The sequence below is a fragment of the Ochlerotatus camptorhynchus genome, unplaced genomic scaffold (genome assembly GCF_037179485.1).
Source record: "Ochlerotatus camptorhynchus isolate MF236.1 unplaced genomic scaffold, CSIRO-AGI_Acam_v1.1 ptg000357l, whole genome shotgun sequence".
Classification (NCBI taxonomy): Eukaryota; Metazoa; Arthropoda; class Insecta; order Diptera; family Culicidae; genus Ochlerotatus; species Ochlerotatus camptorhynchus.
In genome coordinates this window covers 4,837,383-5,414,098 of record NW_027040845.1, presented here as the reverse complement: position 1 = coordinate 5,414,098, position 576,716 = coordinate 4,837,383, and the positions used below count along the sequence as shown (strand labels likewise).

Here is a 576,716-nt window from a genome sequence, read left to right as displayed (position 1 = left end):
ATGCAATTGTCCACTGCTACAGTTTCCCTCGGGGGCATCCTGGAGAGCGGTTAATGTAGTCAATTATGCATTTAAAGTCTTTCGAAAGCCTATTGATTAAAAATCATGAAGAAAGAGCTGTTACACGGCATGTTTTGAGGGATTAAAAGATCTGACCGCATTCAGAACCCTCCATCAGAACCGATTCCAGGGAAATTGCCACATCTCGGTTGATTATATGCCGATTTCAGTTCTTGGCATATCATTCGCTTTGGAAATGGTTCTTCTTTCTGTGTTGATTTTCAACCGGCATCCTATAGAAAGTTACATCCAGTCAGTGAGGTATTTGGTGTAGGTTCCGTTCTGGAGCTTCGATGCTGATTGCCGAATCGTCAGCAAACAGCGACAGTGTTCCACCTTGCGGCAGAGGCGGTATGTCTTATGTGTACAGATTGTACAGAGTGGGTCCCAGAATGCTACCTTGAGGAACTCCGGTGGGAATTGCATATGACTTGGAAAAAGCGCTGCCTACGCATACTTGCGATGTCCTACCGTCGAGATAGTTGGCAAACCGGAATTGTACAAGTATGTGCACCAAGTCATCTTGCCATGCGGTATCGAACGCTCTCTCGATGTCCAAAATTGCCATGACCTTTGTCTTCGAGACTGCCTTGGCCTGGTTGATGAAGTTTGTTACCCGTTTGAGTTGGTCCACAGTCGAGTAGCCTCACCGGAAACCGAATTGCGAATTCACCAGGAGGGTTTGCGCTTTTGGTGCAAAATTTTTCAGGGCGATGCTGAAGAGTCCGTCGAATCCCGGTGCTTTCATGTTCTTTGTTGACTTGATGGTGTACACCAACTCATTCAGTGTTATTCTTCGGTCCTCTGGCAGCTCGCTAGGCGCAGTAGCAAGTTGACAGATGCTCTCGAACACCGAAGCCTCCATCGGGCTGACAATATCTCGACTCAAATTATGCGAGGCCATAAAATGATGAGTAATAGAGTTAGCTTTCTCGACGGCTGTAATATGAACCTCGTTAGCTCCTCTAAGAGGCGGAATGGGCTTTGGTTGGTTTTCTAGCACTTTTGTTCGCCGCCAAAAAGGTCTAGAATTGGTAAACTACTAAGATCTTTTGCAAACTGCCTGTTCCTAAGTTTTTGAAGCACGTCGTCGATGTCTTCCGTCGTCGTTATCGCAGAATTCCACGTACCGCTGGATCTGGGACCAATTAGCTCGATGATAGTTTCGCCGTAGGAGCTGATGCAGCTAAAAAAACCACCGGTAGGTGATCGGATGACAGTTCGGTAATAGCATAGAGGTAACTCTAAGACCACTGGGTCCCGAAGAAAATCATTATTATTTTTGGCTCACTCAGTACCAGAACAACGGTCCTAAGCAGTCCCAAGCTATTTCACTCACCCCTGCATGTTCTGCATGAATCCACACACCCCTGATGTTATCTGTCAAACTTTCATAGCGAATCAAAACAAACATAGTGTAGTAATAGAATTTCAACTAGAAAAGGGTACGTTAATCGTTTGCTTGGGACCAATAGGCTACTAAAGTGGTGAGCCAATTTAAAATCGTTAGTTTCGTATTGATTGTTGGTAATAGCACGGAGCGTTGAGCAACCATCCGCCATATTGGTGAGAGCGATATCGAGGGTAGACCCGACACCGGCGAGTGAGAAGAAGGCAGGTGAGTCTGGATGGAGCACCACATACACAGCAAAAAAAATGTAATATCGACCAACGTAATTCAAGCTGATGTATGAAATAATGATGTAATAGCAAAACGCAGATACAATATTACATTAATGGATGTAATTTTGTTCGCAAAATCGATGTACATCGTACAATGTGATATTACACAACCGATGGATTGACCTGGTTGCAGCAGTTTGGATGTAATATTCAACAACTTTTTTTTCTGTGTAGTGTCCTGCCTGCAGGTCCTGGGCCAGTACTACTCCGTTCTTGTTTCTTGTGTTTCCCCACAGCGAGTGGCGCGTGTTGAAATCGCCGGCGAGGATAAATGTATCCTTCGGGCGAGTAAGTTTTTGGATGTCATTCTTACGACGCTCGGTTCAGCCCTGTTCAAATCCTTGCACTGGGTCGAACAATAGTTGGCGATGATTGTGATGGAACGATCGGGTGATGGAAGTTCCATCCCTATGGCTACCACAATTGACAGGCGAATTCATGTTGACACAAGAAATCTATGATTTCAAGCCTTTTGCTACCCACTGAATTGGCGTTCCAATTAAGGACGTTGAGAGTGAATGTTGAAATTCATTCGAGAATTCATCATGAACTGCATAATTTGCACTATATTTTTTTGCATTTCAGTGACAAGTGTTGCCAGTTGATGGACAACGTGCGACAAACCATCTGTTGGAGGGGACAGCGGCACATAAGCAGGTTGGCTTCCCCAGAATCTTGGAGGAGTGTTGTTGAATCTAGATTGCGCCGAGTTTCCATTTTCCAGATTTCGGGTTGTTGTTTCTTCTGTTGTTTCGTCGGACTTGCTTTTTACCGGATTGGGGACACGATCGAGTAGTAGATGTGTGGGCATTCCGCAGGTTGGTTGATTATCCTTTATGTTCACGATACACTGTGCAGTCACATGTTGTTCACCGCATTTGTCACAGCGGGATTTCATATGGCAGTTACGACTCGTTCACCAGTTGCCTAAATTTTGGACATGCCGCTCTTAAGTTAAGAGCGGCATGTCCAAAATTTAGGCAACTGGTGAACTATGCGACGTCACGGTGAACCGGCCTGTACCGCTCCCATTGCACGATAACACTGTAGGGAGTTCTGATGTTCTGAAGTTTGTTCATGTTCGTTGATCCAGCGACCAAATGTACTAAAGCTGGGTTTAGACAGGGCAAGTCAATTGATCAAGTCAGTTGAATTCAACTGACTTGAACGCGAATTGAACGTGTAAACCATGCCATTCAACTGACTTGATCAACTCACTTGAATTGAAAAAAGTTGAACCAGGCTCAACTTTTCCTTTGGTTTGTTTTTTTCCGTCGATCTTGTTTTCCGTGCTGAGCACCAATGCTACCGACGTGCCAGGAAGGCAGCTCCCACACCTGGACCCTACCTATCGATCCATCAACTCATGAACCGGGGACCAACGGTTTTACTTCCCATCCGAAGGAAGGCGTGATCAGAGATGTTATGCCTCAGAACATCCCGGCGGCGCCGACTGGGATTGAACCCAGGCCTGCTGGGGTGAGAGGTAATCACGCTTACCACTACACCACCGGCGCCGTTGAGGCTCAACTTTTCAAGCCAATTGAATTCAACTGAGTTGATCATTTGACTTGCCTAGTCTAAACCCAGCTTAAGGCTTCATTGTGCCGTTTGATCTTGGAAACCTTCAAGGGTTGATGGTTGTTGCGTTTTAGCTCCGCTTCCACCTCAGAGACGTCTAGTTCGTGGAGCCCCCGTAGGAAGACCTTGATCGATTTCTGCGATGGAACGTCATGGATGAAGTCTTCCACCTTCTAGACTTGTACTTGTCAGAGTCGAAATTCCGTCCGTAGACCTTTACGGACTGGTTCGTTCAGTTTGTTGAGCATTTCACGTGGCTGTCCCTTCACGGTAGAATGGGGGCAGTTTCTCCTTTTTCTCAACTTTTTCACAGTTTTTGTCGCCCTCTTCCTGGAGCAGTAAGAACGTGTTTGGCAGGACAGCAACTTCTTCGTTTTTCCGCCATGGACGTTGTTTTCGGCTAACCGTTTGCCGCCGTTCTTCTGGACATCACTTGGACCCGGTTTACCCATAATTGGGTTGAACGAGAATGCGTAAGAAAACGCGCTAAAGAAAACTTGCGAACACATGAGAGAGAAAACTAACGTCCGACCACACCAATCTGATCGTAGAATCGTACACTAATAAAAATTCAATGATTATTTTTATCTGTCCCACACATGAATTTTTTCAATGTGATAAACAAATGATATATATGTGTCGGACACATAGTTCTTATGTGTAACCACACATACTTTTCATTTGACTAATAAATTTCATGTGTACTTCTGAGTGGGCACATGAAAATAATGTGGAATTTTACATGGAAATTCGCCAATAAAAATGTATCGAATTTTATGACTGTAGAATGATGAGCAGCGCTTTTTTATAACTTTTCAAGTTTAATCAGAACGATGTGCGACCAAGTGGTACTCGATTATGACGACTGGGTTTGGCGAAAACGTTTTTTTCATGAAAACAGTGAAAAAATTATCACTTTTAATTTTTACAAAGTTGTTTAGGGAAAATTGGAAAAGTATTTATTTCAACATATTCATAGAGTTATTTCCTATCTATTAGTGCATTTGGATATTAATGTCATCTATAAATGACAAAGTTATAAGCATTCAAAACCTAACACCTTTACATGACGGTCGCAATTTTAGATTGTCGATTTACCCCTGTAACTTCCGATAAGACGTAGTCTACGTCAAAAATGCCAAAAATGATTTAAATATCAGAGCCTCCCACGATGCAGCTGATAGTTTCTACTGCATTCAAAAATGTTCGTTAGCATTAGAAGACAGTTCCATGAAATGTACAATTGAAAAAAACAAAAAAATTCTGATCAATTAGATCGCTTTGTTGCGAAATTAGAACTTTTCCCAGCACTTATCGAGAAACCCCTAATCCAGTGCGAATCCGAAAGTTAAACCAGTCCCATGCAATAATTTACCTCTATTTACAATCAATTCCACGTGCCAACAATATGTATCCGGTAACCATTGGCACAAATCATTCTTCCTCGCTCTCACGACCGACAAAACAATCCAGAAAGTTGAAGGAAAGCCACCGACTGGCCTGGGCTGGTTGGCTGCCGGTTGGTGTTCTCTATATGAAATCCTTGAGCAGAGTCAAGGAAATTCGTTGGCACTCTCACGCGGTAGATGGCTGAAACCCTTGCCTGAGCCATTCTGTTACCCAAGAATCAACCGAAGCGACATCCTATATCATGACTCATGAGTAATATATCAAGACAAGAGGCACACATGTGGATGATGCATAACAAATAAAAAGAGGGAGTCTTCGATAGCAGCATGGTCATAAAGCATAGACAGCATACATAGTCATAGTCGTACAAAAATCAGCAAATTATCAACTACGAAACTGCTCAGAGCATACAAAGATGAGAGCAGGCATGAGTTTCACTAGGACCGTAATAAAGCACTAAAATTGAAATATTCTTATCATAAACTCGTCCAAAGCGGCACAAACCTCAGCTCATCCACCGACACGTAATTTCCTCTGTGAGTCCCTTCTAAGCGAAAACGGCAAACGGTCAGTCTAAGACGCTATCGTAGTTCAGCTCGAAACGAGGTCATTTTTTTTTCTTTTATGAGGCACACTGCTGGTTTTCACCACGCGGGAAGGGGACACGAACGATCAATACACCAAGTAAGGTGCAATAGGTTCGTTAACCTAAAAATAAGGCAAAACGAAAGAAAGAATGGCTGGCTGGACCTACTGGTCCACTGGTAAAGGCTTTTCCTTTCGTCAGGCAATTGTTCCTATATCTATGCCTATATAGTAGGAAACAGTTTCGGCGAGAATATGGGAATGATAGGAAAGCGATTTTAGAAAAACGAAAAATCACATGTTTGGGAAACTGATTCGATATTCGCGACCTTAGGTATTATTAGGTACCTAATACTACGTTCAGATGTAATATAGGCTGTCTTGAAATGAGCACTCATACGTCATTATAGAACGCATGAAATGTCGGTCAGAAAGGATGTGAGATTTGCTTACAATAATGAGGGATTCATCATCGCAGGATGTAAGTGGAGACCACATGAACGAGGTTAAGATATACCCGAGAGGAACGACTCTATCTGCGATGCAGGAAAGATTGTGTTTTGCTGTGGCTAGCTGCGCACACGCTGAGTAGATAAAAAGAAGATTGATAACGATTCTGAAGATTTAAGAATTAAGATTTAGATGTGTCGCCCCCCTCGGATATACCGGAAAATGTGAAGTGTATTAGTGAGGATAGATGAAATTAATAATGTTGAAAAAAAAGGGTGTTGACTGGACACGATCCACGACCGTTGGGATTAACAGACCTGTGCTTTCTCCACTACTCTCTCCATGCTTCGGAACTTGGAAAGGTTAAAAGCGAATAAAAAGCGCTCATAGTACGACAGCTCGATTCCGTATGCTTTTGCTGCTGAACGGGAATTGGAGAGAATCGTGGCAACTGCGTACGTCGTTTTACACTGTTATACATAAAAAGCAATGCAAATGCTTGAACATGAAATTTAGCATGAGCATGAGCATGATTGACCACCCACGGTTGCTACTCTGTTATTGCCAGACCAGCTGTAATTACACAGAGAACCAATAGACGATGCTTGGGACTAGCAATCATCCTCAATGTGTAAAAACTGGTGATCTCGAATTAGGCAATACCAGCGCCAGCCGCGTCTGAACGCAGGTCAAGAAAGGAATGGGTAGGAATGTGTTGACGTGACACTCGCTTTGATGGAAGCCGAGGAGTTCTCTGCACTTCCACGAGGAATCACAGGGATGTTGGGTAAGAGGGTTGTGTTTGCAGCAGGGTTCGTTTTGGTAAACGATAAGCTGAATTGATGTCCTAACGATCGTATAACGCGAAGGAGCTTGGGATTGAACCCACGGTCTTCTGCTCAGTAAGCAAAAACGTTTGCCATTAGGCAGACGAGCTCCTTTTTAATCATTGACGAATCTTGAATGTGGATGGGCTTGAGATTAGACTCATGATGTTCTGCTCTAGTCTAGTCTACACATACACAGCCAGTACTTGAAAGAATCCTGGAAAATGATACATCTATCATTTTTCTTGTCATTATTAATGCCTGCTGCACATCAAGGATGTGAAACAAACAATAAAGCGGCCAGGCCTACTGTGTAGCGTTTAGTTAATTTTTGTGGAAGTGAATGTTTACCATGTCTACTTAATAAGTATAGACAGTGGTTAACATTTAATCCACAGGTAATCAAAGAGCGGGGACATACCGTACCAACCGCTCCGTATGCTGGATTTGAAAATAGGCTATATAAATCGTTGGGAGTGACAGAGCTAAGAAAGTTAATGTACACTCCTTGGTTGTCCGATCTCCTGGGATGGTACACAGGTATTTACCCCTTGTGTTCGAGCGTACAGTCCTCCCTCCGTACAAGCGTGGACGGCACCGCCAACCCACTGCCATCCCTCAATCGATCCAGCCGACCTCAGTCGAAGGACAACAGAGAGCGGTGTGCGGACGTAACCTATACGGAGGGAATGCTGTATTCGCCTAGGTTATAGCGCCCTTGCTCGCTACCATTTTCTTCTAGCGGTTGGGACCTGAGCACTAACTCTTGTCCTAGCCCTATATGGCATATGGTTATAGCGCCATTACTCGCTTTCTGAAAAGAGAAGAAGGGAAGGGAAGGAGAGGAAAAGGACTTGGGAAAAGGAAATGCGGAATTCCTTTCCTCATTAGTATTTGTATCGTCAACTTTTATGAAAACTATATAAATAATTTTTCCTTGGTCAGAGGTATTATTACGACATTTGAATAAGATTGTCTTATCATTTGTTATTCAAAATTTAATGTTATAATGATCAACATAGCTTTGGATTATCCAATATAAATCGGTAACACTGTCCTGCAACCGATGATTTTTCTAATCCGAAAAAGCACTGATGCCTTCATTAAGTTCCACTTTCACGTGACGTTCAATGGTTAAACAAGTAAACAAGTTATTAAAATGAAATCACGTTCCCGAAAGCAGTCAACAATGTATCTTAAACCGGATCAAGCGTGCGCCCTATTTTTCTAATAGACTCATGATGTTCTGCTCTGTAAGCAAACACGGTTGCTCTAAGGCCACCGAGCCTCTCATTTCACATTATAGCGTTACTCAAGTTTTTATAACTATTCAAACCCGGCACCGACGACAACGAAAAGTTTTACAAAATACACGATAAACAAGCGATCTTACCATGCATTTTTAATATGAAAGGATCTGGGACCGCGTTTTTCTCCTCAGTAAGCAAGCCACTGCAACCGACGATCTTTGAAATCCTAAAACTAAAAGCTACGAAAGAGTACTTAGGCCTTCATTAAGATCCACTTTCACGCGACGTTAAATGTTTCGATTTTCTCTTTACGCATGGTTCAGACAATCATAACAAGCTATGACCGACGTGACGATTGTTTAAGACCTGGTTAAACAAGCTATTCCAATGAAATTACGTTCTAGAATTTCACTTGGAATGTAATGAACAACAGAAATACGCGATAATTCATATTTTCAGCGGTTGATGTTTAATTTTAAATATACTAACGGTACTGCCTACGACTACGACGGCGATTACGACAGCGACTACGACGGCGCCTACGACAACGACAACAGAGAATTTGTAGCTTACCATTTGTCTAGGATAAACACCTTTGCCCGGCACCTCCACTGGTTCTTCATGTCCGCTATCTGTCACTGTTTGCAAAATATCTAATAGCAATTACCTTTGTTGTAATACTTCCTGTATTGCCATGGTGATCTGGGACGAGGTTCGCATCTAGTGCTTTCCCCAAGAACCGTTCACGGCCACCACCGCCCGTCCAGTCTTGAGCGTATCCAGCGAGACATCCTTCAGCTTACTCAAAATCTCCGTCACTCGATGCAAATCGCAGGCACACTTACGCTAGTTACAAAAAAAAACACCCGTGCAGAGAAACGGATCCAATAAACGTCACTCTTGCGAAAGAACACCCGTCGTCGTCGAACGGCAAAAAAAGGAATCGGTGGGCAATTTTGTGATACGGATTTCCAAAATCAAACGGGAATGCACGAATTTCACCACACCCAACTGCGAAACACGTTCAGAAGCACTTATGGTACACTTTCGTTCGAAAACACTTAATTTTTTCAAAAATAGTTGCAAGTGAACCAACATCATCACCGCGTAAATAAACTAAAATTAAAATTATCACTCGCGATGCCACAAATTTCTGGACTGGGAGAAAAAATCAAACAACGCAGATAGCGTTAAATCTTCTGTTGCTTGCAAACATGATGAATCATGTTTTCTTTCTCGATTCTAAAACTTCTCGGAAAGCGAGAAAACCACCACTCACACACGTATAACCGTCCGGGAGGCAGAGTGCCAGCGCTAATCCGGCAAATGCAGCCGAAAACTGTGAAAGCGAATGCACGCACAAAACAGAGAACAAACTTAATACACAACCGTATCCAAAGGCGTTCGAAACTCCTCTCCGAAGACAGACCATGAAATTTAAAAAAGATAAAAAAATCATTGCATCGTCTGCAAGGTCAACTTATATCGTTCGCTGCAATTTCAATGCCAATATATTATTTGATGGTTGTTCTGCACGTTATTACACTATTCAATATCCAAACAGTTCAACATGCTTTTCTTCAGCAAAAAATCCCTCACCTATTTTTATTTGGTCTTAACTGATTCATGTCAACTTTGTAGCCAATTGGTTACCCATGCTGACTTCGGTTCTGATCTGCTATACTTTCAACTACCATAGAGCTGATTGGGAACATTATCGAACATTTATGGAATATAACTTCAATCCAAACATTCCTTTGCAAACCAAAGATGAAATTAATTATGCTCTTGAATCTCTGACTACTTCTATAGTTGAAGCAAGAGCTGCCTCAGTACCAAAATGCGAGGTTAAATTCGATTCAATTATAATAGACGACGATCCGTCTTAAAAATGTCCGTGCATTGACGTACATTTCATTGATCGTGTAGGTGTGTTAAAAAGAAACTCCCTGTGAAATTCAAAAGACATCACATACATTCTACGTGAGTCACGCAAAACTGAGATGAGAGGAAAAATTGAGAGCTTACGTAATTTTTCACGTAGCTTCAACGTGTAGATTATTTTGAGTGTGATTAAAAGCTGACTTGCCCCTAGCAAAAGCCTATTACAGCGCTTAAAGAAAGTGGTAAAATTTTGATCTCAAATTTGGAAAAGGCTCAGAAACCAAGGGGTGTTCAACTCTGCACATCTCAATCTGTGCCGAGTGCTTTATCTGTGCCAAAAGCTTGTGCCGAACGTGCCGAAGTATGGCAATCAAGGTATCAGTCTCAGTATTCCATGAGTTTGGCATCCCTGTAGGTATGACTTTTGAGATTTATTTGTTTACAGTTTCAAGTTCTCGCAGATGAAAAACGGAAAAAATTGAGGACATAAATTTCAAGATAAATTTAAATACTAAACAAACTCGTTGCCTTTCATCCGTTTCAAGGAAGTTACACTCGAAGTTCAGCCCCTCTGTCAGAAGGAGAAGTGTGACTGATGACCGAAGCTGGAGCAGGAGAAAAAAGTTATTAACTGTGCGTCGTTCTGGCAGACGTTTGCTGAAACCAAGTACCCAACCGGCACGTGGAAGATTCGCTGTATTATCACCATGCTACTCGGGCAATGCTACAATCTAGACCTGCAGTAGCTTCCCAGTGCCAGCAGTCGTGGTTGGGTACTGCATTTGTCAGAACTGATTTCACCTTTTTATGGTGGAGTAAAACTACTTCGTCCACGGTTTAAAACTTGTGAACAGGAGACCCATGAGACCGCAGAGGTTGGTCATTTACGAAAAAAAACCTATTTAACTCCCCTTCTTTCTCATCATGACTCTCAACTTTTTACTTCTAATACGTTTATCCACATCTTCCGTCGAATAATTTCCAACAGCATCCAAATGTTGGGCCAGGATCTCGATACTCTTTACCCATACATTTAGCTCTCGGTCTGGATGCAATGGCCATCTAGGGGTAAAACGTATTCTGGCCTATTTTACGTGGCGTTGTGACTCTGACTAATGCGATTGGACTTCCCCAAAATCAAAAATTCTTTCGAAACTATGGGCATCTCTCAAAAGCCATGTGGACTTTCTGTAGAGATCCATCCCGCAAATGGCATAATGATATGGAGGGTCTCGTCAATTATGCAATCTCTTATTACTGTTGAAGACCATTTCGCTAGAAAACGACAAAAAATAAAAATAGCACTGACAATAAAATTTTCCTTTCCCCCTTACTTTGAAGTAAACAAAGTAGTAAACCTTAGCTGTTTTATATCATATTTGTTGTCATACTTGTCGTCGTGTGCCATGACGCGCCGATCAGTGTGCCACGATGTGTTTCGGCACGGTGTGCCGAGTTGATTACCCCTAGTCAGAAACCCATTTGGCATTTGTTCGAAACTTTTGAGTTTCATTTGAAATTCTAGAAGAAAACAAAATCGAAAATTGTGCACATATTTAATATGTTTTGCTTTTCCATTCAGTTTCAAACAACTTGCTTCAATGCACTGTGATTGAATCCGCTTTTTGTGAAATCTCCTCAACTACAACAAAGGATGCGTCCACCACTCAAACAATATCAGCCTTCTGTCAGTTGACCCAACTAAGACATCAAATTCGTTAATTGGGCCGAGGGGGTGGCCCAACCAGCGAATTTCGACTGCACAACGTATATTCGTTATAAGTCAGGTAACACAGTAATAAGTAATCAGTTTTAGGTCATACACCAACGAAGAATATTTAGACAAAAGTTGCCCATTTGGGAAATCTTTCGTATGATCCTGAATTACTGGAAGGGAGCTAATCCGATCAGAATCAAAGCCACAACGAGGAAAACGAAACGTACCCGGGAACATCAGCAGCTGCCCAAACAGCAGGCAGGCATTTCGATCAAGAATCGTTCACACATGATGGTGTTCCGACCGAGCCTCCGGCCGACTTTGTGTTTTGGTTGAAGAGGATATATTGTCGAAAATTATTTCGAAGCCAGCTACGCCCCGGACAGATCTGTACCAAGGACGTCGCTGGTAATTCAGTGGAAGGTGTTCTGCGTTGCATTTGGAACACACACACTTAGTTTTTTCTACCGAGCTCGGCTGTGCAGTTCTCGGCAAAAACTACAAGGGGCAGCCCTATGGGGTTGTACGCACTGGTGACGTAGGACTATGTGGTCTTATATAATAAATCTTATTTGTTAACTGCAGCAGGAGCTTGTATTTTGTGTAGGAATAGGAATTTGAGCGGGGTTCTCTCTGCTTATACTCTTTAGTATGACGCGCTTGACATAGATGGCCCACAGCAACTCACGAAGAGCTACTGATTCCGATCAATAGCGGTGCGGCTTCTTCCTCCTTCTATGGATGTTCATATGGGCTGCAGCTCGCTGCTTGCAGGCAGTTTTTCTTTGTGTACTTGAGAACACCACCACTCACCACTTGGTGATTGAATAAACACCGTTTGGTGAGACCGGATGGAATTCATCTTTACAATCTGTGTTAGGGAAATCGCTTTTCGCAGGCAATCGGTGATAATTTTAATTATCATCGCAACAATTGCACATTCGTGCAATTTTCAATAGAGAAATTTAAAAAAATAATAATAAGATCGTGAATTTAACAGATGCGTCGAACTATTTATGATAGATTGGTGCTAAAGTTATTGAAATTGGTCCAGGGGCAGCTGAGTTATTAACGTTCTAAATCTTTCATAATTTTGTTACATGTTTAATTTTTGGTTTTCACAAAATGTACCCCCATATAGAAATTACAGACGTAGTCCTATGTCAAAAAAGTTTTACTGAGATCTCAGCAAACATTTAATTTGTTTGCTGAGATTCAGCTAAGCATTATCTGAGACCGAGTCCGAGACTCAGTAATCAAATGTCACTTTTGCTGAGATCTCAGTGAAACTTATTTTTGCCGAGATATGCACAGCCGAGCTCGGCAACGTGGAGCCAAAGCGAGCAACGTGAAGCGAAGAAGAGCAATCTGGGTTTGAAGACATCGATCAGTTTATTATGCTACAGGACCAAACAAAGAAGAAGTTATACTCGGTATCCAGTATCACCCCAAAGGTACTTCGATCATGCACACTTATGCCGTTTTAGTTTGGAGACCCAGGTTCGAAACTGGGTTAGTTTCTTCAAACTATCACTCTCGCGGTGAACTGAAATATTGCGTACATACATGTGTATGTGTGACTTGAAATAGAAAAGTCAAAAAGGCAATGACAGCTAGTTGCCAAGGGATTCTTCAACATCAGTTTTCAGTTTAAATATGCACTGGGCATTCCCTTATTTTCCAAAATTTGTTTGAACGCACGCAAATGGATACCATCAATTACAAACTAATTTATAACCATGAAGGAGACATACTCCAACAGGATGATAACATATGCTTGAGGAATAAGGACAGTAAGCAGCAGAATCAGTATTGAAATAGCATATTTCGTCTTTGCTCAAAATTGTATGCAGTTCAACAAAACCGCACATGTCTCGTACCACAATTAGAAATTGACATTACTTGCGGTGATTCGGGATATTCATAAAACCGTTTTCTGCCAGTCTGAGGATTGCATGTTATAGATATGCTAAAGATTCTATGCAATTTAGAAAAAAAAATCGTGTATTTCTTAGATGACTTTCAGGAATTGACCGTTTTCCCGGTGATTCTGGATATCTGGAGATTCGTTTTCCTGCCATCCAGTAACATAATCGGTATGAGGATTGTATATTTCATCTATCTTTCAAGAATTGACCGTACACGGGGTTTTCCGGGAATCTTCAGACCATAATCCTCTCACTAGTGTTCCCGGTCCAGCTGGCCAATCGATTCCCTATCTGTTTTGCTGAAAACCCAATACCTTTTAAATTAGGGCTCAATTTCAAAATTTGATGGAGGCATTGTTGAGAACCAGCCATGCCAACATGAATCGATACGCATTATGCTCATGAGTCACAGTTTTTTTTTCTGATCCGGTTGACTAAATGCAGGTCTAATGAGGTAACTTCCTATTTCATTTGAAAGTAGATTCCTATGTCTATCGAATGGTGGCTAAATTACAAAAATAGATCATCACAATGCCATGAACCAACATGAATCGATACGCTGTTTGCAGTCTTGGGCTTCTGGCTGTTAACAAATGTTTCGGCCTTTCTGAAGGACCAGCGTGAGGCCATGGATGGTCCAAATAATGTATGTAAATATTCAAGTAAAGTAAAAGATTGATTTTCATGATTGGACCATTTTTACGGGTGTTCTGGATCTTCTGGAGACTACTTCTCCCGGAGTAAGCGATGTCTCATATGGCTCATATGGCATATGGCGCAGCATCATATTTTCTCAAAAAATTCTTCGCAGAACAGCCGGTTTCCGTTCTCCCGGACCCACTCCGGTTTGTAGTTGATTCCGTGCGGTCATGATGACCAAATGGAATTCTGACCACTTAAATGGCAAGTTTAGATTGAAAATCGCTCTCAAATTGTGAATTTCATAGCAGAAACAATATTGGAGCCGAAATGAGTGAAAAGAACTTAATTTTGGGTACTTTTTTCTAACCCTGTAGGTTGGTAACTGGCGACGGCGTTCAAACTATCAGTTTGACAGCTCTTAGGTTGCAACCCGGGTGAGGGTTTGCTTCAAACTAAAACGGCATTAGAAAAAATGCTCTGAGACTGACTTATGTCAAAAATGGATTCCGTCACGTGTAAAATTATGTCGTTTTCGTTTTTGCGGTGCTACACTGCCGTACACCGAAATAATTTAGGGTGTAGATATAGGATGCACCATTGGTTACAAACAAATGATGTTGAGCTCGCGCTTATTCCTGCTTACACTAGCGTTAGCGTTGTTATGATATACTTCGTAGATTGGATACTAGTGACACTCACGTCTCTTCTGAAATTCTCAGTGAGACTACTTTCAGGAATAATGCTGAGGAGTAAACATTGGTTCCAATCTAAACAAGAGTAATAGAAGCATGACTGTCGGTATTCCCGGCCACGCCCATCTTTACCACAACTAGGGATAGGGTAGGAAATGTTGATGTAGTTCTTACTTAACGAGAGGCCACCGACTTAGCGACACCCTCATAAGTGCTACGGAGTTGGAGGGTTGGGTAGGGTATTCGGTTAGGATTCACCTCAAGTTGGCGATGCAACCAAAAGTATGTATTGTTTATTTGTTGTTTATTTAATCTCTCGATAGCCGGCTATCGAAAGAACATATTCATTTTGTTTAGTGATCATCAATTTTAAGAGTCATGACGGAGAGCTTGGGATTAAACCCATGATTTTCTGCTCAGTAAGCAAAAACGATCCCTCCAGGGTCATCGAGCATCTCAGAACCATAACGCTTCGCGACAATACAGGACTACGTTTTCGCTTGATATGCAAATAGTTTCCGAGGTTAATGTTCAATATCAAATATACAAATGATGGTGGCGATTTATTGTGCTGTGAAAGAGCTTTTGATTAAATTCATGATTTTCTGCTCAGTAAGCAAAATCGATCCTTCCCGGGTCATTGAGCATCTCATAATCCACAGCGCTTCGCGTCAAAGTACGAATATATGGATGAACTATCTATTATTTAATAACTATTATTTACGATGATTACATGAAAGAAATAAAATATAAACTACAAACAAAACGTACTAAAATCTCAAAAAGATATTCTCACAAATATATTTCACGCAACCAGGAATCTCAAAACCATTAGACGCTATAATGATACTCTGCACTTGTTAGACACAAGAAGAGGCCAAAAAGCAAGCGTCCGTCACACAAAACCCGCCAAATCCACTTGCAGTCACAATCAACGATTCTACGAATCGCGAGCGCTTACGGATCATAAAACCGCTGACTGCGACACTCTGAAAGCGAAATTGATAGGCTCTATGCAGACTGTGTTCTTATTACATTTATTTGATGATAAAAATAAAATATGTTAAAATTGTTCGTTGCATTACGTGTGACCGTTATTTTCAGTTTACTGACTTTTTCAGCTGTTTGAAAACCCAGTAAAAAATTACTGACCCCAGTAAAATAATCTCTGTGTGTACCAAGCATATTGCGTATAATTTATTGTGTATAGCGTATCATTGAGCAAGATCGCAACATAACGTGGAAAATTCCGCAAAACAATAAAATGCTTTGATTTGTTTTGTTTTTTTCTATCGTAAGCTACAGATTTATTAAACATTTTATTTTCTCTTTCGATAACAAAGAACCAACCAGCGCTGTCATGTTTTATGCATTCTAGTCACTCTCGTTTTTCCACACCGTGAGATGGGTCTCGACTTCCCTTAGCAAATCTTGCATTTTTGCACTCCGTTCAACATTGCTGTCCAATATGCAGAAACTTTCGACCTCGGATAGTTTATTTAGTTTTAACTCGATTTCTGCCGCACCAGGTGGTGGATGAAAATATCAACCATATTCACTTTAGAGGGGTCCAGGAATAAATCTGTAGTTTACGAGAGAAAAAAACAAAACAATTAAAAGCGTTTTATTGTTTTGAGGAATTTTCCACGTTATGTTGCGATCTTGCTCAGTGATACGCTATACACAATAAATTATACGCAATATTCTTGGTAAGCCTTGTGTATGGAAAACATGCTTTTTTAAACTAGTTCATTTATTTGGAAGGCTCAATCACGTTAGCTTTACGGAGCCGATAGTTCATTGGTCTTTGTTTGTAACAACATTCACTTAATTCTTTGTCTAGTAGGAGTTGGACCGAATACTCGCGGCTTACTCGAGGTAAGAGAGGTACATTGTCGAAGGATAAGATCAGAGGAGGAGCTTGGGGGTAAGGTTTCGTTGTCTCATCAGAGCGTTGTCACCAGTATGAACGGTAGTGCGGTTCTAGTTTCGTCTGGAGTTCGATCGGCTATGGTGACCATGGAAAACATGTTGCCGCCATATTGTATTCCAAAATAGCGTCTGGAATCTATATCTGGCCTCTACACGTCGTCCATTTTCGGAAATTCCCACATTGTAGTGTATTTGACAGTTTTTCTTAAAGTGATGGCCACCATCTTGGATATCAAAATGGCATCTGGCATCGATTTTCGGCCTCTACACGCCGTTTCCTTTCTGGAAATACTCATATTGTAGAGTATTTGACAGTTTTTCTTGACCCGATGGCCACCATCTTGGATCCCAAAATGTTGTCTGGCATCTATTTCCGGCCTCTAACGACGTCTCCTTCCAAAAATATCCACATTGTAGGGTATTTAGCAGTTTTTCTTGAACCTATGGTCGCCATTTTGGATTACAAAATGGCATCTAACATCGATTTCCGGTCTCTACACGTCATCTCCTATCCGAAAATACCCATGTTGTTGGGTATTTGACAGTTTTTCTTGAAACAATGGCAAGCATCTTGGATTCCAAAATGGCGTCTGACATCGATTTTCGGCCTCTACACGGCGTTCCCTATCCGGAAATACCCATATGGTAGGGTATTTGACAGTTTTTCTTGACACGATGGTCACCATCTTGGATTCCAAAATGGCGTCTGGCATCGATTTCTGGCCTCTACACGTCATCCCTCTCTGGAAATACCCGTATTATAGGGTATTTGACAGTTTTTCTTGACCCGATGGCCGCCATCTTGGATTCCAAAATGACGTCTGGCATCGATTTCCGGCCTCTACACGTCGTCCCCTTTCCAAAAATATCCATATTGTAGGGTATTTGACAGTTTTTCTTGAAACAATGGTCGCCATCTTGGATTCCAAAATGGCATCTGACATCGATTTCCGGCCTCTACACGTCATCCCTTTTCCGGTTCCTGTTCTAACATTGCACAGCAACATCTTATATGGACAAGTTTTGGATACATTACATATTAAGGAAGTGCATGTGTACACTAGCGCCGCGTAGTGTGAGAGTTCTGAAATAATATGACAATCATCCGAAAGGACTTAGTCACCTGAACAACTTTGCTGAAGACAGTAACCTTCTATATGGCCAGGTTTTCGAGATACAGTTTATACAGGAAATTTACTTGCACACTAGCGCCGCGTAGTGAGCGTGTTTTGAACTAATATGGCCACCATCCAAAAGGACTTGATCGCCTGCACAACTTTGCTGAAAACAGCAAATTTCTATATGGCCAGGCTCTCGAGGTACAGTTTATATAGGAATTGCACATGCACACTAGCGCTGCATAGTGAGAGAGTTCTGAACTAATATGGCCACCATCTGAAAGGACTTGGTCACCTGAACAACTTTGCTGAAGACAGTAACATTCTATATGGTCAGGATCATGAAATATTCTATGTTTGAAATATGATCCATATATTATAGCGCCCGTCATAAGTAACATAAAAGTGAAGCGCCTCTAGCGGCGTAGTTCCCAATTTAACCTGAATCCAATGGCACAGGCTGGTTGGTCTAACCCAGTACAGCAACTTTGTCGAAGACAGTATAGCTTTATGTATTGAAACAAATGAGATAATCCACTACAGCCCCCATTAGTGAAAATCCCATAAGCTGTGGGTATCCTTATTCGCGGATAGCCCGGCAATAAGGATCCGGCAATAAGAGATACCGGCAATAAGGAATCCGGCAATAAGGATTCCTGACTGTATTTGTAGTCACCTTGCTCTCAACGATTGCATTCAACCCACATAATTCAACCCCAAAACGCAAAGAAAAGAAATTCGTGGTCTCCGACAAAACGCTCCGCGATAAATAACTTTTTTTTTTCCCGATGACTCCGTTTCCTTTTTTCCTCAGCATGTCACGATTGTCAAATCATCAAACCTCATCAAGGAACAGAAGATTGTAGACATCCCACGGTATTGCAATATTGTGGGTTATAATGATGGAAAAGCTTCGAAAACATGAAGAAAATTTCGTTAAATGGGACCGACTTAGTGAAACCAGTTGTTGCACAAAATTGATTGGGAAGGGTGCAGAGAAAAGTTTTGCAAGACAAACATTCTATTATTAGTTGACTGTGGAAGTTTTCTAAGGAATTTGATAAATGGTTGCTTATTGAAGAGCATTTTGAAGGGCGTCTTTTTTACGAATGCATCCTCCAACTCTTAGCAAACCATTTGTCATTTTGAGTTTAGGTTGTTTGAATAATGTTCTAATAAACGAAGCACACAAATCAAAGCATATTTTGAACCATGAGTTGAACGTGTGCGTGTGTCGCATTTTCTGCGTGTCTAAAATGGCCTTTTGAGAACCTACGAAAAATCGACCTCAACTCCTTCCACCCCAAAAAGAGTAGAACAACATTTTCGTCAGCGACGTTCGTTGACACCAATATGTGATGGCGAAACAAAGGAAAAGCAACGAAAGCCCGATTAGAACATTACGCCAATTCAGGTCATCCAATCAGTGTTTCGCTGCGGTGCTGTTATATTTGATACCATGTTTGACACTCATAACGGAACCATAATTAATCTCCGGCAAGATAAACTGTTCTGCGAGCGTATAAAATCGCACATTTGACAGTGACATTGACTGTGCAGCAATTTGGCCTCATCACTCAAACTCTTTATTTTTATTCCCCCTTGCAGATGGCCGACGACGTCAGGGACTAGCGACGCAACCAGTATCCCTCCGAGAGGAAATAGGCGCCAAACGCCGGCAATTTTGCGCCGCGGCGCCATGCTATGGGTATGAACATGTTCAGCCGGAATGATGAACGCTCCAACAATGCATCAGCTGGACCGTCGTCGCGGTCACGGTTTGATTACTACTACAACACGACGTCATCACCGTCATCATCGGTGGAAAATCAAAGATACAACAATGACCAGACCAGCCTGTTTGGCGATCCGGTCCTGCCGGCCACCCGCCATACGGATCTGCTCGAGGGGGGCGATCTTTACCAGAATCTCAAGAACAACATCGAACTGTACCACTCAAAGCTGTACAACCAACAGGAGAAGCTGCGGCAGGCCGAACGGGACCAGATGTTCAACGAGTTTACCACCCAACGGGGCTCGTCCTCGGTCACGACCAGCAGTAGCGGGGCAAAACATTCGCTTGGCAGCAGTAAGATGATGGGCAACTTTGCCGAGGATCCGGTACGAAGGTTTCAGCGGACGCAATCTGCCAGCCTGGGAGGAATGGAAGCGATTGGGAACAGGTGAGTCGGATAAACTAGATCTTCAATATAGGTTGTACCGAAGAGCTTGTAGGACGAAAGGCCGAAATTTCAGACGTTCTTTACTTGGGTTCGAGACGTTCTTCCTTGGATTGGTACGCGTTTCTCGGAAGAGTCAGATATGATTCTGGACATTATTGGTAACATTAGTTATTCTGCCCAAATCTATAGAATTGGTTAAAACAGGTGTTTGTGCAACATCACCATCATTTTATTGATTCCAGACGAATTCGCAAATCGATTAATTTTCGTATTTTTTATTTGGCTGTGAACTTTCAGAAACGTTCCTCATTACCAAAAATGCCATTTTGCATCTAGATCACCATTTTAAATCGAGCCTTAATTTTAGAAAAAGGGCAAATAGAAAAATGTTAACTCTTCAGAAAAAACATTTTTCCAATCGGTTTTGTACCTTCGGTAATATTGTAGGGAACATCTGGAACTATTTGAAAAAGTAGAATGGTCTATGCCTAGGGACACGAACGGAAGCTTGACGTAGAACGGCTAGTGGACGGAACAAATGTGAAAAGCATTTAGTTCTTTTAATTGATCGATCTTGTATTATCTTAACTCTTTCCGTTTTTGAACTGTAGACGTACAAAATTTGTAGTATTTTTTTTTTTTCAAATAGAAAGTTGATGAAGAGAATCGATCAAAATCACTTGCACCCCTGCTTCCAAGTTTGGTTACAAGATTACAACTCTGGAGAGCATTTTGTGTGGTCGTTGGGGGCATGTGGTTCTGAATATGGACAAACAGGCACATATAAAATCTATTTCAACTCTTTACTGTAATAAGCTTGGTGATCCTAAAAATGGCCGTTTTGTTGCCAAAATCGGTGATGATTTCCGAAACCGTACAGAATGCGTCTGTCGCTTCAAAGCGTAGGTGACATTCATGGTCGCTTAGGCTTGACATGTTCAGTGTAGGTGACATCATCACGGATCTCATTTTCCAGGAACACCTTCAGCACACCTCGTAGATAAGACCGGAGATACGTTTGAAACCGCCACGGCAAACCAGACAACGAATGGTGGTTATCACGAAGAACCTTGCGATGACGTTTGACGCCTTCTTCACCTATTCCTCCTTTGCCACGACCAGTCATTGTTGCTTGTTGCATTGTTGTAGGTAGAAAAGTGGACTACCTATCCGAGCAAAGTTAGAGATCAAATTGAAATCAGAATTTGCTGTTATGATGTAACTTATTTTGAATACTCCATTTGATCTCATTTTGGTTGACTTAACTTATTTTGAATACTCCATTTGATCTAATTTTGGTTGACTTAACGGTGAGAGCAAAATTTTACACTGTTGAATCAAACGGAAAACTAATCCTGCTTTCAATGAAATCAATTTGATTACTGATTTTGAATTCATAATGTTAGACTGAATACGGGCCTGTCGTATGCTTCTCACGCTGAAAGACTTGAGTTCAAATGTCACCCGCACAAGTCACAAATGACCTAAAATGTGTTAAACAAAACAAATAAACAATAATCGTTAGTTCAACGACAGATGAACTTAAATCAAATTTTAAACAAGAAATTAACAGCAGAACTTCAAGTTAAGTTGCTTTGATTTAAAAAGTCTTGACTGCATCATGAAAGCACAATATGATATCAGACTTCTGTCGCGACAATTGAAATCGAAATGAGTTTTCATTATGATAGGAACTGCAAACTTTAACATCGATTTGCATTCATTTTGTTAACCGACTTTGCTCGGGTAACCTGCCACCACCTTCCTACTACTGCTATTGCTGCTTCTGCTGCCTGCTCACCACGCCGTCCGAAGCGAAAATGAGTTGAAGCTTTTTTTTTACTTCAAATGATCTTTATTTCTTGTATTTGTGTGGTTTACATGTATTACTTATCAAGTGACACAGATGCGTATGAGTTGAGGCTAGACAGCAGCGCACTTTTATATCTTTTCAGGTTAAAGCAGAATGATGTGAAACCAAGTGGTACTCGATTATTTCGACTGGGTTTGGGAAGAACAGTTATTTTATGAAAACATTTATCCCGGCTAAAACTTTTTTAAATAGTTTCTTGTTGAAAATCATCAGTCAGAAGCATCGCATTATGCGTCGCATGAAACATGATGCGTAGAAATATTTCTGATCGATTGGTGATAAAATTATTGAAATTGGTCCAGGGGTAGCTGAGTGTCAATGCAACGATATTGACACATGACTTCTTCTTCGTGACAAAAGTAATTTGTGAACCTCTATCGAATTGCACTGGCCTTATTAGAGTCCATTAATAGGGTGAAGTTCGCAGAAGTTTTTTTTTTGCTGTTTGTAGAATTTTCCTGAAGTTTGCAGAACTTTCTTGAAACTTGCAGAACGTGCTTGAAGCTCGCAAAATTTCCGATACATTCACAGAACTGCCCAGAAGTTCGCAGAAGTTTCCAAAAGTTCGAAAACAAAATCATGACGTTTGCAGAATTTTCCTGAAGTACAGTAATCCGGAGAAAAAATAATCTCTTGATAATGTAAATACAGAAATAAATTTCTACATTAAGCGAAATTGGCAAACTAGAGGTGTCTACCGTTCTGAATGATGACTCGATCCGCTGGCTTATCAATGGTATCACTCAGGCTATACTGGACATAATTGTGAAGATGGATGTCCTCATTGAATTAAGTAGTGTAGTAGTCCATAGGTTGGTTGGAGGATCTTCTTGTCCCAATGCGCTGAAATGCAGTTTTCATTTACTTTTCTATCCAGCTTTCCATGCTCGGTAATAAAGGCCTGTTTGTATGAATAAATGTATCTTTCACTGTGATTTTTTACCTGGAGAGCGTATGTTGTTCCATTTTCTTCTGTTCCTGGGAGAGGGAAAGGGAGGGGTCAAAATCCGAACATCCAGATAGTGTCAAAAAGCACAGTGAAGGATACATTTATGGAAAGCTGGATTCAAATAGCTTCAGTTTTCTTCAACTTATCTTGCGAACTTTCATCTGACTTGTTTTTTTTTAAATGTTGTCTTGAATATTTTATATGTTGTCATGCCAACAAGGTCTCCACCTCGGTCTTCAAGGAATGATTTTGGTTCAGTGTTCAAAAATCTAAAAAGCAGCTGTCAGTGACGATTTCGGCTGTCAAATCTGACGTCAAATGCTAATTTTTCTCTGAACTGGCAATCCAGCTTTCCATGCTCGGTAATGGCGGCCTTCTTTTCTTCTTTCCTTTATTTAACGTCGGTCTCTGTTCCGCAATCTAGTGCCAATCACGACGGACATCGATTGCCATCCATTGACGACAATCGAATGTGCAGGAAGGCAGCTTCCACACCTGCGTAGGATATCGCACCCATTCAACACACATGGGCCGGGACCAACGGCTTTACTTCCCTTCCGAAGGAAGACGTGACCAGAGATTTTTATGCCTCAGAAAAATCCCACCGACCTCGACTGGGATTGAACCCAGACCCATTGGGGTGTTAGAAAGCAGTCAAGCTTACCACTACACCACCGGCGCCGGCGTAATGGCGGCCTGTTCGTATGAATAAATGTATCCTTCACTGTGCTTTTTAAAACTATCGGGATGTTCGGATTTTGACCCCTCCCTTTCCCTCTCCCAGGAACAGATGAAATGGAACAACATACGCCCTCCAGTTAGTGTCAAAAAGTTTGATGGAATGCTGACTATCATATTGAGTGTTTTGTTTATGTTCATTTTCGGAAACATCGAAGTAGACCGCGCTTGAAGACTGACGTATGAATTTTTTCTGCGTGTTTTTCATTCGCTGATTTATTAGTTTTTAATTTAATGTAATGCTAGTAAAATTTCGTGAAGCTTCTAAATCAATGTTGAAAAGTGCATAATAGATACGCGTGTGAATTGTGTGCAAGATGAGAGGGATTCAAAGCTCTTGCCGGGTAGCATGTGCAGCTGGCTTATGGGGCACGAAGCGGAGGGTTGCCAATATGGATGTTTCGTTGAGTCCCGCTAAGTTTCCCGAAATGTGCAGCCACTGGGGATCGTCGAGAACCTGGAGTATGGGGATTTGAAAGGTTCCTCCATGTAACATGACGGAAGATAAGTTTAGTTTTGTTTATAGTCATGAGTGCATTTGTGCGTATGTGCGTGTGTGTAACTATTATTAATCGCTACAATCAGCATTAGTTTGCCAAAACGATCCCTGTAGCAAACCTTTCCCCACATCCAACACCCCAGTGATCTCTCGTGGAAGCGCAGAGGACTTCTCGGTTTCCTTCACAGCGAGTATCACGTCAACACATTCCTTCCCATTCCCTATTTAACCTGCATTCGGACACGGCCGGCGCTGGTATTGCTAAATATTAGATCTCCAGTTTTTACACATTGAGGATGAATGTTAGTCCCAGCCAACAGTCTGTGTAAATGCAGCTGATCTGGCAATAACACAGCAGCAACCGTGGGCGGTCAATCATGCTCATGCTCATGCTCATTCTCATGAGTGTTTTGTTCATTTTAAGACATTTTTGAAATTTCAAATCGATATGGGTTGAAATTGATCAACCCCTTAAATGACTTTCAAGTAAATTTCTAGAACCTGTTCTTATTAAATTTGGGTTCCCCGATTCCGAAAACTATGATAAAATCCGAAGTGTGTTTTCAGCAGAAATTAGAAAGAAGATTTCTCAAGACGCTTAGTTGCGCCTAAAATGTAGGCAATTTATATAAATATCAATGAAAATTTCGCAGAAAATTATTGATTTCTCAATATTGAAAACTTTTTCCGAATTTTTTAAATAGTTCATATTCATTGACACTTAGTTTAATGAAAAATACTACTTTCAAGCTAATGACAACAATCTTTGCAACCCTATGACCGTTTGACGCTGATATACGACGCTGAAATAAACGCTGATATTTAATGCTTTTGAACTTCAGTTGAAATTTATGCAGTAAAATCTACATTTATGTTATGAGAATCTCGTCAAAGCAATCATTTGAGTCTCATGATTCAATACTTTCAAGGTTTCTCTTGATATTAAACACCGAAAATTTTCTTCGTGAAAATGAAAAGCAAAATCTATAATGATCAATGTCACCCCGGTGACCAATTTGTCTCCGCATTGCGGTACGCAGAATTTTCCTTAAGTACACGTAATTTTCCTGAAATTTGCCGAATTTTCCTTAAATTCGCAGAATTTTACTGAATTTTGCAAAATTCTGCTGAATTTGGATGAACTTTCCATAAATCCGTACAACTTCCGAAGAAATTTCCAGAAATTCTCAGAATTTTCCTGAAGTTCACAAAACATTTTCTGACGGTCACAAAACTTTCCTGCAGAGAAATTTGCAGAATTTTACGTAAGTTGGCAGAATTATCTTGAATTTCGTAGAACTTCCCATAAATCCGCTGTACTTCCCAGAATATGACAGAATTTTCCGGACATACAAAGAAATTTCCAGAAGGTCACGGAATTTGTCTGAAGTTCGCAAAACTTTCCAGAAGCTTGCAAAACTTTCCCGAGGCTTGCAGAATTTTTCTGAATGCATACAGCTGAATGAAAGTGAACAAACTTCGCTGATAAATTCAATCAAGTACACACTGAACAATTCTGAATTCTTGAAGTTTGCATGATTCTGCTGAATTTTGCTGAATTTTCCATAAATCCGTGGAACTTCCCGGAAGTTCACAGAATATTATTGAAATCCAAAGAAATTTTCAGAAGGTCATAGAATTTTCCTGACGTTCACGAAATCTTTCATGAAGTTAGCAAAACTTTCATAAATCTGCAGTACGTTCCAGAACTCCACCTAATTTTTCTGACATTTGAAGAAATTTCCAGAAGTTCACGGAATTTTTCTGAACTTCGCAAAACTTTCCGGAAGCTTGCAAAATTTTTCTGAATTAGTACAGCTGAATGAAAACGAACAAACCTGCGCTTATAAATTAAATCATGTAAACACTGTAAAAATCCGAATTCCTGAAGTTTGCAGATTCATGCTGAATTTCACAGAACTTTCCATAAATCTGTAGAACTTCTCAAAAGTCCACAGAATATTCCTGAAATCCAGAAAAAATTCCAGAAATTCACGGAACTTTCCTGAAGTTTGTAGAATTCTCCTGAATTTAACAGAACTTTCCATAGATCCGCACTACTTCTCAGAATTCAACAGAATTTTTCGGACATCCGAAGACATTTCCAGAAGTTCACGGAATTTCCTGAAGTTCGCAAAACTTTCCTGAAGGATGCAAAACTTTCCGAAAGTTTGTAGAATTTTACTGATGTTTGCAGAATTCGACTGAATTTTGCAGAACTTCCCATAAATCCGCATTACTTCCAAGAATTCCACAAAATTTTCCGGACATCCGAAGAAATTTCCAGTGGTTCACGGGCTATTCCTGAAGTTCGCAAAACTTTCCTGAAGCTTCCAGAAATTTCCTGAAGTTTGCAGAATCCTTCTGAATTCCGCAGAACCTCCCATAATTCCGCAGTACGCAGATATCCTAAGAAACTTGCCATACATCCGCAGTACTTCCCAGAATTACACAGAACTTTCCGGACATCTAAAGAAATTTTCAGAAGTTCACGGGATTTTCCTGAAGTTCGTAAAACTTTCCTGAGGCTTGCAGAACTTTCCAGAAGTTTGCAGAATGTTATTGAAGTTTGTGGGATTCTCCTGAATATCGTAGAACTTCCCATAATTCCGCAGTAGTCCCAAGAATGTCACAGAATTTTCCGGACCTCCAACGAAATTTCCAGAAGTTCACGGGATTTTCCTGACTTTCGTAAAACTTTCCTGAAGCTTCCAGAACTTTCCTGAAGTTTGCAGAATTTTACTGAAGTTTGCAGAATTCTCCTGAATTTAACAGAACTTTCCATAAATCCGGAGTACTTCCCAGAATTCCACAGAATTTTCCAGACATCCATAGAAATTTCCAGAAGTTCACGAAATTTTCCTTTAGCTCGCCAAACTTTTCTGAGGCTTGCAGAACTTCCCTGAAGCTTAAAGAACTTTCGTGAAGTTTGCAGAATTGTCCTGAATTTAGCAGAACTCCCATAAATCTGCAGAACTTCCCAGAATTCCGCATAATTTTCCAGACGTTCCAAAAAATTTCCAAAAGTTCACGGATTTTCTTGAAGTTTACAAAACTTTCCTGAGACTTGTAGAAATTTCCGGAAGTTTGCAGAATTTTACTGAAGTTTGCAGAATTCTCCTGAATTTTGCAGAAATTCCCATAAATCTGCGAATTTTTCCAGAATTTCACAGACAGATTTTTCGGACATCCGAAGACATTTCTAGAGATTCACGGAATTTTCCTGAAATTCATGAAATTTTCCCTGAAGTTCGCAAAATTTTTCTGAAACTTGTAGCATTTTACTGAAGTTTGCAGAATTCTCCTGAATTTCGCAGAACCTCCCATAAATCCGCAGTACTTCCCAGAATTCCACAGAATTTTCCGGACATCCAAAGAAATTTCCAGAAAATCAAGAAATTTTCCTGAGTTCGCCAAACTTTTCTGAGGCTTGCATAGCTTCCCTGAAACTTAAAGAACTTTCCTGAAGTTTGCAGAATTGTCCTGAATTTATCAGAACGTCCCATAAATCCACAGTACTTCCCACCATTTCACAGAATTCGAAGACATTTCCAGAAGTTCACGGGATTTTCCTGAAGTTGGCAAACTTTCCTGAAGCTTGCAAAACATTCCGGAAGATTGCAGATTTTTACTGAAGTTGCAGAATTCTGCCGAATTTTGCAGAACTTCCCATAAATTCGTATTACTTCCAAGAATTCCACAAAATTTTCCAGATATCTGAAGAAACTTCCAGAAGTTCACGAAATTTTCCTGAAGTTCACTTATAGAAATTTACTGAAGTTTGCGGAATTCTCGTGAATTTCGCATATCTTCCCATAAATCCGTAAAACTTCCCAGAATTCCACAGAATTTTCCGGATAATTAAAAAAAATGTCTAGAAGTTCAAAAAAATTTCCTTGAAGTTCGCAAAACTTTCTGGAAGTTTGTAGAATTTTAATGAAGTTTGCAGAGTTCTCCTCAATTAATAGCAGAACTTCACATAAATCCGCAGTACTTCCAAGAATGTCACAGAATTTTTCGGACATCCGAAGAAATTTCCCGAAGTTCAAAGGATTTTCCTGAAGTTCGCAAAACTTTCCTGAGCCTTGCAGAATTTTCCGGAAATTTTTAGAATTTTACTGAAGTTTGCAGAATTTTTCTGAATTTCGCAGGACTTTCCATGAATCCACAATACTTCCAAGAATTTTCCATGAAGTTCGCAAAACTTTCCTGAAGCTTGCAGAACTTTCCGGAAGTTTGCAGAATTTTACTGAAGTTTGCAGAAATCTCCTGAATTTATCAGAACTTTACATAAATCCTACTTCCCAGAATTCCACAGAATTTTCCCAACATCCAACGAAATTTCCAGAAGTTCACGGAATTTTCCTGAAGTTCACAAAACTTTCGGTTGAGCAGCTTTTCATCTGTATAATAGCACAGATTGCACTCTGGTATTGAAAAATTGGTGTGTTGAATAATCTAGTTTAATCTCACATTTCTTGCTCCGTTGTTACTCTTAACCTTCCACTACGTTGAAATCACAACGTGCAAAGTCTTACTAGGACACAAGAAGCGTCAAACCGCCATCACAAAAAAAAAATCCTATAACCTTGCTCGCGTGAGAAAAGCTTCTCGAAATAGCCAGCAATTTATAAAATTCACATCAAATAGACAAAAACTCCTCCCGTCCCGAAATAGCACGGCCAGTTCCAGCACTCTTTGCTAAATCGTTTGACATTTTCCAAAAGGCCATTCTCGTGGGTAACCTTGCCACAGCATTCAGAGGCAAATTTTACCCATTTTTCTCGGTTCTACACAATAACCACTTTCTTCTACTGATTACCCCCGCATCCAAGATCCAATAATAGCGAGCATAACAACAGCTGCAGAGGAAACGGGGCAAATCAGTCGTTTTTTACCCCTCCTCTGCGCGTCATTGATATTGAACTGTGTCCTCGTGGCGGTACCTTTTTCTGGGCGAGGGAGTCAAGGATTAACCAACCGACGCAATGACCACCGCCGTCGTAGCCGCGTCACACTGACTGCCGATGATGCAGTCACCATCGTCTTCACAATCATCATCAGTGGAATTTCAGTCTCCCTGAACTTCGCCTCCACCGGAGGGAACTCCGAGGGGTGTTGAGCGATGTCCTCGAACCAGGCCAAACAGTCCTCACAAAGCGCTGTTGTACTCAATGAGCGGTAGTATTAGCGGTATACCTACCTCCTACATAGCCGTCTGTATATGAACAACACATTGTATAATTTAGCGGTTAGAATTAATGCTAGCCTGTCTCCGTGGCTCCTGAGCAGCAAGGGGCGAGGGTATTGCCAATGCTCATTTGCATAAACCGAATGAAAATTGTGTTGTGGTTGCGTGGCCCAAGGAAGGAAAACGGGGCAGAGCAAAAAATGTTGCCTACTTTCGACGCTCTCATCGTCGTGGACCCCCTTCCATCGGAGTTTTGTTTTAGTAGCCAAAGAGGACGGTGTTAGGTGTATGTTGTGTAGTAGGCTGTTTCGCTGGAGGATCAACAGCCCTCTTTTAGTGTCCGAAGCGGTTGGGTAGTATTTGAAAAAGGAAGGAAGGCGCCTGGGACTCGACTATTTACCGATGGATTTGATTTTTTTTTCCTCGCAAAAGTCGGTCAGCACATGGAAGGGTTGCCAGCAGTGCTGATAAAAATCTATACGAGCTGAAACTGAAGACAACCTAAACTGATAGACCAATTACCCGCATGAATTGAAATTTTTACAAAACAACTTTCTCTTGATGAAGGGAACTTCTGAGTATCGAAGTCAACATTTCTCGATTACTTTTTCGAAGGGACGTATCAGCTTTTGTAAACAATGCATGTGATCGTTGGTTTGACTTAGGTAGGGGAAAATTCTCCCTATCTGATGGTAGTGTTGGCATGCGTGGGTGAACTACCAGTTACGCCAGATTACGAAAAATTAATCGAGATTTGTGTTTGTCCATTCGTGGCCAATGATGCCACATACCTACCTATACAGATTTAGCTGTAATCATACAGATTTTACTCAGTATTTTGATACAGATATCTGTATTGGCGTTGACGGCAGCGCCGAAAAATCGTCTCTTTTAGCAAAGATTGACAGTTTCTTATGGGAATTTTCAGTGGAGTGAAAGGATAGTACGAAGTCCGCCATGTTTCACGCACAGTCTGACGTTTGCTTATGGATTTTACCACTGGAGTAAAGAGCTACAGAGTCGCCGTCAACGCCAATACAGCAAAACCTGAGGGAGAGTCACGAAGAGAGAGAAAAATGGAACGTCAAATGCAGCCAGACGGCTGCTGTCACGAACTGTCATTGGAAGCCAAGAAATTTTATGATGCTTTTCTTACAGTTGAACAGGAATACACAAGGCGGTATTGAATTCGTGCGCAAATTAATTTATGACAAAATGTCGTTCTTTTTAATTCATTCGAAATACACACAAATCAATATTTAAAGATATTATTAATCAAGGTCAAAACATTTGTTTTGTCAAAACATCTAGTGGCATAGTAAAATACCAAACAGAAAAGTACAGTTTCTCACTGCACACTGAACAATCTCAAATAATCACTACACGCTCAAAACAAAACACGCTATTTTGCTAGGCCTGTTTTGATTTGATTTCATGACAAGAAGAACAAGTATACAATGAATTCCGTGTGTGCTATCTGCTTCTCCCTCCCAGAGCAAAACGGGTACACGACGTTAGGCATACGGTCATTAGGCATACGGTACGTTTGCCACAGTTCCTTGTTTGTTTCGGCAACTCGTCACTGTTCATGGAAGTATTGCTCCCTCACATCAGCAGACGATTCCGCTAGTTTTCATTATGATGATTACAAAAACAGAATCGTTGTATCGAAAAGTATGGCAGGAAATCCTGGAAGCAGCAGGTTTTTTTTTGTTATTGAATGAAAAACCACAGAATTCACCATTCTTCATTTCATGAGCTGTTCTTTGAGGAAAACCTTTTCTTCTTTGACAATTGCAATATGTGTGTAAGAATATTTTACAACAAATAGTGGAGTGTTGGAGACGGTAGGTTTATGGTCGGCGTTGCTGGCTCATGCCGCGATAGAATGGCGTCATGGGCTGGCAATGGGGATTACTAAGCTTCCCCTCTCTGATAAACCACCGCATGAGAGAACCCAAGATCTAGTCTAGCAGTGATAGTATCACACTTGTTACTCCTTTAATTGTTTTATTTATTTTTACGCAGATAGATTTATTTGGGTTTGCAAGGGAATTATACTATTGAAATATTTCAGAAAGTGCCCAACGGTGCTCCTTCTATTTGCATGACAAGCTTTCATTGTTGTTTACATTGAAGTATTACTCAGGAAACAATGTTAAACATCATTTTTGTACATGGTATTGTAACTAATCTTATATGTGCTTCATTTTGATTTGGGATAAGTGTTTGAACTATGGCTCGAGATTTCCACTGTGGTGTACTTCTATTGTGACATACCCATATGTATTTTTGTGGTGCGACATAGTGGAAACGTGGAACATATACTCTATATAATTAAAAAATCAGCTAGGAAACTAACTTCAAAATGAAGCATTTTAGTCACATGAAGCTAATAGATAAATAGATATAGGTCAACATCAAAAGTACATGAATCACGTTTAATTTTAGATTACAAGCACAAGTGCAGGTACTTAATAAAGCATGGGTTATGCTTGATTAGGTGAATTAGAGCTTTTAATAATTTATTAAATTAGACTAATGAGATATCATAATCATCAAATGAACTTAAATAAGAAACTTCAGAAAGTCTAATGACATTAAGTAGATTAACAAAATAATTAGGATGCGGGGGTCCGCTTAGGGAGGCAACTAACCTTTAAAGTTGTACAATAAATCTTCTTATTTAGTCTTGAAATTTAAAAAGAAAACGCAGGCAGACCAATAGCATTCAGCAGATTAATAAGGAGAGGAATAGTTTAGGAAATAAGTAAAAGTAGAGGTATGTGACAATTAATAGCTTTTAAACTTTTGGAGGTATTGTATTCCCCTGAGTTTGTTGTACTCGATTACTATATAATTCTCTCAATACGCGAAATCTCTTATATACGCGGTTAAAGCATTTGAGTTAACTTATTTCTTAGTGTTCAAGTACTTACATTTTTTAACAGCAGTCAATGTTAATCTATGAACTAAACCATATGTAAAATCGATCTTTCCTTATGTGGGATTGATGCATGTTTAACTTTTCGCGGTTGTCGGAATCAACGCAGCTACGTCTACGGAGCTTACGCAGAAGTGATTCGCAATTCGGTAGAGCTTGTCAAACGCTTTTGAGCTTCTGTAGTATATAATTTGTTCGGTACGGTCGCGAAATCTTGAAACGATTGATACGTGCGGTAAAATAACTAAATTGAAACAAATCTCAACAGTAAAATAAGTAGAATATTTAGGGAGGAAACCAAAATTAATCAACTTGCCAACATAGGCTATCACATTTATTTTGGTGGCACTCTTTAAATGATAATGTTGGGATTTATCCCGAAACAATTCCTTGGATCAAACGTTTTGTTTGTGTGCTGATCAAAGCTAAAAATGTATATATTTAAATATAAAGATCTTTCCAACAAATTAGGTATAATTACTTACAATTTAGTTTCGTAATCGGCAAAATCTCTTCCTCGTGCGGATGGGCACCCTATTAATGCACTTGTATCAAGTTGAATTTTCTAATTAAATGTAGTTTGAAAGATATTATTTATAAATTAGTTTAAGATTCAACAAGATATCGATATTTTTAAACATTTAAGGGTCTTTTATGAGAGTTTACGAGATTTCTAAACTCACTTTCTGCTATGTTCGTATAGTCCAACAGCCTCGATTCCTTCGTATAGGTCAGGTCATGAACTCACCTAATTCAAAAATATTTATCCTATTTTAATTAGAATCTGCTAACGATTCAGTTTGTACTTACTAGATTAGCAATAATTTCAATAATATTTAAGATTTAAACAAAGCACTTTTCTCAATTAAGGTAGAATTAATTAAATTTGCTTTATAAATTCGGCCACCACGTTGTAACGATTGTGAAATGATTGTTCCTTTTTTTTTTGTTTTGCTTTCTATCTTCTGTCTTCTTGTCAGTGCACCGTCTGTCGTGTTGTTGTAAAGAACGAACTACTCCAGTTGATCACTCTGCGGCAGGGACTGCGTTGCGTGCCCTGCGGTTTAAGCCGCAACATGCCCCGGCCCGTGAACCTGGTCCGGAAGTCACGTCCGGTCCAGTGTCACTTTCATTTATTTCAAGCACCGCAAGTTTCGCTGTCGCTCGCTTTAGCATGCCGCTGTTGGTACGAATCCAGGTCTGGCGTACTCTGCCATCTCCGGCAACTATCGGCTCCTCAACAATCCCACGTACCCAACACTTCCGCTTGTCGCCATCAACAACGTAGACCAAGTCACCTTTCTTTAAATTCTTTGCTTCACCAAACCACTTGGTACGCTGATTGATGGAAGGAACGTATTCTTTAATCCACCTCTTCCACATCTCGTCAGCTATCTCCTGCGATCGCTGATAGGAGTCCCGCAGGGCTACAGCTGAATTGACGGGAGCTACGTTGTACCTTGGTTCGTTCGGAGCGACTCCACGGAGGAAGTGGTTGGGGCTCAACGCTTCGAAATGATCTGATTCATGCGCCACGTACGTAAGTGGACGGCTATTGATGATGTCCTCCGCTTCGGCTATCGCAGTCACCAAGATTTCATCTGTCAGTCGCTTCCCATCGTTTATCGCCTCCAACACTTGCTTCGTGGAACGGACTAATCTCTCCCAGACTCCGCCCATGAGGGGCGAAGCCGGAGGATTGAAGTTCCACTTCATACCAGCTGATGTTACCTCCGCTGCGCAATCTACGTTGATGCTGCGTACATTTTCCATTAACTCCTTACTTGCTCCTTTAAAATTTGTGCCATTGTCCGAGAACACTTCTAATGGCGGACCTCGGTAGGAGGTGAAGCGTTTGATTGCCATCAAACACGATTGCGTGGTCAGGGAGTGTGCTACTTCGAGGTGAACCGCTCTGACTACTAGGCACGTGAACAAAACGATCCATCTCTTTTCACTGCGGCGGCCTGTTGTAACTGTTATTGGGCCGAAGTAAACGACCCCCACGAAGCAGAACGGCCGCACATACGGAGTTACTCTCTGTACTGGTAGCGCGGCCATCCGAGGACATCGTGGGTGGCTCTTGGCAACCCTGCACTGTATGCAAGCTTTCTCCACCATAGCGACCACACTACCCACCTGTGGGATGACGAATCGTTGTCTCAGCTCGCTCTTCACCGTCTCCCTATATCCGTGGCCGAATTGCTCGTGATAATGCTGAACGATTTTCCAGGTAACAGCATGGTCCTTGGGCAGTATTATCGGGAACCTCAAGTCAAACGCTAGGAATTCAGCTGATCCCGTTCGACCTTCCATACGCAGGAGACCGTTCTCATCGATTAGCGGCGTCAACTTATAGATGAAGCTGGATTTCTCGATTTTCAACCACGTCCCGGCCGGAAGTTGCAAGTTCTTAATCAAGGTCCTCAGTTCACTACTGAACGCATCTGCTTGTGCCATCCGCATCAACGAAATTTCCGCTTGCTCATACTCCTTCTGATTCAGTGGCGTCCGCAACATCGGATAATCGATCGGGAGAATGATTTGCGCTTGCATTTCCGTTGGTTTCAGCGTTTCGAGCGGCGATCCCTTCAGCTTTCTTCGACAGTTCGACAGAAACCTAAATACGCAAGCCATCGTCCTTACCAGCACCGTCCACTTCGAAATTCTGTTGACGTCGATTACGGGAGTAGGAAGGTTAACATCGTGAACAAGCAGGTGCGCTCTCAACTCTTCTTCTGTATCTGGACCTGGCAACTTCTGCTTCGGCCAGTCTGCTTCCGGAAGATATAGAAACTCTGGCCCGGTGAACCAACTGCTGGTTGAACTTATTTCAGGGTCTTTCGTCCACTTAGTCAGCTGGTCCGCGACGTTCATCCTCGTTGGAACCCAGTGCCACTCCGATAGGTTCGTACGAGTTAGTATTTCACCAATACGAAGACCTACGAACTCTTTGTACTTACGCTGATCTGATCTGATCCACGATAGCACAGTGGTAGAGTCCGTCCAGAAAAATTGTTGCTTGATTTCCAACGAATGGCCATCTCGCACCACAGAAGCTAGCCTGGTCCCCAGCACTGCCGCCTGCAACTCAAGCCTTGGAACTGATAGCGGCTTCAACGGAGCCACCTTCACCCGACTAGTCACCAGTACACATCTGATCGTTCCTCCCACCAAAGCTCGAAAATAGGCCGCACACCCGTAAGCACCTTTGCTAGCATCGGACACTACGTGCAGCTGTAGATCCTCGATCTGATCCATTCTAGCGTCTCCAAAGTAGCTCCGGGGAATCCTGATTACCTCGATCATCGGCAAAACTTTCGTCCAGCGAATCCACTTTTGGAATGATTCATCGTCAATTTCTTCATCCCAGTCGCAGCCAGTCCTCCACAAATCTTGTACCAACATGCGACCGAAAACGGTGAATGGAGAGAGCAAACCTTGAGGATCAAACATAGCCATGACACAACTCAACACAATCCTTTTGGTTGGTCGTTCAACCCCTTGTAGAACCAGTTGGTACTCCTCTCGTCCATCGGTAGAAAACAGGAAAACGTCCTCTTCTGGGTCCCATATGATTCCCAGAACTCGCTCGGTATGCGTGGTTTTGTCCCGGCTGAAATGGACAGCAGGATTCGACTTCTGTTCGGCCATCGCTTCCAGAAACTGCTTGGAGTTGGAAACCCAATTCCTGATATGGAAACCTCCTCGGGAATGAATGAATTTCACCTGGTTCGCCAACTCTACCGCTTCGTCAACGAAATCGACGCTATCGTAATAATCGTCCACGTAATGTTTTTCGATCACTGCAGACGAAGCTCGTGGAAAATCGTTCGCAAACTCGGCAGCATTCAAGTTTTTTATGAACTGCGCCGAACATGGGGAGCAGGTGGCCCCAAACGTAGCTACGTCCATGACGTACACTGTGGGTACATCAGTCGGATTCGATCGGAACAGGAACCTCAGAGCTTGCTTATCTGCCGCCCTCATCAGCATCTGGTGGTACATTTCTTGTATATCACCACCGAACGCAATTCTGCGTTCACGAAACTTATTAATCACCGTCGGCAGAGACTGCAGCATGTCTGGTCCTTTGAGCAGCTCAGTGTTAAGCGAAACTCCGCCTACCGTGGCTGCGGCGTCCCAAACTAAACGTACTTTACCCGGCTTCCGAGGGTTGAGCACCACGTTCAAGGGAAGGTACCACACCTCATTTTTCTGCCATCCAGCTAGCTTCTCCTCTGTAGCTTTGTGCGCGTAGCCCTTCGTCACGTACTCCGCTATCTGTTGGTGGACATTTTGCTTCAGATCTGGACTTTTTCCCAGTTTCCTCTCCAGTGCCTGTAACCGCCGGGCCGCCATCGGGTAACTGTCCGGGAACCTTCTTTCGTCTTTACGCCACAGCAAGCCCGTCTCGAATCTGTCGCCGATCCGCACTGTCGTTGCTTGGAGAATCTCACGGGCGCGTATGTTTTCAGCTGACTCTGGAACTGAGAAGCAAGAAGTACCGGTGTCCTCCAACAAGTACTGTGTCCGCAACATCTCATAAAGATCCTCGTTCCGAATTGATTCGACGGAATGAACGTTCATGTAACTTTCTGCAGTAGCAGCCGCAGCAGGATTTCCTGGTCCGTAGATGGTCCACCCAAGTTTTGACCGTACAGCGATCGGCTGGCCAGGTTCACCCACTCGAGTTTCTAGTGGAGCGAATACGTGTAGGTTGTCCAAACTGATTATGATACGAGGCTCCTCCGCAGCGTAACTTACTACTGGCAAATCCGTCAGGTGAGAGTAGCGATCCGCGATCTCCTCGAACTGCATGGACACACACTCCATCGACGAGCGTTGACCGTACCGGACGTGCATTGTTTTCTCTCCGTCGTTCTTGAGCTGTGTTTTTTCCCGTTTCGGGTTTTTTTACGCCATCGCGCAAGTGTGCAAGTGATAGTGCTAGTTGATAATACCACAAGCAGCCAGCAACGCTCTTCGTGGAATCGAGCTTCCCCAGCCGTCCCTGACGGTAGCATTTTTTTTTCCAATCGTTCCAAACCGAACTGTCAACAACGATCAGCACCACCGGATAGCAGCGTAGATCGTCTTCACCATCATAACGTTGTACCGGATAAGTAGCAAATATATTGTATTGCCCTTTGTTCTCGTTCTATTCTTCTTCCTTTACTCCCTTTCCCCGCAAATAGTTTTTTTTTTTATTCGCTTTCTCCTTCCCTGTGTGTTCTGTGTACCCTAGTGTGTGTAGTTTTTTTTTTAAATCTATTGCGGTGGTAGTTGCCCCGCAATGGATAGTAGTAGTGATGGCGAGGGGACTTCCCTTTCTGCCGTTCCCACTGACGATGAGCAGTCCGATGTGGAAATGAAATCCCGTATGACAAAAAAGAATACCGGAACCATCCCAAAGGTTAAGCCTTCACCGTCCCCACCTTCTCCCCTCTCACCACCCACACCGTCTCCCTCTACCCCACCTAACCCATCACCCCCAACACCGACTAAGCCGTCTCCGCCAACACCGCCTATCCCTGTAAAACTAACGCAAGCTGCCCCCCGCCACAAGGCATACCCAGACGCCTCGAAAGGTCCATGGGTTGTTTTCTTCCGGCCCAAGCAAAAAGCTCTAAATGTTAACCGGATCGAAAAGGATCTTTTCAATCGTTTCTCGTCCGTGACCGACGTTTTGAAGGTGCGGCCAGACAAACTGCGCGTCACTGTTGGTAGTCGTAAGCAGGCAAACGAGATTGTTGCCTGCGAGCTCTTTACGTTAGAGTATCGTGTTTATATCCCATGTCACGACGTGGAAATCGATGGAGTGGTCACCGAGTCGAGTATGACCAGCGACGACTTCCTGAAGAGGGGGGTTGGTGTCTTCAAGAACCCCACCCTTCCTGAAGTAAAAATTCTCGACTGCATTCAAATGCAGTCAGCGTCCCTGGATGGGACGAAAAAAACCTACTTGCTATCTGACTCGTTTCGGGTGACCTTCTCCGGATCGGCACTGGCAGATTACGTCAGGATTGGAAGGGTTCGACTTCCTGTGCGGTTGTTTGTACCAAGGGTGATGAACTGCACAAAGTGTAAACAATTAGGCCACACCGCTGCCTTCTGCGGCAACAAGCCACGCTGCGATCTGTGCGGCGAGAAGCATGCGGAGGGTGCTTGTAGTACTCCTCCCAAATGTGTTTATTGTTTGGCATCTCCGCATCCTCTCGCAGATTGCCCTAAGTACAAGCAACAGGGGGAAAAACTTAAACGGTCCCTGAAGGCACGCTCTCAGCGTTCCTTTGCAGAGATCTTGAAGGCTTTTAATCCTCTTCCCAGAATCACTCCGGAAAAAAATGACAACAACCCTTTCAACCTTCTCCCAGTTGATGAGGACGACACTGATGCCGGGGGCAATGACGGAAGTCATTTTGTTTTCCAAGGTCCTTCTAGGAAGCGAGCCAGGAATGGTTTGCAGAAAACTAAAAACACCACTAGCACTGACTCCCAAGCCCCCTTGGATAAATCAAGAGGCCGTGGAAATGTCCCGAAACCCGTTCCACCGGGTTTCAAGCCTGTCGATTACGACAAAGCATTTCCACAGCTTCCGGGAACATCTAAAACCCCAGATATCCCAGTTTCACAGCCAGAACAGCGTAACGCCATGTTCACGTTTTCTGGAATAGTGGACAGCATTCTCGATTTGCTTAACATTTCTGACCCTCTAAGGAACATCATTGATATGATGCTTCCAATCGTGAAACCTCTTCTAAAGCAACCTTGCTTCGATCGTATCCTTCGATGGATAATTTTCCAAAAAACGATACGGTATCTCTCCTACAATGGAATTGTAGAAGCATTTTTCCGAAGCTAGACGTGTTCAAATTCTTGCTAAGCAACCTGAATTGTGATGCTTTTGCTCTCTGCGAAACATGGCTTTCTCCAGACATCGATCTTTCTCTTCACAGCTTTAACATTATCCGTCTCGATCGTGTAGACTCCTATGGGGGTGTGCTCTTGGGGATCGACAAACGTCACTCTTTTTACAGAATTGTCCTTCCTGCAATGTCGGGTGTTGAAATTGTCGCATGCCAGGTGAATATTCGAGGTAAAAGCCTCAGTATTGCCTCGCTATACATCCCTCAGAGAACGGCTGTTTCTCATCGAACTTTATCGGACATCTGCTCAGTGTTACCTGAGCCGCGTTTGATCTTAGGGGATTTTAATTCCCATGGTACAGGCTGGGGAGAGCTGTACGATGACAATCGCTCAACCATCATCTATGAACTATGCGACAATTTTAACATGACTATTTTAAACACCGGAGAAGTAACACGAATAGCCAAACCTCCAGCAAAAGAGAGCAGATTGGATTTGTCACTTTGTTCGAACTCACTATCATTGGATTGCATGTGGGAGGTAATCCAAGACCCCTATGGTAGTGATCATTTGCCCATCAAAATCTCGATCTCTAATGGCTCATCTTCGCAACATCCAATCAACATCGCATACGATCTCACGAGAAACATCGATTGGGAAAAATACGCGAACGCGGTCCGTGGCGGCTCAGAATCGGTCGACGTTCTCTCTCCGTTGGATGAGTACTCCTTCCTATCGCGGCTCATAGTGGATTGCGCGCTTCAAGCTCAAACGAAGCCAGTTCCTGGTGCTTCCATTTGTAAACGTCCTCCCACTGTGTGGTGGGACAAGGAATGCACCAACGCGAATAATGATAAGTCAGCTGCGTTTAAACAACTTCGTAAGCACGGTTCCTACGAATACTTTGAGCGGTACACGGCACTGGAGGAAAAATTTAAGAGCTTGATCAAGGCCAAAAAACGCGGCTACTGGCGTCGGTTCGTCGAAGGGTTAACGCGAGAAACTTCCATGAAAACGCTCTGGAATGTCGGCAGGAAAATGCGTAACGCGCCATCGTCGGTCAATGAGGACAAGGAGTACTCTAACAGATGGATTTTTGATTTTGCGCGCAAAATTTGCCCTGATTCGGTTCCGGTTCGAAACAACACTCGCGATACGTCGGTGGAAAAGAATAACATGGACTCCCCGTTCTCGATGCTTGAATTCTCAATTGCTCTTCTTTCATGCAACAACTCCGCTCCAGGAATGGATCGAATCAAGTTCAACTTGCTCAAGAACCTCCCAGGCGTCACTAAGAGGCGCTTGTTAAACTTGTACAATCAATTCCTGGAGCACAACGTTGTTCCGGACGATTGGAGACAAGTGAGAGTTATAGCCATTCAGAAATCCGGTAAACCCGCGTCGGATCATAACTCGTACCGTCCCATCGCGATGCTGTCGTGCATTCGGAAATTGTTGGAGAAAATGATTCTTTTTCGTTTGGACAAGTGGGTCGAGGCGAATAGCTTACTCTCAGATACGCAATTTGGATTTCGAAGGGGCAAAGGAACGAACGACTGCCTTGCGTTGCTTTCAACTGAAATCCAATTAGCCTACGCTGAAAAACAGCAGATGGGTTCAGTTTTCTTGGACATTAAAGGTGCTTTTGATTCTGTTTGCATCGACATCCTTTCGGACAAACTCCATACCAGTGGGCTTTCACCAATTATCAATAATTTCTTGTACAATTTATTGTCCAAGAAACAAATGAGCTTCTCTCATGGCAACTCGGCAATTTCACGAGTTAGCTACATGGGGCTCCCTCAGGGCTCATGTCTGAGTCCCCTTCTGTACAACTTCTATGTTAAAGATATTGACGATTGTCTTGCCGAAAATTGCACGCTAAGGCAGCTTGCAGATGACGGCGTGATCTCCGTTGTTGGGCCAAAAGCACCGGACCTGCAAGGACCATTGCAAGATACCTTGGACAATTTGTCTACATGGGCAATGAATCTGGGTATCGAATTCTCTCCGGAGAAAACTGAGATGGTTGTTTTTTCTAGGAAGCTTTATCCAGCACAGTTGCAGCTTCAACTTATGGGTAAAACAATCACTCACAGCATGTCTTTCAAGTATTTGGTTCGATTCCAAATGCACTTGGGGAAAACACGTTGCGTATCTGAGTCAGAGGTGCCAACAAAGAATCAATTTTCTTCGTTGTATTACCGGCACTTCGTGGGGAGCCCATCCGGAAGATCTGATAAGACTTTACAAAACCACCATTCTATCGGTTTTGGAGTATGGTAGCTTTTGCTTCCAATCGGTGGCGAACACCCGCATCTTGAAGCTGCAACGGATTCAATATCGTTGTATACGAATCGCACTAGGTTGTATGCATTCGACGCATACAATGAGTCTGGAAGTACTTGCGGGCGTACTTCCCTTACCAGATCGGTTCGCGGAATTGTCGTTTCGGTTCCTTATCCGCTGTGAAGTCATGAACCCGTTGGTGATCGAGAATTTTGAGAAGCTGCTTGAACGAAATCCGCAAACACGATTCATGAGGTTGTACTACGAGTACATGACTCTGGAAATTAGCCCCTCCTCGTTCAATACCAATGAAGTATCCCACGATTTCAGTTGTTATTCCGTAAGATTCGATTTCTCAATGAGGGAGGAAATTCAAGGAATACCAGAGCCTCATCGCCCCCTGATTGTACCATCCATCTTCGCGAACAAATACCGCCACGTCAATGCCGAGAAGAGATTTTTCACTGATGGGTCCACAATAAATACGTCCACTGGTTTTGGTGTATACAATGATCTCCATAGTGCCTCATATCAGCTTAAAAAACCATGTTCGGTATACGTTGCAGAACAAGCAGCTATATTGTATGCGTTAGAGCAGATCTCCTCACGTCCCCCTGATCACTACTTCATTTTTTCGGATAGTCTAAGTTCTCTGGAGGCTATGCGTTCTATAAGGCCGATGAAGCACTCGACGTATTTCCTGAACGAAATACGATCGTCACTGAGTGCTTTATCAAACAGCTCACATATCATCACCTTAGTATGGGTCCCTTCTCATTGCTCTATCCCGGGCAATGAGAAAGCAGACTCGCTGGCTAAGGTGGGTGCTATGGAAGGCGACATTTACGAGCGACAAATCGCCTATAATGAATTTTTCACAATTGCTCGTCAGCAAGTCCTCATCAACTGGCAACAAAAGTGGAATGATGGTGAACTGGGAAGATGGTTACATTCGATCCTCCCACTGGTGTCGATCAAACCCTGGTTCAAGGGATTGGACGTGGATCGCGATTTTATCCGGGTAATGTCCAGGCTCATGTCCAATCACTACTCGTTAAACGCACACCTCTACCGCATAGGGCTTGTAGATAGCAGTTTGTGTGCCTGTGGAAACGGCTATCACGACATTGAGCATGTTGTCTGGTCTTGCACCTCACATCATGTGGCGAGATCCGAACTAATTGAATCCCTCAGGGCCCGAGGGAAACAACCTTATACACCAATTAGAGACGTTCTGGCTTGCCGTGATCTCGATGTTATGAGATTAATTTACGTATTTTTAAAAAGTGCCGATTTGTGTATTTAGTAGTGTTTTGTGTTTTAATTCTTTCATTCTTTCATCACTATCCCAACCCAAGTCCCCTCTTGTTTCATTTCAGCTGTGCTTTCAATGCTTCGATATCCACAGCACATGCCCGCCAATACAGTGCAGTGACACTTATCCGTCGAATGAAGCAGAAAGAAAATTTACCAATATCCCTTTCCCTTTGCCCCTCCCCTTTCCTCTAAATAAATGTATTTATTAATCTCGAGTAAACCGCGAGTATTCGGCCCCCATTCTACTAACATTAGTTGTAAAAAAAATTATAAAAAATTATATTTAAATTAATTTGGCTCCGCAAAGCTACCGCATTTGAGCCTTTACAAATAAATGGATTATAAAAAAAAAAAAAAAAAAAAAAAACTGCATGGATTGACACGGAAGCTTCAACTCAGCCACCGTACGTGCGTTCTTAAACGATAGTATCTCGCGAGATCCTCTAGCCGACAGTTTGAGATTTACCTTTTTCGATTGATTCTCGCAGTGCTTCACGTTGCCCGTCCACGTAACCGAATTTACAAAGCACTTTTCTCAATTAAGGTAGAATTAATTAAATTTGCTTTATAAATTCGGCCACCACGTTGTAACGATTGTGAAATGATTGTTCCTTTTTTTTGTTTTGCTTTCTATCTTCTGTCTTCTTGTCAGTGCACCGTCTGTCGTGTTGTTGTAAAGAACGAACTACTCCAGTTGATCACTCTGCGGCAGGGACTGCGTTGCGTGCCCTGCGGTTTAAGCCGCAACAGATAATAAGCCTTTTTTCTCGCTTCGGTTGTCTCGCACGGCTTTCGGAATTCGCGCGGTTTTCGTAACTTACATAATTTAGATATTTCGTTCGAAACGGATTTACTTATTCAATACGTTTACTACGCGGATGTATCTACGCGCACACGTCACAGCATTGTTTCTATAACTACCGTTCCGATTCAAATTTCGGACGATTCAAATTTCGGACACTTTCATTTTTAATTAAATATTACATCCAGTTAGAAACAAAGTAATAATGTTAGATGATCGTGGAGGGCACTAGTCAAAAAAAAATTAAAATTTACAAGACATGTGGATCATATTCGACCGAGATAATCAACTTTTAAAAGTGTCCGAAATTCGAGTTTAAGTGTCCGAAATTTGAATCGGCACGGTATCTTGAAACAATACATACGGAATCCAGTGTTCAAGCGGCCAACAAAGGCTAGTCCTTCTGCTGTATTGTCCAAGATAGAAGCAAAATTTATTCAAATGTGTCAAGTCTTGAAAATTAAGCTGTCACGCAGCTCCAGCTTGATACCCAGAAAAAAAAGAATATATTACAACAAATGTGTGATTTTTTTTTATTTCTAGATGCGATTGATTTCAAGATATAGTTCAAAACTATGCTGAGTTTTCATTGCCAGATTACTTAACCGCTATCGCTACTAATCTTGGATCTAAGTAAATAAGTAGCTACGTCACTTATGATATGATAAATAATGGACTCCAAACTGTGCTTATTAAATAAACTATATTTGTTTAACATGTATCATTTTTTATTCAACGCTAAGCCTAATTTAAGCATTGTTTACCATGCTCGAAACAGGTTTCTAGAGTTGCACAGCAGCAAGATATTTTATGCCTAACGTCCATTATGCCTAACGTATATTATGCCTAACGTCCATTTGCCTAATGATTTTATGCCTAACGTCCATTATGCCTAACGTCCGTATGCCTAACGTATTTATGCCTAATGGGGTACACTCGAGCAAAAAGATATAGTGGTTCTCAGAATTTCTTAAAAATTTGTAGTTTTGTTCCTTATCGCAATATATTTTTTTCAAAAATTCATAACTGTTGAACCACTGGGCCAATTTCAAAGATCAAAATATCAAATGAAATATAATTAATATTAATTTTAAGGAAATGTATGATATTATTTAAAATAGAGATTTTGTATTGAAAAACATTGATTGTATTCGTTTTTTATCGGATATCGAAGTCCATGCTAGTTGGATTCCTTTCTGATGAATGTCTAGGCATAGTACGGGACAAGGAGACTGCTCGAGAAATGTGGAAGGCACTGGAAGATACATATGCGAAGAAGTATGTAGCAAGTCAGACCCTGTTGCGGAAGCAGTTGGCCAGGCTCCGTATGAAAGAAGGAACTTCGATGCAGCATCATTTTCAACAGTTCGACGATATCATACCCCAACTCAAATCGGCAAGCGCGAAGCTCGAAGAGAACGAAATGGTATCGCAATTATTTCTTACCCTTCCCGATAGCTACGACTATCTTGTAACGGCTCTAGAGAATATCAACGAGAACGACCTCACATTGGAGACTGTGAAACAGCGGTTACTGGCTGAAGTATCCAAACGGTCTGATAGGATGGAAGATTCGAGCGAAGACAAGGCAGCAGCGTTTGTTGGAGGCAGAAATAAGAAGTAACGAAAGTTCAACGGAAAGTGTCATCGATGTGGCAAAATTGGCCACATGATGAAAGATTGTCGTGTCAAGAAGACCGATGGTAACGTCAACGCAGCGGTTGGAAGCAAAGCAGTTTCGTTCATGGTGAACCAGAAGCAACCGAAGGTGTAGAACAAGCAAACCATCTTCTATATACGTGGACTCCGGATGTAGCGACCATTTGGTTAACAGTTAAGATTGCATGCAGCTCAAACAACCTTTCGTTATTGATGTGGCCAAAGATGGTGTGTCGATTGTTGGGAAATATGAAGGCGAAGTCAAGGGGATTTCCAAAGAAGGTATTCTGTTCCAGATGAAAAACGTAATTTTCGTACCAGAGCTGCGAGGCAACCTGCTTTCTGTCAAGAGGATGTCCCAAGCCGGGATTGATTGACTGGAATTGACATCAGGTGATGCGGCAATCGGTGTGGCACAGTTGCGAGGAAATCTCTACGAGTTGGCGTTAGATCTGGACGTGGTAGGACCTACAGCAAATCTCTGCGCAGCTGAGGTCAGCAATCTCTGGCATCGTCGTTAGGGTCACGCCAGTCAGACCACGATGAATACGTTAGTTCGACATAATATGGTGGAAGGTCTTGGCCCAAAAGTCGATTCAATTGGATTCTGTGACACGTGTGCTTGGAAAGCAGTGCAGAGAACCCTTCAACGGAACTCGTGAGCGAGCCAGTCGATTGCTAGAGCCGGCCAATCCAATCGATCCGCCGGCTTGGGGTGGATCGAGATATTTCGTCTCCATTATAGATGACTACAGCCATTTTACGTGCATCTACCTGATGAAGAGAAAGTCCGAAGTCTTCGTACATTTTCAAGAGTATGAAGCCAAGGTTTAAAAAACGAATTTGCAAGCTAACTGTCGACCAGGGACGTGAGTATTGCTCCGGAGAACAGAAAGCGTACTACAAACGAAAGGGAATTCAAATTCAGCCAACCGTTGCATACTCGCCTCAACAAAACGGCGTGGCTGAACGGTTCAACCGAACCCGAGTAGAAAATATGCCAAAGTTCATGTGGTCGGAGGCAACACTTACTGGAACGTACTTGTTGAACCGGTGTGCTACTGCTGCTCTGTCGGATAATCGTACACCTGCTGAGCACTGGACAGGTGCGAAACCTGATCTCTCCAAACTGCGTATCTTTGGATGTAAAGCGTTTTCGTGGGTTCCAAGCCAGCTGAGGAAGAAGTTGGACAACAAGAGTCGGGAGGCGGTCATGATTGACTATGCTCCAAATGGCTACCGCTTATGGGAAAGAAAAGCAAGAAAAGTATTCATCTCTCGTGACATCAAGTTCGATGAAGCTTCTTTACCATACGCAAATGAAGAAGATGAAGGCTCGAAGGTTCCCTTAGTGATTCCCATGCTGTATCCGCCAGAGGGGGACAATTCGTCGGCCGAACGAGAAGCATGAGCTGGTATCGAAAGCGAAACCGAAGATGAAGTCGATCCGGATACGCAAAGCACCGTTGATCTGGATGAAGAACCAACCGAAGAAGCTCCATCCGAAAACCCTGAGGCGCTCCCTTCACAACATAGAGGTGATGACTATTCAGAGTCTGACACTAGGCGCAGGCTCCCAGGTGAGTTACTTGACTTCTTTACTGGGTTTAGAGCAACAACTGCTGGTAAAATTTCAACTCTCCCAGCTCCCCCGGAATTGTACGCCGAAATCGAAGATCGAGAAGATCGACAGCTCTGGATGACCGCAGTTAGAGGCGAGTTAAAATCTCTTGAGGAGAATAAGGTGTGGACGACGGTGGAATGCCCTGCCGGTGTCAAGCCCTTGCAGTCGAAGTGGGTCTTTCGCGTGAAAGAGGATGAAGAAGGAAACCATGTGCGATGCACGGCAAGACTGGTAGTAAAAGGTTTCTTGCAGAAGGCTGACCTGGACTACAATGAAACATATGCGCCCGTTGCGAAGTTGACGACGATTCGAATTGTGCTGGCCGTAGGCGTACAAAGGAGATTCCAGTTCCATCAGATGGACGTCAAGACGGCGTTCTTTCATGGTGAGCTACAAGAGAGAATCTTCATGGCTATTCTGGATGGCGTCAAGGCAGACCCGGGACTGGTGTACCAGCTACAGAAATCGTTGTTGAAACGAAAAATTCAATCAAGCAGTGCTGAAGCTAGGTTTCACACATTCCAAGCACGACTATTGCCTATACACCCGTATCGACAAGAGGGGGAAAGACGTTGTTTTCATCGTGCTGTATGTCGATGATCTCCTGATAGCAGGTATGCAGCTGACCACCATAATGAAGCTGAAACGCGAACTGCCGGCGATGTTTGAAATGACCGATTGTTGACTCACTTTCTTGGGATGAAGATACGGTACGATCAACAAAATGGTAGAATGATGCTGTCTCAAGAAACCAGCCTGGAAAAGATCTTACAGAAGTTCGGCATACCGGAGTGCAATGCAACAAGGACGCCAATGGAGAAAGGATTGAAATTGGATCGTCAAGTGGCCGAAGATGTTCAAGAACCGTACCGTGATTAATTGGGAAGCCTGATGTTCGTGATGATGTCCACAAGGCTGGACATTTGCTTTTCTATCGGATATCTGGGGAGATTCCAACTTCAACCTGGACAACAACATTGGACAGCTCTGATCTATACGGATCGATGGAGTGTTGCTTGACGTTTACTCGAGACAATCAAGCGGCGCCACTCATCGGGTTTGCTGATTCAGACTGGGCCACCGATACTGACGACCGGAAATCAGTAAGCGGATTTGTTTTCCATGTTTTGGGATGTACTGTTGCATGGTCAAGCAAGAAGCAAACAACAGTTGCAACTTCTTCAAGCGAAGCTGAATACGTAGCGTTGAGTGCTGCAGCATCGGAAGCAATATGGCTAGTCGGTGTTCTAGGCGATCTCGGTGAGCAGAACATTGAACCAATCACCATATACGAGGACAACCGTGGATGCATTGGTATGACCAAGAACTTGGAGAGTAAGAGAGCCAAACACATCGACATTAAACATCATTTTCTTCGTGATCATGTTGCTGCTGGTAAGCTATTGGTGGAGCCGATTGCCAGCAACAACCAGTTGGCTGACTTCTTCACTAAATCGTTGGACGTCCGACGATTTGAGGAACTTCGGACGATGCTGGGACTATCCAAGCGAGAGGGGGTGAAATCAAAGTAGTCGTTGGATTACCTGACCTGGTCACTCCTATTATTTTTCGCTGTCATTCCAATTCAAGAGCTCGATTTGAGCAATTCTAGTTTGCTTTAATAAAACATTCTTTTGTTCGTTAAGTCTCGGCCTGTTCATTATTGCCCCGTCCTGTGCACAAAACGTACAACAAAGCCATAACCGAAACGGGAACGACTGAAAAAATATCCTCCATCATGCGATGGTCAAATTTAAATTTGTGACAGTGAGCATGCATAAGGACGTAAACACGATGATCGATTTTCTCTTTTGTTAATAACTCGCTAGAATTTACGTTTCTCGGTACGTTTGCTGTTGTTTTTGATAGCCAAAGCAAAGCAAAGCAAAGAGAAAATCGATGAAGAGAATCGATCATCTCGTATACGCCCTTGTGCATGCTCACTGTCGATTTGTAATGTAGAATAACTGATAAATGTACATCAGCCTAATGTCCTTCAGCCTAATGACCTTCAGCCTAACGTACTTCGGTTTCATGACCCAGCACCGAATAGTCAATAAAGACAAAACGATTATCATAGGGGTTTTCGGTCAGGTTCGAACATCGGTTTTGCCGAGGATCTTCCGGTATGGAATTTTTCTCGTTTTCCCCTAAGTGTTTCCTCAGATATTATTGCTTGTTATTCAGGCCTATTCCTAGAATCGTGTGACTCACTAGTTCAATTTGTTCATCGCAAAAGGACCCGGTGCGATGGGTGGCTTGACCTACCACTCCCAAGTAACAAATCTAGAGCTGCTTGGCTATATTCAAAATTTATAAAGGTTTTATTGCAGCTGCAACCATTACCTACAGCTTTATCACGGTCATATACAATGCAAGTCATGAAACATTCTTATAGATATCTACAAAACCCATATAAAGCTAATTAAAAAACCAACTGATGCTTATGCTATTTTCACTTATGAAAGGTTTTATGATTGCTTTGAAGTATACAAAAAAGTAATATGAATTGCCCTTATAAAACCAAAAAATAAATCCTTTCGTTGCTTTATAAGTAAGCGCAATAAAACTAGTTGGCCATGAAACAGTTATTTTAAAACAATTATAAGCATTCAGTTGCAACTTGTCAGAAATGTAATGTTGTAAAAATAAACCACCTATTTAGGTTTATTTTTACAACATAGAAAAGAATCAAAACTTTCCGGTACTTCCAAGCGGAGCGCAAAGAAAATCAACAAAATTGTTAGCATGAGCATGAAAACATTTCGTGTATACGTATACGCGACGTATTGTGCGTAAGAAAAACGTCAACAATCTCCATGATTCTTCCGTTCTCGCTCGCATATACATGGGGTGACACGGTCGAATCTTGGTCGAAATACATGGAATGGTGACAGTCCTAGGGCAAAAAGGTTGAAATCACGCATAACTTTTCATAAAGGTTAATGTACCATTCAAAACTTTTCTAAATGTTTGTAAAATTCATCGGTTGCACCCGTAGAATAGGAATATACATTTGCCCTCAAATAAAAAAATGAATTCAAGTTGAACATTGCATTAGGTCCTAAGTAATATTGACAGATTCGCTTCGTCAACTTTCTCTTTGCATCCCCACGGTCATGTAAAGGCATTCCCAGGTATTTTCAGCACATAAATCGATAAAAGAAGCTTTTATCTAGCATCCAATACGACAAACACATCAAGAAACGGTTCTGTGAATAAGTTATTAACGAAAGAGAAAGTCGACGAAGAGAATCGATCAATGTTACTTAGGACCTAATGCAAAGTTCAGCTTGAATTGCTCTTGTAAAAAGAAAATAGTGCTCGTAATAAAATCATGCATTATGCTTCTCTTTCCTACTTTCATCCAATGCACACTGGGCCAGGAATGCAACCTAGCGGAGCAAAATTCATAACTCCGAAACGAAGCATTTCCGCGACTTGGTGTCTTCGGCAAAATTTCTCGTCATAATAAGGACCATCTAATGACATAAACAAATAGTTCAAAACTCTTCCGCAAAGATGGTGCCACAATCTAACTTCTTCTCTGACGTTTTGGAGACTTGATGTCTTGGGCAAATTTGTTTATCTGGACAAAATGAACAGCTCTTTCAAAGACGTAAAATTTCCACAGTCTACTGGTTCCAAGTTATATGGAGTTAAAGAAAAAAATGTCGAAAATATGGTTTTTTTTTTCTGTTTCGGTTTTTTTGCTTACAGCTTTATAATGTTATATTTTTCTCTTATGCAAATACATTAAATAAATAGATTTTGTGAAGAAACATACTGGATTAAACTTCAAATTTCAAAGATATTGTTGAAAAAACGAGAAAAAACACAATTTTTGAACATTAATATCTCCTAAAGCGCAAAAAATCGTAACCTGACATTTTCAGCAAAAATTAAGCAATACTCGATAAACAAAATATCAAAATTTGAGAGAGGTATATTTTGGTGTTTTGTAGATTTCTTCATTTTAATGGAACATTATTTTTTTCTATAACTTTTTCAATGCATTGAAATGGCGTTTTGAAGACTTGACGACTTTGGCAAAATTGTTTATCAATAAACAACTCTTCTTAAGACGTTAAAACTTCACAGCCTACTGTTTTCGAGGTATATTCATTTAAACAATGTATTTAAAATTAAAACACTTATTTTCACATTTTTTCTGTAATTTCACATAACTCGAAAACAGTAGGCTGTGAAGTTTTAACGTATTAAGAAAAGTTGTTTATTTTATCAAGATAACCAACTTTGACAAAGTCGTGAAGCCTTCGAAACACAAATTCAATGCATTAAAAAAAGTTATAGAAAAAAAATCATATTCCACTAAAATGAAGAAATCTAAAAAAAAACACCAAAATATACCTCTCTCAAATTTTGATATTTTGTTTATCGAGTATTGCTTAATTTTTGCTAAAAATGTCAAAATTGTGTTTTTTTCTCGTTTTTTCAACAATGTCTTTGAAATTTGAAGCTTAATCCAGTATGTTTCTTGACAAAAGCTATTTATTTAATGTATTTGCATAAGAGAAAAATATAACATTATAAAGCTGTAAGCAAAAAAACCGAAACAGAAAAAAAAAACCATATTTTCGACATTTTTTTCTTTAACTCCATATAACTTGGAACCAGTAGACAGTGGAAATTTAACGTCTTTGAAAGAGCTGTTCATTTTGTCAAGATAAACAAATTTGCCCAAGACATCAAGTCTCCAAAACGTCAGAGAAAGAAGTTAGATTGTGGCTCCATCTTTGCGGAAGAGTTTTGAAGTATTTGTTTATGTCAATAGATGGTCCTTATTATGATGAGAAATTTTGCCGAAGACACCAAGTCACGGAAATGTTTCGTTTCGAAGTTATTAATTTTGCTCCACTAGGTTGGATTCGTGACCCACTGTGCAATGTAAGCATTAGACATTTTAAGAAATTGCGCTTGGTGTTTTTCTTGCCTGCTGTCCTCTGTCGCCATATTGTCATTATGAAAATGCCATTAGCCTTGGAATAAAATCCAAGAAATTTCAATAAAATAATGGCTAAATAAGAGATCCGAAATGATTTCCAGTGTGCATTGGTATGAATTTATGTATTGAGATCTATTTTCTGTAAAATTAAGGTGATTCCATCAAATTCATATGATTTCTGAAACAATCTTTTTTGTTAACTTGAATTATTTTGGAGGCGCATTTATTTAACGCTCATATTATCTCAATATACACGATAACATTTCAAGCGCATATGTTTTGGAACTTCTAAAAAGTAATATATTTTCTTTAAGATTTTCACTAATGTCGCCATGAAACAAAATTGATTGCATGGTGATCTTGACACCAACACTCAAACCTATTTTTACCGCTAGAGATTTCCATTTGGAAAAAAAAGTTTCAGCAGAACAGAACAACAACAAGCTAATTTATGGCGGTTGCTTTGAAGCCAATACAAATTAAATTGGCTTTATAACTGATTTTCACCAAAGCGTAATAAAACTGCTTGGATACAATATTACTCTTATAGAGGCTATGAGAACCTTTTGTAGAGCATGAGGCTTCCTGACAAAAGGTTTTAAGACAGCTTTATTGTGATTCTCAAACATGCTTTATAAACCTTTTCAAGAGTGGTCCACTAAGCTGGAAGACGATCTTATAGCGGTTATCAAAAGGTTGTGCTGGAGCTATTAATTTTATTGGCGGTTTTATGAAATTGATCTCAATAACCACTAATAGAGTGCAATAAAACAAGAAATGCTACTTGGGATCGGTCATTGTAAAGCCTAACTGAATTTAGACAATTTGACTCGCTGCAGAGTGAGTTTCGGTGCGCTCAGCGGTTCCCGCTTGACGGCCTTAAGCAATTTTATGTTTAGCCTATGGGCGTGCAGATGACCCACTTACACTGTGAAACACAGATTTCCACAATTCAATCCGGCAGATGTTAAAGGTTATCTTCTTGCAGGGATGGCTCTAAGTCCGCACTAGGTACTCGACGCGTCGATTACATGACTGTCGTTCATCTTTCAGTCCGTTCGAGTTCATTGTTGTAGAGCTTTAGTTGTAGAGGATTCAATAAGATGCCGGTGTCATTTTCTTCCTCCATCGATCACGTTACGGCTTCGTTTCTGAAATCTGAAAGTTATCGGTAATTCCAATAGACATCGAGTCAGAATCTTGTGGATCCGTCGCGATTGCTTGAACACCGTATACGTTTGATAATTTCCAGATTCTCTTTCCCCTCCCGCTCCGAAAATGAAAATTCAAACACACTCACAAACGTCATTATAACTTCTTCTTCTTCTTCTTCGCATTTCAAGCTTATTGCATATCGCATATTAGCTTATTGCGTGCTCTCAACTTAGTGTTCTAGATGCACTTCCACAGTTGTTAATTGAGAGCTTTCGATGCCTGTACCATTTATGCATCGGTATAATTGTGTGGCAAGTTCAATCATACTTCTATGCCCAGGGAAGTCGAGAAATTTTCCAACCCGAAAAATTCCTAGACCGGACCGGGAATTGAACCCAGCCACCTCCAGCATGGTCTTGCTTTGTAGCTGCGCCTTTACCGACTGAGCTAAGGGAGGCCCATTATAACTTCAGGGTTGCCAAACTCATGGGATATTGGCACACTTCAGCCTACTTCGGCACTTTCAGCATAGCACATGGCACAGCTTTTGCCACAGCTAAATCCTTCGGCACAGATTAAGGTGTGCCCGAGTTGCATACCCGTTGTAGTTTCGAGAAATTAAAAATTAAAATCGATACAAAATACATCAATCACAAATACTAGCTTCTGTCGCCACTAGTTGATACGGACGGTATGTAAAAGATAATTCTAGCTTTTCCCGGCCCAGGCAGTTGATTACATGCTTAGAGTAAATAACGAAACTGAATTCAATTAACATACATTTACCAACAAACATTTCACCAAACATATAAGGCGTTGCTTCGTGTTTGCTTTCGCCGTAACAGTTTCCAGTGGCATCATTACATTACCGTACGACCATCGACGGCGATGATGATGGTTCTCATTATTGTGAAAAAAAAACTGATTTTGGCAAGACCCGACGATACCTAAAATTAAAGCCAAGAAATATAATTACTGTGCGAGGGACGAAGGAAGCAATCGCTTTGCCATATAATGCTAATGAGCAATGAGCAAGGCGGTACTCATGACGGATGTAACGGAATCGGTGGCTGGTGGGCGGTGAGCGGGGAAATTGAGCGTGTCAACCCCGTTCAAGGAGAAATGGGGACAAAATTGGCGCATTTCTGTTGAGGTGAGAAAATAGCGTTGGAAGAGGAGAGGAGGACTTCCAAAGCGGATGAAAACACATGTTGAGTGAAATATGGCTATGCTGATGTTTACGGGTCGAGATTAGGGTGACCGACCCACCAGGTTAGTTGGAAGTCGGAACGAGATTAGCATGTAACATGTTTGTATGTAGGTACATAATCTGTGTCAAATTATAGTGACCTGAATTCGTAGGTGGCGGTATGCAAATTGAAATCCAAAAACAAGGTGGCGTTTAATTGCATGACATTCGAAATTTGATTTCTTAATAACTGTTACAATGAGTAATTGCCATACTATTAGTTCCTAACGCTGTCGTTTCTCGGTCTTCTTTCAGACCTGCTCTCCAAAACATGGACCTGCTGAAGCACAACGACTGGATCAACTTCTCCGAGTACGAGTATCACGACAGCTTGATCCCGAAAACAAACCAAACCGTGGCCGAAGTCCAGCAGTTCACCAGCAACAACCTAAACCGAACGATCGAGAATGGTGTCTTCCAGAACCCGCGGGTTGCTGCCCTCAAGTCACGGCGTAGCTCGATGAGCGAAAATCTGTACGCCCCCTCGACCATCAGCGGATACGAGGTGGTGGACAAGCTGAAGCCGTCGACCTTCACCATCCTGGGTCACGGATCGGCGCCATACGATGGATCGGCCTACTTCGGAGGATCGGACATTGCCAACTCAGCGGAAGCGATGAGCGAATACGAACGGATGGTTAAATACCACAAGCTCGATGCAACGAAGCCCATTATCACTGATAAGATCACAACCGGGTCCAATTTTAGGTAGGTTTACGATAACTACATTATGTCTCTTGCGTTTTTTCAACATCTTAAAATTTTCCAATTTTAGAGTTTCCGAAGGACGCCAACACAAGAAACCAGCATTTACAATCATCAACGAGAATCTGCCCAAGTCGAGTTCCTTCGACGTTTCACCGGGACCGTTCCTGCCATACGAAGCCAAACAACGACTGGCGGCGACACGGATTCTGTCCGCCAGTTCCGTTGGAACCAGTGCCTTCCTGAACCGCCGAAATCATCAGCTGAACCTGACAGCAGATGAACCGTTCCTAGCGCACCAGCGGCGATTCAGCCAATCGGACGTTTCCCCCACTTCAGTGGGGAAGCGTCGAAAATCCGTCATCAAGAAGGGTGGCGGTGAAGGGAAGAAATCCAAAAGCAAAAACGCCGTCGCTGTCATTCCCAATCCCAATCGGAAGCAACGGGGAGTGCTCGGGATATTCAATCGAGCGACTCGGTCGCCCAGCAAACAGCATCCACATGTCAAAAGTGCCAAACTAACCGTTACCGGAGCATCCGAAGACGGACAATCATCACCGACCCCTTCCGAGCTGACGTCCGATGTGGCTGATATTCCCGACCATCAAGTACGCAATATGAAGCTCTTTTTGAACAGGCCGTTCCCCGTACGGCCGATGCTGTCGCCAGTACAGGACAAAAGTTCGATGGAGAGTTCGCAAGTCGATTTGAAAGAAGCTTCACCAGCTAAGGGAAAGGACAGTCACCAAAGAACACCAATGTTCAACATCCGAGGATTCCTATCCCCAGGGAGATTCAAGACAAAGAGTGAATCACCGACAAGGGCCGAGAAGGGAGGCCTCGCGTCAGTAGGAGAAGCAATGAACACGGCACTGGCTGCGGCAGCAATAGGTGACATCAAGCGAGCGGATAGCAAAGAAAAACAACAACCACCAAAGCGAAGCAGGTTCAACCTGGCGAGAGCCATCATCGACTATGGTAAAAAATCCGACCCAGAAGAGGAAACCAAGAAAGAAAAAGAAGAACCTGCCAAACCGAGGCCGGAAGTGAAGCGTGATGGTCGGAGGAAAGATTCGGAAGGAAATCGAGTGAAGGATAAAAAGGACAGCAAGAGCCCGAAGAAGAAGGGTACGAAAACGAAACCGAAATCGAAAAAGGCTGGCGGGAAGGATGATCATGATGATTACTACGAGGAGGATGAGAAACCCAAACGAGGAATGCTGAGAGGCGCATTGAATCTGGCATCCAGTCTCACCGCAAGAGGTGGCAGCAAGAAGGGCTCCACAAAGGAACCCATCAAAGCTCGACAAGCAGCAAGCGGAAAACGAGCTGGCGAGAAAAGTGCTACGACGGGAACGAACAGCAGAACAACCGCAGGGGCAAGAAGTGGGAAAGCAAGTGAGAGAACAAATCAGCGGGCTGGGGAGAAGAGTGCAAAAGCCGGAGCCAAATCAACTCCAAAATCGGCAGTTGGCCCCAAAGGTAAACAGATTCGGCGGAGCAGTTCGGCAAGTGCCTTGAATGTAGATAGCGTTAAGAAACTCAACCGATTGTATGAGAAGAATGCGAAAGCGGGCGATCGTAATGGGAAAATTCTGAAGGGACAAGACAAGAAATCCCGACAATCATCCGATAGTCTGCTGAAGAAGGCTGATAGTAGAGGAGAATTGAAACAAAAGACTGGAAGCAAATCGGCGACGGAGAAGGGAATCGAGAAGCGAGACTCGGAAAAGTCGTTGAAGAAGAGTGATAGCAACAAATCCATACTGAAGGGTGGCAAAAGAAGCGACTCCAAGGGATCTCTCATTGGGAAGCGGTCCGACTCGAAAACCAGTCTCCATCAAACGGAAGCAATGGCGCTGATTGCCACGACTGCCGCAGAACTTCCTGGTAGCAGTGGAGGAGCAAAGTCCGATGCTGATCCTGCAAAGACTCCTCTCAACACCATGAACGAACCACGCGCTGATAGCGGTGTTAAATCCACCAAGGTCACTCCAACTCCTACCAAGAAGCTGCAGAGTAAAGGATCCTTACTTAGTTTACTGAGCATGCGAAGCTCGACCCGGAAGGCAACGAACGTCGAAAATGGTACGAATGATTCTCGACCGGGTACGGCCCAAACCGGCATAGGTCGCTTGAAGTCAGCTTCGGTGCGGAACGTCAACGAAAAACCAGGAACACCGACGGATGGAGACAGTGGTTCACAAACCAGCATACCCGGTAGTTCAAAGTTTTCTAGACGGGGCATTCTCACCAAAAACAACAGTTTCATTTCGATGAAAAGCATCGTCCATGCTCGATCGTTTATCAACATTCGACCTTCGTCGAAGGATGGTGATTTGAAGAAAAACGATTCCATGCCACAGATGAGCAAAGTGCAGGAAGGTTCACAGGAGCATGACGAAGCCGACGAAGGGGGACTGACGATGGCCATGAGAGGCGGAGGAGGTACAATGACGACCACCTCGGCGACGCACACGATGACGGTGGCCGGTGTGGGCGAGGGCCAGAAAGTATCCAACGAGTACAGTGAACAACGGGGTGCAACGGGCCAGTCGCCGGAGATGGACCTGAAGGGAGATAATCCGGATATGATGGGAAATCAATCAAGTGCCAACACCGACTCAATGATGATGCAGCGGCATCAGGGCGAGGCGGATAACAGGTGAGTGATGCTTTGGCGGGAAGTCTAATTTTGAAGGAGCTCGTCGCTTTCGGTAGAGTTGATGTCTCTTCTTTTTTTTGGGACGTAATTCATTGGACGATGGTTCATTGACCGATAAAGGGATGGTGGTGTTTTGATGACATCAACGAGAAATTGAGTGACGAACTTGATGTAAACATTTGTGTTTGGATTTTAATGCGTGTAATGAAGGGAAACTTTTTACCTATATGTACCACTTATTTTTTATGACAATTCTAGATCGAACTGGAATTAGGGCGTAACAGCGTTTGTAAACAATGGCTTCTCTCGATGCCTTTAATTCCTAGAAATCAACAAGGGAAGCCAATGTTTACAACCATTTTTTTCCTTGATTTGTTTTCCGTCGATCTTGTTTCGAGGCAGCTGCCCCATCTGGAACCTACCTATCTACTCGTCAACTCAAGGACCGGTGACCAACGGCTTATCTTCCAGAAGGCGTGATCAGAGATTTTTTGCCTCAGAAAATCCCGACGGCGCCGACTGGGCTTGAACCTAGGCCTTTTGTATTGAAAGCACCGTTGCCAGTATTCCAGATTTATCTGGATTTTCCAGATATTCGGTCATCCAGCCAGATACACAGACAGATCACATCACGGGAGAGGTGAAAGTCGAAAACAGATGCAACTCTGTTGAATGTTCTCTGCAGTCCGCAAATCGCACCGTGTGCTCCATAATTTGTGCGACGTAGAGGCAGTCTTAGCATAAGATTATTACGAAGCGGTAGGGGTTGAACATTCAGGTCAATTTACCTCAGGATAGCCTCGCAATCTGTCCTTCCTTGCAGGATATCGGCCACGGTTAGGGCTCTGCTTGTGTCTCTTCTAGTTCGGAGAAGCTCTAGGTCGATAAGTTGACAACGGCTTTCGTAACTGGGTAATCGAAACGGATCATTCCAAGGCAATCTACGCAACGCAAAACGAAGAAAGCGACGTTGAACAGATTCAATTCTCTCGGCACCGTTGTTGTAGTTTGGGTTCCAAACCGCTGAACAATACTCAAGCGTCGATCGAACAAGCGAACAATACACGGGAAAAAATCCGATCTCCGAAATGAGAAAAATTACTCATGATTTCATGAGTCGCGTTGTATTTTCATGTTATGAAAATACACCATGAATAATATTCATGATATCATGAGCAACTTTTGCGTAACGCAGCAAACATTCCCAAAATCATGAATCATCCGAGTTGAAATCATGATCTAAATTCATGGGTTTAACTTTTGAACAAAAATGTTAAAGAAAAAAAAAGCCTCAAACTGGATTCGAACCAAGAACCTTGAGATCATTAAACCCATTCTTTGATCACTAGACTATCAGTACTTGTATAAGATGGAAGACAAAAGGCGTATAAGAGATACCTATGTAGTGCGGTTTATGGACACGGTTTGCCAAGTACGTGTAACGCTTGTAGTGGTCTTGATTCCACTGCATTATGAAACCAAGAATTTCCATGACGAAATCAAAAATCATTGTTACGATTTCATGGGATGGCAAGTTTTTTCATTTCATGATTTTTTGTTCATGAAAATGGAATCGGATTTGTTTCCGTGTAGAGAGATTTTAGACAGTAGATATCAGTGAAGTTTTTAGCTATCCTAAAAATGAACCCTAAAGTTCTTGACGCCTTATCGACAACATATGCAACACATTGAATGAAAGCTGCGAATCCAAGATCATAAGATGTTGTTTTCGTGAGAAGGTAATAGCGGAGCATTTGGCTGGGTTCACTACAATTCTGTTTAAACTGCACCAACTAGCGAATACATTCAGCTGACGTTGAAGAAAGTGACAGTCAGCAATGGAGCAGACTCGTAGGACGATTTTGAGGTCATCTGCATATGATAACCGAGGAGCTTCGATGACCAGATGCACGTTGTTGAAGTACAGTATAAAAATTCACGGTCCCATGTGGCTTCCCTGAGGTATACCTGATGTGGCGAAGAAGCTAGCTGATCTGAAATCTCCTATATGGAATTGTTTCAACATGTTTGCATGTTAATGGGTTGCAGAATCATGAAATTAGAGCCATTTTCTAAAGATTTTTCGCTGAAAAAAATCTTCAAACTTTTAAAAATAATGGGCCTTAATGTTTGTTTAATTGAAATTTTTCAATATGGAGGAACTTTTATAATTTTTTAATTTAAAGAAATCGAAAACTGTTCAGGGTTGAAAACAATAAATACAACCTACGAAAATTAGCAAAGCTTTTGAATCTAGACAACCACCAGGATTTTAAAGTATGTTTGTGAGATTTTTGAGGATAATTCATAAGGAAAATTTGAAAGGCATCTGATAATATTTAGCATTTTTTTTAAAGTACCTGTGAATATTGAGTTACAACAGTCTGAATTTCATTAGAATTCTGAATTGCCCTAGAATTTCAGAATTTTAAGGTAATGTTGAAAATAGTTTACAGTGAAGCAGTGAGGCAAATTCTTTGCGATACCAAATGAGAATTTCAAGTTAATTCGGAGTATAGTTCAAACCATCTTTGTAAGCTTCGTGGTCGTGCGTGGTCACTCGTCCTTCAGACGTATTGTGAGTGCCACGAAGTGACGGTTCGATTCCCGCTCCAGCCAGTGGAACTGGGTGTGGTGTTTTGTCAGTTTTCTAGTGTTAAGTTTTCAGTCTGTGCAACCTCCGGTTGAAGACAGTGTCAGTTGTCTTTTAAAAACTATGATGACAATTGCATGGAGATTTTGTGAAGAATGGAAATAGAATTCGGAAGAGAAATCAAAGAAAGTTCTTATGATAAAACTTAAGGAGTATGCTGATACGAATCGTGAGAATAATTTCAATGGAATTCTGTTCAATGTTTCTATGGAAATTAATTTTAATAAAATTTAAAAAAATAATCGGAATTATGCCAAAAGAACATTTGGCAATTTCTGGGAGACTTTCAATGTCATTTTGGCAAAGTATTTGAGTACTAGGCAATTACTGAAAAGGATTTCAAAAATAATTCTGCCTTACCTACAAAGCAGCTCAAAGGGAATTATCGGATAAGTCTGATAATAGTGTGACGGTCATTCTGAACAGTGTGCCAAGGAAATTATTAAGAATATTCTAATGGAATTTCATAGAGTAAAATTAAAACAAAATAATGTCAATTCTTGGAAATTATTGCTAGTTTGAGGGAGTTGCGGAATCGGAGAGTGATTTATAAGAGATAACAAGAGAACTCTTTGAATGTTACTGAAAACGTTTGTCAAGATGAATTATCAAGATTATTTTAGGGGAATCCAGAAAAGAAGTATGATGGAATTCTAGGATGATTCAAATGGAACTCTGACAAAGGACGAAGATATCCTGTAAAGAATTCCATGTAAATTCAGACTAACAAAAAATTTCATGATCTGGGACCCAGGAAATATATAAATTCCGCTTTCAGACTTTGATTTTAGTTATATAATAACATTATTCGTAATGGTATTGCAAACAGTTGAGTTACCTGGAGTTTAGGTAAACTGTGTTTGTTAGACATTGATTTCCACTTCAGCCTGGTGAATTTCACTTTTAAATAAAATTGCCTACTGCCTACTATGATGTCAAGAATTACATTGTAAGTCTGATCAACCTCAGGGTAATATTAAAATTATTTAGAACTATTAAAATCTTTAAGGCATATTATGGTACTGCATCAAAAAGGAAGGACTACATCGACTATTAGTTAAAAAATCCATCCCATCAAATTTGCTTGATTCTTTGCTTTTCATTCTTTACAAAAAAAAAGTTACAGTTTACAAATCAATTCTAAAAATATTTTCTGCAGTATTTTACCAACGATTGAACTCAATTTTTGAAATGCTGCGTAATGGATATTCAAACTTTTTGGGCACACTGTGCCAATACTTTTCTTAACTTTTGGACGATTTAAACAATGCTAAAAAGTTGTTTGTTTTATATAATTTATTTAAACATGTAATTAGTTTTTTAGTTTTAATAGCATTATTTTAACATGGATTTGATTTTTGAGCCTTCCAGATTTTTCCAGATTTTATATTTTAACTGGTCCAGATTGTTATGAAAATGACCTGGCAACGCTGATTGAGAGGCAGTCACGCTTACCACTACACCACCGGCGCCGCTGAATGACCAATTTTGTGAAGAAGAGAAAAGAAAGCAACACCAAGAGCCAGCGTTGCCGGGTATACAGATTTATCGGTATTTGTACCGATACACAGATAAGCTTTCTCAGAATGCCGATATTTGAGATTTTATACCGATTTATACCGATTTTTATTAATAAACAAAATTATTATTGCCTGTCATTGCTTAACCTGCAATAGGAAACTAGCTAATGTTTCCATTTCTTCGTCGTTTTTGGACACCCAGGAATCGAGAAACAGCTGATGGCTCATCTCGATAATTCCAGGGAATCAGGAAATCCTTTATTCAGTGAACAAATAGGTCCCTCAACATGTTCATTTTTGACTTCCTGAAGCAATTATCCCTGGGAAGATTCTTGCAACTTTCGCATTGATTTCTTCCACCTTACCCCTTAATTTATTTTTCAACACCAGCTTTACCACCACCGGGAGAAAATAATCAACATCAACCGCCGCCAAACCCAGGAAATCCGCTTTTCCAGTGATGCACCGGGGAAACCAACCTCAAATGCAGGAGCAACAAATGCCCATTCAAACCGACCCGATGATGCTGCAGATAATGCACCAATTGCAGCAAGTAGCAATCAACAGCAGCAGGAATCGGCACAGCGGCAGCAGCAGGCATCTTTAAAGCAGCACGAGCAAGTAATCCGGTCAACAATGTCAGCTTTCGGTCAGCCACCAACGCATCCGGAACAGATTCTCGACTCGCTCGCCAACAACATCGTCGAGTTTCGATACGAACCGGATAGTGGCGTCACGTTCGCCGCCTAGTATACGCGGTACGATGGCCTGTTTTCGAATTATGCCGTTCGGCTGGATGATGAGGCGAAGCTCCGCCTACTACTTCGGAAACTAGGACCGTTGGAACATGAACGATACGTAAGCTACATTCTGCCGAAAACTACGAAGGAGATGAATTTCACGGATACATTGGCGACGCTGAAAAGCTTGCTTGGTTCGGTGGAATCGCTCATCAGCCGGCGTTATCGTTGCCTCCAGGTCGTCAAGCAGCCTGGCGAGGATTACAAGACGTACGCTTACCGGTTGGATCGACTTAGCGTCGAGTTCGAGTTAGCGAAAATGAGCTAGGAGCAGTTTAAATGTTTGCTTTTCGAATGCGGTCTGAAGTCGAAAGGAGATGGCGAGATCTGGACACGATTGTTGACCCGCATCGAAGAAAACGCAGCAGCCACACTGGAACAAATCTCCGACGAATGTCAGCGACTGCTCACGATCAATCACGATACAGCCATGGTCGAATCGTCAGCAACCATCAAGGCACTCCGGCGTAAGCAGCCCTACCGAAAGCAGCAGTTCAAGCAATTGGGCATTCAGCGTCGAAACCAGACAAGCCCGATGGAACACCATGTTGGAACTGCGGTTCCATGCATTATGCACGGAATTGCACCTACGGCACGCACAGGTGCAACGAATGCGGCCAGTTTGGCTACTGTTCCAGCGCAAAGAAAACCAGCAACTCTTCGAAGCGGAAGAAATTCAAGTCGGTGGCAACCAAGACCGTTCTGGTGAGCAGCGTGAAGAAGCAGTGGAAGTTCGTGACAGTGCAGTTAGGAGGGAAAGCGGTTAATCTTCAGCTCGACACGGCATCCGACATTAGCGTAGTTTCGGGAAGGACGTGGAAAGAGATCGGTCAGCCACCGTTGAAGCCAGCATGCGTCTACAGCATCCGGTCATCCACTGAAGCTTGAGTTGGAGTTTTCGTGTGAGGTCTGGATAGGCGGGGTCACTCGCAACAGTCGATTTTACGTCATGAAGCAACCGTTGTACCGGTTGGGCATCGATCTTATCGACACATTCAATCTATGGTCGGTCCCAATAGAGCATTTCTGCAACCAGGTCAGCAGTTCTCCGTCAAACATCGGCGCCCTCAAGCAAGCGTTTCCCTCGACATTCTCCAACGCACCGGAGTTGTGCATGAAAACGAAGATCCGGTTCAGCCTGAAGGAAGGGCAGACTCCTATGTTCCGCCCAAAACGGCCAGTTGCCTACGCAATGTACGACACGGTGAATCAAGATCTGGATCGACTGGAACAATCAAACATCATCACACTGGTCGAGTACTCCGAGTTGGCTGCACCGATAGTTGTGGTCCGGAAGGCGAGTGGTGCCACACGAATCTGCGGTGACTATTCCACCGGGCTGAACGACGCCCTCCAACCACATCAATATCCGCTTCCTTCTCCCACAGGACATCTTTGCAAAGCTGGCCAATTGCAAAATTTTCAGCCAAATCGACCTGTCAGACGCCTACCTGCAAGTCAAAGTGGACGAAGCCTCAAGAGATCTGTTAACAGTCAACACGCATCGGGGCCTGTAACGCTGCAACCGATTGCCGCTAGGAGTGACAGCAGCACCTGCTGATCGGACTCAAGCATACCTCAGGTTACATCGATGATTGTAGGAGGAGTCAATACCAACAAAATCTGCAAGCAGTTCTTCAGCGCATCCCAGAATATGGCTTCACCATCAAGACGGAGAAGTGTTCTTTTGGGCAGTGACAGATAAAGTACCTTGGGCATCTCATCGTCGGACGATGATTGCGACCAGATCCAGCCAAAATCCAAGCCATCCGGGAATTGCCAGCTCCTACGGATGTGTCCGGCGTTCGCTCGTTCTTTGGGGCAATAAACTATTACGGTAAATTCGTCTCAGGAATGCGAACTTTGCGATATCCTCTCGATGAATTGTTTTAGGCCGGCAAGAAGTTTGAGTGGTCTTCGGAATGCCAAAAATCCTTTGACAAATTCAAGCAGCTTTTGTCATCTGATCTTTTGTTGACGCACTACAATTCAGATCTGCCGATCATTGTTTCGACTGATGCGTCTTCAGTGGGAGTTGAAGCTACGTTGAGCCACAAGATGCCTGATGGATCCGTCAAGGTCGTGCAGCACGTTTCTCGTGCACTAACACCGGCAGAGCAAGGGTACGGTCAACCAGATCGTGAAGGCCTTGCGATCGTGTATGCGGTTACCAAGTTTCACAGGATGTTGTACGGTCGCAGCTTTCTCCTTCAACCGGATCACGCTCTTCTTCTCCGCATCTTTGGGTCAAAAACGGGAATGCCCGTCTACACGGCAAATCGTCTGCAACGGTGGGCATTGCAGTTACTGCTCTACGACTTGAAGATCGAGTACGTCAGCACAGAGAAGTTCGGGAACGCGGGCGTTCTTTCCCGACTCATCGCCCGCCATGCAAGACCTCATGAAGATTTCGTCGTAACCAGTCTCATCCTCGAGGAGGACTTGAGGTCAGTAGCGTCCAACTCTATCAAGTTCGTTCCCGTCAGTTTCAGGACAGTACAGCAAGCCACCCAGACTGATCCAGTACTTGGCAAGGTCTACCGGTTCAGGCAGCAGGGCTGGCCGAATTCCAGGTCGGTCATCGCCGATCTAGAAGTCCAGAAGTTCTACAACCGTCAAGACTTGTTGTCGGTTGTCCAAGGCTGTGTGATGTTCGCAGAACGTCTGGCTATTCCGGCACAATTCCGGGACCACTGCCTCCACCAACTGCATCGAGGTCACTCCGGAGTCCAACGCATGAAAGCAATAGTTCGTAGCTACGTTTACTGGCTTACAATCGACGCCGACATCGCAGCATTCGTCAAAACTCCGAAAGCTCCATCAAAACCGTGGCCGAAGTCAATCCAACCGTGGCAACGTGTACACATTGATAACGTTGGGCCACTCGAAGGTGATCATTTTCTCCTAGGCGCCGATTCCTTCTCGAAGTGGATCGAAATCGTGAGAACCAAAAGCATCACCTCATCAGCCACGATTGTCATTCTTCGGAGTATTTTCGCACGTTTCGGAATGTCCACCACTCAGGTTAGCGACAACGGCGTAAAGTTCACGAGCGCCGAGTTCAGCAGCTTTTGCCTTGACAACGCTATCGACCACATCCCCACGGCGCCCTACCATCCGCAGTCCAACGGGCAGGTCGAACGCTTCGTCGATACGTTCAAGCGGGCAATCCGGAAAATACGAGCGGGGAGAGGAGACATCCAGGTAGTTCTCGATACCTTTCTGCTAACCTATCGCACCACACCGAATCCCTCAGCTAGAGCATAAAATTATTGACTGCCTAGGCTGAGTGTGAAAGCACTGTACTATTCAATCCATTGCACTAGAAAATGTACGCTCAGTCATTCAAAATAAATATTGCGTACCATCACGGCAGAATAAACGTGTTGACTGCGCTACTGACTGAGTGCTCGGCTGTCTTGTTTACCTCTCAATCATTCAGACTCTCACGAGGCAGTGAATGATGAGGCAGATGGCAGTTCATATTCATATCAAAATGACTCAATGAACCTGACTGTTTTGCGCACTGCATTCAGCTCCCGATGGTAAATCGCCACCGGAAGTCATCTTCGGACGGGTAATTCGGACGTGTCTGGAACTATTTCGTCCTCCAGCGGCCCGAGCAGAAGCAACCAACGATCAAGAAGCCAAACTACGATCGTTCAGTAAGGGAGATCTGGTGTACGCCAAGGTCCACTCCAACAACACCTGGAGATAGGCTCTTGCTGTGGTGCTAGAACGGATCGGAAGCACCATGTACAACGTTTGGGCTGAAGACCGACGACATATCAATCAGTTACGAAGCCGATCAACGTTAACCAATGCCGCTAGTCTGTCGACGATGCATGCAGCCAAGCCTATCGGCGAACAACTTCCTTCCTCTGGATATTCTTTTGGGAGAATGGAACCTTCAACTTCCCGAAAGTCCAACATCGCCATGTGTTAGTCCGACACTTTTGGAACCTTTGACATCGCAGAACGAGTGTTTGCTTGGTGAACCATCAACACAGTCAACACCATTGGTATATCCTACAGATGAATCAAGACGACAAGAACGTGTATCGGTCTCACCACCGTCAGCCGATCATCCGGGAACGTCTACAACTATGTTGGCATCAATCTACGTCTTCATCCGGTGGCACCAGTTCCAAGACAACGTCTTCGGAGTTCCAGAACGCTTCAGAGCGCAGCTCAGCGGTAAAGCTACCACATCGCTCTTCGAGGATTCGAAGGCAGCCTCAGTGGTTCGATCCCTACCTTCTATACTAAAGAGGGGGAGATGTTGGGACCCATGGACATCCCTAGCGCACGAAACAGAATCCATCGACCAGCTGAGCTCACTGTTGGCAGACCACCCTGTCTCCAGTCGATGCTACCGAACAGCGAGAAACGTCATCGGCAGTTTTAGAATGATAAGTGAAACAGCATGTTTTACCCACGAAGCATAATTTTTGTTTTACATAATAAAGTTATTTTTTAATTGTATTTATCTCTCATACATACATCCGATGTCACGGTCACCTAAGTCGCGCAAGTCGTAAAACTACATTTAATCCTTGAAATAGCTGCTTCTACCTGCTGCAGTGAGTTGACGCGAGTGATTCGCTGCACCCTTGGCGGCTCATGCCGATATGTTGATGGTTGATTGGCCATCGAAACATTAAGAGGTTGATCAAAGTGCTCAAACCAACGTGTCAGTGGAATCAATAAACAACTGTGGGATCAATAAACAACCCTTCAGGAGCACTTGACTTTCTTCTCTACGGCCAAATACCGTTGACAGACTTCGTTCTTGACTCCTCTGGTTTTTCCTCAATCAATCGCGGCTTTTGCTTCACTACGGGTGAAGAAATCTACAAATTCAACACGAAGATCAGGGTCATATTCCGCTTTAGAAAACAAGTAATAATTAAGGTAATAATTTGAAAAGTCATAATAAGCGTTTCTGTCTAAGATAAGCGTTGATCGTAATGGTTGAAATTACTAACCCTTCTCTCTTCCATTGCCAAGTATTGCAACTTTTCATTCGAGTCCATTTTGAAGCATATCCACAGATTAAGACAGACCCCAAAAACCACACAATTATGGTACCTGATGGGAATCATAAAGAAAATTGGCGGAAACATGTTCAAGCAGTCGAAACCCATTACAAGTAACGGCCGTGTGCTCGATAAAGCAAGCACCACCTCAAACACTGGTAAACATAATTATGAACAGCCATCATCTTGACGAGAAAATTGCTCCTCATGATTCGCAACGGCTGGAGCATTAGGTGATTAGGTGATTCTCGATGTTATGTCAGATTCAAGATTTCATGTAATCTATCATCTTGGCAATCTACCAAACGAATAAAGAAAAACTGTAACTAGAAACATACGTGACTTCAAAACTTAGTATATGCCGTGCACGGCACCAATTAACTCACATACATATATAACAACCGAATAATTAAAATCAATATTTGGGTCGGAAAAACGACATGTCCCGACTAAAAATCCTCCCCGTGCTTCATTGCAGCCTGGTCTAAACCTAAGCTTCGAGTGCTTTGCCTTCATTTTACAGTTTTATCGACCGGCCTCCACCTTGTTACAAATATAATAAAATATATTCCTCCTTCAAGCAAAAGAAATGACCGGCAAATTTCTATGCAGCAATCAGCGCGTCCAACGAGGTCTTTAAAGTTAAAACAATCCCTCCATCCAAAGACGCCCTCGAATGCAGCGCTTGAAACACATTGCAGCAACATTTTTTTTATGCTCATAGCTCCTTCCACGTGTTGGTGGTGGCAAAAAAGGCTGCTTTAAGGCGGGAGTGCTGTAGCCACTCATGCAATCCTTGCTTGTTTGAATATTCTGCTCAGTTTCACCGAACCGGAGGTGTTCCATTTCACTGATAAGGAATGGGCTAAACTATCCATTTGGGAAGTATTGTAAACTGAAACATTCCGGCTGTTCGGGGACATTTCGAAAACCAATTATGGTGCACCTCTGAATGCTGGACTTAGTTAGGATCATACTGATGTAAGCGCACTGATATAATAACGTATGAAGATTTAATTTTTTTTTTGCAAAAATATCGATTTTAGATGCGAAAACAGAAAAAAAATGAGAAGCTAATTCGGTAACAATTAAAGGTATTAGTAATAGCACACTTAATAAGCGCACCCAAAAAAAATTTTTGAAGGCGCAAATTTTTGTGAAAATTAATATTTTCTGATTTTTGCACATACAATAAATTGTCGTAATTTTTTTCTCTGTTGCGAAAATCAACCTGGCTGGTTACAAATTCAGTTTAACCTTATTCCAAAGTCTATCTAATGATTTTTTCGATAGGTCCAAGCTTTAGTAAATATCCTCATTTGTATCGTCCCAGGTTTCGGCAACATCATAATAATATGTTGATTTGAAACTGCATTTATAAATAAACATAAATTATACGTTTGATTGCCCGGGAAGGCTTTTTATAAAATAACTATTTTTCAAACTTGGAATTAAGGATTAATCATATTTAAAATAGCTCTAGACACGAACTGAAGAACGGAATGTTGATTTATTACTTCAATTTGAATTTCTATGAACAAAATACAAATAAGTCTGATGTTACTAGAAATGCTTACGACAAATTATTACGATTACTTATGTACACATGTCTGTGTGTGTGTGTGTGTGTGTGTGTGTGTGTGTGTGTGTGTGTGTGTGTGTGTGTGTACGTGTGTATGTGTGTATGTGTGTATGTGTGTATGTGTGTGTGTATGTAACGAAATGAATGCGCTCACGTTTCTCAGCAACCGCTCAACCGATTTGGACAAACTCGGCGCCAAATGATAGGTCTTGGGGTCCCATTGAACGCTATTGAACGGTTTTGGAATCGGTGAACCGGTTCCGGAAATAAGGCCGGAATAAGATCCGGTGAATATGGGCCTTCACGCTGGATTTAACGGAAAACGTATCAAAACCATCATGCGACACATCAAATTGCTACAGAATTCAAAAATAAGATCAATGCAAGTCGTGTTAAGTGTTCTAGACCACATTGGACACACTTGGACATGTTCCGGGTACCCCGGGGAAGTTGCTTGAATATGAATTGAATTAAAACCCATTAAATCACATTAAAATACGATGATAAGGTGATTGGTAGCCTCACCAAATAGACTACACCCGGATATATTCCGGGTACCCCCAGGCAGTGGCGTAGCGTCACTGGATGACACGGGGGTGGGGGGCTTGGTCACTGATAATGACAATAAAATAATTAAACTTGAATAAGTAAGAAGGGTCTGATCACACCATAGGTGGATAAATTTGGGATTTTAAAACTAAAGTTAGTAGAATGGGGGTTGAATACTCGCGGTTTACTCGAGATTAATAAATACATTTATTTAGAGGATTGCAAGGGGACAAATGGAAAGGGATATTGGTAAATCTTCTTCTTTCTGCTTCTTTAGACGGATGATTGTCACTGCACTGTATTGGCCGACATGTGCTGTGGATCTCGAAGCATTGAAAGCACAGCTGAATTGATAAAAGAGGGGACTTGGGTTGAGATAGTGATGAGAAAATTAAAACACAAAACACTACTAAATACACAAATCAGCACTTTTTAAAAATACGTAAATTAATCTCATAAAATCGAGATCACGGCAAACCAGAGCGTCTCTAATTGGTGTATAAGGTGGTTTTCCTTGGGCCCTGAGGGATTCAAGTAGTTTGGATCTCGCCACATGATGTGAGGTGCAGGACCAGACAACATGCTTGATATCGTGATAGCCGTTTCTACAAGCTCTATGCGGTAGAGGTGTACGTTTAACGAGTATTGATTGGACATGAGCCTGGACATTACCCGGATAAAATCGCAATCCACGTCCAATCCCTTGAACCAGGGTTTGATCGACACCTGTGGGAGGATCGAATGTAACCATCTTCCCAGATCACCATCATTCCACTTTTGTTGCCAGTTGATGAAGACTTGCTGACGAGCAATTTTGAAAAATTCATTGTAGGCGATTTGTCGCTCGTAAATGTCACTTTCCATAGCGCCCACCTTAGCCAGCGAGTCTGCTTTCTCACTGCTCGGGATAGAGCAATGAGAAGGGACCCATGCTCAGTGACAATCGTATTTCGTTCAGGAAATACGTCGAGTGCTTCATCGGCCTCATTGAACGCATAGCCTCCAGAGAACTTAGACTATCCGGAAAATGAAATAATGATCAGGGGGACGTGAGGAGATCTGCTCTAACGCATACAATATAGCTGCTAGTTGCGCAACGTATACCGAACATTGTTTTTGAAGCTGATATGAATAGAGCCTCATAGATCATTGTATAAACCAAACCAGTGGACGCATTTATTGTGGACCCATCAGTGAAAAATCTCTTCTCGGCATTGACGTGGCGGTATTTGTTCGCGAAGATGGATGATACAATCAGGGGCCGATGGGGCTCTGGTATTCCTTGAATTTCCTCCCTCCTTGTGAGATCGAATCTTACGGAATAACAACTGAAATCGTGGGATACTTCATTGGTATTGAACGAGGAGGGGCTAATTTCCAGAGTCATGTACTCGTTTTACAAGCTCATGAATCGTGTTTGCGGATTTCGCTCAAGCAGCTTCTCGAAATTCTCGATCACCAACGGGTTCATGACTTCACAGCGGATGAGGAACCGAAACGACAATTCCGCGTACCGATCTGGTAAGGGAAGTACGCCCGCAAGTACTTCCAGACTCATTGTATGCGTCGATTGCATACAACCTAGTGCGATTTGAATACAACGATATTGAGCCCGTTGCAGCTTCAAGATGTGCGTGTTCGCCGCCGATTGGAAGCAAAAGCTACCATACTCCAAAACCGAATGGTGGTTTTGTAAAGTCTTATCAGATCTTCCGGATGGGCTCCTCAGGAAGTGCTGGTGATACAACGAAGAAAATTGATTCTTTGTTGGCACCTCTGACTAAGATACGCAACGTGTTTTCTCCAAGTGCATTTGGAATCAAACCAGACACCTAAATACTTGAAAGACATGCTGTGAGTGATTGTTTTACCCATGAGTTGAAGCTGCAACTGTGCTGGATAAAGCTTCCTAGAAAGAAAAAAACAACCACGACATAGAAGTTGTACAGAAGGGGACTTAGACACGAGCCCTGAGGGAGGCCCATGTAGCTAATTCGTGAAATTGCTGAGTTGCCATGAGAGAAGCTCATTTGTTTCTCGGACAATAAATTGTACTAGAAATTATTGATAATTGATGAAAGCCCACTGGTATGGAGTTTTTCCGAAAGGATTTCGATGCAAACAGAATCAAAAGCCCCTTTAATGTCCAAGAAAATTGAATCCATCTGCTGTTTTTCAGCGTAGGCTAATTGGATTTCAGTTGAAAGCAACGCAAGGCAGTGCCCCTTCGAAATCCAAATTGCGTATCTGAAAGTAAACCATTCGACTCGACCCATTTGTCTAGACGAAAAAGAACCATTTTCTCCAACAATTGCTGTATGCAAGACAACATCGCGATGAGACGGTACGAGTTATCATCCGACGCGGGGTTACCGGGTTTCTGAATGGCTATAACTCTCACTTTTCTCCAATCGTCCGGAACAACGTTGTGCTCCAGGAATTGATTGAACAAGTTCAACAAGCGCCTCTTAGTGACGTCTGGGAGGTTCTTGAGCAAGTTGAACTTGATTCGATCCATTCCCGGAGCCGAGCTGTTGCATGAGAGAACAGCAATTGAGAATTCAACCATCGAAAACGGGGAGTCCATGTCATTCTTTTCCACCGACGTATCGCGAGTGTTGTTTCGAACAGGAACCGATTCAGGGCAAACTTTGCGCGCAAAATCAAAAATCCATCTGTTAGAGTACTCCTTGTCCTCATTGACCGACGATGGCGCGTTACGCATTCTCCTGCCGACATTCCAGAGCGTTTTCATGGAAGTTTCTCGCGTTAACCCTTCGACGAACCGACGCCAGTAGCCGCGTTTTTTTGGCCTTGATCAAGCTCTTAAATTTTTCCTCCAGTGCCGTGTACCGCTCAAAGTATTCGTAGGAACCGTGCTTACGAAGTTGTTTAAACGCAGCTGACTTATCATTATTCGCGTCGGTGCATTCCTTGTCCCACCGCACAGTGGAAGGACGTTTACGAATGGAAACACCAGGAGCTGGCTTCGTTTGTGCTTGAAGCGCGCAATCCACGATAAGGCAAGATATGAAGAAGTACTCATCCAGGGGAGAGAAAACGTCGACCGATTCTGTTGCTACCAGTGGTGCAGATCGGTCGTCAACTCATATGCTCTAAGTTACGTACTTACCAGTCAGGCTAGGAATGGGTGTCCTTTGCTGAACACAGAAGTCGTCAAATCCTACTGTATTATTTGCAAGGGACGAACCATAAACGGTGAAGCATTTTAGGGGAAAGGGGGCACATACAGAAGTTGTGACCGACCATGTATGTTTATAGTAAAATATGCTACGAGGATGGAGAGGGTATAAAATTGATCAAAAATATGCTACGTCCCCAACGATTAGGGGAACTAGGGGCAAGAAGGTCACCCGGGGCAAGAGTGCCACCCTCAATATATTTTGAAAATGAAATCATTTCAATCCTATCTCACGATGAACCTATGCACGGTATTCCTATGAAGTATTCTAAAAGGTTCTGTCCGAATCGAAGTCGTAAAAAAAAAAGCAAAAAATCATTTTGTGTTGATGCATTGAAAAGCTAGTTTTTTATAAGAATAAGGCATCATAAAATAAGGTTTTCGGAATTTCCAATTTATTTTTTCACAATTTCTGCATTGAGACGTCACTATTGATGGTTGATTGATACATTAATATCAATAAATTATTAAATATTTTCTTTAATTAATTAAAAATTATATTCCTAAAAATAAACTTTACGGGGCAATTTTATGTATTAAATTGTACAAAAATGTTCAAAAATAAGCACAATTGGGCATTTATGTATCCAATATACATTATTTTCATGAAATTTTGGAAAACAAACTGTAGAAAATAGTATCAAAAATAGTTTCCATTTGAATTTTTTGACCCACAAGGTTTATATGTTTTGGATAAAAAAAATGTATCGTTAAGTCAATATTTTAGTGGAATAAACAATACAAGCAGTTGCTGTCATACCTAAGAATAGTAATTTGTTGTTTAGAAATGAACATTTATCAGTTTCACTTCATTTTAGACATATGGTCTTTTTGCCCCATAAGAGTGGCCGCCTTCTTGCCCCGTAGCATTTTTTAGAGCAGATACAACATGACATTTTGAAAAAAATCATTAACATTTTTGATGGGGTAATTTTAATTTCAATGATGATACATGGAGACAAGGTTGTAGATTTACAATTCGGTTCACAAACTCCTATAAATATTCAAGGAATCACATGTAAAACGCGCTATCGTTAATGTGACCTTCTTGTCCCTAGTTCCCCTATGTGATGATATTTATGAATATATCTAAGTTGTTTGGCCCCTTGATTTAACACTGCTTTAATTTTTAGTGAGAAGAAAAATAAAACAGCACCGATGTGTTCAGTCCGGATCGTGCTCTCTTGCCGTGCGGATCTAATTGCTTTTTGCTGAAGGGAGTGTTACTGCTACCTAAAGCTACAACAAATTTAAACAACACTTCTCAGTGCTAAATATTATCTGCAAATTTCTACTTTGTTTGACTCTTATTCCTCTTCGATCCCTACCATGCTTGGACATCAACCTGGAAAATTCCTCTTGGATTCTTCGGATTCTTATAGTAATCTGCTTGGAAGTCGATTTGGAAAAACGTTTTTCTGTGACTGCTAAACGCAAAAGAAAAGGGTAATCTCTTGGTCCCCCTTCTGATGAAATTTATTTGAGAAATCAATTTTATAAGCTCCGGATAATGAGAACGATCCATCATCTAGGCAAAATTCCACTAAATATTCTCGGTTTTAGGCAAAAAGCAAAAAAGTCCCCCCCATTGTGGTAACCACTTCCGATTTCCATGCTCTTCGTACTATTCTTTTGAACTTCGATAAATTCAAGTTTTCACTTCAAATTGGCCGTCGGATTGAAAACCGTGTATTGGCTGAAACCTTGAACGGATTCAAAAGTCTTCTCCAGTATCTTACAGAAAAACAACACACATTGTTCACTTACTGCACCAAAACTGAAAGTCTGTTCAGGATTGTCTTGAAAGTTTTGCCCAGTGGTAAATCCCTGGATCAGATCGAAGATGATTGACTAAATTACTTGGAGTTAAATCAGTCTAAATAATCGAAATAAAAATGAAATCCAATCCTGGCAATTCGCACAACAGTGAAGTGGGAACACTTCAGGAAGACTGGAGGAAATTTCCAAAACCTCACCCAGTGCCGTAAGTGCCAGGGATGGGGTCACGGAACAAAAAATTGCTACATGCTTACTAAATGCATGAATTGTGGTGATTCCTCTCACGCAAAGGACGACTGTCCTGTGAAGGAAGATCCTAAGAAATTTTAATGGTCAAATTGTGGTGAAAATCACAAATCCTATTTTTGGGAATGTAAGACTCTCAAAGCGATCTTACAATCTCATTCTAACCGACAGGCAGGAAACGCTGTTAACAACGGTCAGCGAGGAACAATTTCTACACTCGACCCGTAGGTCCAAATAAATAGTTCACAAGCTTTACATTCTTCACGTTCCTACTCCTAAAATGGTTTTTTTTTACAGAACTCATTAATCGACATGCTTACTGATATTTTGAATTCTAACTCCATGTTTGATGCTATTCAACCTGGGATAAAATTAGCTAATAACATAGTCATGATTTCTTAATTATTATCTTGGAAAGATATTTTTGATGATTTCTCAATGATTTTCTTAGGATCATTGCATAATTCAGGAACTGAGGACTACCCTCCAGAAAACACTTTTAATTCACTATACATTACTAACCGTATTCTTTACATTTCTAGCACTAATTCGCTTTAATTTATCTCCAAATTTTTTCCATAAAATTCTCATGGAATATGCCTCATAAAGCACTAAGTATTCCTTTAAGAATTTAGAAAGTGTTCTACCAAATTCCACCTTAGAATTCCATGGGAGTCTTCCTCAGAATTCTCATACAATTATTCTCAAAATACCATTCAGATGATGTTATGCTAAATTCCCTGTGTTTTTTCCTCTTCGGATTTGCGGCGCCACCCGTTGTTCAGACGTATTGTGAGTGCCACCAAGTGAGGGTTCCAATCTTCTGTCTCTCCCCCAGTAGAATCGTTCCGCAATTCAAAGAAAACTCTCCCGTCCAAGCGAGGAAATATTAAATTTAAGGACATTGTGGATAATATTTTGAATGCCCTCGGCTTTCCCGACGAATCGCCACTTCGAGGGCTTATTGACCTGCTTGTTCCTATAGTCGGAAACTACTTCAAGCAATTGACTGTATCATAGCCCCTCATTGGTGAATTCATATCTTTCGATGGATAATTCGTCGATTGAGGATCAAGATATGATCACTTTATTACAATGGAACTGTCGTAGTTTAATACCTAAATTAGACTCGTTCAAGTATTTGATTCACAATTCTGATTGTGATATATTTGCACTCTGTGAAACTTGGCTTTCTTCTGAAGTTGAACTAAACTTCCACGATTTTAACATTATCCGCCTGGACCGAGAAGATTCATATGGTGGCGTAATTTTGGGGATCAAAAAGTGCTACTCCTTCTATAATTTCTCAATCCCAATAATTTCAGGCATTGAAATTGTCGCTTGCCAAATAAATGCGAAGAACAAAGATCTTTGCATAGCTTCTGTATATGTCCCTCCAAGGACTTCCATAATTCGCCGTCAGCTTTGGAGTTCAGTTAATATCCTTCCATCTCCAGTTCTAATACTGGGCGATATGAACTCACACGGTACTGGTTGGGGCGAATCATACGATGACAATAGAGCGGGTATTTTCTATGATTTGCGCGACGATTTCAACTTGACTATCTTGAACACTGGTGAAGCAACACGTATAGCAAACCCTCCTGCTCGAGAGAGCCGTCTCGACATTTCTTTGTGCTCTAACTCACTATCATTAGATTGTCTGTGGAAGGTTATCAATGATCCCCATGGTAGTGATCACTTGCCAATTATTATTTCAATCAAAAGTGGTCGTCTAAAAACAGATCAGTCAATTCAAGTTCCTTTTGACCTCACGAGGAACATTGATTGGCAAAAATTTGTATCGGCGGTAACTCTTGGTATTGATTCTACCGATCCTCTACCACCACTGGAAGAGTATCGTTTCTTTACCGAACTAATCTACAAATGCGCATTAGAAGCTCAGAAACGACGTGTTCCAAGTGAATCCTTCAAAAGAAGACCCGCCGCTCCTGGATGGGATGATGAATGCACAAAGTTGTATCTTGAGAAATCCGATGCCTTTAAAGATTATCGTAGACATGAAAGATCTGAGCTTTTTGAAAAGTATCTAAAGCTTGAAAAAAAGCTTAAAAACTTACTAAAAGCAAAGAAACGAAATTACTGGCGTACTTTTATCGAGGGACTTTCTAGAGAAACCTCGATGACAACGCTTTGGAAAAAGGCTCGCTATATGCGAAACCGCTCATCTTCCAATGAGAGTGAAGAATACTCCTCGCAATTGATTCGACTTCGCTAAAAAGGTTTGTCCAGATTCTGTTCCAGCACAACCAACTTTACGGGATACAGTCCGAAGTAACGGTTCTCTGGATGAACCATTCACAATACTGGAATTTTCAATGGCACTTCTTTCATCGAATAACTCTGCTCCGGGAAGCGATATGATCAAATTCGACCTTCTAAAAAACCTCCCTGATTCATTTATGGAATTCAATATAGTTCCACCAGCATGGAGATAGGTTAAAGTAATAGCTATTCAAAAGCCTGGGAAACCAGCGTCTGATCACAATTCTTACCGTCCGATCTCTATGTTATCATGCCTGAGGAAATTATAAAAAAAATGATCCTATTAAGACTTGACCATTGGGTTGAATCAAACAATCTACAAATAGGGCTAACTACCCCATTTCCGGCCTATTAAGCCAACCCGCACTTAGTCTTTCTTAATCTAGCGCAGTTTAGCACCAAACGGAATGTTATTATTACTGATAACTTTCAAATTTATTTATCTTTCCATACGTACCGTAAGATTTGATGAAGAGAAAACAATCGTTGAGATATTGTCAAAAGTCTAACACTGCTTCTTGACGCCAAACTCGGCCTACGGATTCTAAACTCGGCCTATCGCGTTGAAACGCCATTCAAAGGCCAATGAATTCACTTCGGCCTATCGGATGAAGATAAAACATGATTCGGTCGAAGCGCTTCTTTTGTTTTTGCGAATAATGGGTGCAAACCTTTACATCACGCGTTCTCATTGACTTCTTTCCGTAGCTTATTAACTAAAGTATCGTACCAAACGCACAAATTGACTTGTTTACTCTGAAATAATGGATTTATTTGAAGATTTATGCTCGATAGGCCCAAAATGGGCGATTAGGCCGAAGTAGTTCTCTACCCTACGCAATTTGGTTTCCGAAAGAGTAAAGTAACAAACGATTCTCTAGCGATGCTTTCATCTGATATTTGGTTGGAGGCGAACCAGCCCCAGGCGCAAAGCCTCCCTAATAAAGATAAATCAATCAATCAATCAATCATCTGATATTCAACTGGCCTTTGCGCACAAGGAGCAATTGGCTTCAGTCTTTTTGGATATTAAGGGCGGATTTGATTCGGTTTCCATAGACATACTATCAGACAATTTGTACAGTAATGGATTATCCGGTGTTTTGAATAATTTCCTGTATAATTTACTGTCAGAAAAACAAATGATCTTTAATCTAGGTCAACTGACAACTTCTAGAATTAGCTACATGGGCTTATCCCAAGGTTCATGTTTAAGTCCCTTACTTTATAATTTCTATGTCAAAGATATTGATAACTGCTTAGATAATCTATGCACGCTTAGACAGCTTGCAGACGATGCCGTGGTTTCCATGAGAGGTCCACGTGCGGAAATCTTGCAAAGACCATTGCAAAATTCCCTAAATAATCTGTCTTTCTGGGCAAGAAATTTAGGGATCGAGTTTTCACCGCAAAAAACTGAATTGGTAGTGTTTACAAGGAAGCGGTTTCCAGCCCAACTACGTCTAAATCTTTTGAGCAGAGACATTACCCAATCTTTAATCTTCAAATACCTTGGAGTCTGGTTTGATTAAAAATGCACTTGGGGTACCCACACTAAGTATTTGAAATAAAAGTGTCAACAAAGGATCAACTTTCTACGATCGATTTCCGGGACATGGTGGGGTGCTCACCCGGAAGACCTAATTAAACTGTATTAAACGACTATTCTTTCAGTTCATTCTTGAGTATGGCTCTTTTTGCTTCCTCTCAGCAAGAAAAACCCACCTAATTACATTGGAACGCATTCAATATCGTTGTTTACGTATTGCCCTTGGCTGTATGCATTCAACACACAATATGAGCCTAGAGGTTCTAGCGGGAGTAAAACCCCTGTAGAACCGTTTCTGGGAGCTCTCATTAAGAATATTGATTAAATGTAGTGTCAGTAGTGTGATTGAAAATTTCGAAGAAATGCTCGAATTGAGCATCCAGTTTGGATTCGTTCGAATCTATCTTAATTATATGTCATCGGATGTCAGTCTTCCGTGCTATAACCCCCCTCGTGTATATGCTTTACTAACTACAGTTCCCCATTGAATATGATCTCTCCATGAAACATTCAAGGCTATTCAAGGAGTTCCAGATCAACTTCGACCTATCTCAATTCCCCGTATTTTTGCTGAAAAGTACCAACAAGTCAATTGCAATACAAGATTTTTCACTGATGGATCACGCATTGATGGATCCACTGGCTTCGGCGTCTTCAATGAATACTCAACCGCCTTTCGGAAACTTCAGGAACCTTGTTCCGTTTATGTTGCTGAGCTAGCAGCAATCAACTTCGCATTGGGGATGATTTCCAACATGCCCGCAGACCATTACTTCATCTTCTCGGATAGTCTCAGTTCGATTGAGGCTATTCGGTCGATGAAACAAGGTAGGCACTCATCTTATTTCCTTTCAAAGGTAAGGGAGCAGATGAGTTTGCTGGTCGAAATATCATACATGATTGCCTTTGTATGGGTCCCCTCACATTGCTCAATCCCAGGCAATAAGAAGGCAGACTCTCTCGCAAAGGTGGGCGCACAACAAGGCGAGAGTTATGATAGAAGAATTTCACATGATGAATTTTTCCCATTCGTACGTCAGATTTCTCTTTTAAGTTGGCAAAACGATTGGACAAGTAATTCTCTTGGGCGGTGGTTACATTCCATTATTCCAAATGTTTCTTCGAGAGCGTGGTTCAAAGGTCTGGATGTAAGTCGGGGATTAATTCGAGTGATGTCAAGACTTATGTCCAACCACTACTCGCTAGACGCACATCTCTATAGAATAAACCTCGTTGTCAGCAATATATGTAGGTGCAGAACCAGTTATGATGACATCGATCACGCAGTTTGGTATTGCAAGGGTAATGACGCCTCCAGAGCACAACTATTGGATACCCTAGTGGCCCGAGGTAGACAACCCTTCCGTGAAGTAAGAGATGTATTGGGAACACGTGATCTTCCCTACATGCAAGCGATCTACGAATTCCTTTGTTTGTCTGATGTTAGAACTTGATGTGACTATCCCCTCCTTTCCAAACAATTTCCAGCCATTGTGTCCCAGTCTTATTATCCTCCTGTTCCTGTGCTACTTGCCCCTGCCCAGCCAGGATTTGGTCAACCGTCCGAGAGTAGTATCTGGATTTTCCTACCTAGCTGCTTCCAATCGAAATTGTTACCCATTAACCTCGAGCCCGCCACGAGTAATTGGTACCCAATACTAACCTAGAACTACTGCTATTTAAAATGTAAATTCAAACATTACTGATTTTGGCTCCGCAAAGTGTCACACACGACTGAGCCTAGTAAATAAACGAACTAGTTAAACAAAAAAGTGTTAAGGGGTTTCAGTCTGTGCCGATGTTAATCATATAAGGTCTAGAACAACAGGCAGCTTGCCAACACCAGTAAACATTCCCACATTTCACTGATACCAAAAGCCCGTTGGGGCAGACCTTGTATGATTGACATCGAGTCTGTGCAACCTCTGGTTGAAGACGGTGTCAATTGTCATTAAAATCCCTTGAAAGCTTCAAAATTGTTTTATATTCTACGAAGATTTTCTTTTAACTGTATTCAAAATAAGATTCTTTTGGAATTATTTTCGATTTTCCCTTGGAGCTCTCCCAGTATTCTCTTTGATTGATTTAACATTTGAGATTTTTAGCGTTGGACGATTATTATGGGTAAAGTTAGGATTTTATCCATATCATCTTTAAATTTGCCGAAGATGAACTAGTCAAAGGCTAAAAATCTCCCAAATGAAGATTTAAAAAAAAAGTCTTTATATTTGCGGCAGGGCTAATCCAGTTTGAATTCTACGTCGTTTTCCCTTAGAATGCTTTTCTAATTTGATTTGATCTCGAATAGCTTTTAATTTTACTAATAATTCTTATCACAATCTCTTTTACACTACCGTAGAATTCACCTTTTGTTCTCCTTACAATTGTCTTGAATTACTTCTCAAATTAAATGTGTGAACACACATTTTTTTTACTGAAAATAAAAGTAAGTTTCTGATATGGCAAAGCGTAGGAATGGAAAATTTCCTCATAAGAAACCATTGACTAAACAAGTCCCAAATTGCCAAAATTAATGAAGATAATAATAATACCCATACCTGACTCAACACATAATACAAAGGGAAAATCATCACAATCGCAAAGTCACGCTCCTTCCCGTGCGGCTGCAGCGTCGTTCAAATTACCCGGTGATTTTTCATCCTGGTTGCTCACAATTTCGCTATTATTTTCCCCTAATTCACGATCCTTTCAACAAGCACCCATTCGTGCCTGCATAAATTTCCTTCTTTCGTAGGCAGTACACATATGTAGACACAAACACACATGACCACGCGGTCCGACCCCCATTAGGGCTCTCTCTGCCGTCTTCCGTACCCATGTCGGCGTCGTCGTCGTCGTCGTCGTCGTCGTAGGAAAATAAGGTGTGGGAAAGGCCCACTAGCAAGCCGCCAGCTACATGAGGACATCACGACCACTCATCGTTTGACCATCTTCGGTGCTGGCTGCACATAGGAAAACGCAGGCGTTTCGGCAGCGACCCGATCGGTGGGAAATTCCCGCGCTCCACTCCGAGAAGGAGCCCAAAAGTGTCACGAATCGATTTTTGCCATTCATTTCCACCAGCGGTTCCTTCCGTCGGTTGACCGCGTTTTGGAATTGGCTTTACTTGGTACTCCCCCTCTGGCTCCCCCGTTCTCGCGTGAGTGTCCAGTTTTTGAATAGCGGTGGGTGGTGTGCCAGTGGAAGAAAGAAATAGAACGGAAAGCTTCTCACCTTTTGACCAAGTCGCGCCAGAAGACCGCCTTCGCGTTCGTGTTCCGCAACAACAACGCGAACCCCAGGATCAACCTCCACGGGAAGTGGCGTGTGTGCGTTTTTCGTGAATAGAAAAAGAAAGTTGAAATAAAAGAATCCAACGTGCAGTGGTTTGGAAAAGTTGAACAAGCGAAAATAAAAAAACGCAAAGTGTAAAACTCTTTGTTCGTGTACTGACCAGCGTATATAGTTCGGGGCGTTCTCGGTGGAATTTTTCATGCTCAACTAGCCAGATAAGGTTGACCGCAATCCGAAGGTTCTGCAAATGCACAGTGGGGGTTGGTTTCGGGGGGAAACAATGTGGAACGGTGTTTAAATGCGAGTCAGGTAGAAGGCAAGAAGAACCACAATGGGGTCCCAAAAGCATGCGAAGGCGAAATTCAACGTCAGATTTATGATCTGGTTGGGTTCAATATGTTCTCAACTTCCAGAGGTCATTAGTTCGCTATCTCTGGTCAATCGTTGACGCCACTTGGACAGTGATAAAACTCCATACTCTTGGAATAATTCTTAAAGGTTGTTGGTTCGATTCTTGATTCGTTGGTGAGAAAGCAGGGACGGATCGCTCGTTTGGGACATTTTCATTACTTTACACGTTACATCCAATTGAAATTTTCAGTTAACCCATCTTAAAATAGATAGTTTAGTACTATTAATCTCCCTATCAAAATTTAAAATTGGCGCACTGCAGAGCCACACTCTGTGTTTTCACTGAAGGTGCATTTAACCTTTGCGTGCCTAACGTCTTAATTTGCATAGACTTCAAAATTCAATTGGCTCTAAAAACATAATTTCTCAATCTTTTTCTTAACAACAAATTGCATTTTGTCGAGAATCTATTAGAAATTTTGAATCCATCTGAACACATTTGGATCAATACATAGTTCCGGACCTATTCCGGTTCCCGTTGGGGACACCTTTGGTCGGCATTCGGCTTTACTGCTAGTTTGGTCAGACCTTGAGTAATTGACATCACATTCTTGCAACATGAAAGCGGCAAGATGACACACAATAAATGTCCTCAAAAGCACTCTTATTAGTCCGCAAAGGTAATTAAAATGTAATCCAATTGATTAAGAATTGACGCGTAAAATTTGCGTGAATCACACGTGGGTCATTCCAGCTCAAGTGGGTACAGAATTTAAAAAAAGTTATCGATGTCACCTATTTGAGCCAAACTTGGCCAAAACGCTTATTCTGTACAAACACCCTTTTTTGATTTTGTTCTAAAGTGCCTAGATCCTTCTGGGCTACAACCCCGGATTTCCGAGATTTTTAAAAATTTCAACTTTCAGAAGAGATTACTCATTAACCAAATAAGCTATTTGTGATCTTAGAACGTCAATTTAAAGTTTTTTTTAATTTAGATTCTTATAGGTGTTACGTAAAACGGGGTATCTTTGATAATATAATATAAAGATTAAATTTACTCGCTGCGCTTTTTCCAAATTAGAAACATTGGTTCCATATTGTAGCTTAGGGTATTTCCGTTGATATGGTATATAGTTTTTATATTGTATGTGTTACATATTTTACAAAAATATTAAAAAACAATTTTCGTGTTTTTCGCCTGTTTGAAAAAGCACTCAAACCATCACTTATTAAATGTATTTCCGATATAGCCATTACAAATTTAATGTTGTATTCTTATTGCTCATGAAGTTTTGTGATTATATACTCATTCAAAGTTTCATATTTAAAGAACTAAATTGTTTGAGTTTCACTCATTTTATTTTCTACATTCATCGAGCACTATCAAAGTAACCCCAAATCAAAATACTGAAGTTCGGTCACAAAACTAAAACAAAAATTGTGCAAATGCTTTAATTTTCGTTCAACATATTACTAACGAATTAATTCTTTGATCCTCAGTTCTTGTTTTAAAAATATAAAATTTGAAAAACATTCATTGATGTAAAAAATATTTAGAATAGACTTTAAAAAACTATCAATGTTACCCCGTTTTACGGTACCTAAATGTTGTTTTTGTTATAGTAACTACAGTAAACAGGCTGATTATTGGCAGGTATTCAAATTGTCAAAAAATAAGATGGGTAGAAGAAGAACATGACTATGGATCTAAGATTGGACCCATCGCTAAAAATCTGCTATTTATCAATTTTATCTAGATGAACGCGTCATTGGAACGGTAGTAATGGATATTTTTAGAAGCCATTGAAAATTTAGTCTATTGTATGGGCCCAAATTAGGGGCATTTAGGCCGACATTACATCTATTTCCCCTAGCTTTGATTTTCCACCAGAAAAGTTCAAAACTACCACTCACTCTTCTGGTCATATCTCAAAAACTATTTGTCCAAATAATTTACCCTTGGAAACACATCAAGTAGAAGCGAGGGGGGCGACTCTTTCTAAGATGCAGGATTTTTTTTGCTTTGCTGTTGTGAGATGCACTCGCGCTTAATAGATGGAAACACGATTGATTTTGATTTTGAAGATTTCCTGCAAAAAGGTGCAGAGCGATGCGAGTAGATGGGTTTAGATGCAAGAGATGTAAAAAGATTTTTCGTAGATTGATTAGCTAATGTGAGATTTTTCGACCATTTAAAATCGAGATTTAGATGTGTCGCACCCCTCGAGTAGAAGAGTTTTCCAAGTCTGGTGCAAATGTGAGCCCAAAATATCAAGAAATAAAAATCCCAACCATGGTAAAAATTGGCCATTTTTGACACCTGTAATCACCTGTTTACTGTAGCTACTATAACAAAAACAAAATGTGGTTGCATAAGAATCTACATTAAAAAAAAACTTCAAATTGACGTTCTAAGCTTATTTGGTTGTAGAATAATCTCTTCTAAAACATTTTTTTTTAAATTTCGAATACCCAGGGTTGTAGCCGAGAGGAATCTAAGCACTTCAGAGCAAAATCAAAAAAAGCGTTTATTTAGAATGCCAAAATAAGCGTTTTGGCCAAGTTTGGCTCAAATAGGTGACATCGACCACAGGTGGTGTACCCACTTGAGTCGGAATGACCTACATTACATGGTCAGGACCTAGAATACTATATCTTAATAACGTTTTGATGGGCGACATAAGCCAAGCATAATCGTAAGCATTAGCATCAGTGCTTCAATAAAGCACTGTATGGTAGAACAGGGGACTAAAGCACCCCGGGCAAAACGCCCGAATTTGTTTTTCATAGCTATTCCACTCTTAATTCTGAGGGCAGTGGAACATGCCTGGGAGGGCCAACTTAATGGGACTGCGGACTGTCTAAGGTCATTACTGGCCATGCAAAATCATGAAGTTTGATATGTCGCACCACGGATTTTGGTTCTTTCGGAGAATTGGTCACTTACCCGGGGACACCGGAACATGCTTGGGAAGGCAAATGTGATCGTGAACTCTCTATAAGACCATTACCATAATAAAATATTATATATCACACGACGGGTTGTGGTTGTAATCGGGAATTGTCCACTTTATCGGGGCACCGGAATATGCGCGAGAGGTCCACTGTGATCGTCGCCAAAACCGACAGAGCTACGTTAAATCTTGAAGTTTGATGTATGGCGTGCAGCCTTGTAAGCGGTCACGGTAGTCGACACATTTTCTGTGATAATCGACTGCTTTTGCCTCCGACACTTGGAAAACAAGCTATCATATTACAGTACCAAACTCAAATGTTATACGACAGGCTCTGTCATATGACACTGTCGCCGAAGACCGTCACGAATGTATGTATTTTAGTTTTTCTCATAATAAGAGCTGCTGATGTTGTGCTTGTGTGAATTCTGAAAATAGCAAGCAATGATGTCCTAGGAATAACATTTCTGATCAGAAATGGTTTAATTTACACCAAATTGAGGAATTAGAACGAAATTACTCATGTCATATGATAGTTATTTGAAAATTTTCTTTTCTCTCGAATGTTATTCTACCGGTTGTGTTGTGTGAGAGAGACGACGGTAGAGCATGAGTGTAGGAATAAAAACAGACTGTCGCGCACGACAACGAAGCGAGTGTAGTAAAAAACGTCAACAGTTTCAACCCCTGATGGCGTGTTTTGGTTCAGGTCGAGAATTAATAATTTCCTTGGGGCACTGGGACATACCTTTGATGGCGAATATGACCGTGAACTCTCAATTAGGCCTTTACTGGCCGAGTTCTGAAAAACCATGAAGTTTGATATGTCGCATGACGGGTTTTGGTTCTTGTCGAAAATGGGCTTCTTCTTCGGGGCACCGGAACATGCCCAAGGGAGCTAATATGAGCGTTGACTGTCAATAAGGCCATTACCATCCGAGTTTTTTAAATGATGTACTATGATGTGTCACACGACCAGTTTTAATTCTTGTTGAAAATTGACCACTTCCCCAAGGGTACTGCCAATGTGAACATGTCATCTCAATAAATCCACTACCCGCCGAGTTAAGAAGAACCATGAAGTTTGATATGTCGTACGACGGGTTTTTGGTTCTTGTCGAGAATAGGCCACTTTCTGGGGGCATCGTAACATCTCTGAGGGTGCTAGAACATGCCCGTGAGGGCTTGTATGTCCGTGGACTCTCAATAAGGCAATTACCGGTCAAGATTTGTAAAATCATGAATTTTGATAAGTCGCATTGATTTATTGAATTTTGAAATCTATGCAAATTTAGACGTTAGGCACGCAAAGGTTAAGAGCGCTCTCGAGTGCACCTTCAGTGAACACACTGAAGTTGGGAGTTGGGAGCTTTCATTACTGCTACTTACAGCCATTCCATAGCAAAATGATATAGTGGTTCTCAGAGTTCGTATAATTGGTAGTTATGTTCCTTATCACAAAATATTAGACCCGTATTTTTGTATGTTGGCATTAAGGTGACCATGTTCATGTTGGAGATTCTAAAAAAATCGTTTTTTTTTTCAAAAATTACTTATTTCAAAAATTTATAACTTTTGAACCACTGGGCCAATTTCAAAGATGAAAATATCAAATGTAAGGTAATTAAAATTACTAAAAAATTAGGATTTAGTATTGAAAAACATTGATAATATTTTTTATGGTTTTCATGGTTTGTAGATAGAGAGCGCAATATGTTTTACCTTGAAAATGTAGGCTTTTTTACACAACATATTAAAAAATTAACGATGTGTTATTTTTTTTTTCGTTTTTGAGTTATATTTATTTGAAGTTATCATGTTTTGGGTTTTCGCTCAATACTCCTATGCGACTAGACTACCATGCGTCTACATTGACTTATAGCGACTGTAACATGGTCACGACGCATGGTAGTCTAGTAGCATAGGAGTACTGGGCGAAAGCCCAAGTCCCATTTTTTTTAATATCAGTATATTTTAATTAACTTTCAACTGGTATTTTGATCTTTGAAATCAGCCCAGTGATTTTTTGAAGAATATTTTTCTTTACCGCTTCGACGCCTTGATTGCACCTTCCGGGAAACAGAAAAACGTTTCTTGAAACGTTTCAGCACTGCACAGATGATGGTTTTGGTCATTTTCAACTCCTTTGCGATCCTCGTACCCGACCATGTCGAGTTTTCATATCTTGTGTGCAGAATTAATACTCTTATTTTCTCTTCCATCGCGTGGTAATTCAAGTAAACATTAGCTTTTTTTAATTTACGCAGGATTTCAAGAGAAAGACATGGAAAACAAATTTCTGATAAAATATTCTAGAACCGACCACTAGCAGCGCTGTACCGGACAAAAAGAAGCGTACCGAGTCTATATTGGCATGGCTGTATGGTCATAAACAATACCTGTGTTCGAAATTTCATATCATTCTGAGAATCTTCGGTCCAAACCTGTCCGTTAGTTAAAAAAATATCGCCAGACAAATCAGGGACGTCCGAAGTGAAAATGTTATACAATATAGGCCCAAAATAGTCGTTCAGATTTGGAATTTTGATAATTTACCTGCAGGCTGCAATCAATGTAGCAATCAAACCTTCATGCCAAACACTGTCGAATGCTTTTTATATGTCTAGAAGAGCAACTCCAGTTGAGTGGCCTTCAGATTTGTTTGAACGAATTAAATTTGTAACTCTTAAGAGTTGATGAGTAATTGAATGCCCATGGCGAAGTCCAAACTGCTCATCTGCAAAAATTGAGTTCGTATTGATGTGAAGCATCATTCTATTCAAAATTATCTTTTCAAAAAGTTTACTTATTGAAGAAAGCAAACTTATTGGGCGGTAGCTAGAAGCTTCAGCTGGATTTTTATCCGGCTTCAAAATTGGAACAACTTTTGCATTTTTCCATTTATCAGGAAAGTATGCCAAATGGAAACATCTGTTAAATAATTTTACCAAGAAAGACAAGGTACTCTCTGGGAGTTTTTTGATGAGGATATAGAAAATTCCATCATCACCTGGAGCTTTCATATTATGAATCTTTTTAGTTATACATCTTACTTCGTCCAAATCAGTCCCCCAGGAATCATCAAAAATATTTTCCCGAGAGAAAATATTTAGATAATCCCGAGCAACCTGATTCTCAATAGGACTAGTAAGACCTAAACTGAAATTATGGAAACTCTCGAATTGCTTAGCAAGTTTCTGGGCTTTTTCCAAATTTGTGATCAATATTTTACTACCTTCTTTAAGCGCTGGAATAGGCTTTTGAGGTTTTTTCAAAATTTTTGTGAGTTTCCAAAAGGGTTTGGAACTCGGGTCTAATTTAGAAACATTAAGCTTTGTTCCTCAGGGCAGAGAATCGCTTTTTAATTTGTTTTTGCAAATCCCGCCAGCTAACTTTCATGACAGGATCGCGTGTTCTTTGATATTGTCTCCTACGGACATTTTTGAAACGGATCAAGAGCTGAAGATTGTCGTCTATTATAATTGAATCGAATTTAACCTCGCATTTTGGTACTGAGGCTCTTGCTTCAACTATAGAAGTAGTCAGAGATTCAAGAGCATAATTAATTTCATCTTTGGTTTGCAAAGGAATGTTTGGATCGAAGTTATATTCCATAAATGTTCGATATTGCTCCCAATCAGCTCTATAGTAATTGAAAATAGAGCTGTTGGGATTACAAATTATTTCTTGGGATATTTCAAAAGTTACTGGAAGGTGATCAGAACCGAAGTCAGCATGGGTAACCAATTGGCTACAAAGTTGACATGAATCAGTTAAAGGATTTCTTGCTGAAGAAAAGCATGTTGGGCTGTTTGGATATTGAATAGTGTTATTATAATAGCCTGAAGAACAATTATCAAACAGAATATTATCATTGGAATTGCTTTGAGCATTATTCCATGAGCGGTGTCTTGCGTTAAAATCACCAATAATGAAGAATTTAGACCTATGACGGGTAAGTTTCTGAAGGTCACCCTTGAGACAATTCTTTTGCTGGCCTACGCATTGGAATGGCAAATAGGCAGCTATAAACGTAAGTTGTCCAAATTTTGTTTCAACAGAAGCTCCCAAAGTTTCAAAAACTTTGGTTTCAAATGAAGAAAGAATTTTATGTTTGATTCATCTATGAACAATTATGGCAACGCCACCAAAGGGTCCATCAAGACGATCATTTCTATAAATAAAATAATTTGCGTCCTTCTTAACCTTCTGGTCAGGTTTAAGGAACGTTTCAGTTATAACGGCAATATGCACGTTATGAACTCTCAAAAAGTTAAATAGCTCGTCTTCATTATCTTTAAGAGATCGAGCATTCCAATTTAAAATATTTAATGCTTTAAAATCCATTACTGAATTTTAAAGTCATAACAATACTGTTTGCAAATTTAACTCCAGTTTGAATAGCATCATGGAGTTAGATTTAAGTCAAAATTGTCAAAATTTCCGTTAGAATTAAGTTGGTTAGTATTTTGATTTCTACCCGCTGCAATAGCAGCATAGGTAGCTCCATTATCTCGCTGAATATTGTTAGCAGCGAAGGGAGTAGGTATAGATGAAAAATTTGAAGAAGGGGTGATATTTGTACCTACGGGTACGAATGTAGAATTTGTTCCTCGCTGACCGTTGTTAACAGCAGAGGAATTTGTACCTGGTCGGAAACGTGGAGCGTTTCCTACCTGTCGGTTAGAACGAGATTGTAGGATCGCTTTGCGAGTCTTACATTCCCAAAAATTGGATTGGTGGTTTTCACCACAATTTGAACCTTTAAATTTCTTAGGATCTTCCTTCACAGGACAGTCGTCCTTTGCGTGAGAGGAATCACCACAATTCATGCATTTAGCTGGCATGTAGCAATTTTTAGTTCCGTGACCCCATCCCTGGCACTTCCGGCACTGAGTGAGGTTTTGGAAATTTCCTCCAGTCTTCCTGAAGTGTTCCCACTTCACTCGGACATGGAGCATAAGGCTAGCTTTTTCTAAGGCCTTAAGGTTGTTTAGTTCACTAGACTTGAAGTGAACTAAATAAAAATCATTAGAAATCCCGTTGCGCGAATCGCCAGGACGGGATTTCATTTTAATTTTGATTACTTGGAGTGGTACAACTCCAAGTAATTTTGCCAGTTCATCTTTGATCTGATCCAGGGATTCACCACTGGGCAGTCCTTTCATGACAACCTTGAACACACTTTCAGTTTTGGTGTCGTAAGTAAAAAATTTGTGCTTCTTCTCAGTAAGATACTTGAGAAGACATTTAAATCCGTCTTCAGCCCGTGCATTCACCCCAACGTCCAATTTGTAGTGAAAACTTAACTTTCACGAAGTTCAAAAGTTCCATGCGAAGAGCATGGCAATCGGAAGTGGTTATCACAATAGGGGGAATCTTTTCGTTCTTGGCATTAAGCCGGGAAAGTTTACTAGAATTTTTCTTGGATGATGGATTATTCTCATCATCCGTGAGCAAATCAAATTGATTACTCAAATTAATTTCATCAGAAGGGGGGTCAAGAGTTTGCCCCTTTCTTTTGCGTTTAGGCGCCATGGCGGCAGTAATTTTTATCCAAATCGACTTCCAAGCAGATTACTATAAGAATCTGAAGGATCGAAGAGGAATTTTCCAAATCGATATCCAAGAAGGATTACCTCGGGTAGAGTCCAAACAAGGATCGAAGAGAAATAAGAGTTGAACAAGGTAGAAATTTTACAGGTTGAGCACTGATAAGTACTGTTTCAATTTGTTGTAGCTTTACGAAGTAGTAACACTTCCTTCAGCAAAAAGCAAATAGATGCATGGCAAGAGAGCACCATCCGGACTCGTATTTCAAGCTTATTTCTTATTGCTTATTAGCTTATTGCGCGCTCTCGATTTAGTGTTCTAGATGCACTTCTGCAGTTATTTTAATTCTATTTTGTTTTACTCTTTATTTGTACTGAATTCTAAATATATTACATTTTATTTTAACCTACACGGGAAAAAATCCGATCTCCGAATTGAGAAAAATTATGTTAGTAAAAAATATATAAATAAATGATATTGTCATTTTTCACTCACATATTATCAGATTTTGCATCATTAGTAGACAACAGAATAAGGGAATGGTATTTTTTGACAAGGTCTACATGTGCAGAAAGTTTTATTAAACTCTAAGAGGGTGCTGCCAATTCCGAATACGATTTGGCGAGAAATGCATCATGAGCCCTTTTCATATGAAATTCTCGATTAATCAAAGTGAACTTAAGTGTGAAAAATGCAAATTTAAAAAAAATGTTAGAAGAAAAATTCCTTAAAAGTGCCCAAGTGCGATGTATGGATGGTTGGTAGTAAACATAATTACCTATCTTGAGACAAAGTTTCATCCAAATCAAACATGGCCATTTTCTAATCGACTTTAAATTTTAAAAATCGATTTTTTTCAGTGTAGGTCTCAAATGGAATTTTATCCAGTTTTTTTTTTAACTTGGACAATTTCTTAAAAGTCATCCATACAACACATCAGGCATAACATTTGATAACGGAACAAAAGCATTTGTAAACAAACTTTCTAAAACCCTTTACACGCGAACCAAAGTACGCCCATGCAAACCAACAACATCATCGGATAAGGGCAACTATCACCTTTCCGAAAGTGGTATTGGTTTGCGTGGGCGTACTTTGGTTCGCGTGTAAAGGGCCTTAGAAAGTTTGGTTACAAATGCTCTTGTGCCGTTATCAAATGTTATGCCTGACATTGTTGTAGGAGTTGTCATTTTTTCATAATATTTTTATAAGAAAATCGGCAGAAAAGTTTGGCCCTTCTCAAATGTTAACCTAGATAAATTTTGGAAAAACTGAGTATGCAAAAGTGCTTATTTAGTCAAAGTCTACACATCCAGAAATTTCATTGAAATCTGATAGGGTGTTGCCAGCTTCGATTCGATTTGGCGCGAAATGCGTCTTTAGCTTTTAACCAAAAAATGTTAAAAGAATAATATAAAGCATCACTCGACTGTCAGTATTTGTACAAAATGGAAGGCAAAAGGCGTATAAGAGATACCTGTGCGGCTTATGAACACGGTTTCCCAAGTGCGTGTAACGCTTGTAGCGGTCTTGATTCCACTGCATTATGAAATCATGAATCATTGTTATGATTTCATTGCCATCCTTTTTTTCATGTTTTTTTTTCATTTCATAATTTTTTATTCATGAAAATGAAATCGAATTTGTTTCCGTGTAGGTGCTCCAGCTACTACAGTAACTTATCAGCCTTAAATGTTATGATATATGTCTAAGCGTTTTTACATTGTTCCTCCCTTGGCAATTCAGTATTTTAAACAGGTTTTCTCCTGCTAGGTAACAATTAACATCTTAATACTAAAAACTAAAACTAAATCTTATCTAAGTATAAAGGGAATTAATCGTTGCATCTATCGTATAAAAATTACCACTTCAGTCTGAAGAGTTGTGACTTTATCCTATCAAGCACGCCTCATATATGAGAACAACCGTGGCACAGTGAGATCGAACGAAAACTCCGGCAGCAAGCACACCCCAAGAGTCCATGATCGAATCCCAAATTCAGACCGATTAAAAAGATATGTGAAAGCTCTGGCCTCTGGCAGTTTTGTTTATATATTTGTCGATTTTTTTTTCGAGTCGGCGAAGTAGAAGTCGATAAAGTAGAATATTGTAGAATATTGAACTATGATGTGCAAAGCTATTGAAATGAGGCACATATGAGGCACATAGAATCCAAGTGTGCCACAATTCAAATCCATAGTGTTCAGGCATGATTCATAGCATAAGATTCACACATGAAGTGGATGTGTTTCACAATAAGCGCAAAATTAAGTGTGAGACACATGGTGATGACGTGAAGAATTTTTTGAGTGTAAAAGACAATGGAAGCGACTTTGTTAAAGCGTTTGTGCAGTTTGGATCAGAAGGTGACCTTTTGACCATTGTTCCCGAAGATAACGCAAATCGCTCTGATGAGTTTTCGAATGACGAAGCTGGCAACGCTGACGAGGACCTAGAGTACGTCTCTTTGGATGATGCAACTTGTACAAGAAATATTCTTCCGCCTCATATGCGATGTGCTGCTCACACGTTCAACCTATAGCCGCTATACCCGCTAGTCTGGCGGATAGAATTTCGATATATCAAAAAGCGGAACCAATTAAATATGTTGTACACAGCAAAAAATATTCGGAATTTTAATTGTGATGCAAACATTCATTCACGTAAACTTGTAAGTGATTTTAGGCAAACGAGCAACTTGTAAGAAATGTTGTTTACAAAGATGGACTGTTGTATACAATATTTGCAACATTTCATGAAATGTCTCAGAACTTTACACGATTATATGATATGTGACACTCTTTTATGTGCATCATATTGAACAGAAATTTACACTACTTTTTCGAAATGTGTAGACCAATAATTAAAAAGGTCCTATCAACTTTTATAAACAAAACGTTGATTATTCTTTCCTCGACAATCGAACGCAAATAATCGGCATCATCTGGTAGGGGAAACTTTCCCCAACACAAAGATAGTGTTGGTTTGCGTAGGCGAGCCTTGAATCGAGAAAACGGTTTCCGAAGTTTTGTTCGCAATAGCTGTTGTGCTGTTTTCTGTTATTGGTTGTGATTTGCTCGATTGGTTCCGCTATTTGACAGCTCAATTGGTTCCCGAGATTCAATCCGCCTGGTCGCAAGTGTTGACGCAAATAAGGCACTTAAAAGTCCTGTTTTCAAATACATATAGACGGACCATTGGACTGATGCAAAATTTGAAATTTTCGCTCCACAGTGCTCAAACGGTTCCAAATTGGGCCCTGATTAGCCTCCCAAAATTTGAACTCATTTAGTACAAAACTGACTTAGCTCAAACCATTTGAAGTTTATATGGGCATTACTATGGAAAAACCATGATTTCTGTTCATATCTATCCCAAAATGCACCAGTTTACTCTACTTTAGAAGATGATAACTGCGCTTGTTGAAAATTTTGTCAGCTACAACTTTGTTGAAGACCACTTTTCGATCAAATGTAAGAAACAAAAATTATTAATTATTCAAGTCACTGATGTCTTATGATTATGCTCAATAAACTGTTCAGCAGGCAACATTGGTGTTTATGGCGCGTAGAATAGAGGACAAAAATCATGGCTACTATGTCACACTGCAGAAAACAGTGTTGCTCACAGAACAGCTGCTTGATCATGCCATAAGATTATCAATCTCTTAAACAATTAATAACAATTTAATTTGACATTTGGCTGAAAAACGATATTCGGCAAAGTTGTAGCTTAGAATATTTCCCGTAAGAATAGTTATAGAAATTTTCGAAAAAGCAATATGGAAAATGAGCAGAAGACAATGAACAAAAAGTTTGGTTTTCCCATAGTAATTTCCATATAAACTTCAAATGGTTTGTGCCAAGTCAGTTTCTTATCAAATAAGTTTAAACTTTCGGAGGCTAATCAGGACCCAATTTTAAACCATTTGAACTTCACGAAAATTTCAAATTTTGCATCAGTCTAACGGACCATGGCTAAAGCGTGCTAAAGCACAAGCCATTTAGAATCAGCAAAACCGCAGTGCGGTTTCAGCTGACGAATTGAAGCGACGATTGGTGACCCCAAACAGCACAAGATGGAACTCTATCTACGATTCCATGGTTGTTCTTCATCATTTGCTGGATTCAAATCGAGGAGGATTTTTTTTTTTTTTTTTTTCCTTTATTATAGAGATTTTTAGCCTGAGGCTAGTTCATCTCTTTAGTCATGGGTGAGGCCTCAGAAGGAGAACCTCCTACGGAGTTGTTTGACAGAGTTTTAGAATAACAATTTGATCGTTTTCCTTAATGACTATCTAGGGTGACCACCATCATGAGGGTCAAAGACTCATCCCATGTGGTGTCCCTCCTGCTACTGAAAACTGTAAAATACAGCTTTCCTGGCTCTTCGCGAAAAAACAAGTTAAAACACATGAAACGATGACCTGAACGAGACGACACCGTGACGAGGTCCAAAGGCTCATCCCGTCCGGTGCCGTCCCGACAGCTAGCAGAAAACAAACAAACAAAAAACTGAAACTAGCAACTGACTACAAAAACGGACTAAATTTGATGATACAAATTCGCCTCCCTTAGGAATACCAGGAGGGCGTCGGCAGCAGGCGAGTCCTCTCCGAGCAGGTTCCGGATGCTGGAGGTAATCCCGTAAGTCTCCCGGAGGTCCTGGAATTCCGGGCAGACACACAGTAGGTGTTCGACGGTTGCCGGAAGGTGGCAGATAGTGCAGCTCCTGCGGAAGGGTCCTCCGCCGAAGTTGAGATATAGACGGCAGTGTCCAGTTCTCAGCCTCGAGAGTATCCTCTGGTCCGGTAGGTTTCGGAGGTCCGTCCATGCCTCCGTGGTTCCCTTGATTTTCCGGATGAAAGGCCCAAATCGAGGAGGAGTTCGTAGAGTCACAACGCAACTTAAATTGTAGGTGCTTACAGATGAGATATTGGGTTGATGAAAGAATACATTCAAGTAATGTCGATTGTAGCCAAAGCCCTTGATAAGGTTCAAGTAGAGGATCAAGCCTATTTAGGTAGTTTACTGCCTACCGTAGCCGCTACTGTTTTGAAATTAAGCGTCTTTAAAACAACAAGGCTTATCTTCTGTGATACATTGGTTGATGCACTTTTGGATGCAATCGATAATAGATTTGGGAAGTATTTTGATGGCAAAGATTGTCAATTGGCTGCTGGACTCCATCCAAAGTTCCGGTTGATCTGGCTGAAGTAGTATGACCCCAAATAGAGTACCGAGAGTGAGACAAGCAATGGAAGTAGTAGCGGTAGAAGAATTGTTGAAGGAGTCTGAAGAAGTTAACAGCTGCGGCATGAGCTTGGATGATGACGATGGGGCATATTATGGATGTCATTTCACGGTGAAAACTTGTCACTTGTAGCCACGGTGAATTGATTCCCATTCGATTTGTACGGCAATCATGGCTCTTATTCTGAGTATCACTTCCTTATCACCGCGTAGTGACACTCGTTATAAGGCCCGACGACTTTTTCAGCAGTATAACCAAGGAGAAAGGAACATTAGGGCGCAATCGAGGATCAGCGTGGACAATTTCACGAACATTGGTCAAGTAATGACTCCAGGCTGTGTCCACAGAAAGTTTCGAAAATAACTGTCTTCTTGAATAGTCAAGGGTTGATTCATTTGTTTATCAAGTACAACACCGCTGTACCGTCGAGTGCAGCAGTTGAGCGGCTATTTTCGGCGGCGAAAGATATTTTTAAGGAAAAACGAGCTACCTTATCAGATGACCATTTTGACTTTTTTGCAGGACTTAAAATGACCGAATTTTAGCACAAAATGTTGCAGCCATTCCATAGCAAAACAATATAGTGGTTCACAGAATTTCGTAAAAATTGGTGGTTTTGTTCCTTATCGCAAAATAGAAGACACGTATTTTTTTTTTTATTTTGTCGTTAGGGTGACCATTTCCATGTTAGGGTGGACCAAAAATCGATTGTTTTCAAAATTAACTACTTTGATTGAATTAAATATTTTTATGATTTTAAGGAAATTCTTGAGAATATTCTAAAGAAAACGTGTGAAGTGTTGAAATGAAATTATCAATGTAATTTAAACACCGAAACTATTTCAAGATTCCCTGCACAAAAGTAGTTAATGATCCAGTAATTTAGTGTTTTGATATGATTTTTTTTAATTCCCCATTTTGAGACTTAAATCTTTCGGAAAACTAATATACAGCAATTCCATAGAAAAAAGTTATAGTGGGTCTCAGAATTTCATGAAAATTTGTATAGTTCTTCCTTATCAAAAAATATTAGTCTCGTATTTTTTTATTGCGCCATTAGGGTGACCATTGCCGTGTTTGGGTGGTCCAAAAAATCATTTTTTTTCAAAAATGTCTTTTTTCAAAAATTTATAACTTCTGAACCTCTTGACCGATTTTTACGATTGACCCTTCAAATGAAAGATGTTTTAATGTAGTTTTAAGAAAAATTATGAAACACTCAGAGATATTTGATTTTGTAGGAAAAAAATAAGTTACAAATGCTTTTTCTTGATTTTCACTGCGAGGGTCTTCAACAACTTCTTATTTTAGTATTTTTAATTGAAAGATCATTTAATTTTACATATCATATCAAAAAATTAGCGATGTCGGAGAAGCAGTTTTGGAGATACAATTTTTTTTAAATAAAAAATTATTGTTCCGCAATATATGCACCACACGTGCATGGAAACGATGAAGACGCAAGGTAGTTCACAATGCGTCTCCATCGAGTCACAGCAGCTGTGACTAATGAAATCTATGAGTAACTTACAAGCTGGGTGCAACATTCAGTTCAGCCTGGAGGCTGTCCATAAACCACGTAGACCAATTTTTAAACATTGCAGATCCTACCTCCCCCCTCGTATACTTCACTAAAATTTTAAAATATTTTTACCGAGCGTATACTGTGGCTGGACTCCCCTCCCCCATTGAAGTCTTCGTGGCTTTGAAACAGGCCCCAGTTTAACATTATTAATTTTGGTATCAAAATTCTGGGAGAAGTACTTAAATGCTACAAATAATGACGAGGTCGAAGAAAAATAAGTAAAACATGAAGCATTTATTTTCTTTAATTACAATTTCACACATTTTTCTTGCGTTGAAAGTGAATACCGTTTGACAATGATATACTTTTCGTTTTGAGGCTTAAAACTATGGAATGACTGTGTCCCCGAAATTTGGTTTACATGTATATAACGGTTTTTCAATTTTCTTTCCATTTTATTGTAATCGGATTCCGAAAAAAACTGATAGTGTATTTTTGAATCTGGCTTAGAAATAGCCCATGAGTAAAGTTCTTGGGCCGTTGTTATATGGTGGCCTTGCAAACTCGCTTTCGCAGCGTTTCGTTTTAATACTCCTCCCAAAGCATCACAAGGGCCCTTTCCATGACAAGTTGCGAAAAAATTCAACTCGGCAGCAATGCCAAAATCTTTTTGCATGTTGCATAAATTAAAAGCGGTCATCTTATTTTTATATTGGCTTCCTGATCCATCTGAGAAAAAGTAAATCTGTTGTAAGCTTGGCAATTTACATTTTATGAACGCTAGACAATGCGTAAGAAATAAACGAACTGCGACATGATTATGTTTAGTGAAATCAGCAATTGCAATAAAACTAGTAAATTTCAAATCGTTAGATTCTTCGTCTTTAAAATAAATAGCACAAGGGTGAATAGTACATTGGGCGTTCGCCCAATGAAAGCCTTGAACTGCATCCTGCACAACGAAAGAATAATTCTCCGAAAAATCACAGATTATGATGCATTCTGTAGCTTTCAAATTGCTTTTGACGTGTTTCATGTAATTTGCCTGTTGCTCAGCTATAAAGTTATGCGGCAATAAATTGAATAATTTTTCTAAAAAAGTATCAATAAATTCCTGTGTGTCCATTTCAACTAAGTCCATAATGCATCTCTCTACTTGACGCCATTGTTTGAATTGTATTGATTCAACATGTCCGTTACTAAGAATAGTCATTAGTTATGTGGCTAAAATTTGCGTTCCTGAACAATTTTTGCAACACTGCAGCCAGCATTGTTCACTTGGATTTTGACAAATTATTTTTTTAAACAAATCGTGATAGGAATCAACACCATCTGGGAGTGATTGTCTGCTTTGTAGTGTTTTAAAAATAAGTTTAACGTTCTGATGATATATACAAACGCATACGGTATGCGTGCCACTTGTCCCTGCCAAAATGCAGTGTTTCGGACGGTTACTGGCGAACATGGAAAATCTTATTTTAATATCAGGATATGTATTTTTAAAGATGGAGTACGCCTCCTGCAAGTTACATAAAACTAATCTTCTTTGTACGTAGATTTCGCCTTCATCATTTTTAGATATTAAATGATCTCTTTTCCCCGGACAAACACGACTTATATCGTCACTATTGTAAAAATCACGAACAAGCATTATCGTTGGTTCTCCTAATGAAGCTCTGCTTAACCTCTTTACAGGCACCGACATTATTCCTTTCTCTTGCTGCAGTGCTTTTGCTTGGTTGGCCATATGTTGGGAAACATTGAACTCCTTCATAATTCTATATGTAGACCAACTTTTTTTCTGTATCGCTCATTGCTGTCTCTTGTTTCTTTATATTTATCCTTAAGTTGTATAAGGAATTCATTTTCGTCCGACAAAGGTGCGTTGTAGGTGGTAACGATATTTCAATTAATAATACTAAAATAAGAAGTTGTTGAAGACCCTCGCAGTGAAAATCAAGAAAAAGCATTTGTAACATATTTTTTTCCTAAAAAATCAAATATCTCTGAGTATTTCATAATTTTTCTTAAAACTACATTAAAACATCTTTCATTTGAAGGGTCAATCGTAAAAATCGGTCAAGAGGTTCAGAAAGGTTTGAAAAAAAAATGATTTTTTGGACCACCCTAACACGGAAATGGTCACCCTAATGGCGCAATAAAAAATACGAGTCTAATATTTTTTATAAGGAAGAACTATACCAATTTTCATGAAATTCTGAGACCCACTATAACTTTTTTCTATGGAATTGCTGTATATAGAACCTGAATTTATATTTAACATGCTGCACATAGAGCCCTACCACGCTACGCTCCTGCCTCTATGGATGTGCATTCAATATCCCAGAAATGGAAAAAATCTGCAATTTGTGGCATGAAAAGTTTTCTAGGTTTTAACATTATCAAAAATATTCAAAATACCAGACTCTGCGACATGGCTATTTTTTTAGATCTCAGACTCAATTTTTGGTATCCTATACTATGGAAAAGTAAAAACCCAAGGTAAAAACATCCGGGGTTGAAGAAATATTCTTAGCCGACGCCGGTGGTGTAGTGGTAAGCGTGACTGCTTTCTCATCCCAATGGGTCTGGGTTCAATCCTAGCCGAGGTCGGTGGAAAACTGAAGAAATATTCAAGATTTTAAGAAAATTATTCAAGATATCAAACTTAGAATGTTTTCACCCAACCAGGGATGTAAGATTTGCTTACAATAATGAGAGATTCATCATCGCAGGATGTTGGTGGAGACCGCAATAACGGATGATGAGAACGTTGCGATTATCAGACCTGTGCTTTCTCCACAGCTCTCTCCAAGCTTCGGAATATGGATTGGCTAAAAGCGAATAAAAAGCACTCATTTCCTCTCATACTCTATTTCGTATGCTTTTTCTGCTGAACAGGAAATGGAGAGAATCGTGGCAAATGTGTGCGTCGTTCTACAATGTTATAAATATAATGCTCGCTGGTATACTCGAAAGCGTAAAAAGATACAACATCATTACATCGTCTGCAAGGTCAACTTTTATCATTCGCTGCGGAGGATGATAGGAAATGCAACTAACATTAACAGAATTCGATTACTATAGGTACAACCAAAGATTGCAAGGTTCAAATAAAATTCCTGGCGTTTCCCGGTTGTTTTCGATTATCGGTTTATTCCCGGTTCAGTGGCCACCCTGTAAAACATGCTACGTAATTTTAGTATGCTCCCTTACCTAAACTTCTCGAACGGTGTACACTGAGACAAATAAACTTAAGAATTTCAAAAGGCGTGACTTATGAAAGATTTTCGTCCAACATGAGGTAGCTATTATACGAATTCAACCATTTCACGGTTGAAAGATGAGTGGTCAACACACGGATCCCGTAATCTCAACGTCCACAGTTCGACTCCAGTCTGCTCGGATTTTATTTTATTTTTGTCAATTATATTTTTCATAAGGCAAATCAATGAAATTCCTACCGATTTCTTGTGGCTAAAATTCATAAGTGGTTCTTATGGAATTCTAACATTCTTTTTCCTTAGGGTAGAGAATATGTCACCTTTTTTGTTGCAACATCTCAATAACGAAATAACCATTCCTACAATCAGTCAATAACGGGTTACATCTGGGAATGCAAATCGTTTCAAATGAATCTAGAAGAAGATATTTCTTTTCTGACATCCATGAATGACATCATGAATCCAAATATTCGCAACCAAACCCACTGTGCACACTGCATCGCCCACCATCCATTCATTAGTCGCGAATAAAAATTCTCGCGATGAGTGAAGAAAAAGCGCAAAGGAGAGCAAAACCGCAATAACGGCAAATCACATCGTGCAGGTCGTAGGCCTGGCATTTAGCATTTTTCTTTTTGTATCACAGGAATGCTTTACAACCGAACAAGGACAGCACATAACTAGCCGCTAGGAGGCGGTAGATGTTTTTTTTAATATAATATAAAGAGTCCCGCGCGTCCGTCTGTTCGGTTGGTCGGTTTTACGAATGCGAAACAAGGTTCTAACCTCCGGCCTATCGCGCACACGCTTCTCACAGCTGCCGCCGAACGAGAAGGACGACCAACATGAACGGCAACTTCAGCGACGGCAACAGCCACAGGACCGTCTACAGCATTTCGCTACACGACAGCCAGAGCGAATTAATTCAGGTGTGGAACAGGTAAAATCTCGCCTTCGAATGCCACAAATTTAGCGATTAGTTGGTTAATTTCCCTTTCGGGTGACGGTCCTGTATTTATTTTTTTCCTTCGACGTGCTCAACTGGTAGCTGGGAATCCTGTGGGTGTATGTGATTGGGATTGTGTTGGTGCGTGGGTGGTGAAAAGTCGATAGAATTGGTGAATGTAGTGTAGTGCCTTTTCGATCCATTAAAACCCCAAGGGGTCAACGCATTTTACAAGTGTCGAAAGGTAAGTCAGTAGGGAATCTAGGTTAGATGGAACACACGGGTAGCTTCTACTGCTGCTGGTAGTGGGTGAAAGATAATTAAAAGACTGTGGTTGGTATAATCAACTAAGTGATAGTGAAAATTAACACCTTTACTACTGCGGAAATGCGTGACGATTCGAAACTAGCCTGGGAAAAGTTGAGTGTTGTGATTTCATGTTTCATTACTTTCCACTGCTGGACAAATGGATAAAATTGGAATTTGAATGTGGTGAACGTAAACATGGTGGAGTGGTTGAAAAAATCGATCGTCTTAAAAAGTATATGTGGTTTATTAAAGTGTCCTTTTTATCTCAATATCCAATAAAGACGAGTTTACAGTACAACATGAAATGGGTTTTCATAGAAATCAACATGAGCTCACACAGTGGAATTCCTATACAATTCTGACATTTGTATTCCAAAATACATACTTCTATTCTAAATCCAAATTACATTCCCCATCAACATCGTTCCTTACCATTGACCGCCTAGAAGCTTCCCTAATGCTTCGCCGTTGAATAATCCTTTGACCAGTTGGCGCACTTGACGGCCGCCGGTCCAACTCTACCCTCTCCAATCGCCTATTGCACATGCCTATGTACTCATCCTTCCTCTTCAGTTCCAGTGCCTGACGGTCGTACTCGATCTGTAAGTTGCCGTCATGCTGAAAAGTTATGATCAACTCAAATTTCCACAATTTTTCCCTCTTACCAGCAAGTCATCCATCTGCCGCTGCATACTCTCCCGTTTATATTCCTCCTCCGCCAATTGATTTCGCAAATCTAAAACCTTGCCCTCCCGCACTTTGGTTCTCTGCAATTGTTCCATCAGCGTTCGCTTCTGCACCGTTAGTTCATCGTAATGTCTTTTGTAAAGCCTCAGTTCGGCTTTCAACCTCTCGCAAGCCTTCGGAACCGAATCACCGCAAGCGCCTTCATCGAAACTTGCTCTCTTCGTGGACTCATTCCTATCACAGAACCTTTCCAATTTTACCTTCATGCACTCATTCTCCTGCCTTAAGCAATCGTACCGGTCCGCTTTCTCCTTCATCGCCAAAATAATGTTTCTTAATTCGATCATTTCCTGATCCAGCAGCTCCGACGGTTGCTGTTGTGCCACAATCAATTCTTCCTTCTCTTGCTCACATGTTTCCGCCATCTGTTGAACCGAAACCAACCGTTCGCCGAGGTCCTTTCGATCAGCCTCCAGTTGCTGAACTTGCGATTTTGTCTTCTTCAGTTCTAGCATGAGACTCATGACGTAATCGACCAGTTCTTCGACGTCCAGGTACTGTAGGTATTCCCTCGTAAGTTCACAGTCGCCACTCGGCTGAAATATTCGAACAAGCTGCAATCATTTTCCATCCAATGTTTTAAGGAAAGTCAACTTACTCGAGCTAATTTGCTTTGAAAGCGGGCCTTGTGCGCAACGTCCAACAGAAATTTGGAGGAAACTTTCGGATCCATGGACCACGCCCTCGAATCCGTACAGGACTCGTAGGATTTCAGCTGACAATCGCTTCGTTTTCGGTCGGGCGATTCGGGTTTCTCGTTGCGGAACGGCACATTTAGAAACGTTCTCTGACTGGAAAAAGCCATTGTAGATTACGTGGAATTTGGTGGTTCGGGGACTTGAGCTTGTAAAAAAAAGGCAAACGTCCAGAAAATGAACACAATCGATTGAGAAACTGAGGATTGCTTTGATTGCCTTGCATCAAAGAAAGGAACAGCAACTGTAAACGCTGATCCAGAAAGTGTTTACTCTGACGATTGAAAATTTAACATCAATTTTTTCTTCATCTAATCATTTTATATTTAGCGTGTTCGTTTATGTCAGTTTAATCTGGTAATGGTATAATTTCTGACTAAGTTTTGAAATGACCGTTAGCTTAATACGAACTGTTGTTCTAAAGCTCACAAAAGTTTTTTTTTTATTTATGTATGTACTAGAAACACTGGAATAAGAGACCAGCGGAGAAAAAAAAACATGAATTTGGCAACAAGATAAACATCAAAGCAATCATGGCATCGCTTGCATTTGTAACTGCTTGCGAGTGACATCGCCAATGCACCGACGAGCGAGTTCATGAGTGATTCTTAAACGATTTTAATACTCCTCCCTAATTGAAGCAAACTTTTTGTAAACATTGCAGATTGGAACCGCTTTTGACAGTTCGATTGTGAGAGTGTCTCCGCTGGTCTCTTATTCCAGTGTTTCTAGTATATACTAGGCATATCTAGATTTACATTTCAGGAGGCCCTGTCTGTATTTATCTATTAATTCATTCGATACTCTAATTGAGTAACCACCAAGGGGTAAGTCACTCGACACACTTAATAGGTGACATTTTTATCAGTGTGCCCCAAGTGTGCCACAGCTGTGCCGGTCGTTGTGCGACTGTATTTCTAAATGAATACTGAATATTTTGGTATGCTTCGCAACCCGGTATTTCTGACAGTTCGAATGTTTTCAAACGGATTCGAAGCAGCAAGAGACTGGAACTTTTTCTTTTTTTTTTTTTTTTTCTTTATTATAGAGATTTTTAGCCATAGGCTAGTTCATCTCTTAGAGACTGGAACTGCTGCGAAACTTTGCTTCAATTTCGACTGCCTGCTAGTGGAATTGATAAAGACTGTGGAGGACAATAGTAGCACCGACAAACCGACATGACACTTAATTCTGACTTATGCCCGAAAATCGTAAAATGGTCGATTTAAATGTGCAGTGATCCGAACTGTCAAAACCACCGGATTTTTAGATATAGATAAAAATAATTTGTCCAGAATAGATCAGACACGAACCAATTCATAACTTTTGCAAGCGGTTTCATGGCTTAGCTAGATATTTCCCACGAACACGGAGCCAGATGTCAGTAGTGTGCTTTGGTCAGAAATGTTATTGTTTTTGCTATGGTCATTCATGTCGGTTTGTCGGTGATAGTACACAGCTAAAAAAAAGTAGTGTAAATTTCCGTTACTATGATGCACATAAATGGAGCGTCATAAATCATACAAATTTACATTATAAATCGTGTAAATTTATGTTACATGCCATGCAATATTCCATATATTGTATGCAACTTTCCACCTTTGTTTGCAACATTTCTTGCAAGCTGCTAGTTTACGTGAAAAGGAAGTTTACATGCATGAATGTTTGCATGCATGGATGTTTACATCACCAGATTTTTTTAGTGTGTAGCATGAAGAATAACAACGTAAAAACTAAACAAGGGAGACCGCTGCCAGGGAGCTGGGGAAAGTAGGTCGCGAGATCGTGAAATAATTGGACACTACCACATTGTTGCATCGAGCTCGAAGACATACGCAGAGAACGATGAAAAATGATTGTGTGGAAGTTAAATCAAATGTAAAGTTTTCTGCGGAAGTATCTTTGCGGAACGCCTTGCTCCAGCATTGTGATCTCCGATCATTAACGTGTATGCCTGCTATCTCTGCCTCGACAAACATATAATGCACTGACCAACACCAATGGTAAACCAGAGTAATACCTTTCTATCCGGAACATTATGCTTCACGACTCAGGTTTTGACTAACCACGTAACCACTCCGATACCACCTTCCCCAACCCCACTCGGTTTTTCCAGCTCAGCTTAGTTTTATTTTCCAGTAAATATATAGTCAAATTCTTTTTGTACGACTGAAAAACGAAGAATACTGTTTATATCTTTGCCTTGATCTTGGCTTTAGTGTGAAAATATTTCTGAAAAAAATTCAATTCATTTGTTTGCGACACCTTTTTGTTTCTACAAGTCAACCGGAATGTAAACAATGATAGTAGAATAGCAGTGTTGCTAGATTTGTTTAAATGTCATGTAAATTTCTGACCATGGATGTCAATTAGTGTGCCCATATTGTGTCGAATCTGTATTCGGCACACTGTGCCGAGTGACCAACCCCTTGGTAACCACAGTTTTGCAAACATGCTTCGTGCTATTTGTTAAAAATGTTTTAAAGAAAAATGTAATCTTCTTCTTCTTCTTCTTTCGGGATAAAAGCATAGGATTTTCAAGTGTATTCTTTTGGATCAAAAGCATGTTTGATTTTTGCAACAGATGTCACTAGTATAAAACAGTTAACGAAATATATATATACAGATATTTTTTGATTTGTATTCCGTCGATCTTGTTTTCCGTACTGAGTACCAATGCTACCGACCCATCAACTCATGAACCGGGGACCAACCAAGGGGTAGGTCACTCCGCACACCAATCTTGGGTCAACATTTTTCTCCGTGTGCCGCAAGTTGTGCCGCTCATAGAGCAAACTGAGATTTTTTATAGAATACGAATATTATGGTATATTTGGCAACCCGGTATTTCTGACAGCTTGAATTTTTTGGCCTGGCTGCTGGGATACGAGTTGACCGATACGATTACGGTGCTGTATGAAAAGTCCATCCTTTTCCTGAACCAGCAGGAAGAACATCGAGAAGGACGGTGAGGAGGGCATTCTGTCGGCGAAGCTGTTGGTTCGGTATAAGAACTACAAAGAAGGCAAATTTTTTTAAAGCTGCTGGAGGTAAAGTCGCATTTGAAAGGTTGAAAAAAACTACTCTACAAAAACGAACAAAGTGCAACCTTTGAATGTTCCTGATCAACCAGCAGAAGCAGGATTCATTCCAAAGAATGAAATTTTTTTTACCGTCCACCGTGGAATCGCTATCCTATAGCAAAGTATATGGACCGATGCGGAATATCCACAGAGCAGTCATGGTTGTGATCCAGATCCCACACAAGGACACGAAACGCCGTCAAATTGAACTCCAGATAGTGGCCACAAACGGAGAATGTTACTGAAACCGATTTTTCACCCGTGTGGGTCTGGACGTGAGCCTTTAGGTTAAATAAATTGTATTGCGTAGTATGAACATTTAAACGGCTTCGGTGATGAATTTACCAACGGATGACGACTGACTTCTTCCTCGTTTGGAAACGAACGCGAACTCAAATATTGAAACGAATCCTGGAATATGTGCGTCGTCATGTGGATTTTCAGGTTATTCGATTTGGTGAACGTTTTCTGGCAGATTTGGCTTGTTATTATTGTGCTGCTTCACGTGACCCCCCCTCATTCATGAAGACTTTGATACAGCCGATACAGATGTTGAACTTCTGATCTGCACAGTAAATCTGGACGCGTTTCGGCCAGTCCGGTTGGATGATGCAACTACGTTCGATAGACCTTGCAGATTAGTTCGCATGTGGGTTGTTGGATTATTCTTCTTGTTGAAAAGCTCTAGAAAATTGTGTAAGCAAGGCACGTTCGTTCGCGTGGGTCCTAACGTTTATCTAAAATCGATTGCCTTAAGTATTTTTCAGTTTTCACACTTGTACGACTTCCGTCCCGAATGAACTAGCATGTCCTAAAAAAGGTTTCATACTATAACTACCTGAATGGCTTGTCAGAGCATTGTGATACACTGTTAGCTTTGCAGCTGTCTAGAACTTCTGGTATACAATGCAATCAACCAGTTTTCCATCTCCCTCAGTCCGATGGATCCGGATCCTTAACCGTTACCGTCAGCTATTCCCACCTGGTACAGCGTTCGATTGTGAAACTCATTTTGAGAATGTCAATGAATATACATGTAGAAAATGGGCTAGGTGTTATGGAATCGGCGTCAAAAGAATTCTATTTTTATCTCACCTCGTATCACCTCATTCTCACGTACTTTTCAGCGCTAATGTCCCACAAGCGGACATAACGGCCTCTCGATTCGTTCTTCTCATTTACTCCGTACTTGTTCCAAGTATTGATCTTATCAGTAGCTTGAGGTTCAATAGTAGAAGAAGTAGACTGTGGTGCTACCGGACGAATGGATTTAGAATCATCAACGGCATATATGCACTGCCAGTATACTGATGAACCAACGTGAAAGCGCAGATCTGAATTATTCCATTAACATTTTTTTTTTCAAAAGCAATTTGATCACTTTATTCACATACTAAGCGGCCAGCAACTGATATTTACTTTTGTAACCGATATTTACTTATGTAACTACCGATTATAATAACTTCCAGCAAGATGTCGATCTCCTACTTATTAAATTGGATCATTAAATGGAACGAGTTAAATAATTTATAAATTTTGCAAACAAGTGAAAGGAAAAATCAGCGATATAGACTGAACAAATTCTTTGCCATTATCCGGACTTAGTAGACTTTTGAAATAAGCTTTAATAAAATCAATATATAAAGATTGCTTAAACATAAAATGTTTAAATTTTAATCATTCTTTGTATAGTAATATTTTTGAGTGAACCACTTCAATGACAGCTGTCCAGCAGTGGACCGATTTTATTTAATGAACAATCCAATGCCTACGAGATTGTGCCGAAGGTGTACCGATGAATGTGCCCAAGCTGTGCCGAATCTACTTTCCGCACACTATGCTGAGTGACTTACGCACGTTTCTTCGGGACCTTCTGGTCTTTGAGTTACCTCGATGGTAGTACCCCATTCTAGTATAAATTCCAGTACTACACTATGTTTGTTTTGATTTGCTATGAAAGTTTGGCAGATAAAATGAGGGGTTAGTGGATTTTCCTATGTTTCGAGGGGTGAATCGATTAGCTTGGAACCGAAGATAGTACCAGAGCTGAGCCAACAAGTTGAGCTCGTTTCTTCTGGACCTTCTGGTCTTAAAGTTACCTCTATGGTAGTACCCCCTTAACAACCGTTTTTTTACCATAAACTATTTGTTTAACGACCTATTTGTTTAACGACCTATTTGTCGTTGTCGTTGTCGTTGTCGTTGTCGTTGTCGTTGTCGCTGTCGCTGTCGTTGTCGTTGTCGTTGTCGTTGTCGTTGTCGTTGTCGTTGTCGTTGTCGTTGTCGTTGTCGCTGTCGCTGTCGCTGTCGTTGTCGTTGTCGTCGTCGTTGTCGTTGTCGTTGTCGTTGTCGTTGTCGTTGTCGTTGTCGTTGTCGTTGTCGTTGTCGTTGTCGTTGTCGTTGTCGTTGTCGTTGTCGTTGTCGTTGTCGTTGTCGTTGTCGTTGTCGTTGTCGTTGTCGTTGTCGTTGTCGTTGTCGTTGTCGTTGTCGTTGTCGTTGTCGTTGTCGTTGTCGTTGTCGTTGTCGTTGTCGTTGTCGTTGTCGTTGTCGTTGTCGTTGTCGTTGTCGTTGTCGTTGTCGTTGTCGTTGTCGTTGTCGTTGTCGTTGTCGTTGTCGTTGTCGTTGTCGTTGTCGTTGTCGTTGTCGTTGTCGTTGTCGTTGTCGTTGTCGTTGTCGTTGTCGTTGTCGTTGTCGTTGTCGTTGTCGTTGTCGTTGTCGTTGTCGTTGTCGTTGTCGTTGTCGTTGTCGTTGTCGTTGTCGTTGTCGTTGTCGTTGTCGTTGTCGTTGTCGTTGTCGTTGTCGTTGTCGTTGTCGTTGTTGTTGTTGTTGTTGTTGTTGTTGTTGTTGTTGTTGTTGTTGTTGTTGTTGTTGTTGTTGTTGTTGTTGTTGTTGTTGTTGTTGTTGTTGTTGTTGTTGTTTTTGTTGTTGTTGTTGTTGTTGTTGTTGTTGTTGTTGTTGTTGTTGTTGTTGTTGTTGTTGTTGTTCTTGTTGTTGTTGTTGTTGTTGTTGTTGTTGTTGTTGTTGTTGTTCTTGTTCTTGTTGTTGTTCTTGTTGTTGTTGTTGTTCTTGTTGTTGTTGTTGTTGTTGCCATCGTCGATAGCGATGAAGGTAATGATGATATGTTGGCGAATCGATTGATGTTGGTAAACGTCGTGTTGGGGATCCAGGAGGGTTCGAACTTAACTTATATACCGCTGATTCCCAGCGGCTTGCACTTCACACTTTCGCAGCGACATCATAAGCGGCCAACAAAGAGGCGTAGGGTGAAGCCTTATCACGAACAGCCTTGAACTTCATTTAATCGGCGACACGTGAAAGGGTTTCTTTTCCGGTTGTTGTTGAAGGCTCAAACACAGTTCCACACTGCCGGATTTGGACCTGGACCTGTTTATTTTTTTTTAATTTGGGGAAACGACTTACTTACCAATCAGACTAAGCCCTTGATGGTCCGAATAAGTCGTCTAAAGCCATGGCCTCAGGTCGCCGTGGGCCAAATACTAGGACCAAATCTGGCTCACCTACCCTATCTCAAAATGTCCTTGCCAATGTTTGAATTAAAAAAAAAATTAAAAAAATCGTAAAACGTTTTTGTTCTACGATTGTTTTTAATTTTTAAGTGTCCATAATTTTAAAAATTGCCAAAGTTTGCATTTTATATGAGATTTTTTTAAAGTTTTTTTTTTTTCAAAAATCGGACAAGGACATGAGATATTTAGGTTGTTTTCTATATTTTTCCCAGAAAAAAATTATTGTTCTTCACAACTTTCTCTCAAACGTCATTTCGATAAGAAGAGCCGTTTCCATGCTATAATTTTAATAAAAACTTAAAAAAAATCAAACTTAAAAAAATCATTGCCCATAACAAACAATCATGCAAAATTTCATGCAAATTGGAGAAGGTCGAGTTTTTCGATCGTCAGTTGGCGTGCATCTCTTCGGATATGAAGCCGAGGGAGGGGAGTTCAGGGTACTGGTAGAGAAAGCCAAATCAACCACAGAGCAGTTAAGGTTCTTCAAAAATGCAATGAATTGTTGTCCAATTACTCATCTAGATAAAAAAAAAAATGCATCCAATTGCCACTAATTTAGCAGGACCCATTTTTCCATAAGCCAAACTTTAAATAAGAACCTATTGCATAAAGGAAATTCAACTTTCCCAGAGCTGCATGCCATGGTGTCATTAAGGAATGTGGAAAATAAATCGCCAACGGTTACGAGTTCATTTCCTTTGTCCTCTGCATGTAAAGCAATACTTCTCTTGCATATGACTCCTTTTTCTATGCATGTGCAATGCACGTATAGTTAGGTACCTACCTACATATTGCGACAACTGCTCGGGACACTCTAGGAAACGAACGAATTTATCACGCACCTTCCATTTCCCCCAGGAAGTGAAAGGACACAGCGAGACCCTGACGTAGACAAATTGTTAACAGCTTGTGAAGGCCGTTTTTGCCAACCGACAACGCAACGTTAGTAGCGTGACAACAATCCGAACCCAATTTCATTGCGAAACTTTGCGGAAAAGTTCTCCAGCTCAAAGCTGGGGTAATTTGCAATGTATGATATCGTCATTAAAATAAGCGAGGTAGATGAAGTCTATACCTCCACCCAACCGACAACAACAATCCATCACCACAACGACTTATTTCCGAAAGCGATGACTGGTTAAATAATGATTGATGACCGAAAGAACATTGATTTTCAATTTCCTTCATCCATGTTTTTTTTTTTTAATTTTCTATCCGCAGTGACGAATTTAACGAGACTGGAAAATCGAAATGTTGTACCTGCTGTGCACCGTGCTGGACTAAGACGTGCCTTCCATTCAAACGCTGCTTCAGCTGCAGCAGTCCCTGGTGTGGCAAGTGCCGGGGCAAAGGTGGTAAGAATCCGAAACCGAAACCGGAAGCGAAGCAGAAAACTGCCGGTGGTTCCTTTTGGCAACGGTTGAATTGCTGCCGTAGCTGCCGACGTTCGAAAACCTCTCCGGCAGAAGCGCAACCGGCGGCCACACCTAAGAAGTCCTGCTGGCAGTCGTTGAACTGCTGTGCCAGCTGCCGGCGGAACAAGTCCCGCGAGTTGGTGGTGAGTATCGTAATCTTGCCGGTTGTGATGTGCTAAAATTGCATGGACGCGTATGTCTAAGATTTTACTGGTTAAGTTCAGAGGCTTTTTTGTCACCTCTTTGACAATCCTTAAGGCTGGAGGAGTCAACTCCGATGATCTTAATATGGATAGAATTTAACAATCTTAAGCGGTTACGGGTTACAAGGAGATCATGCATCAGCGTCATAGGTCTTACGGTTCAACTCAAGAATGAGCCCCCACGCGTTGACTCCAGATCAGTGCTGCAAAATCTCGACAATACACAGTGATATTCAAAATTCTGCTTTGGTCATTCATTTGAGATAACAGTCATGGTCAAGGTTAACCATGTCAATCGTCAGTGACAATGCTGTCAGTGTCGAACATGTACAGATTTTGCAGACTTCATCAGTGCCAAGTACTCAACACCACTTGGGTACTTGACACTGATGAAGTCTGCTAGTAGTAGTAGTAGTTGAATAGCAGACCAGGTTCATTAACAATACACTCGTTCCGAGAAGGGGCTCAGTGGTACCACTTCTTCTTCTTCTTCAGGTTCGCTCACCACCCGGAATGCATACAAACGAAAAAGAGATACAACCAGGATTAGTTTTTTTTAAAGTAATAGTTTCATCTTAATACCCAAATTACCAGATCGTGTCTCAGTGACATTGTCTCACTCTGAACTTAAAGTTATTTGGTGATTATATGGTTACTTGGGTACTCATATAAAATGTTGTGCAAGTACCACAAGTTCAACAACGCCTAACTATGGACAGCTTAATGTTCATCCCATCCATTCTTTGATTTTTTTTTCTTAATTTTAGTGAATTTTAGCCATTGGCTAGTTCTTAACTTTGCAGGGAAAATATCAGAGGTATAAGGCCTGCCTTGGGAAAAAAACAGTTGGAATTTACAGAGTTTTGGTTGGACGACATTTAAAATTTGGGAAAGACAGAAGAACTAACTAACTAACTAACCATTGACATTGAGTTAATTACTAATCCGACGACGACGAGTTATTGACTAATCCGAACAAGGCAGAGCTCCACCGTGGAGGGCGGTGCCCCCGTCCGGTAGAGAAGCCCCGACGGCCGAAAGGAAGGAATCAAATATTGAAAAACAATCCAGCGTCCTTCAGGAAGGAGATAAGGGTAGCCAGGATCGAAGGTTCGTCACCCAGTATGTCGCCGATATTCCCCGACAGGCCGTAATGTTGCCGCACGAGCTCGTACTTTGGACACACGCAGAGGATATGCTCGACAGTTGCTGGTTTGCCAACCATTCTTCTTGCCACCTAGCCTGCATGGAAGTTTCGACCCATCGCTTTGATGTCCGGAAGGGGAACTTCATCGGTGTACCTGGCACCAGATGGTCCTGCCCCGGCCAGTCTGTCAGTGTCGGTGTTGCCAGTGATGCCACAATGCCCCGGTACCCAAGCGAATACTGTGTTAAGGGGGCATATGTCTGATGATCCCCTGAATCCACGGATGAGTGGGCATGTTGGACCGGAGAGCAGAAATTACGCTGTGTGAATCAGTGAGGATTAGGACTGGTCCTTAATTCGGCTTTCGATGTTTAACGGTCTCGATTGCCAACTTTTTCCTCCCAGCCAGTGGCTCTTGGCTATTGGGGGGAGGTCAGTATTGGCTGCTGTACGGAGGATTCTGTTCCCCTCCTCGAGGAGATAGATCCATTTGTTACCCGATGTTTTTGCCAAGTAGACAGCCGCTTTGATGGCGACTGCGGTGTCGATACGAAACCGGAAAGGAAGTACCCCGACTTCAGCGCAGGCTGTGTCGGCCGGCGTCGAGGACAGGAGACCTGGAACTACCCGGATGCAGCCGTTGTAAACCGGTGCAAGGACTTGCAACAGTTTGTCCTTGGCCATTGCGGTTAGCTCCAGACCGTAGAGTAATCCATTCTTTGAATCAGCGAACACCAACTTGATTATCTGCTAGGAAACACCAAATAATATATAGAGGTATCAAAAACACAGCTTTAACTGATAGTACTTTATAAACATCAATATGGGTCATCAGAATGATTCATCGGTTGCAAGGTAAAGTATTTCTCAAACTGAGACGATACATTTCTCAATGTTGGATGGACCAATACCGAAAATCCCACGATTAAACCTTAAGAATGTCGGACCTCAGAGCCACCCTCCGTGCCCCACGGTGCACACTCAGTGAAGACACTTACGTTGGTTGATACCGTAACCTTCTCTCAGTTGATGACCAGGGCTCTGACCCTAACGTTGGCGATGGAATTCATTTCGTTTTCAAAGCCCCACCTAGGAAGCGATCCAAAATTACACGCAACAGCCTCAGGAGGCCTCTCGTATTGAACCTCGAGTCATCTTGAAAACACCAGGAAGTAGCGGTAATGTTCCGAAAGCCCCTCCACCGGGTTTCCGCGGCTTCCAGCTTCTTCCAAAGCTCCGGATATTCCAGTTCCACAGCCAGGACAACATGCAGCCTTGTTCACGTTTTGTGGAATTGTAGATGGCATTCTCGAAATATTGAATGTGTCTGACTCCATGAGGAACATTATTGTATTGATGATTCCAATGTTGAATACTCTTTTGAAGCTACTAGCTTCTAAATGGTCAATGCTTTCGTCGATCATCAACTTTGACGTTCAAAATTACTAACGTTTGAGAGCGTGGTAGTGTTTTGTCTGTTCGTGTACCAATTTTAGTTTCTGTTCTCTCATCGTTGTCCCTTCCCAAGCCCCTTTTTTATGTTTCGTTGCAGTTGTAAACAACCACCAGTCATCTCGAGAGAGATCAAGAGCACTTTCCCGTCAACTCACTGCATCTCCCATGGTCTATCGTCGAAAAACAGCCAGTAAACGGCGGTGGAGACATCGCATCCTTGTGTACCTTTTCCTTGATCTCTTCCCTACCTGTTAATAGATTGTAGCATGTAACCTCGAGTAAGCCGCGAGTATTCCGACACCTCTTGTACTAACTCTATTTTTAAGAAAAAATTGTAAAAAGTCAAATGAATTTCGGCTCCTTAAAGCTTCCACATTTGAGCCTTGATAAATAAATGAAGCATATAGGTCTATGAGATGCTGGATCCAGGGTGGCCGCTTGATGTAAGAAATTAATCTTTTTCTAATCCAATCTAATCTAATCTCACACTAACGCAGCCAATACTTTGAAAGCATCCTGGAAAATGACGGCTTCACGAATCTGTCATTTTTCTTGTCAACGGCCAGGCCAACTGCGCAGCATGTGCCGCAGAGAGGATTGCAAGGAGTCAAGTGATGTCAGAAATGAATATCTGAAACCACTCTATAACCTGAGATCAAGGGAAAGGAAGAAAGCGTGGACACATAATTCCTTAATCTTTTTCTGCACAAAAAGTTGCATTTTATCGGGAATCTATTCAACTTTTTGAATCCGTCATGAAAAATTTGGATCAATATATGTTTCCGGAGTCATGCTGGTTTCCGTTGGGGGTCACTCTGGGACGACATTCGGCTTTACTGTTCTGCAATAATTATACGTCCAGTGAACATAATATTTTCTCTTCCAAATGATGTAATTTAGACCAACAGCGGCTAAACCGATGGTCCATGATCTCATTGGGCATCCCTGAAAAATTCCAGTGCCCGCGGGGAAGTGGTCAATTTTCAACAAGGACCAAAACACGTCGTGCGACATACCGTATGCGTGATAATGTTTGCACCATCGTACAAATCAGTGGTTGGACATATAGTTGAATACACGTACTCAACATCAAAACAACAAAACATATCATGGTACCGCTGACAACGTTGCAGATGTTCCGTACGCAGCAAACTTAAGCGATATGACAGCCATATCCATCCCCTCGTACAAATAAAGTTCCCGTTTCACCTGTGCATACAATGCCTTGGTTTTCTTTGCATGCACGTAACCTATAGCTCATACCGTAGTAGGCTGTGTATAAAAGAAAATTATTTACTTAGTTTGACAGTTGCACCATGACGAAGTGGCAGCGTATTCGTGATTTGTCCCACGCGCAAATGTCTCAAAAAGACATTTCAATCGCCGTGGGAGTGTCCCGATGGACCGTCAAAAGGGTTTTAGACCGAGAAAAGAAAGGACAACTATCCGCGAAGGTGGCCACAGGTCGCCCGAGGTCAGCTCGGGTTCCGAGGGTCATCGCTGCTACCAAAAGGAAGATTCTGGTGAATCTAGTGCGTTCAATAAGGAAAATGGCAGTGACTTTACGGCACGGAAGATTGCGGGGTGAAGTCGAGGGCACGTCGATCCCGTATCAAATTCCAGAACCGACCGGAATATTAGTTCTCTCCCGGTAAAAGACGTGGCCGGCAAGCCTCAGACAAACATTGACTTGTACCTGGAGAGAAATGGATCCAGACTGCATTATTGGAACCTGTCGTGCATTCCGGAAGCGTGTGGAGGCCGTAATTGTAGCAAGTGGAAACTCGATCGATGATTAACATAGTTTAAGACTCTGAGAAACATCCCCCCTTTGAATAAATAAAAAAAACTCGAAAAAGAATTTTTTGAGATTTTTTTTAATTTTGACATTGTTCAATGGTGCAAACATTATCACGCATACGGTAGCAAACTTAATGGTTTTTCAAAATTTGACCAATAATGAGCCTGATTGAGAGTCCACGGTTGCATTGCCCTCCCATATTCCGAAGCCCTCGGGGAAGTGGCCAATTATCAATTAGATTTAAAACCCGTCGTGCGATACATCAAGCTTCATGATATTGCGGAACTCGGCCAGTAATGGCCTTATTGAGTGTCCACGGTCATATTGGGTTTCCCGGGAATGTTTCAGTGCCCCCGTGGAAATGGACAATTTCCAACAAGTTATACTCTCAGGGCCCATGCATTAATTATGTCACGTTAAATCGAGGAGAAGTTTAACCCCCCCCCCCTCCCCTATCGTGACGTTTTTCCTATACCTAATGCATTGCTAGTCGCAAAATCACCCTAGAGCGTGACATAATATATGCATCAACCCTCACATTCGGAACTTGCGTCACTATCCATGATAAGAATGGTAACTGAACATATTTGTCACACAAGACTGAAACGTTGTCAATCTGCAAGCAACTCGAATGAAGCCAAATTTCATATAGATTACTACGCGAATCCTAACCTAAATCTCCCCATCACTTTTCCTCAGCCGAAAATTTTGACAGTTACACCGGGTTTGTTTTGGTGTCCATTTGTTCCTATCTCTTTCATTCTCACGGAGAAGAGGAAAAAAGAGGACGACAGAATAAGTTAGCTTTGCGTGCAGTGCTTTATTGAAACTCTGATGCTAATTTGATAGCTCCTCTTGTTCGTTGACGAATATGCTTGGTTTATGCCACCCCGAAAAACGTTAAATAGAGATAACATTCTATATCACGACCGTGTAAAGTGTGATTCACGCAAATTTTCCGTGTCAATTCTTTAAAAAAGATTGTTTTTGAGGAAATTCAGTTTTTATGATCTTGCCGCTTTTCATGTCATGTTCAATGCGATGTCAATTTCTATTACTAGCAACAAGTCCAATTAGCTTCAGTAGTTGTCGAGAAATGTGCAAACTTAATAAGGCCATTACCAGCCGAGTTTTGAAAAACTATGAAGTTTGATATGTGGCACGACGGGTTTTGGATCTTGCCGAGAATTGGCTACTTCTCCGGAGGCGGAACATTTTCGGGGGTGTGACCTTGGAACTTCAATAAAGCCATTACCGGCCGAGTTTTGTAAAAGCATGAAGTTTGATATGTTGCACGAAAAGATAAAACTTTAGAAAACTTTAGAATCCTGACACAATGAAGAATTCTCTGAAGAATCTTGAGGAGAATTGTAGGCCTCTACAATTCACTCTCTTTAGGAACAATGAGGACAATTGTAAATAAATTAGGCTAGAAGATCCAGGTCAATTTGGAAGTTGTTAATTTAAAAATTGTCAGGAGATCTACAGGTAAATTCTAAGGTAGTTCATAAGATCTGATCGGGATTATGAGTAAAAATCAACTGAATTCTAAACAAGCAACCCTGAAGGAGTTTTGACGAATTTTTTTTTTGCTTATTGATTTATTTGATAAGGCTCAACCGAATTAACTTTACAGAGCCGAGGATTCTTGTTTACTTTACACTACATCTACTCCTCTATCCGAACGGGATCCGCTTCCAGTGGTTTCATTGTATGGCATTTTCGCCAATGGGGGGCAGAGCGCTTCCATTGCAGCAATGGACGCAAAACGTAGTCATCACTCACACACGCATCATGAAACAATTGCTTTCCAAAGTCGACGACGCATCGACCGAAAGAACTTCAGATGAAGAACAAAGAGCAGAAACTCACAATGGTTTCTGCCAAACAAACAGACGATCGCGTGACACACATCGAGAGTGGCCTGCTTCTGTCGACAGCCAAGTGAACACTCTAATTTCGACAAACTTAATGATGATGATGATGATGATAGGGAATTCTGAGGAGTTGAATTGAAATTGAACATCCAAAAAAACTTAATTCTAAATATAATTAAAAAAAATCAGTACAGAATTTCAATCTAGTTTGAAACAAAAAATTGGAGCAGCTTTCCAGGAGATTCTAAAGAAATTTCCAATTTCAAAGAGAGTTTAATGAGAATTCCAAAGATAATTCCATGAAAATTCCAAGAGATTCTCACACTGCCATTTTGAGAAGAATTTCAAGGGAATTCTAAGAAAAATTCTGATGCAAATCTGAGGTAAAATCCAAGGAAATATTGAAGGAATACTGACTAAATTACCAATTTCAAAGGAATATTTAAAGGGAATTTTAAGAAAAACTATAGAGAGAAATTAGCGTAAATTAACGCGAAAATTATAAAGAATACGAAAATAAATGTAGAGTGACTTTCCAGAGTATTGTGGGGAATTCCCAGTGTTCTGCACAGAATTCAGAATCCGTTATGAAGAAACTTTCTAGGAAAAACCGGAGAGAATCATAAAATTATTGGCCGGAAAGCATCTCACACGCTAAAGGTCAAGAGTTAAAATTTCATCCATAGCGACCAAAAATATCCATTAGTACCGTCTCAATGACGCGTTCATCTATGTAGATAAAATTGATAAATTGCATATTTTTAGCGATGGGTTCAATCTTAGATCCATGAGCCAACATTAGAGGCTCCTACAAAGGAGGTTTATTCTGGCTTTGGTAACAATACTAAATAATTGCTTATCTTCCATCTAAAAAAGCTTCTTGACTGGCATCCAAGATCCACATGTTTTAACCTGGATAGTACCTTTAACCTGTGGACACGCCAAATTCAGCAATAAGCAATTTATAACATTTCATTCTGTCCCCACAGCCTCGATCATCGATCGACAGCGAACCGGAAGAGAAGACCTCCCGATGCCGCTCCTGTTGGAGCCGACTGCTGTGCTGTAGCCGATTTCGCAAGGGTGCCGACGGTCAATTGCAGCGCCACAAAATGCAGGAGGAACCGGTCGAGATGGAGACGGTCAAGTGCTGCTTCTGCTTCAAGCGGAACCGGGCCAAGAAGAAACCAAAGCCAAAGAAGAAGAAACCGCAGGTCAAGTCCAGGTAACGTGATCAATTTCCGCTAGCGGGATCATCGTTACATTTTCCATTTTGGATTCCATAGTTTCAACTGTCTAAGCTGTTGCATCATGTGCTGTCCGAAGAAGGGCGATAATGGCAGTCGAAGAACCAGCAATTTCAGTAAGAAGCAGAGTATCGCTCCGACGATACCACCGGAAGTAAGTTTGCAGTGTGTTGGAAGTATCGGATTTCGGAAACTCAATTTAATGCATTTCAATTTCAGGACCTACGACCAAAAATCGACATGTCTCTGGTGGAGCACTCCTCGATGATGCGCGGTGCTATTCCGATTCTACCGATATGTTTGGCTTACTTTTGTTTGGTAAGAATTTCCGAGCTCCTTTGGGATATTCAGACGAACTAAAATTTGTAATCCTCCAGATACTCAACGTTGTGATACCGGGCTTGGGAACCATCCTGTCCGGTGGGCTGTGCCTTTGCATCGGGAAGCCTCGTTTCTCCCAGCACGATTCGATCAAAGGTCGCATCGGTTCGTTCATCATCAACTGCATAGTGGGCGTGTCGCAGTGCTTCACCATCATCTTCTGCGTCGTCGGTTGGGGTTGGGCCATCTGGTGGGGTACCATCATGGTGCGGCTGGCAAGTGAGTATCCCTCGTCCATAAATGAACGCTTGCACACTAAGTCATGCTAACTATCCATTTTCCCAGAGCAACATCGGAAGATCCTGGAGACGGAAGCTGCCCAGCGGGAGGGCGAAGAGCAAACCACACTGTCCCAGGGAACGGGAGCGTCCAACCCTCCGGTGGCACTGGTTTCACAAAATCATCACCGAGACGTCGAAACGGGTCGATGAGCGCACCAATCATCAGGCCTTCCTCCATCATCCAAAACCTAAACCTTAACTAAAACTACCTAATTCCGTTCACACCTGGTCACACCGCAATCGATCCACACTTTATAGAGCACGAAACTCCACCTACTTTATCCAGGAAAAAGTAAACCCGAATCTCATCCCTTGCAGATGAACACATTTTTGTAACATTTTTGAACAACGACAAACCGACGGAAACTGTGGGATTGAAACCTATAACGTTAGCGTCTTGTGAGAAGCAGAGCTTCGAAAGTCGATTTTTTATGTAACTTTCCAATGTTGAGAAACTAGTCAAAGTGATGAGCGAAACAGAAAAAAAAACCGAGAGGGAAAAATAAAGTTATGTCTTTTCACATTTTACATTGCAAAATAAGGATGAGCAGTTTGGTGTTCCTGTAGATCCGAAATGATTTCAATCTCCCTCGAATGCTTGATGTCGAATGTCGGACGGCCTTGAGAACAAATGCTTCGCATGCAGGGGATGCGACAATCGGCGAAGCATCACGTTACTGTGAATTGTTCTCAAAATTCGGTGTAAACTTTGTAGGATGACTTACGAGGGCCCGTGTTTCTTCATTTGGATGTAATTTCGATGCAACTCAACGATCAGGGAATTTCTCAACCAGTAAAAGTCACATTTCCTTTGCAATTACTACTACATATAAATATATTAGAGCTCTCTGTTTCCATTATACACCGTTTTATTCTGTTTTGGTTAGCCGGGTCATCTTCGTTTGTTCGTCTAGCAGTAAGTAAGTAATGTTTCTGTGTTTTGTGTATATATAGAGCACGGTTAAATTAATAATACTATCATTATACATATCATATTAAATTAGTGTTTTCCCTTTTAGCCTACACAACTACCACTACTCGAATGACTAGAATATCATATTTTGTTTTAATTCTCTTGTTCTCTCTATCCCTTTCTTCTTTCCGGTCTGCTATTGCGGTCGCCGTCGCACTACTACAACATGGCTTCAAAATAGATATTTGATGTGTGGAAACCTTTCAAAGTTCCTGTGAAAATCCTGTTCCTGTGCTACATATTCGAATTGGAATTAGCGAAAAATCTACTTCATATCAGATACCTAGTAGAGAAAGTCTACATTTTATTTCCCGACGGCGTACTTAAAAAGCTTACAAAAATAAAGGTTATGTTTTTGGGACTTTTTCCACAATCATATCACGTAAAAGTTTCCTAGCATTATTATTGTAATCATCACCTCATCAGGGGTGTAATTTGTCTTCGCCCTTGCGATTTCCGAGCTCCGATCGCGGTCACTCAAAATAATTAAAAACGAGTAAAATATTTGCACACCGTGAACCTAACGAAAAACATGAGCTCTTAAGCAGCCCATCAGTGACTGTTTAGAGGGAGCTTGAATGATTTCCATTGTTTGGTAAAAACATGTTCTAAAATTAACCGATATGTACAACCGTGACACCGCGCGTGGCGCGAAACCTAAGCTTAATGAAATCACTTGCAAGTGAAATATTTCCTTCATTCAATATTTAAGGAGAGAATAGGTTAAGGTAAAGGTACGTTTCACCAACCATGATCGATACACAACGCATCGAGCTTCGCGAAGCTCGATGAAATTAAATCTCCCGGACGGAATTGGTACTGAAGACAACTGACACTGATTGAACCGATAAATCTCAACTGCTTATGATGCAAATGTAAATAGTTTTCAACGGACTTTGCCAGTGATGACGTTTCTTATGGTAAATGACGATTGTACATTTGTGTCCTCTTTTTTTGAATTTGCTTTCTTTCTTTTGTATTTTTTTATTTATTTATTTTTATATTAATGATCACTGGTTTCGATAAGAATGATTTTCCGAAAAATTGTTACGCTAGATTTGTAGTACGGATGGAAATTCCTGTACTTGGGTAGAAGTTCCTTGGAACGGCGAGAAATAGATGTGGAAAAGCTATCTACACAGCGTGATGCACGGATGTCTGCAGATTCTCTGAAAATAATGCTCATCAATATTTAATCATCAATCGACCTGCGAGAGCAAATCGGAAACCCAGACAGCCAGAGTGCAGGTCTACATCAAGATAGAGCTGGAATAAGGGCGTAACAGCTTTGGTAAACAATGACTTCTTTCGATGATGTCTTGTCATCAGGTAGGGTAAGACCGAGGGGCGATTCACTTGTGTATTTTCGATTCAGGCCAACGCATTGATGAACGTATTGAAGTATTTTTTATCGAATGAACGTGTATTTTGTGTAATAATGTATTTTTTTGTATTTTTTGAATATATGTATTTTTTTGTGTATTATAAAAATAAAAGTGTATTTTTATGCATTAATGTATTGGAAATCAGTTATAAGTGTATTCTGCCATTTCAGTGTTTATGTTTACCACTCGAACCGAGGATCAAACGGATCAAACTCACAATGTTGACGTTTTGTTTGACAAATGCACAACACACGCTAACTTTAAAATACCCACTGATGAGTAGAATTTCACCCATTTTAAAGAAAAGAGGCTTAACTCATTAACTCATTAGGAACTGTTCATTAACTACGTAGACAGTTTTTTTAGGTTTCTCCGCCCCCAAGCCCTGCGTAGACAATTGTCCAGACAAAATTTTTAAAATTTGTATGGGCCGCGGATAATTGCCATACCCCCCCTAAATTGTCTACGTAGTTTATGAACAGCCCCTTACCTCGCTCATTACGCATTAATAAGCATCTGTTACGCATTAATGAATAATCGTTACTTGTTTGTGGCTCACAACTACTCAAAATGTTTTTTTTTTTATTTAATAAATGATTTAAGGCACTTTTCTTAAAAATGGGCGAAATTCTACTCATTAATGCATTGTTTTGTGATTCGAGCTCGGATTAAAATACAAAATAATAAATTTACGCATTTTGTTCGAATTCAGCATTTTGATTGAACATATTTTCGATTTTTTCGTCCAAATGACGAATTATCGTGTATTTTTATTATTCGTCGAATATTTTTGTATTTTTTTCCGAATTTTGTATTTTTTTGCATTTTTTTTAGTAATGACGAGTAATGATGAATTTTTGTGTATTTTTTTCATAAACGTATTTTCGATTCATTCTTGAGAGCAGTGAATTGCCCCTCGGGTAAGACTTCCCCTACCCGTCGGTAATGTTGGTTTGTGTGGGCGTGCCTTGTATTCCTAGAAATCATCGAGAGAAGTCATTGTTTACAAAAGCTGTTCTCCCTTATTCCAGCTCTATCTACGCATTACAGATAGAGATACTGGTAGATATAAGAAAAATCACAAAACGAGTCTTATAACAACAATCGGATGTACATCCAAAGCCGAGAAGATGACCAAGGAATGTTATGCTATATCGGTCGTAGCTGGGTGTCTTGGTGGAGTGTTGTTTCTCTTGCCGAGCGAATCAATTTGCTGCTGCTGAAGGAAGTGTTACTACTACCTGAAGATACAGCCCAATATTACCTGTAAAATTTCTACCATGCCTGACTCTTATTCCACTGCGATCCTTGTGTGGACCCTACCCGAGGTAATCCTGCTTGGCCATCGACTCCTTCGGATTCTTATAGTAATCTGCTTGGAAGTCGATTTGGAGGAACATGGTTATGCCGCCTAAACGCAAAAGAAAAGGGCAATCACTTGATCCCCCTTCTGATGAAATTCAATTGAGCAATCAATTTAATATGCTAACGGATGATGAGAATGATCCATCATCCAGGCAAAACTCCACTAAACTTTCCCGGCTGGCTTAGTGCCAAAAAGGAAAAGATTCCCCCTATTGTGGTAGCCACTTCCGATTTCGATACTCTTCGCACGGAACTTTTGAACTTCGTTTTCACCTCGGTTTTCACTTCAAATTGGCCGTCGGAGTGAATGCTACAATCTCGTTCTAAGCGACAGGTGGGAAACGCTCCATGTTCCCAACCAGGTACTAATTCCTCTGCTGTTTATAACGGTCAGCGAGGAACAAATTTAACATACGAGATGCACATTATTACGAAATGATCGTCATGATGGAGCCGGTGGTGGAGTTGCCATCATTGTTCATAGACGCACCGAACATCAAATTCTTTCTTCATTTGAAACCAAAGTTTTTGAAACTTTGGGAGTTTCTGTCGAAACTAAATTTGCGTAGGCCAGTAAAAGAAACTTACCCGTTATTATTGGTGATAATGCAAAACACCGCTCTTGAAATAATACTCAAAGCAATTGCAGGGCTGGTAGCGATCACTGCTGTCAAAATTAGTGATTTCAGTGACCATGTTGAAGCAATAAGTGACTAAATAGTGGCTTACAGTTGTAAAAATAGTGACTCAAAAAAGACCTTGAATTGAATTAAAAGTAAATTTTAATGACAACTCATCGAAATTTCTGAGGAGCACAATTCCAAGGGCATTCTGAGGATAATTTCATTAAGTTTGTGAGAGAAAACATATTCTTTGGATTTTTTTCGAAAATACGAAAAGGATATTTAAATCTGAGAATAACTTTAAATGATGCCCTGGATCTTCCAAGGAATTTCGGAAAATAAATTCGGGAGAGTTTGCCAAACAAATTATGAGAAGAAATCGAAGGAATTTGTGAGGAGAAATACCAATGAATTCTTAGGAGACTTTCAATGTAAGTAGAATTCGAAGGGAAGGAGTGAGATTCAAAAGGAAATCTGAAATGAATTCAATGAATATTCTGATAATCTTTCCAAAGGGTGTCTTATTGTGGAGAATTTCAAGGTAATTCCGAGGAAAACTAAAAGAACATTGAATTCGGAGGATAGCTTCACCGATTGAATATGGAATGGACTATTCTGAGGTCTTAAGAAACTTCCCAAATTTTTCCTGAAGTTAATGAAACTGCCTTGAAGTTCTTTTGTAGTTTGAGAAACTAGCCTGATGTTCACAATATCATCAATACTCATCAAATTCTTAAACTTCCCTGAACTTAATAGCAATGCCTAAAGTTTCCTTAATTTTTCTAACGATCATGAATCCCTTCTAAAGGTTTAACAATTCGCTGAAGCCCTCTAAACTTCTTTAAACTTTATGTGACTTCTCTAATGTTAACGGAACTGCTCTGAAGTTCTCTGTTCTTTTCTGAAATTCTCAAAACTGTTCTAACGTTTTGGCAGTTTTCATGAAGCTTGTTGTACTGCGCTGAATTTAATTGAACCTTCAGTGAACTTCTGAACTTATGCGAAGACCTCAATTAACTTTATAACGTTTCTGAAGTTATCTGAAAATCTAGGAACTGCCTTAAATTCCCAACTAATTTTCTGAAACTAATGGAACTGACCTCCCCCTGACATTGCTCAAATTTTCGGAGCTTACTAAACTTCTTTCAAATGCTTCCGCATTTTGCTATTGTACATAAAAAATGTCTGAAGTTCGCGGATCTCCCCTTAAGCTCCATAGATTTCTATGAACTCCTAAAAATACTTCTGAAGACCACTGTCCTTCTGTGAAGTTTTCGAAGTTTTTCAAAATTTCTGGAACTTTTGTGCTCCCGCAATTTTCATGGAATTAGAGCGAAATAATTAATATAGTTTTATGATTTTCACTGAACTTCTCATTTTTTTTTATTATAGTCATTTTAACGCTCTTGTTTGTGAGTGAGATTTGAACTCGTGACTTTGGCGTGAGAGGTATGGATTCTAACCACTACGCCGGGGTCGCCCCCTGAACTTCTCATGATTTTTCTGAAGTTCATGAAACTTCCATTGAATTATCAACACTAATTTAAAACTTCTTCAATAGTCTAAACTTTCCTGGTGTTATGAAAACTACCTAAACGATTGTTGAATTTCTTTAAAGTTCTCTAGGCAGCCCTGAATTGATCAGTATATTTTACGAGTCCGCAACTTTACTGAAATTAATTGATTTGCCTTGAAGTTTCAACAATTTTCTTCAACTATTCTAACCATTATAAACGCTCACTTATTTCCCTGAACTTATCTACGCTTACCTGAAGTTCTCTTAACTTGTTTAATAATCCGGCAAATTTTCTAATATATATATACATATATAGACTGTTCCAGAAAGTATAAGCACACCTTATTTTAACGGTCACTTTGAATATAATGAAATATTTCAACATGTTTTGGCTGCGTCCTTTTTTTTTTTTTTTTCACTAGTTCGTTTATTTACTAGGCTCAGTCGTGTGTGACACTTTGCGGAGCCAAAATCAGTAATGTTTGATTTTACATTTTAAATAGCAGTAGTTCTAGGTTAGTATTGGGTACCAATTACTCGTGGCGGGCTCGAGGTTAATGGGTAACAATTTCGATGGGAAGGAGCTAGGTAGGAAACTGGTTTCTGAAGCCTCCTTCAGATACTACTCTCGGACGGTTGACCAAATCCTGGCTGGGCAGGGGCAAGTAGCACAGGAACAGGAGGATAATAAGACTGGGACACAATGGCGGGAAATTGTTTGGAAAGGATGGGATGGTCACATCAAACTCTAACATCAGACAAACAAAGGAATTCGTAGATCGCTTGCATGTAGGGAAGATCACGTGTTCCCAATACATCTCTTACTTCACGGAAGGGTTACCACTTCAGTCTGTTATTCGAAATTAGCATCTTCAACTATGTAAATCGTTGACTTCACGCAGAAGTAATACCAACCGTTGGAAACTTACAATTTTAAATTGGCTCACTACTTGACTAGCCTATTGGTCCCAAGCAAAGCGATTAACGTACCCCATTCTAGTCAAAATTCTAGTACTACACAATGTTTGTTTTGATTCGCTATGAAAGTTTGACAGATAAAATGAGGGATTCGTGGATTTTCCTATGTTTCGAGGGGTGCATCGATTAGCTTGGGACCGAAGAGAGTACCAGAGCTGAGCCAAAAAGTTGAGCAAGTTTCTTCGGGACCTTCTGGTCTTAGAGTTACCTCTATGGTAATACTAAACATATAGTCAAATTACATAACTCTGGATGGGAGCATACCATCAATTACTGTCATTGGTCGAAAGGTACAGTAGCAGCACCTACCCCACCCGTGTCCCCTCGAGATCGTCAAGTCGAAATTGACAGGAGCACGTACCGTGGTAGAGGTAAACAATAACTGCAATTTCCAAACCTACGACTGGATGCCTTCCTTCGAATAACAACTGGAGTGCTGTAAAAATCGGTAGAACTGTTTCAAACACATCGTTGGTACTTGAGCGGTCGGCGATCATCTCTTTTTGCCAGTGGTGGCGGGGTTGGACACCCCTCACCATCCCTCTCCAAAGGGGGAGTTTGGTAAAGAGAGATGATAAAACCGATTTTTACCTTCCTTAAAAGTTGTCCTAGCTCGCTATCTACTCTCTATATGCAATTTTCACACTGCCGTACTCTAAACGGAACTATCAATTCTATACTTTCATGTCCTCCTCATCTATCGTATAAAAATTACCACTTCAGTCTGTTATTCGAAATTAGCATCTTCAACTATCTAGATCTAGCTTTTTTTAGGTGCTTAGAATTTCTTAAAAATTTGCACAATACCCCTCAAGGTTTCTATATTTCTCAAGTTCGCTTAACACATGTGATGTGCTCTGAAATTCTAGGAACTTCATAAAAGTTCCTCAAAATTTTCGAATGTTAAAAGAACCGATCTGAGGATCCCGCAGTTTGTTCATGGAGCTTAACTGAAATTCTCAGCATTTCTTTTCATTCCTCAGAACTTCTTCAAAGTTCCTACAATTGTTGTGAAGTTAATGGGACTGCAATAAAGATCTATAATCTTTCATAAAGTTAATTACGAACTTGAAATAAATCATTTAATGTATTACTTAATTCAGGCAGTTAGAAAATTTGCAATATATTGAACTTGTACATAGAATACGAAACTACAGGCCATTGCATATTTTTAGATCTTAGATCTTTTTTTTTTAACTTTATTAAAGTGAGATATTAAGTAACTGCTAAACTTCAACATACGATGGACTTGATTATAAAGTTGTTTCTTAAACATTGATTGACATGTCTTAAAAACGTTTGGGTTAATTAATATTGCTTTTGATCTTCCAGAAAAAGCATATTTTGAACGCATTTTAAAAATAGCTATCTTATTATAAGCCTGGAAAACTCAGGATATTTTATTTAGAAAAAATAGTAGACACCCTGTAGATAGAGAAAAACGATTAAGGAGATACTCTAAGGAAGCCTTAGCGTGAAACTTCAAAGGCACAAATGTCAGCTTCCACAAAACAAATTTGAAATTGCTACTCTCTGTTTGTAGTAGCACAGCAAACAAGGAGTAGCAATTTGTATGTTTTGTGGAAGCTGACATTTGTGCCTTTAAAGTTTCACGGTAAGGCTTCCTTAGAGTATCACCTTAAACGTCACAAAGCAAACAATGATCAATCTTGAGATAAATGCATGCTAAAAAAGTTGAAAATAGTGACTGATTACAAGAAAAAGTGACTTTAGTGACTTGACCTTAAAAAAGGAGACTTTTTAGTGACTGGCTTGAAAAAAGTGACCAAGTCACTAAAAAGTTACTCGCTACTAGCCCTGCAATTGCAATGGTAATATTCTGTTTGATAATTTTTCTTCAGGCTATTATAATAACACTATTCAATATCCAAACAGCCCAACAGGCTTGTCTTCAGCAAGAAATCGTTTAACTGATTCATGTCAATTGTGTAGCCAATTGGTTACCCATCGGTTCTTATCACCTTCCAGTAACTTTTGAAATATCCCAAGAAATAATTTGTAATCCCAACAGCTCTACTTTCAATTACCATAGAGCTGACTGGGAGCAATATCGAACATTTATGGAATATAGCTTCGATCCAAACATTCCTTTGCAAACCAAAGATGAAATTAATTGTGTTCTTGAATCTCTGAATACTTCTATAGTTGAAGCAAGAGCTGCCTCAGTACCAACATACGAGGCTAAATTCGATTTAATTATAATAGACGACGATTTTCAGCTCTTGATCCGTCTGAAAAATGTCCGTAGGAGACAATATCAAAGAACACGCGATCCTGCCATGAAAGCTATCTGGCGGGATTTGCAAAAACAAATTAAAAAGCGATTCTCTGCCCTGAGGAACAAAACTTTTGAAATAAGACCCGAGTTTCAAACCCTTTGGGAAACTCACAAAAATTTTGAAAAAACTTCAGAGAGCTGGAATAAGGGCGTAACAGCTTTTGTAAACAATGACTTCTCTTGATGATTTCTCGAAAGTCATAACTCTCCCTGGCAAATCGACATGACTATCTAGTAGGGGAAGACTTCCCCTACTCGATGGATGTGTTGGTTTGTGTAGGCGTACTTTGAGTTCATAGAAATCAACGAGAGAAGTCATTGTTTACAAAAGCTGTTACGCTCTAATTCCAGCTCTATCTAGAAATGTTCTTTCAACTTCTATATAGGGTGAACGTCCCTAATGTCGGCCTAAGTGTTCCTAATATTGGCCCCATACATAAATTTAAATGGAAAGCATTTCTTAACAATTTTTCAGTAGCAACCAAAAATATCCATTTGTATTGTCTTAAGATTTATAGGTCAAAATTAGAGCCATTTCCCCAACCTACAATGTTTACACTGCCGTACTCTAGCGGAACTATCAAACCTATACCTTAGAGAAATAATTATAATAGAGAGCTCACTTAATCATTTCCCGAATAAAATAGTTTCAACACTGTCATGAGCGTAATCTATTGATAAACGGGTGAAGCTTTTTGTTCCTGCCCTGCTCATTTTGTGTTCGTACCGTGCGCATGCATATTAATTACCGGCGCATTTTCTTTGACAATGAAAACCGAGATGACAACTTGATCAGTTGGAAGTTGAACTCGATTGATTTTAGACTAGGTCCGATCTTCATTTGTCGATCAAATAATCGATTTACTTTATTCGCTTTCTACCGCGATCTGAGCGATGCATTTACAATACTTATACATGCAATCAACAGTTCAAGGTTTGAGCTTTTGATTGCGTGAGTCAATATTGCAAATCCATCGCGGTTGCGGAGAAACCGAATAAATTTATGATCGAAAAATGGAGATAGGACCTATTCTAAAATCAATCTAGCTATCTCGTCCACGTATGGTCTAAAGAGCCTGAATTTATAAAGAGACGACATCTTATCCTTTTGACAGGTCTTCTGCTCGATTGGAATGACTTTTCATATGACTTTGACAGACAATCGATTGTTCCAATTTTGACATGTCGCCTCTTTATAAATTTAGGCTCTTTAGTATGGTCCATACAAAAGGTCTATACACTGAAAAAAAGTTTTAATTTACACACTTAGAAAATAATACCGAACTCGGTTTAATTTTCTACCGAACCTCTTCGGTTACCAAAGAGAAACCGAATAAATGGTTTAAAAACATTTTTTCAGGCGTATTTATCGAATCAAACCCGAATTTCGGTAAAATAGTATAAATTTGACAGATAGAAATGAAGGCTGAACCGAAAAGTACGGTAAAGTATCGACATTTACGAATTCGGTACGTGAAAACCGAGAAACTCGGTAAACTGAACCGAATATTCGCTAAAACGTGTTAAACGTCAAACGCTTAAACGTGAAACGTTCCACTTGCGCTCAACTTCGTGACGGAAATTTTAACCGAAAACTCGGTTCTCTAAGCTGAGTCTTTTTTTTACTCGAGTGTGCTCGTTGGACGTGTGCAACAATTCAGTGAAAATGGAAAAAGTTCTGCACGTATGATTGAAATTTTTTGTAAGTATTTGTTTCAAGTATATATTTGGAAGAGTTAATAAAAATAATAAATATTAGCATCTATCGCATTACATAACTGGTTTTATTTTTATGAAACTTCGAAGCAACGTATCCTGAATCAAAATATAAAGCAGGAATTGAAGTGAAAACCGAGCGCTGCCCAAAAAAACCGAATTCCGTAATTACAACAGGTGGCTCGGTTTGTTTGACAGCGTTCGGTAATTTTTGAGTTAACCGATGTTCGGTTATTTCTGCTTAAGTTTATTTTTCGTCAACCGAGATTTTCGGTAACTTTGACACATTTTGGGTAAAAAAGAACTAACGACAGCTCGGTTATTCCTCTTTTAACCCAACAGACTACCGAGCGTTCATCAGCTAAAAGCTCGGTTGAAATAAAATCGAGTTCGGTATTATTTTCTAAGTGTGTAGTTTGTATTAGGAACGCACATAATATTTTTCCAATAACAAAAATAATGGTTGTTATCTGAATATCACATAACATAAGAAATTGTATATGAGAAATCATATAGATTTCATTGGACACATAACGTTCATGTGGTTCAGTGGTGTGAAAGTTATGTGAAATTCACATGAATATTTTCCACTGGTTATGTGATTTATTTTATAAGTGTACTACAATAATAAAAACAACTTCAAAATTAATTATATCAAATTATATCCCGTTACTGTCATTCCTTCGGTGTTGAACCAGCTTCGAACGGATTTTGGAATTCTTCGTCACTGTGCCCGTTTCAGACACGCTTCGTGCTTTATTTTGCTGCACGCCTATCCGGTAGTCCAATGTACACTCGATATCTGATTTTCGTCGAATGTATAATCTTCACAAGTTTACTCCTTCCTTTCAATCTTGAAGCGTGTATCAATAAATAATTACTTCTTTGGTAAGTTGACAGCTGGTAGTTCATCGTACATGTAAAATGCACACGCTTGCTGTGAATTAGTTCACCCGTTGGCTGTCATAATTGAAAGAGGCGCTGTTTCAGTGAGTTTCCTTCGAAATGAGCTCTCTATTATAATTATTTCTCTAAGCCTATACTTTCATCTCCTTATCTATCATGTAAATATGTTTACCATATGTCTGATATTGACATTAGTTAAGTATCTCCAACTGTTTAATCGTCAACTTCACGCATGAAGTAATAAACCAGTCTGATTAGTAATTTACAGGGTTGTCGACTCTCCAGGAATGCTATATTTTTCAATCACCCAGTGTTACTATAATTCATAGTGATATGCGAAAGAAACTGCAACCATAACCACCTGGATATCTATAAGCAAAAACGATTTGCTTAATCACCGTAATGTTTTTATCAACTTCATGATCTGTTGCTGACCTCGATTTACTCCATGTTACGAGGAAAGGTCCTTGACTTGGCAATTTTATCACCCATAGAAGTTACTATTCGGACTGTTTCCGGACTTTACGCTACAGGTAGAAATGCATCTGGTGGCCACCCATCTTGCATTTGAAACACTTGTGTTTAATCCCATGAGCAAAATTCTTCGGAATAATGCGCTTAACCAAACGCTAGTTCGCGGCTGAGTTAATTTAGATTAAGATCCTAAAGTAGACTGTTGTCAATTTTTGCCGCAAAATAATGTACTGACCACTAGTCAATATCTCCTTCTGATTAATAATTTAACTGAATTTCAGTAAATTGAAATGTGTTTTATTTTGATAACAAAAGCGTTTCAAATATTTTCACAACATGAAAACACAATATCGAATCAATTTATCGTTCATTGATTTGCTTACAAAAATCACGACTTCAATGTCGATTCACTTGATTGTTTTTATTTTATTATTAAATAAGGCAAATGTAGAAAGCATAGAAAATTAGTTGACTGATTCCAGCGAGGGGGGCGACACATCTAAATCTCAAGTTTAGATGGTTAACAAATCTCACACTAGCGAATCAATCTTCGAACAATCTTCTTTCATTTCTCGCATCTACTTGCATCGCTCATCAATTTTTTGCAGGAAATCTTCAGAATCGTCATCAATCTTCTTTGTATCTACTCAGCGTGCGCGCAGCTAGTCACAGCAAAACACAATCTTTTTTGCATCGTAGATAGAGTCGTCCCCCTCGGATTTCAGTAATATCCTTGTTTGCTGATGCGATCGATAAATTTTGTTGACGAATTTTTTTATCGAAATTTCAGCATAATTGTTCGATCAATCTCGGAAAAATCATATGCAATGCTGAAATATCAGCCAAATCAGATTTAAGTACGTACAGTCGAACGTATTGAACATCCTTTTTTTCCAATTTGAACTTTATGAAAAGCGCTTTCACCTCAAAAATCTTGTAAGCTGCTTCCATCTTAACAGCAATCGCATAATACTTTCACACAGCTGGAAATTTCCGCTCCCTTGAGCTTCGCGCCTTTATTGAGATTTTCTGAGCGTATCAAGCTGTTAATCACACAATAAGAAACCAGAGCTATGTACAAGTATTCAACAAAATTATCTTTTTTCCTTCAACCCTTTACCATTCTTGCATTTACTCAAAGGCACTTCATTACGACAAAGGTTCGATTTTTGTTGGACCCATCTAGATTCAGCGTCCATCAAGAGACGCACCTATCTTAATTTTTGTCAGACCCAATTAGGTATAGCATCTACTCAGAGACACACTAACGCACTAGGTGACTTGGAGGTTACATTTGGTCACAACCAATAACGTCTAGCGTCGACATTATGATTAGGTTTCTACTTCATTACTTTATTGGATGTCCGTTCCAAAACCGAATGCCCGCACCTTACCCTTGACACCACTTATAAGGTTTTGGACAATGGTGGGGCCGACTTCTTTTGATACTTTTACCCACTGTTTCTTCAAAGCCAGCTCGTACTCCAACACCTTAGGTGTTTTATTAAGTCTGGCCTTCATGATGGCCCAAAACATTTCAATCTGACGAAGTTCCGGCGAGTTCGGTGGTTGACATCTTTTTGTACAAAAACAACATTGTTGTCTCTGTACCAGTCTAACACCGGCCGCGCGTACTTGCTGGATGCCAGATCCGGCCAAAACAGTGTCTCACCTTCGTGAGACCGCAGGAAGGGTAGGAGGCGCTTCTGGAGGCACTCGTCCTTTTAGATTTGCCCGTTGATGGTACCGGTCGTGATGCATGGCTAGCTCAGCTTTCCGCACCCATAGATGGCCTGCCAAACCAAGAACTTTTTGAAAAATTAGTTCACCTTCTTCTACCTTACCTCCTCAGGAAAGGCCAACCATAATGTGGCAACGTAAAACTCCTGCCCCGGGAACTGCTTTGTGTCCGCCGTGATGTAAGTCTCGTCGTTCATCACGACGCACCTCGGTTTCGCCATCCACTCCCGGTACAGCTTCCTGGTGCGGGGTTTGGCCTCCGCGGTTTGTTTGTCGTTTCGGTTCGGTGCCTTCCGGACCTTATATACGTGGATGCCGAAACGTTTCATCGTTTTTTGGACAAACCAGATGGAAACATCCGCCTTCTTCGCCACATCGCGGATCGAAAGATTCGACTAACGCTCAAAAAGACTCAACACCTTTCTGGCCTTCCTGGTCCTTCCTGGATTTTCCAGTTTAAAACAGAATTCCCTGAAATTCGCTGATTTTCCAGGGTTTTTTTTCAGTTAGTCGACACCCTGAATTTACTTTAAAGCATTTACTTTACATCAACTTTAAAAATTGTTGATTTTTTCAATATTTTCAGTACATAAATTTTCAAATACAAAAACCTTCATTTTATCTAGTAGGAGAAATGGCTCTAATGTTGGCCTATGGATCTAAGATTGGGCCCATCGCTAAAAATCTGCTAATTATCAATTTTATCTAGATGAACGCATCATTCGGACGGTACTTATGGACATTTCTGGTCGCTATTGAAAATTAAGTCGATTGCTGAATTTTTGTATGGGCCCAAATAAGGGGCACTTAGGCCGACATAACAAAATCTCTGATGCAAATCAAGCAGGAGCTCAATTTGAGTGTATCCCGGGAGACTGTTCGTCAAGTTTTAGTCAAAAGTCCGTTCATTAAACGGGCTAAAAAGGCAAAAGCTCCCAATCTGACTCCATCTCACATCGAAAAACGCTTAAACTTTGCACGGAACAATATGAATCGACAGTGGGATACGGTAACATGCTGTAGTATTTAAATTTGTGAATATTGCACGATTAAAACAATTGTCTTTAACACTTTTTATTTTTGCGCAGACGATCTTCAGCGACGAAAAGAAGTTTAATCTGGACGGCATCACGGTTCTGGAAACACGTCTGCTACCTTTCATGCGCAGATTTCGACGCAAAAAGTTCACATTTCAGCAGGACAACGCTGCTATTCACACGAACAAGGAAACAAAACAATGGATGATGGACCATAAAATAGATCTGCTCGACTGGCCAGCCCGGTCCCCAGACCTATACCCAGTAGAAAATCTCTGGGGCATTATGGTTCGCAGAATTTATGCTGAGGGACGTCAGTATGCCACTGTATATGAGTTGAAATCGGCAATATCTGAGGCATGGGGAAATATTGAGAAGGCTGTCATCCAAAACTTGGTAAACAGCATACCGAACCGCATGTTCCAAGTTATTAACCGGAACGGTAAGGCAACTGATTATTGACATGTAATATTCACTGTTTATGACATTAATCTGCGTTTAAAACGCAGCAACCTGATCCAAATCCGAAGTGGTTCTAAGCTAAATTGACAGCAAAAATTAACAAATATGCTCTCAAAATACATATATAACTTTAAGTTTTAACTAAATGACTGCAATGTAATGTATAAATAATGAACTCAATAAAACATCAACAGTTGTTTTAAAACTTCTCAAATAACGTTTGAATTATCCCAAAACATAGGTGGTCCTAAGCTAACATGACAGAGTGTATGTATAGTAAGATTTAGGAAAGCTTCAATATGCCTTGGACACCTTGACCGTAATCTTCCGGGACCACTTATCGTATTACTTCGGAGGTTGCAAGACACAGCGCGTCTCACTTTGCCTCAGCTAACTGGCGCTTATGGTTCGCTGATTGTCTCTCCATTTTGTAAGCCATTTGTTTATATGTGTTTTTTTTTTGTCGGTCGTATTAGTCTTATGTGATAAAAGTGGGCTCGGTGGCCTAATGGTAGCCGTTTTTGCTTACTGGGCAGAAAATCATGGGTTTAATCCCAAGCCCCTTACACAATTGATCTCGTAGGATTGCATAATTTTATTGTCAGGCTTTAAAAGATCGCGTCACTTTCCAAAGTGATTCCAGATCTCATTTATCCTCCCTACTAACAAAACGTCCCTCCTGTGACAACCGTGGATATGCAGAGGTGTATTCGGTCTCTAGTAACAACGGTTGTCGAACTAACAATCCTTCCCTTCCCCCGATGACCGTAAGGACGTGGCCGGCACCGTTATTGACCATATAAAGTATTGAACCTTCGAAACGTGTACATAGAGAATGGATAGCTCATCCCAGGCCCCATTCGTTTGGATCTATGTGCAATTTCGCTGGTTCTTGTCAATCACGGAGTAGCAACTACTGAAATGTACGGTCATCCAAGCTCAAGCTTAGGCCGACATAACATCTATTTCCCCTATATCACATTTCGACAGATGCTTCAAAATATTTGGTATTGGATAATCGCAAAATTGGATTTATTCGTAGATTTGTGGCAAAGTTTTCAACTCCATTGATCATAAGAGAACAAAGTTACAACACGTCTAAGTTGACCATTTTGTATGAAAATCGGCATGCGCTGCTATTATAACGAACAGCACTGTACCTATACGGAAACATACGACTTCATTCCAACGACATCCGGTTGTCTGGGCCGTCTGCCTGCCTTGTTCTGGTTATCTGGTTCCCAAAAAAAAGTCTACCTATTCTTTCAACTTACCTCAAATCTGAATCCACTTCATAACCCGCGTATTTTGAGTATTCGAAAAATTTCCCAGTAGCAAGATTTGCAAAAACTAACAGCCGCCCTCTACTGAATGACACACTTTTCATCCTTGTGGTTGATATCGACGGTTTCGAGTTTGCGCTCGATTTCGTCGTCGTCTTCAATGCTGCAAAACGGTTTGGAAGAGTGAATAACAATCCCGGAAATCGACGTTAAAACAACTTACGCCTGCTCCTGACTGTGCAGATTTTGCACCAGCTCGTTGCGCTTGTCGACTATGGCCACCAGTTCGGCCAGCAGCAGGGCTTCCTTCTCGCGCTGTTCCTCCGTTTTGCGCCAGTCTTCGATCGAGAGGGCCGCCCGCAGTTCCAGATTCAGCATGTCGTACTTCTTCTCAAGATCGTTCTCTTGTTCGCTGAAATGCAAAGGTATTTATTTTTTTCCCAGTAGTTTGAGGATTTTAGAGAAATGGAATTCTTACAGTAGATTGAGCTGCATCTGCCGCCTCAGGAGAGCATTCTTCTTGTTCACCAGGGTGAACCACTGGGACATTAGTTGATCTTCGGTTTCGTTCACGTCTAGAAAGGGTAGGAATGTGAAAAGTGGATTTCCATTTCAATCGTTTTGAGATGGAATAAAGAAGTCTTACTGGTCATTGTGCCTCCCATCACAGCTCGTAATTTCTTCTCCAGGGCATTGGCCTTCTGATCGATAGCTTCCTGCTCCCGTTCCAGTTTGTTCAGTTCACTTTGGATGTAGTTCACTTTTTCCACCTGGGAATGGAAAGAGATAAGCTTGTTTAGCCAAACGGTATATGTTTCGGGACCAGCTTTACGATTGTAGTAATCGGTACAGTAGCCACTCCATACATGCGGTGGGTGGTAGCGTCGGCTATCCTTCAGCCAATTGAGTTGATTTTCTGTAGGTAACCAACTAGTTTATGGTTGATACTAATCACATACAAAGCGTAATTAATTGAAGGACAACCGAGAAACAACGGTGGGTTGACGGCACCACCCACCGCATATATGGAAGGATTACTGTAGTTGAATTTTTATAACGCGTAATTTATGTTAAGGTGATGATTCAAGATGACCATCACATTGTGCTGCTGGATCGGGACGACCACTGAAATGGCGATTTATGTTGACCATTTGCTACAAGCACCACTGGTTAGGATCTACTGTTTATCGTGTTGCTGGATCACGGTTTATCGAGACATCCAATGCTCGCGTTGGATTGGATCGGGACAGGAAAATAATAAAATTATGACGGGATCGGGACGACCGCTTAATCGCTCACAAGATACTACTTAGAAACGTTGCGATTCTGCATAATTTACCAAGTTTCATTGAAGCATCAGTGAAAAATAGCTCAAATTCAATCAAATCCAATCAAATCAAATCCAATCAAAACCTTAACTGCAGTTAGAAACTAAAAACTCAAAAGCCGCTTACCCGTCCCTCGTTCTTGGGCGCAATCAGTTCAAGCAACGAAGGTGACAGCTTGTTCGGCGAGGGTGTTGTCCGCCGCAGCAGGTGATTACGGTTCGAATCGCTTCCGTCCATGGTTCGGGCTTCCCCGCCGCCACCGAAGCGAATCGGCGAGTCTTTACTATTCCGGCTGCTGAGCATTCCAACGGTCGGGAAGATAAACTCCGGCACGTTGTTGATCGGCGAGATGGTACGCTCGGGCGAGAAGTTGATCTTATGCGGTGTATTTATTTTCGTCGGCGACGACGGCGAATCCAGATTCAGTGATTTCGCTTTCGTCTCGGCGATCAGCTTCCGCGCCTGCTCCCGTAACCGCGTTTGGCGTTCATTCTAGTAGAATCCGGTCGGTGTATGGAATGAAATGTTTTGGTTCGTAAAAGCAGTTGGGATGAGTTTTTATTGGCGGTGTGGAACAAAGAACGAGGATTAAAGTTTGTGTGAAAAAAAAAAATCAAATTTGTACAAAGTGCTGGACACGTCCTTAGGTGTCAATTTAAAAAAAAACGAAAGAAATTCAACTAAAATACATAATACACAAAAAAATATAGAGAAATCAGAATATAACTTACAGCATCAATGTCACCACCCTTATCTACACTAGTCGTTCTAAGCTTTTCAATCATAAATTTAGCTTTCTCACTCATTTCCTTATGCCGCATAAGAATTTTCTAGAAGAAAAAGAACCAAACAAAACCAAATCGAAATAAAACCGAAAATAAAACGCCACAACTAAAACTATAGGAATAATCACCAAAAACCAAAACTGAATTCGTAACTCTCCGTCATCTTGTACTTACATTCGTCATCGCCGTGTCCAACGCGGGCACCTCCGTCAGGTCACCGTCCTGCTCGCTCCTGGTCGTACTTTCACTAACTCCGCCTTCCACCTCGTCCGGAACGGTTCCGTTCAATTCCGCTGTATTATTATTGATACTATTGTTATTGATTGCACTATTACTATTATTATTCCCTCCACCACCGCCACCACCAATTTCATCACTATCACCACCACCGGTGGTAGTGTGACCATCCACCGGGAACGTACCATTCGGCATCGGTCCGTTGCCATCGATGGCGGCGGCTGGCGTACCGAAGGCCGCCGAGGGGAACTTTTCTTTGGTAGGCGAAAGCACCTTTCCCAGCAGGGCTTTCGAGTTGGCCAGCAGTTGCGCTTTGCTGGCTTCTCGCTTCAGCGGATCGTCGTCCTTCGGGGTGATCATGTCGTTCAGATTCAGCAAGTCTTTGGTCAGCTTGTCCGACTTGTAGTTGCCGATCACGTAGCTGGAGTCGTCCGACGTTTCACCTGTGCGGTTGAGAGTTGGAAAGTTGGTTAAATTTTGCGAGCTCTGATGAACAAGGGGAATTGTGTAAGTGGAAATGTGGGCTTGTTGGTAGATTGCGCTGATTTAGGTTATACCGATGTGCGATGCATGTTTACAGATGAAGGTTAGTTGTTAGCAGAATCGTGAAATAATTTACACAATGACCACGAACTCGCTTTCACCTGCTTCCGACAGCAGAAGCAGTTCAAGAAAAGCGATGATGGGAAGCAACAGAAATGAAAAGAATGTTTGTACTTGTAAGTTGTAGAAGACGATGAAGGATGGCCTGATTTTTAGTCTATCGTTGCTGCTTGGGTGAATATGTATACATATATCACAGACAAACAGACATAACACTCGCAAGTTGTTCATCGAACAAGCATTTAACGGTCAATTTAAAAAAATCGTAGTTGGTAGTACCGCCACCTGTGGCGCGCATAGTCAATTCCCTTGCGTTTGACGTTTACACGCTACCGCCATCTGTTTAGCGTACTACCCACCACAGTGTACTCAACAGATGGCGGTAATGTTTTTGCGACGATGTTTTACAGTGAGAAATATTCAATGTGTTATGTCTGTTTGTCTGTGCATATATTATAATAGTCAAACGTATCATAAGGCAAACAGTGCCGAAGGCATGCACACGGATGGTCAAAGGGAAATTTATTCTACGATGGCCTTAAAACCAAGCGCTTGCTTGTCAAAAATGTATGGAAAATTGACCCCGGATAGAACATTTTGAAACAAGCCTCAAAACAGAGGCCAGTTAAGCTAGTGATAGTGGAACTAAGCCAGATTAGTCACGTAAATAGGACATAATTTCCATGTATTTGTTACGTGAAATTGGTGTGAAAAGTACAAAAAAAAACGGTAAATTTTACGTGATATTCCGTTTTGTTTAAAATGCTTTCCACGTTATTTGTACGTGAAATTTGAATGAGAAAATGGAACCTTTTTATTTAAAGTCAATATTCAAGTATTTCAATTAATCATTTTGTCAAGCTTCTGCATTCATTTTCCATCAGATGTCACTGCTGTTGTTGGCGGTGACATCTATCGGAAACTACACATAATATGTTTTCCGTTAATTGTTCACAGAGGACAGTGCAATGCAAAACATGTCTGGTACCTCTATTTAAAATGCATATTAACATCTGAAGTCTCTCCTTTTTTCAAATTCTGCACACAAGTATTTTATGCACAGTGAGAGTATTTTGTGCACCGAATGGTCACTCAGCACATTGCGCCGAAATTAGAATCGGCACAGCTTGGGCACATCCATCGGTACACCTTCGATATACCTTCGGCACAATCTTGTAGGCATTGAATTGTTGTAAATAAAATAAGAGCACTGCTGGAAACTATCCTTGAAGTTGTTCACAAAATTACGTGCTGTTTGACTGTATTTTCAGGAGCATCATCTAATTGACCATAACAGAGGAACTCAGACCAGCAGTTCACTTATACAGCTATCCCCCGAAGAACGAGCTACCCACTGAGTTGCACCCACCGCTTTTTCTCGGCGGTGTTTTAACCAGTCGGTTTGATTTTTTGCATGTGAGTAGTGCCAATGGAGAACTAGTCACTCACAGGAAATCAGAGCGCTTGGTTGAAAACCCACCGAGACAAAGCGGTGGGTGGAACTCAGTGGGTAACGCGTTCTCCGGGGAAAAGCTGTAGATCTAAACATGAAATGTAGGTTCTAGACTGGGCTCAAGAGCAAGAGGCAGTTAGTACCGCATTAGTACCGTCAATTCAAATAATGCTGCAACTCACACAAAACAAACAAAAGCAGTCTATTCTTCATCCTCTATAGTCGGTCTCCAACAACGCTCACCACCGGTTCCCAGCGTTCCCAGCACGATCTCACTTGATTTTCGTAGACAAGAATCAACAAGCAAACAACTGCGGTTGATATAACAAGCTTAGATTCGGTAGCTGTGGATATCAAGCAAACAAACTCACCAACTACAATTCTCACCAAACTATGGTGAGTTTGAGTTTCAAAATGTTTGCTTTACACCCGAACACGAACCGAAACATTCACCACTGTTGCCAGTAGTAACTTCGTGTCTACCATCGGTGAAGAGTAAAGAGAGATGGCAAACTATGCTTTCTCTTTCTACGAAAACGACGTGCAATGGAATCAGTTTTGTGTTGAGTCTACTCACAGCTACATTTTTACATGTTGTGAATAGTCTCGCAATATCAAAGGAGCTTGTGAAATCCATATAATGCTTGATATTTTGTTCCAATATCACGCGTGATATTACGAGCCTATGAGAGCGGGAAAAAATCATTTGAGTGATGCTTATGCCATCACTGCCGGTTCCAACTCTTTCTGGCCGCTGATAGACCGATGCTTTTCACATCACGAAAAGCTAGGTTTCTGGTCTACCTTTGAGGGCATTATAAGCACTCAAACACAGGACTTTTATTACCCTATGGAACACAAATCACCGAAATTTCGCACACCCTCCACGTCCCGCGTCATCCTCAATCCTATTTATCCTTGCGATTTCAAACCAAAACATTCAAAGTGTCAGAAATACCGCGTTGCCGGGATGGGTACTTTACAAACAATCGCAGCTTGCTCTATGACAGGCACAATCGACACACTTCCTGCACACTTGAGGCACACTGACAAAAAGATGACCCAAGATTGGTGTGCGGAGTGACCTACCCCTTGACTGAATTGCTGTTGATGGAAAATCGTATTTTTTTTTAAACTCTTTATTTGTTCCAAATTCAAAATAAATTACATTTAATTTTTAACCTAGGTGCTCCAGTTACTACAGTAACTTACCAGCCTTAATTGTTATGATATATATCTAAGTGTTTTTACATTGTTCCTGTCTTGGCAATTCAGTATTTTAAACAGGTTTTTTAAACCTGCATGTCAGTATAACAATTGATAGCTTTAAACTAAAAAACTAAAACTAAATCTTATCTAAGTATAAAGGGAATTAATCGTTGCAATTGAGGATTGTAACGATTTTTGCCGGAAATTATTAATTATTTTGTTGGACATTTGTTCTAAAGTCTCAACATTCGAAATTCTATGTACCTCAGTAGTACTGTACCAGGGAGGCAACTTCAAAATCATTTTCAGAACTTTGTTCTGAATCCTTTGGAGTGCTTTTTTCCTGGTAGTGCAACAACAAGACCATATTGGCACAGCGTAAAGCATGGCCGGTCTAAAAACTTGTTTAAATATTAGAAGTTTATTCGTCAGGCAAAGTTTGGATTTCCTGTTTATAAGAGGATACAAACATTTTATATATTTGTTACATTTGGCTTGAATGCCCTCAATGTGATCTTTAAAAGTTAATTTTTGGTCAAGAACTAATCCAAGATATTTCACTTGGTTTGACCAGGAAATTGGAACTCCGTTCATAGTGACTATGTGACTACTACTAGGTTTCAAAAAGGAAGCTCTGGGCTTATGTGGAAATATTATAAGTTGAGTTTTGGAAGCGTTGGGAGAAATCTTCCATTTTTGTAAATAAGAAGAGAAAATATCTAAACTTTTCTGAAGTCTGCTGCAAATAACACGAAGACTTCTTCCTTTAGCGGAAATGCCTGTGTCATCAGCGAACAAAGATTTGTGGCAACCCTGAGGCAAATCAGGGAGGTCCGAAGTGAAAATGTTATACAATATAGGCCCAAGAATGCTACCCTGAGGAACTCCTGCACTAACAGGTAGTCGATTAGATTTGGAATTTTGGTAATTTACCTGCAGAGTTCTGTCAGTTAAATAATTCTGAACTAATTTCATAATGTAAAGTGGAAAATTAAACTTTTTCAATTTAGCAATCAAACCTTCATGCCAAACACTGTCGAATGCTTTTTCTAGAAGAGCAACTCCAGTTGAGTGGCCTTCAGATTTGTTTGAACGAATTAAATTGGTAACTCTTAAGAGTTGATGAGTAGTTGAATGCCCATGGCGAAATCCAAACTGCTCGTCTGCAAAGATTGAGTTCGTATTGATGTGAAGCATCATTCTATTTAAAATTATCTTTTCAAAAAGTTTACTTATTGAAGAGAGCAAACTTATTGGACGGTAGCTAGAAGCTTCAGCTGGATTTTTATCCGGCTTCAAAATTGGAACAACTTTTGCATTTTTCCATTTATCAGGAAAGTATGCCAAATGGAAACATCTGTTAAATAATTTTACCAAGAAAGACAAGGTACTCTCTGGGAGTTTTTTGATGAGGATATAGAAAATTCCATCATCACCTGGAGCTTTCATATTTTGAAATTTTTTAGTTATAGACCTTACTTCGTCCAAATCAGTCCCCCAGGAATCATCAAAAATATTTTCCCGAGAGAAAATATTCCGAAAATCCCGAGCAACCTGATTCTCAATAGGACTAGTAAGACACAAACTGAAATTATGGGAACTCTCGAATTGCAAGTTTCTGAGCTTTTTCCAAATTTGTGATCAAAATTTTACCACCTTCTTTAAGCACTGGAATTGGCTTTTGAGGTTTTTTCAAAATTTTTGTGAGTTTCCAAAAGGGTTTGGAACTCGGGTCTAATTTAGAAACATTATTTTCAAAAGTTTTGTTCCTCAGGACAGAGAATCGCTTTTTAATTTGTTTTTGCAAATCCCGCCAGATAACTTTCATGGCAGGATCGCGTGTTCTTTGAAATTGTCTCCTACGGACATTTTTAAGACGGATCAAGAGCTGAAGATCGTTGTCTATTATAATTGAATCGAATTTAACCTCGCATTTTGGTACTGAGGCAGCTCTTGCTTCAACTATAGAAGTAGTCAGAGATTCAAGAGCATAATTAATTTCATCTTTGGTTTGCAAAGGAATGTTTGGATCGAAGTTATATTCCATAAATGTTCGATATTGCTCCCAATCAGCTCTATGGTAATTGAAAGTAGAGCTGTTGGGATTACAAATTATTTCTTGGGATATTTCAAAAGTTACTGGAAGGTGATCAGAACCGAAGTCAGCATGGGTAACCAATTGGCTACAAAGTTGACATGAATCAGTTAAGACCAAATCAATAGTGGAGGGATTTCTTGCAGAAGAAAAGCATGTTGGGCTGTTTGGATATTGAATAGTGTAATAACCTGCAGAACAATCATTAAACAGAATATTACCATTGGAATTGCTTTGAGCATTATTCCATGAGCGGTGTTTTGCATTAAAATCACCAATAATGAAGAATTTAGACCTATGACGGGTAAGTTTCTGAAGGTCACCCTTGAGAAAATTCTTTTGCTGGCCTACGCATTGGAATGGCAAATAGGCAGCTATAAACGTAAGTTGTCCAAATTTTGTTTCAACAGAAACTCCCAAAGTTTCAAAAACTTTGGTTTCAAATGAAGAAAGAATTTTATGTTTAATTCGTCTATGAATAATGATGGCAACGCCACCACAGGGTCCATCAAGACGATCATTTCTATAAATCAAGTAATTTGCGTCCTTCTTAACCTTATGGTCAGGTTTAAGGAACGTTTCAGTTATAACGGCAATATGCACGTTATGAACTCGCAAAAAGTTAAATAGCTCGTCTTCATTATCTTTAAGAGATCGAGCATTCCAATTTACAATATTTAATGCTTTAAAATCCATTACTGAATTTTAAAGTCATGACAATATTATTTGCAAATTTTACTCCAGTTTGAATAGCATCAAACATGGAGTTAGATTTAAGCATATCAGAAATCATATCAATTAATGAATTCTGTAAAAATTCCATTTTAGGAGCAGTAATGCTTCCTAAGTCAAAATTGTCAAAATTTCCGTTAGAACGTTGGTTAGTATTTTGATTTCTACCCGCTGCAATAGCAGCATAGGTAGCTCCATTAACTCGCTGAACATTGTTAGCAGCGAGGGGAGTAGGTACAGATGAAACATTTGAAGCAGGGGAGATATTTGTACCTACGGGTACGAATGTAGAATTTGTTCCTCGCTGACCGTTGTTAACAGCAGAGGAATTTGTACCTGTTCGGAAACGTGGAGCGTTTCCTACCTGACGGTTAGAACGAGATTGTAGGATCGCTTTGCGAGTCTTACATTCCCAAAAATTGGATTTGTGGTTTTCACCACAATTTGAACATTTAAATTTCTTAGGATCTTCCTTCACAGGACAGTCGTCCTTTGCGTGAGAGGAATCACCACAATTCATGCATTTAGCTGGCATGTAGCAATTTTTAGTTCCGTGACCCCATTCCTGGCACTTACGGCACTGGGTGAGGTTTTGGAAATTTCCTCCAGTCTTCCTGAAGTGTTCCCACTTCACTCGGACATGGAGCATAAGGCTAGCTTTTTCTAAGGCCTTAAGGTTGTTTAGTTCACTAGACTTGAAGTGAACTAAATAAAAATCATTAGAAATCCCGTTGCGCGAATCGCCAGTACGGGCTTTCATTTTCATTTTGATTACTTGGAGTGGCACAACTCCAAGTAATTTTGCCAGTTCATCTTTGATCTGATCCAGGGATTCACCACTGGGCAGTCCTTTCATGACAACCTTGAACACACGTTCAGTTTTGGTGTCGTAAGTAAAAAATTTGTGCTTCTTCTCAGTAAGATACTTGAGAAGACATTTAAACCCGTCCAAGGTTTCAGCCAATACACGGCATTCACCCCGACGTCCAATTTGTAGTGAAAACTTAACTTTCACGAAATTCAAAAGTTCCATGCGAAGAGCATGGAAATCGGTAGTGGTTATCACAATAGGGGGAATCTTTTCCTTCTTGGCATTAAGCCGGGAAAGTTTACTAGAATTTTTCTTGGATGATGGATCATTCTCATCATCCGTGAGCAAATCAAATTGATTACTCAAATTAATTTCATCAGAAGGGGGGTCAAGAGTTTGCCCCTTTCTTTTGCGTTTAGGCGCCATGGCGGCAGTAAATTTTTATCCAAATCGACTTCCAAGCAGATTACTATAAGAATCTGAAGGATCGAAGAGGAATTTTCCAAATCGATATCCAAGAAGGATTACCTCGGGTAGGGTCCAAACAAGGATCGAAGAGGAATAAGAGTTGAACAAGGTAGAAAACTTTTACAGGTTGAGCACTGAAAAGTGCTGTTTAAATTTGTTGTAGCTTTAGGTAGTAGTAACACTTCCTTCAGCAAAAAGCAAATAGATCCGCACGGCAAGAGAGCACGATGCGGACTACGTTTTAGAGTACGGTAATTTTTGCTTCCAGTCGGCGGCTAAAACGCACATCATCAAACTGGAACGGATCCAGTATCGCTGTCTTCGTATCGCGTTAGGATGCATGCACTCGACTCATACGATGAGTCTCGAAGTGTTAGCGGGCATTTTGCCACTCTCTGATCGGTTTTCGGAATTATCCCTCAGGCTCCTCACCCGTTGTGAAATTATGAACCCACTGGTGATTGCAAACTTTGAGAAGCTTCTTGAGCTAAACCCTCAAACTCGTTTTATGTCATTGTACTACGTGTACATAACACAGGATGTCAGCCCTTCGCAGCATAATCCCCATCGTGTTTGCTTCTCCGACTTCGACAATTCTGTTCATTTTGATTTATCCATGACGCAAGAGATTCGCGGAATCCCAGAGCATCATCGTTCCATGTTAGCTCCGTCAATTTTCGCTGCAAAGTTTGGCCATGTTGATTCTGCAAGATCGTTCTTCACAGATGGATCACTAATAGAGGCGTCCGCTGGTTTTGGTATTTATAACGAATTTCATAGCGCCTCTCGAATGCTTCATGCTCCTTGTTCTGTATATGTTGCGGAACTGGCGGCAATACATTATACGCTAGAAACGATCGCCTCACTTGCACCAGATCATTATTTTATTTTTACGGATAGTCTCAGTTCTGTCGAGGCTATTCGCTCAATGAGGCCGGTAAAGCACTCCTCGTATCTTCTCATGAAAATACGAGAGCTTCTAAGTGCTTTATCTTTAAGATCTTTTGTCATCACCTTTGCATGGGTCCCATCTCATTGCTCGATTCCGGGCAATGAGAAGGCGGACTCGCTTGCTAAGGTGGGCGCTATGGAAGGCGATATTTACGATCGACAAATCGCCTACGACGAATTTTCCTTCATTTATCGTCAACAGTCACTCGCCAGCTGGCAAAATAAATGGAGTGAAGGGAGTTTGGGACGATGGTTATATTCAATCATCCCTAAGGTGTCGAAGTGTCCTTGGTTCAAGGGGTTGGATGTGGGTCGAGACTTCATTCGTAAGATGTCTCGCCTCATGTCCAAACACTACTCGTTAAACGCTCACTTGTTCCGTGTTGAGCTGGGGGACAGTAAACTCTGTGAATGTGGACAAGGTTACCAGGACGCAGATCACATTATTTGGCCATGTGCTGAGCACCGTGGAGTCAGATCCGAGTTGTACGATTCCCTTCGGGCTCGAGGTAGACAACCTAATGTTCCAGTTCGGGATATTTTGGCTAGACGCGATCTGGAGTTTATACAACTCATATATGTTTTCTTGAAGAATATTAACCATAGATTGTAAGTTTGATTAACCTTGTGTTTAGTTTGTGTTTTGTATGTGTGTGTATTTTTTTTTGTAGATTTGTTTCTGTAATAATTGTATAATTACAGAGTTGATATAACGTCGATAGGATTAAGTATATGTTTTAGAAATAGTGAAATTTTTTAATCATAAATCATTTTCCAAATCTCCTTTTCCCTCTCCCGATCCAAACAATTGTCATCCACTAACCTCGAGAAGACCGCGAGTAATCGGTTCCAATCCTTTAATTTTAGATTTAAGAAATTTATAATGTATAAAGAAAATGATAACTTGGCTCTGTAAAGCTTATTCGATTGAGCCTGTACAAATAAAGTAATTTAAAAAAAAAATCTTCTGCATCAATTGATATCTGGACAGTGTACTCATTTTAAGGTCTTCCAATGAAGGTTCCGGGATCGACGTAAGTTCCCTGCCAATCAACAAATGGCCCGGACTGATGGCCTTGAGATCGCTGGGGTCTGCTGATAAAGGTACGAGAGGCCTCGAATTTATTATTGCCTCAATTTGAGCGATCAAGGTGTTCCACTGATCATGTGCATACTTCGATTCGCCCACCACTCGTTTGATGTGTCGTTTGGCCGATTTTGCTCCCGCCTCCCACAGGCCGCCGAATTCAGGAGAACGAGCTGAAATAAATCGCCATTTGATTTCTGATAGCAGACAATACTCGTTGATATCTTGCATGGTTGAATCTTTCTGGAACAGCTTGTATAGTTGATTCAATTCGGAGTTAGCACCAATAAAATTTGTGCCGTTGTCGGACATAATAGTAGTTGGCACACCTCTTCGGGATACGAACATCTTCAACACGTTGATGAAGGCTTGGCTTGAAAGATCTTCGGCAAGCTCTAAATGGATCGCTTTAGATGCTAGGCACACGAAAAATACAATGTAACCCTTGACGATTGTCGGTTTTCGTGGATTACCACTCTTGACAAAAAATGGCCCAGCATAATCCAACGCCCACTCGAGAGAATACATCTGCCAGCGTGACGCGGTAAGCAGAAAGATCCCCGGAAAAAAATAACCATACAAATACCATAAAATAAAATACAGTTACAACGAAATCTATTGTCAACTATCTATCTTATTTTACGTATATTGTACTATAAATTTTAACATATAGTTTTTACAATAGATGTAAAATACGTCCCATATTGTAAGGATTTTCAACAATAGAACAACATTACAATTTACGGTAAATGGCTCAAGTTTGTTCTGAAAAAAGTGATTTTTCGTATGGTTAAGATACATAACAACCCCCTTGTTCTATTGTAGATTTCCCCATTTACCATAGATTCTATTGTGGAAATAATAAATTCTATGGTTATTTTATTGTTGTAGACAGTACGATTTATTGTGAATACAATACATTCTATTGTATGGTCACAATACATTTCATTGTACCTCTAGGGTACTTTTTTTTACGGGTCACCCATAAAGCGCTCCAACTTGGGCGGATTAACCTTGAAGCAACGTAGACATTTCCTTAGATGTTCACACTTAGAAATAACTACTTTTACACGAGACGTAATCCATCTTTGACGTAAATTATGGTACGTAAACAAACATGTCATGTAAAATTAAGTGTTCCGAAACCGAAACATATGCAACTCTGCGTTTGTAATTTTACTTCGACGAACCCCTTCATAACATCGTTATCCCTGACATTTTTGAACCCCTTGAATAAAGAATATGGGAGCCAGAGGAGAATTGATGGTGTAAAGCAACACATGTATTTTTATTCTGTGATCAGAAACATGGTGTCAGAAGTGAAAAATAAACTGATTTTTCAATAGTTTTTCGCGTCCGGAAACCAATCGTTCGTTTAAGTTTTTCGTGGTTGCGCGTATTGTAGAAAATCGCTATCGGAGAAGTGTTTTAGTAGATTGTTAGATTCGGAGGCCTCATCAAAATGGCGGGAGAAGTTGTAAGGCTGCTAAGGCAGCAGAATGAAATTTTCGCGTTCTGGGCGGAAAGAATGGGAAATTTCCAGATCACCATTCCAAACCAAGCTTCACCTTCACACATAGCCTCACAATCAATACCACTACCACCACCGCTATGCTTGGAAGGAGACATGGAAGAAAATTTTAATTTCTTCGAATCCAATTGGAAAAATTATGCTGTCGCTGTCGGAATGAATGATTGGCCTGAGGGAGAGAACAAGAAGAAAGTCAGTTTCTTACTATCGATGCTCGGAACGGATGCTCTCAAACGATATTTCAACTTTGAGCTCAGTGATCAGCAAAAGGAAACTCCGGAAGCTCTTTTGGCAGCAATTAAAGCGAAGGTAGTTCCAGTACGAAACGTCATCGTTGACCGTATGGAATTTTTCTCCGCAGTTCAGGTGACGACTGAAACGATTGATGAATTCGTTAGCCGTTTGAAGATACTTGGAAAACCGTGTCGTTTTGGGAACTTGGAGCAGGAAATGATGGTGTTCAAAATAGTTACGTCCAATAAGTGGACGAATTTGAAGACGAAAATGCTTACGATGCCGGATATTAATTTGTCAAAAGCAATTGACCTTTGTCGGATGGAGGAAATTACTGCACGTCATTCGAAGCAGCTGTCAATCGAACCACGAATCGAAGTTAACAAGGTTACCGTTCAAAGTTGTAAGTTTTGTGGTGGTAGTCATCCGTTCACGCGAGGAGCCTGTCCAGCTTTTGGGAAGCGTTGTGACAAGTGCGGTGGAAAAAACCACTTCCAACGAGTGTGTAAATCTGAAGGATCATCTGGAAAACTGAAAAGTGGTAGAAGGTGAAGCAAGTTACATCATTGGAAGCAAATACATACAGCGTGTCCGAACAAGATGAAGAAAAGGAAATTTGGATCCAAGAAGAAGAAGAAGGTGTTATCGCGAAGATTATCGACAATTCTGCCAAGGGTGGCGCTGTTTCTGCTGAGTTATCGCTAATGTTTGGAAACGTGTGGAAAGTGGTAAACTGTGAGTTGGATACCGGTGCCCGACCCAGTATTATTGGAATCGACTGGTTAAAGAAGCTGTCTGGAGAAGAAAATCCGGAATTGAGTGTTATGAAGTGTCTTTTGCGGGCGTTCAACGGTACATCAATTGAAGTTCTGGGAAAAGTAGAAGTTCCGTGCAGTCATAAAGGAAAAAGATACAGAGTGGTACTTCAAGTGGTGAACATGAATCACCCACCGCTGTTGTCAGTAGCTGTCTGTACCGCCCTGGGTTTGGTGAAATTTTGTAACACCGTTCATCGGGAAAGTGAACCAGCATCACTAGTCTTGCAGCAGTACCGTGAAGAGGCCAGAAAAATCGTTCGCAACTACCAGGACGTGTTTGATGGTTATGGAAAAATGGACGGCGCCGTAACTTTGGAGATAGACGACACAGTGAAGCCAGTGATCCAAAGTCCCCGTCGCATCCCGATTGCCTTCAGAGAAGAACTTCGAAAGAAAATAGATAGCTTGCTCAAGACGTATCATTCGGAAAGAATTACATCACAGGGGTGAGTAATCTTGTTTTGGTAAAGAAAAACAGTCCTGGGTCAGATGCCCTTAGAGTATGCCTGGATCCTATACCTTTAAATAAGGCTTTGAAGCGTCCTAACCTCCAATTTACAACTTTGGATGAAATTTTACCGGAACTCGGTAGAGCAGTCATATTTTCAACAGTAGATGCCAAAAGGGGTTTCTGGCAGGTTATGCTGGACGAAGCCAGTAGTAAACTTACCACCTTTTGGACCCCATTTGGGCGCTACCGGTGGCTCAGAATGCCTTTTGGTATTTCACCAGCACCAGAAATATTTCAGGCAAAGCTACAGGAAGCACTTTTGGGGTTGCACGGAACTGAATGTTTGGCTGATGACATTTTGATTTTTGGAGTTGGGAATACGTTTGAGGAAGCTCTGCTATGCCACAATCGAAGACTAGAGCAGCTATGTGAGCGGCTTCGCAGTAATGGAGTAAAACTCAATCTCGCTAAGTTAAACTTATGTCAAACGTCCGTTAAGTTTTTTGGTCATGTTCTTACCTCGGAAGGACTCAAACCAGATGAAAAGAAGATTGAAGCAATAAAAAACTTTCCTGTACCTACTTCGCCAAAGGAAGTACATCGTTTTGTGGGTATGGGCAACTACCTCAGCAGGTACATTCCAAACCTAAGCAGTAAACTAGTAGCTTTGAGGAGACTTATTCCGGAGAATGTTCCATGGAGGTGGACTTCGGTAGAAATGGGCGAGTTCGAAAAAGTCAGGCAAGACATTTCTGATCATACTGCTTTGCAATATTATAACATCGGAGAGCCATTGATAGTAGAATGCGATGCGAGTTCTCATGGATTAGGAGTGGCAGTTTACCAAAGCAAAGGAGTGGTGGGATACGCTTCACGTACACTCACTAAAACTGAGAGAGGTTATGCCCAAATAGAGAAAGAGTTATTGGCTCGTTTTTGCGTGTACACGTTTTGATCAGTTGATCGTAGGCAACCCTAAAGTCATAGACAAAACTGAAACCTTTGCTTACCGCCCCTAAGCGTCTACAACATATGCTGTTAGCTTTGCAGCGGTACAATTTGACCATCCAATTTGTGAAGGGAAAGGACAACGTAGTGGCAGATGCTATATCGAGAGCACCTTGTGATACTTCGGATGAAGATGGTATGTCGAAGCAGCATATTTACAAGGTTTTTGCTAGCGTGAAGGAAGTCAGTCTACAACATTTATTAAACATATTCAGTGAGCGTATTTCGGAGTTCATTCGGCATACTGCAAATGATGAAGCCCTTCAGATGGTAATCGAGTATATTCTTAGAGGATGGCTAAATAGCATCGATCGTGTACCTGCTCATGCGAGAATGTATTACAAGTATCGCGATGAGTTAGCAACTCAAGACGGATACTTATTCCTCCTACTCTCTGGCGCTCCATGATTGATCGGATACATACAGCACATTCTGGTGTGGAGGCATCACTGAAGCTGGCGCGTGCCAATATTTTTTGGCCAGGAATGTCGAATCATATTAAACACGCTATCATTCGATGTGAAACTTGTGCCAAATTTGCAGCTTCACAATCCAAGCCACCAATGCAAACGCATCCTATCCCAGTGCATCCCTTCCAGTTCATATCAATGGATGTGTTCACTGTCCATTGCAAAGGGAAAGCTAGAAACTTTCTAGTCACTGTAGATCATTACTCTGATTTTTTTTTTGAACTTGATCTGCTATCAGACCTAACGATGCGAACCATGGTTGGCGTTTGTAAAAAGAATTTTTCACTGCATGGAAAACCACAGCGGATTTTGACCGACAACGGAACCAATTTCGTGAATAGTGAGATGCTACAGTTTGCAAAGGAGTGGGACATTGAGCATGTAACGTCAGCACCGTATCACCAGCAGGCAAACGGCAAAGCGGAATCAGCCGTAAAAATAGCAAAAAAAATAATCAAGAAAGCCGAAGATTCAGGACAGGACTTATGGTTGATGCTTTTAAACTGGAGAAATATACCAAACAAACTTGGATCCAGCCCGGTAGCTAGGTTATTCTCCCGCAGTACGAGATGCGAAGTTCCTATGTCAGCCAAAAATCTCATGCCTTGTGCAGTTCCAAACGTACCTGAAGCCATCCATACAAACAGACGAAAGATAAAGTATCGGTACGATAAATCAACGCGCATCCTGCCTTCTCTAGAAGTGGGTGATCCGGTATATGTTCAAATAAACCCAGACGTTTCCAAATCATGGATCCCCGCTGAAATCAAAAACAAACTAAGTGAGCGGTCATATTTGGTAGAAACGAATGGAGCGTTATACAGAAGGGACGCTGTTCACGTAAAACTGCGGAAACCAATCGAATCTAGTCCAGTATCCACTGGTTTATGTGCTTCCGGAAAACCTGACCAGCCAATAACTAAATTAGACCAACCATTGTCTTCATGTTCATCCGCAGGAGCAGCTGGCGATTCACCAAGGAACACGACCATCTTAGAATCATTTTCAGAGTATGCTACATGCCAATTTACCAATCGAGGATGCTGTACGAAGACGAGAATTTTCAGCACAATCTGTCACTAAACTAAAAGAACCCGCTACTGCACATGAATGCTGCACCATACCGAAGAGAGAAATTAAGATTCCTACTAAGTTTAAGGGGGTATTCCCAATCTTTTGCCTTTTTTCGGCCTGTTTTTCAATTAATTTTTTTTTTCAAGGAAAATGAATAGTAATGCGCCTAACTCTTTGGGATTCTTGTTTATTGAACATTAAAGTTTACAAATAATTTTTTTTCGACATAAAAAAAGACATTATTGACGTCACAAAATGGCGGCAAACAGACCCCTGTTCGCCGCAAACGCCTGGACGGGCGAAGACTTTTCTCTGGAACGGCTTCATCTGAAACAGATTTCGTGATGAAATTAATAATCTGCATAAGATTCTCTGGAGCTTCTCCCGTTGGCAGCAAAAAATCTTGCAAATTAACAAAATGGCGGCCATATGAAAAAACAGGCGATTTTTAGCCCGCTTTTTTGCAGCTTTAAGGTGCTTCAAACAATGTTAAATGTTAATATTTTTGGCTGAAAGTGGGAGAAGCTCCAAAGAATTTAATAAGGAACAAAATGCGCAAAGATTCAAGTCAATATCTCTTATAGTTTCTGAGAAAAATCTTCGCCCGATTTGACTTTAGTTAAAACCATTTGGGGGTTCTTACCATTAGTCAGCTATGCCTGGACACCGTATTCGCTGAACGGAAAACGGCTTGGGGGGATGAAAGTATATAGTCTAAAGTACAAAAAAACGTGAAAAAAAAATTTGATTTTTTGAAAAAAAAAGATCGGGAATACCCCCTTAATGATTATGTTCTGAACTCGATTCTGAAGTAGTTTGTTTTTATAAACAGTTTATTTGTTTAAGAAAAGGGAAGATGTTGTAATATCAATGTAATTTTACTTCGACGAACCCCTTCATAACATTGTTATCCCTGACATTGTTGAACCCCTTGAATAAAGAACATGAGAGCCAGAGTAGAATTGATGGCGTAAAGCAACACATGTATTTTTATTCTGTGATCAGAAACAGATTTTCTCCTTTCTGTAATGCGTACCACCGGTACTTCGCGTACTTGTAGGTTATAAAATAGACCCGTCACGCAAGTGAAAGTGGTCCTTAGCCTCTTGCCCAGTAACTCCTATCCCTTCCTCCCCGCGGCGCCGGCTGGGGTACGAGTAACCTTAGGGAAGATCGGGTAACCAACCCCGGTGGGAACTTTGGTCGTATGCTGACAGGGAAGGGGGCGCTGCATCCTTTTCGGAGGATGTGGCTTACAAAACCCGAGCGTCTGTTCTCCATGTTAGGGGCGGCTCAAACAGCGTCTGACTGGCATCCAGCGGCTGAATACGAAATGCTTCTCCCCGAAAGCTATACCCAAGATGGCAGTACCATCACGGCGGATAGGAGACCTTAGGCCACCTACTGTCTCCGAAACCTTCAAATTGTTACAGTAACCTATAGTGAAAGATTACGAACTGATTTTATGGCAACGACTTTTAGCGCTAAACAACGGACAAGAATTGGAACATGGAATGTACTGACGCTAGCCCACCAGGGTAAACTGACACAACTCGCCAGTGAGGTCCGCCGTATGAAGCTAGAAATCCTGGGACTTAATGAAGTCCGCTGGCCGAACGTTGGAGAACACAAGCTGCCTTCGGGACAGATACTTTTATATTCTGATATGCGAGGTGAAAACGCTCCGCGACATCGTGGAGTTGGCTTTCTGCTTAGCACCCAAGCACAGGCTGCGCTCATCAAGTGGGAACCTATCAATGAGAGAATTATCGTTGCCAGATTCAGAACACGGGTCCGAAACCTTACCATAATCCAATGTTATGCGCCAACCGATGCTGCCGAATTGCAGGACAAAGAGAACTTTTACAGTCAACTGAATGCTGTCGTGGATAAGACTCCAAGAGGTGATATCAAGATCTACACAGGCGACTTCAATGCGAAGATCGGCTCCGACAACTCGGACTATGATCGCATGGGACGCCATGGTCTCGGAGATATGAGCGAGAACGGCGAGCTACTTGCAGAGTTTTGTGGCAACAACGACATGGTGATCGGAGGTTCGCTCTTCCCCCATCGCCCAGTGCATAAAGTCACATGGGCCTCCCGTGATTGATATACAGAGAACCAAATCTGCATCAGCCAAAAACGGAGACGGAGCCTTCTTGATGTTCGGAATAAACGCAGCGCTGACATCGCGTCTGACCATCATCTCCTGGTCGGTGAGATACGCCTACGCATTGCGCGGGTTCAACGGCGAGAGGAGAGACTCGGGTGGCGATTCAACACATGCCGACTGGAAGACCCAGCAGTGAAGAGATCGTTCGTCGAAGAACTCGAGGCTCGCGCAGCTAATATTCCGGAAGGTGGCAGCGTAGAAGAACAGTGAACGAGCATCAAGAATGCCTTTATTGAAACAAGCGAGAACAACCTGGGTGAGCTGCGCACTCAGAGGAAGGATTGGATCACCGATGAAACCTGGAGGAAGATCGAGGAGCGGAGAGAAGCAAAAGCCACGATAGAGCGAGCAAGGACCCGAGGAGCCAAGAACGAGGCCCATCAGCGGTTTTCGGCTCTAGAGAGGGAAGTTAAGCGTTCCTGTATACGGGACAAGCGAGCGTGGGTGGACTCCCTGGCTGATGAAGGGGAGAAAGCCGCATCAACTGGCGATATCCGCCTCCTCTATGATGTTTCGCGACGCCTGAGCGGGGCAAGGATGAACCCAAGGATGCCTGTTAATAGACGCGACTGGACAGTTGCTCACCGACCCCACAGACCAGTTGAAACGTTAGTTTGAGCACTTTGAACAACTTCTCGAAGTTTCAACGGTCAACCAACCATCAACATCTCGGCATGATCCGCCAAGGATGAGACGCGTTACTCGCGTCAACACTGAAGCTCCATCATTGCAGGAGATAGAAGCAGCCATCCGAAGTATGAAGTATAACAGAGCCCCGGGGGTCGATCGCATATCAGCAGAGATGCTCAAAGCTGACCCCATGCTATCCTCACAAATGTTGCATCAACTATTCGTCAATATCTGGGACACCGCGACTTTTCCGGCCGACTGGATGCAGGGCGTCTTGGGAAAAGTCCCCAAGAAGGGGGATCCAACTATTTGCGACAACTGGCGAGGCATCATGTTACTGTGTATTGTTCTCAAAGTTCTGTGTAAAGTTATCCTCAATCGGATACAGGAGAAGATCGACGCGACTCTCCGACGGCAGCAGGCAGGATTCCGTGCTGGAAGATCCTGTGTGGACCATATTGTCACGCTCCGCATCATCCTGGAGCAGGTCAATGAGTTCCAAGAGTCCCTGTATTGGTATTGACTACGAAAAAGCTTTCGACCGACTAAACCACGAAAACTTGTGGGGTGCTCTGAGACGCATGGGAGTCCTGATAAGATCGTCAACCTCATCGAAGCGCAGTACGAGGCTTTCTCATGCAGAGTGTTGCACAACGGAGCTTTGTCTGATCCGATGCGGGTAATCGCGGGTGTGAGGCAAGAATGTATATTATCATCGCTACTGTTCCTCATCGTAATCGACGAGATCATGGTTGGAGCCGTTGACCGTGCACCGAACCGTGGGTCGCTGTGGCAACCTATTACTATGGAGCATCTCAACGACTTCGATTTGGCTGATGATGTTGCGTTATTAGCACAACGGCGCTCTGACATGCAGAGTAAGCTCGACGACCGTGTGGAACGCTCCTCTGAAGCAGGTCTAACCATCAACCTTAACAAGACCAAATCGTTGGATGTCATTATTACCGTTAAATCTACTATGAATTCAGTATAGTAAAGTATGAATGTTAACAAATTTACTATGATTCTGGCAAAAATACTATGCTTGGTAAAAAAGGATGTTAATTTTGATAGATATAATAGTAAAATTAAATGAAATTGTTTTCTGCACAAATCTATTGGTGAGGGTATTTATTTTAAACCAGCAATATAGTATTTTTAACAATGGATTTTGTTTCAGTGTAGAGTTACCAGATACATGAATTCAAATGCTGATTTCAAATTGACCGTTTAACGCCTGAACATGGTTTATTCTGAGCTTGAAAAATGTGGAATTTATTGCTTCATCTGGTCAAAATCGCTGGCAGAAGGTCGTCCCAAAACTGCTCGACAATTTGATTAACAATAAGAAGAATTATTCCTCGATCACTCCAGCCTGTACCCTTTCAAGAATAGAGGACAAATGAACCATCCAAGTGTATGATCTAACCCCAATTTACTGGAATATTGATAGACTTCTGCTAAAATAATTGCGACAAGATCCCTACGCCTACAATCTTCAACACCAATTACAGTACCAAACGAAGATGATTGACGAATAAGCTTGCAGCCGACGTTATTTGAGTGCATCAGATATAGCATATGAAATTCATGCGAAGCCTATGATGTTAAAATTGCTCAATCAAACGAGTCTCGGATTTACTTCTTTACACAACAATGTAACAGTCCGTTTTCACCAACAAACTATTTCATTGCAAAGAGCAAAGCCCTATCTCACAAGCGCATTCACAGTTAGTACTTAGTGGCTTTCGCAAATTTCACCACCGAAACCTACCGCGTAGTAACTTTTTCTTTTGGGAATAAATGCACATGGCTTGTTCGGCCGCTAGGTAGCAAGCCTGACATGGAATGCCCGAATCTAACCGATGAAAACATAAAACGAAACAAAAGTTATACCACCACCTTCTGGTTTATGCGACGACCCATCACCTGTCATAGTAGGTCCAAGTGAAAACAAGCCAAACACTCACCTATCGTGTGCACCTCCAGCTGATGGCCGGTAAAGTGCGCCCGCAGCTGATACAGATAGGTCATCACGGCCAGCTTGTCCGGCACCGCTAGCATGTTCATATCACGTGGTTCGATGACTCGAGGAATGCCCAGCTTCTCCGCTGCGTCAAACGCTGTCCGGCAGTTTTCTATCACATTCCCGGGGGACAAATTACTCATATCACTGTAAAACGAAAACAGAAATTTGAGCAATGGTTTGATAAACACTGCGGAAAAGACTCACATTAAACTAGGATAAAAGTTATGGATGATCGCACAGAAGGCCATTCCATTGCGCCAACTTGTGGTGAGATTGGTAACCTTTACTCCATTGTAGCTCTTGGTAATTTCTTTGCACCACTCCAGCAGGTCCTGGCCCGGGGTGCTGTCTCTGAGAATCGGTTTCTTCAGTTCAGCCACCGGTTCCGGAACGGGAACATTCACCGTTGGAGGCGCAACAACGGGAGGTGGAGCGACAACAGTAGCAACAACAGCAGCAACAGTGGGTTTCTTCTGCTCCGGTTGATGATCGTAGCTCTTGATCAGATTCAGTGGTTTCAGTTCCGCCCGACTGCTTTGCAGTTCTTCGGGTGATTTTTTGGTAACTTCACTATCTATGCTAGGGGCTAGGGGTGGAAGCGGCGCATGCGCTTTCGGGGGACTCTTTTCCTCTTCCAGTGCTTCCAGTGGATCAAGCTGTTCGTCTTCCAGTTTTTGACGTTCTTTTGCTGACTGTATCGTTTCCGGAATGGGTTCGGGCGCCTTCCGTCTCCCTAGTTCCGTTGGCGGTTGATCCGCTTCGGGAGGTTTCTGTTTGTTGTAATCATGTTCGTCCGGTTCTCTGCTACTGCCTCCTTCGCTGGTGAGTGAAATGTATCCACGATCGTTGAGATATTCTTTGAACATATCCCTTGAACCACTGACCACCGGGGTTTGGTCGTCCGAAAGGGATGGAACTGTAGGCAAGGCAAAATTCTATTAATTCTACTTAATTCACGAACAAAAGACCAATACTTACCACTCATAGGCGTCGCCAGATCGGAACTGTTTAAACTAGTAGTCAGCTGCTCAAGCTGTTGTGTGAAGTCCAGCACGTGATCGGAAATCTCTATCGAGTTCTCCAAATCTGGAATATCTTCCAGATCGTCCAGCGGGGCAATATCCGTCACATTGTTCACCGACATCAGCGAAATTATGCTCTGCATGTCCTCGTCGGTTGCCTTGCCTTCCCGCAGGAAGACGCAACTGAGCGTCACTTCCAGCTGTGCGGACATGATCTTCTTGGAAGCGGGCCTCAGCTCCAGCAGGAAGGTCTGCTGCGTAGACTCGATACTGGCGTATTTGCGCATGTTGATGGTTGCGGACGCAAGCAACCGCTTTTTGCCCATCTGGGAGACATCCTCCAGTACGAAGGTCCAGTCTTTGTCCTCCAGTTCGTGCGTCCGGATGTCTTTGAACAGGGTGACTGCGATCGTGTGATTATCCGGCATTGGCCAGGCCATTGTGCTGCAGACGGGATTGACTAGGTCCGGTTCCCAGGCCATCGGACTGGACACGACGCGGCGCGAACGGCGCGTCCATACCACGTGCAAGCTGTGCGGGCGCCTAGTGGAATGAGAAATGGTGTATTGTGGATTAGTATACTGAAATACTGTGTTAGCAAGCGGCAATTTAAAGGTTTTTTTTTGTAATCAATGTTTGTTAAAATACTAACTTAGCATAAGCCCACCAAGAGTTCAAAAAATCACCGTGTCAGTCAGTCGATTTGGAGAAACTATCTTCTGCCACCATGGCGCCTAAACGCAAAAGAAAAGAGCAATCTCTTGATCCTCCTTCTGATGAAATTTATGTGCGCAATCAATTTGATATGCTCACGGATGATGAGAATGATGATGCTAAGAATGAAAAGGTCTCCCCTATTGTGATAACCACCTCCGATTTCCATGCTCTTCGCAAGGAGCTTTTGAACTTCGTTTAAATTATGTTTTCACTTTAAATTAACCCCCGACGGCGAATGCAAACGAAGTTCAAAAGTTCCTTGAGAAGAGCCCAACGTGAATGCCGTCGTGTGTATTGGCTGAAACTTTGGACGAATTCAAACGTCTTCTCAAAGTATCTTACTGATAAGCAACACACATTTTTCACTTACGAAACCAAAACTGTACGTTTGTTCAAGGTTGTCTTGAAACGTCTGCCCAGTGGTGAATCTCTGGATCAGATCAAAGATGAATTGAGAAAATTACTTGGAGTTGAGTCTATCTAAGTAATCAAAATGAAAATGCAATCCCGTCCTGGCGATTTGTGCAACGGGATTTCCAATGACTTTTATTTAGTGCAACTTCAAGTCTAGTGAACTATACAACCTTAAGGCCTTGGAAAAAAGATCCTAAGAACTTTAAATGTTCAAATTGTGATGAAAACCACAAATCCTATTTTTGGGAATGTAAGACTTGCAAAGCGATCCTAAAATCCGTTCTAAGCGACAGGTAGGAAACGCTCCATGTTCCCGATCAGGTACAAATTCCTCTGCTGTTAACAACGGTCAGCGAGGAACAAATGATACATTCGTACCCGTGGGTCCAAATATCACCCCTGCTTCAAATTCTTCATCTATACATGCTCCCTTCGCTGCTAACAATGTTCAGTAAATGGAGCTACCTATGCTGCTACCTATGAACGATGTAGGTTCATACCAACCTTTCAGTGATTGGGGTAGGCTCACCCGTTTGTCCGAAGAACTATAACAACTTTTAGAAATTGGATCATGGTAAACAACGGTTCCCACACAGCAAATACAGTTGCTAACCGATTTTCTGTTGATTTTTCATCCTTTCGGATTCTATATGATGGACTGAAAATAATTAGGAACACTATGAGCTCAATTTGACGCAAACATCATACACACTAAGATTATTACACCGAAATCTATGAAATTTTACCGAAATCTCAACAGCTGAACGTTCGGTAAACAGTTCAGTGATTTTTCACAGATTTCCTGTAATTTTCACAGATATTCGGTGAAAAATTACAGGAAATCTGCGAAAAATCACCGAACTGTTTATCGAACGTTCAGCTGTTGAAAATTTCACAGTTTCGGTAAAATAATCTAAGTGTATATCTAATTTAATCTTGAAAAACCATGACAAAATTACATTACTAGTACCGAGACCTCATTGAAGCTTACGTTCTTCCAGTTAAAGTCGAAGCGGAACGGCAGCAGCAGCGGAAAATCTCGATCTGAGTAAGCCTACTTGTCGGATTGAAAACAAGTTAGAATCAAACCGACTGTCAAACTTTCCGTTTCCGTTCTGCTTCCGCCCACATTGCATTTGGGCCTTTATTTTGCGCGAACATTTTTCTCAGTGTGCCGCAGCTGTGCCGGTAGTACCAAGAAGTCATTGAACTGACTTTTGTTTGCTTGTGAATAATGCCTTCAGAGTTGGTTGGAAATGCTAACATGAAGCTTTAGTGTGATGATTTATTAGCTAGAGAATGATCTTTAGAAGAGGGTAGGTGGATAGTTCCGTTAGAGTACGGCAGTATGAAATCGTACGGGTTAGGCAAAAATGTGCGTCTATCTTGAAAAACTGACGCATTAATGGCCCTTCGCTCATTTTCAACTTCTATTCAATTTTCATACTGCCGTACTCTAACGGAACTATCCACCTACCCTCTTCTAAAGATCATTCTCTAGCTAATAAATCATCACACTAAAGCTTCATGTTAGCATTTCCAACCAACTCTGAAAATCGTTAACTTCGCGTATGAAGTAACATAAAAAACACTTTGAAAAATAATGCCTTGTTTGGCAACGCGGTATTTCAACATCTTTTGTTTTTGTTTTGTTTTTCAATGTTTACAAAAATTACACATTGGATGCAGCCGTCTCTAAGGATGCTTGCAACGGACGAACTCCGTTGCTACACGATCCTGCCATCTTCGGCGGAAGGCCGAACCCGTACAACGAACGTCAATCATTAGTCCACCAGCCCTCCCTGGAGCCGGTGTAAGAAACGGATTTGCACCGAATTTTTCACAGCCCGAGTATCATCCGTCGAAAAACTGGAAACCGGCCGAATTCACCGGCTGGAACACACGTCGGACTGATGAAGGACGCACCGCTGACCCGAAACGGACCAGCCAACTTCATTCAACCGACACAGCAACAGGGCGCAGTGATGATGGTCTACGGACTCGATAACAACACAGCCAACACCGATAAGCTGTTCAATCTGTTCTGCCTGTACGGAAATGTTGCCAGGATAAAGTTCCTGAAGACCAAAGAGGGTACCGCCATGGTCCAGATGGGATTCGCCATCGCAGTCGAACCAGTCGAACGCAGCATCCAGCACCTTGAACAAAATTGAACGAATGGAAATGATGGTAACAAAATTCAGATTGCATTTTCCAAGCAGAACTACTACACCCTGCTGGACAATTCGATCAGCTTCAAGGACTACAGCGCCTTCAAGAACAATCGCTTCCTTTCGTTGACCAAGGCCAGCAAAAATCGCATTCTCCACTTCTTCAATACCCCACCCGTATGCCGTCCGAGGATCTGCTGATGACTGCATTCACCACCAAGGACTGCCACCCGTCGCAAGTGCGAATGTTCTCGCTGAAATCGGAAGGTTCCTCCTCCGGATTGGTCGAGTTCTCGAGCGTAGCCCTGGCGGTGAACGCCATCATGAAGTGCAACCACACTGCTGCTGCTGTTCATTTTGCTGGTCCGTCTCCTCCAAACTTCGTCAGAAAAGACAGACCAGCAGCAGCAGCATTGGAAGTAGCCGCAGCCGTGCGAGCTGCATAGCTAGTTCGTGTAGCCATGGCCGGAAAGCTCGATCAGGTCAAGATACTGCTGTCAGCTGTTCTTCGTCTGGGAGGAAATGTGAACGCGACTGCAGTCACGGGTGTAACGATTGTGAGAATTCATGGCGAGACTTGGTTGAGATTCACGGTTGTGTTTTGAAAATACTTTTTTTTTATTATATTGTGGCAACATCAATAACAAATTTGACACATGTATACTGCGCAGGCGCAGAAAAAATTCAGTGTTGCCAGTAACTTTAAAGATCAGAACAATTGTTACCATGGGTGCCAAACAGTGCCAATGACTGTGCCCAGGTGTGCCCAACCTTGTTTTTAGCACACTGTGCGGTTGATTATTGGGAGCTTTATTGTGAAATATTTGCCTGAGTGCAGGGCATAGTAGAACATTGCGTCAAGTTTGGACCAGCGTCACGGTACTACAAAAAAAAATGGCTCCAGATAATTGAGTCCGACTTGTAAGTAGTGTCAGGTCTTCAGCATATTCACAGGTTTGATATTTTTGAGCGACTTTCAACAATATACCAACATTCTATATCGCAGCGTTTTGGTGCAATGAATAATCTTTAAAAACTTGTAACCTTTGAAATTCAATATCTCCTAAACGAAACACATTGTTTTTTTTTTTCGTCAAGTGATTCTTACGTAAAAAATCTTTGGCCACATACAAATTTAAAAAAGTGGGGGTATGTTGAGATTTTATGCGTATAAAGTTTTCAAATAAAAAAACAAAGAGTTGGCAACACTGAAGATTAATTACGATCACAAAATTTGATTGTATGTTCAAAATTATTCAAAAAGGGCACCCAATATCGTTTGTATCTTCATTCGTTCCAGAGATATGTAAAATCGGCAAAAAGGAGGGGGGTGGTCAGTCCCCAAATCCAGGCCTAAAATAGGTAGGCCCACCAATTTTGGTTCAAATCGGAGAAGGTCGATGCAATTGCTCAGTCACTAGAGATGGAATGACCCATATACGAATGCAAAAAGAGAAGCAATAAGTTCACGGGAACAAATCCAATCTCCGAAATGAGAAAAATGACTCATGATTTCATGAACATAGCTTATTTTTATGTTATGAAAATACACCATGAATAATATTCATGATATCATGAGCTATGTTTGCGTAACGCACCCAAGATTCCCGAAATCATGAATCATCCGAGTTGAAATCATGTACTAAATAGCTTTTAATCCAAAATATGTAAAACAAATAAAATAAAGCATCATACTGGATTCGAACCAAAAACCTTACGATCGATAAACCCAGGCGTATACCTATGTAGTGCGGTGAACACGGTTTGGCAGGTAACGCTTGTAGCGGTCATGATTCCACTGCATTATGAAATCATGAATTTCCATCACGAAATTATGAATCATTGTTATGATTTCATGGGATGGCAAGTTTGTTTCATTTCATGATTTTTTATTCATGAAAATGGAATAGGATTTTTTCCCGTGTTAAAGTCACGCGTAAATTTTCAGTTGAGGACGTAGTAGGGAAAAAATCTACTGCGGCCTAGTGACGAACCAGCCACTGACTGAAAGTCACTCTAATAAAGAAAAGAAAAACTATTACGGCCTAATCGCCCATTTCCGGCCTATCGAGCACAAAACATCAAATCTATCTATGATTTAGGCGAGAAAGTGTCATACAAACGTTTGGTACAATGCTTCTATTCAATTAGACTTGTGCGCCGCCACACCACGCCGGCCACATGTTTCTTGAAAATACTATAATAACTGGTTCTGGAGATACGGTTAATGCTGGATAATGTGGTTTGATGATGTTTGATGATGTCAAATATTGGCCACATTCATAATGGTACCCGGAACACAGGGCCTTGTTAACGTTAACTGGGGCCCAGAGCCAAACATATGAGGAGACCCATCGAGTGCACCAAAGTCGAGTTTTACAGTAATTAACCCTGTCCAACAAATCAACAAAACCAACTGTCCAACAATTAAAATCACGCCTTTCAGATATTCTCTTACCACGTTACTCAGAAAATGTTCCTAAGATTCAGGTGATCACTAAGATCAGTGTTCACTCGGTTGTCGGCAGAAGCAGACCATTCTCAATGTGTGTCACGCGATCGTCTGTTTATTCGGCAGCATCCATTGTGTGGTCATCCTCATTGTTCTTCATCAGCAGTTCTTTCAGTCGATGCGTCGTCGACTTTGGAAAGCAACCGTTTCGTGATGAATGTATGAGTGCTGGCCACGTTTTACGTCCATTGCTGCAATGGAAGCGCTGTGACCTCCGTTGGCGAATCTTCCATACAATGAAACCACTGCACAGTGTTCCAGGATTGGAATTTAGCCAGACAAAAGTGCATAGTACGTTTGTTTTAGGTTTTAGGCGTTTGGTGTCTTTAGTGAAGTTTTTCTTCTTAAAATTATCCTTCAGTTGGTGCCTTCAAACATTAGGGTGATCCTTTAATTGTTTGAAATCCAAAAATTAACTTTCTTATTTAAAAAAAATAAAGACACATTGTTCAAAGAAGTTGTCGGTGAGTTAATTTCAAGCAACTTTGTTGAAAAAAGTTTGTTTGTATCGCTTACCGTTTTCATTTTAGAGATTTTTTTCTGAACTGCGTTAGGGTGCACCCAAAAAAATCAGTTTTTCAGCTCTAACTTTTTTATTTCAAATTTTTCGTAAAAACTGTTTTCAGAGAACTTTTAGAACTCGTTAGAAATACACAACTTTGCTCAAGAAATAAAATCTGTATCTCTCGACTATCAAAAGATATTGAAGATTTTCTATACAAAATAGGCCCTTTTCAAATGTCAACCACTCAAAATGGGGCAAACGTACAGACATTTTTTTAGCCATCTTTTGAAAGGGCATATTTTAGTGTATATGGGAAAACTGGGGATACGTTTTTTTTCTTTATCTTAAGTTAAACTTATTTAAGTTCACTCACTTTTGCAATTAAATTTGGTAATAACTCCTTCTAAAAAAAAAAAAAAAATCGGATTGACCGCCCACGGTTGCTGCTCTGTTATTACCAGATCAGCTGCAATTACACAGAGAACCAACAGATGATGTTTGGGACTAACATTCATCCTCAATGTGTAAGAACTGGAGATCTAATATTTAGAAATACCAGCGCCGGCCGTGTCCGAATGCAGGTCAACTAGGGAATGGGAAGGAATGTGTTGACGTGGTACTCGCTGTGAAGGAAACCGAGAAATCCTCTGCGCTTCCACGAGAAATCACTGGGATGTTGGATGTGGGGAAAGGTTGCACACGCACACGCAGGGATCGTTTTTGGTAGAGCGATTATAATACACAAACACACACACACACACACACACACACACACACACACACACACACACACACACACACACACACACACACACACACACACACACACACACACACACACACACGCGCGCACTCATCCAATTTCTATTTTTAGATCAGAACCCACACTGTGGTAAGTGATGCGATCGGTGTTAAAGAAGAATTTGTTTTCATTAAAATCTAGTGGGTATAGAATAAGGCAAAGTGAAAAATTGCAAGGAAGGGGACGGGCCTGGGATTGAACTCCCGACCTTCTGCTCAGTAAGCAGAAACGGTAACCACTGAGCTACCGAGCCTCGTCGGTAATAACTCCTTCTAAAATAGAGGAAGAAACGATATTTTAAAAGAAAAACATGTGCCTTGGTAAACTACAAAAGTCTTTCTAATACCTTTTTATGTAGAATTGTAAATTAACAGGAAACAGTCAAGAAAAGGTTATGAAATGACAGCCCAAAAAAAAAAATTAGCTTCTTGTAATATAGAAAGTTTTCAAGTAGGTTTGAAAGGAGACCATCATTTGAGTACGTCGTGTTCAGCATTCGTTCAAGTTTATGTATGTTATGTTTTTGTTTCTTATCTAAGTGTTCTTATTCCTTTTTAATAAATCAATTTATTTAATTAAAATTAAAAATAATACTAATCTAATCCGCCAGCAGATATCTCGTTGTCCAACAATTAAAACTACTTTTCAGATATTCTCATATGATACCATTCTATTATAATAAGGTATTCTGGAAATATCTTGCTGTCCATCAATCCCAATCACATCTCTAATATTTTCTCATATGATATCAGCTAACTCAAACATTATTCCAAAGACTTTAAAGTGATCGAGAGTATTGATGAGGATTGCTGAAGATCTTCATCGGTCCAACAATTCAATTCACGTGTCTAAGATTCTCTGTTATGATACTAAGTCCCTCAGAAATTATCCAAAATGACTTTTAGGTGATCAAAGACGTTGATGAAGATCGCTGGAAGTTTTCAGGATGATGAGGTATTATTCTGAAGATCGTCAACTGTCCAGCATTTCAATTAACGCCTCTCGGATATTTTCTCGTGATTCCAGGTGGCTCAGAAAATATTCTGAATATTCTGCTTATTATTGAAATCATGTCTTAAAAATATTCTCGCATGACAGTAGGTTGATCTAGAATTATTCGAAAAACCTTCAGATGACCATGGACCTGTAATATTCTCTGGAAAATTTGGTGATTATTTTTTTCAATAATGTCTGTTAGATATACATAGCAGGTAGATCCGGAATTATTCCAGAGACCATCAGGTGATCAAAGACCTGCATTATGTTCTCTGTATATTTTGTCAAGACTGGAAGTCGATCAGATTTTATTCTGGAGGTCTCCAACTATCCAGTAGTTCAAGTCTGAGATATTTTTCAGAAATCAGGTTAAGCAGGAATTATGCTAATGTTCTTCAGTTGGTCAAATACCTACATAGTGTTCTCTGGATATTTTGGCCATTCTTCTGGTTGATAAATGATTATCTTGTCATGTCTCTTAGATAATCTTGCAAGATAACAGGTTGATCAAGAATCATTCCACAAAACGTTTAATTGATCAGTGATCGTCATAAAGTCCTCTGGATATCCAACTTTTCTGTATTTCAAATCATTTTTCTAGGATATTTCTATCAGAAACAGGTTGATCCGGAATTCCCAAGACCTTAAATTGCCAAAGAACTGCATAAAGTCTTCGGAATATTTTATCAAGACATCAGGTTGATCAGGAATTATTCCAAAGAACTTCAGTTAATCGTTGATATGCAAAAGCTTCTTTGGATATTTTGTCAAGACTTCCCGTTGATCTGGTATTATTCTGGAGATTCATTCATATTTCTTAGATATTCTCTCAAGATAGAAGGATGATTAGGAAATATTCCAAAATCTTCAGTGGATCAAAGTTCTCCATATTGTTTTCTGGTTCATTTTTTAAGACTTCTGAAGACTTCAAGACTGATAAGGAATTATTCTGAAGATTACCAATTATTCATCTTCTTCTTCTTCTTCGCATTTCAAGCTTATTGCATATCGCATATTAGTTTATTGCGTGCTCTCAACTTAGTGTTCTAGATGCACTTCCACAGTTATTAATTGAGAGCTTTCGATGCCTGTACCGTTTTTGCATTGGTATAATTGTGTGGCAAGTCCAATCATACTTCTATGCCCAGGGAAGTCGAGAAATTTTCCAACCCGAAAAATTCCTAGACCGAACCGCGTATCGAACCCAGCCACCTCCAGCATGGTCTTGCTTTGTAGCTGCGCCTTTATCGACTGAGCTAAGGGAGGCCCCATCAATTATTCAATGGATCAAATAATTTCTCTAAGATATTTTTGAAAAATAGCAGACACTCAGAAATTATTCCAAAAAACCTTCAATTGTTCAAAGACCATCGTAAAGTACTTCACAGATTGATTATTTATTTATTTATTTATTATTCTCTTCATCGGACTTTTGTTGTCTAAATGAAGATTGATGGGGAAAATCCTATTTGGCAAATATTTGCGCAAATAGGCGTAGAAACCCCATATATTTTCAAAATACAAGGAACTATATAAAAAAGACAGAAAAACACATCAATTATAAAAATAAACACCGAATAATAGTAATAATAATACTATGGTCTTCATCATAAAAAAATAACCTCGTCCGTCTTGCAACAATTTGCTGATTGAAAGCAGTTGCATGTGTCGAACCGTATCGTCACCTATCCAGCAGACTACGTTGAATCCGTTGACGAAATGTTTCCACTGTGCAGTTGAAGTCGAAAAAAAAACATAGAATTCATTAAAACGGGCAGACATGAACCGTATTGGATCATGTAATCCGTAATTAGCTGCACGGGGTCCGAGATGCAGGAAACTTCTCGATCGTAGAACTCGTTCAGGTGCATAGATTTCGAATTCAGCCAAAATCCCGGGAGAGTCGATTTCGCTTATCAGCACTTTTGCTGCAAAAACTGCCTGGTTAATCTTCCGCTTACGTTCAAGAAGATCTTGTGTGGACCATATTGTCACGCTCCGCATCATCCTGGAGCAGGTCAATGAATTCCAAGAGTACCTTTATTTGGTATTCATTGACTACGAAAAAGCTTTCGACCGTCTCAATCACGAGAATCTGTGGGGCGCCCTGAGACGCAAGGGAGTCCCGGATAAAATCGTCAACCTCATCGAAGCGCAGTATGAGGCTTTCACGTGCAGAGTTCTGCATAACGGAGCCTTGTCCGACCCTATCCGGGTAGTCGCTGGTGTGAGACAAGGATGTATACTATCACCGCTACTGTTTTTCATCGTAATCGACGAGATCATGGTAGGTGCAATTGACCGTGTACCGAACCGTGGGCTACTTTGGCAGCCTATCACCATGGAGCATCTCAACGACTTCGATTTGGCTGATGATGTTGCTCTATTAGCACAACGGCGCTCTGATATGCAGAGTAAGCTCAATGACCTAGCCGAACGCTCCTCTGCGGCGGGCCTCACCATCAACGTCAACAAGACCAAATCGTTGGATATCAACACGGGCAACCCTTCCAACTTTACGGTAGCGGAGCAAGCAGTGGAGAAGGTCGAAAGTTTCCAATATCTTGGCAGCCAAATAGCGTCGGACGGCGGGACCAAGATCGACATAGGTGCACGAATCAAGAAGGTTAGGACTGCCTTTGCGAGTTTACGAAACGTATGGAGATCCAACCAGATAAGTCAACGCACCAAAATCCGAATTTTCAACTCGAACGTGAAATCTGTGTTGTTATACGCCAGCGAGACGTGGTGTGTATCAGCGGAGAACACTCAAAAGCTGCAGGTCTTCATCAACCGATGCCTGCGGTATATAATTCGTGCCTGGTGGCCTCACAACTGGATCTCGAATGCCGAGCTCCATCGTCGATGTCATCAGAAGCCGATAGCAACAGAAATTCGAGAGCGAAAGTGGAGGTGGGTCGGCCACACACTTCGACGGGGCGGAAACGAAATCTGCAAGCAAGCGCTGGATTGGAATCCAGCAGGACATCGCAGCAGAGGCAGACCCAGGGGCTCATGGCGGCGGAGGCTCAATAAGGAAATTAAGCAAGTCGATAGAAATCTGACCTGGGCCCTGGTCAAGGCAAAAGCGAGCAGCCGCCCAGGATGGAAGTCTTTCACGTTGGCCCTTTGCACCGCTGGTGGTGCACAGGACCCTTAAGTAAGTAAGTTACGTTCAAAAGTTTCAATACCCAGTAGTTGGCAACGATCTTCGTAGGGTGGAAGGTTCGTGGGATCGTACCAAGGAAGGTGGCGAAGAGCGTAACGAACGAATTTCCTCTGAACAGACTCAATCCTCGCTACCCAAACTGTTTCATACGGACACCATACTACTACACCAAATTCCAAGATCGATCGCACTAGAGAACAATATAGAGCTGTCAGGCAGGTAGGATCCCAAAACTCATCAGAGATTTTAAAGATGAATCCGAGTTGCCTGTCAGCTTTGGCTATGATATCCGTGTAATGTAGCTTAAATGTCAAAGCAGAATCAAGTGTAATTCCTAGATCACGAACGTTGTCCACACGCTGCAGAGGTTGGTTATCGATCGTATAATTGAATGCAATAGGTTTGAGCTTGCGATGGAAAGTGATGATATTGCATTGTTGAACACTCAACGTGAGAAAATTCCTAGAGCACCACTCTTCGAAACTATCGATCAGGTGCTGCAACCGCAGGCAGTCAGTGAAGCATCGCTCAACCACGTACATCTTGACATCGTCTGCATAGAATGACCGGCAGCCAGTTGGAAGTATCAAACCGATTTCGTTAATGAATATGGAGAATATCAGCGGTCCCAAATTGCTGCCTTGAGGAACGCCTGAGTTGTTTGAAAAATATTCCGATTGATCAGACCCGATTTTCACACAAAGCTCTCGATTGGTAAGATACGATTCAAACCAACGAGTGAGTCCATGAAAAACACCAAGCTTCTCGAGTTTGGCAATTAGAATGGCATGATCAACCCGGTCGAAAGCAGCCTTGAGATCCGTGTATACGACGTCCACCTGTGCCCCTGCCTCCATATTCTGTAGGCATAGGGAAAGGAAAGGAGCGAGGTTTGTTGAGACCGAACGTTTGGGGTGGAAACCATGTTGGTCAGGAGAAATGTAGTTTCTTCAGCTGGCAAATAAAGCGTCGTTGATGATTATCTCGAATACTTTTGAGCAGGCACAAAGTGAAGTAATTCCTCGGTAATTCTCCACATTTTGTTTGTCTCTCTTCTTGAAAATTGGGAACATGAACGAAGATTTCGAACGAGAGGGAAATACACCTTGTTGTAACGAAATATCGAACAGCTTTGAAAGCGGAGAGGAAAGTTCTGTTGAGCATCTTTTGAGTATGGACGATGGAATGCCGTCAGGCCCAACAGCGTTCGAGAATTTCAGCTTTTGGATGGCAGAGTCGACGAGGTCCCATGTGACCGTGAAATGCTCAGCCAGGAGGTTACATTTCTTTAAATAAGTGTTGGCTCTTTTATCGCTTAGATGAATCTCTACCGGTAGCCCATCCTCTTTCCTTTTTGTCTTCACAAACGTCCAGAATAGCTTAGGATTACGCCGGAGATTGGTCTGCATACGTCTTTAGTACTTCTTGTATATAAAACGGTTGTACATTCGGTAGCAATTACTTGCTAACGAAAATAATCGCTTTGTGAATGGATTACGGGACTGGCTGTATTTTCGAAGAACCTTCGATCTAACACGCTTCAAGTGTTGTAATCGAGCATTGGACCATGCAGGTTTTGGAGCAGGTCTCCTCAGAGGCACACAATCCATTGTTAATCGGCTAACAACTTCGTCGAAATAGTTAACGGCTTCATCAATGGACGAACACAAGTCAAGCGACTGCCAATCTACCTGGGCCAGTGAGTGATTCAATGCGACGTAGTCAGCTATACGAAAGTCCAGGCTTTTTTACATCAACGATGATTTCATAGAGAACAGCAACTGATCGGTTGATGAATGCTTCCAACGCTGGATGATCGGCGTCTAGATTATTATTATTATTTAGCTTTATTAAGGAGGCTTTCAGCCTTGGGCTGGTTCGCCTCCAAGTGGCGTCTAGATGTATCAGAGGCTCGGATGCCTCAGCGACACTGCACTCTAGTGCGGCGGCTTCGTTCACCAACACAAGATCAAGCAGCCGAGAGTTCCGGTTTGGTACAGAATTAATTTGCAGGCTAAAACCATCCAAAAGAGCACAGCAGGAAGCAGGCATGTACGACCGAAGAATGTCAATGGTTGGATGATCATTCGCGGAAATATTCCAAACAAGCCCAGACTGGTTATAGTCGCCAAATAGCAGAGCTAGATCGTTGTGATGTAATCGGGACAATACAGGAAAATCCAATGGAACTAATATGGTTCTCAACGCAGCTCAAATTAGATTTACGGTCAGGAGGAAGGTACATAACGCCGATGCTTATCATGTTGTGTGACGTCGTAATCTTCACCCATAACTGCTCAAGAGAAGTACTAACCGGAGCAGGATCGAGGCAACAGTTCAGTCGTTTGGAAACCGCAATCAAGACACCACCACCATTACGAAAAACTGAGAACCTACTGCCAAATAATTGTGCTGAGTGAATTCGATCATCTAGCCAGGTCTCGGTAAGAACTATTGCATCGTAGTTGGACTCAACAGCAGTCTAGAATAAGTCGTCAATTTTAGTGCGCAAGCCACGAACATTTTGATAATACACCACAAGTCCATCGGATAACATAGGTTGGCAATCGGAAAGGCAAGGTTCAGTCGGTGGTGAAACGTGGAGGCTGATCAGGCGAGGAATTGGTTTCAATAAACGCATACTTGCCTGAAATCGAAGGTTGAAGACCCCTTCACCGTTCTCAACCACAGGGCCAGAACGACTACGATGGCAGGAATCAGTACACACGACTGCGTTGAGGGGCTTAGGGGCTTCCATGGGGCGGTAGGCAATGCGTTCTGGGCTGACAGTTTCAGAAACGTGGCAGCTACGATTTGGTGCAGTATGTTCAGAATCGGTGTTATAAAGGAAGCAGTCATCGGTGGACTGCAGACCGTGATGTTCAGGATTGAAATAAGCAACATTGGAAATGCAAGACTGATGCAATGCAAAAATGAAGGCATATCAGGCGAAGAATTGTCTTGATCACATTTGTACTTGCCTATTGAAGCAAGCTGGAAGACTCCTGATCCACATCTAGTCACAGGACCGGGACGACTGTGATGAGCGCTGGCAGGAATCAGCGGGACTGGACTAGAGGAACCAGGTGCTTCCAAAATGCAGTCCATAGTGCAAACCGGGCGTGAAGTTTGGTGACTCATGTTGTTTAATGTCGTTGGCAACAGAAATGCTACTCAACAGGAGGAAGTCGGTGAAGGATTTGGTATCTAGAAGCGTAACACTGGAACTCGAAAACTGATCAGACAAATACCTGTTGCTACTGGAAGCATACTTGCCTGAACATGAAGGTTGGGGGACCTCACCACCATACTCGACCGCAGGGCCAGAACGACTATGATGACTGGAAACAGCGTGCGCGACCGGATCGAGCGGAACGAGGTCCCCCATAGTGCGACAGGCAGTGCGTTCTGGTTTACAGGAATTGGAAATAAAATCGACTTCATCAAGTGATGCTGCAGCTTCGATTGTGCAACGCTGCATGTAACTCGGAATTAAATGCCATCCATTCCGGCGACGGAAGTGGAATAATGCGAAGGACCCGGAACAAGAGAGATTGTTGTGGTCGGCGTGTTCAAACGAGGCAACCACATGTTTTTTGAACTTGTGTCCTCGAATTCGCGGAACAAAATCCCCTCTGGCCAAGTATCCGAACTCAAAGCAATTTCGCGTAGTTTTGTAACCATTCCGACCTTGTACGGAATAAAGCTCATTCGACTGTTGTTTTAAATCTGGCACATTTCATAAAAGTTACGCACTCGTCACACATCCAGTACAAGTTCGGACTTGAGTGGATAATGTTCAGAAAAGCCTTGTTCAGCTTCGTGTTCGCGCACCTCATGTGTATTATCCTATCACAGAAAACCATGCAGGAAACGGACTCTTCAGCGCCTTTAACAGGTTTAGCGCATTTGTCAAAAAGAAGAACTGATAGCAACTGAACACGCGTGTGGAGATGCTCTAATACGCTCGTCACTCGAACGGTGGAGGTGGATTCAGCAGTGCGTCTGATCTTGATAACAATAACACAGCAGTAAACACAAGATTTCCGATACGAAATTGATTCAGCACTAATTTCACAACTCGAAATATACACTATCAACGATATTTCCACGACGAACTTCACTTTTCGCTGATTGCTGACGTGTTTATGCAACGATACACAACGGAGAAAATAATTTTTCGCTAACCCGTATGATAAAAAAAAAAACCATTAATCAAACCAGCGCAAAAACACCATACAAACAATACCATAAGCTTTGTCATGTAATGACATGATTAGAAATTATGTCAAGATAGTGGGTTGATCCGGAGTTATTCCAAAGATTTTCAGTTGATCAAAGATCTCTATAATGTAGCAAGGTCTAGGAAGAGCACGTTTCATTGAGCAGATCTCCAGGTATTGAAAATATCAAATGTCGTCTCGCTTTCAGACTTTGCTTGTCAATTAGGACTTATTTAAAGGTTTATCAGCTGATCGATTATTTCAGAAAAGACTACACCAATTTAAACAAAAACTAACGAACAACGTCGTTTCGCCGCGTTGGTTTGAGCACTCCCAAAAGCCGCCATACAACTAAAACGCGGCGAATTTTCCGCCGCGAATAAATCGCGCCAGTGTTGAGTCTTAGAGGAGCCTTAAGGTGATTCGCTGTGACATCCTTTTTATGGGAACCACTTCGAAACATTAAGTGCACAAATATCAGCTTCTACGACACGTGCAACATTCAAATTGTTACTCCACGTTTGCTGCACTGCAGCATACATGAGGAAGTAGCGATTTCAGGTGAAATGGGGCAACGATTTCCGAGATTTGTGTAATTGAAAATTCGAAGTGAAAATGCAGTTACAGCCTACGTAACGGCCATTTGTGGACTCTACAAGGAATCACCTTAATACGCCACCGCCACCACCCATCGAAGTCAACGGCGTCACGCCATTATTGTTTCTACGCCGCCGCCGCCGCCGCCAATGAATGAACCGGCGCACAGGTCTATATTCAATAGCTGCAAGACGAAGTGTTGAAGAATGCAAAATAAAAGGCGCACTTGAAGCGTGCACACGTGAATTCACTTTTCTTTCCGTTCGATAGGCCAAAGAGAATCACAATGGCGCTTCAATGGCTAATACAGGGTGTCTACTCAATCCAAGGAATCAAATTCCCTGAGTTTTCCAGGTTTTTCCAGGTCGGATGAAAAAAAAATTCCAGGTGCATACAAATTATACACATTATTATTTTATCTATTTATCCATCTGGAATCCCTTTTATGTACTTATTGATTTATGTTATTTTCAATTGTTCAAACTTGGTCGTTGGTACTTATAAGTCGGCACAGCAAAAAAGTTATTGAATATTACAGCAGAACAGATGCACATAGGTTGTTTAATATTAATTTGTACAATTTATGTTTAGTAAATGCACCAATAGTGGAGATACTTTAGTGCAATGTGTTCCTATGGTGGCTTATAGAGTCTCCCTAAGCCGCTATAGAAGTACATTGTACTAACGTAATGTACTTCTATAGCGGCTTAGGGAGACTCTATAAGCCACCATATTGGTGCATTTATTCTACACATAATTTGCGAAAAGAAATTATATCCAAGGGTGTAATATTGTATTTGGTTTTTACAATCACATTAGTTATTCATACAGTAGCATGCATTACGTCAATCAATATTACATTCTTTTTGGTATTTGTGTAGTATTTTTTTTAATTCAAGAATATAAATATAAGTAAGAAACCTTTCTATACTATTTCGATAAAACGATACATATATCAAAATTTGATAACAATATGCTTTCAAAAACAACATATCATTTTGATAATATGTTTGAGTTCAACTCTGTTTGGAAGATCAACACAGAATAAATCATGGTTTCACATGTCTAAAATCTCTTAAGGTCTGTTTAGACTATCTGATTTTTTGGTCTGACTTTGAGCGCCACCATAATGAAAAATCTGCTCGAATTTACTTTCGACACACTTTGTCGAACCCCCCTGTTTGCTGGTGTTCACACTGCTTGCACATGTCGAAAGAACTGCCAATTAAGATTTCAAAACAAAACTGTATCAGGAATCAAAAGTAAATACTTCCATCATGAATTACCGGAAAATTGCTCTAGTTTCGGCAGACGTATTTGCTTTTATTATTTTAAATAAAATGAGGAAGAGAAGGTGAACTTTGTGGAGTAGGAAATAGTTGCTCAGGAGGAACACCGGCAGGGATCTGGCTCATCTTGTTCATCAAGCGCTGCGATATGAAGATGAAAATGGATTTCAAAACTTCGCCAGGATGTCGATACCAACTTTAGACAAGCTAATGGGAAAAGTTCTCACTAGATATACATGATTCCTTGAGTTCTGAAAATTTCTGTTAACAACTCAATTCTGCAAGGTCTTCAAACCGTCTGACGTCCCTGAAGTTTTGTTTCTGTTCTCCGGTAAAATTTCTTTAAAGATCAACAATCTTTTCTGACAATCTGTAAATTTCTCGGTAGTTCTACAGATTTATTTGAAGCTCTGTGTGTTCTTCAGAAGTTCTGCAAATTTTCCTAAAAATCTACAAAGTTCCTGAATCCCTGAAGATTTAAGATCCTTGAAGATCAACAATTATCTCTGATGTTCACAAAATTTCTAATAATCTACAAACTTCTTGACAGTTCTGTAATTTTCTCTGCAGATTTTCATGATTCAATGAATATCTGCAAATATCTCTGAACATCTATACAATTTTCTAAAGAATTAAAAGAAATTTTTGAGCTTCCGGAAGTTTTAGGAAGTATTCTGAAGTTTTTCTAATTTTTCTGAAGCTGTGCAAATAAAGATCAGCGAACTTACCTGAAGTTCTGTAAATGTCTTTCAAAATCCAAGAACCGCAGTAAAATTCTGAAAATTTATTTAAACATCTGCAGATTTTTCAGTAGATTTACGATCTATCCTCTGAACTTTTCTGAAGATCCTAAAATTTATTTCAAATTCTGTAAAGTTTTCTGAAGTACTGTATTTCTGCTCTAAAGATCTACGAACTGCCCTGAAGTTCAATAAATTTCACAGTAGATCTCCGATCTTTTCTAAAGTTCTTTAAATTTCTTTGTGGGTTCTTGAACCAAAGATCGGCGAACTTTCCCGAAGATCTGTGAGTTTTGCTGAAGTTTTGCAAATTTTTCTATAAACGTACGAACTTTCTGACGTTCTACAGACTTCTCTTAAGGTCTACGGACTTCTTTTAAGGTCTACGGACTTCTCTGAAGTTTTTTAGATCTACACAGCTAAAAAAAGTAGTGTACATTTCCGTTACTATGATGCACATAAATGGAGCGTCATATATCATACAAGTTTAGATTATAGATCGTGTAAATTTATGAGACATGTCATGTAATATCCCATATATTGTATGCAACTGTCCACTTTTGTTTGCAACATTTCTTGCAAGTTGCTAGTTTACGTGAAAAGGAAGTTTACATGTATGAATGTTTGCATGCATGGATGTTTACATCGCCAGTAAAATTCAGAATTTTTTGGTGTGTATCTATTTCCGACTTCCATGGAGTTCTGGAAAATATTGTACTTTTGTACTTCACTGCGATTTGTTTTTGGAATTGAGGTGCTTTTCTGACATTTAACGAATTTTTCTGAAGATCTCACATTTGTGTGAAACTGTGGCACTTTCTGTCAAATTCCTGCAAATATCTTTAAAGTTCTTTAAAGTTGTCTTAAGCTCCGTAGCTCTATTCCCAAGATCTACAAATAAAAACTTGAGGCTCAATAAATTTCTCAGTAGATCTGCAAACTTCTCTGATGTTTTGTAAATTCCTCTCGGGTTACCCTGAAGATTTGAAAATTTCGTTTAAGATTACCTCAAGTTGTCAAAATTTATCTGAAAATATTTAAGCTTCTTTGAAGTTTTAAATGTCTCTCTCAAGATCTAAAAATTTTCCTGAAATCGTGTAAATATTTTTTTTTTAACCGCCGAACTTCCCTGAAGTTCTGCAATTTTTACTGAAGAGCCATCAACATTTCTGAGATTCTTGTGATTTTTTTCAGAAATCCTGTAATTTTTTTTTAAAGTTCTGTTATTTGTTCTGAAGATCTACGAACTTTTCTGATGTTGAATAATGTTTCGAGGATCTCCAAACTTCTGTGAAATACTTTATATTTCACTGTAGATTCTTGGACTTGTCTGAAGTTATGCAAATTTCCCTGAAGATTTGCAAAATTTCGCTTATAGTTTTACAAATTGATTTGAAATTATTTTTGCTTGCTTGAAGTTTTGAAAATTTCTTTGAACATTTATCTGAAGATCTACGACCTCTCTTGTGATGTTGTTTTTATGAATTTCTGTTAATTACTTTTAATTTGTTTGTAGTTCTGTTCTCAAGATCTACGAACTAACCTGAAGCTCAACAAATTTCTCAGTAGATCTCCGACCCTCTCTGAAGCTCAAAAAAAAAATTCTTACCAGTCTCTCTTTTTCGGCTGTTTCCTTTTTACGACGATTTTGATCCTCCACATACAAATCAGCGAAGAGCGAGCGTGACAAGACTCTCTGAATGAACTTGTCTTGTTCGCACACGTTGTCTGAGCTGTCAGATGCTTGTCAAGTTCAGTGTCCTTAAGAAACGTTTCGAGAAACTGAACGAAAAACTTCTTTTGAATTACGAATGAAGTGATAATTGGAAAATTTCCTGAGTGGAACCAAAATTCCTTGAATATTCCAGGTTTTCCAGAAAAAAATAAAATTCCCTGTAAATTCCCGGTTTTCCAGGTTTTTCCAGGTAGTAGACACCCTGTAATAGGCCCAAGGGACCTGAAATGCTGCATTTGGAAGTTGAGTGTATATACAATGGTTGCTATGATGAGTTTTCACCGTTTGCTCTCCAGTTTTCTAAATGACGTCCAAGCTGCTGAATTTGGCCAAATCGACCGTGACAAACGTTTTAAAGGTGTTCGGGGAGCTTCTGTCGACCGCCAGGAAGCCTGGCAGCGGCAGCAATTCTAATCCGGACGTGGCAGCGGCGACCGACGAAGAACGTGGTGGTGAAATATAAGCGGAATCCTAACCTCTCCATCCGGGACGTCGCTGGCAAGCTCACTGTCTCCCATGCTACTGTGCAGCGGGCCAAGAAACGAGCCGGGTTGTCGACGTTTAAGAAGGTGAAGGTGGCGAACCGAGATTACAAACCAACCACGTCGGCAAAGCAGCGGTCCCGAAAGCTGTATACGAATCTGCTCACAAAGTTCGACTGACACAGTCATGGACGACGAAACTTATGCGAAGGCGGATTTCAAGCTGCTTCCGGGACAGGAGTTTTATACCGCATCAGGAAAAGGGAAGGTGGCTGAAATGTTCAAAACCATGAAACTATCGAAGTTTCCGAAAAAATATCTCGTCTGGCATGCCATATGCTCGTGTGGTCTAAAAATCGGCATTTTGATGACTACGGGAACCATCAATCAAGAGATCTACGTCCAGGAGTGCCTGGAAAAGCGGATGCTACCATTCCTAAAGCAACATAATAGACCTGTGCTGTTCTGGCCGGACTTGGTGAGCTGCCACTATGGGAAAAAGGGCAATCGAGTGGTACGATGCGAACAACGTGGTTGTGGTACCCAAAGACCACAACCCTCCCAACAGCCCAGAACTCCGCCCTATCGAACGGTATTGGGCCTTGGTCAAACGGAATCTAAAAAAACTAATAGATCCATGGAAAACGAGTAGCAGTTTAAATCTAACTGGCGTTCGGCGGTGAATAAGGTCGATTAGACCACTGTGCAAAATTTAATCGAAAGGGTTAAGCGGAAGGCACGGTAGTTCAGATTTGGCAAACCAAAAGAATAAACGAACATTTTTTTCCTTTAAATATATGAATTGAACTACCATAAGAAAAATTAGAAGATTGTTGTGATATGAATTTTGACTGAAAGAAACGATTTTTTTGTCGACCAATTTTTGGGTGTTCCAGTCTTTAATAGCATTTCGTTTGGTGCTAAACTACGCTAGTTCAAGAAAGACTAAGTGCGCGTTATGCTTACTAGGCCGGGAATGGGGTAGTTAACCCTAATCAAGGAAAAAATAATAAAAAAATATGTTAGGGTAAAAATTAACACAGTTACCCAACATGTATTCGCCAATTTACCCCGATCAACGTTTCCAATCCATACCATGTAAAACTGACAGTCCGACGACTTCGGTTCGACCCCCATAAAACCTGCAACACCCGTTCCGTTCCGCTCTGCCATTCCATCGGTCGGGGCCAGCTGCCTAAAATTTGAACAAGGCTAAAAAACGCTCACTGCCGGCATGTCGGCGTGATTTCACACGTGTGGAAGAAAAACTTTGTTCAAGTTCATCGAACATAATTCGCAGAAACTGACGCTGCCATATCGCGCATCGTTCGCCGGTCTGCTGTTCACGTACGTGTGGTGGAAAAAAGAAGAAGTGGTAAGCCTCGCATGCAGTATTAATTTTCAATGATTACTCAATCAGACCGCGGCTGGATGAATTTTTCAAATATCCAAGCAAGCAAGCAAAGAAATGGAAACCGTAAATCAGAACTCGGAAGCAAAAAAATCCAATCGTCGGAATGACGTGAAGCAAAAGCAAATGAATCGGCGGCGCACTTGGAAAAGAAAAGAACTCTGCAGCAATCAGATCAATACAAACTAACTGTGGCAGCAAGGCATCACATCAGAACAGCAAAACAATTTCATCAACGCTTTTCGCCCTCTCGTGTTCGGATCACTGCAAGAGAAGAGAAGTAGGAGCCGGAGCCGGAGAACTTGGCAACGAAGAGCTACTTCTTAATCAATTGCTTCTACAGCTACAGAGGCAAGCGAGAACCATCATCATCATCATCGGCCAAAAATAAACCATCGCTCAGAAGCAATAACATGAATGCGACTTAACTAATAATCATAGGGGATAGCGGCATGCCTAATAGCGCAAACAATGACAAACTTAGAGCGCCCTTGAACTGGCATCGGTCGGGGGAACACAATCTCTCGGATCAGAGAGCATTTTTCTCTACCCTCAATAGAGAACTTCTACCGATCAAACAGTTGAAGATGATTAGCGGAGTGAATAATTCCCGCGAACCCCAATATGCGCACAACGAAAACATTTTATCGCCGGGCGAGAAGTGGCGGCTTCAGAAGTGAGGTGTGTAAACAATTCCCTGACCTATCGATTACATACCTACATGCAACACGGGCACCAACCAACGGTCTTTGCGCTCATCATTCATATATACCTACAGCCAGCACCGTACTCAGCAGGTGGCGAGGGTGGCCAGTCCTTGAAGGGCGGAAAAATTGCTCGCTTTTTACCAAATAAAATAAAGATTTTTTTTGACTCGACGACGAGATCGAAAATAAATGGCGGCAACCATGAACAATTTCTGCAGAATCGTTTGATCGGTAATGTCGATAATACAGGAATGTTCAAATTGTATATTCGAATTGCAGGGCTGGTAGCGAGTATGGTCCTAATAAAAATAACCATAAAAGAGAGCTTACAGGACTGGTAGTGCTGATGCGATATAATAGTAGTGACTTTAGTGACTAAAATTACGGGAATAGTGACCAAATAGTGACTTGTAAATACTAAATAAGTAAACATTTATATGGTAACTTAGAAATTCAAATACGGTATGATATTGAAATAAACTTTTTATGTCATGGAACTTAAAGTCAAATTTCATAAATTCCTCTAATTTAGTCGATGCTCACAACGGAATCTCCTGTGAAGAGCATTTGAAGTGATTTGAATAATTTACTTTTGCTTACGTTATATGATATGTTATTATATGACTAGCAATTTCCATTTTTTTATGATCTTGTGTTTGATTCTGCGTTCGAGATCTTTTAAATTTTGATATATACCGTGCGGGACCGAAATCCGTACACCTAAGCACGAGAGAATCATTAACGGTCAATACTAAATAATGCTATCACATTATGCTCTGTATCACATCTTTTTCCTTTACATTTATCTTTATTTTTCCAATATTTGCAAACACCAGGTCTTAAAATTACCTTTAATTATTAGAAAAAAGGATTTAAATTGCACATATCTTGAATCAAAATCCGTACAGCGTTTTACGATTGAATCAAAATCCGTACAGTTTTGAATCGAAATCCATACACTGTGTTGAGGATGAATCAAAATCCGTACAGTCATGAATCAAAATCCGTACATGAATGTAAATCGATCCAAATCAATGAAAAAAAAACGTGTTGCTATCTTGAATACAGTATTTTTTTGTAGTTGCTTGGCTAAGAGTCCAAAACAGCTATATTCGTTTAAATACACTAGTTTACAGCATATTTGAACTTTGTACGCTGATGGTCATTTCCCATGTAAAATCGTGCGCTGAATCCAAAAATGTAGTCCAAAAAAATCTCGGTAGGATAGTTTTGGAGAGGCATAGTGAACAGGTGGGGCATAGTGAGCATCGCGCGTGCTCCAGCTTGGACTTCCGGCCGTTCAGAACAAATTTGTTGGCTGTAGGATCAATATCTTAATGATATTGATCCTACTACCAGTTGATTTGTTTCATGCAGTTGGAGATCCAGAGCCAAAGTACGGGATGCTCACTATGCCCCTCCTTCCCTTGCTAAAAAATGAAATCTCACGTTAAAAAAACTGAAACACAAATATCTCTGGCTGCAATGAAGTGATATTAATTATTTTAACGCCAAATTAAACGTGATAAAATTTTATTTCGATCGTTATAACACTATTTTTCCGTGAGAGTAATGGTAGAACCACCATAAACATTTTAATTTACATTGCTTAAAAACTTAGCAGAAATTCAATTTTTCTTAGGAAAACTTAAAAAACAAACTATTAACTAACAATAATACCATCAATCTCACTGACAATTGATGTTCAATTGATCGAACGAAAAAATTTCTTACCTATAATTTAGCGTTAAAATAGTTGATATAATCTCATTACAACCGGAGATATTTGTACTATAGTAATCAAACTTGTTTAAAGTGAATTTTCTTTTTTAGCTATATCTCAAAAACTATCCTACTGACATTTTTTTCGACTACATTGTTGAATTCAGTGCACGATTTTACATAAGAATCATTCGTCAAAAGTTCAAGTTCATTTATTTTACTTTTACTTTTTTAACTAATGATATCAGCGTTAGATTAATTGATGCTCCAATCGATTCAAAGGAGAGGTAACTGAATTCTTTTTATTTAAGAAGGTAACTGTTCTGGATTTTTATGCTAACTAATATAATGTTTAAGGATTAATTTCTTCCAAATTTTATTCTATACCAGTGCTTTGGGTTAAATATTCTTACTGGAGTTTTCCTCCGATCACAACTTCGAGGTTTTTGAAATTTACATGTGATAACGTGCAAGATGCGCCATACTTTGAAACTCCACCAACCCACTGGCATCAAGCGATAAATTAACCGGTTCCTAAGATGGTAGCCCTATAATGGCGGATAAGTAAAAGAAAAATACAACCATCTTAGAAACCAACAAAAAAAGACAATGAACTGACATCAAGGATTAGTTTTTCGTTTTGCGCATGAAAATTAAAATTGGTAAAATAACGACTTTAACTTAATTTAATTTAATACGTCAAGAGAGTAATAATCATAAAAATACAGATCCTTCATTGCTTCTTTTCCACAGCTTTCTTCTGCTTCTTCTCCATTGTTACCATTGCCTTTTCAAGTTATAATGCTTTCTTGCTTCCAACCCTAATAAAAATAACCATAATAGAGAGCTTAACGACATGTTCGGGGTATCATCCAAACCATTTGTGGGAAAGTTTACCCATCCGGGATAAAGTTCGTTCATGGTATATGTTTATTAGGGAACTTTCTTTGCTCTTCTTCCTTTTCTTCCTCCTCTTCCTCTCTCGCTCAACCTTTTTCTTTTGTCGTTCCTCAATCCTTTGTTTCTTTGCGTTCTCTTTATCAATTTTCGCCCGCACTACTTTTATGTGTATTTCCGGTCAGGTTGGAGGCGAACCAGCCCAAGGCTGAAAGCCTCCTTAATAAAGCTAAATAATAATAATATTTCCGGTCATTCCTCGCTGGTAGCTACTGCTGGAAATGCTCTCTGTCCCATTTCTGTCTGCTCTCTGTAAGGGAGCATCCAAAAATGACGTAGCATATTTTTGATCAATTTTATACTCCTCCCCCCCCCCCTCGTAGCGTATTTGGCTATATCCAATACATGGCCGGTCACAAATTCTGAAACCCTCACCTCCCCCCTCAAATGCTACGTCATTTATGCTTGGTCCCTAATTTGTATATGCGTGTTGGTGATATCCTGTAGAGGAGCTGCGTTGTTTTACTTTTTGGCTGGTTCTTGACGCTCTTCATTAAAAGATATTAATAATGTAACGTTTACAATACGAATAAAATAAGAGAGTAGCGATTCAATACGGCATCTCTTATGGTGGTGAATTGAACGGCAAAATCCCTGGATGCTTCTTGGTAAGGTTTCTCCGCACGCATCATTGCCACAGTCTTCTCCAAATCCTCCGGCGTGTATTTAGTTTCCATGATCTGCTGAAAAACATTGGATAAAGTAGAATCGTCATTAGTGATGCACAAGTGTACGGATTTAGAATCAGCTGTTATATATGGATCGAAATCCGTACAGTACTAATTTTGATAAATAAATACCATATGAACGATCCATTGCTTAGAATTGAGATATAAAACGATAAACACTAACCTTTTCGATCGACCTTCAGGAAACTACTTGCAAACATCACTGAAATACGCTTAACAAACTGAAGTAAATCCGAGAGATTTTCTTAGAAAATCGTTAAGAACGCAACCGATTGACAGACATGCCCGACACGTGTTAAGGTTTTCATTTTTCTTATTTTAAATGCATGACATTCTGCTTGATTGTTGACGTAAACATTAAGCTAATGCATGAATGAACATGAATATGTATTCATGTATAATATTTACATTGTTATGATGCATATAAATAAACAAATTCAACAGGGTGTACGGATTTCGGTGCTGTACGGATTTCGGTCCCGCACGGTATTAGGTAGATAACTTTGATAATTAGCTAAGAACTTTTTTCAGAATTTCTTCAGAATTATCTCAAGAACTTTTTTATAATAATTCCCCTTCTCTTAAATTTATAGGCAAATAAGCTTTTACTAAAATAATACTGCATTCTTGATTTTTTTGCAGAACAGTCAACAAAATTCTTGGAAATAGATTATTTTCGTAGTTGGAAATGCTTAACATCAAATATCAGAATTAAAATGGACATTTTAGACGATGGATGAGGAGATGAAAGTAAAGAGTTGATAGTTCCATTATAGTACGGCAGTGTGAAATTTGTGTATAGAAAGTAGAAAGCGAACAAATGACAATTTTGAGGAAGGTACAAATCGGATAGAGAATCTCCTTTACCAAGCTCATCCGTTAATGAGGAATGGTGAGGGGTGTTTCCCCCTGCCATCACTGGCAAAAGGGATGATCGCCGATTTGCTCATGTACCTCCGATGTGCGGAAACAATTATATCGATTGTTTCACACTCGATTCATACCTTCCTCAACATTGTCCTTTGCTCGCCCGCTTTTTACTTTGTATATACAATTTTCACACTGCCGTACTATAACGGAACTATGAACTTAATAATTTAATCTCCTCATCTGTCGTATAAAATCTCCACTTTAAGTCTGATATTTGACGTCAAGCATCTCCAATTCTGTACATCATTAAATTCACGCTTGAAGTAATAACACATGAGTAGTTAAAGTGGTACTTTCGATTTTGTATTGATTCTTCTAGGAACTCCCTGAAGGCCCCTTCCATAAATCCATTTAAAATGTATGTGAGTTCTTCTTAGAATTTCCATGCAATTAACCTCAGAAATTTCATCAATTTCTGCTTAGAATAATCTTGGACTTCTTCCTTGCATTCAATTGTAAATTTAATTCGTTAGAATTCCCATAGTAAAAAATTGTAAATCTCCACTAACCTCGAGACGACCGCGAGTAATCGGTTCAATTCCTTTAACTCTAGATTTAAGACATGAATCATGTATAATGCAAATGATAACTCGGCTCTGTAAAGTTTATTCGATTGAGCCTGTACAAATAAATTAATAAAAAAAAAAAAAAAAAATTCCCATAGTATTTCCTCAGAATTCTCAAAACAAAAATCCACCACAGAATAACTTTGAAACTTTTCTTTGAGATTGAACCTTTAAAATTGGATTCCATTGAAAATATAGGAATTTATTTCTAACTCTTTAGATTTTCTTGGAATTTCAGAATTTATTTTGAATTGAGGGGGTTAGAGGGAAAGGGGTGTAAGTGACTTTGATCGATTCTCTTCATCGACTTTCTCTTTCGTTAATAATTCAGCTGCAAACACATTCCTTGATTCGTGTGCCATTCTGGATGCTAGATGAGAACCTCCTTTGTCAAACTATGTGGCAGAAATAGCACAAAATCTGTTTATAAAGCTGTGACTATCAAAAGAGAAAGTGGATGAAGAGAATATAGGGCGAACACGAAATTATTGCGACACCGAAAATGTCATGCCAATTTTCTTATAATGTTTAGAATCAAACCAAAATTTTAGGGTAGTTTTATACATATATTTACTTCAAAAATCAATAGAAAAGTTAATCGATGGAGCCTTGAGTGTAAAATTGAACGCATTTTCGCTTGATGTCCTCCATCAAAGTCTTTACAGTGTCATCCGGTACCAGTTTCTCAGTTTTTTTTTTCCATTTTCTTAACATGTCCTTCTCGTCTTTGACTGTCTTCTTGCTCTTCCGAAGTTCCCGCTTCATTATTGCCCAGTACTGCTCCACCGGGCGCAGCTCCGGACAGTTTGGCGGATTCATGTCCTTTGGAACAAAATGGACAGAATTGGCCTCATACCACTCCAGGACACTTTTAGAATAGTGGCATGATGCCAAATCTGGCCAAAATAGCGGAGCTTCGTCGTGCTGCTGCAAGAACGGCAAAAGGCGCTTCTTGAGGCACTCAGATTTGTAGATCTCGCCATTTACTGTGCCCTTTGTCACGAAAGGCTCACTCCTCAGTCCGCAAGAGCAGATGGCCTGCCAAATGAGATATTTGGAGGCGAACTTCGACATTTTCTTCTTCTTAAATTTGTCGTCCACATCGAACTTGCTCTTGCCGGTGAAAAACTCCAACCCCGGAATTTGCTTAAAATCGGCTTTTATATACGTTTTGTCGTCCATCACATAGCAGCCATATTTTGTCAGCATCTTCTCGTAGAGCTTCCGTGCCCGAGTTTTAGCCGTCGATTGTTGCCGCTCATCGCGGTTTGGGAAGTTCTGTACCTTGTATGTATGTAGTCCAGCTCTCTTCTTTGCATTCTGGACGTAGCTCTGCGACATGCCGATCTTTTTAGCCAAATCACGGCTTGAGACGTTGGGATTTGCTTTAATCATCCACTTCACCTTTCCCTCCGTCTTTTTGTTCTCCGGTCCCGGTTTTCTTCCAGCTCCTTTGCCGTGGTCCAACGTCAACCGCTCCTGGAACCGCTTCAACACTCTGGAGACGGTTGAATGGTGAATGTTCAACATTTTTCCCAACTGCCGGTGCGACAGGTCAGGAAATTCCAGGTGTTTGGAAAGAATTTGTTCTCTCAACTCGCGTTGGTTCACCTCCATTTTCGTTGAATCGAAAAACACGACTTCGAGTTTGACAGCATGTACACAATACACATCAATGAGAAAGTGTGCAAAATTTGGTTGATTTTTACCCAATGGTAAAAAAGTTATGCCCTGTTGAATGTGTCGCAATAATTTCGTGTTCGCCCTTTAGATCAAAGTCACTTACACCCCTTTTCTTCTAACCTCCTCAATTCTTATTAGAATTGGACCTAGAATCCTCATCAAATCATCATAGAATTCTTCTCAGAACTCTCGTTAAATGCACTCTCAATTATAATGGAATTATTTCCAAAATTGTTTCGGAGTTGAATTTTGCGTCTCTAATAATTTAAACAATAATCAAAAGCGACGCTGGTATGTGTTAAGTCAAGTTTAACTATACATATAGGCAAACCTGGCTTAAGATTTAAGCAGAGATGAAGAAATCAGTCGTCTCGATGAGTCTCATCGTCGCCCACTGGTCACCATAGCCGGTCGAACTCCAGACGAATCTAGAACCGTTCATACTGGCGACAATGCTCTGATGAGACAACGAAACCCTACTCCCAAGCTCCTCCCCTTTTCCTATCCTTCGACAATGTACCCCTCTAATCTCGAGTAAGCCGCGAGTATTCGACTCAACTCCTACTAGACATAGAATTAAGTGAATTTTGTTACAAACAAAGAACAATGAATTATCGGCTCCGTAAAGCTAACGCGATTGTGCCTTACAAATAAACGAACTAGATGAAAAAAAAGAAATCAGTCCTCAGAACACTTAATTTTACATGAGACTTTCGTAGTCTGTACTTTGGTATTCTCCTCTGATATATCTTGGTGTCATCCCTAGAATCCTTTAAAAGTCTCTTAAAATTTACGTTGGATTTTTTTAAAGTTCTTAATCATCCATTGAAAATCTATCACATACCTTTGGAAAGTTTTAAAAGTTTACAATTTATTTTCTGGGAAAAGAGATATCGGAGAAAATGATTTTTAATCGAAATTGAAGGCATTTCCCAATAGTTTTCCTGGTGTTCTTAAGTTTTGCGGTTCACTGGTCAACCTGGTTAAAATTTTAAATTCAACAGATATGTATATTTTGTTAAAACTACTGTAGACTGTCTTAGTGCCAAGTACTCAATTTAAACATTTTGTTGATATTTTTAAATTTTACTCTATTTTAGTAGTGAAAAAGTGACTTTAGTGACTATTTTTAGGGAAATAGTGACTTTAGTGACTTTTTGGTGTAAAAAGTGGCTTTTTAGTGACTGACTTCAAAATAGTGACCAAGTCACTAAAAAGTGACCTGCTACCAGTCCTGGCTTAACGACGTGTTCGGGGTATCATCCAAACCATTTGTGGCATAGTTAACCCATCCGGGATACAGTTCGTTTATGGTATTTGTTTATTAGGGGGGTTATAATAGTACTGACTTTAGTGACTAAAATTGAGTTGATGGGTTCATAGGTAGGGTCACATAACATATGTGGAACTTCATGCAAATTAACTGACTAAAGATAACCCCATTTTGTGTTGTTGTTGTGGTTTAACTGGTATAGTTGGCCATCGATCTGTCAAAATATAATTTTCGTGATAACTGACATAACGTGACACTGAGCGTTCTTAAGGGCCAATGTCGAAAACGCAAACAACTGCTTCTTTCGTGAATTTCTCAGTAGTTCAAACTCAATCCATGTAAGCCAAAAATTCTATCGGAAAGGGGGAATCTCCCTCTACACAATAATCGTGGTGGTTTACCTGAGTGGTTTGTCATTCTCGAGAAATTCGTGGAGAAAGTAATTGTTAAACGTTTGCGACATTGGCTGTTATGAAAGAAAAGCAGATATATGGTTGCATACTCAGTAAGCATTGACGTTGACGACGACTCTGCAACTTTTTACTCCTATGGTAAAATCCCATAAGCATGAAGTCTAGCGGACTTTGTATTATCTTTTAACTCCACCATGGTACCAGCGAGCCGCCGTCTTTTCACGCATAGAATGACAGTGAGGCATTCCACATACTGGTATCTTATGGGATTTACATAGGAGTGGAAGGGTAAGGAAATGTCCACCATGTTTCACGCACAGACTGACGTTTGCGGATGGGATTTTACTATAAGAGTAAAGAGTTACAGAGTGGCGGAAAAGGGGAATTATAAATTGTCATGGTAATGCGGCCATTTTTTTTTCGACAAGCTCTACGGGGGGCTTACCAAAGGATTTTTTAACTAGTATTTTCAAGCAAGGTTGCAAAGACTCATTTCAGCTAAAACAATGTTTTTCTAAATTATGAAATAATTAGATGCCATGATTAAATTTTGAATTGGTAGGATACAAGAAGAGGTTGCAAAGAATGTGTTTGACATATTAAACCTGTTTATTTCACTTCATGAGAGTCACAATCAGCGATTTTTCACAAACTCACTCACTCACTCACTCACTCACTCAGCGATCAGCAAATCGCTGATTGTGACTCATAGAAAGCAAAATTTACAGGTTTTATGTTTCCAACGCATACTTTGTAACCTCTTCTTGTAAGTTACAAGTAAAACATGCCATCATACCATCTTTTGGTTTTATTATTCCGAAAAACATTATTTTAGCTGAAATGAGTCTTTGCAACCTTGTTTTCAAGTCGGGCAAAAGCCAATCAAGAGAGCTATTAACCAATAATATTGCCTATTTACAGATGTAATATTTAGCGGCGCCGGTGGTGTAGTGGTAAGCGTGATTTCCTCTCACCCCAGCAGGCCTGGGTTCAATCCCAGTCGGCGCTGCTGGGATGTTTTGAGGCATAACATCTTTGATCACGCCTTCCTTCGGAAGGGAAGTAAAGCCGTTTGTCCCCCGGTTCATGAGTTGATGGGTCGATAGATAGGGTCCAGGTGTGTGAGCTGCCTTCCTGGCGTCGGTAGCATTGGTGCTAAGCACGGAAAACAAGATCGACGGAAAACAAATCAAGGAAAAAAAAGATGTAATATTTCTTCGTCTCTTCGACCTGGTTGAATTGGGTTCTTTAAGGGTATTGAGGTAAATGCATATTCGTAATCTGCATTAAAAATGGAACCCAAACCCAAAATTTCATCAATTTTGGAACACTGAAACTATTTTAAATAAGTAAGATTACATTTGCAAAAATCAACTTATTCGCACCCCTCGGTGTCACTTAGTATGGGAGCGAGCTGTCAGTTTGTCAGTTTAGTGTCAAACAGTGAAGTTATTATTTTGCTTTAAATCTTGATTCACAAATCGAGATGAAAGTGTGTGGGTTCGAAAAAAATATCGCTGTGCTCAGAAAACGGAGCTCTTTCAGATGATATATAAAAACGGATATAGGGGAAATGTAGGTAATGTCGGCCTACATGTCCCTAATTTGGGCCCATACATAAATTCAGCAATCGACTAAATTTTCAATAGCGGCTAAAAATATCCATTAGTACCGTCCTAATGACGCGTTCATCTAGATAAAATTGATAAATAGCAGACTTTTAGCAATGGGCCCAAATTAGGGACATGTAGGCCGACACGAGGGGCAATTCACTGCTCTCAAGAATGAATCGAAAATACGTTTATGAAAAAAATACACAAAAATTCATCATTACTCGTCATTACTAAAAAAAATGCAAAAAAATACAAAATTCGGAAAAAAATACAAAAATATTCGACGAATAATAAAAATACACGATAATTCGTCATTTGGACGAAAAAATCGAAAATATGTTCAATCAAAATGCTGAATTCGAACAAAATGCGTAAATTTATTATTTTGTATTTTAATCCGAGCTCGAATCACAAAACAATGCATTAATGAGTAGAATTTCGCCCATTTTTAAGAAAAGTGCCTTAAATCATTTATTAAATAAAAAAAAAAACATTTTGAGTAGTTGTGAGCCACAAACAAGTAACGATTATTCATTAATGCGTAACAGATGCTTATTAATGCGTAATGAGCGAGGTAAGGGGCTGTTCATAAACTACGTAGACAATTTAGGGGGGGTATGGCAATTATCCGCGGCCCATACAAATTTTAAAAATTTTGTCTGGACAATTGTCTACGCAGGGTTTGGGGGCGGAGAAACCTAAAAAAACTGTCTACGTAGTTAATGAACAGTTCCTAATGAGTTAATGAGTTAAGCCTCTTTTCTTTAAAATGGGTGAAATTCTACTCATCAGTGGGTATTTTAAAGTTAGCGTGTGTTGTGCATTTGTCAAACAAAACGTCAACATTGTGAGTTTGATCCGTTTGATCCTCGGTTCGAGTGGTAAACATAAACACTGAAATGGCAGAATACACTTATAACTGATTTCCAATACATTAATGCATAAAAATACACTTTTATTTTTATAATACACAAAAAAATACATATATTCAAAAAATACAAAAAAATACATTATTACACAAAATACACGTTCATTCGATAAAAAATACTTCAATACGTTCATCAATGCGTTGGCCTGAATCGAAAATACACAAGTGAATCGCCCCTCGGGCCGACATTACCTACATTTCCCCTATTTTTCAAAATTAAAGAACCCAATTGCATTGCATTACGGAAATTACGTTAATTGAATATAATTTACTGCAACCAATTTGAAGATTCAATTATTATTGTGTGTTGGAAAATTGTTCACTGTTCTTTTAGTAAGTCAACTTGTGAACGTTATGATTTCATCACGAAGTATTTTGTTGATCCCGTTTGTATTAAAAAAGTTGATTTTTTTTCTTAAAAATCTAGAAATAAAACTAGGGTAAGTCTTCCAGTTGTTGGTCCTTTAGCCGTTCCTGGTATCTTTGAGACTGCTAGCTGGAAGTCCCAGACTGGAACCTTAGACATAGTGGCCCAAAAAAGCTTGTTAGGATAGCATTTTGGCTTTTCGATCAATTTTTCCACGTTTTTTAGTACAAATTAATTGAAGTAGATCTTTGCGTTGGGATTTGAGCAAAAAAATTCATTTGGGCGCAGTTGAGAAACATATCGAGGGTTTAATACTTGGGTATTACACTTCAAAATTCTTGTGAATGGAACGATGGTCATCATATGTTTCGCATAAACCGTAAAATTTCGCTGCTTTATGTGCAGTTAACTCCTAATTTGCGCGGTCAAATTTTCCCCCTACAAATACAAATTAAGTTAAAGGTTGATGCAATTGGTTCCAGACAATGAGAAAAACTTTAGGAAAAAAATGGTGCATACATTTTTCTTCTAAGTTTAAGAAATAAAATTGAAAAATATACCCGCTCAAACTTAGAGTTAGAAGACTGTACTGTATACAGTTAACATATGGTAACTTACAATGACATTTCAGGATTAATCGTTGGGTGGCAGGTCATTGCATAAAAAATCGGCAAAAATGGTCTACTTTTTTATGCAAACGTTAATTTTTTTTGCTGTGCAGCACGGTTGTTAAAGCTAGTTATATAGTTAAAAATAAAGTACATAAATAGTTAAGGAAAAATTAGTTCAGAAATGCTAAGAAAAAATAAAATCATAAACCAGGTAATAATAATCTAAATAGAATCGGCTACCAACAGAGTTCCATTTGTGTTTCAAACCCGTTCAGAAATAAAACCGAATAGTCGAGCAGTTGTAAATCTGCTGCAAAATAGTGCTTGAATAATAAAACTGCAACTCAGCATTGCTTACTTTACTTTACTTTACTTTAAATGATCTTTATTTCTTGTATTTGTGTGGTTTACATGTATTACTTATCAAGTGACACAGATGCGTCTTTTCAACTTTAGTTCCTTTGAAATTTTAATTATTATTAATTACAGTTCCTAGTCCTATCAGGCCTGTTTTAAGAATGACCACCTTGGTGGGATTGGTTTGTTTTAAATTTGAAAAAGGAGACTACTTATAACTACTATTTACAACTACAACTAATCAACAACTACTATATACATACACCTAATCTACTATATACGAATTGCTTATCAAAGCATGTTCTGATATATTACATTTTTTGTGCAAATTTAGTCTTAATTTCGTTAATTCTGGAATCTATTTTGGCAATTCCTGCCTCTTCGTGTAAATTTGTTATTCTAGTGTCGAAAGGACGATCAAGAACCATCCTCAGCACTCTATTCTGTGCGACCTGAATTTTGTTCCTGTGAGTGTTTGCACATGATTCCCACACCGGAGCTGCGTAGAGGATTGCAGGTGCTATGATTTATTTGTAGACGGCCAGTTTGTTCACCCTTGATACAGACACCTAACCAAGGCAGAACACTTGACTACAGTTTTCTCTACATGCGAACGGAAGAGTAGCTTTTCATCGAACAACATCCCGAGATAGGTTACTTCGGCAGACCACTCATCCTTAGTGCCATCCATGATTACAGTACAAGAGGGAGCCGGTTTTAGTTTGGGCGATTGCCGATGGAGGAACATGATTGTTTGTGTTTTGGAGGCATTGATTTTAATTTTTCACGTGGTGGCATAATCAGCAAAGGCGTTAAGGCGTCGTTGAAGTTTGTTCGTTATTTCGCGAGGTATCCTTCCTTTGACGGCTATTGCGGTCAGTGATGCAAAATATCATGACACTCACGTGACACTCGTCTACGCATCAACCGACTATCGCTGACAGATCGTTTTGTCACGCAGTGAGATTTAGAGCCATGGCAAACAACAATCACCAGTAATGGTCGCTGCTCACAAGCAAAACGTTACACTCGCTGCTGATGATGAAAAGGACAACGAAAACAGTGAAGACTTCTGCAGTACGATCATTAGAAAAAGCGAAACGACCGAAGAAAATGAAAACAATGCCTACGCATTCCAAGTTCGTCTCGGCAGGCGCGACTGTGTGAGTTACAAACAAAGCAGGCAACATTAAACGGAAGCTGTTGGGCTCACTCACCAACACACTCACATATGCAAACAAAGCAGCAACTGCTTCAAAACGAGCACAGATGAGTGTCGTGATTGTCGGGAATGACCAGATCAGTGATGGATCACAACCAAAGACGACATTCACCAGTTGCTTTTTACTTCTTTCGTCAACTTGGAGGATGGTCATGGAGAGAGCTTCGACGAGCACATTGATAGGAATGTACAAAGCGCTACTACCATCAGCTGTTTGACGATCGTGATTGTGATAGGTCGCAACTCTGATTGCGGTATCATCTGCGAACAGGAAAAACACGCAACCGTCTCCGAGGGGAGGAATGTCGGAAGTGTAGATGCTGTAAAGCAAGGGGTCTAGCAGACTGCCTTGCGGGACGCCTGCTGGGATGGAAAACGTGTCTGAAAGACAACCATTCAACGATACCTTAAACGACCTTTGCTGGAGGTAGTTACGGGTGATTTTAACCAGATGTAATGGAAAGTTGAAGTTACAAAGCTAGTACACAAGTCCGTCATGCCAAACATTGTCAGACGCCTTTTCACAACGTCTAACAAGGCCATGGCTGTGGACTTGGATACAGCTTTGTTACTTCGGATGTTATTCATCACCCGCACTAGCTGGTGATTGGTGGAGTGCCCCTTTCTGAACCCAAACTGTTCCGGAAGGAGAATGTTATTTTCCTCGACAAACTTGAGCAAACGATTGAGAATGAGTTTCTCGAACAATTTGCTCAGCGCTGAAAGGAGGCTGATTGGTCTGTAGCTTGAAGACAATGTTGGATCCTTACCGGGTTTGCGGATTGGTATGATTTTTGCTACTTTCCAGATGCTTGGAAAGTAGTGCAGTTCCAAACATCTGTTGAAGATAGCGGTTAGAAGAGACTGCACTTTCATGCTGAGTCTCTTCAAGATCAAGTTGAATATACAGTCAAACCCGGGAGCCTTCATGTTCTTGGTGCATTTCAGCGCTGAGCAAATCTGTTGTACTGTAATCATATCCGCCGGAGGCACGACACAAGGGGAGGCATCTAGGTTTTGAACGCATTGCGCAACCTGATCATCGAGCGGACTTTGGATAGTCGAGAAAAGCAAATGCGATGAACCGACATGCTCGCCGATCGCATTTGCTTTCTCTTGTACGGTGATAATCAGCCGATCATCATCACAGGTTTGGGATGAGTTTTCAGGACCTTGGATATCTTCCAGAATGGTCTGGAGCGGTCGTCCAGATTTTGGACAACACGCCCGAAACTTTCATTTCGGAGTGAGTCCATTCTGGAAGCAATCTGCCTGATCATATCGGCCATTTCACGTTTTTTGCCCAGATCTTCAGTCCTCTGAAACTGGCGTCTACGAACATTTATCAACCGAATAAGTAATTGGCTGTGGGAATCAATAGCAACAAACTTACCCCTCATAGGAACTTGTCGAACGTATGCCTCGTCAGCCTTGGATATGGCCTGTTGGAGTTCTTCGAGCGGTAGATTTTCATCGATGTTGTAGTCCACCATTCGTCCGTACTGCACCCAGTTGCCATGGTGGTAGTCTTTACGCAGGAACCACGTTGACACCGACTTCAGTCGGTTGGTGATCGGAGCTGAGATCGTTGTGCGCCTCCGGTTTAGATAGTCCGATGTTTGACAGAAAAAAAGTCCAGGGTGGAGGGATTTCCCGCCAGAGAGATGAAAGTTGGTTCGTCCGGAAATTGCACAGTGTACATTCCATGCTGTGCGTGGTCGAACAATATACATCCGTTCCGGTTCCGCTGGTAGTTCCGCCAAGCTACATGACGGGCGTTCAGGTCGCCCCCAACGATGAATCGGGAGCTAGTACGAGTGACGGTGGTCAGGTCGTTCTTGAATTGGATGCCTAGGCCGTTGCTTGTGGTACACTGGCGTGGGCAGTAAACAACGATAAACCGGACGTTTCCAGTTGGTGATTCCACCTCCACAAACGACCTCGATGATAGAAGTGCGGATGTGGGCAAGAGTGCAGAACTTGATTCCCTTTCTGACGATGACCGCTACACCCCCCCAATTTTGTGGTCAGGCAACCAGAAGCTGTCACCGGACTTTAGGTGGGTCTCGGTTAGAAGACCCACGTCGATGCTATGCTTGCGGAGGAAGTCGGCAAGCTCAATCTGTTTAGCTCCTACAGAGCAAGCGTTCCAGGTAGCGATGGTTAGCGGTTTACACACCATACTGCGTGATGAACTTACCGAGCACTTGGATCTGGTCGGGCTTATTGCGGCACTTACGTAGAGCACCGGTCATGTTGATGCAAATCTCCATCCGCTGAGAACAGATCGGGATTATTTGGTTGAGCTGTTGGTTGTCTCCAGAATCCAGGGGAGATGGAGAACTTTGTCTAGCAGAAGATCCAGACAATTGAGGGGGGGCTGATCGCACCCTTGGATTCGCTTGTCCATGAAGAGGCGGAAAGTCCTCCGCCCTGAAAGCCGGGGCCTTATCCTTCCTTCTTGCTGGTTAATTGTTGGTGGACACCTGTTTTCGGATGCGCTTGAAATCCTCGCGTTTAGGGCACTGCTTGTTGGATCCTTGGTGAGCACCACCACAGTTGGCGCATTTTAACGCCACGGCTCCATCGGCAGTCGGAAGTGGCGTGGTCTTGAGCGCAATTGCCGCAGCGTGGCTTAATGTTGCAGTTGCGGGTGTCGTGTCCGAAGTTCAGACACCGTTGGAACTGAGTCACATCCTGGGGGCAAGACAACTGCACTCAGAGTAAATATATTTGCAGCGAGTAAATTTGAGTTACTCATATTTACTCAAAAATGAACAAAGTAATATCATGTGACAACATATATCGTTTGAAGCATCTGTTCGCATCGAATTGTGGACAAACGAAATGCTACTGTGGTGGTTTGACTGCACGACGGTTTTACGGGGCTTGGATGCCTTTCAGGCGCCTTTCCTCGTTGGTGAGGATTGACACGGCCTAGGACGATACAGGATTGACTGGAGTGACCCGTTTCAAAAGGGGAATGCTACTTTTCGGTTACCTGAGGTACAACCTGAGCTTGAAACTTCGTTCGTGGTCAATAGAATTGGTCCTTGACTGCTGATTGTGGTATACTAAGTAGCTGCTGATTCTAGGCCAGATTAGGTCAGCTCTGGCCAGCTTCGCAACCGGAAGAAAACCACTTCAACTTTGCGCTTTGCCAGCAATCGTAAATGTATCATTGAAAAAGCGTTGCCAGATGTATTGCCTCTAGCAATGAATTAAATTTTATTAAAACAAGCAATTGTGAAATTTGACTGGATGTATGTAATGGTGAATAAATATCAGAAACTAAATAATTTAAAAAAAGACCATTTTAGGCATTTTAGCGGTCCAAATTAAAAAAAAATTACAGAAGATTGAATTCAACGCTAACAGAAGAGATGGTAACAGTGCCACAAACTATATTGCTCTAAGTATTGAATTTATTGAATTAATTTAGCCTAATCCGAACCTATCGAACCACCCCAAAAGTCTCTACACAGAAATTCCAAGAAAGCACGTCAACTAACTTTGCTTGACAGCATCGGTTTCAACATAATTTTCAATGTAACAATCAGGTTGCTATGAGTATATAAGACATTGAGCAGCGTGAGTTACTCAGAGTTACTCAAAATTAGCTTCGGTTTTACTCATGATCGATAGCTGTCTTGCCCCCAGGTCACATCGCGATGGCTGCCACGGTATGGCTCCCAGAGGACGATGATGGAATCGATGGAGCGGATGGCTTTCAGCGCGTTGAGCGTCACCGTTCCCTTCTGGAAGTGTACCAGGAAAAGGTAATCCGGATACGCCTTCACATTTTCGTCCTTCCTTGCCAACCGATAAATGGCACCTGGGGCCAGCTTGTACCGGTCCCTGATTTCAGCTTCGATAAACTTCGGGTCGAAGTTTGGTAGGCCCCTGATGACGACCTTGAATGGTTTCTCACCGGGAATGTCGTGGGTGAAGAATTCCACCTTGGAAGTCCTCAGGTGGGCGACGACCAAGTCATACTCCGCTTTGGTACGAAGCACCACCTTGGGGCCGACTCTGCCCAACTTGTATTCGGCTTTAACGCCCAGCGTCGCTAGATCCACGATGAGCTCATTAAGATGAGCATTTTTCACTACCAATGGAGGTAGCTTCACTTTTGCCGCACTAGGGCCGGCAGAATTTTCATTGCCGATGGCGTCGCCGAAATCACCGATGTCGCTGGCGTTCGTTGCTGTGACGTCGTCACGTCCACTCGCACCATCGGACTGGCCTTGGTTTTTCTTCCTCTTCTTGGATCGCTTCACCGTGGCGGAGGTGGTATTCCCAACATCGGTGGGAAGAGTTGCGTACCTATTTGAAGTAGGAACACTCGTGTTACCCTCACCACTGTTCTTCTCCGCTTTCTCACGGAGCGTGCTCTGAGATACTAACTGAAGACCATATTAACCTGGCTGCCAGGAATGTTCCTGTAAATGATCAAACGCTGGGTGCACTTGATGTTAATGCTGAGATGATTTCTAATGCCGCGACTCTGTTCAAGTCATCCTTCAATCTTGGACCTGAGTCTCTCTCCAGTGGCATATTTCCATCTTGCTGGAAATTTGCGCACAAGGAAACGAGCTGTGGATAACTATCGAGGAATTACATCGTTAAGTGCTATTTCGAAGCTATTCGAGCTAGTGATTATGAAACCGTTGCAGTATTTGAGTGCTGATCAACATGGGATTACTGTCGGCTGCTCTACAACCACCAATCTGCTGTGTCTCACATCGTATATAACCGAAAGCATGTCGGATCGGGTTCAAACGGACGTTATTCATTCAGACCTATCTGCAGCATTCGACAAGTTGAACCATGCTATTGGGATTGCTAAACTCGGCAGGCTCGGTGTATGCGGTAATCTTCTGAGTCGGTTTCGATCATATCCACCGGTCACCAACTAAAGGTTGCCATAGAAGATTGCAGATCAGCTAGCTTCTTCGCCACATCAGGTATACCTCAGGGAAACCACATGGGACCGTTGATTTTTATTATGTACTTCAACGACATGCATCTGGTCATCGAAGCTCCTCGGTTATCATATGCAGATGACCTCAGGGTCTTCATACGTATCTGCTCCATTGCTGACTGTCACTTTCTTCAACGTCAGCTGAATGTATTCGCTAGTTGCTGCAGTTTAAACAGAATGGTAGTGCCAAATGCTCCGCTGTTACGTTCTCACGAAAACAACATCTTGTGATCTTGGATTCGCAGCTTTCATTTAATGTGTTGCATATGTTGTCGATAAGGCGTCAAGAACTTTAGGGTTCATTTTTAGGATAGCTAAAAACTTCACTGATATCTACTGTCTAAAATCTCTTTATTGTTCGCTTGTTCGATCGACGCTTGAGTATTGTTCAGCGGTTTTGAACACAAACTACAACAACGGTGCCGAGAGAATTGAATCTGTTCAACGTCGCTTTCTTCGTTTTGCGTTGCGTAGATTGCCTTGGAATGATCCGTTTCGATTACCCAGTTACGAAAGCCGTTGGTAACTTATCGGCCTAGAACTTCTCCGGACTAGAAGAGAAACAAGCAGAGCCCTAACCGTGGCCGATATCCTGCAAGGAAGGACAGATTGCGAGGCTATCCTGAGGCAAATTGACCTGAATGTTCAACCCCGACCGCTTCGTAATAACCTTATGTTAAGACTGCCTCTACGTCGCACAAATTATGGAGCATACGGTGCGATTTGCGGACTGCAGAGAATATTCAACAGAGTTGCATCTGTTTTCGACTTTCATCTCTCCCGTGATGCGCTACGTCCAAAGTTTTCTTCTGTTTTTCGCCAGCAGGAGTAACTGACTATAAGATATGTTTTTTTTTGTTATGACAAAGCTTGAATGTATTTTTTTTACTATAGTTGATAAGGTTAACATCATTGGGGCTTCATCCAGCTTGTTGATGTAAAAACACAATCTTCAGAATGACTAAACGAAATATGTAAAAACAACTCATTTCAAGTGGATACGAATATCTGCATAAAATTAAATGAATCATAAATGACTCACGCATGAATCCTCATATCGTCGTCGATTCGAACCACTCAACGAGACCCTGCTTAATAAAGTCAGATTAATTTCAAGAAGGTTGCACATTACTGCGAACGAAATGCAATTGATACCAACCATCCCATACCCAAGCGAAGAACGCTATTTGTAGTAGTTCAATCAAATCTCTGAGAACCAACAACCGCGATCAAGATCGGTGCACCTACTATGCAGTTAGCAGCGATCACCACCACCACCACCATCGTCCCCGGCGCAGAAACCAAAACACCGACCCCATTGACCTTATAATTATTCTAAAAGTAATGTACAGCTAACTTACCATTTGGCCGTCGTTTCCATCCGCAGCTCATGGTACGATACGGTGAAGGAAAACTTGGCCGCTCGCTTGTTGACACGCTGCAGCCGCTTCCAAACGCTTCCCATTGTTTATCTTATGTGTGGTATGTTATTCTTCAACTGCTTTTTCTGGCGTTCTTCTTCCCGTCTTCCAGAAGGCAGCAGCGGGGGCAACTCCCTTTTCCGGGATATCACTTATCTTCTCGCTCGCTCGCTGCTGCGTTCTAGATATCTGTCTCTTCTTGCTCTACTTCTTCGCCTTGGCACAACCTACAATAACAATCATCGAACTACGCTGAACGGAACCATTGCCTTGCCTTATTCTATTCGGCTTCTTCTCGGTTCAATTCACGCCCTTATGCTGATAAGAATCTCCCTCCCGCTGCTCTTGCTCCTCCTGCTGCCGACTGTTGTGCCCGTTCCGATGTTTATTTTTACACCATCCGAGCAACGTCAATTATAATTTGCAACTTTTCCACCTTCCCGTTCCAACCCACCGACCGCGGGGAGCAGAATCGAACCTTGCCACTGCAGCCACACAAAAATAGTGACAGCAGCAAACCACAAAAGGACACCACACTCGTGACAGACGGAAGACCCCGCACAATGCCACGACCGAAAATCACTCACAAAGCACACGGAATTTTATTTTTGCGTGACTTTCCTCACTGAACCAATCTTCCGGCCACGGCCGCTGATGGCAATGATGACGATGACGATACCGACGACGATGATGTGCGCCGTTCAAGGTTGAAAATCATTATTTTTTCACAGCTATTTTTTTTTTATTCGTTTGATGATGAGTTTTTCAGCAGGAAGAGTGTCTGCTCGTCGTCATTTTCCTGCGCTACTGCTGCTCCGTGCTCCGTTCGATCATCGGAGATTCCTGAAGCTGAAATACTCGCGAGCACCGACGACCGACAACCGAACTTTCGACCCGGATTCGTTTAGTTTCCCGACAAGAAAATCCAGACAGAGCTTGTAGTTCCTTGAAACCCTTATTTTTTCTTCGATTCTGATGATCACTCCACTCCGTTACTCTGGACCCGATAGAAAACTGCTGCTGCTCACAACACTACTCTCGAAATGGAACTGGCTTTGCTGCACAAAAAAAAATTCAATGAAATTTTGACAGTTCGATCAATGAATCTTCTTCGTTGCGTTGCGTTGCGGGTGTGCGATGGAAGGACGTATGCGCAAAGCGGAATGAGCGATTATGAGAAAAGTTGAAAATAACTGAGGGGTGAGCGGATGTAAATCCCGCCTGTGATGAAGAATCCGATATCAAGCCGAACCTTTCATACGGTCCTCGCACTAAAATTTTGTTTCCGTATTCGGTAAATTTTACCGAAATCAGAACAGCTGAACGTTCGGTAAAACTTTGACCTCGACTTTGACCTTAATTTTAAAGGCTATTAAGTTTGAAAATAATATCAAAACATGTTCAACCTTGTTTAAATGATCAAATCTTGTCATTTTAGTAAAGCAATTGAATTGGCGTCTTGCAGTGAAACTTTTCTAAGCTTTCGCCACCTACATTTCGAAGTGAAACTACTAGAAGGCGGATAGTTTCCAAATTTTCCAAGTAAAACAGACGCTTTTTGGGGCAAATCGGTCCATAAAGAAAAACTAATAATTTCCCGTGGAAACTTTTGCTTGAATCGTGTAAGAAAACGTGTTTGAAAACTATTTGTTATTATTCCGGTATGGATCGGAGATGTTTTCATGGCAAATTATGCATAACAAGCTTGCACCCACAGCGAGAGGTTACTTCCTGCGTAGCTGCATTTTTCGGAAAATGGTGAATATGTGCGATTTCCACTAAGATGAAAGTGGAAATTAAGTTAATTTACTTAGGAAAGGTTGTATCATGCTGGTGGTAATGGAGAATTGGTTGTATAGAACGCCAATATTCAATAAATGTTCATTTTGGCCTTTTCTAAGCAAACATATTGATACTCACAATTTTCGACGGAAAACGCAACGGAACTTGCTTTACTCAACACGCACCATACTATAAAATGGTGCTAGATGGTCTTCAAAATGATAACAAGATGACAAATCATCTTTATTTTGAGTAATTGAGCAATTTACTTCTGTTTACCATCATATTTACGATGCAGCATTGATGAAGCCGTGAAATGAAATGAATATATCTTATGAAAGTTCACCTAGAAAAATCAAAGATGCACATCAGTCTGATCGTAAAAACGTTTTCTTCTTCAATTCGAATGTTATATTGGAAGGTTTTCACGCAGGCTTGATGAAAATTATGATTAAATGCTGTTTTTCACGAATTTTATATGCAGTCTGTCAACATTATCATCATCATGCAGTGGCGTCATCTGCGTTGAGCTTTTGCGGCAATCTTCCAATTGAATTGCATAAATATTACCGAAAAGTTCAGCTGTTCAGATTTCAGTAAAAATTACCGAAGTCGGCGATAATTTCTAAGTGTATATGTAACATTTGTGTCATATTGAGAAAAAAAGGGTCGAAAACTTGAAATCTATTTTTAAATCGTTATTGCAACTCAAGTGTGTATTCTTCAATTTTTGAATGATTTTCGATTTTAATCGTTAAGAGGAATACAATGAAAATGTTACTCTTCAAGTAGACGGTGGCATTAGGCATGTAATTAATACATTTGTTATCGTTTGGTAAATTATATTGTACATTGGACATTTTTAATGGTGCTAAGCTTTAATAAATATAATCTTCACATAAGTTCCCTATCAGGTTTATTATGTCGTATTCTAGGTCGTTCTAGTACCAACAATCAATACAAAACTAACGATTTTAATTGGCTCACTACTTGACTAGCCTATTGGTCCCAAGTACATCTATAAGCGTACCCCATTCTAGTCGAAATTCAATTACTATGTTTGTTTTGATTCGCTATGAAAGTTTGACAGCTAAAATGAGGGGTTCGTGGATTTTCCTATGTTTCGAGAGGTACATCGATTAGCTTGGGACCGAAGATAGTACCAGAGCTGAGCCAACAAGTTGAGTTCGTTTCTTCGGGACTTTCCGGTCTTAGAGTTAACTCTATGCTAGTATTTCGTAATACCACAGACAAACATACGCCTATCTCCGATCTGTTTTCAAATTTTGCGGAAGAAGTTTGGAGTGGCTGGCCAGCAAAGACGGGGTTCTTGGACTGTACACAGAAAACAAAGTTGTTGAATATTACATCCAAACTGCTGCAACCAGGTCAGTCCATCGGTTGTGTAATATAACGTTGTACGATGTACATCGATTTTGCGAACAAAATTACATCCATTGATTTAATATTGTATCTGCTTTTTGCTATTCCATCATTATTTCATACATCAGCTTGAATTACATTGATCGATATTACATTTTTTTTTGCTGTGTAGTGGGTGCCCTAATAAACAAATACCATAAACGAACTGTATCGCGGATGGGTAAACTATCCCACAAATGGTTTGGATGATACCCCGAACACGTCGTTAAGCTCTCTTTTATGGTTATTTTTATTAGGGTGGGCTTTTGGTGATGGAAGAATGGTTGATTCACGGTACACGATAGACACTCAAATGTCTGTCAAATGTCTTAGTCTGGGAATTCGCTTCTTGAGTTTGCTCAGTTCAGGTTAGTTACGTTAAGAAATGATTGGATAGGTACACGCAAAGAAAAATCGTGGATAATTTTAAAAAATATACCATTATTAGAATTAAAATTTAGCATTGGTTCTTTTCTGTAGAAAGCGGTTAGCTTTCAAAAATAAAGTCAATCAGCAGTCAAATCAAAAGTTTTCAGGTAATTGCTTTTAAAAGTTGAAACTTTCAAAATGAATTGTATAGTGTTCACTCGGCTGTCAACAAAAACGGGCCACTCTCGATGTGTGCCACGCGAACGTCTGTTTTCTCGGCAGCAACCATTGTGTGGTCCTCCTCATTGTTCTTCATCAGCAGTTCTTTCGGTCGATGCGTAGTCTACTTTGGAAAGCAACCCTTTCGTGATGAGTGTGTGATTGCTGAACACGTTTTGCGTCCATTGCTGCCATGGAAGCGCTCTGCCCCCCCGATGATGTAACTGCCATACAATGAAACCACTGGAAGCGGCTCCAGTTCTGATGGAGGAGGCTTTTTGGATAGCGGAAGATAAAGTGTTTATTGTATTGTACCTTTTGACTATAGTTTTAAGATGTATTGTATACCCGCATAAACGATAACCATAAAGAGTGCCTAAAAACCTATTCGGGTTATCATCCCAACAATATGTGGTACGGTGGCACGATTTGTGGTATCGTTCATGTATGGTGCTCGTTTATTAGGGTAGTGACCAAGAATCCTCGGCTCTGTAAAGTTTATTCGATTGAGCCTTATCAAATAAATTAATAAACAAAAAAAAATAATTGTACGAGTTACCTCTATGGATTATGCCACAGAAAATCCTGGTGGCGCTCACTGGGATTGAACCCAGGCCTTTTAAAGTGAGAGACAATCATGCTCACCACTACACCACTGGTGCCTCTAACATCAGTCAATGATTCAACAGAGGGGGAAATATTTGATTTTGATGCGCTATTTGTTGTTCTAATTGATAGAAATGTGGAGAAATTAAAAGATCTTTAAGAATAAGTTTCTACAGCTCCAGGGCAATTTAATAGATTTCAGGAAAATTTACTTTAGCGAAAATCAAGAGCTTCAGGGCAGTTCGATTAAATTCAGGAAAAATTAAGCTTAAAGACCTATGAGTAAGTTACGTGAACCTCCGGTAAGTTCTGAAAATGTTAGGACAGTTTCATGAATATCAGGAAAACTATGAGAACTTGGCGGACGTTCCTAAAACTTTAGATTTGTTCCGAGAACTTTATCGCAAATCCACTTATTTCAGTAGAATAGAGGAAACCATCAAGAAGTTCCGAAAATTTAAGGATAGTAAAAAGAGACATCAGGGAATGAACTTAAAAACATTTAGAAAGCTACAAAGAAGATCCATGTTTAAAGGGAAATTTAAAGATCTTCTGGGCAGTTCCATTAATTTCTGAACAATTTCAGGAACATCATCAGGAAAACTTAAGTGAAGTTCCGTAAACTTCAGGAAACAATATAGATCTTCAGGAGAGTCTGAGGAATGAAAAGAAACAATTTCAGGAAGTTTCATAGGCAAATTTCAGGATTTTAAAAGTGATTCCAAAAGTTTCAGGAAACTGCAAGAACTTTTAAGAAAATTTGAGAAATTCAGGGATATCCAGAGAACTTTAGGGAAGTCAAAATAATTTCAGAGATGTGGAGATAACTCGAAGACTATTGACATGTTAAAGAACTTCCAAATACCTCAAAGAAGTTAAACTAGAGAGCTTTAGGGAATTTCAGAGATATCAACGGCACTTCCAATAACTTCATAACTTCGAGAAATTCAAGAAATTCCAGACTTTCAGGGAAGTTCGAAGATTTTTATGCGTAAGCTCCGATAAATTCCGGTCAATTCAATAAAACTCAGAAAAACTTCGAGGATTTTTTGAAAGTTCTATTTAGTTCCGGGTAGTACCAAGGACTTCAATAGAATTGAGAGTACTTCAGGAATGGAAAAAATAAGTACATTAATAAATATATAAATAAATAAATAAACTAATTGCATGTTAATTGAAGAATGTTTAAGAAGGTCCAAGAAACTCAGGTAATTGCCGAAACATCATCAAAGTACCAAGACCTTTATTTAAATTTCAGAAACATCAGAGATTTTACATGAGCATCAGGAAAATTTGAGATTATTTTAAGGAAGTTCAGTGGTATTCAATGCAGTTTAAAGAATCACAAAAAAAAACTGCAGGAACTTCAGCGACGGTCAGATTATGTTCAAGAAAATCGCGAGATCTTTTAAAATGTTCAGAAATCTTCAAGAACTACTAGAGACCTTCAGAGAAGTATATAGATTTTTGGTAGTTTCATTATATTTTGGGAAGTTCCCGGAACTTCGTAGATGATTAGAGGAATTCAAAGGAACTATGGGATACTTAAATAATTTCATGAATTTTGCAATGCTTCAGAAACAATGCGAGGTCTTCAGAAAATTTTATAAATATTATTAAAATCTCCGGAACAAAAGAAAAATTAAGGAACTTCAGGAAAGATTCAAAACCTCAGTTAAGCCCAAATAAAACTAGGATTTGACTACTTTTGTGGATGTTCAAAATCTTCCAGAGAACCACACCGCTACCTGATTGCATATACTAGCCCCCTTTACGGATGTTCAGGATCTTTTGAAGGGCCGTTCCATGGCCATCAGAGTGCATATACTGGTTTCAAATCCAAATTCATTAATGCAGCATAACAACAAATTGATTTAAAAAATCTAGATATTTTTTTACAAATTTTCCACATTAATGGCTGTTCCGGGTCTTGCTTTGCTGTCTCTTGGGTCCACATTTTTGTCCCAAATTCAAATTTATTCATATAGGGGAAATGACGGCTTCGGCATGACAGACTATTTTCGGCAACCCAAGTTGAAACACTATTTTCACTAGATTTTCTTACGAAAACACTTCGCTGAATGCATGCAAACGATTTTTTATGCTTTCAGCTTCAATTTGACTATATTTTTGCCACTGAGAAAAAGCAATCTAGCAAGGTTTTCTTGAAATGCAACACACGCACTACAGATTGTAGCTGATTTCGAGTTGCCGATAATAGAACAGCAGATTTACATGCATTTCAAATGGAACGGTTGCCGAAGAAAAACTGGTTGCCGACAATACTCACTCTCACTAGAGAAGATTGGAGCTTTGTAAAAGCGTTTCAAAACAGTTTTTGACAATTCTTTCGACTGAAATTGTTAGAGCAGCTGGCAGCAAAAGATTGTAAACAAACCAATACTGCATATGTGTGCGTTCCTTAGAGAAAAAGGCTATAGAAAGAAGGTCGCTGCTTAGGTTGCCGAGAATACGTAAATTCCCCTATCACAATGCTCAAATGAAAAAAAAAATAAACATTTCATGTATAGCAACGCTTGGGCCAGTTGCTATCACGCTGCTATATTTGTCAACCCGCTGTTCACCGAGAGGCAGATTGTTATTTTCCGCACTTGAATAGCAACCCCCAGTGCGGTTATGGGCCACACAAATTAGATCCGTTTGCGTTGCGTTGACGTAAATTTGACAGTTAGACAAAAGATTTAGCTGTCACTTTGCCGCAACGCATCCGATCCGGATCTAATGTGCGTGGGCCTTTACTGCGTTATGGTGGAGGTTGCTAAAATAAGTTTAGCAACGCATTGGTGCGGGTGTTCTTAGACCACCCGCACCAATGCGTTGCTAAAGCTATTTTAGTAACCTCCACCATAACGCAGCAACCACACCGGGGGTTGCTATTCAAGTGCGGGAAATAATAATCTGCCTCTTGGTGAACAGCGGGTTACCAAATTTAGCAACGCGATAGCAACCGACCTACGCATTGCTATTTGTAAAAAATGTCATTTTTGTTTTTCAATTGAAAATTGTTAAAAACCATTTGCATTATGACCATGAATGCAATTGGACGTCATAAAATTGAAATTTATCTGCTTTTATGTTATGACAACATCGTCAAAGCAATCATTGCAGTTTCATGATTAAATGCTATAAAGATTTTTCTTGATATCCATAACCGAAATTTTTTTACGTGGCAGTTTAAAGCGCAACTAATAATGATCAATTTTTCCCGGATTAAAGTAACAGGCCTCCACAGGTCTAGAATATTTTCACTAAATGGCCATTTTTAAGGATATTCAGGATCTTCCGAAGGACGCCCTTGGGCGCTAGGACACACATTTTGGTCTCCGATCCAAATTCATGTATAAAGCATCACAACAAAGAATTATATGGATATTCTCAATCTTCCGGAGGATAACTCCGTGGCCAGCAAAGTGCGCATGCTGGTTCAAGATCCAATTTAATTCATGCAGCATCACAACAATAGCATGAAAAACAGCGGTGCTTTAGAATCTTTATAACAAATTAGCCACTTTTACGGATATTCCGGAGAACCGTCCCGTGGCCAGCAAAGTAAAGATGCTGCTCTCAAACCCAAATTCATTCCTTTAGCTTAACAACACGTAATTATAAAAAGTCTCGGTGGTCTAGGATCATTTTTACGAATTGACCACATTACGGATGTTCCGGGTCTCCCAGAGGACCGCTCCGATAGATTCAAATTCGTTCATGTAGCATCACAACAAGTGACCTAAAAAAAAGCTGAGCTAAAGGATCTTTTCCACGAATTGATAAGCTTAACGGATGTTTGTGATCTTCCAGAGGACCATTTCTTAAACCCCCCGGGTCTATAGTTGTATCTCAACCTTCAATCTTCAATCTTCTTAGTTAGGTATATTAATATTATCGACAAAAATAATAATCACGAAGCTCTACGATCAGTTTCAGCTCGAAGCTCAACGATAGATTTAGCAACAACCGGTGCGAAAGTTAAAAACATAAATTAACAATCATAATAGCAACGACCGGTGTGTAAACTGGTTAATATCGAAAATAGCAACGGCTAAAGTTGTCAAACTAACAGCCTGAATAGCAACGCACCGGTGCAATTTTACTAGGGCTCTCCCTTTGGCAAAACCATTTTCCCCGGCGCTACTGGCCCAGATAAATCCCGCCAGTTTTGTTTTCCTTTCCCATCTTTCCGCTGTCATTCGCTTCAAAATCGCTTCACATTTTCCATTCTTATTTTTCTGCTTCCACCAATCATCACACTCATCGCCAACTCCACCGAGAGTCAACAATCTCGTCGCGTTTTTTTTTTGTATTTTGCTTGCATTGCGCTGATGCAGCCTCAGCAGAAAATAAGTGTAATTGGCAGCAAGTTTTAATCCCTAGATTTGCCATCATGGCATAAGAAGATAAAAGTGAAGTGAGTTCGCGTTGAATAAGTGCGGAAATCGCTCAAGGTACGGGAAATGTCGTGCGTAGTCGTTGTCCGAGAGGGGGGATCCGATTCGCTGGCAAAGTGAGTGCGAGTAGGGTTTGATTTCTGTTTAATTCATTAAGAGACGGGGGAAATATCTCTAGATAAAGCACAGGTTGTGGAGTGCGAGTAGGACGAAGTGCGACCTTGTCAGCCAAGGAAGTGGCAGATTTGGAGGATTTTGATTACGTGGGGGTGAAAATCGCGAAATGAGTTTCGCGGGGAAGTGGCTTTGGGCTGGGCTGGTGCTGTTGGTGGTAGGCCTGTTGGGCGGCAGTCAACCGTCGGAGGGAGCCCACCTGCGGGGATCGTTTACGGTGGATCAGTTCTTCCGGTTTCTGATCAAGTTTGGCTTCCAGAAGACGGAGAAACACTCGCAGCAAAATACGGAATCGGATACGTTCGGATACATCTATGGAAATGTTACGTCGAGGGTGAACTTTACCGTCCCGGTTACGTTGGCCGTGCTGGATAAGCACAACTTTCTGGAGTACTACGCCAATCGGAACAACTTCGATCAGGATGTGGCCTGCCAGCGGATGTTCGACAAGCTCGACAAGGTGGCATTCAATAGCAAGTGCAACAAAGGGGCGGAAGCAGATTACCTGCGGAGGATTCCCTGCGAGCGGGGGAGGTTGTGTGCGGATGAAGACAGTCCGGCGAATGTGGTGTCTGGAAGTCAATTTACCTACGTGATTAGCGATCCCAATGTTCCAAGGTAAGTGTTCTGACTTGAGTTAGCCAAATCGCTGACAGTTGCGCGCTTCCATTTCAGATTCTGGTACATTTCGATGGTAGCTTGCTACCAGAATGTGAGCACTTGTCAGTGGCATCACTACGACTACCGGAAGTATCACAGCGAACCACCGGAGATCGACTTCGACATTCAGCTAGTCAACGGGAATCCCAATCGGCAGAGTGTCTCGTTTTTCAATCCGCTGCTGTTCCACTTCTCGTTCGACCATCAGAACACTCTGGAGATGTATCTGATCTTCTTCGTTATCTATCTGGTGATGGTTCCGCTGCAAATCTACGCCGTTCGGCTGCAGAAACATCCGGTGACGCGGCTGTTCACGGTCAGCTTGCTGCTGGAGTTCATAAGCGTCTGCCTGCTGCTGACGCACACCGTTCGCTACGCCATGAATGGTGTAGGAAACGAGAACCTGGCCATTACCGGGGATATCTTCGACATCTTCAGTAGGGTAGGTTTGGTTGCGATTAAGGTCGGATGGAAATTGATTAACAAAGACGTTTCGTTGCAGACTTCATTCATGCTAATTTTGTTACTGCTGGCTAAGGGCTGGGCGGTTACGCGGTTGCAAATCTCCGTCAGCAGTTGGATCCTGCTGATGGTGATTTGGATTCCCTACTGTGCAATACACGTGCTGCTGTATATTTGGAACAGGGTATGGAATCGGAGCCAGACGATCAAATTGGTTCGTAATTTGTTAGAAAATTATTTTATCATTTACAGACGGAAGTTGACATCATTTCCGACATTGACGAGTACCAAACTTGGCCCGGGTGGTTGGTGCTTGCGTGCAGGTAGGTCACAGTCTCAGCTCCCAAAACACAAGCAATCTATTTCGGTATTTTCGCCAGGTCAACCATGATGCTGTGGTTCCTGTGGGAGCTTCGTATCACGATGAAGTACGAACACTCGACGCAGAAGCTGGACTTTCTGCTGCACTTCGGGGCTTCCAGCCTGGTGTGGTTCATCTATCTGCCGATCGTGGCGATCATCGCGGTGAACGTGAACCCGCTGTGGCGATATAAGCTGCTATTAGGTAGAAAGGAGTTTGATTGATGTGAGAGCTGGCATTAACTTGGGTGGTGTTTCTGTTTCAGGAATAACAAATTCAGCCGACTGTTTGGCGTATTGCGTGATGATGGGATTGCTGTGGCCAAATCGTGCCGGCCAGTACCTTCTGTTGACCGGGTCCAACTATGCAGGTTTGTGTTCTTTCATCATTTGCAGGGTTGTTGTGACTGCGTGGATTTCGCGGATTTGGTGTGGGCCCAATTTGGTGCAAAATTGATACACTTAGTTTCAATTCCATTAGGCTTCAATTTTAATGATTTGAAGACTCCATTCCTATCATTTCATGGATTTTTTCCTTTAAATAGACAGTCTAAATATTGTGTTTTCCGTTAATTGTAGACCAACAATTAAAATAGGCGGAACAACCAAACGTAAACAATGGCTTTAAACGCAAATTTCTCTCGAATCAAAACACATCGAATGGCTTTGTTAATTAGCGTGGGTTTATTTTGAATGTCGGAAAATTTGCGTTTAAAGCCATTGTTTACGTTTGGTTGTTCCGCCTATACCTATTGTTGGTCTAGAATTGTTCGCAGAGGAAAGTGCAGTACAAAATATTTTTAAATTATTTAAAATGATGTTTATTTCTTGAATTTGTGTGGTTTACATGTATGAATTTTTAAGTGACACAGATGCTCCTTTTCAACTTGCTTCATTTGAAATTTTTAATTATTATTTAATGTTCCTAGTCCTATCAGGCCTGTTTTAGAGAATGGCCATCTTGGTGGTATTGGTTTGTGAAGGAACTACGTGGACAGGGCGGAGCAATAATGAACAGGCCGAGACTTAACGAACAAAATAATGTTTTATTAAAGCAAACTAGAATTGCTCACATCGAGCTCTCGAATTGGAATGACAGCGAAAAATAACAGCAGTGACCAGGTCAGGTAATCCAACGACTACTTTGATTTCACCCCCTCTCGCTTGGATAGTCCCAGCATCGTCCGACGTCCAACGATTTAGTCAGCCAACTGGTTGTTGCTGGCAATCGGCTCCACCAATAGCTTACCAGCAGCGACATGATCACGAAGAAAATGGTGTTTAATATCGATGTGTTTGGCTCTCTTACTCTCCAAGTTCTTGGTCATACCAATGCATCCACGGTTGTCCTCGTATATGGTGATTGGTTCAATGTTCAGCTCACCGAGATCGCCTAGAATACCGACTAGCCATATTGCTTCCGATGCTGCAGCACTCAACGCTACATATTCAGCTTCGCTTGAAGAAGTTGCAACTGTTGTTTGCTTCTTGCTTGACCACGCAACAGTAAATCCGAAAACATGGAAAACAAATCCGCTTACTGATTTCCGGTCGTCAGTATCGGTGGCCCAGTATGAATCAGCAAACCCGATGAGTGGCGCCGCTTGATTGTCTCGAGTAAACGTCAAGCAACACTCCATCGATCCTTTTAGGATTCGTACAACCCGTTTCAGAGCTGTCCAATGTTGTTGTCCAGGTTGAAGTTGGAATCTCCCCAGATATCCGATAGGAAGGCAAATGGCATCCTTGTTGCATTGCACTCCGCCATGCCGAACTTCTGCAAGCTCTTTTCCAGGCTGGTTTCTTGAGACAGCATCATTCTACCATTTTGTTGATCGTACCGTATCTTCATCCCAAGAAAGTGAGTCAACAATCGGTCATTTTTCAAACATCGCCGACAGTTCGCGCTTCAGCTTCATTATGGTGGTCAGCTGCATACCTGCTATCAGGAGATCATCGACATACAGCACGATGAAAACAACGTCTTTCCCCCTCTTGTCGATACGGGTGTATAGGCAATAGTCGTGCTTGGAACGTGTGAAACCTAGCTTCAGCAGTGCTTTTTCGTTTCAACGACCATACAACGATTTCTGTACCTGGCACACCAGCCCAGGGTCTGCCTTGACGCCATCCGGAACAGCCATGAAGATTCTCTCTTACAAGAGAATGTAGCTCACCATGAAGGAACGCCGTCTTGACGTCCCTGTGATGGAACTGGAATCCCCTTTGTACGCCTACGGCCAGCACAATTCGAATCGTCGTCAACTTCGCAACGGGCGCATATGTTTCATTGTAGTCCAGGCCAGCCTTCTGCAAGAAACCTTTGACTACCAGTCTTGCCTTGCATCACACATGGTTTCCTTCTTCATCCTCTTTCACGCGAAAGACCCACTTCGACAGCAAGGGCTTGACACCGGCATTCCACCGTCGTCCACACCTTATTCTCCTCAAGATATTTTAACTCGTCTCTAACTGCGGTCATCCAGAGCTGTCGATCTTCTCGATCTTCGACTTCGGCGTACGATTCCGGGGGATCTGGGAGAGTTAAAATTTTACCAGCAGATGTTGCTCTAAACCCAGTAAAGAAGTCAAGAAACTTACCTGGGAGCCTGCGCTCCCGTGCAGTGCGCCTAGTGTCAGACTCTGAATAGTCTTCACCTCTATGTTGTGAAGGGAGCGCCCCAGGGTTTTCGGATGGAGCTTTTTCGGTTGGTTCTTCATCTAGATCACCGGTGCTTTGCGTATCCGGATCGACTTCATCTTCGGTTTCGCTTTCGATAACAGCTCATGCTTCTTGTTCGGCCGACGAATTGTCCCCCTCTGGGAATCACTAAGGGAACCTTCGAGCCTTCATCTTCTTCATTTGCGTATGGTAAAGAAGCTTCATCGAACTTGATGTCACGAGAGATGAATACTTTTCTTGCTTTTTCTGTCCCATAAGCGGTAGCCATTTGGAGCATAGCCAATCATGACAGCCTCCCGACTCTTGTTGTCCAACTTCTTCCTCAGCTGGCTTGGAACCCACGAAAACGCTTTACATCCAAAGATACGCAGTTTGGAGAGAGGGTTTTCACACCTGTCCAGTGTTCAGCAGGTTTACGATTATCCGACAGAGCAGCAGTACGACACCGGTTCAACAAGTACGTTCCAGTAAGTGCTGCCTCCGACCACATGCACTTTGGCATATTTGAGTCGATAAGCATGGTTCTCGCCTTTTCTACTAGGGTTCGGTTGAACCGTTCAGCCACGCCGTTTTGTTGAGGTGAGTATGCAACGGTTGGCTGAATTTGAATTCCCTTTCGTTTGTAGTACGTTTTCTGTTCTCCGGAGCAATACTCACGTCCCTGGTCGACAGTTAGCTTGCAAATTAGTTTTTCAAACTGGGTGGTTACCATGGCTTCATACTCTTGAAAATGTACGAAGACTTCGGACTTCCTCTTCATCAGGTAGATGCACGTAAAATGGCTGTATATAGTCATCTATAAAGGAGACGAAATATCTCGATCCATCCCAAGCCGGCGGATCGATTGGTCCGCACACATCCGAATTTATCCGCTCTAGCAATCGACTGGCTCACTCACGAGTTCCGTTGAAAGGTTCTCTGCACTGCTTTCCAAGCACACATGTGTCACAGAATCCATTGGAATCAACGTTTGGGCCAAGACCTTCCACCATATTGTGTAGAACTAACGTATTGATCATGGTCTGACTGGCGTGACCTAAACGACGATGCCAGAGATTGCTGACCTCCGCTGCGCAGAGATTTGCTGTAGGTCCTACCACGTCCAGATCTAACTCCAACTCGTAGAGATTTCCTCCCAACTGTGCCACACCGATCGCCGCATCACCTTGCTTCATCAGCGCTTGATGTTTTCCGCCGCGACTTGTGAACAACACGTCAATCCCGGCTTGGGACATCTTCTTGACAGAAAGCAGGTTGCCTCGCAGCTCTGGTACGAAAATTAGATTTTTCTTCTGGAACAGAATACCTTCTTTGGAAATCCCCTTGACTTCGCCTTCATATTTCCCAACAATCGGCTTCGGCTTTGGCCACATCAATAACGAAAGGTTGTTTGAGCTTCCGGACCGCCTGCATGCAATCTTAACTGTTAACCAAATGGTCGCTACATCCGGAGTCCACGTATATAGAAGATGGTTCGCTTGTTCTGCACCTTTGGTTGCTTCTGGTTCACCATGAACGAAACTGCTTTGCTTCCAACCGCTGCGTTGACGTTACCATCGGTCTTCTTGACACGACAATCTTTCATCATGTGGCCAATTTTGCCACATCGATGACACTTTCCGTTGAACTTTCGTTGTTTCTTATTTCTGCCTCCAACAAACGCTGCTGCCTTGTCTTCGCTCGAATCTTCCATCCTATCAGACCGTTTAGATTGTTCAGCCAGTAACCGCTGTTTCACAGTATCCAATGTGAGGTCGTTCTCGTTGATATTCTCTAGAGCCGTTACAAGGGAGTCGTAGATATCGGGAAGGGTGATAAATAATTGCGATGCAATTTCGTTCTCTTCAAGCTTCGCGCCTGCTGATTTGAGTTGGGGTATGATATCGTCGAACTGTTGAAAATGATGCCGCATCGAAGTTCCTTCTTTCATACGGAGCCTGGCCAACTGCTTCCGCAACAGGGTCTGACTTGCTACAGACTTCTTCGCATATGTATCTCCCAGTGCCTTCCACATTTCTCGAGCAGTCTCCTTGTCCCGTACTATGCCTAGACATTCATCAGAAAGGAATCCAACTAGCAAGGACTTCGCTTTCCGATCTGTCTGCAAAAACTTCGCCCTTCCCTGGTCCGATTCACCGGGAACTGGTGAAACTTCTGCCGCACAGGTGAACAGGTGAACCCGAAACCGCCAATTCTCGAAGTTCTTTCCATTCAACTGCGGAATTCCGGAGCCTTCCTTCGTAGATGAGCCCATAACCTAAAGGAACTACTTGGACATGACGGGGCAATAATGAACAGGCCGAGACTTAACGAACAAAATAATGTTTTATTACATAAGCAAACTTGAATTGCTCACATCGAGCTCTTGAATTGGAATGACAGCGAAAAAATAACAGGAGTGACCAGGTCAGGTAATTCAACGGCTACTTTGATTTCCGTATTTGTTTAATAGGGTGTTGAGTCGTTCAGGGTCAATCGCCAGAAGCTGGCGGTGATTTGATTGATTTCTTTATTATAGAGTAGTTGTAACGTATTCAGAAGGAATGAATAGCCCTGAAGAGTTCGTCACACATATCATGAAGGAAAGGACAACGTACGTCAGCTGACTGTGCCGTTTAAAAATCGGTGCGAATACTAATATTTCAACGTTTTAAAGAGGCGTAATTGCGTTTGTAAACAATGGCTTTAGACGTCTATTTCTCGCAAACAAAAGCTCACCCATCCAAATTAACAATGCTAGCCGGTAGAGAAAACATTGCTCTGCCTGTTGGTGTCATTAATTTTTATGATAGACCTTTAATTCGTGAGAAATCGATAACTAGAGCCACTGTAGACCAATCTGATTGATCGATTCTCTTCATCGGCCCTCTCTTTCACCCTAATGGGGAGCTAACATTTGACAGCATAACGTGGACAATTTATGAGCCATTTTAGACCATGCAGTTAGCTAATGATTAGTGTGCAATCATCACTGGATTCAGTATGTGGGTAGATCATAATTCGGTCCAACCAAGATCGAAGTAGGCTCTGCTAGCGGACGGTTCGGATTTCTTGCGCTGTCAATCTTTTGCATAAAGTTCAAACAAACATTTTCCTTTAGGCCGGTGTGAAAAGTGTGATCTGTGAAAAACATCGTTACGATATGACGAATTCCTTGATCCTTCGGGTCGTTTTGCAAGCCGCTAAGTGATTTTTTTTGGTTAAAATTAGAAGAGGTGGTTGAACCACCGACGAACCGAAGTGACAGCTCATAGAAGCTGTAATTCTTGCCCAAGACGCCATATTCCGCCGTCTACTCATCCGATCGCGTCATATCGTGAGCAAGGACACGAACACACGTAAAATTAATATTGTCTTGGTTTGCCTCTCACCTCGTTTGACAGCTCTGATCGCCCGTTCGACAGATCGAATCGCTCATTTGAAAAATCGAATTGCGGACAAACTAAATGCTCCAGTGGCCGTCGGTGGTTGAACCAAAGAAGAATACTAAGATGAAACTGTCGGAAGAAAAACTTTCTATTTCAGTGTCCTCTTTCACGGTCCCTTTCATCCAATGAATACCCCCCGTATGCAAGGTAATTTTGTGGTTTTGCTGCCCCCTCGGTAGAGATGAAATTTTGTGCACTTTTTTATCAAAACAATCACACTAAAATCAGAGGTGTCTCATTTTTGAATTACTCGATTCATAACTAATCGATTATTTTTTGTTCGCAGTGCTGTCATTTTTCCACCAATGACAGTGCAGCACATGTTTGAAACGTTAGGTGGTGATAATCTGGAGAAGTTAATAGTACGTTCAGACTACAGAGTTATAACATGTTATAGCGCTATCTTGATGGTGGTTTCTGTGTTGCAATTATTTGACAACCGTTATAACATGTTATAACTCTCCAGTCTGGACAGCGTTTAATGCTTATATCGGCATGATATAACCGATTATAAATATTTTTCTTTTCGGTTCGTTAATCGATTAATCGATTATTCGAATGAAAATCGGTCATCACTAGATGAATGTGAAACGTCATTTCAAATATAAGGACCGTACGTAAATAATGATAAAATTTGAAAGGGACCGGGGCTAATCTCCAATTACGTCCCCATGGTAACTGAAATAAACACGAGTGTTCACCGGTTGATTGAACTACCGTTAAGGTCGGCGCAGAATGGATAAGTTTTCAGGTATTTTGACAGTTAACCCATGCATTATCTGTCAAAAAACCCGGAATCTTATGCATTGTGCGCCAGCCTTTAGTGCTGATTGGCAAACGCGGTAAGAAGAAAACAGAAGAGAACGAAGATCCGTGTACTGCGTTCGTAGCGAGCTGTGTGACGAAGACGAAGCGCCTGGCGGAGGCCAACAGACAGCAGCTAAAGGGCTACTGAAGAAAATCGTGCAACAGAGAAGTCCGGAAAAGTTGATGATCACAAGCAGATCAGTTTTGGTGAGATCATTCCATTTTTATCTATAAACTAGCTGAGTGTGCCCGGCCTTGCTCGAGATTCAATATTAAAGTCTGTTCCAGTTAGGCTCTGAACCATTTGGTGGATTATTTTAACTTTTGGTTAAAATTTGACAGATGGAAAGTTATCGATTAACCCTGCTATCCGAGCGTGGTTACTTCTGACAGACAAGAAGTTAAATTTTGACAACCTTGACTAAGTTCTTCTCGAAAACCGGTCGATCGACAGCACAGGGATTTTCGAAAATAGAAAATAACTTTCGAAATGTCACTTTTAACCACGAGTTAAATTTTACTCGGCAAATGTTTCACAGCCTTAGTATTTGGCCGCTTCTTTTTAATTACTGTAGCGCCTTTGCCGTTGTCGTAGCAAGAAACTATTGACAGCATTTTGATTGCTTATTTAGTAGTGAAAATTTTATCAGGATTCATATACTTGTTCAAAAGTTATCGAAGATGGAACGTAACAGACGTGAAAAAATTCTGCACACTCACGTGCAAAATCCAACGTGGTCAGGAGGAATTATTGCAAAAACTCTCAAATTTCCAAAATCGACTGTAAATACCCTGCTTAAACGTTACCGGGAAACACTAACGTTGGATCGTGCAAAACAAAACAAACGTAGAAGTGGAACATCTGACCGAAAACTACAAGCGAAGGTCGGTCATAAGGGCAGTCCAAAAGAATCCTGAGATCTCCGGTCGTGATTTGGCGAAAAGGTTCAGTGCGGCACACAGTACAGTTCGGCGAATCTGTATGCGAGAAGGTTTCCGGTCGTACCATGCCAGCAAACATCCCAACAGGACGCTGAAACAAAACCTGGTTGCCAAAAACCGTGCAAGGAAGCTGTACGAGCAAGTTCTGACCAAATATAACGGATGTATTTTGATGGACGATGAAACTTACGTAAAAATGGACAAATCCCGGGCCAACAATTTTACTTTGCTAAACGTAAGGGTATGCTCCGGATAAACTCAAATTTGTCTTTGCAGATAAATTCGCTCGCAAGTTGATGATTTGGCAAGGCATCTGCAGTTGCGGAAAGAAAACAAAGATTGTCATCACTGGAATCGACAACTTTACAAGGAGGAGTGTCTCCAGAACATATTTTTGCCGTTCATTCAATCACACAAAGGTCCCGTAAAGTTCTGGCCTGACTTAGCCAGCTACCAATACAGCCGCAATGTCATAGAATGGTATACGTAGAATAATGTCGATTTTATTGAGAAAAGTATCAATCCACCAAATTGTCCAGATTTTCGTCCCATTGAAAAATTTTGGGCAATTTTCAAGCGCAAATTGAAGAAATGTGGCAAAACAATCAAAACACCATCTGATTTGGAGAAGTGGTGGAACAGGATGGTAGATGAGGTTGACAGTACTACCAACAATCAATTCGAAACTAACGATTTTAAATTGGCTTACTACTTGACTAGCCTATTGTTCCCAAGCAAACGATTAACGTACCCCATTCTAGTCGAAATTCTAGTACTACACTATGTTTGTTTTGATTTGCTATGAAAGTTTGACAGATAATATGAGGGGTTCATGGATTTTCCTATGTTTTGAGGGGTGCATCGATTAACTTGGGACCGAAGATAGTACCAGAGCTGAGCCAAAAAGTTGAGCACGTTTCTTCGGGACCTTCTGGTCTTAGAGTTACCTCTATGGTACTACCATAGAGGTAACTCTAAGACCAGCAGAAGATTTCGAAGAATGTGCTGGACATTATTCACACGGATGTATGCGGACCCATGGATGTAGTGAGGCGTTACTAAATGACAATGATCGACGAGCATAGCCGCTTCACATACGTCTATTTCTTAAAGGAGAAATCTGACGTACAAGAAAGAATCCGAGAATACGTCCGAATGGTCGACAATCAATTTGGTCGAAAACCTCGAATCATCCGGTCCGATCAAGGTGGCGAATATTCCAGCAATGCGCTCCGGCGTTTCTATTCGGAGGAAGGAATCAAGGCGGAATACACTACAGCATACTCTCCACAACAAAATGGAGTATCGGAGAGAAAAAATCGGTCATTAAGTGAAATGGGACGATGCATGCTGTTGGATGCTAGTATGCATAGCCGATTCTGGGCGGAATCGATAAACACTGCTGGTTATCTACAAAATCGTTTACCGTCAGCTGCTGTAGGACGAATACCGTATGAGATCTGGCATGGTAGAAAGCCAGACCTTAATCACTTGCGACTTTTCGGATGTAGTGGTTACGTATTGGTTCCCTCCGTGAAACGCAAGAAGCTAGACGTCAAAGTCATTAAAATTACGTTTGTTGGCTACTCATTGGAACATAAAGCATACCGAATGCTGGATACTCGTTCCGGGGAAATCAAGATCAGCCGTGACGCTCGATTTTTGGTTCGATGACGAAGAGAATTCTGTAGTGAGTGAAGAACCACAATTGCAACAAGTGCGTCGTTCAAGGAGAGCAACGGCCGGTGTTGCACCAGTGTGATATCCGGCAGGAGTGAATCTAGTCAGTGTCATGTCCGTAATGCGCTGAATGGAAATCTGCAATGGACGAAGCAATAATGTCGCATCGTGAGAATGGAACCTGGGAGCTAACGGAACTTCCACTACATCGCAAGGCCATCGGTAGCAAGTGGATTTATAAATGCAAGGTTGATGAGAATGGTGAACTTGTGCGCTTCAAGGCACGCTTAGTAGCGCAAGGTTTCTGCCAAAAATACGGGTCTGATTATGACTTAGTATTTGCACCCGTGGTAAGACAGGTAACGTTCCGGGCGATGTTGACGTTAGCTAGTACGAGGAAAATGTTAGCCAAACACGTCGACATTAAAACCGCCTACCTTTATGGGCAGCTTCAGGAGGAGATATATATGCAGCAACCCCCTGGATATGAAACTGGAAACAAGGACGAAGTTTGTCGACTACGACGCAGCTAGTACGGGCTAAAACAAGCCGCTCGTGTTTGTCATCAGCGGATCGATGAGGTGTTGAAGTTCATGGGGTTCCATCAATCAAAGGCTGACCCGTGTCTCTACATAAAGGACACAGCAGGTACGTACACTTTCCTTTTGATTTACGATTACGATATTATCGTAATTTGCGTGACTGAGGAAGAATTTGCCAATATCGCTAACGCCCTGAACGGACAGTTTAAAATCACTGTGATGGGAGACCTCAAGTTTTTCCTCGGGATCCAAGTTCGGCAGGAGACCGGCCAATATCGCGTCAATCAAAGGGTGGGATGAGCGAGGCCCAAAAATCGAAAGTGCCTATGGATCCTGGTTTTCTCCAACAAAAGGAGGAGACGAGTAAGAGACTTGAATCCGTTGAACAATATCAAAGTCTCATTGGAGCTTTGTAGTACGTAGCCGTGAGTACCAGACATTTCGATTGCAACCTCGATCTTGGGACGACGCGCTCAAGCGCCAACCGAAGGCGATTGGAATGCGGCTAAACGTGTATTGCGATATCTTAAGAACACGATCGACTTGGAGCTCTGTCTTGGGTGTGACAATACGTAACTGGAGTGCTTTGTTGACGCGGATTGGGCCGGTGATGTGTCCGACCGCAAATCAAGTTCCGGATTCCTCTTCAAGTTTCACGGTGGCGTTTTTGGATAGGGCTGTCGTAAGCAGAAGTGCGTCGCTATGTCAAGCACCGAGGCCGAATACATTGCACTAGCGGAGTGCCTCCAAGAATTACAATGGATTCGCAAGCTTATGGAAGACGTCGGAGAACAGCTAGATAACCCGATACCTGTCAAGGAAGACAATCAAAGCTGCATCGCCTTAACGAAAGTAGACCGGAACGAGAAGAAATCCAAGCATATAGATACGAAGTACAGCTTTGCAAAGGATCTGGTTCAGGAAGGCATCGTGCAGCTGCAATACTGCCCTACTGAATATATGGTATCAGACTTACTGACCAAACCATTACAGGCAGTTAGGTTGAAGAATCTACGAAGGGCGATTGGTGTCAAACCGATCAGTGTTGAGGAGGAGTGTTGAACACCCCCAGGTTCGACTTACAGCATTTACTTCACTGCGAATGCCGATCAGGCAACACTTCCCATTTGACAGTTGTTCAGTTCCACTGTAAACCGAAGACGACAATAAAATTCATTCCTTCTTGTTTCGAGCTAGAGAACTCTAGTGTTTTATTATTACTCCGAGCCCCTGTTCCAAGAACTGTGTCTGCTAACATTATCCATGTATTAACCCATTATTTGTAAGGTTCACTTCCACAAAACCATAATATATAAGGTTAAAACTTTATCACACAAACGTTCATGTAGAGTTCTATAACCATTTCAGTTAAAGTTTAGCAGAGATTATAAATAATTTTTAACTATTTTCGGTAAGCTCAGGTCATGGTTCGCGTTTATGCGGGTATATGCTTGCAGAATGAGGACGTCCGAGTTGGTGCAATTATAGTTTGTATGCTACCGTAGAACCCCGTTAGTTTTAATAGCTGAAATCGCAATTAAACGCCGCTCGTAGATAATTTGATTAACTGGTACCCCTACACTGGTGCATTACATCATTGAGCACTTCTGTAGGGGTACCAGGTTAACAAATTCTCAATGAGCAACGATTAAATGCGATTCTAGCTATTCAAACTACCGGGGTTCTACGGTACATTGATTTGTCACTCCAGACGTCTACCCCCTTTGTTCTAATTAAAACGTTGAATTATTACGATGTCACACCTGTAATCAATCATGTATATAAACCCAATGCAGTACAATTAATCGATTCATTCTGACTCCAGATTTCGACTGGATTTCTGTTCCCCCAATTGGGACCGGGTAAAACCGTAATCTTGCTACGACACCGAATAAAGTCCTCAGAAGTCTGTAATGGCAGTCTAGTCAAGATCAGTATTGTCTACACGTCTACACTCAGTGCCAAGAGCAACACCCCTCCAAAGATTTTTATGGCATCTTCCGATATAATCAAACGAATCAATTTTTTCTCTCCTTTCCAGGCATGGACGAGCTGGACGAATTCAACGAGGCACCGCACATTGTGCACTCGGACGTCCTGCGGGTGGGCTGCGACGATGACTACGCGGACAACGATGATGATGACGAAATCGAGACCCTGGTGCTCAGCACCGACGACCTGCTGAACACGGGCAGCAACGGGGGCACCGGTCCGGAACCAGCGCCAACGATCGTCAGCGGTGGTGGCAGCAAACCGCTGATACTGAACGGCCGAAGTCGGAACCACCTCTAGAGGGAGTGAGAGGCTATTTCTAGTATGTAGAAGCATTTTCCCCAGACTGCAGCAGCACTTGTTGTGTAAGTATGTTTTTTTAACTAACACTATACTTAGATTCTTGTTTATAGAAGTATGTACCATTATTATCGCTGGGATTGGAAACGAATTTTGTAAATAGTAGGTCAAACGAGATGATTTTATAAACAGTGATTAACAGTGAAAACCTTTTTCTAATCCGTCGCGCGGTGGGATTATATTGATTGATTGTGAATCTTAAACGAAAATCAGAGACGAATCTTATTGGTAGGAACATTTTCTAAAACAACTAACAGCTCATGTGCCATAAGAGAGAGAGATAGAGAGAGAGAAAGCCGGTTCAATTCGCGCAGATTTGTTGTTTCTACGGATAGTTTTGTAGTGTCGACGGTGCCCCCAATGCTTAGATGTAGCCTAGCAAGCAACGCGGCTTTGCACTAGAATAGAACATTTCGGTTTTAGAACTTTTGCGACATTGATGGCTAGAAGAACAAACAAAACAAACAAAAAACGTTAATCCAATGCTCCACTCATGGTAGGAAATAACTAGGCAAATATGATTATGGCACCTTCCAATAGTTTAGGATAGAATGGAAAACGGCGTGTGATATAGGAAGAAACATAGCAATTAATCGCAGCAAACGGAAGAATTAGTACAGAAGTGTTATGTAGGCTTTTAGGGTAGAAGTTTTACTGAAGATTATATAGAACCGAAGAAGGCAACGAATGCCAAAGAGACTGGATGTTCAGTTAGATGCAAACATTGATCGATTCTCTTCGTAGGTTTTCTCAACGGCTACCAAAACGTTTTCAATCATGTCCATCGTATTGGATGCTAGATAAAATAGCTTCTGCTTCTTTTATGACTGAGAAAAAATCGACGAGGATAATCGATCGGTGTTACATTGGACCGTTTAACAAAATTATTTGGATTGGAATACAGTCCGCTAGCAAATCCGTTCGGAGATTTAACCTTTGAAAGACAGAAGGTGATATTGTGTCTGTTTCTTAGCGTTTGTATCAGAAAACGGAACAACCAGTCTGCTTGGTATGTTGTCTTCGATAAAACTTAATTAGCTGTGTACTAGGGTGCTTCATTCTCCAAAATGAAGCTCCTTACTATGTAGGGTAAGGTGGGGCAAGATGGAACAGCTACGACATTTCTGAATTAATTTGCTTGTCAATATCAACAGGTTCAATGCAGCTTTTTCAATCCAACATTGGGGCTACATTAAGCCCGTTGATGTTCTTCTTTCTGGAGGGAATTAAAGCCGTTGGTCCCGGCCCATGTGTGTTGAATGAATGGGTGCGATATCCGTCAATGGATGGCACTAGATTGAGGAACAGAGACCGACGTTAAATAAAGGAAAGAAGGCTAAGCCCGTTGACAAACAAAAATATAATTAAATCATGTAGATGACCTATTTTGCCCCACCTTACCCTACTACCTACCTAACCAACAAGTATTTCAACAACTGCAATTTAGTATCATTTCGCTTTCAAAACACCATTTCATTTGTAGCCGTCGCATTTGAGCAAATTTGCAGTTTTAACGCTCCTAACTTAAGTATTCACTTTTCTATCGTCTGCATATCGCCAGTGGTTCCCAAATCGGTGAATGTTGTGGCCCTTGTTTTTAATTCACATTCGGTATTTTTTTTATCCAGCTCAACCCCGACTTTCAAGGTTTTTGAGTTCAGGTTATTGTTGTTGAAATTTGCTTTAGCACTTACCTCGTAAATCTTGAGATTTGTGCTTTTGGAATTGCAAAGTGTGATGAGATAAAGGACTCTACATGGTATCACTTATGCTATATTGGGAAAGTAAAGGATCTATTCTATTTAGCATGCAGCCGTTTGGCAGAATACCATTTGGCATAATGACAACGGATTCATAACCGTAGTCAACGTAGCAAAATTCGAGTCTTTGATTCAAACGTGAAATCTGTGTTGTTATACGCCAGCGAGACGTGGTGTGTATCAGCGGAGGACAGTCAAAAGCTGCAGATCTTCATCAACCGATGCCTGTGGTATATAATTCACAACTGGATCTCTAATGCTGAGCTCCATCGTCGATGTCATCAGAAACCGATATCAACAGAAATTCGAGAGCAAAAGTGGAGGTGGGTCGGCCACACACTACGAAGGGGCGGAAACGAAATTTGCAAGCAAGCGCAGGATTTGAACCCGGCAGGACGTCACAGCAGAGGCAGACCCAGGGGCTCATGGCGGCGGAGCCTCAACAAGGAAATAAAGGAAGTCGACGGGAATCTGACCCGGGCGCAGGTCAAGGCAAAAGCGAGCAGCTTCTACGACACGTTCAAATTGTTACTCCATGTTTGCTGCACTGAAGTAGCAATTTCAGGTGAAATGGGGCTCCGATTTCCGAGATTTGTGTAATTGCAAATTCGAAGTGGAAGTGCATGTATAGCCTACGCAGCGGCCATTTGTGGACTCTACAAGGAGTCACCTTAATTAATTGGCGTTAGTTTGAAGGTAGTGGTAGTAAAATTACGTTTATTTCTGTTAATTATGCTTTTACATTGTTTTAACATTTTATTGATTGGCCTTGACATTGATTAGCCTTTCAGGCTCTTCATCTTTGTTTAATTTGTTATTTTAATATACGTATTCACGTTTTTCTACTACTCTACAGAATACCCCTTGGGTGGTGTGTTATATATGAATTAAAAAAAAAGTGATAACCTACCTAACTACGAGTATAACATAGCCTAACGTGCAAGATCACGTATGATCCGTATGATGAGTTGATCTGAGACAGGTGTCTCTGAACCTTCCCAGGATAAAAACTCTCCGTTCTTCTAATGTCTGAATTCCAGCCAGGAGGTGGATCTCAGAATTTCTAGTTCGCGGGGGACTGTTTAGGATCTTGTTCTGGATCCTTTGGAGTTTAAGGTGATGGCATTTGGCGCAGCTCTCCGAGATTGGCACACCGTACTGGATTACGGGAATGATGATTTGTTTGTAGACAGTAAGCTTATTTTTCAGGGACAGGGTAGACCTCCTGTTGATGAGTAGATACAGGGATCTTATCAGGATGTTACACTTGGTTTTCTTTTTATCAGCGTGCTCCCTGAAAATCAGTAAGCTTTCTAGTGTTAAGCCGAGGTAGACTACCTCTTTCGACCATTCCACCACTGTGCCGTTCAGGCAGATCTTATTATTCTCCGACGGAACAAGTCTGGGAGATTTAGAGTGTGGAAAGATGATGACCTGGGTCTTTGTCGCGTTGATACGGATCTTCCAGCTGTTGAAATATTCAGACAGGACGTCCAGGCCTCTCTGAAGTTTGGCAGTCAGAGCTCCGATGACCCTACCCTTGTAGACGATGGATGTGTCATCTGCGAGCAGAGGCAACAATCCACCATCAGGGAGAGCCGGCATATCGGAGGTGAACGGGTTGAATAGAATGGGGCCAATAATGATTCCTTGTGGAACCCCGGCACCGATGTTGAAAGCATCCGATGCCATTCAGAGATACTCGGAGCGTCTTGTCCGATAGATAATTATTTATTATCTTCACTAGGAAGATTGGAAGACCGTATTGCTGCAATTTGAACACCAGGCCATCGTGCCAGACATTGTCGAACGCTTTTTCAACGTTCAACAACGCCATGGCAGATGTTTTCGACACAGACTTGTTCCGTCTGAGAATGTTTGTTACTCGAGTCAGCTAGTGGACAGTCGAACGACCTTTCCGAAAACCAAACTGTTCCTCGAGTAAGATGTTGTTTTGTTCGGTAGATGTTAGGAGCCGGTGGTAGACTGCTCTTTCGAACAGTTTTGATAACCCTGAGAGAAGGCTGATTAATCGATAACTTGAAGGAGAGGACGGATCCCTCCCAGGTTTCCGGATGGGTATGACTTTAGCTGACTTCCAGCACGAGGGGAAGTAGCCAAGTCGGAGGCACAGATTAAAAATCAGTGCTAGATGGTTGTAGAATCTGGAACTCAAGTGTTTGAGTTCCAGATTCAGGATGTTATCGAAGCCAGAGGCCTCCATGTTGTTAGATGATTTGATATAGGGCAACAGTTCGTCAGCAGAAATCTCGGATTCCTCGGAAAATATGTTGGGAATCTGATGAAGATTGGTTGCATTTTCAGCAACCTCAGCTTGGTGAGGGCTGACGATGTTTTGTCCGAGATTATGGGAGCTGACAAAGTGTTGACCTATCGTGGCAGCCTTCTCTTCAGGAGTTATCAGATGAATCACTGGGTCGCCGGGACTATCCAGTGGGGTCAGTGGTTGAATGGGTCTTGACTTATTTTTAAGGATTTTGGTTAGTTTCCAAAAAGAGTTTTGCACAATCTGGGAGAGAGCGGATCCTGTTAGCAAAGTTCTGATTTCTGAGGTCCACCATCCTAGCTTGGATGGTTTTTGTTAGGCGATTACAGTGGGTCTTCAAGGCAGGCAAGCCAGAACGCTGGTATTCCCTTCGAATGGAGTTACGGAGTCTAATGAGAGTTTTGGTAATTCTATCAAGGTTCAGAGTATTGCTCACCTGTCTGGATACTGGCACGTGTTGTTCCCTGGCCCGAGGTATCGCCTCCTCGATAGAACGCAGACACCGGTCAACGTCTTCGGGCGTCTCCGGAAGGACACCGTAGTCGATAGTGGAGTCGACACAGCGTTGGAACTGTTGCGTCGGGAAGCTTCGAATCAGTTGACGGATGAGCCCACATCGCCCACAACCGGATAGTGGTCCGAACTCAGCTCCTGGTGGGTCACAGGTTGCGAGATGTTGCTGACGAAGATGTCGATGGTGGAGTGTACGCCAGACCGGATCAAGCAGATGGGAGAGTCCGGCACTATTATGGTGTAGTGAGCCTCTTGCAGGTCGTCGTTCAGGATTGTGCCGTTTTGGTTGCGTCGACTGTTGCCCCAAGCCTGGTATTTGGCGTTCAGGTCGCCAGCGAAGATGTAGTTCTCACAGCGTCGAGTTAGTCTGATGATATCTCTCCGCAGGTCTGCTGCCGACCCGTCTCTGATGGTGACTTGTTTGCGACAGTAGGCCGCAATGATGGTAATAGGGCCGATAGGAGTGGAGACTTCCACACCCACCGCTTCAATCATCTTCAGCTGGAAACTCGGTAGCAGTCGACAGCCAATATTTCTCCTTAATGCCATAGCCACTCCTTTATCTCCGGCTTCAGGTGTGTTTCGGTGATGACGGCGATGTCAATGCTATGCTCATTGAGAAAATCAACGAACTCAATGATTTTGCTCTTGAGCGAGCAAGCGTTCCAGTTGACTATTTTGATGGCTTCACTGTCCATACTTTTGCACGAGGGACATAACTGCACGAATCTATTCAGGTAGTGTCTTGGGGGTGCGCAAGATTATGATCACCTCAGTCACTAGGATCACTAGTTCGTCGCTTGTGAGTGGAGAATTGTCTTCTGACTCACCTGACACAGCACGGGTGTACGATAATCCCGGTGCAGTAGAACCATGGCTCGGCTGAGCCGCAGCGGCAGTGAGGCGATACTGAACTGAACGGTGGCTGGGACGCGCTTGATCTGATGTTGTATTCGCAACGGGGGGGGGTCGCTGGTATAGTGGAAGCGGTGCTAGGTTCGGGACCATATGACGAGCCTGAAGTACTGGAACGTGTCCATGTTGACAATAGGAGCACGATTATTGCGGTGTCGACCAGGATGGTTCGTCGTGGACGCCTGTTGTCGGATCTGGATGAAGGCCGCTCGCTTGGGACATCTCCTATCGCTGCCCAGATGATTGGAATCACAGTTCACGTACTTAGGTTCAGCTTCTTCTTCCTTCTTGCAGGCGGTAGTATTGTGAGCCCCAGCACATTTGCCACAACGAGCCTTCATGTGACAATAATTCTTCGTACCGTGCCCAAATGCCAGACAATTAGTGCACTGTGTCACGTCACGGTGCCAAGGGCGATACTGTTCTCACTGAATCACGATGTTGAACAGCGCGCGAATCTGCCACAGAGCAGCCACACTGGTTGAGCCCTTATCGAAGTGCACCAAGTACAACTGGTCACGGAGTGCACTGGTTTCATCACGTCTCGCAATGGAAAAAAAATGTTGATTGGTTGCAGATGAAGGTGCTCTAATTCCGCTTTAATCTTCGCACCAGGGAGATTTGGAAGACCACGGATCACCGTTTTCAGTGGTTTGCTTCCAGGGACGTCGTGAGTGTAGAACTCAAACCGGTTCAACTGAAGAAAAGTGCCAACAGCGTTGTAGTCCGCCAGCGTCGAGCACAAGATTTTGATTTCCGTGCTGCACAGCTTGAACAGCGGATGGATTTGATTTTTAGCCAGTTCATTCATGAGGCAACCTTTCCATGTGGTTGCTGGCACCTTTCTTGCGAGGCCTTTTCGGGGCATCTTGAACGGATGCGGTTGCATCGGAACTTTGGCGACCCATCACCTTTTGTTTTTTCAACGGGTGAGTGGAGGCATTCAATTGTTGCTCCACTACCGCCGATTTAGCGTCTACCACAAGAGAGGCGAGAACTGACATGGCACGTTGCTAGCCAAAGCGAAAACTCGCGACGGGTTCCACGACCAAACGATCGACTTAAAACACCGAACGACTCGAGAGAGCGAGCGAAAATAAAATCGGACTGTACAGCTTGATGGTCAAGCAGAGAATGTTAGTTTGAAGGCCTACAAGATGCCTATATCTATGTAAAAAAACATTGAATCGATTGGTGATGGTCCCATCTTGTGCAAATTTCGCGAAGAGATCCAATTTGACCGATTCTTCCCAAAATACATGATAGCATCAATAGAAAAACTGATTTGGTGCCCGGCAAACGATCTTAAATAGCATCTTTACATTATAAAAATAACAGGGTGATCAAATGTCATACATTTCATACTGTGAAAACCTAAAAAAATGATATTTTTGTCCGATTCTCCTCAAAATACATGAGAGAAGGTAATAAAGCATATGAATCTAATGCCACCCATTTCATATTGTGTAGACCTAAAAATTTGTATATTTTGCCAGATTCTCCTTAAAATACATCCATTTCCAAATGGGTGCTGTTTGAGATCATTTCCAGGGCGTAAAAAAAAAAGTTTCCAAACGCTTCACCAGCTGCTACCATGTATTTTGGGGAGAATCGGGTGAAATGGACCATTGATTGAAATCTACACAGTATGAAACAGGGGGCATTTCTGATAATTTAAACGATGAATCGGTGCTACTTGAATTCATTTTGCTGGCGCCACATGTTTTCAAATGTGTAGGTTCTATCATATATTTTGGAGAAAATTGGGCAAAATTTATTAAATAGGTGGCATTCGATTCCCCGGATGTATGTGGGTGCTATTTGAGATCATTTCCCGGGCGCCAAATCTGTCAAAATTTCAAAATGGCACTCAATATGGCGGCTTCCGATTTCAGAATAAGTGGGGAATACTATCAAACCCGAGATCAAACCCCCATATATATGGATATTTTTGGAATCGGAGTGACGTCTAGAGATCGGTAATCGATATGCGACGTTATTTTGAAAACCAAGATGATCGCATCCGGTTTAAGTAAAACTGGGAAATACTGTCAAATACCCATCAATCTATGTATTTTTGGAATCGGGGTGACGTCTGGAGTCGGAAATCGATTTGCGACGCCATTTTTGAATCCAAGATGGCGGGTTCCGGTTTAAGAAAAATGAGAAATACTGTCAAATACCCATCAATATAGGTATGTTTTGAATTGCGATGACGTCTAGAGACTGAACATCGATATCTGACGCCATTTTGAAATCAAAGATGATGGCTTCCGTTTTAATAAAAACTGGGAAATACTGTCAAATTCCCATCAATATGGGTATTTTTGGTATCAAGCTTATGTCTAGAGGCCGGAAATTGATCTCCGATGACATTTTGAAAACCAAAACGGTGGCTTCCGGTTTAAGAAAAAGTGGGAATTACTGTTAAATACCGATCAATATAGGTATTTTTGGAATCGGAATGATGTCTGGAGCCGGAAATCGATATCGGACGCTTTTTAAAAATCTAAGTTGGCGACTTGCGATTTCAGAAAAGTGGGAATTACTGTCAAATACCCATCAATATGTATATTTTTGGAATCGGGGTGACGTCTAGAGATCGGAAATCGATATGCGACGCTATTTTTAAATCCAAGATGTCCGCTTCCGGTTTAAGAAAAAGTGAGAACCATCATATACCATCTGTATAGGTATTTTTAGAATCGGGATGACGTCCAGAGGCTGAAAATCGATATCCGACGCCAATTTTAAATCCAAGATCGCGGCTTCCGATTTAAGGAAAAAAGGGAAATGCTGTCAAATCCTCATCAATATAGATATTTTTGGAATCGGGATGACATCTAGAGGCTGGAAAGTGATATCCAACGCCATTTTGAAATCCAAGATGGTGGCTTACGATTTCAGAATAAGTATAAAATACTGTCAAATACCCATTAATATGGGTATTCTTGGAATCAGGATGACGTCTAGAGGCCGAAAAACAATATTCGATGCGAGGGGTGCGACACATCTAAATCTCGATTTTAAATCAGTGCTAACATTTGAAAACGGCGCAAAAGCTATTTGTAAACAAATGGTTTGTGGGCCCTTTACTCGCTACCCGAAGAACGCCCACGCAAACCAACAGCATCATCAGGAAGGGGAAAATTTCCCCTACCCGATGTTGCTGTTGTGTCGCGTGGGCGTACTTCAAGTAGTGAGTAAAGGGCCCACAAACCATTTGTTTACAAATGGCTTTTGTGCCGTTTTCAAATGTTAGCACTGAAATGGTCGAAAAATCTCATACTAGCGAAAAAATCTACGAAAAATCTTTTTTTCATCTCTTGCATCTAAACCCATCTACTCGCTTCGATTTCCACCTTTTTGCAGGAAATCTTCAAAATCACAATCAATCGTGTTTCTATCTATTAAGCGCGAGTGCATCTCACAACAGCAAAGCAAAAAATTTCCTGCATCTTAGATAGAGTCGCCCCCCTCGATCCGATGCCATTTTGAAATCAAAGTCGGCGGTTTCCGATTTCAGAAACAGTGGGAAATGCTGTCGATATGGGTATTTTTGGAATCGGGGTGACGTCTAGAGATCGGAAATCGGTATGGGAAGCTATTTTGAAATCCAAGATGGTGGCGTCCGTTTTAAGAATAGTGGGAAAATTACTGACAAATACTCATCAATATGGATATTTTCGGAATCGGGATGACGTCTAGAGGTCGGAAATCAATTTCCGACGCCATGTTTAAATCCAACATGGTGGCTTTAGTTTTTAGAAGAAGTGTGAAATAGTGTCAAGTATGAGGTCAAGTATCCTTCAATATTAGTATTTTTTTTAATCAGGAGGACATCTAGAGGCCGGAAATCGATGTCCGACGCTATGTTGAAACCCAAGATGGCAGCTTTCGGTATCAGAAGTAGTGTCAATTACCCTACGATTTTCGGCATCTACGCGTCGTCTCCGTTCCTAAAATACCCATATCTTAGGGTATTTGACGCTTTTCCTGAGCCCGATGGCTGCCATCTTGGACTCCAGAACGGATGCTGAATAGAGAATTACTGGATATTATCCCTATTCACATTTTTTTCTATCCGGATTGTTTTAAAACAAATTCCACAACCTGTCCACGTTAAATTTAGGACACTAAGATAATGTCGAGAAAAAAATCTACACATACAACAAAACCGATTGTTTATTTCTGTAATAGACTTATATCGATAGCAAACGTAGCTTATTTGAATGTTAATTCTTTTGTCTGTAAAATTATTGAACTTTCTGTGGAATACCCGCTATCAGGTTCCGTACAGTATCCTCAGATACCTTAGTGGCACCGTGCCTCCATCTCCTCTTGAAATCATTGATGTCATTTGCTTTCCTCTTTGTTTCGAATTGGAAGATTGCCGTAAAAGCTCAACGCAGATGTCGCCACTGAATGATGATGATAATGTTGACAGACTGCATATAAAATTCGTGAAAATTAGCGTTAAATCATAATTTTTATCAAGCCTGTGTAAAATCCTTCCAATATAACATTCGAATTGAAGAAGAAAACGTGTTTATGATCAGACTGATGTGCATCTTTGACTTTTCCAGTTGAACTTTCATAAGATATATTCATTTCATTTCGCGGCTCCATCAATGCTGCATCGTAAATATGATGTAAACAGAAGTAAATTGCTCAATTACTCAAAATAAAGATGATTTGTCATCTTGTTATCACTTTGAAAACCATCTAGCACCATTTTACAGTATGGTGCGTGTTGAGTAAAGCAAGTTCCGTTGCGTTTTCCGTCGAAAATTGTGAGTATCAATATGTTTGCTTAGAAAAGGCCAAAATGAACATTTATTGAATATTGGCGTCCTATACAACCAATTCTCCATTACCACCAGCATGATACAACCTTTCCTAAGTAAATTCACTTAATTTCCACTTTCATCTTAGTGGAAATCGCACATATTCACAATTTTCCGAAAAATGCAGCTGCGCAGGAGGTAACCTCTCGCTGTGGGTGCAAACTTGTAATGCATAATTTGCCATGAAAACATCTCCGATCCATACCGAAATAATAACAAATAGTTTTCAAACACATTTTCTTACACGATTCAAGCAAAAGTTTCCACGGGAAATTATTAGTTTTTCTTTATGGACCGATTTGCCCCAAAAATCGTCTGTTTTACTTGGAAAATTTGGAAACTATCCTTCTTCTAGTAGTTCTCACTTCGAAATGTAGGAGGCGAAAGCTTGGAAAAGTTTCACTGCAAGACGCCAATAGTGTCCGCTTAACCAGAGCCCAATACCTTTCTGTTGGGCGAAGTTCTGGACAGTTTGGCTGTTTTTGGTACGTATTTGACCTCTTGTGCATTATACCATTCCATGATGGATTTCGCATAGTGACAAGAGGCCAAATCAGTCCAAAACAGAGCTGAAGTGTATCGGCTTCTGATGAATGGTAGCAACCAGGCTTGCTGAAACTCCTCAAACTCACTGGAGGGTTTAGTCAGCCCTCACCTCGAAAGAGTGGCGGCAGAAATATGGAAGAAGTAAACAAAAACTCCTCGAGAGAGAGGGAGAGTGAACTTCAGCGAGAGGATGATTTGACATGAGGTGCGCTTTTCGAGACTCCGGATGACTTTTTTGTTCGACGCAAGAAGCTCAGAGTTCACCCAGAGTGAGAGTAAAGTGGACCCTACACGATTACTTTTATTGACAATAATCGTATTGTCAATACATTCGATATTGACGTCAATATATCGAGATTGACAATATTTCTGAATTCACATCATCAATATTATTGTCAATAATTCCCCTTCGCGTCAATATATTGATGCGTGTGGGGTTTGCTTAAGAGCGTGTGATAGAAAACATGAACATGAATGGCAGCAAACCTCACTCTCATTTTATCCCCCTTCGCTCACAAGCTCTGAAGCTCAGCGGAATGATTTGGAAGTAGGCATTCAACTCCTCAGAAAAATGCTACGCTCGGCTCATTTCAAACTCGCGAGCGAGGCTCCATCAAGCCATCATCCTTATCCGTAGGACGAAGAAAATCTAATGACGTTTTAATGCGTTTGGACGGAATTGAAACTCGTAGGACGAATTTAGAATCAAGAAGCAGTATTAGATTTTAAACAATATCTCAATAATTTGTGACTCTTTATGAAATCCAACGGTAATTTGTCCGGATGGAAATGTGAATAAATTTAAAAGTTATCTTTGACAGAAATATTCCATTTTTTGTTCAAACCCGTTCAAGAAAGAGAGATTAAACGCGGGTTGGAAATTAGATCAAAAACCCTACAGGAAATTTTACGATTTGGCATCTGTTTCACTTTGTACGCCTTCAGCCCTTGCCTCCCCTAATAAACAAATACCACAAACGAACTATTTCCCGGATGGGTAAACTCTCCCACAGATGGTTTGGATGATACCCCGACCAGGTCGTTAAGTTCTCTTATATGGTTATTTTTATTAGGGTCTACTTCACTTTTTATACATATGATTTTGATTTTCCAACTCACGATCTGAAAGGTTCGGATGTTTCTCAATAATGGTTACCAACTTCTGGTCCATTTGTTGAGAGTATACTTTTCGATTTGTTCCGCTTTTAACCTTCCGATCCACATCTAAGCGCTGGTCAAACGATTTGTACACACTAAACACGTTATTCTTCGGCAGTTTTAGCTTTGTGACAAGATCGCGTACTGACAACGTTGGATTTTGCTGCCGCTCGTACAAAATGCGTTTGCGTACTTCCACTTGATTCGACGCTATTTTACCAAACTGAACAAGAATATAAACATGTTGCTCTGGTCACGTCTTCCTTCGGAAGGGAAGTAAAGCCGTTGGTCCCGGCCCTACGCAGGTGTGGAAGCTGTCTTCCTGCACATTCGATTGCCGTCAATGGATGGCAATCGATGTCCGTCGGTGATTGGCACTAGATTACGGAACAGAGACCGACGTTAAATAAAGGAAAAAAAAATAAACATGTTGTTCCACGAAATAAAGTGGAGAGCTTCAGCTGTCATATAAGTGAAACCTTTCAGCGGTTCGTGAATTATTTCAAAAACTACACTGAAAGAAAAGTGTCCGAAATTTAACGTGGACAGGCTTTATCCGGATAATTTAAACTCGGATATTATCCGTTTCAAAATTATCCGGATAGAGATAGGGATAATATCCAATGATAGTTTGCATGGTGGATAATGGATAGAGATTATTTTGATGTCTGCATACTACTTTTGAACCACCCTAATAGTTATTTATCACACAAGATTTTCAACTGATTGTCATGTATTAATCGATTAACTTAAAACATAGGCCAATCTAAGAACATGGAAGCCATCGATCATCAACCGGTAAACTAATAGTAATGGCAAATATTTCACCAATCCCTTTTTATACATTCTTCTCGACATATTTCACTCTCTGAGGCGCTCGCAACGCACCGGTTGGGAATCGCTGGTCTATCTGTAAATTTTTCCTATTCGCCACTGAACAACAAATCTTACTATTAAATACACATTCTAAACAAGAACCTACCACCACTAAACATGTTGCAGGCAACCACAAAATATGCAATTCAAGTACCTTTTAAAGCAAAGAATTTTAGCAAACAGAGAAGAAAACAGCCACCAGCAGCCTAAATCGCTTTTTCAGAGCCAAGAAGTTACGCAAACTCACACAAGCCACTATTTTTGCAGAATCTTGATGGAAATGATACCAGGTGAAAGAAACTAAGAGGATATTTTTTTTTGTACGATTAACAAAGCAAGTAGAGAAAGGTTACTCTCAAATCGAAATGGATCGCGAAACTATAAAAACATGGAAAAGAAATCTTAATATAAAACCGGACACGAAACATGGGATAGAATTAGCGTTGTGATAATTTAGGTATTTAAGGAATAGAATGTCAATGCAAAACCTGTAAATATGAGAGCCAATGAGTCGGACAAAATCTTCGTGCTTCACTAAACAGAAGACGATCGGTGCGAAGATTGTGAAGACAAAGAGAGAACAATTATCGGTCGGCCAAGGAAGGGCGAACGATTTTTTTTATACGAAGAAACTACTAAACTAAAGTGTTGGAAGGAACACGTTTTAACGGAGTCATTCGATTGTGTATAAATATTATGAACCTATTGGCCCAGAAGATAATGGCAAACTCTAATGAAAATCTTGAAAACCGGAATAGTGGAGTTTTTTGACAGTTGAGTGAATATCACAGCCTGTTCCATCGGATACCAGTGGATTTTGAATTTGCTAAAATAACTGTCGAAGTTATTGTGGGGCCTCATAGCCTAGTCATTAAAGGCACGGTATTACCAAGCCGGAGGCGGCGGGTTCGATTCCCGGTCCGGTCGAGGGAATCTTTCGGGTTGGAAATTTTTTCGACTTCCCTGGACATAGAGTATCATTGTGCTTGCCACACAATATACAAATTCATGCATTGGTATTGGCATCGAAAGCTCTCAATTAATAACTGTGGAAGTGCATTTAGAACACTAAGTTGAAAGCACGCAATAAGCTAATATGCGGTAAGCAATAAGCTTGAAATGCGAATAAGAAGAAGAAGAACTGTCGAAGTTTTTGTTTGTCTTGTCCCCTCGTTTCGATGAGTCTCATCGTCGCCTACTGGTCACTATAGCCGGTCGAATTCCAGACGAATCTAGAACCGCACTATTGTTCATACTGACGACAACGATCGGATGAGACAACAAAACCCTACCCAAGCTCCTCCCCTGATCCTATCCTTTGACAATGTACCCCTATAACCTTAGGTAAGCAGCAAGTATTCGGCCCAACTCCTACTAGACATGCTACAAACAATGAACAACGAACTATTGGGTCCGTAAAGCTAACGCGATCGAGCCGACAAACAAAAAACCAAAGAAGTGTGCATCGTGTGGCTTTGCTACTTGTGCTATTGCAAGTCGTAGTTTTATTTCGTTATTTTTCGTGTCTTATCTAGTCAAAAATATTTATTTCTTGACCAAGTTTTTCGTTTTAATCATCCGGACATTATTGTTAAAAAATTGTGCTCGTAAAGTAGTTATTCGAAGTACAATTTGACTGTTTTTGTCCGCGCTGTGCTGTGCTATAGAGTTGTTTTTGTTCATTCTTCACCTACGTGCTATTGTTGAAACAGCACTCAATCATCCTGAGCTTGTTTGTCATCACCGTCCTACCGCCAACTTTTGTTCCTGCAAGAAGTCTAATTAAAGGCGTTTGACCGTTCAACTGCCAGCATGGAGACAAATTGTGCCAAGTGCTCGTTGGAAATTACTGGCATTGAGTATGTGACCTGCCGAGGATACTGTGGCAGTGTGTTTCACATGACGTGTTCCGGAGTGTCTCGTGCCCTGTCTGGTTACTTCACATCCCATCGGAAAAACCTCTTTTGGATGTGCGATAAATGTGCGGAACTTTTTGAGAATTCGCACCTCCGATCCATCACCAATTTGGCAGTTGAAAAATCACCGCTGCTTTCTCTCACGGAAGCTATCACGAATTTGCAGACGGAAATTAAACAGTTGTCATCAAAGCCTGTCCCGTCAATTCTGCCACCTGCTGTCAACCGATGGCCAACACTTGAAGCAACTCGACCATCAAAACGATTTCGTGGATCCGACTCTGTGGTGCCTAAAACATCTGTGTGTCAGTCTGGTTCAAAACTGTTGGGTCAGAACGTCATCTCTGTACCTACATGTGAAAAACCGGCGGCAAAATTCTGGCTCTACTTGTCCCGTATCCAACGTGATGTGAGCAAAGAAGCAATCTCTGAAATGGTGAAAGCCAACCTGGAACTCGAAAATGAACCTGATGTTGTGAAATTGGTCGCCAAAGGAACCGACACCAGTAACATGACCTTTATTTCATTCAAAGTCGGTCTAGACCCAGCTTTGAAGAAGAGAGCTTTGGATCCGTCATCTTGGCCCGAAGGAGTTCTATTCCGTGAATTCGAAGATCACTCGGCTCAAAAATTTCGGAGACCATCTGGTGTGAATCTAACACCCACGCCAGTGACACCGCAGACGACGTTTGCAGCAAATCAACCGATGGATGGACCCCGGGACGCGCAAAAATAAGCATTTTGGAAGCCTCTTATCCACTCAGCACAGTCGCGCCGATAAATGGTGAATGCAGTCGAAGTCGTCCCGGCCCTGTGTCTGATGTGCGAGAAGAGGTCTTCCAGCTTGCTTGTCTAGGCAAGTATCAACATAATTTTCATAATTTCCTGCCTGATGATGATTCCCTCCTCAGATCACCAACTTGTTCTGCCGGGAGTACCTCCAGCCAACATGGACAACGCCTTGAACGTCCCCTACCTATGTCGGGACGCGCCGAAAATTCCTACACGCCGGCATCTCGTGACAACAGTTGTGGAATTGCTGGTGACAACGATGTTTGGCTTTACTTCCAAAACGTACGTGGTCTAAGAACCAAAATTGACGATGTCAATTACGATGTCATCATATTGATAGAAACGGGCCTTGACGACAGCATCAACTCACTGCAACTTTTTGGTACTGACTTTAATGTATTTCGCTGCGATCGCAGTGCTCGTAATAGCCAGAAAGCGAAGTTTGGAGGAGTGCTTATTGCCGTGGCCAGCGTTTACAAGTCTGTTGAGATAAAGACTATTAATGGTAGTAACCTGGAACAAGTAAGTGTGTCTGCCTGTATTCGCGGAAAGCGGTTCGTGCTTTGCGCTGTATATATTCCTCCAGATCGTAGTCGGGACGTAGGTGTTATCGATGCCCATTTACCTACTCTTCGTGAATTACGTGATGCAACTCCAGATGGTGACCTTTTGCTTGCTTGTGGTGACTACAATCAACCACACATAGCATGGGATTGTCTTGATGATGGAATCTTAAACCTTGATCCTTCCACGACGTCTGCTGCCAGTGCTGCTCTGATGGATGGAACGAGCTTCCTGAATATCCGGCAATACAACTCTATTCGCAATCACCTGGGGCGCATTCTAGATTTGGTTTTCTGTGATTCCGATTGCAACATTGTAGTTAACGAAGCGGTGTCCCCATTGCTGGCTATTGATTTGCATCATCCACCGATTTTATTCTCCTTACCAACTCAATCCGATTGTGTTGACCGTGTGGAATCCCTTGATGCTGGTGAACATACGCTCGACTACTCAAAAATCGACTTCGTCATGCTCAACGAGTTCCTGATGAGCTGTGATTGGAGTAGTATTATGGCAACAAATGACGTCAACGATATGGCAGCACAATTTTGCAACATAATTTGCAATTGGCTCACCGATAACACTCCAAGACGAAAACCTCCTATATCTCCTGCTTGGAGTTCTCCTCTCCTGCGGCTTTTGAAACGCGATAAAAATTCCTGGCAGCGTAAACTTCGCCGACATCGAACTTCTGAAACGAAACGCAACTTTCATCGCGCTTGCAACGCCTATCGTAAGCTTAATTCAACCCTATACAAGTCATATGTCTTGCGTGTCCAGACCAATTTACGTAGAAATCCCAAGAGCTTCTGGAAGTTTGTGAACTCCAAGCGAAAATCGTCGAATATTCCTACATCCGTATTTTTTGGCGATTTGGAGTCTACTTCTATGCTCGAATCGTGTGATCTATTTTCCCGCCACTTCAGTTCTGTTTTTTCGGATTCAGCCGCCAACGCAGATGAAGTAGAAAGAGCGGCTTGCAATGTTCCTGAGGGTCTCATCGATTTGCGTACATTTGTGGTTAGCAATATGTATGTCGTTAAAGCTGTTAGGAAGTTGAAGAAATATGTTTCACCGGGTCCTGATGGTGTACCTGCAATCATTTTTTGCCGCTGTGTTGCTGTTTTAGCTGATCCCCTAGCTCGCATCTTTACCGCTTCGTTGCACCAAGGCATTTTCCCCGAAATATGGAGACATTCCTTTATGTTCCCTGTCCATAAGAAGGGCGACAAACGTGACGTGACAAATTATCGTGGCATAACAAGTCTATCTGCAGCTTCAAAATTATTCGAGATCATTGTGAACGATGCTATCTCCTTTCATGTCAAGAGCTACATTTCAGCAACGCAACACGGATTTATGCCAGGACGCTCAGTTACATCAAATTTGCTGGAGTTCACCTCAACATGTATAAATCACTTTGAAAATAGGGCTCAAGTTGATACCGTTTATACCGATCTGAAAGCGGCATTCGATTGCATCGATCATGGTATTCTTCTTCGGAAAATGTCTCGCCTGGGAATTTCGGAAGGTTTGGTTGATTGGCTGAAATCATATCTTTCCAACAGAATACTTCGTGTCAAGCTGGGTTCGTGCACTTCATCACCATTTGCTGCAACCTCCGGTGTTCCCCAGGGCAGCAATTTAGGACCATTGCTGTTCACAATCTTCTTCAACGATGTGACGCTCCTCTTGCCGAGTGGTTGTGTGCTCATATACGCCGATGATCTCAAACTATACATTGTTGTCAAGAACGTCGAGGATTGCCGTCAGCTCCAAGCAATGTTAGACCAATTTGTTGATTGGTGCCGCTTAAACAAGCTTTCCGTCAGTATATCAAAATGTGTGGTCATGACATTTAATCGCACAAGAACGCCAATCGTATTCGATTACTCAATTGATGGATTTGTACTAGGAAGAGTAGAACAAGTAAGCGACCTAGGTGTAATGCTGGACCCTAAACTTACGTTTGACTTACATCGTTCAATGGTAATCACTAAGGCTAATCGTCAGCTTGGTTTTATATCAAGAATCTCAAGAGATTTTTCGGATCCGTACTGTTTAAAAGCATTGTACTGTTCACTCGTTCGTCCGATTATCGAGACTGCATCTGTTGTTTGGACTCCCTACCAACTTTCCTGGAACATCAGAATAGAACGTATCCAAAAAACATTCATTCGTCGAGCATTAAGACAACTTCCTTGGAGAGATCCACTAAACTTACCTCCGTATGCTGAGAGATGTCGCTTGCTAAGCATGGACACGTTACAACGACGGCGACAAATTCAACAGGCAACATTCGTCGCGAAGTTATTAAGTGGTGAAATTGACTCTACTCACTTACTCTCTTGCTTGAACTTTCGTGCGCCAAGCAGATTTCTACGCTCAACGTTCCTATTGCGTCAAGACTCACACCGCTCTTCTTTTGGACAACATGAACCTGTTACGAGTATAATTCGCACGTTTTCTACAGTTGAAGAGTTGTTCGAGTTTGGGGAACCTGCTGCGCAATTCCAGAGACGTATTATTAACTCCAGATACATTTAGTATTTGTTATGGCTTCTGGTTCATTAAGACTTATTGTCAGATGGATGTATTAAATAAAAATAAATAAATAAATAAACACTAACATGGGGGCAGTCTTCTAATACACAGGACTTTCAGATATATACACAGGACACAGGATATTGTTCTTTCGGTACAACTCAAATCTTAAACGCAGTTAATTTTTCGTCTTACTATAATATTTCCGCCTCCCTATCTACCAACAACAATATTTACAACCATAATCCAAAATTAATCAATCTTAACATAGCCGTTTTCACTGCTCGGGAAAAACTTCTTCTGCCACGTAAACACTTTTCCAACCGGGTGCCAACTGCCGGTAGCTTCAGCATTGACCGTTCCCGCATCTCTCGCCGTGTCCACCACGGAAACGGTCTGTTTCTGGTTCTCCGGGAGTTCTGGAATGTCGCCATTCTGCTGTTGCCGGTTTGAAGCTGATCGCAGCATACTCTTGTAGGACGGACCTTGCAATCGAACTAACGCCAAGGTACGATTCATTTTTCGATGATTTACTTTGCTGTGGAACGTTTTACCGATGACTGATGACGCACTGCGTGTGGATGGAGTATTTATGTGAAGAATATCAGCACTACCTGGCCACTCGTTTCACTTCCCCAGTCGGTCTTTTATGTTTGTCATCTATTGGGGAAAAACAAACTGGAGCGATCCGCCCAGTGTGGCCGAGGTTGGTAAATTTCTGCATTAGGGAGACGGATTAACAATTTACTTAACGTGATTTACCTGATCACATCTTTGGAAAAAGCCATTGGGAATTCGACTTCAGAGGTAACCCCTCGATTAGCGACCGTTAGGAATGGTTAAATTCGGGTAAACCTTCTTTCTGTTGTTGGAATTAAAAAGGCATTCAAATTCAAAGTGCGAAATGTTTGTTTAGGATTCGGTGTGGGTAGATAATAGAAGATACACTACGAAAACACCACGGCAAAACGACAGTAAGGAATAACGAGGGCGGATGTCTGATGTCTGATTCAGTCCCTAGCTGTTGATCGAAAATTTTGGTTATTTGAAGTAGCAACAAGGGGCTGGCTGAAGTCCCACCTGAAACGCAAAATCCGCATAACCAAATAACAGTGGTTCAGAAGTGTGATTTTTCGATAAAAACAATTAGTAAAAATAGTAAAAAGATCAAGTTCACTGAAGCTGATGCCATCGCATGAGGTTTTACTTAGATAAACGCGAATCAGGCTTTATTAAGCGAGAAAAACGTGATTCAAGATTTTGTACTTTAAAACACCCCTGAAAACGCGACTCAGGCCTTATGTTGAGGGGTCAAGTCAAGGGGTAATCAACTCTGCACACTGTTCCGAAATACAGCATGGCATACTGTTCGGCTCGTAGGGCACACGTTGACAAGTATGACACAAACAGTACTCATTACTAAGGTTACTGCTTTGTTTACTTCAAAGAGAAGCTAGTGACAAAATTGAAAGAATTGAAAGGTCGAATGGTCTTGGCGTCTTCTATGCTGCCAGGAAAATACCAAATAATATATGTATGTTATATTCTTTAGTGTAATTATGTTAATTTATAATCTGATCAGGCAACTACATAAACCACAACATTCAATCCGATGAAAAGGATGCCCGCAACCGGTGTCATGGTCCTCGCAAGTACAACGAATAAATTCGTATTTTTTCCGATTCTTCCCACCGGCTGATCTCGTCCACATCAAAAATGCTTCCAAGTAGGACTTCGCAGTATGCAGCAAGAGATTGCAAAATCCGTCACGTTTTCTTTCGTTATGTTATTCCTACTTATGTGTAAAATCGTCCCCATATTGTGAGATATTTGGGGATTGAAGGCTTAGGGGCAATTCAGATATAACAACACAAGTTTTCTGATTTTTGAACCCTCCCCTCCTAACCCCCCCCCCAAGTCACGCATTTTCACGTACCTATTAAACATAATGTCACAAACTCTAAGAACCCGGCCCTCTCTCAATAATCCCGTGTCGGATCATAATTCGTACCGTCCCATCGCGATGCTGTCGTGTATTCGGAAGCTGTTAGAAAAAATGATTCTTCTTCGTCTGGACAAGTGGGTCGAGGCGAATGGCTTACTCTCAGATACGCAATTTGGATTCCGTAGGGGCAAAGGGACGAACGACTGCCTTGCGTTGCTTTCAACTGAAATCCAATTAGCCTATGCTGAAAAACAGCAGATGGGTTCAGTTTTCTTGGACATTAAAGGGGCGTTTGATTCTATTTGCATCGACATCCTTTCGGAAAAACTCCATGCGAGTGGGCTTTCTCCGATTATCAACAATTTCCTGTTTAATTTGTTGTCCGAGAAACGAATGAGCTTCTCTCATGGCAACACGGAAATTGCACGAATCAGCTACATGAGTCTTCCACAAGGCTCATGTTTAAGTCCCCTCCTGTACAACTTCTATGTCAAAGACATTGATGAATGTCTTGCCGAAAATTGCACGCTAAGGCAGCTTGCAGATGACGGCGTGGTTTCCATGGTTGGACCAACAGCACCGGACCTGCAAGGACCATTGCAAGATACCTTGGATAATTTGTCTACTTGGGCAATGAATCTGGGTATCGAATTCTCTCCGGAGAAAACAGAGATGGTTGTTTTTTCTAGGAAGCTTTATCCAGCACAGTTTCAGCTTCAACTTATGGGTAGAACAATCACTCACAGCATGTCGTTTAAGTATTTAGGTGTCTGGTTCGATTCCAAGTGCACTTGGGGAAAACACATACACGCTAACTTGAAAGTACCCATTAAATGAGTATCTTCTACTCACTTTTTGAATTTAGTCTGAACTGTCAAAAAATGAGTATTTACAAAAATGCAAAATCGGGTACTTTTTCCTCATTTTTGAAAATATCTTCGGCAATTTAAAATGGTTAAAAATATTCATTAATAATTCAATGCAAAACGTGACGCCATGTTTTAGCTGCATCGAAGTCTCGATCGAAGAAAACAGTGCTAATTTCGGATAACTTAAGTATGGAACAAATCTTTTCGGTGTGGTATTGTGAAAATAGATCATCCAAGATACTTCGAAAGGATTCGAAAAACTGGAAGGTAAGGATTTTTCCCGTTCCACGAAAGACTTCATGCAGCTTATTTCATTTACCGTTTGAACGCTCACATCTTATAATTTATTACCCCCAGAAACCTGTCCTGGATAATGCCCCTTTACCAGCTGTCGCATCGATGGACGTAAAGCGGGTGTAGGAGGTGGATACCGAGGTGGATACGGCTGAGGAGTTGAAAATTCCTTTATGGGAGCATGTTCACAAAAGAAGACCTCATGCAAACTTGAATCAGCTGTCTCGAAGTTGTGATGTGATTTGGCTATGATCGGTTTTTATTTAATTGCTGAATAAACAAAACTTAGTGTTTTAGGATTTTATTTAAAAAACTCCAATCAATGATTTTAAAATGAACTTAGAAATATCTTTGATGACAAGGAGCCCCATGAAACAAAATTTTCGATAAAATGGGTACTTTTTACTCATGTACAGAAAAAATGAAGGGGTAAAAATACCCATTTTTTGAAGTATTAGGCAAATACTCATTAATGAGTAAAGTCAGTTTTACTCATTTCATGAGTTAAGCCACTTTTCTTCAAAATGGGTAAAATTTTACTCATTAATGGGTACTTTCAAGTTAGCGTGTAGCGTATCTGAGGCAGAGATGCCAACAGCGAATCAATTTCCTTCGTTCCATTACCGGCACTTCATGGGGAGCCCATCCGGAAGATCTGATAAGACTCACAAGACCACCATTCTCTCGATTTTGGAGTACGGTAGCTTTTGCTTTCAATCGGCGGCGGGGACGCACATATTGAAGCTCCAAAGGATTCAATATCGTTGCATTCGAATCGCGCTAGGTTGTATGCAATCGACGCATACCATGAGTCTTGAAGTTCTTGCGGGCGTCCTCCCCTTAACAAATCGTTTTGCGTATTTATCGTTCCGGTTCCTCATCCGCTGTGAAGTCATGAACCCGCTGGTGATCGAAAACTTTGAGAAGCTACTAGAGCGGAATCCTCAAACACGATTCATGAGCTTGTACTACGAGTACATGACTCTGGACATCGGCCCCTCCTCGTTCAACCCCAATCGCGCTGTCTCCCATCATTTCAGTGGTTCTTCCGTGAGATTCGATCTCACAATGAGGCAGGAGATTCAAGGAATTCCAGAGCCTCACCGTGCCCTGATTGTCCCAACTATTTTTGCGAACAAATACCGCCACGTCCCCACCGAGAAGAGATTTTTCACAGATGGGTCGGTGATAAATGCGTCCACTGGTTTTGGAGTATTCCACGATCTTCATAGCGCCTCATACAAGCTTCAAAAGCCGTGTTCGGTATACGTTGCTGAACTAGCAGCTATATCGTACACGTTAGAGCGTATTGCCTCACTTCCACCTGACCATTATTTCATTTTACGGATAGCCTAAGCTCCCTGGAGGCTATGCGTTCAATGAGGCCGATGAAGCACTCGGCGTATTTCCTCCAGGAAATACGATCGTCATTGAGTGCTTTATCAAACAGCTCACATGTCATCACCTTGGTATGGGTCCCTTCTCATTGCTCTATCTCGGGCAATGAGAAAGCGGACTCGCTGGCCAAGGTGGGCGCTATGGAAGGCGATATTTACGAGCGACAAATCGCCTACCACGAATTTTTCACGATTTCTCGTCAGCAAGTCCTCGCCAACTGGCAACAAAAGTGGAATGATGGTGATCTGGGAAGATGGCTACATTCTATTGTCCCACAGGTGTCGATCAAACCCTGGTTCAAAGGGTTGGATATGAGTCGTGATTTTATTCATGTAATGTCCAGGCTCATGTCCAATCACTGTTCGTTAAACGCCCACCTCTTCCGTATTACGCTCGCCGACAGCAACTTATGTACCTGTGGAAACGGTTATCACGACATCGAGCATGTTGTTTGGTCCTGCCCCTTGCATTATGAGGCGAGATCCGTTCTGTGTGATTCCCTTAGGGTCCGTGGAAAACAACCCTATTAAGCCAATTAGAGACGTCTTGGCTTGCCGTGATATCGACATTATGAAGCTTATTTACGACTTTCTTAAAGCTGTTGATGTATGTGTTTAGTGTTTTGTGTTTTAGTCATCCTTTACGTTTAAGTTTTAAATTAGTTCAAAATGCTTCCCTTGTCCTCCCTCCAAATGATTAATAAATGTAATCCCTAATCTCGAGTAAACCGCGAGTAATCGGCCCCCGTTCTACTAACATTAGTTGTAAGAAAATTATATTCACACACAATAATGTAAAAAATATTCGGCTCCGCAAAGCTAACGCATTTGAGCCTTGACAAATAAATGGATTATTAAAAAAAAAATAATAATAATCCCGTGGGAGTTTTTCCAGATAAGATCCAAGCCGAACTAAACCAGAAGGACGACGAAACCAGAACAATTATATCCTAGGGGTTGAATATTCGATCTAGGCCATTTTCCAGTGGTCAGATAAATTAATAATTAATTTATAAATTCTAATGACAACTTAAATGCGAAGCAACACATCTGCTGATCAAAACGTTCGGAATTTGGTACCGTGGAATTATCATTATTCAGTGCAAAATCAAACTGACTGTTTATTGAAAATGCTTCTATCAAGTAATCTTTCAGTGCTGGTGACACAATTTGACGAAATTCATCGTACTTTTCCAAAGCACTGAAAAATAAAGGGCTTATCCCCAAGCAAAAAAAAAACGTTCCCTGTGCAACGCTTTTCGGTAGACAAGCTTCAGGACAGACGCATTGCCTTCGTGGTCTTCCAGCCAAGGTTCGGGATAATGTCTTCACGTCGTTTGGTCGCACAGTTGGAGAATTTGGGTCGCCTTCAGGATTCGGATTCGGCCGGCCTTTATAAATCGGAGACAAAACGCATAGTTTCCATTGAATTCGTACTGCTAAAGGATATAGTACTTACATTAGCATTTCCTGATCATTTTCCTACCGAAAATCCTATGTAAACATAAAACATCACAAAAGTCATTATTAATTCAGGGTTGCCAAACTCATGAGCTATTGACATCTTGATTGATAGGTTTCGGCTCATTCGGCACAGCTAAAGCACTCGCCACAGATTAAGGTGTGCAGAGTTGAATACCCCTTGGGTCAAGTCTACCTTCGAGGCAAAAACAAGCGAAATTCCGGGATTCGATTTTCACACATTTATTGTTCTTACCTTCGTCTTAGAAAATCATTATAATATATGTTTCCTGCTGGAGTTTGTTCCCGCGGACGCCACTTGAAACAATGTCTTATTTAGTACTCAGGGCAAACCAAGGGAAGAACAGACGAATTGTCACTTACCCGATCGTAGATAGCCTCACAAAGGTAGCTTTCTTCTTTGACATATCCAAATTCAATTTAACCATAAGTATTTGAAGTGCACATATTTATTAATAAAAAAAAACTAATTTGGAATAGGTTTGAAAAGTTCTTATTTAAAGCAATTCACTTTGTAAAATTTAATTGAAACACTCGGTGGCTAGCATGCTGCGTTGCGGCCGATGGTCGGATGGGCGCCGTCGAGGTCGGAGGATCCAGCCGGACTGGCGATCAGCAGATCGACCACAATAGTGGGCAAATCACGAGGGAGAGACTGATAGTGGTTACTCACGTACCTTATCGTGCGATACGCCGATCGCTTCGCAGGGTGTTTGTAGTGGTATGGGTTGCGAACTACCAACTGGGGTCGGGTCGCGTGTTAACGGATGAACGTTATGTTGACGGCAATTAGCCGATCGCGTTCGGACTGATGATTTGCGGCTGCTCACTAGCAAGGCCGCGCCTGGATATCGAACGAGGATTCGTTCACAAGTCTTCTCATCCGCGCAGGATGGCATTCACCGACTACACGGGACCGTATGTTGACGGACGGTCTACTTTCACTCGAGATCACCAGATTTTCTTCTGTGCGCACTAGAGTGGAATTTTATAGGTAGGGAAAGGAACTAACTAAATCGGGCACGTGTCGAATGGTTCGATCATTAACGTCCCCAGGCAATCCGATCAAAACCACCACACAAAAGGTCCAAAGGACACCACTCTACCTCTTTCACCTCCTAGTAAATGTGTCAGTGATAAGTCACAGTCTCACCACCTAAAGTTTTTGCCGCACTTAAACTGCCCGATGTAACTTTTTCGGAGATGATTCTCCAATCAATAGCACTCGTGTAAAAAACCGCGTAGTCGAAGTTACTGGTGATTTTTCCAAGAATCAAAAGAGACTCTCTCACTGGGTGGAATGCCTTATATACCCTCGGCTCTCCTGTCGCTGATCCCCGCTCTCTCTCTCTCTCTCTCTCTCTCGGTAATCGACCACTTCCTGTTGATGCCAGAGTTGTAGACGCCATGTTTCGTGCAGATGATAACGCCATTCGTGCTCCCGAGATTTAGCAGGATTTGTGTTGACGGTTGCTTAAAACTAGATTTCCCTATCTAAGTTTTTTTTATAATTCTTGTTTGGGAGTAATCTAGTCGCGCCTTCGATTAGTATCCTAGCTATTAACAGAAATTAAAGGACGTTTAGTTGTAGCATACACCGCTATCTTTTATTTATCAATTCATTTAATTTCTGTTGGGTTTTAATACCATTTCAATGAGTTCAATGTCATTTGAGGAAAAACAATGTTTATCATAGATAGGTTATGCCCTGGTTTTATTTATATATTATTTTTACTGCACCTATTTCCTAGTGAGATCGTAAGTAAGTAAGCATCGGGAATTTGCTCCCGGATGTATTGATTTGGTGAGTACGTTCCAGTTGAAGATTGTTCTTATACATATCTCGATTGCATTTTCGAGGGGACGTTCGGAGAGCTTTGAGATTTAGGCGTTGTTGCATTTGCGGGCAGATGAGTTGGTTGCCGGTAAGTGCCAGTAAGTGCTGCCAGCAGATGAATCAAGAGGTATTCGAAACAAAATTGATAAGAAATGTCCATTCAAATTGATTTAATACAGTTGAACAAATTTCAAAACTATATACGTGCCAGATTTGGAAATAATATTTTTTGAATCTGGAAGTGTGTTTATGATACCATTATCCATTTGATAAAGGTAGAGTGAACATGCGGGGCTTATTGTAAGTAAAAGTGACCTCGGAGTGGTCGTGAATTACCAGGCATTCTGAAATGGGTCACTGGAGCTGCAATAGAGCTAACACCTTCTAACTCCCGGACTAAACCTGCTTTAATTTAAGGGTAATAAAAAGCAGTTTTCTTCCATAATAACACTGCCGGACAGTGGGGGTTAGATTGTACACACACACACACACACACACACCTATTTCCTAGTGAGATCACTCCCCTTCCATAGCTTCTCATCCATTTCTAACAAAGCTACGTTTCTAGCGATTGGAAACGCGCCCTAACGCCTGACAGCGCCATTACGCGCAATGGATGAACAACCATGGGACTCATTTAGGTAAAGATGGAATGTTGATTGAAAGTTTTGAATACAAACAAATCATTTAACTTCGGACTATCCAAGAACGAGTTGTAACCCGTTGGTTACACACTTCCAGGTGGAAACTTTTTTAAAAGACTTCCGCGTCGGCCACGCTGGCACGGGTAATCGAAAATTTCAAAGGAATTAGTCAATTCAGGCGCCGATTTTCTTTTACAAAAGGGTAAGATTTCAAACTTAAAAAACTAAAAAAAATGTAAAATACTGTATTTAATCGGCTCTAAACATCGAATTTTAATAATATGAAAAGGGTTGGTCACTTCGCACAGTGTGCCAAAAAAAAGCAGATTGGTAAACCTGGGCACTTCCATTGGCACACATGGTTAGAAATTAGCATGATATTTAAAGCTACTGGTAACACTGTACTATGTACACTGCGCCTGCGCTGTGCATGTGTCAAAATGTTAATCGTTGTTGTCTTTTTTTTCCTTTGGTTTGTTCTTTTCCGTCGATCTTGTTTTCCGTGCTGAGCACCAATAATACTGACGTGCCAGGAAGGCAGCTCCACACCTGGACCCTACCAATCGACCCATCAACCGGGGACCAACGGCTTTACTTCCCATCCGAAGGAAGGCGTGATCAGAGATGTTATGCCTCAGAACATCCCGGCGGCGCCGACTGGGATTGAACCCAGGCCTGCTGGGGTGAGAAGTAATCACGCTTACCACTACACCACCGGCGCCGTTAATCGTTGTTGTTAACACAGTCTAACTTTTGGTTTCATAATTTCAACCGCGAATTTCCTGTGGCGCGATGTGCTGTCAAATCGGCCATCTTTCGTTCTCCCAATTGTAAAACGGTTGAAGGAGTGTGGCGTGAAACTCCTTCATCCATTTAATCAGCCGGAGAACGAAAGAGACGACAAATTTACTGGGCCTTACCTGTTTATGGTCTCCGTTATTTGAATTTGGCGCCAAACATCAACAAACCATCGTTGCTTATGGCTTTGTTGTCGATTGGAACCAGTTATGCGAAGTAGGCGACGATTGTTCATATCGTATCGTATTTGACATGTCCTCCTTTCAAATCTGTAGGAGCTGTTCATAAACTACGTAGACTCCTTTCCAAACAATTTCCAGCCATTGTGTCCCAGTCTTATTATCCTATTGTTTATGTGCTACTTGCCCTTGCCCAGCCAGGATTTGGTCAACCGTCCGAGAGTTCTGAAGGAGGCCTCAGAAACCAGTTTCCTATCTAGCTCCTTCCAATCGAAATTGTTACCCATTAACCTCGAGCCCGCCACGAGTAATTGGTACCCAATACTAGCCTAGAACTACTGCTGTTTATTTCCTTTAAATTCCGTTATAATTGCTTATCTTTTGACAGATACGCGTATTTCGTCTACTACTTGCAGACTTCATCAGTGCCAAGTACTCAACACCACTGAAGAATCCATCTTTTATCTACGAGTTATATACTAATCAATAGGTACTAAAAATCAGCAGGTATCCACTGCCATGTCAAAATTTACCTAACCAGGTACCTAAATTCAGTCTCCAACAGGTAGATGCATGCTGCGATGTGTTGTTTTAGGTAGCATGTGTGTGTGTGTGTGTGTGTGTGTGTGTGTGTGTGTGTGTGTGTGTGTGTGTGTGTGTGTGTGTGTGTGTGTGTGTGTGTGTGTGTGTGTGTGTGTGTGTGTGTGTGTGTGTGTGTGTGTGTGTGTGTGTGTGTGTGTGTGTGTGTGTGTGTGTGTGTGTGTGTGTGTGTGTGTGTGTGTGTGTGTGTGTGTGTGTGTGTGTGTGTGTGTGTGTGTGTGTGTGTGTGTGTGTGTGTGTGTGTGTGTGTGTGTGTGTGTGTGTGTGTGTGTGTGTGTGTGTGTGTGTGTGTGTGTGTGTGTGTGTGTGTGTGTGTGTGTGTGTGTGTGTTCAATCTAACCCCCACTGGCGCGTATTTAGTAATATATGGAAATATGCATTTATGATTGATTATAAATCAGATGAATCGCACCAAATTATGCCTCCGAAAAAGGACCGGTTCGTTCACTCGCGCTAATCGAAAAAAATCTTCCGCGTTGTTTTTACAACCCAACACATTCGAAGTTTTTCATTTGCACCGAATTTTTGCTTGACACCTCATTCGCGTGCATCCTCCGGAAGGCAGAACGCCAGCACCAAAAAAAAAAAAACCCGGTAAAACTCTTCTTGGCAGGGAGGCAAAGCACCAAAAACAAGCGAAATGAAAAACCGACCGAATTATAATATCACTAAAAAACTTCTAAAGACGTGATAAATCTTAATTTACACTTATCCACACGCGAAAACTAATATTTGTTTGATTTTGTACAATTAAAAAATATGCGAAAAACATGAAGCGCCAGCGAAAACAAAACCAACCGTTCGCGGGCAGAGCCTACTGCGTTTTTTCAGGTGTAAGAGTTGTCGAAATACGCCTAAAATGATCCCTTGTTCTTTTATCGGTTACTGCGTGAATTGTTTTTTTGATACCCATTAAGTCTAGCGATTTAAAAAATGTGAGCTATCTCCTTTGATTTGCCTGTATCGCTAAGAGGAAGAGTTTGCATCCTGTGAACCATGTGGTGAAAAGCGGCCATTTTGTGTTGATGGGAATGGTTTGAAGTGCTTGGTATTACCATAGAGGTAACTCTAAGACCACTGGGTCCCGAAGAAAATCATTATTATTTTTGGCTCACTCAGTACCAGAACAACGGTCCCAAGCAGTTCCAAGCTATTTCACTCACCCCTGCATGTTCTGCATGAATCCACACACCCCTGATGATATCTGTCAAACTTTCATAGCGAATCAAAACAAACATAGTGTAGTAATAGAATTTCAACTAGAATGGGGTACGCCATAGAAGTACTTGGGACCAATAGGCTACTCAAGCAGTGAATCAATTTAAAATCGTTAGTTTCCACCACCTGGTATTACTCTCTTTATGTTTGTTGGTTTCCTATAGATTTCGAAATTGAACGAAGACGTTTCCCTGATGATGAGAGTTTGCCGTCTCTCTCATCTTCGTGAGTAAATTTGATGTCCTTGTGAACGTTGCTTATGGCCTCCAAAGTTTTTGATAAATCTTCCCTTTTGACAATGCTAAAGATGTCATCCACGTACCTATAGCAACATTTGGGCAACAAATTCCTATCCTCCAGAGTATTATCTTGGTTAGCCATGAACAATTCACATAAAAATGGAGAAAGCGGATTGCCCATTGGAGCGCCTTTAGTTTTTTTTTATAAAAATTTCCTCTGTAAATGATATAATTTTCCTCCATACAAAGACGACTAAGCTTGAGATATGACCAAACTTTGCTTTTCCAAGTAGAATCCTCACGTTGCTTCAGAAGCCAGTCCTCTAAAAGGCTGATGGCTTCCTTTACTGGTACACTCGGAAAAAGTGCTGTGACATCAAATGAAACCATGACTTCATCTTCCCGAATATCTTCTGATGCCTGGAGCTGACTTGCGAATTCCTGTGTGCTGTTAACTGAGCGAGTGGAAAAGGGTTTAGGCATATTTTGAAATTCCTTTACTAGACATTTAGCAAGCTTATGAGTGGGGGATCCTTCAGTCGAGATAATCTCCCTCATTTCGTTTCCTGGTTTGTGAATCTTTGGTAAACCTTTGATTCTAGGTAGAATAGGGTTTGAAACTTTCAATTGATTCGTAGTGTAACAGTTGCCAATAAACGCCTTGCACTCTTTCAACGTTTTATCCACATGTTTAACTATAGATGGGAGGGGGTCAATCCTCAACTGTCTGTATGGTCCATTAGTATTTTTTTTCCGTCATCCGATTGTCATCGTCCTCTTTGTCCAAAATTACTACACGCTAACTTGAAAGTACCCATTAATGGTTGAAAAAGACCCATTTTGAAGAAAAGTGGCTTAACTCATTAAATGAGTAAATTTTTTACCCATTAATGAGTATCTGTTACCCATTAATGAGTAATTGTTAATCATTAATGGGTAACAGATACTCATTAATGGGTAAAATTGTTTAATCATTAATGAGTTAAGCCACTTTTCTTCAAAATGGGTCTTTTTTACTCATTAATGAGTACTTTCAAGTTAGCGTGTACTGCATTACCTTTGTCCGCTTTTGTATAGAATACCGGCTTTGTTTTTAGTTCTTTGAGAATTCGAATTTCCTCTTTTTCGGTTTTACTAAGTGAATGTCCCTTTCCCTTTCTGTTTTGTATTGTCTCTGAAATAATATTCCTGGCAGTCTCGTGTAATTGAATAGGAAGTGTGTGAGTGATTGCAGTCTCCATGTCAACGATGGTCTCTTCCACGTCAGGTTTTGAGGAGATCGCATATCCTAATCCCTTGTTGAGAAGTGTCAATTGTTCTTCTGAGAACTGCTGCGTCGAGCGATTTACCACAAAACCTTCGACGGATTGAACCACAGCTGTGTTAACTGAACTGTGTGATTTCTGGTCTCTCTGTTATGTTGTGTAATTCAAATAGTATTGTAGTGACCTCAGTTTGTTGTTATGTAACTTTCTTTTCCTTTTTTCCTCGCAGTCCTCCAATACTTTGACTTTAGTCAAAAACAGTGGAAATTCAATTGTGAATTCTTTGGCCAATTTCAAATACAGGGAATAACATTCCAACGACTTTGTTTCCAACTTTGAGTAGAGATTCTGAATGCTTGCTTTTATAAATTCTGACTCCATCTTACGAACTACTTTTAATGGAGATCAAAAGGTAAGCAATTATAACGAAATTTAGAGGAAATAAACCAACCCACTCAAAGCTTTTCATAAAGAGATTCCGTTATGAGGTTCGACAAATTTAAAGGATCAAACATTACTGCTATTTGGCTCCGCAAAGTGTCACACATGACTGAGCCTAGTAAATAAATGAACTAGTTAAAAATAAAATTATTTTCGAAGAACTTTGTTTGCCAAACATGTTTAAGTTAACTCAGCTCCTATAGGGCCAACTACAACAACTCATCGAGTGAATTCAATTGACTTTTTTTTTTTGAAATAGGGTAGAGAACTACTTCGGCCTAATCGCCCATTTTGGGCCTATTGAGCAGAAAATTTCAAATAAATCCATGATTTCAGAGCTAACAAGTCAATTATGCGTTTGGTACGATACTTCAGTTAATAAGCTACCGAACGAAGTCAATGAGAACGCGTGATATGAAGGTTTGCACCCATTATTCCCAAAAACAAAAGAAGCGCTCCGACCGAATCAATTTTTATCTTCATCCGATAAGTCGAAGTGAATCCATTGGCGTTTCAATGCGTTAGACCGAGTTTAGAATCTGTAGGCCGAGTTTGGTGTCAAGAAGCAGTGTTAGACTTTTGAAAATATCTCAACGATTGGTTTATCTTTATCAAATCTTACGGTACGCACGGAAAGATAAATAGATTTGGAAGCCATCAGTAATAATAACATTCCGTTTGGTACTGAACTGCGTTAGATTAAGAAAGACTAAGTGCGGGTTGTGCTTAATAGGCCGGAAATGGGGAAGTTAACCCTATGAGTAAATTTCGTATGGAAAGAAAATGCTTTGAGTCAATTGAATTCAGTCGCTGAGTTGTTGTAGTTGGCCATGTAAAGACCTATTGAAGTAATAGATTTGAATATATTTGCTTACATATGAGGCATTTTCTGATATACTATTATTTAATTTTCTGATATAGAGTTTTTGATCTAATTTTCGTCCTACTGAGCACAACCCGCGCTCTACCTCTCTTTTCTGAACGAGTTTAATCAAAAAATGGAATATTGCTGTCAAAGATGACTTCTAAATTTATTCTCCTTTCCGTTGGATTTGACAAAGAGTCACGAATTTTTGAGATATTGTTTAAAATCTAATAGGGTTAACTACCCCATTTCCGGCCTATTAAGCACAACCCGCAATTTATTAGTCTTTCTTAATCTAGCTCAGCTTAGCACCAAACGGTATGTTATTATTTCTGATGGCTTCCAAATTTATTTACCTTAAGATTTGATAAAGAGAAACCAATCGTTGAGATATTGTCAAAAGTCTAACACTGCTTCTTGACGCCAAACTCGACCTACGGATTCTAAACTCGGCCTAACGCATTGAAACGCCATTGAAACACCAATGAATTCACTTCGGCCTATCGGATGAAGATAAGCGCCTCTTTTGTTTTTGGGAATAATGGGTGCAAACCTTCATATCACGCGTTCTCATTGACTTCGTTCGGTAGCTTATTAACTAAAGTATAGTACCAAACGCATAATTGACATGTTAACTCTGAAATCATGGATTTATTTGAAGTTTTCTGCTCGATAGGCCCAAAATGGGCAATTAGGCCGAAGTAGTTCTCTACCCTACTGCTTCTTGATTCTAAATTCGTCCTACGAGTTTCAATTCCGTCCAAACGCATTGAAACGTCATTAGATTTTCTTCGTCCTACGGATAAACGTAGAAAAAGGTGATTAGCTAGGATAGCGCTTCTTTTGTTTTGATAACAATGAGCATAAATATTCATACAATGAGCTCTAATAGGATTTATGTTGTAGCTAATGAACTAACGCATCGAAAAAAAACCTGTTATTGATCTGTGCAAAGTGAAATCATTGATATTATTGATCTTTTTTGATCGATAGAACGGCTTTGGGCGATTACGACGAAGTAGCGCTATACCCTACCATTATTTCATTAGAGTATTTTTATTTCCTTGCTGGTTTTATATAACAAGGCTTGAAACAAAGGATTCAGTAGATATTCTGATAAAGTCATTTGTTGTCTAGAACAAAACTTCATCTTATCTTCTGAATACCAATGTTGTCTTTGCCGAGCTTGTTGTCCAGCAAGTAGAGGAAGTCGATGACGTTCTTGAGCGGATCTTCCGGTCGGGCCAGTTTGTCCGGTATCAGCTTTTACAGCTCGGATGCCGTCTTGGTTCGCGCTTCTTCTTTTCCCATTGGAGTACGATCGATTTCTGGAAGTGGATGACGTGCGCAACGTTTAGCAACCTGGGGGGGGGCGTGCTGTCAAATCAGCCTACTGATCATTCTTGTATGAAATTAGTTCCAAACGTAAACACACCCTGTAGCATTCAAAGTGTTTTTATGTTACTTCATACGCGAAGTTAACGATTTTCAGAGTTGGTTGGAAATGCTAACATGAAGCTTTAGTGTGATGATTTATTAGCTAGAGAATGATCTTTAGAAGAGGGTAGGTGGATAGTTCCGTTAGAGTATACGGCAGTATGAAAATTGAATAGAAGTTGAAAATGAGCGAAGGGCCATTAATGCGACAGTTTTTAAAGATAGACGCACATTTTTGCCTAACCCGTACGATGTGCGGGGACTTGAAGTATGTCTCCAAGTCCACAGGCAAAAATGTGCGTCCCTCTTTTTGCTCATAAACTGACTGCGGCTGTGGAATAGTTCTAGCGACGTTTTCATCACTACCTAAAGCCCCACGTTGCGAGAGCATTTCCAGTCGATGGTGTGTTATAATGCAGTTCTTCTTTACCCAACTATTGTGTTGCTCCTCTCGCATTAATGGCCCTTCGCTCATTTTCAACTTCTATTCAATTTTCATACTGCCGTACTCTAACGGAACTATCCACCTACCCTCTTCTAAAGATCATTCTCTAGCTAATAAATCATCACACTAAAGCTTCCTGTTAGCATTTCCAACCAACTCCGGACACCCTGTAGGTTTCTTATGGCTTGTTTACGTTTGGAACCAGTTATGCGAGGTAGGCGACGATTGCTTGTATTTGACAACCATCTCCTCCCCTTGTTGGCAACAGGTAACAGGCGATTGGCGATGGTAACTGGTTAAAAGTCAACGTGGTAAGCTTGCGGGATGAGCGAGGTCATCAAGGCGATGACCGTTGCCAAGTACAACTGTAATCTGTTGGTGATACTGGAATTCTTTCGGATGATGCTGGAGTCGCTACCGGAAGATTTCGAGATCGGAGAACCTCCACTCAAGACGATCGAACTGTTCAAGGATCTGGTGCGGAAGGCTGTTTCAGAACAGTTTGATCGAAGTTGGGAAGGGGGTGGCATCGTTCTGGAAGCTGATTGAAGATCATCATGAAAGGACTGCTACTGGTCATAATGCCGATTTGGAATGTGATTAGTGGATTGGTTAGTGGGCAGAGCGAGACCCTGCAGGAGGAAGTGAAGGGAACGTTGAAGACGTTGGTAGATCGATTTGGGACGGGGAGATTCGTGACGGAGCTGAAAGCACAGCCGAAGGAGGTTAAGTGGAATTGTAAGATTTTGATTGGTCAGTTGTTGGGCTTGAAGGTGAGCTCCTGAAAGTCGACATCGGTAAGTTGGTTGAAAGATAGGTTTAGCTCTTGGACACGACCTTGGTAACCCAGCACTTGAAATAGAATATTCCACTGGTGGGACATGGCGGAGAAGAAGTCGCGAAGTGTAAAGTGACCGGTGTTTTCCATGGTTCCCAGAGATTGGACCAGTTCGGTTAGCATTTTAACATCGCGATGTTTGCAATTTTTTTCCTTGATTTGTTTTCTGTCCATCTTGTTTTCCGTGCTGAGCACCAATGCTACCGACGTCAGGGAGGCAGCTTCCACACTGGACCCTACCTATCGACCCATCAACTCATAGACCGGGGACCAACGGCTTTACTTCCCTTCCGAAGGCGTGATCAGAGATGTTATACCTCAGAACATTCCGGCGGAGATGACTGGGATTGAACCCAGGCCTGCTGGGGTGAGTGGTAATCACGCTTATCACTACACCACCGGTGTCACTTTGATGTTTGCGATAATCCTCGTAGAACTGATCCGAACACAGCTTTTCGAACTCAATGAGGTACGAATTGATTATGGAATCCGAGCCGCACAGAAGCGTCGTAAGGGGATTGGTGTCCATACAAAGGCCACCATCTGGCCGTAGTAGTTTTATCATGTTTGATTCCGTAACGCGTGGTGAAGCGTCGGTGATCAGCCAACCGACATTCAGTTTCATGATTCGTTCCTCATCGTAACTGACATCGACACTGCTTTTCGTCAGAGATATCATATTTCCCTCCATTTGTCCGATCGTTGGACTGTCTGACCGTGTGGACATATTAAACCCCACCTCCACCTGGGAAGTCTGATTCCGGTTGAAACTCCGACTCGAACGCTTGCGATGCATCTTTGAGTCGATGGCTTTCGGGAGAAACTCCCGGAAGCGTTCATCAGCATCTGGACCAGTTTCCTCTGATGATGCACGTTCGCTTCGTCTACTTACCACCGTCACCTGTGGTTAATTCGAGTCCTCTTCTTCTTCTTTCCTTTATTTAGCGTCGGTCTCTGTTCCGCAATCTAGTGCCAATCACCGACGGATATCGATTGCCATCCATTGACGGCAATCGAATGTGCAGGAAGGCAGCTTCCACAGCTGCGTAGGATATCGCACCCATTCCGGGACCATGGGCCGGGACCAACGGCTTTACTTCCCTTTCGAAGGAAGACGTGACCAGAGATTTTTATGCCTCAGAAAAATCCCACCGACCTCGGCTGGAATTGAACCCAGACCCATTGGGGTGAGAAAGCAGTCACGCTCAAAACTACACCACCGGCGCCGGCCTATTCGAGTCCTCATCATACTCCAATCCAGTAGAAGTTATTGTTCTGTCGAAAATTGGAAGTGCCTCCCCCGGAGAACGTTCTCGCTCAAAGCTCATACGGTAAGAAAAAGATACCCAACGGCGAGGGGGATGACTCTATCTACGATACAGGAAAGATTGTGTTTTGCCGTGGCTAGCTGCGCGCACGCTGAGTAAATAGAAAAAAGATTGATGACGATTCTGAAGATTTCCTGCAAAAAGATGATGCGCGATGCAAGTAGATGCGAGAAAATAAAGAAGGTTTTTCGAAGATTGATTCGCTAGTGTGAGATTTTTTGAGCATCTAGAATTAAGATTTAGATGTGTCGCCCCTCTCGCCCACCGGCCAGTTAACTTTTACCTACTTTTGACTAGTTTGTCTCCTTTTCTCCTTCTAATGTTGTCAAAAACGAAGGAGCGAAACCACCCAACAGGGGTAGTAAAGTGTGGGAACCCAACGTTGAGTATAATCAACCGGTGGAAACTAACGATTTTAAATTAGTTCACTACTTGACTAGCCTATTGGTTCCAAGCAAATCGATTTACGTACCCCATTCTAGTCGAAATTCTAGTACTACAGTTTGTTTGTTTTGATTCGCTTCGAAAGTTTGACAGGGGGTTCATGGATTTTTCTATGTTTCGAGGGGTGAATCGATTAGCTTGGGACCGAAGAGAGTACCAGAGCTGAGCCAAAAAGTTGAGCTCGTTTCTTCGGGACCTACTAGTCTTAGAGTTACCTCTATGCCATTACGGAGCATGAGATTTGATCAAATTATTCGCAGTTTTACTTGTCCAACGCCCCTGGCTGGGTGAGGGATCGAGGATGACACTCACACACATCCAAATATTTATCTAATATCAAAAAGTATCGAAAACGGGACAAAATTAATATCAAACCAATTGAAAAAGCGGTGATAGAGTGTCGGTGAAAGGGATTGAAAGCCATTATGAGGTTTCGTTTCAACTCAATAATCGACACTACTTTCAATGAAAGTGATAAGCAAAGCAACGACGAGAAAATCCACAGCTCCTTTCGTGCTAAGCGAGCTTCTTTTTAATTTTCATTTCGTGCTGATAGTTTAGCTAGGCGTTATAAAAATGATGCGTTGAACAAGTTGCATGAAAGAAACAAAACTCGAGTTCATTTTAGAGCTTCGAAAATGTAGAGCCCTGGTTGTAAATAATTTATTCATTAATTTAATTTTAACATAATAATATAATATATACAATGAATCGTGCTTTTGGCTTGTAAACCCCTTTGAAATTTCAACTCTCATTCTCCATCAACGACAACCGGTCGCCGGAAGTTCCTTCGCCACTTGAATACATCTTCGTTACAAATCGCATCATCTTTCCAAGCGATTGATTGGATCTCGAACTTCCACTACTGCTGGCCGTTGTTTCTAGTACTTTGAACACGTCCTGTTGTTGCCCTGTCGCCTCTTCCGGTTGCACCTTTGTCTGTTTCTTCGGGGGAACACTACGGGATACACGGTGCAGCTGGGCCAAAGCTAGTGATCGGTTCATGATAATATCCTTCTATTTGCTGTGGATCGGTTGGTTCTTAATTGAAATATGACTTGTGACTGATGTTGGAAAGTCGCAGGATGGATCCTTTTATACCGGTAATTTCATATGTACCTATCGAATGTTGTTGTATTTCTGACTACCGGCTGCTGAGAAATCTTCGTATCTAGGTAGTGTTTCGGCAAGTGCAAACGACATTTTGTGTTACTTTTCTTTATTTATTTTCAATTTTACTTTTTCAGCACATTCTTTTCTCCCCTGACTTCATTTCATTTTCCTTACAAGTGTAACCTATTTTGCCAATTCAAAAGCCAGTTTCTTTCTCCGATCATAGCCAACCGTATCTTATTGGTTTGTTCTAGGGATTCGCATATATGTACGGATAGAATCGAACTGTTGGAAAGAGAGATATATTTTCTAGTGAGATTATTACACTATTATGCGGTAAATGGTAATAAATATAAATATGGCCTATAACGCAACGCTCGCGCGTCCCTCGTTGCGTGTTTGTTTGTTTGTTTGTTTGTCTGTCTGTAACTTGCTAAAATACGGTGGCATAAACACTGCACTTTGCTTTCGTTTTAATTAACAATTATTCTGCTAGCTACCCTAAAACAATAATTTCATTTTTTTAGTGCTTGTATTCGTGTGTCTGTATGTGTGTGCATGGCTAGTAGAACTTTGTTTTGAATTAGATCTTACACGTTTAAGTATAGTTTCTATTGATAGGTTTTCACCGTTTTATTAGGACTAACATTAGTACGATTTCTCTTACTATAAAGTACATACTAGATTTCACTTGTTTCATTTAATTTTTACACAAAGTTGGAAATTGTTTTACGAACCTATATTGGATACATCATTAAGCAGTGGTTCAAATATACAACGAAGGGACAGGGGGAGTGGTTGACTAATTCTAGCCCTAGTGAAGGTATGATTAAAGGAGGGGAAACGAAACTTAAGGATGATAATGAACAAAACGAAGAGATACTAAATTATAACAATGTTTAAGAACTCTTTAACATACAAATTAATCCTTAAGCGTTTTTATTTGGTTCTTTCTGCGCTGATATTGTGTTTTAGCGTTCTTTGTTTTTCAACTACAGTTACAATACATGAAAGATTTGTTTCGCATTTTTTTTTTTTCTTCTTTGCAATTGGTTCGGAATTTTAAAAGCTGCACCTTTTTATTTCCCGCACGCACTATTATAGGTGAAGGCGTGGACGATTTTAAATCGGTCTAAAGGTAACGTTAATACATTCAATTTTTCTTTTCTACTGCGCTTGGGTTGGGTGTATTTTTTGGTGCAAAACGTTAGAAGGCATTTCCACATTTTACGCTGGCTTAGCTACACTTTATACACAATGCATCGTCCTTTAGCCCGCAATTGATTGCCATTTCAAGGAAAGTGCATCGTTACCACTTAGCAGATCTTCAGTTCAAACAAATGTACTCTTTTGTGGGTAAATCTCGGCATTGAATTCCAGTTGGGAAATGAAAAGTGGTTTTTGGATCGATTTTATTTTTAGAATAGCCTTCTAAGCAGGGAGAATAGCACCAAACATAAACCTAAACTGGCCGACTGAAGCCGGGTGGACGCGGAGCTGCCTCCCTCGTGTCGGTTTTCCAGCGATACTTCACCGGGAATCTGGAACTGCAGTGGAACGGTTTCCGTGTAGGCCCACCCTTCGGTGTTTTTGGCACGGGCAGTGATGAACCATTCACCCTCCGGCAGTCGGATCGAGCGTTTGATGCTGGGGAATGGATGGAAAAAGGTTATACTTTTTGATAAATCCACTTGTTCTGATTATACTTACTTCCAAAACTCTCCATTGTCTTCCTTGTTTTGCTCCGAGATGGTAGCATCGATGGTAGTGTACTTTGTCTGAAAAGAAAAAGTTTATGGGTTAGTTCACGTAAGCTCTTCGTCGAAAAATCTAGGTACTTTGACATGTAAATTGCTACCGGCAAATTGAGAATTAATATTTTTGGTATTGTTAAAAAATTTGATAATTTTTGCTCGACAAATTATCTGAGCTTTGTACCAAGCCCTAGACCTAGCCCCTACTTGTACTTTCATAAAACAAGGTAGCAACTCTACCAAGAAAACTAGGAAGGATAGGTAGTCCGCACTAGAGAGGGTCTAGGATACGGAGGATAAGAGAGGAGCGGATTCAAAACAAACTGTGTTAGCAACACTGCCAATGCAATCAAGATAGGCTCTGCTCGATTGTCTCTGGCTTCCTTACTAAAAAGAACCATAAGGAAGAGCTTAACGACGTATTCGGGGTATCATCCAAACCATTTGTGGGATAGTACTACCATCCGAGTTACCGTTCGTTTATGGCATACAAACAAGGATTTGACAGTTCGTTTGGCTCAAAGCCAGCCAGTCCGCTCCTCTCTTATACTAGACCCGCACTCCGTTTGGATTGTTCCAGTAATCCTGCTTGGACATCAATTTGGAGTACAGTCGGCTTTCGCTCGTTGGGCTAAACCCATAGCCCACTTAGTGAAAGGCTTTCGTTAGTTGGGCTGAGCTGTCAAAGCTGACAATTGCTTGAGGATACATCGATTGTCTATTATCATCAAAATCGTTTAGCAACTATTCAAATGGTTCATCCATGAGTCCCCCGAAAATGAATCTGCAATGTCTTAAATGACGTTTGGCCCAACTAACGGGAGCCAAACTTAAACGTAAGCCCACTTTAAGATAGCCCAACGAACGAAATTCGACTGTAACTTTATGGCTCATTTTGCAAATTTCCATCGGGAGTGGTCGAAATTCGACTGTAACTTTATGGCTCATTTTGCAAATTTCCATCGGGAGTGGTCTTATTTTTCGATTATTTTCAGATCTGAACTGATTTACAGCACAAATAACCACATATTAAAAATCCGGAATATCCGTGAAAGCGGTCAATCCCAGAAACGGATCCTGGAACACCACGCTTTTTTCAAAACAATTTGAACTATGAATAAATTTGAGGTTGTGTCATAAAAATGGACCCAGATGGCTATGGGATTGTTCGCCGAAAGATCCGGAACATCCGTAAAAGCCATCAATGGATGAAACTGATACTTGAGTTGAATTTTTACTCAAAATTACATTTTTTTACCGTGTATTTTTTTTCCTACACTCAAAAAATTCCACACGCCATCATCATGTGTCTATCCATTTCATGTGTGAATCTTATGCTATGAACCATGCCTGAAGACGATGGATTTGAATTGTGACATACTTGGATTCTATGTGCCTCATATGGTGATATCACTAGCTTTGCACATCATAGTTTAATATTCTACAATATTCTACTTTATCGACTTCTACTTTACCGACTCTTAAAATGAATCGACACATATATAAACAAAACTTCCAGAGGCCATAGCTTTCACATATTTTTTTAATGGGTCTGATTTGGGATTCGATCATGGACTGTTGGGGTGTGCTGCTGCCGGAATCTTCGTTCGATCTCACTGTGCCACGGTTGTTCTCATATATGAGGCGGGTTGATAGGATAAAGTCACAACTCTTGTTTTCGATGTTTACCTTTCTGAGCAAGCAATACAAGCTGAACATTGCATTAGGTCCTAAGTAACATTGACAGATTCTCTTCGTTGACTTTCTCTTTGCATCCTCATGGCCATGTTAAGACATTCCCAACTATTTTCAGCTTTCAGATCGACGAAAGCAGCTATTATCTATCTTCTAATACGACAAACACGACTTTAAACGGTTTTATACATTAACGAAAGAGAAAGTCGATGAAGAGAATCGATCACTGTTACATAGGACCTAATGCAATGTTCAGCTTGAATTCACATCGTATTTTATGCAACACACTTTCAATTCCATTTGTTTTGTGTAATTCAATGTGCGATACACTTGAAAAGATAGTGAAATTTTTGACGTAGGACTACGTCTTTGATTTCTATATGGGAGTACACTTTGTGAAAACCGAAAATGGAACATGTAACAAATTAAGAAAGATTTTGAACGTTAATAACTCAGCTGCCCTTGGTCCAATTCCAATAATTTTATCACCAATCGATCAGAAATATGGCTACGCATCGATAACAATGCTTCCGAATGTTGATTCAACACGAAACTATTGAAAAACTGGTAAATGTCCAGCATTGTCCAAAAGCGTCGAATTAACTAACAAATCCACCAATTGCCTACATGGATATTAGAGTGATGCAAAATTTGAAATTTTCGCTCCACAATACTTAAACGATTGCAAATCGGATCCTGACTAACCTCCCAAAATTTGAACCCATTTGGTGAGAAACTGAGATGGCACAAACCATTTGAAGTTTCTATTGGAATTACTATGGTAAAACCAAGATTTTAATTCATGTCTATCTAATAATTCACCATATCGGTCTGCTTCGAAAGTTTTCAACTGTACTTGTAGGAAATTTTCCCATCTATAACTTTGCTCAAGACCACTTTTTGATTAAATGCAAGGATCGAAAGTTATCAATGGTTCAATGTACTGATGTCTTATGATCATGCTCAATCAACTGCTCAGCAGGCAACATTGGTGTTTCTGGGGCGTTGAATAGGACACTAAAATCATGGCTACTATGTCACACTGCAAAATACAGTGTTGCCTACAGAGCAGCTGCTTGATCATGTCATAAGTTTACCAATCACTTAAATAATTAATAAGTTTTTCCTGTCTCGTTTTACTTAGAAACAATCTTCAGCAAAGTTGTAGCTGAAAAAAATTTCTATAAGAATGGTTATAGAACAGCTCAATATGGAAAAATACTAGAAGGCAATGAACAAAAAGTTGAGTTTTCCCATAGTAATTTACATGCAAACTTCAAATGGCTTGTGCAAAGCCTGTTTCTAACTAAATGAGTTGTAACTTTGGGAGGCTAAACAGGACCCGATTTGAAACCATTTAAGCACTGTGGAGCGAAAAAGTCAAATTTTGCATCAGTCTAATGGATATGCTGCTTCCCCAGCACAGTCATCAGAGAGTAGTAAGTAGACGAAACAAGTCGAAGTGGTATTCGCCTCCGATCCTCGGTCGCGTGGGAATAGGGAGGATGGAAGGGGTGCAAGTGATTTTGATTGATTCTCTTAATCAACTTTCTCGTTGAAAAAAAAAATACTACAAATTTGGTACCCCTACAATTCAAAAACGGAAAGAGTTGAGATAATAGATAATTGATCAATTAAAAGAACTAAATGCTCTTCACATTTATTCCGTCCACTAGCGGTCCTACGTCAAGCTTCCGTTCGTGCCCCTAGGCACAGACCCTTCTACTTTTTCAATATTTCAAAGTTTGAAACACTAGAAATTAACGTGTATAACACATTGAACCAAGGTGAAATACACTTAAAGTAAATGTGATTGTGCACAAGATTGTGCATTTAAAAAATCAAGTGTTTAAACACTTGGATGAAACGTGTGGAATTTTTTGAGTGTAGAAAAACATTATTTTTTCTCTCTGACGTATTTCGATAAGAAGTGACGTTTTCGTGTTACAATTTATTGACAGACGTCGTTTTGAAAAAAAAGTAAGAGATTGTATCCAAGACACGACCGTAGATTTGACGTAAGATTACGTGCTCGGTATCAATATTCGGCAACTGTGTTAGGCCGTTCCCAATACTGTTGTATTTCATATGCAATAAGATATACATAGGTAAAGCACATAGTTTCATATGGACTGTTTCAATTTGAAGCTAGAACAGAAACGCACCCCTCGTAATTCTGAGTTGCAGCTTAATTATTCGAATACTAGTTTGCACCATATTCGAAACTGCTCGACTATTCTGTTTTATTTATGAGCGGAAAACACGAATGGAACTCTGTTTAAAATTTCTATGGATGTATTTGTGGAGTTTCTAATCTGACAGATGGCAGACGGCCAGGGGAAAACGAGGTGATGAAATGAATTAACCACTTCATTCGATCAGTTTAAATTACGTTTACTACCACTCGAACTTTGAAATAAAACATTATTTTTAGATCTTTTCTTCTAGAACCTCGAGAAAAGTAACCAAAATTTGTGCGTTTCATAAAAAAATAGAAATTAGTTGGTCCAGTTTTGTGAAATCGCTGGTAGAAAGTCACGCCAAAACTGCTTGACAAAGTGGTCAATTCTCATTCTGTTATTGTTCAGAGTCGACAAATTGACCGAGCAAATCAATTTGCTTTACATCATAGACATCATCTCTCAAGAAACCAGATGACTCCTAATTTTCCAATCTTCGGATGATTAGAGATCTACAAAAACATCTCCGATTCATCAATTGTTCTGAAGATTTTCTACTGTCCAATAATTCAAATCTGTCTCTCAGATATTCTCGTATGAAGCCAGATTGCTCAGAAATTATTCCAAAGGCCAACAAGTGATCTCTTCATTAAATCATCAGGATATTTTTTCATGCCTTCAGGTTGAATAGGTACCCAAGTAACATTGCAACTTTTATTAAGGTTTTAAAGCACTCTACAAGTCTAAATCGTGGTCTATAGAACCCTCATAAAACGCAAATTGTTACTTGGGTACTGTTCTGAAGGTATCCAACAATTCAAATTGCGTCTCTCAGTTATTCTCTTATGATACCACGTGACTCAAAAATTAGACCAAAGACCTTCAGGTCATCAGATCTGATCATATCAGCTCTCCAAAAAAAATCTTTGTACATTTTTCAATACTTCTGGATGTTCAACTATTATTATGAAGATATTTAGCTGTCCAACATTCAAATAACGTCTCTCAGAGATTTTCTCATGACACCAGGGTTCTCAGAAATTATTCCAAAGGGCTTAGGGTGCTCATAGGTTTTCAAAAACTTCACAGGATATTTCCTCAATACTTCAGGATGATCAAATATCAGAAAGAAAGAAATTCCTTCAGGTGCCCATAGGTCTCCAATAACTGCTCATGATATGCTTTCAATACTTCAGGATAATCAAGTTTTATTCTGAAGATATTCAATTACCTTACAATTCAAATCTCTCAGATCTTCTCTCGTGATGCCAGGTGGCTAAGAAATTATTGCAAAAACCTTCAGAGGTGCTCACAGGTCTCCAAAATCTTATCAGGATATTTCTTCAACACTTCAGGATGATCAAATGTTATTCTGAAGATCTTCAACTGCCCGAAAATTGAAATGTCGTCTCTCAGAGATTCTTTCGTGATATCAGCTGTTTTAGAAATTATTGCAAAAACCTTCAGGTGCTCATAGGTCTCCAAACACATCACTGGATATTTTTCCAAGACTTCCCGGTTCAGTGACCACCCTGCACGTTTCGACAGCAGAATCGTCCGGGATCTTTTCTCATGGTTCGACCTCGTTACCTAACACTGGATTACGTTGGTGTAATCATCTTGTTCCAGGAAACATTCTTTTACGCAGAATTGGCTTCTCCGTTCGTGCTAAAATCACCGAAGCAAACAAACTTTGCACACGCACACATATCTAGGGATGAATACCAAACTCCGTTTAAAACTGTGCGTTGCGCTGATCGTGTTCAGTTTCATTTTTGACAGTTTCAAATTTTAGAACTGTCGAGTAGTTTGAAACAATTTTGAAACTCAGCATTGCGAACGGCCACTTCTCCCATTGTTTTTGCGGACAGCCTTTCGTTGTGTACTGAAGAAAAATGTATAACGCCACGCGCCGAAAGCACTGCTGCTGCTTCTGCTGATGATGATGACCAGACGCCACCACTCACCACACGCGGTGATTGAATAAACTCCGTTTGGCGAGACTGGAAGGAATTCAATTTATAAAACCTGTGCTTTTCGCAGGCAATCGGTGATAATTTTAATTATCATAGCAACAGTTGCACATTCGTGCAGTTTTCAATGGTGACCTTTTGAAAATTGATTATTTTTTTTTCACAGATATCGATTGGCGTATTAAGAATTAAAATCCATCATCTCTGGATCAAAATCAAACCACTTTCATGCCGCTAGTGACTTTGGTTTTTGAAATTGCACCCCCAATGTTGCCGCAAAAATACATAATATGTTAGATTTAACCTTACGGGAACTGACATCCGATTGATGACCTTGACAAATGTCCAGAAAATACTCTTTAACTCATTTATGGTGGTTCTGAAAAGGACCGTTTTGTCGTGATGATTGAGTAATGCTGAGCTATTAGGGTGTTCTTGAGGCTGGCGAGCAGTATGTTGTTTGGAACGAGGGTCACGCGCTTGGCAAAGATGGCCCACAGCAACTCATGAAGAGCTACTGAATCCGATCAGTAGCGGTGCGGCTTCTTCCTTCTTCTTCGGTGAATGGACGACCATGAGGGCTGCAGCTTACTGTTTGCGGGCAGCCTTTCGTTGTGTACTGGAGAACGCTCCGAAAGCACTGCTGCTGATGACGACCGACCGGACACCACCACACGGTGATTGAATAAGCACCGTTTGGCGAGACCGGATGGAATTCGAGTTTGAAATCTGTGTTAGGGAAAGTGCTTATTGGTGATAATTTAGATCACCATTGCAACAGTTGGACATTTGTGTAATTTTCAATTGTGACCTATTGAAAACTGATAAATTGTTCATTTTAGCAGATTCGTAGGAAAATTTCCAATCGATTGGCTTGTTTAGAATTAAAATCCATGCGCTATTGAGAGAGTTAAAAGAGGTCAAAATCTCACCATTTTTCGTAACGCGGTCGATTGTGTTTTTTTGGAATTGCATATGTTGCCGAAGGACGTAATTCCACGTCAAAATCGCGGATCTCAAGGTCTACTTTCATGGATTGACCATTTTCCCGGTGATTCCGGATACTCAGAGGACAATTTTTTGACCATCTAGTAGCATAATCGATATGATGATGACATATTTCCTCTAGAGTCATAATTGTATGCATTTTAGAAAAAAAATCGTGGAACTCCAGGTCTAATTTCAGGAACCGACAAAAAGCGATGATTCCAGATTTCCGGAGGTCCGTTTTCTGGCCTCGTAGTAGCAGAATCGATATGGTGATGATATATTTCCTCTATGCTTATGATTGCATACAATTTACAAAAAATCTGATTGGCCATTTTTCCGGTGAATCTGAATTTCCGCAGAGCCACCTCTCACGGGTTTTCCATCCCGACTGGCCACCCACAGGTCCAATCGGATCCTTGTCTGTTTCGTTCGAAAGTAAATAGTCATACCTTTCAAATAGTGGCTCAATCTTAAAATTTGGTAACCGAATTGTCGACAACCAGTCCTGTCATCATGAATCGACACGCTTTTCCCTTGGGACGTTTGCGGATTTTTCCGTTCGGCATGGCCTATCGGGTTTCTATTTAAAAGTAAAAGTATAAGATCACCGGTTTTTGCACATTGAGGATGAATGCTAGTCCCAAGCATCATTTGTTGGATCTCTGTGTAATTACTGCTGATCTGGCAATAACGGAGTAGCGGACGCGGGCGGTCAATCCTTCTCTTGCTTATATTTCATGCAGCTTCTACCAAATTCCTGACAGGTTCGTGTTGATGTCGAGCAGACCGTTTACAATTATAATTATCACGTAAGGAGGAAGAAACGAGGAGGCCAGCTTATCGTTTACCAAAACGAACCCTGCTGCAAACCCTACCCTCTTGCCCAACATTCCAGTGATTCCTCGTGGAAGTGCAGAGGATTTCTCGGCTTCCATCAAAGCGAGTGTCACGTCAACGCATTCCTACCCATTCCTTTCTTGACCTGCGGTTGGGCGCGGCCGGCGCTGGTATTGCCTAGTTTGAGATCACCAGTTTTTACACATTGAGGATGATTGCTAGTCCCAAGCATCGTCTATTGGTTCTCCGTGTAATTACAGTTGATCATCTGACAATAACAGAGTAGCAACCGTGAGCGGTCAATCATGCTCATGCTCATGGCCAATCGGGTTTCTATCTGTTCTAAATAAAAGTAGATAGCCAATACCTTTGGAATGGTGAAACGATTGATCATTGAATTGTTGATAACCCAGCCATGTCATCCATGAATCGACACGAATGTTGCAACCTTGGTACTTTGAGGAAGTTTCGATGGCTTGGAATTATATCAGTTAAGGTTCAAGAATTTCTAAAAAAAAATATGCAACATAATGAAACTCACATTTTCACCCTTGTACAGGATCTGCAGATCGGACAGAGGCTGAACGCTTCGTACCCTCCAGATGGTGTGCAGCAGTCCATCGGAGTAGCTGAAGTTGGCCAGGTGGGCAGCTCCCGGGAGCAATCCCAGCGTCGTCTTGGCCGACGCCTCTCCGAGGGCATTCTGAAAACGAATGAATCGGTTTAAGTTATTTTGTTTTTAAATTTCACCAACTAAGCTAAACCAACCTCAATCTTGCACACGTAGGTAACCAGATCCTTCTGCTCGACGTCACGCACCGTTAGCCGCGTCCGCAGATGGTGATTGTGGCGGTCTCGGATAATGCCGAACTTGGCACTGTCGTGCAGCGGCTCGGCTCCACGGAACCATTCGATCTTCAGAGCCGTCGGGTTGCTGTGGTACAGACACACCAGCTCGGCACTGTCTCCGATGGCCGTGTTCAGGTAGTCGATGTGTTTGGCGATCGAGGGGCTTGCTAGAAAGGGGGGAAATGACTAGTTTTAGTGAATTTAGTCGCTTGAAATTTGAGCGGAAAAATAATGGACTTTGCTGCAGTGCATGGAATGAAACAAATAGAGCTGGTGCTAATTCAAACTATAGGTGCTAGCTACTATTTTCTACTGTTTCTAACTGTAAGCAGTATGGAGTCGTTAAACCTTGTTTGTCATCCGGGGGCGCAGTACTAGAATCGTCTCCTGTGGGTCCAAGCAGTACTACTTTGGCTGCATTTGTTCAATTTGTGTTGTTAGGTGTCAGTGTAGATGGATGACGGATAGGACATTGAGATGATTGATAAGTAGTTTAATGAAGTTCCGGAGATAATGATTACTTACATTTGATCTGCACGTTCACGACGGCATTCACGGGTTCTCCGATACCATTCTGGGCCAAGCATTCGTAATTTCCGGAATGGTGGGCTTTGACGTCGCTGATTTCCAGAAACTCCTTCCGAACGGTGATTCCCGTTTTCTTGGCGTGGTTTTCGTCCAGATGTGTTCCCTGAAATGCAGAGCAGCAAAATATTAAAACATTGATTCTTCACGTATTTTGTTCCGTGAAACTAACCCGGAAGGACCACGTGATCGATGGCGTGGGGAAACCCGACGCGTGACAGTGAATGATAAACTTGCGATCATGCTGCTGGATTTCCAAGTTTCGGTTGGTGTAATCGTTGTTGCCATGCGTGATCATCACGTTGTAGGGAGGGCTGAAAAGTGAATATTTGTTGTAAGTAAACGCTGCATTTCGTTTGCTAGGCCAACGAGCACTTTACCCTCGGACTTTTAGGGTGAGGTAGGCGGACTTTGACACCGGGAAGACGGTACACTTGTAGATGGAGTCGTCATCGGCTTGGACTTCCTGGATCGTGAGGGCATTATCACTGCCCAGTGATAGTCGTGGATCCTTGGAATGTTTCGTACCGCGGACGTACAGCAGGGTGGAAGTGTTGTGCCACATGATGATGGTATTTTCTGCAATGGAAAGAAGCAGGGTTAACTTCGAGGTTGTATTGTTTATAGGAAGCAGTTTTTTTTTTCAAGTCGAGACAATATACAGTAGGCTGCCCCATTTTGCAGCAATGTTCTGCGTTTGCGTTTTCTGTATACCTCAGTAGCCTCTGGCAGAAAACAACACAGGGCCACATAGCACTTTTGTGAAAAAATGGCTTTTTCCTAAATTTCACTTTGATCGCTCATAAACCACTCAATATACTATACAACTACCTCAACCATAGTTTTCATAGGGTCAGTAAGGTCGATAAAATAATTTCTCTGAAGAAAGTAGATGCTTAGAATGCACAAAAACAAAAATAAAAATAAAAGTTCCCCGTTTTCTATCAAAATTTACATGCAAGTTTCCCAGGGGGTAGCTACATCACCGACAAACCGACATGACACTTAATTCTGACTTATGCCCGAAAATCGTTAACGGCCGATTTAAATGTGCAATGATCCGAACTGTCAAAACCATAGGATTTTTTGATCTTGATAAAAATAATTTCTCCAGAATAGATCTGACACGAACCAATTCATAACTTTTGCAAGCGGGTTCATGGCTTAGCTAAATATAACCCGCGAGCACGAAGCCAGATGTCAGTAGTGTGCTTTGGACAGAAATGTTATTGTTTTTGCTATGGTCATTCATGTCGGTTTGTCGGTGGCTACATGTCACTCCACACACCAGTCTTGAATCATCTTTTTTGTCAGTGTGCCACAAGTGTGCCGATTGTGCCGGTCATAGAGTAAGCTGCGATTGTTTGTAAAATATCCATCCGGCAACCCGGTATTTCTGACACCTTGAATGTTTTGATTTGAAATCGCATGAATAAATCGGATTGTGGATGTCGCGGGAAGTGGCGTGTGTGTGAAATTTTGGTTCATAGGATAATAAAAGTCCTGTGTTTTAGGGTTTTTAATGCCCTTAAAGGCAGACCAGATACCTAGCTTTTCGTTATGTGAAGAGCAATGGTCTATCAGCGGCCGGAAAGAGATGGAACCGGTGGGGAACATTGTTGGAGACCGACTATAGGATGATGAATAGACTTCTGTAGTTTGTTTTGTGTGAGTTGCAGCATTATTTGAATGAAGGGTATTAATGGGGTCTAGTTAACTGCCTCTTTATCTTGAGCCCACTCTATAAGTAAACTGCTGGTCTGAGTTCCTCAGTCAGTCAAACAGCACGTAATGTTGTGCACAACTTCAATGACAGTTGTCCAGCAGTGCCCCCATTTTATTTACAACAATGGATGTGCTCAAGCTGTGCCGAATCTAATTTCGAAACAATTTGCTGAGTGACTTACCCCTTGAAGTTTCCACATATTCGGCATTCACCCCGACGGCCAATTTGAAATGAAAACTTGAATTTAACGAAGTTCAAAAGTTCATGGAAATTGGAAGTGATTATCACAATAGGGGGGACCGTTGGCATTAAGCCGGGAATGCTTAGTGAAATTTTACTTGGATGATGGAGCATTCTCATCATCCGAGAGCATATAACATTCCCAACCAACAATATGAGCTGAACGATAGTTGAATACGTAATTTCTTAGCTGAAGAAGCATATTTCTACCTGCATAAACTTTTATGCAGGTGTCAATGTTTGTTGGGTTGATTCTTAAAATAAATTTCATCAGAAGGGGGACCAAGAGATTACCATTTTCTTTTGCGTTTAGGCGCCATGGTGGCAAAATAAAGTGTCCCAAAACGAATTTTCCAAAGCGATATCCAAGCCAGATTACCTCGGGTAGGGCTCAAACAAGTATTGAAGAGGAATAAGAATCTAGGTAGAAAATTTAGCACTGAAAAGTGCTGTTTAAAGTTGTTGTAACCTTAGGTAGCAGTAGCAGCAGCAGTAAAAGCAAATAGATCCGCACGGCAAGACAGAAAGAGCGATCCGGACTGGCTTACCAGATGCTGTTTTCACCGACCGTGTGGTCAAGTTACTACAGAGCCGGCGATCGTCACGGCCAGAAACTTCCGACTGTATTTGCTTCCGATTTGATTGATAGCGAATACACCGTTGACCTTCGATGTCTTCTTGCTTGATGCCTTCGCCGTATTACAGCCACAGTAACCTTGCTTGTGGCCGATTCGATTATAGTCATTACAAATCTGATCCGAATACGAGCAGCCACGGATGAAATGCATTTCGCCACACTGCCAACATGGTGCCTTCGGGGTGCTTAATTTTTCGCTTGCTCTAGGTTCTGGTACAGGTGGTTTCAAATGGGGCTTGTTCTGCATGACACCACACACTGAGCTCACCAACTGTTGTTTCTGTTCCACTAGAGCTGCATCATGCTTGAGGTTTAGAAGTCGTTGGCATTCCATGATTCTAGTTTTGAATCTTCTTCCTCATTCGGGTCAAGTTTTGAGAGTAGTCTCGCTCTGAAGTCCGCGTTCTTCGAGGAACGAAGTCCACAGATGAAAATCAGGCTTTTGAACTGATCTACTGTCATCTTCTTCAGCTTGAAATCTTCGCAGAGAACCTTCTTCCAAAACTCCAATGGCTTGTCGACATGTTTCTGGGCAAAGTTAAACGCTTGATACTATAAAAATCACAATCATTCTTAATATTGAAAATGTCGTCATTGGGCCAAACCTCGTTTAAAACCTTTTCCCAGCAGCATTCTACGGACAGTTTGTTCGGAGATGTTTAAATTGGAGTAACACGGCTGGTGGCAAACGAGACTTTAGTCACTTCCTGATAAATTTGGCGATCATAGCTGACTGTAGTCTTCCGCTTTCTTCCTCTATCGGTCCTGTCTGCCACGCTGTCAAATTCTTAGTTTTACGAAAATACACGATAAACAAGTGATCTAAGCATACATTTTTAATATGAAAGGATCTGGGACCGCGTTTTTCTGCTCAGTAAGCAAGCCACTGCAACCAACGATCTTTGAAATCATTAAACTAAAAGCTATGAAAGAGGCCTTCATTAAGATCTATTTTCACGCGACGTTAAATGTTTCGATTTTCTCTTTGCGCATGGTTCAGGTAATCATAACAAGCTATGACCGACGTGACGATTGTTAAAGACCTGGTTGAACAAGCTATTCAAATAAAATTACGTTCTCGAATTTTACTTGGTATGTAATGAACAACAGAAATACGCGATATATTTTCAGCGGTTGGTGGTTAATTTTAAATATACTAACGGTACTGCCTACGACTACGACGGCGATTACGACAGCGACTACGACGGCGCCTACGACAACTACAACAGCGAATTTGTAACTTACCATTACCAGGATAAACACCTTTGCCCGGCACCTCCACCTTCATGTCCGCTATCTGTCACTGTTTGCAAAATATCTAATAGCAATTACCTTCCAATACCAATACTTCCTGTATTGCCATGGTCATCTGGAAGGAGGGTCGCATCTAGTGCTTTCCCCAGGAACCGTTCACGGCCAGTCTTGGACGTATCCAGCGAGGCATCCTTCAGATTACTTACAATCTCCGACACTCAATGCAAATAGCAGGCACACTTACGCTAGTTACAAAAAAACACACCCGTGCAAAGAAATGGATCAAATAAACATCACTCTCGCGAAAGCACACCCGTCGTCGTCGAACGGCAAAAAAAAAGGAATCGGTGGGCAATTTTGCAGCTGGGTGATATGCCGCCATGTTATTGAAACCAACCCAAATACTTATCACACATTTTGAAAAAAAAACTAATTTAAACTTGAAAAATCACTCCGCGGAAAAACAGATAAATTCGTGACAGACAGCTCATGAAAACCCAACCATCCGTGGGCTGAGCCTACTGCGATCTCTCAATAAACGGAAGTTTTTAAGCACAAAAACTTCACCCAAGACACCAAACGTCTAAATATTAAAACAAAAGTTCTACGACTATACACCAAATTTAAGTTTTCATTATCAGTAAAACGAATTGCTGGATCATGATCAACAATCCAATGCTTTACTGAAAAACAGCAGACGAATTACCGAAAAAATCAGCTAACATAATCTAACACCCAGTCAAATACACCACCGGTCAAACCGCAGGAGGAGGAAGAGGTAAAAATAACTATAAATAAATAAAATTATGTAAGTAAGGACACTGGCTATATTTAATAAATGATGCTTGGAAAAGAGTCTGGCGATTTTATCTTTATTATTCGTATATTTGTATCAACGATCTTTTACAGAAGCTTGAAGCACATATAGTGAAAACAAATTCAATTTACTAAATTTAATAGTTTAATCAGCAAAATGCTGCCAAATGTCAGAATTTTGAATTGCTGAAAGATCAGTAAAGAAATTGCTGATTTTTAGTAAAAGATTGTCATTTTGACAGAAGTTGGAATTGCTGAAAAATTCAGCAGCATTATTTTGCTGGAACGTTTGCTGATCTTTCATCAAGTCTAAAATCAGCAAAATTTTGCTGATTTACAGCGTTTTAAATTTGGCGTGACTTACCTGTTAAATTCGCAACCTGGACTACTGAGTATTGTTCGGTGTCTTTGAAAAATTTTCAAGTTTGGGATTTAGCTTAATTTTGTTATGCTTCAGTTCGCCCAAATGACCTGCGGATCTAGATTTGTAAAATCCTTACTTCATAAACAACAGTTTGCGTTTGGATCGCAGTAATCATAAATTTATCGACCTTCAAATGTTAGTCATGCCAGGTCTGGTTCCTCCAGTCACCATCTTAGAACAGCAGGAATGCCGTTCGTGGCAGTACAATACGCTGCACACTATTAGATTGCATTCGTAAGGTGCAATTCTAAATAACGTCCGTACCGTGCCTGACCAGCGAATGCAGTTCACCTTGACGTGAAATACCACCTCGCCTGACTGTGACTGCAATCCTTCCAGGTAGACAACCCGGCTTTCTGTGTATGCAAGTGTACCGTATGCTATGCACGAGTCGGGATTAAATATTTCACTCAATTAGTTTGAATAATCGTCACGTCAGATCTCTTTTATCGCTCATTTGTCCTTCTAATTAATAATGCGAGAGTAGGAACCACTTTCTCGATAATCGTTTAGTCACCGACAAACCGACATGACCCTTAACCGAATTGTCAAAAACATAGGATTTTTTTACCTAGATAAAAAAATAATTTGTCCAGAATAGATCAGACACGAACCAATTCATAACTATTGAATGCGTGTCCATGGCTTAGCTTAATATTTCCCGCGAAAACGGAGCCTGATGACAGTAGTAGTGTGCTTTGGTCAGAAATTTAATTGTTGTTGCTATGGTCATTCATGTCGGTTTGTCGGTGGTTTAGGTTCGCCTCAGTAAATCTGTCGTCATTACCAACTTGCCGCGCGACTTCCATAGCGTTTCGATAATTGAAAGTGATATGGACATTTTCTATATTTGCCATACTTATTGGCAAAAGACTGTCATTTCGAGCTTAAAACTAGGTTAACTAGCACCTATTTGGATCATCAATCATCCAGTCGATGACAGCAGCCATTGTTTTGTTGGCATGGCCAGTGCAGTTCTAATGAGCGGCTCGAGGAAGAAAAATGCATTTCATCCATCTGGGCGCAACCGGCGGCGGTGCATTGTTTTATTAGCCTGCACTGACCAAGTTTCTCTGCGCTTTTATTTTCATATGACTCATTCGTGAGTACATGCAGGCATTCATGGTTATGACCAGCGCTGATGGTGTTTGCACTATTTCATTCCATGGACCCGCGAGCGCACCTGTGAAGGACCACACTCATCTTCGCACTTCGGATAGGCTACTCATTTGCATAAAAGTCACGAATCAATAATAAATATGAACGCGGGTCCGCAATGGCTTTGGAATGAGTATAGAATTCCGTCATTAATTGTTTTTTTTTGCGAGTGACACATCCTGCTAAATAGGATGAGCAATTGTGGATGAATCATTGAATGGATTGGAACGATGATCCAAAAGATTTATTTTTTCCTTGATTTGTTTTCCCTCGATCTTGTTTTCCGTGCTGAGTACCAATGCTACCGACGCCAGAAAGGCAGCTCCCACACCTGGACCCTACCTATCGACCCATCTACTCATGAACCGGGGACCAACGGCTTTACGTTGCCGAATGGGATTGAACCCAGTCCTGCTGGGGTGAGAGGTAATCACGCTTACCACTACACCACCGGCACCGCTAATCCAAAAGATAAAACACAGAAAAAATATTAATTTTAATGGAGATGTTAACATCCATGCATGCAAACATTCATGCATGTAAACTTCCTTTTCACGTAAACTAGCAACTTGCCAAAAATGTTGCTTACATAGGTGGACGGTTGCATACAATATGTGGAATATTTCATGAAATATCTCATAGATTTACACGATCTACAATGTAAACTTGACTGACATATGACGCTCCATTTATGTACATCATAGTGACAGAAATTTACACTACTTTTTTGATCTGTGAAGATCGAGAAATAATCCGGTACCGAAAAAAAATCATTAACCAGCGGTCATAACAATCTTCTTTGCCAGGGATGTTAGAATCAAGGGCACAAATCTCATCTAGATTTTTGCAACGAAACCTTTTCAGTTTTGAATACTAATTCAGTAGGTTCGGCTGATCTTGGTCCTTGTGGTAGCGCGGATGGTCCTCTTGCTGTGCACAGCAAGTAATCATACCATTTGATCAAACTTAGGGGAACTGGGGCTAAGCCCGGCCCATTATGCATTAACTTACTTACTTAAGGGTCCGGTGCACCACCAGCGGTGCAAAGGGCCAACGTCAAAGGCTTCCATCCTGGGCGGCTGCTTGCTTTTGCCTTGATCTGGGCCCAGGTCAGATTCCTATCGACTTGCTAAATTTCCTTATTGAGGCTCAGCCGCCATGAGCCTCTGGACACAAACGAAGTGACAGACGGAGCGGCTCGAAAACTTTGGTGACTAACCTGCTATTTCAATTTTTCAGTGTACCGCATGGCAACACCACTACTACTAGATTGTACCACATGGCAACACTACTACTGGATTGTACTAGCATTTTCACCAAATGTATTAGAATGTTTTGGTTCTATCTCTTTCACTCTACTCAAAACTTAAATGCATAAAAAAATGACAAAATGATACACTCTTTGCACACTGTCAAAGAATCATTGTACACAAAATCAACTTTGTTCAAATCAAAACAAAAAAACTAACCCATCTGGTGGATGATGGCACAAGCTTCCAAGAAAATTCTATTACAGTGAACCACATTATTTTAATGGATTTCTTCGCCAGTTAGTCGTCTGTCACTTCGTTTGTGCTCTGGGTCTGCCTCTGCTGCGATGTCCTGCCGGATTTCAATCCAGCACTTGCTTGCAGATTTCGTTTCCGCCCCGTCGAAGTGTGTGGCCGACCCACCTCCACTTTCGCTCTCGAATTTCTGTTGCTATCGACTTCTGATGACATCGACGATGCAGCTCGGCATTCGAGATCCAGTTGTGAGGCCAACACCCGAATAGAAATTGTAATGTAGGAAACATCAGCAGACATCTTCAATACATTAAATTTTAACGTGTATTACTGTAACCTTAATGTATTCAGACTTCAGTGTGACGTCCAAGTACATAAAAATACATTAGCCTCAAACGTTACATCAGAATCAAACGTCTTGACGATGTAAAATTTGACATCAGAATACATCCAATGACAACAGAACCTAACGTTACATTAGAATCAAACATCATCACGATGTAATTTGTTGCACGCATAAAACATCAGAATACATCCAATGACAACAGAACCTAACGTTACATTAGAATCAAACATCATCACGATGTAATTTGTTGCACGCATAAAACATCAGAATACATCCAATGACAACAGAACCTAACGTTACATTAGAATCAAACATCATCACGATGTAATTTGTTGCACGCATAAAACATCAGAATACATCCAATGACAACAGAACCTAACGTTACATTAGAATCAAACATCATCACGATGTAATTTGTTGCACGCATAAAACATCAGAATACATCCAATGACAACAGAACCTAACGTTACATTAGAATCAAACTTCATCACGATGTAATTTGTTGCACACATAAAACATCAGAATACATCCAATGACAACAGAACCTAACGTTATATTAGAATCAAACATCATCACGATGTAATTTGTTGCACGCATAAAACATCAGAATACATCCAATGACAACAGAACCAAACGTTACATTAGAATCAAAGTTCATCACGATGTAAATTGTTGTCCCTCGGTCTCTCGCCGCATGCAAAGTTTGTTTTGTCCTGAGTCAGCACTACACGGCGAATGAGAACGACCCTAATTTGAGGTTAGTTCACTCATAAATCGCAAAAAGTGCAGGAACTCAGTTTTGAATTAATTTCCCTCATGTTCCGAATATGAGAAAAGAAAAGATTGGATTATCTGGATTCTCGTAAATTTTCCTTATTTTAGGGCAGATTTTTGAGGTTTTCCACAGGAAAACATGCGGCAAATTTACTCATCCTGCACTTTTTTCGATATTGAGTACACTGTACTCAAATATGCGTGATCTCATTGGCCGTGTACAGTTTTTTTTCGCAGTATGGGAAAAGTTTGATTTGTTTACGAATTAGCCCGGGAAAGTGCCAATAATGTGTCCGTCGCAAGTTTTGGTGGCGATGCAATGTTTTTCTGGTAAGTAAATGTGAATTTATTAATTTAATGTAATGTAATTATTTTTTTTTTTTTAGGAAAGTGTACCGGTACCAGTCCCAGCCGAATCCCGGTAGGGAATCCGAAGCTGGATCCCGGGCGGGGAGTTTGCAGCCAGATCTCTTTGCAGGTTAGTCAGTGTATTTTTTTACTAAAAGCTACAAGCCCAATGACACGTTCCGTAAACGGAGCCCGATGGGGATTCCGTAGACGGATCCCGATGGGGAAACCGAATACGGATCCCGATGGGAAAACCGAATACGGGTCCCAATGGGGAAACCGAATACGGATCCCGATGGGGATTCCGTAGACGGATCCCGACGGGGAAACCGAATACGGATCCCGATGGGGAAACCGAATACGGATCCCGATGGGAAAACCGAATACGGATCCCAATGGGAAAACCAAATACGGGTCCCAATGGGGAAACCGAATACGGATCCCGATGGGGATTCCGTAGACGGATCCCGACGGGGAAACCGAATACGGATCCCGATGGGGAAACCGAATACGGATCCCGATGGGAAAACCGAATACGGAACCCAATGGGAAAACCAAATACGGGTCCCAATGGGGAAACCGAATACAGATCCCGATGGGGAAACCGAATACGGATCCCGATGGGAAAACCGAATGCGGGTCCCAATGGGGAAACCGAATACCGATCCCGATGGGGATTCCGTAGACGGATCCCGACGGGGAAACCGAATACGGATCCCGATGGGGAAACCGAATACGGATCCCGATGGGAAAACCGAATACGGGTCCCAATGGGGAAACCGAATACGGATCCCGATTGGAAAACTGAATACGGGTCCCAATGGGGAAACCGAATACCGATCCCGATGGGATAACCGAATACGGGTCCCAATGGGGAAACCGAATACAGATCCCGATGGGGAAACCGAATACGGATCCCGATGGGAAAACCGAATGCGGGTCCCAATGGGGAAACCGAATACCGATCCCGATGGGGATTCCGTAGACGGATCCCGACGGGGAAACCGAATACGGATCCCGATGGGGAAACCGAATACGGATCCCGATGGGAAAACCGAATACGGGTCCCAATGGGGAAACCGAATACGGATCCCGATGGGGATTCCGTAGACGGATCCCGACGGGGAAACCGAATACGGATCCCGATGGGGAAACCGAATACGGATTCCGATGGGAAAACCGAATACGGATCCCAATGGGAAAACCAAATACGGGTCCCAATGGGGAAACCGAATACGGATCCCGATGGGGATTCCGTAGACGGATCCCGACGGGGAAACCGAATACGGATCCCGATGGGGAAACCGAATACGGATCCCGATGGGAAAACCGAATACGGGTCCCAATGGGGAAACCGAATACGGATCCCGATGGGGATTCCGTAGACGGATCCCGACGGGGAAACCGAATACGGATCCCGATGGGAAAACCGAATACGGATCCCGATTGGAAAACTGAATACGGGTCCCAACGGGGAAACCGAATACGGATCCCGATGGGGAAACCGAATACGGATCCCGATGGGAAAACCGAATACGGATCCCAATGGGAAAACCAAATACGGGTCCCAATGGGGAAACCGAATACGGATCCCGATGGGGATTCCGTAGACGGATCCCGACGGGGAAACCGAATACGGATCCCGATGGGGAAACCGAATACGGATCCCGATGGGGATTCCGTAGATGGATCCCGACGGGGAAACCGAATACGGATCCCGATGGGGAAACCAAATACGAATCCCGATGGGAAAACCGAATACGGGTCCCAATGGGGAAACCGAATACGGATCCCGATGGGGATTCCGTAGACAGATCCCGATGGGGAAACCGAATACGGGTCCCAATGGGGAAACCGAATACGGATCCCGATGGGGATTCCGTAGACGGATCCCGACGGGGAAACTGAATACGGATCCCGATGGGGAAACCGAATACGGATCCCGATGGGGAAACCGAATACGGATTCCAATGGGGAAACCGAATACGGATCCCGATGGGGATTCCGTAGCCGGATCCCGATGGGGAAACCGAATACGGATCCCGATGGGAAAACCGAATACGGATCCCGATTGGAAAACTGAATACGGGTCCCAATGGGGAAACCGAATACCGATCCCGATGGGATAACCGAATACGGGTCCCAATGGGGAAACCGAATACAGATCCCGATGGGGAAACCGAATACGGATCCCGATGGGAAAACCGAATACGGGTCCCAATGGGGAAACCGAATACGGATCCCGATGGGGATTCCGTAGACGGATCCCGACGGGGAAACCGAATACGGATCCCGATGGGGAAACCGAATACGGATCCCGATGGGAAAACCGAATACGGGTCCCAATGGGGAAACCGAATACGGATCCCGATGGGGATTCCGTAGACGGATCCCGACGGGAAAACCGAATACGGATCCCGATGGGAAAACCGAATACGGATCCCGATTGGAAAACTGAATACGGGTCCCAATGGGGAAACCGAATACCGATCCCGATGGGATAACCGAATACGGGTCCCAATCGGGAAACCGAATACAGATCCCGATGGGGAAACCGAATACGGATCCCGATGGGAAAACCGAATGCGGGTCCCAATGGGGAAACCGAATACGGATCCCGATGGGGATTCCGTAGACGGATCCCGACGGGGAAACCGAATACGGATCCCGATGGGGAAACCAAATACGAATCCCGATGGGAAAACCGAATACGGGTCCCAATGGGGAAACCGAATACGGATCCCGATGGGGATTCCGTAGACGGATCCCGACGGGGAAACCGAATACGGATCCCGATGGGGAAACCGAATACGGATCCCGATGGGGATTCCGTAGACGGATCCCGACGGGGAAACCGAATACGGATCCCGATGGGGAAACCGAATACGGATCCCGATGGGAAACCGAATACGGGTCCCAATGGGGAAACCGAATACGGATCCCGATGGGAAAACCGAATACGGATCCCAATGGGAAAACCAAATACGGGTCCCAATGGGGAAACCGAATACGGATCCCGATGGGGATTCCGTAGACAGATCCCGATGGGGAAACCGAATACGGATCCCGAAAATTTGACAGATGGAAAGTTATCGATTAACCCTGCTATCCGAGCGTGGTTATTTCTGACAGACAAGAAGTTAAATTTTGACAACCGTGGCTGAGTTCTTCTCGAAAACCGGTCGATCGACAGCACAGGGATTTTCGAACATACAAAATAACTTTCGAAATGTCACTTTTAACCACGAGTTAAATTTAACTCGGCAAATGGTTCACAGCCTTAATGAATAATTCGCTGATTGCGACTCTCTGAAAACTAAATGCACAGGTTTCATACGTCAAACTCATCCTTTGCAACGTCCTCTTGTAACTTAAAAATACAAAATGTCATAATAACGTAGGGTAGAGAACTACTTCGGCCTAATCGCCCGTTTTGGGCCTATCGAGCAGAAAACTTCAATAGAAATCCATTATTTCAGAGTTCGTCAATTCAATTATGCATTTGGTACGATACTTTAGTTAATAAGCTACGGAACGAAGTCAATGAGAACACGTGATATGAAGGTTTGCACCCATTATTCCCAAAAACGAAAGAAGCGCTCCGACCGAATCAATTTTTATCTTCATTCTTTATTCTTTATTTCCATTTCGTCAAGCCAGTGTAGACTACATACAATGATTAATACAATGTTTAATCTTCATCCGATAGGCCGAAGTGAATTCATTGGCGTTTCAATGGCGTTTCAATGCGCTAGGACGAGTTTAGAATCCGTAGGCCGAGTTTGGTGTCAAGAAGCAGTGTTAGACTTTTGACAATATCTCAACGATTGGTTTCTCTTTATCAAATCTTACGGTACATACGGAAAGGTAAATAAATTTGGAAGCCATCAGTAATAATAACATTCCGTTTGGTGCTAAACTACGCTAAACGCCAGACGTTTATATAAAATTTAAAATGTGGTTCGCAATCAGGGAAAGACTGAGATTTAAGAATTCTAATGTAAATTTTTCATAAATAATGCCAATTTAGAATTCTGTACTATCTAATAACTATTCTTCGAACTTTTAGGCAGTTTGGATAACAATTTAGCCAACGTATAAGATACTTACCACAGACAAATAGACATAACACATTGAATATTTCTCACTGTAAAACATCGCGGTTAAAACATTACCGCCCTCTGTTGAGTACACTGTGGTGGGTAGTACGCTGAACAGATGGCGGTAGTGTGGAAACGTCAAACGCAAGGGAATTGACTATGCGCGCCACAGGTGGCGGTACTACCAACTAAGATACTTTTAAATTGACCGATAAATGCTTGTTCGATGAACATCTTGCGAGTTTTATGTCTGTTTGTCTGTATACTTACTTTACTTTTGCTGATCCGACGTCCCTCGGTCCCTGGTTGCTTGTCTCCAATTTCTCGAGCGTCCCACACTTCCTACATCTTACTCCACTTGGTCTAACCACATAGCACGCTGTGCTTTTCTGCGTCTTGTACCGGCCGGATTTGAGGAAAACATCATTTTTGCGGGATTGTTGTCCGGCATTCTTACAACGTGTCCCGCCCGTGGAAGGGTACAATCATAGAGGTAACTCTAAGACCACTGGGTCCCGAAGAAAATCATTATTATTTTTGGCTCACTCAGTACCAGAACAACGGTCCCAAGCAGTCCCAAGCTATTTCACTCACCCCTGCATGTTCTGCATGAATCCACACACCCCTGATGTTATCTGTCAAACTTTCATAGCGAATCAAAACAAACATAGTGTAGTAATAGAATTTCAACTAGAATAGGGTACGTTAATCGTTTGCTTGGGACCAATAGGCTACTAAAGTGGTGAGCCAATTTAAAATCGTTAGTTTCGTATTGATTGTTGGTACAATCTTCCACTTTTAGCGACTTTCTGGATATTGGGTTCGCCATAAAGTTACGCCAGTTCGTGGTTAATTCCTAAATAGAGCTGGAACTAGGGCGTAACAGCTTTTGTAATCAATGACTTCTCTCGATGATTTCGCGGAAGTCATGGCTCTCCAAGGCGAATCGACATCACCATCGATTAGAGAAAGACTTCTACTACCCGATGGATATGTTGGTTTGTGTAGGCGTGTCTTGAATTCCGAGAAATCAACAAGAGAAGTCATTGTTTACAAAGGCTGTTACGCCCTAATTCCAGCTCTATCTTGATTTTTCTACTCCATTCACCATTTTCATATACCCTCTGCCAAAGATGGTCCTAAGCACGCGTCGTTCGAAAACTCCCAGTGCTCCTCGAGCATTGTCCATTGTCATATTTTTCATGCACAATAATTTTGTTTATTATATATTTGCAGTTCGTTTGCAGCAATTTTTGGAGCGATCCGTGAAGGGGAAGGCTTGCCACTTGTATATCCGAACAGTGGACCAAACAAGCCAGCAACCCCGTCCAAAGTGTCATGCATTATTGACAAATTGGCACAGTGGGTCGAAGGGAGATCTGGAGGCGCAGCGATCACATTGTCATGATTGTCTGGTAGTTCACTCAAAAATGCTATAACAATCGCCAAGCTCGCTGTAATGTCACCAAGTGCCTCGTCACCCACGAATAGGCGTCTATGTCAGTGGTCTAACAACTCTTAGCGCGCTAATGGCATAGTTCCCCTGCCGCATAGAGAGTTGCCACAATGATATTAGGTTAGCTAAGGTCAGTTAACTGACTGGTGGGAAACGGGAGCTTAAGCAATGGCTATTCTTTATGCATTTAAGAGATAGTCTACCAGAATGGATGACTTTTTTTTGTACAATTTTATGTTTTCTGATGGTTTCGGTTGTGCAAAACATGAGAATTAATTTTTTCAATACTTTCAATTGTACAAAGCATTAGAGCTAGAAACAAGATCTTGTAAACACTACACACCTTAACTGGTAGTTTGCTAAAAAAAAATGCTGCAAAAATCGTCAAGCTCGCTGTAATGTCACCAAGTGCCTCGTCACCTACAAATTGGCGCATATGTCAGTGGTCTAATAACTCTTAGCGCGCTAATGGCATAGTTCCCCTGCCGCATAGAGAGTTGCCGCAATGATATTAGGTTAGCTAAGGTCAGTTAACTGACTGGTGGGAAACGGGAGCTTCAGCATTGACTGTTATGCACGCATTTTTATGATGTAATCTAACAACAATCGTGTGTAGTGTTTACACGATCATGTTTCTAGTTCTAATGTGTTGTAAATATAATTGAAAGCATTTGAAAAGTAAGATTCGAGTGTTTTGTATATCTAAAAACATTAGTAAACAACTACATTTGAAAACATTCAAACAACGTTTACTTTAAACGTTTTATACATCTGAAAACATCAGAGAACATCAAACACGAAGTACAATTGAAAACATCCGAACAACGTTTAGTTCTAACGTTGTGTACATCCGAAAACATCCAAAAAAAGTTTGGTTCCAGCATCGGGAGGCATCTACGTTAGAAAACATCAGAATACATTTACATATAAAAACATCCGAACAACGTTTAGTTCTAACGTTTTTTACATCCGAAAACAACCGAAAAACGTTTGATTCTAACATCAGGAAACCTCTACATTAGAAAACATCAGAAAACGTTTACATATAAAAACATCCGAAAAACGTTTAGTTCTAACGTTTTTTACATCTGAAAACATCCAAAAACGTTTGTTTCTAACATCAGGAAACATCTACATTAGAAAACATCAGAAAACGTTTACATTTAAAAACATCCGAACAACGTTTAGTTCTAACGTTTTGTACATCTGAAAACATCCTTAAAACGTTTGGTTCTAACGTCAATAGATTGAAATTTTTGACGTCAGACCGACATTAGAATGGCAAAATTTTGTTCCAAAATTTCTGATGTATACACCATGTTACGTTGCTTAAATACAACTAAATCATAATGTTTCCTAATGTTTGACATCAGGCATACATTTGATTTTGATGCTGATGTAGACATCAAAATCAAACGTTGGGCTAATGTAAATTTCTATTCGGGCAGACACTAATTATATACCGCAGGCATCGGTTGATGAAGACCTGCAGCTTTTGAGTGCTCTCCGCTGATACACACCACGTCTTGCTGGCGTATAACAACACAGATTTCACGTTCAAGTTGAAAATTGGGATTTTATGCATCAAGACTATTTTAAAATAATAAAGAGCTAATTTGGTTATCTTTCCCATGCAGAGTTGGTTTTTGGGACAAAATATCAACATTTTTCTAGCTTTTGGACAACAAGCATAATTTTTAACCCAAAATTAATTATTTTTTCATGAGCGTACAATGTTGTTGCTGAGAACCTGTCAAAATATCATCGGTTTTCTCAAACACAGTACGTCCCGTGTTCATAAGCTTACAAAGTGATATAATTACCAATCTCAACCCATGAAATGGCTCGTGCACCACGATAAAGGTATACTTATTACAGTTAAACTAAATTTTGATAGTTGACAATACTTTTTTGATGAAAATAAGCTAAGCGGTAGGAGGTGCTATTTACTACAGTGCACCGTCACTTAAAAATTCCTCCGAAGAACGTCAAGCTTGGACCCTCAACGTTATTGCGGCCAGATGAAGAAGCTCGTTTCAAACGGTGGACACTTTACACGGCGAATGAGAACGACTCAAATTTGAGTTTAGTTCACTCATAATCGCCAAAAGTGCAGGAACGCAGCGATGAGTTAAATTTGTCTCATGGTTTCCTGTGGAAAACCTAAAAAATCTGCCGGAAAATGAGGAAATTGACGAAAATTTTATTCAGTCTCGGAGTAGTACCAATAGACTGAGTGAATCCAATCTTTACTTTTCTCAAATTCGGGATTTTTTCCCTGGAAAAACCTGGGAAAACATGAGGCAAATTTACTCATCGCTGAGTTCCTGCACTTTTGGCGATTATGAGTGAACTAAACTCAAATTTGAGTCGTTCTCATTCGCCGTGTACATGTCCAAAGCAGGGTTCCCCATAAGCGAAACTGATTTCACACGCGCTGCCAAAGACTACGCCGATAAAATCGGACCAACTCGCAATTTACCAACTTCATTTCCAAGTGAGCTAATGCAATTTGAAACTGTTCATTAGTTTTCATGAATTTTAATCAAAATAAATTTATCATGATTATTTCAGGTAAAAATTTGGCCGCACCGTTTCTTGCAAAGACACCCTTAGATTAAACATAAATTTACTACGAACCTCTCAAGATCAGGAGCTAATTCGTATTTGGTTTTGCGGAAATTTTCGATAACTCAAAACGAATGTTGAATTTTGATGAATCAGGATTCCAGCTAGTTCCAAAACCGTTCAAAGCTCTTTGCGATCGTGATGCTGAGAATTCCCGTATCGTGAATAATAACTCCGATAAAGAGAGTTTCACGGCTCTTTTCGGAAGTAACGCTGATGGTGAATAAACTCCACCAGGGAAAAAGAATCAGTCGAGAAATTTTGGAAAGCATTCCAAAAGGTTGGTCAGTAGGTGTGTCAGATGAAGGATGACAAACAGCTAACACCTTTAATGAGTATGTCGCAAATGATCTTGTCAAATGGCTGATTGAGACTGAAACTGAGTTCCCTGCAGTCGTTTTGTGGATGGCCACAAAAGCGCCATGTAATTATGGAGCTGGCTGAGTTTTGCACTCAAAATCAGATAATCCTGATTTCCCTTTACCCTAGTTCCACGAGAATTCTCCAACCACTAGACCGACTTTTCTTTGGTCCATTCAAAAACAGTTGGTGCAAGGTTCTCAGGCAATTTTACCTATGTAGTAATTCCACCGACAAACCGACATGAATGACCATAGTAAAAAAAAAAATCTGACTAAAGCACACTACTGACATCTGGCTCCATGTTCGCAGAAAATATTTAGCTAAGCCATGAAACCGCATGCAAAAGTTATGAATTGGTTCGTGTCTGATCTATTCTGGACAAATTATTTTTCTCTAGATCAAAAAATCCTACGGTTTTGACATTTCGGATCACTGCACATTTAAATCGCCCGTTTACGATTTTCGGGCATAACTCAGAATTAAGTGTCATGTCGGTTTGTCGGTGGTAATTCTGCTAGAGTCACAAAATCAAACTTTGCCAAGCTTCTGAAAACGGCTCACAAATTCAAAAGGTTGTTTGAAAACGACATTAACAATTGTGGACTCTGCCCTTGGGACGTCAATATGATCGATTTCAGTTCCTTGCCTACAAACGCTTTTAAAACACTAGAAAATCCTACTGAGTGCGTATGAGTGGATGAAACAACTGACAATGCATCAAGTCAAACTGTTGAACATGACTATCAACTTCACTTCAACTGGGATTGAGCTGTCGAGATCTTTGAACATCAGTCAGAAAGATTTTTGATATGGGCCACTCGAAGAGCTCGCTTTGTCCTATTTATGAAAGTTAATAAAGGACAACGCCGAAGGACTATTTTTTTGCCGAACCGTTCAAAGTGTTACCCTGAAATTTGTTGTGAACGATAATGGCACATGCTTATATTACCAGAAGCAGTTCGTGAAGTAAACAATGGTAAGAGATTATTTTAATATAGTCGTACATTTACCTCTCTTATATTTTTTTAACAACACTATTCAGACATTTGAGTTGGGATAAGGGGCTTGTCGTAAGCTTGTATGATCTGTATGCTTACACTTTTTCTCATACTCAAATTCAGAAACAGATTCTCTAAACCCTATCCTATCCAGTTCAAACTCAAAGGATCCATTTGACGATGTACTAGTGTGGCCACGAGTTGCACCCACTGATCCAAACCAACAGAAACGTCGTATTCAGGAGAATGTGCCATCTGTGGCTACTAGTGACAGGTGGCTACAATGGTATAAAAAAAAAGGATTTGGAAAAGAGAAAAAATTCGAAGATGCCAATAAAACAAGAATCGAGTTTTCCGAAGACATCACCGGTCTAAATAATCAGGATCTTGAGATACAGCAAAACAGAATATTTGCGTGTGGGATGCTCACTAGCGCAGAGTTCTGAATTGATCTTTCAACTACCCAGCAGCCCTTGACCACCTAATCAACTTTGCCGAAGATATCACCGGACTATATAATCTGAATCAGATACAGCAATACAGAATATGCGCATGTGAGATGCTCACTACCGTCATCTAGCGGCAGAATTCAGATTTTATAAGTCCACTTCCCTTCAGCCATAGACCACCTGATCAACTTTGCCGAAAATATTACCCGTCTATATAATCAGGATCTGGAGAGGCAACAGTTCTGAATATTTGCATGCTTACTAGCGCTATCTAGGGGCAGAATTCTGGAATGATCTGTCCACCTTCCAACAGTCTTTGAATAAAATATTTGCATGCTCTTTAGCACCCCCTTGAAGCAGAATTCTGTCAAATGAATAGTATGTGTACACATATTAAGTATGTGTCCGACACATAGATATCATATGTTGATCACATTGCAAAAATTCATGTGTGGGACACATAAAAACAATCTTTGAAATTTTATCAGTGTACGGTTTTCCTTAGGTATCCTATTGGTCATTGTCATTGTCATTGGTTTCAATCTAAGAGAAGAGGTGACAATACGGGGGCAAAAATGAACCACTTTTCTGTCAAACGTGAACCAGCTCGTGATTGGCTGATTTGATGTGTGTAAGATAGAGATAGACATGGATAAAGATAGAGATAGAGATATAAATTAAAGAGTGAGAAGCCAATTGTCATCTCTTCCTCTTAGGTTTCAATTGGTATGGACTTCGATGGGAAATCCACAGGACTTTCTAGGGATGTCCATACAAGTCCCAGTACTTATTGGGGTCGTATTAACCCCAAATATTCCATCAGGCCTAGACGACTGCCTTAGCGAAACAGTATACAATTTATAGGAACAGATCAATGCAATCAAAAATGCAATTACATTCTATTCCGTGAGTACACCTCATCATCAATGATCCAATCTGCACTCATCTGTTGCACTAGTTCGTCTCAAAAAGATCCGGTGCGATGGGTGGCCTATCAATCAATCAATTACAAGGCCTTGCTCAATCTCGAAAGCGCATGACGCATGACTACACTAAGTAATTTGCTGTTCGGCAAGATCCCATGGCCGTGCAGATCGACAACAACAACCACAGGGTACAGTTGAACTGCAGATGCGAAGTTTATCTGGATCGAGCACCATTTCCGAGGCATGACAGATATGCAGTGGTGGGACAGTAGATGGTTTTCACTGGTGGTACATTGGCCATTGGTTTTGATTGGTGGTACCTTGTGGAAGGTATCACATCTGCAAAGGATCGTGAACTTGATAGGCTTGAACGTGTGTAATTGGGTGATGGTAGGAGACATCACAATCTGCGATACGATAGACTTGGGTGATGTCTTCAAGGTTGCGTAGTTTTGAGTCGATCAGAACTGTTTCGAGGATGTTGTTTCTTGGGTGGCAGTGAACTTTCGTCCGTTCGAGTTCTGGGTTTGATTTTTTCGGGGAGCATTTTACTGCCAGCTGGTGAAAATTTCGTCCACCGTCCGTTTCTTGTAGACGGGTCGTATAGGTTGTATTGCTTCCAGTTCCTCTTCCACTGCCCAATCCGCGCTCATTCTAATGGGAGAATGAAGCTTAATATTTGCCATGAACCATGGTCATGAATTAGATAAATTTAAAATGTAAACACAATCACAAAAGTTTAACTTCAGGGTTGCCAAACTCATGGGATATTGACACCTTGATTGATACAGTTTGGCCTACTTCGGAATGATCGGCACTGCCAAAACTCTTGGCACATATTAAGGTATGCAGAGTTGAATACCCTTTGGTGTAAAGTGCATATGCAACCCATGTTTCCAAAATAGACCATGAGTGCGAAAAATTACGCAATTGTTATCCTTTGAATTCAAGAGTTTCTGGAGTTTTGAAAGGCTAGTTCCTACAATTTTGTGCTCGAGGCTTTGAGTTCCTTATGTTTCGGAATTGTAATTGATTCCCTTTTGCTACCTGACGGGATGAACTCGATCGTGCGTGATCTTTTGTTCGTTTAGAGCAGTTCGATATTTGTGATGGGTAAAGCTTTTGTTTTTGTTGAGACATTATTCGTATTGAGGGAGAAAACAGATGCCGCGATCGCGATTAAAATTATGTTTGCCTACAACTTTGTTTCGTATGCCATTTCGATAGGAAGTGACGTTTTCGAGTTATGATTTGTAGGAAAATATCTAATGCACCATTTTAAAGTTTTCTACGAGATTCAAAATGGCGAAATTTTAGCTCAAATAAAGCTGAACAATGCATTAGGTCCTAAGTAACAACACTAGATTCTCTTGTCGATTTTCTCTTTGCATCCTCACGGCCGTGGTTAGACATTACCTGCTATTTTCAGCAGACAAATCGATGAAAGAAGCTATTATCTAGCTTCTAATGCGACAAACACGACAAGAAACGGTTCTGTACCCAAGTTATTAACGAAAGAGAAAGTCGAAGAAGAGAATCCACCAATGTTACTTAGGACCTAATGCATTGCTCTGCAAATAATGAATTAAATAAATAATGTTGAAGGGGGAAGTGGGGTGGGATGGCCATATTGGGCAAGATAAACATCGTCTCCAATCCAGATCTTTTGACAATTAAATCGTTAAAAATGTATGTAAATCCCTTGTTTAGGATATTCTCATGCTGTGTTCTGCAAAACATGCAAGAATGCACAGCGATTAATGGGTGCCCGAGTAACAAGGGTTCTGTAGACCGTGTTTTAGACTTGTAGAACGCTTTAAAACCTCTATAAAACTTGCAATGTTACTTGGGTGATTTATAGTAGTGCCCCAACACTGCAAAAAAAAAAACTAAAGTATAATGAACTTTTCTGTTATTCAAACAAATCTCCGATAAAGTTATTTAGTTTGTATTCTCAATCTATGTCCGAGATTTGGTTAAATTTGAGCAATATTTGGATTTCTGGTAAGCAAATAAATAGGACCGTTCCATTTCCCATACATGTTCCCATACAAAAATTAAATTCTACCGCAAATCGAGATTATAACCAAACTCGGTCAAATTTGAAATGAGTAGTTGGGAACATATAGTATAGTTGATCCACCCTACTAACCATCTTGCCCCTCGAATAGAAAAAATGTCCCGAAACTTCAAAGTTTCGTTTGGACATATTTTTTTTTAAATTTAACAATTTTGTATAATTGTTCTTCAAGCATAGGATTATAGGCCAATCTTTGAAGCTTCTGTAATCTTATAGAAATAATTATATTCTCTCCAAAATAGTGAAATTTTATTCGAGTTTCGTTAGGATGGCCATTAAAGGGTGATACGGTCAAAATTTGGTCAAGGGAAAACGCGTGTAAATCGGTGAAATCGTTTATTTAAAAAATCAAATTAAATTTCTTTTTCAAGTTCAATTAGTATAACATTCAGGAAAAATATTCGGTTAGGCTTCCGCTTTTCCAAATCCGAATTGCCGGGCCTTACGCTTGACCCCTGCCATCAGATTTTGTACAGCCACCTTGTCCACCTTCTTCGCCGCAGAAAGCCAGTTTGCCTTGAACTGCTGCTCGCCCTTAGCAGTTTTTTTGGTCTTCTTTAGGTTCCGCTTGACAATAGCCCAGTATTTCTCAATTGGGCGGAGCTCTGGCGTGTTGGGAGGGTTCTTGTCCTTGGGAACCACCTGCACGTTGTTGGCGGCGTACCACTCCATGGCCTTTTTACCGTAATGGCAAGATGCCAAATCCGGCCAAAACAGTACGGAACAACCGTGTTTCTTCAGGAAAGGCAGCAGACGTTTATTCAAACACTCTTTCACGTAAATTTCTTGGTTGACAGTCCCGGAAGCTATGAAAATGCTGCTTTTCAAGCCACAGGTACAGATGGCTTGCCAAACCAGATATTTCTTTGCGAACTTTGACAGTTTCATGTGCTTGAAAACATCTGCTACCTTTCCCCTTCCTTTTGCCGTATAAAACTCCTGTCCCGGAAGCTGCTTGTAGTCGGCTTTGACGTAGGATTCGTCGTCCATTACCACGCAGTCAAACTTCGTCAGCATCGTCGTGTACAGGCTCCGGGATCGCGCTTTGGCCGTCGTATTTTGTTTATCATCGCGATTTGGAGTCACTACCTTCTTGTAAGTCGATAGTCCGGCTCGTTTTTTGGCTCGATGCACGGTTGTAGACGATACACCCAGCTTATTTGCGGCATCTCGGAGAGAGAGGTTAGGGTTTCGCTTGAAACTACCGGCAACTCTATTTGTCGTCTCAGCGGCTTCCGGTTTTCGATTTCCCCCCGATCCAGACTTCTTGGCTGTCGACAAACGTTCCCCAAACACTTTAATTACATTTGTAACGGTTGATTTGGCAACTTTTAGCGATTTTGCCAACTTTGCGTGCGAGTAGCTCGGATTTTCGCGATGCGCGAGCAAAATTTTGATACGCTGCTCTTCTTACTTGGACGGCATTTTGACAACTGAAGAGTGAATTCCAAAATCAAAATAGGAGCAACATTCTACACACACACACACCTTCAAAATGAGGGGTGTTAAGGTTTTTTAAATGCAAAATTGAAAGAAATACGTCAAGTTGATATTGACCAAATTTTGACCGTATCACCCTTTATACTGATGGAAAATTTGAAATATTCGCTCCACAGTGCTCAAGCGGTTCCAATTCGGGTCCTAATTAGCCTACTCAAATTGTAACTCATTTGGTAAGAAACTCACATGGCACAAACCATTTAAAGTTTACATGGAAATTGCTATGGAAAAACCAAACTTTTTGTTGACTGACTTCTTAGTTCTTATGGGAAATTTTCTAAGCTACAACTTTGCAGAAGATCAATTTTCTACCAAACGTCAATTTAAATAGCTATTAATTGTTTAAGAGACTGGCATGATTAAGCAGTAGTTTTGAGGGCAACACTGTATTCTGCAGTGATACATAGTAGCCATGATTTTTGTGCTATATTCTACGCGCCAGATACACACACTTAATTTTTACTACCGAGCTCGGCTGTGCAAATCTCGGCAAAAAAAGTTTCACTGAGATCGCAGTAAACATTTCATTTGTTTGCTGATATTCAGCTAAGCATTATCTGAGACTCAGCAATCAAATGTCACTTTTGCTGAGATCTCAGTGAAACTTTTTTTGCCGAGATTTGCACAACCGTGCTCGATAGACAGAACTAAGTGTGCACCAATGTTGCCTACTCAATAAGACATCAGTGAATTAAATCATCAATAACTTTGGTCCTTTACATTTTATCGAAAAGTGATCTTCAACAACGTTGTAGCTGAGAAAATTTCTTACAAGCGTAGTTATCATTTTTAAAGCAAAGAAGTATGGTGAATTCTCGCGTCACCTTTCATGTAGACCGATCTACATTGATCGATTCTCTTCATCGACTCACTCTTTCGTTAATAACTTGGCTGCATTCATATTTCGGGCTAATTTTTCTACATACAGTCTGTTAAAAGAAAGTATTGTTAAGCGTATTGGTGGATAAGAACAGCTGAACATGGTGAGTCGGGTTATTAACGAAAGAGAGAGTCGATGAAGAGAATCGATCAATGTAGATTGGTCTATTTGAAAAGTGACGCGAGAATTGCTAGGTGAACAAAAACATTTTTTTTTTTTTTTTTTTTTAACTCTTTATTTGTTCCAAATTCAAAATAAATTACATTTCAGTTTTTAACCTAGGTGCTCCAGTTACTACAGTAACTTACCAGCCTTAATTGTTATGATATATATCTCAGTGTTTTTACATTGTTCCTGTCTTGGCAATTCAGTATTTTAAACAGGTTTTTTAAACCTGCATGTCAGTATAACAATTGATAGCTTAAAACTAAATAACTAAAACTAAATCTTATCTAAGTATAAAGGGAATTAATCGTTGCAATTGAGGATTGTAACGATTTTTGCCGGAAATTATTAATTATTTTGTTGGACATTTGTGCTAAAGTCTCAACATTCGAAATTCTATGTACTTCGGTAGTACTGTACCAGGGAGGCAACTTCAAAATAATCTTCAGAATTTTGTTCTGAATCCTTTGAAGTGCTTTTTTCCTGGTAGTGCAACAACTAGACCATATTGGCACAGCGTAAAGCATGGCCGGTCTAAAAACTTGTTTAAATATTAGAAGTTTATTCGTCAGGCAAAGTTTGGATTTCCTGTTTATAAGAGGATACAAACATTTTATATATTTGTTACATTTGGCTTGAATGCCCTCAATGTGATCTTTAAAAGTTAATTTATGGTCAAGTATTAATCCAAGATATTTCACTTGGTTTGACCAGGAAATTGGAACTCCGTTCATAGTGACTATGTGACTACTACTAGGTTTCAAAAAGGAAGCCCTGGGCTTATGTGGAAATATTATAAGTTGAGTTTTGGAAGCGTTGGGAGAAATCTTCCATTTTTGTAAATAAGAAGAGAAAATATCTAAACTTTTCTGAAGTCTGCTGCAAATAACACGAAGACTTCTTCCTTTAGCGGAAATGCCTGTGTCATCAGCGAACAAAGATTTGTGGCAACCCTGAGGCAAATCAGGGAGGTCCGAAGTGAAAATGTTATACAATATAGGCCCAAGAATGCTACCCTGAGGAACTCCTGCCCTAACAGGTAGTCGTTCAGATTTGGAATTTTGATAATTTACCTGCAGAGTTCTGTCAGTTAAATAATTTTGAACTAATTTCATAATATAAAGTGGAAAATTAAACTTTTTCAATTTAGCAATCAAACCTTCATGCCAAACACTGTCGAATGCTTTTTCTATGTCTAGAAGAGCAACTCCAGTTGAGTGGCCTTCAGATTTGTTTGAACGAATTAAATTGTTAACTCTTAAGAGTTGATGAGTAGTTGAATGCCCATGGCGAAATCCAAACTGCTCATCTGCAAAAATTGAGTTCGTATTGATGTGAAGCATCATTCTATTCAAAATTATTTTTTCAAAAAGTTTACTTATTGAAGAAAGCAAACTTATTGGACGGTAGCTAGAAGCTTCAGCTGGATTTTTATCCGGCTTCAAATTTGGAACAACTTTTGCATTTTTCCATTTATCAGGAAAGTATGCCAAATGGAAACATCTGTTAAATAATTTTACCAGGAAAGACAAGGTACTCTCTGGGAGTTTTTTGATGAGGATATAGAAAATTCCATCATCACCTGGAGCTTTCATATTTTGAAACTTTTTAGTTATAGACCTTACTTCGTCCAAATCAGTCCCCCAGGAATCATCAAAAATATTTTCCCGAGAGAAAATATTCCGAAAATCCCGAGCAACCTGATTCTCAATAGGACTAGTAAGACCCAAACTGAAATTATGGGAACTCTCGAATTGCTTAGCAAGTTTCTGAGCTTTTTCCAAATTTGTGATCAAAATTTTACCACCTTCTTTAAGCGCTGGAATAGGCTTTTGAGGTTTTTTCAAAATTTTTGTGAGTTTCCAAAAGGGTTTGGAACTCGGGTCTAATTTAGAAATATTATTTTCAAAAGTTTTGTTCCTCAGGGCAGAGAACCGCTTTTTAATTTGTTTTTGCAAATCCCGCCAGATAACTTTCATGGCAGGATCGCGTGTTCTTTGAAATTGTCTCCTACGGACATTTTTAAGACGGATCAAGAGCTGAAGATCATCGTCTATTATAATTGAATCGAATTTAACCTCGCATTTTGGTACTGAGGCAGCTCTTGCTTCAACTATAGAAGTAGTCAGAGATTCAAGAGCATAATTAATTTCATCTTTGGTTTGCAAAGGAATGTTTGGATCGAAGTTATATTCCATAAATGTTCGATATTGCTCCCAATCAGTCCTATGGTAATTGAAAGTAAAGCTGTTGGGATTAGAAATTATTTCTTGGGATATTTCAAAAGTTACTGGAAGGTGATCAGAACCGAAGTCAGCATGGGTAACCAATTGGCTACAAAGATGACATGAATCAGTTAAGACCAAATCAATAGTTGAGGGATTTCTTGCAGAAGAAAAGCATGTTGGGCTGTTTGGATATTGAATAGTGTAATAACCTGCAGAACAATCATCAAACAGAATATTACCATTGGAATTGCTTTGAGCATTATTCCATGAGCGGTGTTTTGCATTAAAATCACCAATAATGAAGAATTTAGACCTATGACGGGTAAGTTTCTGGAGGTCACCCTTGAGAAAATTCTTTTGCTGGCCTACGCATTGGAATGGCAAATAGGCAGCTATAAACGTAAGTTGTCCAAATTTTGTTTCAACAGAAACTCCCAAAGTTTCAAAAACTTTGGTTTCAAATGAAGAAAGAATTTTATGCTTGATTCGTCTATGAATAATGATGGCAACGCCACCACAGGGTCCATCAAGACGATCATTTCTATAAATCAAGTAATTTGCGTCCTTCTTAACCTTATGGTCAGGTTTAAGGAACGTTTCAGTTATAACGGCAATATGCACGTTATGAACTCTCAAAAAATTAAATAGCTCGTCTTCATTATCTTTAAGAGATCGAGCATTCCAATTTAAAATGTTTAATGCTTTAAAATCCATTACTGAATTTTAAAGTCATGACAATATTATTAGCAAATTTTACTCCAGTTTGAATAGCATCAAACATGGAGTTAGATTTAAGCATATCAGAAATCATGTCAATTAATGAATTCTGTAAAAATTCCATTTTAGGAGCAGTAATGCTTCCTAAGTCAAAATTGTCAAAATTTCCGTTAGAACGTTGGTTAGTATTTTGATTTCTACCCGCTGCAATAGCAGCATAGGTAGCTCCATTAACTCGCTGAACATTGTTAGCAGCGAGGGGAGTAGGTACAGATGAAACATTTGAAGCAGGGGTGATATTTGTACCTACGGGTACGAATGTAGAATTTGTTCCTCGCTGACCGTTGTTAACAGCAGAGGAATTTATACCTGGTCGGAAACGTGGAGCGTTTCCTACCTGTCGGTTAGAACGAGATTGTAGGATCGCTTTGCGAGTCTTACATTCCCAAAAATTGGATTTGTGGTTTTCACCACAATTTGAACATTTAAATTTCTTAGGATCTTCCTTCACAGGACAGTCGTCCTTTGCGTGAGAGGAATCACCACAATTCATGCATTTAGCTGGCATGTAGCAAATTTTAGTTCCGTGACCCCATCCCTGGCACTTACGGCACTGAGTGAGGTTTTGAAAATTTCCTCCAGTCTTCCTGAAGTGTTCCCACTTCACTCGGACATGGAGCATAAGGCTAGCTTTTTCTAAGGCCTTAAGGTTGTTTAGTTCACTAGACTTGAAGTGAACTAAATAAAAATCATTAGAAATCCCGTTGCGCGAATCGCCAGGACGGGATTTCATTTTCATTTTGATTACTTGGAGTGGCACAACTCCAAGTAATTTTGCCAGTTCATCTTTGATCTGATCCAGGGATTCACCACTGGGCAGTCCTTTCATGACAACCTTGAACACACGTTCAGTTTTGGTGTCGTAAGTAAAAAATTTGTGCTTCTTCTCAGTAAGATACTTGAGAAGACATTTAAATCCGTCCAAGGTTTCAGCCAATACACGGCATTCACCCCGACGTCCAATTTGTAGTGAAAACTTAACTTTCACGAAATTCAAAAGTTCCATGCGAAGAGCATGGAAATCGGTAGTGGTTATCACAATAGGGGGAATCTTTTCCTTCTTGGCATTAAGCCGGGAAAGTTTACTAGAATTTTTCTTGGATGATGGATCATTCTCATCATCCGTGAGCAAATCAAATTGATTACTCAAATTAATTTCTTCAGAAGGGGGGTCAAGAGTTTGCCCCTTTCTTTTGCGTTTAGGCGCCATGGCGGCAGTAAATTTTTTATCCAAATCGACTTCCAAGCAGATTACTATAAGAATCTGAAGGATCGAAGAGGAATTTTCCAAATCGATATCCAAGAAGGATTACCTCGGGTAGGGTCCAAACAAGGATCGAAGAGGAATAAGAGGAGTTGAACAAGGTAGAAAATTTTTACAGGTTGAGCACTGAAAAGTGCTGTTTAAATTTGTTGTAGCTTTAGGTAGTAGTAACACTTCCTTAAGCAAAAAGCAAATAGATCCGCACGGCAAGAGAGCACGATGCGGACTGAGAACAAAAACATTGGTTTTCCCATAGTAATTTCCATATAATTAATTAGGACTCAATTTGGAACCGTTTGAAAACGGTGGAGCGAAAATTTCAAATTTTGCAATTTTGCAATGACCATGTTGCCCCTTTTCCCCTACACATTTGCAAATGTTTTTACAATAACCATTCAAATCAAAACAAACCCTTATAAGGAATGTACATGGAAAAATAATCAATATTCCGAACAAGGAGGGAGTCATGTGTAAATTTTCCCGGAGCGCATCTCTAGGACATCTGAAAAACGTTCTTCAATCGTCCGTCCAATAAATCACATCGAGATAGCAGTGAATGACGAATAGCATAAAACAGTCGAACGACTTACCTTGCAGATTGGTCACCCGGCAGGGCAGCGTAACCGTACTGTTCATCTCCGTTTCGATGGTGTGGTTCTTGGTCAGCAGCATCGTCGTCAGCCCGCCGCCCCCATTGACGTCGTTATCGCCATGCTCCTTCGACGGTTCCTCCTCGTCATCGTATTCGTAGTCTTCTTCTTCCGTTGTGCCACCTCGCCGTTCCTTCGAGAGGCTACTGCTGGCCGGATGCGGGGAAGCTGTGGGTGGGATGGAAAAGGAAAATCTAAATTAGTTGCGCTCGTCAAGATTGCGGATGAACCAAAACGTTGCGGGTTCTGGAAGTTGTATAATTTCGGTTTGAGAGTTGCTTTTAGACGTCACATATATTGGCAGCTCGAGATACGGTACGTTTGTAGCTCGTTCGTCTCCGGCAGAGCGGAACGAAGCACACATGAACAACGCTTTTCAGAAGTTGAAATCTTGACTAATTAATCTTTTTTTATGCCTACATACTGGTTTTTTTTGCAAAACAGATGTCTGTTTAGTGCAGAACAAGGTTAAACGACATGGTTGTAGTTTCAATCATATATAGTAGAAGGAATAATCCATGGATCCGGCGATAACATTACAAAGTCGCCTTGGATTACAGTCGAGTTGAACCCAGTCCGTTATGGACGATTTCATGTGATTTAGTCACGTTATACACCGAAAGGACCAATCCCTAAAGAGTGTCGTAAACCGCGCGTTACATTTACCTTCATAATATTCCATCGCCGTCGCCAGTCGGGGTCAGTCCGTCTGGTAGGCCCATCTATTTTCGGTACCTTCGTATATTTGTATGTACACCCTACTTATTTCCTTATTAGTCATCGGCGACCGCTCTTATATGCCCACTGTGGATGGGGAAATGCACTCCCCCGAAATCAGAGGGTTGGGAAACCTTGCAATCGCTTCAACGAGAATTGAGGGACGCTTTAAAACATGAATGGAGGCATTCCAAGGGTAACCGCAAAATTGTTCAATTTCTTCCCCCTGGTGGTGCAGCCTAGTGAAGTGCGCTAAATTCGATTATTCTATACCTATATTATGTGCAAATAGGCAGGTACTTGAAAGGTTTAGAAAGGACCACCGAAAGGTCAACTTTTATGTATTCTTTTCGATTTTTCATTTTGCTAGAACTCATACCTACTCTGATTTTTTTTTTGCAGGTCGAAAGTACGAAGTGGACGGCTGAATGTTGGTACTGGGAAAGAAGATGCGGAATGTGTCCGAAAATTATTACTATGTATTTATGTGCAGGTAAATCAAGCCAAACAATGCTAATAGGCTAGAGGAAGAGGTTCGTTTAACCCATTAACGCCCAGTGATCTATTTATATATTCTTTACATTTTTGATTACTGGCCAGAAACTTGTGCTCAAAATTATATATTGTATTTATATTATTTATTATATTCAAAATTATATAACAGTCTTCTTCTTCTTATTCATTCCTTTACTTAAAGTCGGTCTCTGTTCCGCAATCTAGTGCCAATCACCGACGGACATCGATTGTCATCCATTGACGCACCCATTCAAACACACATGGGCCGGGACCAACGGCCCAAGTAACATTGCAAGCTTTATAGAGGTTTTATAGCATTCTACAAGTCTAAATCATGGTCTACAGAACCCTCATAAAACCAAAATTGTTACTTGGGCGGCTTTACTTCGCTTTCCGAAGGGACCTCCGTGACCAGAGATTTTTATGCCTCAGAAAAATCCCACCGACCTCGGCTGGGATTGAACCCAGACCTGTTTGGGTGTTGAAAAGCAGTCACAAAACAATCTAAAAACATTCTAACTCGCTCGACAACATAATGTTATTGTTTTGTTCTTTCTGTTGCTTCACACTAGTGGCAGCTATGTAGATGCCGTCGGTGAGGCCTGCGATAAAGATAGGGCAACCGGCAGTCTTGCCAAATCCGTTTTCGTTGTCTGCAACATCTCCCCTCTGAATAGAGCTGGAAGGGGTCAAACCATCGAGGCTGCCTTCGAAGACGAGAAGAGCGCAGAGGTAGAACTTCTACCGGTTCGGTTTCAGCTGCTAACTCGAACTCAGTTGATGTTGCTGTCGTAGAAGACATCGATGTACTCGTAGTCGCTGGTGAACCACATCTCGGTGACGGCGGCAATGATTGAGGTGTCATCGGATTTGTAGTTGATGCTGAGCTAGAGACTTGCGATGATGATGATTGGACGGGCTCGTCCAGTGCAAGCGACGACGGTGATTGAGGTAGGTTCCAGGCAGACATCAGGACGTTCAACTGAAATGAACTGTGTGAGCTCACGGCTTGTCTAACTGCTAACTTGGCATTCGAGCTATTGGAATTTCAACTGCGCAACTGGTTGACGTGCGAGCGCAGCATCCGAGCATCGGTCCACACGTTATACATTACGTTGCTGATTCGCTCGAGAACTATGCCAGGTACCCATTTCCAGGTGTTTTTGGTGTGGACCTTGGCGTAGACAGCATCGTCGGGGTTGAACGATCGTCGCTTCTGTTCTTTCTGCTCTTCTGGAACTGCCATTCGGATTTTACGGCCGAACAGAGCCTCTGACGGGGTCTTGTTTTCTGGTACAGAGTGATTTGGCGTGCTCCTGTACGTGAGCAGAAACGTATCGATTGCTTAATCCATTGTTCCTCTCCCCTCTCGGATCTTCTTGATAGCTATTTTGAATGTATCCACGAAACGCTCTGCTTGTCCGTTTGATTGTGGATGAAACGGGGCTGTCGTGAGGTGCTCGATGCCGTTCGTAAGACAGAATTTGCCAAACTCTGCACTGGTGAATTGTGTTCCGTTGTCCGAGACCAGGGTAACAGGTATCCCCAGTCGAGCGAAGAGTCCACGCAAGATGGTAATTGTGGATATCGATGTAATGCTGCGCGTTTTGACAATCTCAGGCCACTCGGTGAAGGACTCCAGTCTGGTGTGGAATCGTTTGATCTCCGGTTCGACTTGCTTAGATTGCGGCCAGCCGTTTTGGGTGCTTTACGCGACGACTCTAAAATTAAGGGGAAGAATATTAAGTGAATCCGCGACTACTGACCTGACATCTTCCTCCAGTGTAACGCTAGCAATGATGTAGTCCTCTTCTGGCTTCGCATGCTGGCTAATCAGTTGGGACAGTAGGTCGGCGTGGCCGAACTTCTCAGTCGGAACGTACTCGATGTCAAAATCGTACAGAATTAACGTGAGGGCAAAACGTTGCAACCGGTTAGCCGTATACACCGGGATACCTTTCTTGGAGCCGAAGATTCGAATCAATGGAGCGTGGTCGGTTTGAAGGCGGAAACGCCGACCGAAGATCATTTTGTGAAACTTCGTAACTGCGAAGATGATGGCTAGATCTTCTCTATCAGGCTGACTATAGTTATGCTCCGCCTTGGTGAGTGCTCTCGAGGCGTGCTGCATTCTCTTGATGGAGCCATCGGAGAACTTGTGCCTGATTGTGGCCCCGAGACCGACTGATGAAGCATCGGCGGACACAATGATCTCGTTCTTCGGATCGAAGTGTGTAAGCAGTGGGTCCGAAGTAAGAATCTGCTTGAATCGGTCGAATGTCTGTTGACACTCCGTATTCTAATCAAACTTCGATTCTGTTTTGAGGAGGTTATCGGGGGGATAGCAGAGCGCTCGCATATTAGACACGAACTTGCCATAATAGTTAATCGCGCCAAGGAAGGAGCGTACATCAGATACGGTACCAGAGATCAACCTTATTGAAGACAGTTCAATTGTTGAACCAAATTTGATCAAGGTGTATAAAAGGACGTAGGACGTGCTCCAATACAGCATCAGAAAGAAGTAAACACGACTATTTAACCCCATCAAACGAAGCTCGAAGCATGTTTCTACATACCGGATGCACAGCAGTTTGTCAATAGTCATCAAGGATGCCATCATCCGAAAGATCGTACGGTTCCAGCTTCTGATGGAACTCGGACGTGTTGCTCTCCAGGGGATGGATTCTGGAAAGCTTCTGCTCTACTAGCTACTGGTGATTCTACACCAGTACAGGTACAGTTCGAACAGACACAAGGAAGATACCATTCAGACATTGTGGTCCACATTCTGATGCAGATTGCACAATCGCAGATGCAGGATTATTCAATACTGGAGAAGTATATCAACATGATGAAACCAGACGAATTTAGGATTCACATGAAAAACAGGTTCCTTAATGAAGTAGATGAGCTTGCGGAATGTAATATGTAATAGCGATCTTTCGAATATTTTCCCGATTATTTACATTAATTTATAAAGAAAAACAAAACGAATGAAATTAATGACAGCAACAAAAAGCCTGTACTCGAACACAAAAGTGGTTATGCATATTAAACATAATTTTATACTAACTATGCATATCCCAATTTTACACTAAGTTCGTATTCTCACAGACCTATGCGTCGGTCAGGAGAGTTGCAATTTAGCGTAGCTTTTATACTATTTAGGATTGAATATTTTTTGAGTGTAAGTAGAACTCGTAGAATGAGTAAGTTTTTATCAAATAAAGGGTGTATTCGATAAAAATGGCACACACATATTTACTCACCAAAATTAAACCGATAATCGGATTTTCTTAAAATTTTCATGGATTGAAAAACTACTTATGAGTTATGATTTACAAAATTTGTTTTATTCAATTTCGTCTCCCATCCCAAATGCCCGCACCTTCCTTTTCACTCCACCCATCAAATTTTGTACAACCGATTTTCCCAGTGTTTTTGTTGTTTTCCCCCAAATTTTCTTCAACTCCAGCTCTTTTTTAATAGTTTTGGGATGTTTGCGAATTTCCGTCTTCATAATTGCTCAGAGTTTTTCAATTGGGCGAAGTCCCGGTGAATTTGGGGGGTTCATATATTTTGGCAAAACATTAACTCCGTTGGCTCGGTACCACTCCGCTACGTTTCGAATGTAGTGACAGGATGCTAGATCAGGCGAAAACACAGTTGATCCGCAGACAAACAGACATAACACTCGCAAGTTGTTCATCGAACAAGCATTTAACGGTCAATTTCAAAGTATCTTAGTTGGTAGTACCGCCGACTGTGGCGCGCATAGTCAATTCCCTTGCGTTTGACGTTTAGACACTACCACCATCTGTTCAGCGTACTACCCACCACAGTGTATTCAACAGATGGCGGTAATGTTTTAGCGACGATGTTTTACAGTGAGAAATATTCAATGTGTTATGTCTGTTTGTCTGTGGTTGATCCTTTGTGAATTGCAAGAGACGCTTCTTAAGGCACTCTTCCGTGTAAATGAAGGAAGCGCTTATTTCACCACATCCGCAAATTGCCTGCCAGATCAGGAACTTCTTTGGGAAGTTCCATAATTTCTTCTTTCGAACATCCTCCGGAACATCGAACCCACACTTGGCAACGAAATATTCTTGCCCAGGAAGTTGACGGAAGTCGGCCTTGACGTAAGTTTCGTCATCCATCACGGTGCAACACGATTTGGTGAGCAACTTGTAAACATGTAACCCAGCACGCTTCATGGTTTTCTGCACAAAACCGACTGACACCTTGGACTTTTTAGCGACATCTAGAATTGACATGTTTGGACGGTTCTTGAACTGTTGCACCACTTTCCTGGCCATTTTACTGTCCATTGGACCACTTTACGACCACTCCCTTCCTTTCTCCGGGCACTCAGACGCTCCTTGAAGGTTCTTATCACACGAGACACAGTTGTATTTGCAATCTCAAGCTTGATGGGACGCCTCTGGATTTTGATTGTATGAATACTGTATGAATAACTACTGTATGAAACCTGACAGATGTAAACAATACACTATGAATAAGATTTACTCAAATTTGCAGGTTTTTTACATATACGGTTCAAAAGTTACAGAAGATGTTCGGTGTGCCATTTTTATCGAATACACCCTTTATGAGTTAATGTCACTCATATCTAAGTGACATTTACTCATATATGTGTGACATTTCAGGCATAACATTTGATAACGGCACAAAAGCACTTGTAAACAAACTTTCTAAGGCCCTTTACACGCGAACCAAAGTACGCCCACGGAAACCAATAGCATAGAGGTAACTCTAAGACAAGAAAGTCCCGAAGAAACGTGCTCAACTTTTTGGCTCAGCTCTGGTACTATCTTCGGTCCCAAGCTAATCGATTCACCCCTCGAAACATAGGAAAATCCACTAACCCCTCATTTTATCTGTCAAACTTTCATAGCGAATCAAAACAAACATAGTGTAGTACTAGAATTTTGACTAGAATGGGGTACGTAATCGATTTGCTTGGGACCAATAGGCTAGTCAAGTTGTGAGCCAATTTAAAATCGTTAGTTTCGTATCGATTGTTGCCAATAGCACTTTCGGAAAGGTGATAGTTGCCCCTATCCGATGATGTTGTTGGTTTGCGTGGGCGTACTTTGGTTAGCGTGTATGCCTTAGAAAGTTTGTTTACAAATGTTTTTGTGCCGTTATCAAATGTTATGCCTGATTTACTCATAGTTAAGTAAAAATTTACTCATTGTATGACCTATGTTTTTGCGAATTTTAGTGAATGGGATTCAAATATGAGTCATATTCATTTACCATGTAGGCCCTTCGAAAAACTATCAAGCCGAATAATGCATTAGGTCCTAAGTAACATCGATCGATTCTCCTCGTCAACTTACTCTTTCGCTAATAGCTTGGCTACAAAACCGTTTCTTTTCGTGTTTGCCGTATTAGATGCTAGATAGTAGCTTCTTTTATTGAACTATGTGTCGAAAATAGCTGGAAGTGCCTATACATGGCCGTGGGATGCATAGAGAAAATCTACAAAGTGAATCTGCCAATGTTTCTTAGGAGCTATGTTCGGCTTGCTGTCACTTGACATGACAGTTCGTTATATGTGTGGTCGTGATTATAGTCGTTATATCCAATTGAGCTGTCAAATAGCGGAACCAATCGAGCAATTCACGACCAACAACACAAAAGAGCACATCAGCTATTGCGAACAAAATTTCGGAAACCCTTTTCTCGTGACTCAAGGCTCGTCTACGCAAACTAACACCATCTTTGGGTTGGGGAAAGTTTCCCCTATCCGACGATGCCGGCAATTTGCGTTCGATTGGCGAGGAAAGAATAATCAACGTTTTGTTTATAAAAGTTGATAGTACCTTTTCAATTGTTGGTGTAAAATATATTGAATTGGTTCCGCTTTATGGTAGATCGAAATTCTATCCGCCAGACTTTGAATATAGCGACAATAGTCGTGATCTATTTGGCTTTATTTGTATTCTAAAAGCATCGTGATTTATGTTATCTGGATCATCAGGAAAGAAAACACTGTCTGTTTCATCCTCATCAGTTCTTACGCGAGAAGTGAAAGTGACGTCAACAATGTGGTTACGTATGAATGATAAGGAGTGAAAAAGAAGCACGATTTCAAATGCCGAACAGCCGAACCATTGTAGATCGAGGTTCATCTTCGATTGGACGAAGTTGCATCGATTTAAAGACCTAATTTGAGTACAGTAGACTGACATTACATCCCCGTACCTGTAATGTTTTCATGTTAAAATGGTGAGATTAAACAGTTTTCAGTCGTGCGTAATCAATATCCAAATAATAAGAATATCTAAGCTTACATGTTGACAGTTAAATATCGACTGCAGCTCAATTATTACATAAGATACGGCATACAATGTAATTGAAGGCTTCATATTAAACCGAATTTAGGGACATATATGTACCTTGTACCGTATGCGTGATAATGTTTGCACCATCTTACAAATAAGGGCCTGTTCATAAACTACGTAGACAGTTTTTTGGGATTATTAACCCCCCCCCCCCCCTCCCCCTGCGTAGACAATTGTCCATACAAAAAAATTAAAATTTGTATGGGCCGTGGATAATTGTCAACCTCCCCCCCCTAAACTGTTTACGTAGTTTATGGACAGCCCCTAAGGTACCCGCTAGGGGTAGGTCACTCCGCACACCAATCTTGGGTCATCTTTTTTGTCAGTGTACCGCAAGTATGCCGATTGTGCCGGTCATAGAGCAAGCTGCAATTGTTAGTAAAATACCCATCCCGGCAACCTGTTATTTCTGACAACTTGAATGTTTTGGTTTGAAATCGCAAGGATAAATCGGATTGAGGATGACGCGGGAAGTGACGGGTGTGCTAAATTTGTGATCCATAGGGTAATAAAAGTCCTTTGTTTTAGTGTTTTCTAATGCCCTCAAAGGCAGACCAGAAACCTAGCCTTTCGGCCGGAAAGAGTTGGAACCGGTGGGGAGCATTGTTGGAGACCAACTATAGAGGGTGATGACTAAACTTCTTTAGTTTGTTTAGTTAGAATTAAGGGTACTAATAAGGTCTGATTAACTGCCTCTTTCTCTTGAGCCCACTCTAGAACCTACATTTCGTATTTAGATCTATAAGAGAACTGCTGGTCTGAGTTCCTCTGATATATTCAATTAGAAGATGTTCCTGAACATACAGTCAAACAGCACGTAATGTTCTGAACAACTTGAATGAAAGTTGTTCAGCAGTGCTCCCATTTTATTAACAGCAATCTAATGCCTACGAGATTGTGCCGAAGGTATGCCGAAAATGTGCCGATGGATGTGCCCAAGCTTTGTAGAATATAATTTCGGCACAATCTCGAATAGAAATTGTAATGTAGGAAACATCAGCAGACATCTTCAATACATTAAATTTTAACGTGTATTGCTGTACCCTTAATGTATTCAGACTTCAGTGTGACGTCCAAGTACATAAAAATACATTAGCCTCAAACGTTACATCAGAATCAAACGTCTTGACGATGTAAAATTTGACATCAGAATACATTCAATGACAACTGAACCTAACGTTACATTAGAATCAAACTTCATCACAACTAAATCATAATGTTTTCTAATGTTTGACATCACGCATACATTTGATTTCGATGCTGATGTAGACATCAAAATCAAACGTTGGGTTAATGTAAATTTCTATTCGGGATGTGCTGAGTGACTTACCCCTTGGGTTCCCGTTTTACCTGTGCATACAATGCCTTGGTTTTCTTTGCATGTACGTAACCTACACGGTTAGAAAAAATTCATTGGTGTTGATTCAAATGTTAAGATTTACCTACTATTTGCATATCTATAGTAAACTATGATCCTAATCTATCAATTACCTTAAAGAAAAAGTAAGAGGTTGTATCCAAGACACGACCATAGATTTGACGTAGGATTACGAAAGGTAGTATAGCAAAAGTATAGTAAATATTAAATTGATTTCGTACAATTGTAGAAATTTGAATAGATTGAACTGCCCATCAATTTTCGTATTCGAAAATGAAATCTGCATACCGGACGCTACGTACCTTTATGCTTTTAGATGCAAATTTTTAGCCCCTCCTACTAAGAGAATTCGACACGATTAGATTTTGGCATAATTCTCTTAATAGGAGGGGCTTCAAATTTGCATCAAAAGGCATAAACATAGGTACCGTCTAGCATGCTATCACGGTATCATGGAAAAGCTTCGTTTTATGATGACGTAATTACGCATATCCGTGCACAAAACGCACGGAATTTTTTGGCTTTTTCCATTAATGAAAAATATGCGAAAATTGATTGTAGGAATTTAAGATGGGATACCTCGACAAATGTTCAAATAATACTCTTTAAAAAATTTATGGTGGTCCTGAGAAGAGCTGTTTTGTCGTGATGGTTGAGTAATGCTGAGCTGGGTGTTTAACACTGATGAGGCTGTCGAGCTGTATGTTGTTTGAAGCGAGGGTGACACGCTTGGCATAGATGACCGACCCCGCACGGAGCGACTCACGAAGAGCTACTGATTCTGATTCTGATTCCAAGCGGTGGTGCTTCTTCTTCCTATAGTTGCTTATGTGGGCTCTGCAGCTCGCTGTTTGCAGGCAACCTTTCGTAGCGTACGGGAGAAAACGCGCCGAAAGCATTGCTGCTGCTGCTGCTACTGCTGCTGCTGCTGCTGTGGACACCGTCGACCGGACACCACCGCACACGGTGATTGAATGAGCACCATTCAGTGAGACAGGATTGAATTCGATTTTTAAATCTGTGTTAGGGAATGCTCTGATTTCAGGCAATCGGTGATAATTTTGATCACCATTGCAACAGTCGGGCATTTGTGTATTTTTCAATAGTGACCTATTGAAAATTAATAGTGTTCATTTTAGCAGATTAGTAGATAAATTTCCAATCGTTTGGTTTGTTTAGAATTAAAATCCATCTGCTATTGGTAGAAACCTGACCAATTTAGGCCTTACATTAATTTGATAACAGCACAAAAGCATTTGTAAACAAACTTTCTAAGGCCTTTTACACGCAAACCAAAGTATGCCCGCGCAAACCAACAACATCATCGGATAGGGGCAACTATCACCTTTCCGAAAGTGGTATTGGTTTGCGTGGGCGTACTTTGGTTCGCGTGTAAAGGACCTTAGAAAGTTTGTTTACAAATACTTTTGTGCCGTTATCAAATGTTATGCCTGAATTTTCGAAATGCGGTCGATTTTGGTTTTTTTTTGTAAATCCTGTGGAGATCTATCTAGCCCTGACGTATGTAATTTCAAGTAGGTCCTAAGTAACATTGACAGATTCTCTTCGTCCACTTTCTCTTTGCATCCCCACGGCCATGTAAAGATATACCCAGGTATTTTCAGCACACAGATCGATAAAAGAAGCTTTTATCTAGCATCTTATACGACAAACACATCAAGAAACGGTTCTATGCTCAAGTTATTAAAGAGAAAGAGAAAGTCGACGAAGAGAATCGATCAATGTTACTTAGGACCTAATGCAATGTTCAGCTGGATTTGTGAAAGTAAAACAAATCCTAGCTAGCTCTGCATGATGATTTTGTTTGATTGTATTATTTTGTAAAGCCGCCGGGAAATACCAGCTGGTGATTTGTTTTTTTTATGATATCTCCTTACTAGAAAACAGGCAAAAACTCACAAACAGGCTTCTTTTCATGGTATACAGTGTGATAATTAAGTAATCAATTAATCTCAATTAATTATCTCAACATCCGCTACTAACCATTCATAAATTTCGGTAACATACAAGAAATTCAATAATCCATATTAAATTTCCTATGTAAGCGTCGATCGAAGCAAACTTTTTGACGTCACTACAAGGGTGATTGAGTAAACGAATGCAACTAATCGTGCGAAGCGGAATGAACATCGAGTGAAAACGAATTGCACTAATACATTCAGGCCTACAATTCCACACCTTCTATAGACCAGGTTGAGCTTTGATAATTAGCTGCTTGCGGGAACTGACATCCGATTGATGACCTTTACAAATGTCCAGAACATACTCTTTAACAAATTTGTGGTGGTCCTGAAAAGGACCGTTTAGTCGTGATGGTTGAGTAATGCTGAGCTATTAGGGTGTTCAACAAGGATGAGGCTGGCGAGCTGTTGATTGTTTGGAGCAAGGTTGACGGCGCTAGGCATTGATGACCCACAGCTACTCACGAGGAAACTGATATCGATCGCGACGCGGCTTCTTCTTCCCTTCTATGGATGCTCGCTGCTTTCAGGCTGCCTTTCGTGGTGTACTGGAGAACAATGTAAACGCACACGCCGAAACTGCTGCTACTGATGCTGCTGCTGCGGACACCGTCGACCGGGCACCACCACACACGGTGATTAAATGAGCACCTTCTAGTGAGATAGGATCGAATTCAATTTTGAAATCTGTGTTAGGGAATGCGCTGTTTGCAGGTAATCGGTGATAATTTTCATCACCATTGCATTGTTTATTTTTCAATAGTGACCTATTGAAAATTGATAGTGTTTATTTTAGAAATTTGCTAAATAAATTTCCAATCGTTTGGCTTGTTTAGAATTAAAATCCATCTGCTATTGACAGAGTTATATGTATGTGATCAACACCTTTTCGTAATGCGGTCGAATTTTATTATCTGAAATTGCACCCCCAATATGTTGCCGAAAGACGTAAAAAAATACTCTTTGCCTACGTAAAAAAATACTCTTTGCCAAATTTATGATGGTCATGAAAAGGACCGATTGTCGTGATGGTTGAGTAATGCTGATCTATTAGGGTGTTCAACACGGATAAGGCTGGCGAGCTGTATGTTACATGGAACACACAAACAGGCTGCTTTTTCATGGTATACACAGTGTGATGTTCAATAATCAATTAATTATCTCAACATTTAGTGGCAGACCATTCATAAATTTTGGTAACATACACAAATTATATAATTCATATTAATTTCCTATGCCGATCGAAACAAACTTTATGACGTCACTACAAGGGTGACTGAGTAAACGAATCGTGCGAATCGAAATGAAAACCGAGTGAAAACGAATTGCACCAATACATTCAGGCCTACAATTCCACACCTTCTATAGACCAGGTTGAGCTTTGATAGTTAGCTGCTTACGGAAACTGACATCCGATTGATGACATATACAATATCCAAAACATAAATACTCTTTAACAAATTTGTAGTGGTTCTGAAAAGGACCGTTTAGTCGTGAAGGTTGAGTAATGCTGAGCTATTAGGGTGAGGCTGGGGAGCTGTTAATTGTTTGGAGCAAGGTTGACACGCTTGGCATAGATGACCCACAGCTACTCACGAGGAAACTGATTTCGATCCAGCGGCTTCTTCCACCTTCTATGGGTGCTCATGTGGGCTCTGCAGCTCACAGGCAGAGCAGCCCGTGGTGTACTGGAGAACAATGTAAACGCCACACGCTAAGAGCAATGTTGTTGCTGATGCTGCTTTTGCTGACGTTGACGACCGGACACCACCACACACGGTGATTGAATGAGCACCGTTCAGTGAGACAGGATCGAATTCGATTTTTAAATCTGTGTTAGGGAATGCGCTGTTTGCAGGTAATCGGTGATAATTTTGATCACCATTGCAACAGTTGGACATTTGTGTATTTTTCAATAGTGACCTATTGAAAATTAATAAAGTGTTCAGTTTAGCAGATTGGTAGATAAATTCCCAATTCTTTGGCTTGTTTAGAATTAAAATTCATCTGCTATTGACAGAGGTATATGTGGTCAAAACCTGACCTATTTTCGTCCCGCGGTCGATCTTGGTTTTTTTGAAATTGCACCCCCAATATGTTGCCGAAAGACGTAATCCTACGTCAAAAGTACCCAAAATTAAGTTCTTTTCACTCATCTCGGCACTATAGTGCAGGAACCCAAAAGTAGGTAAAGCGGGTCAAAGTAATTTTCATTTACTTGTGTGCAGTTCGTATGGAATTTTCCACTAGCTTTCAAAAGTAAGTTAGTTGTACCCAACAGTAGGTAAATACTATTATACCCAACGTTGGGTTCCCACACTTTACTACCCCTGTTGGGTGGTTTTGCTCCTCCGTTTTTGACAACATTAGAAGGAGAAAAGGAGACAAACTAGTCAAAAGTAGGTAAAAGTGAACTTTCCGTTGGGTACTTTTTTCTTACCGTGTATAGCTCATACTGTACACGGCGAATGAGAACGACTCATATTTGAGTTTAGTTCACTCATAATCGCCAAAAGTGCAGGAACTCAGCGATGAGTTAATTTGTCTCATGTTTTTCCAGGTTTTTCCAGGATTTTCCAGGGAAAAATTCCCGAATTTGAGAAAAGTAAAGATTGGATTCTCTCAGTCTATTGGTACTACTCCGAGACTGAATAAAATTTTCGTCAGTTTTCTCATTTTCCGGCAGATTTTTTAGGTTTTCCACAGGAAACCATGAGACAAATTTTACTCATCGCTAAGTTCCTGCACTTTTGGCGATTATGAGTGAACTAAACTCAAATTTGAGTCATTCTCATCCGCCGTGTAATAGGCTGTGTATAAAAGAAAATTATTTACTTAGTCTGACAGTTGCACCATGACGAAGTGGCAGCGTATTCGTGATTTGTCCCACGCGCAAATGTCGCACCGGGAGTGTCCCGGTGGACCGTCAAATGGGTTTTAGACCGAGAAAAGAAAGGGCAACTATCCGCGAAGGTGGCCACAGGTCTTCCGAGGGTTATCGCTGCTATCAAAAGGAAGATTCGGGTGAATCCAGTGCGTTCAATAAGGAAAATGGCAAAGGAACACGGGATCAGTTACTTTACGGCACGGAAGATCGTAAAGGAAGCGGGGCGAAGTCGAGGGCACGGAAAAAAAAACTCACATGATTACCAACCGCATCCAGGAGCTCCGGGTCGAACGATGCAAGAAAATCTTGAACTTCCTTAAGTGAAAAAATCCGGTAATCCTGTTTACCGTCGATCTCGTATCAAATTCCAGAATCTTCCGGTATATTAGTTTTCTTCCGGTAAAAGACGTGGCCGACAAGCACAAGAACGTGTATCTGACCAAGCATCCTCCTAGCGTTATGGTGTTTGGATTGGTGGCTTCCGATGGCAAAAAAATTAACCCGATGTTCATTCCAGAAGGCGACAAGGTCAACACGGAGGTCTACATCGGGATTTTAAGTAAGTATGTTCTTCCGTGGATCAAAGAACAGTACGGTCCGAAGCCAAATGTTGTATTTCAACAAGATGGGGCTCCGTGCCACACCTCGAACCGCACTAAGAAGTGGTTGCAGGAACATCTTCCGTTCTTGGTGACGGATATGTGGCCGCCATCCAGCCCCGATCTTAATCCGCTGGATTACTCAATATGGCGCGTCATGAAGGCCAAGGCCTGTTCTAAACGCCACCCGAGTACAGCAAGCCTCAGGCAAACATTGACCCGTACCTGGAGAGAAATGGATCCAGACTACATTATTAGAACCTGCCGTGCATTCTGGAAGCGTGTGGAGGCCGTTTTTGCAGCAAGTGGAAACTCGATCGTTGATTAACATAGTATAAGACTCTGAGTAACATCCCCCTTTGAATAAATAAAAAAAAACTCGAAAACGAAATGTTTGAGAATTTTTTTTAATTTTGCCATTGCTCAATGGTGCAAGCATTATCACGCATACGGTATACATTATCAAATCCATTGGATAATTTGAAAACGAACTGCTTGCTTACAAATGTAAAATAAGCTTTCCCATCTGCACGCGATGGCCACGCATTCGGAATGGATTGTGCAATTAATTCAATATTTAGCGCCCACACCACATGCAGAACTCGAATTCGGTTAACCTACATCCAAGAGATTAACTTGTTTGACTTGCCAAATCTGACATTGAGCCTCTTTATTTTCCCAGTCGCTTTACAATGAACAAAATATAGCCTTAGAGACTTAATATTTTAAAGTCTCTTTGATGGATGACTGCTTCATCGAGCTTCATCGTATTCCTGCCTCTGCCGGTAGCATTATACATAATTCAGATACGAACAAAAAAGTGAACACTGCAATAAAACTACTTCTAACCACTCGATCTGCGATTTGATCGGTGACATCATGGAAGAACAATGCAAAAATCCTCCAATCAATTTATTTATGTATGGCTGCTACTAGCTTTCGGTTTCATATTTCTTTTCGGCTTGGATGAGTCGGATTGAGAGGAAATGTTTACAGCACGAGCACATGGAGGGGGCGAATGACATTGGGCTATTTTGTTCCACTCTGTAGCAAATTACGTACCTACTGGAGCTTATACCTGCTCTCCAACTAGCATTCTCTCCGAGCACTTCTACAGTGAACAAAAACATCCTGACCGAGATAGAACCGATAACATTACACCAACGGCCAACGGAGCCACCTTAGCCGTCCTATGCGAAAACTAAATTGGGTTTCGGATGGCATTAGAATAGTAACAGCATCCGAGTCATTCCGAAGAGTGACACATAAATATACAATGACATCATTTTTAGTGTAGAGCCAAAGGCATCATATTCCGACATAGATAATGGGATCGGGCGATGACAGATGGGATGAATCTTAAGGTAATAAAATGCCTTAATAAATTGCTGATTAGTGGTAGTTATAAAAGGCTATCCATGTACTGGGTATTATTACTAGTGGGGTCTCTCGAAGGCATAATCAATTGTTTGGTTTGTTTTTGTTTTTGAAGGGGATTTAACTCTAAAGGGCCACCCACAATAGTCCGTCACCGTCACCGTCACCGTCAGTGTCAACGCATCCGTCATGTACTAAAAATGCTGACGGACGCATTGACGCAGTGCTTGCGCACAATCATGCGTCACGCGTTACGTTTTGACAGTAGCATAATCTCGTTTTGATCATTTGTTTTGGTAGAAGATTTCATATTTAAAAAATAAGTCCGAACATTCTGAATTTGGGAGGCGATTGGTGAATGGCGAGTTGGATTTGCAAGCACCGGGCAAGTTGCCAGGCTCAAATGAAGTGATGCCGTATTTCATTGTTCCCCCTGGATATGGCCCCCGGCTGCATTTCCTTTTAAGAATAACTTGCTCCGGCCATATCCAGATGTTTACCTACCTCCAATTCAAGACAACTTATATCAACGGCTGTCCAGAGTCAGGAGGGATGGTGATGGGAACGTCAGTGAACTTGGTGAATGGCGTACATTAGTTGATCCTCTGAGATGTATTAACTCTGCGGCCCTTCAGAGAGGCAACAATGCGACACGATCTGTATACGTTAACCGAAATGTGTTGGCCAAACATGTATTCACACAATATTGTTAAAGAATATAAAAAAAACATTGCAATAGTTTAAATTGTCTACAAAGCTATTTCACTAGTTGTATTTTATTGAAAAAAAATCACTGACATTTGTTTGGAAATTGGGGTTGGCCCTTCTTACAAATGCAAATTCCTACTATCAATGTTTTCCATGATGTGTTCAAAGCAACACGGCACAAAATACGCTTCTGATTACGCTGATGTGACAAAACAGCAACATGACGCTGCATCAATTTTGAAAATTTTCAAAGTTTAGCACAGCGTCAGCGTTTTAGTACTGGCGCGCAGTGAGCGCAACGCATCTTTGTGGGTTGCTAAACTGCATAGCGTTGGCTCAAACCAAGCTGTCAGTTGACGCTGACGGTGACGGACTATTGTGGGTGGCCCTTAAAGGTTATTCATCCCAGTAGGCATAATCAGTGAAGGACTGGGATATTATTATTGTATACATGGATTAATCATTTTCCTGACTGTATACGCAAAAAACAGACGGTCCGATATTCGTGAACAAAAAATCACGATAAGCTGAAATACTAGTTCTTTTGAATTCATGACTAAGGTCCCATAAACGTGGAATAAATCGAATTTTCATGAATTTAATCTCAAATCCGTGAACATATATCGCGTGTCTCATTTTCCATTTTTCGTGATTCTTTGGAAAGCACTACTTTCTTTTGTTCATATCTCCGGAACAAATAAAGCTACAAATTGCATTAGGTATTGTTTCAATAAGGAAATTAGACAAGAAATCTAAATCTGTAACTTTTGTTTCTGTACAGTGTTGCCAAATATTTTTTTATTTTTGTTTGAAAACTTTAAATGCAGTTTTCTCATAATACATGTCGTTTAATTTTCATTTTAAAGACACCATCGTGTTCTTCATCCTTTTTTACATAAGAAACACTTAATGACAAAAAGTAATTTGCGTAGTTCCTGAGATATTGCATTTTGAATGAACGAAAGTCATAAATTATGAGGGTAAAACTTTTTTTTTTAATTTTTTTTTTCATTTCCTCTTAATAAGTGGATTCATTCTCATAACTTATTGTGTGAAATAATATTTAAACAAAAAAAAATCGATTTCATTACCAAGAACAGTGTTGCCAAATTTAAATATTATTTAGCAACTAAAAACTTTAAACGTGATTTTTTTAAGTTGATGCATCTAAATATTTGGTTTGATGCCCCATCGTGTCCCACAGCATTTTTACATAAGATAGACTATCTAAAACAAAGTTCAACGCAATGTAACATTTTCGGAAAACAAATTAAAGAAAAGTGTTTTTTTTATTTTTCTGATGCATTTTCTAAAGCAATGGAATTAATATCCAAACCAATTATTTTAAAAAATTTCAGAAGGTAAGTGCACAACGGACTTAAATCTATATTTTTTGGTACAAGAACGCCAAAATAACTATTTATGGTCAGCCATAAAAAAAGACAAAAATGTGAAATATAGGACAAAACTGTAATTTGCTCATGTTTTGCATACGATCCAGAATTTCGAGATCAAATAGATGTCTTTGAAGATGTCATCTATTAACGTTTAAAATATGACATTTTTGATTTTTTTTTCATATATTAGGCGTTAATGTTTTAAGCATCTCTGGCGCATCTGTCTAGTACATTAGAAGTTTGCATATACCGAGTGGAAAATGGTGTGTTCTATTCAGGGGGTAAGCCACTTTGCCACCTTGTGTTAAACACATCAAAAACACTCTTCGACACTCTTCAACACACTCAAACATCCTTCAACCACCATGAGAACCAATTTTTCAATCTTTTCTGGCAGCACTGCCATTCATTTGATGCCCTTTTTCGTTTTTGTTGATTTTTTTTTCTGAAGGAGAGACCTCCAGAAATCGGTAGGATTCTACAAAAAAACTGATCGTGACACCGAAGTAGCCCTTACCCCCGCAATTAGAAAAGAAGATTCAATATCAAGCTCAACATTGAAAAACAGACAATTTCAACCTCTAACGAGCTAGAATATCTGTAATTGTATATGAATGAAGCGGATAATAATTATCATATCAATTATTGATCGATAGCTGAAGACAGATATTTCTTTCTAATGTGTTTGATGCCATTTCGTCGTGGATTTCATATACACAATACCAAATCAGAGAGATTCATCCTACTAGCTGCCGCTTGCAAAGAGGTTCGTTTTTTTTTTTGCGAAATTTAGATCCAGAGATTGCTTAGCAAGGGGCGTGCTCGGTTTGGTTATCTGGGCTTGATTGCGACTGGAATTCGGTTGGGATGGATTCGAGAAGACTTTACTGGTTTGAGCCAGGATGTCAAGCATCATGACATAAGAATGCGACGGCTGAGGGAGTACTTTTTGAGATCGGAGTGGAACTCCAGACATACATACACAGCACATTCTTTTAGATAGGTGTTGCGGATGACGATCAGGGATGCGAATTTGAATTCCTGTAACTTGCTTACATAGACGTTGTAGTAGGTATAGCAGTTATTAGTAAGAAAAGTAAATTCTACAAAAGCGTGTACAAGGTAAATCAAATGAGAACGGGGTAGTAATTACAAAGAAAAAAGGGTATGCGCAAATCTGTGTGTATGTAAAGAAAGCTCATAACTGCACGAAAATCGAAATGCTAATCTGAACCGGAAAACGATCGCCGAGGTTGAAAGCCAAAGTTCGGAAATCGTTTCCAGTACGAGAGTTAACCAATTCCGAATGAACGTGGGGTGAGAATGAGAGAACAGAATATGGTATAGAGTAATCGGAACGAAGGTGAAGTCTATCAGGAAGCGAGTCTTTTTCGGATTAGAGAGAGATAGGCTAGAATGATGAAATTAGAATGATGGTGTGAGAAGACACCAAACCGAACTGGAGAGATTCGGAAAGGGGAAATTAACGAAGTAGCATACTCGACTTCGATTCGAGGCTAGCACAAAGATTCTGTTGGTTACATTTGGCGTTAGTAGACGTGTTTTTTTTTGGAGCCATGGCGGGTAAACGGAAGTCGGCTGGAATAATGCCCTTGAAGCGGCACGACAGACGTGTGCATTATTTCTGAAATTCCGTGCTTTCACTGTGCATGATTAAATTGGTAAATTTTTGGAGAGCAAAAAAAAAGAATTCTGATTATAAACAAAAGTGGATGTAATGCTAGTCAGTAAGCATTAATTTTCAATAAACGTTTTGACAGCTAGGTCGACATGCAGAAACACCCATACACGCCTTCCGACACCCTAAAACACACAAGACACACAATTACCCCCCGTAACGTGGGTGGATCACCTTTTCGTGGTACGATAAGGGATGTAAGATCTACCACCGATTCCTAGTCCTGACTACTTCAAACTAGGGGAACAGGATTTTTCAGTAATCAAAGGAACACATCTTAGTCCTTGTTACTTTTTATGCCTTGTTGATAGTGATAAGACTCGAACATTGCACGGTCCGAGGAAAAAGCAGAGATGATGTTGAATGGGATTAATAGTTGGAAAACAAAGACATAAAGTTACCTCGTAGTATAGCTGGCAACGACTCCAACGACACTTGGTCGAATGCCTTTTCGATATCCAGCGACATAAGAAGGAGCGGCTTTCCTCCATTCCAATACTCTTGCAATATCCTCTGGAGTACGTGCAGATGGTCAGTTGTGGACCAGTCCTGGAGAAAGGCGGCTTGATGTATTCCCAACGGTCCGGTAAGGTGCTGAAGCTTGCGAAGGAGCCAGATGGCATAAACTTTGTAGCCGGTACAGCTGAGACAGATACGCCGGTATTCGGCAACCGTCTTAGGGTTCTTAGTCTTGGGAATAGGCACAACAATGACCTGCTTCCACTCCTCTGGCAGCACATTTTGTTCCCAAACCTTCGTCACCAGCTGGTGTAATTCGGTGAGGGTCTGCTCGTCGGCGTACTTGAAAAACTCACTGCAAAGCCCATCCACTCCTGGAGTCTTTCCATTTTTCAGTTCAGTAACGATAGACTCTACCTCGCTTAAAGTAGGACCGGAGCAAAGATCTTCATTAGCTGGTTCAGGTAGCAACGTTGGTATCTGCGTAGCGCCGTCGTCAACTAGCAGCCAGTCATTTAGACGGATCGTTGTCTCTTTACGTGTGGCCACACCCTTTTTCTTGTGCCGTTTTAGGTAGCGAAACGTTCGATTTATCCTCTCACCAGCTGGGTACTTATGAAGGTCCTTAAAAAACGCTTCGATTTCTTTTTCCTCGTGATCATGCTGGAGTTTGCGTAACTCTTGCTGGGCCTCTACTAGTCTATAGGTCCACTTTGGGTGTGGAGACCTTTTAACCCAAAACGACATCTTCTTCACCTTGGCAAGAGCTTTTCTACACTCTCGGTTCATGAAACGTATGGGTTTCCTCAGGACCGACTCGGCTGACTGGTACACCTTCTGCCGGAGCCTTGACCAATGCTCCTGTAAAGGTGTGGATGAATTTATGCTACCTGCGCGGTTCTCCAGTTCCATGCAGAACTTTAAGCGAACATTTTCGTTGCGCAATGGAGCCGGGTTCAAACGAGTGACTGGTCTACTGAATTGTCCCACGCGTGAATTCGTGCACGGAACAGAGCGGCTCTCAGTGATGTTGCACATCAACACTCTATGATCGGTAGTTACAGATCGAGGGGACTTACACTGTAAGTGCTTGAGGTACAACTCAGAGTTGATGTGCGTCAATAGGTGATCTACTTGGCTCTTGGATCTACCATTGGACCACGTCCACCTGAAACTAGCGTTTGCAACAGATTGAGTGGATCGAGCAGCGAAACAGTACAAATTCAAGAACAGCCGCATCTGCATCCCGTTGTCGTTAAAATTATCATGACCAGCGTGTTTCCCAATAAGGGCGGACTCCGAGAAAGTAAGGCCTCGATTGCTCAAATGGCAGTTGAAAACCCCAACAATGATGACACGTCGAGAACTCGAGAGGTTACTTACTAACCTTCCAAGATCGGAAAAGAAAACATCGGAGTTCTGATTTGGCCCATGAACATTTACTATTTGTAGGCTACGGGAAATATTTTCAACCTGTAATAATGAAATATTTCTTATATGTTGACTATCAAAAGGAATAGAAATTGTATCAAATGCAATACCTTATAGACCAGCTCTACGTACTGGATGCTGAAACCATAATCCCTGATGGCTTCTATTTGGGCATCCAACCCCAGTCCAAAATGGCAAGGCCCCGCTTCCGACTTCCAGATGCAGCTCCCATATACCAACGATAATTAGACGAGATAAGCTGTAGGCAGTCAAGGTTAACCTCCTGCAGACACGCGACATGGACATTCTGTGACAAGAAATAGTTGTCAATCGCTTCCTGCTTGCTCTTCATACGACAGCCGTGGACGTTGAGCGATGCCAACCGTAATCCGCGACTAGCATCTACAAATACTTCAACCTCAACAGTTTCCTGAGAGGCTGACTGTTCGTAACGGGACACTTTGGAAGCAATCAATAGATGATCCGGCGGTGGTTTACGACGCAACTGAGCGGACACTGATGGACGAAGTCTTTCCAAAGAAACCACACTTGAGTACACATTACAATCACCTCGATCCTCTTCAAGAATGTGGACGGATGCAACACTCGCAAGGCCCATCGGATCAAGTCGACGTGTTTCTTTAACGTCACTATGAATGAAAATAGTTATGCGAAACAGTGACGCCATAAGGGACAATGCTGCCAATCCGGCATCATGATGGCCAATACGCAACCGAAATAGATAAGAAGCTAAATCTTCTTGTTTGCAATCGATTCCGCACAACTCCAACAAATTCGGCTGAGTCTCAAGTTCACTTGCGATCAAACCTCGGTAGATATTCAAACTCTCTTCAGTTGGCGGTACTCGAGTGAGTTGATGGTGCAGCGATGAAAATATTGATTGATTGGTATCTCCAACAGATACGACGGTGGCTGCGATACTTACATCAAACAGCAGAACTGTATTCGATTGAAATCCAGCGTTAGAAAAGGCAGGTAATTCCCGAGGACGAAAACATAAAACGCTGTCATAATGGGTGCGGACCCCATCATGCATACCCCGATAAAAATATTATAAACGGGCCATTCCTGATGTTCGGATCTTGTTGGGACAAACTCGATCTTTCCGTTATCCTGGTGTACGACTATAGATATCTGATGATGGTTGCAAATTGCAGCAACAGATTCTGCACCACCCCAGAAGCCGTCCGACTATAATGCATCCAAATATCTTCGAATTTTAACGTCAATCGGAACATTCTCCAGCACGAAATCTTCAGCAAAAGTGATCAAATGACCAGTATAAAATTCCAGGTTTTCACGGATCTCATCAACAGCTGCTACCCTTAGCTGCCTGCTATATGAGCAAAACAGATCATGGCTGGGTACTATACCAAACAGCTGATGAACAATTGCCCCAAAGAGACAATTTCCGTCTCCCGGAATTTGCAGTAACCAGTAGAAATCGCCCTTATTGTCAGTCAAAAAATCCATGGTTGTAACCTAAAAATACATGGTTCGTTGCGAATATACCTATATTAACATAATCTATAATATATTTAAGGATTTCATACCTCAGAGATCGTTTTGGGAGTATTATGGGCACTGTTCTTAATGAAACACTTTTTTTTTTAATATAATTTCGACTTAAATTTTAACGAGGGAGTAAGTAGTTTTACCACGTGATGATTGCAGGGAATATCTTGTAGATCTTGCTGCCTTTTTTCTCAATGATAAATGAGGCGTGGGAGTGGGGGGGGTTTGGAGGAGGAATAAACACAAAGCTGTATTAGTGTGTGTGGAGACAGAACAAAAAAATTATGAATGAACGTTGAATGAATTTTATTCTATGACTTAGAGTGTGAATGAACCCAAAATGCATGAGTGAATGTGAATGGGGCATACGTGATACCAGTATGTATTGTATAATGGTATTTTTACAGTTTGTACCGTTCTGATTCATATTACGAACACGCTCAAATTCTGAGCACTTGTGTTTTTGTATGGGACGGATTTTGAAAAATTTTCTTTTAGGATGTCCATATTACGATAAGTCGTGAGTTTAAATACATTCTGAGCGGATCAGCAATATTTTAGGTAAAAAAGGTGTTTTTCAAAGGATGATTTTAACGCACTGTTCGGAATTTGAATCAATACGGTAAATCGCGCGATGATCGAGACGTTTCCGTCGTATAAGATTATTTTGCGGCCGAGTGTCTAGGAAGCTATGGAAACCGAAATGGCTCTTGATTTTGTTTTATGCCCTTATAGTATAAACCACCATCGCACTTCGTGAGTTGCCCCAATAGAACCCTTGCTTTTGGTTTGAATCAGTACAAATTCGTTCTATTATATAAAAAAAGAAGTATACATATTCATTTTCTTCCGAACTAAATAAACCACCATCACACTTTGTGAGTGGCCCCAACAGTATCCTTGCTGTTGGTCTAAATCGGGTCAAATCGGTTCTAATAATTATTTTATATTCAATCAAGTAAACCACCATCACACTTTGTGAGTGGCCCCAACAGCATCCTTGCTGTTGGTTTAAATCGGTTCAAACCGCTTATAATTAATTATTTTGGTCATTGATAAAATAAAATAAACCATCATCACACTTTGTGAGTGGCCCCAACAGTATCCTTATTGTTGGTTTAAATCGGTATACACACATCTAATAATGATCTACATCTCTAAACAGCCGGCTGTTTAGAGCATAAATCGAAAACACTTATAAATAACTACACAAAACAAAAGATCGCATCACTTATCAAGGTGAATCCTGATCCAACGAACCTAACCCACTAACAAAACCTCCTTCCTGTGACTTTTGTGGGATGCAGAGGTAAACACGGTCCCAAAACAACGAAAGTCACACACTAACATTCCTTCCCTCTCCCACCTGATTGCAAGGACGTGGCCGGTGACGTTATTGATCTTTAAAGGTAGGAGTCACTGGAACATGTACACTGAGAATGGCAGGTTACTCCCAAGCCCCATTCAGTTGATTCTTTGTACAATTTCACTGGTTCAGATCAATCACGGAGTGCAACTATCGATACGTGCAGTCAGACTAAGCTAAGCTAAGCTAAGCTTGTTGATAGTGATAAGACTCGACTTTGTCCACCGAGGATGATCTTGAAAAACAAGGAAAAAGGGGGTTAATTAGTCTTCATCTATGTGATTCCTAATCTTATATTCGTTGTTCCATAATTTGAAGTGCTTAAGACTAGGGTTCTGATGCATGGTCAATATCGGTGTCATTCCTTAATGTTGTTGCTAAGGAATCCAATTTTGACTGACAAAGGGGCGTGCCTTTGGAGGGTGTTTCAACACTCCGAAGGGTATAAATAGCGGGACCTTTCAATTAGAGTCGGATCCTTGAGATAAATGCAAGAATGACAACTGTAAAAAAATCAAATACTTCATCATTTCTCAATAGTGATGGAGTAATGCGACATGCACTAAACTAAGGACACGGGAAATACTACAATAGATCAAATTACTGGTCGCAGTGGTGTTAGGTCCCGAACAGTGGAACACAATTACAAGCTTCGTCCTGGTGTTACGGAACTGAAAAGTGTTTGTGATGGCCATGCTAAGCAATATGGAGACCTGTATGCGACAATGCAACGACAGTTATTCGTCGCAAGAGTTTGAAACCAATTTCTGCACGGTTTCATGACGAGTACAATAAGAACTTTGCCAAAAATTATCGAAGGTCGGAAAGTATGCGTGCAATGTCATCTGGCGGTTAAAAAAAAAACATGGATAATGACCAGCCATCTGCAGGTAAAATTCATCTTGAATTATTCATTTCAATCCCAGCCGTACGAAAGCACGTCTATATTGTAGCGAAACAATTCGAGTTTTTCAAATTCACTTGTCATAGCTTACGTGAAGGTGAAGTCGTTGTAGTGGCAGATTTATCTGAAAACTATTCTTTTGTTTTTTTAATAATTTGCTGGCAACCGTTCACACTTTTGATGCCTACACTGAACACCAGAATAAAGTACCATTGAACTGCGTCATAATGTCCGATACTCTAGAGCACAGCACAACAACATTTCGTGCTTTCCAGCGCCATTTCAAATAGTTTCTCAAATCCTAGGTATCACAGTTGTCCAAAATCTCGTACTTCTCCGATGGTGCGGTACCCTGGTTTTCCACGAAAGCAAATTTGGGTGCCCACTCAGTAGCACTACTTTGTTACGGCACATGGCAAAGGACCAAGCGACGGATTGGGATGAACTTTGAAGAGATTGGAAACGCGAGCTAGTTTACAAGGAGCCACTATTCACACGCCAACGGAGCTCTATGACTGGGCAATGAAGAATTGCAATACAAACGTTAGATTTGTGTCATCTGAGATCTGTTCCGAAGAAAAACAAATACTGTTCCATCGTTTTGCATCAGCTGCATCTATTCCCAGTATTCGTTAAATAAATGCAGCAGCTCCTTCTGGTATTGATACCATTATTATGAAAACTGTTTCAGGTGCCACAACTGGTTCAGCTTTTAGAGTTGTGGCAACAAAACGTGCAAAGCAAGTGGATTCGAATAATAATGGGAAGAAATCATTATTAAATTAAACGACATGTATTATGAGAAAAATGCATTTAAAGTTTTCAAACAAAAATAAAAAATATTTGGCAACATTGTACAGAAACAAAAGTTACAGATTTACATTTCTTGTCTAATTTCCTTATTAAAACAATACCTAATGCAATTTGTAGCTTTATTTGTTCCGGAGATATGAACAAAAGACAGTAGTGGTTTCTAAAAAATAATGAAAAATGAAAAATGTGCCCCTTGATCGAGGGGTGCTACGATCAGCATACAACTTTGGAATTTTAGAATTCGAACTTAAATGAACATTCCCTCCAAATTTGGTCCAAATCGGAAGAGGTCAATTTCACTTTGGAATTTTTTGTGACCACTTGGCGCGGAATGACCCACGGTCAATTTGAAGTGAAATCTTGAATTTAACGATGTTCCAAAGTTCCGTGCGAAGAGCATGGAAATCGGAAGTGGTTACCACAATAGGGGGGACCTTTTCCTGCTTGGCATTAAGCTGGGAAAGTTTAGTGGATTTTTTCCTGGATGATGGATCATTCCCATTATCCGTGAGCATATCAAATTGATTGATCCGACCAAGGTTGTTAATCATTAACGGATAAACAACCCTGTTTATTACAACATCAAGTGACTTATCAACTACTGGACGAAATATGGCCAATGGCACTCAATTAAAAGATTCGGCTATTTGTAAATTCACTCTTGAATGGTAATATCACAAACGAAATGTGTAAAGTGTAAACATACCGCATTCAGTGTCGATTTTCAGCGATTTCCACGGAAACCATCCGCCAACGCGGATCAAATGCCCACACATGCCGCAATCCGTGTATTTTCGAATTAATTGATGTAATATAGGACGCGACTAGTGACTAATTGGATTTTAGCAGTCAGTCAAGTCAAAAGACGAAAGTGCGGAATCCATTTCAGATTTCGACCCAATTTCGCTCCCCGTATTTAGATGTGCACCATTGGAGAAGCGGGTGTGTTCAGCACATATGTTGTCGCGATTGGATGCCACGAGAGTGCACGAGATTTTCGAAACCTATAGACGGGAAAGCAGATATTTTATGGAAACACTGACTGTGACGAAATTCTCACGTCGGAAGTCTGATCGAATCGTTTTCCTCGGCCGATACCCGTATGCTTTAGTTTGCGGTGGCCACGTGCCGAAGCGCGAAATGGTCTGGCAGTTTTCAAATAAATACCAACCAATGGGAGGGTGAAGCAACGATAAAAAATGATTTAGTATGCTTTTTCGATTTTACGGAAGAATGTTGAAATGCAAAAAAAAATACGATGCACGGGGGTCGGGGTTTTCACGCTGTAAATTTTTCAAATGTTCTATGGATATAGATTATGAATTTCAAGCAACAAATCTCAATTCTATCAAATGAGGGACGATAAAATAGGCTATTATGCTGTAATAGATAAATCACGTTGTAAAATATGGAACACCTTCAATATGCATTCAATTTAACAGAAGATGAAACAAGACACTTGTCTTAATATTCATGTTCACGAACAAACTACTGATCATGAAAGCAACCGTGTCAAACATACACATCCGCCCATTAGCACATTCCAAGCATTCGTAGAACTTCCTCTGCATCAAACCGCCCAGCAGATCATCAAACGCATAGTAGCAACAACAACAACAACAACAACATGACCGAGGCGAAAAATCAACAAGAAACGATAGACACTCATCGGAGACCAAAGATCCAAGACCGGGAGTTTACATCTTCAGTCCTTTGTGGACTTCTCCGAACTGCATACTGCACCGATCTTCTCACTTTCATTTTAGCACATTTCTAGCGAACTTATCGAGAAGATGCTGCACATCTGGTTGCATCTCAGAGACTTCTCGAATGAGGCTGACCTATAGTACGAGCAGTAGGGGACATGGGGGTAAAACGGATACCCACCGCACATTTCGAGAGAATGCTGTAATTCTAAATTCCAAGTAACCTAGAACCACGATACGGGTAGCCGTTTCGAGTCACAGTCAGCCGAAAGGGGGAAAAAAGGGGTCACACCCAGAAACCTTGCGTCTGTCCCCACCCCGGCGGACAAAATGAAAACAAACCGCGCGTGTTTTCGTTTCGTTACGGTTTGTTTTGTATTAGCCGCATATTTGCATCACCAGCAGCATTTGGGTTTGTTTTGATGACGGATCGTGGGTGGTGGTTGCTGTTTCCCTTCATTTTTTTTCTCTCTCTGTATCATTCTACTGTGTCATCGTGATCTTTTCGAGTCATCCTTAGGTTTGTTTGCTTTCAGGCTGCTAAAACGCGGAGTAAATATTGGAATACAGACATCTAACCTACATTCACTCGAACCGCGAGAGTGCGATGAAGACACGTCGACAAGAATTATGTCGTGTTCATTTGACACACTAAAATGCAATTCTATTATATAGTTACCACTGACAAATATCGAATATGCAAACGGATGCGCTGAGAGCATAAGGGCATCGAAATAACTTCACATTTTTTTACTTCTATTGGTGGTTTGTTTACTTGGACTTGAATTAAATTTGCTTTATTCATGTTTTGTTATTATTTAGGTCTATACTCTAAACCGGGGCAAATGAGCTATTTGCCGTGTTTTTCACTATCCAACTTCATACTTCGATCGATTTGTTGAACTTTTTCGCATAGAAAATGATGTAGGGGAGAACAACCCATAATGCACCCTTGGTGTAAAATGCCCACTAGTAGAAAAACAGCGATAACTTTTCCTCAGATTCTTTTTCCGGGTAACGGATTGTACTTGTTTTCGACTACAGATTAAGCTTTTAACAGCATATATAGAAAAATTCACTTTAGTTTTTTTTTAGATATTCGACTTTATGATTCACCGTTTAACACTCTATTGGGATTTTATTTCTGATGTAAAATAAATTAATAATCATTTGAAATACCTCATGCCTTTGTATTATCTAGGAACTTGCAGGTTATGATTTGTCTCTATAAAGCGTTGCATTTTATCCCAATGGTGTGGTTGGTTTTGTCCATTGTTGTCGTGCGTCTTGCCCCAATGTTGTGGTGCATATTGCACCATGAATAAGGCGTTTTACCCCGTTATCATTTTGGAATCGATTTCAAAAATGCATTGAAAACCATGAAAAATCGGAATCACTCGATGTTCATAGAAGACATAATAATGAACAATACTCATTCACTTTCTCCTTGGTTTTAGTTTTCATACGCAAGCTATTGACAATTTTGCTTAACCGGTGCATTTTGCACCATCCTACCGAAGACAACAAATCAAGAAGACTGGCAACTTTGCGAGAATCCAAGCGACAGATACAATGGCGCTGCGCTTGAGTGAATGTGGAAGCAACGCATAGAAAAATGAGCAAATGCACAAACTCTTCTTCTGAGGATGTAATCTTTGCTATCAAATCCGTTCGAAGCATTTACCTTTGAGCGGCAGATGACGCGATTGTACCTGTCTCATAGCGTTCGTATGAAAAAATGGAAGAGTTGCCAGTCTTCTTGATTTGTTGTCTTCGATCCTACCCTACTGCATGTCCGAAAACTCGTAACAAGTACGCTTTTCCATTTAATTATTGATTAATTATTTATTTGCACAGAATTCCTATTATACAATTTTCACATTTAAGTATATTGCATGAACGTTCGTTTTTACAATTAAGTTCATAAATGTATTCACCGCCAAGGAACGTACTTCCATATATATATATATATATATATATATATATATATATATATATATATATATATATATATATATATATATAAAGTTACACTTGTCATACAAAAACCAACAAGTTCCCGATACGTACAGCTAATTCACTCCATTTGACCCGAATACGCTACCTGTTCGTTAAAGTCCGGGTTTCGAATCCTAACCGTTCTCTCTTATAAAAGAATAACCGCAAATAGATTGGAGCAAGATAGTATACTGAAATTGCATGACAAGGAAAGAGATGTAGCATTGAATGTTCTTGAGAGAAAGATGATGGAAATTGTCGTTTGAAAGGTCGTTGAATTACTTCGGTAATTTGCCGTACTTCCGGCCACGATGACCGTTGACATCACGCCTATCTGAGGGTATCTGGAACTTCTACTCGTTCACTTTGACTTGAACCGTGGAAGAGGCGGGAGTGCGAGTAGTTAGTACTTAAGTGTACTTAGTGTCGCGGTGTGTTTTTCGTGGTATGTGAAGTTAAAAATGTGAGGAGTCTAAAAGACCGATTTTAATGTTACATCTTTGTTCCTTTCCGTTAGCCTGTAGAGTGCAAACTATATGTAAAAAGTTCCGTGCGGTCCATTTATTGTGTGTGCAAAGTTTATAGAAAGGTAAGGTGAATAGTGTTTTTTGTGTGGAGATGTAACTGAAATGTGTCGAACAGCCGTTCGACGGCTTTTTGTTTAGGATCGTTTTTGTGTAGGATCGTTTGTGCGGATTGGAGTTAGCACCGCATCGCTTCTAGCGATAGATGGCTTGGCTCGGCACACCGCAATCGAGGAAATAAATCGCGCTCTCTAGACCCCACGCTTCAACTTCAAGGTTCCCGGTTCGGGGGAGAATTCGGAAGGGAGACACCGTTTAACTGTTCTCCGGCAGAGCGTTGGCCAAATCCACCAATGTCAACCACGTGAACCCACGTACATTATTCGTCTTCGACGATCGCCTCGTTGACATTTGCGACACCGGCAGTCGGCGCTAGTTCAGTACCAATTCGAGGGTTCGATTGGGAATTTCCGCACCATATCAGTCCGGGGTGCAATGTGCAACACCATCACCGTTTGAAGAGGCTGCCACTTTACCGACCTCCCTTCGACAAAGGGATGCTTCTGTGCCGACACGGATGAAGCAGACGACAACGACTACCGTGAGTAAATGAACGCATGCGAATCTCCACACACACACAGACACATGAGCTCGAAGAAAATTAGCAAGTTAGGCTAGCAATCGCTAGAAACAGAGCAGGATACCGCACACACGTTTAGGGAGAGCTAGCAAACAAACGAACAAAAATGGGAAAGGAACCAGAGTCATGAATAAACCTAGGTTAGGAACACGAATAAAACCTAAATGATTTCCGTTATTTAGCCATGAAATAAATGTTATTTTCGTAAAGTAAAAGCTTTCCCCGTAATGTTAATTTTTGTTGGTTAGATTCTTCACGTTTTGGTCGTTCTATTTTGCGTTATCTTCTTGTAGTATTTTTGGTTGTAGTTGAATTTACTCCAGGTTGGACTGCCTGGGAATACAGTCTCCGCAGTCACGTGTCAGGATCGGGGGAGGAAATCTGAACGGGAAAGTTCCTCCAGTGATGATAAATGTGCGTGGGGTTTTTGTGTTACGGTAGAACGACGGTTAACTTCAACTTTCGCTTAAGACCGTTGGAAGCGGCCTCTGTTTGTGAGGATCTCAATCCCTCATGGAATTTCAGTCTGCTGAATCGCTCTTAAACTAAATTTCGGTCTCTTCCATTCATAAACCCGGCCTGAGGTTGGGTTTGTTTCCGGGCAAATTAAACTTGACGAGTGGTCCTCTTCGGAGGTGGCGCTTAAGCCACTTGTTTTAGAGACAGGAAGCGTATTCGGTGGTCGAGATCTCGCAGGCCGCGAGGTGTGCGTTACAAACTAACGGCCAAAAGCACGATCAATTCAGTTTAAATAACGAGTTTTGAGAGAAATGGAGCCAAATGCATGCGCCAATCAATTCGTCAAACGTTTTCACATAGGAAATCATGGTTTTCATTAGAGAGGGTCTAGTATAAGAGAGGAGCGGACTGTCGAACGAACTGTCAAAGCCAGCGCCAATCGTGTAGCGGCTATCTTTATTGCTTTGGCAGTGTTGCCAGAAATCAACTAGGGATAGGTTGCCAAGACAGTTTGTTTTGAATCCGCTCCTCTCTTCTACTAGACCTAAGAGGAAGAGGAGACAATAGGGGACTTTTATGAACCAATTTTCTGTCAAACGCGAACCAGCGCCTGATTGGTCGGTAGAATGTATAGAAACGCGAGAATTTTTACAACAGGGAATATGTTTTCTTGTATTTTGACAGTCTGTGTCGCCCATAATGAAATAGTATTTGCCCGGTCGTTTCGGAAGAACACGTCACATACAAAAAGAAGCCAGTTGTCTCCTCTTCCTCTTAGTACTAGACTCTCTTTAGTTTGCATGCAGTGTCCGGGAAAACTCATCAATAACTCAAATTTAATGCATCAGTTTATTTACCTACGAGTTTTGCATTGCGAAATTTAACTGCGCAATTATCACCAATAAGACTACCGATTCAAACTATATTTTGGAATTTTGACGTAGCTGACACATTCTACGTAACGTTACAAAGATTTTCAGCCTATTTTTTGACAGTTTTTGTACTGAACTTCTTAAAGTTTCTCAAAATGGTGCTGTCCTGAATTTATCAAAATTAACTAATATTTTTACGTGTCCGAAAGATAGAACGTTTCTGAAGTTTTTACGACTGCTCTTAAGATCTCTGCTCCTCCCATAAGATTTCAAGACCTAGTTTCCCTGAGGTTCTTGGATCTTCTTTAAAGTTTTCACATGTTTTCCAAGTTATCTGAATTTTTCTGAAATTTTCAAAAAAGCCATAAGAAACCTACATGGTTTGTTTACGTTTGGAACAAATTTCATACAAGAATGATCAGTAGGCGGATTTGACAGCACGTCCCCCTCCAGGTTAGAACTGAGCGTACAGAATACTAGAAATACTCAGAGGGAGAGATAGGCGGAGAAAACAAAATACAATTCGGCAGCAGGGATTTGTTCCTAAATTATCTTGCTACCCTTGCTAGAAGCTAGCATTTCAAATGACTTTTATTCTTGATTCGATTTACGTGCAAAATAATAATTGATTGCATCGCAATATTTTGCACATTTCTTGGTGCCATTCATTAACCAACGAAGATCAATTAATCAGTAGAGTTAGAATATTGTTTTAGGTTCCAAAAACTAGTTAAATTTGAGAAGCACACAAAACATAAAGGTGATTGAATTTCTGTTCGATTGCAATACTCTCAAATTTATTCTAGTAAGAATAAGAAATCCTCGGAAAAATTCTAATTGGAATGTTGGATTGGCTCAGATTTTGACAGTTCATTTGGCTCAAAACATTCTCTCCGCCCATCTCTCCCTCTGAGTATTTCTACAGAATACTACAGCATAAAGAGTGTCCCACATCAAATTGCATCAAGGAAAAAAACGTTGTAGAAATTTACCTAGTTGACCGATCCTTTTCAAACTTTCAGACAATAAAATATAACCCATATTTATTTCATTCAACTTCGGTTCTGGCTGCAGCTTCTTCTGTACGGAAACCCACTTTTTCTTCATATCTTCCTCAGATTTGACCTCCTTGGGATGCTTGCGTAGTGCTTGCTTCATAATAGCCCAGTATTTTTCGATGGGCCTTAGTTCTGGTGCGTTGGGGGGGGGGGGGGGGGGTATAATGTCCTTGGGTACGAAAGTGACCCCGTTGGCTTCGTACTACTCCAGAACAACATTTGAATAGTGGCACGAAGCTAGATCCGGCCAGAAGATCGTAGGGCCCTCGTGTTGCTTCAACAGAGGAAGCAGACGCTTCTGTAGACACTCCTGAGGTAGATCTCCCCGTTTACAGACCCGGTAGTCACGAATGGCGCACTCTGTTTGCCACATGAGCAGATCGCTTGCCAAATCATGTATTTCTTGGCAAACTTTGAAAGTTTCTGCTTCCTTACTTCCTCCGGAACATCAAACTTGTGCTGGGCGGTGAAGAACAGTAGCCCCGGAAGCTGCCGGAAGTTGCCGGAATTTCACTCCACCTTGACGTAAGTCTCATCATGCATGATGAGACAATGAGGCTTCATTAGCTTTCGAGTATGCGAGTACGCTGAGTAGATAGAAAGAAGATTGATGGCGATTCTGAAGATTTCCTGCAGAAAGATGATATGCGATGCAAGTAGATGCGAGAAATGAGAAATCATTTTTCGAAGATTGATTCGCTAGTTTGAGATTTGTTGAGCATCTAGAATTGAGATTTAGATGTGTCGCCCCCCTCGCGTAGGACTATGCCTGTGATTTCTATATGGGGATACATTTTGTGGAAACCGAAAATGCAACATGTAACAAAATTATGAAAGATTTTCACCGTTAATAACTCAGCTGTCCCTGGACCAATTTCAATAATTTTATCACCAATCGATCAGATATGTGTCTACGCATTTGTCAAATTTAAGACTTTACCATTTTTCAAAATGTTACTTTTGAAAATTGCAACTGCGAATGTGCAACAGCAAGGATCGCCATAAGGATCGCCTTCTAAGGCTGAATCGCAACCTCAGAAAAAGGTCACAATCACACAATATTTTAGAAAATCGAATTCTCTTGACGCTGTGTACGCTAGAATGGCCTGGAATTTCATTTCGCGTTCTTTGCAATTCGGAAGATATTAGGCAAAGCCTTACGGCACGTGGCTTTACCAATCTCCCCAAAAGTCAAAATGGGGTTCTTGTTAGAGTTAGAAATTTTCATGAAGATGTGGTCAAAGACTACTGCAAACGATTTGAGGAACTACGAGAACTGAATCGGAAGTTTTTTTTTTTTTTTTTTTCCTTTGGTTTGTTTTTTCCGTCGATCTTGTTTTCCGTGCTGAGCACCAATGCTACCGACGTGCCAGGAAGGCAGCTCCTACACCTGGACCCTACCTATCGACCCATCAACTCATGAACCGGGGACCAACGGCTTTACTTCCCATCCGAAGGAAGGCGTGATCAGAGATGTTATGCCTCAGAACATCCCGGCGGCGCCGACTGGGATTGAACCCAGGCCTGCTGGGGTGAGAAGTAATCACGCTTACCACTACACCACCGGCGCCGTTAAAATCGGAAGTTGAGCATTACTTTCAACGAATGGACGTCTAACAGGAACTGCAGGTACATTAAGAAGAGCAACTAAGGACAAATGAGGAATACTGATCAATTGTGAAGCACATACTGAAGAAAAAGGAATGAACTGAAATTTACCTGACAGATTTCAAGCGGAAATGGAATTTGGCAGCCAAACAAGTGGGAACAGGGCAAAAGATGATGGGTCGTGTACGAAGAAAAGTTTGAGCAATGGGCTATGGTAAAAAGGAAGACTGAAACAATGGTCTTGCAATAAGCATAATGTATAGCTATTACATTGAACTATGAAAAACAAAACGAATTTTTAAACCCCAACAAGATTTCGTGTTCAACCTTTAAAAGCACAAACAAACAGCACAAACTCTTTGAACAATCCCTCAAAATATCATCATGAAACTCACTAACGACATCTCCTGAGCCATTCGCAGAAAAATAAGCTTAGTTATTAAATTTCAAACTATGTTGCACTATGTTATTGAATTTGTAATAGTTTATATAAAATCCTCGAAGTGATCCGAAACCAGCGCTGTGGCAGTTAATTCTAGAAACGTTACGGTACGAAAACGCTTATGTTTTCACACTTAATATAAATGCAAATCTATTTAAGGACACCTATCACATACATTTTTCGGCCAAACGTCCTTTCGATGATTGTTTTTTACTCTAAAAGAGATTCCCTGTATGTATGTATGGAATATTCTCAGTTTCATTAAAGAAAAAATGCACGAAGGATAAATCGTCGCAGGAAAAAAAATACGGTAATGACATTTCTGCGATGATTTTGCCGTGTTCGATAGGGTGTGGAATGTACAATACTGCATTCACAACTGTTTATCAACTTGATTACAACTGTCGTGTCAAGCAAGTATACGCGGTTTGCCTGAACAACTGTCGAGGATTAGCCGTCTGGCATCGAACCGGTTCAACTGGTGTCACAGCAATGCATATTCAAATAATAATAGACCCGTCGTCACCATGGCCATTCTAAACAGAAGGGTGGTGGGGTGTTACAATGCAAACGACAAATAAATCTTCCTCGCAAGCTGAATAGTAATTCAAACAATCCGTATAACACAGACAAAATACGCTAAGAAACTAGCTATTAAATACTGCAATCGCACATCAACTTCATTGACTCAGCCATTTGCCACCCTCGGCGATTGCAACCGACCAGCAACCGAACTGTAAATAGCCACATCTAATTATCATATTTTACAACATGTAACTATGCATCATAAAACCAACTCGAATGAATGGCACATCTCTTCCAACACGATGCGGCTCTCAGAAGGAAAAACGAAAGTGTCACGTTTGGATTTGAGTTTGGCTTTGCCACGGCTGCCGGCGAGCAGTGCAGTGTGCAGTGCGCCAGCAGCAGCAGCTAGAAGTTCAAGAAACGTGACCATAAATCCGGATGACCAAACTCCGATGATGGTGGTTGGGAGTGGTAGGTGTAATGAAGTGCCAAACAGCTATGATTAATTTCCAACCATCCGTCCATTGATTCATTCATCATATTCTCGCATTCAATAGAGCGGCGGTCAACACCAATGTCAACGGATAATGGTGTGAATTTTGATGAAGTTGCACGTATTTTCTTTTGACAAATGAATATGTTACAGCTGAATGGGTAGACTTTTTTTCTTTTTCAATAAGAGCACATATTGTTAAACGTATAAATTGGATGCAAGGGGCAGGACACTCACACTTTTCTGGACAACATTCAGTCTAACGAATTGGCTGGTTTCCACAGTCCAACCGGTGGAAACTAACGATTTTAAATTGGCTCACTACTTGACTAGCCTATTCGTCCCAAGCAAATCGATTAACGGGGGTAATTCGAGTCGAAATTCTAGTACTACACTATGTTTGTTTTTATTGTTTTAAAGTGGTGATGATTTCTAAATGTGTATGTCCTTTGAGTGGCCCTTAAGTTTTCTACTAACGTGGCATTAACAAGATTTTATTAAAATAATTTGTTCGCAAAATAAATGCATTCCAAGATTGCATTCACATTCCATCATCCCTTTCATAGTTCTTCTATTCTCCACGAGGGTAAAATTTGATTTTCCAATACGCAGAGTGCCATTCGGTTTGTTTGCACAGCCAAGAGACTAAATTTAGAGCTTGACCATCATCCGTCAAAAGCCATGCGGGTCCATATCGGATATCGCCAAAACTACGTCAACGACGGCGACGACGACGACTAACCCGACGCTGACGATGGCGGCTGATGGTTCGCATCAAAATTCCACACACTTGACCCGATCGCTCGCTTTTCGAGTTTTATGCTAAAATGAAAAACCAATATATTGAATGGCTATACGTATCCGGGGAAATGGGGACGCCCCCGCCATTCGTTGGTTTGTTTTGCTTTTCCGCCTATAGCAGTGTTGCGAACGATCGATGCCCGCAGGGTGCTGTCTGGTGACTTTTTAGGTCAGACGTTGCAGCTCAACCTAATGCTGAAGGAAATTCGATCGGTTGAGTCAACGGCGACGACATTGAAAAGTGCACCTGGGAACTAGATATCTTTTCCAGGAATACCGATGAGACAGGCAAAGGCAGTAGGAAAGAGCCGGGGAAAGTGAAACTCAATATCGGGAAATGCGGTGGAGAGTGGGTGGGGCCATTTCTTCGTTTTGGTAAGCGAACGTCAAAGGGAGAAGCATTCCTTTGAAATTGAAGGGTGCAGGTGAGTCCCGCTTGAATGAAAAGCTTCTTGTCACGCGATGAGCATAACCTGCTTCTGTTTGATGTGATTTCACTCAGGGCTGAATGTGGCAAAACCGAAATTCCTCTTTGCGTGTTGAAAGGTTTATGAACTAGAATATGGAATCGGAAGGATTTGATTACTGAAGTTGGCGTCTTTTGAAAATATTTCAGCTACAATATTCTCGAAAGCGGAAATTAAATGATTAGCGATAACACGCTAACTGGAAAGTACCCGCCGGCATTACTGAGTAGAATTTCACCAATTTTGAAGAAAGGTGGCTTATCTCATTAATGGGTATTTTTTTACCCATTTAATGTGTAAATATTACCTATTATTTATGTTTAAGGAGCAGTTCATCTCCTCGCGTAGACAATTGAATTTACATTTGTTTTAGAAATTAGTATGGACCGTGGACACACGCCTTGCGTGTACTACCACAAATCAAAAGGTCTTAGCAACCGGTGGAAACTAAAGATTTCAAATTGGCTCATTACTTGACTAGCCTTTGGTTCCAAGCAAATCGTTTAACGTAACCCATTTTAGTCGAAATTCTAGTACTACAATATGTTTGTTTTGATTCGCTATGAAAGTTTGACAGATAAAATGGATTTTTCTATGTTTCTGAGGGGTGCATTGATTAGCTTGGGACCGAAGATAGTAACAGCATAGAGGTAACTCTAAGGCTAGAAGGTCCCGAAATAACGTGCTCAAATTTTTGGCTCAGCTCTGGTACTCTCTTCGGTCCCAAGCTAATCGATTCACCCCTCGAAACATAGGAAAAACCAATAACCCCTCATTTTATCTGTCAAACTTTCATAGCGAATCAAAACAAACATTGCGTAATACTAGAATTTCGACTAGAATGGGATTCGTTAATCGTTTGCTTGGGACCAATAGGCTAGTCAAGTAGTGAGCCAATTTAAAATCGTTAGTTTCGTATTGATTGTTGGTAACAGAGCTGAGCCAAAAAGTTGAGCATGTTTCTTCGGGACCGTCTGGTCTTAGAGTTACCTCTATGGTCTTAGGGTTCTGAACAACAATACAGAAAGCAGCAACTTTGTATATAGCAAGTAGGGCTGTGGAACCGGTAGTAGCGGTACTGGTATTACCGGTAATACCGGGTAATTTTCTGGTACCGAAATAACGGTACTAGCATGAGAAAAATTCGGTACTTTTTATACTAAAGACTGTACTCGAAAAAAATGCAACAGGCAAAACTGATCACCAAAAATTTATTAAAATATTAGCTTTGTCTTTGCAAAGTTGGTTTTTTCAACCTCCTCTCCTAGGCTAAATGCCCGCACCTTGGACTTAACGCTACTCATCAAATCCTGTGCAACACTTGCGCAATATTTTTTACACACTTTCATCCACTCTTTCTTCAAATCTTTGTCGTTTTTGAAGACCTTCCCTATCTTCCGAAGCTTGCCCTTCATAATCGCCCAGAATTTTTCTATTGGGCAAAGTTTTGGCGAGTTTGGCGGATTGGCCTCCTTCGGCACAAAAACAACATCGTTCGCTTCGTACCACTTCATCGCCGGTTTTGCGTAATGGCACGATGCCAGATCCGGCCAAAACAGAGTGTCACCTTCGTGGGACCGGAAGAAGGATAGCAGGCACTTCTGGAGGCATTCTTCTTTATATATTTGGCCGTCGATGGTGCCGGTCGTTATGTACGGCTTGCTGAATTTGCCGCACCCACAGATCGCCTGCCTCACTAAGGCTGTGAACCATTTGCCGAGTTAAATTTAACTCGTGGTTAAAAGTGACATTTCGAAAGTTATTTTCTATGTTCGAAAATCCCTGTGCTGTCGATCGACCGGTTTTCGAGAAGAACTTAGCCAAGGTTGTCAAAATTTAACTTCTTGTCTGTCAGAAGTAACCACGCTCGGATAGCAGGGCTAATCGATAACTTTCCATCTGTCAAATTTTAACCAAAAGTTAAAATAATCCACCAAATGGTTCAGAGCCTAAGTACTTCTTGGCAGATTTGTCGACCTTCTTCTTCCGGAATATCCAGACTGGACTTGCCGATGAAAAATTCCAGGCCAGGGATCTGCTTGGCGTCCGCTTTAATGTACGTCTATCGTCGATTACGATGCATTTCGGCTTCACCAACCACTCGCGGTACAGCCATAGAGGTAACTCTAAGACCAGAAGGTCCCGAAGATACGTGCTCAACTTTTTGGTTCAGCTCTGGTACTATCTTAACATGGCTTCATGCCTGGACGATCGGTTACCACAAATCTTCTAGATTTTACCACGACATGTTTTGAGCAACTGGAAAATGGGGCACAAATAGACGTCATCTACACTGATCTAAAAGCAGCGTTTGATACGATCAACCATGACATTATGTTGGCAAAGCTATCCAAACTCGGTGCGTCGGACCGTTTGACTTCGTGGTTGTGCTCCTACTTGACTGACAGGTCTCTGCGAGTGAAACTCGTTTCCAGTACTTCCTCGTATTTCAAGAACTCGTCAGGTGTACCACAGGGTAGCAATCTTGGCCCGTTGCTGTTTGTGTTGTACTTCAACGACGCACTTCTTCTACTTGGAGATGGCTGTAAGCTTGCGTATGCCGATGACCTAAAGCTGTACTTCGTGGTGCGGACTGCTGAGGATTGCATTCGTCTTCAATCGGTATTGGATCTGTTCGTTGATTGGTGTCGTCGGAATAAGCTTACCCTCAGCATTCCTAAATGTATGGTAATGTCGTATTACCATAGAGGTAACTCTAAGACCACTGGGTCCTGAAGAAAATCATTATTATTTTTGGCTCACTCAGTACCAGAACAACGGTTCCAAGCAGTCCCAAGCTATTTCACTCACCCCTGCATGTTCTGCATGAATCCACACACCCCTGATGTTATCTGTCAAACTTTCATAGCGAATCAAAACAAAAATAGTGTGGTAATAGAATTTCAACTAGAATAGGGTACGTCTAGTTGAAATTCTATTACTACACTATGTTTGTTTTGATTCGCTATGAAAGTTTGACAGATAACATCAGGGATGTGTGGATTCATGCAGAACATGCAGGGGTGAGTGAAATAGCTTGGGACTGCTTGGGACCGTTGTTCTGGTACTGAGTGAGCCAAAAATAATAATGATTTTCTTCGGGACCCAGTGGTCTTAGAGTTACCTCTATGGTATTACCGCATCAGGCAGCCGATTGTTTTTGACTATGCCATCAACGGTGTGGTTCTTCAAAGAACCGACCAGTTCAGTGATCTTGGTGTTCTACTGGACCATAAGTTGACGTTCAACCTCCACCGCTCTGCTCTGATCACAAAGGCGAATCGCCAGCTAGGTTTTGTGTCGAAAATATCGAAGGACTTCATTGACCCACACTGCATGAAAGCTCTCTATTGCTCACTTGTGCGACCAATCCTGGAAAATGCCTCCTTGGTCTGGTTTCCTCATCAGATAACTTGGAGCTTGAGGATCGAAAGTGTTCAGCGCAAGTTTATCAGGATAGCATTACGTAATCTACCATGGCGTGATCCGCAAAATCTCCCGCCGTATTCTGATCGCTGCAATCTGCTGAGCTTGGATACTCTGGAATGCCGACGGAAAAATCAGCAAGCAGTTTTTGTTGCCAAGCTATTGAATGGTGAGGTCGACTGCTGGAGGCTTCTCTCGCTGTTGGATATCCGAGTACCACCGAGAACATTACGAAGTGGTACCCTTCTCCAACCGCGGTACCATCAAACGGCGTTCGGTTACAACGAACCACTAAAAACTATGATGCGTACGTTTACGGCTGTCGAAGAATTATTCGAATTTGGGGAATCTTCATCTCGCTTTTTGGCACGGATTAGAAACACTTGAATTGTTTTAGCTTTAAGGTTGTTTCATGTAGACAATAGTCCGATGAATAAAATTAAATAATAATAATAATAAATAATAAATCTTCGGTCCCAAGCTAATCGATGCACCCCTCGAAACATAAGAAAATCCATGAACCCCTCATTTTATCTGTCAAACTTTCATAGCAAAACAAAACAAACATAGTGCTGTACTAGAATTTCGACTAGAATGGGATACGTTAATCGTTTGCTTGGGACCAATAGGCTAGTCAAGTAGTGAGCCAATTTTAAATCGTTAGTTTCGGATTGATTGTTGGTACAGCTTCCTGGCTTCTTGGCCACGTCCCGAATCGAAAAGTTCGATCCTTCAACGATTTTACCACACGGGACACGGTCGAATTGTCGATTCTAAACTGTTTCGCGATCCACCTGTGGGACTGGCCCAAGGGGTTGGTCACTCCACACAGTGTGCCAAAACACTACTTGGGCACACCTGGGCACACTCATTGGCACTGTTTGGCACCCATGGTTTGAAATATGCATGACCTTTAAAGTTACTGGCAACACTGTGTTATCTCGGCGCCTGCGCAGTGCGCATCTGTCAAAATTTGATTTAATCATTGTTGTTAACATTTTAGTTTTGAAATTGTGACCGTGAATTTCCGCCAAGGCCTGCCATGGATCAGCACACATGGCACAAAAGATTCAGCAAGCGTTCACACATTCGGACCACCGCGCATACCAAAACAGGACAATCGCTAAAATGATCAAGAACAGTTGGCTACTGACTAATGCCCGGAAGATCAATAATAAAACCAAAATATTGTGGCTATCAGGGCCAGGACCACGACGTTCCGAGCTGTTCGTCACGTAACCGAGCTTTTATTATCCGTGTGATAATTTCTAAGCCAAATTTACCGCTCCGTCCCGTTTAATTGACCACCTCGAACAGTGCATCTGTCTTGTCCTGGTTCGCCATCGTCGATCTGCGCAGCCGATTTCGATCCCCGGACGAGCTTCTCCCGTGCCCGATAGCGTGAGTGTTTTCTAGTGCATCCAACAGTAGCAGTGCATTTCCCGGTCGGCTGTAGGACTCGATGAAACTTTATCACCTGCACGAGGGGATCTTCCGGTCGAATAAGTTTATCTTGTATTAGCTTCTCCAACAGAGGTGCCTCTGTATCACCGTCTTTTCTCGGATTACACCACTCTTGTTCTCACAAACCAATACCACTACTTAAGATTTTTTTTTCTTAAAAACAAAACATTTACACTGTCAAAATACCGGGTTGCCAATTATTCACAAGCAGTCTCGGCACTGCCAGCACAGCAGTGGCACACTGAGAAAAAAGTTAGCGCAAAATGAGTGTGTAGAGTGATCACTAGACTGATGCAAAATTTGAAATTTTCGCTCCACAGTGCCGAAACTACCGTTTAATTCCAAATTGGGTGCTTATTAGCCTCCCAAAATTTGAACTACTTTAGTAAGAAACTGACTTGGCACAAACCATTTCAAGTTAATATGGGAATTACTATGGGAAAACTTATGTTTTTGTTCATATTTATCTAACAATTAACCACATCACTATGCTTTTGAAAATGATGGCAGTGATTGCAGCAAATCAGGGGGTAAGTCACTCTGCCACTTTGTGCTAACACCCACAGAAACACAATTCAAACACCCACAAACACCCATGATAAGCAAATGTTTTAATCAATTCTGGCACCACTGCAAAGAATGTTTACATTCGATTCGAGAAAAAACTGTCGTACCGTCCTGCCGGTAAAGAGAAACATTCTGGATCTGAAAAACCTTCAACCCGAAAAAAATACGATCCCGGTTAGGATCCACGAAAGCAGCAGCATAAGGAGGAACAGTTGCTAAAAAATATGAAGATGTCCTGCAAAAAACCAAGACATACCAGGAGACACACGAAACGGAACAGTTTCTAATTGTCAATTCTATTTAGGTTCTAACCAGCAGCAGCCCAAGCACGGCCCCACAAATTGATTGCAAATTTTGCCTTTAGAGTTGAAACTATTGCCACCGACTGGATTCTACTGCGGGTTGGATTGCACCCATTGTTTGATCTTTCTTCCCGGATGGCACGTGCCCATTCCTCTTCTTCCTGCGGCGAGCGGGCCAATGCCCGTGATATAGCTGGCAATCCTTTTCAGAAAACACTCCAAAAGCTCATCGGCTGCGGTCGAATTAGCTCCAAAAAATCCTCCCGCTGGCTGGTTGTGCTTTTTCATTAAAGAGCATCAGTGGAGTTGGAGGGGAATCTGTCATTCAGCGTTATATCACAGACAAACAGACGTAACACTTCATTGTGTATCTTCGTTCATGCATTTAACGGTTGATTTAAATATTATCAGTTGCGCGAACTACTCGCCTCAGCGCTGGCATCGGATCACTTTGACGTTTCTATACATTCTATAGAACTTTTATGCAATATTGTTTGCGAGCTAGCGAGCAAGCTTTTTTCCGCGAGAAACCCGAGAGATGTCGTTACTGAGGTCATATGTTTTGAGATACTATGTTTTCAAGAAAAACTTTTTCAAAGAGTTACGTCTGTTTGTCTGTGGTTATATTATTGTCCATTCTATATACCTTTTTGACGTTCAATCGTCTTTCTCTATCTAGCACACATGGATGAATGCACGGTTTGTTTTCCCACTAATCTGTTTTCCTCTTGCTCGCACTCGTTCGATTTAAACGGTGCAGTAGTGTGCGCCGATTAAACGTCAAAAAGCTCTATATGCGCAAGTATTGATGGTTTAAAAGTGAGGCTGGAGCGAAAGTGAGGATAACAAACTTCGCACTTGAAAATGAGATTACTCAAGTGTGCGTGATATTAACGTCAGGAAGGTCAATGGTCGAGGATATGGTTGCCAATCAATTAATTTTTTTCGGTTGGTGAAGAAACACCTTCCGACACCCAACAACACACATGAAACACAATAAGCACAGACACAAGGTGGTAGAGTGACTTACCCCCTGCAGCAAATTTTCCCAGCTACAACTTTGTTGAAAACCACTTTTCAATCAAAAGTTAATAATGAATCAAGTCACTGATGTCTTATGATTATGTTCATTCAACTGTTAAGCAGGCAACATTGATGTTTCTGGTGAGAAGAATAGAGCACAAATATCATGGCTACTATGTCACACTACAGAATACAGTGTTGCTAACAGAACAGCTGCTTGATCATGCCATGAGATTATCAATCTCTTAAACAATTAATAACAATTTAATTTGGCATTTTGCTGAAAAACAATGTTCCGCTAAGTTGTAGCTTGGAAATTTTCCCGTAAGAATAGTTATTTAAATTTTCGTAAAAGCAATATGGAAAATGGGTAAAAGACAATGAACAAAAAGTATGGTTTTCCCATGGTAATTTCCATATAAACTTCGAATAGTTTGTGCCAAGTCAGTTTCTTACCAAATGAGTTTAAATTTTGGGAGGCTAATCAGGACCTGATTTGAAACCGTTTGAGCACTGTGGAGCGAAAATTTCAAATTTTCAATCAGTCTAGTGACCACCCCTTGGACTGGCCTGGATTTTCCACAACCGCTCCCATAATTTGCTGTCGAAGCACTTCTTGCTTGTAAGCCATCTCGATAACCACTTGACAGATTGTGATGAGATTTTGCACATGTAAACATTACACTCTAAACTAGTTTTACTGAAAATTTCATCATTTTTTACCCATACAATAAAAAATTATACACGAAAGAAAGTGTTACATTTTTTTCGAGTACAATCTTTAGTAATTTGAAAAATAATAAAGCTAATTTCAATATTCGAAGCTCATTATATTTTAAATATTTTATAAAACGTCCTGAAAAATCTAGGCTTCAATTGTTTTATAAAACACCGTGAACCAGCACGCATTGAATACAGTTAACTTTCGCTCGTTGGACTAAACCTGTAGCCCACTTAATGAAAGACGTAAGTTGGCTGAGCTGTCAAGCTGTAAATTTGCTGAGGAATGCACCGTTTTTTTTTATTATCATCACTATCCTTTAGCAGCTATCCGAATTGTTCATACATGAGCCCCTCGAAAGGAAACAGGTCGGTCAGAAATGACGTTTGACTTCGATTTAGGTAGGCTACAGCCTAACTAACGGGAGCCCAACTAAAACGTAGCCCACTTAAACATAGCCCAGCGATCGAAATTTGACTGTACTTTGAAACTGAAGAATTGAAAAGAAAGTATTTCACAGCGCTTTTCAATTTAAGTATGGTTCGCCCAAGGGGCAATCTGTAGACAGTTTCAGAGTAAGTCTGAGGAGAACTTCAAAATAGTTCCACAGGTGGAAGCTAACGATTTTAAATTACCTCACTACTTGACTAGCCTATTGGTCCCAAGCAAATCGATTAACATACCCCATTCTTCTCGAAATTCTAGTACTACACTATGTTTGTTTTGATTCGTTATGAAAGTTTGACAGATAAAATGAGGGGTTCGTGGATTTTCCTATGTTTCGAGGGGTGCATCGATTAGCTTGGGACCGAAAAAAGATAGCGCTATAACATGTTATAACCATAGAGGTAACTCTAAGACCAGAAGGTCCCGAAGAAATGAGCTCAACTTTTTGGCTCAGCTCTGGTACTATCTTCGGTCCCAAGCTAATCGATGCACCCCTCGAAACATAGGAAAATCGACGAACCCCTCATTTTATCTGTCAAACTTTCATAGCGAATCAAAACAAACATAGTGTAGTACTGGAATTTATACTAGAATGGGATACGTTAATCGAATTGCTTGGGACCAATAGGCTAGTCACGTAGTGAGCCAATTTAAAATCGTTAGTTTCGAATTGATTTTTGTTATAACTCTGTAGTCTGAACGTACTATTAACGGTGAGGTGAAAACTTGAAACTTGAAAATTCAAGTCCGATGTTATCGGTGAGGTTACGATTCGTAAGGTATGATCCAAACCACCCAAGTAACCAACAAGCCCGCTAATTCGCCTTTTTGCAATATAAGGCTTATATGCGCCTTATATAAAGCATGCTCTGTATTAGTCGTGTATCAGTCTTATATTGCAAAAGGCGAATTAGCGGGCTTGTAGGTTAATTGGGCAGCTTACAAGATCCACACAGACACCGATTCTTCCTGGACGTTCCAGTAGTATTCCGTGGTCAGCTCTATCGAAAGCTGATTTCAAATCATTGTATGCGGTGTCGATCTGAGCAACAGCATCAATGTTGCGTATGCAAAATGGAGCAAACTGGGCGAGATTTGTAGATGTTGATCTTTTGGGCGTAGAAACCGTGTTGATCCGTAGAAATGTAATTCTTGCAGGAGTCGAAAAGTAGGGTTAAATACCCCATTTCCGGCCTATTAAGCATAGCACGCACTTAGTCTTTCTTAATCTAGATCAGTTTAGCACCAAACGGAATGTTATTATTACTGATGGCTTTCAAATTTATTTGCCTTTCCGTAGGTACCATAAGATTTGAAAACGAGAAACCAATCGTTGAGATATTGTCAAAAGTCCAACACTGCTTCTTGACGCCAAACTCGACCTACGGATTTTAAACTCGGCCTAACGCATTGAAACGCAATTGAAACGCCGATGAATTCACTTCGGCCTATCGTATGAAGATAAAAATTGATTCGGTGGGAGCGCTTCTTTTGTTTTTGGATGCAAACTTTCATACCACGCGTTCTCATTGACTACGTTCGGTAGTTTATTAACTAAAGTATCGTACCAAACGCATAATTGACTTGTTAACTCTGAAATCATGGATTTATTTGAAGTTTTCTGCTCGATAGGCCCAAAATGGGCGATTAGGCCGAAGTAGTGATCTACCCTACATAATTTATTATGATTTCGATAACCTTTGAACAAGCACACAACGAAGCTATTCCTCTGTAATTCTCGATATGCTGTCGATCCCCTTTGTTTAAGGTTCTATTTACTTTGATGCATTTTCGAAAAATTCAAATGCAGTGTTTTTTGACGCATCATTTCAAATTGCAAAAAGCTCGCGTCATTCTATTCTTTTTGCTATTTTACATAAAATGACATGAGCTTTTTTCAATCTGAAATGATGCGTCGAAAAAAAACCGCATTTGAATTTTTCAAAATGCATCAAAGTAAATTGAACCTTAAACACGGGGAACATGACTGACGTTTTCCAGTTTGCGGGAAAACTACGCTGCCGTAATGATGATTTGAAGAGGCAAGAGAGAGTCAATGAAGAGAATCGATCAAAGCAGATAGGACCTTTTGAGATGTTCATCGAGAAATCTACTCTTCGCCTATTTTTTTTTTTTTTTTATGATGCATGACGGTATCCCATCTGAACTGAACACTGAGTATTTCAATGGGTTTTATTCCGAGAGTCGATGTGACTATTGTCACTTGTGAAGTGAGAAAAGTCACGTCGTGTTGACTTGACTCTGCATTTGATTTCCACAAAGAATCACGTCACCACGAAGTGAGTTTTCTCACTTCACTAGTGACAAAAGTCACTTCGACTCTCGGAATAACCCCCCATTTGTTAATTGCGGAGTCCATCTGATTCGAAGCGATCTCAAAGTTTTTCAGAGAACAGACACCACTAGGTGTATCTCTACAAGCTTCTGTGATTTGTCGTGCAGACGACGTAGAATCATTGAATGCGCTTCTAAAATGATTGGCAAACAACTTGCACTTTTCCGAAGCAGCGAAGAAGTGGCGACTTCATTGACCAGAAACATCTCAACGGGTAACCCATTGTCCTTCCGTGTAGGGTTGACAAATTTCCAAAAAATGACGTGGATGTCTGCGTTGATCTCCCCAAGGTGGTTTCGTAGGTTGCCTGCTCAGTGGAACAAAATCAACCAAGTATTTTACAGCAATGTCAATATCTTCAGCAGATTCAAGGATGTGTCATTCAGTTTAGCGAAGCGCTTCAAGTAGTCCAGGTTCGTTCAAATTCAGTAGGCTATGAGAGATTAAAAGTTACTTCAAAAGCGGGATGATCCATCTGGCATCCAGAGCGCGTTGCTTCATTCTCCAATGTGAAATCCAAGATTTGCATGTTCCTATGAGTAATATAGTTAACTTGATACACACCATGCAGATTGAGAAACGAGGTGCAAGCAACAGAGATTTAAGACTGAAATACATCTACGGACGGGCGATTGTTACTTGGTATGTTCCAGACAAGCCCCGATTGATTATAATCATAAGAACATATGTGCCACCTAGCGAGAGGATTCCGAAATAAACTTTCAACTATTCAATATGCCTTGGCCTCCTGAACAACATTGCAGAAACCGGCATCTTTGTTTATAGCATGGATCATGAGATATTGCATGTACACAAATTTCACACGAACACGTCCACGGATACTGAACTAAAATACACAGCAGTGTTGGCCTTTGTAATCACTACAACATTGCAGAAGACCGCATCCACAGACAAACAGAATAACACTCGCAAGTTGTTCATCGGACAAGCATTTAACGGACAATTTAAAAGTATCGTAGTTGGTAGTACCGCCGACTGTGGCGCGCATAGTCAATTCCCTTGCGTTTGACGTTTACACACTACCGCGATCTGTTCAGCGTAGTGCCGACCACAGTGCACTCAACAGATGGCGGTAATGTTTTAGCGACGATGTTTTACAGTGAGAAATATTCAATGTGTTATGTCTGTTTGTCTGTGCCGCATCCTTCTATGTAATACGTATCACAAGAACTTTATTCTATAAAAGTTGATAAAACGAAGTATTCTACAGACACGAATACCATCTAGTGAGTCAATTAAATTGTTTACCATTTTCAAGAGATTGGTCCATCGAACAATATGGGTCGAGGCATGCATTAATTTTAAGCTCAAGTTTCTCGGCAGTAATCAAAAATGTAACTGATCTATAAATAGATCACAGTCAGCCCATTGCCATGCATTGTTCCACGCCATCCAGGTTACCTATAGAGAGCTCCTTTTTCCAGCAATTCAGCCATCACGGAGGCAACAGCAGAAATAATAAATGGTTGATAGAGTCTGCCAAGGTGATATCGTAAGGCACCCGTAGCTCACTACAGTATCACGCAAACACACCTTCAACCCGGAATGGAAAAATGGGACCGGAAAACCGGCCCCGCAGCTGTTTGCGAAAGGGGAAATGAAAATTAATATATCCTTTGATGTTGAGCCCATTCACTCTCACGTAGGAAAAGGGATAGTTCTCGTCGCCAGTGAATTAATCGCCACTGGCGAGGGTTTTGTTCAGTGGTTGAGGTAATCACCACACAATTAGGACAAGGACTGGAAACAGATACGACCATCGAAAATGAGTGTAAGATGGTTCAAGATCTCCAAAACAGCTTTGCATTACCTTTGAAAACATAAACAGTCGACTCCCTATTAATGCAAACACCAAGCAATTGCTAATAAAGTGATCTCTTTATCGACTGCCTCACTATTTTCACAGACAATGTGCTACTTTCGGTCTCTCTCTCTCTCTCTCTCTCGCTTGCCAAGAAGCCAAACCGTCTCTACATCCAAAGGCAATAAAATCCGAAATAGTGCTTACAAAGTATTCGACGCTCATATCCCATACCATTGACATTGTAGGAGGAAACAATTGAGTATCATTAATTTTTTATCGCATTCGCGAGACCGATACGGAAATGGGAAGAAAACGGAAACACATTCACATATATTCCATCCATTTGCCACTGACTGTGTAGGAAAGTGAAATGACGTGGGCCCTTGATTTAGTGCAGGGCTGATGGTAGTAAAAATGGTGAATCAAGTCGACCGAAGCCCGAAACGTGTCAAATTAACTGCCGATGTAGATGACATTTGGAACACGATTAGACGGTGGATTCCCAGATTTACCGGAAGAAGTGTCATAAAACTTCAGAAGACTTCGCCAACTTCCTTACCGATAGGTTGGGAATAGTGCACACACAAACTTGTTGAGCACTAAATAAACAAAAACGCCCATCGGTGAACAGCTGATAAACTTCATCGGGGTAGAAATGGCGGTGAGTTGAAAGTGTGCTTATACTTCCTGGGACACCCTATAGCTACATACTGTAGTTTTAGTTACCTCTATGATCATACCGCGAACGTCCCTCAAAATTTAATCAACGTTCATCGATGTTTACTCTGTTTACCCTCTTCACATATTACACGTCAGTCTTGTTGTAAATAAAACACAATTGTTCAGATCGGCGATATGAATTCCAGAATTTGGTCAGAAAACGGCTCGAACGATGACTGGGAAAACTTCCAAAGGGGGCCTCCATCGCCAGCGCATTGACGTGGTTTTTCATCTGCTTCTCTGAATGTGATTTAAGTGTAGGTACACACTTAATTTAAATTTGCTGAAAATCAGTAAAATTTTGCTGATTTTAGACTTGATGTAAGATCAGCAAACTTTCTAGCAAAATATTGCTGCTGTATATAAATTTTGTCAAAATTACAACATTTTACTGAAAATCAGTAAATATTTCATATTTCATTTTAACTGATTTTTCAGCAATTCCAAATTCTGTCTTAGTAGCATTTTGCTGAATAAACTCAGTAAATCAGATTTGTTTTCACCAGGCTCTTTGCCATATACATTTTATTAGATATAACCAGTGTATTTACCAACATAATTTTAATTATTTACTCCTCCTTCTCCTCATCCACCTCCTCCTCCTCCTCCTCCTCCTCCTCCTCCTCCTCCTCCTCCTCCTCCTCCTCCTCCTCCTCCTCCTCCTCCTCCTCCTCCTCCTCCTCCTCCTCCTCCTCCTCCTCCTCCTCCTCCTCCTCCTCCTCCTCCTCATCCTTCGATGTGAATGGTGGTGTGTTCGTTTGCAAAGATACTTGCGATTGTGACTGTTTGCATGTAATATGCAAATGGTCCTGGATAGCAGTACGTGATCGACGTGATACAGCGAGTCATACGGGAGAAAGAATGGATTAATGAGTGACCACTACTTTCAATACCTACGGCATGCTCAGTGAACGTTCTACCACTACAAATGTTGATCTGATAAGGAGAGTGAGAACGGCGATGGACACCCGACACCAATGAACACCCAGCAGGTCATCTAATCCTCATCGTAGTTACAACAGATCAGTGCTACTACTATTCGCATCGAAGACGGTCGAAGATCGAGGAAAGTGAAACATCACTATGTGATTTTGTATTGCCTTAATTTTAAGTAAAACCACTATTTAATAAATGTGCTAGTTGTGTGGTCTGAGTTCAGTTTGAATAAATTATTATGTGCTAGTGTTAAGTGTTTAAGCGGTGTTTTTCTGCATGAAGCTGCATTAGAGCTAAAACGGCTCCGAACATTGATTATTAAGTGAAGCGCTATTATTTACACTGGGCTCACCAAATCACCAACAAACGGATAAAATCGATAGGCGATATTAGTGATTCCCGTAAGTCCATTAAACCCATTGAAGAAACAGTGACGCTAACAGTTTGACATCTCATTTCTGGGTGGCCAGCAAATCGTTTATGTTAGCTGAATTTTTCGGTTAAAAAAATATCGTTTGCTGTTTTTCAGTAAAGCATTTCTTTGATGATCCAATCCGTTTTACTGAAATCTAAATCTCAAATTTGGTGTGTAGGTGGAAATATTTATTCTCGTAAAATAATCAGAGGAATCGTTTTCAGATGTCCACCGAGGAGAAAGTGAAAACGTAGCGGGAAATCACCGGCATACATTGGAAATCTCGAAGATTCTCGATTCTAGCTCCGAAGGCAACGTTACCAACCATTACCCCGAAATGTTCAGCCAGAGCATCAATGTAGCCGACACAGTCGAAGCCGAAGAGGAGGAGGACAATGAAGACACAGCTGCCTATTTTTCCGGCTAGTACGATCCTCATCCGGACTTGAAACCCATCATCGATCTATTGGATGAAATCTAAGTAAAAACCGGTGAGGAATACAAATGACAAATATTCTTCGTTCGCTCCAAGCTCCTGCAGATGGTTCAGAAATAGTGGAAGGAAAGGGGTCTTGGAGATCTGAAGATTATAAAGAGTAAATCCGATCCAACTTAGTACAGGATCATCGCTATAGACTTATCCGATGAGAAACCGAAGAACGAAGCATGCTCCGAATATAATAAATAAAACTTCCTCTTCCTTCTGGAAGAAACATCTTCTTTAAAGTAGCTACATATGTTCAACTTCAACGAAGATTTCAGTCGACGGCCGCAGAAGAATCTCCGTGGTGTATCGCAGAAAACGGACCACATCACGATCATTTAGAAAGCACAGTAGTAGCACCAGAAGTGGGAGGATGTGCGCCCTAGTTCGCCCTAGTCCACCAACAGCAGAACGGCACCATGGTAATCCAGTGCTTGGTTCACAGTTTCAGTGTCAGAGGACGTGTAATTTGCCAGATCTGGAGTATTTGGTCAGGCAGATCGCGTTCTTCTTCCACATCACGCCAGATGTTACCTTTTTTGTTGTCTTACTTGACAGCAGCCTCGCACCTCCATATGTTGCTGTGATGCGTAAAGTGAGAAAGCAAATGACAGTGATCTTGCTCACTGAGTAATGTGAGTTACTCGAGGTGCCTCAAAATCAACCCTGAAATTGCTCATGATTAGGAGCTGTCTTGCCCCTTGCTTTGACTGCAAATTTTATCCGAAGAAATAGTTTTCCGATGTACGAATTCTCGAAAAACAAACATCTTCAAAATGAAACCCTCCCTCCCTAAACATGACACTGCCCCTGTTTTGCCTAATTCTGTATTAAAAGATTACTTTTGACTAGATCAGGAAAGGGGGCCAGCTAGAATAAGAGAAACCCCAACTGTGCGTCGGTCGCAGTGGTTTGTTGCGATGTACGGGGTTCGGTGGCCTAATGGCGACCGGTTTTGCTTTCTGGACAGATGGTCGTGATTTGTTTCTTCTGTCAGCGTTTTGACTGGTGGCGCTACGCCATCCGGAAGAATTTTCGTTTGAATTATTTCCAAATGTATAGTCCAGTTCAGTTTTTACGTATTCAGTAACCGTGTTGTGCCAGTGTTAGTGATTTAGACCGTGAAATCAGCATGGAAAGAAAAGATTCCCATTGGTTAAACCCTGTTAAGCCGTGCCGTTCTTTTCTGGATACTAATTTGGTGAGCTCGTTCCTTAATTTTTGTGGTACTATGTCGTACTGTATGATAAATTTTGCGCTACTATTTTATAGAAAGTTTCAGTACATTATCAGCATCGATACTGTACCGGAGCGGGGCTTATCGTAAGCGAAATCTTCGGAAGCATGCGATCTTGAAATGGGCTAATAGGTATACGGTAGAGATATCACCTTCTAACTCCCGAGTTCAAACTTTTTGCAGTCATAAAAAAATGGTTACAGGTAGATTTTATACATAATACCACTGCCAGACAGTAGGAGTGTGATTGTAGATACATACAGTACATACAATAAATGAACGAATGAAAAATTGCATCAGTCAAATGTGTCAAAATTAGTCTGTTTTTTTTTTTATAAAATCTTTATTCTAATCCTAACATATAAACATGTCTTACAAGCTAAGCTATTCTAAACTAATTACAGGCATTTATTTCTAAGTAGAATTTGAAGCTAGGCAAGGAGATCATACACTGATAGGCAAAATAAAGTGCCCACCCCATCATTTTTTGAATTTCTCTCATTTATTTGGTTCAAATTAAAGTAAATACACTGTAGTATTTTTTATATCTTATTCTTTATATTCTTTTTAAGTTTCACTTATAGAATACCAGATAAAAAGAAGAGACTGACTCGAAGAAAAAAAAATCAAAATGGGTGTAAAAAAGAACAGTGACAAAAAAAAGTGCCCACTGCATTTTAACTCCAGAAAACATAAAATAAAGTAAAAGAATACCAGCCTAATAGTTAATGTGTCCTCCTTTGGCCTTCAGGACCAGCTGCAGGCGCTTCGGCATGCTCTCCACTAGATTCTTCAGGTGCTGTGGATCTAGTTCTTCCCAGGCGCGCTCCAGGGCTTCAAAATAGTTATTTTTATTGGTAACACCAGTTTTGTCAACCCTGGCATCGAGAATCGCCCACAAATTCTCGATGGGGTTGAGGTCCGGGCTTTGTGGAGGCCATTCCAGTGGTTTAATTCGACATGACCGGAAGAAAGACTTAGTCTTCTTGGCAGTATGCTTCGGATCGTTGTCCTGCTGGAATACGAATTTCTCCTCAAGGCCCGTCTGGATCAGCGAAACTTCCAGATTTTCCCGCAGGATGTCGATGTAGGAATCTGCCGTCATTATCCCGTCGATTTTCACCAGGCTTCCCACTCCACCCCACGAAAAGCACCCCCAGACCATCACATTTCCTCCTCCATGCTTCACCGTGCCTTGTATGTGGCGCTCCTGAAGCTCCTCACCCGATCTACACCACACACGAACCCGTCGCTTCCGGTTGAACAGTTCGAATTTTGATTCGTCCGTCCAGAGAACCGTTTTCCAGAACTCTAGGGGCTTATCAGCATGCTCCTTAGCAAACTTAAGCCGTTTGACTTTGTTTGCCTTGCTGATAAATGGGCGCTTCCGAGCAACTTTGCTGTTCAACCCCTGTGCTACGAGACGGCGACGAACAGTTCGACTGGAAACTGTTAGCTGAAGAGCCTCCTGGATCTCGCGGACAGTTACCTTCGGGTTCTTCTTCACTTCACGCATGATCTTGGTGTCCGTTCTCGCATCCGTTTTGCGCATCCTGCCTCTGCCAGGGCGATCCACCACTGATCCGAACGATTTCATTTTCTGCAGAATTTTCCCGACCGCTGTTTTGCTGATATTGTACTTCCTAGCGACAGACCGGTGCGATTCACCGTTTTGCACATCACGAACAACCAATTTTCGGATACACACGGGAATTGCTTTCGAAATCACTACGTCCTCCATTTTTTTCAACTGATTCAAATGCGATCACGTGTACAAATGCACCAGTTCCACCCGTTTGCTTCAATACATGTCAAACTTTCAAAACAAAAACAATCGAGGGGTTTTCCGATGGAAACTTATCGAAAACATACCGATTTTTGAAGTGGGCACTTTTTTTTGTCACTGTTTTCTTTTTCAATCCAAATTGATTTTCTTTTACTTCAAGTAAAACTTTATATTTTCAGTATTCCATAGGTGTAACTTTAAAAGAATAATAAAGGTAAGACATCGAAACAGACTACGGTGTGTTTATTTGAATTTGAACCAAATAAATGAGAGAAATTTCAAAAATGATGGGGTGGGCACTTTATTTTGCCTATCAGTGTATGTCGTTCTGTTTCCAAAATATATTGACTAAACTGAACAAATTTTCTTAGAATCATAATTTTGTCATCCCTGCTAAACTCTTCTAAGGTTGGAGCTATCAAACTGGAAAAGGTTCTAAACGAGGATCAAATCTGTTTAGTAAATGTCTAATAAAATAGTTCCATGACTGATTGACCAAAAAACATTTACAAAATATATGTTCAAGATCTTCGAGGAATCCGCATGATAAGCAATTAGGGTTGTCAGCAATACCTATGCGATACAAATGAGCTCTGTGATCAATTTTCCTATTATAAAGTAAATAAAGAATAGATTTTTCATTTGAGTTCAGGTTCTTTAAGTTAATATTATTCCAGACACGTGGCCAATTGTTTTGTTCTTTAGTTTCAATAGTCGGTCTAGGCAATGATCCAATTTTATCAGAATATAGTTTTGTCATAGAAAAAGGTTGTGTTAGAACATGTTCGTAAAACAAATTCATGAAAGAAAGATACATATGTGGTAATATAGTAACAGGTTTCCTAATAGGCGGACTACTGATATTAGGCAGAATATAATTTTTAAACAAACACGTGTCGATCGGATTAGGATTTATCCCAGGCTACTATTGTAGAAAAACGTAATGGATAGATATTGGACGGAACGCGTCGGAATGTTTAGAAAAATAGGGCACACGCTTGATCCGGTTTAAGATACATTGTTGACTGCTTTCGGGAACGTGATTTCATTTTAATAACTTGTTTAACCAGGGCTTAAGCAACCGTCACGTCGGTCATAGCTTGTTATGATAGTCTGAACAATGCGTAAAGAGCAAACCGCCCAAGTAACATTGCAAGTTTTATCGAGATTTTAAAGCATGCTACAAGCATAAATCATGGTCTCCAGAACCTTCATAAAACCAAAATTGTTACTTGGGCGAAACATTGAACGTCGCGTGAAGGTGGAACTTAATGAAGGCCTAAGTGCTTTTTCGTAACTTTTATTATATTGGATAATACAAACATAGAGGTAACTCTAAGACCACTGGGTCCCGAAGAAAATCATTATTATTTTTGGCTCACTCAGTACCAGAACAACGGTCCCAAGCAGTCCCAAGCTATTTCACTCACCCCTGCATGTTCTGCATGAATCCACACACCCCTGATGTTATCTGTCAAACTTTCATAGCGAATCAAAACAAACATAGTGTAGTAATAGAATTTCAACTAGAATAGGGTACGTTAATCGTTTGCTTGGGACCAATAGGCTACTAAAGTGGTGAGCCAATTTAAAATCGTTTGTTTCGTATTGATTGTTGATACAAAGCTATGTTGATCATTATAACATTAAATTTTGAATAACAAATGATAAGACAATCTTATTCAAATGTCGTAATAATTTCTCTGACCAAGGCAAAATGATTTATATGGTTTTCATAAAAGTTGACGATACCAATACTAATGAGGAAAGGAATTCCGCATTTCCTTTTCCCAAGTCCTTTTACTCTCCTTCCCTTCCCTTCTTCTCTTTTCAGAAAGCGAGTAATTGCGCTATAACCATATGCTATATAGGGCTAGGACAAGAGTTAATGCTCAGGTCCCAACCGTTAGAAGAAAATGGAGCATCACTTAACCTTTTTAGACTAGATGCTCCCAACGACAAATGATTTATAAATAACAATACAACGGAACGTACGGTACGAGATGTCCACGTTTCATCCATTTATTGGATTCTGAAGCATCGTGTTTAAATCTTGGATTTCAACAGGCCCGATGTTTCTAAATCATCTTGCCCCTCAAATGCTGCATAGTAGGCCTGGCCGTTTTGATATATTTTGCGCATCTATGATATACCAAATAGAAAAAAAAAAGTGATGGAGGTATATCTATCATTTTCCAGGATGCTTTCATGAACTGGCTGTGTTGGTGTTAGATTAGATTAGATAAGATTAGATTAGAGATGATCGTGATTTGTTTCACAAGCCCTTTTATATGACTGAGATGAAATTTGTTCACCAGTCTTTTAAATATTTCATCACTTTCCAAAGTGAATCCAGCTCATATTTACCTAGTTCCCCTATCAAAATCGGGAATCTATTCCCGGGACAGTCATGGAGATGATGAGGTGTATTCGGTATCTCGCAACATCGGATGTCAAAATAGCAATCCTTCGATGACCGTGAGGACCTGACCAGTGCTGTTTAGACTATGAAAATTAAAAACCATCGGAATTAACCATATCGTCCGGCCATTTTGCGCAGAGATGGCGCTGTTCCGCTGGTAGGAAGTGATAAAAATCCCCATAGAGAATTTGAGAGAAGTGGGAATAATTCGCTTTCGGTGCATATTCAGGTCAAAAAGTGAACTAGGGTAGAGCGCTACTTCATCGTATGATCGAATGATTTCACCGTGCACAAATCAATAGTAGGTTTGTTCCGATGCGTTAGTTCATTAGCTACAACATAAATCCTGTTAGTGCGCATTGTATAAATATTTACGCTCATTGTTCTCAAAACAAAAGAAGCATTCGTAGCGAATCCCCTTTTTCTACGTTTATCCGTAGGACGAAGAAAATCAAATGGCGTTTCAATGCGTTAGGACGGAATTGAAACTCGTGGAACGAATTTAGAATCAAGAAGCAGTATTAGATTTTGTACAATATCTCAACAATTTGTGACTCTTTATCAAATCCAGCGGTACGTATGGAAAGGTGGATACATTTAGAAGTCATATTTGACAGAAGTATTCCATTTTTGGTTTAAATTCTTTCAGAAAAGAGATGTAAAGCACGGGTTGTCCTTAGTAAGACGGAAATTAGATCAAAAACCCTACAACCTAAAAAAAAGTCAGGGACTTTTTCGTTTTTTCCCGGAAATTATTGTCAAACAAGCAGCAATTGAATAAAAGTGATTTTTCCTCATAGACCTTTGCAATGCACCACCAACGTAGAGTTCGCCTCACGAGTTGTAGAGGAAACGTCAACCAAACCGTTTGTTTACATCAGAATAAGTTACATTCAAAGTGTTTTTATGTTACTTCATACGCGAAGTTAGCGATTTTCAGAGTTGGTTGGAAATGCTAACATGAAGCTTTAGTGTGATAATTTATTAGCTAGAGAATGATCTTTAGAAGAGAGTAGGTGGATAGTTCCGTTAGAGTACGGCAGTATGAAAATTGAATAGAAGTTGAAAATGAGCGAAGGGCCATTAATGCGCGACAGTTTTTAAAGCTAGACGCACATCTTTTGCCTAACCCGTACGATGTACGTGGAGACTTGAAGTATGTCTCCAAGTCTACAGGCAAAAGATGTGCGTCCGCCTTCTGCTCATAACTGACTGCGGCTGTGGAATAGTTCTAGCGATGTTTCATCACTACCTAAAGCCCCACGTCTCAAGTCTCCGCGTACATCGTACGGGTTAGGCAAAAGATGTGCGTCTAGCTTTAAAAACTGTCGCATTAATGGCCCTCGCTCATTTTCAACTTCTATTCAATTTTCATACTGCCGTACTCTAACGGAGCTATCCACCTACTCTCTTCTAAAGATCGTTCTCTAGCTAATAAATTATCATACTAAAGCTTCATGTTAGCATTTCCAACCAACTCTGATCAGAATAAGATTTTTTTACAACGCAAATTAAAGCATTTTTCATTCAAAATCTGGCCAATTTCCATAGGTAATTGTCTTATTGTATGATTTTCCACCGATCTGAACTAATTTGCACTCAAATTATGTACAAACAAGAAAACCAAAAGATCATAACCACTAAGGCACTAATCACTATTCTAATTTACCATTTTTCTCAACAAAAATAGTCTTGAACACGAGCGGGATCCTTGCATAACCGATACAGAATTAAATTTTTCAACGGTAGATCAAGTTTTGGAGCTACTCTGATGAATCAATTTATCAGTAAAAGTGAAAAAGTGTTCCCTTTCCTATGTCTCACGGCAAATATTTCTGCTCACAACACTGTTTTTGACGTTCTCCTATTCATCACCAGAGGTTGAATCGATCGCTTGGTTTCTATTAAAAAGGCGTATACAGTTTTACTTGCTTTACTACCAGTCCCCAGAGAGCCAAAAAATCCAAATTTGAGAGAGAAAATTCTCTCTCACGAGCTCAATCCTCAACATGCCATGTATTTTGATGACACTCGATTTGTTATTTCCCTTTCACAGATTACAAAACATGTCTGGTACTTCTATACGCCTTTTTAATGCACCACCAACGTAGAGTGCGCCACGCGAGTTCGAGAAGAAACTTCAACCAAACCGTTTGTTTACATCAGAATAAGTATTTTCCCCAACGCAAATAACAGCATTTTTCATTCAAAATCTTGCCAATTTCCATCGGTAATAGGCCTTTTTAATAGGAACTTATCGATCGATTCAGCCTCTGGTGGTGAAAAGGTGAACGTCAAAAAGAGTGTTGTGAACAGAAATTTTTGCCTTGAGACATAGGAAGCGGAACACTTTTTTACTTTTCCTGATAAATTGATTCATCTGAGATGCTCCAAAACTTAATCTACAGTTGAAAAATTTAATTCTGTAACGTTTTTGCAAATATCCTGCTGGTGTACAGGAATATTCTTTCATTTGTCGCATCTATTTGCATCGAGCATCATCTTTTTGCAGGAAAACTACAGAATTGTCATCAATCTTCTTTCTATCTACTCAGCGTGCGCGCAGCTAGCCACAGCAAAACACAATCTTTTCTGCATCGTAGATAGAGTCTTCCCCCTCGTCTTATTGTACGATTTTCCACAAAAAATCTGAACTGATTTGCACCTTAACTCAAGAGCAAATTTTCATTACGTCGAATGTAACAAAGGTAAACAAAGTCAAGCTATCAGTGTCAATCGATTCTCCTGCTATTGCACTATATACTGTCCGAATATAGGATCAAATCCCATTTTTAAATTTATTTACCAGTCAAATTGCTTTTTGACGTAATCACCTTCCGATCAAAATAGTTTTCGATGTTACTTAAGTCACCCAATTTCTATGGATATGCCGTTTGACTTAAGTAACAGCGCTGAGAAACCCGTGAAAAGTGTACGTTCGTCGTTTCGCTTTCTCATTATTAAAGTGAATAAATCGAATTGTTTGTTGCTAAGATGATTTCGGTGGTCCTAAAATGAATGATGATGATGAATGGGCTGCACGTAAGGAGACGTAATTGATAATTCTCCCGAATATCCTGGTAAATACTCTTTGACTTAAGTAACAATAGGGGTCACCAAACGACGTTTAATAACTTTTGACTCAAAAACCAGCATGAAAGCTAGCGATTTGCATTTGTATGATTAAAACCCTGCTAAATATGTTAAACATTGCTATCACTATGGAGCATTTCCAGCCCAAAACGCAAACCGGTTGGTCATGAGTGTTTCCGATTTGAATGAAACATTTCTCACGTGTTTGCTGCTACTAATGGTTGCATTTTTCATTTAAATATGATTTTTTCCTCCAGAGTAACTTTTGAAAAGGGCGTATAAAAAAATGGATTATTTTTTTTTCAAAAAATCATAACTTGAAAATTATTGATCTGATCAAAATGACATATCAGAAGAAGTTTTAGGTAGTTAAATTATCTTTGCGGAAAAAAAAACACTTAAAGAAAAACTTAGTAAATTAGTATTTAAAAAACGTAAAACGATGATTATCTCAAAACACCCCCCCTTCGATCTTTATAATTTTTTTTGCAAGAAAACTGAAAAAATGCCCTAATATTTGGTGAAGAGTGTATGCTGGTAACTTTCTTAAAAAAAAATCTATAATTTTTTAAATTTTTGTTTTTTTTTACAAGTTGGTGAAATTGCATATTTTTTAGTAAAATAGTAATTTATTTAGATTCTACGCATAATTTTCAAAAACTTTGCATACAGAAACTTTTTTCCTAAGTCCAGCCGTTCTCAAGTTAATGCAATTTAAAAAAATAATTATAATAATTTTCTACATTTTGGGCCATTTTCAAATGTTAGTCGTGATGTCCAGCAACGAGATGTTTTTCCATGAATATATATTAAAAAACAAACAATTCATTCTCAAATATGGTAGCTGTCAGACTTACCCGTTTCTATTTAGACGCAGCGGAAAAGAAACAAGTTTATAAGTGAATACTCTCAAATATACCCAAATAATCAACAAACCCACTCATGTGCCTTTTTTCTGTCCTCTATTAGTTGTATACCTGGATAGAATTGTGTATGTCATAACAGAGGCTCAAAACATAAACAGGTAAACAAATATGTTATTAAACCTGTAATTGAGATAAATTCTCTAGGTACTTCTCTGACGTATACCATATTGTGCCTTAAGAGCTCATCCCGCGATATCACAACTACATAAAAAGGCACCGTGGAGGCTTCTTACACTCACACTTAAAAAAGTTTGCTATAATCAATTGTACCTAATGAAGATAGGTATAATGTCAACATTGTAATTATTCTGCTACATATATATATATATATTGGGACGTTCTTCACCTGTTCTGTATCCGCTGATTTGCCGCAGAGCCCGCCTCTCAAGGGTGAACAAACTGGCTGTCTACAAACAAATCATAGCACCTGCGATCCTCTATGCAGCTCCCCTGTGGGAATCATGTGCACAGACCCACAGGAACAAAATCCAAATCACTCAGAATAGAGTGCTGAGGATGGTTCTTGATCGTCCTTTCGACACTAGAATAACAAATTTACATGAAGAGGCAGGCATTGCCAAAATAGATTCCCGAATTAACGAAATTAAGACTAAATTTGCACAAAAATGTATTTTATCAGAACATGTATATAGTAGTTGTAGGTTAGTTGTAGTTGTAAATAGTAGTTATAAGTAGTCTCCTTTTTTCAAATTTTAAACAAACCAATCCCACCAAGGTGGTCATTCTTAAAACAGGCCTGATAGGACTAGGAACTGTAATTAATAATAATTTTAATTGAAAAGGAACTAAAGCTGAAAAGACGCATCTGTGTCACTTGATAAGGTATACATGTAAACCACACAATACAAGAAATAAAGATCATTTAATTCAAGTTCTTCACCTGTTCCATTCAGTTCATCTCTCTTAGCGTTTCAAGTTAAAAAGCAAGTAGTTTTTTACGATGGATAACAATTTCAAGTGTTGTAAACCTTGTAACCGTTCTTCCACTGTTCTTTGAGAATGCTTCAAACGCAGTGGCTTATGCGCCACTCTCGAGTTTGAGAGACCACTGGTCGTGTTTATTTAAGGTTGCCCGACTTAGCTATTGTTGCAGGAGAGCAAATCTCTAGGGTTTTCCGAACGGTTTCGAGGTGAATTCAAACGCAAAGTGAACTAAAAATGATTGCAACCGAAAACGAATGCAAAGCGGAACGTAACGCAGAAGTCACCCGGTGGACTGATTTACCACAGGGATCTTGAACGTAAATGAATGTAAAAGGTAAGCTATGTTGAACTCATTTTATGTATATTGTCCTTCTTTTCTTAATCATTGTGTGTGAGTGTGTGTGTTGTATTGAGTGTTCATGGCCATGAATGGAACATACCTGCGCAGGGTTTTACTGAAGGGCTTGCAGCTGACAGTGCGGCAAGCGGGGGGCGCACGGATACTGTGCGATGATTTAACGGTGTAGCGATGGTTTAGTTCGTAACGAAAGGGATGCCATGCAGCAGGGATGTAGCGTCGACGGTGGATGCTCACGAAAACGAGGGCCGAACTAAAGGTGCGGGGGAGGTTGTCGGTGGATGTCGGTACTCTACCAGATCATCCGTTCAAGGTAGCCAACGTGCTCCTAGTGGCCTTCACGTACTCTGATTCCGTTACGCAACCACTATGGAACGGAATGAAACTACCCCGTCAGGAATCGCAAGGCAGGCCAACGGAGAAACCTTTCGCCCCGTTTGACTGCCAGAAACTGGCGGGCCACAGAGCAGTCACACCGGAAGTACACCACGTGTACAGAAGCCAGGTAAATGGCCAAGGGATTGCCTACGGGTTTCTAGCCCGTATAAAAAGCGACCGATGGACGCTCGCTGTCCAACGGGAATTAAGTTTTAGAAAAAGAATATAATAAAATGGAATTCAATAAATTTTACCTTTTGTAATAAACGTACAATGCACAAGGGCAGAGTTTTCGCCTTTGTGATTGTAACACGCCAAAACTATTGTTATAAAAAAGGAAACAATTAAATTTAGTTCACTTCACCACATTTGAATTAAATTAACTAAATCACTATATAATTTAGTGCAAAGGAATTTAATTTAAACATCCGATTAATTTTAAACGCACCTTTAATTAGAAAAAAAAACTTGGAAAAATCACTCGACAATGATTGAAAGTGAACGATAAATTAATTTTAAAGACCTCTCGACCCCTCAAATACTCGGAATCATCATGTTTGACACATACCACGATTCATTGAATCATTTTGGACAAGTTGACCTATTGGCCATCTATTGATTCAACCATGATCTAAAAAAAAACCTATTGCATTGGAAACGGTAATTATATTCAAATTTAAAAAATGCTATAACATTATAGCATGCGATGGATTGGATTTTTAGAATCGAAAAGGGATTTTTGAATGTTTATCTTAAATTGGGAAAAGTTCTAAACAAAAGAAATGCTTTATTTACAAAATAATATAAAAATATATTACGAACTAACGGAGAACGTTACAACCTCTACCTAAATCAATTTCAAAGCATGACACAGTAGCAGTTCAGTTGTTTATCTCAAAATTATTAGAATTTTTAAAGTCACAAATAACAGTCCAAAGGTGTATTTTTATGTTAGATAGAGCAGCATCACAATACAAAAACATAAAAAATTTTGCTAGCCTTTGTGGATTTAAAGATAAGCATAATGTAGAAATGGAATGGCATTTTTTTTTTTGCAACTTCACACGGCAAAGGTCCTTGTGATGCGATTGGAGGTACCCTTAAGAGAATGGCAACCAGAGCAAGTTTAGCTAAGCAACACGAGCACCCTATAACGAACCCTAAACAACTGTACGACTGGGCAAATAGTCGTAAAGAAGATCTTCAAACAAAAATGTCATTTTGTTATGTTTCTACGGAAGAATACAAAAAGGCTGACACGGAATTTGATCCAATTTTTAAGAAAGTGAAACCAATTTCTGGAACTCGAAAATATCATTGCTATATTCCAGTTTCAAACAACCAAATTGCAGTAAAAATATTCTCTAATTCAAACGATACACCCAAATTATTCAATGTATTCAAATAATATGAGTAGTAAAATAAAATAATAAATATATACTGTTTCTTATCTCAATAAATCTTTCATTTGACCACATCAACGTGCTTCTCTTCCGCTGCCTCTAGATAGAAACGGGTAAGTCTGACAGCTACCATATCTGAGAATGAATTGTTTGGTTTTTAATATACAATCATGAAATAAAATCTCGTTGCTGGACATCTCGACGAACATTTGAAAATGGCCTAATATGTTTAAAATTGTTATAATTATATTTTTTTAATTCGCATTAACTTGAGAACGGCTGGCCTTAGGAAAAAAGTTTCGATATGCAAAGTTATCGAAAATTATGCGTAGAATCCAAATAAATTATTATTTTATAAAAAATATGAATTTTCATCAACTTGTAAAAATCAACAAAAATTTAAAAAATTATAGCTTTATTTTTAAGAAAGTTACCAGCATACACTTTTCACGAAATTTAAGGGTATTCCATAAATTTTCTTGAAAAGAAAAATTATAAAGATCGAAGGGGGGGTGTTTTGAGATAATCATCGTTTTACGTTTTTTAAATACTAATTTACGAAGTTTTTTCTTTCAGTGTATTTTTTCCGCTAAGATAATTTAATTACCTAAAACTTCTTATCATATGCCGTTTCGATCAGATCAAAAGTTTTCAAGTTATGATTTTTTGGAAAAAAAATAATCCATTTTTTTATACGCCCTTTTCAAAAGTTACTCTGGAGGAAAAAATCATATTTAAATGAAAAATGCAACCATTAGTAGCAGCGAACACGTGAGCAATGTTTCATTCAAATCAGAAGGGGTCGAGACAAAATTGACATTTTTTTTAACGATTTGAGCTAGAAATGCTCTATGAGATTATATGTGTTTACTTGGAAATACGCCTTTTTAATGCACCACCAACGTAGAGTGCGCCACGCGAGTTCGAGAAGAAACGTCAACCAAACCGTTTGTTTACATCAGAATAAGTATTTTCCCCTCACAAATAACAGCATTGTTCATTCAAAATCTTGCCAATTTCCATCGGTAATTGTCTTATTGTACGATTTTCCAAAAATCTGAACTGATTTGCACCTTAACTATTCACACACAAGAAATCCGGAAGATCATAACCACTAAGGCACTTTTCTAATTTTCCATTTTTCTCAACAAAAATATTCCTGAACACCAGCAGGATCTTTTCAAAAAGTTACAGAATTAAATTTTTCAACTGTAGATTAAGTTTTGCAGCATCTCAGATGAATCAATTTATCAGGAAAAGTAAAAAAGTGTTCCGCTTCCTATGTCTCAAGGCAAAAATTTATGCTCACAACACTCTTTTTGACGTTCTCCTATTCACCACCAGAGGTTGAATCGATCGTTTAGTTTCTATTAAAAAGGCCTATAGGAATAACTTTTCGGTCATCAAAACAAAACTTTATTTTTCTCGGATTGGTGCGAATGTTACTTACGACATAATGAAAATTTGCTCTTGAACTATTCACACACAAGAAATCTGGAAGATCATAACCACTAAGGCACTTTTCTAATTTTTAATTTTTCTCAACGAAAATATTCCTGAACACCAGCAGGATCTTTTCCAAAACGTTACAGAATTAAATTTTTCAACTGTAGATTAAGTTTTGCAGCATCTCAGATGAATCAATTTATCAGGAAAAGTAAAAAATGTTCTGCTTCCTATGTCTCAAGGCAAAAATTTATGCTCACAGCAGCGTTGCCAGAATGTTTTAAAGCTTATCGGTATCAAAGGTTTTAAAAAATCGGTATTTATCTGTATTTACTATTAAATTAATTTTTATATTTTTGCCGTTTTTGAAAGCGAAAATTTTAACGAGTTGAGGCAGGACTTGAGGGGAATTGCTTTGTTTAACGATTTTCTCAGTCTTAAAACAATCTCTAATTTTTTTTTAATTTAGTTTTTATTAAATTATCGTTGTTCTCAAGTGATGATCAAAATTATGACCAAGTAGTTTTTTTTCAATTAAATATCATTAAATGAAACCAAAATATGGAAAATTAGCCACAACAACGACTAAACTTTTAACAATAACGACAAACAATATATTTTTTCTTGAAAAAGGCCACAACCGATGGCCGAAATGTCGGGCAGATTACATCGTAGTCGTTGCAGTGTTTTAAGACTGAGAAACCCGTAAATCAAAGAAAACTCCGGAAAATGTTTGAAAAAACATCCAGAGAAAGACGAAAGAAGCTCTCCTGGATGAAGTTAGAGGAAAGATCTAAGATAAGTTGGAAAAACATCCGGGAAACTTCCAAGGCACGAACTGAGAAACTTGTGGCGAAAATATAATAAACTATCGAAAAAAAAAAATCGGATGTCACATCCAAAGAAAGCCAGAAAAGTTCTGGAAGTAAATTTCCAGAAGTAGCCATTTCCAGGGAAAGATAGAAGAAGCTCGGAAAAAACCTTTGGCTTATGGTCAAACTTCCAGAAGAAGACGAAAGAAATTTCTGGGAGAACCAATTGAACTTCCTGGAGAAGATGAAAGAAACATCCTGGAGACGCTAGCAGAAACTTCCTAAGGTAGATTGAAAGAAACATCTGACGGAATTGGGAAACCAGAGCGCTTACCGAACAGTCAAAAGAAACAAGGACATAATTCATAAAACATCCCTGAAGACTCCGTAATTCAGCTGAAGTTTTCGGAACATTCCTGAAATGCACTTAGGAATATTCCACAATTCCTCCAAATTCATTAAAAGTTCTTGTAATTTTTCTGAAATAAGGGGTTGTTTTGGAGTTCTCTGGTCATCCTCGAAGCGCTAGGAATTTCCCTGATCATAATGAGAATACCGGAATATCTCTAATCATCTTTGAAGGTCTCAGGACTTTCTTGAAGATTACGAAATCTCTTAAGTGCTCTCACAATTTTCTTGAATCTATTGTAACATCAGCATTAAAGTTCTCTGATTTTCTCGATTTTTTTTTATATTTTTAAAGTTATCGACACTGTCATTAAAAAAGCATAGAACTTCCAATAAAATGTCCTCACAATGTTCTAATTTTCAAGTAACTTTCCTTACGTTTCTTTAATTTGCATGAGCCCCTCAGTACATTGCTAAGGTTTTCGGAAATTGCCTCATTGAAATTAATTGATCTGTCCTGATGTTCTCTAAGCTTCACTAAAGTTCCTGAAAACCATTAAATTTCCCTGAAGTTCTTTGGACTTGTGAAGTTTCCAAAATATGTATGATGTCTCCTTAAGTTCACTGGAGTTTGCTGGACTTTTCTGAAATTTCCGGGTTTTGGAATTTTAACAGAAGTTTATGAAACTGTCTTTGATTTATCGAAACTTTCACAAAACTCTGGACTTTTCTGAAGTTTCAGAACTTCTAAAATGTTCCTGCAGCTAGTGTGGATCCGCAATAAAAATCTGATAGCATCCTTGAAGTTCCGGGAAAGTTGGAAAAACTGGCAGGAGATGATGAAAGAATCATTCGAGCGAAGGCTAACGAAGCTTCCAAGGTAAGGTGGAAGAAAATTCCAGGGAAAGTTGGATGAAACTTCAGGAAGTTTAAAAATGAATAAAAACTTCGGGATGTTAAATAATGTTTAAAAAAATATTTCTCGATTCCCTAGAAATTACCGGAAAGAGCCATCGACTATTTCTCGATTAATGGGTAGCCAAAAACGGTGAGGAAATGCAATCATTAGTCGAAAGAGTATCAAGCATAAGGCATCTTTAGAGATGATTGTTTAGAATTTTGAAGCCTCAAAAAATATGAGGTATTCAAAAAGATACAAGTCTCTCACAAAATTTTTCTCCGAACTTCGAGCGTGGGCAGGCAAAAATAATTTTGATTATGTAAAAAATAATCTGTATAAATCGGTATAAAACATCAAAAATCGGTATTCTGAGGAACCTTATCTGTATATCGGTATGTAGTTCGGAAATCGGTATAAATACCGATAAATCGGTATATCTGGCAACGCTGGCTCACAGCACTCTTTTTGACGTTCTCCTATTCACCACCAGAGGTTGAATCGATCGTTTAGTTTCTATTAAAAAGGCCTATATATTCAATTCATTTAGTTTAACATTTGAAGTCCTTTTTTACAAATTCTGCTTAAAAGATACTTTCTGGGGCAGCCCATATATAAAAATCGGCGGGAAATTCTGTGAGGGGTGAGCTATTTTGTGTGCAGAATGTGTAAAGAAGGAGGGACTTCGAATATTAATCTAAATGCATAAATAGAGGTACCAGACATATTTGCACTGCACTGTCCTCTGTGAACATTTAACGTAAAACAGATTATCAGTAGTTTTCGATAGATGTCACCGCAAACAACAGCAGTGACATCTAATGGAACATCAATGCAGAAGCTTGACAAAATGATTAATTGGTACATCGAGAATGGTTGTTCAATCCCACTGGTACTTGTCAATATCGGAAGTCAATAACAATGTAAGGTCATCTAAACTCAAGCTCAAGACAAGCTGTTGATCGAGATAAATTATTGATAGAGGTTAGATGATGATTAGGGCTGTCAATTCATCAAGTCGAATTGTTGATCGTGATATTTTTTGATCAATCAATCAATTGTTGATAATGGAAGATTTACGATAAGTATGTTAAACGTGTAGTTACTCAAACTGTAAACTATTATCTAACGTTCGAGTGTCTTCCTTGAAATGTACAAATGGTGTTTTGATTGGGATTGATAAATTACCTAGCACTAATTCTCATTTATTTTGGCCAAGTTGATGCGTGAGACAGTTTTCACAACAGTTCGGCACGCCAGAAACATCAAGCAAATGATTATTCTTTCGTACTCGTACAGCTCCCTTGAGACAGTTAGGGTTTGAATCCGTTCGTTCTTTGGTATATAGACACTCTGAAACTATGACCTAGTTTCTGTGAATGTACGAAGTACGACAGGTTTATTCCTCGGCCTTGCATTATTAGTGTTGACAAGCCGCGCCATCGAGGAACGCTACTGCTTCGCCATATCGGCAATCTAATTTATGGGAGCACAGTCCCAATCATCTTTTGTTTAATTGAATATTATTTGAAAAATCTGCATCACTTCAAGCAAGCAAGCGACATATGCAGCTGCAGCTGCAGCTAAAAAGTAGGTAAGAAGTGCTGGTGAGCATTTTTTTCTCATAATAGTCTGAGCAGAACGATAATAAGCGACATGGTTCGGATATATGCAGTCCTGCTCCTAAATATCATAATTTGTGCACACAAAGCAACAACAGAATGTCACTCCCATCAAGTGCAATGGTTGCTGGTCAAGTTAGCGGGAAACCCGCTATGCCATCTCGTACGTAGTAGGCACCGCCGGGAACTGACTCCCGGCGATCATATTTCATAGCCTGCTGTAACCAGTAGTAGTAGTGTCAGCCAACAGTCACGATCACTTAGTGCGCGGATTTTATTTTTTCATGAATCTGCAACGGATGCAGCTTCATAACGCGATCGCGCAAATATGCATCCATGACGGCACTGCACCCAAGACGCGGTTCTGCTTTAGAAGCGCGCACTGCCAAAGGAAACCTTCGGGGTGACACATTTTGATAAATCACTTTCTTGTTACCCCAGCAGACCCGTCCGTCGGGGTCGGGTTTGCATTGCATTTGCGATGCTGTCAATTTGTGATGCCACACCGCTCGCTCGGACCGGTTCAATGCTGGTGAACTATATAATTCGATCAATCGAGAAATCGAAACAATTTACCAATCAACAACGTTTCGGTCTTGTTGTCTGTGAAGTGCATGTGCTCTAGTTCATCGAAAAGGGGAGTGTCACTGGAGCTACTGCAGGTCATATCAGATTGATTTATCGTGCTGGTTTACGGAAGTGCTATAAATTTCAAGTTTCTAATTGAGAGGCAGTTACTCTCAATGAGCTCTGTTTTATTTTGTTTAATGAAACGATTAATCTAGAGGTGTTTGCTTCTACTTGGTTGCTATAATGAGATGCTATGGCGGTTCAAACTAGCAAACTGACTGACAGCTCAACAATCATCCGAGATGGTTGAGATTTAACAACGCGTGACAGATATTCATTAGACTGATGCAAATTTTGACATTTTCGCTCCACAGTGCTCAAACGGTTCCAAATCGGGTCTTGATTAGTCTCCCAAAATTTGAACTCATTCGATAAGAAACTGACTTGGCACAAACCATTTGAAGTTTATATGGAAATTACTATAGGAAAACCAAATGTTTTGTTCATATCCATCTAACAATTTACCATATCGCTCTGCTTTAAAAAATGATAACTGAGCTCGTAGAAAATTTTCTCAGCTACAACTTTGTCTTTAACCACTTTTCAATATGATGTAAGCATCAAAAGTTATCAATAATTCAAGCCACTAATGTCTTACGATTATGCTCAATCAACTGTTCAGCAGGCAACATTGGTGTTTCTGGCGCTTGGAATAGAGCACAAAAATCATGGCTACTATGTCACACTGCAAGATACAGTGTTGCTCACAAAACAGCTGCTTGATCATGCCATAAGATTATCAATCTCTTAAACAATTAATAACTATTTTATTTGACGTTTGGCTCAACAACTATATTCTGCTAAGTTGAAGCTGAGAAAATTTTCCATAAGTATAGCTTTTGAATTTTTGAACAGTGCAATATGGAAAAAGGTAAGAAGACAATGAACAAAAAGTTTTGATTTCCCATAGTTATTTCCATATAAACTTCAAATGGTTTGTGCCAAGTCAGTTTCTTTGCAAATGAGTTCAAATTTTGGGAGACTAATCAGGACCCGATTTGGAACCGTATGAGCACTGTGGAGCGAAAATGTCAAAATTTGCATCAGTCTAATATTCATAGAAGAAGGAAAAACTCGCAAGAAGTAATTTATGCGCTTGGAGAATTAATTTAATTCGTATAAATATTCATTCCACTTAGTATGAGATGATCGCCTACGGCTAGAGTGGAATTCTACGAATGCCTAGTTGGCTTTTTGTAGATTTTGATTGCTTGACTCTCGATCGAGTTTGTTCAATTGAGTCAATTGATAGACTGTAACATTCACTAGAGTGCATCCAAAGCAGTCGAGCAGTTGAAGCGGCATTCTATGCATCCCTCCGAGGCATGCAACAACAACTCCTATGTTGCAGAGCGTGGAATGCAATTATACAATTAATCGATTCAATATGGGGAGAAGTGTCGAACCGTTCCGTGAAGGTGACGAACGATTGCAACGCAACGGCGAACGGGGTAAGTACGAGCGATTAATTGTCGTGGGAAATGAGGTCTGCTGCGTATGCAGATGTCGAACACTTAATAAACATGTTTTTTTTTTTCATTCACTTAACATAACATAATTACTTAACGTGCATCCAGTGTGTAAGTTGTTCGTTTACGATATCATCTTTGAAGGTTTTTGTGATTGCTATTGGAGCATTTGGGAGGGAACTCACCTGGAAATGGAAGAAGATATAATAATATTAATGCTAATAGTTTAATGACAGACCACAGCATGCGACGATACAATGAACGTGATTTACACTATACAGGAACCCCTCCATATATGCGGTAGGTGGTACCGTCCACCCATCGCTGGTTCGATGCTGTCCTTCGACCAATTACGCTGATTTTTTGTATGTGATTAGTGTCAACCATAAACTGGCAAAAAGCAACCAATATGCATTTGACTACAGTCGAAGGGTGAGTGAGTTGTAGTTGGTGCACATTGCTTTGGTCTGTAGATACCGTAGACCCCCACGGTCTAACACTTTTTTAATTTGAACCCCGCTAATCTGCACACTGCTAGCGGTGCCGCTGGTGTAGTGGTAAGCGTGATTACCTTTCACCCCAGCAGGCCTGGGTTCAATCCCAGTTGGCGCCGCCGGGATGTTCTGAGGCATATCATCTCTGATCACGCCTTCCTTCGGATGGTGAAGTAAAGCAGTTGGTCCCCGGTTCATGAGTTGATGGGTCAATAGGTAGGGTCCAGATGTGGGAGCTGCCTCCCTGGCATCGGTAGCATTGGTGCTCAGCACGGAAAACAAGATCGAAGGAAAACAAAATCTAGGAAAAAATAAAACTGCTTACTGTGCAAACTAAAAATTGCTCAAACGTCATTCATCATATGGAATGGAGGAAAGTGAAATGAAACATTGCCAAACGGATCGCAAAATCAAAACAAAACAGTGAATGAGGCTACCAGAACCATGCATTTCTGATGCTGATAGGGTTACTAGAAGTGCAAATTAAAAATGAGCCCCGTTAATATGTTCTGAGTGTCGTTCAGATTAGCGGAGGTCCACGGTGCTGAGTTTATTCTAAGGGGCAAAAGACAGCTCTACTCAGAGTAAATATATTTGCAGCGAGTAAATTAAAGTTGCTTATATTTACCCGCAAATGAACAAAGCAGTCTCCTATTTTTCATCATAAGAAGTTCTAGAAACATCCGCCGTATGACAGATTGTTTCGGGGATTGCTTTGTTAAATATTGCCAATTCAAATAAAATTAGCATTTGGTGTCAGATTATGAGCTTTAATAGCATGCTGTGGCAGTCAGTTGCGTCGAATTGTTTTCCATTAAACAGCAATATTAAGTTTTCATGCATCCAAGTTTAATTGCTTTTCTTCAGGCCAGGAGATACCTAGGCCTCTTTTGCTTTCTAGGAATTGATGATCTTCGAAGTTTATGGTGATGTGGTGGTGTGATTTCAAGACCAAGGCTGTGTTCCATTTGGAAAATTTTCACTTAAATTTGACGCTTCGAAAATAAATTAAGATGTTCGAAAATCCCTCTGCTGTTGATCAACCAAGTTTCGAGAAACTGTCTGTCAAAATTGATTGCTTGTCTGTAAGAAATAAGTCACTGGAAAAACAGGTTTATTTGAAAATTCTCCATCTGTCAAATTTAAGTGAAAATTCACCAAATGGAACACAGCCCAAGGATGTTGGAATTTAACCTAATATTATGAGAAGATTCTTTTACCTCATAAAAATTAATACTCAATCTATCACAATCAATGAAAGAGTCTTTTTCGTCCCGTTGAATTACTTTTAGGCAAGAGGAAACTCGACATTAATAATAATTATTTATAATTGAGGTGAACAGTGATGTAAACATTCATTCACGTAAATTTGTATTTCATTTCATGCAACCGAGCAACTTGTAAACAATGTTGTTTACAAAGATGGGCTTTTGTATACAATATTTGCTACATTGCATGAAATGTCTCAGAGCTTTACATGATTTATAATGTAAACTTATATGATATGTGACGCTCCATTTATGTGCATCATATTGAACAGAAATTTACACTACTTTTTGGAAGTGTGTAGTAAAAGTCAAAGTAATGTTCAACTGTCACCAGAAAGTTCCACTGTTTCCCTTGATATTCATGGAAAAAGACAGTTGAAAAGAGCGAGTAGAAACGGGTTGGTCATTGTTGCACACTTAATTCAGATCACCGAAGTCGGTACCGGGTTTTTGAACAGCAGCATAACTCGGTAAAATTTTCAAATGACCGTTACACGTGAGAAATCAAGAAAATTTATAAATTTTATTTTTCATCAATCAATGGGGTAAACTGAACAAATTTTGTACAAGTTCGGGATATTTTTTTTTAATAATTGGATTTTTCACTGAATTTTAAACTTTTACCGAACAGTTCTGTAGTTCAAAATTTACCGAACGACGGAGGCCTGGATTAGTGTGTGTGATGATCAACATTTAGCTCAAATGTAACTGTTCATCTCAGGTAACAATAAATTAGTTTTGGCCAACTTCATAGTTGATTCTATTTTGAGAGATTGACCTCGCGAGAGCGAATTTTATCTCTGAATTTTGATTTTTTTTTGGCTCTCTGGGGACTGATTGTAAAGTGGGTAAAACTGTATGGGGAAAAATAATTTTTATTTAATTGCAGCTTGTTTAACAATAATTTTTGGGAAATAAGTGAACGACAAAGTCCATGAATGATTTCTTTAGGTTGTCGTTCACTTTTTTGGTCTGAATATGCATCGAAAGTGAATTATTCCCACTTCTCTTAATTTCTATAGAGATTAGTGACGTTTAACGCACGTGGAAAAATGGTCAGACGACATGATTCATTCTGCATTTCAACACCTTTGACCCTCCTTTTTCTTATTCTGCACCTATGCATCTACGCTTCTATGTTAAGAATCAACTTAGCCCTCATTTATATTCGACAGATTTCAATCGACTCGCATATTTTTGAAGACGTTGTGCTTCTGATTATATGATTATTATATTACATATTACTATATATCGAAAATTCTGGATGAGGAGGGACCATCATGGCACCCAATTGAAGCGATTTGGATGGGGAGCGTGAAGATGTCCACTCCCTGTTGCTAACATTTCGTGGATAAAGGGCGGGCACTTCTTCCCATTCATTGGGGCATCTTCCTGTTGGATGGCTCGTTTTTTGACAAATTGGCTGATCAAGTCATTCGAACGTGATTCTTAGGCTCTGAACCATTTGGCGGATTTTTTAACTTTTGGTTAAAATTTGTCAGATGGAAAGTTATCGATCAACCCTGCTATCCGAGCGTGGTTATTTCTGACAGACAAGAAATTACATTTTGTAAACCGTGGCTGAGTTCTGCTCGATAACCGATCGATCGGGGATTTTCGAACATAAGAAATAACTTTCGAAATGTTATTTTTAACCACGAGTTAAATTTAACTCGGAAAATGGTTCACAGCCTTAACTGTCCCAAGGAAATGAATAGGCGAATTGCCTGTCAATCCATCCATTCGTTTTTGGTCCTTCATACAGCGAATTGCTGATGACAATCAGAGGTTATTAAGGTTCATCAAGTTCAACAGTGAGAAGATCCCGCAGCGATCGGACTAGTTTCTGTGGTACAATGAGCGGTAGACCACTATCATCATCATCATCATCATAGTTGATTATATCCCGACACTTACATAAGCGAGTCAATGATCGATCGTCGAAGGGATGCAGCAATCCCTTCATCTCGTTTTTTCTTCATGCTACTTATGATTGTCCACAATCTTTCATTTGAAATGAGTGTAGTCCTCCCTGAGATTGTGTGGAATCTCCCTGGGATTGTCCGGAATCCTTTCTGCGATTGTTTGGGATCCGCTCAGGACTGTCATGAATCCCCCTCAATATTGACTGAAATCGTCCTTGTGACTGTCCAAAATCGCTCTCGGGACTGCCCGAAGACCCCTCTGAAATAGTCCGGAAGCCGAACTGGGAGTGTATGGAATCTTTCCTGAGAATTGTCTGGAATCACTCCTAGGCTAGTTGAGAGTCCCTGCTGAGACTGTCATAAATGCCCTTTTCGATTGACTGGAATCCTTCCAGAGATTTTCCGAAGCCTTCTAGGTGAGATCCATCTCCCCCTGGGACTGTCATGAATCCTCCTTGTGGTTTTCCATTAGAATCCGTATTATGTGGTTGCTAATGTTGGCAGTAATCAATCGTCATCGGCATGCCAGTGAAGCAAATCATCTCTGGCTGTTCTGTATAGTCACCATGAAATTTTCCATTGATTTTGAGATGACTGCTTGTAGTTCCTTTCGTACGCGTGCTTTACGAAAGTGAAATTGCCTTTCCATTGCCGAAATATCTCCTCGGTTAAGCTCTCGTAGTTAGGTAGGTTATCACTTTTTTCAATTCAAATGAAACACATCCCCAAAGGGGTATTCTATAATCTAGTTGAAAAACGCAAATATTAAATTAGAATAACAAATTAAACAAAGATGAAGAGCTATGTGTGGATGATGTAAAGCAATTCTAAAATAATCAAAATTAACTCCGACATTACTCACGATCGAAAGCTGTCTTGCCCCACACGGTAAGAAAAAAGTACCCAACGGAAAGTTCACTTTTACCTACTTTTGACTAGTTTGTCTCCTTTTCTCCTTCTAATGTTGTCAAAAACGGAGGAGCAAAACCACCCAACAGGGGTAGTAAAGTGTAGGAACCCAACGTTGAGTATAATCATATTTACCTATTGTTGGGTACATCTAACATACTTTTGGTTAAAAAGCCAGTGGAAAATTCCATACGAATTGCACACAAGTAAATGAAATTTACTTTGACACGCTTTACCTACTTTTGGCTTCCTGCACTATCCAGCTTTCCATGCTCGGTAATGGCGGCCTGTTTGTATGAATAAATGTATCCTTCACTGTGCTTTTTGACACTATCTGGATGTTCGAATTTCAACCCCTTCCCTTTCCCTCTCCCAGGAACAGAAGAAAATGGAACAACATACGCCCTCCAGTTAGTGTCAAAAAGCACAGTGAAGGATACATTTATTCATACAAACAGGCCGCCATTACCGAGCATGGAAAGCTGGATAGTGCCGAGATGAGTGAAAAGAACTTAATTTTTGGTACTTTTTTCCAACCATGCAAGGTTTATTCAGCAAAATGCTGTCAAATGTCAGAATTTTGGATTGCTGAACAATTCAGTAAAGAAATATTGCTGATTTTCAGTAAACTGTTGTCATTTTAACAGAAGTTGGAAGATCCAGCAGCATTATTTTGCTGAATTCTATTGCTGATCTTTCATTAAGTCTAAAATCAGCAAAAAAATTCTGATTTACAGCGATTTAAATTTGGTGTGTAGAAATGTATACGCTGAGTGTAAAGCCACGCCAGAGCTACGTCCCCTTCCGGATTCGTCACACGAAATCGACCACGGCCCATTCGTAACGCTCGATCGACATCGTAAAGTAAATTTTCGAGAAATTGATTTCCTAGTAAGCACGCCCGGAGGAGGAATTCCGTGGACCACGAGTCGGAGAGAAGCATTACCATGCGGTAAAGCATAAGCATCATATGTACAAACGCACATTCCAAACACCGAAAGAACGCCAAACCCGTCATCGTCACATGAATACTAATTGACGTATCCATCGTCGTCGTCCATGGTGCGTATGAGCTGTTGTCATTTTGTCGGTGGAGATTTTGCTTTCCCCTCGGCCCCGGGTTTGGCAAGCCATGCCTACTAGGGTGGTTCAAAATATTGATTTTTCTTCACCCAGCTCTAGCGGTTCCAAATCAGGATGATTTGGATTCTACCACACAATTTGAGGTCATTTCAAGCTGAACAATACATTAGGTCCTAAGTAGCATTGATCAGTGTTGGGAAATGATCAAACCTCACCAATGAGCAAAATCAACAAGCTAATAACAGCGGATATTACAAGCTGTGATACGGTAGCTCTGATATCATGCTAAAGGCCGGCGCACAATGGATAAGTTTTCGGTTTTTTTTTTACAGTTAGCGCATGCATTATCTGTCAAAAAAAAAAACCCGGAAACTTATGCATTCTGCGCCAGCCTTAACAAAACTCACCAGCCGCAATTCTCACCAAACTGTGGTGAGTTTGAGCCTCAAGATTTGTACACCCGAATTGATGAATCTACGTTACGGTCGGCCAGCAGATGGAAATGATGTGAAAATGATAATGACGTTTTGCTAGCTGTCAAATCGTATGGAATATTTTTTAGTACATCATCACTTTTGTGGTTTTGGATTTCAAACCTAGGTGTCGCATGCACTGGTGCAGTTTCGCGTAGATTCATCAATACGAACCGAAACTTCCATCACTGCTAGCAGCAGTAACTTCGTGTCCGTGTTCCAAGCAGAAGTCCAAGCAATTCTTGAATGTTCTAAAATTTGCTTGCGTAGAAATAATAGACATTCGAATATCTGCATTATGTCTGATAGCCAAGCAGCACTAAATGCTTTGAAATCAGCAACATATAATTCTAAACTTGTATGGGAATGTGCAATGTCACTCCAAAAATTGGCCTGCCAAAACCAAGTGAACCTATTTTGGATTCCTGGTCACTGTGGAATTCAAGGAAATGAGAAAGCCGACACACTAGCTAGGTTTGGATGATCTCAACAATTCTAGATAGAGCTGGAATTAGGGCGTAACAGCTTTTGTAAACAATGACTTCTCTCGATGATTTCTAGGAATTCAAGGCACACCCACGCAAACTAACGTAACCTTCTGGTAGAGGAAGTCGTCCCCTAACCGATGGTGATGTTGATTTGCGTTGGTGAGCCTTGATTTTCTAGAAATCATCGAAAGAAGTCATTGTTTACAAAAACTGTTACGCCCTAATTCCAGCTCTATCTAGAATTTATAGGACCAGAACCATTCTGTGGAGTTTCTGCTTGCTCTCTTAGAATGGAGTTCAAGAAATGGGAAAAAATGAAATTGGAGACCAAATGGAACAACACTCTCATTGCTAGGCAGTCGAAACGGTTTATTAATCCGAGCATTTCAATGACTAGCTAAATTCTTTTACTATCAAAGAAAGATCTCAGTATGTACACTGGTTTAATAACAGGGCACTGTCCATGTAAATATCACTTGAAGCTAATAGGAAAACTTCAAGATGACATGTGTCGATTATGTGGCATAGAAAAAGAAGACTCTGAACACCTGCTATGCTCTTGTACAGCAATCTTCAATAAGAGGCGTATTTTTCTGGATAAGGGGCTGACAGAACCCTTTGATATTTGGAATTCAGTTCCCAGCCAAGTAGTGCAATTCATTCGAAATGTAATACCTGACTGGGAAAATGCTTTCGGTCAGTGTATTTCGGTCGCTTCATAAAATGGTGTTACGACATGCTGATAAAGCAATATTAAAACGAGGAATATATCACAATAGATCTAAGCACTGGTCACAGTGATCAAAATACCCAACATGGAGAAAAAATTTCGTGTCTGCCTTCTGTGTAGAGTTAAGAAAGATCGCAAACTACACACCAATCCAGGCCTCCGTCGTTCGGTAAATTTTGAACTACAGAACTGTTCGGTAAAAGTTTAAAAATCAGTGAAAAATCCAATTATTAAAAAATTATTCCGAACTTGTACAGAAGTTGTTCAGTTTACCCCATTTATTGATGAAAAATAAAAGTTATAAATTTTCTTGATTTCTCACGTGTAACGGTCATTTGAAAATTAATTTAAATTATTAACAGTGAAATCTACATCAAAGAGTGCCTTCAAAAACGCCTATTGCCACCTTTAAAGCATCATTCTCAAAACACCCAGTAATTTATTTGTTTACATATTTTTGCTGAGTTTATCAGTATTTTTTCAGTAGGTATTTTTATGAATAATTCAGTAAATTTATAAATACAATTATTAACTGCTAAATGATTATTTTGGATACATTTTGAACGATTTTTATTCCGGAACTGAGGTTAACATGTTTAGTGGTGGAGTAGCCGTGATTCTGAACTAGTTCTGATTGAGCGGTCAGCGCTTCCTGATGATTCAACCGGATTGTGGCTCTCTCGGTGTGCTGGATTGCGTGCCGAAGTCTGGAGCTCTATAGGGCAATTGTATTGAATGGTTCTGCTTCAAAATCAAACATCTGGAAGTCGATGCAGAAGTGCAGAAACTACCCAATTTTGTGGCAGTTTCTGCACTTCTGCATAGAGTTCCAGATGTTTCATTGATTTTCACAATGGTTTGCTTCTTCACGCGGATATTTCCGTTGTCAAGTCAGCGAGGTAGAACGGAGGAAGATGGCGTATGTAATTTGATTTACTGGTGTGATCAGCAATTTTCAGTAAATTTCAGTAAAAAACTATGAATACTGAAAACTCGGTACTCCATTTTACTGAGTTTCAATCATTCACCGTAAAGCTGTTATTTTACGGTAAATGCAGTACATGCTTTTACCGTATACAGTAGTTTGTCGCAATAGCTACTGACCATCAGCAGTTTTGTTGAGAATAGCTGAATGATCGGTATTTTTTTGTGATTTACAGTTCGAAAACTTTAAAAAAAATTACCGAACATGGAACCCGTGATTAAGTGTGGCTGTTTTGTTTGATGTAAAGGAACATACTTGAGGACAATAAATGTTGAGAAAACGATTTGTTTGAATTTCTGTTAAACCTATAACGTTCGTGTGATAATACAAAATTTATTTCCGGACACGCTTTAATAGCTTGTTTGATCGATCTCTGAACAGAAATTAGCTGGGAATGTCTTAAAATGGTCATGAGAATGCAACAAAAAAGTCGACGAAGAGAATCTGCAGATGTTACTTAGCACCTAATGCATTGTTCAGCTTGATTTGGTTGCGATCTCATACTGCAAAAGAAAATTTGTTATTGATTGATTTTGAAGAATGATCAGGACCCGGTTTGGAATCACTGGAGCTTGGTGGAGCAAAATGGCCCACCCTAATGCCTAGCGTAAGGATAGCCAAAACATATTAGAATTTTGTTTAGACATTATTTCTACCGGGCAGTCTGCAGCAGATTGGACTGCGAAAGTCGGTGCCTTGTTTCGGGCGCTTGTTCGGATTTGTATGCACATCCATATCTTTGATTCTGCGCGATCGGTGGAACCGATCGCGTTGGTGATATGGCCTTTGCATACCACTACTTCAAGTGGACGTCAGCAGAGGGGAGAACAAACATCCATGTCGGACATGGTCCGCACGTATAGCTGGTAGCCCTAGACTGGTTGGTCGAATTCTCCGCTTGGATTTATGATCGAAGCGGTGAATTTTCTACGGCCGGTTCCACCGATCGATCGAGCAATAGGACGACTGTTTGTATGTTTATGAATTCTCGTGCACTATTTGGTGCAAGCAAATATGTGCTGGCTAGTATGCATGCATTCATGTAGCATGATGACAGTAGGTACCTATTGGTGACCGTGGTTGATCGGTTTCTAAATTTGAACCACGCGCAGCATATCGTTTGGAACGACGAAGGGCGTTAAATCGTTGCGAGGAAGGGAGGAAGCTCCGCCAACCGTTTCTTCAAGAAGCCAAAACAGTAGTAGGTATCTAAGTACAGGCGATCGAGTCGATCGATGCTTTAGGATCAATAATAATCACGCAGTGTCAATACCTAATCGAATGGGGTGGGGCTGGGCTTGGGGCTGGGGCGCTTTGATAGCCGAAAGTAGTTTTCCATTTGGGAGGAATGTTTAAATAAATAGCGCCAGGTCCGCACAAATACCGCTCGGTGGAGGTAGGAATTATTTCTACAAATAATAGCTTGACTAAAGTGCCGATCAGGCAGAAGGTTCCAAATTGGAACAAGTAGCACGTGAGGTGATGGTTGAGTGTGTGCGTGTGTATGGTGGTGGCAGTCAATTGATCAACTGCAGCTCCATCTAAATTGTCAAATGTTTGATCTCAAATGGATACTGTTGAAGCTGTTGCACAGCTGTTGTGGTGTAGATACCGAGTTGCAACTATTACGCATAAAACATATAAATTAATTACTCTAATTACAATCAGGGAAAAAAGTTGTGCACATTGTTTAGACATGCCTATAGAAAAACGAAAAAATGGTTTAAACAAGTTTTAACTTAAATCTCTGTTGTAGCTTTGCAGCATCCCTAGTAATGTCTAAGGAATACATTAGTTGCCTTTTCTGACTTAAAGGTGCGCTTGTTAACCAAAAATCAATTTTGAGCTATCAAATCGATCCGATTTTTTACTCTCCTGATGTGACGAAAAGAATGTAAGTTATGCAATCCATGAATATTAAAAATGTGCAAGCTTATCTCAAATCATTTTATTAATAGTGGAATGTACAATTTTTTAAATTAATTCAAAATTTCACTTCTCTCTAATCATTCACGAAGTAACGAATGTACTCAAGAACAAATTTTCATTATGTCGCAAGTAACATTAGCACCAATCCGAGAAAAATAAAGTTTTGTTCTGATGACCGAAAAGTTATTCCTATTTTCAATTAAACACATATAATCTCATAGTGATAGCAATGTTTAACATATTAAGCAGGGTTTTAATCATACAAAGCAGATCGCTAGCTTTGCTTTGCTAAAAAATACTGTTTTTTTTAGTCAAAAGTTATTATACGTCGTTTGATGGCCCCATAATGTTACTTAAGTCAAAATGTATTTACGGGAGAATTATCAATCACGTCTCCTTTTAGGGCCACCAACATTATCTTAGCAACAAACAGTTCGATTTATTCACTTTAATAATGAGAAAGCGAAACGACGAACGTACACTTTTCACGGGTTTCTCAGCGCTGTTACTTAAGACAAACGGCATCTCCATAGAAATCGGGTGACTTAAGTAACATCGAAAACTATTTTGATCGGAAGGTGATTACTTCAAAAAGCAATTTGACTGATAAATAAATTTAAAAATTGGATGTGATCCTATATTCAGTCAGTATATAGCGGGAGAATCGATTGACACTGATAGCTCGACTTTGTTTACCTTTGTTACTTTCGACGTAATGAAAATTTGCTCTTGTACTATAAGCAAACAATCGAAGAGTCACAATTGAGCTTTTCGCCTAATAATGTTTGGCCTGGGTACTGAGGACTCACTCAATGTGCTTGTTACTTGGGAGCCAGTGAGAACTGTCAAACGGGAGCCAAACATTCAGAAGCAACAAATGCAGTTACTGTTCTTATACATCGTCAAGTATTGCAATCGCATTAAAATGATTCGTACTTTTTCAAAACACATTCTTAATTGTAAGCTCAAAGACAAAAACCAACAGGCTCAGTGATGAAATAATAAAGACGAGCATAGTTTTTATGACCCAGCTGAGTTTTCAATTGCAGTAAAACATACTTTGGCGAAACATGTATGTAAACAAACTTTGATAGAGTAATGGGGGCTCGAGTACTCCTGGCTCAGAGCTTTTGGCGGGAATCTCGGCGGGAATCAACTGAGAGAGAACAAAGAATTTTAAACTTGAACAAATTTTCAAGCATTCGTCCATAGGCGAATCCAATAGAAACCAAGCGATTGTTGCAGCCTCTGGCGGTGAATAGGGGAACTCTCAAAAGAGTGATGAGGGTGGAAATTTTCACTGTGAAGCATAGGAAGAGGAGAATATATTCTCCTTTCCTGATTATTTTATCCACCGCAGGTGCTTGAAATCATCATCCACGTGGAATATTTTGTTTGCTGTATCGGGTTCGTAGTGATCCGGCTGGTGCTTCCATATATTTTTGATGAGAAAAATTGAGATTTATAAAATTGTCCCAGCGGTTATGATCTTCCGGATTTTTAATGTGTGGTTACTTCAGCTGTAAATCAGTTCATATCTGTAGATAATCGAAAAATAAGGCCACTCCTGATGGAAATTTCGAGGGGAACGACACATATAATTTTCGATTCTAGAGGCTCAAAAAATCTCACACTACACACTTAGAAAAAATCATGTAAATTTAGGTGCTCTGAGAGTGACATATACGAGCGTCAATTTTGGCATAAATTTGAGTTATAACAGACGTGAAATATAGCTCAATCAAACGTACTTTTCGTTGTGCAACGAACTTTTCAGTCTCGGAGAACTTAATATTACATGACATGTTTGTTTACGTCTCATCGTTTATGTCAAAGACGGATTCCGTCACATGTAAAATTAGTTATTTCTGAGTGTGTAGCGAATCAATTATCAAAAAATCTTCTTTCATTTCTCACATCTACTTGCATCGCACATACTCTTTTTCAGGTAATCTTCAGAATCTTCATCTATCTTCTTTATATCTACTCAGCGTGCGCGCAGCTAGCCACAGCAAAACACAATCTTTTCTGCATCGTAGATAGAGTCGTGCCCCTCGGGAAATTTGCAAGTTATGCAATAAAATGTACATTATTTTGAGTTTTGAAATCGTCATTATAATGTAAATAAATGGATTGGATGACATTTCCTCTCAAAATCGGCTAGCGAACTCTACATTGATGGTGCAGGGAAAGAGCCTATTGGCGAATCAAAGCGAAGCCAAAACTGGTCATACGACACCTAGTTTTAAGATCCGCAATAACAAAAATGATGATGTTCTAAAAAAAAAAAAAAAATATCATACAATTTGACAGATATCAAAACGTCATTACCATTTTCACCCACTCACCATCTGTGAATCAATCGTCACTTTAATTCTTCAATTGGATTGCAAAATAAAATCGATCGACTCCGCAGTACCCAGTGTTTGCCAGCTCTTGCTGCCAGCCAATAGCGAAGAATAAGATATGGGGTTAATCTCAATCGGATGACAGTTCAGTGGTACTGTTTACGTGGACTTAGTTGATTTTAAATTAAGTAGATTTTCTCGATAATTTTTCAGACTGCAGTGAGATGTAAACCACACTTCTGCAATGTCCACGAGCACCTCGTTTCACCGCGCATTTCCTCAACAATGTTAAAAAAAAAAATACAGATTTTTTTTTAAGTGTACAAGCGACTCACTAAACTGTCAAAAACTTCATCCGATAAACACTGTTTTCATTTGTCACGTCGCTCTTGCAGTACCTAATCTGCCGCTTATCGCAACCCGCATAAACGCGAACCATAACTTGACCTTACCGAAAATGGTTAAAAATTGTTTATAATCCCTGCTTGACTTTAACTGAAATGGTTATGGAACTTTACATGAACGTTTGTGTGACAATGTTTTAACCTTATATATTATGGTTCTTTGGATGTGGCAAGTAACAAATAATGGATTGTTAAGATCCATTCCAAATTCTTGTTTTCTCCATACATTTTTGAGAAAGGAATTATATTGGAACCATTTTATTTATGATTTGAGAACTTTAATGGTAATGGTTATGGTAGTCGGTAAGGTTCATACATGGTTTTGTAACATCCATCAACTTTACGTGGAATATATCGCGAATTGGTTGCCCGTAAATTACTGATTACCAATTTGCGATACATTCCACGTAAAGTTGACCGATAATACAAAACCATTAATGAACCTTACAGGCTACAATAACCATTACAGTTAAAGTTCTCAAACGATAAGTAAAAAGGTTCTAATATAGTCCTCTCTCCGAAAGTGTATGGAGAAAACAACTATTTTGAATGGTAATGGTTCTTAACAACCCATTATTTGTAAGGTTCACTTCAAAAGAACCATAAGTCATAAGGTTAAAACTTTATCACACAAACGTTCATGTAAAGTCCCATAACCATTTCAGTTAAAGTTTAGCAGGGATTATAAACAATGTTTAACCATTTTCGGTTAGGTCAAGTTACGGTTCGCGTTTATGCGGGAAGTCAGTTTCATTTGCGTATCTGTCAAATCCAAGCTGTTCAATGTTTTCATACTACTGGCAGAACTCAACAATTTTGTTCTGGAAAAGTTTGGAAAAATAGCCAAACGGGATGTCCCATTACATAAGCAGCAATCGTACGAAGTAGAGAGGGTCTAGCGAAGGGTCTAGTATAAGAGAGGAACGGACTGGTTGGTTTTGAGCCAAACGAACTGTCAAAGCCAGAGCGCCTATCTTGATTGCATAGCATACTAGGCCAGGAATGCAATCTAGCGGAGCAAGATTAATAACTCCGAAACAAAGCATTCCGCGACTTGGTGTCATCGGCAAAGTTTCTCATCATAATAAGCACTATCTATTGACATAAACAAATAGTTCAAAGCTCTTTCGCAAAGATGGCGCCACAATCTAACTTCTTTATCTGACGTTTTGGAGACTTGATGTCTAGGGTAATGGTTGTTTATCTTGATAAAATAAACAACTCTTTTGAGGACGTAAAATTTCCAAAGCCTACTCGTTCCTAGTTATATCGAGCTGAACATTGCATTAGGTCCTAAGTAACATTGACAGATTATCTTCGTCGACTTTCTCTTTGTAACCTCACGGCCATGTAAAGACATTCCCAGGTATTTTCAGTAAACAGATAAATAAAAGAAGCTTTTATCTAGCATCTAATACGACAAACACTACAAAAAACGGTTATGTGCTCAAGTTATTAACGAAGGAAAAAGTCGAAGAAGACCATCGATCAATGGACCTAATGCAATGTTCAGTTTGATATGGAGTTAAAAGATGTCGAAAATATGGTTTTTACTATCTGTTTCGGGTTTTCAGCTTATAACCATATAATGTTGTATTTTACTCTTGTTGTTTTTTTATGTTGTTTTCAACAATATCTTTAAAATTTGAAGCTTAAACCAGTATGTTTCTGCACGATAATTATTTATTTAATGCATTTGCATAAGAGAAAAATATAACATTACATGGTTGTAAGCAAAAAAAACATATTATCGTCATTTTTTAACTCCATATAACTTGGAACCAGTAGGCTGTGAAAATTTTACGTCTTGAAAAGAGTTGTTTATTTTGTCAAGATAAACAACTTTGCCGAAGACATCAAGACTCCAAAACGTCAGATAAAGAAGTTAGATTGTGGCTCCATCTTTGACGAAGAGTTTTGAAATATTTGTTTATGTCAATTAACCACTTCATTCGAGCAGTGAAAATGACGTTTACTACCACTCGAACTTTGAAATAAAACATTATTTTGAGATTTTTTCTTCTACAACCACGAGAAAAGTAGCCCACATTTGTGCGTTTAGTTGGTCCAGTTTTGTAAAATCGCTGGTAGAAAGCCATGCCAAAACTGCTTGACAAAGAGTTCAATAGATGATGGTGCTTATTATGATGAGAAACTTTGCCGAATACACCAAGTCGCAGAAATCCTTCGTTTCGGAGCTATAATTTTGCTCTGCTAGATTGTATTCAGGTAATAAATTTAACCTTAGGAATGCAGAATTATTCCTTTCTAGAAAGAAAGTCATCCAGAGTTACTTCTAATCGTGCGAAAAATCGCTGAATACGGATTGCCATTATAAAAAATGTATATAAAGGAAAATAGTAAAACGAGGGGAAGAAGCTGGTTTGTGCTTCCTCCTCCTGACACAGCAGTGACTTTGACAAATATGGGACACACGACACATGAATAGTTATGCACTTTCGCGTATGAATAAATAAGGGCACCACCACCGAGGGAGTCACACTGAAAGGGGGAAAATCAGCATATCCCATTCTGCCGGAATACATAGGGGTGCTTTTCCTTTTTATGAACGTATTTCAACTAAAGCCATTCGAATTCATATACCGAATCAATAAAGCCAACATCTAACCCAATAACTTAGCTCCAGCTCCAGCGATCTGATAAAGGAAATCCGATGGATTTAGGATGTCCAGTTTGTTTGCTCGTGCTCGAGAGTAATATTTTCCTGCACACTTGACACCATCAGTCAAGTTGTTTTTTGCGCGAATGCCCTCCTATACATTTATACCATGGTTCGATGACGTACGCGATATGATTGTTCGTTAACGGTTTCGGAACGGAAGAAAAAGGACGTGTCCACCCTCGTCGTAACTTCGTAAACGCTGCTTGAATCCATCGTCAATACCACTCCTTAATCGCTTCCTTTTCCTTGGAGTCTCCCATCAAGCAATGTTGTACATATATTTTCCATGCTACATTTTCCTCATTTCCTTCGTTATCTTCTGATAGTTGTTACTGACCGAACGAACACAAACCCGCCAGCTGCTGAAAAGGAAAAGTGTAGCTGTAGGTCGGATTATAACGATTATAACAACTATACAAGGCTGCGCCTCTTTCTTGCACCTTGCATCTTCCCAACACCTCACCACCCATGACCCTTCATCAGTTGAGTCGCATTAGTGTCAAAGATAATGGAGTCGACCGTAACGTGTGCTGGATCCTAGCGAGCGATCTCATTTTCAATCGACCGTAAAATGTAAACATTTATCGGTGTTGTACCTATTCATAGTAGGTGCACTGCTTGAGCTTAACGTAGTTTCAGATGGATAAGAGCGAGTATGACATCCAAGTATTTAAAATGTGAAGGCAAATGCTTCCGGACTGTATGGCTCCATTGAATCGTCGTTGAAACACAATCATTAAACAACTTTTCTCGTGGAATTCACCATACGTGAGCACGGCCAATCAGAACGACCCAAATTTGAGTTTAGTTCACTCATAATTGCCAAAAGTGCAGGAACTCAGCAATGAGTAAGTTTGCCTCATGGTTTTCTGTGGAAAACCTAAAAAATCTGCCGTAAAATGAGGCAAATTGATGAAAATTTTTCTCAGTCTAGGAGTAGGACCAATAGACTGAGTGAATCCCATCTTTACTTTTCTTATATTGGGAAATTTCTAACTGGAAAAACTTGAGGAACATTTACTCATCGCTGAGTTCCTAACAATTTGTGATTTATAAGTTAACCAAACTCAAATTTGGGTCGTTCTCATTCGCCATGCAGGAAAAAAAAATTCCGAACGTGATAAAAGTCAAGATTGGATTCACTCAGTCTATTGAAACGACTTCTAGACAAATTTTCGGCGGATTTTTGAGGTTTTCCACAGGCACATTAACTCATCGCTGAGTTCCTGCACTTTTTGCGATTTATTAGTAAACTGAACTCTAACTTGGGCCGATCTCATTGGCCGTGCATTGATTTATGTTTTGGCTTTGGCGTTCCTTAATTAAAAATTGATAATTATGTACTTTAATCCTGACGGAGATCCCAGATAATCTCTTATGGTGGTAAGCTCCAACCGGTATTATCCTCGGATTAAATCCCGATCAAGAATATTCGACTGCTTTGATGTCGACATCAGAGTTAATCAACGCGACTTTAAGCAAACATTTTGCAGGTAATCCAAACAGGGACGGTATTAAAAATTAATCCGAGTTGGAGCTTACCACCATTAATGATCTGTTTGTAATCTGCGAAGGCAGTTTAAGGCAGTCTTGTAAGTGGTCAGCGTAGTCGACATATTTTCTGTGATAATCGACTACCTTTGCTTCCGACACTTGCAATACAAGCTATCAAATTACAGTACCAAACAAAAATGTCATATGACAGGCTCTGTCATACGACACTGTTTCCGAAGACCGTCACGAATGTATGTATTTTAGTTATTCTCATAATAAGAGCTACTGATGTTGTGCTTGTGTGAATTCTGAAAATAGCAGGCAACGATGTCCTAGTAATAACATTTCTGATCAGAAACGGTTTAATTTACACCAAATTGAGGAATTAGAAGGAAATCACACATGTCATATGATAGTTATTTGAAAATTATATTTTTACTCGAATGTTGTTCTATCATTTGTGTTATGTAAGAGAGACGACGGTAGAGCATGAGAGTACAAGTAAAAACAGACTGTCGCGCATGACAGCGAAGCGAGTGTCGTAAAAAACGTCAACAGTTTCAACCCCTGAGTTTAAGGAGGCGAGCGCCTACACGGCCAACCAGAACGACTCAGCGACTAAATTCAACCGACTCAGAGCGTTTTCTCTCCGTACAAAATTTACTCATATATGGAAACACCTGTAGTTACTCATAGCTAATGAATAAATCAGGCATAACATTTGATAACAGCACAAAAGCATTTGTAAACAAACTTTCTAAGACCCTTTACACGTGAACCAAAGTACGCCCACGCAAACCAACAACATTATCGTATAGGGGCAACGGGGGGCAACTATCATCTTTCGGGAAGTGGTATTGGTTTGCGTGGGCTTAATTTGGTTCGCGTGTAAAGGGCCTTAGAAAGTTTGTTTACAAATGCTTTTGTGCCGTTATCAAATGCTATGCCTGAAATGCAGGTTTTTCCAAATATGAGTGAATTTCCTATGGAAAGAAAATGCTCTGAGTCAATTGAATTCAGTCGCTGAGTTGTTCTGGTTGGCCGTGTGAGATAGCTAGCATTTTCGATATGTTTACGTCTGAAGTCATCGGTTTACAAAAATGCTCACTTCGATTTGAAAATATCCTCTATCCTGTGCTTAAAGACCTTTTCGATGATCCAAATCATTACGATGATTTTCAAGATGACCGTGAATGGCCAAGGTTTTTAGCCTATTTACCTTGCCGGTGCATTTCACACCATTTCCCCTTACACGAGATTTATTATTATTCCGATTAATCGATTAAGTTGTGTCGGTTAATCAAATCAATCAATGCTTGTAGAAGACCTCTAGTTTCCATTCAGAGGTGGAACATGCACGTTATTTTAATTGTATTGCTATTAAAATATGTGTTCCAGACTGATTATTATTTTTATTTCGTAACGGAATTCATGGACTCTTCCATGCACTATGAGACATGCTTGTTTAGCGATCGCTATTGTACCTAGGCTCCCATCAATCTCGTGGTAACTTTCACCTGCCATCTCCGTTTTTCTTTCAAATTCTATTTCATTTTTTATAAAAATAGAGAATTTTTGACGAGCTCAGCAGGGGCTGAGCTACATTTCCAAATCCAATTCAAAGATGCCAGTGGGGCATTTCGGTCAAGGAGAAACAGTTAGTGTTGGGATGGTTGGGAAACCTTTCGCAAGAGATCGATTGTACTATAGGATTGGGCGATCTTCAGAGAAAGATCGATCTTATATTTGGCTCTAGAATCGATCCACTGATTAAATTGGTACCAAAGAATCGATCTTAGTTAGATCGATATTTTGATTTATTTTTAATACGCTTGTTTACGTTGGTACCCGTTGGTACGTTGGAAATTATTTCCTTAATAATATTCAATTAAATCACCGGTTAGAAATATTTCTTTGAATAAAATGCGCGCAAAGCAACGAGCAAACGAAAACAAAGAGGAAATGAACGTTACACTTTCTCACTGTCAATGTGTGTGCGTTAATTCTGTTCGGTAATATTTTTTTTATCATTTTTGCGTAGTTTTGTATCATTAATGATTAATCAATCCAAATGTATTATTCTGTTTCTCCGAGTAGACAAAATGTGTCGGCAAGGAGCAATGATCATAGGAGGGAGGAAGCGCAAACTAAAGAGGCTGGATTGGGTATAGAGGCAGCGTTGCCAGAGATACCGATTTCCGAACTAGATACCGAAATACAGATAAGGTTCCTCAGAATACCGATGTTTGAGGTTTTATACTGATTTACACCGAATTTTTTTTTCAATAATCAAAATGAATTTTGCCTGCCCGCGCTTAGACTTTCGGAGAAAATTATTGTGAGAGACTTGTATATTTTTGAATATCTCAATTTTTTTGAGCCTTTAAAATTCTAAAAAATAAATGTCTTATGGATACTCTGTCGATTAATGTTCCAATTTCCTCACCATTTTTGGCTACCCATGAATCGATAAACAGTCGATGGCTCTTTCTGGTTATTGCGGGAGAATCGGGAAATACTTTTTAAACATTATTTAAGTTCCTGGATTTTCTTCCAACTTACATCGTTAATTATTTTACGATTCCTCTCAGAAACTTATTTCGACTTCCCTTGGAAGCTTCTTCAACCTTCGTTCGAATGATTCTACCATCTTCTCCCGTCAGTTTTTTTTTTCAACTTGCCCGGAACTTCAGGGATGCTTCCAGATTTTGATTGCGGATCCATACTACCTGCAGGAAGTTTTAAGAAGTTCTGAAACATCATAAAAGTCCAGACTTTTGAGTAAGTTTCGATTAATTAAAGAATGTTTCAATAACAATAAGGAAAGTCCAGTGAACTTCAGTGAACTTAAGGAAACATCATAAATATTTTTAATACTTCACAAGTCCAAAGAACTTCTGGAAAATTTAATGGTTTTCAGGACAGTTTAGTTTCAGGAGAATTGAGAGAATTTTAGGAAGCTCCGAGAACATCAGGACAGATGAATAAATTTCAAGGAAATCGCTGAAATTTTAAAGGAGTTCCGAGAAACTCAAGCAATTTCCGAAAACTTCAGCAATGTTCCGAGGGGCTCATGCAAATTTAAGAAACGTAAGGGAAGTTACATGAACATTAGCACATTTTGAGAACATTTTATGGGAAGTTCCGTGCTTATTAATGGCAGTGTCGATAATTTTTTAAAATAAGAAAAATCAAGAAGATCAGAAAACTTCAATGCTGATGTTACAATAAATTCAAGAAAATTGTGAGTGCGCCCAGGCATGGAAAATCATTTGCATTCATTTTGTGCATTCATTTACATTCATTTGCCCCTAACTTTTTTTATCTACAGAATTCCTCAAAATGATGTAGAAAACTTTTGTAGGTTTTGCTATTACCTACAACTTTTGTTTGCAACGCAAATCCGTATCTCTCAAGAATGACGCACCAGAGCGAACAGAAGCCACTACTGTTTTTAAGTGAATTTTTTTTACATTCACTGAAAAACAGTAACAAGTTCTGCCCGCTCTAATTCGTGATGCATAAGAGATACAGATTTGAGTTATGGGAAAAAGTTGTAGCTAATAACAAAACCTACTATAGCTCTAAACAACATTTTGCGGAATGCTGTTGATAAAAAAAGTTAGAGGCAAATGAATGTAAATGAATGCATGAAATGAATGTGTGCCTAAGAAATTTCGTAATCTTCAAGAAAGTCTAGAGACCTTCAAAGTTGATAAGAGATATTTCGGTAGTCTCATTATATTCAGGAAAGTTCAAAGTATTTCAAAGGAGATCAGAGTACTCCAAAACAGCCCTGTTGACTTAAGAAAAATTTCATGAACTTTTAAGGAATTCCGAGGAATTATGGAATATTCCTTCCAATGTTCCAAACACATCAGGGGCGTTCCGGGGTCTTTAGGGATGTTTTATGACCATTTGGAAAATTTCCTGGATCATTAGAACAACCCCCAAGAGCTTTTTCTTCTGGAATTATGTCCTTGTTTCTTTCGACTGTTCCATTAGCGCTCTACCCGGAAAAAAATAACCATACAATTACCATAAAATAAAATACAGTTACAAGTAAATCTATTGCCAACAATCGATCTTATTGTGTGTATATAGTACACGAAGTTTTAGCATATTGTTATTACAATATATGTACAATACGTCCCATATAGTAAGAGTTTTCAACAATAGAACAACAATACAATTAATGGTAAATGGTTCAAGTTTGTTCGGGAAAAAGTGATTTTTCGTATGGTTAAGATACATAACGACCCCCTTAATCTATTGTATATTCCCCAATTTACCATAGATTCTATTGTAGAAACAATACATTCTATTGTTATTTTATCGTTGTGGAGAATACGATTTATTGTAAATACCATAAACTCTATTGTATGGTTACAATACATTTCATTGTACCTCTACGGTTCTTTTTTTTACGGGTAGCTTACGACTTCTTCCAGATTGTATTCCAATCTACCTTAGAAAGTTTCTGCCAGCGTCTCCAGGAAGTTTCTTCCATCTTCTCCATAAAGTTCAATTAAACTACTCCCAGAAATTTCTTTCGTCTAGTTCTGGAATTTTGTCTAGTTTTTTTTTTTACTTCTATTGGAAGGTTTTTTCGAGCTCCTTCTGGCTTCCCTTGGAAATGGCTACTTCTGGAATTTACTTCAATTTCTGAAACTTTTCTGTCTTCCTTTGAATGTGAAATCCAATTTTTTTTTTTGAAGTTCCGCGGATGTTTTTCCGTCTTCTCTCAGAACTTTCCTCCAGAAGAGCTTCTTTCTTCTGTCTCTGGATGTTGTTTTCAGCTTCTTGCAGAAGCTAATTCAAACATTCCCCTGTGCTTTCTTCCGGAATTTTACGATCATAGTCCAAAAGTTAATATTTTCGCTTTGAAAAACGGCAAAAATATAAAATTTATTAAAATAGTAAAAACCGATAAATACCGATTTTTTAAAACCTTTGATACCGATAAGCTTTAAAACATTCTGGCAACGCTGTATAGAGGCGACACCTTATCCACTTGACAGGTCTTCTGCTCGATTGGAATAACTTTCCCTATGACTTTGACAGATAATCGGTTGATCCAATTTTGACTTGTTGTCCCTTTATAAATTGGGTTGTTGAATTTTGAAAAACATGCCGGTTTTTATACACATCACCTAAAAGAGCTTCGTTTTCTGAGCACAAATATATTTTTATCGATCCCATAGACCTTCACCTTGATTTGTAAACCAAGTTTTAAATTGTCAATAAATTGCATTCGATGGCATTAATATCTATTAAATGACAGTTCGCTCTATGACGAGGGGCGCTAAAATGGTGATGCTTGCAAATGTAATCGCACTGATTTAACATAGTTCCTGTGCACCAAAATTTATGAAATTTTGGAATTAAGGTTCCTTGTTTAATGTAGATTACAAAAACATAAATACCCCTAAACAACCCCATTTCGGCTCTTTAGCGCAAATCTGTCAAATGTTGCTGTATTTGTGTAAACACACTTAGAAATTTTAAACCTTTTTTTAAGATCGAAAAGATCGAAAGAAAAAAACGATTTTTTCGATATTTTCATCGACAAAGAATCGATCCGAAAAATCAGAAATCGGGATGAAAAAGATCGATCTTCCAATGATCGATCCAAGCTGGCCCAATCCTATTTTATTCACGGCACTAGAATCGATTTATCGATGTAGCCGGTATCAAACAATCGATATTCAATCGCGATTAAAAGTTACCCCTCGTGGCCAGTGATGCCACATTTTTTCGAAGTTCAATGTGTGTATTTTCATCCTAAAAAAATCTTTTTAATCTGTATCTGGCTGACAAAAATCTGTATAATTTCTGTATTATGGTCTCAATAGCAAATTCATAGTTCAGTAGGGGTTTGTTCAATGGTTAGAACGAGAGGGACGACTCTATCTACGATGCAAAAAATGAATTATCCATCTTCTCCATAAAGTTAAATTAAACTACTCCCAGAAATTTCTTTTGTCTAGTTCTGGAAATTTGTCCAGTTTTTTTTTTGACTTCTATTGGAAGGTTTTTCTGAGCTTCTTCTGGCTTCCCTTGGAAATGGCTACTTCTGGAATTTACTTCAATTTCGAAAACTTTTCTATCTTCCTTTGAATGTGAAATCCGATTTTTTTTCTGGAAGTTCCGCGGATGTTTTTCCGACTTCTCTCAGAACTTTCCACAAATTTCCTACAGAAGAGCTTCTTTTTTCTTTCTCTGGATGTTGTTTTCAGCTTCCTGCAGAAGCTAATTCAAACATTCCCCTGTATTTTCTTCCGGAATTTTACGATCATAGTCCAAAAGTTAATATTTTCGCTTTCAAAAACGGCAAAAATATAAAATTTATTAAAATAGTAAATACCGATAAATACCGATTTTTTAAAACCTTTGATACCGATAAGCTTTAAAACATTCTGGCAACGCTGTATAGAGGCGACACCTTATCCACTTGACAGGTCTTCTGCTCGATTGGAATAACTTTCCCTATGACAGATAATCGGTTGTTCCAATTTTGACTAGTTGTCTCTTTATAAATTGGGCTGTTGAATTTTGAAAAACATGCCGGTTTTTATACATCATCTAAAAGAGCTTCGTTTTCTGAGCACAAATATATTTTTATCGATCCCATAGACCTTCACCTTGATTTGTAAACCAAGTTTTAAATTGTCAATAAATTGCATTCGATGGCATTAATATCCATTAAATGACAGTTCGCTCTATGACGAGGGGCGCTAACATGGTGATGCTTGCAAATGTAATCGCACTGATTTAACATAGTTCCTGCGCACCAAAATTTATGAAATTTTGGAATTAAGGTTCCTTGTTTAATGTAGATTACAAAAACATAAATACCCCTAAACAACCCCATTCCGGCTCTTTAGCGCAAATCTGTCAAATGTTGCTGTATTTGTGTAAACACACTTAGAAATTTTAAACCTTTTTTTAAGATCGAAAAGATCGAAAGAAAAAAACGATTTTTTCGATATTTTCGTCGACAAAGAATCGATCCGAAAAATCAGAAATCGGGATGAAAAAGATCGATCTTCCAATGATCGCCCAATCCTATTTTATTCACGCCACTAGAATCGATTTATCGATGTAGCCGGTATCAAACAATCGATATTTAATCGCGATTAAAAGTTACCCCTCGTGGCCAGTGATGCCACATTTTTTCGAAGTTCAATGTGTATTTTCATCCTAAAAAAATCTTTTTAATCTGTATTGGCGTCTTGCAGTGAAATTTTTCCAAGCATTCGCCACCTACATTTCGAAGTGAGAACTACTAGAAGGAGGATAGTTTCCAAATTTTCCAAGTAAAACAGACGATTTTTGGGGCAAATCGGTCCATAAAGAAAAACTAATAATTTCCCGTGGAAACTTTTGCTTGAATCGTGTAAGAAAACGTGTATGAAAACTAATTGTTATTATTTCGGTATGACCAGTTGAGTGTGAAGTGTAGACCAGTTGAGTGTGAAGTGTAGTGTTTATATAATACAACCCCCCTCCCCCTTGTGGGGTTTGGGCTGGAAAGCCCTACCTCCGTTCAGGTAATTGATTTTTATTATCCTGACGGAAATTTCCCTGACTGAATTGGGATAATTTTCAGGACCCCTTGTGCTTTTTTACATTTTGTACACCTCGTACCGTAAATAAAACGGTCTTACACGGCTCGGCTCGGAAGTTAAGATGGCTTCCGAGCCGAGGGGCACGCAATAGCCTTTTTGACTGCGTTGGATTTAAAGTACAAGGTGTTCAACTATGTAATTAAGTAATTAAAAATGAAAATTAAGTATTTCATGTAATTAAATTTAATTTCGCGTAATCAAAGCAGTGACAGTATAATTACTGTAATTAAAACACGTATTTCAATTTTATTACGTAATTAATGTAATTAAAAATTAATTTTCTGTAATTAATGTAATTAAAGTTACACAAATGTAATTAAAAACGTACCCAAATCCTTATTCTTGAAGTATTTTTAAAAAAAATTAAGAAAACCCTTAACACATACTCGAATGAATTTATCTCTTAACTCTTCTTACACCCTGAAATACGCATATTAATGTTTTACTAGACTACAAATATGACCAATTCTGCGAATACTTATACTAAATTTCTTGGAGCACCATGCTAGAGTTGGAAACTGAAATAATCCACTCGCGACAATCGATTTCACTTTCGTTTTGTACGTTCAACATAATGTCGTATCTTGAGCACTGTATTCGTTGAATAATGCGCTTTAATTCAGAACTAGAATAAAATCGATTGTCACGAGTGGGTTATATCGGTTTACAACTCTAGCGACAATATATAGTGAAAAGGAAGTGATACTCATAATGAGGGCCGTGATTGCCATACAAATGAAATGGGAATCTCTTAGTTGTGACGACAAGTCTTCAAATTTTACATTTCCTCAAATTCAAGCAATTCCTCGAGCAAATTTCCTCCCGATCAAAAAATGTTCGAATTTTAAGCCATGCTCGCAGCACAGTTCGACAGATGATGATATTAGCTTGTGCCTGAATTAATAGTTTCAATGGAAGATGTATTTGCATTTGCATTAATTTTCTGATGTTACGCGTGAATTCTTCGATTATTTCAATATTTCTTTCAAACTTAATATTATTATAGTAATAATAAATAACAGATTTAAGGCAGAGTTCATTAACAAAAAAAATATAATCAGGTTTTGGTTGCAGACACTAAGATGATTCAAACCAATTGTGTGCTTTTATTTGTATTATCGCCATCATATGATCACATCCGTATTCAGAATTGACGCGATAGCACTTATGAAATTCGCCTCCCCATTGTTCGTCTTTCCATGGGTCAACTAAACAATACTATGAACAGAACTCCAAACCGATAGGAAACCATGAGTCCCATGTGCACAGGACACGAAATGATCGTTACCGATCAACTTGACACACTCAAGTTATCCGTGCTGGGAAGACAATTGCTTACTAGCTGCGATTTTTTCCCGGAAGTAGCGCAGCGTGTGAATGTCCAAATTATTCACCAGCTCCAGTGTCCGTTCAGCTCTTTTTCTTAGGGGGGGGGGGGGGGGGTGGTTTGACAATTATGCACGGACCATACAAATTAAAAAAAAATGTATGGACAATTGTCTACGCAGGGGGAGGGGGGCAGTAATCAAAAAAAAAAAATGTCTACGTAGTTTATGAACATCTTCTTATCGGCCTATAAAAAAACTTCTGATCCTGCGAAATGGTCAGCAAAAGAACTACCGCCTTCTGCGCCTTTGTTACCGTTCCCGCTTGATCAGGTACCTGACGTCGGTAGCATTGGTGCTCAGCTCGGAAAACAAGACCGACTGAGATCCAGCAAAATAAAATGCCAAGCTGCTCGGTGGTGCCCATCTCGGCAAAAAAATCTAAGTGTGTATGACCGTTGAGTCTCATTAAGGCCATTACCAGGCAAAATTTGGAAAATCATGAATTTTGATATGTCGCACGATGGGTTTTTGGTTCTTGTTGAGAATTGGCCACTTCTCCGGGGGCACCGGAACATGTCTGGGAGGGCTAGTGTGACCATGGACTCTCAATAAGGCCATTACTGGCCAAGATTTGTAAAATCATGAAGAGTGATATGTCGCACGATGGCTTTTGTTCTTGTTGAGAATTGGCCATTTCCCCGGGGGCACCAGAACATTCCCGGAAGGGCTAGTGTGACCATGGACTTTCAATAAGGCCATTACTGGCCAAGATTTGTAAAATCATGTTGTTTGATATGTCGCATGATGGGTTTTGGTTCTTGTTGAGAATTGGCCACTTCCCCGGGGGCACCGGAACATGTCTGGGAGGGCTAGTGTGACCATGAACTCTCAATAATGCCATTACTGGCCAAGATTTGTAAAATCATGAAGTTTGATATGTCGCATGATGGGTTTTGGTTCTTGTTGAGAATTGGCCACTTCCCCGGGGCACCGGAACATTTCCGGGATGCCCAATGTGATTGTGAACCGTCGGAATAGCTGCCACTGGTCCAATTACATCGTTTGAGAAAAAAAACATGATGTTCATCGTGTGTATACTTATTACAGAACAATAAAGCCGAATACCGACCAAAAGTGACCCCAACGGGAACCGAAATAACTCCGGAATCATGAATTGATCAAAATATTTTCAGATGTATTCAAAAACTTCAATAGATTCCCGACTAAATGCAATTTGTTGTAAAGAAAAATATTGAGAAATTATGTTCTTAGAACTAATTGAATTTTGAAATCTATGCTAATTTAGACGTTAGGCATGCAAAGGTTAACATAATTTTCTATTGTAATTCTGTTTTCGTTCACATGCACCAAATTAAATTCATAATTTCTTAGTTTGAACCAGGTAGCACAAACAAACATTCCTTTCACTGTCGCATTCTCCGGTGCTTTGACCGGGGCGTGATCCAGGATATAGTTCATAGCCCTGCCAACATCTCGGCAGTATTGAAATCCGACTACATTTCCAATCACGAACCGATCGTTGCATGTGAATTGGCACCAATCACCAATGTAGATTTCCTCGTAGGTCCCGGGAGATGTATGTTTATAGGGTCTATTCTGAAGTCATAACAGCGGTAGCGATACAATCTATCAGAGCTGACATTATCCTTAACGTAGCAAAAGGGCCTGTGAAATTTTTGTTTCACGGGCCAATTACGAAAGGGTCTAACGGTACGCTGGGGGACATTTAAGTACATTTCTCGTTGTACATTAATGGAGTTAATGTACTTAATTTATGCGACTTGTAATTAAAGCTGAAATTTGTACTTAAAAGTAATTAAATCAAAAAATTTCCCACGCTCGTAATTAAAGTAATTAATCATGTAGTTAACTGTAATTATTGTACTTAAAAAAGGCTTGCGTAGGAATTAAAGGTTATTGCGTGCCCCTCGTTCCGAGCCTAATAATTGATTGATTTATCTTTATTAGGGAGGCTTTCAGCCTGGGGCTGGTTCGCCTCCAACCCTCCGAGCCTAATAGTAAATGATCCTCGATCGTCCGTCAGGGACGATTCCCTCAGGCCGGTGGCCTTAATTATCAAGGAGAGTCCCGTCTCGGCTCGACCAAGGTGGCCATGCCACGGTCAGCCGATGCCATCAACGACGGAAGACGCCTGCCAGCCAAACGAGCCAGCAACGCCTGCTGAGCCGTATGTGGCTGATGAACGCCACCAGATCCGCCATTCTTCCAAAGCTGCAACAACACTGTCTGCAGGAGCAGCCGTGTGGGCCAACGCCAGCGTCGCGACGCCGTAAGAGATCCCGCTGCAGCAGTGAGTACTAAATTTTAAACCCTCGCATATATGTGAAAACCCACACCCACACGCCACAGAATAGGGAAATAAATGTTAGAAAATGTGAATATTCCTGTGTTTCATACTTTGTCCGCGTAGCCCCTCCGAATACCCAGTAACATGCCGTCCCTGCGACACAGTTCAGGGGTCTCATGCTACTGAGCTAGTTACCCGGGAGTGTCTGGTCATGCCATAGTCACTGGAAATCCTATCTATGAGTGCTCATTGCAAGACAGCCTATATTACATGATATAGGCTGTAATGTGAACGGGGTTTTAAACTTAACTCTTGATCGAGAATCCATAACGGCCGATTCAAATGTGCAGCGATCCCATCTGTCAAAACCATAGAATTCTTTTTATCTAGATAAACATTATTTGTCCCCAATAGATTAGACACGAACCAACTCATAAATAATGTACGCGTGTTCGTGGTCAGGATGAACATTTTCCGCGAACACGGTGGCAGATGTCAGTTTTGTGCTTTGATCAGAAATGCCATGGTAATTTGAATGGTCATTCCTGTTGGTTGGTCGGTGATAAGAAGTCCCGCGCAATCGAGTAAACATGAGGGTATTCACTCTTAATAACTTCCCACACTTCCAATGGGTTCGACGTTCTGTGGAGGAAATTCCTTAATTCTCCAGAACTTCCACCGGGGGAGTATCCGGTTCCATTGATGCGATCGATTCAACTGTGCAATCTGTCAACGTCAACATAAAAAATATTGGGTGATTTTATTTTCTCCTTTGGTAATTTCTGCGTATTGTTTTTATTAAACGTCTTATAAAAATCGATATCAACTATGAAAAATCGATTCTGTCAAAATCGCATCGACATCGCCCATTCCTACTTCTGGAAACTTTGCAAAACTCCAAGGACTTCTAAGAAGTTCAGGGAACATCGTAGAAAGTGCACGGATAGAAATATCCTTATACCTTTTGGCAAATTTCCATTGCTGATTATTCATAAAATGTATAAGTCAACTAATAAGCAGACGCCTTGCAAAAAGTTAATAAAGATCATGTGTCGAATGAAATGTATAAGCGGTCACACATACCTTTTATGCATTCTAATAGGACCTATGTGGTTTGTCTTATGGAATGTATAAGGCTGATGCTTTGGCAAAAATGTATAAGTGAAACACATGAATTAAATAATTGATTTTCGTTTCGTGTGAGGAAACTTAGTAGAAATCCTGGGAGATCTTCAGAAAAATTTTGGAAAAGTTCTGGAAACTGCTTAGAAGTGGATAATTTATTTAAGTTAAGGGAAATTATTTTATTTCAGGGAAGCTCATAATAATTTCAGGCAAGGAGTAAGTCACTCAGCACATTGTGCCGAAATTAAATTCGGTACAGCTTAGGCACATCCATCGGCACACCTTCGGGACAACCTCCTAGGCATTGGATTGTTGTAAATATAATGGGAGCACTGCTGGACAGTTGTCATTGAAATTGTTCACAACATTACGTGCCCATTAGTACATTTAATTCAAATAATGCTGACAAAACAAACTACAGAAGTCTATTCATCATCCTCTATAGTCGGTCTCCAACAATGTTCCCCACCGGTTCCAATTCTTTCCGGTCGCTGATAGTCTGTTGCTTTCGCATCACGAAAGGCTAGGTTTCTAGTCTGCCTTGGAGGTCATTAAAAAACCCTAAAACATAGGACTTTTACTATCCTATGAACACAAAACATCCCAATTTTGCACACCCGCCACTCCCCGCGCCATCCTCAATCCGATTTATCCTTGCGATCTCAAACCAAAACATTCAAGGTGTCCGAAATACTGGCTTGCCGGGATGGATATTTTACAAACAATCGCAGCTTGCTCTTTGACCGGCACATTCGGCATACCTGCGGCACACTGACAAAAAAGATGACCCAAAATTGGTGTGCGGAGTGACCTACCCCTTGATTTCAGGGCACTTTTTGAAACCCCATGGATTTGCAATAGTGGTGGAAATTACGTACCAATTTAAGAAATTTCGTTCGTATAACTTTGCGGAAAATAAACGAGAAACGTAGAAGTGCAGCAAAGTTTGTGGAAGTTTTGCGACCTTCGTAGCATTTTGAGGGGCTGCGTAAAACCTCATATAAGTGCAACGAATTTTTGAATAAGTTCAGGGAATTTTGTAAAAGATCTAAAATAGTTCAATAAACTTCTAAGAACTTTAGGGATCCTCGCTACAGTTTAGGGAACTTCGTTGCAGTTTTTCAGAGATCTTACTTTGAAAAAGCTCCATGAGCTTCTTGGAGGTTTTAGGAACTTCGTTGAATTTTAAGGAACTTTCTAGATGTTCAAGAATGTATATAGATGTCTTAGGTGTCTCTCTAAAAGTGCAAAGATGTTAAGAGATCTTCGTAGAATTAAGAAAAATGGGAAAATAATGGAATTTGGAATAAATTAATGGAACTGTAGATGTTGAGGGAATTTTGTAAAACTTAACGAAGTTTTATATATGATCAGGAAACGTTGCACAAGTTACAGTATATTATTTCAGAGATTCCTAGACAGCAGGCAATATTCATAATAGTTGAAGATGCTTATTTCAAATAACAGACTAAAGTGGTAATTTTTATACGATAGATGAGGAGAACGAACGTATAGAATTGATATTTCCGTTTAGAGTACGACAGTGTGAAAATTGCATATAGATAGTAGACAGCGAGCTAGGACAACTTTTTAGGAAGGTACAAATCTTATCATCTCTCTTTACCAAACTCCCCCTTAGGAGAGGGATGGTGAGGGGCCGCCACCACTGGCAAAAAGAGATGAAAACCAACCCGCTCAAGTACCAACGATGTGTTTGAAACAGTTCTACCGATTTTTACCGCAATCCAGTTGTTATTTGAAGGAAGGCATCCAGTAGTAGGTTTTGGAAATTGCAGCTATTGTTACCCCTACCATCCTTCTCCAAAGGGGGAGTTTGGTAAAGAGAGATGATAAAACCGATTTGTACTTTCCTAAAAAGTTGTCCTAGCTCGCTGTCTACTCTCTATATGCAATTTTCACACTGTCATAGTCTAAACGGAACTATCAATTCTATACTTTCATCTCCTCCTCATCTATCGTATAAAAATTACCACTTTAGTCTGTTATTTGAAATTAGCATCTTCAACTATGTAAATCGTTGACTTCACGCAGAAGTAATACTAAACATATAGTCAAAGAATATTCATAAGTTCTCCATATAGACGAAGATATTAGCACAGACAAACAGACGTAGCTGTTTGAAAAAGTTTTTTTGAAAACATAGTATCTCAAAACATAGGACCCCAGTAACGACATCTCTCGGGCTTCTCACGGAAAACAAGCTTGCTCGCTAACTCGCACACAATATTGCATTAAAGTTCTATAGAATGTATATAAACGTCAAAGTGATCCGATGTCAGCGCTGCGGCGAGTAGTTCGCGGAACTGATAATATTCCAATCAACCGTTAAATGCGTGAACGAAGATACACAATGAAGTGTTACGTCTGTATGTCTGTGATTGAACCATTTTCTTCTGTTCCTGGGAGCGGGAAAAGGAGGGGTCAAAATCTGAATCTCGAGATAGTGTCAAAAAGCACAGTGAAGGATACATTTATTCATACAAACAGGCCGTCATTACCGAGCATGGAAAGCTGGATAAATCATATGGGTAATTAAAAGTCTCCGATATTTATGCATACTTACAGTCATAGTTATATTAATGGATCGTATTTATGGTTGACACTCATGGTTGGCATTTATTCTAACTCACCATAACCTGTAAAGAGATGGAAAAGATAATGTTTTAATATTTTTTTATTTTTTTTTTATTGCGTTTCAAATGGAACTTTACACCCGTCTTTAACTTAATGTGTTTGTAGTCACACCACCTTAACATAAAGCTTACCACCACGAAAAAAATATTTTTTTTTTTGCACGTTTTGATCTTTCCAAAAATTGTTGGTAAATTATATTTAAAAAAAAAACCCTAGAAAATCCGTTTTTCCTGTGATTCTTGAGAAAATTTAAACATTAAACATTAAAATTGAAAGGTCTGGTTTTGCTTCGCATTAAGGGGGACCTCAGCAACAAGGACTCACTAAAGGAAATATCCATCTACATATACGTTTACGTTCGAATGTCATATTCCACACAAACCTGTTCGCAAACATTTCTCAATGTCAAAATCCCAAATCTGTAATAAATCAATTATTTTTATGAGCCGCATCAATGACATCAATCATCATTCGATGAGCGTTGATATCCGTGAATACCAACGGTTTCCCTTATTAGTTTACCAGTTCTTGATCGACCCCGCCCGGTAGCGTCGGTTGTAAATCAAACCCCCAGATATCTTAAACAAAACGGCTTTAACGAGCCTCTATCAGTATAAACTAGCGAACCATGATTATTGGGTGATGACGAATCGCCATCTATTCTAACATGTACCCGAAGCGCGCGATCCACGATGATGACGGAAGCTGTGTAAATTTCTGCAACTCAATTTAAATATTTACCTTACCCGGGGTGGGGAAAACAATGACAAAGTTCTCAAAATGTGTAAATATTGAGAAATCGAAGACGGCCGACTGTCGACTGCCAACGAAACAAGTGCGTTCGATGATGGGAAGGGAAACCGGATCGAAGGTCATCCTGGCACTGCTGTGGTGTTTGGAAAACAAAACCCTTGAAAGCTGTGCGGTTATGCGTAGTTGGAATCGATCCAAAATTGTTAATCCAGGGTTTTGATAAAAGAAAAAAAGATGTATTCAATCGTTCGAAAGAGAAACGGAAGAAGCACGTGATTCAGTGACAACCGTTGTCATTTGATTGGACTAGTCCCAGCGGCAATGTCCCAATCCACGGAACGTGCTAATGACATCTTGTTACATAGAAAGGCGGTGTTGTTTCCACATCCAAAACATACTCCATCGACTAATCGGGGAGGCCACAAAGCATTGGCATTGTTTTCCGCTTGGGTTGGTTTCCAAATTATCCCTTTCAATGGGTCATTATGTTTTCGATGCTGTTTTATGACATTGCTGGATTTTGGCAACAGAAATAACTGTACCGAATATTACGCATGATTATACGAAAATCCATAGTGATTGGAAGAAAATGCAATGCATTGGCTAGTTGAAGCTCTCGGCAAATTGAACAATCCAGATAATAGTTGACAGCTTTTCAATTAGGCAGGAACAAATGATAAATTATACTTTTCTCCAAAATTTCTGAGAATCATAAGGGAGAAAATAAAATAAAAATTATGCTGCTGTTTGTTGAAAAACTTTGAGTGTTTACAAAGATTGTTCGTTTGTTCGCTTGCTTATGATTTGTATAATATTTTATTAGTACCGTAGTCCAGGCACAAATTGATCACCGGGGTTGAAATTGATCATTATGGGTTGCATTCAAGGGGTAATCAACTCTGAAAACTGTGTCGAAACACAGCATGGTAAAGGCCTGTATAGAGATCGAAGCGAAGCGAAAATCTCATACAAAATACTACATTTTTCACCTGCGCGAAAAACGCAATTGGCAAATATTTCGCTTCGCTTTGAACTGTAAACAGATACGATCCAGCGAAATCTAATGTTGTGGATCGCATCTTTTTCGCTTAAGCCTAGTATACAGATCGAAGCGAAACGAAATTTGAAGCACGCGAAAAATCATGAAATTTCGCTAGCGAAAAAGGTTGTGAAAAAATGTTTGTGGAACATTTTCCAGTTTCCTTTTTTCGCAGTTTACAGTTCATGTGAAACGAAATCGATCAGTTTACACCTCCAGTGAAGTGAAAATCTGACAGATACGCTCTCCCGAAACGTCAACTTTTCGCTTAGCTGCTGTTCTTTTCGCGAGCGCTGCATGCGCGAAAAAAAAATAAACGTAAGCGAAAAAGATGCGATCCACAACATTAGATTTCGCTGGATCGTATCTGTTTACAGTTCAAAGCGAAGCGAAATATTTGCCAATTGCGTTTTTCACGCAGGTGAAAAATGCAGTAATTTGTATGAGATTTTCGCTTCGCTTCGATCTCTATACAGGCCTTTACGTTAATTTTTTTTCGCGCATGCAGCGCTCGCGAAAAGAGCAGCAGCTAAGCGAAAAGTTGACGTTTCGGGAGAGCGTATCTGTCAGATTTTCACTTCACCTGAGGTGTAAACTGATCGATTTCGTTTCACATGAACTGTAAACTGCGAAAAAAGGAAACTGGAAAATGTTCCACAAACATTTTTTCACAACCTTTTTCGGTAGCGAAATTTCATGATTTTTCGCGTGCTTCAAATTTCGTTTCGCTTCGATCTGTATACTAGGCTTAAGACACAAATGGTAAGTGACAAGTAAGACACAAATAAGATAATATAAAACGGCATCACTGTTGAGTGTTGACGTTTTGCCAATCCTTGCCAAAGTTTACTACTCGGTTGAATACTTCGTTTACTCAAAAACACCATGTCCAGCCAAGGGAGTCTTGTTGATACGGTAGTCAAGACGGCTGACACGGGTTACTGATTCGTTTTCGATTGAAAAAATGTCAGACAGTTTTCTTTTCATGATAAATTTGGAAGGGCACACAAACAATTTCATTAATATCAAGCAAATGGATCACAACTATACGACGGGGAAGGCGGAATACCTACACTATGCTGTTATTCGTACGTAAAGAAGAATATCACGCATCCTGAGAAGATTTGGAACCGTGATCATCGAGCATCTATAGGTCGATGAATTCTCGCATTCAGTATTGGAAAAGTTCACCATGACTATGACACTATGACTCGTGAACTTTTGCAACCCTGCTCACATTCCCGTCCACATGCTTTACCCAAAGACCACATACTGGAGGTTTTATTCCAGAATACGTTACTTGTTTTTGAACTAAACAATTTGTACTGTCGTGGGTATCTTGCCAAAGATCTTGTAGGATGTAAATTTTCAAATTTTTCCCCGCGGTTTTTAATCTCAATTGGCATGGTTAAAATTATAGATGACTATAATTTTAAAAGAATTCTCAGGACTGTTGGGGTTTTTTTTTTCCTTGATTTGATTTCCGTGCTGATACTATAGATATTATAGATTCCATAGATAAGCGGAGGCAAAGTATAATGTAGCCAAACTAACTGTCAGTTAGTGTAGCCAAACGAACATGACGTCATCATGGTGTTGTTTGAGGGAGAAGTATTGTAATATTATGAGCACAAAACGCTTTCCACACACAGCAAAAAAAAAATGTAATATCGATCAATGTAATTCAAGCTGATGTATGAAATAATGATGTAATAGCAAAAAGCAGATATAATATTACATCAATGGATGTAATTTTGTTCGCAAAATCGATGTACATCGTACAACGTTATAGTACACAACCGATGGATTGACCTGGTTGCAGCAGTTTGGTTGTAATATTCATCAACTTTTTTTTTCTGTGCACTCCACATTCCGATTTATTTCGCGGACAACGGAAGAAGGAAAGATAAAGCAAACCATTCCTCGATTCATTGTTGCAAAGATTTGCATTGCACTTCATTTTGAACTTTTGCGCACGTTACAAAACAAAACTGCGCATCGAAGAGCTCTATGATGGCATGAGCTTTTTTACGGATGCCAGTCAGATCATTTATTTTTCATGGCTGCCAAAACCACTTGTTGTGCCTCCATTTATCTATGGATTCTATAGTATCTATAGTTTCTTCGGGACCTTCTGGTCTTAGATTTACCTCTATGTTAGAATGGCGTTTCAATGTATGTATTGTAGGATTCCGTCAATTTGATACACCGCGCGGCATTTCGATTTTTCTCAAACGCGCATTTGCACAAAATTCCCCGGGGCCTTTGGTTTGTGAAAGGAACGGCCGGGTCGAGTGAAACGCCGCAATGTTATCTCCTATAAGGATTGAATAAACCTGACACTGAAAGCGCGGCGCGCACTTGCCTGAAGCAAACGCCGCGTTTCATTTTGTGTTGTTGGCCTAATTTAAAATCCGTAGGTCGAGTTTGGGGTCAAGAAGCAGTGTTAGATTTTTAACAATATCTTAACAATTTTTTTCTCTTTAGCAAATCCTACGGTACGTACGGAAAGGTAAATAAATTTTATTGCACATTTCTTGGTGTCCTTAATTAACCAACTACTACAATAGATGTCGCGGCCAAAAGCTACTTTCTTCTCCGGTTAGGAAGAGTTTTTCGCTTACTAGGTAAGACACTGTTTTTTGATTCTAGGGAGAAGTTTTCACTTTTAGGTCTAGAGTTCATCTAGGAGCTACTTTTTTCTCCGGATAAGGAGAGAAGATCTCACTTCTAGGTCGAAAGTTCTTTCGGAATCAAAAAGAAGAAGAATCGGGAGTAACCTATGAACTTAGTGTTATTTTCCATTCTGTACAAGGTGATCTTAAATGTATATCTTACATTAGCGATCGATAATTATGTAAAATCATTTCCTGTCACTATAGAATTTTCCATGCCCCTATCAATACCGAACTTTAAGCTAATTTCTGCTAGTTATAATCGAATTTATCCGCGGGCTTAAAAAGGGCTAATCTACACTCAAAAATATTACAAAACGAATATAGATTAAATTTTATGCATTTTATGTTTCTTTTTTAAATTTATACATTGGTTCGATTAAAAATTTCGTCAAAATTATACTAAGTCCGAATAACGGAGTGGAATTCGATCAGTGTTTACTAACATGACAGCAAAAAGAACATATGGATTCCCTTCGGAGCTTCGTGCTGGTAAAGAGCTTTGTCCCGGGGGATTTCTACTGCGCCTGTGATCTGCTGGGCAGCATCGGAATTGTAAGTATTTGTTTTAAATAATATTCATAAAAAATAAACTAATTAAAAATGCTTCCTGAGACAGTTTTTATTTTTATTTGAAAACAATAATATTTACCATAAATCAAATAAAGAAGCGAAAAATACATTCTCTCAAATAAACCGTATCTATGCATTGTAAGTATATTTAGATTTTATACTATGGCACGCATAAACCATTTTTATACTAAGTTAGCATTCTCTCCCTTTATACCGACCTTTGCCTCGGTACGGAGAGTTGCGATTTAGCGTAACTTTTATACTATTTAGATTTCAATATTTTTTGAGTGTACACACTTAGATTTTTTTGCCGAGATGGGCACCACCGAGCAGTTCGGCATTTTATTTTGCTGGAAATTCAGCAGAAAATATGTTTGTTAGCTGAGATCTCGGCAAAATTCCCGTTTGTTAGCTGAATCTCGGCAAGTTTATCACTGAGATCCAGCAAAATAAAATGCCGACCTGCTCGGTGGTGCCCATCTCGGCGAAAAAATCTAAGTGTGTATGTTTTCGAGTCCTTATATACTATGTCCTTTTCGGAACCGGGATTTCTCAATATGCTCATGAATTTATTGCTTTTTGTACCTCAGATCCGATATGGCTCTACAAATAAGAATTCGACCATTTGAAACGTTTAAACATTAGATTTTTATCCTTCGTGAATGATGAACAAAGAGGGAAAACTAATCTTAATCTACATGCGCAGATATGTCACGTGTGGGCGTGTTTATCCTACTCAAGCGCATATGCATCCTAAGTAAATAGTGTAGTCGGATTATGTAAGCGAGCTGTCATTGCTTTGCCTTACTTTTCATTTCTTTTCCTTGGACTTGGTATCGACATCAGCTAAATAAGACTTATGCAACTATGCGGTTGGCTTAATTGCCTCGCGGTAACAATAGAGTTAGAATATTGTTTTTGATTCCAAAAACTAGTTGAATTTGAGAAGCCCACGAAACATAAAGGTGATTGAATTAACCACTTCATTCGAGCAGTTAAAATGACGTTTACTACCACTCGAACTTTGAAATAAATCATTATTTTGATACTTTTTCTTCTAGAACCACGAGAAAAGTAGCCAAAATTTGTGTGTTTCATAAAAAAATAGAAATTAGATGGTCCAGTTTTGTGTAATCACTGGTAGAAAGTCACGCCAAAACTGCTTGATAAAGTGGTCAATTTCTGTTCAATTCCAATACTCTCAAATTTAATGTAGTAAGAATAATAAATCCTCGGAAAAATTCTAATGGGAATGTTCGATTGGTTCAGATTTTGACAGTTCATTTGGATCAAAACATTTTCTCCGCCCATATCTCCCTCTGAGTATTTGTAATCTTAACTAGGGGAATTTACGTATTCTCGGCAACCTAAGCAGCGACCTTCTTTCTATAGCCTTTTTCTCTAAGGAACGCACACATGTGCAGTATTGGTTTGTTTACAATCTTTTGCTGCCAGCTGCTCTAACAATTTCAGTCGAAAGAATTGTCAAAAACTGTTTTGAAACGCTTTTGCAAAGCTCCAAACTTCTCTAGTGAGAGCGAGTATTATCGGCAACCAGTTTTTCTTCGGCAACCGTTCCATTTGAACTGCATGTAAATCTGCTGTTCTATTATCGGCAACTCGAAATCAGCTACAATTTGTAGTGCGTGTGTTGCATTTCAAGAAAACCTTGCTTGCTAGCAAATTGAAGCTGAAAGCATAAAGAATCGTTTGCATGCATTCAGCGAAGTGTTTTCGTAAGAAAATCCAGTGAAAATAGTGTTTCAATTTGGGTTGCCGAAAATAGTCTGTCATGCCGAAGCCGTCATTTCCCCTATCTGGATCGTTTCATTTTGTCAAGCAGTTTTGGCGTAACTTTCTACCAGCGATTTCTCAAAACTGGACCAACAAATTACTATTTTTTAATGAAACGCTCAAATCCTGGCTTCTTTTCTCGTGGACGTGGAAGAAAAAATCTCAAAATATTGTTTTATTTCGAAGTTTGAGTGGTAGTAAATGTCATTTTAATTGCTCGAATGAAGTGATTAATTGACAAGTTAAATTTAGCTCATGGTTAAAAGTGACATTTCGAAAGTAATTTCCAATGTTCGAAAATCCCGGTGTTATTGATCGATCGGATTTCAAATAGTCCAGTTGTCAAAATGTGACTTCTAGTCTGTCAGAAATAACCACACTCGGATAGCAGGGTCAATCCATAACTTTCCATCTGTCAAATTTAAACCACGAGTTCAATTCTATGAGGAAGAGAAGACAATACGGGGGCGAAAACGAACCACTTTTCTGTCAAACGTGAACCAGCTCGTGATTAGCCGATTTGAAGTGCGTAAGATAGAGATAGATAGAGATAGAGATAGATATACACTCAAAAAATTCCACACGTCATCATCATGTGTCTCACACTTAATTTTGCGCTGATTGTGAAACACATCCATTTCATGTGTGAATCTTATGCTATGAATCATGCTTGAACACTATGGATTTGAATTGTGACACACTTGGATTCTATGTGCCTCATATGATGATATCAATATCTTTGCACATCATAGTTCAATATTCTACTTTATCGACTTCTACTTTTCCGACTCTAAGAATGAATCCAAAAATATATAAACAAAACTGCCTGAGGCCAGAGCTTTCACATACTTTTTAATGGGTCTGATTTGGGATTCGATCATGGACTGTTGGGGTGTGCTGCTGCCGGAGTCTTCGTTTGATCTCACTGTGCCACGGTTGTTCTCATATATGAGGTGGGTTGATAAGATAAAGTCACAAGTCTTGTTTTCGAAGTTTACCTTTCTGAGCAAGCAATTCACATTGCATTGAAATGCAAAGCACTTAAAGTAAATGTGATTGTGTATTTAAAAAAACAAGTGTTTAAACACTTCGATCAAACGTGTGGAATTTTTGAGTGTAGATAGAGATAGATATAGAGATAAAAGAGTAAGAAGCCAGTTGTCTCCTTTTCCTTTTAGGTTAAATTTAACACAGCCTGATTAGGAGTCCTGTTTCGAACCCCTTCGGATACGGTTGTGTTGTAAATTTGCTCTCTGTTTTGTGCGTGCGTTTGCTTTCATAGTTTTCGGGTGCTTTTGTCTAATTAGCGCTGGCACTCTGCCTCCCGGACGGTTATACGTGGAAGTTTTAGAATCGAGAAAGAAAACGTGTTTGCAAGCATCAGAAGAGATGTCGTCATCTACGTGGTTTGTTTTTTTTTTCTTCGCTTGTGCTACCGGAACAGAAATTTAAGGCATCGCGAGGGATAGTTTTTAATTTCAGTTTTGATAAGTTTTGTGTCCCGGGCGCAATAATTTGATTTGGACGGCGCTGATCTATTGTTAGGGTTTTGCGATGTGCATTGCTTTTGTGCACAGAGTGACTTAAAAAAGAAAAACGAAGAAAAGTAATATTTAGTTATTGTGTGTTTGGAATCGCTGGAGGAGGAATGGTTTAAAAATGACTAGAGAAAAATATGCGTGGAAGCATCGGGAATGCGTTCCCGGGTGTAAATGATTTGGTGAGTACGTTCAAGTTGAAGATTGTTGAAAAGTGTATTTATGGTGATGCAAAATATGGTTATGATGACGCATGTGAATAAGAGCGGGTATGTGATTTGAAGACATACTTCAAATCTCCGCGTACATCGTACGGGTTAGGCAAAAGGTGTGCGTTCGACTTTGTACTGTCGCATTAATGGACCTTTGCTCATTTTCAACTTCTATTCAATTTTCATACTGCCGTACTCTAACGGAACTATCCACCTACCCTCTTCTAAAGATCATTCTCTAGCTAATAAATTATCACACTAAAGCTTCATGTTAGCATTTCCAACCAACTTCGTCTATGTGATGTTTTGCTGTACCTGTTGTGGACATCTAGTGCATCCTGTTCCTTTAACTTGTTGAGGACACCCTGTCTTGCCTCAAAAGTTACCCTTTTTGAAGTACTAGTCTTCACAACACAACCATTACGGAGCATGAGATTTGATCAGTTCTACTTGTCCAACGCCCCCGGCTGGGTGAGGGATAGAGGATGACACACACACACAATGTGGACACAGCCTGATTAATGTTTTGAAAAAACGTTATAAACTTTTGCACCGCCGGGCATAATTTCAATCGGATGACAGTTCAGTGGTACGGTGGTACGTTGTCTTAGTCGATTATATCTTGGGTAGATTTTCTCGATAATTTTTCAGACTGTAGGATTTAAGAAGGAGTTAATAGGCAGAAATTCATTCATTCATCATCGATCAGTGTCGTTTATTATCGAAATCATATGAACATTTTTGATGAAAATGAGAAAAGTTTCATTCCTTTATTTAACGTCGGTCTCTGTTCCGCAATCTAGTGCCAATCACCGACGGACATCGATTGCCATCCATTGACGGCAATCGAATGTGCAGGAAGGCAGCTTCCACACCTGCGTAGGATATCGCACCCATTCAACACACATGGGTCGGGACCAACGGCTTTACTTCCCTTCCGAAGGAAGACGTGACCAGAGATTTTTATGCCTCAGAAAAATCCCACCGACCTCGGCTGGGATTGAACCCAGACCCATTGGGGTGTGAGAAAGCAGTCACGCTTACCACTACACCACCGGCGCCGGCAGAATTGCGAAGTTGCTTAGTAATTTGACGAAGGCATGGATCATTCTCATTTGAGAAACGCTATATATCATTCCTGTAACCAGGGCGTCACAATATCAGATTCAATCGACCAAATCGATGCGACGAAGAGACTGCTGGCTTTCTTTTTCTGTTAAAGTCGAACAGCTTCGCAGCATTCTAGAACCTCAGTCGGCGTGCACAAACAAATGTTCAATCGCTTGTCTCTCTTTCTCCCGTCGCTCAATTGGTCTTCCTTTCAAGCTTCGGTGAAACGGATGAGCGAAAGAGCGCTCGACTTTGATAGTTTTCTCTTTCATGAAACACATCACGGAAAATGAAATAACAAATTTAAAGCATTTCTCACGTGAAAACACTTGAAGATTACACGTAATATTTTTAATTTATCTTCCATCCATATATTTATCAAAAAAATGATCGAAAACGGGACATAACGCATTTTAAACAAATTAATCATTTTGTTCGACCACAGACTCTATGGTTGTACCATAGAGGTAACTCTAAGACCACTGGGTCCCGAAGAAAATCATTATTATTTTTGGCTTACTCAGTACCAGAACAACGGTCCCAAGCAGTCCCAAGCTATTTCACTCACCCCTGCATGTTCTGCATGAATACACACACCCCTGATGTTATCTGTCAAACATTCATAGCGAATCAAAACAAACATAGTGTAGTAATAGAATTTCAACTAGAATAGGGTACGTTAATCGTTTGCTTGGGACCAATAGGCTACTAAAGTGGTAAGCCAATTTAAAATCGTTAGTTTCGTATTGATTGTTGGTTGAACTTCTTTAATCTAGTACCTCAAAACGTACAATTTGTGGTACTAGCTTAAAGCAGTACAACAGTGAACTTTGTATGTCTGTACAAGGTATAACGTTCTAATGAAAATGAACATGAGCATTCACCTGCCATCAGAGATATTCAAGAGCAAATTTTCATTATGTCGAAAGTAACATTCGCACGAGCATTCGCAGCGATCCGAGAAAAATAAAGTTTTGTTCCGATGACCAAAAAGTTATTCCTATTTCCAAACAAACACATGTAAGCTCATAGCGATAGCAATGTTTAACATATTAAGCAGGGTTTTAATCATACAAAGCAGATCGCTAGCTTTACTTTGCTAAAAAATATTGGTTTTTGAGTCAAAAGTTATTATACTTCGTTTGGTGGCCCTCTAATGTTACTTCAGTCAAAGTGTATTTACCAGGATATTCGGGAGAATTATCAATCACGTCTCCCTACGTGCAGCCCATTCATCATTTTAGGACCACCGAAATCATCTTAGCAACAAACAGTTCGATTATTCACTTTAATAATGAGAAAGCGAAACGTACGTTCGTCACACTTTTCACGGGTTTCTCAGCGCTGTTACTTAAAACAAACGGCATCTCTATAGAAATCGGGTGACTTAAGTAACATCGAAAAATATTTTGATCGGAAGGTGATTACGTCAACAAGCAATTTGACTGGTAAATAAATTAAAAAAAATGATCCTATATTCGGACAGTATATAGTGTAATAGCAGGAGCATCGATTGACACTGTCAGCTCGATTTTGTTTACATTTGTTACTTTCGACGTAATGAAAATTTGCTCTTGAATTGAGAATGTAAACACAATCACATATTCACAAAAACCAGATGATTCTTCATCAGAATCCTGAAAAAAAAAAGAAACGGGAAAAATCACAGAAGGAATAAAAACAAAATCAGCCCAATCCAAGAAATAGACAAATGCAAGAAATCAGCTATGAAATTTGATAAATCTGAGCAATTATTTAGTGAGAATTTGAAAAATTAGACAATTCAGACAAACTGAACAGAACAAGCTGAACAAACAGATAATACTGAAATAATATGTAAAATAAGCATATATTTGACGACGCCGGTGGTTGAGTGGTAAGCGTGACTGCTGTCTCACCCCAGCAGTGCTCGGGAAATCATTCTCAAATTTCATTCATTGAGCCTCCCTGCGAGAATAAACTCGCGTGCGAATGCGGCAAACAAAATTCACGCTTGAGATTCTCATGCATATTCACGCACTCTCACTCACAACGCCGAAAAATCATTCCAGCTTTAAACTCATAAAAACCACTCAAATGTCAATTGATATCATACCTATGCATGTTGTGTTAGTTTTCCAACCCCTGATGCACACACAATAGTGATAACAATGAATAGCGCCAACATATAAAGCAATGAATTTTTGAACCTGAAAACTCATCGGCGAATTTTGCGGCGTTGAATTTTGCAAGGCAAAACTCATAGGCGCATAAACTCATGCATGAGATTTGAGTTTTTGAGTTTTTCCGAACACTGCACCCCAGTGTGTCTGGGTTCAATCCCAGCCGAGGTTTTTGGGATTTTTCTGTGCCAAAATCTCTCCTTCGGAAAGAAAGTAAAGCCGCTAGACAGTTCCGACCTATGTTTTGATGGGTTGGATAGGTGTGTAAGTCGCTTACCTGGCACTCAGTTGCTGTTGGTCATTAATAACAAATGGGCAATCACTGCTCGTCGGTGACTGGCACTCGATTGCAGAACAGAGACCGACGTTAAAAACGTTTTTTTTTATAAAATAAATAAGACATACTCAAGCAAAAGAAAGAGAACTAAAATATGTCATGACAAATTCTTGATTGATTAATCAATGCTCTCAATTAGCGCATCGTTTTTCATAATAATAGATATTTTTGTAACATGCGATGTCACTCAACTGAAAATTTAGCAACAGCACCGTCGACAACGTGAATGAACTTTCCCATCCATTGTTGTCGTCGTTGTTGATGTTCCCCACATCAATTTATTATTAGTGATTCCCCCTTCTCTTATGTTCATTCTTCACTCATTCGAATAGCCATCGGCAGTCGTCCAAACACAGAACTGAATGGAATCTGCCTAACACAAATAGAACTACACAAAACTAATTGAATATCAATTTATTTATTGAACTCGCTTCAATGTTTAGCTTGGCAGGTCTCATACGATGATGTAGGTAGGTAGGTAGGTATGACGACGACGAGAAAGCAAATTACACTTCAAACAAATTCTATCAATGACATTCAAAGCTGACTGCCATTCAAACGAAACGATACAGCTTCATCTGTTTTGAAGGTTGGCTGCATGTTTTCCGGTGTATGTGAATTTCCACGAATCTAAATTGTGATCTCCTGCTTGGATACAGGAATGAGCAAACAATCGTATAAATATTTGAATGCACCGGCTCCATGTTTGCACCAAGGGAGATTTGTTACAAATCTCCGGAAGCGTTGAGTTTATCTCGCTCTTGAAAACCAGAACTGCAAAGACGGATACCGAAATGCAACACAAAGTCCCGGCTTTAAAGAAACGCAGCTTTATTTGAGATGTAGAAAAAAAAGAGATGTTTGGAGAACGTTTTAGTCGTTGTCCGCATGAATGGAGGTGTTTGTTTGGAAACACTGGAGCACCATCGTACTGCTGTGACCTTTCTTTCACCGGCCTGATGCGGCCACCGTGGATCAAGTTGCGTTTTCGGGAGTGTGTTTTGCCGCTTTGGCTCTATCACTAGGGCGGATCTTGCGGTTTTGTCGGCTTATAGCAGCGGATATCACCAATTGAGAGGTGGCGCTTCTGGAGCGGAAGTTTTGATGAAATTGATACTTTTGGTTGGCTCTTGTCGATCCGACTGTGACCTTTTTTGAACGGACATTTCTGGCCACTATTGATATTGATGTTGAATTCTCATGAGATTTAAGGCATATTTCGTATTTTGGGTTTTAGCACAAGTCAGAATCTGACCACTTTCTTAGAGACTTAAAAAAACGTATCTCGATATGGCCAATGCGGTCCTAGCAGGGGGTAAGTCACTCTGCCACCTTTTACCTGTGTTGATTGTGTTTCTTGTGTGTTTTTGGGTGTCGGAAGGTGTTTCTGGCTATTTCTGCATGTGGACCTAGCTGTCAAATCGTTGAGAGATAGTTAATGCTTACTGGCAACCATTACATCCACATTTGTTTACAAACAGATTTTTTTTTGTTGCTCAAAAATTTAGCAATTTACTAGCAAAAAAGCACACATCTAGGGTAGAGAACTACTTCAGCCTAATAGCCTATTTTGGGCCTATCGAGCAGAAAACTTCAAATAAATCCATGATCTCAGAGTTAACAAGTCAATTATGCGTTTGGTACGATACATACTTGAGTTAATAGCTACGGAACGAAGTCAATGAGAACGCGTGATATGAAGGTTTGCACCCATTATTCCCAAAAAACAAAAGAAGCGCTCCGACCGAATCAATTTTTATCGTCATCCGATAGGCCGAAGTGAATTCATTGGCGTTTCAATTGCGTTTCAATGCGTTAGGCCGAGTTTAGAATCCGTAGGCCGAGTTTGGCGTCAAGAAGCAGTGTTAGACTTTTGGCAATATCTCAACGATTGGTTTCTCTTTATCAAATCTTACGGTATATACGGAAAGGTACATAAATTTAGAAGCCATCTGTAATAATAACATTTCGTTTGGTGCTAAACTGTGCTAGATTAAGAAAGACTAAGTGTGGGTTGTGCTTAATAGGCCGGAAATGGGGTAGTTAACCCTACCTACTTAAACAACGTACAGGAATTACAATTTTCATCCTTGACCGTCATCCGCATCACCTAAAGTGTGTGAATTCCAGTCTCAATCAAGCCCAGATAACCCAGCCGAGCACTCTCCTTTCTAAGCAATCTCTGGATCTAAATTTCGCAAAGAAAACGAACTTCTGATCGGAAATTGTCTGTGTTTTTCAAATGTTGAGCTTGATGTTGAATCTTCTTTCCCAATTGCGGGAGTGAATGTTGCTTCCGTGTCCCGATCAGTTTTCTGTGGAATCCTACCAATTGCTGGAGGGAGATCTCTCCTACAGAAAAAAAAAAGTAGCAAAAACAAAAAAGGGCATCAAACGAATGTAAACATTCTTGGCTCTAGGCAGGGCTGCCAGAAAAGATTGAAAAATTAGTGCTCATGGTGGTTGAAGGGTGTTTGAGTGCGTTTTTAATGCGTTTAACACAAGGTGGCAGAGTGACTTACCTCCTGTTTGGTCTTTCAATATGACCTCCATTCATCTTGTTTTTTTTTTTAAATTCTCATGTGATTTAATGTTTCACATTATGGGTTTTAGCCCGAATTGGGTTCTTTAAGGGTATTGAGGTAAATGCATATTCGTACTCTGCATTAAAAATGGAACCCAAACCCAAAATTTCATCAATTTTGGTACACTGGAACTATTTTAAATAAGTACGATTGCATTTGCAAAAATCACCTTATTAGCGCCCCTCGGTGTCACTTTGTATGGGAGCGAGCTGTCAGTTTGTCAGTTTAGTGTCAAACAGTGAAGTTATTATTTTGCTTTAAATCTTGATTTAAAAATCAAGATGAAAGTGTGTGGGTTCGAAAAAAATATCGCTGTGCTCCGAAAACGAAGCTCTTTCAGATGATGTATAAAAAACGATACATTTTTCAAAATTAAAGAACCCAATTAGAAACTAACCAGTGGTCAGTGAACATGTCAGAGTGTGGCCAATGTGCTCCTGGGCACCCGATATGACTACCACTGAACTTGGCTTAGTATTCTCATGTGATTTGAGGTGAGAGCTGAGAGCATTATGGATTTCGGCTCAACTCAGAAACTGGTCACTTTCCCGGAGGCACTAAATCTCCGGCTAATAAAATTCGTCAAGTTTTAAATCCCGGGCATAATTCAAACTATACTTATGGCGCTCTTAATGGCGGCCCTGCACAATTCTGGAGGGAGACTGGTTCCCTATAGGCACCCCTCCACATTTGAAACATTGGCTGAATGTGAAAAGTAACCGTTCGTTTGCTAAATTTGCGACCGCATTCGCTAGCATCCAAGGGTTTTACGACTTTTATACGAGCGAGCGTGTCAAAAATCAACTCACAGTCATTTTCGGCAACGCCATTGATTGGTGAATTTTATGTCAAACGGATACTCGGGTAGGTCAGCGGCTTCTGTTTCGAAAGCATTCAAATGGATTTACGCGTGCCATTTTTCCCCGGAGCACCTGACTCCACACATTAATATTCAATCAATGGCTCGTTCCAAAAACCTTTAAAATCACCGTTAATGATTGGTATTTAGCGGCATAAAACAAAAGTTAGAGGGGGCGGGGGAGGGGGTCAGAAATTCATTCATTAATGTTCGATCGGAATGGAGTATTGAAACATTTTGCGAGCCACGAAGGAGAATGAAAATTGCAACACGAGCGTGATTTGCATGTCAAATTTTGACATTCCTTCGAGTTTTAGTCATCTGTAGCCGCAGGGCCGGGACAACGCGAACCCACCCAACAACCACAACCATCAATTGGCGCATATTCAAATGCAGTGTAGAGCCTCTTTGAAAATTAGCATCTCTTTCTTTTCCCTCTTGGTTGAATGCACTTTCGGTCAAATTTCCTTCTTTCCGACTTAATGCTGGCGGGCAAGGCAAGGGCTTGACTTTGAGACATTGGCAATTGGCACAGCCACCAGTGGAGGTTCCATGTCGCCGTTTGAATTTTTTTTTCGATTTCATTGTTTACTGGCAGGATTCCAGTCTGCACGCCCTACAATGAAGCAAGGCAAACCCGAGAGGAATGATTCATTTCTTCATGGTGGTGTTGCTGGTTGGTTGTTATTTTCATGATATGGTTTATGTTTTGGTTTTTGTGGTTACACCAAAAGTGGCGGGACGAAGTCATTAAATATTCATCATCGGTGATTCGTCATAAAAAAAACTGAATTAATCCACCTATGGTGATATCTAACCCTTCTTACGTATTGATGTCATGTGAACCCGGAACATGTACAGATGTATCTACTGTGATGCTGGGCACTTGATATAACCACCATTGCACTTGTTTTTGGATTCTCATGTGATTTGAGGTGACGAATGATGGATGTTTGTCCAAATCAGAAACTGGCCATTTCTCCTAGGATACACGGAACATGTTCAAATGTGTCCAATTCGGTCCTACACGCTCAACATGACCACCGACAATTATGAAAAATAATTTTAAACTATAGAGCGCCCCAAAATTTGGTCCAAGTGCATCTTTTTTTGGCTCATAAAAAAAATCAATTGGCTTTGAGTTCCTACCATGAAAACTAACATAAACCGTAGCTGGGTTAACTGTTGATTTCGACAACACATATTTTCATCACAACTTTATGGTTTGTATTTTCTTACTTAAAAAAAACAGTCTAGAAGCAACATTAGTTGTGCCTTAGATCAAATCTCATGACATTGAATGATTCAATCATTTGTGATTATTTTTAACTGCATACACATCCAGCATTTTTTTGGGGGACACTGGTGCAAATGGCCAAAATCTATCATGAACCAATAAATTAAATTTCAAGAATTGACTGTTCTATTGAGCAGTCCACGCCAAATGACCAATCTGAAAATCTCGACCTTCTTCGATTTGCATGCAACTTTACTGTTTGGTAGAAGCAATGATTCTCATTTTTGCAAGGAGTTGGTCACTTCACACGGTGTGCCAAAAACACAGTTGGGCACAATCATTGCACCCATGATTAGAAATTTCCATGGTCTTTGAAGTTATTGGCAACACTGTACTATCTCTGCGCAATATGTCTCAAATGTCAAATAATCGCAAAGGTAAATTTTCGGCCAAGACCTGCCATAGATTCCCCATAGCTGAGTTTGGATTTCCCAGCAGCGCACATCCTGATACCTGTCAGAAAAGTAATTCATTCCGCGCAAGGCAGACTAAAATCAGGGCAACCGCTAATGATCAACATCGCTGCATCCACATTCCGCAAAGTACCGGTTGTGATATGAAAAAATGCCAAAATTGCCTGTAGCTTCTGTTATGACATGACCGAGGTTTCAAGCATCGGCCATATCTTAACAAAGATCAGCGAGATGCGCTGTGTGGGAGATATCGTAAGAAAGGAAGAGAATTGGCCCTTTACCAATAGGTACTTTATATTGTGTTTCGGTTTGAACAGTTTTAAATCGACTTGACTCAGCTAGGTGGCAAGCCTATCTTGTTTGCCTTGCCTTGATAATAGCTAACATCGCTGTGGTAGAGTCGGTGTTATAATAAGAGTCCCGCCAAGAGAAAATGTTGCGAACAAGCAACACGGTTTGAGAATTATTTTTCGTCAGAGTAAACGGTATAACTTATAAATACCACAATGTACTAAATAAAGCGAAGAAATGTTTTTCATCTAAAATTACTAAAATTTTGCCCGTAATGAATGCAATACTTTTAGTTCGCTGGATGTGGGAACAATATTGTTTATTTAGTTTGCTTGTTTGGTACCCCACTTGATATTTAGTTCGATTGGTACTTCTGGCTTCACTCTTGGCGGAACTCTTATTATAACATTGACTCTGCGCTGTGAGCCCGCGAATTGTGGGCCACACTGACAGCTCATAATTTATAAACAATTTCCGATATTCTTAATATTTTTGCTTACATTTTGTGAAACATAAACTTAGAACTCATAGAGCATTATTTTATGAGTTTCTACCACGAAGTCAACCATTTATATGGCATAAAAGGGAAAATAATTTCATTTGATATAAATAAGACAATCCAGTCACGCCATTTTTGCAGTTCACTCTTGAATTGTGACGTTTCAGATGTTGGTTTCAATAACATGGCGGCATATCAGTAGCGTTACCATATGGTATCCTAAAGGAGGACATGTCCTCCTTTTTCAGTAATTTTTCTACATCCTCCTTTTGCCCGAAAATGTCCTCCTTTTTAATCCTTGCATTTTTTTTTATCTAGATTTATGAATATGTATAAAATTGTTTTCAAAGAGCGTTGTTTGCAGAGCTTATTTATTTAATTATGTCGCAACCTCATCTAATCTAGCAAACGCCATTCGATCGTGGGACTGGGAGTATACTACAGCTGTCAACCCCCTACATTTAGGCTTCGGTCCATTTGGTGAATTTTCACTTAAATTTGACAGATGAAAATTTGCAAATAGGCCTGATATTCTACCAGACTTATTTCAGACAGACCAAGAATCAATTTTGACAAACAATTTCTCGACAATCGGACGGTCAACGACAGAGGGATTTTCGAACATTATAATTTATTTTCGAGGTGAATGGAACACAATTTTTCTGAATTTTTACTTAAATTTGACTTTTCGAAAATAAATTATAATGTTCGAAAATCTCTCTGTTATTGATCGTGTGATTTTCAAGAAGGTGTATGTCAAAATTGATTCCTGGTCTGCCAGAAATAAGTCTAGTACAATAGCAGGTTTATTTGAAAATTTTCCATCGGGCAAATTTAAGTTAAATTTCATCAAATGGAACACAGATTGTACCCAACATGGGTTCGATTTTGACGTTCTGGTGCTATGGGATTTTAGGTAGTAGGATTCAAATCGACGAATCTGATTTTGTAAACAATCACTTCAATCGACGATTTGTGGCAACTGCTACCTCACTCACAGAAACTATCAACACCAGCTAGTAGGGGAAAGATTCCCCTACCTGATGATAGTGTTTGTTTGCGTGAGTGAGTTTGAAGTTACGACAAATCGTCGATTGAAGAGATTGTTTACAAAAGCAGATACGTCGATTTGAATAGTTACGTAATATCAATAAAAGGAATTCTTTTATATAGAACGCTAGGCGCGCCTCTTCACTCCCACTATGGCAGCGACCTTAGAGTCCCATGCTGAATCAATTGTAAAATTAACAGGTTGCTTAGATGTTCCATGTTGGTTTCAATCAGCGATGACATGTATCCTGATTTTGGTACATGATAAAAGTTGGAATGGTTTTAAGGCTGTAAAACCGTAGTTTTCGTGCAAAGCAGTTAGACTAGATCATTTCCAAGTATCAAAATGGATTATAAACACCGACAAACCGACATGAATGACCATACAAAGTACCATCAAATTTCTGATCAAAGCACAAAAGTGTTTTTTCCGTGGTGTTTATTTTATCTATAATCGGTTGCTGATCTGGCCATAACCAGGCCCAGGAGACAATTTTTGGGTCCCTATTATTTGCCGCTGAGAAGCTGTTCCGAAGCTAAGTAGAACCTCCACGAGGCGTTCCATCATTCGTCCCATCATTATTTCCATCATTCGTTGAGTCGCTGCGTTGAACCTGAGTATTGGCCACGAAAAGGCTTGCCAATGCACATCAAAAATCGATTATTTACATCCGAACATTTGTTTATCTCAAATCGAAGGAAGACATTTCGCACAACTACCATAAACTGGACTAGTTTATGTTGATCTTCGTCAAGCTTCGTCTACTATTTGGACTTCTACATCAACACATGTCAGGCAGCCTTCAGGTTCAATTGGCTAAACTTGGTGAGTTCATTCCATTTTGTTAATTTTTATCTTTTCAAACCAGTAACGTTGGGAGATCACCTTTTTGTGGTGCGTTACTGGTATAAGATCTACCACCGAACCCTAGTCGTGACAACTTCAAACTAGGGAATCAGGATTTTCCAGTAATCAAAGGATCACATTTTATTCCTTGTTACTTTTTATGATTTGATAATAGTGACAAGACTCGAGTTCTGCATTTTTATATTGTATTTTTTAAATAAAAAATATTGTTTATGTTCATAGATTTCACATAATCCTTTTCCCTTTGTCTTTCTCCTTTTCCTTTCCCTCTTCTCTTTTCAGAAAGCGAGTAATGGCGCTATAGCCATAAGTCATAAAAAGCTAGGACAAGAGTTAGTGCTCATGCCCCAACCGTCAGAAGAAAATGGAGTATCACTTAACCATTCTAGCTTTGATGCTTCCAACGTCCAACCAATCATATAATTATCAAAATCGGAACGTACGGTACGAGATGTCCACGTTTCATCCATTTATTGGATTCTGACGCATCGTGTTTAAATATTTGATTTAAACAGGCCCGATGTTTTCTGAATCATCTTGCCCCTTAAATGCTTCACAGTAGGCCTGGCCGTTTTGATATGTGTGACGCATGTTCGATGTGAAACATATATCAAATAGACAAGAAAAATGATGTAGGTATATATATCATTTTCCAGGATGCTTTCAAGAACTGGCTGTGTTGGTGTTAGATTAGAAAGCACAAAAGTGACATCTGCCGCCGTGTTCGCGAACAATGTGTATCCAAGCCACTAACACGCATAGAAAATGTATGAGTTGGATAACAAATTTCTATGGTTTTGACAGATGGGATCGCTGTACATTTGAATCCGCCGTTATGGATTATCGATCAAGACTTGAGCTTAAGTTTCATGTCGGTTTGTCGGTGTTATAAATGCTAGTTTGATGCATTTTTCAGAAGTATAACGAGAAGATGAATTGACTTTATAACGACTACAAGTTATGAACAATCTCAATTGAACCTTTGCAAATCATGAATTTTGTGATAGAGCACATTTTATTAAAACGTTGGATATAAACTCATTGTCCTTTTTTAATGCTAAAAAAAAAGAACCATTGTACTCCATAATCTCCAAACCTCAAATGAAATGTCCTCCTTTTCATGTTTTTGATATGGTAACCCTACATATCAGCCAGCTGACTTGACTAGTTTTAGCATTCAAAGTGTTTTTATGTTACTTCATACGCGAAGTTAACGATTTTCATAGTTGGTTGGAAATGCTAACATGAAGCTTTAGTGTGATGATTTATTAGCTAGAGAATGATCTTTAGAAGAGGGTAGGTGGATAGTTCCGTTAGAGTACGGCAGTATGAAAATTCAATAGAAGTTGAAAATGAGCGAAGGGCCATTAATGCGACAGTTTTTTAAAGAGATAGACGCACATTTTTGCCTAACCCGTACGATGTACGTGGGGACTTGAAGTATGTCTCCAAGTCCACAGGCAAAAATGTGCGTCCCTCTTTTTGCTCATAAACTGACTGCGGCTGTTTTAGCTGTCATTTATTTTACTATGGCTGAGGAATTGCGACTTTCGATCGTTCCGGTGGCACTAGGTGGTGGTGAGAAGCAACTTTCCAAATGCATCTGCCTGCTGTTTGGTGACATCGCGGAAAACTTTTGTCGCATTCTCCAGTGTCATCGTTTTCACATCCGCTGCTGTAAGCAACGAAACCACTTCGTTCCGATTCTTCTCGTCCAGTTCGTACGTTCCAGCGATGTCAACAAAGTTTGCCAAGAAATACATGATTTGGCAAACGATCTGCTCATGTGGTAAATGGAGTGCGCTGTTCGTCACTACCGGGACTGTAAACGGGGATATCTACCTCAAGGAGTGTCTACAGAAGCGTCTGCTTCCTCTGTTGAAGCAACACGAGGGCCCTACGATCTTCTGACCGGATCTAGCTTCGTGTCACTATACATATGTTGTTCTGGAGTGGTACGAAGCCAACGGGGTAACTTTCGTACCCAATGACATGAACCCCCCCCCCCTCCCCCCCCCCCAACGCACCGAAACTAAGGCCCATCGAAAATCCTGGGCTATTATGAAGCAGGCACTACGCAAGCATCCCAAGGAGGTCAAATCTGAGAAAGGAATGAAGAAAAAGTGGGTTTCCGTACAGAAGAAGCTGCAGCCAGATGTTGTACAGAACCTAATGAGTGAAGTTAAGCGTAAAGTGCGAGCGTACGGTTATGGTATTGAAGTTGAATGAAATAAATATTTTCCAAAAGCATACTAATGGGTTATATTGTATTGTCTGAAAGTTTGAAAAGGATCGGTCAACTAGGTAATTTTCTACAGCGTTTTTTCCGTGATGCAATTTGATGTGGGACACCCTTTCCTATGATTGAAACTTCAACCACAGAGTTTCTATGATCTCCTTCACTCCTCCTCAAACTCTGTTGGTTGTAGGCCGATCCCGAGACGCATATTTTCCATCTAAATGCGTGCCAACTGGGGAAGTAGTGAACGTCCATCACACCGTCGTTGTCCAGCTCCTTGACATAACTGTAACGTGTGTCAATATGCTTCGTCCTCTTGCTACTACCAGTAGATTTCAGCATCGCTATACAGCTTTAGTTTTATCTTCATTGATTATTACCGGAGCATGCCTTTGTTCTCCGACGTCCTTAAGTAGCTTCAGCAACCACATCAGCTCGCGACTTCAGAAAGTGATACACATATTCCGCATCGGTAGACGAAAGGGTGACGCATGGTTGTTTCCGAGCTGCCCACCTAACCGATCCTTCAAGACGGATTTCCGATCTGCTTTATCACCAGTCCAGTCTTAATCAACGCACGCTTCCAGCGACCCTGGTGAACCTAGTTGCAAGTTCAAATTTGCTGTTGATTTTTGAGTAGTGATGATTTTTGTAATATTCGGCTAAGCAGTCTTTTTAGTAAAAAAAAAAAAACAGATCCTAAGAACCGTAGCGACCTAGTTTTGAGGCACTGATGGCGATATCCGACCTCGTGCGTACCGCACTGTACAGTAGAGCGCCCACCAGGCTTGGAACTCGTCGCTTCCAGGCATGGACTCCTCTTTCTTCTGTTGTTCATTCGGGTACACAGGATTCGCATCCGCTTGCCCAAACCGTTCTGCAACTTTCTTGATGTATGCTTGTTGGTTAAAGAAAAAATGTTCACTTGGATTCCCAGATCTCCAAGGCACGTGATGGTGAACAGCTCAGCTAGGTGTTTCCGTACTCGGTCCGTGTTGGTGATTATCAACATATCGTCCACATACAGCAAAATAAAAGATTACTTCTATATTGCAGGATTTCACGAAGATACATGGATCTGCAACACCTCATCGTAATCGGTTCCGTACTTTTGGTTAAATCCTTGTGCTACAAGTCTAGCTTTACGTTGACGTTTCCACTTTCGTCCATCTCCTTCATATAAATCAATTTGCAATCAATAGGCTTCCTGTTTGGCGGTAAACAGACGACGTCCCTCAGAATCTCCTAAGGCTCTGAACGATTTGTCAACTTTTGGTTAAAATTTGACAGATGGAAAGTTATCGATAAACCCTGCTATCCGAGCGTAATTACTTCTGACAGACAAGAAGTTAAATTTTGACAACTCAGTTCTTCTCGAAAACCGATCGATCGACAGCACAGGGATTTTCGAACATAGAACATAACTTTCGAAATGTCACTTTTAACCACTAGTTAAATTTACCTCGGCAAATGGTTCACAGCCTTAGTCATACGTTCTGATTGTCGAACTACCGACATATCAACATCGGTGACTTCCCGCATATCCTGATTTTGGATTTATCAAGCTCCTCTAGGATTTCTCCTTCTACGAATGTTTTTTCATTGGCATCGTTGTAGCATGTTTTGAAACCGTATGGATCGGACTCAACCAATTCTTCCTCACTCTCTATTATGTTGGTTGAAATAACATAAGAATCAGCTTTCTTTGGCAAGATTTTTCACGAGTTTCAAATTTCACTTCGCTTACTAGGCTTACTATGGTAACACCCTCTCTAACACTGACCCATAACCTCTTACTTACCTTACCAATCAGGCTAAGGCCTTGTTGTCCTCTGCTGTGCGAAAAAGTCGTTTTCACTCTACTCGATCCATGGCCACACTTCACTAGCCTCGTAGTCTGCGAAGGGTCCGCAGGTTGCTTTCTTCGTTAGATAGATTAACCTATCGCAGCCCGGGAAGCCGAGCGATTTGCAGTTCCATGTTCCGAGTTTACGATCGTAGTTCTTATTTCGTCGCGTAGGTCTGTGCCGATAGTTCCGATCCGTATTTCTTTCTTCGGTGTTTACAACTTTATGTTTTTTCCAGGACGGCTTGTTGAGCCTGCCCCAACCCCCTGTCTTGCCGGGGGACCAATGTGCACAGCTCTGTTTAGAGTCCCACGCTGGAACTAGGACGGTAATCAGCCGCTCCTAACAAGGAGAACAGACGCCGTTTTGAGCCGCACCTCCATGGTGAACAGACGCTCGGGTTTGGTGAAGTATTTCCTCTATCACCACACTATGGTTACCGCGCCAGTGCTCGCGTCGCATCTCTTCACTTTGCTATTGCCATACTGGCAACATTGCCCAGGCTAAGCCACCCAGCTGTGTTCATGTTTCAGATGGTAGTCTTTTGTTATTATATGAGGAGGCGTTAAGTAGGAACTTGTGAGGAGCAGAGCTAGGTATTCCGCTCCTTCCAGGTTGTCAACTCACCATTTCGTAGCCCATAACCTCTTAGAGATTGAAAAAAAAACTCTGCTGGTTTGATTGAAAGCGCAAGGTAAACTAATTTATTCATTAAAAACTAACTAATTTTACACGTGACGGAATCCTTCTTTGACATAAAGGATAAGACGTAAACAAATATTTCATGTAAAATTAAGTGCTCCGAGACTGAAAAGTTTGTTTCTCGACGAAAACTAAATTTGATTGAGTTGAATTTCGCGTCTGTTATGACTCAATTTTATGTCAAAATTGACGCTCGTATATGTCAGTCTCAGAACACCTAAATTTACATGATTTTTTCTAAGTGTGTACTATGATTGATACTTCAAGCACAGAGTTGATTTGATCTCCTTCAATTACGCCCCTTTGAATGTTGACACTGATTTGGTTCCAGAGCCAAAAAACAGAACAATTTTTCCTGGCTATATTACTCGCACAGGAAAGGCAAATGTCATTGATAGGTGGATTAACTTTTTTTTTTTCAATCCAGAACAAAACTTCACATTCTCATGACGATCCACGTGGTTCCAATAGTCACCATCGGCCGTCATCGTCAGCGAGAAGTTCATTCATGCGTAACTGGTGCAGCTCGTTTTTGTTTAATTTTCAAACAATTCTTCCCCGCGTTTGCTGCCTACGACTAGAACCTGCAGTGTATATGTAACTCAGGAGGGAAATTATTCAATGGGACACACCCTTTTTCCCCCTTTTTCCCACTGAGCAGCATGGTGACCATTCGAACCTATTAATCGAACAACGACCGCGCGACGATGGGTCACCATGCGATGTAACCAAGTAGAACATTTTGTTCACGCATCAATTTGCGGTTGTGTTTTTTTTCTCGGGACGGTTCTACAGGGTGACGCAAGATAGTTGGACGGGGAAAGCACCCTCCGGTGAATAGAGGTATCACTCTTTGCGATGAGCTCATTCCACGAATCGGAGTCACCTTTTATCGATGGTGTTTGGACATTTTTTCGACATGACCATTCCGTTCCATGCCATCTTCGAGGAGAGTTTATCGAACGGATGTTGTTCGTGTGGTTTGTTTTTCTCGATATGAGTAATTCCATGCTGATGAATAGCACAATACGGAAATCACATCGAAATTTTGCAAACATTCAATTGTTTGGCAAACATTAACACTTCGGTCATGTCAAGCGGAAAGAAGAATGATCTCAGAATTTTTTTCTGAACGACATCATTAGCTAAGTTTCATACTTGAGGAAGAGGTTGTGTGAATGTTTGAATAAACCACAAACTATGAATGAGTCGATTTAGGTGTTTTTGTTAATTTGTTTACAAAGCAAGAACCATGCTCGTTATACAAGTAGATTAAAGGTTGAACACGAAAAAATCTGGACATATTAAAAACAGTACACGCTATTTAAAAACTTCCAAAATTTGGGTATAATCCACCCTGATCGGTCAAAACTGAAACTACCCAAAAATGGGTAAACTATTTTTTTTCTTGATTTGTTTTCCGTATCGAGCTAAGAGAAGAGGTGACAATACGGGGGTGAAAATGAACCACTTTTCTGTCAAACGTGAACCAGCTCCTGATTGGCCGATTTCATGTGCGTAAGATAGAGATAGAGATAGAAATAAAAGAGGAAGAAGCCAATTGTCACCTCTTCCTCTTAGGTATCGAGTACCAACGCTACCGACGCCAGGGAGGCAGCTCCCACACCTGGACCCTACCTATCGACCCATAAACTCATGAACCGGGGACCAACGGCTTTCCTTACCTTCCGAAGGAAGGCGTGATCAGAGATTTTATGCCTCACGCCTTTTGCGGTGAGAGGCAATCAAGCTTACCACTAAACCACCAACGCCGCTTGGGTAAACTATGTTGATAGCTAGGGGTAAGACAGCTTTTTATAATTAGTAAAATTAGAGTAAATTTTGAGTAACTCTGAGTAGCTCGAGTTGCTCAATATTCAATGTCAAGGTGACATAGCAACCTGTTTGTATTTAAAGCCCTACAGTAAAAGTATGGACGACTGTCACCACAAAACTGAAAAAAGCTGTTCCAATCGAGCAAAGCGGTGTATTTTGACGGTTCGATTGGAACAACTTTTGACAGACGTCCATACTTTTACTGTAGGGCTTTATTTGTATTGTGTGCATTGCACAATTATCAAGCAAAGATGTTAACATGGAGTAGTGACACAATTTATCATAGTGATGATACAAACGGTTATTGCACACAGTTACTTAGCACTCCATTGCGAAAATTTGTCACAAATGGCTTTGACAACTTGCCAGACTCACATATCGCTTGCCAAACCATGGCCTTCTTACCATTTTTTTCGGTTAAAATTGATTCATCGGCATCGTCAACTTACTGACCATCACAGATTGTGTAGTATTGATCTCCCGGAAGTGTCTTGAAGTCAAATTTGTCGTATGTTTCATCTTCCATGATAATACACGCCAATTTTCCACACAGCAGGCTATCATATAGCTTCCGAGCCCTCGGTTTGACGGATGCGGCTTGTTTCTGGCTCCATTTTTGCTTCTTCTGCTTCTTGAACGTTTTCAGTCCGTTTCTTGCCTTGGCACGCTGGACGTTGCCCTTCGATGTTCTCAGTTTTAGGCCAAATCTCGAACAGAGGCATTGACGAAATCTTGGTGATCTTCTGGTCCACCGGTCCTGGTTTACGGCCAGATTTCGTTGTGTCCTGAGTGACCTGTAGGGAATTTTATCTACATCTTCGACATTGTACCACTGCACAGTGGTCCTGAATGCAGATTTAGGTGCAAGGATATGTTTTGAGCCTGAAATTTAAACTTTAGACTAAAAGTCTAAGTTATTCCTTACAGATAGGCCCTCATTTTTATGACAATGAATTCTAGGGTGGTTTTTATTATCATAAAAATAAAAAATGTAGCTTTTTAGTTTGTAGAAATTAAGGTACACAAGTTATAGCTGATCTAATTTAAAGCAACTTTGCAGAAAGAACTTTTTTGTATTTCTTAAATTCACCTATTTAGAGCTTTTTCTTGAATTGAGTTAGGGTGTCTCTAAAAAACAGAATTTTGCACTAGTTTTCTTATTAAAAATTTCTCAGCAAAGGTGTCTTGAAATAACTTTTAGATCTTTAGAAGACGCATTTTTTTGCAGCACTGAGCTTGTCGATATCCTTCGCCGATCAAGAGTTATTGACGTTTTTCTACGAAACATATGCCCTTTTCAAATGTTATTATCTCTGGTTGGGGCAAAAAAAAAGTTTTTTACGGCATTTGAAAGGACTTTACAAATGTAGTTTATAAAAAATCTGCACATGTTCGTCACTGACAGCATTGTCATTGACAATTGACATGGTTTTCCTGGACGTGACCAAAGCAGAATTGTCAATATCACCGTGTATTTTGCAGCACTGCTTATAACTACTTAAAAATGAGGCTGCATAAAATTCTATAGACCACCTTCAACCAAGTTGCTTAAGCCTGAAATCAAGAGCAAATTTTCATTACGTCGAATGTAACAAAGGTAAACAAAGTCGAGCTATCAGTGTCAATCGATTCTCCTGCTATTACACTATATACTGTCCGAATATAGGATCAAATCCCATTTTTAAATTTATTTACCAGTCAAATTGCTTTTTGACGTAATCACCTTCCGATCAAAATAGTTTTCGATGTTACTTAAGTCACCCAATTTCTATGGAGATGCCGTTTGACTTAAGTAACAGTGCTGAGAAACCCGTGAAAAGTGTACGTTCGTCGTTTCGCTTTCTCATTATTAAAGTGAATAAATCGAACTGTTTGTTGCTAAGATGATTTCGGTGGCCCTAAAATGATGAATGGGCTGCACGTAAGGAGACGTAAATGATAATTCTCCCGAATATCCTGGTGAATACACTTTGACTTAAGTAACAATAGGGGCCACCAAACGACGTATAATAACTTTTGACTCAAAAACCAGTATTTTTTAGCATGAAAGCTAGCGATTTGCATTTGTATGATTAAAACCCTGCTAAATATGTTAAACATTGCTATCACTATGAGATTATATGTGTTTACTTGGAAATAGGAATAACTTTTCGGTCATCAAAACAAAACTTTATTTTTCTCGGATTGGTGCGAATGTTACTTACGACATAATGAAAATTTGCTCTTGAAATAGTCGTTTAACTGAACTTTTGGTTACTTGGGAATGCTGAGTACTGTGGACTCACTCAAAGTGCTTGTCATTTGGGAGCCAGTGTGAGCGCAGCTACAAAGCAAGAATATGCTGGAGGTGGCTGGATTCGATTCCCGGTTCGGTCTAGGAATTTCTCGGGTTGGAAAATTTCTCGACTTCCCTGGGCATAGAAGTATGATTGAACTTGCCACATAATCATATCAATGCAAAAATGGTACAGGCATCGAGCTCTCGATTAATAACTGTGGAAGTGCATCTAGAACACTAAGTTGAGAGCACGCAATAAGCTAATATGCGATATGCAATAAGCTTGAAATGCGAAGAAGAAGAAGAAGTGAACTGTCAAACGGGAGCCAAACATTCAGAAGCAACAAATGCAGCTACTGTTCTTTTGACGATGGATAAGAACAGTAGCTGCATTTGTTGCTTGCATTGTAATCTCATAAAATGATCCATACTTTGACTCAAAAACAAAAACCAGTGCAGTTTTTATAACTCAGCTGATTTTTTAATTGCAGTAAAACATACTTTGGCGAAACATGTATGTACACAAACTTTGATAGAGTCATGGGGGTTCGAGCCCTCCTGGCTCAGAGCTATTGCCGGGAATCAACTGAAAACTAGCAAAACAGTTTTAAATTTGAGAAAATTTTAAAGCAATTTTCCATTGGCTTGCAAAATAAAATCGAATGACTCCGCAGCACCCAGATCACTCTAATGATAAAATTTAAAACTACGGATCTAATATTTTGGAGCAATACTACCAATATTTACCACTTTTATTAGAACCACTACATCGTTTTGCTGTATTTATGTTTATCGCCTTGTCTCACAGGAGAGCAGTGGCAAAAATATGTGAAGGCATTTATTCGAACTCGTTGAAAACTTTTTATCAAAACACCTGGTAACCCTATCCTGAGCACTAAAGTTTGATTTACCTCATGATAGATTTTGGTAAGAATTAAAGATACGGACCCTTCTTCCCAAGGACACCAGAAACATGTTCTGATGTGGATGATGGGTTCTGGATGGACCTTTTTAGAAACTTTCAAGCTGCTAAAAAGTTCCACAGGAAACTTTTAAGAAGCTTTAAAGTTGCTAAAAAGTTCCAATGGGAACTCGATCGGAACTTTGTTGGGGCCATGATTTTAGCTTTGCCTGAAGTTCATAACAAGTGCTTGGGGATGCTTTTTGGAACTTTTTTAGAACTACAAGGTGCTAAGAGTGCGCATCGGAACTTTTTGGAGCCTGAAGTTCCTCGTGTGCGTTCTATAGCTTCTAAAGTAGCCAGAAAGTTCTGTTGGAATTTTATATGCAATTTATGGAACTTGAAAGTGGGTTTTATCGTGGAATGCCGAACTTTTGGTTGCTTGGGTTGATTTATAGTGACTGTAACATGGTCACGACGCAAGGTGGTCTAGTCGAATAGGAGTATTGAGTGAAAACCCAAAACTTGATAACTGCATACAAATATAACTCAAAAACGAAAAAAAAAAAAACAATTCACTGATTTTTTATATGTTGTGTAAAAAATACTAAATTTTTAAGGATACATATAAAACATACCCGAGCGGGAGAAAATAACTAATGAATACCTAATTCTGATCTGATACCAAAATTTGGTATTGACCAGCATGACATAAGAGGTAAAATACCAAAGAATAATACCAAAAAATTACATACAAAATACTTTGTGAATACCAAAAATTGATATTTGGATACTAAATTTCTTGACTTCTCGACTGATTGTACATGCCAGACAACTATACTAATGCAAAAATGGTACAGGTATCGAAAGCTCTCAATTAATAACTGTGAAAGTGCCCCTAGAACACTAAGTTCAGAGAACGCAATAAGCTAATATGCGATAAGAAATAAGCTTGAAATTCGAAGAAGAAGAAGAAGAAAAAGGAGAAGTAATGATGTTAGTTTTGAATGTACAACCCACACTGAAAAAAAATCATGCAGTTTCCATTGTGAACGCACATGATGTTTTTCTTATAATAAGATTAATTATTTTTATCTGAAAATCAAACATAACGTTCATATGATCACTTGACTATCATATACATTTAATTGGACACATACAGTTCATGTGTTTTTGTGGTGCGATTCCCAGTTATGAGATCACATGTAAAATTCTAATGCTTAAAGTGATTTATTTTTTGAGTGTACATTAGGATCAGTTTTACTTCCACTCACTTGCTATAAAAAATTGTTTTGGAACCAGTTTTGCGAGGTAGGTGACGATTGTGCGTATTTCTCGCGTAAATTTTGAAAAGGGCCTAGCCTGAACAATACGTAAAGAGCAAATTGAAACATTGTACGTCGCGTGAATGTGGAACTTAATGAAGGCCTAAGTACTTTTTCGTAGTTTTTAGTTTTCGGATTTGAAAGATCGTCGGTTACAGTGGCCTGCTTACTGAGCAGAAAAACGCGGTCCCAGGTCCTTACATATCAAAGAGATTTATAGTAAAATCGCTTGTGTATCGTGTATTTTGCGAAACTCGTTGTTGTCGTTGGTTCCGGGTTTGAATGGATACAAAAATTTGAGCAACGGTATTATGTGATATGAGGGGCTCGGTGGCCTTAGAGCAACCGTTTTTGCTTACTGAGCAGAACATCATGAGTCTAATCTCAGGCCCATCCACAATCAAGATTCGTCAATCGTTTTATTTGTTAATATGACTACATGGTAATAACAGCAACTCGGTGATTAAAAAGGTGCTCGTCTGCCTAGTGGCAAACGTTTTTGCTTACTGAGCAGAAGACCGTGGGTTTAGTCCCAAGCTCCTTCGCGTTATATGATCGTTAGGACATTAATTCAGCTTATCGTTTACCAAAACGAACCCTGCTGCAAACCCAACCCTCTTATCCAACATCCCAGTGATTCCTCGTGGAAGTGCAGAGGTGTTCTCGGCTTCCATCAAAGCGAGTGTCATGTCAACACAATCCTTCCCATTCCTTTCTTGACCTGTGTTCGGGCGCGGCCGGCGCTGGTATTGCCTAATTCAAGATCACCAGTTTTTACACATTGAGGATGATTGCTAGTCCCAAGCATTGTCTATTGGTTCTCTGTGTAATTACAGCTGATCTGGCAATAACAGAGTAGCAACCGTGGGCGGTCAATCAAGCTCAAGCTCAAGCTCAAGCTCACTTGCTATAAAAAATTGTGTTTCCGAATTTTGAAAACATTAGATGTGATAATGATAATGAGTTCTTGTAAGCTACAAGAAGAGGTTGTGAAGTGTGTGTTTGACACATGAGACCTGTCAATGTTGATTTCAGTGCGTCACAGTCAGCGATTTGACGATTCATGAGCGCTCACTCTAAGTGAACGTTCGCGAATCGTAAGATCGCTGATTGTGACGCTCTGAAAGCGAAATTGACAGGTTTTGTAAATCAAACTCATGCTTACAAGTACAGGGTTTACGCGCAAACTTTCAATCAACCTCGTGGTGTGAGGAAATGCCGCCAGCTTGTGCACCGAAATCGTGATTTTAAGGAGGATGAGAATTCTTACACAGTTTGAAAATGGCGAAATGAATGCTGAAAATTTGGTTGAGCTCATTTAAACTACATAAATACATCGACGGGTTATGAGAATTTTTAGACCCCATCTTCTCCAGTTTAAACCACAAACGAAGTTCGATTGTGGTTTAAACAGTGTTCATACTTTTTTGGGAGGCGTATAGTCTCTGAACGTTTCGTCGAACTAATCGAAGTGGATGTCTCGCTGGTAGCTGGTGGCCGTAAACGGTTCCTGGGGAAAGCACTAGATGCGAACCTCCTCCCAGATCACCATGGCAATACAGGAAGTATTACAACAAAGGTAATTGCTATTAGATATTTTGCAAACAGTGACAGAGAGCGGACATGAAGAACCAGTGGAGGTGCCGGGCAAGGGTGTTTATCCTAGACGAATGGTGAGTTACGAATTCGCTGTTGTCGTTGTCGTAGGCACCGTCGTAGTCGCTGTCGTAATCGCCGTCGTAGTCGTAGGCAGTACCGTTAGTATATTTAAAATTAAACATCAACCACTGAAAATATGAATTATCGCGTATTTCTGTTGTTCATTACATTCCAAGTGAAATTCGAGAACGTAATTTCATTTCGGTCCCAGATCTTTTCATATTAAAAATGCATGGTAAGATCGCTTGTTTATCGTGTATTTTGTAAAACTTTTCGCTGTCGTCGGTGCCGGGTTTGAAAAGTTATAAAAACTTGAGTAACGGTATAATGTGATATTGATTCGTCAATGATTAAAAAGGAGCTCGTCTGCCTAGTGGCAAACGTTTTTGCTTACTGAGCAGAAGACCGTGGGTTCAATTCCAAGTTCCTTACCAAAACGAACCCTGCTGCAAACCCAACCCTCTTACCCAACATCCCTGTGATTCTTCGTGGAAGTGCAGAGGACTCCTCGGCTTCCATCAAAGCGAGTGTCACGTCAACACATTCCTACCCATTCCTTTCTTGACCTGCGTTCAGGCGCGGTTGGCGCTGGTATTGCCTAATTCGAGATCACCAGTTTTTACACATTGAGGATGACTGCTAGTCCCAAGCATCGTCTATTGGTTCTCTGTGTAATTACAGCTGGTCTGGCAATAACGGAGTAGCAACCGTGGGCGGTCAATCATGCTCATGCTCAAAAATTGATATCTGGATACCAAAAGAATATCTGGGAGGTATTATTTTGGCTCATCCATGCCAATTTGAGGTATCGAGATATTCATTCCTGCTCGGGTATTGCGCCTTTTGTCTACAAACCATGCAAGCCATAGAAAAAACAAATACAATCAATGTTTTTCAATACAAAATCCCAATTTTTGTTATATTTTTCCTAAAAAATATTTTTAATTTCCTTTCATTTGATATACGATATCTTTGAAATCGGCCTTGAACCACTGTCATTTTTGAAAAAATAAATGATTATTGGAACACCCGTGGAAATGGTCACCCTAATGACAAAACAAATAAAAATACGGGTCTAATATTTTGCGATAAGGAACAAAACTACCATTTTTTACGAAATTCGGAGAACCACTATATCGTTTTGCTAAGGAATGGCTGAATTCTTACAAAGAGAATCCCTCAGAAATCACGGTTACTGCAACATTGAAACAAAAAAATGGTCTATCGCTCATAATTCATCAACCATATAGAGCGCCGAACAAAAAAGTCATGCTGTGCCATTAGGGCTAAGTCAACAACTCAGCAGTAAAGGAAACTGAAAACACCATCAACAACAACAACAACAACAACGGGCAGCAGTCTAATAACAGTCGACTTATTATAAATTTTCCTGGATCGTAATTCAGAGCCAAGTGACAAGAAGAAGAGGATGGAGCAAAAAACCCGGCATGGGAAATGGACGCGGAAAGGAAAACAAACCATCATAAAGTCTAAAAACTCCATAAACAGAGCAAAACGAATGAACTTTTACACCATTGGTACCTACACTCAGTGTTGTTGTTACAATCACACAGCGCACATGCTCTGTGGTTGCCGTGTAGTAGTCTCACAAATGAGAATGTGTGCCCTACTTCGGATGGGGGTGGATTTGTTGTACAGAGGGCCACATTAATAGAAGCAGAAATGCGACTACCATGTAAAATTACTACACGACCGCGTGGTTGGAATGTAGTCCCTACGGTTCATTTGCACCGTCGTCGTCACCGTCGTCATCGTCGCCACACTGGCTGTTGACTTATGATCGTTTTGCTGCACCGGGACGAGAGCTTTTCCACGCTCAAATTAATCCCCTCTGATCCAGCTGCCAGTTGGTGGTTGGCTAATGACATTTCAGGTTAGGTGTTATTTTCTTTTTCGCACTCCGTGGAGTGTGTAGAGTTTATCAATGGTAGCAAGCACATCGAGTCCCGATCGTGAACGTAATTCAAAGCTCGGCTGAGAAAACGTTCAATTCAGGTGAAATAATCGAATGAGCATCGCTTTGGATTCGGGAATGACCGAGCGACCACTGACTGGGTGGGCAGCTTTTGATTAGACCCAGGGTGAGCGAGACACGGTGTCTCACTTTTACCATTTACCGGTGCTGCGTGCGAGCTAGTCCCGTTCTGTGTTAATTTATAAGCGGTCGGTCGGTGGCTCGCTGATGTTTATGTTTGTTGTTTTTAATTTTTATTTCATAGAGGAAGGTGAGCAACCACCACAGCGTACAAACTACGCATCCAGCGTAGGTCGGTTTATGAGCACATGCGGAGCTACATATCGGCAAGTCAGCGTAGCATAGCAGTTTGGTGAATGGAGGAGGCAGGTGTGCGACCGGTATTTTTTTTTTATAGAAATTAAAATTCATTCAAGATTTTGACCTCTCGGGTTGAACGTAAGTGTTGTTAATGTGGAACTTATAGGGGAATATATGTATGTATTAGAAAGGTGTTTCGTTTTGATACCGTCGTGATGTGCTACTTTGTCAGCAACCAGTCCTACTGTGCTGCAATGATGATTTTATTAAATAAACCATTGCACAGAGAACCAGTAATGAAAATAAGATGGAATTAATATTTTGACCCTGAAATTACAGCTTGGTACATTTGAAATTTTCGCTCTACAGTGCTCAAACGCTTCCAAACGCTTGATCATACACCCAAAAGTTGAACTCATTTAGTTAAAAACTGACTGTGCACAAACCATTTTTAGGTGGGGCATCACATTCCAAACTATAGTTCCGATCAGGTTCCGATATTTATTTAATATTTTTAAATATATTGAAATAATTAAATTGGGTTGTTAGCGGAATGCTTAAATAAAACAGCAAAAAAAGGGTAATCTTCCATTTAATTCCACTTAATTCATTTTGGTATCCATGACAGATACGTATTTCGACTACAATGTGCAGTCTTCATCAGTGTCATTCCCACTGACACTGATGAAGACTGCACATTGTAGTCGAAATACGTATCTGTCATGGATACCAAAATTAATTAAGTGGAATTAAATGGAAGATAACCCTTTTTTTTGCTGTTTTATTTAAATATATATTTTTAAGCATTGCAATTTCAGGAAAATATATTAGGCATGCTATTAAAGCTGAAAATCTTGCGACAAATGATAATTTTTTTTCTAAATTAGCAATATTTTTAGGTATTTTAAATCTTAACTTCATTTTCATCGATTTAACATTAGTTTTACGATCGGTTGCTAGTGATGTGTTTGTTGTTGTTTGTGTAGTAGATAGAGTTCGCTAAGCTTGACGCAGCAATCAGCTGATGGGGACGGGCGTTTCCTGAAAGCACGACTACGGGACACAAAAATAATGTACATCGTTCGCCTTTATTTGGCATATATGCATGACAAGGAGCCATCGTTTTGCCATGAAGGAATGACCACTACTAGCATCAAAATTAATTTGGCATCCGAAGGACTACCGACTTCAGCGGAGGAACTTCGGAAAATCTTTTTCGAGGTGCATGAAGAACATGGTGTACCAAAACAGGCGGCATCTGACGATTTGGAATCCTATCGGCGTCATCTTAACAACCAGAGGATCCAACACCTGCAGCGTATAAGGGAAAGCGCCGACAAATTTCACAACCCGAATTTTCGGAAGCAATGACTCCTTTCGACGAGAAAGAGGTAAATAATAATACCAATGAAAATATTTTATCAACCGACGTACTTCCAAAAATCTCTTCACATAAACAGAATGCGACTGAAATTTTGATTTACTGTCAAAATTTCAATCGCATGAAAAGCCCAGCTATTTGGGTGAAATCACACATTGCCGGTGAAACGCACGTGTTCGCCTCAGTGTATTTTCCACCAGACCATGCTCATAAAAGCACTTATGAAGCCTTCTTCCAAAGTGCTGAACAAATTCTATCTGAGCTTCCTCCTGAGGTTAAAGTTCACATCTATGGAGACTTTAATCAACGCCATGCTGACTTCATTCTGGACTCTGAAAATGAATGTATCTTACTCCCAGTCGTTGGGGATAATGAAACATTGCAGTTCATTTTTGACAAAACTGCTAATTTAGGACTGAACCAAATTAACCACATCAAAAATCAACAAAATTGCTATTTGGACTTTTTACTAACGAATATTTATGAAGATTTCTGTGTGACCGAATCATTAAACCCATTGTGGAAAAACGAAGCGTTTCACACAGCAATTGAATATTCTTTATTTGTACACGAATACCAAAGACCCAACGACTGCGAATACGAGGAAGTCTTTGAATACAAATTAGCAGACTACGAAAAAATCAAACATAAATTAAACAGCGTCAATTGGCAAATAATTCTAAGGAATGAAGGAAATGTCGAAACTGCTGTAGACATCTTCTACCAAATTTTATCAGGAATAATTTTGGAAGAAATACCTTTGAAGAAAAAAAGACGCTACAGAAGCACAAAAAATCCAGTCTGGTATAACAGACAAATAAAAAACTTAAAAAAATCGAAAACAGAAAGCACATAAACATTACAAAAAACACAATAATAGTGAAAATTTGGCTATCTATTTGGACTTATGCGATCAACTAGATTTAGCCATCAGTAATGCATTTGAAGAATTTAATTCAAAAACTGAACTTGAAATAAAGTCCTGCCCAAAGAACTTCTTTAATTACGTAAAAACCAAATTAAAATCTGACAATTTTCCATCAATAATGCATCTTGACGAACGTGTCGGGGATAGCTCGGAAAAAAATTGTAAGCTTTTTGCAATTTTTTTTCAAGAAATCTATACGACATTTTCCGATGAAGATCGCGACCGCGATTATTTTGCATTTCATCCAGAATTTTCAAGGGACATTGGCGTCAATCAACTTCAAGTGCAGGATATTTTGCAGGCTTTAAAGAATTTAGACGCCTCAAAAGGTCCTGGACCTGACGGAATTCCTCCAGTATTTTTAAAAAGTCTAGCAATGGAACTCACTGCTCCATTGTTTTGGCTTTTTAATATGTCACTGGAATCCGGAACCTTCCCAAAAATATGGAAAAGCTCATTTTTAGTACCTATTTTTAAATCTGGCCGAAAATCTGACGTACGTAATTATCGTGGAATAGCCATTATCTCTTGCATTCCAAAGCTTTTCGAGGCAATTGTAAATGAAAAATTATTTCTTCAAACCAAAAATAGAATTACTGACATGCAACACGGCTTCTTTAAAGGACGTTCGACCTCGACAAATTTACTTGAATTTATAGACTATTCATTAAATGCAATGGATAATGGAAACCACGTAGAAGCTCTCTATACAGACTTTAGCAAGGCATTTGACCGAATTGACATACCAATGCTTCTTTTCAAATTGAAAAAAATTGGAATTGAGCCAGGACTTCTGAAATGGCTTGAATCATATTTAACTAACCGCCAACAAATAATTAAATTCAACGGAAAGAAATCGACCCCAATTCAAGTCACCTCAGGAGTCCCGCAAGGCTCTCATCTGGGACCTCTTCTTTTTATTCTGTACGTAAACGACATTTCCTTCATTCTCAAAAAAATAAAATTGCTAATCTATGCCGACGACATGAAGCTCTTTTTGGAAATAAAAAATGATGAAGACATCAATATATTCCAGAGTGAAATACACATATTCTACACATGGTGTAAAAAAAGCCTATTAGAACTGAATGTAAAAAAATGCAACTTAATATCATTTAGCAGAAAAAGAACACCATCAAACATTTCAATTGCATTAGGAAATCAGAATGTAGAAAAATGTGAAAGAGTCAGGGATTTAGGGATTATCTTAGACTCCAAACTAACTTTCATAGACCATTACAATACAATTATTCACAGGGCAAATAACATGCTAGGCTTTATCAAGCGCTTTTGCTATAACTTTCAGGACCCTTACACAATTAAAACACTATATATTGCCTATGTGAGGTCAATACTGGAATATTGCAGCATTGTATGGTCTCCATTTTCAATCACGCACGAAGAAAGATTAGAATCAGTACAAAAGCAATTTCTATTATATGCCCTTCGTAAATTAGGTTGGACATCATTTCCTCTTCCATCATATGAAGCACGCTGCATGCCTATAAACATACAAACATTAAAAGAGCGTCGTGAATATGCAATGGTTTCGTTTGTAAACGATATCGTTTCGCAGCGCATTAACTCAGCAGAACTTTTATCAAAATTAAATTTTTATGTACCTACTCGACAACTCAGAAATCGAAATTTATTTGCCGTAACCCATCATCGCACAAATTATGCAAAATTTGGGCCATTAAATCGCATGATGGCGTCTTACAATCAATACTGCGAAACCATTGACTTTTCAATGTCTCGGCATAAACTAAAACAATATTTTAACTCCATACGGAATCATAACTCGTAGGAAGTAAAAATATAATAGCTGACAATATATTTTTTAATATTCTTAAGAAAAACAAATTTGTATATGTATTTGTACTAGTCTACATCGGTTGATGAAATAAATAAATAAATAAATAAAGTGTGGAATAGAAATGAGTAGAATCGAGTGAGCGTGAAGCGTGATAGACCGTATGTAAATGGAATCTGATTGGTTCAGACATTTTGATACAGCTAGAGGTATAAATATGAGGTACCTAAGCTCGTTGACGGCTGGAGGCTGGAAACCTCGGTCCAGTCACGACAATGGCGCAACTCAGTAAGTGAGAACCATCCTCTTTCTTGCGAGGATGCTACTGGCGTTCCCTGAGAGGCCAGTTGGAATTCCCCCGAGAGGGTAGAAGACATTCCTCCGAGAAGGTAGAAGAAATTCATCAGAGAAAGTAGAAGAAATTCCTCCGAGAAGGTAGAAGCCATTCCTCCGAGAAGGTAGAAAAAATTCCTCCGAGAACGTAGAATAAATTCCTCCGAGAAGGTAGAAGACATTCCTCCGAGAAGGTAGAAGAAATTCCTCCGAGAAGGTAGAAAAAATCCTCCGAGAAGGTAGAAGACATTCCTCTGAGAAGTTAGAAGAAATTCCTCCGAGAAGGTAGAAGCCATTACTCCGAGAAGGTAGAAGACATTCTCCCAAGAAGGTAGAAGAAATTCCTCCGAGAAGGTAGAAGCCATTACTCCGACAAGGTAGAAGACATTCCTCCAAGAAGGTAGAAGAAATTCCTCCGAGAGGGTAGAAGAAATTCCTCCGAGAAGGTAGAAGAAATTGCTCCGACAAGGTAGAAGAAATTCCTCCAAGAAGATAGAATACATTCCTCCGCGAAGGTAGAAGCCATTCCTCCGAGAAGGTAGAAGACATTCTCCCAAGAAGGTAGCAGAAATTCCTCCAAGAATTTAGAAGACATTCCTCCGAAAAGGTAGAAGAAATTCCTCCGGGAAGGTAGAAGAAATTCCTCCGAAAAGGTAGAATAAATTCCTCCGACAAGGTAGAAGACATTCCTCCGAGAGGGTAGAAGAAATTCCTCCGAAAAGGTAGAATAAATTCCTCCGCAAAGGTAGAAGAAATTCCTCCGACAAGGTAGAAGAAATTCCTCCAAGGTGATAGAAGACATTCCTCCAAGAAGGTAGAAGAAATTCCTCCGAGAAGGTAGAAGCCATTCCTCCGAGAAGGTAGAAGAAATTCCTCCGAGAGGGTAGAAGAGATTCCTCCGAGAAGTTAGAAGAAATTCCTCCGAGAAGGTAGCAGAAATTCCCCTAAGAATTTAGAAGACATTCCTCCGAGAAGGTAGAAGAAATTCCTCCGAGAAGGTAGCAGAAATTCCCCTAAGAATTTAGAAGACATTCCTCCGAGAAGGTAGAAGAAATTCCTCCGAGAAGGTAGCAGAAATTCCTCTAAGAATTTAGAAGGCATTCCTCCGAGAAGGTAGAAGAAATTCCTCCGAGAAGGTAGCAGAAATTCCTCCAAGAATTTAGAAGACATTCCTCCGAGAAGGTAGAAGAGATTCCTCCGAGAAGGTAGAAGAAATTCCTCCGAAAAGGTAGAAGCCATTACTCCGAGAAGGTAGAAGACATTCTCCCAAGAAGGTAGAAGACATTCCTCCAAAAAGGTAGAAGAAATTCCGCCGAGAGGGTAGAAGAGATTCCTCCGAGAAGGTAGAAGAAATTTCTCCGAGAGGGTAGAAGAGATTCCTCCGAGAAGGTAGAAGAAATTCCTCCGAGAAGGTAGCAGAAATTCCTCCAAGAAGGTAGAAGACATTCCTCCGAAAAGGTAGAAGAAATTCCTCCGGGAAGGTAGAAGAAATTCCTCCGAAAAGGTAGAATAAATTCCTCCGACAAGGTAGAAGACATTCCTCCGAGAGGGTAGAAGAAATTCCTCCGAAAAGGTAGAATAAATTCCTCCGCAAAGGTAGAAGACATTCCTCCGAGAGGGTAGAAGAAATTCCTCCGAGAAGGTAGAAGACATTCTCCCAAGAAGTTAGAAGAAATTCCTCCGAGAAGGTAGCAGAAATTCTTCCAAGAATTTAGAAGACATTCCTCCGAAAAGGTAGAAGAAATTCCTCCGGGAAGGTAGAAGAAATTCCTCCGAAAAGGTAGAATAAATTCCTCCGACAAGGTAGAAGACATTCCTCCGAGAGGGTAGAAGAAATTCCTCCGAAAAGGTAGAATAAATTCCTCCGCAAAGGTAGAAGACATTCCTCCGAGAGGGTAGAAGAAATTCCTCCGAGAAGGTAGAAGACATTCCTCCGAGAAGGTAGAAGAAATTCCTCCGAGAAGGTAGAAGACATTCTCCCAAGAAGTTAGAAGAAATTCCTCCGGGAAGGTAGAAGAAATTCCTCCGAAAAGGTAGAATAAATTCCTCCGACAAGGTAGAAGAAATTCCTCCGAGAAGGTAGCAGAAATTCCTCCAAAAAGGTAGAAGAAATTCCTCCGAGAGGGTAGAAGAGATTCCTCCGAGAAGGTAGAAGAAATTCCTCCGACAAGGTAGAAGACATTCCTCCGAGAAGTTAGAAGAAATTCCTCCGAGAAGGTAGCAGAAATTCATCCAAGAATTTAGAAGACATTCCTCCGAGAAGGTAGACGAAATTCCTTCGAGAAGGTAGAATAAATTTCTCCGAGAAGGTAGCAGAAATTCCTCCAAAAAGGTAGAAGAAATTCCTCCGAGAGGGTAGAAGACATTCCTCCGAGAAGTTAGAAGAAATTCCTCCGAGAAGGTAGAAGAAATTCCTCCGAGAAGGTAGCAGAAATTCCTCCAAGAATTTAGAAGACATTCCTCCGAGAAGGTAGAAGAAATTCCTTCGAGAAGGTAGAAGAAATTCCTCCGAGAAGGTAGAAGACATTCCTCCGAGGCGGTAGAAGAAATTCCTCCGAAAAAGGTAGAAGAAATTCCTCCGAGAAGGTAGAAGACATTCCTCCGAGAGGGTAGAAGAAATTCTTTCGAGAAGGTAGAAGACATTCCTCCGAGAAGGTAGAAGAAATTCCTCCGAAAAGGTAGAAGACATTCCTCCAAAAAGGTAGAAGAAATTCCTCCGAGAGGGTAGAAGAGATTCCTCCTAGAGAGGGTAGAAGAAATTCCTCCGAGAAGGTAGAAGACATTCCTCCAAGAAGTTAGAAGACATTTCTCCGAGAAGGTTGAAGCCATTCCTCCGAGAAGGTAGAAGAAATTCCTCCAAGAAGGTAGAAGAAGTTCCTCCAAGAAGGTAGAAGACATTCCTCCGAGAAGGTAGAAGAAATTCCTCCTCTACTACAAATTTTCAAATAATTATCCAGAGGTATTTTACAACCAAAACATTTGAATTCTTGTATGTTGTTTGAAACGAGGGTGACGCGCTCGGCATAGATGGCCCAAGCGGATCACTACGAGCAACTGAATCCCATCAGCGGTTGAGGGCAGCTTTGATAGCTAGCTGCTTGCGGGGAGCTTTTCTTTGTGTACTGGCGAACACCACCACTCACCACACGTGGTGACAGATGGAATTCAATTTTGAAATCTGTGTTAGGGAAGGCGCTTTTCGCAGGCAATCGGTGTGCTGCTGCTGCTGCTACTGACGACCAACCACCACACACGGTGATTGAATGAGCACCGTTCAGTGAGACCGGATGGAATTCGATTTTGAAATCTGCGTTAGGGAAAGTGCTGTTTGCAGGCAATCGGTGATAATTTTGATCCCCATTGCAACAGTTGTACATTTGGGCAATTTTCAATAGTGACATATTAAAAATTTATAAAGTGTTTATTTAAGCAGATTCGTAGAAAAAATTCTAATCGATTGGCTTGTTTAGAATTAAAATCCATCTGCTATTGACAGAGTTATATGTGGTTTTTTTTAAAGTAGCACATCCAATATGTTGCCGAAAGACGTAATCCTACGTTAAAAAAAAAAAACAAAACAATCAATTTGATTGCATTGGTGAAAATATTATCTAAAGTTCTGAAAGTGTATCGAATACATCATTTATGAGAAATCAATGTATGTATTATAAGTTAATTTAAAAAAAACCTGTTTTCTGGGCGTCATCCAAAGCTCATTTTTAGAAAATATTATAAAATATGAACCATTAGAGATATAAAATTGGTTTCTTGAGCAAAGTTGCTTCAAATGAGCTGTTGTAGAACTTTGTCTATCTTTGTGCGGTCTGAATTAAATGAAAACACGAGAAGTATTATAAATATAAATAGTATGCATAACAAAAGCTGTATTTAAGCTTTTTGATGTAGATTTTTTAAATCAAAGGCCTCATGAGTTTAATACACCCATGGTTATCCATACTATTCAAATTTATTATACTTCTCGTGATTTCATTTAATAACGGTACGCTAATAAAATTAAAATCGAATCTAGTCCATGCGTTGCGAAACGAACTGGATCAATGCCAAAATAAAAGTCAGCTGTTCGCTGGAAGTTCGTCACCCTCTCCGGATTGGCGGCACCGTTTTCGTAGTCACAGGGGAGCCGTTTTTTATTGCACAACGATGAAGTTCAAGCAGCCAAAAACGAAACGGAAGCTCAAGGTTACGAATGCCGTTGCTGCCATCTTCTTTCTTTGTTGTATATGTAGAAGGTACAGAAGTATTCTGCCTCAAATGACTCATAAACTGCGTATCGAATTCCCGCTAAATACGGAAAAGATTAATACGATCTTTGACCGTTCATCATCAATCATGACCCTGAACTTCCCGCATGGATGGACCCTGCGTACGTATTCTAAATGGCTCTTGCAGGAGTCTAATGGAAGTTCAGTACCTACTCCAGAGCCATGACATAGCGCGATGCTTCCTCTATCATATGCTATCGGCCGAACAAATCTGATGAACCTCCCAGCAACCAACACGCACACGCACACACACTGTAATAGCAATAATGGGGCATTTGTGTGAAGCTGACGTTAACGATCTACAAACAACACCATCTATTAGTAGGACAGACGCAAAGCCAAATGGATGGATGTTGGTTGTTTGCTCAGTTAATTTACATCCCAGTGTGAAAATACGCCCAAGTCTAAGCTGATTTGATGCCCATGGGCTTGGCGCTAGACGACGCGACGCGACGCGGGGTCTGTGCCAGCGCAGTGTGAAGCGAAACACGAACGTGTGACAGCTCCTCCGCGCCGTCACCGCCAATCTATTCTGTGATGTGATAACACATCGAACACCACCGGGATTGAAGGTAGGTACCTACATAACGTACGAGGAAAACCGATTATGATGAGCATGAGATAACTTGACCGAGTCGCGACCAAGATCGGAAATTATTAGCACGCGGAACCCGCTCACCGCTCAATGACATTGCCGTTCTGAACATGGCTCAAGGCTCTGACTTGCCGGGAGGATGCGAAACATTAACTTTGAGATTGAAATGATAATTTTAGACGATTATGTAGCGGCCTGCGGTGATGACAGCACCGTCGCACAGTGGGGCCAGGCCGGACAAAAATCATAAAAACAACTTTGAGTTTTCAATTTTTTATATTTTTCCTACTATGTTTGAACTTGCAGGTACCAAAGTTTGAGGTTAATCGGATAAAAAATGAAGCTTCTAGATTTTTTGAAGTTGCTATGGTATGTAAATTTTGCAAGAAATCATAATGCAAAAAAATCGTTTGAGGCTTGTCACGTATTTGGTGACTTTAAATATTAATCATCTGTATACCTAAAGATATGTTTTAATAGCAAATTTTCTCAGAAATCCATCGGAGCACTTAGATTTTTTGTAAATTTAATGTATTAAAAGTTATAGTCAGACATATAACAACATGATTTTTTTGTCTATATGCCTTCTAAAATTTCACAGCGTCATCTACATATCGCTTGACGGGAAGAAATGAGCCACACCTATCCCATTTTATACAAAATTTTATGTAGTTTTCGAAAATTATAACGTCGTTTTGGGCCGATTTACGCCAAGGTATCAAATTTGATGTTTTCTATAATATTTTTTTTTTTTATGATGCGCTAGTTATTTTGTCAAATATATTTGTAATACATCTGAATTTTTTTACCAGCATGACACTTACTCTGAACATTCAATGCTGAATTAGAAAATGAATAAAGAATGAATGTATCATATGTGGTTTATGTAAAGTAAGATAGAAAGAACTTTGATTTAAAAACAAACTATTTTGCTTCTTTCCTTTGGATGAAATGCCAAATTTACTTATCGTTGCTCCCTGCCTTCTCCCTGGCTACGCCCATGGTAAACACTGATTAAAAAGTGACTATCATATTTATTTTAAACCACATTGCGCTCTGTCGTTGTGTTGACTTCCGCAAAACAAAAGAATTTATGTTGTCGTTCCCCAGCTTAGCATCGATAGAGTGGGCAAACCATTCCGGAGTGATTTGAGATTTGGGCGTAATTGTATTTGTAAATAAACAGGTCAATCGCCGATTCCTCGTGAATTAAAGCCCAATTTTATAAACAAGCTATACCAAATGAAAGAGGAATCATACCTCTACCGCATAGTGTTATTAGTTTTCAAAATTGAGCTTTTATTCGCGATAAATCGGCGATTGACGTGTTTGTTTACAAATACAATTACGCCCAAATCTCAAATCACTCCGGCATTGTATTCAGAGTGAACATAACAGCTGACTGACGTTCATTTATTGTTTGACAACGAAATCATTCAGTATTGTTTCTCGAAATTTAAATGATCACCAGTTGCTTTAATCAATGTTCAAGTTTCATCTAGCTGAAATGGGTTTCAAATCCTCTGGTGAGTTATTGTATGCAACGAAGTTATGTTTTGTTTACCATTTATATTTTCCAACATTTAGAAATTTCCTTAAAAAGAAAAGATATCTTGGAATCTCAATACGAAATATAAGATACTGCAGAAAAACGGAAGACGATCGAGAAGTTCATTCGTGATCGGGTGAATTGCGATGTTGAAGCTACAATCAACCTGTTGGCGGATCGGAGGAAATGTGGACACGATTATTGAACGAAAGTGTGAAACGTGATAACAGCCACGAAGGAGGAAGCAGTGGAGAATTGACAGCGTTCGCGGGAAAAATCGGTAAATTCGGCGGAAAAAATATAAACTGTTTCTCTCGTGGTAAAATCGGCCACAAGCGGTCCGAATGCCCGTCATGGAAGGATGTGGAGTCCGGAAAAGACTCGTAGAAAGGAGCGAATAAGAAGCAAAATGCGCACTGGAGCAAAACGGAAGTAACATTTATTAGTGATTCCCTCCGCGAAAACGATAGTGCCAGTGTGAGGCTAAATGGATCCTTGACTCCGGTGCGTCTGACCATATGGTCTGTGCGAAAGATTGGTTACGTGATGTCAGAAAACTTGAAGAACCAGTGTTCATGAAGGTGGCGTCGGGTCAGACACTGTATTGCCGATATGCCGCGAAAGTGAACAAGTCTGTGAGCCGTGAATGGAAGGAAAGCAGACGCGGATGCCTTTCATCGACATGCCGCAGCCCAGAAGCACTCGGCCCCTCGAGCTCATCCATAGCGACGTCTGTGGAGCAATGACACCGGCGGCGTGGAACGGTAAGCGATATTTTGTTAGTTTCACTGATGATTTTACGCATTTTTCCGCGGTGTATTTCCTGAATACCAAAGATGAGGTACTGGAAATGTTTAAAACTTACGTCGCTATGGCAGAAAATCATATTGACAGCCGCGTTTCACGTTTACGATGTGATAACGGCGGTGAGTACGTCGGTCAGAAATTTCGAGACTTCTGTAAGGTAAAAGGGATTCAGATTGAATTCACAGCCCCATACACCCCACAGCAGAATGGGGATAGCGAAAGGCTAAACCGTACTGTTATGGATTAAGCTCGGGCGATGATTGCGGACGCTGGTATGAGCAAGAAGATGTGGTGTGAGGCGGTTCTCACGGCGGTTTATTTGGTTAACCGTAGTCCGACGGCAGCTCTTACATAGAATCAAACGCCGTATGAAATGTGGTTTCAAAATTACGGATCTTTGGTAGCAAGGCTTTCTGCTTCGTCCCAAAGGAGAAGCGGGGAAAACTAGATTCCCGTAGCAAGGTTTGTCACTTTGTTGGATACGGTGTGAATGGGTACCGCTTATGGTATGGCCAGAAGATCGTAGTTGCGAGAGACGTCGTGGTCGAAAAGGTGGTATGGCAGCTGGCAAGAGGTGGCCGAAATCGCACTTCAGAAGCAGAGCATCAGAGTACGGACTGTCGTCAGCTAGCGAGGCCACTCCGTGAAGAGCCAGAAGTGGGATTGCAGCAACCGGAACCACAAGCGGAATTGCAGCAGCCGGATATCGAAGAAGAGGAAGATACACCGGAAGACTCGTACGTAGTTCACGTATCCGGACTACACCAGTAAGGCTGAACGATTACTTGTGTGTCGCGTACGCTTTGAGCACGGAGGATTTTGTGGCGGAAGTTCCCGACAGTAGAGCTTCAGAAGTCGGATGACTGGCCGAAATGGAAGATTGCCGTTGAAAAGAAGTTACTATCACTGGCGGAGAACAATACGTGGGAGTTGGTAAACCTCCCTGAAGGCAGAAAGGTCGTGGATAAAAAGTGGGTGTTCCGGTTGAAACTCAATCCGAATGGGTCCATTCAGAAGCGGAAGGCTCGACTGGTCGCAAGAGGCTTCACTCAGCGGTACGGTTTTGACTACTGTGAGACGTACTCGCCAGTGGTGAAAATGTCGACTGTCAGGATGATGCTAGCTTTCGCCAACCAACACGATTATGCTGTTCACCATAAGCACGTTACCGCCACTTTCCTCAACGGTAGTTTGTCTGAAGACATATACATGCGTCAGCCCAGAGGATTTGAAGAGGGGGAGAAGGTTTGCAAGCTTCGGAAATCTCTCTATGGGCTGAAGCAAGCCTCTAAATCATGGAATGATCGTTTCAACGTCTTCGCTGTTAGGATTAGATTTCGATTTAATAATCGCCAAGGATGTCTGGGAAATCGACGTTGTCAAACGGATGCTGCAGCAAGAGTTTAGCAAGATTTTGGGGAAGTGCAGATGTTCCTCGGTCTACGCATAGAACGTGACTCGGTGTCCGGTACTATGAAGCTCAGTCAGCAGGGATACGTTGAAGCAGTGTTGAAGCGATTCGGGATGGAAGCGTGTAAACCGGCGTCTACTCCGATGCAAACTGGTCTGCAACTGCAGAAGGGAAGTGAAAGCAGCCATTTGGATAAACCCTACAGAGAATTGATTGGTTGCTTGGTTGAGTGCTGCTATATCGTATTTTAGCCAGTTCCTGTGTAACCCTACCGAAGAACACTGGGTTCACACCAAGCAGATTGCGGCACTTGCGGACTGTAATTATGAAGCCATTTGGATATGCAAGCTGTTCGATGAGTTGAATATACGTGACCAGAAGCCTGTTGAGATCTACGAGGATAATCAATCGGCTATTGCCATAGGGAGCGTGAAGTACATCCCAACGGGGGATCAGCCAGTGGACATGCTCACAAAAGGCCTGTCACCGATTACCTTCAAGAACCATTGCATTAATTTGGGAATACTTGAGTGATTAGCTTAAAGAGGGGTGTTGGGTATAATCTCGAATAATCTAAACATTTTGTATTTTGTGTGTATGCCAAGCTAAACCACCCACCTTGTTATGTATACTCTTGAACATTGAATAAAAGCCATTCTGTAGTTGAACGTCAAGTAACCTTCAACGTCAAGTAACCTTCAACCTTTTTTCTTTTTCTCTCAGGAACATCCAGAATTACAGAATATAAACAAAAATTCTCTAATTACGATTCAATCGATAGTCATGTATTTTTAACATCCATTGTATCTCGAAGATTTGCTTCAGGGGATGTTATAATATGGGGCAACCCAAGACCGTCATCAACCCGCTATTGTAGGCCAGTTTCTCTCCAGTTCAAAAGGGAAACTGGAAATACGACTCGAGAGAAACATGAAAGAATGACCACCGAGATTAACAACTTATCGGAATTCATCGCTTCATTGCTGGATCCGAACATGTGATGCATGCTACATATTTCATATAGACTCGACTTCATGAAATGGTGCAAATCGGGGCATGAGGATGAATTCACAGCAACAAAGTTGCGCATTCAGCAAGAGTTTCTTGACAAGATGGGCCTTCATGTCGATAAACCTCGTGCGAGTTGTGGAAACAGCAATGATGGCAACACTGCTCGTAGGTTTTTTGCGAGCGCTGATATTTCCGCAGCTATTATAGGTATCAATGAAGAATTGATAAAACGGTTGCTAACAGTTGCCATATCATTCTGTGAAGAGATCGACAAGCATAAAGCTTTGCCTAAGAAATAGCACAGCTGTATGTGTCTTTGTATGGATGGTACCGAATTCCAACAACACTGCATACAGTTCTGATACATAGGCATGAAATCATCGATAAATCTATGCTTCCGATTGGTCGAATGTCTGAAGGAGCACAGGAACACGTGAATAAGGAGATACGCCGATTGAGAAAGGAAAATGCCCGTAAATGTTCCCGGAAGATGTTTTTAACGGCTTACTAGTTTCGTCGGATCCCACAATTTCAGAGTATCGAAAGGAAACAGAACGAAAGCATGATTTACCAGAAAATGTTAAAATGCTTTTGAAGATGGAAGATGATGACAGTGATTAAAGAATAAAATGAACGAACACTTTTTATCAAAGTGTATAGTCCAATTTAATTTTAATACCACCCTGATTCGAAAAAAAAACTCTGACGATGTTTTTACAATCCTCAGTAAACTATTAAATAACTGTCAAAGTCAAAAGAGAACTTTTTAATTACTCATCAAGATTGATATATATATATATATATATATATATATATATATATATATATATGATCTGTACATTAACTCATTTAAATAGAGAGGAGTTTCTCTACGTAAAAGGTAAAACAAATGTATCATCTTGGTACCTTAAATAATTTGTTTAGAGTAAGCATTTTTTCATAAATTATAATTTTTGGAACCACCCTAGTCAGTTGTACCCATAGGTTAGGGTGTTTTTGCAAAAATCGGAATCAGCACCCAAAATTTACCCTTAGGTGATATTTACAGCATATTTCAACCATTCTAACATTTTTGTCCAGCTTTTGTATGGAGCGGATCCATAGTGCGTCGGTGCTGATGACAGGTTATTTTTCGTATGCGGATGGTTGAGCTTCATAGGAACACTTGTCAGGTTCAACAGGTTGTCTTTATTTAAACACTTTTTATAAGGGCCTGTTAGCCTCTGTAAATTATAACTCAAAACCTCTCGTATCCACAATCTTCAACTGGGTATGGGTGCGATGCGAAACCGCGATAGCAATGACAATTAATAGCACAGATTGTAGTGCTTTGATTATCAGATTTTGCTACAATAAATTTCAACTCTCTGGAGCCAGTTAGAAATGTCCGTGGAATTAGCATGCAAATTAGCGTAATGGAGAGACAATTGGCAAAACAGGTTAACATTACCATTACGGCAACTTTATGTTTCAATGAAACACTCCTCGAACAACAATCCTCCACACTTAGAAGACTATCCAAAGAAGCCTTCAATTCCTATAGAGATTGCTACAGTATGATTGTGTCAGTGATTTGTTTTCATCGGGAAAATTTTCCGCTATTAAGTATTTTTTTCCCGATGAAAACAATTTGCGTATACGTATACGTGACGTAGTGTGCGTACAATAAACGTCAGCAATCTCTATACATTTTCATGAAAACAAACAAACTCATCCACTTCACTCAAAATCAGAAATCTGCCAATCAACCGAATCACGATTCCGATACGACCGAAGGCTCAGTCCCTTGCTATTGTCTGTACAACCCGTGCATAATGTGAAGGTGATGATGCTTCTTCTATCATTGATAGGTAGACAGAGCGATAGAGAATTATTCTCACCGCAGCTTCTCCTCTCTCTCTCTCTCTCTCTCTCTCTCTCTCTCTCTCTCCCATTTACAAACTTGTCAATCCGATAGGGCAATAAAATTTGATTACAGTCGTTGTCAGTTGCTATTGCTGCTGGTTGGTTGTCTATACCTACATATATATTCATCATGCAGCCCAAGGGCATGTTTCTGAGAATGAACTTCTGTAAGTCTCGGGGTTACGCTTCCCGATGGAAGGTTATCGAGAAGTTTGTTACTTCATTAAATTACAAATATAAATTTCTAATCACTGCCCTGTCACGCTCAGACACTTGCAACCGGGTCAGGCAAAATCAGTAGGTGTTACGAAAATTACACCACTCCAATCACGCAAGCTGGTGTTCGCCAAGCTAAGCGAATTAAAATTCGATTACGGCCTGCAATATGTTGTTGGTAATAACAGTTACCACTAGGCTAAAACACCACAAGTTGTTGACGGATGTAATAAATTGAGTTGGAGAGCGCACTTGCATCAGCAGTCGTAGCCTCAGTTACACGTTCGTTAGATTCCCTCACGTCGCGACGTCCACCAGACGACGACGATCGACAAGAATCCAACTGCTGCCTGTGGTGGCTATTATTATTAATAATAAAATAATGATTATGTGCATCATGCAACAGGCAACGCAGTGACTGGTTATTAAACGTGCAAACGTGAATCAATCTTGATTGTTTGATTTCAAACTGCGATATCAACTGCACTCTCATCGCGGGGTTGTTGATGCAGCTGCTGGATGGACGTGCTCGCGCGGAGAGAGTGCATTCTTTTCTAATTACGGAAGCTAGTTATTCTGGGAGTGATTATATTACTAATATATTGATTCTCTTGTGTTTGGAGTGTTTGCATTCCCGATTAAACGTTGCTCAACAATGGGTGGGTAATTGATTGCAATCTTATCGCTACTGATTATGACAAAGTGGCTCAGGAAAACTATATCAAATCTGGGCTCAGACCAGAACGCCTCTTACTATATATATATACCGTGGATTGTTGAAACACGCTCATTTTTTTTTCAGATAAGCAACGGCGGAATACGTACCTGTAAAGATAAGAAAGTTTCGAAAATAGAGTTAGTGTTGTAAACAGAGATAATAGTTCATTTTTTGTAGGGCAGCACTAATGTACGTGTTGAAGATCGGAAGAATTAAAATAATCACATGATAATGGTTGCAGTGGCGATTTACTTTAGAAAACATTGCAACACCAGCACTACTGAAGTAGGTACTGTGACGTTTCATAACGAATCAATGTAAATCGAACAATTAACAGTGGTCCAGGATGGGATTTTGGGAAGGCAATCGCCTTAAGTTTTAGACAACTGATGTCTTTAGTAAGCAGTTTTTGCTTAAAAAGCTCTTTATTTTAGCCGTTTTTAAAATTAGAGTGGTCCCAGCAGGGAGCGTTGAACAACTAGAATTGCGAATAGTTTGATCAAATCTAATGCTCCGTTATGGTGCCTTTTATGCTGTGAAGATCAGTACTTTAAAAAGGAGAACTTTTGAGGCAATACAGGGCGTCGCCAACAAGTTTAAGGAATAGGATTTACTAATGTCCACAACAGGTACAGCAAATCATCACATAGACGCCCCTATTCGCACTTCCTATTCAGGGGTGGAAGGAAAAGAAGAGCCACCGCAGTCAACTGAAGCTTGAACCGGGTACCTATTTAGACAAACCAAAATACCCGCAGCAACAGCCAGCAAACGATGCTCATTTTTCAGAATTGACATAGGGTATTCCTGAAATATGGAGCTTCCCTTAGCTCGGTCGGTAAAGGCGCAGCTACAAAGTATGACCATGTTGGAGGTGGCTGGGTTCGGTTTTCGGTCTGGTCTTGGAGAATGTCTCAACTTCTCTGGGCATAGAGTATAATTGTACTTGCCACACAATTATACTAATGCAAAAAATGGTACAAGCATCGAAAGCTCTCAGTCAATAACTGTGGAAATGCATCTAAAACACTTGAGAGCACGCAATAAGCTAATATGCGATAAGCAATAAGCTTGAAATGTGAAGAAGAAGAAGAACATTTTAAAGTGAGTTGTACATAACACTGTCCAGTGTCATCACTTACTCACACACGAAATCTGCCTCGACCGACCGATCTGCAGGGGGCATCCTGCAGTTCTATTCATAATTCCTAGCCTGTACAAAAAATAGAAAAGATTGATGAAAGTTTGTAGGTCGCGTAAATGGTTTAAAATTTGTTTGAGAATTGCAATGGAAGAATATTTCAAATCACTTATAACGCCCTAACTTTGATTCAAAAAATGAAAAAAAAAAATTATGTTGTTGCTATGATAATGACCAAAAAGCCTGTTGTCTTTCGGGAAGGGGTGCCAATTCAGGGAAATGCAACGAAAATTGGTCAGATTTTAAATGCTAATAACTTGGCCAATAATCAATGGATTTTGATGATTTATATGTCGATCGATTCACCAGTGTAATAACATTTGTGTGGTTTGTTATATATTTAAATAGTAAACAATGAAGAAATGTGGAAATATTCAAATTTTCCATACATTTTATTCGACCGCAAGGTGCTCACCCCTAACACAGCCATCAGAAAGTTGATCGCTAACGACACAAGCCGAAGCCGCACAATCATTCAACGTTGCACGTTGGACGGTTCGACCTCGGACTTGTTCGCTGCAGCATGAACATTGAAACATTCTCAGCAGCTCAATACATATAGGGAAATTTACGTATTGTCGGCAACCTAAGCAGCGACCTTCTTTCTATAGCCTTTTTCTCTATGGAACGCACACATATGCAGTATTGGTTTGTTTACAATCTTTTGCTGCCAGCTGCTCTAACAATTTCAGTCGAAAGAATTGTCAAAAACTGTTTTGAAACGCTTTTACAAAGCTCCAATCTTCTCTAGTGAGAGCGAGTATTGTCGGCAACCAGTTTTTCTTCGGCAACCGTTCCATTTCAACTGCATGTAAATCTGCTGTTCTATTATCGGCAACTCGAAATCAGCTACAATTTGTAGTGCGTGTGTTTCATTTCAAGAAAACCCTGCTAGATTGCTTTTTCTCAGTGGTAAAAATATAGTCAAATTGAAGCTGAAAGCATAAAGAATCGTTTGCATGCATTCAGCGAAGTGTTTTCGTAAGAAAATCCAGTGTAAACAGTGTTTCAATTTGGGTTGCTGAAAATAGTCTGTCATGCCGAAGCCGTCATTTCCCCTAGTTCACTTCACACCAATCAAAAAGTTGGAGGCTGATGTACAAGACACAACCGCATTGTTGACGTAGGGCTACGAAATTTATGTTCGATTTTCTAGTTTGTTGTTTCGGATATTGTTTTTGGAATCAAGTGAATTTCAACTCTTTTGTAGAAAGTTGTGGTGGCCCTGATTTGGGTGGTTTTGTATAACAGTGTAGTGTGCAACAAAACGGACATCCCTGTTTATCACTCGGCAGTCAAACGATGACTGCAGTCAAACTTTCTACGTTTCCCTTACTTAAGCATTTAGATTAGCATCCCAAATAACCAAAAGTTCCGCATTCAACGATAAAACTCACTTCCAAGTTTCCTTAAAGTTCAAATAAAGTTCAGACAGAACCTTCAAGTTCCATAAAGTTCGAATAAAGTTCTAACAGAACTTTCAAGTTCCGTTAAGTTCAATTAAAGTTCTGACAGAACCTTTAAATTCCATAAAGTTCGAATAAAGTTCTGACCGAACTTTCAAGATCCATAAAGTTAAAATAAAGCTCCGACAGTACTTTCTTCCCAAGCAACCAAAAGTACCGCATTCAACGATAAAACCCATTTTCAAGTTCAATCAAGTGCATATAAAGTTTCAACACAACTTACTGGCTACTTTAGAAGCTATAGAAAGCACACGGGGAACTTCAGGTTTCAAAAAGTTCCGATGCGTACTCTTAGCAAACGTCAAGTTAAAAAAAAAAGTTTAAAAAAGCTTCCCTGAGCACTTCTTAGGAACTTAAGGCAAGACTGAAAACAAAGTTCCGAACAGGTTCCCAGCGGAACTTCTTAGCAACTTTAAAGTATCTTAAAAGTTTCCTGCGGAACTTCTTAGCAACTTGAAAGTTTCTTAAAAGGTCCATCATAACCCACATGAAGCAATCCACACAATTTTTTTAAGAACGAAAATTTAATTCCTCAAACGGCTCCAATACTACTGCTAATGCTGGTAAATCAATACACCTTCATACCTGCCTTTAGAAAATAACTGTCATAAAAACCTGACTTTAGCATTAACTTTCATAAAAGTTGTGAACTATATATAGAATTGGTGTAGAGGACCCAAACCTTTTTTATTATTGGCTTAAAGTTCCATTCAAGTTCCACCAGAAGCTGCTTAGAATGCTCTTCAATTGTGATAGCGGAACTTTCAAGTTCTTATAACGACTTAAAAATAAAGCTGCTTAGAATTCTATGGACCACCTTCAACCAAGCTGCTTAAGCCAAAAATAGCCTTTTATCAGATCTTTTGGTTGCTTAGGATTTTATGGATTTTATTTTTTCTGTATTTTACTGACGTACAGTGTATCTAAAAATTAAGCGGCATATGTCCTTAAATTTTAGAAAAAAACAGCTTTAAAAGCACAATTTAAAGAGACACTTTTCTGAATTTCTGGCTGCTGAATCATCATAATTTTATCAATTATTGGTACAGTGTTGGGTAGACTGATGCAAATTTTGAAATTTTTGCTCCAGAGTGTTCAAACGGTTTTAAATCGGGTCCTGATTAGCCTCCGAAAGTTTAAACTCATTTGATAAGAGACTGACTTGGCACAAACCATTTGAAGTTTATATGGAAATTACTATGGGAAAACAAAACTTTTTGTTCATTGTCTTTTGGCCTTTTTACAAATTGTACTGTTAACAAATTCTATTGCTATTCTTATGGGAATTTTTATCAGCTACAACTTTGCAGAAAATCGTTTTTCAGCCAAACGTCAAATTAAATAGTTATTAAGTTTTTAAGAGATTGATAATCTTATGGTACACAATACAGTTGCTTAATACACTGTATTCTGCAGTGGGACATAGTAGCCATGATTTTTGCCCTATATTCTACACGGTTAGAAAAAAGTACCCAACATTAAGTTCTTTTCACTCATCCCGGCACTATAGTGCAGGAACCCAAAAGTAGGTAAAGCGGGTCAAAGTAATTTTCATTTACTTGTGTGCAGTTCGTATGGAATTTTCCACTGTCTTTTTAACCATAAGTAAGTTAGTTGTACCCAACAGTTGGTAAATATGATTATACTCAACGTTGAGTTCCCACACTTTAGTACCCCTGTTGGGTGGTTTTGCTCCTCCGTTTTTGACAACATTAGAAGGAGAAAAGGAGACAAACTAGTCAAAAGTAGGTAAAAGTGAACTGGCCGTTGGGTACTTTTTTCTTACCGTGTACGCGCCATAAACACCAATGTTGCCTGCTGAACAGTTGATTGAGCATAATCATAAGACATCAGTGACTTGAATCATTAATAACTTTTGTTCCTTACATTTGATCGAAAATTGGTCTTGTACAAAGTTGTAGCTGAAAAAATTTTCAACAAGCTCCAGCTATCATTTTTTAAAGTAGTCAACTGATAAATTTTGAGATCGATATGAACTGAAATGATGGTTTTTCCATAGTAATTCTCATATAAACTTCAAATGGTTTGTGCCAAGTCCGTTTCTCACTAAATGAGTTCAAATTTTGGGAGGCTAATCAGGGCCCAATTTGGAACCGTTTGAGCACTGTGAAGCAAAAATTTCAAATTTTTCATCAGTCTAGTGTTGGGCTTATTTGGTTGCGATTATTGAAAGTAAGAGCTATTCGAGAAAACGTCTTTTCCTTGAAAGACCTTAAAATTTGATATATAATGAATTAATTTTTTTGAAATTTTGCTCATTTTAAGTCATAATAAAGATCATTCATATTCCACTAATTTGACTAAAATTCGTCCACTAGGTAAAATGTTCAAAATCGTGCGTTTTATCGAAGACGTCAAATCAAGAAGACTGGCAACTGTTCCCTTCTCCTATACAAATATCAAAGGTCACTGATAACAGCGCCTCTGTCAATCAAAGGTGGAACATTGAAGCACAAGTGTTAGTGAGACTGCTCATAAACAGTGACTGTGTGTGTGTGTGTGTGACCTAATGTCACCGGAACGAATAATAATAACACGGTACTCGTTGTTGTTTTTGTTTTGCTCTACAAAATTTCACGGCAATTTGTATCCTAATCCCAGCAAGCCGGTGGTTTTCCAACTCCAAACCGAAAAACTTGTCATGGTGGATCAAGTAGAGGATTGAAACTCGGATCGATAGCTAGTGAAGGTAGGTTTTGCTTGTGAACGAGGAACCGAAATATTGTTTGTTTTGCCTGTTAGAAGCAATAAATTATAAGGAATTGGCAGCTTCCACCACCATTGAGTGAACTACCGTCATTCGGAAGCTGCTGAAATTTCAAGGATTCTAAACGAAGAAAGAGCAGCAGGATCTAATGTTGGAGAAAATGAAAATGAAAGTTTGAAGGACTACAATCCCAAACGGTACGTATTGATAAAGAATATATTTCCATTTAAGATGTTGTCAGCACATGAAACCACCGGATAGTGATCCTCTGTATGCGAGTCTGTACGCTTTAACAATTCTTGGAATTGACCGACCCCTTCCAGACAAGGTTGCAAAGACTCATTTCAGCTAAAATAATGTTTTTCGGAATAATAAAATCAAAAGATGGTATGATGGCATGTTTTACTTGTAACTTACAAGAAGAGGTTACAAAGTATGCGTTGGAAACATAAAACCTGTAAATTTTGCTTTCTATGAGTCACAATCAGCGATTTGCTGATCGCTGAGTGAGTGAGTGAGTGAGTGAGTGAGTTTGTGAAAAATCGCTGATTGTGACTCTCATGAAGTGAAATAAACAGGTTTAATATGTCAAACACATTCTTTGCAACCTCTTCTTGTATCCTACCAATTCAAAATTTGATCATGGCATCTAATTATTTCATAATTTAGAAAAACATTGTTTTAGCTGAAATGAGTCTTTGCAACCTTGCTTCCAGATAATGATAACAACAGTGTCGGATTGGCCAGTGACATTCAAATAGTCAGCGAGTACTTACTGTACCAAGTTGCCGAGCGTCACAACTTAACTCCCCCCGCTGTGGCCAGGTGCCAAAGCCATGCGGAACGGGCATGCATGCCCATAAATGCATCACTAAAGGGCTTAGAAAAAGTTGAAGATAATTCTGAGATAGCAAATTAATGATCGAGGAAGGTTCCACCATCATTGTGAATGGCATCATTGCCATAGTTTTAATTTTCAAAACAAGTTTAATTACGCATCTGTTCAGTTTCAGCTGGAATTTTACTCGTTGTCAGCATAAAGTAAAGAAAGAAACGTTTCACTTTTTGCGACAATCATAACAAAACCAATAATTGACAGCTATTTATTTCTACCTATGTGTGTGAATGCACTCGTGAATTAACACACACCATCATACACAGGTTCCCATTTTTACTCAGAAGAGGCGTTGCCGTTACTGTCTCCTGATTTTTGGAAGAGTTGCCAGTCTTCTTGATTTTTAGTCTTCGGTTTTACTCAAATAACTTCATACAGGTTATTCCAATAAAGTCCAAAACTAAAACGATAAATCAATAAACATCTGTTTAACCAGCAGCCAAGATGAAAAAAAATTATTGAGAATGCTTTATTAAATGTTCCACTAGGTTGTAGTGGTTGTACGCTCAATTTTGCGATACACTGTAGGTGAATGAATAGAACAAAAAAAAATGACGATATAGTGTCAAGATTTGTTTGGTATAAATAATATAGTTGTTTATCAATGATTAACTATTGTAAAATGATCAAAGTGTTAAGCCGCAATCAACCAAATGGTACTACTCAATATACTTTTTTGTCTTTGCTTTCTCTATTCATTCACCTACATCAGCAAAATACAGAATTCCACTTTTTTTTAACTAGTTCGTTTATTTAGTAGGCTCAGTCGTGTGTGACACTTTGTGGAGCCAAAAATCAGTAATGTTTGAATTTACATTTTAAACAGCAGTAAATCTAGGTTAGTATTGGTTACCAATTACTCGTGGCGGGCTCGAGGTTAATGTGTAAAAATTTCGATTGGAAGAAGCTTGGTGGGAAACTGGTTTCTGAAGCCTCCTTCAGATACTTCTCTCGGACGGTTGACCAAATCCCGACTGGTCAGGGGCAAGTAGCACAGAAACAGGAGGATAATAATACTGGGACACAATGGCTGGAAATTGTTTGGAAATCACATCAAAATCTAACATCAGACAAACAAAGGAATTCGTATATCGCCTGCATGTAGGGAAGATCACAGGTTCTTAATACATCTCTTATTAGGGCCACTAGGGTATCAAACAGTCGTGCTCTGGAGGCGTCATTACCCGGGCAATACCAAACTGTGTGATCGATGTCATCATAACCGGCTCTGCACCTACATATATTGCTGTCAACGAGGTTTATTCTGCGTCTAGCGAGTGGTGGTTGGACATAAGTCTTGGCATCACGCGAATGAAGCCCCGACTTACATCCAGACCTTTGAACCACGCTCTCGAAGAAACATTTGAAATAATGGAATGTAACCACCGCCCAAGAAAATTACTTGTCCAATCGTTTTGCCAACTTAGAAGAGAACTCTGACGTATTAATGGGGAAAATTCATCATGTGAAATTCTTCTTTCATAAATCTCGCCTTGTTGTGCGCCCACCTTTGCGAGAGAGTCTGCCTTCTCATTGCCTTATGACTTATTTCGATGATTTCTAGAAAGTAAAAGCTCGCCAATGCAAATCAACATCACTATCGGGTAGGGGAAGACTTCCTCTATCTGACGGTTATGTTGGTTTGCGTGGACGTGCCTTCAATTAATAGAAATTCTCGATAGAAGTAAGTATTTACAACAGCTGTTACGTCCTAATTCCAGCTCTATCTAGATGTATGATCTTTCGACCAGCAATTTAACTTAGTCATCTGCTCTCTTACCTTTGAAAGGAAATAAGACGAGTGCCAACCTTGTTTCATCGACCGAATAGCCTCAATCGAACTGAGACAGTATTCATTGAAGACGCCGAAGCCAGTGGATCCATCAATGCGTGATCCATCAGTGAACAGTCTTCTATTTTTGCTGAAAAGTACCAACTAGTCAATTACGTTGGTACTTTTCAGCAAAAATACGGGGAATTGAGATAGGTCTAAGTTGATCTGGAACTCTTGTTTCATGGAGAGAAAAAGCCTGTTGTTTTTACCATTATGAGATGGATAATAGCTAGGTAGGTCATGGCTTTTAATACACATTTCCTGGCAGTTAGTGAAAGGTCATTTCGATTCAAGCTCCTGCCTGGGTAAGTTGAACACTGATTAGCTGCGTCGTGGGTGATTTGCCCATAATTAATATCGGCGGATTTTCACATTTCTGGCGATCCTGCCAGGAGACGAACTTGGAATCTTGGAGACCCCCGTTTAGGTAATAAAGGGCAAATCACCCACTTGCAAGGAAAATTGGAAATTTGAACGCGACCGGGACGGCCGTTTTGAATGCGAGTGAGGACGCATTTGCAAATAAGATGAAATACGTAGTACATTGCTCGATCCATGCCGGACAAACGGGTGAGGACTACCTTACCCCGACCCAGCGGGTTCAGGGTTCAGCGCTAGATCAGACAACTGAAGGAGCTGCTCTCGCTGGCTCGCATATACCTGGAACAGCGTGATACTGAATTTCTAAGGCTTACCAAAGAGGTTGTTGAGCTGCGGCTCTTCAAGGTATCACTCAGTTCCCCGGAGGAACGTTCAAACTCCAGTGACGTCGTAACGGTGCGGGAGAAGACCACAAACGATGCAAACACGCCCATCTCTCAGGGAATTTCACCGATTGTGGATCAAACGGACGAGTTTAGCAAAGCCAGTCTCCGGCATTATCTGCACAATCATGGCATCCACCAGGTGCAGGTCATGGACAAGATGTTCACCTCGGAGATGCAGAGCTTGGTTGACGATTCGGGACATTGCGAGGACATTATGACTTCGTAAGCAGTGGCTTGTCGAGATGTACGAAGCTCGCATAGTTAAACAGCAACAGGCAGACGAACAGCAGAATCGCATGTCCAACAATGATCGCGTTGAAGCTTTGCTGTAGAAATTGTCCTAGTCGAACAGCAGATACTGTGATCTGGCTCCAGACTACTGTGAACATCACCAGTCGATTAACGTTGTCAAAGTGAGTTTTAATTCTAGACGCAGCCGATGCCACCGATGTTTCTATAAAAAATATACGGCGATTTGTTTTTGGTGAAAAAATGGGAACTACTGATTTTAATGTAAAAATTTACACTGGTGGTTCAGCAAATTTTTACGGAGCACAACTACAAAATATTGTTTTCCCTGATTACACAAAAAAAAAAAAAAAATCAACTCTCCATACATTTTTTCCATTAACATTATGCCAATAGAAAGGTGGGTGGCGCCATGATGTTAGTGAAACTAAAACTGAAAGCATTCAGTTATTCATTATCATTAATTATTGTTAAAAAAAAAACTAGTTTAACTTTTATACCGAAGGCTAGGGAAGATATGAGATGTATAATTACTAGGTAGGTTATGGCTTTTCATACACATTTCCTAACAGTTAGTGAATATCCGAGGAAAATACATAACAAATCGATGTCAAACTCATTTTGACAGATCTACTTTCATACATTTTTTAGGTTTACCAGAGGAAAATAATAAACAACTTTACACGGCATTGCTCCCGCTAGTGTGCGTGCGTTAAACGTCACTAATCTCTATAGGATAGATTGACAGAAGAAAATGTGCAAGACAACAGCACCAATTTAATTACAACAATAACAGGCTTGTTTATCATTGTCATGGCAACCACATATCAGTTTTGTTTTTTATCGTTCGGATAACTACAACCAAAGTTAGAGCAATGTAAGTGAAACTCAATGATTTCTTATGTTATTAATTCCCCAAAATCTTACACACACTTTAATCCATTGGCGCAACCTCTAAGCCTTCATCAACCTAGTTTCCCTAGAATTAGAAATGTGATATATAGTGAAATTAGCGGAAATTGATTCCCAGAATGTAACCGGTATTTCAATTAAACAATATTTTTTTATAATCACGTCATTTTTACAAAGCCCCTCAAGACAGAAATCCTGGCTGCACCAATACTCGAAGAGCAAATGCTCAGAGTAGTTCATAGAGTATGAACATTTTTTGTCAAAATATACCCCAGCACACTTTTCTAATCAAAATCTTCGTAACCACAAGATTTCTATCCCAAAGCAATTAACCAAACCACAATTGAACTGTCCGGGCTGAATGTAAATCACGCCTACATTACTCGTTCAGTGGAACTCCACCATTCTCTGTTTTGTTCTACCAAGGGCCCAGCATGATTTTTTGCCTTCATAGTTTGAATAACAGAACAGTAACATACTTCACATACTGAAGCCGGATTTGCCAGTTCGTTCGTGCCTTTCTATCGCAAAATAAAAGGGCTGGCAAGCAGTTGTACAAGTGGCTCATCAGTACGGGTGGTAGCTACTGCTGAAAGGAATTCCTTCCAGTCCAGCTTCACCTGTGAGGGAAATTTTCTCCAACAATGAAGCTCATAGGTTGGGATTGAACGGGATGATTAGTGGAAGGCATTTCTTAAACCATATGCTGAAAACCACAATGTGAATAAATCTACGTTTATTTTCCCAGTTGTGATCAAGTGCGAGTTGTTGAACTGCCATCATCAACACCACGAATCATGGAACCTGGTGTATGGCTATAGAGGGAGTCGGACGGACGTTTTGCACCGCAACGATTTATCACTTTTAAACGTTTCCCAAAAGCCTTAACCCAAAACCGATTCCATCGTCGTCCGCTGGTTGTTTCGGTCCGGTCCGGTGTGGAAGGTGCAGCTGTGATTTGTTTTGAGTACTGCTGGCCACAATCTGTTCCCAGACACATGTGCTTGGAAGTGGCCACCCCAACAACGAGAAGCTTCACAATCCAAGTGTTAGATCAACCATTAGCAACGGCTCTGGCTAGTTTGAAATTTCAATAGCTCGCGTAAATCTAAAAATAGGGCTTATTCATATGCGCGTTCACCGATCACCGCTTCTAGATGCAAGGCAATAGGTTCTATCTGTAATACCGTTGATGCTGTTGCCGAGTGTGGGGTCAGTTAGTGTTGTTTGCATGCACAGTCTGTCAGAGGTTGGGTTGGAGGGGGGAAAGGGGCAGGTTCGATGGACATTCAAATCGAAAATTTTAAGACCAGCATAGAAAATCTGTACGTGAGGTTCTGATATACTGTATGCTGCAACCAAATATACAATCGCATATATCGGCTGCAGTTGCTGTGGCATGTGAGTGACGTGAGATGTGTGTGAGTTGGGCAATGTTTTTTTACGAAATATTTTATTCAACACCACAGTGCACATTCTTCGGTGGTCTCGGTATCTTGTTGAGTCTGTTGTCGGTATTCTGGTGGAGAATGAAGTTTTGGATGGCCACATCTGACAGTGAGCTGCATTTTGCATTTAATATTTCACAACAGATGGGATTCAGAGGTTAATTTATCAAGAAAACAGTTGATCTAGCATTTTGGTACTTGCAAAATGAGTTGCAGCATCGTTATACATATTTTTAAATTATTGAGAACTGAATGTGGGTTGTGGTTTTCACAGGTTCATGTAAGATAGGCGCAGGTTCAGATTAAGTATGTAGCAGTTTTTTTTTTGTGTGATTACTTTACTTGTACAGGCTCAATCGAATAAACGAATATCATTTCCATTAGACATTATTAATGTCCTAAATATAAAGTTAAAGGCATTCAACCGAATAATCACGGTCGTCTCGAGGTTTGTGGATGACAATTTTATGGATGTGGAGAGGGAGAAGGAGATTTTTGATACAAAAGATTCACTATTTTTAAAACATGTACTTAATCCTATCAAAGATAACAGACGTCCAACTTCCACCAGAAGCTTTTGTAAAGATGAGTGGGAACTTTGCCGTTACGTAGCGCTAGTATCTCCTGCTTTTCTTTATAGATTTTCCATTTTCGACTAATTTGGTGCTAGTATCGATAAAAGTTGGACGTCTGATTTCTGTGCCTTAGGGATGATCGAATATATATCTCAAATTCCCTTCACTCCATGTATTTTGCCAGCTGGAGAATATTGTATTAGGTCCTAAGTAACGTCGACAGATTCTCTTCGTTGACTTTCTCTTTGCATCACCATGGCCATGTAAAGACATTCCCAGGGTTTTTTTTTCAGTACACAGATCGATAAAAGAAGCTTTCATCTGATATCTAATACGACAAACACAACAAGAAACTGTTATGTGCTCAAGTTATTAACGAAAGAGAAAGTCGACGAAGAGAATCGATCAATGTTACTTGGGACCTAATGCAATGTTCAGCTTGAAATGATGAAAAATTCGTTGCAGGCGATTTGTCGGTCGTAAAAATCGCCTTCCATAGCACCAACCTTTGCAAGCGAGTCCGCCTTCTCATTGCCCGGAATCGAGCTGTGTAGAGTGACCACCCCTTGGTTAGAGGGGAAGTCACAATTGTAGACGGTTCGCTTCACGGGGTAATCCGGTTTGTGGTAGAGCTTGCACGGAATGTCCCGAATGTAGTCTTGAAACATCTCTTGGCCGTCTGATACAATCCGCACACTGTGGATTCAGAAAATTCAAGTATCCGTTCGTCACCAATATCACTTTACTGTTAACATCGGAACAACGCAAAATCAAAAAAAGTAGAAGGGTCTGTGCCTAGGGGCACGAACGGAAGCTTGACGTAGGACCGCTAGTGGACGAAACAAATGTGAACATTTAGTTCTTTTAATTGATCAATCATCAATTATCTTAACTCTTTCCGTTTTTTATGTGTAAGCGTTTCAAATTTGTAGTATTTATTTCAAAGAGAAAATTGATGAAGAGAATCCAAGGGGCTGTCAACTTGAGTATTTTCAATTCGTCTACCCGACTTGAAAAAGTGTATTTTGAATTTTTTGTTTTCAAACAAATATATCTTTTCAGGTTAAAGCAGAATGCTGTGCAACCAAGTGGTACCCGATTATGAGGACTGGGTTTGGGAAGAACGTTTAACAGTGATAAATTTATCACTTTTTATTTGTACATTGGACAATTCTTGACATTACCACTTTTTCAATTGCTTCTCGTTAAGTCCGAAGCATTGCTATAGATGCGTAGAAATATTTCTGATCGATTGGTGATAAAATTATTGAAATTGGTCCAGGAGCAGCTGAGTTATTAATGTTCAAAATCTTTCATAATTTTGTTTCATTTTCCATTTTCGGTTTTCAAAAAGTGTACCCCCAGTATAGAAATGAAAGGCGTAGTCCTACGTCAAAAAAAATGATGGGAGGAAAATTTTGCTTCCACCTACAAGCACAGCACTCTTCGATCAACACTTGGGTCGATCTCATCGGCCGTGCATTAACATTCCAATTAGACCCTTACGACTATTACTTCTTGAGCAACATGTGATAAGGTCCTATGAGCCGAATGTAAATAATGACTTTAAAAGTCAATTTCTCACGACTCACAAAGCGCCCACGCAAACTAACTACACAATCTGATAGAGCAAACTTACTCTATCTACCAGGCGTTGCTGTTGGTTTGCTTGAATGAGTCTTAATCTGCGAGAAATCGACATTTCAACACCGACAAACCGACATGAATGATCATACAAATTACAAAGAAATATCTGATCAAAGCACAACAAAACTGACATCTGCCGCCGTGTTCGAGAAAAATGTGTATCCTAGCCACGAACAAGCGTACAAAATGAGTTGGTTGGTGTCTAATCTATTTCGGAAAAAAATATTTTTATCTAGATAAAACATGTCTATGGTTTTGCAAGATGGGATCACTGCACATTTGAATCTGCCGTTATGGATTCTCGATCAAGAGTTAAGTTTAAGTGTCATGTCGGTTTGTCGGTGGTTTAAAGCCATTGTTTACATTTTGAACATAGACCCATTTCACATGTTGATCTAGACTTCGTTATATGAGTGGTCACGAGTAAAGAGCCTGAATTTGTAAAGAGACGACATGTCAAAATTGGAACAATCGATTATCTGTCAAAGTCATAGGAAAAGTTATTCCAATCGAGCCAGGCCAGTGACAAGGCCTATTGGCAAATCAAAGTTGGCACTCGTGGAGAATAGAAGAACTATTACAGTGATGATGGTTTCAAAATTTTCCACGGGGAGGTATACGAGTGCAAACTTAAAATGCTTTTATTTTGCAAATGGAGCATTTTATTTAAATCTGGTTAATGCTACGTTAGTAGAAAACTTAAGGAATACTCAATAGACGTATAATATAGAAAACATAATTTATTTTCAGATTATTAGGTGTATACATAGATTTAAGCTTTTCTACCACTGTAGCAGCAACCAGATTTAAATAAAATGCTCCATTTGCAAAATAAAAGCATTTTAAGATTGCACTCGTATACCTCCCCGTGGAAAATTTTGAAACCATCATCACTTTCATAGTTCTTTTATTCTCCACGAGTGCCAACTTTGATTTGCCAATACCAACAGCAGCGTTTGACAGTAGGCACCATGTCCCGGGCTCAAATCATTTATTTTGCTGTGCTGGGCTCGGTGCTGGGCCCGCTGTCACGGTATAACATGTTGCCACTGGGCTGAATCGAGCAGAAGTCCTGTCAAATGGATAAGGTATCGCCTCTTTACCCAATTCAGTCTCTTTAGTCATGATCTATTTGGCTTTTATGTTGGTTCTAAAAGCATCGTGGTTCATGTTATTTGGATCAACCGGAAAGAAAACACTGTCTCTTTCTACCTCATCAGTTCTTACGGGAGAAGTGTAAGTGACGTCAACAATGTGGTTGCGTATGAATGATAAGGAGTGAAAAAGAAGCGCAATTTCACATGCCGAACGGCCGTACTATTGTAGATCGGGGGGTTTATCTTCGATAGGACTAGAGTCGGTGTATAATGAGTCACGCCAAGAGAAAAACAGTTGAACTCGCATCACGGTTTTCGAAAGATTCCATTTATTTTCATTTGGCAACAGAGGACTGCTACATCAACTTCAAATGACTTCCAGCGAGCAAAAAAATAGCGGCTGTTGTAAATCATTATATCAGTGATTTTGTCCAATCATCTCAACAAAAAATAGTAGAAATTCTCATTAATGATCGCTACCAAACGTATCCCATGACAATTTAATGATCACTGTGTGTTTATGATCATTTCTTCGATTATATTTTATATTTTATTGCAATACCTTTCGTGGACCTCTCATAGCATCGTAATGTTTGTTTACTTTGCACGATAGGTAGCCGGTTTGACAGTTCAATAGGTAGACTTGACTTCACTCTTGGCGTGACTCATTATACACCGACTCTAGATAGGAAGAAGTTGCATCCCAGAGTGACTTGAAAAAGAAAAGTGATAGGTATTTGGTTATTGTGCGGTTGGAATCACTGGAAGAGGAATTGTTTAAAAATGACTAGAGAAAAATAAGCATCGGGAATGCGCTCCCGGATATATTGATTTGGTGAGTACGTTCCAGTTGAAGATTGTTCTTATACATTTCTCGATTGCATTTTCGAGGGGACGTGTCTGATTTTGTGGACAGAGTGTTTGATGGTCGGCTTGGTGTGGCTGGTAGCTCGCCCGCGCATGTTGCGCCGCTATCAGGTAGGGAAAAATTTCCCCTATCTGATGTTGGTGTTGACATGCGTGGGTGGGATGCCGGTTGCGCCGGATTGGGGATCGGATGCATTGTTTTGCGGGAGCGGATGCGTCCCTTCGGGGGAGTAATAGAGATTTATTTTCATCGTTCCCATTTATCAGAGGGATGACCTCGATCGCATGAAGCCATGTTCCTTGAGTTTTTACGGTTAGGTGTCTACGAATAATCCATGACTTGACCGATTAGTTTTTGTTGTGTTGTTAGGTATGGCCTTAACATGACCATGAGGACCGTGGTTGAAGACTGACGGTAGTCACGGTAGGTCGTGGTGGGTTTGGTGGTGTTGGCGACGAAATATGAAAGAGAAACCAGTTCTTTTAAAACGCAATAGAGTTCGGTCGAGATAGCTTAAAAGATGTGCAATATGGGTACGCTGGTGAAATCGGCAAGCGTGAAGAAAGGAGCACGGTAGCCCAAAAATGTGAAAGTTTTTTGGATACTGTTCCAGTCTTACGTAAAGACCAGTAGTAGAATTTAATGAAAGCATAAGTGCTTTTTCGTAGCTTTTTTGCCTCTAGGTTTAAAAGATCACCGGTAGTAGAGGCTTATCCTTGTGTAAAGGGCACCACCGTGGAGTTTGAGTTTGAATAAATCACAGGTTTTATTTTATTATTATTATATATTCAATGTTAAATATTTAAAACAGGATCAAAACACAACTGGAAGAAGCAACGTAACATTATTTGATTTTCTCTAGTGTATGTTTAACGTTTATATGACGAACATATTGCTTGGTACGTGGTACATCTTTACTACGATGGAAGTCATTCGTATATTGTTTTTCTTCCTTTTCCGGCTTTGGTTCAAATAACTAAATCTATTGATCTAGACTGAATACTTTCAGCCCATTGATAGTGGAATAGCGTAGGATCCACATGGTAAAGATTCCCTATTTTCAGCTTTTCTACAGGCTGGAGTTGTTGTTGGAACCATTTAGTTTATCAATTTAATTTATCTGTACAACAATTATTCACAAGCATTCTTCCAGGTTAATTCAAGAATAGTTTGATGATGATAAATCTTCCTAATATTCACATTACAGCTATGACCCGATCCTGTCAGCCTCTCCGCGCATCAGACTGTTCTTTTCAGTAACTCCACATAATTGTGATTTCATATCTTCCTCCTTCAAGATGGATGTTTAAGATACACATACTTTGCTAGCTGACAAAATGGGGTCATTGCTGTATAATTATTCTCTTTTTTCAGCCTTCATTCAGAGATGTTCCGTTATCGAAGAGCTGGAAGAAAACGTAAATAATTTAAATCAATAGATTATTTAAATTTTCTTCCAGCTCTTCGATAACGGAACATCATTAGATTTATACTGTAATGATTCACTCTTACAGCTTTCACCGTGGTTTTGTCTGTTCATTTGATTTGTTTGAATTGGTTTTCAGCTCTTTTGTGTTGGCAGTCGCGGGCGGTCAATTTTGCTTATGCTCATGTTCTAAGTTTATTTTCAGCTTTTCGATGATGGAACGTCTTCCGATTTATATTATAATGATCCACCATTTTGTTTAGGCTTCAGTTGATTCCATGATAACACTGATTCATTTAAAACTATGGTCGCATCACTTATAAAGGTGAATCCTGATAGGACGAAGTTGCATCCCAATTTGAGTACAGTAGACCGACATTACATCAACGTACCTGGAGAGTTTTCATGTTAAAATAGTCAGTTTCACAATTTTCGGTCGTGCTTAATTAATACCCAAATAATAAGAATATCTAAACTTGCATGTTGCCAGTGAAATACCGTTGGCAGCTCAATTATTAAAGAAGATATGACATAAAATGTAATGGAAGGCTTCATATTAGACCGAGGTTAGGGACATGTACCCTATATAGTATAAATTTAAAAATATTTTCTATCAACACTAGTTTTTGGCAAACCGTCGACATATCCGGAGCAATTTAATTACACACATCTTGGAAATCGGTGCCCCATATCACCTAAATTTGCTACTTCATGTATGCTGCAGTGCAGCAAACGTGGAGTAGCAATTTGAATGGTGCACTTGTCGTAGAAGCTGATATTTGTGCACTTAAAGTTTCGAAGTGGTTCCGAGAATAAGGATGGCACAGCGATTCACCTTAAGACCAGGACAGAACTGCTTTTGTAAATAATGGCGCATAAAAACTGTGCTCACTGGTAGATGAATCATTCCCCTTGATAGTGTTGTTAAATAAAGCAGTTGCACTTTTTGGCTCAGCTCTGGTACTATCTTCGGTCCCAAGCTAATCGATTCACCCCTCGAAACATAGGAAAATCCAATAACCCCTCATTTCATCTGTCAAACTTTCATAGCGAATCAAAACAAACATTGTGTAATACTACAATTTTGACTAGAATGGAGTACGTTAATCGATTTGCTTGGGACCAATAGGCTAGTCAAGTAGTGAGCCAATTTAAAATCGTTAGTTTCGTATTGATTGTTGGTTGCACCCTCATTTAATATGACTCCACATAGTACCGTAAACCGGGGGAAAATTGATCACTGTTTATCGTAAATATCGGAATATAATTCTTCAAAAAAAGGACATTGACTAACTAATGGCATTTCACCAGTAATTATGAGAGCTTATTACTTATCTAGTTGGATGTTTTGCTTATTGTAAATTTGAAAATCTCGATAACGGGTTAAATCTGATCAACCCTTCAAATAATTTGCCAGTGCATTTCTAGTTTATGTGCATTATGCATTTTAGTTAGAATCGTTGTGGCGAAGTGTATTTTAACCTTCCTAATGCATTAGGGAAAATTTAAACAGTGTTTCTAGGTCAAAAAATTACCGAAACGCACCAGGATGGTTTAGTAACAGTGCCAAAATAGATTTCATAAAATACGCTGTAGCGCCTAAATGTAGACAATATCTTGAAAATCGTAGGAAATTTGACGAAAATCTCCTAATTTCTTAGCATCGGAAACTTTGGTTTCGTAATATTTTAAATAGTTTGACTTCAGTGACAGTAAGTTTAGTTAAAAATTCACTTTCAAGTTGATCACAACAGTCGTTGCAGTCCCATAACCGTTTGTTTGAATGATGAAATGGCGAGCTTTGAACTCAACTGAAATAAATTGAAATGTATGAAGTAAAATGTACTTTTTTGATGATAAAAACACATCAAAACAACGCTTGATATCTATCACTGAAAATTTTCAAAACGATAGGGAAAACACAAGGCATAATAATGATTAATTTCTCCCGGATTACGGTATTTCATAAATTTGGAGAACACATAACTCACTTGAGGCCTTACTTGGATTTATTTAATTGAAGGTATTCTATGAAAACATGCTTCGAACAATAACATACCGCTTCTCATTCAGTGGCACACATTTTCCCGGTTAGCTAAAGTCGCTTTTTATTATTTCAATTATTGTTTTTTTTTTCTTCCATTCAACTTCCTCACATTAATTTTCCGACTGTTTATTTACCTTTCTTTCACACATCTAGCCGGAAAAAACGGTAGGTACGATCTCACTAGGTTACCGAAATGATGCGATGCACACTGGGTACAAAAATCGTATAAATATCTCAAAATTCAACAACTTCACTGTCGCTGGAGAAACTTGATCAAATTATTCCTTCTTTTTTTCTTGATTTGTTTTCCGTAACTGAGTACCAATGCTACCGACGCCAGGGAGACAGCTCCCACACCTGGATCCAACCTATCGGCCCATTAAACACGGCACCGACTGGGATTGAAAGGGCCTCTTTGAAGTGAGAGGCAGGCACGTTTACCACTACACCACCGGTGCTGCTAAATTATTCCTTCCTACAGGAAATAAAGCTCAGCAATCGAATGGAACTGGTTTTTAATCATGCGCTGGATTGTTCAAGTTGGGGTTTATACGGATTTTGATTCAAAATGCCTTATTTTGAAATTCCTAAATACCTATCAGTTTTTTTTTAAATCGTTATACCTAATACGGTTCTTTCCTATGAATTCATTAGATTTTTCCCCAAGAATAACATTATTTGATTGTCTCAGTGAAAACAAGACTTTTTATTTTAGTGAGAACACGGAAATTGGGGCAAAACAGTTGAAACCATTTTTATTGGATTCTTGTGTTGTTTTCTATTGAAAACCAAATAAGGATTATTTTTATCTTCACGATTAAAAGTTTTGAAAGTTATTCAAGATTTGGGGTTTCAAGCGAAAATCCCTCAAAGCCCCAACATGTACTATACTGCGCAAGATGAAACCAGTTCCATTCGATTTCCGAGATTACATTATTACATTGAGATTGATGAGATTACAGGTCGGTCGTAGTTCGATTTTTTTATGTGACTAATTGTAATGTTTTGCTCTAAAATAGGAAATTATTTGCCCTATAGAACCACTCCCAACTCAGAATCGTGTGTACACTATCTTATAAAGTCATATTTATATCAAAGATTTGAACCAACAGTGACAAAATACTCATTACAGTCAACTCTCCACAACTCGATATTCTATAACTTGATGGATTCTGCGGTCCCTTAATTTTCCCGTCCATTGTATTACAAGTCGATGCCTCCTTTGGTCGATGATCTAACGTTTGCATTAAAAAAATGGTTTTTTTTTCGGATGGTGATAAAAAAAAAGCTAAGACGGATAATTTCTTTTGATAAATATCCCATGACAGGTAATTATTTAAGCTTCTACGCCCTTGCGAGTGGCCTTCCGGCGGTTAACCGGAACATTCGCCATGACGGACTTTTTTTTTTTTTTTCTTCATTATATAGATTTTTAGCCATAGGCTAGCTCATCTCTTAACTGCCATGACGGACGAAAACATGCGTTTAGGCTTTTTTTGAGTTCTTTCTTCGTTTTATTTATCAATTCCTCCTCAGTTTTCGCGACAAAATTGTTGGAGTAGATCTTACGCTTCAAATTGGCCCAGAAATTCTCGATGGGACGCAGCTGGGGGACGTTGGGCGGGTTCGCCGGCTTGGGTACCACATCGATATTCAGCCACTCCATCTCCTCCAACAATCGCTTCGAATAGTGGGCCGACGCCAGATCCGGCCAGAACACCGCGTCTTCGCCCTTATGGTATTTCTTGATGAACGACGCAACTTCCGGCAGGCATGTCGTACTATAAATTTCCCCGTTCACGGCCAGTCCGGAGCAAAAGAAGAGCGGCTTTGACATACCCTTCTCGCTGATTGTCAGCCACAGCAGCACCTTCTTGGGGAGCTTGGTGTGTGAAATGAATTTCACCTCGGAGCTCACTTCCTTCGTGGGGGAAGTAAATTACGAAGTGCCCTGCCAGTCGTTGCCATCCAGGGTGAGATAGGTCTCGTCGTCCATCACCACCGCCACGTAGTGATTCGCCGGGAAAAACGAGTTGACCATCTTATTCAGCCTTCCGCTTCCTGACTTTTTCACTGTTTGGCCGGTTGCACCGACCTCCCGGCCAAGCGCACGCAGCGATGTAGCCACTTCTTCCTCTTCAACATCCTTTGGAGCTTCTTGTCGCTCAGGGTCGTCGACCGTTCGGAACCGGGCTTTCTTTCGATGCTCTGATTGTTGTCTAATAGTGCCAAGATGTTGTAGATGCCGGAACGGACGTATCCAGCGTCCAAAAAGTGCCACACGATGCCCGTTTGCGACGCGGCGGGGTGCCGTTCTTTGAACGCGCACACTTCTGAACGGAGTTGCTTCACTGTTTTTGCCATCACGGTTAGAGTTCGACTGATAGAGCTGTCAAATTTTGTCTGCTGATTCATGGGTTCCTATGATTGATGCTGCATGGCTAGTTTTGTCAGTGCGGGTGAAGGTAAACCCATGAAAAATCGACAATTTTTGTCCTTTTTTTATAAATGCAAACGTTATGTAGTGTTATTTTGATTCTATAACTCGATATGCCAAAGGTAGAGTTTCTGAATTCTGTGACGTTGATGTTGAAATCGAAGGAACATTAAAAACATGATAACTGGCTATTATATTGAGTACCCAAGACCCACTGATCACATCAGAACATGTTTCTGGTGTTTCGGGGAAATGGTCCGTATATTTAATTTATACCATGAACAATCATGAAATATATCAAACAGGTTGTAATGCGTGGCCAGGGTGGATAATGGGTTACTAGGCCGAAGGTCAGTAGACTAGGCGGAATAATCATTAAGCCGAACAGTAAGTACCTAAGTACTCTTTCGTAGCTTTTAGTTTTAGGATTTGAAAGACCGTCGGTTGCAGTGGCTTGCTTACTGAGCAGAAAAACGCGGTCCCAGGTCCTTTCATATTAAAAATGTATGGTAAGATCGCTTGTTTATCGTGTATTTTGTAAAACTTTTCGTTGTCGTCGGTGGGGCTCGGTGGCCTTAGAGCAACCATTTTTGCTTACGGAGCTGAACATCATGAGTCTAATCTCAAGCCCATCCACATTCATGATTCGTCAATCGTTTTATTTGTTAACATGACTATATGGTAATAACAGCAACTCGATGATTTAAAAGGAGCTCGTCTGCCTAGTGGCAAACGTTTTTGCTTACTGAGCAGAAGACTGTGACTTCAATCCCAAGCTGCTTCGCGTTATATGATCGTTAGGACATCAATTCAGCTTATCGTTTACCAAAACTAACCCTGCTGCAAACCCAACCCTATTACCCAATATCCCTGTGATTCCTCGTGGAAGTGCAGAGGTGTTCTCGGCTTCCATCAAAGCGAGTGTCACGGAAACACATTCCTACCCCTTCCTTTCTTGACCTGTGTTCGGGCGCGGCCGGTGCTGGTATTGCCTAGTTTGAGATCACCAGTTTTTACACATTGAGGATGATTGCTAGTTCCAAGCATCGTCTATTGGTTCTCTGTGTAATTACAGCTGATCATCTGACAATAACAGAGTAGGAACTGTGGGCGGTAAATCATGCTCATGCTCACGTTATTTTATTTCACTCATTGAACTTAATAGATCCTGAGCGGATTTGTTTTCAGTAACACAAGAAATTTAAACAAATCAGAAGCCTATTTTTTTCAAGTTGAATATTATTTCCTATATTGAATATTTTTACAAATTTTAAATTTTTTATAGACATTCCAGACCTAAAAATATTTTCGATGATCACTGATTGGAAATCATCAAGATTAAGGACCTTGGATAATTTTCAAAGCTCATGAAATTGGATGACAATTTCAAGGGAACTCATTTCAAGGTAGTTCTGTCTTTGGGAATTGGGTTGTTTAGGGGTATTGAGGTAAATACATATTCGTTATCTCGATTAAAAATTGAACCGAAATTCAAAATTTCATCAATTTTGGTAAAGGGTGGAACGGTCAAAAATTGGCCAATCATGATAAAGTGCACTCTGATTATGTTATTGAATAAATGATAAAATTGTATTTCTTTTTGAAGTTGAATGACTAGGGTAAATGACGGCTTCGGCAATACCTTATTCTATTATCTTCAGGGGGTTAAACAACATCCTTGAGAGCTCAATTTTGGATTGTGGATACATTGTGTTTCAGAGCATCTATTGGCCGAATTTGAGTGCTGTAGGACTTTGTTTACCCCCCTGACGATAATAGGTTAAGGTATTGCCAAAGCCGACATCTCCCCTGCAAAATACAGGAAAATTATTTTTTAAGGCTTCCAATTTTCCAAATGCGGACTATCGGGCTTTACGTTTTACAACTTCCATCAGATCTTGTACCGCTGTTGTTTCAACCTTATTTGACGCTGAACGTCAATTTGCATTGAACTGTTTCTCATTTCCAACTGTTTTCTGAGTTTTCTTGAGGTTCCGCTTAACGATTACCCAATATTTTTTTAATTGGGTGCAGCTCCGGCGAGTTTTGAGGGTTTTTTTTTTGTCCTTGGGTACGACTTGCACGCTGTTGGCGGTATACCGTTCCTGACCCATTTTCCCGTAGTGACAGGAAGCGAGGTCTGGCCAAAACCGCACGGAACAACTGTGTTTCTTCAGAGAAGGCAACAATCGTTTTTCCAAACATTTCTTTTCAATGCCAGTTGTCACGAAAATTTCACTTTTCAGCCCACAGGTGCAAATCGCCTGCCAAATCAGGTTTTTTTTTCGGGAACATTGACAATTAACTTAAGCATTATTATTATTATGCTTAAACCAAGGTTGCAAAGACTCATTTCAGCTAAAATAATGTTTTTCGGAATAATAAAACCAAAAGATGGTATGATGGCATGTTTTACTTGTAACTTACGAGAAGAGGTTACAAAGTATGCGTTGGAAACATAAAACCTGTAAATTTTGCTTTCTATGAGTCACAATCAGCGATTTGCTGATCGCTGAGTGAGTGAGTGAGTGAGTGAGTGAGTTTGTGAAAAATCGCTGATTGTGACTCTCATGAAGTGAAATAAACAGGTTTAATATGTCAAACACATTCTTTGCAACCTCTTCTTGTATCCTACCAATTCAAAATTTGATCATGGCATCTAATTATTTCATAATTTAGAAAAACATTGTTTTAGCTGAAATGAGTCTTTGCAACCTTGGCTTAAACTTATCTTGAATCTTTCCTTTTCCGGTAGCCGTGTAAACTCTTAACCTGGGAGCTGCTTGAAATCCGCTTTGGCGTATATTTAGGCTGTGAACCATTTGCCGAGTTAAATTTAACTTGTGGTTAAAAGTGACATTTCGAAAGTTATTTTCTATGTTCGAAAATCCCTGTGCTGTCGATCGACCGGTTTTCGAGCAGAACTTAGCCAAGGTTGTCAAAATTTAACTTCTTGTCTGTCAGAAGTAACCACACTCGGATAGCAGGGTTAATCGATAACTTTCCATCTGTCAAATTTTAACCAAAAGTTAAAATAATCCACCAAATGGTTCAGAGCCTTAATCGTTCATTACAACGCAATCAAATTTCTGACGCAATCAATCTTCGTGGAAATAATTTAGATTTCGCTTATGCGTGAGCAAAATTTTGATGCGCTGTTTCTCATGCTTCGACTCCATTTTGACAACTCAATGTAAAATGTCAAAAACTTAATAGAGGCAACTAAATAGGCTGAATTTATAAAGAGACGACATGTTATAAATTCAGGCTCTTTAAAGGCAACATTCCGTACGCACAGACCTACAAAATGAGGGGTGTTCAAGTTTTTTTGAAATAAACGATTTAAAAAAATCGCCAAATATTAGATGACAAATTTTTGGTCGTTCCATCCTTTACACTGGAACTATTTTAAATAAGTACGATTACATTAGCAAAAATCACCATCTTAGCGCCCCTTGGTGGGACTTTGTAGGGGAGCGAGCTGTCAACGAATAGATTTAGTGTCAACGATCAACGGGATCGATAAAAATATCGTTGTGCTCAGAAAACGAAGCTCCATCAGATGATGTATGAAAATCGGCATATTTTTCGAAGTTAAACAACACAATTGTGAGGAAAAAATCAAGTGCAATCTGCTTTCAAGGTAGTTTTGATGAGCTCTCGAAGCAAACCCTGACCAGGATTCGAAATTTTTTTTAATAAATATTCATTCGAAGTTCTGAAGTTAATTACTAAGAAATTCTAAAGTGGACTCCAAGAAAATTCAAAGAAGAGTTCCAATGGAATTCTGAGGATAATTTTATGGAGTTTCATAATTTCATGGGAACTTTCGATGAATCCTTTCGGAAGTATGCTAAATGGATGATTACAATTAAATCTGAAAATAATTCCCTGAGATCTTCCTGTAAAGATTTCCAACCAAATTTCAACATAGCATTTTTTCTCCAGATATTGGACAAAAAGAAAGAACCAAGATCCAGGTTAGTCAGGTAGTTTTATTTTAAAATATTTCGGGCATGGAAAAATTTCCAAGATTCTGGAACGTTCAAATAGTCAGAACAAATATCTAATTTTTTAAACTCTTAAGAATATACAGTACTGGACCAAATAAATCATACGCTCAACCCAAAAAAGTACATTACATCATATTTTTGCTATTTTGCACGCAATTTCAGCAGTATATTTAGAAAAGTTCAAGTATTTCTCATGGTGCATTCAATTAGCTGAATGAAAATTGTTATAATATTCTGCTATTTTTGTTACAAATTTAAATAAATATATGCTCACTTTTGTGCTTGGACAAAATAAATCATACACTCTTAAGATTTTATTTTTTAGCCTTCGAATAAAAACAAAATCTGAAGATTTGGCATCACGGCGGAATATTTGACGGTTCTTGTTCCGGGAAGCGTGCGCATCGCACCATTGTGTTTTGTTTGCGTCATTTGAAAAGTGAAAAATGTCGGGAAAGCAGATTTCGCTCGATGTTAGAAATTTGGTGATTCGCGATCGTGAAAAAGGAATTTCTTTTCGGAAAATTGCCGAAAAGTACTCGATCTCAGTTGGAGCTGCTCAGCACATATGGAAAAAGTACGAAACACGAGGAATTGTGAGGAATTTATCCGGGCAAGGACGTCATCGTGCGACAAGTAATCGTGATGACATCAGAATTGTTCGAATGGCTAAGCAGTAAGTCGACATACTGTTCGCCGGCGACTTAATGAGAGCGGTTTGAAAAGTTGTATGGCATCGAAGCGTCCTTTTATCAACAAGCGGAACCAACGGAAGCGACTGGAATTTGCTCAAAAGTACGCCGGAACGACTGTGGACTTCTGAAAACGAGTTCTGTGGACGGATGAGAGTAAATTTGAGTGATTTGGACAGAAAAGGCGATCAAGGGCGAGGTCCGGTGACGCTCTTAAGGAACCATACATTCAAAAGACGGTTACACACGGAGGCGGAAATATCATGGTATGGGGAGCATTTGCGTGGTCTGGTGTTGGAAGCTTGGCTCATATAAAGGGAATAATGACTGCAGATGTGTACATTGACTTGTTAAGTGAAAATCTGGAGGTTTCGCTACTGAAAACTGGCCTGGAATCCAATTACATTTTCAAACAAGATAATGACCCAAAGCACACAGCGAAGAAAACAATGGCATTTTTCAAATCAAATCGGATCAAAACGCTGGAATGGCCTCTCCAATCTCCCGATCTCAACCCAATTGAGAATTTGTGGTCTTACTTGAACAACAAAGTGGATAAAGCATCGGTTTAAAAAAAACGTTTATTTTGAATCACTTGAAGCAGCGTGGGAGAGTATCGATTCAAGATATCTACAAAACCTCGTCGAAAGTATGCCAGGATGGTTGGAAGCAGTGTTGAAAGCTAATACTGAGGGTGTTAAAATGTAAATTGAAAGTTGAATTAAACAAGAATTTTCAATAAGAAATCAGGCGTATGATTTATTTTGTTCAGTCATGCACCGAAATCTGGCAGAGGATCAACGCTATCCGAGGAAACCAACGTGCCCAAGGTTTTGCCCTCCGGGGCCCGGATGGACTCTCCCGAGACCCAGAGACAATTGCAAACCTCCTCGACGACTAATTTGAGTCGCTGTCCTGCATTGAGGCCTACAACGATGTTGACAGGAACCGTAACGGCGTCTCCACCTCCAGCATCGAGAACGTGACCATACCCGATGACGAAGATACACTCACAATTAACAGACCCTTCACCATGGATAAATTAAACTTTGCCCTCAGAAACGCCAAAGGCAACTCCTCCGGACCGGATGAGGTTGGATACCCGATGCTGCGGAACCTCCCACCCACGCACAAAGGAACTCTTCTCGAGCTTCTCAACCAGGCATGGACGGGTCGTCGGCTGCCTGACTCCTGGAAGCATAGCCTTATCGTTCCCATCCCGAAAAACCTCGGTCCAGCACTATTACCGAAGGATTTCCGGCCGATCTCCTTGACCAGCTGTTGCAGCAAAATAATGGAGCGTCTAGTCAACCGGAGATTAGCGAGATTCCTTGAGGGGAACAACCTACTAGACCACCGACAGCATGCTTTCCGTCCGGGGCACGGAACTGGTACATACTTTAACAGTCTTGGCCAGATAGTACATGAGGCACTCCGTAAGGACCAGCACGTCGAGGTGGCCTCTCTGGATCTGGCCTAAGCTTACAACAGAGCCTGGACACCCCAAGTACTACAGCAGCTAGCCAGATGGGGCCTCGGAGGAAATATCCTCTACTTTTTAAAGAATTTCCTGCAGGACAGAACCTTCCAGGTGACCGTCGGGAACCACCGCTCCAGCACCAGACGGGAAGAAACCGGGGTTCCCCAGGGTTCCGTAATTGCAGTGACCATCTTCCTGGTGGCAATGAACGGAATCTTTATGGGGCTCCCCAAGGAGATTTACATTCTCGTCTATGCGGACGACATTTTGCTACTGATCATAGGGAAGACCCTGAAGGCCATGAGGATAAAGCTCCAAGCTGCGGTCTCCGCTGTTGGCTGATGGGTCGCTAGGACCGGCTTTGAGATATCTGCTGAAAAGAGCTCAATCTCCCACGTCTGCTGCCTTGGCCACCGACCACTTCCGACACCAATCAAAATTAACAGCCACACTATCCCTAGAAAGAAGACCATATCCATCCTCGGAGTCACGATTGACCGGAACTTTCGGTTCGGCACCCACCTTAATGATGTCAGGACTAATTGTCGAACACGATTGAACATCCTCCGCTCCCTCTCCGGGCAGCATAAAACGAGCAACAGGGCCATCGTACTCAATACCGCCAGAGCCATTGTTCATAGCCGACTGACCTACGGAATTGAGCTCCTCTGTGCGTCCAGCGATTCGGTCGTCACCCGACTAGCACCGATATATAACCAGGCAACACGAATTGCGGCTGGACTTCTGCCCTCAACACCAGCCGATACCGCCTGTATTGAAATCGGAGTGCTCTCTTTCCGATATTGCATTGCGGAAACAATCTGTACCAGAGCCGTGGGCCTCGACGAAAAATTAAGCGGAGACGGAGAATTCTATCTCCTCACAGAAGGGAAACGAATCCTCCAGGAAATCGCTCACAAGGAGCTCCCCCCGGTGGCCCAGCTCCCCTGGAACGGAGCCAGAGAGTGGGATTCTTCCCCCATCCGAGTAGACAAATCCATGGCCAAGCAGTTCCGAGCAGGAGACAACTCTACGGCAATCAGATCCTGCCTCACCGAATTATTACAAACACGGTACCACAACTATGAACTCCGTTTCACCGACGGCTCCAAGGCAGGAGGCAGGGTCGGCTTTGGAGTAACTGATGGACAGACCTCACACTTCTGGAGACTCCCCGATCAATGCTCGGTCTTCTCAGCCGAGACTGCAGCCCTCCATTACGCAGCTTCCCTACCATCCTCCTCCCCGCTAACCGACTCTGCTAGCGCCCTCGTGGCACTGGAATCCGCCACTGCCCACCACCCCTGGATTCAGGCCATACAAAACCACACCCCCCTGGCACCACTTTCATGTGGATACCGGGACACTGCGGAATTGCCGGAAGCACAGAAGCAGACCACATCGCTGCCATTGGACGAAATGGCCGACTCGCCAACACTTCGGTCCCCAGACAGGACCTGAAAAGTTGGATCAAGTCAACCCTCAGGACGGCATGGGACCGCGAATGGTTCGCCAGGAGAGACCTCTTCATCCGGAAGACCAAAGGGGTAACCCTTCCCTGGACGGATGTCCCAAGGTTTAACGACCAGAGATTCCTGTCCCGGTTAAGAAGCGGCCACACCCGCATCACCCACAACATGGGGAGCAGCAGTGGCAGAAACTTCCGCCAAAGATGCGACACCTGCAGAACAATAATGACGGTCGAGCACATTCTTATAAACTGCCCTTGTTTCCACGGACCACGAGAACTTTACGGGATCACGGGCAACAACCGAGACGCCCTTCAGAACGACCCGGTAGCAGAGGCACAACTGATATGTTTCGCGAAGGAGGCCGGAATCTACAAGAGGGTTTAACCCATATACATTATGACAGTAGGCCCGGCATTCCCTGCCGGTAGCGGGTGCCAGGTCTCTCCTGGCAGCTGCTACCGGTAGGGCTCCGCTGGGGTCCTCAAAACAAAACAGAAAACACAAAAGATGACAGCAACATAGGACAGTAAGGCAAAATAAGTTCCCCTCTAAAACCGCAACCATCATTCAACTCCGCAAAATAAAACTCTGTACCTTCTCTCCCTTTGGGATACCCCCTTCTGGGGTGTCCGGAGACGAACCAGCCCAGGGCTGAAAGTCTCCTTAATAAAGATATATAAAAAAAATCTATAACTCGATGGTCCCTTCAATATCGAGCTATGGAGATTTGACTGTACATGATAGTCCAAACAACATTCCAACAGCAAAAAAGGTTATCTTCCATTTAATTCCACTTAATTCATTTTGGTATCCATGACAGATACGTATTTCGACTACAATGTGCTTTCGACTACAATGTGCTTTCGACTACAATCTTTCTCCTTTAGTTTACTTAAATCTTTGGTTTTTATTAGTTAGGTAGGTTCCGATCCGATGCAACACATTGTAGTTTCATTTTTATACCTGTGATCTTGACTTTTTTAACCTAGGAGATGAGTACTTAAGGGGGTTAGATTTTGATAAGTTCTTTAGTGGGAATGACACTGATGAAGACTGCACATTGTAGTCGAAATACGTATCTGTCATGGATACCAAAATTAATTAAGTGGAAGTAAATGGAAGATAACCTTTTTTTGCTGTTCTATTTAAGCATTCCGCTAACAACCCAATTTCATTACTTCAACATTCCAACGCAAAAAAAAAACTAGAAAAATAATTATGACCGACTTTTGTACGAACCACTCCGCTGTGCGATGGTGGGTGAGTATGAAATCTCCACTCAGTAACCTATGTAGCATCGTTGGTCGGTTTTTTTTCCCCTGCCGCCAGTTAGCCTATAAAAACTAATCATCATGCTTTCAACACCCAATACCAATATTTTTCAGCAAAATGTTTTATTTACATCGCGCACCCGTGGTGAGCAGGGGCGCAGATGTATTCGGTATTTACGGAACGAGCGTTCAAATCAGCTGATGGGATGGGATCGGAAGCAAGTCGAAGACGGCGTGGCATGCTGCCGTCTTCCGTGCGCTATTTGACAGATGGTTTCGTTAAGCTTTCGTCAAACCTTCGGCTACTTTGATCCATCCGGTTGGCCTACCCGATGAATGATTTGGAAGTTTCGCTGGAACATAAACGGCGGAGGTTTGATTTTCCGGACACGTTTCTTCGGTTGGCGCCCGCACCGTGCTAGAAAATTGCGTCGGTGGAATGTTTATGCGACCGGTCGCCACGCACGACTTTCACAATGATTGCCGTTGGGCAAATGTTTAGGCTAACGCGCGATTTTAACGATTATTCAATCATTTCTAAATTTGACCCGCAGCATAATGGGTCGAATTCGGGGTACGGACGGGGAAGAGCAGAAGCCGCGGAAGAAAGGTTGAGCTATCAATTTTCACCTTTGTTGTTCCCGTGGGATTCTCATAGTTCGTTGGCGACCCTGAATCTGAAAGTATTTCGTCGGTAGAGGAATTCTCCTCGACTAATTTATACCTGTGACCGCGAAATGCCTACCTCTTTTGCCAATCCGGTTTCCTACGGTTGGAGATTGGTGGGTTCCTCTTCTTCCTCTCGCAAATTATGTTCGTTAATGAGCCGATTTGACGAACCGGTCTTTAAGATCCCCCAACTGCCACGCTGCATTGTGGAAGAGCCGCTATATTTAAACGCAGATTCTCGTAAACAAGCATCCAGCTCGAATTATTTAGCGTCTTTCTGATTCGATCCGGTCAGGATTATCATAAATATCACCGACAAATGCTTTGTTTTTCCCTTCGTAAGCGATGCGCTGCGACGGCGGCGGATGACGTCAGCAAACGAACGGGCAACACTTGAGTGAGTATGCGCGTCCGATCGCTATGCTGTCAAGGTCGCCGACAATCCGACTTTTCCGCTGACCGAGTTAGAAAACCAAAGCCGTCGCCACCGAATCATTTTACAGCCATTTCCACTGAATGGGCTAGGCGGGTAAAAAAAAGTATTCCCAGTGTAGAGTGACATAATTTATTCACACCATAACGCTTGAACCGGTCGAAACATTTAACTGGCTTACACTCGATCGGCGAGTATATCAGCAGCAAAATTGTGACCGACAACAGAGACAAAGCAAACAGAATGAGCTTTATCACTTGGTTAAATCTATTTTCATTCCCGCAAGTGCAGAGGATCCCCCTAACTCACGGGTGTGAAAGAGCCATGGCTTTAGTGTGTGTTGGTTTCAATCACATGTTATTAGCATAATCCGCACATGTGACTCTATTATGTGTAGCAGCATTATGTTTTTTTTCATGGCAGACAACGTGCCCGGCTTGAGCAATGAGCACAAGTGTGCCGCGTCGACTGCCCGTAAGGGCGCGAAATAGCTCTTGGAAAACGATCACCGATCGTAATCCACGAACCTTGAGGTGGACATCTTTCGGAGAAATCGGGCGATCGAGCGTTGGATATGAATAGAATTGTAAGTAGTTTCGAAAAATGGCTCACCAACTGAAAGAATTGAGTAATTCGGATCATATAAACGGTACTTCGTGACAGTTGAGCCTTGATGCGAAGCGCCAAAACAATCAGACTACATTCCGCGAGCGGCAGCGGAAGCTAAATTCCGCTGATTCCACTGAAAGCAGCGGACACAGAACGGGAACGGGTGGGACAACAACAAAATGCTTTGAAAGCTGAACACATTCCACGAACGACAACATGCAATGCACTACCACCACACGTTCTCGGCGGGGTCAGTTTTGTGCTACGTCATCAAATTCCAGACGGTCGGTCGGCGATGACACGATGGTTTCCCAAACAGCTCAATTTGAACAGATCCGATCTGAGGGATCCGCTGGGAGAGGCATGGGGTGGTTTGGCAAATTAAGACATTTGATTTTTTTTTATTCGATTCAAATTGCTGAAGCTAGCCGGATTGAGGGGAAACTACATCGAATGTGTGTCGCGTACCTATCTGCGAACAATCTGAATTATTTAGTAGAGCATTGTGTCTGTTGCTGGATGGGGATGGAGGCAATAGTCGGTTGGGATGTGGCACATGTGATTCAATCTGACTCTGTTTTGTTTATGTAGATAAAACTTAATGGTGTGATTTCGGATCACATTTTGTATTTTTATCCTTAGAGAAGGGATACTGGTTCACTTTGAGTGGTTTGTGTGCATGTGTATTAGACTGATGCAAAATTTGAAATTTTCGCTTCACAGTGCTCAAACTGGTCCAAATTGGGCCCTGATTAGCCTCCCAAAATTTGAACTCATTTAGTTAGAAACTGACTTTGCACAAACCATTTGAAGTTTATATGGGAATTACTATGAAGAAACCATAATTTCGGTTCATATCTATCACAAAATTCATTATTAATGATTCAAGTCACTGATGTCTTATAATTATGATCAATCAACTGTTCAGCAGGCAACATCCCAAGTAACCAAAAGTTCTGATAAAAGGCTATTTATGGCTTGAGCACCTTGGTTGAAGGTGGTCCATAGAATTCTAAGCAGCCTCATTTTTAAGTCGTTATAAGAACTTGAAAGTTCCGGTGCCATAATTGAAGAGCATTCTAAGCAGCCTCTGGCGGAACTTGAACGGAACTTTTAGAAAATAAATTATAAAAGGTTTTTGTCCTCTACACCAATTCTATATTTAGTTCGCACTTTTATGAAAGTTATTTCTAAAGGCAGGTATTAATGTGTATTGATTTATCAGCATTAGTAGTAGTAATGGAGCTGTTGGAAGAATTAAACCCAGTCCTTCTGCGTGAGAGTCTCAGCACGAACCACTACGTCATCTGAAATATATTAAAGTGAGCTGTTGTCCCGCCTATTGTTGGAGTTTTCTGAGCCAGCTGACTGACTTGAATACGAAACACAACACCTTGGTGAATTTAAATTGGTGTTTGCCCGCATGGTATTCCATCACACTTGTGACGCAGTGGTTAGCAATCGTAGATCACATGCCAAGTACACGGGTTCGAATCCAGGTAATTGCTTTTTAATTATATTTTTATTTTTGGATAGAATGTTGCATAAATAAAAGAATTATGATTTATTCGGGCCACTGATTATTTCATATTTACGTACATTAAATTTTGTTACAAAAAAAGATTTGTGCGGATTGCTTCATGTGGCTTGAAAGTTCTGTCGGAACTTTATTTGAACTTTATGGAACTTGAAAGTTCTGTCGGAACTTTATTTGAACTTTATGGAACTTGAAAGTTCTGTCGGAACTTTATTTCAACTTTATGGAACTTTAAAGTTCTGACGGAACTTTATTTGAACTTTATGGAACTTGAAAGTTCTGTCGGAACTTTATTTGAACTTTATGGAACTTGAAAGTTCTGTCGGAACTTTATTTGAACGTTATGGAACTTGAAAGTTCTGTCCGAACTTTATTTGAACTTTATGGAACTTGGAAGTGTTGAATGCGGAACTTTTGGTTACTTGGGATTGGTGTTTATGGTGCGTAGAATAGAGGAGAAAAATCATGGCTACTATGTCACACTGCAGAATACAGTGTTGCCCACAATACAGTTGCTTAATCTTGCCATAAGATTATCAATTTCTTAAACAATTAATAACGTTTGGCTGGAAAATGATTTTCTGCAAAGTTGTAGCTGATAAAAATTCGCATAAGAATAGCAATAGAATTTGTTAACAGTACTATATGTAAAAAGGCTAGAAGACAATGAATAAAAAGTTTTGTTTTCCCATATTATTTTCCATATAAACTTCAAATGGTTTGTGCCAAGTCAGATTCTTATTAAATGAGTTTAAACTTTCAGAGGCTAATCAAGACCCGATTTGAAACCTTTTTTACACAGTGTGGAGCGAAAATTTCAAATTTTGCATCAGTGTAAATTTGTAAAACGTTTTTCTTAGCAACCAAAGACAACTAACTTTACTTTTGCTGGTCCGACGTTCCTCAGGATTTGACCTACATTGCAATAAAGTCCAGCATCATAAGGACAGCAAATTAAAATCAAGTGTTGATATCAACATCAAACTGAAATCATAATTTGATTTCAGTTTACGCAATTGACAAATTTGATAGCAAATTTTGTTTTAATTTTGCTGTACATTTGGTCTTAAAAAATATGTTGTTGCGGGTTTGTTTTCACTGCCTTAGCATAACATCAAATTGAATACTTGTTTTGTTATCAATAGGAAAAATTGATATCAAATGGTGTTTTCAGTTTGACCTCACTGATATCAAAAATAGTTGTCAATGTGATGTCACAGGAGGATTTTTTGATCTCCAACGGTTAAAAAACGACCAAAATGACGGCAAACCCCGAGCAAAGGATTATACCAAATTGATAGCAAGTTCTGATACCCGGTTATCAAGATTTGATAACTGAACATGTTATCTTTGTGGTTGAATAAACAGCCAACATAACAAAAATTATAACAAAAGAGTACTTTTGGGATATCACAAAAATAACTGATTTAGTTATCATTGAAAACATCTTGATAACAAATCTTGTGATCCATGCCAAATTTTTCAACAAAATTCCAAATTATTTGATAGATTTGGTATTAAAGCCTTACGCTGATAACTGAAATATTATTGGCAGTGTTTTTTTTTTTCTCACCATGTGGGTAATATTTGAAGTTTTGAACTATCCTTGCATCATTTCATATTCTTTCATGATATCAACTGATAAAACAATTAGTCAACGTTGATAACTAAATTAGTTATGCGATAACAACTAAAAACAAATGGATATCTAGAATAACAAGACTTGTTCTCAAGTTGATATCCGGTTGTTATTTTACTTTGCTCGGGAAGTCTTTGAGATTTTTTTCCTTATTAGATATTTGAATAGATTTAACTCCTTTACTTTACTAAAACCTTTGGTTATTATTTATTAGTTTGGTAGGTTCCGATTGTACACATTATAGTTAGATTTTTATACCCGTGATCTTGACATTTTTACCTAGGAGATGAGTACTCAAGGGGGTTAGGTTCTTTAGTGGGAATGACACTGATGAAGACTGCACATTGTAGTCGAAATACGTATCTGTTATGGATTCCAAAATTATTTAAGTGGAATTAAATGGAAGATAACCCTTTTTTGATGTTTCATTTAAGCATTCCGCTAACTACCCAATTTCATTACTTCATGATAAGCAGTGGATAATATTTGAAGTTTTGAACTAACCTTTCATCATTTCATATTCTTTCATGATACCAACTAATAACAAAATTAGTCGAGGTTGGTAGCTAAATTAGTTATGCGATAACATCTGAAAACAAAATGATATCTGGAATAACAGGACTTGTTTTCAAGATGATATCAGGTTGCAATTTTCCTTTTCTCGGGACCTGTGTAATCATTATCAGCGAAATCACAACATCAAATTTAGATTTCAATTTGATCTCAGACTTTGCTCGGGAACTTACTCAGCTCGTGGCTGTACGTTGCTTGAGCATCCCACACTTCCTAGATCTTGCACCACTTGTTCTAATCGTTTGTAGGACAAAAAGTCGAAGGACAAATGGCCGAAAGACAAAAGGCCGAATGAACAATTGACGAATTGAACATAGAGGGACAAAAGGTCGAACGAACAAAAAGTCAAATTGAACTTAAATAGACAAACGGTTAAAGGGATAAAAAGCCGAATTGACAAAAGGTCAAAGGGACAAAAGGTCGAATGAACAAAAGGGCAGATGGACTAAAGATCGAATGCCCTTTGGAAGTTTGCTTTTACTAATGGCTGTTCAAAATGCGTCAATAGTGTCGGCGTCATAAGATTTTCTTTGAAAAGTAGAGCAACGCTGTAAGGGACGAACTTAATGGCTTAGATTTGTGATGTGAGTGAGCAGCGGTTCCTAAAAATTGAACCGTGGATCATCAGTTCACTTCAGGGAATTGAGTGTTTTAGAACAGATCGTGAGCGAACCGCCCATTTCTACTATCAATACAAGCTGACATTTGTACACACTTTAAAACAAAAATTCTGGAACATATATTCATTTTACCCATTGAGAAATTGGCGACAGTTACTCCGAACCATTCTGTAGATAAGTCTAAGCAGAATTTCAGGTCTTATATTATGTGACTTGTATGATTTTTTTGACGTAGGACTACGTCTTTCTTTACTATACTGGGGGTCACATTAAGAAATCGAAAAAAAGGCATGTAACGAAAAAAGGGGGTGTTTTCAAACGCATATTTCTCCAAAGCATTAATGTGAAATATGACATGCAATATGCCATTCGACGGCGTAGTTGGTCAGCAGTTTTTTGGCATATATTTCTTCTTCTTCTTCTTCTTCTTCGCATTTCAAGCTTATTGCATATCGCATATTAGCTTATTGCGTGCTCTCAACTTTAGTGTTCTAGATGCACTTCCACAGTTATTAATTGAGAACTTTCGATGCCTGTACCATTTTTGCATTGGTATAATTGTGTGGCAAGTCCAATCATACTTCTATGCCCAGGGAAGTCGAGAAATTTTCCAACCCGAAAAATTCCTAGACCGGACCGGGAATTGAACCCAGCCACCTCCAGCATGGTCTTGCTTTGTAGCTGCGCCTTTACCGACTGAGCTAAGGGAGACCATATATTGGCATATAGTACACATAGTAAAAATAGCTAAAAAACGAAGAAATTCATACATTTGCATTTGTTTCCTAACAGAGCCATCACATAGTTGGTACCAAACGAAACAAGCCGAAGCCGCATTTCCATTCAACGCACAGCAGCTCAACACAAACGATATGCGGACCGGAGGAAAGACATGACAAACAGTTTTAAAGAAACAGCTTTACTTCATTTTAGTAAGTCTAAGATCATCTTGAAGTTTCGTACTAGCAAAATTGTGGAAACTTTTTAGAAGTTATATGTATCTAAAAAACTAGATCTAGAGATCTTTGGGGAATTCAAGAGATCTTAACCGGACGTCCCCGAAATTTTAGCTCAGACTATTGGATTGGTTTAAAAATCTATAAGCATGAGTTTAGACAAATTTAGGATAATTCCATGATGTGCTGAAATAAAATCGAGAACCCTTAAGATGTTCCGAGAGATTCCGTACAGAGACCTTCAGAATATTTATGGAAACTTCAGAAATATTTCAGGAACTTCACAGAAATCCAGAGAATTCCAGGGAAGTTTAAAGGTGATCACGAGAATCCCATTTATTTTAAAGCAGAACCGAGACCTTCATTAGAATTGAAAGCTTTAGGGAGCTCCGAGAGCATCAAGACAGATCATAGAATTAAAGGGCAGTTAAAAAAAAATCAAGGAAATAACAGAAACCTTAAAGAAGATTCAAGAAAATTTCCGGAAACTTCAGTTTGCTCAGAGAAAATTTCTCGAAGGCAACAAAAATTTTATGAACATCCGGAAAATGTGAGAGTAGGGTGTTATATCATGGAAATTTCAAGATCTAAAAAAATTCGAAATTTTAGAAAGTTGATTAGACAACATCAACGAAGTTCCATTAATTAAAAAAAATGCGACATCTTTTAGCAAGCATCGATATTTTCAAGAAATTCCAGAGAACTTCTTTGTAATTAAAGATATTTTTAGATTGTTTCGTTATATTCACTGGAGTTCTTAGTAATCCGAGGACGATCAGATTACATCACAAAAATCCCATTAACTTAAGAAAATATGCAGCGACTTACAAGAAGTTTCTTGGAATTATGGGATATTCCGAGAATTCTATGTTGATCTGAAAACTTTAGAAGATTCAGGGAATTATAAATATATACATAAGAAAATTTACCGAAACATTTGATCAATTAAGAGAAATGAAGGTAAACTTCAGAGCTGGAATTTCCAGGGAAAATTAGTGATTTAAGGCAAAGTTCCGTGAGCGTTTATAAACTTTATAAAACTTAAGGAAAATTGTAGAACTTAACGGCAATTCAACCAATTCCAGTAAAATTGTGGGTTATTTTAAAAAAATTCTAAGACAATTGAAGAAGCTGTGAATTAGTTTCTAAAATCGGAAAGTCTATGGAACTTAAGGGAAGATCCGAGAACTTATGTGGACATTTCGGGAGCATTTCAAATAAGTTTAGTAAAGCTCCAAAATCAAAGGAAATTTCAGGGGAGTTCAATTTCATTAGTTTCGCTAAATTAGCGGAAAAATTCAAGAAATCCCCAAATTTTAAGAGAACTTTAGAGATGTTAAGAAATTTATTGAGGTTTTCACATAAGCCCAGAAGTTCACGGAAGCAGAACAGTTCAAATAAATTCAGGGTAGTACAACAAGCTTAATGAGCACCGCAAACAGTTTAGAAAAGTTTCGCTAAAAAGCTAAAAAACACTTCAAGGAAAGCAGATATTCTCAGAGCAGAGATATTCCAGAGCAGTGAAATTACTTTTTTTTTTAAGTTTCGAGATTTCAGTGAATTGTTCAAACTTAAGAGAAATTCATAATTGTTGGGAAAATTGTGGAAATTTTAGGAAGTCCGTAAAAGTTTAGTGAAGTTAAAAACAATTATGAAAAGTATTGTGAGCATCAGATTAGTTTCTCAAACTACATAAGAACTTCAAGACAGTTTCATTAACTTCAAGAATATTTTGGGAATTTTCAATTTGTTTTGAAGTCCTCAGGATAGTCCATTTCCTCATCATTCGGTCGTATTCTCTCGAAAATCTCATGGAATTATTTCAGAAATTCACCTGGAACACTTCTCTGAATTCTCTAAAAAATATCACAAGAATATAGTTAGAATACTTCTCGCAACTATCCTCCGAATCCAATTTTCTTTCAATTTTCCTAGGAATTGCCAGTAAGAAATCGGAATCTCTAAGAGAGAAGAGAGAGAGAGAGAGAGAGAGAGAGAGAGAGAGAGAGAGAGAGAGAGAGAGAGAGAGAGAGAGAGAGAGAGAGAGAGGGAGAGAGAGAGAGAGAGAGAGGGGAGAGAAGAGAAGAGAGAGAGAGAGAGAGAGAGAGAGAGGAGAGGAGGAGGAGAGAGAGAGAGAGAGAGAGAGGAGAGGGAGAGAGAGAGAGAGGGGAGAGGGGAGGGAGAGGGGGGAGAGAGGGGGAGGGGGGAGGAGAGAGAGAGAGAGGGAGGGAGAGAGAGAGGAGAGAGAGAGAGAGAGAGAGAGAGAGAGAGGAGAGAGAGAGAGAGAGAGAGAGAGAGAGAGAGAGAGAGAGAGAGAGAGAGAGAGAGAGAGAGAGAGAGAGAGAGAGAGAGAGAGAGGAGAGAGAGAGAGAGAGAGAGAGAGAGAGAGAGAGAGAGAGAGAGAGAGAGAGAGAGAGAGAGAGAGAGAGAGAGAGAGAGAGAGAGAGAGAGAGAGAGAGAGGGAGAGAGAGGAGAGAAGAGAGAGAGAGAGAGAGAGAGAGAGAGAGAGAGAGAGAGAGAGAGAGAGAGAGAGAGAGAGAGAGAGAAAGAGTTAGTAATTTCCATTTAATTCCACTACTTTATTGCTTATCCATGACAGATACGCGTATTTCGTCTACAATGTGCAGACTTCTTCAATGTCTTGTACTAATACTCGACTCGACCAGTCGGTAGGTAGTGGAATTAAATGGAAATTACTAATCTTTCTCTCTCTCTCTCTTTATACAGGTATTCCACTAAGACGCCCACATGCATCAGGATTCAATAGGTTTTAAGTTTCCCGGCGAAATAACCATCATGTCAACTGGCCGCAGTATCAGCGCTGTGTGGACACAGCAATCGACTACAACGTCCTACTGGAGTTGTTCGAAGAAGTCGATCAGTATCTGCAAACCATCGAAGAGGCGATATCCCGTGGCAGGGAGCAACACGTACCAGCATCCAGAGAGGTGCGTCATACTCTGAACCTTGACAGCCCAGCCAAAGATCTTATCAGGCTCCGTAGCACCACTCGTAAGCAGTTCCAGCGTTCTGGGCTGCCCCACTTGAAGACCAATGTCAATAGGCTAACCAAAATTATCCAGGCCAGGATGGTGGAACTCAGAAATAACGATTTTGCCAACAAGATTCACTCTCTCCCAGATTGTGCAAAACCATTTTGGAAGAAGACCAAAATTTTGAAAAATAAGTCGAAACCGATTCCTTCGCTATCCTCTGTTGACCAGAACTCAGACCCATCCCTACTCATAACCCCAGTCAAAAAGACCAATGCTCTTGGCCAACATTTTGTGATTTCACATAATCTTGGCCAAACCATGGTGAGCCCCCATGAGTCTGCCGTACTGGAAGCAATGTCTAGAGTCGCTGACACCCCCGTAGTAATTTATGATGATAGTAGAATATCGACTGATGAGGTGATAGCAGAAGCACTAAACAACCTCGAGTTGAAAAACTTGAGTATTGACTTCTTCAACCATCTTACCGTTATCTTCAACAAGTGTGCATGCTGGAAGTTAGCCAAAGTGATTCCAATACACAACCCTGGCAAAGATCCTACCATTGCCAAAAGCTATCACTTCATCAGCTTCTTGTCCTCCATCTCGAAGCTATTCGAAATGTTGATACTCAGCCGTCTGCTGGTGTTTTCAAATGAAAATAACATCTTTCTCAAAGAGCAATTCGGGTTTAGAAAAGGCCACTCTACTATCCACCAACTCGCACGGGTTACTAACATCATCAAGCGGAACAAGTCCGTTTCCAATACATCTGCCATGGCATTGTTGGATGTCGACAAGGCGTTCGACAATGTCTGGCATGATGGTCTAGTATACAAGCTGCATCGATACAACTTGCCGATCTACCTCGTGAAGATTATCACAAACTACTTGTCGGGCAGATCATTCCAGGTCTACTTGAACAATGTCCCCTCTGATACGTTCAACGTTGATCCCTCAGGGTAGCCTGCTTGGGACTATCCTGTTCAACATTTACACGTCAGACGTTCCTCCCCTGCCGGGTGGTGGGATCAAATGTTCGCAGATGACACCTCCATCATCTATAAGGGTCGAGTGATCCGTGCTCTAACACAGATAACAGACGCCCAACTTCCACCAGAAACTTGTGTAAAGATAAGTGGGAACGTCACCGTTACGTAGTGCTAGCATCTCCCGATTTCCTGTATACATTTTCCACTTTCGACCAATTTGGCGCTAGTATCGATAAATTTTCGGTTGAAAATTACCACACGGTGCTACCGGCACTTAGTGTCTAGTGTACACACTAAGATTTTGTTTTCGTGTTCGGTAAATTTTACCGAAATCAGAACAGCTGAACGTTCGGTAAAACTTTGAACTTCATTTTACAGGCTACCCAAGTAACATAGCCAGTTTTATCGAGGTTTTAAAGCATGCTACAAGTCTAAATCATGGTCTACAGAACCCTCATAAAACCAAAATTGTTACTTGGGTATTGAACTTGAAAATAACTTAAAACATGTTCAACCATGTTTAAATGATCAAATCTAGTCATTTTAGTGGAGATTTAGTTTCAAAGTAGCTGAAAAGCATAATTTGTGCAACGCCAGCGCCATCATATTTTCAAAGAGGGTTTTTAAGTGGCGAAGTCAGCGTTGGTGGCAGTTAAGTCGAATAGGAATCTTTACACAAGTTTTTACAGAAATTTAATTTGAGCCTCAACGTCTGTTCTCTGTGGCTCTAGCGAGTAAACTACAATCAGGGCTGGATATTCTGTCCGACTATTTCAAGACCTGGAAGATTTGTATCAATGCAGCATTTTGTTTGCACACTCGAATTCACCTCGGCTTGTTTCGCCTGCTAACGTCAATGTCCATCTTGATAGAACTCCCATTGAATGGTCGAGCGAAGTAGTCTTCCTTCGTCTCACCCTCGATAGCAAATTGCTATTCCGATCTCATGTGGACAAGACATCCACCAAGTGTAACATCTTGATCATGTCGCTCTACCCTCTGATAAACAGTAAGTCCACCCTGTTCCTCGAAAACTAGCTTGCTGTCCACAAAAAGATCATTCTCCCGGCTATTGAGTATGTTATGTCAATCTGGGAGAGTTGAGCTAAGTGCCACCACCTAAAGCTTCAGAGTCCACCGCGAACTCGTAATTCTGAGATTCACCACCTGGACGGTCTTCAAACACTCGAGGAGCGAAAGACGTCCACGCTGGAAAGGTACAGAGTCGCCTGTCTGCGATCAAACCACTAGATCGTTCGTGATTTGGCAACCTAGTTTAAGTAGTTAGGTAGATTCCAGTGCTCAAGTAGGTACGTTATCAAATTTTTAAATTCAAACGAAAACAGTACCATAAAAGGATATCCTAAGAGTAACCAATTGATTAGAACAAAGATGATGAGCCAAAGGCTAACCAATTGAAATATTTAAACCAAATGTTGAAACATAAAAAAAACAGCAAATAAACGTAAATTTTACTCCTAAATAATTTTTAGTGCTTGGTACTGAAATCCTCAATTCCATGCAATAATGTCACAAGTATAAATATTTTATTTATGAGATTTTGATAGCAAATGACGGCAAATAGTAGGGAGTTTCATTGATTACTGTATGCTGTATGAAGGACCAAAAACGGATTGGGTAGATCAATAGGCAAAGTCGCCTATATGCATCTATGGAACAATAAAGAATCTCCTTCCAGCAACTTGATCAGCCAATTGGTCAAAAAGACAAGCCCCTCAACAGGAAGATGTCCCAATGAGTGGGGAGAAGAGCCCGCCCTTTATCCATGAAATGTTATCAACAGGGAGTTGGCATTCCCACTCTCCCCGTCCAAACCGCTTCAATCGGGTGCCCTGTTGGACCGTCCCTTCCCTTTTATATATGTATTTCAATGTATATACGAGTTTATTGTTATGATTATTGTCAATAATACTTACATTTCGATGAAGATCGTGCTGCTTATTTTACCTTTTGTGTGATACTTATCATGACAGAAACCAATCTTGAATCGTAGACCAAGTCCATAAACATCTGTGATAAAGCCATCTTCTTCTTTTTCGTCATATTTGCTCTCCACCCGGAATGCCAGCAGCAAAATGCATGAATTTTAAGGAAATGACGGCAAATAGTAGGGAGTTTTATTCCACAAAAACCTATTTTGAAATTCGTGAAGAAATAAATGTTATAGGTAGATATGACTTTGCTACTTTTTCAAAAAAAGCCGCAAATTAAGTAGCATCTAAGGCACATGCTGAGTTGTGCTATGTTGCCCATACAAATATGCAATTCAGTTATCCTTTAACATGTTGTTTAATCATGCAATATGGTCTCAACTCAAAAAATTAACCCATTTTTTTATCGGGATCTCTGTTACTTCTATGGCCTTACTTTAACAAACCTTGAAAGTACGGGCTTTACTGTTGATATTTGTTTTGCATGTAGCTTGTTGAAACAATTATCTGAGTAGTATAATAAAAGTAACAAACTTGTCTTGATTACAAATTCTAGCAACAGTAAGATTGCCCCGTTGACAGCATTAGTGCCTAGTCATTCGGGAACCTTTTTAACACTGCAACAATCCATTTGAAGGGTACCAGATAAAACAGCCAAAAAGCCCTTTTTAGGGCCACAAATTAAAAAAAAATATAGAGTTAAAATTATAGATCTCGAACAATTTAAAGCATCAAACCCAAAAACGAATGCACCGACCAATGCGGTCCTGTATCAAGTTTCCGTTCGGGCCCCTAGGCACAGGCTCTTCTACCTTTTTTTAATAATAATTCGAGTAAATTTTTACTAGAACTATGTAAGGAAGCTTCAGTGAACTCTTAGAAGAATCATTGAAAATTCGGTGTAAATCTTAGGATGAATTTCATGATTTTTGTTAGGAATATTCTGCATAGAATTTCTGGACTGTTAGAATTACATTTTCAATAAAACGATCGATCTCCGTTCGATAAGCTCTTCGGTAAGTCCATCCAGCACCTGGTCGAAGTGCTCCATTGTCTATCTTGTGGGTGCGTAGCAACTGCATACGAAGATTCCATTGATTTTTACAATCGCGAAACCACGAAACACACCAACACACACACACACACACACACACACACACACACACACACACACACACACACACACACACACACACACACACACACACACACACACATACCAATTAACCACCGATAAGCGCTTCAGTTGCGTGACATTTTAAGCTGAGTAGCAAACAGAATAATACCGTAAATCTCGTGAAAATGACAAAATTCCCAACTGCAACCAAGGAAATGAAATTGTTGATGCTCTATAAAACTATAAATTTAAATTTCTGCCATTATGTCCTCGAATTCTAACACCGCCAAAACAGCTGAGCATTTTCCATTTCACGCACCCGTGCACAACAAGAGGAGGAAAGATTCTTGCTCGTCATCGTCTTCATCGTCGTCCTCGCTATTCCGCCTTGTTGTCTGTATGAATGACGATGATGATGATGATGCTTGTATCGTTTGATAGTTGTTACCATAAAAAACTAGGGCAAGACGTTTCATCCAATAAATAACAAGTAGTGGGAAAAAAAGAGCATCCAGATGTATACACTCGTCACGAAACAGCCACCAACTAGATTTCTATCGCCCATGGATCTGAGTGGAAGCCAAGTTTTGCTTCTTCAATATTAAACAGCTCTGAACGAACTTGCCAAGGAAGAAGATGCATTTCACCCCGACTGAATGATGTCATTGGATCTCGGCAAACAGATCCGGTGCAGCTTTCTGCCCGGGGAAGGCTTCAGGTCAGTAATTTGAGACATAATCGATTCCCATTGACGGACGCAGCAAACTTCGAATCCATTAGCAGTGTGAAACTGAATGGAAGATGTAGGTCAAGTCCCGCAACTCGAGTAAGAATCGAATCCAACTCTTCCAGCCCGGCTCGTAAGAATCGTCAATCGTCGTTCGAAGCGAATGAATGAAGTTAAACCCGCTACGGGGGACGACGACTGGATGATCTGATCCGGAATCGGTTTGGAATGCTCTTTTCTTCATTCCACAGTGCTTCAATTCGTTCGATTGCCTCGTCAGCAATAACGTGCCTCCTTTTCAATACCCTTTAGGGCAGGGAAATGCACTTCCCATTCAAGTCCGCCTGTCTGTATACATACAGATATTTGTACAATGAATCTCTTTCTCCGATCTCGCACCCGATAAAACGTCTTCGATGGGGGGGGGGGGGGGGAGCAAACAAGAACAAGCAGGAAAAGGGGAAATTGCATTTGATTCAGATCGTCTTCGATAGATTGGAAAGAAAACGAATCGGAGCATCTCCGAACTGCGGGGAAATACATATTTCTGTAGTAATGAAGAGTAGTCAGTGTGAAGGAACCACTCCCGGGTGCAGACGGATAGAGAGTTTGTAACTTAGGAGACAGCGTGGAATATCTACTGGCGAAGTGCTATATACTTGATGCTGGAGAAGCAGGGGAAGAACAACGAAACCGAACATCATGAAAATATAATCAATAACCATCAGCTCATTTAATTTAATTGAAATTGTTATTTCGCCGGCCCTGCCTAGCAAAGCAAGAAACGATTAGTTCTACAACTCAATAGAAGTTCAATTTGACATCGAGGATTCAGGAAGGATTGTTCTAGGGAACGTCACGCGTGATATTGAGAGCGTATGAGAGCGGAAAAAATTAATTTGATTTAGGATATTGCCAACACTCATTCAGATATTCATAAAATATCCCTCAAGACCCCGCAATGTCCCTGAAGTTTTTGGAACATTGCTGAAATTCACTTCGGAATATCCCATAACTTCTCGGAACACCTTGAAAGTTCTTGCAATTTTCCTGAAGTTAATGGGGCTTTTTTGAAGCTCTCTGATCATTAGACTGATGCAAGATTTGAAATTTTCGCTCCACGGTGTTCAAACAGTTTCAAATCGGGTCCTGTTTAGCCTCCGAAAGTTTAAACTCATTTCATAAGAATCTGACTTGGCACAAACCATTTAAAGTTTATATGGAAATTACTATAGGAAAACAAAACCATTTGTTCATTGTCTTTTAGCCTATTTACATATTGTACTGTTAACAAATTCTATTGCTCTTCTTATGGGAATTTTTATCAGCTACAACTTTGCAGAAAATCGTTTTTCAGCCAAACGTCAAATTAAATAGTTATTAATTGTTTAAGAGATTGATAATCTTATGGCAAGATTAGGCAACTGTATTTTAGGAAGCACTATATTCACACTGCAGTGTGACATAGGTGCCATGATTTTTGTTCTCTATTCTACGCGCCATAAACACCAATGTTGCCTGCTGAACAGTTGATTGAGCATAATCATAAGACATCAGTGACTTTTTTGTACCTTACATTTGATCGAAAAATGGTCTTCAACAAAGTTGTAGCTCCTACTCACCACTGCGTCCTAGCAAGAAGTACGGTCGACTTGTTACGCGCTTCGTTAATTTGGAAGTTTTCTCGCTATTATCTGACGTAAATAATCAGTTTTTCTCGCTTAGTGATTCCTGGCATAATTCCCGATAAATTTATCAAAAAGTGAGTTTTTTTTCTGAGAAAGTGTGTTTTCGGCATCATCGAAAATTGTTTTTGCGATTGGCAATTCGCCAATCATTTTGCGCACCATCGGTGCGTGGTCACGCATACCTGTGCACACGGATCATCGTCATCGAGTGTCAGCATCTGCCTCCACATTCAAACCGCTCATCCATCATCGTGTGTTCAGCTGAGTGCCGAGCTTCATACAAGCACACACCAACGAAGACCGCCCGCGGCCCGCCACGCGGATCGAAGATCACCAAAGCTGCGCGTCGCTCCGCTGCTGCTGTGTAAACGCTCGGTGATAGTAGCATAGGATTATCAGATAAGTTTTTGTTCTTGTTTCTTTCTTTCTCCCATCTGTTAAATTATAAGTTTGTGTTTCTGTGTTTGTATTTTTTTTCTTCGTGTATTGTGTCCGAGTAATTTTGATTATCGTTGCAGTGGTAGAGCGTTTTTCGCTCCCACTAGTACGGCAAAATGGACATTTTGTCGGAAGACGAAATGGACGTTTTGTCGGAAGAGGACACCACTTTGCCACGCGATAGCAAGAAGGGTCGGAAAGGTCTGTCATCCCAGAAATCAGATGATGCCATCCCTGCTTCGTCATCTCAGTCTGGTAATGGACAGGGACAGATAAGCCCCCGATCGCGAGCCTACCCAGAAGACTCGACTGGCCCATGGGTTGTTTACTTTCAGCCCAAAAAGAAACCTTTGAATGTAATGCAAATTACTAATGATCTGACGAAGCGGTTCTCGGCCGTGACCGAAATCTCGAAGGTGAGGTACAATAAACTTGACCTGAAACAAGCTAACGAGATTGCTTTACACTCGAGTATAGAGTGTACATCCCAGCTCGTAATGTGGAGATCGAAGGTGTGGTCACCGAAGCGAGTCTGACCCCCGAGATCTTGGCGAAGCAAGCGGTTGGCCGTTTCAAGAATCCCTTGCTTCCCACGGTTGAGATACTGGAAGTCCAGAAGCTGAACTCAGTATCTTTCAGCGAGGGTAAAAAGAGCTTTACCCCCACAGACTCGTTTCGGGTGACCTTTTCTGGTTCAGCCCTTCCTCACTACATCGAGTTGGGAAAACTTCGGCTACCTGTGCGTTTGTTTGTTCCTCGGGTCATGAACTGCCAAAACTGCAAACAGTTGGGACATACGGCCTCTCACTGTGGCAGCAAGGCACGCTGTTCCAAATGCGGGGAGAAGCACGAGGATGGCGCCTGCACAGTCACTGCACCAAAATGCGTGTACTGTAAGGGAACTCCGCATGGTCTCTCGTCGTGCCCGGCGTACAAACAACGCGGGGAGAAACTAGAACGCACTCTTAAGGAGCGTTCCAGGCAGTCTTTTGCAGCAATGCTAAAGACAGCCACACCATCAACCAACGACAAAAATCCCTTTGCTGTTTTGTCTGATGACGAGTCTGACTCTGACTTGGCTGAGGAGGGAGTTTCTTTCAGTTTTCCGGAAGGTTCTGCACGGAAACGAAAACGCATCCGTTCGCGGAAAGTTGCAGATAAGGAACCCCAAATCAGCTTGCCCAAATCAAGGAGTGATGGAAAAAAGGAAGTTTCAACTCCTCCTGGTTTCCGCAGAACTGACTATAACCAGAATTTTCCATCTTTCCCGGGGACATCCAAAACCCCTGATGGCCCATTTTTAAGAACAGAAGCCCCTTCTTCATCCGGGTTGTTCTCATTTGATAAAATTGTGGACGATATTCTCAAGTACCTCAATATTTCTGATCCTCTGTGAAGACCCTCTTGAAGCAATTGACATTGAAGTGGCCCCTCATTGCAGCAATCATTTCCTTCGATGGATAATTTTCCAAACGAGGTCGGGGATTTGATCACTGTTCTACAGTGGAATTGTCGAAGTCTCATTCCTAAATTAGATTCTTTTAAGTTTTTAGTTCACAATAATGATTGTGATGCATTTGCTGTTTGTGAAACTTGGCTCTCTTCAGATATCGATCTTCCTTTTTATGATTTTAACATTATTCGACTGGATCGTGAGGATTCGCGTGGAGGAGGAGTACTTTTGGGGATCAAAAAGTGCCATTCCTTCTATAGAGTGAATCTTCCACAATTTCCAGGTATTGAAGTTGTCGCATGTCAAGCTATTATTCAAGGTAAGAGCCTTTGTATTGCTTCTGTTTATATTCCTCCTAGAGCCGTTGTTAATCGAAAACAACTTTCAGATATCTGTTCGGTACTTCCTGCTCCACGGTTGATTATGGGAGATTTTAATTCCCACGGTACAGGCTGGGGGAACTGTATGATGACAACCGTTCTACTTTGATATATGACCTCTGCGACAGCTTTAATATGACAATTCTTAATAATGGAGAAGTAACACGTTTGGCTGGCCCATCCTCGAATGGAAGTAGATTAGACCTCACACTTTGCTCTAACTCATTATCGTTGGATTGCACGTGGAATGTGATCCAAGATCCCCACGGTAGTGATCACTTGCCGATCAAAGTTTCAGTTGCCAGTGGGTTCAATCCGTCGGAACCCGTTAACGTCGCGTACGATCTTACCCGTAATATCGATTGGACAAAGTTCAAGAATGTGATAGAAGATGCCCTTACGTCGGTAGAAGGGCTTCCACCGTTGGAGGAATATAACTTCCTCTCCAATCTGATTTTGGACAGCGCGCTTCAAGCTCAAACTCGGCCGGTTCCAGGAACATCTTTCCGTAGGAAACCTCCTTCCCCTTGGTGGGACCAGCAATGCACTGAGGTTTATCGTAAAAAGTCCGACGCGTTTAAGCTTTTCCGGAAACGTGGAACACCCGTGTATTTCGAAGCGTACTCGGCTCTTGAACGCGAACTCAAGAGCCTCATCATAGCCAAGAAACGCGGATACTGGCGGTAATTCGTGGACGGATTATCGCGCGAAACGTCGATGAATACGCTTTGGAATGCGGCGCGAAGGATGCGTAACCGGTCTTCACACAACGAGAGTGAGGAGTACTCGGATAGTTGGATTCTCAAGTTCGCGCGAAAAGTATGTCCTGATTCTGTGCCGGCACAGATGATTCCTCGCGAAACGACGAATTCGGTAGACGAGATCAGCCAGCCTTTTTCAATGCTGGAGCTCTCACTCGCGCTCCTTTCGTGTGGCAATTCGGCTCCGGGGGCTGATAGAATCAAGTTCAACTTGTTGAAGAACCTCCCAGACGTCGCTAAGAGGCGCATGTTGAACTTGTTTGGTCAGTTCTTGGAGCTTAATATTGTTCCGGATGATTGGAGGCGGGTGAGAGTTATAGCCATTAAAAAGCCTGGAAAACCCGCGTCAGATCACAACTCGTATCGTCCCATCGCGATGTTATCGTGCATTCGAAAATTGTTGGAGAAAATGATCCTTTTTCGCTTGGACAAATGGGTTGAGTTGAACCACCTACTCTCAGATACTCAATTTGGTTTCCGTAGGGGCAAGGGAACGAACGACTGTCTCGCGTTGCTTTCCACTGAAATTCAGTTGGCTTTTGCTAATAAAGAGCAAATGGCTTCTGTCTTCTTGGATATTAAGGGGGCTTTTGATTCAGTATCGGTTGAAGTCCTTTCAGACAAACTCCACGCTTGTGGCCTTTCTCCATTAATTAATAACTTTTTGTACAATTTGCTGTCAGAGAAACATATGAGCTTTTCTCATGGAAACTCTACAGCTTCACGATTTAGCTACATGGGCCTCCCCCAGGGCTCATGTTTAAGCCCCCTTCTGTATAATTTCTACGTCAGAGAAATTGACAATTGTCTAAGGGACAACTGCACGTTGAGACAACTTGCAGATGACGGAGTAGTGTCTATGACAGGACCCAGAGAGGCCGACCTGCAAGGACCCTTACAGGATACCTTAGACAATTTGTCTACTTGGGCTATCCAGCTAGGTATCGAATTCTCCACGGAGAAAACTGAGTTGGTCGTTTTTTCTAGGAAGCATAGCCCAGCACAACCGAAGCTTCAACTTTTGGGTAAGCCGATCACTCATTCCATGTCTTTCAAATATCTTGGGGTCTGGTTCGATTCCAAATGCACCTGGAGATCCCACATTGAGTATCTGAAGCGGAAATGTCAACAAAGGATCAATTTTCTCCGAACAATTACCGGAACGTGGTGGGGAGCCCATCCGCAAGATCTTCTAACGTTGTACCGGACAACGATTTTATCGGTTTTAGAATACGGTAGTTTTTGTTTCCAGTCGGCGGCTAAAACTCACATCATCAAACTGGAACGTATCCAGTATCGTTGTCTTCGTATCGCGTTAGGATGCATGCACTCGACTCATACGATGAGTCTCGAAGTGTTGGCGGGCATGTTGCCACTATCGGATCGGTTTTCGGAATTGTCCCTCAGGCTCCTCACCCGTTGCGAAGTTATGAACCCACTGGTAATCGAAAACTTTGAAAAGCTTCTTGAGCTGAACCCTCAAACTCGTTTTATGTCATTGTACTACGTGTACATAACACAGGATGTCAGCCCTTCACAGCATAATCCTCATCGTGTATGCTTCTCCGACTTCGGCAATTCAGTTAGTTTTGATTTATCTATGACGCGGGAGATTCGTGGGATCCCAGAACATCATCGTTCCATGATTGTTCCGTCAATTTACGCTGCAAAGTTTGGCCAAGTTGATTCCGCAAGATCGTTCTTCACAGATGGATCACTAATAGAGTCGTCCGCTGGTTTTGGTATTTTTAACGAATTTCATAGCGCCTCTCGAATGCTTCAAGCTCCTTGTTCCGTATATGTTGCTGAGCTGGCGGCAATACATTATACGCTAGAAACGATCGCCTCACTTGCACCAGATCATTATTTTATTTTTACGGATAGTCTCAGTTCTGTCGAGGCTATTCGCTCTATGAGGCCGGTAAAGCACTCCTCGTATTTTCTCATGAAAATACGAGAGCTTTTAAGTGCTTTATCTTTAAGATCTTTTGTCATCACCTTTGCATGGGTCCCATCTCATTGCTCGATTCCGGGCAATGAGATGGCTGACTCACTTGCTAAGGTGGGTGCTATGGAAGGCGATATTTACGATCGACAAATCGCCTACGATGAATTTTTCTTCATTTATCGTCAACAGTCACTCGTCAGCTGGCAGAATAAGTGGAGTGAAGGGAGTTTGGGACGATGGCTATATTCGATCATCCCTAAGGTGTCGAAGAGTTCTTGGTTCAAGGGGTTGGATGTGGGTCGAGACTTCATTCGTATGATGTCTCGCCTCATGTCCAATCACTATTCGTTAAACGCTCACTTGTTCCGTGTTGGGCTGAAGGACAGCAATCTATGTGAATGTGGACAAGGTTACCAGGACGCAGATCACATTATTTGGTCTTGTGCTGAGCATCGCGGAGTCAGATCTGAACTGTACGATTCCCTTCGGGCTCGAGGTAGACAACCTAATGTTCCAGTTCGGGATATTTTGGCTAGACGCGATCTGGAGTTTATGAAACTCATATATGTTTACTTTAAGAATATTAACATTAGATTGTAAGTTTTATTAACCTTGTGTTTAGTTTGTATTTTGTATGTGTGTGTGTATTTATTTTTTTGTAGATTTGTTTCGGTAATAATTGTATAATTACAGAGTTGATAGGATTAAGTATATCTTTTAGAAATAGTGAAATTTTTTAATCATAAATCATATTCCAAATCTCCTTTTCCCTCTCCCGATCCAAACAATTGTCATCCACTAACCTCGAGAAGACCGCGAGTAATCGGTTCCAATCTTTTAATTTTAGATTTAAGACATTTATAATGTATAAAGAAAATTATAACTTGGCTCTGTAAAGTTTATTCGATTGAGCCTGTACAAATAAAGTAATTAACAAAAAAAAAAAAAAAAAATTACTGCGGAGAAACAATTAGCTGCAACGAATGACCAGCGCTGTGTATCAAGGACGGTTCAGTCGGAATTGGACGAAACGACCAAACATAAATAAGTAATTAGCAATAGTGATAATGATGATGATGTTTTTCAAGAAAATGCGAGTTTTACGGATGTTGTGAAAAGACATAGTCGTGCAAGTAAAAGTAAAAATATCAGTAACAGTAACAGTAACAAACAGACTAATCGTAAGACTCGTCCGGTCATTGTGATTGAGCCAAAAGAGTCCAAACAAGCTTGCGAAGATACTCGTAAGTTTTTGAAAACACAGTTAGATCCAAAAACACACAAAATCAGTAATTTTAGGAATGTAAACGATGGCTCTATTATTGTTGAATGTGCAACAGGAGCTAATCTAAAAGATGTAAAAACTGGTATTGAAAGCAATCTGGGTGAAAAATATAGTGCTGTTGTTCCCACTTCAGCGCCAAGATTGAAAATAGTGGGCATGAGTGATCAGTATTCCTCCGATGTCTTCATTGACTACTTAAAAAGTCAAAATGAAGACATCGCTATAAATGATGTTAAAGTAGTGAACATATTTGAAAATCCACGCTTCACTTATAACAAGTTTAGTGTTTTAATTGAAGTCGATGGCGATACGTATAAATGTTTGTTATGAGCGAAAAAAGTAAATGTAGGGTTTGATCGGTGCTCGATAGTTGCCGCGATTAATGTATTGAGATGCTTCAAATGTGGAGAATTTGGGCTCAAGAGCATGGATTGCAAAAATTGTGAGAGATGCTCTAGGTGCAGCTAACACAAAACGTCGGAGTGTACGACAACTGTATTGAAATGCATTAATTGTTTGAAAATGAATAAAGAACGAAAAATGAACTTGGACGTCAACCATGCCGCATTTAGCTCGGAATGTTTGCTCTATAAAGGACTTTCTGAACAGAAGAAAAGCAGCTTGCGTTTCAATAAATAGTAGCCAAAAGTTCGAAGAACGTGAATCAATTCGATTTTTTGTATTTGCATATTGCGGGGTTGTCAACAAACTACGTAGCATTATGTCAGATTGTTGAGGAAAAACGTCATCTTTTAGTTTTATTATCTGAAACTCATATTGTAGAAACTGAAGCTTTTGATCAGTATAGTATTCCGGCATATATTGTTGCTGCTTGTTTATCACATTCTAGACACACTGGCGGTGTTGCTATTTATGTCAAAGAATAGTTTTTCGGAAATTCCCTGAGCTGCTCGGAATTCTTTTAAAATTTCTGCAATTTCCTGGAACTTAAATAATCTATACTAAACTTCTATAAATTTTCCTGAAACAAATGGAGCTGTCCTAAAAACCATTATATTTCCCAGAAGATCTTTGGAACTTGTTAAGTTTCCAAAATATTTCTGATGTTTCCTAAGTTCACTGGAGTTCTCCGAACTCTCCTGAAATTTCCGGGTTCATGAATTTTAACAGATGTTAATCAAACTGTCTTTAATTTATCGGAGCTTAACCTTACAGATCTTTTAACTTACTCAAAATTCTGAACTGTTCTGAAATTTCATAACTTCATTAACGTTCCTGCAGTTTTAAATAAAGGTCTGGAATCGTCCCTGATGTTCCAGAGAAGTTGAAAAAACTGGAATCGAGGAGCCAGAGTTGAGGAGCCGGAGTCGAGGAGCAGGTGTCGAGGAGCCGGAGTCGAGGTGCCGGAGTCGAGGAGCCGGAGTCGAGGAGCCGGACTCGAGGAGCCGGAGTCGAGGAGCCGGAGTCGAGGTGCCGGAGTCGAGGAGCCGGAGTCGAGGAGCCGGAGTCGAGGAGCCGGAGTCAAGGAGCCGGAGTCGAGGAGCCGGAGTCGAGGAGCCGGAGTCGAGGAGCCGGAGTCGAGGAGCCGGAGTCGAGGAGCCGGAGTCGAGGAGCCGGAGTCGAGGTGCCGGAGTCGAGGTGCCGGAGTCGAGGAGCCGGAGTCGAGGAGCCGGAGTCGAGGAGCCGGAGTCGAGGAGCCGGAGTCGAGAAGCCGGAGTCGAGGAGCTGGAATCGATTAAAAATTGAATGAAAGCTGATTCAGCCAAAAAAAGAGCTTCTTCACCTAAATCATAGGTAATCTCAAGTTTTTCATTTGTCAGATGAGACGGTTTCAGTTCACTTTTCAAAGTAGATTCAAAACTGAGTCTGAACTTTTTTGAAGTGAGTTCAAACATCAACATTTTTCTAACTGAGCCTAATATTTTTTGTTATGTTCTTCGAACCTTTTTAAAGTTGCCAAAGCTTTCCTGAAGTGATGCAACATATCCCGAACCCAAACTTTAAAGAATTGGTTTTGCATTTTTTGGAGTGAGGCCACAGTGGCAGATTTAATCCCTTTTCTAAATAAATCCAAGGTTTCCTGCATTGATTCAACTTTTTTCGAACTGAATCCAAATTAATCAGAACGGGTTCGACATTTTCCTAAGTGAGTCCCAGATATTTGTTGACTGCTTTGGCATTTGGGAAGGACACAATCTTGTTTCGGTCATCTAGCTTTCCTAAAAGTGTAGCAAGTTTTTCGAAGTGAACCGACACTTTTTAAGCTTAAATTTTACAAACAGATTCCAACCATTTCTGAAGTGGTTCAATGCCTTCCGTAGGGAGTCCAAACTTTTCTGTTGAGTGATTGAATTATATTTAATGCTAGCCTGAGCATTCCTGAAGTGATTTAACTTACTTTCTACTTAGACCCCTTCCTCGTTCTTGTGAAATTCACAGCCTTTGAAAATTAGGCTAAGATTTTAAAGAATGGACCTTCGTGTGTTGACCTGATGTTAAATTTCTTAAGCAAGCAAAATTTTTGAGAAACCTGGGTTTACATCCACAAAACTACGTATTTTTATAGAATAAATCTTTGTGAGTTCATACGTGATGGTAGATTTTTTTGAAGCCAGGTTGAATTTCAGTTCTATCGTTTAAAACTTGTGCTTGGATTTTATAGAATGACGTGAAAGACACAAAAGATTTTTCGGTTTTGCCAAGTTGAATTTCAGCTCCGATCTTTGAAAAATAGACTTTAATTTCATAGAATGGACCTTACTGAATCCAAACGTCAGGGTTGAACTATTGTGAAAACCAAAAAATACGTATTTTGATGAAATTTCGAGTTTCCTGTTCAGCCAAGTTGGATTTATGCTCCGCCGTTTGGAAAATAGGCGTGGATTTTATAGATTGGACCTTGCTGAATCCATACGAGATGGTACATTTTTAGAAGAATGCACATTTTTTTTAGAAAATTTGGTTTACATTCTTCAAAATACGTATTTTTATAGAAATTTATGATTCCTGTTCAGCCAAGTTAAATTTCAGCTCCTTCCTTTAAAAAATAGGCTTGGATTTTATAGAATTGCTGAATCCATACGTATTTTCTTAAGCGATTAAAAAAAAATTATTATCTAAATTCTTAATTTCATAAGGAGCTGCACCATCGGGTTAACCTCACTTTTTTGACATCAGGCGATGGTTTGTTTACGTGGACCTTTTTATTAAATGTTTTTTTAGATTTTTTAGAGAGGACGATTTTCAAAAAAAAAATAGCTGGATAACATATTTGTTGGTCCTTTTTATTCAAAAACTCAAATCCACTTGAATCGACTAATAGGCAAAAGTAAACAAACCACCACTGGATGTCAAACTGATGAATGTGAGTTCATCGCGTTCATTCGTGACGCCTGCGTGCAGCATCTTATACTTTTGATTGAATCGAATTTGGTAAGTGCTGACACTTTAAGATAAGAAGATAATAAAAGAAGGGAGACGGTGCTGAATATTGACGAAAATTCGTTAATTCGAAGCGCAGGGAGGAAGCCATTCAAACTATTCGGGTGAGACCCTTCCTTTTGATTTGTTAACATTATATTTCAATCAGTATTTGTAAAAACTTTGCCAAATAAGGTCCTAAATTTTAAATTGAAGTACTCGGCTAGCTTGGTGGCAACCGCTTTTGCTTACTGAGTAGAAGGTCTTGGGTTTACTCCCAAGCTTCTCCAAAAAAACAAAACAATTACTATGGTCGCATTGCCTGCCTAAGCGAATCCTGACCCATCTCCTACCCAACTCCGTAGCATCTATGGGAGCGTCGGTGAGTCGCTGGCCTCCCGTTACGTAGCTGTTACATCCATAATATCGTTCCTTTCCCCGTAACGAAGAAGATGGGCGTGGCCAGCAATGCACACTGGGCCAGGAATGCAGCCTAGCGGAGGAAAATTAATAACTCCGAAACGAAGCACTTTCGCGACTTGGTGTCTAGGGCTAAGTTTCTCATCATAATAAGGACCATCTATTGACATAAAAAAATATTTCAAAACTCTTCCAAAAAGATGGCGCCACAATCTAACTTCTTTCTCTGACGTTTTGGAGACTTCATGTCTTGAGCAAAGTTTTTCATCTTGATAAAATAAACAACTCTTTTAAAGACGTAAAGTTTCCACAGCCTACTGGTTCCGAGTTATATGGAGTTAAAAAAAATGTCGAAAATATGATTTTTTTTTCTTTCAGTTCCGTTTTTTTACTTACCATATAATGTTATATTTTTCTCTTATGCAAATGCATTAAATAAATAGAAACATACTGGTTTAAAAAAAACAGTAGGCTGTGAAGTTTTGACGTCTTAAGAAGAGTTGTTTATGTTATCAATATAAACAACTTTGCCAAAGTCGTCAAGTCTTCAAAACGCCATTTCAATGCATTAAAAAAAGTTATAGAAAAAAAAAATTTCCACTAAGAAATATCAAAAACACCAAAATATACCTCTCTCAAATTTTGATATTTTGTCTATCGAGTATTGCCTAATTTTTGCTGAAAATGTCAGGTTAGGATGTTTTGCGCTTTGGGAGATAATAAAGTTAAAAATTGCTTCGTTTTTCAACAATATCTTTAAAATTTGAAAATTTAACCAGTATGTTTCTTCACAAAAGTTATTTATTTAATGCATTTGAATAAGAGAAAAATACAACATTATATGGTTGTAAGCAAAAAAACCGAAACAGAAAGAAAGAACCATATTTTCGACATTTTTTTTTAACTCCATATGACTTGGAACCAGTAGGCTGTGGAAATTTCAAGTCTTTGAAAGAGCTGTTCATTTTGTCAAGATAAACAACTTTGCCGAAGACATCAAGTCTCCAAAACGTCAGAGAAAGAAGTTAGATTGTGGCGCCATCTTTGCGGAAGAGTTTTGTACTATTTGTTTATGTCAATAAATGGTTCTTATTATGATGAGAAACTTTTCCGAAGACACCAAGTCGTGAAAAGGCTTCGTTTCGGAGTTATTAATTTTGCTCCGCTAGATTGCATTCCTGGCCCAGTGTGCAATGGTGTTCTGAATTTTGATTGGAGAGCTATTCCCTGCCGGTTGAATCTGCCTATCATGGACTTGAACCCTTTTTATGCAAGCACCTCTAATGTAATAAAAGCGGCAACACCATACACTTACCTAGCAAATAACTATCCAAACCCAGCACTTTGAAGCAATATTCGATAATTGCACATCTGGCGCTGACAAGCGTGCGACAAATTGTTTGCGTCTGATTACCATTTGTAACAAAGTGACAATTTCCTGAACGAATAGTGCATGCAGTGTGCCGACCAACCAACCACCAATTGGATAATTGGACGCAAACATGCGGCTATCGAAAATGGGCGTCTCATGTTTATAGTGTTGCTATAATTGAAGCACTTGACTCTCGGAGCTCAAAATAGTCCGTCATTATCTGCGATTATCGCTTGGTTGGATCTACACCCAGCCGCGATCCCAGCTGTAAACAAAAGGCGAATTAATCTCCGCCTTATAGCTTGGATTACTGCGACGACAGGTGTGTCCGATCCCCGGCTAGAACCCTGAAATCAACATGATCTTGACGAGCTACACGATGTTTTCGACAAGGCCCCTGGGAGATCTATGATCTTGGCTATCGTTCGATGTCAGCTCGCACGAGGATCAATCATTTTAATTTGTTGGACATTGAACGGCCACACTCTCACACATCCAGTTCGGTTCGAGTCCGAGCTGATCATTCTAATTTTAAAATTATGAAAATTAGGTAAATGACCCCCAATTCCTTCGGTGGTGAATTCAAATATGTAATTCTTTTCTCCCCCCACTACGCCAGTAAGGTAAGCTACGAAGCAGGGAGTGCAAAAAACTAAACTTCTACGATCACGAGCCGATGGTGTGGAGCTGTTGTTAAATATTTATATCTGAATTAGCATAAATTAGTACTCGTCGCTAATAGTTGAATTTAGTGGTTAAATTAACGTTGGTTTGCCCCAGAAGTTCGGTGAGATTCGGCGTTGTCTGCTTCGCCGTAGGCTTCAATTTTAAAACGAATTGGATTACCCGAAACTCATGAATGAAGAAATAGAGCAAATTATTCCGACCACGATCGTCCGAGGCAAACTTTCCAGCATACACATTAATTCCGGTTGGGTTTGTCGTTCCCAAAACAAAGCCACTCTCGACAGCGTGCTGTTTTGTTTGCGGAAGTGTCGGGAGTATAATTTACCACAATCCAATGTGACTACCAGCGCCTCCTCCCTTCCCTTCGGAGAAAACCTCCTTTTTATTTTTTTTTTGTTAGAAATGTACATTTGCCTGCATTCAAAATTGAAACGACCTGGCACTACTACCCCACAAAGAGCTCGAAAAGTATAGTCATCAGGATTCGTTCCAAACATGCTCTCATACATGCATACATACATACATACATACATGTATCCTACTACAGCAACACCACGCGAAACGACAAGGAGACGATATCGCATCGCAACTGAAGCAAAGAAGGTTTGGGACACTCTCTGTTGGTGGTATGGGAATGAAGGGGGCGGCAGAAGGGGAGCAATCGTTAAATAACACTGGCGCCGCCAGGATGTCTCCCCGGCTCCTTCTGTTGCCTCCGCTGCTACTGCTCCTCTCCGGGTCGAAATCTATTCTCCTTGTTTCGCCGAATGGCTCCCGAGATGAAAAGAACGGCGATAGAGTAGAGGTACAACAGTATTACTGGCCCTCGTCCTTGTCCTTGTGTTCAAAATTTTCTGGCTGGCTGGCTGGATGGCAGTTTCGAAGTAGGATCCAAAAGCAAAACATAAAGGACCGTATGTGCTATGTAGTTCGAAAATTGCTGGCAATAGATAGTCCACTTACGGTGTTGAATGTGATGAGTTTTTGTTAGGCACTTTTTGTGAAAAAGAATGCTTCAGAAAATGTGTTTGTTTTTTTTTTTAATTATAGGGGCGTTTAGCCATTGGATGGTTCATCTATTCAAACTTCAGGAAATGTGATTAATTTACAACGTTTTTACGACATTGGACCAGTTCCAAACCAAATAGGATAAAAAAGTTAATAAAATAAGACACGACCTTCTCCGATTTGCATGATACTTTACATAATGATGTGTTATGGGCAATCATTCACATTTTGGAAAAAAAAATCGGCCATTATCATCTTCCCTGGGCATAGAGTATAATTGTACTTGCCACAAAATTATGCTAATGCGAAGATGATACCAGGCATCCCAAGTAACAATTCAGTAACCATTTGGCATCCTCTCTGATTTATGATGGTTTTATAACGGCAATGAACAATCCATTTAGTTTAAATACAGCATTTCAAAGTGTAAACCACTCCTACTTAATAATTCAGCTTTTGCTGTTTTCAAAACCTTTTATAGGCTGGCAAAAACTGTCTTGTTTTAAAATAAATTTAAATCAGTTCTCAATCCCTCCTTAAAACTGTTCTGTAATACAAGCATAAATCGAGGGGGACGACCCTATCTACGATTCTGAAAAGATTGTGTTTTACTGTGGCTAGCTGCACTCACGCTGAGTAGATAAAAGGAAGATTTATGTCGATTTTGAAGATTTCCTGCAAAAAGATGAAGCACGATGCAAGTAGATGCGAGAAGATTGATTCGCTAGTGACCAATTCCACGCCAAATCGGTCAGTCACCAAACTTGACTATCTTCGATCTGAATGATACTTGGCACATATTTTCAGTATGATAGACCAAGTATTTTCCGCAGGAGAGGAGACCCTTTTGACTCAAGGGTAATTTTTGAAAAGGGCCTATGTGTTTTTGCACACATACTTTAAAAAAAATGTAGTTCGAAAACAGTTGGTTGTAGAAAAAAAATTACTAACAAGGAGTTGTAGGAAACTAATTTTGAAAACAACTCCAGGATGGACAAACTTTTAATAAAAAAGTTTTTCTAAGAGCAACTTTTAAGGCATTTTTGAAACTTTCATTATTTACGGCAAAATGTTCAGTTTGATGTCAGTATATGAATATAAAAATCATTTCAAACGATAGTGCTCATATCGATAAACTTCCTAAATGTAACCGTTTTCAAGATATTTCAAATTTACTTTCATCATAATCAATTTTTTGTAGAAAATATGCCCTTTTCGTAAGTTATACGTGATTGTCCATCAAATATGATAAGTTTTGCAAGATACGCATCTACTTACCTTCAACTTACCCTTGCACCAATAGACTATTGGAAGATTGGTTGTAAACTTATAAGATAAATAAGATAAATAAATGAAATACCCATACGTTTTTATTTGCATCTTACATTTATTACTTCGATCGTCTTTAATAATAATAATTTGTACATAAACCTTTTCGTTGAATATATTTTTATTTGATGAACTTTTGATTGGTATGTTTTTATATGTTATGAATTTTTAATTCTACCTGATTCTGAATAATAAATGTAAAAAGGAAGAATAGCAGCTTGTTGATTATTCCAGTAACTACTTTGGGCAGCATCTTCAAGAACAAATGAATAATTTTAGGAAAAAACACAAATTATGACAACTTCTCCATTTTTAAGAGTATTTTTTGTATTTCTCAAGAAACTAGACTGCTGAGTTTTAATATAATCATGGGATACCAGTTTTTCCAGCTTTTCGCAAAAATAAGGAACAAATCCATCTACTGGTTTTACAAGTTTCTCTAAACTACATCGATCAGTTGAAACCCATTGTTCAAAACATATTTCAGACATACCCTGTTCCTCGAATTTTTCTGAAAAACTTCTTTCAAAATCTGAGAGACCTGGGCAACGTTCGCATTCGCGGAGGTAACAATGATGAGCTGCATAATATTTCTTCAAAATAATGGTTGAAATCTTTTTCGAATGAATATTTTCTAAGACAATGAAGCATTAAATTAATATTTTCATGGATGGTACAAACACACATATTGTGAGAACCTGAACTACCAAGTAATTTGCAATGCTTTGGTTTAAGTGCTGCAAATGAACTAAATCCAATGCTATTTTTACTAACTTCTTGAAATTTAATAAAAGCTTCTCGCAATGTACAAGCTAAAAGTCGCTTTTGAATATGAATCTTCTTACCTTCCTTCTTCACTGAAACGTAATCGTTTAGTCCTGGCGTGACTCTGCTTATCTGGTCGCTTTCGAAGAACTGCAATACCTCGTTTTTAATTTCGGGATCCAAACCGTGTCCTAACCTTTCGTTGGGGGTGGAAAATACTCCTTTCCCGTTTGCCAAGCATCGAGCTTGCAATACAATGTATTTATTTGTTTCAAACTCGTCCATTACCGTTTGCGATGACCAAGATTTCGGCAAAATCGTCAGAATCCTTATTTGATCGTCGCTCGATGAACCTGGATCAGCAAATCTCTCCTTCAGTTTTCCGATCATCTCATTGTGTTCCGCAGTTTTCAATTTAAGTTGCTCCAGGTCATCTTCTTCCGCTTTAAAACCAAAGATGCGTTTCTTAATGCCATTGGTAATGTCCATATACTTTCTCCGGGGATAGTTAACATTCTGGAATTTTTTTGTCGATATTGGCGATACGTTGATACCAGCTATGCCAGCTCAATATTATGCATCCTGGAAAATTGTTGCTCTCCACTATCTTGAGATGATGCTGTTGTTATTGACGTAGTTGATGGCATTTCTTCGAGGCTATGTCGAGATGTAGATGGCTGTGGCTCCGCGATGTCCATGACTGACGGTTGCACTTCTAGTTCCAGATTTTCAGCACATGGTTCGATTCTATTCAAATTCAAGCGACACGTATCACAGATTGATAGAGATGTATCCAAATCAAATTTCCACTCTAGGAACTTATGTTTTTCAATCAAATTTTCGGATAATTTACGAAGCATTGACGAACACCGTTTATAAGGAAACGGCTTGCAACACTTGACCCTCTTGAATTCCATATTCAAATTATACTTGTTCACTCAAAAAGATATTTTTAGTGATGTCTGTTTTCAAAAGGATGGTCATGCTTAAATACAAACGTAGGTACCTTTTGGATATTAAGGTATAAATATTGTTTTGGTATTGAAGCTACTCTAACAGAGAAGCTCTTTTTTTCATGAAAAATACCATGGAAGACATTATAATGTCCCTAAAATAATGAGATGGATAGGTGCATCAATATTAACAACTTAAATAGGATGAAACTACGCCTGATAATGAAAATAAGTGCAACTTAACTTGTGTTTGTTTCTATATTTAAAATAATAGTGTTTTCATTTCCCCTGTAAATTCTAAACGGGTTGTCTGATTGTTCAATCGTCAAAAGACAAATTGAAGGTAAATATATGTGTATCTTGCTAAACTTATCAAGGCTGATGGAGAATCACGATTAACTTATGAAAACGGCATATTTTCTACAAAAAAAAATGATTTTTATGAAAGAAAATTTGAAATATCTCGAAAACGGTCATATTTAGGAAGTTTATTGATATGGGCACTATCGTTTGAAATGATTTTTATATTCATATACTGACATCAAACTGAACATTTTGCCGTAAATAATGAAAGTTTCAAAAATGCCTTAACAGTTGCTCTTAGAAAAACTTTTTTATTAAAAGTTTGTCCATCCTGGAGCTGTTTTCAAAACTTTTGCTTTCTATTCAAGTTTTTATTAAAAAAATATAAAAAAAATCAAAAATACGTTTTTTTTTGTTATTTGAATTTTGAGGTTTATTTTTAATTTTTTTTTGTAAAAAAACGAAAAAAAATTCCGTGTATATTTTTTTTTATAAAGCCTTATTAGTTTCCTACAACTCCTTCTTAGTAAATTTTTTTCTACAACCAACTGTTTTCGAACTACATTTTTTATTAAAGTATGTGTGCAAAAACACATAGGCCCTTTTCAAAAATTACCCTTGAGTCAAAAGGGTCTCCTCTCCTGCGGAAAATACTTGGTCTATCATACTGAAAATATGTGCCAAGTATCATCCAGATCGAAGATGGTCGAGCACGATTTCAGGTTTTTTCAGCTCATTCTGGATAGAATCCCTCTAGTGTGAGATTTTTTGAGCATCTAGAATTGAGATTTAGATGTGTCGCCCCCCTCGGCATAAATGTCATTGACAATTGTTTATTAATGTCTTGATAAAATAATTTATACATATGTTCTATCATTATTAAAGCAACCCTAAAACCATTAGGTTTTGCATTATAGCAAAAAGCATTTATTGTTGCTTTTTAGGCTTTTTAAAGTGCATCATAAACTCCTCAATCACTCTGTTTACAAATTGACCTTAAAAGATGGTTCCTCATAGTTAATAAAAGCCAAGTAGTAGGATGAAAAATTCAAGTCGATTTCAGCAAAATTTACTTCTTTAGAAGAACCAGCACACCATCAACGACTGACCATCTGGCGGACAAGAGCAAACTGAGCGGGCCCCTCGAATTCATAAAACATTGTTGAAAGTTTACAAAACATACCAGTCTTCTCCAGATCTTGCGAATAGATGACAATCGACAGCAAACCACTGAAACTGCTAGTTAGCGGAAATTAGCTGGTTTCCGATCCATAGCAGCGATTTTTTTCGGCGAAAGAATCAACTCTTCGAAAAATTCACCAAGCTTACATCACTGCATCGTTGGATGTTGCACTTCTGTAACCATCCAGAAGAAGGGGATCTTTTTCGGGAACGATTGCGCTTCCAGTTGTTCGAAATGCGAAATGTGTGAAACAGTATCGCAAACTATCTGAGTAACTGCTCCCAATATATCGGGAGAAAACCACCTGGAAGAACCCTGGATCCCACAGCGCAACTATCGAAAGATAAACAAACTTTGACGTTTAACTTTTGGCAGGCAACTTTGCCTCCATAAATGCTGCCATAAATTTGAACGGGTTATAATCAAGCAAAATGGCTTTAGATAAATACAATTCAGCCTGCAAGTTTTCGTCATAAAAGCCATTTTAAAACCTTATGAATTTGTTAAGGAATTCTTGAAAGCAAAACAAATTTTTCACATATGACCCATGACAATCAACTTTTATGTCACCACCATGTTACAATTAGTTTGCTTGTTTTTTTTTACAATTTTCGATTTTCAATCTATATTTCCTTAGATATAACAATGAGCAAACATTTAAATGCGAAAATAATAAAAAAAAATATCTCGGCCAAGCTCGATCTGAAGAATAAGGTTTGTTTTTTTCAATGTTAAATGTGTCAAATCGACGTTTTCACGTACATTTCACATAAAATTTAATATGACACTTAATACTAGGCCACTTAATGAGAACTATTGTAATAAATTTGGATATTCAACAAGATTTTTATACCATCAGTTTCTATTTTAATTATTTCGATAAGATTGGATTCATAAATCCTTTTCTATCTTGATTGATGCTTTCTTAGTGGATTTAGCATGCGGTTAGGGGAAATGGCTCGGAAAGGGTTTTTATTGTTGCTAAATAGCTTTTATTGTAGCTTTCAAATGGTTCTCAACGCGTTGGTCATACAACCTTTTGCAGTACATCAATCTTGAAGAGCTTCGAGAATACACCCTTTAGAACCTTCTCCAGGGTGGGCCAACTAGACATATTCTGGACTTAATGTGTTTTTGGTGGATACATTAATGACAAAATAGCCTTGACCAGGGTTTTATGAATGTTGTTTTATAGTTGCTTTGTAGTATTTCAAAAAACTTAAAATGTTACTTGGGATCGAAAGCTCTCAATTAATAGCTGTGGAAGTGCATCTAGAACACTAAGTTGAGAGCATGCAATAAACTAATATACGATAAGCAATAAGCTTGAAGAGCGAAGAAGAAGAAGAAAAAAAAAAAGAAGAAGAAGACGAAGACGATGATGAAGAAGAAGAAGAATACTTAATCTTCATTTCTGATCTAAATTATGTCTGAGACAAAGATGTCTTAAAAGTAAATTAAATACATCTATAGACCAATTTCTTCATCTCCGCTTAAATCTTACATAGTCAAACTTTGCTTAACACATACGAGCGTCACTTTTGATTATTGTTTAAATTATTAGAGACGCAAATTTAAGCTCCGAGACAATTTTGGAAATAATTCCAATACAATTGAGAGTAAATTTTAACGAGAGTTCTGAGAAGAATGATTAGGATTAGGGTTCTAGGTCTAATCCAATAATAATTCAAAATTAGTTCTGAAATTTTGCTCAAGGGAGCTCTGATGAAAATTCCATGAAAATCCCGTGAACTCCAAAGGTGGTATACAGTGTTCACTCGGCTGTCGACAAAAGCAGTCCACTCTCGATGCGTGCCACGCGATCCTCTGTTTCTTCGGCAGCAACCATTGTGTGGTCCTCCTCATTATTCTTCATCAGCAGTTCTTTCGGTCGATGCGTCGTCGACTTTGGAAAGCAACCGTTTAGTGATGAGTGTGTGAGTGCTGACCACGTTTTGCGTCCATTGCTGCAATGGAAGCGCTCTGCCATATGATGAAACTACTGGAAGTGGCTCCAGTTCTGATGGAGGATGCTTTTTGGATAGCGGAAGATATCCAAGATAAAGTGTTTATTGTGTTGTACCTTTTAACTATAGATGTATTGTATAGTGACCAAGAATCCTCGGCTCTGTAAAGTTAATTCATTTGAGCCTTATCGAATAAATTAATAAACAACAACCAAAGATGGTGTTTGCGGATAGTTCTAAATGAATTATGGGGTGATTTCTAAAAGATACTTCCAAGAGAATTCTTAAAAGTTCGAAATAAATTCCGAGAATAATACCAATGGAATCGAATTTTGAGGGTTCAATCTCAAAGGAATTCTGAGAAGATTTTCAAAGTTATTCTGTGATGGATTTTTGTTTTGAGAATTCTGAGGAAATACTATGGGAATTCTAAGGAGAATACGAATTTAATTTCCAATTGAATGCAGGGGAGTAGTCCAAGATTATTCTATTGGAAATTTTTAAGAGAATTAAAATAAATTTAAAATAGATTTATGGATGGAGCCTTCAGGGAGTTCCTAGAAGAATCAATAAAAAACGAAAATAATTTACTTTAACTAATCATGTGTTATTACTTCATGCGTGAATTTAACAATGTACATAGTCGGAGATGCTTAACGTCAAATATCAGACTTAAAGTGCAGATTTTATACGATACTAGCTGAGTGTGCCCGGTCTTGCTCGGGATTCAATATTAGCTTGAGTTTATGCGCCGATTTAAAAAAGCATGCTATATTGTACGTAGCCCCCCCCCCCCTATTATCTAAGGGGCTACCCCCTATGATTATCTCCTTATACCCCCACACTCGCCCCCACATGCCTAATTTGGTTCAATTTGCTTGATTAGTTCTCGAGTTATGCAGAAATTTCTGTTTCATTTGTATGGGAGCCCCCCCTTACATAAGGGGGAGGGGTCTCGAACCATCATAAGAACCTTCCACGGCCCCAAAAACCCCTGTATACAAATTTTCACGCCAATCGGTTCAGTAGTTTCCGAGTCTATAAGGGTCAGACAGACAGACAGACAGACAGAAATTCATTTTTATATATATAGATATGAGGAGATTAAATTATAGAGTTGATCGTTCCGTTAGAGTACGGCAGTGTGAAAATGGTATATACAAAGTAGAAAGCGAACAAAGGACAATTTTGAGGAAAGTGCGAATCGGGTAGTTGCTTACGTCAGATGGCGACTTGAGTGTGAAACAATCGATAGAACTGTTTCCGCACATCGGAGGTACATGAGCAAATCGGCGATCATCCCTTTTGCCAGTAGTGGCAGGGGGAAACACCCTTCACCATCCCACATTAACGGATGAGCTTGGTAAAGGAGATGTTCTACCCGATTTGTACCTTCCTTAAAATTGTCCTTTGTTCGCTTTCTACTTTCTATATACAAATTTCACACTGCCGTACTATAATGGAACTATCAACTCTTTACTTTCATCTCCTCATCTATCGTATAAAATGTCCACTTTAATTCTGATATTTGATGTTAAGTATTTCCAACTACGAAAATCATCTATTTCCAAAAAGTTTGTTGATTGTTCTGCAAAGAATTTCAAGAATGCATTATTATTTTTGTACAAACTTATTTGCCTCTAAGTTTAAGAGAAAGGAAATTATTCTAAAAAAGTTCTTGAGATCATTCTGAAGAAATTCTATGAAAAGTTCTTAACGAATTATCAAAGTTATCTACCTAGATATATCAAAATTTCAAAGATTTCGAACGCAGAATCAAATTCAAGATCATAAAAAATGGGAATTGCAATTTACTAGGCATCATGTATAACGTAAGCAAAAGTAAATTATTCAAATCACTTCAAATGCTCTTCACAGGAGATTCCGTTGTGAGATTCGATTAAATTAGAGGAATTTATGAAATTTGATTTTAAGTTCCATGACATAAAAAGTTTCTTTCAATATCAAACCGTATTTGAATTTCTATGTTACCATATAAATGGTTACTTATTTAGTATTTACAAGTCACTATTTGGTCACTATTTCCGTAATTTTAGTCACTAAAGTCACTACTATTATATCGCATCAGCACTACCAGCCCTTGTATTCCATACTTAAATTCCAACCAACAGCAGTCCAGAAATTCATCAGTAGGAAAAAGATGGTTATTTGTATATATGAGCACTATACAAAAACTATACAACAACTATACAAGTGTGACCATTAGACTAATGCAAAATTTGAAATGTTCGCTCGACAGTGCTCAAACGGTTCCAAATAGGGTCCTGATTAGCCTCCCAAAATTTAAACTCATTTGGTAAGAAACTGACTTGGCACAAACCATTTGAAGTTTATATGGAAATTACTATGGAAAACCCAAACTTTTTGTTCACTGTCTTCTAGCCTTTTACCATATTGCACTGTTAACAAGTTCTATCGCTATTCTTATGGGAAATTTTCTCAGCTACAACTTTGCTGAAGATCGTATTTCAGCCCAGCGTCAAACTAAATATTTATGAATTGATAAAGAGATTGATAATCTTATGGCATGATTAAGCAACTGTATTGTGGGCAACACTGTATTATGCAGTGTGACATAGTAGCCATGATTTTTGTCCTCTATTCTACGCACCATAAACGCCAATGTTGCCTGCTGAACAGATGATTGAGCATAATCATATGACATCAGTGACTGGAATCATTAATAACTTATGTTCTTTACATTTCATCGAAAAGTGGTCTTGAACAAAGTTGTAGCTGAGAAAATTTTCATCAAGCGCAGCTATCATTTTCTTAAGCAGAGTGTACTGGTGAATTTCTAGAAAGATATGAACCAAAATTTTGGTTTCCCCATAGTAATTTCTATATAAACTTCAAATGATTTGTGTCAAGTCAGTTTCTTACTGAATAAGTTCAAATTTTGGGAGGGTAATCAGGATGCAATTTGGAAAATTTCAAATTTTGCATCAGTCTAGTGACCATGGATGAGCATGAGTTTTACTATACAAATAAGCCACATAGCAAAAAAAATATTTTTTTGATATCACATCAAAGTGGATGCACTTCAATCGTGCCAAAAATATGGTGTAATATTACTTGCCATCACGCTGCTTTAACTGCATTTGTTTATTTTTGTGGCCATACAAATTACATGAGATTTTCGTCATGATTGAACTGCACCCTCTTGAATGTAATATTAAAATTTATTTTTTGCTGTGCATACAAATGTATCCGCGGTATATGAGTATTGGTTTAAGCCTGGTACGCAGCTGAAAAGTAATGACGTTTTTATGTGCTACCGGATAGGACACGGAATGCAAAAGAAATTACTTTTCCTCAGCATTTCTTGACCCAGTACGCAGTTCAAAAGAAATCGGTAAAGGAAAGATCGATTACATTAGTATCGTGATCGACATGAAGGTGGCGCATTCTGAATGCAATTTCACTTTCCTTGCGGAATAATGGTCTGATCAATTATTCCGTTAGGTAATGTTGGCGTTTATTGCAAAACTGATGTTTTGGATGCATTTAAACAACATAAACACTAATAAGTGTTGATTTTACAATTTGACGACATCTCCCTATAATCTCAAAATTTAGCAGCCTATAGCTGTCAAATTTTCTTTTGGGAAAAATCCTCAAAAATTACTTTTCCGTTTTCTTTTCAGCTGCGTACTAGGCTTTAGATAATAGAAGAGTTACGCAGAGTGAATCTTGCAACACTGACGTCGATCAATAGGATGCAGCACGCTGACGTCATGAATGAACGCGATGAACCCGCATTCATCAGTTTGACATCCAGTGGTGGTTTGTTTACCTATTGCTTTTTAGTCGATTCAAGTGGAATTGAGGTTTTAAATAAAAAATAATTAAAGATATGATATCCGACAATGTTCGTTTGTAAAATATCCCTCTCCAAAAATTCTAAAAGAACCTTGAATAAATTTTTTAGTTTTTTTTTCTTAGTCCATGTAAACAAACCACTGCCAGATGTCAAAAAGGTGAGGTTAACCCGACGATGCAGCTCCCTATGAGCATTTTTTATGTTGGCAACCTTTGTTTACACCTAGGATGACTTCAAGTGGGTTGTGAAAGTTTCCTCTATTTTCGATAACAATACTTCCCACGCAACAGAGTTAGTTTGTCTGCTATGCTCGATAGGTGAACGGTTTGACAGTTCGATAGGTAGATTTTGGTTTCAGTATGCGTAACTCTTCTATTATCAACTCTGCCACGCCGCTGCTCATGAAATAAAACCACAAAGCACATCCATTTTTATTATAGGAAAGTATGAAAGTACTCTCCCCGTAAAACAACTCCAGTCAAGACATCTTTCAGCAACAGTAGCTCCAAATTTCTCCAGTAATTTCAACAGCAATTCAAATTTTTGTTTCGCGGCCATTAAAATGTATCAGTCCCATATGGATTTTCGTCAATTTTGAGATAACAACGTTATTCACTCCCAATTGGCATCTACTTTCATATTATGTGATAAAACTACAAACTTTGATCATGAAAAATATGTAAACAACATCAAGTCAGTTTGTCCCATCAAGCAAAATAATCGCATATCAGTCGCATCCTGAAATTTAATCGTGTATAGTTCAAGTTAAAGTTCTGCTTTTCAATTTGCCATATTTTCCTCTGATATAACAAAACATGAAAGCTTCACTGCAACTGATTTTAACTTGAAGAAACTGTCAATAAATTTACTATGATTTTCAAATATTTTCATGGGAGTTGCACTTCGTAACCTCGACGGCGATGTTCTCAATGCCTAATGTTTCCATATGGAACTGATCTACGATTATAGGCAGTATAGATTCCATAGATAAGCGAAGGCACAAATAGTTGTTTTGGCAACCATGAAAACTAAATGATCTTACTGGCATCCATAAAAAATGTCCATGCCATAGAGCTCTTCGTTGTTGTAGTTTTGTTTTGTTTCGTACGAAAAAGTTCAAAATTACGTGCAAAGCAAATCTTTACAACAATGAATCGAGGAGTGGTTTGCGTTATCTTCCCTTCTTCCGTTTTACCCGAAATAAACCGAAATGTAGAGTGTGGAAAGCGTTTTGTGCTCATAGTATTACAATACTTCTCCCGCAAAAAACACCATGATGACGTCATGCTCGTTTGGCTACATTCTACGTTGCCTCCGCTTATCTACACGTTACCTTGTCCATTATGTTTCCAGTCCCGTGAGGAATAACCTTGTAGTGCTACAGTGAAGTGTATTAGGGCCCCTGTTATTTATTATGTATATTAATGACTTGGGACGTATTTTACGATTTTGCGACATTAATCTTTTTGCATATGATACTGTGTTATTCATTGCAGCTAAGGATTTAGATGATGCCGTTTTACACTTGAATGAAGATTTGCGTTCTCTAAGTAGATGGTTGAAGTATAAGCAGTTGAAATTGAATACAAGTAAAACTAAATTTATTGTGATTTCACGGAATCGATTAAATGAAAACGTCTCTGTTGTAATTGATGATGAGACTATTGATCGCGTTCAGGACATAACATATCTTGGCGTGATTATTGATGACAAATTTAAGTTCAACTCTCACATTGACAATGTCATAAATAAAATTGCCAAGAAGTATGGAATTCTATGTCGACTGAAAAACGATTTAACTATTGCCAGTAAAATACACCTACACAAATCAATCATTTCTCCTCATCTAGACTTTTGCCCTTCCATTTTATGTTTGGCCAATGCACAGTGGTACAGAATGCAGATTTAGGTGGAATGATATGTTTTGAGCCTGAAATTGAAACTTTAGACTAAAAGTCTCTTCTACAAAGTTGTTCCTTGTAGTTAGGCCCTTATTTTTATGACAATGAATTCTAGGGTGGTTCTTATTATCATTTAAATCAAATATCTAACTTTTTTGTTTGAATAAATTAAGGTATACATTTTTCGGCAAAGTTATAGCTGAGCTAATTTCAAGCAACTTCGTTGAAAACAACTTTTTTGTATCTCTTAAATTGGCCGATTTAGAGCTATTTTCTTGAATTGAGTAAGGGTGGCTTTTAAAAAAACAGGTTTTTTGCTCTATTTTTCTTATTTCGAATTTCTCAGCAGATGTCTTTAGATAACTTTTAGATCTTAAGAAGGCGCAATTTTTTGCTGCACAAAGCTTGTCAATATCTTTCGCCGATCAAGAGTTATTGACGTTTGTATACTAAAAATATACACTTTTCAAATGTTAATATCTCTGGTTGGGGCAAACAAAAGAAAAGTTTTTTTGCAGCATGTGAAAGGGCGTATGTTATTCTCCATAATATGAAAAAATTGGAGGTATGTTATTTTTTAAACTCGTATAAAATCAATTTGAATTTATTCATATTTTTTACTATATTTGAGTATATCTTTTTTATTAGAAGAGATACAGGCAACAAATTCAGCTATAAAACATTCTTCTTAAAGAGTTTTAAAAGTCTCTTGAAGATAACATTCATGAGAATTTTCAAATAAAAAAGTTATTGCTAAAAAACTATTTTTTCCAGGAACACCCTAAGTCAACTCCGAAAAATTACTCTAAAATGACAACGTTAAGAGATAGAAAAAAAATTTGTTCAACTAAGTTGCTTGCAAGTAACTTATCTACAACTTTGTTGAACAACACATGTTTATATTTTGTAGAACAAAAAAGTTAGTTTTAAAAATTCCCTAATTTGAGGACCACCCTGACGTTTGCAAAAATTAAAAGAAGGGAATTTTTAAGAACAAAAACTTCTTCGAAGACACTAAATGTCCAAATATTGAAACAAATGTACTAGCACATTTTATATAAATTTGTCATTAGAGTGGTCCTATGAAATCCATCTTTTGCCAATAACTTTTTTATTTGAAATTTATCATGAAAGTCATCTTCTAGAGACTTTTAAAACTCTTTAAGACGAATGTTTTATAGCTGAATTTGTTGCCTGTATCTCTTCTAATAAAAAAGATATACTCAAATATAGTAACAAATATGAATAAATTCAAATTGATTTTATACGAGTTTAAAAAATAACATACCTCCATTTTTTTCATATTATGAAGAATAACATACGCCCTTTCAAATGCTGCAAAAAAACTTTTTTTTTGTTTGCCCCAACCAGAGATATTAACATTTGAAAAGTGTATATTTTTAGTATACAAACGTCAATAACTCTTGATCGGCGAAAGATATTGACAAGCTTTGCGCAGCAAAAAATTGCGCCTTCTTAAGATCTAAAAGTTATCTAAAGACACCTCTGCTGAGAAATTCGAAATAAGAAAAATAGAGCAAAAAAACTGTTTTTTTAAGAGTCACCCTAACTCAATTTAAGAAAATAGCTCTAAATCGGTCAATTTAAGAGAAACAAAAAAGTTGTTTTCAACAAAGTTGCTTGAAATTAGCTCAGCTATAACTTTGCCGAAGAATGTATACCTTAATTTATTCAAACAAAAAAGTTAGATATTTGATTTTAATGATAATAAGAACCACCCTAGAATTCATTGTCATAAAAATGAGGGCCTAACTTTAAGGAACAACTTTGTAGAAGGGACTTTTAGTCTAAAGTTTCAATTTCAGGCTCAAAACATATCATTCAACCTAAATCTGCATTCTGGACCACTGTGCAATGCAACACAACTATCGAGATTACAGCGCTTGCAGGATAAAATAATGCGTTTGATTTTGAGATGTAATAGATTCACTTCCACAACTTTGATGCTAGACGCCTTGCGATGGTTGTCGGTGAAGCAAAGAACTGGATATTTGACTATGGTGTTCATTCTTAAAATAGTTAACGGTTTGCTGCCTCGATATTTGTGTGATCGAATTGAAAGAGGAAGTGACTTTGAAAGATATGATACTAGGAACGCGGTTGAAATAAGAAAACCACATGACTTGTGCTTCACAAAATTCAATATATTATAAAGGAATAAATGTTTTCAATTCGATGCCTACACATATCAAACGTTCAGCAACACTTACAGAATTTAAAAGACACTGCATTTCACACGTTAAAACTGTCTTTTGAACAGTTATCCAGTGATTTTTTTATGAATTGACAAATTATGTATCTTGACGAAGCTATCTCTAACGGATTATTTTATATGGATAGCTTTCATAACGACTTTTTAATAATTATTGTAGCATCGCATAAAGTATTTCTGTTCGCCACGATGGTGATGATGGATTTTTAATATTTGATTTTAAAGTAGTACATTAGATTAGTAGTAGCAACTGCTCTCTCCCTCCCAAACTCAGAAACACAAAGGCTTTTGGTGAAATGGCATTCGGCCAAATTTTCCATAGTAAATTTTTTTTTTCGCCCCTCCCTAGCTCGAAACCTGGCTACGCCCTTGTACCAAAGACGAATACTAAGATGAAACTGTCGGAAGAAAAACTTTCTATTTTAGTGTCCTCTTTCACGGTCCCTTTCATCCAATGAATACCCCCCGTATTCAATGTTATTTTGTGGTTTTACTGCCCCCTCGCAAGAGATGAAATTTTGCGCTCATTTTTATCAAAACAATCACACCATAATCAGAGATGTCCCAGTTTTTAATTACTCGATTAACAACTAATCGATTATTTTTTTGTTCGCTGTGCTGCCATTTTTCAACCAATGAGAGTGCAGCACACTTTTGAAACGATCGGTGATGATCCTGTGGAGATGTTAATGCTTATATCGGCATGATCTAACCGATTACAAATAGTTTACTTTTCGGTTCGTTAATCGATTAAACGATTATTCGAATAAAAATCGGCCATTACTAGATGAACGTGAAACGTCATTTCAAATATAAGGACCGTACATAAATAATGATACAATTTGAAAGGGACCGGAGCCAATCACAAATTACGTCCCCACGGTAACTGAAATAAACACGAGTGTTCACCGGTTGCTTGTACCTCACCGTGCAAAATTTCGAAATCATCATCACTTTCATAGTCCTTCTATTGCCCAAGGGGTCCAACTTTAATCTGCCAATACCGTTACAGTTTGTTTCAGTTTTTCTGGTAACAGTCGTCCATACGTTTACTAGAGGCCCGCATAAACAATAACCATAAGATGCGCCTAACCACTAATTCGAGATATCATCCCAACTTTATGTGGTATGGCCACACCATCTAATATATCGTCAGTATATAGTACCCGTTTATTAGGGGGGCTTTACCTTCTTCACCACAATCCTATTTTTCATCGAAATCAGTCTGTTCGTTTGCTCCAAGGTGCATTCGGCAATGATAAAGGCATATTCTGTATTCGTACATGATAACGCAGAGTCAAAGACAATAGTTGACAATCTTCCCACAATGGTCCCGTTGGGCTTAATCGTCGGTATCTACACACGTACATATATGCATAGTCCCCGCTGCTCAGCTGTTTCATGGCTGAATGACGTCGATCCGAAAGGGAAAACTACGGCATTGCATCATCCAGAGTGAACAGCTTGATAACAAGAGATAGGGCCGTAAAATTTGTAGCGATCATTATGTCGGGAGGGGGAGGGGGGAGGGGCAGACCACGAACACTAAAGGGTGCCTCGCCCAAATGCGTGGAGCACAATTTGCTCTTTGGTCCCCTGAAGCGGATGGCAGAGGGCGTGCGACGGTAGTTACTAGCGGGTGTCGAACTTGTCAGTCCCGGATGGATGGGAGCCAGCAGAAAAGGGGGAATAGATATATGTATTAATTTATTTAATGTATTTCTCTAATAAAAAGAAATTAAGGCGCTCAATTACCCATTGGAATTATTTATAGAGCGTGTGGAACGTGGGGTGGGGGAAGTGCGTTGAAATGTGAGCCCAACGGTTCGGGCACGCGTGTCTAATTGGGATCTTCCCAATTGTTTGCAAAACTTTTCAATGGGTCATAAACTTTGCACTGAGCTCTCTAAAACCTACCAACTTAATCAGCGGTTCCGATTCCCCGCAGACCGGGTAATCACACGCAGCCACGTTTTCGTAATTAGAAGGAACTATTTCATTATCACAACTGAAATCAAGCAATTTACTTTCGCAATTGCTCTTGGCCTGATAGCAGCTTAACTCGATTAAATGAAATCAAACGCGCTGATAAGAGTGCATCGGTGGAAGATAGACCCTATGTAGTAGATTATCATGAGCGGCGGTGTGGAAGTTTTCTAAAAGCGCCTACCCGGCTTCAAACAAACAACGGATGTATCTGTTTTATGAGCATCAGCAGGCCATGTGCTCCATTCAAAAGAGAGGCGCCTAGTTGCGTCATTCCGTGCGTCGTCGACAAAACTGTTGCTATGATGCGCGCAGGTTGATTCTGGAATCCGCAGCCACACAAATTAAGAATATTTTAATGCATGTATGGGATCACATTTTTCGAAACGTCAAACTTTCTCATCGTTCTAAGCAAAGACAGAATGTGAGCCCTCCATATCTGAACAGAAGGAAATGTCTGGCATTGGCTTGTCGGTGGGGGAACTTGGAGTAAAATGAAAAAATCTGATTGATTGATATTATGATGAATAAGCTCCTCACAACGTAAACTGATTATTTTACCCCCACCTCCCCTTCTAATTACAGATAACTGCCGCTACTGAACAGTTAAAAAATATCCCTAGTATCAAGATTCAAGCGGTGTAGAGCAGAGTCGTCTCTGTAAAAAAAAAAAACGGGAAGCGCACCACGGTCAGACATTGATGATGGAAGCAGCCATACGTGGGAGCATCATTACATTGTGCTGTGGAATAACTGAGATAAAAATACGATACTCTATTTCATAATAGAACGCCCACAAGTTTTGACGTCCCAGATCATCTCCGTCATTTGTAGCCGAAGGAGTAATGGCGGGAGGAAGCTTGGGACGCAGTGGAACCGATGACGCGTTTAAAAGCATCAGTTGGAACACTTGAGCAGATGGAGGAAAAGAGAAAAAGTTGCGTACATGAAAGATATTCCTGGTAAATATAGGTAAATAGGGTAGAAGCGTATAAAACGCCCCCTTTGTATTTCTACGAGTCCAGGATTAATTTAATGCAAAATTGATGGGCGATCCAACTAGAGAGGGTCTAGTATAAGAGAGGGTCTAGTATAAGAGAGGAGCGGATTCATAATAAACTTTCTTGGCAACCTATGCCTAGCCGATTTCTAGCAACACTGCCAATGCAATCATCAACCGAACTATGGACGTTGAGATTACGGGGCCCATGTGTTGACCACTCGTCTTTCAACGCTAGGGGAAAGTAAATGGTTAAATGCGTATACTGCTTATAATCGCATATCAGTCCCATATAAATTTTAGTCAATTTTAAGATAATAACGTTATCCATTGTCAATTGGCATCTACTTTCATATTACGTGATAAAACTACGGATTTTGATCATGAAAAATGTGAAAACAACATCCAGTCAGCTTGTCCCATTAAGCAAAGTAATCGCATACAGTCCCATCCTGACAATTCGGTCGTCCAGCGGTCAAGTTACAGTTCTGCTTTTTGGATCGCAATATTTTTCACTGATATAACAAAACATGAAAGCTTCATTGTAACTGATTTCAACTTAAAAATATCAATAAATTTATGGAAGCGAACCAGCCCAAGGCTGAAAGCCTCCCTAATAAAGTTAAATTAATTAATTCAATAAATTTACTATGATTTTTCAAATATTTACATGGGAATTGCACTTCGTAACTTCAACTGCCATTTACTCAATGCTTACTTTTTCCATATGAGACTGATATGGGATTATAGGCAGTATAAGACCCACCTCATATTACCCGATAATCAAGGGGCAAGCAACTTAAATCACGCTTATGAAATTCATATGCGTTGTTCATGAGCCGAGCCTTATGAAATTCTTAAGTCTATTTGCCTCAGTGTACTATTATTTTAGGGGCCTCCCTTAGCTCAGTCGGTAAAGGCGCAGCTACAAAGCAAGACCATGCTGGAGGTGGCTGGGTTCAATTCCCGGTCCGGTCTAGGAATTTTTCGGGTTGGAAAATTTCTCGACTTCCCTGGGCATAGAAGTATGATTGGACTTGCCACACAATTATATCAATGCAAAAATGGTATAGGCATCGAAAGCTCTCAATTAATAACTGTGGAAGTGCATCTAGAACACTAAGTTGAGAGCACGCAATAAGCTAATATGTGATATGCAATAAGCTTGAAATGCGAAGAAGAATACTATTATTTTAGTAAAGAGCATACTGTCTCTTTGTCGAGGTAGCAAATTATATGATGGTTGGGGGGATCACCATTTTGAATGCCGCCTACAAAGTGCTATCCCAGATCATCTTCCGTCGTCTATCACCTAAAATGACCGAGTTCGTGGGAAGTTATCAAGCCTGCTTCATCGACGGCCGATCGACAACGGACCAGATCTTACCGTGCGGTAAATCCTCCAGAAATGCCGTGAATACCAGGTCTCAACGCATCATTGGGGTGAGAAAGCAATCACGCTTACCACTACACCACCGGCGCCGGCTACGGTCAATCTCGCCAAAAGTATCAGCTTCTTGATTCGGATTCTTTGAATTTCACTGCTAGTTCAAAATCAAAACAAACAAAAAACTGAGCCTTGAATTGAGCTGTCAAATTAACCGGATTGCTAAACAACCAAACAAAGTCAGCTCAATGAATGGCACATACGGAACTGCTGGCACAGCTGTGGCACACTGAGAAAAAAGTTGACGCATAATATGTGTGTAGAGTGACCACCCCTTGATTGACAACCACAATTACACAGTGTACCTAACTTTCATGTTTTTCGTTAAGATATTCAGGGAAATAATGAGAATCGAAGTATGCCGTGCTCGCGGGAGGACGTGTTTGTTTGGCCGGTCGCACTTTTTTCGCTCAATTCTGTCACTCGGCATATTTTTAATAGATTTCTCGATTACTTTTTCGAAGGGGCGTATCAGCTTTTGCAAACAATGCATTTGATCGTCGGTTTGGCGTAACTGGTAGCTCACCCACGCATACTAACACCACCTATCAGGTAAGGGAAAATTTCCCCTAGCTGATGGCAGTGTTAGCATGCGGCACGATCTACCAGTTACGCCAAATCGACGATCAAATACATTGTTTACAAAAGCTAATTCATCCCTTCGAAAAAGAAATCGAGATTTGTAGCTTTTTTAAACTGCGTAAGGATATTAACGAAGATTGAAACTATCTTTAGTGCAGGGTGCAACAGGAAAATTGACGGGTTGTGTGTGTAGCAGGGCGTCACAATATCAGCTTCAATCGACCAAATCGATGCGACGAAGAGACTGCTAGCTTTCTTTTTCTGTTGAATTAATCATTTTGTCAAGCTTCTACAGTCATGTTCCATCAGATGTCACTGCTGTTGTTTGCGGTGACATCTATCGGAAACTACACACAATCTGTTTTCCTATAATTGTTCACAGAGGGCACTGCAGTGCAAAACATGCCTGATACCTCTATATATGCATTTAGATTATTATTCGATGTCCCTCCTTTTTTACACATTCTGCACACAAAATAGCTCAATTTCCCGCCGATTTTTATGTATGGGGCGGAGCATAAATTATCTTTTGCGCAGAATATGTAAAAAAATGAGGGATTTCAAATGCTAAAGTAAATGCATATATAGAGGTACCATACATGTTTTGTAGTGACAGGTACTCTATTTTACAATCTGTGAAAGGGAAATCACAAATCGAGTGTCAACAAAATACATGGCATGTTGAGATATTGAGGTCGTGAGAGCGAATTCTCTCTCTCAAATTTGAATTTTTTGGCTCTCTGAGAACTGGTAGTAAAGCAGGTAAAACTGCATGGGGAAAAATCATTTTTAATTAATTGTAGGTTGTTTAACAATAATTTCCGGGGAAAAACTGAACGACTAAAGGGTGATACGGTCAAAATTTGGTCAATATCAACTTGACGTATTTCTTTCAATTTTGCATTTAAAAAACCTGAACACCCCTCATTTTGAAGGTGTGTGTGTGTAGAATGTTGTTCCTATTTTGATTTTGGAATTCACTCTTCAGTTGTCAAAATGCCGTCCAAGCAAGAAGAGCAGCGTATCAAAATTTTGCTAGCGCATCGCGAAAATCCGAGCTACTCGCACGCAAAGTTGGCAAAATCGCTAAAAGTTGCCAAATCAACCGTTACAAATGTAATTAAAGTGTTTGGGGAACGTTTGTCGATAGCCAGGAAGTCTGGATCGGGGGGAAATCGAAAACCGGAAGCCGCTGAGACGACAAAGAGAGTTGCCGGTAGTTTCAAGCGAAACCCTAACCTCTCTCTCCGAGATGCCGCAAATAAGCTGGGTGTATCGTCTACAACCGTGCATCGAGCCAAAAAACGAGCCGGACTATCGACTTACAAGAAGGTAGTGACTCCAAATCGCGATGATAAACAAAATACGACGGCCAAAGCGCGATCCTGGAGGCTGTACACGACGATGCTGACGAAGTTTGACTGCGTGGTAATGGACGACGAAACCTACGTCAAAGCCGACTACAAGCAGCTTCCGGGACAGGAGTTTTATACGGCAAAAGGAAGGGGAAAGGTAGCAGATGTTTTCAAGCACATGAAACTGTCAAAGTTCGCAAAGAAATATCTGGTTTGGCAAGCCATCTGTACCTGTGGCTTGAAAAGCAGCATTTTCATAGCTTCCGGGACTGTCAACCAAGAAATTTACGTGAAAGAGTGTTTGAATAAACGTCTGCTGCCTTTCCTGAAGAAACACGGTTGTTCCGTACTGTTTTGGCCGGATTTGGCATCTTGCCATTACGGTTAAAAGGCCATGGAGTGGTACGCCGCCAACAACGTGCAGGTGGTTCCCAAGGACAAGAACCCTCCCAACACGCCAGAGCTCCGCCCAATTGAGAAATACTGGGCTATTGTCAAGCGGAACCTAAAGAAGACCAAAAAAACTGCCAAGGGCGAGCAGCAGTTCAAGGCAAACTGGCTTTCTGCGGCGAAGAAGGTGGACAAGGTGGCTGTACAAAATCTGATGGCAGGGGTCAAGCGTAAGGCCCGGCAATTCGGATTTGGAAAAGCGGAAGCCTAACTGAATATTTTTCCTGAATTTTATACTAATTGAACTTGAAAAAGAAATTTAATTTGATTTTTTAAATAAACGATTTCACCGATTTACACGCGTTTTCCCTTGACCAAATTTTGACCGTATCACCCTTTAAGTCCCTAATTAATTTCTTTAGGTTGTCGTTCACTTTTTTCACCTGAATATGCACCGAAAGTGAATTATTCCCACTTCTCCCAATTTCTATATAGGGATTTTTATCACTTCCTACCTGCGGAACAGCGCCATCTCGGTGGAAAATTGTCGAACAAAATGATTAATTCGAACAGCTTCGTAGTATTCTAGAACCTCAGTCGGCGTCTACAAGCAAATTACCTATCGCTTGCCTCTCTTTCTCCGCGGACGAGTGAAAGAGCCCTTGACTTTCATAGTTTCGTATTTCATGAAACACATCAACAGAGGTTTCATGACGTAGGGGAAATGGATGTAATGTTCATCTAAATAAAATGGATAAATAGCAGATTTTTTGCGATGCGCCCAATCTTAGATCCATAGGCTTACATTGGAGCCATTTCCCTTATATGACGGAAAATGGAAATATGTATTTAAAGCATTTCTCGTAGTTACGAAAACGAAAACATAACGCATATTAAACAAATTGAAGGAGCGGTGATAGAGTGTCGGTGAAAGGGATTGAAAGCCATAAGAAGGTTTCGTTTCAGCTCGATAATCGACGTTACTTTCATTGAAAGTGATGAGCAAAGCAACGACGAGAAAATCCATTTCATTTTTGTTTCGTGCTGATAGTCTAGCTAGGTGTTATAGAAATGATGCGTTGAGCACGTTGTATGAAAGAGACAAAACTCGAGTTCATTTTAGAGCTTCGAAAATGTAGAGCCCTGGTGTGTAGTGGTGATTTTACGATTTTGATTGCCTCTGGGTTTTCGGAGCAGTGGCATGCGATGCGTAAACCAGCAGCAATTACAGGTAGGGGCCAGGTGTGTGGTTTTCAGTATGGAAAACAAATCAAAGAAAAAAAAAATACTTCTTGGAACTTCTACAGATTTTTGGGAAGTTTTACTGACTTTTTGGAAGCTCTACTTTCTGTTTGGATGTTATACGGGCTTATCGGATATTCTATGGACTCGTAAGCTCTATAGATTTTTCGGGAGTTCTATGGACATCTCGGTCATTCTACGGACATTTCGGAAATTCTACAGGCTTTTCAGAAGTTTTACGGACTTAGGTAGTTCTGCGGGCTTCTCGGAAGATCAACGGACTGCTCGGAAGATCTACGGACATCTCGAAAGTTCTACGGACTTCTCGGCAATTCTACGGATTTTTCAGATGCTCTACGGATTTCACGGATTTTCTGCGGTCTTCTGAAGTTTCAAAAGAAAAGTTCATAGAACTTCCATTGCCAACATCTCGAACAACATCTTCGAAATTCCACGACAGCTCCAAGATCAACTCGAATCCTGACAAAGTTGACTAAACCTATTGTTCCCAAAACTTCTGAAAATTGCATAGATCTTCCGATAAGTTCTTCCGACATGCTCCAGGGTTTTCTGACAATTCAAGGACAATAGCAGGGTTGCTTCCACTCAGTTGCTATAAAAAAATATTTTTCGGAATTATGCAATCATTAGATGTTATAATGATATGTTGTACTAGTAAGTAACAAGAAAAGGGTGTAAAGTATGTGTTTGACTGATAAAACCTGTCAATTCCGCTTTCAGAGCGTCACAATCAGCGATCTTATGATTCGTGAGCGTTCACTCAGAGTGAGCGCTCACGAGTCGTAAAATCGCTGATTGTGACGCACTGAAAGCAATATTGACAGATTTTATGTTTCAAACATAAACTTCATGACCTCTTCTAGTAATTTACAAGTACTTATTAGCATTATACTATTTCATGATTTCATAATTCCAAAAAACATTTTTTTATAGCAAGTGAGTGAAAGTAACCCTGGACAATAGTTGTCATCGCCATCGGAAGTGAGAAATAATAGTAACAGCAGGATGAGCGGAAACTTGATCATAATTATTATTTTCGTAAATCAAGTACGCAAAAGAAATAATATTCGAGTTTTAGGAAAGAAGTGATCAAAGGAAATCGATATAAAATCCTTCTCAAGAGCAGTTGACTACGACGGTGAGGTCGTCGCCAGGATCGAAATCTAATAACAGCAGTTGAACGGGAGCTTGATCGTAATTGTTTTGTGACAAAAGTAGCTCAGTTTTCTTGTGGCGACCAATTTTGCTTACTTAGCAGAAAATCATGGGCTTATTCTCAAGCTCCTTCACGTTATAGAGCTATAGTGTAAATCGATTTTTTTTTTCTTAATATGAGATAAAGCGTATTGACATTCGGTTGGAGGAACGAGTACGTAGAAGAAATAATATTCGAGATTTAGGAAATTGGAAAATCTATAACAAATCCTTCTGAAGAATAGTTGTTATCGTCGTAGGTGAGGTCACCGCCCATATCGAAATCTAGCAACAACAAGTTGAACGGAAACTTGATCGTAATTGTTTTGTTATGTAAGGAGCTCGGTGGCTTAGTGGCGACCGATTTTGCTTACTGAGTAGAAGACCGTGGGCTCAAACCCAAGCTCCTTCACGCTATCGAATCGTTAGGACATCAATTCAGCATATGAAAATCAATAATACTGTGGAACTCGAAAAATGATAGGCTGTAGAATGTTGACGTCTATAGAACAGCTATTTATTCTGTTGAGATGAAGAACTTTGTCCAAGACGTCAAGTCTCCAGAATATCAGAGTAAAAAGTAAGATGTTGACTTCATCTATGCGGTCGAGTATCGAACTAATCTGTTAATGTTAATTGAAATCTCCATTAATCTGGAGCTATTAAAGTTATTATTTTTATATTATTATAGTCACTTTAACACTCTTGGGTCATTCGTGACTTGTCCGGGGGTGAGATTTGAACTCGTGACTTTGGCGTGAGAGGTATGGATGTTAACGACTACGCCGGGGTCGCTATTAAGGTTGTCCCACCAGCAGTGTTGGGAAAATATTAAAAGATCAAAGCTCACCAATGAGAATAATCTCATTTGAGCATCGTAAACAAAATCAACAAGTAGGCAACAGCGGATGATATTAAAAACTGTGATACGGTTGCTCTGATATCATGCTAACAAAACTCACCAGCTACAATTCTCACGAAATTGTGGTGAGTTTGAGCTTCAAGATTGTTGATGTACACCCGAACACGAACCAAAACTTTCATCACTGCTCGTAGCAGTAACTTCGTGTCTGGCATCTGAAAAGTGTAAAGACAGATAGCAAGCTATGCTTTCTCTGTCTAAGAATACGATGTGCTACGGAATCATTGTTGTGGTAAGTCAATTCGTAGCTACAATTTTACATGTTTTGAATAGTCTCGCCATATCGAAGGAGCTTCAAAATCAATATCATGCTTGATATTTTATTTCAATACCTCGCGTGATATTGGGAGCCCTTGAGAGCGAAACAAAATCATTTGAGTGAGGATTATGCCATCACTGCCCACCAGATTACATTCCTGGCCATTCTTATGGGGCAAAAGGGAGAAAATCTTAGAAATGCTGAATCTTCAATTTTCACCGATGCAAGTTCAATAACATTAGTGATTCAATATCTCATGCGGCAGAGTAACAAGGGAGTGTCATATTTAGTAGAGAACCCGAACGAGACCGTCAACTAGGCACACGTTGGCTATTTGCAGTTGAGGAGGACATCAGGTCGCTTCACGTTCATGGTGACTGGATGCGTTTGGCTCAGGACCAAGTCCAGTCCAAACACATGTTTCGTTCGGCGTAGATCCAAGGAAATTAATTGCAGCTCAACTAGTAACAAGTAAGAAATTGTAACACTTTCCATCTATTTTGAATCAAGTAAAATTTAAAATGAAGTAATTGGATTCAATTTCAGACAGATTGGGAATATGCCCCTTATGTGAACCTAAAAATAAGTCATCAGTTAGGTTTTCTACAATCAACATGCTTGTACCTATCATGAAAGCTTTTCAAGAAAACGGATGCAATATCGTCCCATAGTCCCCATAATTGGCCAATGAATGGATGTAAATTCGTCCCCTCGAATCCCGAAACTAAAGCTGAAAGCTAAATCCCACAAAATTCCTGAAACAGATGAATTCCATGGTACGTCCGACATACTATTCCGAAACTTTAAGCTATCAATATTCCTACGTCGTAAAAAGAATGTAATATGCAATGCCAAACCACCGATTTTTGATAATTTAGCACTCATAGCATCTCTCTAACAATGAAAATATATCATTACCCATATGTCTCTTCCAGCCAAACCCGACACCACGCTGACCTACTCGTCAGAATTTCCTCCAGGCGTGAAACCCGAGAAACGATCTGAAAAGACCTCCTCACACACTGCTCTGGTGTCGTTTAGTTGCCGCACAAACAGAACGATACAGGAATAATAAATAGCATCCCGCGGCAAAGACCGCCGTGAGATTACTTCAGCATGAGAAAATTGCAAGCCAGAAGAAGGAAATGAAAACAACGCTCCTCTCACCACCATCAGCACTCTCAGACGAAGAAGACGGTCGATCGCATCGTCGTCGTCGTCGTCGTCGTAAGGAAACTGATCATCATCTCCGCTCCTTCCTGTCCCCTACACGGACAATGAGATCAACCCAAAGTTGAGTTGAGGTTACTCTTAAATCGCAAAAAAAATGCAGGAACTCAACGATTGGTCCTGTGGAAAACCTCAAAAATTTGCCGGAAAATGAGGTAAATTGACGAAAATTTTACTCAGTCTAGGAGTAGTATCAATAGACTGAGAGAATCCAATCTTTAATTTTCTCATATTCGGGATTTTTTTTCCTGAAAAAAAACCGGGAAAAACCATGATGCAAATTAACTCATTGCTGAGCTGCTGCACTTTTTGCGATTTATGAGTAAACTGAACTCAAATTTGGGTTGATATCATTGGCCATGTAATGGGATGCGATTCAAAAGCGATATGCCAATATGTATCTATACTACAGGATTGCTTCCACTCGCTTCGTTATAAAAAAAATGTTTTTTTTTATTATTATTATTATGGATTCATTGGGTGCTACAATGATATTTTGTACTTGTAAGTTACAAAAAGAGGTTGAAAAGAATGTGTTTGTTATGTGCAACCTGTCAATTTTGCTTTCAGAGGGTCACAATCAGCGACTGTATTATTCGTAAGCGCTCACTCTGAGTGAACGCTCACGAATCGTAAAATCGCTAATTGTGACTCTCTGAAAGTGAAATTGACAGCTTGTATGTGTCAAACAGACACTTTTCAACAAACACAAAATACTATTATAAAATCTAAGGGTTTCATAATTATGAAAAACATTTTTTTATAGCTATGTGAGTGGAAGCAACCCTGTCTATACACCTCTTTCTGTATACTGCAGTTGCAGCACACATGTGACAGCTGGTTGAAAGGAGGTGAAGGATTGAGAAAGGGTTTCCTTTCTGCTGATTTGTGCAATTTCAGTCTTCTTGGATTGTATTGAGGATTGTTTACGGCCGAGCAGGGACCCTACAGAGGTCGGTATACAGTTCCGTGGGAACTGCAAGCTAATTTCCATATGATAATTATTGATCTATTATGGGATTCCAAACGCAATGCTTCGCCACAGTTTGCAAACTAATAAACATCATCGATCGTACGAGGGAACATTCACCCAGAATAGTGGACATCTGGTGCGGTGCGATCCGCGGCATTCAGACTAAGAAACTCGCACGGAATGCAAAAAACTTTCGAACCTATTTATAATTCACTGCGTTCATCGTCGTCGTCGTCGTCGTCAAAAAAACGCCAAGGAATTCACCCAGAAACCTTGAGCAACCTGCCTGCGTCCAAGCGTCTTCAACCGAAAATGTGTCATCATTCTATACGTACCTACTAGAGCTAACGGTAGCCGAACACGTTAAAACCAAGAATCGTTAATCGACAGCAGGGGGAATGCGAGGAAAGTGGAGCACTCGTCTTAACAGAACGCGTATTTTTATCTATTCGAACTTTTTTTTTTTTACGACCCACCGGTAGTTTACTCCTTTTGCTCGCGTTTCAGTGGGTTCTCGGTCCTATACTACTATACAATCTACCTGCCCGACAAGCAGCGCTTACCAGTACGTATAATGAGTAAGTCGCCACGTCGCCGTCGTTGTTGGCGTCGACGACATCAGTCTGTTTGTCTCATGATTCTCGCCTCGTACAATGGGCGACCGCACGGTTATGCTGGGAGACAGGGAAGATGAACGAGTTTTCAGATCCCCCCAGATGCATCGCACCCGACCAACTAACAAACAACAAAGTGGCAGCCAGATAAGATAAATGGAATTTTTCGAATGAATCAAGCTCGGTGGATTGAAAACATATATTTTGAACGAATTCTCATCTTGTGGCAATCTGTGTTCATATAAGATTCGTGTGATGATAAGTAATAGCGACCCAAGTCACGTCCCTAGTTTTTTCAAAGATCTGAAGAATTCTACAAGTCTACATATTGAACGGCAGAACCTTCATAAAACCAAAAAAAATCCTTGGGACGTAGAGTAAATGATGGCTTCGGCACCCATTGACTGTTTTCGGCAGCCAAAATTTAAACGTTAATTTTGCTGTATTTTCTCACCAAAACACTTCATTGAATGTATTTAAACGATTCCTTAGTCTTTCAGCTTCAATCTGATTACATTTCTACGACTGAGGAAACCTGTTCTGCACGGTTTTTCTTCAAATGAAACATACGCACTACAAAATATGGTTGATTTCGAGTTGCCGATAATAGAACAGCTGGTTATAACACGCAGCTCAAATGGAATGGTTGCCGAAGAAATAGAGGCTGCCGACAATATTCACACTCACCTGAGAAATTTGGAGCGTTGTAAAAACGTTTTCAACTCGTTTTGGACAATTCTCGCGTCACTTTTCAAATAGACCAATGTAACAAATGTAAACAAATCGAGTTAAGCGATACACACTATTGCTCTTCTATCATTGTATGTGATTCAAAAACACCCATCCAAATTTACTTTCATTTATTTAAGAAAAGCTTAGCTCAAAAATTGTCCAATGTAAAGTTTGAAACGATGAGTACATGATTGTTACTTCGGTCATTCGGACTGCCTAACATGATTGGTGCTCGTTTTCTAAAGGCGGGGCCAATCTAAAGTTAGGTACTCTACTATGAAATCTGTGAAAGGGAATCTAGTATCATATAGATCAAAACGTCCAATGTAACACTCATTGATTATGTCAGTGAGAAACATCGTTCAATGTAACATGTCCAATGTACAACGCGACTTGTCAAAACGTCCTATGTGGTTTTTTCTATGTTGTAGCATGAAATTCAAAGTTAAATTGTGATTTTATCGTTTCTACTGAATTTTCAACGTTATTATTCACTGACTCCATTAAAAATAGTATTGCAAAATGTATTGTTTCTAAACAGTTTAAATAATAATCTGTCGAACTTCAACTTCGATTTTCTCAAAATGGTGGATATGTTACATTGGTCTATTTGAAAGGTGACGCGAGAATTCGACAGTGAGCACGCGATGATCGATTCTCTTCATCGATTTTCTCTTTGCATTGCTACAGCTAATCGAAACAATTTTCTAGAATTTGTTCAATGCAGAGTTGTAACAGGTTTAATCTAGCGAGTAACAAAAGAGAAAATCGATAAAGAGAATCGATCATCGCGTATACGCCCTTAGGGTACGGCACATAACATATCAAGCTGAACATTGTATCTCCACGGTCATGTAAATTCCCTGGAATTTTCAGCGCACATATCAATATAAGAAGCTTTTATCTAGCATCTAATACAACAAACACATCAAGAAATGGTTATGTGCTCAAGTTATTAACGAAAGAGAAAATCGATTAAGAGAATCGATCAATGTTAATTAGTACCTAATGCAATGTTCAGCTTGATATGTTGACTGACCCCTTTTTTGTTTTGCCTCAGTGATATAACTGGCATAGTTGGACCACAGACAAACAGACATAACACATTGATTATTTCTCAATGTAAAACATCGTCGCTAAACCATTACCGCCATCTGTTGAGTACACGGTGGTGGGTAGTACGCTGAACAGATGGCAGTAGTGTGTAAACGTCAAATGCAAGGCAATTGACTATGCGCGCCACAGGTGGCGGTACTACCAACTACGATGGTTTTAATTTGACCGTTAAATGCTTGTTCGATGAACAGCTTGCGAGAGTTATGTCTGTTTGTCTGTGGTTGGACATCGATCTGTCAAAATAAAATTTTCGTGATATCGACACTGAGCGATCATAAGGACCAATGTCGAAAACATTAATAATAGCTTCTTTCGTAAATGTCTCGTAGGTCAAAGTCAATCCATGTAAGCCACTAATTTTATCGGATAGGAGGTCTCTTTCTCTTCACAATCTTGGTGTTGGTTTTCTTGAGTGACTTTTCATTTTCGAGAAATTCACGCAAACAGTAGTTGCAGCATTGGCCCTTGCGAAAGTTAACATTGACGCTGACGGCGTCTCTGATCTGATCTCTTCATTCCTCCAGCAATCCGCCGTTTCTTCACCCAAAGATTGACAGAATCATATGGGATTTTTATAGGAGTGAAAGGGTAAGGAAATGTTCACCAAGTTTCACTCACAGTCGTCACAGACTGATGTTTGCTTATGGGATTTTACCATAGGAGTGAAGAGTTACAGAGTGACCGAAGAGGCGAATTGTCAATAGTCACGGTAATGCGTAATGAGATGTAACAGGCCGGATAGTTTCTCTTCTATTTTGTTCCTCCGCTGTTTAAATGATTGACGGAGTTTGACGTGTGGGCATTCTTTTTTCGACTAGCTCGACAGGGGGCTTTTCAAAGGATTTTTTAACTAGTATTTTCAAGTCGGTCAGAAGCCAATCAAGAGCGTTGTTATTCAGTAATATTGCCTATTTACAGATGCAATATTTCTTCGTCTCTTCGATCTTTTTGGTTTGCATTGGATTCATTACGGAAATTATGTTAATTGAATGTAATTTAATGCAAACAACTCGAAGATTTGATAATTACGTTGAATAGGTGTAAAACTATCATTTTGTCTACGATGAAACCAAGTAGGCACTCATCTTATTTCCTTCCAAAGATAAGGGAGCAGATGAGTGTGCTGGTCGAAAGATCATATATGATTACCTTTGTATGGGTCCCTTCACATTGCTCAATCCCAGGCAATGAAAAGGCGGACTCTCTCGCAAAGGTGGGCGCGCAGGAAGGCGAATTGTATGACAGGCAAATTTCACACGATGAATTTTACCATTTAGTGCGTCAGAGTACCCTTTCGAGTTGGCAAACCGATTGGGACAATGGAAATCTTGGACGGTGGTTACATTCAATTATTCCTAATGTTTCTTCGAGAGCGTGGTTTAAAGGCTTGGACTTAAGTCGTGACTTCATTCGCGTGATGAGTAGACTTATGTCCAACCACTACTCGCTAGATGCTCATCTCAATAGAATAAACCTCGTGGACAGCAACATCTGTCGGTGTGGAAACGGTTACGATGACATCGAACACGCAGTTTGGCAATGTACGGATAATGACGCCGCCAGAGAGCGACTTTTGAATACCCTCGAGGCCCAAGGAAGACAACCCTATGTTCCTATCAGAGACGTGTTGGCAACCCGTGATCTCTGCTATATGCAGTCCGTTTATGTTTTTCTTCAAATGTCTAGTATAAGAATTTAATTCCTTTTGTCTTTTGTCTCTCTTTATTAGTTTTTGTTTATCTTGTCCCCCCGTCTCGATGAGTCTCATCGTCGCCCACTGGTCACCCACCATAGCCGGTCGAACTCCGGACGAAGCTAGAACAGCACTACCGTTCATACTGGCGACAACGCTCTGATGAGACATCAAAACCCTACCCCAAGCTCCTCCCCTGATCCTATCCTTCGAAAATGTACCCTTCTAACCTCGAGTAAGCCGCGAGTAATCGGCCCAACTCCTACTAGACATAGAATTAAGTGAATTTTGTTACAAACAAAGAACAATTAAATATCGGCTCCGTAAAGCTAACGCGATTGAGCCTTACAAATAAACGAACTAAATAAAAAATCATTTTGTTTGTGGTATGTTGAAAAATTGTTACTTGTGCTTTTAGTAAGTCAACTTATAAGTAGGGTTAACTATCCCATTTCCGGCCTATTAAGCACAACCCGGACTTTTTTAATCTAGCGCAGTTTAGCACCAAACAGAATGTTATTATTACTGATGGCTTTCAAATTTATTTACCTTTCCGTACGTACCGCAAGATTTGATAAAGAGAAACCAATCGTTGAGATATTTTCAAAAGTCTAACACTGCTTGACGCCAAACTCGGCCTACGGATTCCAAACTCGGCCTAACGCATTGAAACGCCATTGAAACACCAATGAATTCACTTCGGCCTATCGGATGAAGATAATACATGATTCGGTCGAAGCGCTTCTTTTGTTTTTGGGAATAATGGGTGCAAACCTTCATATCACGCGTTCTCATCGACTTCGTTCGGTAGCTTATTAACTAAAGTATCGTACCAAACTCATAATTGACTTGTTAACTCTGAAAGCATGGATTTACCCTACATCACGAAATATCGAGTTGATGCATATTAACGATTATTTTCGTTAGTAAATAGTGCTTAACTGGGAGCTAGCTGGGAGTCTCATCCTGCGACCTTAGCCATAGTGATCGAAAAAGTTTGTTATGATTGTGTGTAGCTCCTCCAAAGAAGAATACTAAGATGAAACAGTCGGAAGAAAAACTTTCTATTTTAGTGTCCTCTTTCACGGACCCTTTCATCCAATGAATACCCCCCGTATTCAAGGTAATTTTGTGGTTTTGCTGCCCCCTCGGTAGAGATGAAATTTTGCGCTCTTTTTTTTATCAAAACAATCACACCAAAATCAGAGATGTCCTATTTTTTAAATTATTCGTAACATCTAATCGATTATTTTTTGTTCGCTGTGCTATCATTTTTCCACTAATGAGAGTGCAGCATTGAAACGATGGGTGATGATCCTCTGGTGAAGTTAATGCTTATATCGGCATGATATAACCGATTATAAATATTTTACTTTTCGGTTCGTTAATCGATTAATCGATTATCCGAATGAAAATCAGCCATCACTAGATGAACGTGAAACGTCATTTCAAAATTAAGGCCGTACTTAAATAATGATACATTTTGAAAAAGGACCGGGGCTAATCACAAATTACGTCCCCATGGTAACTGAAATAAACACGAGTGCTCCTCCTTCGCCTTTTCGATCAACTAGGATCAACCTTACAACGTTTTTTTTTTGAAGAAATTTTCAATTGACGGCAATTGAGAAACATATTAGGTGTTAAAATCTTGAATATTGCAGGTATTGATAAGCGCTCGATTTCATTTATCGTCCTGCTTACAAAATTCTTGCGAATGGAACGTTGCAAATTCAGCTCAAAACAATGCTTTTTGCTGTAAGCACTTAATTCCAAATTTACGCGGTCGTGTTTTTCCTCCTACGATACCTAATGAAACTAAAGTTTGATGCAATTGGTTCCAAAAAAATAGAAAATATCCAAAGCAGGAAATGTCACATAGGGGAAATGTATGTAATGTCGGCCTAAGTGTCCCTAATTTCGGCCCATACATAAACTCAGCAATCGACAAAATTTTCAATAGCAACCAAAAATATCCATTAGTACCGTCCCAATTGATAAATAGGGATATATGATGTATCTGTTTGTTTACATTCATCTGCTGCTTGCTTTTCTATCCATTCCAATCGACAGAATTTTTCAAAACGTTTTGAAAGCGTTTTTACAACGCTCCAAACTTCTCAGGTGAGTGTGACTATTGTCGGCAGCCTCTTTTTCTTCGGCAACCTTCCCATTAGAACTGCGTGTTAACCAGCTGTTCTATTATCGGCAACTCGAAATCAACCCCATTTTGTAGTGCGTATGCTTTATTTGAAGAAAAATGTAGCATTACTGGATTGCTCGATCGTTCAAATATAATCAGATTGAAGCTGAAAGGCTAAACAATCGTTTGGACACATTCAGGGAAGTGCGTTGATGGGAAAACATAGTGAAATTAACGTTTAAATTTTGGTTGCCGAAAACAGTCAATGGGTGCCGAAGCCAACATTTACCCTAGTAAGAATGAGTTCAGGAGTGCTAGGAACACATAGAATTATAAACCACGGTAGAATTATTTAGGCTCTGAACCATTTGGTGGATTATTTTAACTTTTGGTTAAAATTTGACAGATGAAAAGTTATTGATTAACCCTGCTATCCGAGCATGGTTATATCTGACAGACAAAAAGTTAAATTTTGACAACCGTGGCTCGAAAACCGGTCGACCGGTGTAAAGCTAACGCGATTGAGCCTTCCAAATAAACGAACTAGATAAAAAAAAAAATGGATACCAAAATTAATTAAGTGGAATTAAATGGAAGATAGATAACCTTTTTTTGCTGTTTTATTAAAGCATTTCGCTAACAACCCAATTTCATTACTTCATTATGATGGCTACCAAGCCTTTGGGATTTTCCTTATTAGAGAGTTGAATAGATTTTTCTCCTTTAGCTTACTTAAATCTTTGGTTTTAATTAGTTAGGTAGGTTCCGATTCAACACATTGTAGTTTCATTTATATACCTGTGATCTTGACTTTTATACCTAGGGGATGAGTACTTAAGGGGGTTAGATTTTGATAAGTTCTTTAGTGGGAATGACACTGATGAAGACTGCACATTGTAGTCGAAATACGTAAAAACAACCCAATTTCATTACTTCATGTTTTAGGCAGTTTATCATCTTCTGTCGAACTGTGCGGCGAGCTTAGCGAGAAATTCGTTTATGTTGCCGTGGTAAACCAAAGATAAAGTCGATGAAGAGAATCCATCAACAAGGATATAAAGGGTGATACGGTCAAAATTTGGTCAAGGGAAAACGCGTGTAAATCGGTGAAATCGTTTATTTAAAAAATCAAATTAAATTTCTTTTTCAAGTTCAATTAGTATAAAATTCAGGAAAAATATTCAGTTAGGCTTCCGCTTTTCCAAATCCGAATTGCCGGGCCTTACGCTTGACCCCTGCCATCAGATTTTGTACAGCCACCTTGTCCACCTTCTTCGCCGCAGAAAGCCAGTTTGCCTTGAACTGCTGCTCGCCCTTAGCAGTTTTTTTGGTCTTCTTTAGGTTCCGCTTGACAATAGCCCAGTATTTCTCAATTGGGCGGAGCTCTGGCGTGTTGGGAGGGTTCTTGTCCTTGGGAACCACCTGCACGTTGTTGGCGGCGTACCACTCCATGGCATTTTTACCGTAATGGCAAGATGCCAAATCCGGCCAAAACAGTACGGAACAACCGTGTTTCTTCAGGAAAGGCAGCAGACGTTTATTCAAACACTCTTTCACGTAAATTTCTTGGTTGACAGTCCCGGAAGCTATGAAAATGCTGCTTTTCAAGCCACAGGTACAGATGGCTTGCCAAACCAGATATTTCTTTGCGAACTTTGACAGTTTCATGTGCTTGAAAACATCTGCTACCTTTCCCCTTCCTTTTGCCGTATAAAACTCCTGTCCCGGAAGCTGCTTGTAGTCGGCTTTGACGTAGGTTTCGTCGTCCATTACCACGCAGTCAAACTTCGTCAGCATCGTCGTGTACAGCCTCCGGGATCGCGCTTTGGCCGTCGTATTTTGTTTATCATCGCGATTTGGAGTCACTACCTTCTTGTAAGTCGATAGTCCGGCTCGTTTTTTGGCTCGATGCACGGTTGTAGACGATACACCCAGCTTATTTGCGGCATCTCGGAGAGAGAGGTTAGGGTTTCGCTTGAAACTACCGGCAACTCTCTTTGTCGTCTCAGCGGCTTCCGGTTTTCGATTTCCCCCCGATCCAGACTTCCTGGCTGTCGACAAACGTTCCCCAAACACTTTAATTACATTTGTAACGGTTGATTTGGCAACTTTTAGCGATTTTGCCAACTTTGCGTGCGAGTAGCTCGGATTTTCGCGATGCGCGAGCAAAATTTTGATACGCTGCTCTTCTTGCTTGGACGGCATTTTGACAACTGAAGAGTGAATTCCAAAATCAAAATAGGAGCAACATTCTACACACACACACCTTCAAAATGAGTGGTGTTCAGGTTTTTTAAATGCAAAATTGAAAGAAATACGTCAAGTTGATATTGACCAAATTTTGACCGTATCACCCTTTAGTAAAAACGGTTTCAACTCGTTTTGGACAATTATCGATGAACATTTCAAATGTTCCTATCTGCTTTGATCGATTCTCTTCATCGACTTTCTATTTTGATAACCACTGCTATACAAGCAGATCCGGAGAATTTTGAGATTTGGGCGTCATTGCTTTTGTAAACAAACACGTCAATCGCCGATTTCTTACGAAAAAAAACTCAATCTCACGAACAAACTATATCAAATGAAATAAGAATCATTCCTCTACCTGTATGTGTTATTAGTTTTTAAGATTGAGCTTTAATTTGCGAGAAATCGGTGATTGGCGTGTTTGTTTACAAAAGCAATTACGCCCTTATCTCGAAGTTTTCTCGAGATGTCACGCTATGTTTACCACATAGTTGGCTAAAGGAGGTTCTTATCTAGCGTCCAAGACGTCAAATTCTACAGGGAAAGATTTTGCAGTTGAGTTATTAACGGAAGAGACAATCGATGAAGAGAATTGATCAATGCCTATAAGACCCTTTGAAATGTTTATCTAGAATTCTGTCGATTAGAACGGATATAATAGCAAGCAGCAGATAAAGTTTATCTGCTGCTTTTAATGTAGATAAACAAACACGTCATATGTGTGCATGAAATTGCGAATAGAGATTAATGACGTTTAACGCACGCACACTAACGGGGATCTATCAGTAAAGTTGTTTATTATTTTCCTCGGGCTAACCTCAAAATGCATGTAATTCAATCTGTCAAAATGAATTTGGCAGCGGTTTGTTATTTATTTTTCTCAGTTTCACACAACGCACCAATACAACCAGGCGTGAAAATCTCTATAGTGCGGACGCTGCTTATGCCGTTTTATAGCGAATTTGTTTATTATTCAGTTCCAAACTGGATCATGAATCAAGATCGGCTCTGCTTGTTTTCCGACAAACGTCAGTTCGATCGATTGTTTTTAAAACCTACCTCAGGTTGAGGTTCGCACTGTCAAAAAGTTCGGTTTCACACTGAGGCTTGCTGTACTCGGGTGGCGTTGAGAACTGGCATTGGCCTTCATGACGCGCCATATTGAGTAATCCAGCGGATTAAGATCGGGGCTGGATGGCGGCCACATATCCTTCGTCCAGAACGGAAGATGTTCCTGCAACCACTTCTGAGTGCGGTTCGAGGTGTGGCATGGAGCCCCATCTTGTTGAAATACAACATTTGGCTTCGGACCGTACTGTTCTTTGATCCACGGAAGAACATACTTACTTAAAATCCCGATGTAGACCTCCGTGTTGACCTTGTCGCCTTCTGGAATGAACACCGGGTCAATTTTTTTGCCATCGGAAGCCACCAATCCAACCACCATAACTAGCAGGATGCTTGGTCAGATACACGTTCTTGTGCTCGTCGGCCACGTCTTTTACCGGAAGAGAACTAATATACCGGTCGGTTCTGGAATTTGATACGGGATCGAAAGTAAACATGCTATCGTCGGTGAACAGGACTACCGGATTTTTTCGCTTAAGGAAGTTCAAGATTTTCTTGCATCGTTCGACTCGTAGCTCCCGGGATGTCCCGGGATAAAAATCCCGGGATTGTGACATTTTCCGGGATTACCGAAACGTGGGTAGATCACCTTTTCGTGGTACGTTACGGGATGTAAGATCTACCACCGATTCCTAGTCCCGACTACTTTGAACTAGGGGAACAGGATTTTTCAGTAATCGAAGGAACACATCTTAGTCCTTGTTACTTGTTATGCCTTGTTGATAGTGACAAGACTCGGCTTTGTCACCGAGGATGATCTTGAAACAAGGAACAAATGAGTTAGTTAGTCTTCATCTATGTGATTTCTAATCTTCTATTCGTTGTTCCCTAGTCTGAAGTGGTTAAGACTAGGGTTCTGATGCATGGTCATTATCAGTGTCATTCCTTAATTTTTTTGCTAAGGAATCTAATTTTGACTGACAAAGGGGCGCGCCTTTGGAGAGTGTTTCAACATTTCGAAGGGTATAAATAGCAGGACCTTTCAATTAGAGTCGGATCCTTACGATAAATGCGAGAATGGCAACTGTAAAAAAATCAAATACTTCATCATTTCTCAATAGTGATGGAGTAAGACGACATGCACTAAACTAAGGACACGGGATATACTACAATAGATCAAATTACTGGTCGCAGTGGTGTTATGTCCCGAATAAGGGAAAAAAATGTCGGCCTAAGTGTCCCTAATTTGGGCCCATACATAAATTCAGCAATCGACTAAATTTTCAATAGCAACCAAAAATATCCATTAGTAACGTCCCCATAACGCGTTCATCTAGATAAAATTGATAAATAGCAGATTTTTAGCGATGGGCCCAATCTTAGATCCATAGGCCAACATTAGAGACATTTCCCCTATATGTAATCCTAAATCACGGCAAAATAGTTTTTACAAATACATTCATGAGATAAATCATCCACCATAATCCTCATGATCTGTACGGACTATTGTGAAATTTGGCTGACAAACATAACATCACGTCACATTAGGGAACTTCTTAGATGTCAAGAGACATTCATTTGATTTCAGAGATCTTCATAGAAGTTCGTGAAACTTCAGGGACCATCATCGATCTTCAGGATACTTTGTAGAATGTTAAACAACTTCGTGGACGATGATTACGGAACATCGCATGAATTATTTGAAAGTTCAGCAAGCTGGGCAGAAATTAAGTTGTACCTATCGAAAAATTGAAAGATATAAGCTATGAAAAAATCTTTGAAGTACTGGGAACTTCGAAGAAGTTGACGGAATATCCCAGGATTTCGTCGAATATTCTACATATTCAGAGAACTTTATGTAGGCTTTGAGTTCATGGAACTGAGTTTAAGTTCAAGAAACTTATTGAATGTACAGGAATCTTCGTATAACTGATATTCACGGATTTGCGATGATATCTCTCGATATTATTCAAGACTTTTCAACTTAATCAAGTAATGTTCTGATGATCTGCAACTGTTCAAAAATTCAAACGTCATCTCTTAGACATCCTTCCGAGATGAAAGTTTGATCAATTGCTATTCTTAAGATATTCAACTGTTCATAAAATTCAAATAACGTCTCTAGATAGTCTCTCAAAATTGCTGGTTGGTCAGATATTAGTGAATTCACGTTGATCAGGAAATCTGATGATCTTAAACTAGTCAAACATTCAATTGGCTCTCTCAAGATGGCAGACCGGTTAGGAAGTACTTAAAGATCTCCAGCTGATATCCTCTGGATATTTTTCAACGCTTCAGGTTGATCAAGTATTATTGTGAAGATATTCTCCCAAAACTGTACGCTGATCAGGAAGTATTCAAAAGATCTCCAGCTAATCGAATATTTCAGTGAAGTCCTGTGAGTATTCAATTGGATCAAGTTTTATTCTGAAATATACGATTTTGGTTACATTATTCATATTCAACATATTCAGGAAGAAGCTTGAAATATGAAGTCAAAAACTTCATTAATTTAATAAAAATCTTTATATTCCAGCTTAAAATTAAAAAAAAATCCATCGGAAGCCTGCTTCAGCTTCCGCATGTCTTGAAACAACTTCACTAATCATGAGATATCTTCAAAATGTCTGCATGAAAAAAATACCGCAAATTTTCTCACACACACGTCTCTTACCGATGATATGTGCTTACCTCTCAGTATGTTCAAACTTTCTCAAAAACCAAAAAATACTTTCACATAATTTTAAATGTCTTCAAACTAAAGATATGTCTTTAAATCTGGTGTCCCTAGTAATGAAGGAATCTCCATTTTTAATCTTTCTTCGAAGGAGATGAAACATACGAATATTAAAATATTTTACTATCTTTGTTCTCTTCCCGGGATCCCGGCATTTCCCGGGATATCAAATTAATATTTCCCGAATCCCGGGATGGTGGAAACCACCGGGAAATGGAAGCTCTATCCCGGATGCGGTTGGTAATCATGTGAGTTTTTTTTTTTTCGTGCCCTAGACTTCGCCCGCAATCTTCCTTTACGATCATCCGTGCCGTAAAGTCACTGATCTCGTGTCCCTTTTCCATTTTCCTTATTGAACACACTGGATTCACCCGAATCTTCCTTTTGATAGCAGCGATAACACTCGGAACCCGAGCTGACCTCGCACGACCTGTGACTACCTTCGCGGATAGTTGTCCTTTCTTTTCCCGGTCTAAAACTCTTTTGACGGTCCACCGGGACACTCCCACGGCGATTGAAATGTCTTTTTGCGACATTAGCGCGTGGGACAAATCACGAATACGCTGCCACTTCGTCATGGTGCAACTGTCAAATTAAGTAAATCATTTTCTTTTATACACAGCCTACTATAGGCTACACGCTAACTTGAAAGTACTCATTAATGAGTAAAAAAAGACCCATTTTGAACAAAACTGGCTTAACTCATTAATGATTAAACAATTTTACCCATTAATGAGTATCTGTTACCCATTAATGATTAACAATTACTCATTAATGGGTAACAGATACTCATTAATGGGTAAAAAATTTATTCATTTAATGAGTTAAGCCACTTTTCTTCAAAATGGGTCTTTTTCAACCATTAATGTTTACTTTCAAGTTAGCGTGTACGTGCATGCAAAGAAAACCAAGGCATTGTATGCACAGGTGAAACTGGAACCTTATTTGTACGATAGTGCAAACATTATCACGCATACGGTAGTTATGAATAGAGCTTTTTGACGTTTAATTGGCGCACACTACTGCACCATTTAAATCGAACGAGTGCAAGCAAGAGGGAAACAGATTAGTGGGAAAACAAACCGTCCGTTCATCCATGTGTGCTAGATAGAGAAAGACGATTAAACGTCAAAAAGGTCTATACTCAAGAAATATCTAATTACCCTAATAAACAAATACCATAAACGAACTGTATCCCGGATGGGTAAACTATCCCACAAATAGTTTGGATGATACCCCGGACACGTCGTTAAGCTCTCTTTTATGGTTATTTTTATTAGGGTATACTTTGTTTGCTCGGATGCAAGACAGATTTCATTTGTTTGTTTACGGTTGGATTCAAATCTGAGCTGGTATCCAGCGTGACTTGTTGATCCAGTCCTAGGAGGAAACCATTCTGATGGACATTGAAACCTTTCGACCCTTTTTCGTTAAAATTTCTCGTTCAAAGTAAAGATCTGGAAATGACTATCGTGTTATAAGCACCGACAAACCGACATGAATAACCATAGCATAAACAATAAAATTTCTGATCAAAGCACGCTACTGACATCTCGCTCCGTGTTCGCGGGAAATATTTAGCTAAGCCTAAGTGCTTAGCTAAATAGCTAAGTGTCTGATCTATTCTGGACAAATTATTTCTATCTAGATCAAAATCTTTTATGGTTTTGACAGTTCGGATCACTACAAATTTAAATCGGTCGTTTACGATTTTCAGACATAAGTCAGAATTAAGTCGGTTGTCGGTGTAATAAGTATACTTTTAACCCACCAGGATCTTGATCCTGTTCTAACTTGACTACGGACATTTAACCTGATGGGAGCTGTATTGGAAGTTCTGATGGGGACGGTTCCTAAAATTAACTATCACAACATTCAATTCACCTGATATTTTTCTTAAAGACACTTGCTTTGAACATTCCTAGACCTACGTTGGAAGAAGGTGTACTATAAAGAAACCTATTATTTCACCATAAAGAAACCCACTCGAGTTGGTACATCGAGTAAGGGAGCATGCATTAAGTACGTCACGCGAAATACATATAGCGAAAATTAACCCCGTTACGTTTTTCCTATACCTAATGCAATGCTTGTCACCTAGGGGCTGCTAAGCCAGCATTTTTCTGTTGTCTCCTATATTTAACCCACACACTTACACCCAACGCAAAACAAACACATGCAACAAACTCAAAGTTCGTATGTGTTGTTCAAGTTTGTTATGGGTTATAAATTAATAGAATCCTATAGTGGAAACATTTGATGTCAGTCCCGTGCTTGTCACACATTAGTAAACCCTTTCTCACCCCTAAGAGTGTGTCGTACTTATTGGTGCTCCCTTAGAGGGATGAACTACCTTCTAAAGCTTGCTTCATTTAGAATTGGAACAAACTTTTGCTCATATTGTGGTGCTCCTGGTGGACGGATTTGGAAGTTCTTGGCGCCCACGTGTCGGGAATTTTGTCAGCTTCACGTATGTATTTTTGACATTCCGCAAATCGACTGTACTTTGTAAACAATCAACATGGAAGCCGAAAGAAGGGAAAAAATTGTGCGCAGTTATTTGGAAAATCCATTGTGGTCTGCATCTAGGCTAGCTAAACAGCTGAAATTGCCCAGAAATACCGTATGGCGGTATAGGGAAACATTGACGACGATTCGGAAGCCTCAAGCCAATCGTCGGAGTGGAACTGTCGACCGGAAACTGCGTGGTAAGATTTTGAAGACGATTAAGAGGAATCGCAATCTGTCGGACCGTGATTTGGCCAGAAATTTCGGTGCTGCCCATAGTACCGTGAGGAGAACTCGACTCCGGGAAGGAATCAAGTCGTATCGAGCTAGCAAACAGCCAAATCGAACCATAAAACAGAATAGTGTGGCCAAAATCCGTGCGCGGAAGCTATACGACCAGGTGCTGACCAAGTTCGACGGGTGTCTTCTGATGGACGATGAAACTTATGTCAAGGCTGACTTCGGGCAAATCCCAGGTCAAAAATTTTACTTGGCAACGGCTCGGGGGGATGTTCCAGCCAAATTTAAATTTGTTTTTGCCGACAAATTTGCACGAAAATTTATGATTTGGCAGGGCATTTGCAGCTGTGGCAAAAAAACGAAAGTTTTCGTTACAAATAAGACAATGACGTCGGAACTATACCAAAAAGAGTGTCTCCAAAAACGAATTTTGCCGTTCATTCGATCCCACGACCATCCCGTAATGTTTTGGCCAGATTTGGCAAGCTGTCATTACAGCAAAGTCGTTCAAGAATGGTATGCAGAGAAAGGGGTCCAGTTTGTTCCGAAAAACCTTAACCCACCCAACTGCCCCCAGTTCCGCCCTATTGAGAAATACTGGGCAATCATGAAGAGGAGACTCAAGGCAAAGGAAAGGTTGTCAAAGACATCAATCAAACCTGGTGGAATAAGATAGCTAAAACAATGGACGAAGAAGGTGTGCGCCGCCTAATGAGCCGTGTTAAAGGAAAAATTCGAGAATTCCTTCGAAACCGTGACAAATAATTTTATCCGTACTTTTTCTTAAAAGTATGAAGAAAACGCTACATTTGTATAAAAAAATATCTTGAATTCAATAATAAATAACTGAAATACAGGCAATTGTTTTTGTTCCAATTCTATCTGAAGCAAGCTTTAGTGATCAGTTACGTTGATTTTGCGTCACAGCTTATAAAAATTGTAGTGATATTGGCGGCATGCTCATTAAATAGATTACGGAGCTGAATGATAACCTTACTAAAATGCTTCATTTTAAATTTTACCGTTTATAAAGCTATATTGTTATTTTTAATTTAGTGTAACTATTAATTCCTTGGTTGATTGCATGGTTTTGGTAAAGTATTATTAGTCTGTTAAATTTTGAGCAGTCTTCAGATCGTGATTTTTCAGCTCCAATCTATTTTTCTTCTCTCCCAATCTCATTTTCTTCTCCTTCGCTTGGTATGTCGCCAGATCCACCCAATCAGACAAATATCATTATCATTGCTTGTTTTTGTCACTACGGACACCTACTTCGATTGATGGATGATTGTACCCATTTTTGCTCAAGCAACCAAGTTGCTATCTCTTTTATGTTTTTTTGCGAACTAATAAAAAAATGTAGGCTAAAATATTTGTCCTTTTCAAATGTTCAAATCTTGCTATTTATCGAGGTACAACTACACGTTAAACATCATTTGCCGGACATTGTAAAAACTTCTCTTTAGAAAAGAATCAAGCTCCCACCCAAAGCTAAGTTTAACTAAGAAATGTATGTACGAAATGCGGTTCAAGTAGCGGTTCAAATTGAACTGATGGCTGTATTAAATGACCAATGTGATCTTCAACTTTGCTTGAGTAACCATTACTAATACCATCTCCATCAGGAGGTCTACAATCTGTGACCTCAAACGATGCCGCCTTCCACAAACATTAATGAACCCAATTAATCTTCATACTCGTCTGTCATCGCCGCTGCACATCTTCCCATTACCGTTACGAAAAAAAAAGTGCATTAATCGCCCACTTTCAGAGACCTTTATGTGACATAATCATATTAAACCCCATAGCAATCCATTCGCACACAAGAGCGCGCGCGTTCAAATGATGATCCATTCCTTCCGACCAACCATATGGAGCGCATAAGTGCGCACCCAACAACATTTGTTCACTGCGAGCTAAACGCGTTCATGGATGAAAAATTATGAACAGTTCAACTTACATTCTTGAAGCAGTAGGCCGGCGATAAAGCCGAATATTAGCAGCTTAATTACTCGATCTTGACACATGTTGTTGTCTGTTTTTCTTCTTCTGCTGTTGATGTTGCTGTTGCCGTTGATGTTTGTTGCTATTTTCAGTGAAAATCACTCACTTGCGTATTCACTCACGCGCGGGAATCACAGTTCTTCTTGGCTTTTCAACTCTTCGCAACTCCTTCGCACTCGCACTCAAGATTTGTTTTTTTTTTTTATACACTCTCAATTTATTTTTATCATAAATCGTCGAACTGAAAGGAAAACTATAGGACGAGAAACAAAAAGAAAATATTTGAAGAATTTTTTAGAAATGAAATTGATCTTGAATTTGACAGCTGTGGAAGTCGTATCGCACCAAGCGAAACCCAATTTGATGATTCACCCAGCAAAATTCGTTTCCCCCATGCCATGCACTTGCACTTTTCTCAAGAATATTAATAACGATAGTGAATTTGCACGTTTTGCTAGCTTTCTTTTCGCAATCCTCTGGCTTGATCCACGATCTTGGCATTCACCAGCACACTGCGTAGTTTTAACCTGCTCTCTAGGATGAAAAACTAGTTAAATTTTCTAATAATAACACCACTCAAAATCACTGAAAAACGCACAACCACCGAGAATACAGGCAAAACCTGCTACGTTCAGTCCCGATCACACTTGCATTTGGCCATACATCACCGCAGACCACCGGCGCGATTTGAATATCTATTAATTTGCATAAAAACACACCGCACTATAACGTTTCCCCTACTCTGCACCAAACTAGACACTAAGGTTCACCAAAAAGTGTTCCCCCGTTTCATATAAGTCGCCAATTAGTCCACGCGCTCCAACGATAGGAAACTGGACTCAAAGGCGCGGCAATAAAAGTTACCGTCCCCACCCCGCGCCGGATTGATTAATTCCTGACTATTTGCTCCAGTTCGCAGCCCCGTACTCCCGTAGGACCTTAATGCCGAGCCACACAACCGACTAGTAAATGCTAAACGGTGCAGCTCGGGAAAAGGTCACCCTCTATTGCGAAAGCACACCACACTTTAATGAATGCCGATCCCGACCTGTTCAGCAGCAGCGAGAAAACCAACTGATCCGCACGGGAGGAAAATTCATACTAAACCAATGTTGTGTTGTACCGGTTCCCAAGCATGGATGGCTAGGCGCGCGAATCCAACAAACATACTCCACGTCCACCACACCGCATTTGCTAATAACCCGCTGCCTGCTACCGGCGCCGCGCGATGTGGTTCGATCATTCAGTCCGTAATAGCAGCGAGCGAGCAAATCGTCGGTGATGGTGGTGGAAAGCGCGCTTCAAGACGTTCGCTTCGCTCTCCACCCTCAGAGCTTTGCTCAATGCTCTCCCATTTGATGTTAATGCTCGTGAGAACCAGTTACTCGCGATATGAATTACTCAAAATCTCACGCCGAGAGCCGAGGATACTGAGTTGCCAGGCATACGGGTACCGTAAAATGGAGACCGGTTGATCACTTTTTTTAGTTTACCAACAGAAAACTTGGTCTCTGGCGGTCATCTTTTTGACGTAGGACTACGTCTGTGATTTCTATATGGGGTTAACTTTGTGAAAACCGAAAATGGAACATGAAACAAAATTGTGAAAGATTTTGAACGTTAATAACTCAGCTGCCCCTGGTCCAATTTCAATAATTTTATCACCAATCGATCAGAAATACGGTTACGCATCGATAACAATGCTTATACATGTCTATTTTTAACAAAAAACTATTGAAAAAGTGGTAAATGTCCAGCATTGTCCAAAAGCGTCGAATTAACCAACAAATTCACCAATTACGTACATGCATATGCTGCTTACCCAACACAGTCATCAGATAATCATTCCTAGACGAAACATGTCGATGTAGTATTACGACGAGGTTCGGTAGTTCAGTGGTTACCGTTTCTGCTTACTGAGCAGAAGGTAGGGAGTTCAATCCCAGGCCTGTCCCCTTCCTTGCAATTTTTCACTTTGCCTTATTCTATACCCACTAGATTTAAATAAAAACAATTTCTGCTTTAACCTATAAACCTTAAATAACCTACCTCACTAACACAACTATCCTTTCCGAGACAACCGTGGAGATGTAGAGATATTCTTGGTCTCTAGTAACATCCGGACGTCGAACTAATCATCCTTCCGTCCCCAAAAGACCGTGAGGACGTGGCCGGTGCTGTGAATTGATCTATAGATTAAATTAATGTGCTTGTACATTGAAGATGGAAAGGTTATCCCATGCACCATCTATGTAGTTCTCTGTGCAAGTGGATTAGTTCTGATCATTCACCGAGGAGCAACTACGAAGTGCACGGTCAGATAATGTTAACTCGACGGCAAACACATTCATTGATACGTTCGTTGTTGTGGATGATAGAAGAGCATATCAGAAATAGTGCGAGCCATGGTATGTATGTATGTGTATGTAAGGTAGCCACCATCCCTTCAAAGATCTTGTCTTGTATGCAGCTCCACTTAATAGCAAGATCAATTTGAGCTACCGATCTGAATTCACAATATCGCTGTTTAAAGGGCCAAAAACGGGGGGGTGGACCCGTTAGCAGAGACACTTACGCGAAATCCACGGGAATTTGAGAATCTCCTTCCAACGATACGATCCAACAAATCGAATAACGCAATTCGCAATACTTATTAAGCTTCCTACAGGATGGTTTGTTAAGAAGGGTGCGTCAATCTCACTGAAACTGTTGGAGTAGAATTTACACCACCACAATCGAATCGGTAGGATAAAGAAAATGATAGTGTTTATTCCCTCCTAGACTCCGGTTGTCATACCACTCCATCGTCCAGTTTCAGGTCAAATGATACCCTGATGCTCCCACCCATCCCAGTATTTATTTATATAATGTAAATATATGTAATGGTGAAATGAAGTATATCGGAACATTAAAATATGAAATGTAGGGAATACAATTAAATGGATGCAATAAAAATTATAAATATTGTACACATAATAAGATGCACCTCTATGTATGTCTCCTCTGCTTACAATGGTAGGTGGATGTAACACTGAAATGTCAAGGTTATAGTAATAATAGCAAGTAAATATGTTTAGCTCGAAGGATACTTAATATTCCCTTTTTAGAGTAATTGAAAAAAAGTGATGAATAACTAACAGGACTAACAATAAAATTGAAATTGAATCTCATCTAAATGATGTCATGCATGACGAGAAACAAAACCTGAAAAATAATTATTTATGTATATAAGTTATCCACTATCCCTTCCGATCTAAATTCACAAGAATAATAAAATAATTATCAAGCTAAAATTAAACGATCCATAAAATATTATGAGAAGTGCGTAACATAATAAGAAATACAATGAGATATATATGTTAAATTGTATAGTTTTGCTTTGAGTAAAATATAAAATAATCAACGTACTGCAATTCATCAGGTGAATTATTTTATTAAATGATTTCTACATGATTTTTTATAGGAAGAGTTTTTGTAGCGAGATACCTTTTAACGAATGTTCAATGCTTCAATTAAGTGTACAGCTACAGTACCCGTTCGATCCTGACATGGTTAGATTTTGGCCACACAAATTTATTGGGTTTGTTGCCAAAATCGACCGGGTACTGTACTATAATCGATGGGAACCAATTGATAAGATAATGTAGAATAATTTAGTCATGAGCTGAAAAAAAAAATGAAAAAAAAAATATGATATGATTTCGTTGATTTTTGACTGCCGTTAGTTATCTTTATGACATAAAAGTTATTACAATGTTATTACAATGAGCAAAAATACATTATTTGCAAAATTTGTTCTATTTTGGCACGGTGCCAAAATCGAATGATTGCCAAAATATAATTGTACCAAAATCGAACGGGTACTGTACTATAAAGCAAATTTTTATATGTTTAGAAAACCTCTAAATAATTCTTGTGTTGTTCTGTCTAAATAATTATGTCGCAATGTTATGAAAAAATAAGAAAATTATACTAGGTATATCAAATTTGTTTTACGCAAAAACACTCTTTTAGTGGATATTTTCCACAAATGCTTTATACAACTATATGAAAATGAATATGGATGATTAGGGGAGGGGAGGAATGGGGGTCTAAAACTGCTTAGAACCGCATTGCATATGAGCAGCCCCTTACTTGACTACCAGAAATCCTTTTATTTATATCAAAACAGAAATAGTGCGAGCCATGGTCATCACAAAAGAGGAAATCGATAAAGAGAATTGGCTTCCACCCTTCTGCTTCTAAGCCCCTTACAGTCATCGTCATAGCATCGCACCGCTTTTGGTTCTAGGGCACTTGCTGGTTGCAATTTTGAGATCAGGATTCACTGTGATGCGATCAGTTGTAAGCAGCAGAAATTTCCTTCCCAACTCTCTTGTGGAATCTTTTAGTGGCTCTGAAAAGGGCCGGTTTTGTTAGATTTCGACGGAGAAATTAAGAAGAGCGTTCACCACAAATACGAAGAGCCAGCTGAATGTCCTTTGGCATAATTGTGACACGCTTGGCGTGGATGGCGAACAGACCGACCAGATAGGCCTCGCTGGATTCCTGTAGGGCCATTAACGGACGAACCTTGGAAGCGCAGATCGGTCTTGAAGTCCTGGGCGATTTCACGGACCAGACGCTGGAAAGGCAACTTGCAGTCAGCAGCTCGGTCGATTTCTGGTAACGACGATGTGGATACGTTGAATGCAATCTGTTGAATAAAATTTTTTCTCTGACTTCCATTCTATTTTATGACATGCTTTTGCTATGTTCAACCAATCATAAACGATGAAAGAACAAGAACACAACAACAAGAAGAAAAAGAGATCAAGGCGGACGTTGCGAACGAAAATTAAGTCCACTCACGATCCATGTCCAGGTGCAAATATTTCTTCATGAACTCGACCAACTTCAAGTTCCCTTCGTTCATGAGGTCCATGTTAAAATTACCCAGCACAATCATGGGCATTGGCTCCAAGCAATATTTCGTCAGATTCCGCGCACAAAAGTTCTGCTTGTACTACAAATCTGTACGATTGTAAATAGAACAGAAAATCAAAATATAAAAATGAGGTAAGGAAAATAATTAAAATATGGTTCAGATTAATGACCTGGCTCAATAAAGATACACATTACCATTTATTATATAAGACCACGTAGTCCTACTTCATCATTGCGTACAACCATTGTAAAAAAATTTCGTGCTGTCGTTTGCTGTAATCAACAAGTTATCCTCGCATCATCGAATCCCGACCCGTCTCCATCTTTTCACTGTGCAGCTCCATCAAAGCAGAATGGACCAAAAACAATGCGGAGAATGTCAGCTCGTTATCAACGAGCTCGAGCCGCTGCGCTGTGGTTTTTGCGAAACATTCTACCACATCAGCCAGCAGTGTTGCGGTATTAATATCCGCAATCTGAAGGAACCATTATCAGCTGGAAAGATACTCTTCGTTTGCAATTGGGTTCCTTAATTTTGAAAAATATATCGATTTCTATACATCATCTGAAAGGGCTTCGTTTTCTGAGCACAACGATATTTTTCTCTATCCTATTTACTTCTATCTTGATTTTTAAATCAAGATTTAAAGCAAACTAATCACTTCACTGTTTGACACAAAACTAACAAATTGACAGCTCACTCCCATACAAAGTACCACCTAGGGGCGCTAAGATGGTGATTTTTGCTTATGTAATCGCACTTATTTAAAACAGTTCCAGTGCTCCAAAATTGATGAAATTTTGGATTTCGGTTCCATTTGTGATGCAGATTACGAATATCAAACTACCTTAAACCCCCTAAAGAACCCAATTCCTGTCGTGGGGTTCTACAGGGCCGCTCTATCCGCTGTTTCATCGACGATCGGCAGCAACAACAAATGCAACCCCCCTCGCTTGCTTCGTTGCCAGATCAGGTTCGGCAACTGCATGATGCCGTGGCTGAGCTAAGTAAAAAAGTCGACAATTTCTCTGCTAAGCCACAACGCAACCTGCCCAAACCGGGTGCAAAACGCCGTCGTGAAGACCGGCCTGATATTGACGTGCCAACCGTAAATGGAACGAAAACAATTGACTTGAGTGGTCTTTCCGTTCCCTCTATTGCTCCTAGTGCACCTCCGGAGAAATTCTGGCTATATCTTTCTCGCCTGAACCCGCTCATCACCAATAACGACGTGCAGAGTATTGTGTCACGCTGCTTGAGCTTAACTGAACCTGTCGATATGGTGCGCTTGGTTACCGGAGGAAAAGTCGTATCCAGTATGACATTTGTGTCATTCAAGATCGGTTTGGATCCTTGTTTGAAAGATGCTGCACTCGATCCGGATTCCTGGCCTGCCGGATTACAGTTTCGCGAGTTTATTGATTCGGCAAAAAACTAGCGTGCTACGTTTCTCCAGCTGTTGACACCATCGCCACAACTTCATCGGATCCGGGACACCGTAAAACAGGCACTAAGGAAGCTCCCCAGCCCCCGACCCAGTCGCGCTTGCTGCTGACATCCGCCATCGTCATCGTCCCGGTCCTGTGGTCGGTGGTGGTATCGGGGGCTTCCGGCCTGCAACTCCAGGCGAGTATAATTGCGATTTCGAACTTTCGGTACCTGATTTCCCTTCAACTTCCAGTTCGCGTAGTGGCATCTTGAGTGGTCTCCGGATTTACTACCAAAATATGCGTGGGCTGCGGACTAAAATTGACCCGTTTTTCCTGGCTGTCTCGGAGACTGAGTACGATTTGATTGTCCTGACAGAAACGTGGCTGGATGACCGGATTTACTCACCGTAGCTGTTTGGATCGCATTATTACGTCTTCAGAACCGACCGCTCTCCCCTAAACAGTCAAAAATTCCGTGGTGGTGGGGTTCTGATCGCCGTCACAACGAAACTGACCAGCTATGTAAGTACCTCGCCCATTTCAAGTCTGCTAGAGCAAATCTGGATTGTTGTGGATCTGCCAAGAACCAAGCTCAGTGTAGGCGCAGTCTACCTACCCCCCGACCGAAAAAACGACTGCACGATCATCCATGAGCACGTTAATTCGTTGGGCTCGATTTCGTCTTAATTGTGCCCCAATTCTCCCGCTCTCCTATTTGGCGACTACAACCAAGCTGGTTTACAGTGGCGTTTCTCTGACAGTGGCACACCATTCATTGATCCTCTGCTATCGCATATGCCGGTTGCTTGCTGTGAACTTCTGGACGGATTTAAATTCATGGGTTCACTCAGGCGAACATTTTTCCCAACCGTAATGGACGTTTGTTAGATCTTGTTCTGGCAAATGACTCAGCATTACCAGACACTTCTGTTTCTCTACCGGTCGAGCCACTGATCGATCTAGATGCCGACCATCCCGCTCTCGTCGTATCACTAAGTTTATCCACTCCAATTGAATATATACCGTTTTCCGAGTGCTGCTTTCTGGACTTTCGCCGGGCCGATTACACTGCATTTAACAATGCGCTTGCGGAAATAGATTGGCACTGTATCGAAACGGCCGCTAGTGTCAATGATGCTGTGGATTGTTTCAGCTCTGCGCTGGAAGAAGTTATTTTCCGGCAAGACGTCCCCCGCAGAAGCCTCCATGGTCGAACCCACGCCTACGTAAACTAAAACGTCAGCGCTCCGCCGCACTCCGAAGGTACTGCAGCTCTCGCTTACCGTTCTACAAGCAACAGTTTAAATTCGCAAGTCGTCGCTATCGAAACTACAGCCACTTCCTCTATAATCGGCACGTGAGACGCACGGAAGCGAACCTTCGGTCGAACCCGAAAGGTTTTTGGTCGTTTGTAAATTTAAAACGGAAAGAATCCGGGCTGCCTTGTTCCATGTTCCTCGGAGATGATACGGCCTGCAGCGAAAGTGAAAAATGCAGCTTGTTTGCTCGTCAATTCAAACAAGTCTTCCACGATTTTTCCGCTTCACCGACACAGGTGTTGGTCGCAACCTCCGGGATGCCACGTGATGTTTTTAGTTTTGACATACCTCACATCACTGAAGACATGGTGATAGCCGCAACACGCAAAATGAAGAACTCATTCGCCGCTGGTCCTGACGGAATTCCCTCGTCAGTTTTAAAACGATGTGCAGTCAACCTCTACCTTCCACTTGCGCGACTTTTTAATTTCTCGGCACAGCAAAGTGAATTCCCCTCCCGCTGGAAGCTTTCCTATCTGTTTCCAATTCACAAAAAAGGAGACAAACGAAATGTCGCTAATTATCGTGGGATTTCCTCCATGTGCGCCTGCTCTAAACTTTTCGAGATTATTGTAAATGATGCTCTGTTTATGTGCTGTAAACATTATATCGATCGGTTTCCACGAACCTGGTGCAGTTTACCTCTGACTGTCTGCGAAGCTTGGATGCTGGATGGCAAGTTGATGCTGCATACATGGACTTAAAAGCCGCTTTTGACAGGGTGGATCATGAAATCCTGCTTGCTAAGTTGGAGATACTAGGTGTCTCGTCTACGGCTGTGAAATGGTTCAGATCGTACTTAGAGAATCGCTCTGTACGAGTCAAGATTGGCGCGACGGATTCAAATGTTTTCTCAAACAACTCGGGAGTCCCGCAAGGCAGCAACCTGGGACCTCTGCTGTTTTCGATCTTTTTAAACGACATCGCTCTGTTGTTACCATCTGGATGTCGTCTTTTCTACGCAGATGACGCCAAAATCTACAAAATTATCAAAAGCCTCTCGGACTGTTGGGATCTCCAGCATATGCTATGTATTTTCGCTGACTGGTGCACGAGAAATTTGATGAGCCTGAGCATCGAAAAATGCAACGTCATCTCCTATCACCGTAAAAACGAACCAATTATGTTTGACTATGTGCTCTTTGGACGTTGCATTGCCCGTGTAGAACAAATAAAGGATCTCGGTGTTACTCTGGACTGCGGACTCACCTTCAAAATCCATTATAACGACATCATTTCCCGAGCCAATCGCCAACTGGGTTTTATTTTCAAAATTGCCAATGAGTACCGGGACCCATTATGCCTCAGATCACTTTACTGCTCACTTGTGCGGTCTATATAAGAATCAAGTGCAGTTGTATGGTGCCCTTTCCAAGCCACTTGGATCGCTAGAATCGAATCTGTTCAACGAAAGTTTGTGAGATATGCTCTTCGTTTCTTGAACTGACGTGACTAATCGAACCTGCCACCGTACGAGGAGCGTTGCCGTCTTCTGGGCATCGAACCGTTAGTGGTGCGACAGACGGTCGCTCAAGCTATGTTTGCTGGAAAGCTTCTTACGAAAGCTAAATATGTCTGGGGGGGGATGTGCTGTCAAATCAGCCTACTGATCATCTTGTATGAAACTGGTTCCAAACGTAAACAAACCCTGTAGGTTTCTTATGGCTTGTTTACGTTTGGAACCAGTTATGCGAGGTAGGCGAAGATTGTTCGTATTTGACAGCCACCTCCCCCCCTTGAAATATGTATGCTCCTGAGAGACCTCTTCGTCAACGCGAATTTCTGTTTTTGGAGCCACGAGGCAGAAATTATACGCAGAATGAGCCAATTCGTGCAATCAGCCGACAATTTAACTACTTTTATTGCGAATTTGACTTTAACGTATCAGCAAATGTGTTTCGTCACCGGTTACTTGACCGTTTTCGTTTCGTTGACCATAACTATTTAGATTAAGTTTTATTCATTAAGACATTAATTGTCAGTTGAATTATTAATTAAACAAATAAATAAATAAATAAATAAATAAATAAACCCCTTGTAGTTTTTAGCTATTTCGTTTATATATGAAAGACTCAATCGTGTTAGCCTTACGGAGTCGATAATTCATTTTTCGCTTAAATTTACGTCTAGTTTTGATGAAACCGATTAGTCGCGGTTTCCTCGAGGAGATTGGGAATGAGGTTTCGTTTAGAGTTCCTGTATTAGTAGGATGATGCCATCTTAAAATTGGAACAGCTTATAATTTGTTAACGGCTTGGAAAGCGTCCTTCCGTTCGATCAATGACGCCAATTTCTTCACACTTATTTTTTTTTCGCCGAGATTCCAACAGTCAAGCAGTTCTGCAATTTATTTTGCTGAGATTCAGTAAAACGATTGCCGAGACTCAGCTAAAAAATGACATTTTGCTGAGATATCAGCTAACAAACATATATTTTGCAGAGATATCAGCAAAAGTAAATGCCAAGGTAACCGGTTGTTGGAGATTTTACTGAGCTAAATTAAGTGTGTAGATGAAAACCTACCTGATAGATTCTCTTCATTGATTTTCTCTTTGGATACGCACGGCTATGCAACCACAATTCGGTGTAGTGGTAAGCGTGACTGCTTTCTCACTCCAATGGGTGAGGTCGGTGGGATTCTTCTGAGACATGAAAATCTATGGTCAAGTCAAGGAAAGTAAGGTCGTTGGTCCCGGCCCATGTGTGTTGCATGCGTGCGATATCCTACGCAGGTGTGGAAGCTGTCTTCTTGCACATTCGATTGCCGTCAATGGATGGCAATCGATGCCCGTCGGTGATTGGCACTAGATTGCGGAGCAGAGACCGACTTTAAGATAAAGGAATGAATGCAGTAAGGTTTTCGAAGACCCAACCGTACCAACAATGGGTGATTAAGAACGTTCACCATACGAAATTTAACTTTTTCCTACTTATATTTTGCAAAAGAACTATAGCCCAACCACATCAGGAAAGGTTCTAGTTGGATATGTGAAACCTATTTCCATTAACGTTCGAATAAGGTAGAACGGTTTAGGACCAACCATTGTTGTTAACTTCATGATATACTATGAACGGGTATAAACTAGCGTACTTATTGGCGTTATAATACTGTCGTAACTTATGCGGAATACAGCAGATATGGGTTGTTCTTTAATTTTTATGTGATTTACACGATTTTTTTTTTTTTTTGTGGATACCTCCCTTGCTCTCGATAAGATTTTTGATTGATCTTAATATAAATAAATAAATGAATGCACCCTGCAAAACAAACTTCCATTCCATTTCTGGAAGATATAAATGCCTCGGCGGTGAGCCAGCAGAATCGAAATATCCTTTACATGTAGACCGCTGTTAGCCATAATGGCTGAGATTGTTGAAGGCCCTAAATATGCGTGTATAAAATGCATGCGCGCTTAAGAAGTACCTTATACTTTAAGCTAATATTACTTACGAAATTAATTTTTCTCGGCGTTAAAACAGGTTTTTCATGTATGGTTTTTAAAATAAAATAACACAACAAAACAACACAATGAACCAACGAACACCGCTTCAAACAAAAGCGTTTTCTTCAGATTGTACCAATTGTAAAAACATAATGCAACCATAATCGAAACACGTTAGCGGTGTACAAGTGCAAAAAACGTAAAACACAGCAGGGAATGCTTTTGCAACTGAGTTATTAACGATAGAGAAATATGCGTGAAAAGACTAAATCTGGTTAAAACCGAGGGGTGTGACACATCTAAATCTCGATTTTAAATGGTCAAAAAACCTCACACTAGCGAATCAATCTACGAAAAATCTTTTTTCATCTCTTGCATATAAACCCATCTGCTCGCATCGCTCTCCACCTTTTTCCAGGAAACCTTCAAAATCATAATCAATCGTGTTTCTATCTATTAAGCGCGAGTGCATCTCACAACAGCAAAGCAAAAAAATGCCACTTTTTCTTAATACAATTCTCACTGTCCAATTTTTGTCATCTCAACCACTCGGCACTGATAATAAGGGGTCCGCCTATATGATGGTAGAACAACCAAAGAGGTTTATTTATGCTGCGGCGGTTCCTGTTATAACTGTCAGTTAACGGAAGAAAGAGAAGGAACAGTCGGAACTGCACAAACGTCAATTGGAAGATTGCCGCAAAAACTCAACGCAGATGTCGCCACTGCATGATGATGATAATGTTGACAGACT

General features: G+C 40.4%; 6 protein-coding genes and 2 pseudogenes across 10 annotated transcripts; 5 read left to right on the top strand and 3 right to left on the bottom strand.

Annotated features, from left to right (window-relative positions):
• The first annotated feature begins 19,382 nt into the window (after nt 1–19,382).
• On the top strand, nt 19,383–120,589 carry stum (stumble). The gene is made up of 9 exons (XM_065231449.1): nt 19,383–19,942; nt 54,323–54,775; nt 54,843–57,437; nt 111,331–111,667; nt 118,997–119,232; nt 119,294–119,408; nt 119,474–119,572; nt 119,632–119,854; nt 119,921–120,589. Exons 1-9 carry the CDS (start codon nt 19,464–19,466, stop codon nt 120,064–120,066), a joined length of 4,683 nt encoding a protein of 1,560 aa, XP_065087521.1. The 5' UTR covers nt 19,383–19,463; the 3' UTR covers nt 120,067–120,589.
• On the bottom strand, nt 102,036–103,656 carry LOC135709313 (nuclease SbcCD subunit C-like). Its single transcript, XM_065231623.1, has 4 exons — nt 103,400–103,656; nt 102,720–103,337; nt 102,487–102,654; nt 102,036–102,044 (listed from the first exon to the last, which is right to left on the bottom strand). Exons 1-4 carry the CDS (start codon nt 103,604–103,606, stop codon nt 102,036–102,038), a joined length of 1,002 nt encoding a protein of 333 aa, XP_065087695.1. The 5' UTR covers nt 103,607–103,656.
• Nucleotides 120,590–120,733: 144 nt separating the features above from the next.
• On the bottom strand, nt 120,734–203,135 carry Ehbp1 (Eps15 homology domain containing protein-binding protein 1). 5 transcript variants are annotated; one of them, XM_065231474.1, is made up of 14 exons: nt 202,022–203,134; nt 159,832–160,418; nt 159,058–159,769; nt 158,795–158,997; nt 158,599–158,682; nt 139,209–139,466; nt 138,961–139,079; nt 138,733–138,831; nt 138,128–138,493; nt 137,320–137,443; nt 137,152–137,248; nt 136,897–137,085; nt 136,665–136,836; nt 120,734–122,058 (listed from the first exon to the last, which is right to left on the bottom strand). In XM_065231474.1, the coding sequence occupies exons 1-13, from the start codon at nt 202,123–202,125 to the stop codon at nt 136,755–136,757; spliced, it is 3,024 nt and encodes a 1,007-aa protein (XP_065087546.1). In that variant the 5' UTR covers nt 202,126–203,134; the 3' UTR covers nt 120,734–122,058; nt 136,665–136,754. The 5 variants fall into 5 exon arrangements, with proteins under 5 accessions (XP_065087546.1, XP_065087543.1, XP_065087547.1 ...); XM_065231471.1 differs by having other exon boundaries at nt 138,961–139,466; XM_065231475.1 differs by lacking the exon at nt 138,733–138,831.
• A 7,625-nt stretch (nt 203,136–210,760) lies between these two features.
• LOC135709240 (integral membrane protein GPR180-like) lies at nt 210,761–233,491 on the top strand. Its single transcript, XM_065231518.1, has 7 exons — nt 210,761–211,677; nt 211,735–212,161; nt 212,222–212,365; nt 212,434–212,504; nt 212,562–212,746; nt 212,808–212,912; nt 224,665–233,491. The coding sequence occupies exons 1-7, from the start codon at nt 211,169–211,171 to the stop codon at nt 224,913–224,915; spliced, it is 1,692 nt and encodes a 563-aa protein (XP_065087590.1). The 5' UTR covers nt 210,761–211,168; the 3' UTR covers nt 224,916–233,491.
• A 29,980-nt stretch (nt 233,492–263,471) lies between these two features.
• LOC135709243 (protein CEPU-1) lies at nt 263,472–565,696 on the bottom strand. Its single transcript, XM_065231522.1, has 11 exons — nt 565,563–565,696; nt 564,800–565,096; nt 303,867–304,094; nt 274,615–274,813; nt 274,407–274,548; nt 274,175–274,340; nt 273,998–274,063; nt 273,569–273,816; nt 273,342–273,503; nt 265,082–265,149; nt 263,472–265,018 (listed from the first exon to the last, which is right to left on the bottom strand). Exons 2-11 carry the CDS (start codon nt 564,864–564,866, stop codon nt 264,790–264,792), a joined length of 1,575 nt encoding a protein of 524 aa, XP_065087594.1. The 5' UTR covers nt 564,867–565,096; nt 565,563–565,696; the 3' UTR covers nt 263,472–264,789.
• LOC135709303 (uncharacterized) lies at nt 291,410–292,290 on the top strand (annotated as a pseudogene).
• Nucleotides 292,337–293,453, top strand: LOC135709312 (uncharacterized). The gene is made up of 4 exons (XM_065231622.1): nt 292,337–292,354; nt 292,407–292,422; nt 292,494–292,692; nt 293,162–293,453. The coding sequence occupies exons 1-4, from the start codon at nt 292,337–292,339 to the stop codon at nt 293,451–293,453; spliced, it is 525 nt and encodes a 174-aa protein (XP_065087694.1).
• LOC135709311 (protein quick-to-court-like) lies at nt 469,148–470,909 on the top strand (annotated as a pseudogene).
• Nucleotides 565,697–576,716: the final 11,020 nt, after the last annotated feature.

What these genes read in the sequence shown, in the direction of transcription:
- LOC135709312 (XM_065231622.1), top strand. An exon ending in ACACTAGAAAATCCTACTGA is followed by an intron (nt 292,693 to 293,161) that starts GTGCGTATGAGT and finishes TATCCTATCCAG; the next exon opens with TTCAAACTCAAAGGATCCAT.
- stum (XM_065231449.1), top strand. Translation starts at nt 19,464, where the DNA reads ATGGGTATGAACATGTTCAGCCGGAATGATGAACGCTCCAACAATGCA. An exon ending in CAGGGCGAGGCGGATAACAG is followed by an intron (nt 57,438 to 111,330) that starts GTGAGTGATGCT and finishes TTCTATCCGCAG; the next exon opens with TGACGAATTTAACGAGACTG. An exon ending in ACAAGTCCCGCGAGTTGGTG is followed by an intron (nt 111,668 to 118,996) that starts GTGAGTATCGTA and finishes CTGTCCCCACAG; the next exon opens with CCTCGATCATCGATCGACAG.
- LOC135709243 (XM_065231522.1), bottom strand. Translation starts at nt 564,866, where the DNA reads ATGTGTCAAGATCGAGTAATTAAGCTGCTAATATTCGGCTTTATCGCC. An exon ending in CGATCACGTGGTCCTTCCGG is followed by an intron (nt 274,341 to 274,406) that starts GTTAGTTTCACG and finishes TCTGCATTTCAG; the next exon opens with GGAACACATCTGGACGAAAA. An exon ending in CCTACGTGTGCAAGATTGAG is followed by an intron (nt 273,504 to 273,568) that starts GTTGGTTTAGCT and finishes ATTCGTTTTCAG; the next exon opens with AATGCCCTCGGAGAGGCGTC.
- LOC135709313 (XM_065231623.1), bottom strand. Translation starts at nt 103,606, where the DNA reads ATGGCTTTTTCCAGTCAGAGAACGTTTCTAAATGTGCCGTTCCGCAAC. An exon ending in TTCAAAGCAAATTAGCTCGA is followed by an intron (nt 103,338 to 103,399) that starts GTAAGTTGACTT and finishes CGAATATTTCAG; the next exon opens with CCGAGTGGCGACTGTGAACT. An exon ending in GGCAGATGGATGACTTGCTG is followed by an intron (nt 102,655 to 102,719) that starts GTAAGAGGGAAA and finishes GGCAACTTACAG; the next exon opens with ATCGAGTACGACCGTCAGGC.
- Ehbp1 (XM_065231471.1), bottom strand. Translation starts at nt 202,125, where the DNA reads ATGGGAAGCGTTTGGAAGCGGCTGCAGCGTGTCAACAAGCGAGCGGCC. An exon ending in AAAGAAAAAGTTACTACGCG is followed by an intron (nt 139,467 to 158,598) that starts GTAGGTTTCGGT and finishes TCAACCGCACAG; the next exon opens with GTGAAACGTCGGACGACTCC. An exon ending in GATGGGAGGCACAATGACCA is followed by an intron (nt 137,249 to 137,319) that starts GTAAGACTTCTT and finishes TACCCTTTCTAG; the next exon opens with ACGTGAACGAAACCGAAGAT.
- LOC135709240 (XM_065231518.1), top strand. Translation starts at nt 211,169, where the DNA reads ATGAGTTTCGCGGGGAAGTGGCTTTGGGCTGGGCTGGTGCTGTTGGTG. An exon ending in GCGATATAAGCTGCTATTAG is followed by an intron (nt 212,747 to 212,807) that starts GTAGAAAGGAGT and finishes TTTCTGTTTCAG; the next exon opens with GAATAACAAATTCAGCCGAC. An exon ending in GACCGGGTCCAACTATGCAG is followed by an intron (nt 212,913 to 224,664) that starts GTTTGTGTTCTT and finishes TCTCCTTTCCAG; the next exon opens with GCATGGACGAGCTGGACGAA.